General features: G+C 35.5%; 1 protein-coding gene and 1 pseudogene across 2 annotated transcripts; both read left to right on the top strand.

The window, feature by feature from the left end:
* Positions 1-34,412: 34,412 nt before the first annotated feature.
* On the top strand, positions 34,413-239,720 carry LOC149561970 (Vacuolar sorting protein 39). Of its 2 annotated transcripts, none has more exons than XM_089825494.1 (14): positions 34,413-35,902; positions 48,676-48,957; positions 76,369-76,574; positions 80,834-80,975; positions 81,227-81,499; positions 81,599-81,671; positions 94,520-94,568; positions 111,068-111,425; positions 123,506-123,561; positions 123,810-123,878; positions 123,972-124,083; positions 208,753-208,842; positions 239,050-239,220; positions 239,373-239,720. In XM_089825494.1, the coding sequence occupies exons 1-14, from the start codon at positions 34,796-34,798 to the stop codon at positions 239,469-239,471; spliced, it is 3,087 nt and encodes a 1,028-aa protein (XP_089681620.1). In that variant the 5' UTR covers positions 34,413-34,795; the 3' UTR covers positions 239,472-239,720. The 2 variants fall into 2 exon arrangements, 1 of the variants encoding a protein (XP_089681620.1); XR_016363881.1 differs by having other exon boundaries at positions 34,470-35,902; positions 123,992-124,083.
* A 5,941-nt stretch (positions 239,721-245,661) lies between these two features.
* Positions 245,662-433,925, top strand: LOC149561971 (signal peptide peptidase-like 1 pseudogene; annotated as a pseudogene).
* Positions 433,926-576,716: the final 142,791 nt, after the last annotated feature.

Here is a 576,716-nt window from a genome sequence, read left to right on the forward strand (position 1 = left end):
TGTTTTCCCAATTTCTTGTTTCCATTTTTTTTGGTTAAAAATCATATTTTTTTCCTAGTTGTGTTATCTATTTAACTAGATCAATTGCCAGTTTTGTCTTCCTATTTTATTAGTTCAAATGCACATTACATTCCTAGTTTTAGTGGTTCTTACGCCCAGTTTTAACCAATAATGGTTTCTCCTAAATCAAGTTTTATATCTGAATCAAGTAGTTTGCCTCTAAGTGTAAACAAAATATTCTATATAGTTATACTTATCTTAATGGTTGTAAATAATGCATTTTTGCACCCATTTTTAACCAATATGGTTGGTTGTAAATAAAGTTTTATTTACATTTTATGGTTTACTATTTAAAATAATGAATTTTCCCCTATTTTATTGCTTCAACTACTTTTTAAAAATGTGTTTGACCCTATTTATCAATGTTTTTTCCTCCTCAATCCGTCTATTTTGTTGCAAATAGGAAGTTTGTAACTATCTATTTGTTACTATTGATGCCATCGTTCTCCTAATATTTGTACAAGTAATTCGCTTTTGTTTTAATGTATTGTGTTTATAATCCCTATAAACTACTTAGGGTTTACTAAATTTCTAAGATTCTAATCTTAAGTATTAATGTTTTGTTATAGTTTACTACTTGTTGTCATGCTTATATCATGTTCTCAATGAATGCTCACCAATACCATCTTCATTTGTAACATGGTGTCAATGAATACATTACACATGTATCATACTTTTTTCCCTCACTCTCTTCCTATTATCATGTTCTCAATGAATATCCAACAATGCCCTATTCAATTGTACAATGTTGTCAATGAATACATTACACATCTACCATACTGATTTCCTCAATTGAATTTGTAATGTTGTGCACATATACATTACCAAACTAATTCAAACAACTACTATCATAGGTATCCAATGTATTCAATAAAATAGAATGGTGGATAAAGTTGCATAATGATCCAATTAGCAATTTCTTTTGTACCAATTAATGGTCATTTTATAACATGAACCCTCCCACTTGGTAAAAAAGATAGCCATGGGGTGATTTCAAATAAAATACATTGTCCCTAGGTGAAATCAAAACCTCGTGTTATTACACCCCATTATGATCATAACTTAACCATAACTAACCCTATTATCATGCATGGTGACACGTGCAACCATTCACTAAGGGCCACGTTACACCAATGTTAACCCATTTGCTAAGGGAAAATAACCTTGAACCAATTAATTTTCATCATCTAGAAGTCACTGATAGATATTTCGCCAATGCTTCCCCCTACTTTTGACTCTACCATTTTGCTCAACCTTCTTCTTCTTATGCATTTTAGTTGAAGACTCATGAAGAAACAATATCTCACTATTGTTTATCAATCACTTAGTGTTCCATGATTATCCTGCAATTTTTGTTGTGTCTTTGGGGTTTCACCATGACATGATTGCATGTATTGTGTAGGGGTAATTATTTGATAATATTATAAACATATAGTGTAGAATGTCAATAGAATCATATCTTTTTGGTTTGTTTATTGTGAATGATTAAAGTATTTGGCTTTTTCTACAAATGATTGCAATATGGGGTTTTTTATGTGTTTACTCTTGCTATTATTTATCAATCATATCTTTTTGGTTTGTTTATTGTGAATGATTAAAGTATTTGGCTTTTTCTACAAATGATTGCAATATGGGGTTTTTTGTGTGTTTACTCTTGCTCTTATATATCATTCTCTTAGTGTTACCATGATTATCTAACACTTTCCATTTTATGTCATTGGGGTTTTAGTTTTAAGTGATTGTATGTAATGTGAAAGGAAGTAGTAATTTATGAACATGGTAAAGAAACAATGTACAATATCTAGTAATAATTAGAAATATCTCGTAGGTTTTGGGTCAAATATGGAGTCTTGTATGTGTCTATAATGATTCAAGGGTTTCTAATGAAAAAAGGGTTTCAATTCATTGAGATAAGGGTTTATTTAGTGGTCATTATGATTATAGTACTTAAACTTTTCTATTTCACTTGTATCTACAACAACTAGACTTCAATTAATTGTTATGTATTAAAAACATGTACAGTTATGTAATGTTGCAGATTTATAATCCTTTATTCATGTTTTTGGAATGCCAATTTCTCAATGCATACAACCAATGCCAAATTTTTCACATATATAGTAAATTCAAACATCACAGGGGACATAATGAAAATGAATGTGTCCAAATGTATTTGTGTGGATGCATACTTACATATATGTATAAATTGATACATACATATATACATGTATACATGTTTATATATATCTATATATGCACATATATATGTATATGTACGTATATAGACATACATATATATGTGCATATATAGATATATATAAACATCTATACATGTATATGTGTGTGTGTGTGTGTGAGTATACATGTATACATGTACACACACACATCTATACATGTGTAATTGTACACACACACACACACACACACACACACACACACATATATATATATGTATGTATGTATGTATGTATATGTATGTGTGTGTATGTACATATATACATATATGTACATGTATATGTATACATATGTGTGTGTGTGTACATATATACATGTACATGTACATATATTTATACATGTATACATATATATGCATGTATATGTATACATGTGTGTGTGTGTATACACATATATAGTTATTTACATCTATGTATATACATCTATATACACACACACATACATTTATATATAGTGTTTTTTATTCACTGATTGGTTTAAGGGTTTTTAATAATTGATTTTCATTGTGTAATTTGTGCATTTTTTAAGGTTTGCAAGGCTTCTTCAAAGGGTTTACTAATATCATTGTTACCGTTGTTAGAATCTCAAGTTTTTGAAGGGTTTTCTTCCACCTTTAACAACAATGCAGGAAAACTTTAGAGGAAAAGGGGAATTATAGACAGGGGTTTCAAATGATTTCAAATTATATAGATGAAATGTAAAAGAGAATCTTTGAACTATGATGTGATTTTCGGTTTATGGTTTCTAATTATTTAGGGGTTTCAAATTATGTTATTGTACCTAAAGGGTTCATAGTCAAGAAATGACTAGTAAACAATGTCAAAAAAAAAAATTGCTTGTTTTTGTGTCCCTTTCAAATGTTTCAAATACATTGCAGGTTTCTGCAGAATATTAGGGTTTTCTCTAATTATCTAATACATATCAATATGTTTGCCAAATAAATTCTCTCATTGTTTTGAATAATTTTCAATGGTTTTCTAGAAGATAATAGTAGTGTACATTGTCAATTATATCATATTTGTTGTTGTATTATTTATGTATCTCAATAGTTGACTCTGTTTGTCATTGTCTTCCTTATACTGTCAGCTTTGTAAACTTTAGCACCAACTCATGCTTCCCAACACCCTCCTTAAGAATAATTATGTGTATTTGTTAGGTTGTCATCAATCTATGCATTGTATAGTTGATATTGACTATGTGCATTGTTAAGTTCACATTGACTATTTGATTTCCTAAGTTCATATTGACTATATGCCCTGTAAAGTTGATATGACTAGTATGATCTACGAAGTTCACATTGACTGTATGCATTCATTGAGGTGTCATCCCCATACGGGTGTGCATTTTCCAATGAACTCTATTGTTTACATATGTCTAAGGATTTATCTGTTCTTCAACTCACATGCATGTGTAGAAGACTATATACATTATTCAACTCACAAGAATTCTATGCATCACGTTGGTTTTCAATATGATACTTTCCAATGTTGAGCTAACAATCTTTCCTTATATTATTTCCATTATTGTGACATTCCACTAAATCTCTATACATTCTCAAGCATTGCTACCATCAAGATAGTGATAGTTATGACATGCAAAAATTAGGTGAATAAAAGTACATCAGGTGCCAATATTAGACCTCAATGATCTAGGATGTTTAGGGGATCTCATAGAACTATCAAAGTGTCTCCTAGTGTGAATTTGACAGACACAATACCGTTCAAGGTGCACAGAAGTATTGCCTAATGCTACCACATGACTTGTCAATAGAGTAGAAGTATTTCCTAATGTTGGCAATGGAGCAAAGGGTGATAGTTCTATAAATCAATTATTAATTGGAAATTTTCTTGTACATGCACCAAGAAAAGGTGGAATTTTTTTTTATTTTATTAGACTGCAAGAATCAGGTGCAGCACGGCCCCCCTATAAACTGCAGTGCGCCAGGTAAAATTTTTAACATGACCAGTAGTGCTAGCACGACACGCCCATTGGTACCATGGGGACCGGGGAGATTAGAACCCATGACCAAAAGAAAAGGTGGACTGAGGAGGACATGGAATTTTTTATTGCTAGCATTAAGCAAGGAAAGAGCTCAACTTGGGTTGTTGCAAAGAAGTGGGGAATCTTCCAATTTGAGGGCTTGGTTGTAAGGTGTAACTATAACAAAGTTGGGGGGTCCCAAAACAATGTTGACCAATGAAGAGGAATTGGATGTTGTTAACTAGTGTAAAAAAAAGTCTCAAGTGGGCATGGGTGTGCAAGTTCTTAACTTGCAGTGAATTATTTCCCAAATAGCATCAGGGAGGGTAAATCCTTTTACAAATAGAATGTCTGATAGATCATGGTGGCTTAGATTTAAATGTTGCCACAAGGACTTGACCATTAGAACAATAGAGCAAGTGGACATAAAAAAAATTATTATGATTTTTCCCAGCTATGGTAAAAGGATTCTATGAAAACATGGAAAAGGTTATACAACTAGTACAACTATGGATCTAGTTGAATTTGGAACTCTAATGAGAGGAGAATGCAAACTAGTTGTAACTATGGAATGAGAGTCATTGCAGAGTAAGGGGCCAAAAATGTCACACATATCATAGCAAAAAGCAAGGAATGGATCAATGTTTTGTCATGTTGTAATGCTACTAGTTAGTGTAATGTAAATTTTTATTTATCTAAGACCAAGATATACATTAAAAACTACATTATCAATTGTGAGCTTGGGGCCTGCATGATAGTGCAAGAACATGCATGTATGAAAAATGAATTATTCTTAAATTGGCTTGACCACTTTGCATGAATAATTCTTGGGGGTATCTCCCTCAAATAGGTATCTTCTTGTCTTTGATGGTCATGGCAGCCATATGGGATGACAAACTATTAATAAAGAAAGATAGTTAGGAATTGATTTTGTGACACTTGTAGCTCATACCAGCCACATGTCTCATTCATTGGATGTCAATATTTTTGCACCATTCAAATGTTACTTCAAACAATTTCAAAACATGTGGTTGGCTAGTAACCCTCAGATCAATATTGGTTGTGAGGAGTTGGCAATAGTATCTAGAAAGGCTGCCAAAATGCTATTTACACTAGGACTTTCAATAGGGATGCCATAGTGCATGATATGGGCCCAAGCCAATGCTTCATTATTGCTAAGGATGGTGAGGATGGATTAGGCATAGACCCCAAAAGTAGTGGATTAGATGCAACAATTGTTGCCGACGCAAATAATGCTAATGCCAATATTGTCAATGCAAATAATGTTGATGCTAATATTGATGTTTTTGAAGGCAAGGGTTGGGCGATAGGTGTTGAAGCATCCATGCAATTTAGTGGCTTCTCAAATGACTCAATCAACTCTTTGTTGAGGAATTATGCACATAATAGTGATGAGGAAGCCATTAATTCACCTCACACTAACCAACCAGCAAACCAAGAGCACCCAATAGACTATTATAGGCTAGCAAGCCTTGATGAGAAAAGAAACATTGAACTTGAATGAGTTTTCCAACGTAACCTCCTCAACCAAATTGGTCATAGGAGGCTACCACAAATATTGGGCCTCCAATCACTATTGTGGAGGAGGATATTTCCCTTTTAATGTCGTCCCCACCACATATTCCCCCTGAGAAGGTCATCCACTACTTTGTAGATGCTGGGAATTAAGATGAAATGGATAGCCAACAATTTTTTGAAACACAAGTTGAAAGCAACTATGATGGTGATGCAAAGTCTACGTGTTGCACACCACTAGATGACAAACAACACAATAGTTCAACCAATATATTCCTATAGCTACTGGTGCAAAGGATGCAAGCTTCTATAAGAGGTGTGCAAGCTGGGGCACTATGTCTAAGCATGGACCCTTAGATTCTTGCTTCTGATAAGTATGTTGCGTAAGTAAGGAAGCAAGATGAGACTATGAAGAAGTTGGAGGCCAATGCACTTTGTAGGAAGGAGAAGATCAAGTAGAGAAAACTAGAAAGAGATGCAAAAGTGACAATAGATGAGATATTAAGGGCTAAGAGATAGCCATAACAAATCTTAGATGTTGTCAAGAAGACAAAATGAGCTATAAAGAAGGTTACACTAAAGGAGTAGAAGAGGAAAGAAAGGGAGGAGAATCTAAAAGTTTGAAAGAGGAAAAGAACAAACATAAGATTCCCCCAAAAGAGAGAGAAAAGAGACCCCCCAAAGAAAAAGTTAGGACTTTGAGTCAGAGGAAGAGGCCCCCCCAAAAGATGAAGCATCTCGCACCCCCAGTAAAGCTCGCAAATGAAGGAACTTGCTATCAGTGAAGGGTTTGGTGAAGATATCAGCAACCTGCTCGAAAGTCGGACAATAGCGAAGGTCAATGACGTGACCATGGATGAGCTCCTAGATGTAGTGCATGTGGACCTTTATGTGTTTGGTCCGCTGACAATGAACTAGATTTTGTGAGATCTAAATGGCACTCTAGTTGTCACAAAATATGATTGATGGTCATCTAATCTGGATAACAAACTCAATGAGAAGATGTTGAAGCCAAATGGCCTCAATGGCGACATTTACAACCCCTCAATACTCAGCCTCAGTCGAAGATAGAGCAATAGCAAACTGATTTTTGCTCGACAAATAAACATGACCTGAACCAAGTGCGAAGTTGTACCCTAAAGTAGACTTGCGATCCTGATAATCACCTACCCAATCTGAATCTGTGTAGCCCACAAAAGTAAGCTCAATACCTGATGTGTAGTGAATCCCACAACTATGAGAACCCTGAATGTAGTGAAGGATCCGCTTGGCTGCTTTCCAGTGTAGCTCATGGGGCTCCTGCATAAATCAATAGACCATGCCTATAGCATATGAGATGTCAGGTCTCGTATGAGTTAGATAAATGAGACTCCCAACAAGTTGGCAGTACAAAGTGCCATCAACAAGTGGAGAAGAATATTGAGCCTCAAGTTTGACTCGAGAAAGGAAGGGAGTCAAAGCAGGCTTATAGTCAACCATATGAAACCTCGAGAGTAAATCTAGAGCATACTTGGACTATGTGATGGTGATCTTGGAAAGAGACCGAAAGATCTCAATCCCAAGAAAGTAATGCAACAAGCCCAAGTCAATCATCAAAAAACTATCCTGAAGGGCCACTTTGATAGCCTTAATAGTGGGTGAAGAACTTCATGTGATCAGCAAGTCATCAACATACAAAACCAAAAATAGAAGTGAATCACCCTGTTGCAAAATGTAGACATTAGGATCAGAATGCCACCGAGTGAACCCAACTGATAGAAGGAAGGAGTCCATCTTGGCATACCAGGCCTGAGGAGTCTGTTTGAGGCCATAGAGAGACTTTTGAAGACAACACACAAGTGAAGAATCATGAAGGAAGCCCTATGGCTACTCCATGTAGATCTCCTCATGAAGGTCACCATGAAGAAAAGCACTCTTCACATCCATTTGATGTATTTCTCAATGATTAGTTGCAACAATGGCAAGAATAAGTCAAATAGAACTCATTCAGGCAACTGACACAAAAGTGTCAGAGTAGTCAATCCCAAGAACTTGGGAGAATCCTTTAGCAACCAAGCGAGCCTTGTGTTTGTCAACTGACCCATCTGCTGCAAATTTTGTCCGATATATCCACTTATATCGAACAAGTTTCTTTCCTTTAGGAAGAGGGACAAGATCCCAAGTGTGGTTTCTCATCAAGGAACTATACTCTTCTTGCATAGTTGTATCCCACTCAAGAATACCATAAGCCTCATGAAAGGACTGTGGATTTGAGGCAGTAGTAATGAAGACATGTGGAGCATCTTGGAATTGTGAATGAGTCCACCTGGTGTCTGATGGATCCCCAACTCAATCACCTACGAACTATAAGGTCTGTCTAGCCCAAAGTGGACTGGAAGATGGAGAATTTGGAGGGGAATCATTAACCTCTAAATGATGACTAAGAGAGAAAAGAGGTGAGTTCTCTGAATCACTCTCTACATCGAAAGTGGAGGTAGAAGATTGTTCAAGTGAATCTAACTCATCAAAAGATCTGTCATGTATTCCAAGTGACTACAATGTCAAAGTAGAAGGAGTTGGAGAAGTGATAGAAAGTGAGCTTGAAGATCCCTCCTCAAATTGAATGCTCCTCTCAATGAATAACTCATGTGTAGTAGGGTGGACCAATCGATAACCCTTCACACCATCAGGATAACCTACAATGTGCAAGGTCTGCTTTGCAGATCCAAGGCCTTACATTTCTTTACAAGAATGTGGGCCCATGCAAGAGAGCTAAAAACTTGAAAGTGCTTAACTGATGGTTTTCAACCGCTCCAAGCTTCAAAAGGAGTAACTCCCTTCAAGGCTTAGTGAGGAATATGGTTCTAGATATACCAAGCACAGTTAATGGCCTCTACCCAATACTGTGGTGCAAGAGATCAAGAGTGAATCATACAGTTTGCCATTTCCTTCAAGGATCTATTCTTCCGTTCTACAACACTATTCTGCTAAGGATTGTATGGAATTGAATGCTATAAATCAATCCCCTCTGAAGTGCAAAATATTTCAAACCAATAGTTGACATACTCATCACCATTGTCTGTGCACAAAACTTTGATGGCTTTCCCAGATTGCTTTTCTAAAAAAAATTTGAAGTCCTAAAAATGATCAAATACCTCTAACTTCTATTTGAGAAAGTACACCCAAGTATATCAAGAAAGTTCATCAATGAATGTAAGGACACATGGGGCCCTGCTGAAAAAAGGATGTTGAAATGGACCAGCCAAATCACTGTGAACTAACTCTAGTATTTGTGAAGCTCTCCATGCCTTACTTTTGTCAAACTTTTCCTTAGGATGCTTACCAAGAATGCAACCTTGGCAAACACCTCTTGAGAACTGAATTGAAGGCAACCCTGTGACCATGCTCTGCTGGTTGAGCTGATGCAAATAGCAAAAGTTAAGATGGCGAAACCACTCATGCCATAATTTACTTACATCATTAGAGTGAGTGAGAAAAATAGATGAAGGGGGATTAGGAACAAAGTGAGAAAATAGATAGAGTTGTGACTAATGATCTACTCTCCCAACTACAACTATAGAATCACTGTGCAACTCACATATCTCCACTGAATCAGGAGTGAACTCAACCTGCTTGCCTGAACCTATGTGAGTGATCTAGTATACTGATAGGAGATTAGTTGATAATGAGGGTACACAAAGAACATCATGGAATGTGCCATCCCCCACATCAATAGACCCTCTCCCACACACCTCAACAGGAGTGTCTTCACCTATCAAAATAGAAGGCATAGTACATAGCTCCAAGGATGTAAGTTCTTCCTTAGATGAAGCCATGTGGTGCAAAGCACCTGAATCAAGAACCCAAGTGGATGGTGAGGAAGCAGCTGCAACAAGAGCCTTGCCCTTTCCTTTCCCCTTGCTATTTTCTTTTGCCTTGTTAGACCCTTCATTAGAACTTTGTTTGATAGACTCAAGAACACTAATATTATTCTTCTCAAGAATGTATGTCAAGCGATCAATTTGTTTCTTCAAACATTTATGTTCATCATGATCGGGTCTTTTACAATAGGCACATTTGACCTTTTCCTTCTTAGGCTTATTGCCCTTGGAAGATGGGGTATCAATAGTTGCTTTTGAAGCAACTAGTATTTGATCCTTCTTTTTCTCGCTATTATTTTTTTTCTCATCCTTACTATTGTTATTATTACTTTGTCCTTTTTGTTCTTTTGTGCCTTGGTTGGCAGCCAAGGCATGTGACTTAGAGGACTTAAGAGTGCCCATCTAGATTAGCTTTTCTTGTTCTCGAGTGAGATTGACAACAAAATCATCTAAAGATGGCATGGTGAATTGAGTACCAAGTGCACCCTTAGTAGCATAGAAGATAGAGACAAACACAAAATATTCTGAACTTAGCTTAGAGAGAGTACTAAGAATCAGTTGTTCATCTTTCTTTTCAATTCCACATTGTTTTAACTACAACCTTAGTGATTTCAATTTGGTGAAGAAATTTTGGATTGTGTTGAAATTGCTTGGACTTAAACTAATTAGTTCATTTTCCAACATATGACCCGTCATTGAATCTTGTGTGTCAAATAGTGTTTCTAGCTTTGTCCATATTTCATTTGGTGTATCCAAAGACTCAATGTGAAATAGCAAGTTAGGAGAAACAAACAAACACAATGTTCCATATGCCTCATCACATTTGTTAAACCACCTAGGCTTATCTTCATCTTTATCAGGTTCAGTATCAAGTCCCATAGTTATCCTATTTAATCTAGCTTTCCTTAAGTGAATTGTCATGCATGATTTCCACTCAAAGTAATTGTATGGAGTTAGGATGGGCATTTTTTTTGATCCATGATGAATAAATGCAGAGACAAAATGCTAAAAAGAAGAGAACCCAGCCATGACAATGCCCTCCCCCCCCCCCCCCCCCCCCCACTTTTACTCAATTAAAGAACCCCCCTCAAAGAAATATGATTTGGCACTTTATTTTAGTGCATTTACAACTACCACTAGCAAGAAATACTAAGTGATCTTGATTTCAATGCATTACAAAAACCCTCACGAAGAGCATATGCTGAAAGTAAAACTTGGGCACAATACTCAAGGAAAAAAATAGCACCACTGCAATCTACTCAAAAAATCATGCACTTTCAAAAAAAAGAATCACCTTGATACGAGGTTGTATGAGAAAGTTATGATCCTGTGAAGTTTCCAAAACAAGAGTTGTGCAAAGTCACCATTGAGAATCTGCAATTTTTGGAAAAATTATGCATGAAAATCAAAAAATGATTGCACTAGCGGATAGTGCACAAAAAAATGCCAAGATCATAACAAGAATCATTAAAATCAGAGTCCGTATGAGCAAGAATGAGGTATTTGAAAACTGCATTCAAAACTACGAATGCCAATGGAGAGGGGTATGGCTGTAGCTTTCTATGCTTGATTCTGAAAAATATATAGATTGCATGCAAAAACTAAAAGATACTTAGATGGTTTTTCAAGGCTATGAACTAAACCCAAAAAGCATTTTTCTTGCTAATGTACAGAAGATGTAGCTATAGTGTAAATCAAACACCTTTAACAACAAAAAATAGCCCCAACAACCAAAAGACATCATGAAAAGATTGAATCAGCTACCTAAGTCAATAAATGGCATGCTGGAACCTGCAATATTGATTGTAAACACCAAATATGCAAGTTGGTTGTCAGATTTGAGATTGAAACCCCAATTTTGCAACTTGTACGATGATCCCTGATCTCGGTGGAATGAAAGCCAAATTTGACTTTCTCAAGCTTGTTGGACGCATTAGAACAACTAGAAATGTTGTCAGTATAACTAGAAATGCTACAATCACTCAGAGATTAAAAATGTTTGTCAAACTTTTATGATTCTCAAGATCATCTGAAGATGTGAGAGAAGAGCATACTAGGTTTTTCAAAAACTTACAATAAGATTTATTAGGCCCCCCCTAAATCTCTCAAATAAGGAAACTAAAATCTACTCTTGCACCTCGAAAAGCTCTGATACCATGTTAGAATCTGAAAAGATTAATAACCCAAAAAATTAGTGCAAAGAATAAATATCTAAACTATGAATGCAAATGATACAAAATCAAAATAGCAACACAGAGTTAGTCTCCAAGAGAGTAATACAAATGCTAGAAGCAAAATAGCATTAAGAGGATGCAAAAACAAGAGATACAAATACAAGTCAGGTAGCATTCTTATATAGGCTAGGAAGAGGGAGGAGGTGGCAACACCGACCAATGAGGAGCAACCATCTATCAGACTAAAGATAGCAAAGTATCTTCCCAAGATAGCTTATGGTTGCTCACATGTAGGAAGGTGACACCTTGTAACCATTCACCTAATAAGACATGCTTTATTAACCTAAGTAAGATTATTGAAAGTGTAAGAAAAACTTAGCAATATAGGGAAAAATAAATGACCTACTAGGAAATTAAAAAACTACACTAACAAGATTGTGTCTGAGGAAGAGTCTAATCCGTTATACACCTCGCTTTGTGGGACCATTTGAGATTCTTGAGAGGATGGTTCTAGTTGCTTACATTCTTGCATTGCCGCCCAACCTAGCTCGTGTTCATGATGTTTTCCATGTTTCTATACTTAGACAGTATATTCCTAATGTGATACATGTTCTTGATTGGAATGTGTTACAAGTAGAGGACATCCAACTGGCTTTGGAGCTAGTTCACATTTTGTAGCAATGGGATTTGACCCTTAGGGGTTGAAACATAAAGTAGGTAAGGGTCCAATGAGACCCTACTGAGGAGTCATCAGCTATATGGGAGGATGCATTTGATTTACAGGATTTATACCCCTACTTGTTTATAGGCTTCCAGGAGTAAGCCTAAGTCTAGGGGGGTGGTCGTAGTGCCTACCCCTAGTTTACTTTTCAATTGTTATTGCCAAACTCTTATAGGCTAGCTTATGTTATGTTTGATGGTTAGTGGTGCATGATTTTTAGATTATTGGATATTGTTTCATACTCAGTTGACTATATGATGAGATTACTTTGGTACTAGTTATTTCATGTATGCATGATTATACTTTGACGATGATTGTTTATAGTGATTCTAGTTATTTAATGATGTTAGTTAGATGGATTATTTATATGTGTTTTCTATGAATACTTATCCCATACTAGCAGGTGTATGGTGTACATGTATGTTTTCTTTATGTTTGACGTTTCTAATATGGTTGAGGAAGGGAGTTGTAGTCAGGATCTACACGATGCACCAGTTCCTACCATTGCATGTTTAGTTTAGAATATAGGTGTTTGTACATGCATAGATTTTACGCAAATTGCAACTACTGGGTATCAACTTTCCTGAATTGCCAGGATGAGTGTACCCTATTGCAATATCTCAATGGTAAGAGAGGGGAGATAACTCTTGAGTCTGAATCCTATCCTTAAACCATTTGTCCTAAATAGTAGGTCAAGTATCTAAGATGTTACCCTTCTGATGATGTAAATTTGTGATTATAACCCTTGAGTTTGATCTTGTATGTTGTATTTTATGATGGGTTTTCATAGTTCGTAGTGTGGGTCTAAGGTGATTTTTGTGTTAATTAAATCAAATGAAAAGAATATTTAATGATTTAATTTAATGGAAACTTATTAAGATAATTTTAATATTTAATTATATTTAATTAATTTAAAAATTAATTAAATAAAAGTATTAAATTTAGAGATAAAATTATAGTTCTAATTTTAGAGCATAATAATATTAATTTAATTTAATAATAATATATTTAGGAGATCATTTTTAAATAAATGCTAAATATTATTATTACTTAAGTTAATAAATATTCTTATAAAAAATGATTCAAAAATTAATTAAAGAGAGAACGAGAAATTAATTTAATAAAGATATTTTAAATTGTTAAAAGTGTGCATGGATGTCATGTCCCCTTTTCAAATAATTAAAAAATAATAATCTTTGCTAAGGCAGGCAGGCCCAAGAAAGTGAAGTTTCGGAAAAAGGGGGTTAATCTTTGGAAACCGTTGGACTAATAAATGAAAATTATTATTAAAATATGTTTCATTAACCTCTCTTGGACATGAGTTACGGTTATGCCCTCTTTTAAGGGGTTTGGAGGCATTTTGGGCGGATTCGAGAACTTGATTTTTGCTCATTCTTTGTTATTCTTCAGAGGCTGCCAAACCTGTGGAGAAGGACACCCAAGAACGGGAGTTTACAGGTTTCCAAGGAGACCCAAGAATGGGAGTTTGCAGGTTTCCAACAAGGCTAAAGATGGGAGTTTGAAGCCATTCCATGTGCATGCTCATACAGAGTTTGCCTTTGTGCTGAACAGTGCAGATTTGTGGGTTTTTGAGTGTGTTTTTTGTATGAGTTTGGTGTTTACAGTTGAGTATTTCATATTAGTTTGGTTTGCTACTGTATTTCAGACTTTAAGGTGTTAAAATAGAACTAAATATATGTATTGGGACGTGATTAAACTTCTGAGATAGATTATTAGTGTTTTTGTGGTGTTTCCGGACATTTTTGTGTTAATTTCGGGAGCCCGATGAGCATAGTTTTTGTCCTACATTTGTGAACTGTTGTGTAAAGGCTATACGGATCTGGAAATGTCATTTTGTAGTCTGTTATACTACTGAAGTTTTTGTAAAAATGTCCATTTTCAGATTTATTAATAATTTGTGAAGTTGTGAAGCTTTTGGCACTATTTTCAGCATACTTGATTTGGGGTTTCTTGAGAAATTTGGTGGATCTTTGTGATATTAGTTGTTTGATCTTAAAGATCTGATTAGAGGTTGGAAATATCATATAAAATCAGAAAAAGGACATTTTAGTGGTATCAGATCCATGATCTTGCCAGCCTGAGGGTTTGTAGAAGTTTGCATGTCAGTTTTGACAACTACCCAGATCTTGCATGTCAGTTTTGACAACTACCCAGATCTTGCATGTCAATTTTGATAACTACCCAAATCTTGCATGTCATAATTTATGGTTGCATGTTGCTTCCAATCGGCTGGATGTCAAAATTTATGGTTGCATTCTACTTCTAATCATTTGCATGTTAGTTCGTGGTGAATTTGGTGGTTGCATGTTGCTCCTAATCAACTGCATGTCAAAATTTATGGTTGCATGCAACTAAGTGAAAGAGAAAAAGGATATTTGCAGTGAGAAAAGAATAAAGAAATTTTGATCAAACCTCCAGTTGAAAGTAAAAGTACAAAATCCAAGGAAGGGAAAAGTATGGCTGATCCAGATGAGATGGCAAAGAAATTCTTCCAAGACATCCAAAATACTCAGAAGCAAATAGTGGATAGTTTGGTAGAAACTAGAGAGGCTTTACGAATATTGACAGAAAAACTACAAGGAGTTGCATCTATTAATGAGAAAGGGAGCACTTCAGAGGAGCCAAGAAATCTGAAATTCACACCATCTAAATCAACCAAAACTATTTTCTTACCTGCAGATGAGCCATCAGTACCAAATCCAGCCATTAATCCTATGGAAGAGGTTACAGGTAACTTGATTACATTAAGAGCTACTTACAATGGCTTAGATGATGACTTTCGTAGTTCGGTTCCTTTTAGAGAATATGTGGATATGATGAACACTTTGATGCCCAAGAAAGAGTACAGAAGGGAGCATGACATAATTGGAAGAGAGCTCAAAAATAAAATAAGCAAGTTTATAGCACCTACTTTTGATGGAACAAATAAAATTTCAGCTAGAGCATGGCTACAAAAATTACAAACCTTCTTCACACTTAACCCCATGAAGGAGAGTGATGTTGTTCAAATTGCAAGTCTACACTTGGAAAATGCAGCCTATGATTGGTGGTATCATGGAATGACTACTCAAGGTCATGATCAGGTAACTACATTTGATGATTTTAGTCAAAGAGTGATAGATAGATTTGACCTCAAGGATGATGATTATGAGGATGTTGTTGTGCATGATGGTGAGATACTTGGTAGAGATGAGCAGACATTGAGCATTCATGACTTTTCTGAGAGAGAGTACCAGGCACAGTTAGATGTTTTGTCACACGAGGTTGAGGCTAGTAGTACTTCACATGATTTATCCCGCCAGCTGAAGGTGAGTGAAGACAGTATTGTGACTACATTATCTCATCATGACAGGTATGTGAAATTAGTTGGTATTGGTCATATTACTCAAGTGAAGATTTTTCTTGAGTTACCAGCTAATTATAGTTTACGGAGATGGACTCGAGATTGTTATATTGGCATTTGGGATTCAGTTGACTAGAAATATTTAACACTTTTTGGTAGTAGTGATTGTTTGGGTGCTATCATGGATTTGATTAGCAGATTGCACGGTGTTGTCTTTTCTTGTGCCAGGAGCTTATCCGATGTTGGTATTAGTTTTTATACACCGGTGTTGGGCTTTGTTCATATATCCAGTTGACCATACTTGCTGGAATGTGTTGATGATATTTGATATTTGGTAGTGTGTACAGATGAGTCCCAGGATCATATTGGCATTGATGACATCCAGGAGGATGCAATGGGCAGTTTTGAAGACTTAGTTTCCTTGGGTACAGAGGAGTTGGACAGCAGTGCTAATGTTTTTGATACTCCGTATGTTGATATGAGCTTTAGATTTGATTCACAGGATATGGATGGTAATACTCTAGAGACTAGTAACTTTGAGGATACTCCTTTAAACAGTGCATCAGAGGAGGTTTGTAGGAGACAGTCAAGCCAGTGCCATCATGTGTTTAATCAGTTGAGAGTTAGTGATCGAGACATTGCTGTCACTTGCCAACATTTTGATGCTGCTCGTCAGTTGTTAACAGTTTATGGATGGGGTTCTCCTACTAGTGATGAGCAGGAATGCAATTATCTTTCCTTGACAGAGATCCACTCTTTATGGGAGGCTATTCAGATTTTGAGATAGAATTATATGCAGTTGGTAGCTGACAGAGATTATCTTATGGAGTGGGGCAGTACATCATATGATGCATTTTTGGCCAAGGAAGATGAGGTGAGTGAGCTTACTGAGCAGCTTGAGGTGACTTCTGAGATTCTTGAGAGTACACTGTTGGATTTCAAGAAGTCACAGTTTCATTTGGCTAAGGTGACCATGGAGTTAGAGCGACTACAATCTTTACCTGATTCTATACAGTCACAAGCTGTGGTGTTTGGTGATCTGAGGATGTCCATGGCCGAGATTGTCAGAGACAATGGAGATAGGGATGCATCCATCCTTGATACTAACATTGGCATATTAGGTTCATTCCCACTAGAGTCAGGTTCAGTTGAGTTGGGTGTTGTAGCAGATTGTTGTATGCATGACATGGTGGTGGCCTCTAGTACTGATGGCACGGAGACTAGAGATGTATCAAAGATCATGTGTGATGTTGGTGAGTTGGCAGTTGGCATGGTTTCGGCTAGTAATACTACTCCCTTGGTGATATCTTCGAAGGTAGTAGTCAGTTCCAACATGGTTAATGATCAATTGCAGTTAGTTTCATCTAGATTACAGTTTGAGCCACTGATTGAGATTGGCAAATTCTATCGGCATTACACTATGAGGTACACTCATCAATTTACCTTTGATGACAATGTTGATGAGATGATGATACAGAGATGTACTTTGGTTCCTAGTTCTTATCATCAGTTATGGGACAATTTGATGCCTCAAGATGAGAGTTGTGATGGGCATGACATGGTGATAGGTTCTGCAGTTGACAGCTTGATAATATGTGACTTAGAGCAGGAGTTTGGGAGTGATGCTTCAGTGGGTGTTGTTATTGATTCTACTCCTTTGGCTATGACATCTCCTGACTTAGCTAGTGATCAATCACAGTGGGTTGTATCACTTGTTCATGTGCATGGAGTTATGGTTATGAGATAGTGGCCGGTGATTTGCAGAGTTGTGTTGACTGCAGGAGTTGTACAGTGTGTGGATTCTCCATACTTGGTACAGTTTCATTCGAGAGCATTCACCATTGTTGCAAAGTTAGATTGTACATTCTGTATAGGCCAGTGGGATGCGTTGATGGTATTTACCGTGTTGGTAGTTTTATTTGTCCACTTTACTTGGGTTCTGATGTTCTAAGAGTTTGTGTCTCATGGGTTTTTGACTGTGGTAGTGGTGATTTTGGAGTTTGGTTGAGCTATAATTGTCAATTTGATTATGGATTCCTCTTGGTCATATTGCAGAGGATATTGCAGGAGCCTGTGTTAATTGGTAGTAGTATAGTTCATGACTACATTTGGTATCCAGGTGGATTGATTGGTTTATTGTTCAGCCATTGCTTGAGGACAAGAAATTTTTGGGAGGGGAGGACTTGTCATGTCCCCTTTTCAAATAATTAAAAAATAATAATCTTTGCTAAGGCAGGCAGGCCCAAGAAAGTGAAGTTTCGAAAAAAGGGGGTTAATCTTTGGAAACCATTGGACTAATAAATGAAAATTATTATTAAAATATGTTTCATTAACCTCTCTTGGATGCGAGTTATGGTTATGCCCTCTTTTAAGGGGTTTGGAGGCATTTTGGGCAGATTCGAGAACTTGATTTTTGCTCATTCTTTGTTATTCTTCAGAGGCTGCCAAACCTGTGGAGAAGGAGACCCAAGAACAGGAGTTTGCAGGTTTCCAGGGAGACCCAAGAATGGGAGTTTGCAAGTTTCCAAGAAGGCTAAGGACGGGAGTTTGAAGCCATTCCATGTGCATGCTCATACAGAGTTTGCCTTTGTGCTGAACAGTGCAGATTTGTGGGTTTTCGAGTGTGTTTTTTATATGAGTTTGGTGTTTACAGTTGAGTATTTCATATCAGTTTGGGTTGCTACTGTATTTCATACTTTAAGGTGTTAAAATAGAGCTGAATATATGTATTGGGTCATGATTAAACTTCTGAGATAGATTATTAGTGTTTTTGTGGTGTTTCCGGGCATTTTTGTGTTAATTTCGAGAGCCTGATGAGCATAGTTTTTGTCCTACATTTGTGAACTGTTGTGTAAAGGCTATACGGATCTGGAAATGTCATTTTGTAGGCTGTTATGCTGCTGAAATTTCTGTAAAAATGTCCATTTTCAGATTTATTAATAATTTGTGAAGTTGTGAAGCTTTTGGCACTATTTTCAGCATACCCGATTTGGGGTTTCTTGAGAAATTTGGTGGATCTTTGTGATATTAGTTGTTTGATCTTAAAGATCTGATTAGAGGTTGGAAATATCATATAAAATCAGAAAAGGGACATTTCAATGGATATTTAAAAAAATAACAAAATATAAAAAAGAATTTGACCAACGAGTTCCCTAGCATGATTGCACAATCAGAGCCTCAAATTTAAGGGAGAACTTCTTATCAAAGATCTAGAGCTCATTTCGATGGGACTGAGATTTGAAGAAGGGATTCTTGGAAAGAAGGATTTTAGAAGAAAGAGGATTTCTTGTGTTCTTCATGTGGTTGCATATTAGCATAAGATTCAAGTAGAATCTTGTGGTTTATTTGCACAATGATTTATGTTCTTCGAATTTCCTATCTTCTTCATGTCTAATAAATCTGTTTGCCGAGTTTTATTTAAGATCAATCTTTCATGGTAAATTTTATTGTTATTCATATCAAATTTATTTATATTCGAGAGATGGAATTTTTAGAACCCTTATTCTGTGAATTTTAACAATTGAATATTTTAACCAGGAAAGGTTTTGAAAAGAAATTGAATTTTTAGAATGCAAAATCGAATGGTTTATTAGGTTTTCCCTATCAGAGTTTTATTCACAGTTTTCTTAAAATATATATATATATATATATATATATATATATATATATATATATATATATATATATATATATATATATATATATATTTGGGGGGGGGTGTGGGTGTTTTGTTTTATTAAACAAAAATTATTAAAAATATATATAATAAATTTAAAAAATTGATTGTGGGTGGGGCCACCAAACCCCCACCCGCACCACTACCCCGCCACGGTAGTGAGAGGGTTGTCAGTGGCTTTTAAAGGGCTACACATGACAGACCCTACTGCCGTGATAGTAGAGGTATTGTTGTAGGCAGTACCCTGCTATCATGGCAGCAGACCTGTCGTGGCAGTAGCCTAGCCTACAGGCTTTAAAAGAAATCGTAGGGTAAGTTCTTTAAAAAAAAAAAAAAAAAATTTAAAAATTAAATTAAATTAATAATATTTGTATATTAATTTTTAATAAATGTTAAATTATTAAATGTTAGTTTTAAATTTGATAAACATTATAAATATTAAATGTTATAGCATAACGCAATTATTAGTATTTTCTTTTAATAGTTATTATTTTATTATTGGATCAATGATTACTTTATTAATAATTTAATACATATACATATTATTTTATTAATAAATTAGTGATTATTATTATCTTTAATAATCTAATGATTATTGAATTAAATATTAATAATATTTAATTAAAATTGGAATTGATGGATTGTGATATTGTATGTGCAAAGTAGTATTGAAAATTTGTTAACTTTAGCAAACTAAAATCTGGCAATGAAATGGAAACTTAAACCATACTATAAATTCAGACTATGTGTTTTCAAAATCAAACAAAACTATGAAACTACACTATTAAATGTATGTTATCTTATGTTTTAGGTTTGGGGTTGACTTAGAGTGTTGACCAGTTCTAGGATGTTTACTAGAGGCTGGGAAGTATTGTTTTGGTGATTACATATGATGTTATGATTTGGTTTATGTGTACTTTCTTCGATCATTCCTATTAGGATGATCGTATTAGTGATGCTTGCATTTTAACCAAGTGATTTCAATAGTTGTCAGTTGCTTGTTTAAGAACTGGTGAATGGTATGTGGTCTTTTGAGATCCTTTTGCCTTACTAAGCTTAGGGTAGGTTATTTGTATGTAATGTTGGGAAGTGGCTTACAATGGAGGTCAGAGCCCGAAGAGGCTACCTAGGGAACCCATTGTAGGTTATTTTAACAAGTGAAAACACTACACTAAATGAGAGTAAAATGAACTAATAAGAGTCTTTGTCTTTCCTCGCCCATGCCTCGAGTGCTAGTACAAACTGGGATGAGAGTAGAGAGGACACTTGGTTGCGACCATGCATCATTAGTATCTCTTGTCAGTACGAAATGATACTAGTGTTGCATAGAGTCACTAGGGGGTCGAAGTCCAATTAGGTTGCCAGGGTAACCTTAGAGTTGACTCTTGCAATGACACTTTCTCGCTTGCATAGTAGATTCCCTACGTGTCTTTGTTTGCCTCTGGGTTTAGATGTTAATTGTGTCTTGGTACCTTGAGTTAGATTGCTTTCAGATTTTCCCTTAACCTAGATATTACTTTTGACTTTTGAGTTTGTTATCCTATTTTGGGCTTGAGACTATCTCCTCAAGCAATTCAAGTATTGAAGCAATGCAATGTGCAATGTAACTACTTATGTAATGACATCAGCAACGAAAGTAGTTATGCAATGTTACTACGAATGCAATTACACACACAATGCAATGTACTAATGTTGCTTTGAAATGAAGCAATACAAACCAACGAAAATCAAAATAGTTCAACAAATTCAATTGGTTTCCTAGCCTTATTAAAATCAAGAAGACTTTTAACTTTCTATTGCATGTGGAAGATAATGCAATGAAAATCAAAATAGTTGAGGACTTTCAATCAATTTCTAATTACTGCCATATTGTAGAAGGCTACCTGCCAATAATGCAATTGTTCAAACAACACATATTAGTTGTGAGTGACATTAAATTTAAAAAAAAAATTGCACAACAAATTAAATAGCAAAAATATGATTTCCCAAAAAAATAGAGTGTTGAAAAATACAGTTTAGTAATATTGAAATGACATTGTTGAGAAACACAATTACATGGACCTTTAACAATCAACAACCCATGATGAAGTCCTCTCTACCTCGCATACCTACAAATTGTTGCAATAATAGGAGGGAGTAATAATTTAACTGGAATATATCATTCAGTTAGTGCAAGCATGATAATCGTACATTTCCATTACTATGTACACATAAATAAAAACAAAACAAGTATAATAGATATATAAGCATGATAAGGCAATGTTCTAAGGCTCACCAATAAAATTATTTTTAACATGGTACATGTACGTAAATATGACATTGACATATGACTAAGTGAACTCAAGATTATGCATGCATGTGAACACATACATATATACATGCACATAAGAAACTACAAAATTTAATTGTAACCATATATGCATACATACATATACACACATCCATCCAGAACAAACACATATGTATGTACATATGTAGACATACTTACAAAACTAGAAAGTTCAGTTGCACACGTTTATACGTAGATACAAAAATATGGATTCACACATACACGTATATACAATATATACATAGAGACATACATACATGGTTTCAAAGTTTAATTGTATGCATATATACATACATATATACATAAATATGCATCTGCACAAACACATACAAATAATTCTATAGACATTCATTTTCAATATATCCATGTTGATGCTTGAATTCGTTGTATGCATAAAAAACTTGACATTGAATTTATGCACTGACACATTGCCATTTAGATATCTCGAGTACACCATTATAAATCAGCAACATTATGTAAATATGCATCCACACAAACACATACAAACACATGTGGACACATTCATTTCATTATATCCATTATGAAGCTTCAATTTACCGTATCCATGACAAAGTTGACATTGACAGTATCCATTGACAAATTGGCATTTAGAAAATATGAGTAAAGCATTATAAATCGACAACATTACATAATTATACAAGTTTCCAATTTGTAATAGTGAACTGAACAACAAAATGGTTTTATTCTTGGAAGGCAAATCCTGAATTCAATTATTTCAATTCATGAAAATATTCATTCTTTAGCACTATCCAATATCTAGGTTTTATTATGAAAGTGGATATTTCTAAAGCTTATGATAGAGTTGAATGGAGCTTTCTTCAAAAAGTCTTATGTTCTTTTGGCTTTAATAATTCTGTCATGAGGCTTATTTCTCAGCTAGTCTCCACCTCTTCTTTGGTTGTTTTAGTCAATGGGAGTTCTATTGTATTTTTTAATCCTTCCAGGGGTCTGGGGCAGGGTGATCCCATTTCTCCTATCCTCTTTACTATTATGGCTAATAGTTTGGGTATGTATATTGGGAAGATGGTTTTGAGAGGGAAAATTCAAGGTATTCAACCTACTTCTCATCCACTTATTTTCTTTCGTGAACAATTGGTGGATGATATTATTTTCTTAGGAAAAGCTAATGTCAAGGAAGCTAGGAGTCTTAAAAAAGCTCTGAATCATTATTCTTCAATCTCTGGGCAATTGATTAATTGGAATAAGAGTTCTCTCTTTTATGTTAATACTCCTAATCATAGATAAAGGAAAATAGCTGACATTCTTGGGTGATATATTGGTTCTTTTCCAAGTACATACTTAAGTCTTCCTCTGGGTCTTAGTCCCTTTGATACCTTTTGGGAGGATCTTGTTAAGAAATTCAATAAGAAATTAGTTGGATGGAAAGGAAACATGCCAAGCCAAGCAGGTAAACTTGTTTTTCTTAAAGCTGGTATTCAAAGCCTTCCAACTTATGCTCTGAGTCTCTTTAGGATTCCAGCTAAATTTGTGGATGTTATTGATAAAATTCAAAAGAATTTTTTGTGGTTTGGAATTGAAGATACAAAGAGAATGGCCTTGATAGCTTGGGATAAGTTTTATAATCCTAAAATGGAAGGAGGAAAATGAATTAGATCTACTAGAAGTATGAATAGAGATTTATTAGCTAAACAAGGATGGAGGGTGTATCATGATAATAAGAAATGGAATTCTATCTGGAAGAAAAAGTATCTTTATGATGCCCCATCTATTTTTGTTTTCTTGTCCTAGCATATTATCCAAAGTTCCTTTGCAATCTAGCCTAATCAGGAATACTTATCTATGTGTGGGATAGAACCTAGTGGTTGCTTCAAGGTCTTGTCAGTTTTTAAAATAGAGGATAAGGTTATCTCCCCTATATGGGTTAAAGCTTGGATCAAGGGCCTTATACCTAAAATTAATATTTTCTTTTGGACTCTACTTCAAAATAAAATTTTAACCTTGGATAATTTGCAAAAAAAGAGGTATCAATTTGGTCAATAGGTGTTGTCTTTGCAAGATGGATTTGGAGGAGAGGTATCACATTTTCTTGAACTGTAGATATAGTCAGAACGTTTGAGGATACCTCCTTCAATATTGGAATACTTGGTGGGTTTAGCTTGATAATATTGTTGATTGTTTTAAGAGTTGGATAAGTTCAATTAATGGTGTTGAAATTGGTTTTCTTTGGAAAATCTATCTTCCCCATCTTTTTTGGGTATCTGGAAAGAAAGGAACCATATAATATTCAAAAACAAAGAAACTCCATAGTGGGTTGTGGGTCAAAGTATCATCAAAGCCATTAAAAATAATTTTAAATCTCAGAATAAAAATATTGGTGAAGCCCAAATTAGTAACCCTATGAAGGGTATTGGTAATAAAACTAAAAAAGAAAATCAAAGACAATATGTGAAATGGAAATCTCCTCCTTTGGGCTGATTGAAAGCTAATTTTGATGGATCGGCTAAAGGGATCTTAGAAGAGTGGGATGTAGTGGAGTTTTAAGAGACCATTATAGTAGAGTGGTGGATGCTATTGCTATTCTTATTGGTAAAACTATAACTCATAAAGTTGAAGCTATTACGACTCTATATACTATTAGGTTGGTAGTGAATTCTGGTTATAGGAATATATGGTTGGAAGGGGTCTCTCTTAATCTTGTCAATATGTTGAATAATAAGAGTATGACCACATGGAATAATGATGGTAGTATTAAGGAAATCAAAGATCTAATTAATTTTTTTGACAAAGTTATCATTACTTATATCCTCCATGAAGGTAATAAAGTTGTTGATTGGATTACGAATAAAGCAGTCTATAGGGACGAAAAAATGACATGGCATGATTTCCTCAGTAAGGAGAGTGAGCTGGTAGTGACTATTAACAATGACATGATTAATGATACCGAAGGAAAGATTACAAAAGATTGAACAATTCATTATGATTATTGATGGCTTTACGGAGGATTGTGTGTGTATCTCAAGGAGGTACTATTGTGCCATCATTAATAGTACTTGGCACATTTTAAGGGAAAAGCATTCTCTTGATATTAATCATACCCTAGTCTCTATTGATACTACCGTTTGTCAAAAAAAATTACAGAGCTCATTATGTGATAGGTGGAGTATTGAGGAAACAAGAACTAACTACATGTAAGGAGTGGAAAATGAAATCTATGGTGTGGGGTATTCTTTCCAAGGGAAACGTTACATGGCTATAAGCCTCATATCACAGAGTACTTCTTTAAGAATTGGACAGAAGAAAGGGTTACAATGCATGGAGTGACAATGAATTTGACAGAGGAATTCATAGCAGAGATTACTCGTGTTCCACTGGGTGGCTTAAAATTTAGAAAGAAGACAAGTATTTCGAATACAACTTTCAAATTTTTTTTGAAAATTGATGATGAGGAGAAAAGGTTGGTGAAGAATGGGTATTCTTATGAGCTGGATCAACTTAAGGCTATATGGTAAGGTGTCTTGTCCTACATTCGTGAATGCTTCATTCTTGATGGAAGATTAAAAAGGGTACATAAATTTCATTTTGTTTTTTTAAAACCATTTTAGGTATAAAGATAGGATGCCTTTTCCATTTTATTTAAATTTTTCTCTGCTTCAGAGTCTTTAGGCCCATAGGAAGGAGTCTAGACTTATGCTCCATGAGGGGCTTATTCTTTTAATTGAACATTACTGTAAGAGTAATGTCGTGAAACCCTCTCCTTTAATGGAGAAGAAGTGTAAATTGCTTGGTAATGAGCCTCATCAAAAGGTGAGTGCTAAGAAAACCAAGGTTAAATTTGAGGAGGGTTTTAGTGATAACAAGAGTGATAAGAAGAAGATTAAGAGGGAGAAAAAGAATAAAATTAGTGAGGATAATACAGAGTCTAGGAAAAATAGTGAATAAGAGGACAATATGGAAACATTGGATTTGAGCTCGAATTTGGATGGTTATTCTGGTAGTAGAGGAATTTTTGAGGTTAAGTTTGAGGAAGAGAGTAGTAAAGATAAGAATATGGAGTCAAATTCTCTCACTGAAGCTTCATAATAGAATGAGGGTAATCAAAATGTTCATCATATTCCCACTAAAAAAGACCTTTCTGATGCTAAGAGTATGGAGGATATTGATATTGAGAAGAATAAGGATTTAAAAGACCTTGTTATAAAAAATCAAGCGCTAAATAAAGATAATTAGAAGAAGATTCTAGAACACAAGGGCACTACTTTTGAAAATCAAATATGTCTTAAGGAAAAGCAGGACATGACTACTAATTCTAGTAAAAAATATGGTGAAGAAATCACAGATGCAATTACTCTTTCCTTCCTTCATAAAGCTAAGATGAAAGCATACGCTACCCTCCAAGTGGATTCTTGGCTCTAATGAAATATCTATGCTTAAGAGGAGAATGTGTGATATGCAGAAAGATCTAGAAGAGGAAAGAACTAAAAGAACCCAACTGGAAAATCAAGTTGGGAATATTTCAAAGAAACTGAAAGAGTATGAAATGTAACTTTGACAATTGGTCAAAGATAGTGGGCAAAAAATGCAGATGGTTACCTCCAGCTTATACGCTGCGACTGATGAGACCAGAATATGGTCTATTTTATCATTTCATTTTTAGTTGAATTTGCAAACTTTCTAAAAACTTTACATGGTGTTTATGATAATTTTAGGCAAATGTGTGCACAATTACTTTCTAGGACTAAAATGAATATGCTATGAAATGATATGTCACTTGATTACAAAATAGTGAGAATGATGTTTTTCTTCCTTAGCTAAGTTGGGTAGTTCTCTTGCAGCAATGTGACATAGGGTAAACTAATTTAGATCACATATTTTGAATTAGTCTTGATATATGTTATTACTTTGGAGGCACTAATATTTTGCAAATTCAAAGGTAAAGTCAACTCAACTAAGACGAGTCAGCAACCCGAGTAAACGGTGGTAAATTTCATTGATGACCTTTCACATCACCAACCATTTCATCCATAATAGCCAGTACCCAATTTTACGAAAGTGGGAACCAAAGCAGGAAATCCAAGGGTCGTGAGCTCCTAAATTCATGTTCCATTTGGCGCCAAAGTTAATACATCTCTCGTAATATTCAATTCCGTCCATTGTTCTAGTAGTTGATGAAGTCTAAAATCTAGGAATTATGTTCCTAGTTTGTGCTTAAATAACTGGAAGTTTGTGTTCTAGAAAAAAAGAATTAATTAGTAGTTTTTAGTAGAAAGAAGAAGTTTTCTAAGTTTTGAGTACTGAATGTAATCTTGTTGTTTATTAGTATGTATGTTTACTGTTGTTATGAATAAAAAGATCATTTCAGGTTTCCATCTTTAAGTAGTTCTATTTTGCTTCTCTATGGGGCCCCACACAGGAAGTGAACTAATTAATTAACATAAGATTTACCTTCAGTTCATAGAACTAGAGTAGACTCTATTGTTCTTGCAGTCATTGATAGTAGAATTAGTGGATTGTTCCTGTAGCATAGGTAGTTGAAGTAGTTCTCAGCTGTATTGTCATGCTTTGTTAAAATAGATTTGATTCTCAACTTTAGCGTAGATTTCCTGTAGCATAATCATTTGAATTTCCATAGAATAATTCTTAAGTTGAGAGAAGTTTGAAGCATATACTTTGTAGACACCATTTCAAGTTTACATCCTTGGTTGACAAATTAAATGAGTCCAAATGAGTTGGGTTAGAAACACTCGGGATGTCCAAACCTAGATTAAGCACTCCATTGCTGTAGTATTTTGATCCCTTTCTTTGGCCAAGCAACGACTGCTAGTTTAGGGGAAAAGAGCAACGATGAGATCATGTCTCTTGAGGTTATGGTGGTAAAGATCCCTGGTGGGCCAAGTAAGAGAACTAGATAGAGTACCAAAAAGGCAACTGGAGAAGTTCTTAGTTCTATTGTGGAAGAAATCATTTAGTATACGATGGAGGTTGGAAAGGAATTAGCAAAGGTCATTAAAGAGCTTATCTAGTTGTTGGTTTGTTTTGTAGGTATTTGGCCTTTGGTTAGTGTGTTAGTTCTATTTTTTGTAGTTTTTGTCTTTTCTAGCTTTTTACAGTTTACTCTACGTTCCAGGTCCTTGTAAAACCTAGGTTTGAACTTTGATTATTTTTTAGTTTCAAGTCCCTATAAAACTTGGTTTTGTTTTGAACTTCAGATTTCAGGTCCTTGTAAAACCTGGTGATACTTCCCGTATATCTTATGTTTTTGTAAGGTGTTTCAGGTCCCCTCAAAACCTATTTTTTCCTTAATCTAAAACAATGAACTGAACTTTAGTTGTTGTATATACAAGTGAAATTGAAAATATTATGTGTGTGTGTGTGTGTGTGTGTGTGTGTGTGTGTGTGTATACATACACATACCTACATATTTGGACATATTCAATAGAATTATATCCCTTCTAAAGCTTGAATTTATTGTATCCATGACAAAGTTGACATTAACTATATGCATTGAGAAATTAGCATTCAGGGAAATGAGTAAATCATTATAAATTTACAACATTATGTAACTAGAAAAGTTTTCGTTACATAACAGTGAACCAAAGTTTAGTTTCTGTACAAACAATATAAATATGTTACATTAAGTAGTGCAAGGGTAAAGAGTAGTAATTGTTTGTAATAGGAGCAGAATAAAATTATACATATAGAAGATGTCAATTAGCACTATCACATCCCTCTTCCTTAACACTAGCCCCTTCCTCTTTCGTAATAGGTTGAGTAATCTTGTAAATATAACATTTGCAGGTTGTATGTGCAAGATTGTGCAATTGGGCATCAAACAAAAGATATTTAATTGAATCTGCAATGCTCAATAGACTTTTCTCAAATCAAAAAGCTATTCATGGTGACAAAATAAATGATAGATGTACATACACTCAATGTTATGTGCATGTTACCAATATAAAATTAATATTGGATACATTAAATTCAAGCTTGGCAAAGGAAAAAAGTAATAAAAAGACACTTATTTGCATCCATGAAAACACTAAGTGATTGATAAACAACATTGATATATTATTACTTCATGAGTTCTCAACTGAATGTAGAAGGAGAAAAAGGTTGTGCAAAATGGTAGAGACAAAAGTAGGGGGGGGGAAGCATTGGTGAGAGGTCTACAAGTGACTTCTAGGCAATGAAAATGAATTGGTTCAGGGTTATTTTGCCTTAGTAAATTGGTTAACCACTAGTGGTAATGCGACCCTTGTTGAACGGTTACGCATGTTACCGTGCATGGTAATAGGGTCATCTATAGTTAAGTTAGGGTCATGGTGGGGTGTAATGATGTGGGGTTTTGATTTATGCTAGGGACAATGATACACATGAATGTTCACATTATAAACAACGATAAACAATGATAGTTGTAAAACCTTTGAAGAAGCTTGTAAAATGCATAAATTACACCAAAAAAATCAATGATTGAAAACCCTCAAACTAATTAGTGAATAAAAACACTTAAATACTTAGAAACCCTTGAATCATTATAAACACATATAATAATCCAACTTTTAACCAAAACTTGCAAGAATCTTCTAATCATTACTGGACATTGTTGTTCATTTTTTTACCATTTTCTTAAATTACTACTTCCTTTCACATTACATGTAGTGTACTTGAAACATTCGAAAGGAACACAACAACAAGCAATGATTTTTTCTACATTGTATAGTAGTCATTTCCTGACTATAAACCCTTTAGTACAATAACATAATTTAAAACCCCTAAATAATTAGAAACCCTAAACTGAAAATCACATCATTGTTCGAAGATTCCCTTTTACGTTTCATCTATCTAATTTGAAACCATTTGAAACCCCTACCTATAGTTCCCATTTTCCTCTAAATTTTTTGTGCATTGACGTTAAAGGTGGAAGAAAACCCTTGAAAAATTTCATATTTTAACAATGATAAACAATGATAGTAGTAAACCCATCAAAGAATCCTTGAAAACCTTGAAAAATGACTAATTATACAACATAAATCATTGATAAAAACCCTCAAAGGAATGATTATAAATCAATCATTTTATGGTGAAACCCCAAATACAAGAAAAAAATAGCAAGATAATCATGGTAACCTTAAGTGAACGATAAATATGAGCAAGAGTAAACACATATAAAACCCCATATTGCAATCATTCACATAAAATACTAAATACTTTAATCATTTAGAATAAACAAACCAAAAAGATTTGATTCTATTGACATTCTACACTATATGTTTACAATATTCTCAAATAACTACCCTTACACAATACATGCATCATTTCACGGTGAAACCCCCATTCACATGCAATGAAAAAAATGCAGGATAATCATGGAAACACTAAGTGAATGATAAAAAAGAAGAAGATATTGTTACTTCGTGAGTCCTCACCTGAAATGCAGAAGAAGAATAAGGTTGAGAAAAATGATAGAGTTAGAAGCGTTGGTGGGAGCTTTGGGGAGACTTTTGGATGACAAAAATGAACATGTTTAGGGTTATTTTGCCTTAGTAAATGGGTTAACTGTGGGTGGTAAAGTGGCCTTACTTGAACAATTAAATGCATCGCTATGCACAATAATAATGCCACTTGTGGTTAAGTTATAGTCATGGTGGGGTGTAATAATGTGGGGTTTTGATTTTGACTAGGGACAATGTGTTTTAATTGAAATCACCCCACCACCACTTTTTCTACCAAGTGGGGAGGTTTATGTTATAAAGTGAACATTAATTGGTACAAAATAAATTGCTAATTGGATCATTATGTGACTTTTATTAGCCTAAAACATAGTAGTCAATGGGGTTTTGGTAGCTAGTTATGGGCTAACACTTTTTTTGGCCACTTTTAGACCACCTCACACTCTATGGGTTCTACAGAGTGTTCCATAAATGTGGGATAACTGAAAGGTTAGCTTTAAGCTCTTCACTCACCATCATAATTTCATCAAGAAAATCAATGAATTTCGATATACGGTTTAGGAACTGTGAAGAATTTGAGTAATACGTAATACAAATCCACAAAGCCCTTGAATACCTACATGTAAAAACTTGTCATAGAGAACAAAAAGACAAGAAGAAGCGAGGGTTTTCTCTGAAAATATGCAAATTGTATTCTCAAAAATGAAAAAGATACAAGATAATTACAAAAGATCAATTCTTATAGAAGGAGATCAAAACTTGAAAAGGGTAACCTAAAAGTACAAAGGGTAACCTAAAAGGTAAATGCTATTTAATAATTACTAATTAATTATTAAACAAGAATGCAAAAGGTGCATAAAGTGAATTCTTAAGAAGGGAGAAAATGTAATTTAATTAATGAAATGAAATTAACCTTTTTCTCTAACACCCCCCTTAAGATGAGCAACAATGCATCTACAAACAATGTAGAAAGAGCAAGGAAACTACAATGCAATGAGGAAAGAAAACTTGGGTCTTGACAACAAGGCCTGATGAGGTACCCAATCACAATCAAATTTCTAAGAAATAGAGAAATAGAGAAAACCCAGTGGGAAAAAATCTACTCCAAAAAGAGATAGAAAAGAATGCACAAATGAAACATCTTAAGAGAATCTCTCAAGATCATAAGTATAATGGAAGCCTCCATAATAGAAGCTTGAGACTCCATAGCCCCCTTGAGAGTGGCAGAGCTCTCGTGTCGATGAACATACCAATGTGGCTCCAATTTGAAGGAAACAAAGGCAGTGGACAAGGATGATAAAACCCACATATGTATGGTATAGCTGGAAGTCCTAGTTGATGTTCAACTGACTAGACTTCACCTCAATAGACTCTTGTGAAAAAAGAGAGCAAGTCTCTAATATTGGAGATGGTGGACCAAAATGTGAGAAGGAATATAGGCGGGATGCAAGATAATTACAAAAGATCAATTCTTATAGAAGGAGATCAAAACCCAAAAAAGGGTAATCTAAAAGGTACAAAGGGTAATCTAAAAGGTAAATGCTACTTAATAATTACTCATTAATTATTAAATAAGAATACACAAGGTGCATAAAGTAAAATCTTAAGAAGGGAGAAAAGGTAATTTAATTAATGAAATTAAATTTACCTTTTTTCTCTAACATTGTGGGTGCATGAAGTTAGCCTAAGCGACTACTAGATCGTTTCCCCTAGTACAAAAAATGTTGAACACAACTAACCAAAATAAACTTAGCCACCACATAAGAACCTACCCATACCAAAACCACCACTCGGGTAGCTGGGCAGGCAGTGCCTCAAAAAATATTAGAAAGAAAAAGAGGGTAGATTTTTTATTTATTAATTCACTAAACATATGAGCTTGACTATTTTATTTGGACGTTTTTACAAAATTTTATGATATTAATTCACAATTAACCCAAAAGTTAATTTGGTTAAATTTATTAGCACTTGCCGTAAGACAATACTATTGTATTGACGAGTAGTCAATTAATTAATGAATCTCTACCAATCAAAATAGTTCATTAAATAATTATTGTAATATAAATTACCTCTAGCAAAAGTTAATATTTATAACTTTATATTTTTATTTTAAAATTATGATTTATCTCTAATTTCATTGGTTGTAACAATTGACTGCTATTTAAAGAATAGAAAGTTTTGTCTTTTAATAGAAATTTCTATCATTTTAGTTTTCTAAAAAAGTTCCTTTACAATTTAGAGAAACTTCCTTCTAAAAATTTTAACTTTTTAATTTTGATTTTTTAGTTTGTTTTAATAAAAATTTCTAAATTTCTAGCTTTTATAATTGCTCCACTTTTATTGTTTCTGGAAATTGCTTGAAAATCATTAGGTAGAAGTCATATTTATCATTTAAATTAGTAAGATCAATTATTTCAAAGCTAGATCTTTGAGTTGCTTATACATGCACACTTAAGAAATTTTAATTATGTATACATTTTGAATTGAAGAAATATTAAAATTTTCAACTAATATATAAATATTTGTCTTGTTATTATCATTATTTTGTTATTTGATAGTAATTGTGCTATCTTCTAAAATCATTCAATTTTTCTATGTTATCTAGTTAATAATGACTTAGATAATATTATGCTATTTATATATTTCATTTAATTAATAACTAAATTAATTTTCATCTTAGTCTAATTGTGGATGACAATTATTTAATTTCACTTAGATAATATAACATTATTTTAGTATACCATTTAATTGTTTATATCTATTATTTAACTTTTCTTTTTTCTTTTTTCCGGAGATGTGCATTATTTCATTTCATTTTAAATAGTAATTGGTATTTACAATTGCACACTTACAAATTTTAGCATATCCATTATCAAAATTTTAAATTTGAGATTTCTAATGAATTTTTACAAAAAGAAATGCTTGAACAAAAATTGGTAAAATATGTAAGACACAATATATTTCTACTAAGATTTATAATTTGTTTCTTCTATATATAATCCTCTTATGAATAAAAATGTTAAAAACAAGAAACACAATGCGTCAAAATCCCTTCCAATAATTGGAAAAGAACGAAAATGGAGATTTATAGGTAGAAAGGAAGGATATAAATAGAGAGCTAAAAAAAGAATGATATGTTATTATATGGACAAATAAAGGTAGAATGATAGAGAGAGTTGAAGAGGATTTAAAAAATATTAATAATTATATTATTTTAAGAAATATATAAATAACAATAGAAATTATATTATATAAATGAATTAGTTTTTTCTTATAAGTTGAAATATTTGATTAAAAAAAAAAAATTGTTGATTACTGTTCAAACTTTCAAAATATTTAATTAGTTTGAGGGTAGTATCAGTTTTACAACTTGTAAAATGGTCTAAAAAATTTAGAGTAAGATTGTAAAATAATAACTAGTAAAATATAGTGTAAGCTTAAAGAAATAAAATTTTACAAATGACAAAAATAAACATCAATGTAAAACTAATCAATATATTTAAAATAAGAAATATAAAATATTTAACTCTATATTTAGAAAAATAGATAATGATAATTAATATTGCTTAGACATGGAAGATAAAAATGATTATTTTTTTGAAAATTTAATTTACTTGTCACAAATGTAGAAAAGGTAAAGTTCTAATTAATGCATAAATTAATGCATAATAGACTTGTTATAAAATATTTGTATTTTCCTACAAATGACAAAAATAAACATCAATGTAAAACTTGAAAAGTTAATTCACTTGTCAATAAAATAAAGTTGTAATTAAGCATGATAGACTTGTTAGAAAATATTTGTATTTTTGTTGGAGAAAATTGATTTTTCTCCGAAAAATGTGATTTAGAAAATAACAAAAAATTAAAAAAACATACAAATTTTTTTTAATCTTTAAATTCTATAAGTTGATTGATGAATTAATTGAAAAATTGAATTGAATGATTCCAATACTTTGGATCTAAAAATTGACACATTAATATTGCACTTCAACTCTTCATTTTCGTTCTTTAAAAAAAATAGATATAGGTGGAAAAGCTTTGAGTATCCGAGAGATAACAGAGAAAGCACACGTCAAATAGAGAGAAGTGACCATTCCAAAATTCCAATGAATACCTGACAAGAAAAACTTTGAATGGTTATAAGAAATGGTTGCAGGCTAAATAGTTCACAAAACATTGATTGAACAGTTGAAAAATTTATTCCTGTTTTACTACCTCCTGCTAAACGGTCCACAAAATATCGAGTGAAAACTTGAAAGATTTCTTCGCAATTTCAATAATTCAGGCTACATAGTCAGCAGAAAGCCAGCATAGGGAGGCCAGCAGATGAGGATTTCTGCGTTTCAAACCATTGGGACTGCGAATTACTCAAAGGATATGTGCTGACAGTTTGGATTCCAGTGGGAATAGCGAGGCTTGTGCCCATTGGATATGGGCAAAGATCGAAGTGTTTTGACGATTGGCACGGAAATAGACATCGCGACAATTCCAGGGGGCATCCCTGGTTGCCTAATTCGCTCAGCAGCATTGCGTAAATTATCGCACAATGAAATTCTTATCTACATTGGGACAGAAAATGGAAAAATCCTCCTCTTATCATGGGATCCTTCTTCATCTGACACTGTGCTATTAGCGTGCAGAGCCGTGGGACGCATTGCGGTGAAGGGCATTTATTCTCTCCAGAATTCGAATATATTGGCTTTGCTTGCGGGCGAATCCGTTTTCTTGATTGATGGCTACTTGCACGGCTCCCTTCGGCCCTTATCCTTTACAAAAGGAGCCTCGGCCATGACCACCCGAATGCTCAGCCCTGGGCAGAAAGGAGGAGAAGGAGACGAGGAAGAAGAAGATGTATCAAAGCAGACCCACGGCTTTCTGCACAAGATTGGAATGACAAACCGGAAAGTTTCTGCAAACAGATCAGGATTAGGGAGAAAATCACAAACTTCACAGATGGCTATTGCTGCAGGCAGAAGGCTATTTATATGCGAGGTCGATTCAGAGCAGAAGGGCGAGGGGGAGAGGGACATAGTTGTGAGCGAAATTGCGTGTCCGGAAGGTGTTGTGAGTATGGGATGGGTTGACAACTCCATAATTTTGGGGACACAGGACGGGTACGCACTAATTGTCCTTGGGGAGGAAGAGGAAGAGGGAGAGGGAAGGGGTATGGGCAAGGGCAAGGGCAAGGGCAAGGGCAGAGCCAATCTCAGTCCCATATTTGCCTTGCCAGATGCAGCCCCTCCTCCGCTGCTGAAATCCTTCCATGACGACAGAGAGCTACTTCTCATTGTGGACAATGTGGGAATTGTTGTCAATGTCTCGGGGCAGCCTACGGCTGGAAGCGTGGTGTTCAAAGTCAGTCCAGATTCTATTGGGCAAACTGGTTCTTATGTTGTGACAGCCAAAAATGGGCAGGTGGAGGTCTACCATAGGAAAACAGGCTTTCGAGTCCAGTCGCTTTCTCTAACAGCTTCAGGCCATTCAGTCATTGCGGATGATATTGACGGGAAATTCGTTGTTGTTGCTACGCAGTCAAAGGTACTTTTTTTTAACTGACATTCTGCAAATGATTTACAGGAACCTTCCACATAAACATCAAGCAAATTTAAAGCTTTTGATGGTTCAAAAATATCACTTTATGTTAAGTTCGGTAGTATTTACAAATGTTTCGACACATTTCGTAAAATTTCGAACTATTTAGACAAAATGGACGAATTTGCAAACAATTTTTTTTTTTACAGCGGATACAAATATCCTTACTAGAATTTTATCCAGGTCTCAAAATCCGCTGGGCTTCAAATTTGAGTGATGGCAAAAGAGGAACAAAAATTCTGCTCTTTAGTAATTCCCCTATCATCTTCTTTAAGATTTACAGTTTCAAGTGGCACTGCGAGAGCGTAAACGGAACATATATATTATTATTATATATTCTTTATAGCATGATTCCACATGCTTATAATGTGGAGATACAGATTACTTCTCAAGCGCTGTCTATAAAAGCACTCAACTCTGCTGCAATGGTAAGATTTGTGATTAATGAATGAATGAATGAATGAAGGTATTTTAATGATGTCCATTAGACCAGGCAGTCTATGGGACCCTTTTCACGTTCTTTTCAATGTCAGCCTCCCTGTTATAAATCTACTTTAAGAAGCTCGCTGTTTTATGTAGCCTTGTTTCCTCAAAAATCTGGTGTAATTGGCCCTCCTTTAAATCATCCTTGAACTGCTCCCAGATGTCTTGGTATGCTACACAGTCAAAGATGAAGTGCCATTCCATTTCAACACATCCTTTACTGCAGTAGATGCATTTTCTTTCTTCCCAATCCTCCTTGGGCACCGTCCACCTCCCTATCTCACACCGTAAATGATGGGATCCCGTTCGTAACTGCACCACCAACAGCCTATATTTACCTTTGAAATACTCAACATTTAATGAAGTTGGTCTATGAAATCCTCAAAAAAAAGTAGCATGAAAGTATAATTTTTTATGAATTATGGATAATTAAATGCCAGGTCAAATTAGAAACTAACATTGGAATAATAATAATAATAAAGCCCACCTTTAGATGGGCAAGGCCATTTCAATGTTTCTTGTCAGTGCAACAGTTTTTAATCAGTATATTTACCATAGATATTTCCCTTCCTAAAAGCTGTATATTTATGTCCCCTACAACACATATTATGAAGACATAATGAGAAAATTGTTGAAACTAGAGCCCATAAATCAATGAAGATAACTAGCAAAAAGAAAGAGATAAAACTGAAACAAAGACACAAGAAATATCCTGGGAAAACCCTTCTAGAATGAAGGGAAAAACCCAGCCACATAACAAAACTTATCATTTTATTGATAATAGAATTCAAGTGTACAATGCCTATCGCTTAATGCGATATAAATAACTTAAGGAGAGACTCTTCACATTCCAACCGAAGGTCTCTCCATATTCCCAAAAGAAGACTCTTTATTACAAATATAATAACAACTCTTTGAGTTTCCATGCCTCAATGCATGCGAATGATACATGTCATTACATTTAATGATAAATGTAAGTGTCCTTTTCAGCTGAATGTAACAATAACGGTAATTACGTTCATATTTCCAGAGATAAAGATCTTTATCGCAGCTACCATCTTCAACACTCCCTCTTAGCCAGAGAGAGATATTTAGTTGAACAATTACACAAGACTGCAATCAAAATGTTAATGATAAAATCTCATTCCATATATCCTATAAGGTTTATGAAAACTTGTAAGAATCGCTCACATTCATGGAATCACTCAACATGAAACTGTGCAACAATTACTCATATTCATGGAATCACTTGACATGGAAACCTGTAACAAATTACTCATTCATGGAATCACTCAACATAAAAACCTGTAACAATTAATCATGTTCATGGAATCACTCAACATGAAAAGATTTGCAGTACTCACAACTAAGCCTTTATTCATAGACTCTCTCAACATGAACTGTCATAGAATCTCTCAACATGACATCCAACTCTTATCATGAAATCTCTCAATGTGATGATATCATGGACTCTCTCAACATAATGTTCACTATCACATAGTGAAAGAATTATCATAGCTGATCTTACAATCTCATTTATTCACACAAGAATAGGAACAGGCATAATAAAAGCAAGACTTGGTTTTATTTAAGTCTCAAATTTTATAGATACCACAAGCATCACAATCATAAATGCGAATGAAGGGGATTTCTTAAGCACTCCATCTTAATTATGAAGCCTCCCTCTGAAGTTAAAATCTCCCTCTAAAACTCGACATCTCCCTCTAGAGCTATAATCCTTATCTTGTTGCATCTTGCTACCAAAAGAGATTATTAAAATCAACTATCAATGCTAAAAATAATCTCTTTCGAGCAATATAATCATAAATACTCATCTCTTTGTGGTCTAATTTCATACATACACAAAAAGATTCAGAATAATGCCCATAAATCTCATAGCATTATAAGAATACTTATCTCTTCAATTTCATGCAATACTTATCTTTCCAACCTCATGCAATTTTGTCATTCCACCATGGTAATGTTGTAGATGCTTTTCCTTTCCTTTACTGTTATGATAAGAAAACATATCCAGAATATACAGAGCAATATTGTTTATTCAACAGAACATAATGAATCTCATATAATATGACAGATTATACAAACCAAAATGTATTAATCCAAACACAAAAATAATATCTTACAACACAATAAACTAAGTGCTCTATAGTCCATAGAGGAATTCTGATGAACTAAACAAAGTGAAAGAGGGAATTAATCCTTTCATCTTCCAAAAGCACCAAATTACCTGCCTGTCAAAATAAAATAAATAAAACACAAAGGATTGACAAAGGTAAATACGTTGCCAGAATACCAATTGATGGCAGCAATGACCTCACGGGTTCCTATATAGCTAAAATACTCTTTGCCAATCTTTGCCATGCCTCCAGCAAGTTCGATGCCGATTCCACCTCGAACCTTTAAACTCTCAAGATCCTCTATCACGTGTCAATTTATCTTCTATATCGGAATTGAATAACTTAATTCTTTGAATAGACCAGATGGATAGAGAGGAAAGAATTCTAGGAAAATATATACAGTAATGCCCACTCTAAGTATTTTCAATATGCCTATCAGCCGGTAAATCTCGAGAGCAATAAATGAAAGACCATACACGCAATATACGATCAAAAGAAGAGCACGCCATATAATTTCTATTAGTATGACACCTTGGCTATATTCAGGTTCAGATGCTTGAAAAATTATGAAAGAACCAAAAGAAACTCTAAACTGAAGAGACACATGTGAGCATGCAAGAATATGATCCAATTTTCCTTCTGTGGAGACGTCATACAACTCCCAAACAAACATGGACATGAAATATTAGTATGAAGGTATATCAATTTGCAGGCATTAAACTCCCTAAAAATCAATAGATGGTGGAACGCCAAAATGATCAATTATTGATCACCTAAGGAAGAACGCATGACACCATAAAACAATTATATGAGAAGAATATCAAACAAAAGGTAACGTCCAAAAGACTCTTCTTAGCACACGAAATCGAAAAAAGAGACGGCATAAGAATTAGAGATAGAAATCAAAGAAAGCTTCCTAATTAATCAATATGAGCATCATTTAGATACATCCACCCATGAGAGATTAGATAGAAGCCACTGAACCACCTGTCGTGCACATCACCATAGGATCTGAGCAAAAGAAAAACATAATATGACTTTTTGGAAGTGACGGCGTAGAAAAAAATTCAAAAGATAATTTAATACAAACAATATTAAGGATCTGAAAACTCAACCACAGATATATAAGCTGAAGCATAATATTGAAATAAGAAAAAAAAACTTATAAGTTGTTATCTATCCTAGCTCTGATACCATGTTGAAACTAGAGCCCAAAAATCAATGAAGATAACCAGCAAAAAGAAAGAGATAAAACTGAAACAAAGACACCAGAAATATCCTGAGAAAACCCTTCTAGAATGAAGGGAAAAACCCAGCCACACAACAAAACTTATCATTTTATTGATAATAAAATTCAAGTGTACAATACCTATCGCTTAATGCGATATAAATAACTTAAGGAGAGACTCTTCACATTCCAACCAAAGGTCTCTCCATGTTCCCAAAACAAGACTCTTTATTGATAAGTAGGAGATGATTTCCACAGCTAGTCAAATTGTGATGTGAATATTAGGATTTAACTGTGTGATTTTGAGTCAAATTCGATGACCCATGTTTCATGAGTAGTGATTCAACATGAATCCATCTCTCATGAGAATAAATGGAACACTTAGCACTCATTGGATCTAGGTGATGCTCACAGGGGTGAAGCACCGGGACTTCCCGGGAGGTCACCCATCCCAGTACTACTCCAGCCTGAGCGTGCTTAACTACAGAGTTTCCTCCACAGTTAAACCCAAAGCTTGCAACCCCATTTGCAAAACCTTCACCAAGTGTTGTGCCTTATTTTACCATTCATTAGAAAGCCCCTTAAGCTCATCAATTGATAAGTAGGAGATGATTTCCACAGCTAGTCAAATTGTGATGTGAATATCAGGATTTAACTGTGTGATTTTGAGTCAAACTCGATGACCCATGTTTCATGAGTAGTGATTCAACATGAATCCATCTCTCATGAGAATAAATGGAATACTTAACACTCATTGGATCTAGGTGATGCTCACAGGGGTGAAGCACCGAGACTTCCCGGGAGGTCACCCATCCCAGTACTACTCCAGCTTGAGTGCGCTTAACTACAAAGTTTCCTCCACAGTTAAACCCAAAGCTTGCAAATGTGCTTTATGAACCATTCATTAAAGCCCCTTAAGCTCATCAATTGATAAGTAGGAGATGATTTCCACAGCTAGTCAAATTGTGATGTGAATATCAGGATTTAACTGTGTGATTTTGAGTCAAACTCGATGACCCATGTTTCATGAGTAGTGATTCAACATGAATCCATCTCTCATGAGAATAAATGGAACACTTAGCACTCATTGGATCTAGGTGATGCTCACAGGGGTGAAGCACCGGGACTTCCCAGGAGGTCACCCATCCCAGTACTACTCCAGCCTGAGCGCGCTTAACTACAGAGTTTCCTCCACAGTTAAATCCAAAGCTTGCAACCCCATTTGCAAAACCTTCACCAAGTGTTGTGCCTTATGAACCATTCATTAGAAAGCCCCTTAAGCTCATCAATTGATAAGTAGGAGATGATTTCCATAGCTAGTCAAATTGTGATGTGAATATCAGGATTTAACTGTGTGATTTTGAGTCAAACTTGATGACCTATATTTCATGAGTAGTGATTCAACATGAATCCATCTCTCATGAGAATAAATGGAACACTTAGCACTCATTGGATCTAGGTGATGCTCACAGGGGTGAAGCACCGGGACTTCCCGGGAGGTCACCCATCCCAGTATTACTCCAGCCTGAGCGCGCTTAACTACAGAGTTTCCTCTACAGTTAAGACTCTTTATTACAAATATAATAACAACTCTTTGAGTTTCCATGCCTCAATGTATGTCGAATGACACGTCATTACATTTAATATTACAATTTAAACATAGTGTCCTTTTTCAGCTGAATGTAACAATAACGGTAATAACATTCATATTTCCAGAGATAAAGATCTCTATCGCAGCTACCATCTTCAACAAAAAATACTATGGAAAGAGAGAGCCAATGAAAATTTTTATCGATTGGTGCTGCATCGAGACCACTGCCAAAATCCAATAGAAAGGGAATTAATGATATATCCAGAAAAGAATATGATTTAAACTAAGAGTTTGTGATAGTAATTAAAGAGAAAATGTGTATCATCATCATTTGTAGCAGTATTTGATTGTCATTTTGATCATCTTTGAATGCTTTAGAGATAAAGTAAAAGGTAAAAACAAATTGCACACCTCTTGATTCTTCCAAGCCCTTCTTCAAGCACTCCATACTTTTATTACTTGTGCATCTCCTCAAATCACTCTTCCTCTGCATGTTATTTTTCAAGATTGGCCTTGAACAGCAACAAAACAAGTGAAAAATTCCAGCTAATTAGAAGATGGCACTGTAAAGTACCAGAGGAGAAAACTAAGCTAGCATCTCCATCTGGCTGTTCTCCATTTTCTCATTAGTGCTTGGTCCAGCTTCTGTAAGAAAACAGTGTCATCCATTTGAGTTCCTTTTTCCTTTTAACAGCTCAACAGATCACAGTTTTTTAAAAATCTGTCTAGTACAAATGTATAAGCTTTTACCGAGGGTAGAGGTGTGTGATTTGTCATTCTCTATTGCAGTCTGAAAGCCACAAAATCCACCATATACTGTCTCTGTTATTTAGGTTGCTAATTCACAAAATGTCACTATATATGAACAAAGAAGTCAATAAATATATAATCATCACAATCAATAATCTGAAAAATCAGTAAAAGTGTTGTCATACTTTTTAATAATTTGAGGAGAAAATATGAGATGCTTTTTCTTAATGAAATCCCCTTCTATTAGTTTCATTTACTGAACATTATGCGATCTGTATCCCTGTAGAAGCAATCAAAGTTCATGGAGATATTTTAAGAACTCCATATCTTGAGAAAGTCTTTAATTTTACTTACACAGGAAGTTACCAAGAATCTGGCTATGCCCTAAAAAGACTTGGAGGATTTTTAGAAATGCCTGCATTTGTTGGCTTCATTACTATAGAGTTCCATATCCCATGTAAAAAATTATAATTTGATCCCCACTTTTGGGTTGAAACACTAGAAGATAACCAGTAAAAAATTGTTGCACATTTATCAAAAAAGAAGCATTCTTCAACTTTAGATGGCAATAAAGCTACATGATATTTTAAGAAACTTCTGGGAGTGAATAAGTTTGTATGATGTATTAGGTGGAAATTTAATTCATATTAATAGGATAGATCCAAATGGTGCAATTGTGTTAGGTTATTTTTAGTATCCTTGGTTTATGCTAAATTTAGCTCATTCCTCTAGAACCTTAGTCAATGGTCAAATAGGCTTTTTTCTAGTTTTCTTAATTTAGTCTATTTTTAGACCACAATATATTTAGCGTTTGTAAACTCTTTTTAAGAGTGCATTGCTAATTCAATTATTAATTCAATTTTTAATACCTTAATGGTATTAGAGTGGGAGTTGATCTAGGTATGACTTTCTTATGGGAGGGTTTTAATATTTTTTCCTCAAGGGATACCATAGCTACTCTCAGAGGGTGGAACAAGGGATTTCACCTCGAATTTCTTTTGCAGAGAATAACTCATTAACAAGGGATTGCACCTCGAACTTCTCTCCCATAGAAGAACTCATTAACAAGGGATTGCATCTCGAACTTCTCTCGCAAAGAATAACTCGTTAATATATGAAAGGAATCATTGAAGCTGAGCCTCTATCTTAGAAAGAGCATCATTCTCCATTATACCAAGCTTATCCCGGAAGTAACAAAACTTCACTCTTGGAAGTGGGTTGATGAGAATGTCTGCAGTCTGCTCCTCTGTAGAAATGTATTTGAGCTCAATTGCTTTGCGTTAAACTATGTCCCTCAAATAATGGTATTTAATTTTCAAATGTTTGGTTCTGTCATGAAAAACTGGATTAACTGAAAGCTTCTTACAACTCTGGTTATCATTTAACCACTGTAGGTTCCAAAGGCAATCCAAACAAAACCTACAAACAATTTACGAAGCCACACAGCTTCTCTTGCAGCCACACATACTGCAACATAGTCTTGCTTCAGCTGTACTCTGAGCAACACAAGATTGTTTCCTGCTGCATCGGGAAATCATAGTTGAACCTAGGGTGAAACAACATCTTGAAGTACTCTTCCTATCAGGAACACATCTTGCCCAATCTGAATCAAAGAACCCCTACAAGTTCAGCTCTACACATGAAGAATATTCCAAGCTATATCTCACTGTACCACGAACATATCTCAATGTGTTTGGCTGCCACAAGATGAATTTTCCTTGGCTCACACATAGACTGACTCAAAGTATTAACTGCATAACATATGTCAGGCCTTGTGTTCATCAAATATGTTAAAGAGCTGATTAATTGTCTATACATAGTAGGATCAATCAAATCTAAAGTGGCTGCATCGTCATGTAACTTTTTAAGTTTTGCTTCCATAAGAGTCACCATAGATTTACACTCTAACATGCCGGATCTTTTCAAAATATCAATTGCATATTTATCTTGACTTAATATAATTTCATTTGTTCTTTGCCATACCTCAAGCCCAAGGAAATAGTGTAGCAAGCTAAGATCTTTCATTTCAAATTCTAAAGCTCACTCCTTGCAGTTGACAATGAGACCATCATTATTAGTGGGAAACAAGTCATCAACATAGAACACATAAATCAACACTTTGTCATCATTTTACCTATAAGTATAAATTCAAATCCGCATCATTCTTATGAATACCCAAACTTAGAAGATAGTGATCAATTCTCTCATACCAAGCACAAGGAGTTTGATTAAGGCATATACTGCCTTTTTCAGCCTATTCAAATGAGACTCCCTAACATGAATAATAAAGCCCTCCGGCTGCTCAATGTATACTTCCTCTTCAATAACCCCATCTAAGAAAACTGTTTTCATATCCATTTGGTGAAGTTTGGCATCATGGGATGGTCACCTGCATCATAATCGGATTACATCATATTACAACAAGTTTGCTGACAGGCTGATAGTGCAATTTGATAAGAAGAATCCAAAATCCTATTTAGCGGGACCTTGCTCAGCTTAGAGAGGTGGGTAGTTTGGAGTCCTTCATTGATGAGTTTCTGTGACTCTTTGTCATGGTTCTTGATGTGTCAGAGAAATGTCTGGTCATGCTATTTACATAGGGACTAGAAGAGCCATTGAGAGGTTGGCTCAAGGCATTTGACTTGCCATTTTGCGTGTGGCCATCAAAGAGGCCAGGAGCAAGAAGCTCGTAGCTCCTAAGAGGCAAGCTTCGCATAAACCACCACCTTACATTCACCCACTAGTTGCTAATAAGATAAACAAATCACTTTCAAACATGATGAGGCAGCTCATGAGGATTTGAGGAGAGAACTTTTCTATTGGTGTAGAGAGCCTTATGGCAAAGATCGCTCTTTCCCTTTGAGGCCTAGGGTTAATGAAAATCGATCTATGTGGGTATATTATCATGATGATGAGGCTGAAACTTCACATTAGCTAGCTGATTTAAATGGTTATGAGGCTTTAAAAGTCACTTTGGAGTTTGGTCCAGAAGCCAAACTATCACCGATAGTATTATCCACCACAGTGCCACTAACATCCACTTTCAAGATCAAAGGGCTGTTGGATGGACAACATTGCATTCCCACATTCATGAGGGGTTTGTTAGCAAGTGTGGTCTTCAAGTAGAGGAATTTGCTGGTTTTTGAGTTAGGATACTAGATAGCTATACCCAGACCTGTACCAGACACATATGTCATCTCACTTTGTTTTGATGACTACAAGTTATAGTAAGATTGTTTATGTAATCAACTTGCGAGAGATGAACATTGTACTGGGTATGCTGCGGTTACAGGATATTGAGGAGTGTAATCTCAACCTGTGCTTGATGGAGATGAGGTTTGAGTACTAAGGCAGGAGATATGGGTTGATGGGAATCATAAAAGGGCTATGCTCCATAGAGTTTCTGGGATGGGGACATTCTATGGGATGGGGACGTGTTTTTGGTACGAGTATGTGTCGAAGCCAAAATTAAGGGGATGGGACCTCAGGGGACGGGATTAAAAACATAGGGGATTTTTTAATATATAAAGACAGAATTCAAATTTACATATTTTAACATTGATAAACCATTCACCATAAACATTTTAGAAGACCAATATATGGAATATTATCAAATGGAAAGTACTAAGTACTTCCATTATAACAATATCACATACATATATAGCAAAAATCAAAATGTCTAAAGGCTCCAAGTATCATGCTGAAATCGGAATGCAACAAAGAGAAGTCCAACTAAAATAGTTGGTAAATACTAAACGCAATCTTTCCTTACTAAACACAATCTTTCCTCACTGCTGCTACTGCTCTTATGTTTTAAAATTTTTTCTTCCTCTTAGCAATTATGTCAAATCAAAAAATGAGTAGAAGAGTTAGTGTTTTAATGGACCAAATATAGTTTGCATATTTTTATTATGTCTTTAAGACGACTAGGGACCCGCGCGGACAGCAAAATGTTTTAAAAAATTGATTTTTTGGGGGTGTTTTACCTTTACCAAATTGGCTGGAAAAAAGTGGATGGTCAGCAGTTTTAGGGACAGATAGGGGACAGAAAAATCATCCTCGGTACTGCTGGCCGTCCCCATGTTTCCTACCAAAAAAAATTTGGGTGTTTTGGGGGCGTTTTTGAATTTGCCAAAAAGGAGACGACTCAGGGGATGGCAAAAATTTGTCCCCATGTCTCCATTTCGTCCCCGATATGGTTACGAACCCAAAACCATGGGGGACGCATCCTCGTGGAACACTATTAAAAAGGGAGATTGTGCCCTATCTCTTTTTGTAGAGAGGAGAGTAGGGTTAAGCATAGACATGCTATGATATAGTAGGAGCAAGTCACACATGATATGATACATGATGAGTGAGTCACACATCATGTCTCTTGTTATTCAAAGATATATTGTTCTGATCAACATACTAGTGTTGTTCACTTGGTGAACAATCCCTTATTTGATATAGGTATTGCATTGTCTTATAACAATTTGCTATTTGGGTTTGATGTTGGACTCCCTCTTGTGATGAGTGATAACGATGCTTGGGATCCTATTAGTGCACTAGGATTCTAGATAGGCCTTGCAAAGGAATTTTTAGAGGTGAACATGTTGAGGAGTGTGTACAACTTTATATTTGATCCTCTTACATTCAATCCTCATGCACATATATCTTTTGGGTGCACAACTTGATAGCGCAAGAGCTTGAAGACTGGTATTATAGCCTATTTTGCACAGAGAAAGGGGGCAAATCTGGTCTATTTGTAGAGATGCTTCCATGTGATGTTCTTGCTTTAGCATTACCAATTGTGGCACTGAGTTCAGTTTGGCAGACTTTATTGATTATATGGATGATGTTATCATTGTAGGAGTTACTTGGGGATGTCTATTATATTATTTTTAGTATCTTTAGTTCTTTCTATACTTAAACCGTTCTTCTAGAACCTTAGTTGATGGTCATTTAGGCTTTCTTTTTATTTTTTCTCAGTTAAGTCTATTTTTAGACTATGGTATAATCAGCTTCCTTAAAATCCTGTACAAGAGTTCGTTGCTAATTCAATAATCATTCTGTTATCTCTGTTCATTCTGTCTTTAACAATTTCATGGTATCAGAGTGGGTTTGAGCTTTGACTCCCTTATTGGAGGGCTCAAATTCTTTGAAGCTTTTAGTTTTTGGAAAAAATTACAATTCTAAAAATTTCTTCAAGAATTTCTTTTCCAGAAGTTTCAAGGATTTTGAAAGCTTGAAGCTGTTCCTGTGCCTGCTGGTTAGGTTTTTTAGGCATTTTTGTTTTTTGTTTTTTTTATTTGTAGTTTGATTGGAAACCCAACAAGGTCTTTTTTGCAGGTCTTTAGTGCAATTATTGTCACAAGCTGGGTCACATGAAGAAAGATTACATGAAATGGTGGCAGCTACACAATTTTCACAGGATAGGTCTCAACACAAGGCCCCAACAACTCTGTATTCAAATGAGGAGGAGGTTGCCTCCTAAGCATTCTGATCAGCTCATACTATTTGGGGGGGGGCGTGGGGGGGGGCCTTTTATAAACTTTCCTCAAAAATTATCTGAGGGCTGCCTCCTATGCCTTTTGACCAGCTCATATTATTCTGATTAACAGTCATCACTGAACTCACTGAGGATTTTCCTTGCAAATAGAGATTAAACCCAAGAAAGTTAGGAAGCTATATATAAGGTAAGACAACTGATCTCAAAGTCAATATCTTGAAATCACTATGTTTTTGTGGAAATAGAGAAGTAGAAACTAGAAACTAATGGCAAAATCACTGGAAAGATTATAGCCAGCAAGTCCTCTATCATCGCATTCCTTAATCATGATTCAATTTTTTTTCACGAATTCCTTTGGGCAAGTAGGTGGTAGAAAATGCTTTCCTTATAGAAAGGAATGCTTTCTGTGTAGTTGGATGTCAACTCCAGTGAACCCTAGGGTAATACTAATAGTACGGATGCTGCCTTGTAGAAAATATATTTTCAGACTCATTCTCAAGAACTACTCTCCCAGAAACCAGAAGCAAAACAAGGTCAAAGACCAATCGATAACTGCTGTTCCCTTTGTGATTGACTCTATATGCATGATATTTAATTTTGACCTAAAACATTGCTAACAATAAGTACAATAATTAACCAAGAAAGTAAAAAGATTAACAGTCTTTAATCACTCCATTGATTGAAGTACATTTTATTTTGGTTTATGATGTGGTCAAATAGTACATACCAAGTGCACTTTATTGTTCTCAGCTGCATGTTATTTTACTGAATAAAAGTTTTTCATAGTTGCACCAAGATTTGTGTAGTATTTCTGTTGTGTTGCAATTACTCTTCTTTGTGGTAATTTTGCTTATATCATAGTTGGCAAGATTAAAGGCCTATCAATGCTTCAGTACATCAGTCCATTCAACAAATCAGCTTTTGTATCCTTGCTGTTATTACAAAGAGAAATGGCTCCAAAACACCAAATCATCCTTACTTTTGTATCCTTTAATCACAATTTTTTTTAAAAACCATTTGGAATGTTATATTTGGCAGGTGAGTTGTCTGCTCGAAGTACCTCTAGAGGAACAATTAAAGGAACTGTTGAGGAAGAAGGATTATGATGAGGCAGTCAGTCTTGCAGAGGAGTGCGTAAAAGAGGGGGCAGAGAGTGGTGCCAGAGAGACACTCTCTCTTGTTCATGCACAAGCAGGTTTTCAGTTGCTTTTTGATCTGCAGTTCAAGGAAGCAGTAGATCATTTCTTGCGATCGGAAGTAATGCAGCCATCAGAGATTTTCCCATTTATAATGCCCTATCCAAATCGCTGGTCATCCATGGTGTGCGTACTATCTCTGTTAACAGGTTTTATTCACTTCAATAATACAGAATTTTGTGGGGCTGGAATAGGTATCTACCATTTTTATTGACATTTAGAGGTCCTCTTGTAGTAGAAAAGCTCCATAATTTGTAGTTTATCATGGTCCTTTTCAATAGGGAAAGAAATGGGTAGGAATTTTTATAATTTTTTAGTCGTAGTTTTTGGCATGGGATCTTGCTGCCAATTTTCAACTTGTAGGTGGAGTAAAATTAATAAATCTAACACAATACAGCTTAGCTACTGAAAGGATTGAGGCAATGTTGGCATTATAAAGGTTATGGGAACCATATAGAAGCACTTAATGCATTAAGTCAGATTTCTGTGCAGGTGATTTCTGTAACAACAGCTATGGCTTCAGGATTATACAAGGATAGCGAACTGAATATCATTATATAATCTTTTCAACTTGCTAAATGGGCTGTGGTCCAAGGCTTCTAATATCCTTGCTAATTAAGATGCTCTTTGAACCATACTGTGAGTGTAATGTCCCCAGATTATGAGTACTCAAGTTTTTCCCTAGGTTACAATATTTATCAAAACAAGTTTAGAGACACCTTTGACTTTGGTTGAGATCCCGCAAGAGGGTAATCATTGATATGATATGATATAATAGATTTTAATGACGTCCACGAGGCTAAAATAGACTATGGGACCTACACGATCACCCCCCCAAGGCAGGAGCGAAACTAATCTAGCTGCAAAGTTTTGGTTAACTTGTTTCTCCTTCTTTGAAGTTTGATAATCAGAGCCGCTGTTCTCTTCACTTGATCTTCCTCGAATAAGTAGTTGAAGTCCTTGTTCTACAATATCTCTGCATAACCAGATCTGATGTCACTGTATGCCAGGCAATCCTTGACAAAGTGCTGCTCCATCACTACTGCTCCCATGTTACAGAATAAACATGTTCTGTCTGCCCACTCGTCCTTTGGAACTTGCCATCTACCAGTTTCACATCGCAGCCGGTGCGAATTAGTTCTAATTTGTGCCATCAACATTTTTGCTTTCCAATTAATAGGTGCTCTTATATAGGCCTTTTCATCATGACTAGAAGTGGGGTTAAATTTTTTAATGTAATAAGGTTTTTTCTGCCCTATATGCCTTATCCATAAAATATTGTGAAATTTTTCCATGACAACCGTCTTTATTTCGTTAATGTCATCCAGGCAAGTATGGATGTTGATATCCTATTTTTGCATCCATTTGTCATTTTGCTTTATCCATTTTCTTTTCCACCTGACAAGTTTTTCCTCTACGATTAGGTTGGGCCAGTGATGTGTTTCTAGACCTTGGGTTTTCTTTAAATAGCTTAGCATCCAGACCAATGCGACGGCTTCTAACGGAAAGGAACCCACCTCTGCCAATAAGATCTCATATGGCACTGTGGTCTTGACTTTAAGATTGCATGTGATGAGGTGTTTTTGAATTCTTTCTACCTGTTGCCATTTTTGTTCGGACATACTACCACCCTACACTTCACATTCATATAGAATAACCAGAGTGACCAGCAAACCAAAAAGAGTTTTCATTGTCGTCCAATCCCATAATTCTCCGTTCCTGCACCTGTTTTGTAAAGAATATAACACCTTCCAGCCCCCTTGGATTCTTTTTGATTTGCATGTATCCCAACTGAGTTTGTTATAAAAATCTATGCCCAAGTATTTGTACTCCACAATTGTACTCCACAATCTCAAGAGGGTTACCCTCAAACAAGAACTCGTCCTGTATACTCCTATTCTTTTTTAGCGAGAAGATCATAACTTTGGTTTTGCTAGCGTTCACTTGCATTTCCACTTGATGACAAAAACTTTCTAGTGCTTTCAAGTGTTCTTTCAAACCTTTAGCTGTTCTAGCAAGTATTATGAGACCATTTGCATATAAGAGCAATCTTATCACAAAGTGGGCCAGCTGTACCCCCTCACCATTGGTCTTGTTTATCCATTCCTCTAACTTGTCAATATAGAGCCCAAATAATGTTGGAGATAGCGGACACCCTTGCTTAACTCCGATGTTGCTTCCAAAATCCTCTAATAGCCCTTCCATCGTTCTGATTTTAGCTTTGACCCGTTCATACAATCTGTGAATAGTAGACCTAAGTTCTTTAGGAACTTCCAACTCCTCCATTCTGTCCCAAAGTTTGTTACGCGGCATTGTGCCAAATGCTTTTTTAAAGTCCACAAAACAATAGAAAGCCTCAGCTCCCCGAGTGTCCCAAACTTTCTCTATCAAATATCTGAGAGTGATGCCATGATCTATAGTAGAGTGTTTCGGTCTAAAGCCTGCTTGCCCTTTTGCTCTTTTGCCTTCTGTTTTAGACCATTTACTAATTTTTTGTTCTACCATGCTGCTAAATAATTTTTAGACCATTTAATAATTTTTTGTTCTTCTTCTTCTAGCCAAACTGGGTCTCTGCTTTCTTTGTAACTCTTCTTAAGATTAAGAGTTTGGTTGTTTGCTGTTCTAGCATTGAAATCACCTATTATCATTATTTCCCCTAGAGAGCTAAAGGCTGCTATGTCTTTTTTGAGTGTAGTGAACAGGTCTTCTCGATCCAATCTATGTTTTTTATACATTTTGAGCCTTTTTAGGGCGAAGTAGCAAACAACCACCATTGTAGAAATCTGATTCTCTGTTATTTTTATCCATATATACTGCTTGTTTACATCTTCTTTCTCCAAGTTTATAAATTTGCTCCAAGTTTCTTTAATTAGAATGGTGATGCCTCCATGCCCCTTACCATTTTCTATCTTCTCATTCCACAGTGATATCTTCTTATACCCCTCAAAATCTGGAACCCTACATCCATTATGTTCATGGGTCTCAGTAAGCATAATGATGTCATTATCTTTAGCTATCGGCCCTAACCCAGGTCCTCTTCTCCCAGGATAACCTCTACAGTTCCAGCTGACTATAGTTATATGTTCCTAGGTAGGCCCAAGTTCCTATTTATTGTGTGTGATTTTGTCGTTGATTTGGGCTCTGCCATTTTGTAGCCACGCCCATTTGCTGTTTTCTCTTGCTGTTTTCACTATTTCCCATTCCTTCTTTCTTCTTGCTGAGTTAAGGTGAGGTCATCATCAAGATATATGTGTGTGCCTCTGAGAAATTTCCTATTACTTAAGATGTTGTTTTTGCCCCCTGTATTCCTTATTGTCACTCTAACATGCTTGTTCTTGCCTCTTCTTATCCATTTTCCGATTCTTTGTGCTTGTATGGTTGTTCCATGCCAGTCTAATTGGTCTTTAAAGAAGTCTTTAACTAGATCTATTGTGTTTTCCTATTCTCCATAGTCTCCTAGCCCTTTGATGACGATATTTGCTACTTTCTCACTTCTTTCTTTTTCCTTTCTAATCTGCCTCTGAACTTGTTTTTCTATGCTATCAATAGAAGTGTTTTTTGGCCCCTTTACTATGTTAGCCCATGATCTAACTTTTTCGATTTTCTCTCTGAGTCGGCTCTCTTTTATTTCCATATTGGCCATGGCATCTTGTATATTTTTCATTTGCGGATTTTTGTCTCCTTCCTGAGCCCCTCGCGCGATACTGGCTGCTGTCCTCTTTTCCCCTGCTTTCCTTAACAATATTAATTCATACTCTCCTTTTTCCATATTAAATTTCAATTTTTGAATTTGTTCTCTAAGTGACTTGACCTCCATTGCTAGTTTCCAGTTATCTTTGGTGACTCTTTTCATTATGATACTTTCTATTTGGCTCCTCTCTTCAAGTGCCCACACCCTCTCCTTCATAGCTACCAGGTATTTCACAAAGACGTCCGGTACCACGTCATGGGTGTCCTCGTGGGGCTATAATAATTTGACAGCCTATCCTCCACTGTGTCCATTGCTTGAGAATTATCTGTCTTCCCTTTACCTTTGATATCATTAAATCGCTTAACTGTTTCAGAGATTTCAGTCGGCCTCAAACTCTGTTCCCCCGTCTTTGTACTGTTTGGGATGTGTGGTATCGGTTTCAGAAGTATAGTTGCGTGCTTCCCTCTTTTTGCATATTTAATCTTTCGTATCTTTCTTTGTATGATTATTCTTTTATACTGTTTGGCATTCACGTAACTGTAGTTTCCTCCTGTAGGTGGTTCACTGACTTGTGGAAAGCTCAAAATATTTGTGGGTAGATTTCCATTTGTTCCTCCAAGACTGAACAGACTCGTGTGTCCGATTGGGGGTCCTAGAAGAATGAGGAAGCTCCCTTGATTCCACTTGATGATGCTGTTTTGTATTAAACTATCCCCGTGTGTCAGAACTGTGCCTTTGTTACCAGAGATGTTGTGTTTAGCAACCTCCCCCAAACTGCTTGCTGTTTTGCTGTTACGGGTGCACTGACCATCTAATTCCCTGCCATACTGTTACTGTCAGATCCTATGTTGTGCCCTGTGATCCCATCTAGTTTTGACTGTGCCTTATCTTTGGTTGATCGATCGATGAGACTTGTGCAAGTATCTTCTCATCAGTCTGAAACCCTACAAGTGTTTCTGTGATTCCCCCATTTATTCCTTCCGTGAGAACTATGTCATTATCACTGGTGTCTTATTATAGATTCTTTATGGTTTTTGTGTTTTGTTTAGCTAGTTACACACATTTAGTGTACAAGTTTTGTGCATGCTCACGTATGTTATGGAATTGACAAAGCAATTTTGGGGAAAGCAATGTGTAAGAAAGTGATTGCTGAATGGGCCACTTGGACTTATTGGTTGATAGCTCGATGCCAATAAAATAATAGGGTTTTGTTACTCGTGATGCTCTGATGCTCTTGGTTGACTTGGTTTTTCCTGATGCACTGTTGTTGTCTGTGGGTCTGACCCGGTTTCTTGCTGCTTTTCGGCTTCCTGCTTTTCTTATTTTTGTTGGCTTCCTACGTTGCTTGGTTAGCTTGCTTCCTGCGTTGCTTCCTACGTTCTCATGACTGAAGGCATGGTGTTAGCAATGAATTTATAATCATAATTCATAATTAGATTTTTTAGGTTAGAAATAATTATATATTAGAATGTTAGATCAAATCACTATATTGCTTCAATCAATTCTAATACGGCTCAAACATAGAGGTGATAAGATAGGATGATTTGATAAGGCGCCCTAGAGACCTTCTGCCCTAGGCCCAAGAGCAGAAATGGCATCCATCTTGACCTCAAGTGGCTTGTAACATCCATATGAGGTGGAGTACTTAGGTGTCCTATCCATGTGAGGGATACTTAGAGACCTTCTACCCTAGGCCCAAGAGCAGATATACCATCCCTCTTGATCTCATCTGGCTTATGCCATCCATATGAGGTGGAGTACTTAGTTGTAATGTTCCCTTTTGGAACATTAGAAATATTGAAGTCTTATTTTATGCAATATTAAATAGACTCTGAGACATAGGCTCAAAATATTAAAAGGGTCAATTTAATGTTATTTAAAGGACAAAAGGGTCAAGGAGGAACAAGATGAAATACCTTAGGGAAGTTGAAGAGCCACAAGGGAATAAGATGAAAACCAAAGAGGAGCCGAAGAGTCTTGGTTTGTGTATTAAAAGGGGAGAGAGGCTCATTGTTGGATATGCTTGATATTATTATTCAGTTCAATATTCTCTCTTGTGAGAGTCTCGGAAAGCTCCATGCTTTCAGCTAGTTGGAGGACGTAGCCCCTTGTGCTAGCAGGCAGTGGACGCAAACCCATTGTCCTGGGAAATTTCTTTCAGGTTTTTCATCCGTGCTTACAGGTTCTTATCCGAGCTTTCCAATCTGACTGTTAAATTTGTATGTAAGATTGGATTATGATTTGCTGGTTATTGTATTTCTATTGTATAATGCAATAATGTGTTTTAGGAGTATTGAAGGATTGCTGGTTTTATCCTACTGATTTGTAATGCATATTCATATGCTTGAATCTTTAATATCATTCTGAGGTAGATGGATTTATTTTAGAAAGTACTGGTTTTCTATTGTTGTTTGTATTACATCTGCTTGTGCATGCATTTTGAATATTATATTCAAGAAAGAGTTGGTTGAATACCAATCTGGGTTATTGTTTTACATTACTAGTTATCTGCAAGGCAGTTTCGTATATTCATGATCACGAGGTCAATTTGAAGGAAAGATAAGGAAAAATCCGTTTTAGGATAGTACAGTGCTCGTTCGAGTTATTACAGTGCTGGTACGGGTCATTACGGTGGTATCAGAGCTTGTGTATCTTGCCAGCCTACAAGGTTTGCATTTGACCACGCATGAGAATCTGAATTTCAGTTCTGAGAGTATTGAAGTTTGATCGAATCTTGAGAATCAAAGACACTTTGAATGAATAATCTTGGAGAAAATTCTAGTATTGAATAAAGTTCTGAAACTGGATTAAAAGGCCAATTTTATTGATATCGTGGGCCATAAATATTTGAGTGGTCGTCATAATGTTTTTGGGAATAAATTTATATTTTGGAGCCTGCAGACATATATCTTATTGATGAGCCAAGTGCATACTTGAATTCTAAGCAGCATATTGTTGCAGCAAAGGTTATAAAGAGATTTATTCTTCATGCAAAGAAAACTGATTTTGTGTTGAGCATGATTTTATCAGGGACACATATTTGGCAGATACGGTTATAGTTTATGAGGATCAACCTTCGGTAGATTATACTGCAAATGCTCCATAGAGTTTGCAAACAAGAATGACTTGTTTTTATTGCAACTGGATATTACATTTAGACGAGATCCAACAAACTTCAGGCCTCGTATAAATAAATTGGATTCAAAAAGGACAGGGAACAGAAGAATGCAAGACCAACAGAGAGCTATGGACTAGAAGGTTGCTACAGGCTCATGGGCATAAGCCTGGTATGAATTTTTGGAGCCGTGGGTTATTTTAGGATTCACGAGGAATGCAAGTCATCAAAATGTTGACAAAAGACTTAGAAGATTAGATACCGCTAAGGTTGGACTGCACGTAGATGATCTTGAATAAGAATAGGAGACTGAAATCTACACAAAGTTCTTGCACGTATTGGACATTGTCTAGCAGTATTGAGTTTGTTTGGCAGGCAAGGTTGACAGACATTCATAGTTGAGAGATAAATACAACACTTTAATTCATTTACAGTGGCATTAATTAAAATCACAGACTGGGAGCAGCTTGGCAACAGATTGTCGAGTGTTAGGGAATATGCAGGTTGGAAGCAATAGGAGTTGGGCCTCATTCAATCAACATACTTATCGCCTGCAGCCAGATATCAGTATCACGCAGGAGTATAAGGGGCGGCTGGGTAGCGGATACTGAGGTGGTTACGACAGTTGTCTAACACGACTGGGTCACTGTCATTCCAGTCTTGCAATGGCTCCATTATGAGCATCACTTACAATCGGGTCCGATAGATAACCATACATGGGTGAAGCAGTAGTAACGCCATTCCTTTGCTGCAGATAACTCCCTCTCGGCACTCGCATACACCTCTGCAGGCTTGGATACTTGAGCAGAGTAATTACAGGTGCTTCGTTCTCTCCCTCGCATTGAATGTAATGTTAGCTGACAAACTTTCCATTCAGGTGACTGTAAGAAGGATACATGCACATTTATTTTAATATTGTTGTAATGAGAGTAGGTGGTTGAGGTAGAATATTAATCGGAAGAAAGCTAGCGGAAGGGGGACCATCTTTAGTGAACGGAAGTTTTAAAAAGAGAAATAAAATTATTGTTGATTTGGATAGGCGTTTCTCTATGATTCTTGGAATCATGAGTTACAAACTAACACATCATTGAATCATATTGCGGAAATTTACAAAATAACGGCTCTTGGAGTTATTAGTAATGCATATGAATAATTTTTTGGGTGGTTATTTTTTGGACTTCTAGAGCCCGATAGAGATCATCCTGCCATTATAAAAGACTAGACGATATGTTCAGAGGAGGGGACAAAATTGAACATCAACGACAACGAATATGATTAATTCCAAGCTGGACAAAATATTCTTGAAGGATAATGACGAATTTGAGGAACGTTGGGCAGTTGGAACTCGAGTAGGTGGCATTTCGAACAATGGTGGAGAGGAAATTGGTTAGAATCTGGTGTTAGCACTTTTAGACACCATGCAATAGGAAGCCAATCTAGGAAATAAACTCCTCAAGATGATTACGGGTGGAATTCTGTGCATCTCGAGCGTAGGCATTATCTACGGGTCTCTTTACTCCCTCGACTGTGTTTATTTAGATAAGCCACCATTTGTAAATTGTGTTGTCTGTTGGTGTGAAATCACGGGTTCAGGAAAACACCAAGTTGGACATCATTAAGGAACCAACGATTTTGGAGGGCCTGCGGAATAAGGGGTTACCAAATGGAGAAATTTCACAGTAACAAGGCAGGAAACAGATTATAAGTATCCCATTGCTTGGACGGTAATACATCCGTGGTCGGGTTCCTTCACGGAATTTAGACTACCATTCTTTTAGCCGACAATAGTTGAAGACGTTGGTGGTCGGGTTGCAAGGAATGAAGGTGATTCGACAGATTAATCACTCCTGAACTTGCAAGGTTGCTCACTATAATATGGGTCTGTGCCTAACCCTTCCCACGTTATTGAATATAAACTTTGTTGTATTATTATTATCGGGTGTACTCTGAGATAATATCTCCTTACAGTAATAGGCATTTTGCTTTGATTGCTGAGCTTAAACATTGACTGGCTATATTTGGTGGAAATCAAGAAGATCGAAGGCCCAAAAGAACAGGGGTAGTGAAAAGGTTCTTGATACACTAGAAGAACGCTAGCAAAACTCCAAGTTCAAGATTGTAAGAGGAAATTTGCAATAGCTTAAACTCTCAAATTCAGTCCTCTATTAAACCAAACCAAGTTGAGAGTTGTATTCTTCCATAATGCTGAGTATTGATTAAATGCATGTGGACTGTTAGACTTTATGGTGGAATATTGAATCCTTGTGAAGATCAACAAAAATTTGAAAATTGGGTGGAAGTATTGCAGTATTTTGTGATTTGAGTAGGGTTCATGCTCTCAGTGAGTTGAGGTTCACTTATGTAATCTAAGGGGCATGCCTTAAAAGTTTCAAGGAAGACGTAGAGTGTGTTTCTCGTGAAAGTCTTGATGAAGAATCTGATTTTGAAGAGTCATCGCTCATGAGAAAGTTGATTCAGATTGAAGAAGCAAAGAAAGTGGAAGAAGGAATTAGAAATCATCTTAAGCTTGAGATTTTACAAGAGCATTCTTTTTGACAATTTGGCAAATAAGGATTTTGGGGTAAAATCTTAAAAGATACCATGAAACTACAAGAACATTTTGCTCAGAGGTCTGAAGCTGACATAAGAGCAGAAATCCTTGACATTTATAGAGAGTATAAAAGGTTCCCTAACCGAATTCAGAATGATCTATCATTCAATGAGTATATGGATCTCTATCTTGAGCAGCAAAGTATGACTGATATGGCAAAAGGAAAGTATTTGGAGTTGGTCCAGGATCTCTTTGCAAACGAACAGTACACATGGGTGTACAAAGAAATTCCGATAGACCAGAATTATCATTTGGATGATCTTGAAATAGAAGAGCAGACAACTTCCAGAGATGGGTAGCCTTCTCGCGATCACATATAAGATGTTGCACGAGGTATAGGTTTCTTTGTTGGTGACTTGGAGGTGAGCTTTGTCAAGCTGAATAATGAAGTAAATTGCACACAAGGTAATAACAGTTTGGGACCTTGGCATCATAAACCATATATTCATAATACTCAGAATTTGAATTTAGAGGAACAATCTAGTATGACACTGCAAGGCAATGAACAGTTTCAGCAGGGAAATAATGAAACACATGCCTTATAGAATCAACTAAAGGGTAGTAAAGACATGGTCGTGACATTTTTGGTGCAGTATGACAGTACCCACGAGTTGGTTGAGGAGCTCTACAGGAAGATCCCAAGGGCAGGGGAAGGTGACTGGCATTTGGCTGATTTACAGAAGGTCAAAACAGCCCTCGAGTCTATAAAATTAGATTACTTATATCTGCTGTCCAACAGGGATTACATTCTAAAGGTTCCTGAGATTTATGCAGCACAGTCAAATAAGGAAATGGATGAGATTGAGGAACTTTATAGGACTCTTAAGTATGTTTGGGAGGCAGTGAGTGAAGCTCAATTTTCTCTACAGAAGGCAGAAAATCAAATCAAGTTCATGGAACACTCTTGGGAACATGAGAATAGATTGAGGCAGGAGTTCTTCCAGGAAGTCATTGACGAGTTTGAGAGCATTCAACAGATGTATGACTTGGATAACTATCCCAAACAGTTAAGTAGCAAAACTTCAGAACATTTTCAGTTTGTTGACAACCCTTTGTTTGAAGTTGTTGCTGATTGGATGTCCGATAATCCTCTTTTTGTGTTAAATGAGGGATCATCTCTTGTTTGCCATGAAGAGGACGAGTTTGATTTCACACTATGGGATCCTGACTCATATTCTAGCAATGAATCTAGTTCTTGGCATGGGAATGATGAATCAACTTGTGTTGTTTATCAATTGATCAGCCCCAACATATTTTCCGATTTCACCCCATTCCGGAGTTGGGTGAATTTTCTTCATCAGCCTTTGAACAGTTTTCGGTGGAGTATTTATGTAAGGTTCGTGGGTAGTTTCTCAGCATTCTTCATATTCATAGCTCTTATGCACTGGGGAATTCTCCAAGTTTATGTCGACAATATGAATTCTGATGTCCATGGGATGATGGTTTCATCTTTTGAGTAGTTCATCTCTTATACCATCCACTTAGGCCAGGTCTTCACATTCTTTTGGATTATACATGGACCCTGGGTATATTTCTATCTCATCATAGTAGAGAGGCAGCGTAATAGAGTTTGGGATCCAGGTGTTGACAGATTGTATCTTCGGTTGGATGAGGATTTTACTGTGGTCCTATTTGGTTTGAGGTTTAATATGGTGATGATCAGTATTGATTATTTTACAGGTGTTGAGTTTTTGCAAAGAATTATATGGGATCTAAGGATCCGATTGAGAGATAGATTGCAGAGAGTCTTCTAGCTTCGCAGTGTGGCCGGAATTGTTCTCAGTTTGGACTACAGGGCTGCCTGCAGACTCATATGGGATCTTGGTACTGATTGCTTGGGGACAAGCAATCTTAAGGAGGGGAGATTTGTAATGTTCCCTTTTGGAACATTAGAAATATTGAAGTCTTATTTTAGGCAATATTAAATAGACTCTGAGATAGAGGCTCAAAATATTAAAAGGGTCGATTTAATGTTATTTAAAGGACAAAAGGGTCAAGGAGGAACAAGACGAAATGCCTTAGGGAAGTTGAAGAGCCACAAGGGAATAAGATGAAAACCAGAGAGGAGCTGAAGAGTCTTGGTTTTAAAAGGGGAGAGAGGCTCATTGTTGGATATGCTTGATATTATTATTCAGTTCAGTATTCTCTCTTGTGAGAGTCTCAGAAAGCTTCATGCTTTCAGCTAATTGGAGGACGTAGCCCCTCGTGCTAGCAGGCAGTGGACACAAATCGATTGTCCCGGGAAACTTCTTTCAGGGGTTTCATCCACGCTTACAGGTTCTTATCCTAGCATTCCAATCTGACTGTTAAATCTGTATGTAAGATTGGATTATGATTTGTTGGTTATTGTATTGCTATTGTATAATGCAATAATGTGTTTTAGGAGTATTGAAGGATTGCTGGTTTTATCCTACTGATTTGTAATGCATATTCATATGCTTGAATCTTTAATATCATTCTGAGGTAGACGGATTTATTTTAGAAAGTATTGGTTTTCTATTGTTGTTTGTATTACATTTGCCGGTGCATGCATTCTGAATAGTATATTCAAGAAAGAGTTGGTTGAATACCAATCTAGGTTATTGTTTTACATTACTAGTTATATCTGCAAGGCAGTTTCGTATATTCATGATCCTAAGGTTAACTTGAAGGAAAGATAAGGAAAAATTCGTTTTAGGATAGTACAGTGCTCGTTCGAGTTATTACAGTTCTGGTACGGGTCATTACATTAGTGACTTATCATTGTTCTCCTCAATCTTACCAGTTGTATCTTGCTTCCAATGGTTGAACTAGAAATATCACTTGTATCTCAATAAGCACTAGTGTAGTATATTAAATATTGCACGATGGAAAAGCATGATAGGGCACCAAGAGACTATCCTCCTTAATCAAGCCCAAGAGCACTAAATGAGCCTCCAAATTATTCAGCCCCTTCACCCCAACTACTGGGCATACCCATCATGATGTTTGCATACTTGATGAGAAAACCAGTATTGCTGCCTCCCCTATCATATATTTCACATTGATTCCAAATATGATTGCTTGATGGGATCGGATAGATAATTACTAATCTTATAATTTTTGTTAGGATGCCTGGAGACTATCTTCCTCAACTAGACACAAGGGCATAGAATGAGACTTTGATTCCTTCAGCCCATTGGCCCACAAGCATGGCACAATTAGCTTGGGGCTGGCATACTTAATGAGGGAAGAATCGTACTAGAACATCTTCCTAACTGATTTATAAATAAATATTTAATTCAATAATATTGCATACCGATTCTTTAAAATTTTAGATAGTTGTTTTAAGTGATAAGTAGGAGATGATTTCCACAGCTAGTCAAATTGTGATGTGAATATCAGGATTTAACTGTGTGATATTGAGTCAAACTCGATGACCCATGTTTCATGAGTAGTGATTCAACATGAATCCATCTCTCATGAGAATAAATGGAACGGTGAAGCATCACCTAGATCCAATGAGTGCTAAGTGTTCCATTTATTCTCATGAGAGATGGATTCATGTTGAATCACTACTCATGAAACATGGGTCATCGAGTTTGACTCAAAATCACACAGTTAAATCCTGATATTCACATCACAAGTTGTTTTAAGTGTTAAAATTTAAGATTGTTTCTGCAAATGTAAAATTATGGCCATTGTTATTGATGATTTCCAAGTGCAGATTTGAGGACTCATAAATATGAGAGACATGTCTCAATAGTTAATCATCTTTAGTTAGTATATTAATAATATAAATTATCATATGTATAATATATATAATATAATATATATATAATATATATATATTATATGTATAATGATTTATCATCAATAATGAATCTCATGATCATATCAATTTGATCAAACTACAAACTTAACACTCCCTCTTAGTTAGGGAGGATTGATATAGAACACATTATGCTCGTGTATATGAAGAGATATCATCTCAGTATGATATTCTTAGAATGACATATTTAGGGTTATCAACATAAATCCATCAACACACATATATTACATATGAAATTTGCTTCGATTCATTTCCAGTGCTATTCACCGATTCTTCAGTGCCTCTAGTTTGACTTTGATTTGCTTCATCTCTGGAGTATCACTTGATGATCAACACAGTTCGAATACAACCATCCTCTGCATTCATAATGTGCTCATGGACATGATACAACATATTCTACTAATCTATATTTCATTATATATGCAGTTTGGCTCTAATACCATGTTAAAATTTTAGGATCGTTTCTGCAAATGTAGAATCATGGCCATTGTTATTGATGATTTCCAAGTGCAGATTTGAGGACTCATAAATATGAGGAGACGTGTCATGAAGAGACATGTCTCTATAGTTAATCATCATTAGTTAGTATATTAATAATATAAATAATCTTATATATATAATATAATATGTGTAGTATGTATATTATATATATAATGATTTATTATCAATAATGAATCTCATGATCATATCAATCTGATTGAACTACAAACTTAACACTTCTTCTTAATTAGGGGGGGTTGATGTAGAACACATTATGCTCTTGAGTATATGAAGAGATATCATCTTAGTATGATATTCCTAGAATGATATATTTAAGGATATCAACATAAATTGATGACACACATATATATTAACATATATTACATATGGAATTTGCTTCGATTCACAATGAGGCTAAATTTATCAACACTCCCTCTTTAGCAAGGAGGGAATTGAAGCACATATATTGCAAGATTAAATACCACCTTAAGTGTGGTCTATAATAGATTTATGTCATGGTGTCCAGCAAGATCTAGCCCGAAGAACCATAACAAATTGATTTTCATGGTGTCCAACAAAATCCGGCCTGAAGAACCATCATGAGTTGGTTATAAAGGTGTCCGGCAAAATCTGGCCCAAAGAACCATGACAACACTCGCTCCTAGACATCCAATACATTTTGGTGCTACAGTTTAATGTAGCATATCTAGGAGATAGGTCAAACTATTGATAAGATCGTCACCATACAATAGTTACCTTCTATATGAAATGTTCGTTATCATAACTTCCGACACTTCAGGACAACGACTTAATGTAGTCTGTTATGATACTAGGTCCGACTATTGATAAGATCTTCACTTTTCAATAGCTCCTCTCTAAATATATACATTAATGAAAGATTGCCACCTTTCATGACATAATCACAACAACACCATGTAGTAACTCACATGATATCAACCATGGACCAAGTTAGAGAGTGGACTCACCATAGCTGCTACTAGAGGGCGGAACAAGGGTTTTCACTTCAGACTTCTCTCATAGAAGAGAGTACATTACAAAGAATTTCACTTAGAAGTTCTCCTCATAGAGAAGATATCATCCACAAAAGATTGCATCTCAAAACTTCTCCCTCTGAACAATGATCTTGGGAAGTCAAGTCTCGTAGTCACTCCGTTTGAGACTCTCTTCACCCAAGGATGGCCTCAAACTATCTCTGATTGTGATATTAATCTTTCAACCTTTAGTGATAAGTCGTTATTTCCTCATGATTTTTAGATTCCCTCTGAATACTCATCATCTCAATCATCAAATATATTTGCTTCAAGAGCCTCACTTTATCTAGCCTGATCGTCAAATGACTAATGAATTCTAGATCACAGCTTCTTCTGAGGCTACTATCATAAGATTGAGTCTGCACAATATTTGGTTAAGCACCAACCTTCTTTTCCTACAAGAACAACCTCATAGACAAAGGAAAAGATCAAACGCAAATTTGGCTCTTTATAATATGTATAAAAATATAGTTAATAGAGAGAATACAATGAGTCGATAAATGTAATACCAAAAGATAAGATTACTTATTTACACATGATTGGAACATTTCCCTTCTAAAGATGGTTCAAGTGGGAATGGAACATTGTTTTTCATTTCTCCCCCACAATGTGAAGTTCCTACTTTTGTATCGTTGAACAATTTTGCATCATTTTCAAGTATGCTAAACTTATTTTTGTTCTTCTTTGCAAAAGTCATCTTTGGGGATCAAGGAGAGAACAAAAGCATAATAAAGAAAATAACTCTTATATTACATGCATGGATTTAGGAAATTTACTACGATATGCAAATAAAATTAGTGTTCAATACTTATCTCAAGATTTTCATTTATATCCTTGAGAGTGTCAGTTCTTAGCAACTCAAGCTCTTTGTCAAAGTGATCCAAGTACTCCTTGTTCAAAGTACCATTTGGTATTTCTACCCTTTGTTGAATGTGTCACCTTGCCTCAAAATCTTGAGATTAGATTTCACTGTTATAAGTTCCCTCTCATCATGAGCAAAGTCCATTTTAATGTCCAATTTTGAGTATTCTGTGAATTTAAACTTATCCTATGTATTTTTAGGATTTTGATTCTCATATTTCAATCACAAGAGACTTTTCTTTATGTTTGTAATCTCCACTCAAATCTTATGTTTGATGTGATTGTATATGATGAAGAAAATATTCTTTAGTCAATTGTGAGAATGATTTCTTGGAAATATGTAGAATTAGCTGACAACTGTAATTAAACTTATAATGTCTTTGTGTAAATGCAGGTTTATCCAATATAAGTCAATATTCAAAACTATTCCAAGCATCAATGTTGTTATGTACATGTTTACAGATCTGCATGATTCCTTCACACTTCTTCGAATGAAATTTTTATTTCTTTCTCTTCATATCTCTCCATGCAAGAATACTAATGTACAATTTGTTTATCTTATTCCATCTATATTTTCAAAAATATAATTCCTCCCTATATAATTTCGCAGGTAATCAAATATCTTATAATTTCCGTTGGATGTCGATGTAATTGGCCTTGTGCAACATAGAGAGATTAGTTATTTCTGTCCATGATTTGAGTATAGGCCAAGTTCATAGGTATTTATCAACAACCATCTGCAACCAGACTCTCAATGTGCAATAAAATAGTCTCAGTAATTCTGATATAATCATAGGCATTTCAAGGAGCATGTTCATTCTTAGATACTACCAATATTTAATCTACATTTGCCCTCAACAACATCAACCTGCCATCCTATATAGTGCTTCAAATTCAGTCCAAAGCACTCTAGATGATCCTTCCTTAGTTTAGTTGTGTGGGTCTGATGAATTTTTTAATACTCTCCATAGCCCTTTTGATGCATCAATATCCCACAGGTTATTGCCACATGGGCAGCTGTTGTTGGGCCTTTGTCCATTGCATTGGCATAATTTTAAAATAGTTTCTCCTTATTTATGCCATGTATATTGAATATGTTTTACTAAATAAAAATAGACATATCTATTTGGCATTTATCATGGGTCCATTCCAAATTTCATGTCTTGATTCTACGTTATATTCGGGAGTTAGAAATTATGGGATTTAGATCCCTCCAAACAACCTTCTTTAATCCCAGCCAATCAGATGCTTCTATTGGCTTGTACTTGATCTGTGGGTGCGAATAATAAAAACAAAACATAAAATAAGTCTTGCATGCAATCCCCTATTCAATATAGTACTCAACCCGCCTTTATTGGTAAGCAATGCTTGATTAGATTTCACTTGTCCACGGTGTTGGTTCCCAAAATCGTAGATTGGAAATTCAAGAGTGTGTCAATTCTCTGATAGGATTCCACAATCATTCTGGCCAATGAACGAGAATCACATTGATTCCCTTGCACTTCAGGCTTTGCTACACCTAGGCAGGTAGACCTTCTCCTCGAACTTGATCACTTGGTTTAGAGCTTTTCTAAAGCGAATTTAAGCTTTGGAGTTCTCTAGTTGGCAAGGTCCTTGAACTTGATTAAAATGAAATTGAATGTTGAGTGTTTGAATTGAATGTTTTATGTAATTTTGTCAATAATGGATTTGATGCTTGTAGGAAGGAAGATATAGATTTTCTGACTTAAATAATAAAAAGACCAGTGCCTCTGCTCATTCGGGCAATAAAGTCAACTTTAGTGAAGATCATCACGTACAACTTTATAATATTCTACGCACTTATACTAGCAATTAAATAATCAAGATGCGACCGATCAAATATATATGCAATCTTAAGTTAGTCTAGAATGTACTTTAACTCTTGAAGAGACAAACTAGACACAGATACGAAACCAATTTGATATTTCACAATATCTTTGATGATCCTATTCAAGATGCTAAATGACTGTGTCCACTTATCCGATATTTAAATTGTACACAAAATTTCCAAAAATAATTACAAAGGATGAATCATCTGTAGTTTAAATCTCCATGCCATTTAAAAAAAAACAAAGGACATTTTATAATATTATTAAAATAAAATAAATGAATCATATTACAAAGTCATATTGAGCTCCTTATATCTCCAGACAAATGATATAAAATACTTCTTGTAGAATATGAATGTTCGAATTTTACAATGTCGAATGTGTTTTTTTCTTGTAGAATATGAATGTTCGAATTTTACAATGTCGAATGTGTTTTCTTCAAAAATGAGTTCCACATTATATATCTCATGTACTTTGGAATGTGACTTTTCAAAATAAAAACTCATCTCTTTTAAAATAATTAATACCTTCTTCCTAATTATAATCACGTCTCTTCATTAAATCACTTTCCCATAGCAAACTCGCAACTTTTAAGAATTAATTGGTAATTATGGGCAAATAATGAATGCTTCCCTATAAATTGGACAAGTGTAGTGATTCCACTCCACAAAAGCGGAGACATAAACAACCCTTCTAATTACCGAACTATCATGATCTATCCACTCTTCGGAAAGTTATTTGGCAGCATGGTAGAACGGAAAATCAGTAAATAGGCTGAAACAAAAGAGAAAAGAGCAAAAGGGCAAGCAAGCTTTAGATCGAAACACTCTACTACAGATCATGACATCACTGTAAAAATTTGGTAGAGAAAATTTGGGACACTTAGCGGGCCAAAGCTTTCTGCTATTTCGTGGACTTTAAAAAAACATTTGACATAGTGCCACGTAACAAATTTTGGGACAAAATGGAAGGGTTAGAAGTTACTAAAGAACTTAGGTCTACTATTCATAGATTGTATGAGCAGGTCAAAGCTAAAATCAGAACGACAGAAGGGTTATCGGAAGATTTTGGCAGCAACATCGGGGTTAAGCAAGGGTGCCCGCTATCCCCAACCCTATTCGGGCTCTATATTGACAAGTTAGAAGAATGGATAAACAAGACTAATGGTGAGGGGGTACAACTGGCTCACTTTGTGATAAGATTGCTTTTATATGCAGACGATCTCATCATACTTGCTAGAACAGCTAAAGGTTTGAAAGAACACTTGAAAGCGCTAGAAAGTTTTTGTCATAAGGTGGGAATGTAAGTGAATACTAGCAAAACCAAAGTTATGATCTTCTCACCGAAAAAGAATAGGGGTATACAAGACGAGTTCTTGTTCGAGGGTAACCCTTTTGAGATTGTGGAGGAGTACAAATACTTGGGTATAGATTTTCATAACAAACTCAATTGGGATACATGCAGATCGAAAAGGATTCAAGGGGGCTGGAAGGCGTTATATTCTCTACAGAACAGGTGTAGGAATGCAAAACTATGGGATTGGACAACCATGAAAACTCTTTTTGGTTTGCTGGTCACTCCGGTTATTCTGTACGGATGTGAAGTTTGGGGCGGAAGTATGTCTGAATAGAAATGGCGATAAGTAGAAAGAATTCAAAAACACTTCATCATATGCAATCTTAAAGTCAAGATCACAGTGCCCTATGAGATCTTATTGGTTGAGGTGGGTTCCTTTCTGTTAGAAGCCGCTGCAATGGTCCAGATGCTAAGCTATTTAAGGAAAACCCAAGGTTTGGAAAACCATCGCTGGCCCAAGCTAGGTATAGATGAACAACTTGTCAGGTTAAAAAGCACATGGATGAAGCAAAATGACAAGTGGATGCGAAAATGGGATATCAACATCCATACTTGCCCAGATAGTATTAAAGAAATAAAGAAGTTTGTCATGGAAAAATTTCACAATATCTTATGGACGAGGCACATGGGGTGGAAAAAATCTTATTATATTAAAGAATTTAACCCCACTTCTGGTCATGATGAAAAGGCATATATAAGAGCACCTATTAATTGGAGAGCAAAAATGCTAATAGCACAACTCAGAACTAGTTCACACAGGCTACGATGTGAAACTGGTAGATGGCAAGTTCCAAAAGAAGAGTGGGCAGATAGTTAATGTAATTCTATAATACGGGAGCAGTAGAGATGGAGCAACACTTTGTCAAAGATTGCCTGGCATACAGTGACATCAAATCTGGTTATACAGAGATATTACAGAAGAGGGACTTGAACTACTTATTTGAGGAGGATCAAGTGAAGAGAACGACGGCTCTAATTATCAAACTAAAGCGACGGAGAGACAAGTTAACCAAAACTTTGCAGTTAGATTAGTTCCGCTCCTACCTTAGGGGAGTGATCGTGTGGGTCCCATAGGGCTACTTTAGCCTCATGGACGTCAGTAAAAGCTATCATATCATATCATATCATGAATTCTTAAACTTTGATGTTATTGAATCCCTTATTTTAAAATAAAATTGCTCCTCTCGAAATATGAAAGTATTGTTGCATTCATAGTTTTGTATATCAATCCAAAAGATATTATTATTGACTAACAAAACTGCATTGATTATTGTTTTCCATCCAACATAATATGCTCTCTACTATAGTCATTCCAAAATAATATCACAAGGGGCATTTGGGTATTTGAAGTCTGCGAAATGCATTACGCAATATGCTACATGGGCACAAATAAGCTTACACCAATTTCCTTAGAATCTCCTTAATGCTTGACGCACATATCTTTGTTTCCATCTCTAAGTGTATTTATTACCGTTTCAATAATATTTTGTTTTGATTGATTCTGTCTCCACTGTGGCTTTCATTCATAATCTTCTCAATGGGTTCTCTCTTTTATGAGTGCTCATTTGACGAAGTTATGAGTTAGCAGGCAGTCAGACATATTCAATGTTGTTACTGCAACTCCATTTCATTTAAATATATCGTATTTCCTTCTTTCTGTATGGGCATGGATCATAATCATTGTGTAGGTTCCTTTAACCTCCAAGTGCACATTGACAAAGTTTTTCCCTCTAATGTAGTGCACAATTCAGAGTTTGCACGAGTCACTTATCAAAGCCTTGGATGACATGGCAGATGGCTAAGGACACATATGGTTGCAAGCTCTCTCGTCCATTCTTTCTCTATTTGTTGCTGTCCGCACTTATGGCTACTTATGGATGATGATATGGGCGCTCGAATACTTCAATCAAACATGCTAGCACGAACTGTCTCCATGCTTGATGCAGTTTGTGTACTTGTAACGATATTATTATAGCCATCATAAAAACTTGGGAGTTCACAATAATATTCACATGATGATTTTGTTTGTTGACTACTGTTATTTTGTAGCTGATTCTTTCCTTTCAAAATCCTCTTCGTTGCTGTATATGTCACAACCATGGTGTTCTTCAATTTATCATTTATGACCGAGATATATGTCTGCAACTTCCTTTTGCGCTACATCAAACTTCCCGGTTTTGCATACTTGGAACAGTGACTGGACCATCCTTGAAACACTACTATCGTGTTGCTGGGATTTGTTAATGGAATCAGAAGATCACTCTGCCGTAAACTTCTGTCTCTGTATTTGCAAGCAGAATAGTCTTTGATGACTTCTTGCCTTCTTGACATCTTGAATCTATGCTTTCTAGATACTCCCTATTACTGATCCACAATAGCTCTTCTTTAACTTTTGTATTCAATCCCTATTTCCAATAGAATAAATGGTCCCTTTAGGGTCTCACAGATCATCTCCACAAGAGCCCCTCTGAATTGGCTTCTTTTTGTTCATCAAGTTCTTTAAGCCTCTCTTCAATATATTGAACAACTTCAATAATTTTCTTTTGTTTGAATACTCAATGCTTTCTATATTCTCTTCATTACAACTTTTAGTATATTGTTTGAATAGAAGTAGTGGGTAAGATCTGAAGATTCTTCCTTTGGTATGGTATTTGGGACCTTAAATGTTAAAATTTAGAGTTCCATCACACGGTAGGGCAGAGATTTTTGTCACCTATATTCTTTGTGCCACGTCTACTCCATTCGTTCCTCTTCTCCCAAGATGTTGATGTCGCCTGTTTATGTCACTTCCTTATTGCTGCTTCATGCCCGTTTATTGGAAATCATCCATGCTCTCTTAAGTGTTTATCTGCTATCATTTCTTGTCCTCTTTGATGCTCCCTGTTCTCCTCTATCACTCTGCTATCGAATCCTTCCAATCGTTTATAATAGGTGCTGAATAAGATAGATGTACAATTATGTTGCCTGAAACTATGTGTGGGCATCCATATTTATCTGCACCTGTGCTGTGGTAAATTGTGACGCTTTCCCATTAATATTTGTAATGCTGCCTCACATAGGCCACTTGGGCTTTTGCTAAAATGGGACCTGCTACATGCTTCCTTGCCTTCTTTCACTTTACATACTTACATTTACAGTTTGCATGCAGCATGTACATTCAGCAGTGTGCAGAAGAATCCCATCAATCTCATCAATAAACACAATCAACAGGCAGTGTAACCTAGCTGTTTCTATCACTGAATCAAATCCGTGACATAGCTTGAATAAAAACCAACAAGTCATATGTTTACTTTCCTCTTGTCTGCCAATAGTGTTGTCAAGGAACCAAAATCACTCTTAGAGACCTTAAAATAGTTGCATCCATCCATGCCATATTCAAAAGAGTTTTGTGGTGCATTCCAAGATTATGACAACCATCCATGCAAAGATATTCCAAAAACTTGTGCTTTGCAAAAATATTACAACCATCTATGAAAGGCATGTTGGCTGAATATTTACTCTGGATAGGCACAGACTGTATTCATGGGTGGGTGACTACCATGTCTCTCGCAGTCAAAGTATGGCCTTCATGCAGCCTGCCACATAGGCTTGCTAATTAATATGGGTAGAGTCAGTAGAAAGCCACTATTTTCTTTTTTTTAAAATATCTTTTCCCCATTCATTTCCAGTGCTATTCACTGATTCTTCAGTGCCTCTAGCCTGAGTCTGATTTGCTTCGTCTCTGGAGTATCACCCTATGATCAACACAATCGAATACAACCATCCTACATATTCTACTAATCAATATTTCATTACATATGCAGTTTGGCTCTGATACCATGTTAAAATTTTAGGATCGTTTCTGCAAATGTAGAATCACGGCCATTGTTATTGATGATTTCCAAGTGTAGACTTGAGGACTCATAAATATGAGAGGAGACTTGTCTCATGAAAAGATATGTCTCTATAGTTAATCATCATTAGTTAGTGTATTAATAATATAAATAATCCTATATATATATATATTTTATATATAAATAATCATATGTATAATACATATATTATTATATATATAATATAATATATGTAATATATATATTATATATAATGATTTATCATCAATAGTGAATCTCAATGATCATATCAATCTGACTAAACTATAAACTTCAACATTAACCTTTGTTCACTTATTAATGCCACCATCTTATCACCTCCAAAAGACTTGTTGATGGTTGGGCTTCTTGATAAGATTTTTCATAATTGTGCATCTTGGGATGCCCAATACAACTAATTCTAAATTAGTTAATCTAGACAATTAATCCTATCCATGGGGTTCCTCGGATGCATTTCATGCTTCCACAAACAAGATCAAATTCACACAAACACTTTAATTCATTAAATTCAACCACTTTTGCTCTCATTTATGTCTACAAATTATATCTCCTACCTAAAGCATCTGAAATCTTGTTTGATTTTCCACTCCTGTGCTTCAATAGAAAAGAATAATCTTGCAAGAACTCCAGCCATCTCACATGTCTCTGATTGACTTACCTTGATTGTTCACATATTGCAGTTCTTGATGATCAATATATATAGCACAAAGTCTTTAGGCAGCAAGTAATGTCTCAAATTCTTCAAAGCTTGGATGATGGCATAAAATTCCAAATCATAGAATGACTATTTCTTACTTGCATTATTCAACTTTTCACTTTAATAAGCTAACAATCTGCCTTGTTGACTCAACAATTCTCCTGTTGTGTTTTCACTTGCATTACAGTTTACCTGAAATACTTGGCTAAAATTCAATAGTACTAACAAGTTGTTTTGTTACCTTCTTCTATAGCAATCAATTTAAAATTCCTAATTGCCACAGATATCCATCTATATTAATTCTTGTTCCGTCTCAGTCTCAATTAATGGTACACAAATATGTCTAATATCTCCAATGAACTTCCTATGGAAACTTTCCAGTCCACGAAAGGTCCTACCTTTCAAACATTCAATAGTGTTAGAAACTTAACAATTGCTGTTTCCTTTCTAGATTCACCTTTAAATGTTCAGCTAAATTTACAAATGCCAAGTATCCTAATTCTTACTTCATGTATTTGCACTTCTTCACATTAATCAATAACTCTTCTTTTCTTGATCTTTGCAATACTATAATATGTTCTAGTTGTCTTTTCTTAGTTTTACAAAAAATCAAATATCATCCACAAAGAATAATCACAAGCCTACCCAAAACTTCTTTCATGAACCTTATAAATGTATTAGGTGTATTAGTCACACTAAACAAATAACCAAACCACTCGTACAATTCTTCATTTGTCTTAAATGAAGTCATCAATTCATCTCCTCTAATCCTAATCCAATGTTACTTGCTCTTCAAATCAATCTTGGTAAAATATTTTGCTCCTCTTATCATGCCATCCATCTTTGACAATGGGAATTTATACTTGATTGTGACCTGGTTGATTGTTTTACAGTCAATATATTATACATACTCCACTCACCATCCTTCTTGGGTGCTAGTAATGCACATGGTCTCAAACTTTCTGTAATCAAACCTTTCTCCAACAGTCTATTTGATTCTTCATTTTCTACTAGTGTCATTTTATATGCAGCCTTGTTTGCTAAATTAGCTCTTTGTATTAGATTCATGTAATGGCTGATACTCCTTACTGATGGTAATCCATTTAGCATGTTATCTAATATGACATCCTAATATTATATCGACAATTCTGCAACTTCTTTCTATTGTGCTTCCATCTTTAGATATATATATATTACATGTTAGACCCTCTAAGGTTCCTTATTATTGCTAGGATTCAGATATATCCTTATGTAAATCAGTATTAGCTCATTAATGTGTCACAACATATTTTTTGTCATACAATGCTGACCAGCATTGCAAATGATTTATTTATGTCCTTATCTCTTCCTTATGGAGAGTAACAAATATATTTATATTATGCTCTTGTTATGTTCCTTCTATATACGATGCTCAAATTAGAGCCCACATATATATTTATTTGTGTGCATATGTAAATCATTCGATTCTGTTCTTATTTTGCTTCTCTTCCTTCCAATAATTTGATACTATATATATATATATATATATATATATATATATATATATATATATATATATATATATATATATATATGGTCTTTGCCATCTCTAATTGTTCTGTCACTTCTCAATATAGTTTCCTATATTAAAACGACAAATAAAAGCTGACCAAACTCATTCCATGATACGCAAATAAAAGTTATGGGAATTCTTTGATTGGAACTTATGTTTGTGCTTAAGCACATTGGGGATTCATTTAATGTTAACCGAGGAGTATACACCCATTTTGATGGATCCATATATGTCTACATTCAATGGCCTCACCCAGTCCTATGGCTTTGTTTTAGCCAGTCCTTATTAGTACACTGTTTTGTGCTATGCCTTTCGGTCTAAAGTTATTACTTTTGATTTTCTCTCATGCGGTGTCAAGTTTGGCATGTATATCCTTGTGGCCCTACTGGATGTTGTGTTGCACCACATGTATCAATTGTCTATCTATTGTTATTACTACTTACCATCTTTGGGTATGGTTACATCACCATTGTCTTTATTTCTATATTTCTCTTCCTAGTATATATTCTTTCTTCAGTTCCTTCATTTCTAAGCCAAATTTATAGGTAGCTTTACTGCTGGATGCGATCTTCCTATTCTCATCCCATATTGCCAACGTTTCAATTCTAATTAACAAAGTCAATTATCATTTTCGATATAGCACCGGTAGCTTATTATTATTATTGACTTATTACAGTCGCCTAATTATTGGTAGTACTAGATTATTACTAGTATCATCAATGTAGTATCATTGACTATAAGTTGAATAAATATAGATTATATTGTTAATTACATAATTAATATTGTTAATATGAATAATACCATAGTTAAAATTTTTGAAGAAATATCGTTAATCTCGCGATATTTCATGGAGCACACACCTGGCCGAGTATATCATGCAATAAATCGGCAAAGAGATATGGAAAAAAATTGTGGTGGCTATTTTGGAATGCATCATGGTAAAAGTGGAAAATGGCAGGTAGATATCTTTGAAAAGCCATCGCGCGGGAAATCTTGGTTTAATATTATATTAAAAATATTCGCGACCTCGTCTCCCGACTCTTATTTGTCTGCTTCACAACCTAATCTCCTGACTCTCATTTGTCTACATTCGAAACTTACTCCCTACATTCGAGGTGGCTTCCAACGACAGGAAAGGGATCCTTTGAGTAGGCATTCGACAACACTAGCATCATAGAATAAATTTGTCTCCCTGACTTTGAGTTTTTTCCAATTTCCAACTATATTTGATAGTATTTTGTAATTTTTGTTTTAAAACTTCGATATATTTTCTTATCAATTTTTGTGTAAAACTTAATCTATTTTGTAATGGTAAAATCAAAATATATTTAGCTTTGGTAAATATTTAAAAATTAAAAATACATAGATAGACCGTATTTTATTTTTAAAAAATTTTCTGTAATACCATTTTATTATTTATATATATAATTTAACAAGTACTATACTGTATTGTAATTCAAATTTTTTGCATTTTAAATTTACTATAATACTAAATTACTAATAACTTTTATTAATATATGGTGGATAGTTCAAATCATTATATGTTCCACAAATTTTGGTGTGTATGTGTGCAATTTTAAGAATATTTAAAAAAATTATATATTTTCAAATGTTCGATAAAAGTGCCAATTTATTGCTGATTCTGAGACCTTCAAAATTTTTGGGCCAGCTGAGACACTGCCGAAACTGAACTTTTCAACTATGGATAATACCAAATAAATTAATAATATTAACTACATTGATTAGATATATTTATTGAATATTGTAGATCAATATTATTGTTTATTAATTAAGATTAGTATTATAGATTAATATTTTTAGTGATTGATATTGTCAATTACTATTATTGATTATAAAATTTCTTATTACAACCAGGGGATATTGCAAAGAACAATTTATTCATTTAAGTTAAAGAAATGGCCCAATATTAGAGTTTTAGGATGTGTTGATGGCAACAGAGTACATAAGACTAATGTCTCTCTCAAGGTCAATCTCAGGTTGTATTAAAAAAAACAAAATTGCATTAGAAATTTAGACAAATAGATGTATGATATAGCTTGAATACAAACAGTTAATGCAATCATTGAATGTGGTCTATTATTATAGTAGTTCTTGACAGAGTCCATAAAGTGAATCTCTGTTCTTAGATATTTATACAGTTGGATACATAATATAATCTGCCTACAACCAATTAATGAAATCAGAGTGTGGTCTACAATTAGAATCCCTGTTCCCCATGCTAATTCACTATTAGGATTTCTTCAAAGTGGATTAGGATTCCATAATTGATCTGTTTTATTTGGAGGAGAAAGAAACAAAATATCTAGCATTATTTTCTCCTCTATGGTTGTTGCTTTCCATGAGACCTTGTATGTAAAGTAGCCTTCGTATACGTAGGATGTGGCATGTGAATGCATGCATATGTACAAAGGTATAGAGGATGCAGATATGGTAGTAATTTAGTTTCAGTGGTAATATGTAATTTATTGTGCTTGGGAAATAGTACCATTTATTTCCCTCACTGAGTTCATATTGTATGGTTTTATGGCTTATTTTTCTGAATTTCTACCAAATGATTTATGCTATTCTAGTATGTTTTCTGTGCCAGATTCCTAGAAATCGTTATTGGGGTCTGCATCCACCTCCACAGCATATAGAGCAAGTCATTGAAAAAGGATTATCAAATATTCAAAGAGGTTCCTTACTGAAAAAAGCAGGCATGACTAGCGGAATATATTCAGTGGGTGAGACTATACCACCAAGTCCTTCCAGTCGCGGTGCTTTGCTGGAGTCGGCCACTCAAAATATCATCAGGTTTGTAGTTTTAGCTGCTCTTAAAAAAATATTATAATACTGTCTATAGTACTGTGTTGTAAAGGCTAGCGCAATATGAAATAGTTTTGTGACATGTACAGGCATTTAATGCCATAAAAAAGAGAGTTGCATGTGCCTATATGATTCAAAATTTATATGCCATGTCTCATGTGATAACCACCTTTATTATATTCAGGTGAATGCTTAAAGAACATTCTTCTTAAATAACATGTTAGTCGCAATGCTAGTACAATCTCCTACAAATTTCAAACGGTAATATCTAAAAGTATAAAATAATATTAAATACCTACATGGTGACTGAAATCTAAATGATTTAGGTCCTTGGGTTGTATCTGATTCTATGCAGAACAAGAAGCCGTTGTATATGAGGTATGAAGAGCCTGGATAATTCCAAACATGAACGTAATGAAAGCACAATCCCACTGCAAAGCTAACAGTCATCTTTAAGTTGCCCTATGTTCATCAGTCTATCGCATTAGAGTGCGTGGGAACTAGTTGCTACCATTGCCATGAAAACTAGAAGCAACACTGAATATTAGGCTCAGTTTCCATGATGTCACCAGCAACTACTGTTGATTTGTCTTGAATCTTGCATTCTTCACCTGTTTGTTGATAGTTCTTACATAAACTATCTTGTCATGTTGAGTTAGTTAAGCTCAGTATAATTAATTGAATGTAAATCTCAAGATGATTCAACAGTCCTGTGCCTAGAGTTTGTCAGGACATCTGGTTGCAACCTTAAAGTATTTTAGGACATTCCCTTACTAAATTTACATGCAACACATCAAAAGCATGGTCCAATGCCCACAGGTATTCTCTTACGATCACTCTATTGTATGGTACTACTTAACCCTGACTGTTCTACCATTCTTGTCTATAGCATTTTCTCTCCAAAAACATGCCAAGTGATGGAAATTCCAGCTCTAATCCATGACAGCAGAACTTTTTCTAGTACATTGTACTTTGTGTCCTGGTAAGGACATGCTTAGGTCTACATCCTTTATTGGACACTAGTAGTCTACCCTCATTCTTGACTCCTTTTATACATGATGCAATCAGTGTGTCGAGTAGACAATCAGATAATAGTTACTCAAAGTTACACAATGAAAGCACTAAATAAGGAAGAATGACAAATAACCTAAAGAACTCATTCTCTATGACATGTAGAAGTCTTGCATGCCTTAAGGGTCACAATAAAATTTATGGAACAGCACTACTCTATGCTGCACATCCAACAATATTTAGCCTACTTTCAAGGACTCTTTGCATTACAATCCATCCCCTTGTTATAAGCCCAGTAATGCTTATGATTAGAACATTTCAATACCAACTTCAGAAGCACTCTTCCATGACTTAAACAGTGTTTCCAACAACCTCAGCTTCATCATGGACTTCAACAACCTCTTACAGAAGGAATCTTTCCTTCGTTATGTTGGGATGGCTATGTTTGATATCCATAGACATTGGAACTAAAAGCTCCACCGTATGCCTCTTGTTTGTAATTTAAGCTCCAAGATCACATGATACTCCTATCTGTGTTGATTTTACATCTGTTTCTAGAATGCCTTTGACAATGTGCAAAGTCAAATACAGCCAACAAGAAGTTATTTTCTGTTAATCATCAAATGGCCTAGGAATGTATTGTTTGCACATGTGCATATTCACTCAAATGGATGTAATGGAGCCTACACGACTTCACTAAGCTTACATGGCAATATATGCCATATGGTGCCAACATCTCAACTACTAGTCGTTTCTCATTATAATAGATTCTTAGGTTCCCAGACACATGAAATGACAAGACAAAACACTTAATGTGCACTTTATAGTCAAACACAAAAAAGCAAATGCAAATGGATGGAGATAGAAGCCAGTTCGACAGAGAGCTTTTGGAAGCACAGTGCACCCGGATAAATGAAGGACGAGATGAATACAGGGGTTAGATGAGCATCCCACACCCGAAAGGTGCCTCGCATAGGTTTCCCCTAAAACCCTCCAGTTACTAAGGTCAACAATGTGGAGAAAGGGGCATTTCAATATTGTTAGATCCCTAGGATGCTCTTAAATCAATCACCCCAATTGCGCTTTTTGAGCTTGTTGCTAATATTGATTTGTAATAACCCCTGCTGTATTTGAGTTAAAAATATTGAACAAACACTGACAAGAATTTTGTCAAACAGTTGGACTATAACCAGCACTGGGAAATTATATATTACTGTTCAACCCCTTACTATTCATGAAGATTCATACCAAGAATATATCAAACAAGATGCCAATACATTCAATCTAAATGGACTTTGAAGCTGTACACAAGTTCATCACAACATTTTATTCATACCCATGAAAATCAATGGACTTAGGCTACAGTCGGAAACTGGAATTCAGTCATATATTATCATCAGAAAAAATGACATTACAGAGTGAGAATAAAGTGTACAGACCTGATTCTGATGAATACCACTAAAAGTCTTGGAAACCGCAGCAACCAATATCTCTGCCAAAGATGTCAGTTACACCACCCGATTGTCAACTGTAGCTGAGAACCTGTGTGTTTGAAGGAAATCCTACTTCCTACGGTGTGTGTGGATGATGCCATGACCCTGGAAGTACCCGTATTGTGTGAGTCGACCCGTGAGCTGGTATAGGGAATGTGGCTCAGATTGCAATCACTCCGTTAGTTCAGCAACCAATAGTTATTTCCCCATGGTGTGGAGTCTGCAACAACTATGCCACAAATGCCAAGCCCCTGCGATATCTTCTGCAACCTGCAATCTTCAGTGTACTACAGTGTCAACCACCTGAGATTTCTTTCCTTGACGTGTGAGTTGAGACGTCTGTTGATACTGAAAGGAGAGTTCCGTTTGAGTGAAGGTGGAGCAGATAAATGATGGCTCAGTCTGTGACCCAAATTGTGATGACTTACTCAACTTGTGGAGTGCCTTCCAAGCGATTGGGATGATTCACGTGAACTGTTCTTGCTGGTAATTTCTCAATCTGAACACTAATTTACTTAGCTGACAAAGTTTCTATTCAGATGCCTGGAATACAATTTAATGCATTTAATCCACATTCTGCTGCATAATCTGACTCTACTTACTTCAATTGTCGGAACTGGAATCACATTTTCTCTTGTCGATTTCTGCCTGGGTTGTGTATTAATTTCCAAAGAGGAATTGGGGTGACGTCCAACTTCCTCAAGCAACTCGAGGGATTTCGTCCTCAGAGTTTAGCAGTCACATTAAAGCAACCAGAACTTTCAATATAGTCATTTTATAAATTCTTGTGTTAAATCCCAAGACGGAGTCTCTTATTTATAACCTCAAAGTGAGGGAAAAGTGTTGGGATAAGAGATGTGGGATTAAACTCCAATTTCGTCCTGTAGTCACTTAAGTCACCTTATAAAGTAAATGACTTTTAAAACATAAAGTAACTTTATTAAAGCACTTTCAATACATTAAGTGATGACTTAAGATAAATCTCCCTTGTGACTGGTAGGCATCCTGACTGGTGATACCGTTAATCTATCCGGATGTGGAGATAGATTAACCCGGCACCATAGAACTAGTGCGGGAGAGGGGACATGACATGATTCAATGGAAGACTGATACAGCCACCCAAGTCTGTTTACTTCAGTTTTAGTGGTCCACAAATCATCTTTTGTCCCTTACTCTTCTAGTGAATAGATACTGCTTGGACTTGTTTAGTTGAATCTTCTTGCCATTTGCTCATCAAGAACTTGTGCTATTACATCATGTTGATTTTCTAGTACTTTCGTTTTCCAATAAATGCTGTCTTGCAACAACATTTCATCTCTTGTGGTATCTTTTTGCATAGATAAACAATAAATTTTAGATATTAAATGTCAGTGGCATCTGCAATCATTCAGATAATTTCATATGCATTTATAAAGAAAATATTGGTGCGATCTCCAATTGTCCAGACCACTCAATTTCAGACGTATTTATAGAAAACTGGCATAAAACTTTGCATGGGAAAATTGTTGTGGATTTTAGCTTCTTGTATGTTCCTTAGGGGATTCTCTCCTTGCTTAGTTGCACCATTATCAACTCTTCCTCGTGGTAAGTTTTCTTCTTTTTTGCAGATGTATGGAAGTTTTTTGTAATAGAATCTAATGAAATTATTTGATTCTTTTTGAAGGCAGGTTGTTTGAGGAACTTTGTTTCATATATAACGAACGTGTTAATTCAATTCTTTGGTTGTAATTGATTGCTAACCAGGTATCTCAAGGCTTCTCGAGACAAGAGTCTGGCCCCTGTGATGAAGGAAGGTGTTGATACCCTTCTGATGTACTTATACAGATACCTTGGACTTACAGAGGAAATGGAGCGGCTTGCATCTTCTGAAAACAGCTGTGTTGTGGTATGCCACTTTCTTTATTTGTTTGGTATGCTTTGGTGTGTGCTGTTTTATAGATTAGAATGCATTTTAATTCATCCTTCCAATGAAGGAAAATGCATAGTAGTTCCACAGCCCATATTAGTGACTATAGGCCTCTATATCATGTACATCATCTTTTAGATACCAGTGGAGAGAAGCTTGACTACTGCATGGAGTAAATATTGTTTGAGGTGTCTGTGAGGATGATCCTATGGCTTGTGTGGACAGTGCAGGAGGAATTAGAAGCTTCGCTAAAGGAATCTGGGCATCTACGAACTCTTGCATTCTTGTATTCAAGTAAAGGTTTACAACCACAAGCATTGGAAATATGGCAGATTTTAGCGCAAAACAATTTGACAATGCCTTTCAAAGGGTCTGCTGTTGCATTGAAAAAAAGAAATGAGTCTACTGGGTTGATATCTGATCAGCTAGCAGCTGCTGCAGAGGCAGCACACCTCCTTGAGGAGTCATCTGATCACAAGCTGGTCTTGAAACACTTGGATTGGGTCTGTTTCTTAATCTCAACCAGCTATTCTGCAATTTGAATTTCTGCTTCTTACATCATGAGGAACATGTTTTTAGTTATTTTGCATGTTTAAGTGCAGATCATACGGATGGACCAAGGTCTGGGGATTAAGGTTTTGACATCAGTAAAGAGATCCAGGCCACTTCCACCAGGTACCTTTTTTTGCTCTGGGCATGGAAATATTCATGCATGTGCTGTCAAACTCTCCTAGAACATGATTAATGAAAGTGGTCAGACATTTGTGAAAAAAAAATCCTACTCTTAGTAGTATTTTTATCAATCCTTTATACAGAAATGAGCTTGTTATATTATGAAGTTAATAAAGACTACCCATGCTAGGCTGCATTTGGTGAGAAGAAACTGGGAGGAATCCCTAGAAGAATTAGGTAAAAAATGTTGGATTAGCTCAAAAGAATTTACAAGCTATCTATTGAAGAAACCTCTTTGTAAATTTTAGATCTTGATTATGATTATAATAGTTGTTTTTGCCAATGTGTTTACACTGTATATATATGTGTGTGTATGTATGTATGTATATGTTTATATATATGTACATGCACACTTATTGTACACACACACACATAAAAGAAGAGAGTCCCACCTTCAATACACCCTCATTTGGAAAGTGTGAGGGAGATGAGTGGTTGTTGTCTTGGCAGGGAAACTATGTCTGATATATTTAGAGATTTTAGGATTTTAAAATTATTTAATTTTAATGTTTAAAGTTTAAACTTTTTTAAGAATGTGGCAGGCTTTAAGCTTGTAGGATCCTTTCAAGTTTTTTATTCTCTGTTTGAATTTGTGGAAAAATGTAGCAAAAAGCTTTCCATTAGTGGATACTTAAATTATATTTTATATGCAAGTTTTACTAACCTTAATAAATATGGCACTGGTAGAAACAGATGTGAGCCTCTTGTTGACTATATGTAAAAAGATTAATGAGTGTTGGACGTTTCTGATTAGAATATAAACAAAAGTCACAGGGTGTTATGTATCCAAGTCATAGGTCTCACCGAATTTCAGCCATGAGGTTCAAAATTAGGCAAACCTTAAAAATCTAAAAAGATGTTGCTCACCAATAAATTTATATAGAATAGACTTTATGTTTCAAAAGAATAGCCTATGTTGATAGCATTGGCCGATGTGTTTTTCACTGGAAATCAGGTCCGATTAGATGAGTTTGATTATCACTGCAGATTCAGATGTGATGCAGTTTGAGACATGATTCAGGCATACTTTTTAGACATTATTTCTGGCACAAGTCAAAATTCTGTATTGCCTAGTCACCCAGTTGTGCTTAATTTCCCTCACACGACTCCATTTTTTGAAACAAAACCATTCAGTCTCTTACGGAAAAATTCAGACTGCAGTTGTTGACATGTTTACATTTAGTTTCTCTTCAAAGTTTTTTGTTTTTAAAATCATATTAAATATCTTAGATTTTGGTTTTCAATGATTATTAAATTTTTTATTTATTTTCTATATATATCAAAATTTAATATTTAAAATATTTAATAAGATATAGTATAATGCATATTACGTTTGATGAATTTATTAATTGCATACTAATAAAATATTTACATTAAGAACCAAAAAGAAAAAATTATATTAAGATTTTAAACATATTTGAATTACAATTTTAAAAAATTTATTATAATGTATTTAAATATAATATAATATTGTTTTAGTTTTTGATTTATTATATATATCATTTTTAAAACTAAATTTATATAGGAGAATTTAATGACAATTTTTTGACCTGTTGAATTTGATCTGAATTATATTGTTGCCAAACACGAACTTGAACACAAACTCAAACCTTGTTACATAATGTATAAATATAACTTTCATCATTTGTATCCAATGAGAATAATGAAAACGATATAGTGGCAGGGTACTAATAAACAGAGGAGGGTACATTTCTTACTCTCAAATCAATGTCTGAACCTGACACAATCAAGTTTGCTACTATGCATTTAGATGGGCCAGCTTATGATTGATGGCATCATGGCTTAGTAACTCAAGATCTTAGCATGATTAATCTTATGAGGATTCAAGAACAAGCTGATAAGTAGATTTGATAGGAAGGATATATAAGTTTATTATAGGGAGTTAACTCAACTTAGGCATGGTGGTGCTTTGGACACCTATATTGATGAATTCCAATGGATAGGTATCATGGTCCTAGACATGACTGAAAACAGGAAAGTAATATTATTTGTGGAAGATTTGAGTGAGAGATTCAAGGGATTTGTCAATGTGCGAAACCAAGTACTCTACAAGCCGCAATGGAGATGGCACTTGATTTGGGTAGCTCACCTTCAACAATTTAGACTCCCAAAAATCCTTTTAAGGGACCTGAGACCAATTTGAAATCTTCAAATCAGAATAAGAGTAATACACCTAAGACTGATTTTGAGTCAATAAATGAGCTAAGGAGGAGGTATTTATGCTTCACTTGCATGGAACCTTTGTCACCAGATCATATAGATGCCTTAGGAAAGGCAAGGTATATTGAAGTAGTTTCAAATGATGAAAACGATGGCAACAAGTCTGATGACAGCAATGAGGATGGTCTTCATGAGCAGCCCCAATTAATGGAGGAGAAATAGGTTTCAGATCAGCCACCTACAGTTGCTACCTTCTCAAGAGTTCCTACAAGTAGTTTTATTCGACTTATGGGAGTAGTTAATGGGCCACAAATGGTTTGCTTAGTAGATACATGGGCAACACATAACTTAATTAGCACTATTATAACAGCAAAACGAAAGTTACAGGTGAATGCCATTATGTATTTTGTGTTAAGGTTGCTAGTGGAGATCTTTGTAATTGCTCAAGGATGGTTTCGCAACTTCAAGTTTAGGTAGGTAGTTACACTCGTGACAGATTTTTATGTTATTGAGTTAGGTGAGATGGATGCTATTTTGGGTTACAGGTGAATGCTATTCTGTATTTTGTGTTAAGGTTACTAGTGGAGATCTTTGTAGTTTCCTAGGGATGGTTTCACAACTTGAACTTTAGGTAGGTAGTTACACTCTCACAGCAGATTTTTATGTGATTGAGTTAGGTGAGATGGATGCTATTTTTGGGTCTGTAGCGGCTTCAAGCTCTTGGTAGATACACTATTGATCATGATCAAAAACAGATCGAGTTAATGAGAGGAGATTAACAGGTCATTCTTAGAGCTATGATTGATAGGGGTCCCATGATCGTTTCAACTCATAGGATGGTCTCCATCTTGAGACACGAGGATACAAAGTGGGCAACACATTTGTTTTATCTCCACTAAGTCTTTTTTGGATTTAGGACAACAACATCATATTGATGTTTAATCAATGTTAGACAAGCACAAAGGAGCCTTTGGTGATATCCCTTTTGGTATACCTCTTGACCATGGATTTGAGCATGTGATAGAGCTGGAAGAGGGTGCGAAGCTAGTTACTATGACACCATACCATCACCCTAGGCACTATGAGGAGATATAGAGGACCATTCGAGAGTTGCTTGACATGGGGCACATCAGATTGAGCCTAAGCCCATTTGCTTCATCCATGGTTTTGGTAAAGAAAAAGGATGGGACTCTATATATGTGCATAGATTACAGAGTGCTGAATATGAGGACATTTAAGAACAAGTATCCTATACTTGTGTAGTTGAGTTGTTGGATGAGTTACATGGGGTTGTCTACTTTTCAAAGATTGATCTTTTTTCTAGGTATCATCAGATTAAGGTTTGTGAGGAGGATGTACATAAGACAACATTTGGATGCCACTACTAACACCAAGAGTTTTTGATGATGCTTTTTGGACTCACCAATGCACCTGCTACATTCCAGTCATGCATTGACCATATATTTAATAAGTAGTTGTGTAAGTTTGTACTAGTGTTCTTTGATGAGATTTTGATTTCAACAAGACATGGGAGGAACATTTGCAACATCTGGATGAGATTCTAAGTATCATGGAGCGACACTCACTATTCGCTAAAGAATCCAAAAGTGAGTTTGGTTTGACAAAGATTTTGTACTTGGGGCATATGATTGGTGCTAATGGGGTTAAGGTTCATTAGGAAAAGATACAAGCTATACTAGACTGGCTGCCGCCAAAGAATGTTTTAGATTTGAGAGGATTCCTTGGATTGTGTTCCTATTATAGGAGGTTATTGAAGGGGCTCTCCTAGCTTGCGGCACCACTTACTGATCTTACAAAGGTGGGGGTCTCAGGTGGTCCATAGATATGGAGGTGATATTTGATAAGGTCAAGAGAGTGATGAGTATGTGCCTTGTACTAGCACTACTAGATTTCACTAGACCATTCATCTTGGAGTGTGATGCTTCAGGTGATGGGATTGGCACGATACTTATGCTGGATAAACATCCTACTGCATATGAGAGCAGGAAATTGAAAGATCATTGGAAGTTGTATTCCACATATGATAGGGAAATGCTAGCTATCATGCATGCTCTAGCTAAATTCAAGCAATATTTGCAGGGTAGACGTTTTCTAGTGAGGACTGATCATAACAGCTTGTGTTTTTTCTTGGCATAGAAGGAGCTGAATGAAAGACAACAAAAGTGGATCAACAACATCCAAGCTTACGAATTTGACATTGAGAACATCAAGGGAAAGAACAACGTAGTTGTAGATGCATTATTCGTAAGACCAGCTAGTGCCTCTCGTTGTGCTATGTCAGAGATTTTAGTTGATTGGAAGTCCCAATTGTTAGTCGAGTATTTCGAAAATATCTTCACTTGTGAGGTTATGGATGGGCGGTGTAGGGTAATAGATGATATCATTTACTGCAAGAACATAATTTACTTGGTCCTTGAATTCAAATTTAAGGAGCATATTATGCATGCTATTCATGATAGCCCCACAACAGGCCATTTTGGGTACTTTAAGACCTACAAGAAGATGTGAAAGAGATTCATTTGGAAGGGCCTTAAGAGTGACATCCTCCGTCATGTCAAGTAGTGCTTGTCCTGTCAGGAGAACAAGTCAGTGCACGTGCATCCCATTGGTTTATCATAGCCCCTACTGATTCGTAAACACAAGTGGGAAAGTATAGCCATGGATTTCATCACAGGGCTTTTGAAAGTATAGGGTAAAGACAATATTTTTGTGGTCGTAGACAGATTGACGAAGGATGCTCATTTTTTGCCATGGCAATTGATTAGAAAGCCTCACAGGTGGTAGCGTTATTCTTTAAGGAGGTTTTTAGATGACATGGTCTACTCGAGACCATTGTTAGTGAGAGGTACAATAAATTTCTCGGCATATTCTGGAAGGATTTATTCAGACTCGTGGGTACATAGTTAACCCCTAGCACTAGTTACCATCCTCAGATGGATGGACAGACAAAGATAGTGAATAAATGGGTAGAAGGGTACCTCCTCAATTATGTCTTTGGACAGCAGCGAGTGTGGCTCAGACGGCTTTTCTTGGGTGAGTACTGCTACAACTCTACCTATCATGTGTCTATAGGCATGTCTCCCTTTAAGTTGGTATATGGTCACAACCCATTATCCTATACAAATTTGGCCTTGGCAGATAGTAGGGTTCCTTTGGCAAAGGTTGGCTACAGGAACATCAAGATATCCTCAAAACTCTCAAAGAAAATTTATAGCGAGCTCAGAATCAGCAAAAAATTTATGTTGATTGACACTGGATGGAGAGGACTTTCAGGAGGGATATATGGTATTCTTACATCTTCAACCTTACAAGCAAATCTCATTGAAGAAGAGTGGGAAGGATAAGCTTAAGCCTAGATTATACTGATAATACTGGGTAACTAGAATGATTGGGGACATGGCCTATGAATTGGAATTACTAGAGGGCACTAGAATCCATAATGTTTTTCTCATCTCATGCCTCAAGAAGGCACTTGGACAACATATCACGAGCTCACCAGGTCTGCCTTCATTAAATGAAGAAGGGAACTTGGAGTTGATTCTTGCAGAAGTGATTAAGGAGTGAGAAAAACAATTAACGAACAAAACTATCAAAGAATTTTTATTGCGATGGGAGGGCCTATCCATTGAGGATGCATCCTGGGAAGGTGATCACATTTTGCAACACCGGACACTTCGATTGCTTGGGGGCAAGCAATCCCAGGAAGGGAGGACTATCATGTCCCTTAACCCAACCTGGCATATTTTGGCGACTCCTTGCCTATTAGATGTCCAGATAGACATCACATGAGCACGTTAAGGGATGACGTGGGAGCCTAGAAATACACTTGCTAGAGTTACTTATAGTGGGCTCCAGATGTTTGTGCCTTGCTGAGCTAGATTCACCATTGCTTGTTTGGCTATCGAGTTAACTTGTGGGGCGTGACAATATTCGGTTGCTCAAAATTTTGTAACTCCTTTCTGTCAGTATTTGCGTTGGCTTCCTACACGTTCATGCTCTTGTAACAGGTGCTGCTCTTACCATGAACACTGGTTTATGATGGGAAAAATGAAGGAAAGGGGGCATGAAACAATTAGCTGCAAACTCCGAACAAGGTAACATTCTGAAGGACAAAATCCCTTTTGCGTTTTGAGATAAGACGACACCCCTATCTTTTAAATCAATATTACAATAGTTTGTAAGGGTTGTGATATGATCTCATCGTGCTGGCCTGAGTATCATTATGGAAGGAGCATTGGCGGGAGAAGCAGTTGCCAACCAATCCCGACATCCAAACACAAGTCGACCCATTAAGAATGTGATGTTCATTACTAAAGTCACTCACAAGACTGTCCTATGCTTGAGCCTTTGTTATCTGCTATATGTATTGTTATTGGTGAAGGTCTGTTGCTAGAGTCGATCTTCACTTGGCATTGGCAAATGATCATTCCATATTGGGCTTTTGATCGGGTGTAAGTCAATTCATATTGATGTTCTTTGTTTAATTCAATATGATTTTTGTAGTCTGATACTCGCTCTTGCTAGCAAGACCATTGATGGTTGTCATCCAATATTGTCTGCAAATTAAACTAATTTAAATCCTAAAGGACATCTACAATTTTTTTGTATAGCAATCACAATATTCAGTCTATTGATTGCTGAGTGTGATAATTGAGGTTGTTATACTAGTTTTTCTTTATATAATGTTATTTGGCATTCGGGTTCTTGCAAACAATTTTTGGATGTGAATTCTTAGGTTAGCAGTTTGAATTGTGTTGATTAATCTTATTTTATTTACTCATAAAACTTTGACTGGTAAGCAATTTACATAGCCTTCAGATTTGATAGAAAATCCTGAGCAAGGTCATAGCATGCTCCCAAATTAGGTTTCTTAGGAATTGAAGCATAATAGAATTTCTTGCCTTCAACCAAACAAATTTTGATTGTAGTACAATTCTCACTCTTAGGACTCTCTATCAAAGTTAACAATAATTGTCTCATACCATCTGCTAATATAGTATGCCTATTCCTTCTTCCATCATGCAATTCTTTCCTATCATATTGCCATGGTCTACTAAACAAGATATGACACACATTCATCGACATAATATCACAAAGAACTTTAGGATGATAAGATCCAATTTTCAATTTCACAATACATTTTTCACTAACCCAAACCTTATGATAATCCTTAATTCATGCGATCTGAGAGGGTTTTAGATGCCTTAACCTTGGCAACTACAACTTGTTCACATATTCCTCTGTGGCTAGGTTATCTGAACTTCCACTATCAATGATTACTTTGCAACAATTTCTTCAACTTTGCATCTTTTCTTGAACAAACTCTTTCTCATCACTGGTTCCTAATCTACATCTTTATGACATAGGGCTCTTCTGAACATTAGGGCTTCTCCATCCTTCAGTTGGTTGATAGATTCAGTTGATTCCTCTTCCACATATGTATTTCTGTTGTTGCTTCCGAACTTCTTACTTGAACTTCCTTGGCTACTTTCCAAAGCTCGTTTACCTTCTTTTGCATGTTTGAAACAAGTTCCTTTTAACAACCTTTTGTCATTGCTTCTGTAACTACTTGATCGATTCCCTCTCGGGTAACTTCTTCCATTTCCTCTGTATGAACTTTCCTCCTTGTATTATGTTTTGTCGTTATTTGGATCAGATCTACCTCCTCTATAGTAAATGATCTACCTCTTTGAAATCTCTCACCTCTTCCTCTCTGTGCATGCTCTTGTCTTTTCTTCAACTTCTCTTCTGCCTTCAGGGAAAATTAGCAATCTTCCTTAATACTATGCATTTTTCCAAACTGATCTTATCTTGAATAGATGTCTACAAACCATTCACATACCTTGCAACCCCTTTGACATCATCATCAATATGCACATAATTGATGCCCAACTTGTAGAATTCCTTAGTATACTCTGTCACACTAGTCTCCTTTTGCTTCAAGCTGTGCATTTTCCTTAACAAATTTATGTGATAATCTTTTGGTAAGAATTTTCCTCTAACTTACTTACCATCCTATTTCACACTTGATTTTCTCCTTTCTTGTCCTTTTTCTATCCATCTGTAGATGTTCACACCATAAGGATGCATGTTTGTTCAACTTGGTACTGACATATTTCACCTTCTTGTCAACATTGGTACTTTCATACTCAAAGTACTTCTCCATCTTAGTGATCTAATCAATCAATTCATCTAAGTCTAACCTGCCATTGTAATCAGGTGGATTGAATTGAGATTTTGCATTCACTCTGGTTAGGGCTTTAAGAAATCTTCCATTTCCCTATTCAAGTATAGGTTCTTCTCCTTCAATAACGACTCACTCAGCTTCATCTTCACTTAGATCTTCATTATACCTCTTCTTTGGGTAGTCATCACAACTTTAAGTCTGGATACAATCTATCTCAATATGTCCATCATGGATGGGTCTACTTCTCTCCTTCCATGAACCATCCTTGTGCAAGTCCTCTGCAATTGCGGGTCATATCTCAACTCTATCACCCCACAACAAATCATCTAGAGCTTTGCAATTTCTGAAAATAACAATTCAACCTTCGCAATGAAGATAACTTTTAGTCTGATACCACTTGACGTAGTCACGGTCAGAGATACTTCAAAGAGATCTGTGCAGGCATGGAGCTAGAGTGACAAAACAAAAGTAACAAGGAAAGTGAGAGAAACCAAGCAAGAACAACCTTCAATTATCTAAGAGTCAATTACAATTGATCTACAACTTGTAGTTATACATGCCAGGCAAACAGGCTTGACTACATTAAGAAACCTTTAGTCAAAGACCTACTGCAAGCTTTACAACTTCTAACTACCTACAACTACCTAGGGAGATCCATTACAACGCCAAGTGTGGAGCTAGATTTTCACAACAAAAGTAATAAGAAAAATGAGAGAAACCAAGCAAGAACAACCTTTAATTATCTAAGAATCAATTACAATTGGTCTACTACTTGCAGTTATACATGCCAGGCAAACAGGCTTGATTACATTAAGAAACCTTCACTCAAAGACCTACTGCAAGCTTTACAACTTCTACCTACCTACAACTACCTAGGGAGATCCATTACAATGCCTTGTAAAGACTTCACGACTCGTAGGTCGGCTAAGAAAGGATATTATTCTCCAATAAAGGAAAGCGAATTACAAGTATAGGATAGGACCAAAATTACATAGAACTCTTTATATAAGCTGTGTTTTTGTGATCCAAGAAATAAGTCCTCACGCGATTGAAGAACATGGAGATACGTGCCAACTGGCATCACCAATCGGGAAATAGGATCACAAGATCGAGAATCACACAAGTTGAGAAACTGTCATGAACGATAACAACCTGATAAGAATCTAGCATAACTCTAGAAGATCTAAGGACTTAGTCTAGAACAAATCTGAGCCGCACAATCCAAAGCATGCAGATTTAAAGAATCTACCCGAGAATCACTAAACAGGAACAAACAAGAAACAAAAGAATGAACATGTTTTTGGTTGATGCAGATTGCCAAGAACCTAAGATGCTCCTACATCAAGGAATGATTTGAAATGAACTTAGAACTTTGATGCCTATTTATAAGTTTTTAGTGAGTGCTTGGTGTTGTTGGAGCCTATAGAACACTAGGATTATGGTTTGTGGCACATAAAACACTTTTTTGATTTTTTTTAAAATATTGACTTTTCCCTTTTCCTGCCATGGATGATTCCTAGATGTCGTGAGGATGGTTTGGAAATTCCTTGGAATCCCCTAGACCTCTAAGAGCCCCCAAGCCATCTTCAAACTAGGGGCTGTTTTGAATTTGCCCCCTTCTTGAGGGACACATCTTGGAAATGTTTAGCTTATCACCCTAAGAATCATTGGATGCCATTCGATATCTAGGTTTGACTTGAGATTCTTTATATTCATTGATGTCTCACACACTTGTCGAGCAATGTAAATAGCACCGTCTCAACACTTATTTTACTTAGAACGCTGGGAAGAGTTCCCCTACAAATTTTCTTGTCTTAAATTCTGCAACACTAGCTTAAAATGTTTTTCTGTTTATTCAAATATCTGGATCATACCCCTCTGCCATCCATAAATGCCTATACAAACTGATCCAATAGTTCCGAATCATACTATTCATAAGGCTTATGAAGGAAAAATGGAGCATTTGACAGCTCATAATAATGCAGCACTATGCTTTCATGTTGCCCTTCTAAAAATATTTTTGTGTGCACCATCTTCCTTAATTCTGAATTGATGATATGTAGATCTTAAATTAATCGTAGAAGTCAAGAACTCCTTACATTTGGTCAAAAGTGTCCTCACTATGGGACTGTTGTCTTTATTTAGAAATCTAAAATTAACAGACAATCTTAGTGGGCCAACGTTATTTAAAAAATGGGTCAGTGCTCCTGAAGGATGCACATTGGTTCTAATCAAGGAATTCTCTCACAATTCTTTAAGATGCATTTTTAGCTCTTGCAGAATGACTGCATTTATTCAATAGGGAGCTCTTGGTATAGGTGCTGATCTTGGCGCAATTTCACTAGTGGAATGAAATTCTGTTTTCGGGGGCACAACTGAACGTTCTTCAGGACATATGTCTTTCTACACCTGTAATAATGGGTTGTTTCTTATTTAGCAACATGTCCTCATTCAGGTGTTAAGATTGTATAAGGGATACCACTTTTTAACAACTTCAGTTTGCTGCAAATTATAAATATTTTTCATTTCCTCTTTATCTTTGGACACCTTGAAAAGGTAACTGTTATCCCATAGTCATCAAGACATTGTATCCTCTTGGCTGCATAGTCTTTTTGGGTTTTATGCTGCGGCTGTTGATCCATTCCAATCATAGCATCTTTGAATCCTAAAGGCTCCACCAACAATTTCATTCTAGTTGTGATTGTTTATGGGTCAGCCTATAGTTGTTCTACCCCTTGAGAGATTGCCTTCCTCCTGGGCTGAACTCCAACACTCCTTTTGTTTTGTTTTCTTGTATGGAATTCAATTTGCTTAACTTTTTTAGGTAATATAAAACAATGTTTTTGCCCCTGAATCAACTTAAATACCATGCCACACAGGGATGCATTTCCTGTCCCCAAGGGACAGGTTCCCATCCATGAAACATTTTGGGGATGTTGGGATGAAAAGGAAACATCCCCCACCCGTTCCCGATTTCAAAAAACTGCAAGAAACGATAGGAAGCATCTCCTAACATTTATCATTCCCGAAATGCCTAGGGGACACCCAATATGTCCCCTATCTGTCCCCAAAATGAAAAAAGTGTCCCCTATCCGTTCAGATGATTGTTGGCATAAAAAATAACACCTTTTTTAAAATTCTTTTTGCCAAAGCGGCAATGTGGGGCACACACAAGGTTTGAATTCGTATATGTGGATGATAAAATTCAAATGATGTTTGGCATGGGAAAAACATCGGCAATAAAATTCCTGATTAAATATGTTTAAAAATTTATTTTAAAAATTAATAAATAAAAAACATTTTAATATTTATATTTTAAATAATAAATATTAGAATATATTAAAATTATAAATCTAATATTTAATTTAAATTTTTTAATAGTCATCATAATAAATATATTAAGTTTTATGTAGTAAATAAAAATATGTTAAATTTTATGTTGTTATACTTCCTTTATATTTAGACTTGCTTAAGTCATTGTTTTCATTACTTTGTGCTCCACTGGTAATATGGTTCCAAGAATCAGTTACTTTCAATCTTAAATCACAGACCAGACTTTTTAGTTCAATTGCTTGACAAAATGTTCAGAGAAAGTTAATGGTAAACCTGAAAGCTATCTTCATGCTAAATGTTTGATCAAATGCCTAGATCATGAATTTGTGATTTGTGTTGGAACTTGGAAGTTTGCATCAAATCTTGTAAGGGATATTACAATCTTATAAAGGCATAACTCATCTTGAACAAGTTCACGAATGGGCATTTGGTGAGTTCCATTACGAGCATTGGGAGAATTCTAGATAGAGATTCAGCAGGATTTTAGACCAGGATTTCATATTTATTTTGTAATAGTCTTTGACAGACATACAAGAATCGGTGTCCTTAATGTTCGAATAAACTATAAGATGGATCTAATATGAGGGTTTTCAGAGACATCCAATTATTAATTGTGCCCTGTAAATATTATCACATCAATTTAGTATTAATTTCTGTGAGATTTCTATTGATATTTTTCCCTACATCATAGAGATTTAGTAAGATTTTGGAAACAAGCTTTCAAGTGTAATTGTGATTGATAGAGATAAGAAATAGCTCTCGTTGATGATCAAACAAAGTAACATAAATGTAATAGAATAAGTCCACTTTCACTGACATCTAATGAATTGATTCATACTTCACCATTTAGAATCTTAGCTATGAATTAATGTGGCAAGTTCTGACTTTGGAAAACATATGGATGCCAATAAACAAACTGGTAATAGAGCAGAAAGAACATGAAGGTTTAAGCTATATAATCATACTAGAAATACTTTTTGGATGGATGGAACCAAGTAGCTATTTTTTTCTAAATATATGCACATTTTTCTCTGTTTTCCAATACTAAACTACTACTCTTTTCTTACAGATGAGGTGTTTTCGGCGGTGGATGCAAATGCAGTTGATGTTCATCAAAGGTATTAATCTATTTGATTGTATTTTCTGTAAGGATTCTAGGAGAGATATGAGTTATTACATGTAAAGTTTGACAGTTGCCAAGCAATACTAAATCCTGTGTTTCCTGACATTTGAATCACTTTATCTGATCTTTAAGAATTTCAATTTTTTATTCCTGGTATTATTTTTGACATCTGTATTTTATGATACTTCACTTGGTGGCATCCCCAATTGTCACTCATACTGTTGCGAGTGGCAAATTGATTGCACGAGATAGCTCTGTTGTGGAAACACCTGTTCCACAAATGTATTTGTATCTTAATTTACAATAAAACTTAAAACCCCAACAGCTTATTTCTCTAGTTAGAAACCTATTTCTCTATGATTTCTTAACTAGTCATTCACAAATATCTTTCCTTAATGCATCCACTGATCTTAAAACCATGTTCTTAGATCTGCAATCCACAAATCGTCCCTTTGTTGAGGAGGCCACTGTCTTCTCATTTGCCTTCTCCATTCCAACTAGTCCAAATTTAAGATATATAATATTCAACTTGTCAATGACTTATAAATACAATGAAGTAAACAACATAACCATCAAGTTGGAAAATATCTACCTCAAATCGAAGTTTGCTACAGGCTCTGGTTTTAAATGAACTTTCGTAGTAGAAACACATTGAATTGGTTACCATTGTTCAAGATCATCTTTAAGTGGCACTAAATAAATTCATGGTTTGATATTCACATTCTAGTGACTTGTGTAACGCCCGCTAGGGAATCCAAAAGAAATTAAACTAAAGTTCGCTAAGTTTGCCAAACTTTTTTTTTTGAAAGATAAACAACAACAGATATAATATAGTGGAAGCAATAATAACAAGAGATAAAATAGCGGAAGCAATAACTCACATACATACAACCATCATAAACAGATTACATCTCTTAAGGGTCCCATGACGTTGAATCACATTTAAGTTTAATTAATAGTAAAACCAATATATAACACATCCACATTAAAGAATAACTACAAGTACTAATCCATTTAAATAATATACAATTATCTCGAATGCCACTTGGCAATAATCAGAATGCACAATTATCCATTGTACAGGATAGAGGGTATGCAAGGCTGAAAGAATATACATCATAAAATAGATTACATCATCTCTTAAGATCCATGAAATAAAATACAATACATTAGGTATAACCATCCATCATAGTACACAAGAACAAAATGAAAGGAAATACAGAATAGGGAACTCCAACCACGACATCGAACTATTGGATCTCAATGGTAAAAGTAAAAGCACTACCATCCAACCTCGTGGAACCTAAATGGTCCACTCCCACCGCGCTGAGGAGATAGTCTTGAGTCCCAAACAGGATAACAATCCCAAAAGTCAAAGTCAACATCTAGGTCAAGGAAAGCCTAAAAGCAATTTAACTCAAGGTACCATGACACAAATGATATCTAAACCCAAAGACAAACAAAGACACGTAGGAAATCTACTATGTAAGTGGGCAAGTGTCATTGCATGAGTCAACTCTAAGGTTACCTTGGCAGCCTCACTAGACTTCGGCCCCCTAGTGACTCTATGCGGCACTAGTATCCTTTCGTACTGACAAGGCATACTAACGAAGCAAGGTTGCAACCAAGCATCCTCTCTACTCCCATCCTAGCCTGTACTAGCACTCGAGGCATGGGCGAAGAAAAAAAAGGCCTCTTATTAATTCATTTTAATCTCATTTAATGAAATGTTATCACTTATTAACATAATCTACAATGGGTTACCCAGGCAGCCTCTTTAAGGCTCCGGTCTCCATTGCAAGCCACTTCCCAACATGACATACAAATAACCTACCCTAAGCTTAGTAAAAAGAAGAAGGTTTTATACGACCATAAATCACACATCAGTTCTTAAACAAGCAACTAGAAAACACTGAAATATCACCAATTGAAAATCACAGATTTCACCAATACAATCATCCTAACAGGACTGATCCAAAATCAAATACACATATACCAAACCATGACATATACGACATCACCAAAACAAATAACTCCCGGCCTCTGGTAGACATCTTGAAACTGGTCAACACTCTAAGTCAACTCCAAACCCAACACAAGAAAACATACAACTAACAGTGTAGTTTCATATTTTTGTTTGGTTTTGAAAACATATAGTTTTGGTTTAACAGTAAGATTCAAGTTTACATTTCGTTGTAAGTTTTCGACTTGATAAAGTTTTACAAATTTCCTGTATATACTGAACCCTTTTTAAAAAAAATTCAATCTACAATCACCACTAACTTCTCCAAATAATATTGCCTCCATTAAACATTATAAAATAATTTAAATAATAATAAGTAAATTATTATAATAATAATTATTGATTTATTATAAAATACTACAATTATTAATAACCATAATTATCAAATAATAATATAATAACAACTTAATGTAAACATTTTGATAACATTTAATATTAATTAAAATAATTAATAATGATAATCCTAAAACTAAATTAAATTAAATTAACAAAAACTATATTAATAACATTTATTAACATTTATTAAAAATTTAATAAAACTAAAAAAAACTTAATATCTAACAAAAACGTTTATCAAGGCCCGTCGGCTTGCATGTCTACGGACGCCGCGATTGTAACAGAGTAGATGTAGCAGTACCTGCTGCGTGCACAACAACTCTGTTGCCGGTTGCCATAGGTAAGGAAAAAGGTGAGTGGGTGGGTTGGTGGCCCCGCCCACCAAATTAATATTTAAATTTTTTTTTGTTTATAAAACCAAACCAACTCGCCCCCCTTCCCCCCCTTTCCCCCCTTCAGATTAATTTTTTATTTATTTATAAAAATTGTAAAATTAAAAGTGATAGGGAAGACCTGGATAAACCATCAAATTTTGCATTTTATAAATCGATTTCTTTCCCAAAACCCTACCTAATTAAAATACCATTCTATTAAATTAACAGAACAAGGGTTTCTAAATTCTTAGTTCTCATATACAGATAATCTTAGAATGAAAAACAATTAAAATTTATGCCAAGGGTTTCAATTTAATTAATTCGTTCACAGACATATTCAAGAGCAAAGAACAATAAATTTCAACACAAGGGTTTCAACCAAATTTAAAACTTTGAAAACAAATTTATCTAGACACGAAGAAGACAGGAATTCAAAGAACGAAAAACTACTATGCAAATAATCCACAAGATTCTACCTGAATCTGATGCTAATACAACAAATGCACGGAGCACGCAAGCAATCCCCTTTCTTCTGAAACCCTCCTCGAAAAATTGCTCTTCCAAAACCCGGTTATTGAGAAATGAACTCTAAATCTCTAATGAAGATTTTTTCCCCAATTTAGGGTTTCAATCGTGCAATCATGCAAAAACCCTTTATCTTTTATTATTTTATTATATTTTAATTCTCATGTGCAACTTTTTTGCAAATTAATTAAAATATTTTTATTAAATTAATTTCTTTCTTCTCTTTAATTCACTCTCGAGATGTTTTAATATAATATTTATTAATTTAACTAATAATTTTATTTAGAGTTTATTATTAAAATGAAACTCCTAAATAAATTATTATTAAATTAAATAAATATAAATTCGCCAAAATCATAACTTTAATAAAATCTTTTAAATTTAATTCATTTATTTAATTAATTTATCAATTAATTAAATATAATTAAATATTGAATTTTTTAAATAAAATTTTCATTATCTTTTGCTATGATTTAATTACAACTGAAAATCACACCAGACCCACAAAACTAAAAATGACAACTCAACTGAAGACAAATAACATAATCAAAGTCTAGGGTCAAAATCATGAATTCTCGTGACTTGACGAATTCAGAAGGGTAAACAACGTAGATGCTTGTCCTACTTTCTAGGACAATTGGCTTAAGGTTAGGATTCGGACTCAAGAATTATCTTCCCATTTATACCATTGAGATACTATGATAGGGTACGCTCATCCTGGCAATTCAGGGAAGTCGATACTCGATACCTGCAATCTGCATAAAATCCATGCATGTACATACTCATATATTCTAAACTAAATAGGCAATGGCGGGGAGTGGTGCATCGTGTAGATCCTGACTGGCAGGTGACTATGACTCCCTTCGTCAACCACATTAGGAACACCAATCATAAAGTAAAACATACACGTACACCATACACATGCAAGTATGGGGTAAGTATCCATAAAACTGCATATAAATCATTCATCTAATTAATATCATGGAATAACTGAAATCGATGTATGAACATACATATATCATCATAGAAATAATCCTGAACACATGAAATAACTTAGTAACTCATCACATATATAAACTGAGTATGAAATACATCTAATCAAACCTGGTAACCAAGTACCGCTAATCATAAAATATAATCATAAAGCAGGCCTAAAAGATTCCGACAATATGACAAGAAAAGTCAACTAGGGGTAGGCATTACAACTTGAGTACATTAGATTTGAAGTTCATATATATCTTGTGTAATTGCAGCAAAGGTTATTAGAACTGAACACCTTCATGATATCAAAGGTGCTTGTGTGCTGCAGTTTAGATTTAGTATGTCTATATTGCTTCATATTCTCAACTTTATTAACCTAATCAGTCATTGATGCAGTTTGCAATGCATTTACATCTTAAATCTTATTTTTATGTTTCCTGATGCAGGTTGAAAATGATATCCATTTAATTAAATTCCTATTTTTTAAACAACGTTTCCCGAATTGGCTTTTACATCAGTTTGATGTTTAACATTTGAGGCATTGCCACATTTAGATTATGCTATCCTAGTAGATGTGAACAATTTTAGTGGAGGTTTTGTTAGTTAACAAAATTTGATTCTTTTTACAGTCATCTTTCTATCATGTGACTTATAGCTTCTTTCAGAAGGGATTGTTTGCAATTTTGTATAGTTAAAGCATTACAATGTTGGATCTGATAAATATTACATTAAAGTATTGAACTTATTTTTCTTATTTTTAGAATTTTCTGCAAAACCTTGAAATTGTATGGAAACAAATAATGGTGATACCTTTTAGTCTTATGCAAGTTGCCCAAATTTCGGAATAGATTTATTCCCTTCCCAGTTAGAAACTATTAATCAATTGTCGAAAGAGTGAATCTAGGAGCAGGAATCTGTGGACCAAGTGTAATACATGGAGGAGAAATACTTTGAGTGACAGTTGGAAATTATGTAGTATCCTCAATAAATGGTTCCTTCCATGGGAGATATCATGTCATCGGATGCTCTCTATACGAGGTAGGGGTTTCTGTCAATTGGAGATATCATTCATTAAAGACTTAAGGGAAGAGGCATTCTATTTGGATCTCACCATTTTGTTATTTTAATTAAGCTTCTAATGACACAAATAATTAGATTTTGAAACGTGGAGATGTGGTATGGGCAGCCTGGCATTCGATTTCTTCTTACACTTTTATTGATAGTGGTGGGCAGTGTCATTGATAGTGGTGGGCAGTGTCATTGTAATGGTCTGCTGTTATGTGTCTGATATTACCCTTTCTTGAGTGTTTCAGCTTATGGGAGTTCTGTGTAAACAGTTTGCATATAACCTTCACACTGAGTTCTGACTTATTTTTTATGACTTAGCAACGACTTGATTAGAAATGAGAAAATAAGTTTAATCATGCAAAACACAATAAAATCTGAATACAACTTCCCAGGGTTCTGCAAACACATAAGATATTGCTTCAGAACTCATTAAAATCTAATATTTATTCTCAGAATTCATGTAACAGTAAATAAAATGACATTTGCAGACGTGGCATAAATAAGATCACCATATTTAGATTTTTCCAGGCTGCTAAATGGTTGCCAGCAGCTCTGGAAAAATAGTCCGAGCTTCACGTTTTTTGCCCAGCTAACCCCCTTTTTTAGGGCGTCTGGCTTTCCTATCCCAGCTCTTTTCTCTCTGACCGAAGAGCTCACCTTTTTTCTGAAATGAGGTGCAGTTCTGTGTGAGGTCCATGTTTGGCATCTACAGTTTACTAGCGTCTACCTGAAGCTTCCTTCTTGCAAGTCTACCCAACGTCATTCTGGGGAATAAATGGCTACTCATCAAAACAAGTTTGCAATACAGATCATGCTCTAGTATTGAGGGCTCGAACCAGCACCATAACCCATGATTGCAGCTTGAAGGAAAGTCCTATCTCATGAATATCATCAAACTTCTTTCCAATCTACCTGACTGTCTAACTCCAACAGCGAGGAAGATGTTGGCAATGAGGGGAAATGTTCTCCAGAACCCCTTGATTTTCATCTCTGATAATAACAACAGCCATTCAGGTCACATCAGCATGTAGAAAATGAACCTGTCCGCATAACTGGCATTGCACATAAAGGTAGGATCCTATCGCATGACAGTAGCCTTTTACTGTAGCGCCTCTGTAGCAACAAGAATAAGCATTTGATCTCCCAGGCCTGGTCTTTCATAGGTGTAAGAGATGTAACTAATGAGGGTTTCCGTCCTCAAAAGCCAGAAGATCTCCAGGATTACTCCAGAAAAACAAATCTCAAGAAACACCAAATTCCCAGATGGCCTTTCAGTGATGAAAGCTCTTATTTATAACTTCAATTAGCCACCCTTTCCAAGGCACCATCTGCATGGGGTGAAAGAAAGATATAATAAAAGTATTAATATCCCTTATGTCTCCTTTTTTGAAAGGGACTTTTTTTTTATTCATAATTTCCAACTAGTTCCAACATAAATCTAAATATTGAAATATAACTTGGGAACTTTTAACTTAATCACCCGATTAATTAAAGGCTTATTAAAATAGCATCCTAATGACGAATAATGATCTCCCAAATAGTGACATCATTAAATGCATCAAATATTTCCTCTCTATGAGCCAATATTGACTTACTAAAAATACTAAATATCTGGAAACCTTGTCAAAACGCCTCTGATTGGCCTGAAACTGGAATTAGCTAGGCCAGTTAACCTCAAGATCCCTTCTAAATCCTGGTTAGCCTTATTGACCAAGACAAAACAGGCTAACGTCACATCGTCTGATGTCAGGCTAAAAATGGGGACATTACAGTCATATTAATGCAGCTCAAATTTCTGTGTCCTACCAGACAGTGAGAAATTGCAGCTTTCCTGGTTGATCAGATACACAACAAAAATCTAGACACACAAATGACATTCACAACAAAATGTGGAATTACTGGTGCTAAAATCAGTTTGGGAATTGGTTCGAGTCAACCAAAACATACACTAACCAACTGGTTATTTTCACAAATTATTCCCTTGTATAACGACAAGCCAAAATTCCGGCTTTACACACTTCACGCTCCTATGCAGCTCACTTTGTTCCTTTACTCAATGCAAGTTCACCCCTTGTTCTTTCCTTCCAATCCTTGACCATTAGACAATGAATTCCCTTCTTGATTTGTGCCAGAGTCTTCCTTCCTCTGCTTGTTCTGAGCACTACTTTTCCAGCACTATGCTCTCCTTATTACTCACACAACCTCCTTCCCTTACTTACACAGCCCACTCTTTCCTTCTTCTTTCCTTTCTTTCTTGTGTACATTGATCCCTTGAAAACAGGAAAACCCTCTTCTTCCCCAGTTCTATTCAAAACTGCCTTCCCTCTTTCACTTATGCAGCCCTCCTTTTTTGGCAAAGCTGCTTTTCCCCCTTTTAGTAACCCAGATCTCTTTTGCAAAACCATCTATTCTCTCTTGTCTGCACAGCATCGGAACTCCAATGCCTGAGCTTCACGCTTGAGCCCATTTTGTCTTCTGGTGCCTTTTTCTTTTGTTCATTACTAACTTACATGGTTAAAAACGTTCTTTTTGGACTCATTATTGCTATGATGTCTTTGTTTAGAGCAGTTCTCCTCTCTTTAATTTTCAAACTGTCTGATTGTTATCCTCTTCGTGCAGATTCTTTAGTGGGTTGAGAGTTTACAAGAGTGAGGTAACGATGTTAAGTCTTCAATCAAATTGTGGAGGGTAATGTTACAACCAACCAGAGCAAAATTGAAAACACAAGCAACCCAAAATCTGTAATGCTCCACCAAGGCATTACTGAGAAGTTATTGGTAAATTATTTGATGTATTAACAAATGATTGAATAGATCATTATAAAGAATTTACAATAGCCAAAATTGAAAACACTAGCAACCCAAAATCTGTAATGCTCCACCAAGGCATTACTGAGAAGTTATTGGTAAATTATTTGACGTATTAACAAATGATTGAATAGATCATTATAAAGAATTTACAATAGGTACAAAATAGAATGTTTCTAATAAGAAACTAAAGAAGATCATAGAAATGATCTTATCTACCTAATAGACAAAAGATGACCATTAAAGTAATATATTAATATTCTAATACCCACCCTTAAAGGTCAATCTGTTCTACAACACTAAGCTGCACCCAGAATTTAGCAAACTTATTTGGACACGAGGTTCGGTGAGAATGTTTGTACTCTCATCCGCCCTTGGAACATACAGTAACTGAATTGTCTCGTCTTCAACCACTGCCGAGTGTAATAACAATGAATATCCACATGTTTGGTTCTTTCATGGAAGAATGGATTTTTGGCATGTTTGAGAACTTCCTGATTATTAGAGAGCAAGAGAGTCCGATCTACTTGAGCTAAGTGCATATCAGCAAGCATCTAATGAAGCCAAACTTCCTCACAAGATGCCTTAATAGCTCCTTGATACTCTACTTTTGTGGAGGAGAGTGAGACCGCATGCCGCGTTTTACTAGTCTAGAACATTGCACGAGATTCTAAACTAAACACATATCTTGAGGTTGATGTCTTACCATCTATTGAACTTGCCCAATTTGAATCTGTGAACCCACCAAGTTTGGAATCATGACTTCTAGTGTAAAGAAATCCATAATCAGAGGTGCCCTCTACATAACGCAACTCATGCTTTGTTGCTATCCAATGATCATCCTTGGGGGCTTTCATGAAGTGTGAAATGTAGCTCATTGCAAAATTGAGATTAGGTCTAATGGTAGTGAGATAGATGAGACTTCCACTAGTTGCTTGTAAGTGGTTTCATCAACAAGAGGAGAAATCATACTTGGCTGGCAACTTCAGTCTTTTCTCCATAGGCGTGGAAGCTAGTTTATAATTGTGCACTCAAAACCTGTCAAGCACGTTCTTGACATACTTAGACCAAGAAATAAAGATGCTTCCATTAGTCTTCCATACCTCAACACCTAAATGATAATGAAGAAGCGCCAAATCTATCATATCAAAATCCTTACACAGGTCTTGTTTGATTTCTCCTATCAAATGTGCTAAATTGCCAGTGATGATCAAGTCATCCATGTAGACAACAAGAAAGAGAAAATCATCACCAGAGCATTTGATATAAAGATTATTGTCAGAAGAATGACGTTGAAAACCATGAACAACCAAGTATTGATCAATCTTGATGTATCACATTCAAGGGACTTGTTTGAGTGCATTGAGTGCTTTTTGTCAGAAGGGCGACGTTGAAAACCATGAAAGACCATGCACTAATCAATCTTGATGTATGATAGTCAAGGGGCTTGTTTGAGTGCATAGAGTGTATTTTGAGGTCGATATACATGACAACCTTGAACTAGGAGGCTGCATCGTTTAGAATTCTTCTTGTAATGCACCTTGAGGATGGCACTTTTAGCATCCATATGATGAACTTTCCATCCAAACTGAGTTGTAATGGTAAGAAGAAGATGAATTGTATTCATCTTGGCAGTAGGGGCAAAAATCTCCTCATAGTCAGTGACCTCCTGTTGCATGAACCTTCAAAAACTAATCTGGCCTCGTATTTAGAGAAGCTATTATCTCCATAATACTTGACCTTATACACCCATTTGCAACTAATGGGCTTCTTTCCTAGAGGAAGATCAGAGAGAACCCATGTGTTGTTCTTCATAAGACATTGATATTTTGCATTCATAGCCTATTTCCACTTTGGAATCTCTTTTGCTTCTTTAAATGTATGAGGATCATAGATACTATGAAGGTTGGCCATGAGAGAAAAGTTAACTATATTTTGCTGTTTTGCCTTATTTCTAGAAGATATACCCTCAATGAGCTCATTGGGTCAAAGAGCACTGATGGTCTTAGCCCACCATTTACGTTGAGTAGATGCGCCAACATCATCAGATGGATGAGTAATAACCAGAGCTAGAGGAGGAAGAGGATTTGCGAGTGGAGGATTAACATCATTTAGAGGAAAGTTAGGTAGTATATCATGAAATATAAAATCTGCATCAACCCTTCAATTAGGTGAATTCAGTGGAAGATGAATACCCAAATGAGAAGCCTTCAAAGGCAGATCCTCAAAAGTCTTTTGAGACGAGGAAAACTGAAATGGTCCTCCTTCTTCATCAAAGACAACATCACGACTAGAGATAAGATGATCAGTGTCTACATCAATTAGTTAGTAATCCTTATGGTTGTCATTGTATCCTATAAACATGAGTTTCTAAGTCTTGGAATCCAACTTGGAGTCCTGAGCACCTAGAATCCCTACATATGCTAAAGAGCCAAAAAGTTGTAGGTGGATGATCCTAGGTTTCAACCTGTCTAGGCATCCTCAAGAGTCTTCCCCCTTAATTGCATGTGTGGGAGATTGATTAAGGAGATAGATTGCAGTAAACACTGCTTCTACCCAATATTTCTTTAGAACATTAATGTGTTCCATCATAGACTTGGCCATTTTTGTTGGGTGCGGTTGCGATGTTCTACAACATTGTTTTTTTGAGGGGCGAATGGTATGGTTAACTAACATCTTATGCCATGCGTATAATAAAAAGTGGAGAAACTAGTAGAACAAAACTCGCTCCCATTATGAGGCAAAAGAGATATAATAGAACAACCAAACTCTTTTTCTACTAAGACCTTAATTTTTTAAAATATAGTAAACAAATTTGATTTTTGTCTAAGAAAGTGAACCCACATTTTACATTTGAAATCATCAACAAAAGCAAGAAATACCTACACAGTAACATGAGTATTTATTGGACCACATACATCGGTGTGGACCGATTGTAGTACCTTAGACTCTCCATGAGTCACCATCCTTGAATGATGTCTTGGGTTGCTTTCTAGTTTGACAAGCTCCATAAATGTGCTGATTTTGAGTTTGAATTTCAGGTTGGCAAAATGCTAAATCATCTTGAACGAACTGAGTAAGATATTGAATGTCCAGGCGACCATATCGTTGATGTTAGAAACTGCTGATAGAAGATGATTTGGCTGCAAAGGCATCCTCAAGGGAACCACTTGTATCCACAAGTCTGTATAGAACACGATCCTCAATACCAACAACTACAGTAGTGCGTGTCGCATGATCAACAATCAAATACTTGTGGGTAGTGAATACCACATCAAGCTAAGGAGAATGTCGCATGACATTACTCATTGAGAGTAGGTTTTGTTCTGTGTCGGGAATGTAGCACACATTGAAGAAAATGTGGTATACTTTAATAGGCGAGTGAGCTTCTCCTAGTAACCATGTACTGTCAGATCTCCTTGCTTAAGATTCTGGAAGTCTAGCAACTTCTGATCATAGAAAGTTTGGGGTAGCCATCAATTTTTGAAAATAGAGACAAACCTATCCCAGGTGATTTCGGTAGTCTTAATATTTAATTCTATCTTGGTGTTTCCTCACAAAGTGTCTAATTCTTGTGAAAGATGATAAATTCCCTAGATGGCCTTGAATGTTTCAAAGAAACTCCTAATCTCAAAATACTGTTCCATTTCTATTAACTAGGCCTCAACAACTCACCAGACTTAGACACAAAAAGATTGCATTCAAACACCAACAACATTCAAATATCATTCAAGATGCTATTCGACCACCGACATTCAAACATCATTCCCCTTTGCTAGCGTTCAAATGCTAGTAAATTTAAGGTATTTTTGTTAGTTTATTAATAGTCATTAAGTTTTTTAAATGTATTTCTGTTAGCTTTTTAATTATTTTTCAATTTCTTATAATATTATCACATTTATTATTATATGAGATGCCAATATGAATACTACTATTAATATTTAATATTTCATAATCTAAACAAATACAAATGAAGCTTATATATTAAAGTTCAATATGTGATTGCGAATGCATTTTGATTTGCAATGTATGACTGAAAGTTGTTTGTTTTGCATTTTTACTAAATAAAATGATTTGTTTTGGTTTATTTTCTCAAATCTTTTCTCATTGTTGTAACTTGTTTTGTTTGTTTGTAGATTCTATCATGGCTGCAAGTGCTTCTGTTGCCAATAACCCCCACTTCAAATCGATAGATATTCCCCACTTTGGAAATATTTGTAAATGATTCAACCAATGCCAAGTGGAGGAAGTTATGTGTGGATTTGTAGCCACTGCAAAGAGGAATTTAGTAGCTCTTATAGTAGAATAAAAGCACATTTGTGCTTTATTCCTCTAAAAGCATCAAATTTTGTACTGGAAAGCCAAGAATAAACAAAGCACTACCTAAAACCTTCCTTCCAAATCACATCATAAACAAATACATTCAAGAACATGAGCAAGTAGAGGAAGCTGTTGGGAGGGCAAATTCATCACATCCGTCGGAAAGTTGTAGGCCTTCAAATAAAGGAAAAACATTATCTATTTCTTCAACTACCACTCCTAGCAAACCACCTTCAAAGGGCTGTCCATTCTTGCATCCTCCTCAACAACAAATTGTAAGTAAGAGAGCAGTGGGACCCTTGGAATCATCATTCCAAAATGAAGCTAGAGACATTGTTGATCAAGCCATTGTGAGATGTGTCTATGCAAATGGATTGCCATTTAATGTTGTTTGCTCACCGTATTGGCAATACATGGTGAGGGCAATTAGTGAGGCTCCAAATGGGTTCAAGGGCCCTGGTTATGAGAAGATACACACTACTTTATTAGATGGTGAAGTGGCCCGACTAGAGAATTCCGTGTTGCTCATCAAGGATCCATGGGTTGAAACATGTGTGACAATAGTATCAGATGGATGGAAAGATGCGAGGAACCAAACTTTGGTGAATGTTATTGAAGTGTCTACAAGAGGTGTAATGTTTCTGAAAGCTGTGTGTTGTGAAGTAGAGGTAAAGGGTGGTCCTTTCATTGCAAACATTCTCATCCAAGCTATCGAGCAAGTTGACCCTTAGAGTGTTGTTCAAGTAATAACCAAGAATGCGAAGAATTGTAGGGTTGCCGACTTATTGGTTGAGGAGCAGTTTGAACACATTTTTTGGACACCTTGTGCTGTGCACTTACTCAACCTTATGCTGCAAAAAATTGGCACTAAGGTTGAGTCGATAAAAAAACATGTATGAAGAGGCACAAGAGATCCAAATGTTTGTCACAAACCACCATATGACACAAGCCATATTCAGACAATTCTCGAAATTGGAGCTCTTGAAGGTAAGTTCGACTTGTTTAAAATTTAAATATGTTTTAGAAGTCTAGTCCCTTTAGTAAACTTTCTATGTTTTCAAATTTTTAATCTTTAATTGTTTTGATTTTAAAATAAGTTGTTGAGACCTGCTTTGGTTCCAACACAATTGTTTTGAGACGCCTTGTCAAGGTTAAAGATTCATTGTCTAGAATGGTAACTGGTGCTAATTGGAGCATATGGAGGCAATTTAATAGTGCCAAGGTAGCTTCCATAAGGGGATTGATACTAGATGAATCTTGGTGGGATTGTGTTGAGTACCTTCTGAAGATCACTTAGCCTATACTGAGCATGATTCGATACACTAACATGGATAGGCCTTGCTTGGGTGAGGTGTATGATGGCATTGAGTCCATGATTGAGTACATGACAAATATCATAAATGAGAAAGAACAAGATCTTGATGAAATGTTTTTCAAGGAGCTATAGGTAATCATGGTAGAGAGATGGAACAAAATGACTACCCCTTTGCATCTATTTGCCTTTGCATTGAGTCCTAGGTTCTATATCCAATTGGTCCTCAAGGGGAGTACCACTAGAGTTGACCCATACAGAGATCTTGAGGTTGCTCAAGGGTACAAGGCAGCCCTTCAAAGTCTTTTTCTTGAGCACATACAACTTGCATCGAAGTCTGAATTTATGGGTTTTGTGAGGACTGATGATTGTGATCTTGATGCTTTGTATGACAAGAAAAATGTTGATGCTCATAAATAGTGGTACTTCCATGGACAAAGATACCAACACTTGCAGCCCATTGCCATCAAAATGTTTTCACAGGTAAGTTCTTTAATTTTAAGATTCTAATTTCTAGTTTCTTATTGGTAAAATATTCAAAACTCTAATTTTTAGTTTCTTGTTGGTAAATTTGCAAATCTTGATAGGTTGCTAGTTCATCATCATCTGAGAGGAATCAGAGCACATACTCCTTCATCCACTCAATAAAATGCAACGGATTAAACTCCAAGAAGGTAGATAACTTGGTGTTTGTGCATTCAAACTTGAGGCTCACAACTCACAAAGAGAATACCTACAAAAAGGGGGAGGCAAAACAATAGGATGTCAAATCAGAGGTCACGGAGTTGGAAGTCCACTTTGATGCACTTGCGATTTTCTTTTGTTGATCTTGAGACTACAGCTGAGACTGCTGATGCTAGTGGCACTAATTGTGCTTCTAATCAGCAAGTGCCTACTAACAATGAATTCTTTGATGATTTTTGATGATACATTAATATTTGATCACATTTGAGTCTGACTGATTACTAATTATTGATTAGTAATGTTGACATTGATGTTTTATAGTTTTTGAACTGAAACATTCATATGGTGGTGTATTTTGACATTTTGTCATGCCATTCGAACAAAATCGTTAATATATGTGGTGGTGTATTTTGCTAAATTGCTTTATATTACCATAGCTGTGTATGAACTTATTTTCTGCAGCATATTTTAACATATATATAAAAAAATTTTAAAAGAAAAATTTCTTGTACGAATGAATCCAAAATGAACCGGAACCCAGCCCAAATTGTTTTTGAGTGAATTTTGAACCCAAATGTCCAACCCACATCTAAACTAGAATCTGAACTGGCACCTTAGCCGCACAATCCTAACATATCCTGCTAACCAAAAGCTCATAATATATATTATATACCACTAATGATAAATATAGAGCTGGCGAGGAGCAATAAATAATATCAGTAGTCTTATTGCACGAAGGGATTCATTTTAACCTCATTCATACACCTTAATATAGTACCTAATAATCATGTTCATATCAGCAAACGTATTCCAAAATACTACTTGAAACCTGTAAGCAAATATATCTGAGATTAAACAGTGTAATATGACTGCTTCGAACATAACCTACGTCAGCAAAGGAAGCCATAATATGACTAATCATGCCAAGATACAATAAAAGAGCCTCCTAAGATGAACCTGATCATAGGGGGAGGGCAATACAAGAGACGTTCACAAGAAAACCAAAAGAAAGAGTACAACTATATATATATATATATATAGAGAGAGAGAGAGAGAGAGAGAGAGAGAGAGAGAGAGAGAGAGAGAGAGAGAGAGATCAAAAAGAATAAAGGAGATAATAAAGGATCATAACCAAAAGGAAAGCATATAGATTGTTATAAGATCAAACACAAATAAATAGTATCATAGAAAACAATATGGGTTTTTACCATTTTTTCTGAAAAAACATTGATTTGTAATCTTGACTTTGAGGATGATTTCCTAATATGTTGTGACTTTTTGTAGTCTGTTTTGGGGCATTGTGCTCTTCAGCAAAAATTTGGAGGGTTTATCGATTTTTCCTCAAATTGGTGGCAGTTGTTCTCAGGTTGTCATTGGCATCAGGTTGGACATTTTGTGATGTTTTTGGTTAGAAGTTTTGTAGATTCTGGAAGGGATAGTGGAAGAATCATCTCAGTGGCAGAGTCAGTGGCAGGTTCTTGTCTCTTGTTGCAGAGCATTATGAAGAATAAGAGATAGTATTAGAATATTCTAATGTTTCTTTGATGGTCGTCTTATTTAGTCTTTGGTTTATTAGGTAGTTTCTATTTTCCTTTTTAGCTCACGATTGTCTCTTATAAACATCGTCATAACATAACACAGTTTATCCTTGAGAGATCTAGGCAAATTTTGAGCTACCTTTACATAGATCATCAAGGGATTCCTACTTTAATATTGCTTGCTTATAGAAATAGTCACTTTCCCCTTTACGTGGATTGGTATTGTGTTTATAAAATGTTTCTTTTCTGGTGAGAGCTAGTAACCTATGTGGTGTGGATGATTACCTAACAAAATGACACAGAGAGATTTGTTTTCATTTTTTCTGCACCAGTCATATTTATAATTTTAACCTTGGGAGTTAACCAGAATTTGGCATTTCACTAACATCTAGAGCAATGTACTATAGTATCAGAAAATTTTCTGTTTAAGCATTTTGGAAATTTCCTTGCTTATGCTCTTTAACCCATACCCAGAAATTTCTTCAATTTAGTATCCTTGGAAATATTTATTATTTTTGTATTTCAGATATTTGCAATGGCTGATAGAGGAGCAAGGATGTGAAGATAGTCGATTTCATACTTCATATGCTCTTTTGCTTGCAAAAGAAGCAATTGGTGCATCTAAAAGTGTCGCACAGAGTGCAACTTTACATTATGATGTTGCTCAGAGTATGACAGATTGCACATTGAATGAAGACAAAAGGGCTTTAAATAACAGCTTCCTTACAGCCAAAGAGGTGCAAGATTCAAATGAAGAATCTGATAAAAAATGTATTGGTTGGTCCACCAGAAATAGGCTGCAGTCATTTTTATTAGATTCAGAAAAATATGATGCTGAAGCAGTTCTTCATCTCATAGAGGGATCAGAACTTTGGTCAGAACAGGTTTGATTGATTTCCATAAACTTGAAAATGCATTCCTTTTATTATTTTCAAAATTGTCTCCAGTCCTCCTTTTTATGTTTGATTCACATGAATAGCTGCAAACCTCAGAATTGCTTCAGCATAATACATTGGAAATCAACATGGAGAAAAGTCTTACAGGTTACTTTTTTATATTTTTAATTTCTCAAAATACAATACCTTGGTATATGTGGTATTTTGCATACTGTCTAGGCTATGAATGTTGGCAGGATCCAGACATGCTCTGATACTATTGTAATGTCCCCATTGGGGATTCCTTATATATATTTATTTCAATTTGCCTTATTTCTTCTGATTCAAACTGCAGTAGCTCTGTACAGAGATTTAATATTTTGATGGATATGAATTTCTTGCTTTTACAATCCTGGGGTTTTAGAGAACTTTAATGTTCCAAGTGGAGATGTGGAAAAAGTAGCAATAACTTCCACGAATGACAATACCACTAATGCTTGTATCCCAGAAGTTGAGATTTTAACGATCAATTGTAACTATGAACTGTCAGCTTGAACACAACTTTAATGCCTTTGCAGTTATTAGTTTTAGAAAACAGGAAGATATGACAATGTATGGAATTATTTATACCTCTTCCGACAGCTGTTGAAAGATAATCTCAATGATAAGTCATTTTTATATTAACAGATATACCCTGTGATATTTGGTCTCAGTGTTGGTAATACTCTAATCGAAATATTTCCTCGCCCACAAATGTGACATCTAATGATTTCTGTCTTATTTGTTACCATTGGCAGCTTGGTTACCAATATTTGATGGAGACAAACCTCACCATATTTCATGCATTAGTCTTTTGAATAGTTACACCAGACTTGGATTTGTCGTAGGTAAATATTGTGTAGCCGATAGGATGTATGTCGTTGGTAGATATTGTGTAGCTGACAGGTCCCTTCAGGAAGGTTCTTTTTATGTAGCCGACGGGCCCTTCTGTAGTTGTCATGTAGCTGATAGACCCCTTTGGGAAGGTTCTTCAGAAAGTATATATTCACCCTTCGGATCATTGTAAATCATCATCAGAAGCATAATGTAATATCTTTGGCATATGCGAATAATAAAAGAAATTCTGCTGTTCTTGTTCATTGTCTGTGTGCATTAATTTCTTTACCCTAGTACGGTAAACATTTGGCCTCCGATGGACCTGGAACAAAGGCGGAGGAATGAAGACTAATGCCGAATCAGCTGAACAAGAATAAGAATAAGCTGAAGGATAAGGATGAAATATGCACAGCATAGGAAAATTTAATCTTAGCACAACAGGCCGAATGTAGACGAAGGTTTCAGCAAATTACCGATGGACACCGTAGCATTGAAGAATTATCGGAGGAGACTTGACAACGGCTGGATTTGGTGGAAGAAGTAAGAGAGGAGTTTCTGAACTTGCATACACCAAAGGAAGAGAATATAGACGGAAGGGGATTAATTTGCATGGCTCGGAGTGCTGAGGGAGCACGAGTGTGGAGTGAACTCTTCGTCCAAGATATACTTTCGGAACGGACAGCTTCAGTTGAGGAAAACCCTTCTTCACCAAATAGCACGACTGTCGGAAATAGCGCGGGTGTACAGAGCAACGTAGGTGTTCAGAACAACGTAGGTTTGCAGAACAACGCGAGTGTCTAGAACAGCGCAGGTTTGCAGAACAGTGCGGGTGTTCAGAATAGTGCGGGAGTACAGAACAACGCGGGAGTCCAAAACAGTGCAGGTACACAACAAACCCCTCATCCTCGAATAAAAATGGCAGGACCAAAGGAAAAATTGCCAAAATTTGATGGTGATGGAGCAGTCGATCTAATCTGACATTGTAAAACATGTGAAACAATTTGGAGGGCGAATGGCATAACAGATACAAACGAATGTGTTTGTCAATTTCCAACAACCCTAAGGGGTGTCGTAATTGATTGGTTTGCCAATACGGATCCACAAAAATTAACCAGTTGGGACGATGTTAAAAAGGAATTTACCACTGAATTTCAATTGCTACGTGATGACAATGAGATTGTAGATGAGATATACAACACAAAACAGGGGAAGAATGAGACAGTCCGAGTCTACGCTAGGAAATTAAAAGGCTTAATCAATAAAATGGAAAATAAGCCGGTTGATGGGCTGCAAAAAAGATGGTTCGTTGAAGGCTTATGTTCAAAATTGCGAAAGAAGATGAAGATTGTGCCGCCGTCATCATACACTGAAGCATACAATTGAGCAATGCACTTAGAAAGTGAGCAGAAGACAAAAAAGAAAAAGAAGATTAGTTCATCCGATTCAGATGATGACCCGTCCTCGGGAGAAGATAGTAGCAATGATGAAAACAACAACAAAAAGGTCCGAGCTCTCTAGAAGGACATGATTCGCATGATGAAGGAATTTAAGAACATGTAGAAAGAAACGAAGGGAAGTGAACTATGGTGCACGAAATGTAAGGCGGAAGGTCACACAAAGGGATCTTGTCCAAAGAACCAGTTCTGCGAGATCTGCCAGATCATGGGACATTCCATAAAAGAATGCCCCTTAAATATGAAAATCAGAGGACCTCAACAAGTGCTCGTGACACAGGCAGCTTCCACGTCAGGAGGGAACGAAAACACAAACATTGATGATGCCACTTCGAGTGGGTACAGAAATAATAACAGAGGGCAAAACAACAACAACAATGCAAACAATAATAATAACAATGGAAGCCAAAGTCGAACTCAATACGATGCAAACGACCGATCGATGGTTCAATGCTAAGCATGTAATTTGTGGGGCCACTTTGCTCAAGACTGTACAACGACAAGTAGACCAAAATTATTATGTAGATGGTGTGGACCCGACAATCACGAAGATGCCAAGTACCCAAAATCTAGAGTAAATTTGATCACCATTGGGACGGATGAAGAGGAGGTTCTGGTAATCACTCGGAAGCAAGCAAAACTGTACCCCGACCCGACGGAAGAAAAGAAGAGACTAGAGGAAGCACGGGCAGAAATCCACAAAGCAACAAAAGCGGAGAAAACACATCTGAAGGACACTATCGGTACCTCAGCAAGGAACTACGTAGAATAAAACATACGATAGATACTACAAATTGAAGTACCCGTCAAAGTAAGTGACCTGTTGCTCTCAATGCCTCAACTTCGATCGACACTCACAAACATCACTCCAACTGCTAAACTACCAGGAGAACATGGAAGGGAGTAGGAAAGTGGAGCAAGTACAGCGGCCAGAAGGGAGAAGGAAAGTGGTGCAAGTGGAGAGGATTCAATGCTGCTAGCCCTCACATCCGGATGGCATCCGACGGTTGTCGAGATGGGAATTCTGGGAACTGTTTTGCCAAACACGATTGTGGATGGAGGGTCTGGTGTGAATGTGTTACTAGAGGATACTTGGAAGAGGTTGGGATAGTTGATGTTGTGGCCACCTACGTTCCAATTATTAATGGCGGACCAGCACGGGATCAAACCGTTGGGAGTCTTGATGGCACAACCGGTGACTATTGGAACACAACCGTTCCTGCTCGACTTCGTCATCATCCTGTTGAAGAGGAGAGGATATGACGCCATTCTGGGCCGAGGATGACTCATACAAGCAAAAGTTAAGCATGAATGGAAGAAGATTACTCTATCAATGGAGTGTGGAGGGAAAAGATTCATAATTGACCTGTACACACAAATGGTAGGTGAGGAGGCAGCATCGTCAGACTCAGAAAGTGAAAGTGAGAATGATGATGAGAGGAAGAAGAGAATGGAACCTAATGAGGAGGGAGTATTGAGACTGGAAGGAGGGTCAGATGAGGACGACCTAGACTCGTTGAACGACCTTTTCCACTGGCAGATGGAGGATTACAAGCTCTTTTCGAGCTGTAATATGCTAAGGGTCGGGGAAGGTGAGAAAGAAGAGGGAAATGAAGGTCCAAAGGAATACAGAGAAGCGGAAGAAGGAAATGCGATTACGACAAAAATTGAAGGAAAGAACATACAGTACGAACCCAGAAAAGGGAAAGATTTCACCGTACGATCGTGCAAAATGGAATTGTTATGTCGAACCACGGATAGAGCAGAAAGGTGTTAGCAACAAGCAAGACACATCATACGGTTTGCACAGGAAACAAAGAGGAAGGGTTAAATAAAAACTTAAGCAACATGGAGTAAAGATTCTAAAATCAAGAATACAGTTATTGACGGCAAGGAGCGGCAACCGACGGAATTCATGGTACCGAGTTTCAAATTGAGCGATATGGAAAACCTGAGGGAGAGATCGGGTAACTTAAATAAACTTCGATGATTGCAGGCACAAAGGGACACAAAGGTGACATAGAACAATGCAAAGCATGGCATGATAAACACCTGAAACTGAACAAGTTCCAACCAGGACAACGGGTGTTGAAGTATGACGGACGGAACGAAATCAAACCAGGCAAGTTTAAAGCTATGTCACCCCAAGTTTTTGGGACAAGGGGATAGGGGGACGGGGAAACAGCTTTCTGGGACGGTTTTTTTTTTTGCAGGAATAGGGGACGGCTATATATGTATCTGAATTTTCAAAAATATTCATCAATTCTACATTCATCATAGCAACATAGTTAAAAATCATCAATTCCATTCATCAAATATTGATTCATCAATGATCATAGGGCATAGCAATCAGCATCTAATTGAGTCATCATAGAAAATCAAAATTCTAAATAGCATCATTTTCAATTATCTAAGAAAATTCAAATAATCACTTTCAATCATCATCTAAGTACTTACAATACTATTAGTAAGTCATGAAATGAATCAAATGAGACAATGAAAAACATCAACTTTCAACAAAATGAAAACATTGAAAAGTTAAGACTTAAACAATTAAACTTTTAAAGTATCAAGTTTATCAACCATGTCTATCAATGATCATATTGATGTATATTTGTTCCATCAATGTATCACTATCAACTATCAGTGATCATATAATGTCAAGAGAAAACACTTCAAGTCAAAAACATCAAAATCAAAATGAAAGAAAAGATACTATGACAGCTGCTCCTAATCATCCATATCAAAGTCACTATCACTATCATCTTGAGCCTCAAGGGATGCATCATCCAATGGACGCAAGGTTATGATTATATATAATAAAACATTAAGATAGGAAATGAAAACATTGAGTTATTATTATATTAACAAACCTAAGTCTATATAAAAAACATTAAAAGTTTTATTTTTTAATATATTTGAAGATGCGGGGTCCGCAGGTGGCTTATTTAATTTTTGTGGTAAAAATTGGAAACTTTTTAAAAAGTCCTGGAAACCGAGATAGTCAACAAGTTTTGGAAACTCGTTGACTGTTTCTTGTGTTTCGGGGACGTGTTTCCGATTTTCCTATCTAGGTGGGGACGGCTTGGAAACGTTTTCTGCCGTCCTCCCGTCCTCAAAACCGTCCCCGTTTCCGAAACTTGAGTGTTAGAGGTGGAAACGCGTTTCTGGGTAACATAGGTTTAAAGTCAGATGGGTCAGGCCATACCAGATCTGAGAGGTAGGTGACAATGGAGCAATAAAATTATGGACTTTGGACAGACAAGAAGTGCCTCAGGCAGTCAATGGGTCGAAGCTAAAGATGTACCATTCATAGAATGACGAAGTTCGAACAACTCCCTCATCGTCGTAGAATGGCGAAGTTTGGAGGGAAAATTGAGTTTGTTGTATTTTCAAAAAAAAAAAAAAAAAAGGTAAAAGAAAAGGAGAAAATTGAAAAAGTCACTGTACGACTTTTCAAACCTTATACACTGTACGGCTTTCAAAGCTTCATTCATCGTATGATGGATTTTAAAAACTTGCAAGCATCGTATGAAAATTTCAAGGAGGGATATAGCGTACGAATTTGAAAGTAAGCTTCCAGTTTCTATCGTATGAGTTTCTAACTTTCTGATTGCTACTGTATGAATTTCGGTGTACAGAGTTTGGAGGATATTGCTTGTTTCCACTGTATGGATTTTGAGATTAACCTTGCAGTTGACACCGTACGGATTTCCTTCTTAGTATGGCGTACGGATTTCCTTCCCAGTCTGGCATACGGATTCCTTCACAGTTTGTCGTACGGATTTCAACAATAGAAGTTGGTGTACAGATTTCAAGAATACAGTTTGGCGAATGTAGCTTGGCGTATGGAATTGGAAAATAATGTTTGGCATCTAGAATTGAATAATAAGCTGATATCCGTACAGGCCTTGTAGTCAAGAAACAACAAAGAAAATATACATCAGCACAGTATGACATCACAATTTATCTCCAAGGGCAGACATAGGAAGGAGGCAAGATAGAAAATCCATACGAAAATAGGAGCCATTTGCAAAGTATTCAGGGAGGGGCCATATGGCTTACCAGATGAAGTAGCTGAACAAAATTCAGAAGAAGGGTGATAGGAGGTTTTCTAAAAAAAACAAAAAAAAAACGATGAAAAATTGAAACAGTTCAGAATGAGTAACGCCTGATGCCAAAGGGAAGGGAAAGACAAAAACAAGTAGTAAAACATCGGCGGTTGCCAGAAAGAGTGGAATCAGAAAAAAATCACAAAAATAGTGTGTTTCATGCAATTTTGTGTGGGTTTCAGAGTGCTAATTTGGTCTTGGCGGCGGTGGCAGGACCTCGTTGGGACCCCCAGTTGTTGCGGTTATCAGTTGTGGGAGGTATGACCAGTTGATGAGACTTGGAGCTACTATAGGCATGGAATGCTTGTGTACCAGAGGCACTTGGAGTAGGTGTTGGGCGTGAGGCTGTCTTGGTGGATGCATAGAGAGCTTGGGAGGAGCTAATCATCTAGTTGGAGGTATTGCACTGACACTTGGCTAAGTTTACCCAGGAGTTGGAAGAGAAAGCAACACGGGTGGCTATTAAGGTTAGCTTGATTAAGGAGATAGTATTGTGTTAGCAGAGGCTACAGATGCAATGTGGTTTGGAGACCAGTTTGGTGCAGGCATAGGACAAATGTGAAAGTGGTGTGATAGAAACAGATCTATCTTGTTATAGTTAGTCAGTTAATGTATTTTGTTTTGTTAATTTGTTTTGGATATTTTGTAATTGTCGTCCAGAGATGACTTTTTCTTTTGGGGGGATGATGTCATAGGTAAATATTGTGTAGCCGACATGATGTATGTCGTTGGTAGATATTGTGTAGCCGACAGGTCCCTTCGGGAAGGTTTTTTTTATGTAGCCGATGGGTCCCTTTGGAAAGGTTCTTTTTATGTAGCCGATGGGCCCTTCGGTAGTTGTCATGTAGCCAACAGACCCCTTTGGGAAGGTTCTTCGGAAAGTATATATTCACCCTTCAGATCATTGTAAATCATCATCAGAAGCATAATGTATTATCTTTGGCATATGCGAATAATAAAAGAAGTTCCGCTGTTCTTGTTCATTGTCTGTGTGCATTAATTTCTTTACACCAGTACGGTAAACAGGATTAACAATAGATATCATGACATTATGATCCTCTCACCTTGTAATATGTCTTAATGTTGACTTAGCTCCAGGGATTGTACTTAACCAATGAGTCTCTGCTTATTATTCCCTTACATTATAAATAGAATGACACTATATATATATATATAGTCTCTGCTTATTATTCCCTTATATTATAAACATAACGGCACTATATATATATATATATATATATATATATATATATATATATATATGGCCAATTAACAGCTCCTTGCTGGAAGGAATTGTACTAGTTTATATTTGTGGCAAAACCATGCATAAGGAAATGGAGTATTATTGGAATATGCTTGTTTGATGATGTTTTCTTCCTAATGATCTTGTTTGCTATTACCCTACTTTCTCATTCCATGCCTCCCTTCTATTTGATTCCTCTTAAATACATCATTCACAAAAGAGGAGTAGATGTGTTTCCTATTTGTTCATGCTTGGCACCATTTCATAATTAATATTAATCTTTAATTGCTGACCACTTGCAATATTGTTGTCCATCCTCTATAATTATCAATTATTGTTATTATTTTATTGAAACAAGTTATATTTATATTTATTCATTCCAAAATTATTATTTATCTATTAATATATTTTAAATAATTAGATATCTTAAAATTATTATTTCTATTAAAAATTGTATTCTAACTAAATGATAATATTATTATCATTTGCATATTATAGTGCTATTATTTACATTTTAAAATAATAACAGTATAATTTATATTGTAATTATATTATTTATTATTGTTGAATCTTTCTTTTAGAAGGGGACGTCATAGTTGGGTTTTTAAACAGGGACATGACAATACTCTTGATCCAAATGGGCTCATTTACGACTAAAACAATGTTGTGATTTTCTTTTGTTGCTGAATAAGAACAATTTATTATTTTACCTACGCAAGCAATTGCACCATTTTTTAGGATACACCACATTGACTTCTTTTCATTTGTTAATGTTTCCAAAATATTAATCTTAGATGTATGTAACTAGGTGAAAATCATAAAATACTGTTTACCGTATGGATTAATTAAGCAACGCACACAGGAAATAGACATGAACACAGAACAGCAACCAACAGAACTCTTATTGTTATTCGCATATGCCCACAGTACATTATACTTCGATGGTATCATATGATATAATTACAATGCTTCTCGAAGGGGTTATAAATACTTTCTGACGAACCTTCCCGAAGGTATCCGTCGGCCAGATACATCATGTCCGCTACAAACTATTTACCGTCGGCTACATAACAAGAACTTTCCCGAAGGGACCCGTCGGTTGATACACAATTTCCTTCTTGAAGGGACCCGTCGGCTGATACACAATTTCCTTCCCGAAGGGACCCGTCGGCCGATACACAATTTCCTTCCCGAAGGGACCTGTCGGCTGATACACAATTTCCTTCCCGAAGGGACCCGTCGGCCGATACACAATTTCCACCGATGACATCATCCCCCCCAAAAAAGAAAAGTCGTCTCCTGACGACTACAGAACAAAACTCAAACAACTAATAAATACCAAACCAAATTTTAAGACCTGATGTTCTTTCCAATGATGAACATTCGGCTTAGAGGTGCTTGCTAGCACGTGTCAATAGAGGAAATAATTGGTACCACTCCTACCCTTCTCTGCACAGTTATGTGCTTAAGATGTTCAAGGATTTCTTGTTATGGCCCATGAGGATTGTATGGTTTTCTTGTTCTGTGCTTAAGATGTTCAAGGTTTTCTTCTTTTGGCCCAGAAAGGTTGTATGGTAAAACAACTTCCTCTTCAAGATTTCCATGCTCTTGGTTATGGTTTTGGTTCATAGATGAATTTCATGGACCTCAAGGTAGGCCCAAATATTCTCAAGCACTCCCAATACTACCTGGAGTACTTAGAGTTGCAGAGGGCCCAGAGGTTCATTTGGAGCAGACCCATGTCTGTCTCTTGCAGCTTGACCTCCTGCCCTTGTTCTCACCGTTGGGCAACATCCAGAGTCTGGATCTTACAAAACCTCTGATTAGTCCTTTACAACGACTTGTTACACTATGATTTGGTGATAATTAGGGAGTTCGACCACTTATTGGATGAGAACATGAGTAATAGTAATTTACTGGAGCAACTGGATTAATTTTGTGATAGATCTGGATGCTTATGCTCTTGTTTGGAGAGGAATGACTTTTATTGGTCCTTGTACATACTGGTCCTTTTGTACAAGAATTTGTTTGTGTAGTATATTGAGAGCTTATAAATTTGTAATACAATCCATGTGATGCAATGGAATGGAATTTTCAAGATTTATATATTAAGATTCCTTGCAAAATTTTGTTTATGGGTTATTGTTGTAAAACTTTTCAAGATTATTCTGTACTGAACTAGTGTTTTGTTGAAGTTTACAACTGGTTTTCAAGTGGAACAATGGAAGTGAGTGGGGATTTTGGTGTTATAGTGTCCAAGCATTATTAAATTATTGTTACAGTCAACCATTTTTTCAGATTTTATATGAATTATAAAATCATATTGAAAGAAAATAACTGCATCTCCAAGTACCCCCATCTTCTATTTTGAATTAATAACCATTCCAGTTTTGTATTAATCTCGAGAGTCTCCAAGTGACCCAGTCTTTATGTAACCTTGGCATTTAACCTTCCAGACTCTTCTTTTTACCTTTTATTTATTGTGCTTGGTTGGATCCTTTGCCTTCCTTAATGGAATGACTACCTATTGGGAATTTGAAATTGATTCAATCTCTTTCTTAGACATATTGTCTTCGTACATTATTTGATGATGGGTCTAGGAGTGAGATTCAAAACATCAGACAAGCAGGTTTTCTCAAAATGATCTCTTGCATTGATACATTGCAAACAATCTATTCTTGAAACAAAGATGGGATATTTGATAGGCTTGGCATGCCCTTGCCTTGTTGAAAATGTTCAACTTGTTCAAGTGCAAACCTTCATCCTCCCCATGTTAGTCACATTCAAGTCATGGGTTGAGTGTACATCACCTCAGATTGATTCTAATTTGTATGGATGTACTTCTGTGCAAATCGATTTTGAGACCTACCAGGGCCAAGCCACAAGCCGATGCTTGAACAATGGATGAATCTATGCCTATTGGTAGTTCAAAAAAATTGAGAAAACAAATTAATTTTTTCTGGGAACATTTTAGTTTCCTAGTTTCATATACTATACCTTGCAAACTAAGACATGTAACTTAAGGCTTGACCTATATGATGACTCCCTTTCTCTCCCATTTAAGCATATTTGAGAATCCAATATGGAGCCTACATGTGGGGTTGGATACAGCTTAGGTTGGATACATGATTAGGCTGGAGACCTGAGGGCTTAGATGGACTTCAATAAGTAATTTACCACTTTAAAGTCAATATGTTGTTTTGTTCGTCTGGCTGAAAGTGGGATCATCCATCTATCTATCTGTGTGTCTGTCTATATATTTATAAAACTGGGTGAAAAATAAAATTGGCGATCAACTGAAACCTGAGTTGGCATTGTAGCCATCATTATTTGTTCACGATTTGCTTAGCATCTAGTCATTCCTGAAGTCAATATTCCCAAAGTCAATATCCCAGATGATAATTCTAGAAATTCCTAAACTTCTTGTTTTTGCTGTTCCACGCATACCATTTTTGCCCTCAAGCAATTTGTTTTATAGTGGTCTGCTTCAATGTCTCTTTTATTTGTTTACCTGAACAATGTAACTTATTTTTTCTGATTCTGATACAGTCCCGAGTCTTGTTATTCTGTCAGATCTCTTCCCTCGTGTCTATTAATAGCTATCTTTTTGTCATGATAACTTCTTTTCACAGAAGTGTTTTAAATTGTGTGGCTTTTAATGTACTGGTCTGTCTAGGCCCTAGGGCTTATATGCGGGTTATCCCTTTTTAATTTTTTTTGCTTTCTAGACATAAAATCTAGTTTTAGCTTTATATATTACATATTTCATTGGTGGGGTCTTTTAAACACTGCAATTTTGCTATTTTAACTTGCTGTACTCAGTCCCATTGATCTGCTTTGATAAATGACAGAAATTGATTTTGTGTGGGTTGCACATCCTTCCTTTATGATGTGATGCCCACTCTTGTCCATCACCTAGAGGAAAGTATTAGCCGTAGGTTATTGGATTAGTTTAAGGTAATAATTTACTTATCCCCCAGAAGAAATTGTTAGCCGTTGGCTAATTGGATTTATTTAAGAGAATAATTTGATTATAACCTAGATGAAATTATTAGCCGTAGGCTAATTAGATTTATTTAAGAGAATAATTTAATTATAACCTAGAGGAAATTATTAGCTGCAGGCTACTTGGATTTATTTAAGGGAATAGTTGGCTAATAATTTCCTCTAGGTGATCGCTTGGACAAAATGGGACATTACAGATGAAGGCCACTATGTTACAAATATTCACAGCAGTTCTGATAATCATTATTGTATATTGTATTTTTTCTGAGTAAAATTATTACCCCTTTCCTTGAGCCTAATTTTTACCTTCATCATTTCACTCTTGTTGTTTGCGCTTCATGATAATTGTGTACATCTTTTGATTGATTGTTTAACATTTTTACTTTTTTGATCCAACAGGCAATATTGTACAGGAAACTGGGAGAAGAAACATCTGTGCTTCAAATTCTAGCTCTGTGAGTCAGAAAATTCATTATGCTATTAGGCTTAAAAGAGATTTGGACTGTAAATTTAGGCATACGATTAATGGATAAAGAGCTTGTCTTTACTTTTGATTGAAACTACAAATATTTTCCTAGGAAAAAATTAAATGTATGGCTATTTCAGTGTACTGTAGGAGCTTCTAAAAGTGCTTTGTTGAATTTTATCTCTTCTATTATTATCCTGTTCAAAATTTATATTATAAGTTGGTTTCTATCTTCAGAAAGTTGGAGGATAGTGATGCAGCAGAACAATATTGCGAAGAGCTGGGAAGACCTGAGGCTTATATGCAGTAAGTATTCTGTTTAAGGCATCACATGGTTCTTGGTGACATATTAATCTAGCATAGGCAAAATCTAATGACAATAAGAAAACTTTCTGACAGGTTGCTTGACATGTATCTAGAACCCGGAGAAGGAAAAGAACCAATGTACAAGGCTGCTGTACGCCTGCTACATTGTCATGGAGAATTATTGGATCCTCTGCAAGTTCTAGAGGTATCAGTGAATCTATCGTTTACATGTAATGGATCATAGCAGTTTACTAAATGGCTATCTTGATTCTCTGAGATTTTTAGTGTGAGAAAGGATGGTTTCTCTGATGGATTGGGTAATCTTCCATCTTCAATGTGGTATTTGAAGAGCAATCAGTATCTTGAACTTTTAAACACATGAAACCCCCTACACAAATGTCAAAAAAAATAGAATAGAGAGAGCAAACATCAACATTGAGAACACCAAATTTTATGCGGAAAACCCTTTCAAGTAAAATACCATGGCACGCCAATAGCTTTCATGGGCACCAACCCAGATTATGTAAGCACCAATTCATTGAGAGCTCCAACCCTCCTCGAAGCACTAACTCCGTTCAGCTGAAGCACCAACTCAATTGCAAAACTCAATAAAACTTCTTAGAGCACACACAACACTCAAAACATAATGCAAGAATTACAGAACAACCTTAATCTGAAATACACAGTAGCAACACATTATTCTTCAATAATGGAATGCATTCAATCTCAAAGTCAAGCTTCAGAAGCAATGTAAGTGATAACTCACGTGAAGCTTTGCAAGTATATAAAGTTAAACACCCATAAATAGAGTTCTGAAAATCCAGATGCAGCTCACTGCCAAAAAGCAGATTCACACCATATTATATGTTCTTTAGTATTGACACCAAATAACATAGCCTTCTTATCCTGCTAATTTGACTCCATAATACATCGACTTATAACACCTCAAAAAAGTAGGCTGAAGTATCTATATTAAACATTTTAAAATTCAGATGAGAAATGGCTCTTTAACACTAATGTTACATACTCCTGTCATCAGGAATATGCCCCCTACCTACAACCAACTGAAGAATCTGTAACTGCTAGGCACACAGATAGGATAGATACATGAAATGGGTTCTTAACAACTGGTATCTAAATCTGACTCTGTCAAAATGCCTGCAATTGCCAAGCAGAAAGAGGCATCGCCTCAAACGCCCTTCAAAACTTCTACTGTTGACCACTTCTGACATTGCAACAGTAATATTGGAATGCTAAATAGCTTTGACAGAAGTGAAAAAATATATAATAATCTCCCCTTTTTTCATTGTTGACAACTCTAGCTGAAACCAAAACTGCTCTAAAACAACATTGCTTCCTTGTATGTAGTACTCCCCTTTGACATCAATGACTGAAACCAACACGCATAACTGAAATGGGCCTGATAGAATATGACAATGAAAACTCCCCTTGAGTCAAGACAACAATTCAAGGATGAAATGAAATCACTTCCAACTTCCTATGCTATAGCCAACCTTAATCTACTGGACTCGATCAACAATTTTCACTTTTTATATCATCAAGAATGTATAGATTGTTAGTGGCCCTACTTGCATCAGCAATATGTTTACCATCTTTACTAATTTCACAACAATCTGAATTGAAGACTAACCTATGTCCTTGATCACACATTTAACTCACACTCAATATATTGTGTTTCAAACCTTTTACATATAATAATGTCACTCGACCATGCAAGGCAAGACTTACAATCAGTAAGCAATTAGTGGTTTGGTCTATGATTGAGCCAAGCAAGGATGCATTTACAATTACTCTTATCCCACAAGACTACTCAAAGCATATTCTAACTAAATATTTGATATCAAATCAGTTCTAAATGAGGAATGTAGGTCACAATGCAATACTCCAAAAAATGGTCACCATGCAATAATCCAAAAAATATCACAAGTATTCACCATGCACAAGACAACAATGAATATAGAGTGAATTTGGTAGTATATTTGCAATTGTTTTCCAAAAATCCGCTTTACAAATGAAAGGAGTGGGGGTTATATAGGAGCTTCGATTACAATTAATGAGCAAGCTTAAATTAGATTCAATGTCCTACATTTATTTAGAGAATGTTGGGTGGATATCTTACAACCGATAGTTTGTGCAAATTGTTGTCCTGCATTTTGTCACCACAAAATGTAGGTAACAGTACGAAACTTTTTCAACTTAGTTTCACATTTCTCTAAGATTAGTTCATTATTTGGTTGGCTAAAATTGATCAATCATTAGACTTCAATTCATATAATGAACTCTTTTACTGAAGGCATTTGTCAAGTCTTTTTCATTTTTCTTTTTCTTAAAACTATGTTAGAATTTTGAAACCTTCAAAATTCTTTTTTACGTTTTCAAGTTTGTGTTTTAATTCCTTTGGTCTTTTAGTTTTGTTCAAACCCTTGCTTTTGGTTTTCCCTTTGATTCGATATATCTTAGGGCTTAATTGAGCTTGACAGTCAAAATATATGCCAATTTTGGTGCTCAAAAATTGTTACCTCAAGATGTAATTGCATATTTTAAAATATCATGTTATATTTTAATGTTGACATTCATTTTTTGAAAAATATAATTTGACTTTATGTTATGTTTTTAAATTACTTTATCACTTAAGTCACTATAGAGGCTTTATGTTATATTTTCATGTTGAGTTGTTTTTTAATTTTTTCACTTAAGTGATTTTATTAACTATATAGTTTGATTAACTTGAGTTACCTTATGTTTTATTTAAAACATCTAAGTTAAATATTACTTTTTGAAATGATATTTGCACATAATATATTAATAATATAGTGTAAATGATATTTTTGATGCAATTAAGTGACATTTTCTCAAAAATCAATTAGACATGTGCTTAATTCTAAGTTGCTGGTTCGTGTTCGGTTCCAAGTTCGAAGTTCGAGAACTGGTTCGCAAGTTCTTCAAAATTTTGGAAAGAGGTTTGGGTTGAGATCACGTTTTTGGATATTTACATACAAAAACTTCTCATACAAAACCATCATTTGCAAGCATTGAAAAGGTCAAAGAGTTTGTTGGAAATTTGAAATTGGAGGAGAAACTTTCTTTCAAACCTATCAATCTTTCACATTTGGCTCTTTGGGCTCTAAGTAAGTTAAAGTTTTCAATCTTTGCTATTTCATTGCATATTTGCATTCATCCTTGTACGTTTGTCCAAAGATATGCCATATATTTTGCAAATTTTCTTTAAATCACATGAAAACTTCCATTTTTAAGTATTTGGAATTTCCCCAAATTCCAAATTCGAAATTGCATAGGAAAGCAACTTGGTATTTGTCAAGTTTGAGTCATAGCAAGGGGTATGTTTTTGTTTTTCTTGTTTTTATACTTTGGAAGAAAGTTGAAGAATTTATCCCAAGAATGCAAGTGCATATTGCATCCATTTCACTTTCCACCTTTCAATGCAAATGCATCACATCTTTCTGTATCCCACCAATTCAAGTTAAAGCATATGCATCCATTTCCTTCATATGCAATTACATGTAATCTCATTTTCCATCCTCAATTACATATAATTCCATCCTTAATATGCATTTACACATAAATTCATTTTCTAAATCCACTTACATGTAATCTCATCCTAAAATCACATGAGCAAGGTTTCCTTGAATGTCCTGAAGTGCTAGTGATTGATGAACCAACTAAGCAAGTTGTAGTTGGCAAAAAGAATCCAGGAATTGTTCGATCAAGGGGATGTCCAATACGACATCTTATTTGGTTGGAAGCCAACAAAAGGATGGACATTCCATGTGAACTTGAACATGAAAATGTAATTGAAGAAGTCAAAGAAGCATGTTCAGTTTTGGAGGAGCAGTTTCAATTCATGGACCTATCTTGGAGCAACAATAAATATGATTCATTTCAAAATGGTGAATTCTTCCATCTCTTTCAAGAGGTGTTACATCAGTCAGTGACATCATTGCTCTAGTTGTTCACGTTCCATAAATATGAAGGGGATGCCCATTCGACATCTTATTTGGTTGGAAGCCAACAGAAAGATGGACATTCCACGTGAACCTGAACATGAAAATGTAATTGAAGAAGTCAAAGAAACATGTTAAGGTTTGGAGGAGCAGTTTCAATTCATGGACCTATCTTGGAGCAGCAATAAATATGATTCATGTCAAAATGGTGAATTCTTCCATCTCTTCCAAGAGGTGTTACATTAGTCAGAGATATCATTTCTCTAGTTGTTCACGTTCAATCAATATGAAGTTGGCTATAAACATGCAACGTACCACAAGCTGCTGAAAAAAGGTAGCTATTTTGTTGAGCAGGTAAATGGTTTCATTTGAGAATCTGCATTATCAGCTAGTTTTAATTTGGTAGGTTTTTCTTTGTTTTTTTTAAGTGTACTTGCACATTTTTGTTTTAACTAGATTTGCTTTGCTTTGCTTTAATCGCGTTAGATTATTTTTGTTTTTGGTCTCCTGACTCTATAACCCAATGGAATGGATGAAAACACTTAGAGAACTGGATTCTATGTCACTCATTGTTTTCAGGATCAAATGAGTAACATTCCCTAGAGAGAGCCAGTTGTTCTGCATTTTGTCACCACAAAATGTAGCTAATTGTACGAAACGTTTTCAACTTAGTTTCACGTTTCTCTAAGATTAACTCATTATTTAATTGGCTAACATTGATCAATCAATCGACTCCAATTCATATAATGAATTCTTTTACTGAAGGCATTCATCAAGTCTTTTTCTTTTTTCTTTTTCTTAAGCCTATGCTTGATTTTTGAAGCCTTTAAAGTGCTTTTTCACATCTTCGAGTGTGTGTTTTAATGCTTTTGGTATTTAATTTTATTCAAACCTTGATTTCGATTTTCCCTTCAATCTGGTATATCTGAGAGCTTAATCGAGCTTGGCAGTCAAAAGATATGACAATTTAGGTGCCCAAAAAGTGTTACCTCTTGATGAAATTGCATATTTTAAAATATCATGTCATATTTTAATGTTGAAATTCACTTTTTGAAAATATAACATAAATTGACTTTATGTTATGTTTTTAAGTTACTTTATCACTTAAGTGACTATAGAGAACTTTATGTTATATTTTCATGTTGAGTTGCTTTTTAAATATTTCACTTAAGTGATTTTATAACTATATAGTTTGATTTATTTTGGAGTTACTTTATGTTTTATTTAAAATATCTTAGTTAAATATTACTTTTTGAAATGATATTTGCAAATAATATATTAATTATATTGTGTAAATGTTATTTTTGACGCAATTGAGTGACATTTCCTCAAAAATCAATTAGACATGTGATTAATTCTAAGTTGCCAGTTCGTGTTTGGTTCCAAGTTTGAAGTTCGAGAACCAGTTCGGAAGTTCGTCAAAATTTTGGAAAGAGTTTAGGGTTTATTAGTACAAAAACATATAAAAATTATTAAAAAAAAAAATACAATATATAAACATATTTATGAAGCATGAGTTAATATTAGAATGTGGCATAGTAGCCTAATAAAACAAAAACACCATAAACAGTTAAACTTGTAATCATATTGTTCAATCAACTTCAACATCAAATACTCAAAACATTATAAATATCAAGTTCAAGTATCATTGTTTCACATTCATTGTTCAACTAATGGATTGAAAATCAGAAAAACCATTAATATTCTAAGCGCTTCAATCTTCATCATCATCATCTTCTTCTTCTTCGGTATTACTTGAGCTAAGGCCAATGGGATCAGCAATAATGGTATTGACATCAAATTCATCATAATTATTCATTGTAAGTTGAGTAGTGGAAACATAAAATGACAATGAGAGGCCACCAAAAGCAATTCATAACAACTTTTAGGGTTGTGGATGCCAAAAAACATTTCATTTCTGCCCAAAAAAGCACTTTCCAGCCATTTGTAGTGCCCAATTCACTGTGAGTTCAAACTTTTTGGTCTTGGTTTGCTTGGTTCGAACTCGATCGTACCCAAAGGGCAAAAAATGTACCTAGCCTGAACCAAGTTCGTACTGTACCAGTACTGCAGACCAATTCAAACTTTTTTTAGATGGAGGGGAGGGGGGGTACCATGGTAACTTAGGCTTAATTGATCACTTAAGTTTTGCATATACATGTTTTTTCAACCCATTTACATGCAATGGACCTCCAAGAGTGCATTTTGCACTAGAAATGCATGTAATGGACTTGCATAAAAAACCTTCTTTACATGTAATCCACTCTACATGTAATTGCATCTAGAGTCCATGTTTTTGCCTTCCAAGGTCAAATTTGTAAAATACATGTTACATGTTGAATATTTTTAAAATATGTGATGAGGATTGGAGAGTGCATTTTGCATTGTTTGCCCATGTTGCAAGTTTTAAAATATGTAATGAGGCCTCGAGATTGCGTTTTGCTACTCAACCTCTAAAGGCATAATTCTAAAACCTGTAATGAATCCTATAGAGTGCGTTTTGCGTAGAGGAGCAGATAACTTGCATATTAAAACATGCAAAGCCTCTTATAGAGTGCATTCTTGCATTCCATTTCATGCATTTGTTCCTTGAGACCATGTTTTTGCTCCAATAACACAAAATTGCTCATGCTCATGCAAGGATAGGGCACGATTTTGAAGAAAAACATCCAGATTTCTCCATTTTAAGTTATGAAATCCATCACAAGGAGGGTGTTTTTGAGTTTTAAATGCATACACCTGCGTTTGGGCCCCATGATTTTGCATATCCAAGGCAAAACAACCCAGATTTTTGCTTGAAAAAGCCACGTTTTTGTCAAAAACGCCCATAAATCTGCATTTTTAATCCACATTTTGGTATTGGAGAGCCATGTTTTTACATTTGGATCAATGTTTTGGCATTTGGGGCTCATGTTTTTGCATTCATAAGTAAAAAAGACCAATATGTATGCAATTTGGAGCCACGTTTTTGCTGAAAACGCCCAGATTTTGGCATTTCTAGCTCACGTTTTTGGTCCAATAGGGGGCGTTTTGGAGTTTTCATGCATGTTTATGCATTTAGTGATCACGTTTTTATCATTCTTGGTCAAAAATATTTCATATTCATGAAAAACAAGGGCACGTTTTTACCCAAAAACGTCTCATATAAATGAATTTTCAAAAACAATTTTGCATATTGAGAGTTTGAGATCATGTTTTTGGGCATTTACATACAAAAACTTCTCACAGAAAATCGTCATTTGCAAGCATTGAAAAGGTCAAAGAGTTTGTTGGAAGTTCGAAATTGGAGAAACTCTTTTCCAAACCTATGAATCGTCCACATTTGGCTCTTTGGGCTCTAAGTTGAAGTTTTCAATCTTTGCTATTTCATTGCATATTGTGGTTCATCCTTGTACATTTGTCCAAAGATATGCCATGTATTTTGCAAATTTCTTTATATCACATGAAAACTTCTATTTTTAAGTAAATTCCAAATTCGAAATTTACCTAAATTCCAAATTCGAAATTGCATAGGAAAGCAACTTGGTATTTGTCAAGTTTGAGTCAAAGCAAGGGGTATGTTTTTGTTTTTCTTGTTTGTTTACTTTGGAAGAAAGTTGAATCATTTTTCCCAAGAATGCATGTGCATATTGCATCCATTTCGCTTTTCACCTTTCAATGCAAATGCATCACATGTTTCCGTATCCCACCAATTCATGTCAAAGACATCCATTTCCTTTATATGCAATTACATATTGAGAGCAATAACATGTAATCTCATTTTCCATCCTTAATTACATATAATTACATCCTTCATATGCATTTATATATAAATCCATTTTCTAAACTCACTTACATGTAATTTCATCCTTCAAACCTAATTACATGATTACATCAAGTCATGATTACATGAAAATCACTTTACATGTAATTACATCTAGAGAACCCGATTTTGGTAAAAGGTCACACTCTTTAAACACCAAATTCGCCATTTGCACACATCCATATGCATCCTAACCTGCATTCTTGGCCATACCCACAAAAGTCCATCTCTGCCCACATACAATCCATGTTGAGAGTCCAATTTTGACCTTTTTCACCCAAATACATTTTCTTTCTGGTTCATTTCTAGCCATCATATGTGTTTCATAAGTATCTAATCCATTTTTGGAACACTCATCCCTCATGGATTTGTCATTGTAACTCAAATCCCAAAAGTTTTATTTATTCAATCTCATTGGAAGATGTTTTCATCTTCATGTTGCAACGCACTATTCAAGATATGTCAGATCTTCTTCAAAGAATAGATACATCCCGTCAAGAAGATATGCTTTGATCCTCAAGAAGCAATAATTCATTTGGTCTCCATTTTCCTAATGGTTGTCCGTGAACTTGTGTTCATGTGGGAATGAGCCAAGCACTTTGCTTCAAAAAGAAAGAAAAAATTAAAGGTGCTAATGGAAAGTTATTCCGAGTTTACATTTGGACACCATCGAGAATGATTTCAAAGTGTTAGACTCCAGAATGTGCCAATCTACAAAGTATAATTCACAACAACTTGAACCAGAGAACGCTTGATCACATCAAGTTTTCAAATGACAACGGGCAATTCAAAAAAGAGAGTTAGAGGCTATCAAAAGACACAACGCCATGATGATTAAGGTGAATGCACTAGCACAAAATACAAGAACTTCTGATCTTGTGATCATCTGGGCTTGCAGCATCAAGGACAAGGCCTTTACCGATAATCTACAGGATTGATTCATTTAGAATCAACAACCTCAACATTTCTTCAAGTGTTTTTCATGTTTGTAGATTGGAGAGAATGTATCACATGAAATTGTGTAATTACATGTAATTCAATTTATATGTCCTTATGACTTGTAACCCCATAATTTCTCTCATTTAGTTAGAAAAGGTCAAAGTTGGTTGAGTTGCTCCCACTTTTTCCTCCTTTTTCTTGACTCCTTTGCCTATATAAAAGAGTGCCCCCTCATTGTAAAAATTATCTTTTGTTGTATGCAAGAAAGCTCTGTCAAACTTGTGTAAGCATAATTTTGATTGTGTAGTACAAATTTGGGAGAAAAGTGAATAAAAAGAAGCAATTGCATTCAAAGCTTTGACAAGAAGCAATTGTGATAGAGAAAATTAGAAGCTTTGGCTCTAGTTTGTGCCTATTGTTTTTCATTTATGTTATTATTGTGTGTTCAATAGTAGAGCATAGCGAGTTTAGAAGCAATCAAAGCTGAAGCTTTGACTAGGAGCGGTTGTGGTAATACATAGAGTAGGAGCTTTGACTGTAGTTTGTGTTACTATCTCAAATTCACGAAAAATAGTTAGAATTTCTCTACTTCTGGAAGTCTTTGCGCCCTAATGGTAGAGGTTTATATTATAGAATAGATTAAAAGTAAAAATAAGTTATAGAATAGAAAACATCTATTTTTAAAAGGCTTTGCTCCCCAATGGTAGTGATTTTTCTTATAAATTAGATAAATAGGTCTTAGAGCCAAACCGTTACTCTTTCAATCAGCCTTTGAGTTGGTGTTGGTTTATCAGTATCACTGTTTCCAGCTACTAGATAGAAGTATAGTTAGAGATTTCCTCTTGCCCATTACTGCTCTGTGGGTAAGTGAGTTCTTTCTTGAAAGTTAAGAGGAAAGAATATTGGTAACTCCCCTTAGGAATCTCTCAATTTCTTGCTTATCTTGAGTTGATCCAAGGAACGGTGAGAATGGGGAACTTTCCCTTTAAGGTAAGAGAGACTTTGTCTCATACGCTGTGGCTGGTCATTCTATTTTGCAACTGGATTTACACAAAACTGTCGATTGCAAAATATCCACCCAATACAAATTTAGTCGCAAAATAGATAGACCAACCACAATGTGTGAGATAGAGTCTCCTACTTTTAACAGAGTCTCTCCTACCTTTAAGGAAAGGCTCCACCTTCTCATCGTTCCTTGGATCAACTCAAGGTAAGCAAGAAGTTAAGAGATGCGTTATAGGGTGTGACTAATATTCTTTCCTCTTCACTTACTTGCGGAGCAGGCTATGGACAAGTTGGATCTCGTACATTACACTTCTATCTAAAAGCTAGAAACAATGATACTGATACCAAACACCAACTCAAAGGCTGATTGAGAGTGTATTGGCTTAGATCTATTAATAGTTTTATCTATTTTATAAGAAAAATTTCTACTATTATGGCACACAAACTTCCAAGAGTAGAGAATCTATAAATATTAGCTTCAATTTGAGACAGTAATATAGACTACAATCAAAGATTCTAGTTTATATATTACCACAATTGCTCCCAATCAAAGCTTCGGCTCCAATTGTTTCTTATGTTCACTGTGCTTTATTAAACATACAATAATAACTTGAAAGAAAGATAATAGAAACAAATCATAGTCACAGCTTCCAATTTGCTATATCACAATTGTTTCCAGTCAAAGTTTTGAATCCAACTGCTTCTTTCAATTCACTTTTCTTTGAAGTTTTAGTTCACAATCAAAGTTATGCTTGCACAAGTTTGGCAGAGCTCTCTTGCATATAAAAGATGATTTTTACAATGAGCCAGACACTTTTTATATAGAAAAAAGGAGTGAGAGAAAGGAGGAGAAAAAGGTGGGAGAGACTCAACCACCTTGACCCAATCAAACTAGGAAAGTAGATTTATTGGATTACATGAGTGAAGGTTCATGTAATTGGAGTACATGCAATTAGATTATATGCGATCTATCTTTTGCAACTACAAAGTTGAAAACGCTAAAAAACTAAAAGAAAAAGATGTAGAAAGTTGAATCAATCTCGAAGATTGTTAACAAAAGCTTTATATTTGACAATACAATCATGAAACATTTTGTTGGTGTAAATACGTATTTACTCTTTACACTTAAGTTTACTTAGGTTATTGCATTATTTTATTATTTATTTTGTGAGACACGTAGGAGTTTGCGTAATTTTATGAGTTGTCATGTTGACAACACAGAAGTATGCAACTCTAATTCAGCACATGGTGTCTACAACACTGGAGTTTGCATCATTCATTGAGTTGTCATGTAGACAACACAATTATTCACACTCCCTTTTTAGCACATGTTATCTACAACATAAATTTGTGTGTTACACCCTTGTAGGCTTATCCTCTCATCATTGCACTTACTTTCGTGCTTAATGGAGGATAACTCATATTTGGTAGACATGTGCTTGGTTGTATGACTTATCATGTAGCTGATTCCTAGGAATTTTAGATGCATCTCAGAGGCCTTTATATACAGGCACTCCTAGTGTACTTTCAGGCATATTGAATCGAATACATATCGATATTCTGATCATACTCTTTCTGGTCTACTGTTGTGCTTGTGTTTGAGTTCTTTGTTCTTGGGCGAATTTTGCCCTAAGGCAAATTCTTACATGGTGTTAGAGTTTGGAGAATCTTTCTTCACATAGCCGTTTGAGACCATTGTTGCTTCAGCACCTCGGCCCAAATTCAGAGTACAACAGAAATTGGGAGCATCTAGAGCCAGAATGAACCTTGCCATTGCGACTGGAATGTCGATTCAGTGCAAATCGGCTATAAATACGCCGACCCTAGGCCAAAGTCGATTGTGAGGCAAATTTTTTTGCAAATCGGCACCCAGAGGCCCCGATTTGCAAGTTTGGGTATGATGTTCAAATATGCAATTTAATTTAATTCAGATCTCAATTTTTTTATTTTCTTGTAGATTTTTGGAATTTTTTTCGTCAATTGCCCTTGCAGAGAAATTTTTTTTGGTATAGGTACCGGGTAGTTAGATCTCGACCCTGCACCCTGCACAGAGGATATTCTGCAGAGAACTAGGGAATATTCCTTGGCTTTAACGGCGGTCTCAACATCCATTATTTCGGTAGTTCAAAGTTCGGCTAAATCCACCTACATGACCACTGGCCGTGGCCCCAACAACCGGTTGGCTTCTTTATTTGAACTTTGTAGGCTCTGCTATTTAAACAAAGGATTGGTTCGTCCCACAATGCATGTGGGATAAATCCCTCGCCTGAATCATTTCAACGGCACCTGGCGGACCCTTTTACACCAGCGGTCACTGTTCATGGCTTGTTTTCCAATCGTGCTTGTTTGCCGGCCCCCACCAGAAATTCAATCTCCTGTTGGCATCAAAGGCTTCACCATCCCACTGGCAACGTCAAGGTTTCCAGGCGCCGAAGTCAATAACTCTGGCCCGACTCTGCTTTTCAGGCACTTGTGAATCTTGCGACACACGGCAGCTTCAGACGTTGCCCTGACTTGACACGTGGCATAACTGCAACAAGCCACATCTGCACCAAGTACAACGACAGCGCCACGTGGACGTCCAACACAACACCTGCCACGTAGACCCCAATACACGTTAGCAAGTACAGTTAGCAATCCGTACGACTGCCACGTCACCTTTTCCGTACTGCCATGTAGATCCGACTGGCACATCATCCCATCCGTATTGTACGGCTGTCACTCGGAGGGCTGTTATTCCACTGACATCAGCTGGACACGAGGTTAAATTTGACGGTCGTTTGACCGTCATTCTTAGGCCTTTTCTAACTGCTGCGATAGCCGTTTGACCGTCAAATTGAAACACGCAGTTTTCTTTCCAAACCCCTCTCCAGATTGCTTTTTGATTTGGCAACCCGACTTTGAGAGCCCATAACTTGGTCATCTAGACTCCAAATCAGGAGCAATTTTATTTGATTTTGGGTAGAATTTCCTGAACTTTTCAGTGGTGGTGTTCTTTTCTGGTTTTGGTGCAAGGATTTGTCAGAAATTGCATTTTTTGGTGACTGTACCTGTTCAATCTTGCATTTTGCAACTTTAGACGCTTCGTACGGGCTCATCTGGATATGAAAATAGGTTCTGTTTTTTTGAAAGTGCATTATTTTTTGTCTACTTTCCAGATTTGCAGTCATATTCTAGGGTTTGGACAAAAATCTCACTTTCAGAACTAGGGCTTTTTCTACATTATATTGCTTTGATTACTTTTCAGAACTGTTGTACATCTAAGCTACAGTACTTAGTTCCAGATCTAGGCCTCAAAAGGCAGTTGTAAAGCAAAATTAGAAGTCCACTTTGTACATTTTGACAAGTGGCCTATTGTACACACACTACATATAAAGTGCCAAAAGCATCTTTTTTGGTGGGGTCTTTTGATTGAGTGAAAAGGGGGGGGGGGGCGTGTATTGTGTATTGTGTCTCTCTTATGTGCTCTTTTCATTTTCTTCATCATGGGTTCACCTAAATGTCCTCTTCTAACTTCACGCAATTATTCTATATGGAAAGACATTGTATGGAGTAGATTAATGGTAAAAGGTCTAAATCTTTATGTTGATGGTACAATTACAAAACCCACCGATGTTAAAGAACTCATTGATTGGAAAATTATAGACAATTAGGCTATAGAAATTATCAGGAGTTGTGTACATAGAGATCTCTTCTTTCACATTGCCAGTTTTAAGGAAGCCAAACCTGCATGGGACAAACTTGAATCATTGTATGGTAAGGTGGATGAGGAAAAGGGATTCCAGATTGAGGACGATCTACTCTTGGATCCAAAGAACTTTGACACAATTCAAGATTACATCAACAAAGCCAATGAGTATAGGGCACTACTTAAAGATTGTGGAAATCCCATGAAGGATGACAAGTTGATTCATCACATCTTGAAGAGGCTACCTTTAGAGTATGCTTCATTTGTTTCGAGTTATAAAACTCATAGGTTGACCATGGGAAGTGCTTACCAAAAGCCTACATTTGCAGAAATGTTGATTATTGAACAATCTCACTTGATAGATTTGGGACTTCTCACGACGTCAAAGGCAAAAGCATTGGTCGCTAGTGATGAGAACCAATCAAGTCAAGGAGGAAGAAGTTCTAACAAGAAGAAGAAGAAGCAGTGGAAGCAGAAATCACAATCTGAGACACAACAATCCTCCTCACCGCAAGGCAATTCTTCTTCCAACAAGAAGGGAAGCAATGAAAAGAAGGACAAACTTTTTTGTGCATATTGCAAAAAGCCAAATCATGACGAGCATCATTGCAAGACTAAGAGAATCAATGAATTGGAAAACCTACTCAAGAAGAACAAAATTCAAGTGCCAGGTACTTCCAAGGATTCAACTCCAACCTCTTCAAAGAGAAAAGGGCAAGCACTTATGGCAAATACAAGTTCTTCTTCGGAATGGATTCTTGACTTAGGTGCCTCCTATCATATGGGCTCTTCAGAGGGAGACTTTTCTTCATTGAAGTAGTCACAGGTACCACACATCTTCATGGGAGACGATACTAAAATGGAAGTTGAAGGGAAAGGACATGTGGAAATGGAAAATGGGGAATTCAAAGATGTTCTGTACGTTCCAAACCTTAGCTCTAATCTCCTCGCAGTTTGCCAAATCACTCACCTTGGAGATGGTCACAAAGTTGAGTTCCTTCTAGATTCAGTGATGGTGTGAAGTCTAAAAGATGATTCATTGGTTGTAGTGGGGAAAGTCAATCATGACAAGAGGCTTTATTCCTTCTCTCACTTTGTGCCTAAGTCTCCTTCACAAGCCTTGATAACTCAATCTAATTCACACATCAACTTATGGCATGAACAGTTTGGTCATATTGCCTTCTGCCATCTTCAACAACTTTGCTCAAAACACATGGTCAAAGGTCTACCTAACATCAACTTTTCTAAGGGTGAGTATTCATCATGTTCAGTGGATATGAATCTCGAGGAGAAGTATGACAAAGGGAAGTCTTCAAGAGCACCAGTTGTTCTTCAGTTGGTTCACATGGTTTTAGCAGAACCTTTTGCAGTGACATCAGTTAGCCAAGGCTGCTACATCTTTACTTTTGTGGATGACTTTTCACGCTTCACATGGGTCTGCTTCCTTCATCATAAGAATGAAGTGGTTGATAAGCTTCAAGCCTTCAAGAGTCATGTTGAACACAAATCAAGGAAAGCCATCAAGGTTCTACGGATGGACAATGAAAGCAGATATGTGGACAGAAGACTTAAAGACTTTTGCAAACTTGAGGGAATTGATCTTCAGAATCCACCAACGTTTAGTCCACAAAAGATAGATGTTGCAGAACTAAGGATTAGAACTCTTAAGTCCATGGCAAGTTGCATGACTAAAGCCAAGTCTCTTGATCCAACACTTGAAGTTGAAGCCATTAGTAGTGCTACTCACATACTTAACATATCTCCTCATAATGCCCTAGATGGGAAGATTCCTTTTGAAGCATGGTGCGGCAGAAAACCAGTTGTGAGTCACTTCAAAGTCTTCGGTTGTCTAGCATGGGCAAACCTATCTTTTAGGGGATGCAAGGCACCAACACCTAAGCCTTGTACTTTCATTGGGTATGAAGACGGTGCTAAGGCATACAAACTTATGGATCCAAAGACTCATGAGATTTTTGTGGAGAAGGATGTTCACTTTGAGGAAAGTTCACCCAGCTTATCCTCTAATCCTCTCCGCACTTCATACACTGTGGAAATTGATAGTGATACCAACGATAGTGCTTCAACAAATTCAGACATGGGTTCTATCGACTGTTGTAGTGAGAGGTCACAACATCAGTATAGTCCACATGCATACATAGCCACAGTGATAGGTCCATCACAAAAAAGGTACATCTTGTCTTCTAGCTTCAGCAATAGGGGATGACTACATAGCAGACATTGCAGATTTGTTCATGGAGTCGCACACTGCAGATTTGGGAGACAGACTTGATGATTTACATCTTCCCTTTAATGAAGATGATCCTTCTACAGTTGTTGCGAGGGCTCATTCTGACTCTCATGTCCATTCTCTACATGATCGATCTTTACAGGTTGAGGTGATTCTGGATCCTTATGAACAACAGTTGTCAGAGGTCTCTTTATCAGTTGAGGAGATAGATGGCTCATTGTGACATGTTCTATAGACATCCTTGCCAGATCTACATTCGTTCTTTTCAACAGTGTTGGAAGGGGCGATCTTCAGCACAAGGACACTTGAGTAGGTTTCAGGGCTACCATGCATCTTCGGGATCGTACCTTTGCCTTTGTTTCTTCCAAAGGGGAGGAACATCATTCTGCAATCTTGGATCAGCTTCTTCCTTGGAGCAGCAATCACTGGTCGACATTCTTCATTGGAGGGGGGGGACTACCTTGTTTCTCTCCTCTTTTTTCTTATGGTGGGGATTTACTCTTATGAGCTCTTGTTCTTCTCATTCTTCACTATTGTATATACTGGATGTATGTCGTAATGGGGGGGTCTTGATTACTCCATCCATCTATGCATCTACTTTTTTCATCTCTCTTTTTGAAGGAGGGTTTTTCCCATGAGGTTTTCCCTCTTTCTCCGCTTTATGAGAGATTGTATTTCATTATGTACATGGGTACCTAACATGGCCTAGTAGCCAAGACCTATCATGCATTTCATCTTAGTTTTCGTAAGCTTAAGGGCATTCCCCTAAGTTGCACTTAAGGGGGGGTGTTGGTGTAAATACGTATTTACTCTTTATACTTAAGTTTACTTAGGTTAATGCATTATTTTATTATTTATTTTGTGAGACACTTAGGAGTTTGCGTAACTTTATGAGTTGTCATGTTGACAACACAGAAGTATGCAACTCTAATTCAGCACATGGTGTCTACAACACTGGAGTTTGCATCATTCATTGAGTTCTCATGTAGACAACATAGTTATTCGCACTCCCTTTTTAGCACATGTTGTCTACAACATAAATTTGCGTGTTACACCCTTGTAGACTTATCCTCTCATCATTGCACTTACTTCTATGCTTAATGGAGGGTAACCCATATCTGGTGGACATGTGCCTGGTTGTATGACTTATCATGTAGCTGATTCTTAGGCATTCTAGATGCATCTCAGAGGGCTTTATATACAGGCACTCCTAGTGTACTTTCAGGCATATTGAATCGAATACATATCGATATTCTGATCATACTCTTTCTGGTCTACTATTGTGCTTGTGTTTGAGTTCTTTGTTCTTGGGTGAATTTTGCCCTAAGGGAAATCCTTACACATTTGAAGATCTAGGATCTTTATCTTTTGTAAAACGACATCCACCTTGAGTGCATTGGTATGAGATGTTTTTACAACCCGATAGTTTTCTGCAATAGAATCCCACAGGTGTTTTGCTACAAATTTATATGTTGCGAACTTGTTCTTTGCATGTGCTTCAAAATCCTGTGAATCAAATTCAACTTTAACTCTATCAGTGAATTCTGAAGTCATGTCTTCTTTGTTGAACAAGTTGTCATCCTCTGTGAGCACCTTGCATTCCATGAGCCTTAGATCACCCACAATCTTCATTTCCACAACTCGATAGCTTTCAAGGGCTTCTTGTGTCTTAGTCTAAAGCTTTTCCATGCGCTTTGTGATCCATGAGTCCTTGATACTCATAGAAAATGCCACAGATGGATTAATGTTTAATGTGATTAAAAAATTCAAGTCAGCTTCTAACATTTGGTCCCACGTGCTCAGATCTTCTTTTAGGATGTTGGTCTCTTGATTGAAAGAGGCAATCATATCACGAAGCCTTTCTTCAACACCTCTAATATGGTCAAGGACGTTGAGCGCATCTTTTATTGATTGGACTCCCTCTGTGATGACTTCTGCAAACCAAGCTGTAGTCACTTCGGCCCTTCGATTTACCTGAGCTGTTTGTGATGTGATTACTACGGGCTGCGAAGATTGTTGGCGAATGATCTCGTGAAAGTGAGCATTTTCCAACTTCAGTTGAGTTTTCTTTTCCCAGAGTTTTTCATTCTACTTTGACAAGGTAGAGCCTGCACCTTGGGCATCTTGTTGATTCCCCTGTTCAATTTTGGTGAACTTGTAATTAGAGTGATTAAGCTCTTCGATTGGTTTATCCACCAAAGGTTCTGCAATCTCAACAAAATTAGTTTTCTCAGAATCAACTAGGATTCTAGAGACAACTTTAGCCCTTTGCATGGGAAGCTTAGAGTTATTCTTCTTTGTAGAAAGATTATTTAGGGGTAACTCAACCTTTCTCCTTTTCATGGTAATGTTTCCTAACCATGCGGCCAAGTTGAAACTTTCAGCAGCTGATACCAGTATGTTGGCTATGGAAGACATTGATCCTGATTGTATCTCTATCATTATAGTGTATATACGCTTATGTTTGTGGAAATGGAACCATGGGTGTTCTTTGGGATGATTCTGTCATGAACATCTTCAACCCTGCGACTGAGGTATCAAGTTGGGAAATTTGTACCTCTGTAATAGTTGGGAAATCATCAAACACATTTCCTAGGTTCTCACATTGCTCTGCTGTGAGAATAGGTGGAGGCACAAGAGTGATACACAATGCTGACGTATTCGCCTTAGAAATAGGAATGATAGGCGTGAATACAGTGGAAAAATGAGTCTACATCATTGTCTATCGCAGCCAAGAATGGTTCCTCGTGGACATACGACTCTTGGTTGCTCAGGGGCTGTGGAGGAGATATGGCCATTATTTCAGCCTCTTCTTCCTCTTCCTCTGATTCTTATGCTTGGAGAGGTGCTTGGGATGAATGTGAGGGTAGAATGACAACTTTTTCTCCTTTGAGCTTCAATTTGAAACTTTTACTTGGCTCTGAGGTGGATGATTCGTCTTTCTTTCTCACCTCTATTTGAGATTTCCTTCCAATTGGTCTGAAATGACTACAATCTATTCAGCCCTCAGATGGACTCCCTTTAGACTTTTTCTTTTTAGCCATGTGTTTGTATTCAACAAGATAGACTGGAATTTATCAAACATAGAATTTGCTTCTTTCTGTTGCCATTGGATGGGAATGGGAAAAAGCTTTTCCATTGGCTATTGTGCAATTCCGGTTGCATGATCATGTCATCATCCTCAATTCCTTCTGGAATATGGACCATGTTAGGTGCATTTGCTGCAAAGTAAGCCTGCAACAGTCCGTCGTCATGATGTCTACCTCACGGGGTAAATCAATCCATACATCCTCCATGCAATAAACATGTGTGAATGCCCTTTTTATCTTGGAATGCATACCTTTGTAATCAAGGTCAGATCTGGCCTTGAACTTCTTCAGTGTGATGAGTTGAAGTTTGGATTCCATGGTTTTTCCCTTATACACTGAGGTTTAGTAGTGGAAATACCGAATCTTGGCCTATGCTGGCTGGTTTGATATGACTTTACTTCCTTAATGCCATTTCCATGAGAATTATCCTACTAGTAAGATATTTTGAAAAAGTGTATGGTTCTTCAAAATAACCAACTCTCAGGTAGGTGAAAGTTGGAAATTGTAGAAAAATACACCTGTACTGATTTACGTTTTCCCATGTCTCATTTGATGCTCTTCTTGTTGCTAGCTCCTTGTTGAATAGGCCCTTGAAATGCCCTAAAAATGTATTCTGCAGCCTTTTATAGTGATGCTTGCTCTGTGCTAGAGTGAGCTGATTATAGTAGTTCCAAATGGGAACCAAAGGCCGATCTCCCCTGGTAGAGAGTTCTGAGAATGTCCCCATAGTTGCACCGATGTAGATCAAGTATGAATTCATGTGGAATGAGAATGACGTCTTCACATGTATCTATTGCTCACGTAAAGTTGTGCTTATGATTTCTCCCCAATTGATAGGCTATCTATGTTCGAGAATTTGAAGCATGAATTTATGCATCTTGCTTTCAAAGTGATTGGATTCTTTGAGAGTACAGATCCTCCTTAGAAGAGTAATCAAATTGTTGACTTCTTGGGAGAAGTCAAATTTGTGTATTGTGCTTGGCCATCTAGAGAAGTTTGATCTTTTATTGATCAACCATTTTTTCGTTAGCATGCCTCTAATAATCTGTCTTGTTTTGATTCCACAACTGCATAGATATTGTATTGGATATGTCCATTAATTTTGGAGTTGTAGGGACATTGAAGATTTTCTCAATCAGATCTGGATCCAAACTGAAAAGTACCTTCTCGTCTGCATCCTTAACTATTTTTGACTTGACTTCAAAGTGATTTGTGCATTCCCACACGAAGTCGGGTTCGGGGGCTACCATAGGAAAGGTGGATACCAAATGGATGTGACTTCTCTTGATGCATTGCTTATCCTGATTGGAAGATCTTTCAACCCTTTGCAAGAAACTAGCCATGTCAACATAACCAATTTCTGTATCTGAGATCTCATCAAAAGTAGATTAAACTTGTGATGGAGTTGCATGAGCTAGCTCCTTATTGTACTGATACTTCATTTTTCCCTTTGGCCTTTGGATGTGTGGACATATCTCATGCCGTAGCATGGAAATTCCAAAGGGTGAATACGTCTTCTGATGGGATTGGATTCATGAAGGCTTTGGATTTTGAGTTGCAATATCAGATCTATGAAGGATAGGTGTTCAAAGTATGGATTAGGTACTTACTAAACACATTTTGAAGGCTGGAAATGAACGGGACAGCTTGTATTTTGGGCAAAAATGACCAAGATGGGTTTAGAGTGATGGATTATATGTAGGTAAAATGAGACTTTGTTTTTGGATGGCCAAGAATGCAAGTTGGAAGCATATGGATGTGTGCAAAATGTGAGTTTTGGTATTTTAAAATGTGAACTTTCACCAAAATTGGGTTTATCAAATGCAATTATATATGTTTAAAATTCATCATTTTTAGTTGATGTAAATATGTAATTGGGTTTGTAGAATGTGATTGCATATGTAGGAATATGGAGTTTGGATGTATTTGGATAATGGATTGAAAATGAAAGATGAAAGGATGAAATGTACTTGCATTCTTGGGGGAAAAATCTCCAACTTTTCTCCAAAACAAACCAAAACAAGCAACAAAATGTATACAAAAACCTGAAAACAAGAGAAAACATACCTCTTGCTTTGACTCGAACTTTCACAAACTTGAAAATTTCTCTTTGCATGCAATTTTGTTTTCAAGATGGAAGAGCTTTTGCATTTGCAACAAAATGTAAGTTTTAAACTTATTTAATAACTTGATGCAAAAAACTAGGGCTGCATTTAAACAAATGGATAATAGAGACCCAAAGAATGCAACAAATTAGCAAATCAAGCAAGAAATGCAAGCAAAATTGAATCGTCACACTTAGTTGGAGAGCAATGAGCAAAATTCAGAAGAAGAAGTTAGGATGAACTTGTTCTCTCCAAAAACTAGGTTCTCCAGGTGTGTTTTCATGCAATGACCAAAGGCCTTCGAAAGATTCAAACCTTAGCTTCAAATTGGGTTTAGAAGATGCAAATGCATGTGCAAGATGTTGAAAATAATCTTGTAAATGTCTCCCTAAGTGCAGATCAAACTTCTTGGAATGATTTCAATGTTTGAAAATGTCTCCCTTTGGCAAATCATGGTCTCCAACTTGCATTACATTTAAATGTTTTTGATGCAAATGCTTCAAAAGTTCCTTTTCCTCCAACATTTTATGCGAAATTGGGTTTAGAATGCCCTATTACATGTATGTTTTTTCCTTTGAAATGGAAAATCGTGGTTTGGGAACCTCCTTGCATGAAATGCCTCTCCTTGAAGACTAAAATTGGGGTCTCTAGACGCAAACGCATGTATCCAGCATGTAAGGCAAATGCATATAACTCGTGTTGCAACCAAAATCGTGTTCTCTAAGAGTAAATACATGTGTTGTTTATAATGCAAATGCATTTCTCCAAGGTAAATTGGGTTTGTAGAATGGTTTTGCAAGCCATGTTTTAACCTCATAAGCCAAAAATGGGTTCATAATGTTGAATTGTATGTTTAAAATATGCATTGGCAATGCATGAAATCCAATGTTTTATGTCAAGGAGCAAAATCAAGGTCTCCAAGCCCTTTTACATGTCATGCACTTGTAGATAGAGCAAAATCAGGTTCTTCTAGCTCAAACGCCTGTATTAAATGGTCAAGGCAATGCATGCAGTTGACTTGGAAGCCAAAATCAGGCTCTCTACATACCCTTACATGTGACGTTCTTGAGTGCGAGAGCAAAATCGGGTTTAGAAGCCTCAAATGGAAGTTTTAAATGTGCAATGTAAAGACATGAAACTCATCTATAGACAAAAATCGGTTTTACAAGAGCCCATTGAATGGTGCATTTTCATGCCTTGCATTTGCATGTGTTTTGACCAAAAATCTACCTTTGGAAAATTAGGTTCTCTTGAGTGTTTGCATGTTTAAAATATGGAATGCATTTACAAGCATTTGGATGTGAAAGCCAAAATCAGGCTCCCTTGGATGTATTACATAAACATGTAATGGAGTTGCATCACTTAAGTTTTCTAATTAGCATGTCTATTTGAAAATATCACTTACAAGTGTCAAATACACATTTACACTATTTCATTTACATATTATGTGTAAATAAGTTCAAAAAGTAATACTTCACTTAAATGTTTTAAAATAAAACATTAAAGTAAATCTCAACATCAAATTATAACATGGAGTGCATAAAGTTACTTAAGTGATAAATTAAAAATCAACTCAACTTCAATTTGTAACATAAAGTGCACTATAATTACTTTAATCACTTAAGTGATAAATCTAAAGCAATAAAGTAACTAAAAAGCGTAACATAAAATCATTTGTAGTTATATTTTGCAAAAAGTGCAACTCAACACTAGAATATAAGGCCAATATTTTAAATAGACAATTGAACTTGGAGAATCCACTTCTTAGGCGCCTAATCCTTGATATCTTTTTCTTAATCCTTGATATCTTTGACTAACAGCTCTGATTAAGTCTCAAGATATCTCAAATTGAAGGGAAACCAGAAAGCAAGAGACTGAAGGAAAGAAAAAGACTAAAACAATCTAATCAAATACACAAAAAACACAATGAGACTTTGAAGGCCTCAGAAATCAAGTATCAGCTAACAAATTGAAAAAACCGAAAAGACTTGATAAGAGTCCTCAGTAAAAAGATTTATTATATGAAATTGGGAACGATTGTTTGATCAATCTTGACCAATCAAATAGTGAATTATCTCAGAGAAACACATAACTCAATTGTAAAAGTTTTGTGCTGTTACCTACATTTTGTGGCGACAAAATGTAGGACAACAAGGAAAACACTAATTAGGGTTGCTATAATTATTAAATACATGTCCAATGAGAATAAAGCATCTTAGAATGAGCCCAATGAGAAAATTTAAAGACATGAGGACCAATAGGAAAAAAGGAAGATGCCTAGTCATCCTACAACTCATCATGCAATACATGCAATCCTTTTTTTGTCCCCTTTAGCGAATTTGAGGAATTTAATCATAATTGCACCAAGTTCATACATGACAATACTTGATAGGCTTCTATGTTATAGTTCAATGACCTCTAACTTCTCCATGTAGGTATTAAGTATGCTGTCCCAATCTGAAGTATGCCTCTGCAGATCATTAATGAAAATCATAAGTGAGATGAAACCATCCAGCTAAACTCTCTTAATGGACTCTATATCCCTGAAGTAATCTGATTCCATCTCTTCTTTAAACTTTTTCAAATCCAACTCATTGGAAGCATCAATGTAAAGGCCAAGTTGTTCCTCAATTGCAACAGGACCTTTGAATGTATTTCCAAGAAATGACCCTCAATATCAAGAAAATCAGCCTGTACATACCCAAATGTGGACCACTTGGTGGACAAGGAACGGTACCAATGACCCAAAGTCATATGCACTTCCTCTCTTAATTACTCATTGAATCAAAACTGATACATGAACACTCTTTGATACCTTAAGACGAGGAATCATCTTGTCTCCAATTGGGTGAAATTCTGTAATGTCCCTTGTTCTTAAAGGGTTGAGGCTACAAAATAATTTCCCTACTTGAACTATTTCCTTTGAATAAGAGATCCAATAAAGCTGTTACACAAATCAAAGATCACTATCTCGGAAAGTTATGAGCAAGATAATTTTATCTATATATGTATACTTCACAAAGTATATTATCTCCTCTACACTTGATACAACTGATATCACTGATATCCTAATGTTCCATATGCCTTTGGCCTCCTCTCATTAGTTAGTGGTGGATATGCTATAATGTTCCTCTATACGTATAATGATGAATTGGTAATTATTTGAGAATGTGGAACGTATAGGATGGTTCCCAGTCTAATATTTCTTGCACAGTTGAAAACCCAGGTGGTCGCAGCTTCCTTTTATCTTTCCTAAATTTGCTTCACCCAATAAATTGGATTCACTTCCGATGGTGGTTTACTATTTGATCTCTTTGTTGGTCACTGATGAGTAGGCCACAATAATTCTCTTACTTGTTACTACCAGCAATGGACTTGTTTTCCCTCTGAGGCGCTGTTATGTTTTCAGATGACTTTCTTTGATTAGGTGGAGATCATTTCAGTAAGGGATGCCGTTGCTGTTGCTTGTTTGATGTCCATGCTAAATTGATTGTTCCATCATTTTGAATGTTCCCAACTATATATGTGTATATTATTTATCCTTGCTATAAGGTATGAAGCAATTAGAATTTATACGTTGGGTCCCTGTTCTGAGTTTATGTACTGGAGTGATGAGTCGGAAATAGTGAATATGCTGGGCTCGGACTTCATCTATCTTGGTCGGCCATGAAGTGGTTCTTATTTATCAACTTTGGGCCTGTGCGATGTTGGTGTTCACATTACAACTCGTGCATTGGGATGCCCACATTGGTGAGGTGTCTATTTGCTTTGCCCGTAATCCTTCTCTTGCTCGCTTCTATCTAGATGAGGTTCCTATCAGCGGCTAGGGAATTTGATAGCAGCTGACTCAGGTTTGGATGTGTTTCCATTATTGTTCAATACACATCGTTGTTTGTCTTTTATCCTCTGGTGCATACGTGGACTTGATTGACCTTGACTCCTTAAAAATCCCCTTCCTCATTGCCTTTTCATTCTCCTCTTCCCATTCATTTTCCTCCATTCTCCAGTGTTCGCTCATTCCATTTATATGTTTTATAAATATAGAAAGGGAGGTGACCTTTCAAAGAGCTCTCATTATCAACCCCGGGACTTAGTAATTGAAGTTATTAGTTTATTTATATAGTCTATTGAAACATTTTTAGTGTATGAGCATTATATACATTATTTGGTATGACTTCCCAACATTATCAATAGGAATAAGGCTTTTGGTGCTAAACTTGTTTGGCAAATGTATGAAAAACCTTTTGCCAAATGGTGTCGCCTTTTGCAAGAGAAATATTTAGATAACTTGGAACCTTCAGGAGTTCTTACTGTGCTAGAGTTGCCAAAGGGGTCTGTTATTTGGGATTTCATGATGGCTTCTCGAGAAGTGATTACTTCATTCATATCATGGCAAGTGAACAACGGGGATAGTGTCAATTTTTGGTTTGATTCATGGAATGGGTCCGCCCCCCCCCCCTTGCCACTATTGATTCTCTAAAGGATTTTTCAAACATAGTGATTCAAGCTTGGGGGGCATCCTTTTCTACTTATGTCTTAGCTATTCATAGGTTCACAGGGCTAGTCATTTGGCAAGACTCCTCATCTCTTCCTATATCTCACAATCAGGCTGCTTCTTTCAAACAAGTACTAGCTAAAAGGAATGTCTTTATGTCTAATCATCCAAATTGCCTCTTTTGGGTTCTAGCTAAAGATGGTAAATACTCTATTAAACTAGGATACTTGGCTCTCCAACACAACTAGCATAATCAGACCACTTATTGTGCTTTTGAATTCTGTTGGAATAGCTTAGTTCTGCCAAAAGCAAGATGCTTTGCATGGCTTGCACTAAAGAACCGAATCTTAACTAGTGATCGTCTTCATAGATTGAACATATTTGATCCCTTTAATTGTGTGCTCTATCTGCAAGCTATAGAAACAACAGACCACCTCCTCTTAAATTGCCCTTTTGCCCAAGATTGTTGGCATTTTGTGTTTGATAAGCTTAATTTCCATATGCCATTACCTAATTCTCTATGGGATTTATTCCAAGCATGGCCAATCTTATACTCTAAATCAATGTTTTCATGTCTTTGGGAGTGCATCACTGCATTTGTAGTATGGGCAACTTGGTGGGAAAGAAATAAGAGAATTTTTAGACAGACGTCATCTCCAATACCTCAATTTTTGGAAGGATTAGAGAGATCAATTGTTGAGCTTGTTAATGCTTTAGTAAGTAAATATAAGGGTAATAATGTTTTTTTTCTCCTTGGGATGGCTATATTATTCCGCAGTGGAAGGGTTTACTTTTCCCTCATCTTCCTGCTCCATTGTGTCCATCCAAGATTCCTCTTATCTGTGCTCAAACCAAGTGGGTTCTTCCAAGTGAGGGTTATTTCAAACTCAATTTTGATGGGGCTTCTAGAGGAAATCCAGGCAACTCTGGCTATGGCATAGTCATTAGAGATTTTAAAGGTCATGTGATTACAACAAAATCATCTTCTCTCCCTCAGTGTACTAATAACGAAGTTGAGGCCTTGGCCTTGCTTTTTGGTTTGAAACTTGCAAAATCACTTTCTATATCTAAGCTACACGTTGAAGGGGATTCATCAATTATTATTAATGCATGTATTAAATATCATGTATGTAATTGGTCCATACAGTGTATATTACATCAAGTATGGTCTCTTCTTGATTCAATCTCTGAATGTTACATCATGCATACTTATAGAGAAGGCAATCTTTTAGCTGATTCTCTGGCTAATTTAGGTACTGATGGGGTTTATATTAACTCTTTTCTTTCTCCACTTAACCTCCTTGATCTCCCCAACTTGGTTAATATTATGACAAAAGAATATGTTTAGAATAAGGCCAAGTCCTCCTCATTTTTTATTTGATAGTGAATCATGACTTCTCTATCATTTTGCATGTTTTTACTTTTATGGATCTCACTTGTTCTTTTGAGATATTATATGCAGGTCAAGGTCTTGGATTACACTTGCATCAGATGACTTTCTAATTTCATGGTCTTAATTGAAGTTTTCGATGTAGCTTAGGGATGGTAATCTTTGTGACATTTTTTGGTGGCCTCTAAGTCTCGTCTCTGGCACCAATCAATGAATTGTATTCATATGAGTTTTGGGCTCTTTGTAATTACTATATTCTTGATCTGAGAATCTCTAGGACAAGATTCATTAGTGTTGATAGATACTCTCTCTTGATGCAGTATTTCGTCTTCTGCATTCTTTTTTTGTATTAGGCAATGACCGGAGTTTTTCTTTTATGGTTCTTTTCTCCAGGAGCTCTCTTGAACCAGTTATTATTAATATAAATATAATGTTTCACCAAAAAATAAATAAATATTATTCATATTATGTGGGATAATATTCATTTACTTATTGTAATTATTCTAGCAAATGAATTTGGTAATATTAATCTTATTTATTTGAATTATTATCATATTACAATTATATTTATTTTGTACTTTCATTGCAAAGTATTATTTCATATTTTGTATTTCAAATTCAATTATAATATATAGAATTTAGTAAAGTATTATATTATATTATTATAATAATATGATAATATATTTATTATTATATATTCATATTTTTATAACTTATTATTTATTTACTATTAATTATTAAATCTTATTTGGGGGGGGACATTACAAATTCTTTCTATGTCTCCTCGAATTCTTGAACTTTATCCATCAAGAATGTAGTCCCCCTATATGCCTAGATCATCCTAGTGAGGAAATCCTTTGCCTGTTTCTTTGCCTGTTTCTTGATATCACTAACCCATTCCCTTACCTCCTTATAGTTTTTCCTCATTACACCATAAGTTTCATGTGACTTCTGAGAAGGGATGAATGAAACAACTGTAACATTCTCATGCCCTTTTAGATTCATGTGCTTGCTTATATATTCCTTCAACAACATATTCTTCAATTCTGGTGCTTTCTTTCTTCTTTTTTAACTTGTTCATCATTTTCCTTAATTGCATCCATAGTATCCCTCAACTCCTAGAACTCCTACCTTTTAGTGGATTGCCTACTATGAAATGATCTGATGTGATAATCACTTGGAGTGACCAAATCCTTTTCCTTATCACCAATTAGGACAACCATGTGTAAAGTGCAAGATCCTGAAGCATTTTTAGTGATACGACTAAATGTCTTTGCTTGCTTTGGTCCTTTTCATTATTAATCTTGTTTAGGAATGTGTCAATGTCATCCATCAGGATTACTGACTCTACTCTCCTCTTTTTCCTCAAGCTTCCCCTTAACCAATCAGGGACTGTGGAAAGTCCATGCCATCATCTAACTGCTCATCCTCATTAAGTCTCTTCAAAGATGAAATAATCTCATCATCAACCTCCTATGTCTTAAGACTAGGTTGTCTCATATCATTTCCCAAGTTAACTACCAACTGCACAGTGGGAGGTGCTGGTAATATCTCTGCCCCTTGTACTAACTGTGATGATGAAGCCACACCTTGATCCTCTCGAGGAAGAATATCTGTATCTCCACTCTGAACTCTGTTCCTTATCCTGCATCTCTACTTCCCTTATTGATGAAGAACTGGTAGTGGAAGTAGAAGTGGTTACTCTCAGATCCCTTATTGATATTCCTATCACTTGTTGCTTGTGATGTCTCAATCACATTTTCCCTTTTCCTTGAGGGTCGTCTTTCGTCATCATTGTTCAAACTAGAAGTGCTGTTCATCCTCTCCTCACCCTTTGAAAAGATTAATTCCTCATTCTTCATCCTACCATATGTGAAGGTAATACCTTCCTTATCTTGTTTATGTTCTTGGCTACTTATGCTCTTGATCTATCAACCACCTCCCTTGTAAAGATGCCCTTTTCTGTAAACTCATTGACCTGTGACCAATTAGGTGGCTGCGTTGACTTGCCCTTTTCATGCCCATAGTGGGGATGAATATAATCTCCATCATCCCTTACTTGATCAGGAATAGGGAGAATCTTATATTTTTGCATGAAATCCACTGACATTCTGGACCACATCTTCTCCTTATGGTATATTTTTCCACTATATATTCTCAATGGTCCTCAATGTCCATCTTATGTCTGTATCTCTTTCATTTATAAGTGTGGTTTTTTGGAAATGGGTCAAATTCTTTCCTCGCCTTATACCCTCCAAGCCGATAGAAGTGTAACTCCATATTAACCGTCTTTGCTGCCTGTGGTGGAGGAAATGTCTCAAGTATTTTCCCTAGCTTGATAGAGAAATTTATACCCTATCTATGTTTCTCTTATCACATATAATCAAACTCTAACAAATGCCTTACTACCTGCAGCATCATATTCATAAGATACTTTGAAAGTTTGTAAGATTCTGAAGTGAATCCTTAGATCCTTCAATAAGTGAACGTAGAGAACTCTATGTATCAATATCCGTACTCCTCAACCAATGTCATAGCCACCTTGGATAATCTACTATGCTATCCACCCTGCACTGATGCTCATGGAAAAAGTGTCATCAACTCTTCTATAACTTTCCCTTTCATGAAGCTGGAGATCAGTATAGTAATCATACACTTTAAATTGCCCTTTTTCATTCCCCACCATGCCCCTGCATATAAGACCTGTATGATGGTTCTTGCCAACATATAGATTACATATGAACTCATATAGAATGTTCTTGTTTTCTCCAAGTTCCTCAATTGGGTGTCTAAGTTATGACTGATCATCTTAGCCCAATTGATCATCACTAATCCTAGTGAAACTTCCTCTATGTAATAAAACATCCAACTCTCAAACATAGCTCCTTGGGGTGTGGCCATGATCCTATTTAACATTAAAATCATTTCATTGCACTCATCTTTGAATTCTACACTTACTTCTTGGGTAACTTAGAATGATGTCACCTTGGTTGGTTAACCCAACTTTTACTAATGATGTCCATGTAGGCTTCATGCTGCTTCTCACACAAGGACTGTGCCTCTTCCTTAGTCCTTGCTGCATATTTGGGTAATATGGATTTCTGAAGGTTTCCCTCACTACATCCTCTCCTGGTATTACAAACAATGCTCCTTTATCTCTCATTGTTTTTGCTTCTGAATCGTAATGCCTTGCACATTCCACTGAATGGCAGATGGGAATCCAACTGCATGGTAATGCCACTTCTCATTATGTTGACTGCCTTGTCTAGAGGTGTAGATGGGAATCCAACTGTATGGTAAATGCCACTTCTCATTATGTTGATTGCCATTTCTGAAGGTAAGTGGTCCTTTGTCCTGAACATCCTTCGCTTCATTCTTCTTGTGTCTAAGTGTTCCACGTTAGTGTCTGCAACCAATTTCACTTGGAAGATAGCAAGGACTCATGATAGAATTCCTTTGATAACTTCCTTTTAGAACCTTCGTCACTGTTATCCCTTTGCTTTCAATCATGTTCCTGTTCAAAGCTCGAAGTCAGTATAGCTTAAGGGATTAAATAAAGGGACTGATTTCAGACTTTTAAATTTAAACCTTTGCTTTTATCTTTAAATTCAATTCCAAGACTGAGAAAATCTACAATAATTGGCTGCAAAAAAAATGCGGAAACCAACAAAGTCTGAGGACAGTGCCATAATGAGCAAATCAATCCTTAAATGCCTCAAATTTACAAAGAAAATCAGAACTTTGAAGTCATGAAGGTTAAAAGGGTTTCTGAAGACAGTCTGAAAATCAAGTCCGAGGACTTAGTCTGCAACTAGTTATAATCAGACTTGAATAACATGAAAGCAATGCCTTAGATGTTTAAACTTTGGCTCTAAAATGCAAACATTAGTTTCTATCATTGAAACACTAATTCTGATTTTTTGAGGACTGCATTGTGACATGTTTGAAAACATCCTAAAATCACCCACATTCATGAAAATTGTACTCTAATCAATATCCGTAAGTTTTAATAAGAATATGAAGATATCTCATGAATTAGTTGTGGAAAACAAACTCTTTTTTCATGATATGAAATTTGGGTTGTAATGCCCCGCCCAAAGATCCTTGGAATTAGGATAAATAAAAGCGAAGATTTTTTTTTAAACAAGTATAAATGCACGCGACAATCAACATACAAGGATTTTAAAGATCGCAACGGAAGACTTAACCAACAAACCTGACTACCAACGAATCTCCAAACGCCACTACCAATTGACATGCTCAAATTGACAGATGAAAACCAAGGATGACAACAGAACATAAAATATCCGATTTGTTGAAGTTTGGAAATTCAAGCAATCCCAAAGGGTACTCGAAACATTGAATTGAGTTCTTCGAAAAACAACGGAGATGCCCCCTGTTTTTGTGCGAGAAAACACAACTCATAGTCTCGCGTGAGGAAGTGCACTAGGCCACGTGAAGAACTACCATTTCGTGCGAAGAAATGCTTGGCCCTGCCGCGAAAACCATTGGATTAATGCCGAGGCTTGCGCAAGGAAGTGCAAGCACCCACGCACGAAATGCAAGCCTCTATGTGAGACATCAAACTCTTGTGCGAGAGAGAACAATCTCGCGTGAGGAAACACAACAACAAACAAGGAAAACAAAAGATGAAAAGATAGGGAAAACAAATCCTCCAAACTGGGGAGTATTGGATCCACAAATCGAGGCTTGGACACTCGAACACCATAATAACAAGATGAAATAAGCAGTAAGATGGAACAAGCAACTAACCATCTATAACATAGCAACATAAGGAAATGTACTGAAAGCAACATTGCAATGTACAAAAACAACTACACTAGTGTGCGGTTCCTCCCAACCATAATAACATCATGACACCTCGAAGGTCCTAGCCATACCCCGTGCGTAACATCCCAAACTGCCAACTAGATAGTTAGAGCTGTCTTATGAGGGTGTCACTACTAAAACGTAATAACATCATAAGAACAAGGAAATCTAACATGCTAAACCAATAAGCAATAGATACTCCAACTAAGTAAAACACATCGTCTAATCATATGCTAAACATCATAATACAAGAATGTGTCAAATAAACTAACATCATCTAAACATGATATCCAAGCATTCCAATGAAAGCATAATCACAAGGAAGCATACTTTAGAATCCTGAATATACCAAGTGAAACATCAAGCACTGGTCTCACTGGAAAAAGACAGTCTCTGTACGCGAGTCCCCAACAGTGGTATAGGTAGCTACTCCTCCCAACCACGTGGAACCCATAGGTCCACTCTTGCCATGCTGACGGAGATAATGATCCAACCACAAACACACAAAGAAAACATCCATGGCTAACACTCATGCCAGACAATAAAGATGACTGAAACCAAGATCATGAGACAATGCAATTACAACAGGTCTTGGTCGAACACTCAATGGGTAACTATGTAGGGATTTTCTTGGAGGGAAAATAGCTTGGCATCGCATAGCCCAAGCTAGTAATATGTGGACTCTACTTCCCAATGGAAGGCTCATGTAGTGTGTCCTCGGACTAACATCGGGTGCTCACATATCATTTTATTATCTAAAATATATACCCAGTTAATTTATTTGGTTATCACTTAATTAGAACTTCTTCACGCCAACCCTCTGGGAAATAGTCACCAAGGATGTGAGATAGGAGCTCCCTCCATGCTACCCTACCCTACCCATGCTCATCCAACGATGAGTGCTCGAAGGCATGCATATTCCCAACCCAACCTCAATGAACATAACTCAACCGAAATATAAATGGGAGATCGGGCCTCGCAAGTCACCTGACAAATGCACACACATGTGCTCGTGTGTAGCGCACCACCATCACGAAGATCATAAAACAAGGGTTGGATGAGAACACAAGCAAAATCACACTCAACCGAACACAAGCTCGGGAGGACGAATGCAGCATGCATCCTAATGCAACAGAAAAGTGCAACAGTGGCCTGACTGAAATCCTACGAATAATCCAAGCCCAGGACCAACATCATGCCAAGAAAACCTGAGAAGATTGGGTGGCACACAAATCAAGGTAAAAAATAAAACTAAAAAAATTTGAAATTAAAACCCATTTGGTCTTTGGGCACGAAAGCCATAAAAATCCAATAAAATTCAAGATCAGACATTGTATGCAAAAACGACCAACATAATAGTGCGAAACCCCAAACCCTCGTCCTGAAAATTAGGAAAATGTTTATACCCGACCAACTGGGCAGAACTAGCAATCAGAAACGGAGGGGAACACTAGTTCTCAGCCTCCTAACATACTGCTACTAGAAACGGAAACAAAAACAGAGCTGAAACATAAAAACGGGAGAGCCCTACCTGACAGCCAAAAGGGCTAAAATGGGAACTAGCTAGATAGAATAAATATCTCGTGGATGCTGCCGAAAGTCGCGACAAAGCAAGGTCTCCCCGAGTTGGATCCAATGAGACTGATCTTGTGAAGAGCCCACACTTGTAGCTCTCACAATGAACATAAACGCAATCTTCTAGAAGAGGATGTTGGAAAAAGCTCTCAAATTTCTAATTTGCAAAAGTGAGAAATGAGGAATTAATTTCCTCTTTGGATTCTTATTTACTTTTCGAGTGAATAATCGATTGGGGTAAATAACGGGGTAACCTAGTTAAACCTCGAATCAACTCAAATGAAAATAGGTTATTCCAAGTAATTGGAATTCATCTATGGCAAAGCTGTCAGAAATTAAAATCAATAAAAATAAAGCTTGAAAGCCCAAAATCACAGAAATTCCCTAATAACTTTCGTGATGATGCGAACCTCTAAATGCATAGACACATTCATAGGTCTAATCACATAATGCAATTGAGTCCGAGTTTAATCAAATCACTAGAAGGTTTAATTTAACAATTAAGTAAGATACATTGACCATACAGGGGACGACATTGGTAAAATATGAATACCTGAATCACTAACTCCATGTGCCATTGCTAGGGATATAAATCTTGCACACTAAAACACTCGATTAAGTGCAATTGCATATAATAACATAGCCAAAGCAATAAATGCATTAAATACCCTAATTTAACCATTTATTTAATTATACTGAAATAATCCATTTACATCACTCACGTTCACATAAATCACAACAATGCAAGAATGAAGTAAATTACTATAGCATCAAATCCAACGTACAACATAATCAGAGATATGTCCAAATACCAGATAACCAGATATCATCATAAAACATATTGGCATCTCAAAATGGCATCATCATGCAAATATGATCAACCTATGATACTGAAATCAAAGTGTAACATCTGACCCTTAGGTCATCTCAAAATGAAAAGATAACATGAGTAACAATATCTCTCGGATCAAAATATAACAAGGTACAGATTGCAAACACAAGAGGCACTACAGGTTGTTTGAAGACAAGTATGAATCATACCCCCTTTGTGATGACTTTGCCCTTAAAACTTGATGATTTCATGCAAGGAAAACTCCCTAACCATCAGCAATGGTCCTTTATCCAATTGGAGGACTTGGGGATTTTTTTGGTGATGTTTTGGAGAAAATCTTCCTACCCAGGGAATTTTCAGACTTCAGTCGGAATACATCTGCATTCCCAGCTTGTATTTGGTGTTGCAGCTTGGATTTGATCCCTCTAAATGATCTACATTGAGTGCGAACAAGGATAGTGACTTAGGGATAATATATGATTTTCCAAAAAAATTGAACCTCTATGGGTTTTCAGACTTTTAAGTCTGTGGACATCACACTTACAGCCCTCTTGGTTGCCCTAGCTTGGTCTTGAAACTCAGATTTTTATCCTTGAAACAGCTTGCAACAAGTTTCCATGTGATTTGGTGACAAATAATTCTAAGGATTTTTATGAAAATTGGCCCTATAGGAAAAGTTTCAGATTTAGATAAGAAAACACTTATATATCCGATCAACTCATCATTTGGATGCTTACCATGGTCTGAAAAACAATCTGATTTTCTTTCTTCACAATTCTCTTGCAATATTTTCTCCTTCTTGTTCGAATTTTAGCTCTCCACCCCTTAGACGATTTTCTTATTAACTCCTTTGCTCTTGCTTTGAGCACACTTGACTTTTAAATTCAATCCTTTATCCATTTTGTGCTTCCTTATTACTGTTGGAGTTTCTTTTAAAGGAGTTTTTAGTTGAAATCTTATCCTCATAGGTAATGTGAGATTAAAAAAATACGACCTTGCAAGTTGTGTAAGGTAATTTAATTAAGTTCCCTTTTGTTTTATTGAATTTCATTTTATGTTTTCATGAAGGGAAAATCGAACTCCATGAGGACTTACCATACTTGCATTGTTCCCCTAATTTATTCTCAAAGGGGAAATTTGAAATTCATAGTGACTCCACTTTTTTTATTTACCTTGTTCTAAAGGGGAAAATCAATCTCCATGTGGACAAACATCATCCTCAACACTTAGCATTTTCATTGCCTTAAACGGAAAAATGAATTTTTCTGGTCTAGGGGAAATTTTATATGCATAAGGACAAATGGAGATTCTTCATCTATAAGGACTTTCTCGACTTACCAGCTCAAAAAAATTTCTATGTATAGGGCCCATTGGAAAAACCATCTTCATCGGGACAAAGGGAAAATCATTGTCCATAGGGACTTCACAATTTTCTCTAAATTCTCTAAGGATAGAGTCCATTGGAAAATCAATGTGCCTAGGGACTCACCTTTTCTCCTTGTTTCTAATATTCAGGAGGGAAAAACGACTTCCATAGGGACTAGTTGTCCCACCACTTAAGTTTTTTATTGCAAATCTCTCCTCATGAAAAGCAACCTCCATAGGGATTTTCATGATTTCTCAAGTGGAAATTCTATTTCCATTGGGATTTCAACCATTTTCGGGGTGGAAATTTTATTTCCTTCAGAACAAAGTGCAGTTAGAGTGAAAATTCTATTTCTATCATGACAAAGTGCATTTTTATAGGGAAAAAATGAATTTCATAAAGATTTTGCATATCTTATTTGATCGGTAATAATGTATTCTCTATTAATTAATATTACCGGGAGGAACTTGCCTCGAAGCAAGAGTGGAAACAAAGGTTCCACTATCCCAACAAACACCATAGTAACACAGAAAGGAACCAAACAACTGCCAAAAAACAATACCAATGAAGAACATAGAAGCTATCCCCCCCGTTTCTTGTGAGACCTGAGAACCATATCGAGTTTCCTTGGAAACTTAACCTTCTTTCTTTTAACCACCTGCCATCCCTCTTCAACTCTAGTGGCCCTATCTCAGCACCTCATTTTCACCAAGGCCATTCCCACATTCTTCCGCCCCTGACTCCACTTTGCCCACCAAATTTTTGTCCTGATCTACTCCATCCTGCTCCACCTAATCAAACAATCTAAATTCTCCCTTCCCGCTGGTGTATCCACCTCTATTTGAGTGCCTTGCCCCTTGTCTCTAGAAGAATCTCTTTTTCCTCTCGTCAGGGAGTTCTGCATGGGGGACTCCACCTGAAAACTAGCTTCTGCCACCATTTGAGAGAAACTGCGATGTTTCTCTAATTTCTTCTCCATTGTATAATGCTGATGAGACACATCTTTCCACCAAGTAGAGGCGTTTTTGCTTTCCCCTGTTCACAATCTGCTGCCACATGACCGGTTTGAAAACACCTTCTACATCTGAAGGGAACCCCTTCATAATCCACCAACTGAATCCAACAACCCTTTGCAGATTTAATGGATATTTCAGCTGGAAAACCTTAGCTAGATCCATTTCAACTAGGATATGTACGAAAGTGGAATGTAAAAGATTTGAAGAACCCTCATCCACCATCAAAAACCCCCCTAAAGAATTACCAATAGCCTCCAACATAGAGTCAAACCAAAGATGAAGTGGCAGATTCAGAATCCACACCCAAACTGGAACCTTGTCAAATTTGTCAGATGATGGACAAAAATCAGCATGTCATGGTTTCAACAGCAAAGAAAACTGATCTTCACAACACCAAAAGTGATCACACATAACCCTATTCTTCTATTCTTATCTTGAACAATTTCAAACACAACGATAAAAATCCCTATTGCAGCAGGATAAATCTGAACATCACCATCAAGGATGGGTTCCCAGTGCTTTGAGATCCAAGTATTCAACGCCTGCAAACTAGGCCAGAAGCCACGAAAATAACCAATAACATCCAGTTCAGACATAACAGAAATTATGGGCTATCTCCAGCTCGTCTTCCGCGAAAACATCCACTATCATCGTTTCAGTTGAAGGCCTTAAAGCAAACTTCTACCGCTCATTTGCTTGTTCACCCTTTTAGAATGGGCTGCATTATCCAAGCCCTCTATTGTTTGAACCATGCTCAGAACCTGCTTAGGTTGGGCCTTCTTTCAAAAGCTGCCCTTCTCACCCAAAGAGGGCCGCCATACTCCTTGCTACGGGCCATTGTCCCTTCGCCCCTTGTCACCACGTTGATGATCAGCAGACAGGCCCAAGCATTTACGATTTACTCCAGCGGCCCCATTGAAACCTCTGCCATCAGCCGCCACACCCAACTCCAAACTCTTCCCTCCACCAGCAGTCAGCTTTGATCCAGCAACCGAAGCTTCACCCTGTGAGAAATGGGAACTCGGTCTAGACATGCCTTGTTTAAGCGGTGTCCAATCTCCATCTTGGTTGGTGTAGCCTTCAAACTGTTCAGGCCAATCCACTGAAATCCTAACACCAAGAGGTTGCAAGCAGCTGCATAGCGCCATTTTTTGTTAGAGTGAAAATTCTATTTCCATCAACAAAGTGCATTTTATAAGAAAAAACTGACTTTCATAAGGATTTTGAATATTTAATGTATATAAAATCAATTTTTAGTGGGAATTTGAAACCCCCACGTATAAAAATGTCTTTATAATGTATTTTGGACTACTTGACTAGCCAAAATATTAATGCAATTAAGGAATTATATATCTAACCATTGCAATTTTTATCTTGACACTCCTATTTGTACTTGCAACTTGACAACTTGATCACTTAACCATTCATTAATTGAGCTCTAAATTGTCATCTCAACTGCCAAAGTTTGACAACTACGAGCAAAAAGAACAGGTTTTAACACTGTTTTTTTTGTTGCAAATCTCTCCTTATGTGTGGAAACCAACCTTTATAGGGATTTTCATAAATTTTCAAGTCGAAGTTCTATTTCAGTCAGGATTTTGACCATTTTTGGAGTGTATTTTTTTTCCCCATCGGGACAAAGTGCATTGTTAGAGTGAAAATTCTATATTCATTGTGACAAAGTGCATTTTTATAAAGAAAAAATGACTTTCATAAGGATTTTGTATATTTTATGTATGTAAACAATCTTTATGGGGAAGTTGAAAACCCTATGTATAAAATATTTATTTTGGACTACTTGACTAGGCAAAATATTGATGCACTTAGGAATTTTATATCCAACCATTGCAACTTTTATCTTGACACTACTATTTGCACTTGCAACTTGAGAACTTGATCATTTAGCCATTCCTTAATCCTTTTGAGGTTTGAATTGTCACCTCAACTGCCAAAATCTAACAACTACGAGCCAAAATAGGGGGTCCTCATTTGTAATGGGGTGATAGTGTGAAAACCTCGCAATTGCTCCATTAGTACTTTTGAGAGTGAGAAACTTGCTCTTGTCTCATTTCATATGCCTAGAACAATCACTGTCAATACACTATTTGTCTTTTTCATATTGTGCATGAAGGGCTGTTTGCAGAATCAAGAATTCTACTTCTTTCTCCTCCTTCCTCCAAACCTCCCTTTCTTTGTTGTCTTTTTCAAACTTAATGTTCTAGTTATAGATCTGCCATACCACTTCTACAAACTTTTGCAGTGCGACCAAATTTATTAGTTATTACATTTATAATATGAAACATTGTAATTCTTCGAAGGACAAAAAGAGTTCTTATTCATAAGTCTGAAATCATTTCTTGCAAATAGTCTACTGTTGATTGCCTTGTGTCCAAAATAATTGCAAGTGAAACAATAACCATGAAATAAATAATTATGAAACCTATTCATATGTGCTTGTCTTGAGAAAGGAGACCTTTTTAAAGCATAATTACTAATTTTTGATGGTGAATCCTTTGTGCTATCAATGTTGGTCTTCTGTTCTTCTTTTGTAGACTTAAAATTTTGACCTTCTTCAAGACCAACTCCATCTTTATCAGTAGATGATCGTTGTGAGCCAATGACCTTGTTTAAGGATATATTCTTTTGTTTATTTTATCACGACTGTACTTTGTCAGAGATTTATTTAACTTCCTAAGCGAAACAATTTCAGTTTTAAGTCTTTCACAGTTTTCTTCCTGGAGTATAAGCTGATTGCTAAGTACTTATGTTTTCTTTGCTTCCACAACCCAAACCTTTAAACCATCTATTAGTTTTTATACTTCTCCAAGAACTAGAGATGTCTTTGTATTCCTCATTTCATTCTTAGCAGCAACTTCAAGTTCTGATTTTTCTTTCTAAGACTCTTGATTTCATTTAGAGCACTTGATAGCTTATTTTTGAAATCTACTTCTTTTTCACCATCAATATGATCTTCATGAGAACTCATGTGTGCAATCAGGATCAACCTCCAAGCATTTAAGCTTTTTTAATGAAGGAACCTCTCTTTGATACCAATTGAAGAGGATACAAAAAATAGTGAGAAGGTGGGGTGGGGGGGGGGGGGGGGGGTTTGAATCAGTACTTTAAACTTTTCAAAACATGAAGCCACATAAACAAAGAGATAGGATAGAGAGAGCAAATATCAACATGGAGAACACACCAACTTTCATGTGAAAACCCTTTTGGGTAAAAAACAATAGTCAAAAATCTTCATTAATGAAATGGGCACTGTTGTGAGGTTTTTCACATCGTCACCCCAAAAAGTTTTGGGGACCCCTTTTTTCGGGCAAGCCTTGGCAATTTTCGCAGATTTTTGGAAATTTTCCAGTTGCTTTAGCAAGTTTTCGGAGTTGTCCAAAAGTTTTCGATTTGAAAATTTTACACCTCGGACACATTCGGGCCAGGAGGGATGTGGTTGGATTTATTTTTTCGCTTGGTGCGAAACTTGATTTCTTGGAACATGTAATTTTATCCTTAGGTCAAATAAATTTCAAAAACAACATTTTTTTTGATGGTTAGAAGTTAGAACAATATTCGGCAGGATAAATTTGCAAATTTTTGGACTTGGACGGATTTTGGAAATTTGATATAATTGTGTAGACTTGAACATTTCCAAAATGAATTTTTTAGATTTAATTGTTTTGGAAAACCTTGAATTTTTCGGTGAAAAAAGAAATTTTTGATAGTGAAATTAAAATTGGAAAATTGATTTTGGATGCTAGAAAAATGATTTATTTTGGTAAAAAAAAATTTAAATTGCGTTGCAAAATTGAAAGTGGATTAAATTGCAAATTTTCATTAAATTGGTTGAAATATTGCTTAGGAGATTTTTAAATGTTGAAAGAAGTTGGTAAATTGGAATTGAAAATCGATTTTAGCTTGCTAAATCCGATTTTAATGATATTTTAATTGCCAAATCATTGTTAAATGAAAATTTTGGCATCTCCTAGGCTTTCTTTGTTTTATTTTTGCAATTTTTGATCACAACCGGCAATTAAATGGGCTAATTTCACTTTGAGCTAAGTAATTCTAGCATAACATTTAAATCTAGGCCATTAATAAAGATGCTAATTTAATTTTATTCTCTTCTAGGGCAAGTCGGCCAGCTTGGAGAGATAGGAAAATTTGGTATAAGAGGGGCTCCCCCCTCTCTCATTCCCTCATTCTACCTTCCTCCTCCTCATGTGTTGGGCGATTTTTCTTGAAGAGGCAATGTCTAGTCTAGGCAATATTCTTCTTGAAGCAGATTTCTCCTCCTTGGTGGAATTTTCTCTTCGTCTATCATGGGGGAATTCCTGCCCTAGGCGATTTGGGAGCAAATCTGAAATTTTTCTCTTGCTTGGACAATTTTGTGGGGTCTGATTTTCTTCCAAAGGCTGCAAATTTCTGCCCTAGATTTCGACGATTCTATTTGGTAAAGGAAATACATGATCCAAGGTCTGATATTTTTGATAAATGTGGGCAATTTAAAGGAGGTCAAAGTTCTGATTTTTGCTAGGGCATCATTATTTGCAAAGAGGCTTGAAATTTTTGAGATCTGATCCGAATTCAAAGAGGGCCCGATTATTGGTAAAGACAAAATTAAGGTAAAATTCTATTCATTTTAGAGGTGAAGATTGGTTTAAAGGCGGATTCCATTCCTTGTTCTTGCTTGGTTCGTTTCTCTTATATTCTTTTTGCATTCATCATCCACTACTTTATCATTCCATTGATAGGTTGAAGTTTGGAGAGATAAGTGTAGATTCCATAATAGGACACTTGGCGCGGCAGAAATAAGCTAGACCACCCTAGGATTGAAGTTGGGAGATATAAGTGTAGTCCATCCTAAGGTAATGAAGAGGCAAAAATAAGTGGTAGTCCCACCCCTAGGTTGAAGTTTGGAGAGATAAGTGTAAATATAGAACTTGGAGAGGCAAAAATAATTTAGATTCCATCAATAGAAAGAAGGTTGGAGATTGATAAGTGTAGTCCATATCATTTAAAATGAAAGGGTCAAAAATAAGTGTTTAGGATGGCAGATGTTAGTGCAAGCAAGAACGCAAAGGGAATGAATACCAAGAAGGACATGGAAGACATGATGCCTAAGATTGCCTTCTTCTCGAAAGTGAGGTGAATAAGTGATACCAATATCAATACAGTAAACTGATATAGTTAAAAGAAAGAATGAAGGAAGGACAATTCCCCATGGCAAAGAAAATCTACAAAAGCTGTAATGACCCTCTCTATAAAGGCCACAGAAACCCTCAAACTGAACTTAGGAATTTTGTCAAACACTTGGCGTGTAACAGTAACAATATTCATAATATGGTAATTTCAGATTTGATACTTTCAGAATATAATCACAGAATTACAATATATATAAAGCCATTTGAACTATATTTCAATTACAATGCCATAAATTCTGAAATTATTTTATTACCAATTCTGGTCTGACTATTACAATGACTGTATGACAGCAAATTTACCCAAAAATTGACATATATTTCAGAATGCAAGAACCTGGTTTGAAGAACTTTGGATGAACACCACGTTTTGCTGCAGATCGTTGATGAAGACCTCCAACCGCACCCCCAAACTATCCTTAATTTGCTGCTGCTGCCCAAACTAGCAGGGCCGTACCAGGCCGTACTTGTACGGCTGCTGAAATAAAATAATATTAGGGTTTTGGGACCCCCAAATGCAAGGAAAATGGGCGCCTAGGGTTAGGTAGTAACCCTGTAAAACCATAAAAAATAACTCCAAGGGGTTGAGGAGATATGAGCAATTATGTGGTTCCGAACCCTGCTTTGCCAATTCTGAAAATGCACTTATTCTGTCTTCAAACTCTTGTCAAATGCTTCTCCAATGATAGGGCAAATCTGAAATCCTTATTCCAACCAAAAACAAACCCTAACAACGAATTCTCAATAAGCTCCAATGAGATGGCTGAATACCAACTCCAATTATGGAACAATTCAGGTGATATTTCACACCCTCAAAGTCGCCAATCCAAGGGAGTGATTCGTTCCCAAAGATCGAATAATTTGCAGATCCAAAGTCCACAAATGTCTTCACAATGAAGAAGTAGAAGAGTTCTCCAATCCAAGCATGTCCAAATGAGAGGCCCAGCCCTCTATTTATTCACTTTTCTAAGAAGTTGCTAGAACTTCTAGAAACATCCTTTATAATTTCTATAATGCACTTTTTATAATAAAGTAATTTTATAAAATAAAAAGTGCAACTCAAATTAAAATTATAACATGTGCGTCCCAATATCACATAATGATAAAATATAACCTCTTAACACTTCTTCAAGAGCAAGATATGACTATCTGATCCGCAGAATTGACTCTCTTTCCACACCATTTGCCTACGAGAGTCTGGAATAGGCAAATCCATGATCAATGCCATGTCGAACTAAAGAGGGGACATTACAGTCCGCCCCTCCTGAAATTGCTTGGCCTCAAGCAATCTCAACGCCGGATGCTGCAGAATAGCCTCCCCCTCCCAAGTAGCATCCTCAACAGGTAAATCTTTCCACTTAACCAAGTATTCTCTGATCACCCTTCTACGAAGCTGCTTTTCTCTGCTCTCCAGGATGGATTCTGGTACTAAAATCAATTTTCCCTCATCGTCTAAAGGAGGTAATACTGCAGAAGGCACCACATTCTGACCCAACGCCTTCTTGAGGCGTGACACATGAAACACATTGTGCACTCTGTTGTCTGTGGGAAGCTCCAACTCATAAGCCACTTCACCAACTCGCCTGATAATCCTGAATGGTCCATAATAGCGTGGCTTAAGTTTCTCTGCCCCACTCTTCTTAAGAGTAGATTGCCTGTATGGCTGCAACATGAGGTAAACCATATCATCTACCTCAAAACTACGCTCAGTTCTCTTCTGGTCTGCATACTGCTTCTGCTGGTTCTGAGCTCTTGCAATATTGTCTTTGAGGGTGGCAACTATATCCTTACTCTCCTGTAATAATTCACCTGCACTGGGTACCCGGCTGTCGCTCAACAACAAATCCAAGAAACTAGGTGCTTCATAACCGTAAAGTGCCATGAAGGGTGTCATCTGTATAGTCAGATGATATGTAGTATTGTAACAATACTCGCAGAGATATATCCATCTGACCCAAGCTCGCTGCTGAGCTGCCACATAATTCCTTAAATACCCTTCCACCCATTTGTTCACAATTTCTGTCTGACCATCGGTTTGTGGGTGATAGCTAATGCTGGGTGTAAGCTCCGTGCCACATAACCGGAATACCTCCTGCCAAAAGTGACTCATGAAACGGCTATCCCTATCACTCACAATGTTCTGAGGCAAGCCGTGCAATCTGAAAACCTCCCGAAAGAAAACCTCTGCCACCTGAGCTGCTGAATGTGTAGTGGTGATAGGAAAGAAATGAGCATATTTCGTTAATCTATCTACCACCACATAAATACAATCTCGTCCTTGTACCTTGGGCAAACCTGTGATAAAGTCCATGGAGATGCATTCCCACTTCCTGTCGGGAATCGGAAGTGGCTGTAGGAGCCTTGCCGGATAGCTGTGTTCTTGTTTGTTTTGTTGGCAAACATGACACTCTCGAACATACTGCAAAACATCAGCTTTCAACCCATTCCAAGTGAACCGCTCTCGAACCGACTTGTAAGTCTTGAAGTACCCGGGATGGCCTGCTGTCGATGAGTCGTGAAGTGCTCTCATAATCAGTTGCTTAACCTTCGATCCTGGGACTAGGTAAATCCTGTTCTTGTAAATGATCAAATCATCTACAAGTGTGTATCTGGTATCAATCACTGTTCCCTCTACTATATCGGAGGCCCATGTATCCCTGGCATACTCTGCTATAATCAAGTGTCGCCAATCCTCTGATATCTGAACCATAAGAGTGAGGTGTGGCCTTCGAGATAGAGCATCTGCAACAACATTCTGAGTTCCCTTGACATATGAGATGTCAAAATCATATGCCTGCAACTTACTTATCCACTTTTGTTGGCGATCATTCAGGTCCTGCTGTCCCAAGAAATGCCTCAGACTGTTATGATCAGTTTTAATACAAAACTTGCTACCCACAAGATATTGTCTGAATTTGGCCAAAGCATGCATGATGGCCAACATCTCCTTATCATATATACTGAATGAACGCTCAGGGCCTCTGAGCTTCCTGCTCTCATAAGCTATGGGGTGCTTATTCTGCATAAGTACAACACCTACTCCCTCTCCAGATGCATCACATTGAAGCTCAAATGGCTTCGTGAAATCAGGTAATGCTAGAACTGGGCATGTAGTCATTATCTCCTTAAATCTCATAAAACAGTCCTGTGCCTTCTGAGTCCACACAAATTCCCCTTTTTTCAGTAAATCTGTCATGGGAGCTGCATGTCGTGAGTAGCCACTGACAAACCTGCGATAAAAACCACATAAACCAAGGAACCCCCTCAACTGTGTAAGGTTCTCTGGTGGAGGCCAATCAACAATAGCGCGAATCTTTTCAGGATCCATCCGCACTCCCTCTGCACTAATGATGTGTCCTAAATATAACAACTCGGTCATCCCTAAGTCACATTTGGACTCCTTTGCATACAAGGACTCCTTCTGTAGAATGCTCAACACCGTCTCCAAATGCTCTAGATGCTCCTGCCATGATCGGCTATAGATCAAAATGTCATCAAAAAACACCAGCACGAATTTCCTCAACTGATGGTGGAAAACTCTGTTCATAGTGGACTGGAAAGTGGCAGGTGCATTGGTCAGGCCGAAAGGCATGACTACAAACTCAAAGTGCCCACAATGACATCTGAAAGCAGTTTTCTCAATATCCTGTTCACGGACTCTGATCTGATGATATCCTGATCTCAAATCAATTTTCGTGAAATAACAGGCCCCATGCAATTCGTCTATCAACTCATCAATGCGAGGAATAGGATACCTGTTCTTAATGGTTCTCTTATTTAATGCCCTGTAATCAATACACATCCGAAGCTTTCCATCCTTCTTTTTTACCAAAACAACAAAAGATGCAAAAGGTGACTTACTGGGTCGGATGTGCCCCATTGCTAGCAACTCCTCAATGGTCCTTTCGATCTCATCCTTGAGTCGCTTTGGATGTCGATATGGTGTGACCATGATAGGTTGAGCACCTTCCTCCAGCTCAATAATATGCTCAATGCCTCTGTCCGGTGGCCTGCCTGGTGGAATCTCACTGAATACCTTTTCGTACTTAATCCTCAACTTCTGAATATCAGGATGATATTCCGCCTTATGTTGCTCCTCCTGTGTAGGTATCAAAGTACAAACTGCTGCCCACTCTATATCATTATGCCTAGTTAATCTCTCTAGCCGCCTAAATGAGATAGTCTTGATGTCTCCATTACGGATAGCCTTTAGCACATGAGTCCTACCATTCATTTCGAATTGTATCTCCATATCCTCTAATCTTAGGGTAACCACCTTCAATGAATGTAGCCACTGCATTCCAAGTACTATGTCCATGTCACCCATGTTGACCACATGATAGTCCGCCTTAAACTCATAGTTGTTCAAGCGCAAAGGTAAGTCTCGTACCATCCTGTCACAACGCAGAGTGTATCCATCAGCTACCTTGACTCTTAGTCCCTCGAATTCCTCAGTAATGAGTCCACGCTTCTCTACGAATCGTGCATCAATGAAATTATGCGTGGCACCTGTGTCCAACAATGTAATAACCTTTTGCCCAGCCAAGACTCCCCGAAGTCTGAAAGATCCCTCTCTCTGGATACTAGACAGTCGTGCTTCCTGTAAATGTAGCTCTGTTTCCTGCCTTTGCCCTGCACTGTCTATCTCCTGTTCTCCCTCTGCTTCATCAGGATCCTCATCATGATGTTCTGAACCATCTGAATCTGAGTCTTCGTAATAAGCCCACATTGCCCGGTTGGCCTTCCCTTTTGGCCTCATAGGACAGTCATGGCCGTACTCATACGGGCCTTTGCAATAGAAGCATAGCTTCTTCCTACGCAAGTCATTAAGTGTCTCCTTGTCCAGCCTCTTACTTTCTTCCTTAGGTAGCTGTGCCTCTCTATGAAAGGGTTTCCTGTCCTTATCTTTTCCTGAAGGGAAACTCTTTGCCTGAAATTTGTTTTTTGAAGCTGAAGAGGAATCCATGTCACGAGCTTTCTTAATGGCTTCCTGCAAAGTGGGAGGGTTGAGAGCTTTAATCCACCCTCTCAACGGATCAACTAACCCATCCATAAATAAAACCAATAGCCTTCGTTCAGATACATCTGTTACTAACACTGCAAGTTTCTGAAACTCTGAAATGTATGTTTCCAATGATCCCCACTGTTTAAGCTGGGCTAATTCCTTGAAATGGAGTTCTGGATCTTTCTTATCAAAACGTTCAATCAGTCTCTCCGTAAACTCCACATATGAGGTAATGTGTGCATGACCCATAGTGATCATACCATGATGCCACCATTCGTGTGCTAACCCATCCAGGTGAATTGCTGCATACTTAATAGCTTCTTCCTCAGACATAGGGTTCAATTGAAAGTATGTGTCAAGCTTTTGAACCCAAGCTCTTGCTGTAGACTTCCCCGAGCCATCATAATATGGTAACTGTAGTTTGCCTACTTTCTTTCGTAGCTCATAGTTCTGAGTCCTGTCTTGTCCACGGGGCATATGCTTCATCCGCACATCCATATACTCTCTAAAGGTGATTGCAGCTGTAAAATCTGGACCTCCTGCTTCCCAATTTCTCCTTAGCTGATCCTGTATGTCAGTGATCTGGGGTTCTGGTACCGGCTGCTCTGGAGCTCTAGGAAGGAACGTAGGAATCATAGGCCTCGAACTTACTGTCCGAGCTTGCTGGGGGGCATGACCGAAATTGTTCCCAATTTGTTCGCCTCCATTATGTCTCTCATTCTGATTATTCCCATTCTGATTCCATAATAGGACACTTGGCGCGGCAGAAATAAGCTAGATCACCCTAGGATTGAAGTTGGGAGATATAAGTGTAGTCCATCCTAAGGTAATGAAGAGGCAAAAATAAGTGGTAGTCCCACCCCTAGGTTGAAGTTTGGAGAGATAAGTGTAAATATAGAACTTGGAGAGGCAAAAATAATTTAGATTCCATCAATAGAAAGAAGGTTGGAGATTGATAAGTGTAGTCCATATCATTTAAAATGAAAGGGTCAAAAATAAGTGTTTAGGATGGCAGATGTTAGTGCAAGCAAGAACGCAAAGGGAATGAATACCAAGAAGGACATGGAAGACATGATGCCTAAGATTGCCTTCTTCTCGAAAGTGAGGTGAATAAGTGATACCAATATCAATACAGTGAACTGATATAGTTAAAAGAAAGAATGAAGGAAGGACAATTCCCCATGGCAAAGAAAATCTACAAAAGCTGTAATGACCCTCTCTATAAAGGCCACAGAAACCCTCAAACTGAACTTAGGAATTTTGTCAAACACTTGGCGTGTAACAGTAACAATATTCAGAATATGGTAATTTCAGATTTGATACTTTCAGAATATAATCACAGAATTACAATATATATAAAGCCATTTGAACTATATTTCAATTACAATGCCATAAATTCTGAAATTATTTTATTACCAATTCTGGTCTGACTATTACAATGACTGTATGACAGCAAATTTACCCAAAAATTGACATATATTTCAGAATGCAAGAACCTGGTTTGAAGAACTATGGATGAACACCACGTTTTGCTGCAGATCGTTGATGAAGACCTCCAACCGCACCCCCAAACTATCCTTAATTTGCTGCTGCTGCCCAAACTAGCAGGGCCGTACCAGGCCGTACCTGTACGGCTGCTGAAATAAAATAATATTAGGGTTTTGGGACCCCCAAATGCAAGGAAAATGGGCGCCTAGGGTTAGGTAGTAACCCTGTAAAACCATAAAAAATAACTCCAAGGGGTTGAGGAGATATGAGCAATTATGTGGTTCCGAACCCTGCTTTGCCAATTCTGAAAATGCACTTATTCTGTCTTCAAACTCTTGTCAAATGCTTCTCCAATGATAGGGCAAATCTGAAATCCTTATTCCAACCAAAAACAAACCCTAACAACGAATTCTCAATAAGCTCCAATGAGATGGCTGAATACCAACTCCAATTATGCAACAATTCAGGTGATATTTCACACCCTCAAAGTCGCCAATCCAAGGGAGTGATTCGTTCCCAAAGATCGAATAATTTGCAGATCCAAAGTCCACAAATGTCTTCACAATGAAGAAGTAGAAGAGTTCTCCAATCCAAGCATGTCCAAATGAGAGGCCCAGCCCTCTATTTATTCACTTTTCTAAGAAGTTGCTAGAACTTCTAGAAACATCCTTTATAATTTCTATAATGCACTTTTTATAATAAAGTAATTTTATAAAATAAAAAGTGCAACTCAAATTAAAATTATAACATGTGCGTCCCAATATCACATAATGATAAAATATAACCTCTTAACACTTCTTCAAGAGCAAGATATGACTATCTGATCCGCAGAATTGACTCTCTTTCCACACCATTTGCCTACGAGAGTCTGGAATAGGCAAATCCATGATCAATGCCATGTCGAACTAAAGAGGGGACATTACAAAAGCGGAATTGTACACGCGGTGGCCTTCCTTCCTACCTTGCCTTGTCCATAATTGGTAATGGAGTGTGCATCTTAGTTTGATATTGTTATCGAGTCCATAATTTTTGATGAAGGGAAGAGAGTGTTAGCGAACATCGTCGGACAAGTAATCAAAGAAACATTTAATATCCCCCAGCACAAAGGCATGATAGTGGTAATGATGGATCAGACGGCCAAGTCATTTCAGGATAATTAGGAGGTTTTCTTTATTCACCTAAAGCAATATTGGTTACACGAAGGCAAGAAGGGAGTCAACAAGTCGTCAAAGCTCACTAAGTCAGATTTCAAATTAGAGTATGGCGATCTCATTGTGCTCCTCAACCGGATCATGGGCTTAGCTCAAGGTATGCAATTCGAGAACTGGATGTATTATTTTATTGATGAAATTGAAGATGAAAAAAGAAGATTTGATTGGGCTAGGATTATAATCGAAAATTTAGAGTTGCAACTTAGGACCGTACAAAATCAAAAGCAACTCTATATGGGGTCCTATCTTTTCTATCTGATTGTGAGATTGTATGAAAATACTGGACCTAAGGCGTTAGGAGTAATTGGAAATGGGCCAGGGCAATGTTTGGTGCATGAGTGCTATCCACAGCTTCATTTGCATAATGCCAAGGATTATAAGATGTTTTGTGATGCCTTTGCCATAAAAACGGTAAGGATATTGCAAGGGATACCTTCTAAGAGGCTCTCATCAGAAGCAGAAGCAAAAGTTAAGAAGTATGGAAGTTGGTTTATCCAATTTCTGCAATTCACATTAGAGTAGCAGGAAGGACAACATGTCCCAAGAGACTTCCAAGGTACCCACCCGACAAGGTAGTTTTGATGGAATGGGCTAGGCATTTAGAGCAAAATGACAAAATGATGAAACTTAAAGGTGAGACAGGGATTACCTTCTCATTTGGAATTGGCAATGATAGTTGCCCCAATCCTGTCGCCTTTGCAACTGTGAAGAAAGAATTAGAATGGTATCATCTAGGGTGGTATAGAGCAAGGCAAAGATTCGATCCTAGTGGTCTTATCAAGGCATCTCATGGAAATACATTCAAACATATTTCTACTATAGAAGATTTTTGGGCCAATGGCCAAGATGACTTTCATGTGAGAAAGCTAGCTTTCTCAAGATTGTTAGTGAGCTTGATGAGGGCAGTTAGATGGAGAGGCCTTGATATTCCCAATCAACTAGAAGATGATGAAAATGTGCTAAGAGAAGATTATGATACGGTGGATGGAACGGAGTTGAATCCAGTGGATTGGGATGATCATCAGGATCCTTCCTTGGAGGCAGTTACAAGGATAGTGGATCTGCACACCGAGTCGTGGTACAATGGGAAGTTGAGGAAATTACAAAGTCAAAGGGTAGGTCCAACAGAGTCAGTCGGACAGAAAGGCGAGGGCAGTAGCCAGCAACAAAGAACAATTAAGAATAGGAAGAGAAGTTTAGAGGTCGAGAAAAGTAAAGAACATCAGGAACCTCCAGCAAAGAGATAGAATGCAACGCCATTAAGAGAGAGCATAATTGGGGCTAGATGCCAATAATATAATGCGAGTGGATAAAGGGCCGTGGTAGAGGTGAGCTTTGATTCAGAATCAAGTGGTTTCAATGGCAACACCGAGTACTCTCCTCTGTCGAAGAACCAACATGGAGAGGATGTGACAGTCACTAGTGAAGAAGAGGATCGACCAATTGATATTGAGGAAATGAGCCAGGTGTCGGAGGCCGTTGGCGATGCTTTGTTAATTGAACCAAATCCAAATTTGGGGAGATGCATTGCACCACTATAGTTAAGGCAAATGCTTATGCCAAGAGGCGAGGAGTGACTGCCCAAACAGTTGAAGATATCCAAGGATTAATGGAAAAGGGTGATAGTGAGAACCAAAAACAAATTGCAAAAACAGTAGCAAAAGTAATCAGGAGTGACAGTGATGGTCATCGAAAAGTTCAGATTGCTATACCAACGGTTAGCAAGGCATTGGATGAGATTGTAGCTCAGGAATATGAGATAGTAGAGCATAACTTGGGAAGAATCACAGATGACATGGAATGTGAGGAGATCCAGGAAGGCATAGTTTCAATCAGAGAAAGGTTGAGGAAGGCAAATGAGAGGATTGTAAAGTTGGAGGCCGAGAATAAGTATTGGAGAGATTACCAGCCTATCCAACAGTTGCACCAGGTAGCCCTTCTACAAGGCAGCGGGAGCAACACAAAAGAGATATCTGCTTAGTTGCGTGAAGTCAAGGATTGGATCCATGATACAATCCAAGATGGGTGAAATTTCTTGCCTTCCTTTGTCTCGACATTCAAGTCATTAGTGGCTATTAGAGATAAATTCAGAATATTTGAAGGTGAATGGAAGGATTTCTTTCCAGTCAAGGACTTGGCCATTCCCAGGCTGTAGGCATTCATTGAGCTATCGGAGAAATATTTGGGAAGAGCCAAGTTGATAGATGAAGGAGGATTGAGTACGGTGGAGTCTTGGTTTGTTGCCTTGACTATCAGATTGAGAATATTTGAAGAGGTACAGAACGAGATTGCACAGCACAATCCAAGCATTGACACTTCCATTTCAACCATGATGAGTGATGTTGGGGCTGCGCTTGATTTTGAAGATATCAAAGAGGAAAACGTCAATGAGACAAAATCTGGATCGAGATTGGATGAGTTGGGGAAGGTTGCCATCAAGAAGAAATATTTGGGCACCTTTGCTTCCCTCAATGCCTTTATCGGATATGCGAAAGAATATGAGAAAGATCATAAGAAAACGTTGCAATTAGCGAGCAACATGATGAATTCAGTTGAGCTCAAGATGAAACATGCACTTTGCCCTCCCATGAAGGAAGTCAACGACAAGCTAGGCAAGTTCATTGCTTTGGCTAAAAAGATGAAAGAAAGGGGTAGAACTATATTAGACGATCATTTGATGTAAGCCCAAGTGACAAATTCTCCTCCTTCTTGGGTAGGATAGGTGTCTGATTCTGATTGGCTACCATTTTGGTGCCTTTTCAGTGGTTGCCACTTTTCCTTTTTTTCATTGGTCCATTGATGAGGTGGCATCTTCTCATTGGCCGATGGGGTGGCCACCCTAACTAGGGTTTCTAGGATCCAATCTGAATCTTTAGTTTTGCCTCTTAATCTCTACCTTTGGTTGTAATTTTGGCCTCTATATAAGGCCATTTGCTCTCATTTGTAGAGGGTCAGAGAAAATTGTTGCTAAGATAATACCAAAATTGCCTCTCTTTATCATTGTTGTGACTTGCATGGTGATTAAGAACATTTGGTGTTATTGCATAGTTTCTACTTCCAATAGTCAAAATTAGATTTCCTTTGAAGCTGTTAAAGTAGATTTCATTTCAAAAGTTGCTAAGTAAGAGTAAGAGTTGATGGATAGTTGCATGATGATAGTAGTGAATGTTTGATAGGGATCTATAAACTAGGCCACTAGCATCCTAGTGGCTTGTTTAGAAGCCTTGTGTGGTAGTCTAATCATTTTCCCTTGAATCATTGCATCTATGGAGGTAGAGCCGCTGGTTAGCTTATATCAGATTCGATCCTCGTCCATTTGCTAATCTTTCCATTCATAGGAGTAGGAGTAGAGCAGTGAGTAGTTTAGTATTTGGAGCTTCGAGGAAGGAGGTTAGGAGAAGCATCATTGGTAGACACACCCTCCACCATCACCACCATCAACGTTATCTGGCACTCATATATTTTACAAACCCATCATTGTCACCATCATCCAAAAACCCAAGTCATCCTTGAGTGAACAACGTAAGGCCACCTATGTGATTATCAGCAAATCACATCGATAATTGAGTTAGTATCCACAGGTGTAAGGAACATTGGAATTTTTCTTGTGTCTTCATGAGTATTAACTTTTCAAGAGAGGAATTGAGTATTTGATATCCCATATCAATTGTTCAATTGTTATATGTTATGTAGTGGTACAAAACTGACATCAACAGGCACCAACCCAGATTACATAGGTGAGCAACAACTCACTGAGAGCACCAACCCTCCTTGAATAACCAACTCCATTCAGCTGAAGCGCCATCTTCAGTTGGAGCACTAACTCAAACACAAAACTCAATAAAACTTCCCAAAACACACAATACTTCAAACAGAATGAAAGAATTATACTATACCTCTTAATCTGAAATACACGCAACACATTAGTCTTCAATAACAGAAGGAATTCAACCTCAAATACCAGCTTTAGCAGCAATGTAAGTGACAACCCACGTGAAGCTTTGCAGGTATCTAAATACCTGTGAATTGTGTTCTGAAAACCCAACACAGCTCACTGCCATAACACAGATTCACATCATTATATATTTTCATTTGCATTGGCTCCAAATAACATAGCCTCCTTATCATGCTTATTTGACTCCATAATATATTGACTCAACCTCTTATAAAAAAAGGCTTTATCTATATGTGCTGTTTTTCTTTCATGGAAAGTCATTCATATGACTGTTTTATTATGGTCGACCATTTCTCCTCCTACGACAGGTGCATCTCGTCTTTGACATTCTGAAGTTATGATAGTTTACCATGAGGATACTGTTTGACTTGTAACTGCCCCCTTCACATTTTTGTATGTGCTCATTGTTGAGACTATTGGCAGTATTCAAAGAGTGCAGCGTTTGAAGTTGAGAATTTTTTGTATCCAAAAACTAGATTACTCAGATCATTGTATTGTGTTCTAAGTTTTTTATGCATGTATACCAGTGTTACTTTTATGTATTTGTGTTTGGGATTTCTTAGTAGTGATACACTGCTATTTATTATTGTCTGTGATCAATTAATTATCACTGAGAATTGAAGACTTTAAAAGGGAGCTGAAGTTTGTAATAGTTTTGCAATTCCAATAAAAGATCTATTTTCAGTGGACTTGGTGAGGAGGGTTTCTCCTAGGATAATTACTTGTGCTTTCTGATCGCTTAATTCAATGCATTTCATTTTGTAGCTATATTTTATTTCTGGTTCAAATATTTAACATGGTATCAAAGCGGGCCTAAGGCAATGATCCAGAACCAGAAGTATCAAGTTGTACTATTTGTTCTACTTTCAGTTGTTTTCTTTTTCAGCTTGTGGCAATGGTGAACAGTCTGAAAGCTGAAGGCAGATTGGATGATTTTTCTAACTTCTCTTAATGAAAGTTTAGAATCTGATTGCTCTAGAAGAGAAAGCTCTTCTTGACTATATAAATTCTGATGTAGCAGAGCCTTCTAAACAAACTGAAAAAGCTCAATGGAAAAAAGAAGCAAGTTCATGGCAAAGAAGATCCTGATTTGATTCAGTTAGGGATCATCTAGTTCCTGTTATCTCTAAATTGAATTCAGCCAAAGGGATGTTACAGCCTCTGAAGGACCTCAATGTATTCAACAACACCAGCAAAGCTCTAGCCCTAAGATCTCAACTTCTGCATGTTAAAATGGCTAGAGGGGAATTGGTAGTTTCATACCATTAAGATTACTAACTTAAAAGATCAGCTCGGTGCAATTGGAGAAGCATTTGCAGATAAAAAATTGGTCATACTTGCCATGAATGGACTTCCCCATTCTTGGGAATTGTTCATTCAAGGTGTCTGTGAGAGAGATGATTTTTCAAAATTTGATAGTTTGAGAGCTGATTGCATTCAGGAAGAATGCAAACTTGAGCTAGAGGCAATGGACGTAAAATTCATCATGAAGATGATCACGTACTTGCAAGCCACACATCAAAAGGAAAAAAGGAAAGAAAGGTAATTTCAAAAGATTCATAGAGAAGAATTTTGAATCAACCTGTGATTGCAAGAAAAAAGACCTTTAAAAGATCCAGTGCTTCAAATGTGACAAATTTGGACTCGTTGCCAGAGATTGTACCTAAAGACCAAAGCCTCAATCAGCTGCTGCAAATGTTCAGAACTCTTCTCTTCAAAGAGAGTGAAGTGAAAATTCTGAAGGATTCATATTTATTTTAGCACTCTCTAGCAATGACCCTACCAACAAAGATACACCGTTGATTGAAAGTGGAGCATCAGCTATTATGACCGCCTCTTCAACTTGAAAGAAAATGATTCTCATCTTCAAGTTATTATTGGCAATGATGCACGTTATTCTGTTAAGGGTGCTGGAAATTGGATTCTAGATGTGACACGCTGATAAATAATTAATGAAAAACCACAGCTAGTTTATTTTGAAATGTTCAAATGTTGGTACAAGCTCAGAAATGAAAACTATTCCTTAAGACATAAATGTGCTTGCATCTTTTTTTTTTTTGAAAAGAAAAATGTAATAATCCTCAAAAAAATTTAAACTTGGGCCAGCGGAAATTTTGTCAAACAGTTGGCGTGGAATCCCTATATTAAACTATGATGCCACTGAAGTATTCTGACTCCAATAATACAGCAAATATGACTAAGGTAGATTTATTAATGTGGAGATCACTTACAACAATAAGTCTAAAAAAAACAATGATATCAGCTTAAACACCATGTACGGTTTATGTTCAGAAGCAAAGTAAGAGAATGGAACAATATCACATAGCATTATACATTATTCGAAGCACAAAGAAATAGTTTTTCAACCACAAACAATGAAATAGTGGAACCTGGAATAATGCGGATGCCTGTAGGTCAGTTCCACCACTGTGGAATTACATCCGGATGTATATCTTGGCACATATCAGTTCAGTCCCTACTGGAGTGCATAAATCTGGAAATTGTGATCTGTTCTTCCCACTGGGGTGACCCGATTGAGGATGACCTTGACTCTGCTCTGACTGTTGGCAGTAACTGGTGAAACTGTCTGCAGCTGCTATCACACCTACGGAATCCTGAGACAACCTGCAGCAGCTTCTACTTCACCCCCAACTGCTAGCCATGTTCTTCACTTTAACTTTTGGTCACTGCCCTCATGCCTGCACGTAGACTCCTTCCCATGGTGAAATCTTAGAGTGTCACCCAGCTGGTATCACAGAGACTCAGCCTCCATTGCTGCAGAGCTGCCGTCCCTTACTTCCACACTCATACCACGTGCTCTCTTAACTCATTTCAGTCGATTTCTATTTGGTGTCAGAGATTAATACAGCTGTTGTATGCCTGAATGTTGTTTGAACACTTGTGAGAGCTGCTGTGGCTACGTCCAGACTCTCAATGACTTAAGGGGTTTCGTCCTTAAGGCAGTCAGTCACATTAAAGCAACCGATTTTCAAATCAATATGTTAATATATTTTTTCCACGGTGACAATCCCAATGCAACTGCTTTCTTTTGTAACCTCAAAGTGAGGGGAGATGCGAACAACTTAACAATGTGGGATAAAAGCCTATTTTGTCTTTTAGTCACTTAAGTCATTTTGTTATAAAGTGACTTCAAATAATAAAGTACTTTATAAAATAACTTAATAAAACAATGTGACTTTAACCTTAGAATTTCCCACTTAAAATCTCCTCTACTGAAACCAAACTCCTGTGACTGGCTGATGTCCTAAAAACAAATGCGGTTAGCCTATCCGGATGGAGATATAGACCAACAAGGTGCCATTAGGTTTAATGCGGAGAAGGGTACATTACAAAATAGAACAAAATACCACGAATTACAAATCAAGATAATCCGTGCAAGAATTTAAATACTGAAAGTAACTTTATTTGCCTTTAAGATTTCCAACCACGTGAACATTAATTTAGATACAAAATGACAAAGGACATGTTTAGCAATAAGAAGCAAAGAGAAGAAGGTTTCCATGAGCCTCTTGCCTTTAGCCTGGATGGGGGAAAAGGTATTATTGGGGCATTTAACCACCCAACTATGGATCACTTCTGATCCTCCCTTGCGTACTTCCTTCTGAAGTGGGCTCGACCCTTTGCAAGGAATGAGATTATCCAGGTCAAGTTTTCCAGAAACTGGCATAAGTATTCCGACAGCTTGGTCATATTATCAACTTCTGCTGCTCTGGTATGACACCTGATTATAGGTGTATCTAGAATACTTAGGGCTGAATGGCACTGAAGTACTACACCTTGACCAAGGTTTTCATTTCTGCAAAGTCAGCAGATTTAGGAGTCATCAAGGTATGACCTCCTATGTCTTTGACATTCAAGGATATGTTCTATTTAGCGAGTCATCAGATCTAGACATTATCTTTGATTCTTTGAGTTGAAGATTAACTTCAACATGAGTGATGTCAAGCCTGTTATAATGACCAACATCAAATGTTGGATATTGAATAAGTAGGCTATTTTTGCATTCATGATTGCTATACTTGGGGCTGACCTGACCTCAAGGTTTATAGAATTGCGAGGCAAATTTGCAAATAATAGATCAATTTATACTTCTCATCTTCATGGATTAGGACCTTGTTTCTTCGGATTCACTAAGCTGGGAGAACATAGAAATCTGGTTGTCTAAAGCATAGTTAGAATGTTGAAGGTACAAAACAAGAAATCATGAAAATGAGAACCAAAATTCCTTAGTTGACTTTGAAAGGCATTGGAACAGACTTTACTATATCATCACACAAGGTATCCCAGTTTGCTTTCTTATCAATATTAATCTCAGTTTAGATAACCTTAGTGTCATTTGTTTCTGTGGTTGGAAAATGAGGCGTCTTATAGATAGAGAGCTGTTGAATTGGGTTCTTTACATCTAAATGACCAATAACACAAACAGAATTGAACAGCAATAATACAACTTACGTTCCCTGTCTCCATTATAGTAGTTTTGCAACAACACAGGGCAATATCTGGCCAATTTTGATAAATCTCATGGTTGTAGGATGGAGTACACATGGTGTTGGAATGTCTATTAACAGTTAGCTTCCAAACCATAATATGTTTAGTCCAAAGAAATGTTTGAAGGTAGACCATAGTTCTGAAAATCTCACAGGTGATTACATGCCAGATTATACCTTTCTCTTGTTGTGAGACAATAAAGTATCTCAGGAGAAATTATGTTTGAGAGGAAGGTGGGTTAGTGGACGCAATAAGCAAAGGTCCAGCATATTTTCAGCAGAAGAAAAGTTCAATACTAAGTTTTTTGAGTTACAAGAAGCGCTGTGGCTTTATTAGAAAAATGTAAACTGGTTGACTACCACCCAAATAAGTAACAAGGTGGGAAGTTTAACAGAGTCGTCCCATTAAACTAAACAATTCTATCCACTTACAACTTGAAAGTTTTAAAATAATTCCTTTATAACCGATACCACATTAAAGAATTGGAGATGACGCGACAACATTTGAGGAAGAAAGGTAGTTTAAATCTAAAGAAGTATAAGGCTAGGAAACATTTCACGTGCCTCGATAAGAATTGCTAAAATGCTGAGAAAAAAGCAACTGCAATAGAGTGACAAACTGGCTAGCCATTGAATGTGCTCCAGCTGCACAAAGGTCTTCATTGCATAATTATCATACCAAGGGAACAAACTAAGAGGATAGTTGTAGAGATAAGATTGATAGTTCTCAAGAGGACACTATGCAAAGCTTGACAGAAGTGATGTGTTTCTTCTGAGAAGTTCCATGCTTCTCTCTATACATTTTCAATAATCCTCTCTCACTCATAAAGAAGATTGAAAATTGTTTCATAGTCTTTTCCCCAATTCATGACGTCATCCTAACATGGTAGGATCCCTGTCGTTCAATTCAATGACAATGCACTTTAGATTTGCCACTCCTTATCATGTTTAATTGAGAGACTAGCCAACGTTGATCAATAAGGTGGTTGTGCAAACATTGGCAAATTAACACAATTTCTAAATTGGAAAAGATAAGGTGTTATCGACTTTGATATTCTTGACTAAAGAATTATAAAATAAACATTTAAATGCATCAAACCTTGGCGATTCTAAGGTGAAAGCGATGAAGAAAGGGAATTAATATTTACCAATGTGCATCAATAGAAATGATGGTGCAACATATAAGTACAAATTATTCGTCACTAAGATATGGTTTGGTGGAATTATGGATGAGTTCATATTATGGATGTGCATAGTTTTTTACTCATATTATTACTTACTAAGGTGCTAGTTTTACAGAAAACTAAGATTGAGATTAAACAAATAGGATATGCAATTTTAATGTCAATGATATGTGTCAAAAATGATTGATTCGAAATAGGATAGGGAGAAAATTAGATATCATTTCCTCAAGACGCCTAGCCAGCCCAGTGACACTAATTCATAAATAGTCTTCCTTACCGATATTGCAAAGACCTTGTTCTCATTGTCCATACCATAGTAATGAGACCCGCTGCAAGTCGGGTGAGTCGTTTGAGTCAGCGAGTCAAGTTACCTCAGCTGGGTCAAAATGACCCGTAACCCTAGCTCGGTGGGTCAACTCAGCTGACTTAGCTGACTCGCTTGACTCAGTTGACTTGGCTGACTCGCCTAGGTGACTTGGCTGACTTATCTGATTCGGCTGATTTTTAATTTGTTTGCCTTTGTAGTTACATAATCGATGTATGTTACGTATGTGATCAAATTACCTTCTATTTTATGATGTTATTGTGTCTTTAATCTTTATTCAAGAATGGGTGCATGAAATTAATTTAAATCCAAAAAAATCTCTAAATTTCAAGGGTTTTATCACTTTGCCGAGTCACTGCCGAGTCACATGCGAGTCTAAGCCGGGTCATGAGTCAAGTTACCCTTGTCGAGTCTGCGCCGGGTCCGAGTCTCGTTTCTTTGGTCCATACCTCATCTCTCTTTCCCAATGATTCTTTCCCCCTTGCCTTGGGAGCTTGTGTTGATCCTACAACCACTTGTCAAATGACAATAGTCAATCTATTATCATATCATGATAAATTAATAAACATGCATAAAGTAAAATAATAATTAAATTTACCCAACTTTATTATTGGTGATGACATCTAAAAATCAAATAAAGGTCATTATTAAATATTACTATGACTAATAATATTCCAAATTCAATAATTAAATCATGCTAGATCCATTTAGGGAAAAACTCATAAAACCATTGTTAACTTTTAATGAAACTAGATATTGCTTAGGGTACAACTTGCAAAACCACAATTTAGTCCAATTAAAACCATTTAGGGCACACTTGTAGAACCACTAATTAATATAGAGACAAAACCACTTAGGGCATAAAAATCATTTTTTAAGCAATATCAAACCACTTAGGGCACATTTGACACTGGAATTCCTCTACACTTGAGTAATGTTCTCTTTGTTCCTAGCATTAAGAGGAATCCGATTTCCATATCAGCATTATATAAGATATGATAAGTTTATTAATGTCCAACAAGAGACCACAAGGAGCATAAAAATACTTGGAGAATTTTAAAGAAAGCTGGTGTTGCAAAGTTTTTGGAGAAGTTCCATTGCCGGACAAGGAGATTACTCAGCAATTTGTGGAGATGTGGAAGAATGGTAAGGTATTTCTGCATAATCGTAGGGTTATTGTCAACATCGACCTGATTTCTAAAGTTAGTGGGTTGTCAAATTTTGGTAATTTTTTTAAAAGATATTAAGTATACGAAGGAAGCCCTTAATAAATTCCCAACTAAGAAAAAGGAAAAGAGTCTTCTGGTAAAGAAGCGTGCTAGTTTCTTTGAAATCCACCAGATTAAGAAGAAATGGTGTAATGTTTTAAGTGCGATTATGGAGTATATCACTCTTGATGGTAGGTTCACAAGAGTCCATAACTACCACTTTGTTTTTCTTAATCACTTTAGACATGAGGTTAAAGTTTCTTTTCCTATCTTTACAATTCTTTGATTAAGGGCTATGAAAAGCATTGCAAGAACCCATCTAATCCTGTTCTTTATGAGAGCTTAATGCGATTGATTGCTGAGTATTGTGAGAAGCACAAAGTTGGGGACTTGCTGGAGACTAAAAACCAGGAGAAGTCCAAAGAGGAGTCTTGTAGGAAAAGGAAGAGTGAGGTAAAACAGGACAAGAAAAGTAAGGGTTGTCATCTCGGACTTGTAGGACTCCTCTGATGGCTCTTTTGATTTGGATAAAGACCTTGAGAAGAAGAAAAAATTTAAGGTGTCCGAATCGGAAGGGACTGCTTTATCCACTTCTACTAATAGTTCAGAGGATAATTCTACCTCCTTGGAGGCTGCGGATTAGGATATTGAGAAAAATGGTAGTTCTCAAGGGGAGGAGGTTAGCGCTCCTAATGATGATGATCAGGCTGATTCTGAGGAAGAGGGAAAGATTAGCACGGAAGAAGAATGTGGGGAAGGTAATGAAGATCTCGCACCCCACAAGGATAATGTTGAAGTAAAGCTGGAAAAAAAGATGATAATAATGCAGAGTGTAATGATATTGACAGAGGGTATAGTGTGGAAGAAATGAGATTCTGGAGGATGATAATTATGCTAGTGATGAGATTAAGGAGGACCATACTGAGGAAGCTAATGGGTTGTTTCCTAGGTCTCAGGAGAACGAGAAATGTAGCCAGCACACTAATTTGGAAGCTATTGCAGTGAAAGCCCTAAATGACATTAGTGATAATAGGGTGGACTGTAATATTGATATTGAATAGGACATTGTTAAAGCCTAGGTTACTACACCGCTAGACCATTCCCAAACTAGAAATAAGGACAAGGAAATGGTTAACTTGAAGATTCTTGATATTGCTCAAGCTAGGTGTTTTAATTCCCTTCAGTTTGACAACTGGATTGTCAATGAAATTCAGTTCATTAAGATGGAAACGAAGGATGCTAGAAACGAAATTAGTGATGAGAAGAATATTGATTTGAGTAGTTTGTTAAGGAAATGGAGAACAATATTAAGAATTTGACTGAAAGGACAAAGAAGAATGAAGCTATGCTGGTTACCATTTTGCTCCATAATCACGAGCAACTAAAGGCGTCCAGGATGAACCATAAAAGCTTTACAAAATGCTGCAAGAACAAAAGGTCATAAATCTGGACAAGGATGAGGAAGACACTGATGAAATCATAGGTCCTAGCAAGAGAATGAGGGCCAATATGAGAAAGAAGACAAAGAACACCAAAGTGGAAGAGCCTAAAGAGGATTCCGTCCTTCAAACTTTGCAGAAGCTGGAAGATCTAGAAAATCCAACAAAGCGTCTTCTCTTGGACTTGGTCTAGTTTCTTGGTTTTTTCTGTTCTGGTCTTTTTTGATTATTGTGTCTTTGTGGGACTGTTCCACTCTTGTCGGTTTTGTTGGTGATACTGCGTAGTTTCTTGTTGTTAGTTGTCTTTTTTTTTTTGTTGGTAACTGCTTTATGACTGTCTTTCTCATGTGTATCTGCCTATAAGAGGCTTTTGTTGTAAAGGGTTTTGAGTCCCTTCAAAACTTGTTTTTGCCTTTAATCCAAAACAAGAGACCACAAGGGTTTAATAGACTGAAAACGTGCAACAATGCAATAGCTAGCAATGAGAGTACCAAATGGTGTTTGTTGAAAGAACAAGCATAAAAGAAAAGGGAAATAGGAAAGAGAAAGGCAAGTGACTAAATAATAGATTAAATACTCCTCATAGGGGAGAAGTAGGCCATGCCGAAGGATGTAGTCTGGGGAAAAGGCACGCCCTGAATTGCTTTAGTAAACTAAGGGGGTACAATGATGCTGACAATGGCGATGTTGCCAAGTAGGTCCTCTGCGAAGCTTCATAGACCTAGTGTGTACTCAGTGGAGGTTGAGTGATCGCTTTGTCCCCCTTACACGAGACATAAGAGTGAAGGAGGTGATGAGCTGGTCTAAAGTCTATTTCAGCGGGAACAAAAGCTACAAAGTGCAATCACAAAATTGCATGGCTTCCTAGAGATAAAGTGCAAGGCACCGCTAATCAGTGTACCTAAAAAATGATGAGATGGGCATGCACTCTTTGAACAAGCAGTGGAGCCTCCTCTTGATGTCATAGTAAGTGGGACAATAGAAAACAAAATGGGTCTCGGTTTTTGCTTTTCCAAGGTGACAAATTCCGTCCTCTTTGTCAATCTGGTGGTCACCTTGTATACTTAGTTGATGGGAACCCACTTTAAAAGATCCCAAAGTAATGTGGAGGGCATGAGTCTAGCGGCGTACGAGGTACCAAGGGCTCACAATAACCCCATCCTAGATATTTAGGTTGTGCTCAACATAGAACACCATCCTTGAGAGAAGCCCCCTCTGAGAGTTACTCCATATCGTGATAATATATTGTATGTAGATGTTGAGCCTAATGTGCTCATTCAACTCCTGCTAAGGGGGAAGGTAGTGAGCTAGGGCATCCAGAGTGTTAGGCAATCCACTGCAATCCCGATTGAATGATGAAGAGCAGAAGCCTAGGAGAACCAATAACGTGCTTTTCTAGTGGGATCAAACCTTTTTACCACCTTGGAAGAGCAATAGGCTAGGTAACAGTATTTGTGGCATGTCTTGGTAGAGTCCACGAACCGCTGAAGCTAGTGGAGGAACCAAACCAATTAAAGACAACCCCAAGTCTTAAAGGATGAGCCCCAAACTCCACCCAGATGATATTGTGGGGGGTGGACCGATTACATTTGATAATGCGCCTAAGGAGGTTTTGGACTCTTTCAATCGAAGCCTAGTCAGAATCTAGGAGAGAAAGTCCTAGTACAATCTAACCATAGAGGACAGTCGGTCTGACCATAGAGTCCAAGAGGAACATCTCGGTTGTGGTATCTTAGAAGTGATGTCTAAAGCACCATCTCTCAAGCATATAGCTGGGGAGCCGAGCCCCTTATTGACGTGGGGCTGCATGAGAAGTATCACATTGAAATGGGGTTGGGAGAACTTAACTCCTAGATAGGTGTAGGAGGATGTGATCTCAACCTCCATGCTTTGAAGGTGTAAATAAAGATGCGAGGTCTTTAGGAAGTTGAAGACCATCACTCGGGTCTTGCCCAGGTTCACAAATACATTTCGTGAGTCACAAAAGGGGGCCAACCCATCAAGAAGCTATTGGAGCCTCTCCTGGGACGAAGCCAGAAGAACCACATCACAGTAGAATGAAGATCAAAGCTTGGTGTAAATAGCAACCATCATCAGGGAGCGAGAAGTCACAAGGAAAGTCTGAAGCTCATTAATATAAATACCGAAAAGAGTATGTGAGAGAGGACATCCTTGCTTCACCCCAATGGTGCTCTGGATAGTGTCGACAAATCCCTGGAGAGTCCTAAATTTGCCCATCATGCTATCATATAACCTCATGATAGTCATCAAGAGTTTCTGAAATCCAGAATCCCAATGTCCCTAAGCCATTGGAAGAGAGTAGTTCAAGGGATAGGATCAAAGGCTTTGCGAAAGTTTACAAAGCAGCAGTAGACTTTTGCCGAGCGGTGTCAAGCCTCCTTAATGATAGTCCACAAAGTCAGAATGTGGTCTGTGGTTTGATAGTCTAACTGGAATTCAACCTGCCCCCTAACTCGATAGATTCGCCTATCAAGCTCCCTAGATAAGATAGTGTTCAACATAGTGGCATTAAGTTTGGCAAATGTATGCCCAACCATGATGGTCATGTAATTGCTGGGATCTGAGACTAATTTAGTCTTGTGTATTGTAAGGATAATATGTTGCAAGCAAGAGTTGGGAAATCAATGCAAACCACTTTGTGAAAGAGCGCTGTGAGATAGGATCCCAAAACAGTAATGCCAAACTTGAAGAGCTTTGCTTGGAGCCCTTCCTTGTCTAAAGTTGTGCTATTGTTCATGTATTTGATAGCCTCAGCGATGTTGGAGAACATGAAGAGGTGCCAATGAGGTAGGGGTGAGGTGAAGAGGAGGATGGGCGATGATATCATAGAGAGTGGAGGTGTGGGATACAAGTGAGTTGCGATCCCAGGTGGAGGGAGGGAAGGGGGGGGTTGGTGAGGGAACATGGTGCACAAGAAGAGCTTTAAAGACTACCCCAAAGAGGCACAACGGGAGCTACGTTGTGATAAGAAGAAATTCCACTTTTTGTGGCAGAGAAAGTGACGATAAGTGTTAATTGGATGAAGGGGGGTGGAGAAGGTCAAGCGAATCTAGTGGTGAAAGGACTTGCAATACTCATCAAATTGATGATTCATGGGGGATGTGGATCTGTGCTTGGTGCAGCGGGAAAGGGGAGAGGTGCAATGGGGAATAGGGAAGAGGGAAGACTCTCAAAACATGTTAAACATGGAGAGAATATCTCTAGAATCGGTGTAGGAATCTTGGGGGAGAAGTTGCCTAAGGTGGAGGAGAAAGAGGTCATGGTCACTATTAGTGAAGCAAAAGGACGTGTGGGTGTGGGTTGTCAAACCAAGAGAGGGAGAGGGGGCGGAGGAGTGGGGGGGATGGGAGACCTCGAGGATAAGGTCATGATCGGCTAAGAGAAGGCAAGAGATGGTGAAGCGGCTACTGAAGTGGGTGAGCGAAGCACCAGAGAGATCATAGTCGACAATGCTTACATTGCCACAATGGGGCCAATAGGCGAAAAGAGCAAAACTGGGAAAGCAAGAAAGCCCATTCAGGATCACAAAGTTTGAGGACTCACATAACTGTAGCAGATGGCAGCCATACCTAGTAAGGGGTCCCTAATTGTCATCAAAGAGACACTATAAGCCATGGGTGCTCGGAAATAACTCACTTGCACAAATCAGATCAAAACCATGGTCGTGGAGAGGGGTTAGAAGGTCTCTATTTCGCATAACAAAGTTCCCCATATGACAATGTCACATATGGACGAAAACCTAGTAATGTACTCATGTAGGTCCTCATAAGTTTCACTGTACTCTATTTTGTGGATTGCATAGTATGACAAAAGTGACAGAAAGTAGCATACCACAATGAAGATGCCCCTATAATGTGACGTTGTTCACCCAATGTAGACCCACATGAATCCAGCTGAACCATTAGAATGAACCACGAAAGACAAAGGTTATCATGTTGCCTTTGCTGATGGAAAAGATCTTGCATGGAAGAACTCCAACATTCAATCAGCTCATGAGATTGGAGTTCATCATGACAGACATTACAAGCTTACAACTTGTCCTATTCAAGCATTAGCTCATGATACTTCAAGATCAAGTGAACTTTGGCACAAAAGATTTGGACATTAAAATTCTAGAACTTTGTCTTCTATGGAGAAAGCTGAACAAAATCCATGGAGGAGTTTTCAAGGGATGCACTCTAGGTAAGAAAATTAGGACTACTTTTCATAAAAGTGAAAGAGCAAAAGAAATCCTAGAGTTAATTCATTTTGATTTATATGGTCCTATTTCAGTTTCTTTTCTTAGTGGTTTTTGGTATTATCAATTATGTTACCTTCATTGATGCTTTTCTTGTAAGTGTTGAATTTATTTTCTTAAGTTCAAAAAATCTGATGAAGTGCTATCCAGTTTCAAAGAATTCAAAACACTTGTTGAAATTTATCTTACAAGAAGACTAAGATTTTAAGGTCCGATAATGGAGGAGAATATGTTTCTAGTATTTTTTCATAACTTTTGTCTTGAAGCTAAGATTAAGAGGGAGTTATATGTCCCTTATAATCATCAACAAAATAGTGTAGTTGAGAAAAATAACACGACAATTGTTGAGGTAGCGAAGGCCATGATTCATGATCAAAGCCTTCAAATATTTTTATGGGCTAAGGCTTGTGGGACATCAGTTACTTTTAGAATCGTATTCGACATCAGATTGTAGACAACATTTCTCTAGAAGAAGCTTTTACAAGTATCAAACTAGGTATTTGTTATTTTAGAATCTTTGGATGCCTTGTTTATATTCATGTTCCAAAAGAGAAAAGAACAAAGTAAGAACCATCAGGGAAAAAATGCATCTTTGTTGGTTATAGTGAATCTTCAAAAGCATATAGAATCTACATTCCAGGTAAAAAGAAAATTGAAATGAGCTGGGACGTTTCTTTTGATGAAGATGTAGCTATTAAGAAATCAAAGAATCTAACATGGTAACACATCAAATCCCCTGTGTCTTACCAAACAGAGAGGATTTGCAACCAAAACCTAGAACAAGCTATTTCCTGCAAGATTCAGCTTTAAAAGGAAAGAGAAAGAGATGTTCTACACACACAGCCAATTGATGTTAGAGAATAACTTAAACTCAACAAGCACAGGGGGTTAACACGAAAACGAACTGCCACGCACACAAAATACGAGCATGAACATGAAAGCAAATTTCAGAATTCTTTTAAATTTCAAATCTTGTTTACATACATTCCTTGGAAGGAATTAAGGATACTTCCCTTAATACTGTCCTCTCTCTATACTTTGGCTCTTAAGCTTACACTCTTGGTACTCAACTTCCTCTGCGATGTGGAGTCACCAGTAGGCATTCCGTTTCTTCCTCTCTCTCCCAAAAACTAACTTACAAGATACACATTAGATAGTTTAAGTGGATCACCAATCTTGAGTGCCCAAACCAAATTGAAATTCAAATCTAGGCGTCTAAGTCTAGAAGCTTCAAAATTTCAAAATCTCGCATTAAATGCTTTAGCTACCACTAAGAGCTCTTATGTGCTCGGCTAACCCAATGTTTGAAAGACATACGATAGGGTTAACACGACATTTGCCGATGGGATCAAAATTACATCCTACTAATAACATGCTCATCTAGATGCTCTTGTATCACATGGTCTTTGATAGAGAAGATTTTGAGCATCCTCAATATGTAGATATGGCTAATCTGGATCCACCTTCAGAGATATAGAGGGAGAATATAGATTTAGAAGACCCTGCTGATCTAGTTGATCCAGTTCATTCTATAGACACTTAAGCAGATTTCAGTAATAGTTCAGCTAATAAGAAAAGACCTTTGTGGGCTAGGCACACTATGGAAGAGGCTGATACAGCGTGTCGTGGTACTTTTATGTAGCTTTAATGAGTCATATTATAGCTTCTGAGCCTTCTAATGTTAAAGAGGGTTCACATTAGTAAGTGTGGGAAGATGCCTTGAGGGAGGAGTATCATTCCATTATAAAAAGTGATGTATGAGACATTGTTCCAAGGCCTAAAAATAAATTTATTGTTTCTTCTAAGTGGCTGTTCAAAATCAAACATGGAGCTGATAGGAGTGGAAAAATACAAGGCAAATTTGTAGCTAGAGGGTTTTCACAAATGAAAGACATAGACTATGAAGAGACTTTTGCACATGTAGCACGATACACTTCCATTAGAACTATCATAGTTGTTGCAGTGGTTTAGGATTGGAAGCTTCATCAAATGGATGTGAAAACAACATTCTTAAATGGTAAAATTGAAGAGGAAGTATACATTGAACAGTCAAAGGGTTTTTTGTTATTTATGATAGAGACTAACATGTATGTAGGCTGAAAAATGCAGTGTATGTCCCTAAACAAGCCCATCATGCTTGGTATGAGAGAGTAGACCATATCTTTTGAGCTTGGGTTTCCTAAAGAATGACAGTGATCCAAATCTACACTTCAAGGTATGTGATGACAAAGTGCCGATTTTAGTGTTGTATGTTGAGTTATTTCTCATTAGTAATGATGATTTCATTGTCAAATGTAAGAAGTCAGCCTCTGAATATGAAATGGAAGATCTTGGTTTGTTGCATTATTTCCTATGACTTGAGGTATGGAAAAGACCAAATGAAATCATATTGAGTCAAAAAAAATATGCAATTGAGATTTTGATGAGATTTGGCATATTAGAATGTAAATCTATGGTGACTCGTGGAAGCAAATTTGAAAAAGTTACATGAGGATGCAACTTTTTCAGATTTAGTTGATCCTACAATGTACAGACCAAATAACCAAAATTCATAATCGGCAAGGCCAACTCGAACGCGAATCTGTTATGAATCAGCTATGAATTGACAAAGTGAAAAAACCCTTGAAATTTAGATATTTCAATAATTTAAAACTTACTTCATGCACCCTTTTATTGAATATAACTTAAAAACACTATAACATCATTAAAAGGAAGCTAACATACATAAACAAAGAACATAAATGATAAACCCATCACATACGTAAAATATCAATTGTAATTCATTATTGAAGTAAATAGAAAACATAGGATCATATGAAAGATAAAGATCCAAAAAACCAATGACATCAAATCATAAATGTATGTAAGATGAAGATCCTTGAAACGTATGTCTATTTGTAAACAAAATGAAAAAACAAGTCTATCAGCTCTAATTCTAGCTCAACTCTAGCTCAAGTCTATCTCTCACTTTTCCTCGCTTTTTATCATCCTCAACAAGTAGAAGGCCTTTTAGGGTTATAAGAAAGAGATGTTAAAAAAAATTCTTTAAAAAAAGGTAATTTTTTTAATGTTTTTAAGTTGCCTAATTGGGCTGCTTGATTTTCTCAAGCTGATTCATGGTGATTCATGAAGGTTCATGCGATTCATGGGCAAAAATCGGCGATCCGATTCACCAACTCAAGAAAATCGCCTAGGTTAAATTGAATCGCTGAATCACGTGAATCAGTGCGATTTTTGGTTCTTTGGTGTAGACAGGTAATTGGCCCTTAGTGTAATTCGTTAACACAACACCTGATATATGTTATGCAGTTAATACTTTGAGTCAGTTCACGTGTGAACGAAGACAAATTCACCTTGTGGCAGCCAAACAAATATTGAGATAGGTTCATCGTATAGTGAGATATGGCTCAAAATATTCTTCATTTGTAGAGCCGAACTTGTACAGGGTCTCTTATTAAGATTAGGCAGGTTGTGTGCCTAACATTTAGAGCACTTTAGGTTGTTTTAGCCTACATTTAGCAATGATATTCTGGTGCAACGGGAAATAATCTTGTGTTGCTCAGAGTATAATTGAAGCAAAATATATTGTAGCATGTGGCTTCAAAAAGTGCTCGAAGGTTTGTTTGGGCAGCCTTTGAAACCTACTATGATTCTTCGCAATAACCAATTTTGTGTGAAGCTTTGGTTAATCCAGGTTTTCATGAAAAAACCAAACATGTGGAAATTAAATACCATTATTTGAGGGATATGGTTCAAAGGAAAGCTATTGGGTTCAAGTACATTTCTACAAAGGAACAAACAACGAACATCCTCACCAAGCCACTCCTAAGGGTGAAATTTGGCTTCTTTCGAGATAAGCTTGGTATAGGGGAGAATGATCCCTTGCTGAGGGAGAATCTCATCTTCAGCGAGTCTTTGCACTAATTAATGAGTTCTTTGTGAGAGGAGTTCGAGGTTAAATCTTTTGTTAATGAGCTCTTCTCTACGAGAGAAGTTGATGGCGATCCTATGTTTATGAGTTTTTCTCTACGAGAATAGTTCGAGGTGAAATTCCTTGTTAATGAGATTTCTATGATAGAAGTTCAAGGTAAAATCTCTTGTCAATGAGTTCTTCTCTATGAGAGAAATTTGATGCAAAATTTCTCGTTCCACCCTTTGGGAGTAGTCACGATGGAAGTCGTGTGTTACTCCATGACTTAATTTTTTTATTTTCTAATTCACCCTCTAGGATTAGCTATGGTGTACATTGTTATGTTAAGGTCATAATTTTTTCAATTTTTTTTGTTGACATTTGTCTTGGTTGCAGCTCCTTCCACCTGTCATGAGATGACATATCGAAGACCTCCCTTGCTAAGAGGGAGTGTTGAATTTTTGGGTAGCTGCAAGACATATCCCTTTCCCTTGTTGGTCCTCTCTGTTCCTGAAGTCATCGTCTTTTGAAGAGCCTCTTCTATATATTGATTGTTTTTCATAGTCTGATTATTGATGGTTATATTGGCAACGTTCATCCTGTTTGAGTGGCTATGTGTTACTCATAGTAACACGGAGATGCGTCCCCTCCCCTTTTGCCCCATGCCCTGGAGACAAGGATGAACCTAGAACTTGGGGACTCCATTCCCCCATCTCCAGTGGTGCCATTAGATTCCACCACCTTCGCCGAGGATGGGGGACGTCTCGATGTTGACTATTTATGTTCAATGTTCGATGTTCCAATTCAATGCAATGTTCAAGTCTTTACTCTTTTACATCTTTATATCTTATATTGTAATACATCTTTTCATAACTAGCATTTTAAGTACCATATGTATAGTATATAAACCCCCTTGCCCCCTACCACTACCCCCCCTTTTGCCCCACGTCTCAGAGACGGGGATGCATCGAGAACTTGGGGACTCCATTTTCCCGTCTCAAGCGGTGCCATCAGATTCAACCACCACCGCTGAGGATGGGGGATGTCCTGATGTTGACTATTTATGTTGAATGTTCGATGTTTCAATTCAATGCAATGTTCAAGTCTTTACTCTTTTGCATCTTTATATCTTATATTGCAATGCATCTTTTCATAACTATTATTTTAAGTACCATATGTATAGTATATAACCCCCCCACCCCCCCTCGTCCCTCGCCACTATCCCCCCGTTCCACTATCCCCTAGTCCTCCAAGGCGGTGTAAGTATGGTGTTACTGCAATTTTTGGTCCTCTAAGTTTGCAAGTTAATTCTTAGTTGAATCTTTTTATATGGTCTCTATTATCATCATTAGGACAAAAGAGCATGGTTCTGAGATCGATGTGGCGTTGTCATTGCTTACTCAACATTATAAAATAGTCTTTGCTGGCACTTATCGTTTTTATATGTGCCATTTTTGTTTTATGGCAAGTCATTTAAATGACTTATTTATTATCATTGACTGTTTCTCTACCTACCACTTCGTCTTGTCTTTGACATTCTGAAGTTATGACGGTTCACTATGAGGCTACCGTTCGACTTGTAACTGCCCCCTTTGCATTTTGTATGTGTTTATTGTTGATTGTATTGTCAATATTCGAAGAGAGTATTACTTCAGTTGATATCGTGTGTATTTTGTGCAGTGTATGAAGTTGAGAATTTTGTGTATCCAAAAATCAGATTATTCAGATCATTGTATTGGGAGCATTTTTCTCTGCTCTGTGTATGAGTAGCTTTAATGTTTCTTCATGTTTTATATGCAAGTATATTAGTGTTACTTGTTGTCGGTAAAATGTATAGTGTAGTCGACGGGTAGAGTAGTATCCGAACGAGTGCGTGATGATTGAGTAACCCCTTCGGAAAGGTATATGTACACGTCCGAGATGGACTTTGGAATCATCGTGGTAATCATCATTGATCATTGTAGTCATTGTAATCAGATTGTAATCAGCAAGTGCATACATGAATAAAGTACCTATTCTGCATTGAGTCGTGTTATACATGTGTTAAACTTCTTACCCTATGCAGTAAACATTTGGCGCCATTGCCAGACGTACCTGAAACGAAGGAATGGGGATTAATGCTGAATTTGCCAAACAAGGATCGGAACAAGGTAAAAGATAAAAATGAACTAAGTACAACAAAAGAAATTTTAATTTTAACACAACAAGTAGAATGCAGACAGAGACTTTAGCAGATTGCCGAGGGGCACCGAAGGGGTGAAGAGGTATAGACGCAGGGAGTACACTCACCTAGTAGGCTAAGAAGTGCCGAGGAATTGCTGGAAGAAACCTGACAACACTTGAATTTGGTGGAGGAAACAAGGTAGGAGTTCCTTAACTTGTATACGCCGAGGGGAGAGTGTCCGAATGGAAGGGAAGCAACTCGCACGACTTAGAGTGCCGAGGGAGCACGAGCGTGGAGTAATCTCTTCGTTCCCAATACACCGGAGGAACGGATACAGGCAGAGAATAGAACATCACTTGAAGACTTTTCACCAGAAAACGCGGTCGTTGGAAACAAGACTGTTACACAGAATAGCGCGGGAGTCTAGAACAGCGTGGGAGCACAGAACAACGCGGGAGTCCAAAACAGCGCGGGTACACAAGTACCTCAGAATCAAAGGCAAGTAACGATGGTAGGCCCTAAAGAAAAGTTACCCAAGTTTCACGGTGATGGTTCAGCAGACCCTATCAAACATTGTAAAATGTGTGAAACTATATGGACGGCAAATGGTGTGACGGATGAGGATGATTGGGTAAGACAATTTCCAGCGACCCTGCGGGTTGTGGCGATAGATTGGTTTTCTGACACCAGTCCTCAGAAACTTAATACATGGGAGAATGTTAAAAAAGAATTTATAGCAAAATTTAGATTGCTCCGAGATGATAATGAAATAGTGGCAGAGATATACAGCACCAAACAAGGAAAGAATGAGACAGTCCGAACCTATGCCAGGCGACTGAAAGAATTGATCGGAAAGATGGAGAGTCAACCAGCCGATGGGTTGAAAAAATGGTGGTTAGTGGAGGGGCTACGGCGGGCTCTTAAAAAGAAAATGAAGATTGTACTACTGGCATCGTACATCGATGCGTATACTCGTGCCATGGATTTTGTCGTCAGTAGAAATTGTGTATTGGTCGACGGGTCCCTTCGGAAAGGAAATTGTGTATCAACCGACGGGTCCCTTCGGTAGAAATTGTGTATCAGCCGACGGGTCCCTTCGGAAAGGAAATTGTGTATCAGCCGACGGGTCCCTTCAGAAAGGAAATTGTGTATCAGCTGACGGGTCCCTTCGGAAAGGAAATTGTGTATCAACCGACGGATCCCTTCAGAAAGGTTTTGAGAAGCATTGTATTCATCTTATCATCAGATCTTATCATGAAAGCATAACGTAATGTTCTGGCATATGCGAATAATAATAAGAAGAGTTCTGCTGTTTGTGTTAGTGTTCATTATTTGTGTGCAATTCTTAATTAACCTATGTGGTAAACATTTGGCGTCGTTGCCCGATGGACCTGGTACGCAGGCAGGCGGATATGAATTAAATGCCGAATCAGTTGAACAAAGATAAGAGTAAGCTGAAGGAAAAAGATGACATATGCGTTGCGTAGGAAAATTTAATTTTGGCTCAGCAGATAGAGCATCTAAGGAGATTTCAGAAGATTCTCGACGGAAACAAGAGCGCGGAATGATTGTTGAAGGAGACTCGACAACGGCTTGATTTGGTGGAAGAAGCGAGGGAGGAGTTTCGGAACCTGCATACGCCACGGGAAGAGAATCCTGAGGAAGGAGATCGACTCGCATGGCTCGGAGTGCCGAAGGAGCACGAGCGTGGAATGACCTCTTCGTCTGAGATATACTTTCGGAACAAACAGCTTCGGTTGACGAACCCTCTTCACCAAACAGCGCGGGTGTTGAAAACAGCGTGGAAGTCGAAAACAACACGGGTGTTGAAAACAACGCGGAAGTTGAAAACAGCGCGGATGTAGAAAACAGCACGGGTGTGCGGAACAGCGTGGGTGTGCAGAACAACGCGGGAGCTCAGAACAGCGCGGGTGCTCAAAATAGTGCGGGAGTGCAAAACAACGCAGGTAGACAACAAAACCCTCAACATACAGTGATAATGGCAGGTCCGAAGGAAAAGTTGCCTAAATTTGATGGTGATGAAGCAGCTGATCCCATTCGACATTGTAAAACAATCTGGAGGGCAAATGGCATAACGGATGCAAACGAATGGATCCAACAATTTCCCGCTACCCTACGGGGTGTTGCGATTGATTGGTTTACTGATAGTGATCCACAAAAGTTAAACAGTTGGGATAACATTAAGAAGGAGTTCATTGCAGAATTTCAACTTCTACGCGACGATAATGAAATTGTAGCGGAGATATTCAATACCAAACAAAAGAAGAATGAAATAGTACGGGTCTTCGCCAGGAGGTTGAAGGACTTAATCAGTAAAATGGAGAATAAACCGGCAGATGGGCTCATGAGAAGATGGTTCATTTAAGGCCTTCACTCGAAGCTGCGGAAAAAGATGAAGATCGTGCCACCATCGACATATACTGAAGCATACAATCGGGCATTGAACCTCGAAAGTGAACAGAAGACAAAGAAGAAGAAGAAGACCAGCTCATCCGATTCAGATGACAACGAGCCTTCAGGAGAAGATAGCAGCGACGATGAAGGCAGCAGCAAGAAAGTTCGTGCTCTTCAGAAGGACATGCTTCGGATGATGAGGGAGTTCAAAAACATGAACAAAGAGACTAAGGGCAACGACCTATGGTGCACAGAGTGCAAGAAAGAAGGCCATACGAAGGGATCATGCTTGAAAGAGCAATTTTGTGAGATCTGCCAGATTATGGGACACTCGGTAAAGGAATGCCCTTTCAATCTGAAAACAAGAACACCGCAGCAAGTGTTCCTCACGCAGGAGGCATCTTCGTCAGGAGGGAATAGGAACACCAGTACGGAAGGTGCCACATCGGGCGGATATAGAAACAACCGGCACGGTCAAAACAACAACAATAGCAGCAACAACAATAATGGCGGAAGAAGTCGAATCCAGTATGATGTGAATGGCCGACCGATAGTTCAATGCCGTGCATGCAATCTGTGGGGTCACTTTGCCCGAGAGTGCACAACGGCGAACACACCGAAGTTGCTATGCTGATGGTGTGGACCTGGCGATCATGACGATGCTAAGTGCCCAAAGTTTGGAGTAAACTTGATTACTGTCGGGACAGGCGAGGAAGAAGTTCTGGCAATCACTCGGAAGCAGGCAAAGCTATACCCTAATCCGACGGAGGAAAAGAAGAGACTGGAGGAAGCACGGGCAGAGATCCAGAGAGCAACGTAGGCAGAAATGGCACACCTAAAGGACACGCCTGGTACCTCCGTACGGAACTACACAGAACAGAACATTGTAGGACAAATGTTGCAAGCCGAGATACCCATCAGGATAAATGATTTGTTGCTCACTATGCCTCAGCTCCGATCGGCACTCACAAACATTGTCCCCGCTGCTAAACTCCCAGGAGAACATGGAAGGGAGCAGGAAAGTAGAGCAAGTACAATGGACAAAAAGGAGAAGGAAAGTGGCGCAAGTGTAGAAGATCCGATGTTGTTAGCCCTCTCATCCGGATGCCATCCGGCAGTCGTCGAAATGGGAATTCTCAGGACTGTATTGACAGAAACGATTGTGGACGGAGGGTCCGGTGTCAATGTGTTGCCTGAAGACACCTGGAAAAAGTTGGGATAGCCAACATTGTGGCCACCTACCTTCCAGTTGTTAACAGCCGATCAACATGGAATCAAGCCATTGGGAATACTCACAGTGCAACCAGTGACAATTGGAACACAACCATTCCTGTTGGACTTCGTTGTGATTCCTCTCAGGCGGAAAGGGTACGATGCTATTTTGGGTCGGGGGTGGCTGATACAAGCGAAGGCGAAGCACGATTGGAAGAAAAATACTTTATCACTTGAAAGCAAAGGGTGGAGGTATGTCATCGATCTACACACTCAGACGGTTGGAGAAGAAGCTCTATCGTCAGATTCCGAAGAAGAGGATGAAAGGAGGCAGAATATGGAACCAGATTAGGAGGGAGTCCTACGATTGGAAGGAGATGACGATCTGGATTCAGTAAATGGTCTTTACCACTGGTAGATAGAGGATTACGAGCTCTTCCCAAGTTGTAATATGCTAAGGATCAACGAAGGTAAGAAAGAAGAAGGAAATGAATGTCTGAAGGAACACAGAGAAGCCGAAGGAGGAAATGAATGTTCGAAGGAACATAGAGAAGCCGATGGAGGAAATGAATGTCTGAAGGAACATGGAGAAGCCGAAGGAGGAAATGAATGTTCGAAGCAACACAGAGAAGCCGAAGAAGGAAACGCGGATATGACTGAAGCTGAAGGACAGAACATACAGTACGAACCCAAAAGAAGGAAAGATTCTACTTTATGACTGCGCAGGAAGAAGGTATTACGTCGAACCACAGATATAGCAGAAAGGTACCAACAGCAAGGAAGACACACGATACGGTCTGCATAAGCAACAAAGCGGAAGGGTTTAATAAAAGTTGCAGCAGTACAAAGTGAATGTGTTATTGACGGACAGAAAGGGCAACTGACAGAGTCCATGGTAGCGAACTTCGGGAACAAACTGGGCGATATGGAGATGACACAGAATAGGCGTAGCAGGTTTCAACTCGGACAGTGGAATGAGATCAAACCAGGCAAGTTCAAAGTTAAGTGGGTCGGGCCGTATAAGTGAAGTAGGGGACAATGGAGCAATAAAATTATGAACTTTGGATGCACAGGAAGTGCCTTAGGCAGTGAATGGCTCGAAGCTGAAGATATACCATGGCCGGAAGACTTTTGCATAACAAAATGGCCTTCGGGAGACCCCTTCGTCATTGCAGACCGACGGTGACGACGGTCGAAGGGTAAACTGACTTTGCTATTCTTTCTTTCGAAAAAAAAAAGAAAAAAAAAGGCACTATACGGTTTCATATCTGAAGGGAAAAGGAAGTACCGCACGGTTTTCCATGTCTGAAGGATGGTGTATGGTTTTAGTACGGTTTTTAAGACAATGTACGGGTTTCAAATTTGAAGTACGGTTTTGTAGACAATGTACGGTTTTCATAATTGAAGGGTTGGTGTACGGTTTTATTGTAGTACGGTTTTTTTTGCATTGTACGGTTTTTTAAGAGTTGCATATTGTAACACTGAGACCACCGTACGGATTTTCATAGCCTGAAAATGTACAGACTTTTTCACTGTGCGGATTTCACTACTTACCGTACAGATTCTTAACTGTTCACCGTACGATTTTGGAGGAAGTACGGCTTTTGCATATTATAAAGTATGAGAAGTACGGCTTTTTCTTGCAGTGTACGGTTTTCTTTTTGGTGTACGAGTTTCAATATTTGAAGAAAATAGTACCATACAGATTTCATAGTGAAGGGAAGAATACCGTACGGCTTCCATATGTACCGTACGATTTTTAGGGAAAAGTGGTACGGTTTCCATAATTGAAGATTGGTGCACTTTTTTTAGATGTACGATTTTTTAATGCAATGTGCGGTTTTTAAGTGTTGTACGGTTTTTAAAAGTAGTGTACAGTTTTTAAGAGCTGAGTATTGTAATTGGAACCACCGTACGGATTTCAATAGATTGAGAATGTATGGACTTTTTCACCATACGGATTTATCGAGTTTGCGAGCATACATTTTGTAAATTCCGAATTTGGCAATACTCCAGGTTAACGTATGGAATTTGGAGCCAAATTTTGTTATTTTCCATTGCGGTTTTGAAGACTTGGTGGGATATTGCAGTACGGCTTTCCCAGAAGATTGAAATAGTGAAGATGCCTTCAGAATTGTTTCATCAAAACCCGTGTGCGTGGCAGCTCCAGGAAGGAGGCATCCATATGCAATCAGCAGACAGTGTCAAGATTGAAGCCGTACGGATTTCATCACAGAAGGGTGACAAGAGGTTTTCTAAAAAAAAAGAAAAAAAAAAACGACGACAGAATCAAGTTGTTCAGAATGAGTGACAGATGATGCCAAAGGGAAGGGGACGCATCCGTGGTTGCCAGAAAGAGTGCAGAATCGGCAGATAATGACAGAAATGGTGTGTTCCGTGCATTTTTGTGTGGGTTGCGAAGTGCTAATTTGGTCTTGGCGGCGAGGGGCGCTGCCCCTCGACCCCCAATCGTTGCAGATATCAGTCGTGGGAGTCTGACCAATTGAGAAGACTTAGAGCTGCTGCAGGCATGGAGTGTTTGTGTACCAGAGGCACTGAGACTAGGTGTTGGCCGTGAGGCTGTCTTGGTGGATGCGTAGAGAGCTCGGGAGGAGCTAATCATCCAGTTGGAGGCAGTGCAACGACACTTGGTTCAGTGTACTCGGAATTGGAAGGCAGAAAGCGGCACAGGTGGCTATCAGGGTCAGATGTCAGATTGGCTAAGGTGACAGTGTTGAAGACCAGTTAGTCAATCAATGTATTTTGGTTGTTGATTTGTCTCAGAGATTTTGTAATAGTCGTCAGGAGACGACTTTTCTTTTTGGGGGGGATGATGTCGTCGGTAGAAATTGTGTATCGGTCGACGGGTCCCTTCGGAAAGGAAATTGTGTATCAGTCGACGGGTCCCTTCGGTAGAAATTGTGTATCAACCGACAGGTCCCTTCGGAAAGGAAATTGTTTATCAGCCGACGGGTATTCATCTTATCATCAGATCTTATAATGAAAGCATAATGTAATGTTCTGGCATATGCGAATAATAATAAGAGTTCTGCTGTTCGTGTTAGTGTTCATTATCCATGTGCAATTCTTAATTAACCTATGTGGTAAATAGATTTGGAAAACGAACAGAAGACAAGTAAGAAGAAGAAGCATAAATCCTCTGATTCGGACGATTCATCCTCGAAAAGTAGTAGTAGTGATGAGGAATCGAACAAGAAGGTGAAAGCACTACAGAAAGACATGCTTCGGATGATGAAAGAATTCAAAACTTTGAAAAAGAATCCGGATACAGTAAAAGAAGAACTGTGGTGCACAGATTGCAAGGAGGATGGCCATACGAAGGGTTCATGCCCGAAGAAACAGTTTTGTGACATCTGCCAGGTGGCGGGGCATTCCTTGAAAGAGTGCCCGTTCAACTTGAAAGCAAAGGGACATCAGCAGGTGTTACTAACGCAAGAAGCAACGAACAATAGCAATAACACGGGCAATGACGCAACTTTAGGTGGCTATCGAAATAATAATAGACGCGAAAGGGGTGGAAACAATAACAATAACAATGGAGGCCAGAGTAGAATACAATATGATGCAAATGGACGGCTGATGATATAGTGTCGGGCATGTAATCTTTGGGGTCACTTCGCGAGGGACTGTACTATGAAGGAGGCGCCGCAACTACTGTGCAGATGGTGTGGTCCAGGGGACCATGAAGATTCAAAATGTCCAAAGCAAAGCGTAAATTTATTATGTATTGAAACAAGTAATGAGAACATGTTGGCGATCATGCGGGAGTAGGCGAGGAAGGCAAAATATCCAAATGCGGAAGAAGAGAAGGAGAGGTTACAAAAAACTTGAACAGAGATAGAGAAGCAAATGAAAGTGAAGTCACAAGTAAAAGACACTGCTGAAACTCCGAAGAGAAACTTGGCGGAACAAAACATGGTGAAACAGATAATGCAAACGGAAGTGCCAATTAAATTAAATGATCTTCTCACCATGCCACGGTTGTGTACGGCTATTATAAATATGACACCGTCCCCGAGAGTGACGGAGGAAGCAAAGGATAGTAAGGAAACAACTACGGCAGCAGCAACAGACCCGATGTTACTAGCACTTACGACAGGTAGACACCCAGCAGTGGTGGAGATGGGCATTCTGGGTACGGTGCTAACGGATACAATAGTAGATGGAGGATCAGGAGTGAACGTGTTGCTGGAAGATATCTGGAAAAAATTGGACAACCAACACTATGGCCACCCACCTTTCAGTTACTTACAACAGATCAACATGGGATAAAACCCTTGGGCACTCTGATGGCACAACCAGTAACAATTGGGACACAACCATTTTTACGGGATTTCGTAGTCATTCTACTAAAGAGAAGAGGGTATGATGCCATCCTGGGACGGGGGTGGCTGGTGCAAGCTAAGGTAAAGCATGATTGGAAAAGGAACACTCTGTCCATGGAGAAAGGAGGTAGGAGATTTATAATTGATTTGCATATGCAGATGGTAGGAGAAGAAGCAGCATTGTCGAACTTAGAAGGCGAAGGTGAGAATGACGATGAAGGGAAAAAAAGGATGGAACTAGATGAAGAAGGGGTGTTGAGAGTAGAAAGAGGGTCAATTGATTAGAAGGAGGGTCAACTGATGATGACCTAGATTCCGTAAATGGACTACTACACTGGCAAATGGAAGATTATGAGGTTTTTCTAAGTTGCAACGTCTTGAGCATTGAGGAAGAAAAAGTAGGCAATGAGTTTAAGGAGTATAGTGAACTCAAGGAAGGAGAAGCGCAGGTGGATGAAACACCGGCCCAAACGTTTAGTAAAGATAAACCAATGAAGTATGAAGAGCCAACGGTGAAAACGATAAACTTGGATGATGAGGAAAATTCGAAGAACATTCTTGTAGGAGATGATTGGAACCTAGTATTGAAGGCGGTAGCTTGGACGTATAAGGGCTTAAAAGGAGTGCCACTAGAGCTATGTGTCCACCGGATACCATTAATCGAAGGTGCGGTACTCATACGGAAGCAGCCGTACCGAAGGAATAAGAACTATGCAGCATGAGTCGTGGAAGTTGCACAAAACAGGTGGAAAGTATGGCGTCAAAAGCGTTTAAAATTGAACAACTATCAACCCGGTCAATTGGTACTGAAGTATAATGGACGAAATGAAATAAGGCCTGGAAAATATAAAGTTAAATGGGTTGGACCATACAAGATACGAGAAGTTGGATATAACGAAGCAATTAAATTGTAGACACTAGATGGAAAAGAAATACCAGATGCCGTAAATGGATCAAAGTTGAAAATATATAGAGAAAGGAAGGATCCTCCGCGGGCAAATAAATGAACGAAGAAAAGATGTTTGTTAATAATGTAAATAATGTATATATGTATAATATTAAAATCGAATATAGTTTTAAATGTCAAAGATAAAATAAAGCATAAAGTAAATGTATTAAGAGGAATCAGGAGCAGAAGTCTATCGTACGGCCTTAGCAGAGACTATATAGAGGAGAAGCAAAATTAATAAAGTGAGTCATAAAATAGGGAAAAGTCTGGAGAAAAAGGCCGTACGGCCTTGAAAAGAAAAGTGGTTAGATGACCGTATGGCTCCCCTAGATAGCCATGTGGCCCCAAAAAGAACTTATGTTGAAATTAAATGAAAAAAAGCGGAGTAAAGTTTTACATAACCGTACAACCCCTAGATGACCGTACGGCCTCGAGGCTTTGGTGAGGTGAGCAAGACTGTACCGTACGACAAATAGAAGGAATAAGCAAGATCGTACGAAATAAGTAGATAGAAGGAATAAGCTGTATGGTCTCCGGTGGGAAAGAATAAAAAGGAGGACCGTACGGACCCAAGGAAGTTCGAAATACATGTGAATCATTGATGATGGTACGGCCTTTGGGCGTAATGAAAATAAAAAGAGCATATGTAAGGAATAACAAAGTAGAAACAAAAGAAGACCGTACGGCTTGTCTGTATGGGTTGGGCGACCTGAGGAAAGGGAAGAAGGTCGTACGATGTACGGCAAGGGAGAAGCTGGGACAGCCGTACGAAGGGTATCAGGGAAGGAAGAGGAATTGCTGTAGCCGATTCACAAAGAAGGTCTATAGGAAAGAGGAAGTGGAAGAGCAAAAAAAAAAAAAAAAAAAAAACGATGATAGATTGAAATAGTTCGGAATGAGTAATGCATAATGCCAAAGGGAAGGGTAGCCATAAGCAGTTGCCAGAAAGAGTGGAATTGGAAGAAAATGACAGAAATAGTTTGTTCCCCCCTAGACTCCTAGTCGTTGCGGATATCAGTCATGGGAAGTGTGACCAGTTGATGAGACCTGGAGCTATTGCTGTAGGCATGAGTGTCTGTGTGCCTGAGGTGGCACTCGGAGTAGGTGTTTGGGTGTGAGGCCGTCTTGGTGGATGCATAGAGAGCTCGGGAGGAGCTGATCATCGAGTTGAAGGCAGTAGGTGACACTTGGCTCAGTGTAACTAGGAGTTGGAAATAGAGAAAGCAGCACAGGTGGCTATCAAGGTCCGCTAAGGAGACAATATTGTGTTAGCAGAGGCTACAGATGCAACGTGGTTTGGAGACCAATTTGGTACAGGCACGAGATGAATGTGAAAGTGATGTGACAGAAACAGATCTATGTTGTTGTAGTTAGTCAATTAATGTATTTTGTTGTTAATTTGTCTCAGATATTTTGTAATTGTCGTCCGGAGACGATTTTTTTCTTTTAGGGGGGGGATGATGTTGTCGGTAAAATGTATAGTGTAGCCGACGGGTAGAGTAGTATCCAAACGGGTGCATGACGCTCGAGTCACCCCTTCGGAAAGATATATGTACACGTCCGAGATGGACTTTGGAATCATCGTGGTAATCATCATTGATCATTGTAGTCATTGTAATCAGATTGTAATCAGCAAGTGCATACATGAATAAAGTACCTGTTCTGCATTGAGTCGTGTTATACATGTGTTAAACTTCTTACGCTATGCAGTAAACATTACTTTTTATGTATTTGTGTATTGGGATTTCTTAGTGGTGACACTTTGCTATCTATCTCTAATCAATGAATGATCATTGAGAATTGAAGACTTTGAAAGGGAGCTGAAATTTTGTAATTAGTATTGCAATTTGAATAAAAGATCTATTTTCGGTGGGCTGGGTTGTTTCCCTTGGTGAGGAGGGTTTTCCCCAGGATAATTACTTTGTGTTTTGTGATTGCTTAATTCATTGTATTTCATTTTGTAGCTATATTTTATTTCTGGTTCGAATATTTAACAAATACAGTTGATATACTGTATTTGTTTACTGTATAACAACATTTACGTTGTATATCAGTTGAGACAGGGATAAAGTAAATTGTTTCAAATTTTGCAACAGCCTCGGTTGTTCTACTAAAAAGGATAAAGCTAGAAACACCAATCAACATCCTATTGGGAGTTAGTCTTTTTTTTTCCATTGGTATTTTTAACCTTTTAGGTGCATATATTGGAATTCATTTTTAATGCTTTGTTACTGTTACCTAGGTAGAGTGCAGTGGATCTTGCATATTTTGATGTAAGTCAATTTTATATAGACATGATCTTCTTTCTACTTCTATGAGATTTAAATAAAGGTCTTATTTTCATGATAATCTTCTCTTTTATGCTCCTTCGATTTTTGCTTTGTAGTACACTTATATCAGCACTGCTTGTGCTTCTTTTTCTACTCTGCCTCTATTCATTCGAATAGTTTTCCACCGTATATTCCTATAGCCTCATAACTTTGTGCAAATGGAATCTCTAGATGGGTTTCCTAAGGGTCTTGCAGACAGACCTAGATGGTGATTGACATCTGGGAATCATTTAATTATAGCTTCTATTTGACAGCCCCTAGTATTTGTTTATATTTGTTCCTCTTCTTTGTGTATTTCAATGTTTCCTCAAGCTGCCAAAATAGGTAGTATTTCAGGCAATAGTATACGAGATTGATTTTGTTTTAGGTATATAGTTTGTTTAATTTAGAATACTTGTCTAGTTTGGATTAACTGGTAAGATTTAAAATTGTTCAAGTCAGAGATGCATAGAAGTTATACCAAGTTGATGCAGCCTTGTCTATGAAAACTGATTTAAGATTATCATACTGTTGAATTGGATCTCTAGCATGTTTACACCCAATTAATCTGGTTTGATACTGAAGCCAATAAAAATCAATACTTAAATTGGATGACATGGATCTCTACCATCTTTACGCCAAATCATCAAGCTTTAAACCAAAGCCAATAGAAATCTATATGCTCAAATGAGAAGAAATAAAGTTACATTCCTCTTGTGTATTTCTTTTCTTTCTTAAAAATTCATGATATGAAATTGTCGCTGTTGCTTTCGAGATTGTGTATTGGTGCAAAAATTCTGTCATATGCCCTTTATATTGGAAGGGATAGCCATTGAATGCTAATTGGGTCGTGACTTGGTTTGCTAAATCTACATTCTAGCTCTCAAGGGAATCAATTGAGAAAGATTCTCGAAATAACTGTGGGGTAATTTTTGAAGCATTTTGGATCACAGTCTGGTCCATTATCAACTTCCTTGCGCCAGCTTCTCATTTAGGAAGTTAAATTTGCAATCCAACAGAATCCTTTCTTCATTGTGATGATGGATCACAAAGTGAGTTCCAAAAAGTTGATGCGATAACTGCTATGCAATTATTTCCAGAAGCTTTGCATTCTAACATCATAGTTTGTCATAGATTTGTGGGATCTGCTTTTATGTTAATCCAGCTCTAGTTTTATCAGGTAAAGATTTTAATTTTACTTTCTGCATTGTGAACAATGATAAACAGTAAGTTCATTTTTCTTTCCAAGTCAAATTGGCCTAGATATTCACAATTATGTTGACTGCTTTGTTGTACGGTGAATGTTTTTTGACATCTTTGCCCCAGTTTAATTTATTTTAAGGACGATAATTGTAAATCTTTCATGGAGATTTTGTCTTGCTTAGGCATTTCTTGACCTTCTAACTACCTGTTTGATTCCTCAGGCCTTATCACCAGACATGCCACTTCAACTTGCATCGGAAACACTTTCAAGGATGTTAAGGGCTCGAGTGCATCACCATCGTCAAGGACAGGTATGCTCCTTTTTTTTACTTTTGCAACACAGAGTAATGTTTATATAAGTTGATCTGATAGAGGCAGAAATTTATCTGAGCACATTCAATCATTGTTACCATCACCTGAGGAACTACAACTCTGCAAGCTTTGAGAACCATTGTCACAGTTAATTAACTCTTTTTGCACAAATTGTAATATTTTTTTGGCAACACAGATTTTAGCATGCATAGGTGTGGCACTGTGCAGCCTAAGCAAGCTCAGGGGAGACGAATCATAGGTTTCCTTGTGAATGATGGAAATTATTAAAATCCTCTGATGCTAAATTGTGAGAACATGTTACTTTAGTCCTTAAGATCAAATAATTAAAACAATCTATCGATATAATCGTTATGAAGTTGCATGCCCCACAGCACAGGAAGTGTTATTTGAGTACTTAGGAGTTTACTGAAATAGGGAAATTGCAACTGCAGGTGGGAAGTCAATTTCAGCATTGTCCACTAGCATTCTTTTAGGGAAGTTATTCACTTGTTAGAGTTTTAGGTTTTCCTTTGGGGATTTGGTTTGCAATTTGGTGAAAATAAGTGTTGGGGCTGGAGTTGGGGTTGGGTTTGGTCATACAAAATTTGGGGATGGGAGGGGGGTGGATTGGGGTGTGTGTGAGTTTTTGTAGTTGCAGGCAGACATTTTTCTCTTATCTGTGATGGCTTCTTCAACATCTACAGCCTGAATGTGTGCAATGCCTATTCTCAGCGATGCATTCTGAGACTGCATAAAGACATCTATAGTGATCAGTGTTTCCTTCTTAAAGTCATGATTCTTCAAGTTAGTGGAAGTCCTCAGCGCCAAATATGAAAAGTCGTGTGTGCAATGAAAAACAGAAGAGTCCTTCCCTTATGTGGTGTTTAATATGTGAATAATCATCACCATCATCAGCTGGAGAGTTACTTTAAGAAAGATGGATAGTTGTTTGCGGTTGAGAGAAGAAGAAATATCAATTCTTATAACGGTCTGTCCCTATTGTTCTTTGCTTTACTCTTTCACAACTTCCATCTGTATGCGTATCATGGCAGTCAAGCTTTTGTGTCTTACTTTCATCCTTATCAGCATTTAAGAGCATTATTATCGTGTGGTGTTTGGAATTCATTGGGCCTCTTGTTTCGTAAGTTCTGGTCATCATAGAGTTACCATTGTGGATCTGAAGAGTCATCGTGACTCTTGAGACCATTAGGACAATGTGTAGTCACCGCTTGTAACTGACGTGTCATCCGGTAGCGTCAAGCTTTTTAGCTTTCTGAGAAGCATGCATTCGTGCATCAAGTTCTTTTGAGTATTGGTAACTAGCATTTATGAGACAGCTGATATCATTTTGTTTTTTGTATACTATCTGCAGAGTGTGTCATTGTTCAATAGGCAATTTTGAGTGGAGTCTGTTGCTTAGTTTAATGCATATCAAACACAGATTGTTATTTGTGTAATTGATGTGAGTATTGTTTAGTGTATCACAAGTCTTGTATGAAGACATTTTATCAGTCTCTGAGAGAAGCATCCAGGTCTATATTATTGTAAAGAGAGCATAGTGTAATCTGCTTGTGCGTGAATGCTCAAAATTTGTGAGCTTTGCATTGAGACCTATTATTTTTAATAAGGGAGTACTGTTTGGTGTGGTTGGGTTTCCCTTGAGTGGGAGGGTTTTCTCAGGGTATCTTTGGTGTTATGGTGATTTTGTTTTATCTTTTATTTGTTGATGCTATTTTGGTGGAGGGGAGCGATGCTGCATACTACATATAGAACTTGAAATGCCAGTTATGAAATGATGTTTCAGTATAGCATACCAAATTGATTCTTGAAACACTTGAACATAACAAAATTGCAAGAAAAACTAGAACCATTGAAAATTCAACATAGTAACATAGCCAATACTAAAGTCACATGTAAAAATCAAAATTCAAATTATCAGAAAATAGGATGTTCAGTTGTATTACTTCTATCAAAGATTCAAATAGCATAGAAATGATTACAATGAGTAGCATGATATGAATCATGATCAATATCAAAATGAGTAGAAAATCATGTGAAGATGTAGTGAAGGGAGGCCTCTAATCATCCCCCAAGCCAAAGTCCTGATTACTAGAAGTATTGCACACCTCATGATCATGTTCTGCCAGAGGAACACCTACCAGCCCTACATCAGTTTTTACTTCGATCTCGTCCTTATCAATTTGAGATGGATCCTTTGGCTCTGCATCCCATCATGCTGCTGGGCTCTTTTTGTACACGTGTGTCTTCTGATCTACAATATGCGAGATACTGTATAACAACTAGCTTGCTTGCTCTCTTAGAGGAAAATCTGTTCCTCTTAGCAGAGTGGATCAATAGACTTGTTCTTCTCTGCAAGCAAGGAAGCATGAACCTAAGATAGCAAACAAATGGCTAGTGTGAGAAAATAAAAATTATTAAGTTCCCTTGGAAACTTAAATATGTTCTAAAGCTAGGACCTACAAACTTGAGCTAGCAATCAAACAACTAGTGTGGTAATCTTTGCCCTCCATGAATTGTGACATTCCACCACAAAATTGTATACTTCTGTACCATAGTTCTAATATTCATCTTTGTTGAATCTGAGTAACATGCCTTCTAATAAGTTATAATATGATGTCATAAACATACCCAATAGTAAAACTAAAGTTTCTAAACTCTAAATAGTAAGAAAAGAATACTGAATTACCATTTGCCTGTAAGATTGGCAAATTCCGTCCTCTTACAGAAAATGTCACTAGAAATATCGGCATCAAACATCTTATCTTGCACCTAATGAACCCTTCCTTCACCTCTTCATCTTGAAGTGGTGTAATTTTACCAGACCTAGGCATGTATCACTCAGGGTTCAATGCATAGGCTGCAATGCGCAAAAGAGTGTTTAACTTCAAACATTTGTGGTGAATGATAGGTTGAATTTGCTCATTATAGAATGCTAAAGTGGGGTCCCCTTCTCGCACTACAGCCTTCATTTGACCAAGCATAGAATTGATGAACTCATAAACCTCTCAAAGGGTAGGTGCATCCCCATCACCTTATCTAATCACCTAGAAAACTGGATTAATCATGGAGACTGTATTTTGCATCACTCCAAAACTGATTACTGTTTACTATGTCCTTTACCCTCTTCTCCTGCTCTGTCTTGGACTCAAGTCACCACTTTAGTCTTAATTAGTTTCAATAACTCCTTTGCGAAGCTATGGAAGAGTGCATGTGAAGTGTGGTTACTGCAGATAAACATCTGCACATCCCTCACATCACTGGGTGCTCCTTTAATCCAATTAATTCCCATGTCCTTGAGTGCATTGTTTATAGCATGCACACAACATGGAGTCCACCAAATATGTCTATAGGCTGCCTCAATAAGCTTCCCCGCAATGCTGCAAACATGTGTTGCATCCATCACTACTTGAGCCACATTTTGTGGCCCAACCTCCTCAACAGCCTCTCTAAGGACGTGAAATTGAAAATCAACATCATTGTGATTTCCTAAACAATCAGCTGCCCTTAATAAGTATGGGCCCCCAGTGCATGTGACCATGAGGTTAATGAGTGGAGGATGTCTAATGTTTGTCCACCCATCCATAATTATGCTGCCCTTTGCTGCTGAATTCTGAATGGATGAAGGTCCGGAAGCTGATTCTGACTTAGTTCCTACTCTTTGATATATGATATGAGTAGATGTATGTCGCTGCCCCTGTAACTGTTGAATTGCTTGAACTTGTTGCCGAGCAGCCAAAGACATAGGCAATGAAATTGCTCTATCATCAAGAATGCGCCAAAACTGGTTTATCTCAATTCTAGAGTCAACATTTTCTGCATCTAACAAAAATTTACATAAACTCACACCATATCCTGTCGAAAATGACATGTGTAATAACTCTAGTAATGCTCCCAAACCCTTGTGCACTACAAAAATTGCATTTCCACTTTCTCTTGCCACCACTTGTAGGCGTTGGGGCTAATACTCTTATTGCAAATTGTTTTAGATGAGATTTTTGATCATATGGGGACCTCTAGCAAATGGTGTCAAACAAAACTGGTTTATCTCAATTCTACACTCAACATTTTCTACATCTAACAAAAATTTACATAAACTCACACCATATCCTGTCGAAAATAACATGTGTAATAACTCTAGTAATGCTCCCAAACCCTTGTGTACTAAAAAAATTGCATATCCACTTTCTCTTGCCACCACTTGTAGGTGTTGGGGCTAATACTCTTATGGCAAATTGTTTTAGATGAGACTTTTGATCATATGGGGACCCCTAGCAAATGGTGTCAAAATATGAGGGGGGTAATCTATAGAAGCTGGTCTTGGTGCAACATAAGTAGAGTGGGCTTTTGGATCAGCCCCATGGTTTCTTTAGTCATGCTCAGGTTTATACTCTAAGAGATTTGTACCCTCATAATGCATTTCTATGCATTCTTCAGTATATTCTTGGCTATGAGATGCCATTTAGACACTACATTTCACAAAATGATAAAATTTCAGCTTAATTAGTAATTTAAAAAAAAATTTGTTACAAAATAAGTTTGAAGTTTCAACCTATTCTAGAAATTCAAAAAGTTAATAACAAAAACTAACAATGTTTTCAAACATTTAGATATTTAGAAACAACAATGCATTCAAAGTTCAAACAACAAAAATGAAAATACTTTCAACAAGAATTTGAAACAATGAAAAAGGATTTAGAAACAACAATCAACAATGCATTCAACATTTGGTTTAAGAAATAAAAATGAAAACCACAAATTAAAACACAAAAATCCTTGAACCCTAACTCATGCTTGATGAATCTACTTCCTCTTGATCTTTTTGTTCCTCTTGATCTTGCAATCACTCTTAAAAGTTGTTTTCACTTTTTTCTCTTGTCTGTAACAAAAATTTGAATGTCAAGTGTGAGATGCAATTGAAGTTTATGGGGCTTGTGAAGGCTTAAGGGCCCTTTATGAGTCCCACCATATATTATAATTCAAATTAGTGTAACACGAGGACTCACACTGCCTCCCAAACCTTGAAGTACTCATCCCTGAGACGTCCTCGCACCTAGTACTTGAGTGCCCCCACCTCTGCCATTTCGCAGTGAAGCTAGTGCTGGGATGGGTGCTTGAATTTCTATTTGAATTTTGAACTTTGAATGTTACTATTGGGTATGTAATATGTTACTATGTTGAATGTTCAATGGTTTTTAGTTCATGTTGCAGTTTTGCTATGTTCAAGTATTTTAATTTGGTATGTTCTACTGAAACATCATTTCAAAACTAGCATTTCATGTTCTATATGTATACTATACAACACCATTCCCTGCCCTATCCTTCCCTTACCATCATCCCGAAAATGTATCCCATTTTCCCCCCGTCCTGATGTACCCCTATATTAGTGATACACTAATTCAAATAGAACCTATTAGACAAAAAAATAAATTAAAAAAATTAGGCCTTACTACTGATAGGGGATGCCCAGACGTCCACGGGATAGTTGAGGGATTTTTGAGAGTCCCCCTGATGTACTGGGATGTTCGAGAGTTCCCAAGCACCAAAGAAGACGTTTAGTGGTCCCAAAGCACCAAAGCAGTGTAGTGGTAGGTGCGGCCGTCATGTGGCGATGCTTTGGCAGCCACAGAGGTGCTTGGGTAATCCAAGTTCTCGTCTTGGGGATATATCCTTGCACCAAGTGCTCTTGGGTTTCGGGGTGTGTACACATCCCTAGTCTCACTATACTATATCCTTATTTGCAGACTTAAATCAAAACAGTAGAGGCAATATTTAAAATGTACAAGAATATTTATATCTTCATGCATTATTAATAAAAGTTAATTATATTGGTATAGTAATAAGATAATATTTATAATTAATATTACTATTTAGAATAATAACATTTGTATCTGTGAATTGCATTTGGTTAAATTTTTCCAAGTCCTTTTGAACAAATTCCTTGTGTGCATATCTTGAAACCATGGAATAACTAGGCCTTGCTACCAATAGGGGATGCCTAGACGTCCACAGGACAGTTGAGGTACGCCCTGGAGTCCCCTTGATGTCCTAGGATGTTCGAGAGTTCCCAAGCACCAAAGTGGTGCCATTGTGGGTGTGGCCGTGGTGTGGTGATGAGTCCCCCTAACATCCTAGGATATTTAGCAGTCCTCAAGCACCAAAGCAGTGCAGCGGCAAGTGTGGCCATTGTGTGGCAACGCTGAGGCAGCCACAGGGGTGCTTAGGTAATCCAAGTTCATGTCCTAAGGATATCCTTGCACTGAGTATTGTAGAGTTTCGGGCCACGTACACATCCCGGATTTCACTGTACTATATCCTTAATTGCAGACTTAAATCAGAATAGTAGAGGCAATATTATAAATGTACAAGTATATTTATAAGCTTCATGCAATATTAATAAAAGTTAATTATATTGGTATAGTAATTAGATAATATTTATAATTATAACATTTGCATCTGTGTATTCTATTTGGTTAAATTTTGAACAAATTCCTTGTGTGCATATCTTGAAACCGTGGAATTCCAAGAGACCACATGTTATTGTTGAAAACTGTGTCAAACAATTCACATGCGTTATGTATGCTTGCGTGATATCTACTATATGCCATTGGGAATATTTAGTGCCTACTATAATTCTGCTACTAATTTTTCTTTGATTGATATCCATACCATAGTTCAGATATTAAGGCTTGACTTGAACTTGACAACTTAAAAAACTGTATAATTATGCAGAATACAACTATAAATTGTATCGAATGAGTGGTGAGAATTTGGCATTAGTGTCTTTTTAGCTATGTTCCCCCGAGGGGATGGTGGGGGATGGCGGGATGGGTTTCCCGGACGGCAACTTTTTTTGGTGTTTTTTTGGGGGGGGGGTGTGGATGGCAAACGAGAATGGCTATATATATAGGGAAATTTTAAAATGTACATTGAAATTTGCAAATATACATGTCATTCATATGAAACTAAGCACAAAGCATGCCATTTAAACATTATAGAACCATAACATACAACGTTTGAATGCCATCTAGGAAATAATATTCGAATTCAGTACTCAATTGTCAAAATGCATATCAATATCAGTGAACAATATCATAATGATAAACATGATAAATCTGAAAAATAAAATCTAAATATGCCCAAAGCTATACGCCCAAAGGCTAGAGGTCTGCCATAAAGTAATAAGTATCAATATATCATAATCATGTTCACGTTCAACATACAAAACAAAACATAGAAAAACGAAGCACATTGCTGCTCTTGTTCTGCCTCTACTGCATTTGGAGGGGTGGGGCCCACCTGGGTGACCTAATTAGGAGCCTTTAAACTATTTTTTAATGTTCACTTTTTAATTTTTTGCATTAAAAAAAAATTAAAAGAAATTGGGGACGGCTGACCGTACTCGATACAGACGGGGGACATCTAGGCGTCCCATTTCCATACCGGGGATGGCCAACTGCCCCCCTTTTTTCCTAGCCGTCATCGAGTTTCGGGGATGTTCCTTGGTAATTTGCATTTTTTGGGGACGGTTGGGGGACGTTCCCTACCCGTCCTGGCATCCTTGGGACGTCCCCGTCTTGGAAACAAGGGTACTTTTGCCAGGGACGTGCCCTTGAGGAACATAGCTTTTTACTGAAGTTAAGGCTTATTGCCCCACCACCAAAGCCCAAAGAAGGCTTGCAAATCCATAGGGCACGGTCAAGGGTTCGAACACCTGCCTCCAAGCTTAGATGAAGGCTTCCAAAACTACACAGTCATGGCACAAGCCATTTTGAGAAATTTCTCAATCCAAAAAGTGTTTTTAGTGTAAAATTTGCATTTTCTCCACATTTACTTCATTTCTTAAAAATTCTTGAATCTTCATGAAGGCATAAGCATACCATATTGTGTGTGTGTGTGCAGTCATTGTATTTGATGATATCACAAATTTTTGAGGCTTCTTGTCAAAGAGTTCATATTTCTTGTGTATGCTTTTAGTTTTTGCTTGCATATCTACCTGGGCATTTTCAAGTACAACATTTGATTAAAAAATCCTTTTCATTTATATTAGCTAGATGAAATACAACGATCCAAGGCTCTTATGTTAGTCAGCATAGGTTGGGGCATGCTGGCAAAAGTGAACTGACAGGTTTATATATCTGTTTGTTGCATTTGTTGAAACAGTGTCAATTATTGTAAGGAAACTAAGTTGCCGGTTCGTGGTTCGGTTCCGGGTTCGGGTTCGAGAACCGGTTCGCTGGTTCGACGAAATTTTGGAAAGGGGTTTGGGTTCGTTAGTACAAAAACATGTAAAAATTTAAAAAAAAAAAAAAAAATATATATATATATATATACATTTTTATGAAGCATGAGTTAAAATTAGAATGTAGCATAGTACCATAAACACATTTAAAACTTTAAAACAGCATAAACAATAACATATCAATGTATCATGGTGAGCATACCATCATATAGTAACATAATTCAATCAACTTCAACATCAAAGATGAAAGATTCAAAACATTTAAAATATCAAGTTCAAGTGTCATTGTTTCACGTTCAATGTTTAACAGTAACTAATAGAATGAAAATCTATTAAAATTCTGAATTTCTAGTTCTAAGTTCTTCATTCTTCATCTTCATCTTCTTCATATTCATATTCATCTTCTTCATCTTCTTCGCCTACGCTATTACTTGCACCAAGGCCAATGGGATCAGCAGCAGAATCAACAATGGTATTGGCATCAAAGTCATCAAAATCATCAATTGTAAGCGCAGCAGTGGAAGCATCCAAGTCCGCAATCTCTGCATCTACATCCCACTTCTTTGTCTCCCCTTCTTTGTATTCTTGACTCTTGTGTGAAAGAAGGTGCAAGTTGTTATGCACAAATACCAGGTTCTCGGCTTTTTTTGATTGCAACCTATTGCGCTTCACCGAGTGGATGAAAGAATAGGTGCTCCAATTTCTTTCTGATGCAGAAGAACTAGCAACCTATAAAGACAACATAGGGTAGGCAATTAAAAAGGAATTAATTCAATCTTATTAAAAAATTCTTTTGAAGATAAAGTGAGCTAATTTAAAAAAAAAAAAAACTTACTTGTGATATAACTTTGATTGCAAGGGGCTGCAATGTTCGGAATTTTTGGCCATGGAGGTACCACCAACCATGAGCATGCTTCTTGAACCGATGACGAAGAGCATCATTACTTAGACCTGTAGCATTGACAAATGCTATGAACTCATCCATGATTACATCTATTATATCATCATCAAGAAATATTCTTCTAAATGCTGCCTAGTACCCGTCAGACACTTCCATATCTCTGTATGGTGGCAACCTTTCTGGTAGATCACAATATTGTGAGCTATAGTATTTGGGGGTCAAGGCATAGGCAAGCAAATGTAATGGAGTGGTCATTTTGTTCCATCTTTCATCAATAATTTTTTGTACTTGTTTGAAAAAGGTCTCTTGCGGATCTTGCTCCTGCTCATTTAAAATTGCCTGATCTTCTCAATCATTGAGTCTATGCCATCATAGATCTCTCCAAGGCAAGGCCTATCCATGTCAGTGTACCTAAGCATGCTCATAATGGGCTCGGTGATCTTAAGGAGATATTCCACACGTTCCCACCATGAGTCAGCCAATAACCTATCCTTTATTTTGTTTGCCCTTTCAGTGTTCTTTTGCTTCCATACACCCCAATTGTTGCTGATTACCATACCTTGAAGTGCATCTTTCACTTGCACAAGTCGTCTTAAGACGATTATATGTGATGCAAAATGGGTCTCAGCAACCTGTGACATAAATTAGAGCAAAAAACAACTATTAGATACATATTTTAGAAAACTAAGAAAAGTATACACATTGGCAATTGCACAAGTAAAATATGAAAAATCAGAAATTGTCAAATATTAAAAATTAAATTACTAATTTGAGTTCAAGTTCATTTACCTTCAATAGCTCCAATTTTGAGTAGTTCCTGAAAAGAGATTGAGTCATGTGGTGGTTTGTGACAAACATTTGTATGTCCTCAGCCTCTTCATACACTGTTTTGATCCACTCAATTTGGTTCCCAATCTTTTGTAGCATAAGATTGAGTTTATAGACTACACAAGGTGTCCAAAGATATGTGGATATCGTGATTCAACCAACAAACCTGCTGCTCTACAATTCTTTGTGTTGTCCGTTATGACTTGGACAATGTTTCTTGCACCCACTTGTTCAATGGCCTCAATTAAGATATCAGCAATAAATGGCCCATCTTTTACTTTGCCCTCACAATCCACCGCTTTCAGAAACATTGCCCCTTTAGGGGACACCGCAAGGACATTGATCAAGGGACGGTTCCTAGAATCCTTCCAGCCATCTGAAACAATTGTCACCCCTGTCTCAACCCATGAGTCCCTTATGGGCTTCAATTGATTTTCAACCCGTTGGACCTCATCATCCAACAAGGTGGTGCGCACTTTCTCATAACCGGGGCCACAATACCCTTTTGGAGCTTCATTGGCACCCCTCAACATGTCCTTCCAAAACGGAGAGTGGACAACATTAAAAGACAACCCATTTGCATAGAGGCATCTTCCCACCTTAATGTCAGCAATATCCCGGGCCTTGTTTTGAAAAGAAGTTTCTATTGGCCCCTTTCTTTTGTGTACAATGGGGACAGATTCAGTGTCAGTGTCCATTGTAGTATTGAAGAAGGGGTGGTCTTGTACAATAACATCTGAGGGGGGCTGCATTCCCTTAGCTTTTTTACTTTTATTGCTACTACTACCGAGTTCTATTGCCCTGCGTCCTTCTCTCTCTTCTGCTGCCTCATGCTCTTCAATATATTTTAACACGGTGTGATTTGGTATAGGGACACCATTTTTGCCAGGGCATTTCTTGACTCCTCTTCCAGTATAACCACATAGATGGCCTACCACACGATAATAAGAACTATTTCTTTCTACATCACATCCTCGACATCTCCAACGGAATGCACCACCTCCTGGAATGGGTTTTATAATGTCTACATACTTCCATAAAGGAGAATCAGAGTTGGTTTCCATTCTTTGTTCGGTGTTGCCTATTGATGAAGAGGTAGATGACATTACTTTCGAACCTTTCCCTATGGCAATAAATTACTAATTAGATATATGTTCATAATCTATATGCAAGAAAATGACGAATTTTGAAATAATGGAAAAGATTCAAGAACTTAGAACATATGAAGATTGAAAGAGAAATGAAAAAAAATGGAAAAACTAGAACAAAACAATAGTAAATGGAATAAGATCTTACGTCTTGGTCCTTTTCCAGCCATTGCAAGTTTGCAAATGTGTATAAATGATGCACAAACACTTCAAGAACACCAACAAGTCAATCTTCAAACTCCTCCTTGCACAACCGGATGCTTGCTCAAAAACTTATGTGCTCTCCTTCAAGGCAAAACAACCTATTTAGAAACAACAAATGACTATGAGAGAGCAAAAAACCAATTCATAACACCTTTTTAGGGTACGTGGACCCCAAAAATTATTTAAAAATGCAAATAAATCACTTTATTTCCGCGTCCGTGGGCGGGTTCTTGGCTAGGTTCGAACCTGGTTCGATTTTCCCAGCCTGGTCCGCCCGGGTTCGAACCAAGATTCAAAAATCGAACCCTGGTCGAACCTTGGTCGAACCGGACCAGAATCTCGAACCGGTTCGAGGTCCGGAGGGGGGGGAGGGGTACCCATGTAACTTAGTAAGGAAACCTATGTTTTCTGTTGGCTGCAAATAAGAATCTCATGAGAAATCTCATTCTATTAGATGTAACCAAATCTAAAAACATTAAGGATGAATGAGAAATTGATTGCCAAAGTAGAAATACAAAATAAATTACAAAAGATGATAAGTTTGCCACAGTAGGAGCAGAAGATGATTAAATTCTGGACAGGTCCACCCTGGTTTGTCCCAGATAAACACAGAGACCTTTTGTGTAACCTTGTTCAGAACACTTTCCAAACTGAACTTGAATCCATATCTGGGCTCGATTGGACCTGACTTTGAAGATCTAGTTCGCTGAATGTGGGAATGACCTGGCAGTTAAGCTTTTCTTGTCAAAATGCAAGCTTTGGAGTATGGTATGGGTGACTATGGAGTTCCATAAAAAACAAGGGAAGATGATCTTGCTAGGGGTGGTCGAATCTCCTAAATGAAATTTGGTCAAAATGTGGAAGCCTAGAAGAGGCATACTCTTGAATCTAATCTTGTTAAAATGGAAGCTTTGCATTATGGTGCATGGGCTTCCTTAACAAGGGAAAATGGACCTTCTCGTGGGTGGTTGTTACGACTCCTTAAATGAAACTTGTATAAGATAGGAAACTGTGATGCCCCCTTTTTGTAAGAGAATTTGTTTTTTGGTTTTTGGCAAAAATGGCAAGCCACTAAAATATATCAATAATATAGTAACACTGGTTCAAGGTTCACGAGGGAAAGAACCAACAAGAAAACCCCAAATCCTTACCAAATACAACAAAAAATTATGGTGTGGGCTTCCACAACAAGGGAAAGTGGACCTTCTCATGGGTGGTTGTTATGACTCAAATGAAACTTGTATAAGATGGAAAACTGTGATGCCCCCTTTTGAAAGAGAATTTGTTTTTTGTTTTTGACAAAAGTGGCAAGCCACTAAAATATATTAATAATATAATAACACTGGTTCAAGGTTCACAAGGGAAAGAACCAACAAGAAAACCTCAAATCCTTACCAAATACAACCAAAAATTACATAGTTTGAAGGCCAATAAGATAACCCATAAAAATTGGTAGCAAATGTCAAGGGCCAAAACATAATGCTGCCAACAAAAAGAGAAAAGATTAAAGGCCCTTATAGTTTGGGCTACAAATATCTTTTGAGCAACAAAACCCAAGACACCAACTAAACTGTTTGAGATGCACAAAAGGATATTAACAATACAAACATCCCAATATATATAGCAAGATTTGAAAGCCAGAATATAGATAATGAATATATACATGGGAAAACTAGAACCGAGAGCATTGTGAATTCAGTCTATGTATCATTTGAAAGTTGAAACCCATCCAACCTTGACACGATCACACAAAAAGGTTCTTCATGGTGGCAAAACACTTGAGTCTAAGGATAAAGGCAAGCAACTTCATATACCACCTGAGAGAACCAGACTGAATCCCATTCCACAATATCCAAAGCCGCACACGGCACAGGGAGAAGCCACTGAGAGCACTGCTTGAAAACTAATCATAAAAACTTCGAAGCCTAAGAGCATTACGAACCTGTATTTCCAACTGAACCAAGTGAGCAATGAAATCTGGGACCACAAAAAGGTTTTGGGAACAATGTGAAGATAAGAAATGGAGACTGAAAATTTGACTTATTCCTCCATTGGCATGAAATTCTATGTAACCCCACGACATGAGGGCCCATGAGAGGCGGCTGATGAATCTTCTAGCAATAGGGAGCTGAAGAAATCTGCACAATTATCCACCGGGTCAGTATGAGACACTGTCAGAGACAAAGACACTGAAGTCGAAGAGGCACAAGCAACCATTTGAGGAGCTAGTTCCATAAAAAGGGGTTGAGGAGTCTGTAGATTCTCCTGAGACGACAACGACAAACAAGGCTCCAAGGTACCTAGAATATCTACGTGGTGCTGGTGACCCAAGATAGCAAGAATGGCATGCACTTTAGTGAATATCCTACTAATATAAAGGGATGGATATGGCCATGAACAACATGACGAACCCTATTTGCAGTAAAACAAAAGGGATGGATATGGCCATGACGGAGAGATGCCCTAATCCCGTCCATGAGGGCATGGAATTCATTGTTTTCCTGAATAAGCTCCTGCAGGATACACCCCCAACCAAACCCAGGCCATCCCAAAAATTGTATTTTTTCAGGGCAACCATGATGGGTTCATCCGACACAAAATCATCTTTAGTTATTAATAAATAAATAAACAAATAATAATAATATAAATTAAAACTACAAAACAAATAATATATTATAATTTTTATTTTGAGAAGTCTCTGAGAGGGACAAAAGTGCAATAATATTTATTATAAGCCATGCAAGTAAGTGAGCCATATATTTTAAATGCAAATCAACAAATACTAATAATCAAAGTAAGTCAACAAAATTATAGAGCACGATATTTCAGCAATGATATTAATGGACAGCAGCATGTCCATGTTGATGACATGGCAGCAAGTAATCATCTTACAATAAGCATAGATTACTCTTCATAAGGAACACCCAAGCTTACTTCGAAAATTTTATGATTAAAATAAAACAAAACTAAAGTTGCGATCTGTTTAAACATGCTGGCTGGTACAAAAAAGAGACAAATACTAAGTGGCAGTCAGTCAGTTGACAAATGATTTGGTCATTCGAAAGACAGTCAAGAAATGAGTGTCACATGACAATCAGAAGGGCTACAGATCTAATTAAACATGTGGCTGAAGATATATAAGTGATAATAGTTATCAGAAAACATAAGCAGAACGAATCACAAACAATAATTCAGTGCTCAAGAATAATACTAAGATTCATATTCTATTTGGCGATTAGTAAAGTTGCAAACAAAGCAATGTGATTAATAGTTAAGAAACTTAAGTCATAAGGTGCATGGTGTTAATTTCTATAATAAAAAATGAGACAAAGCAGAAATAACAGATACAACAATGGACACAATGAATTATTCTGGGAAAACCCTCCAACTTCAGGGAGAAAAACCCAGCCACAAATATATCACTGATATTTCATGAAAGAGTAGAAAATAGATTTACAGTTGGCTGTGCACTTACACCAAGCTGTAGCAATGATAATAGCACCTCTCTAGATGTGAATATACAAACAATAATAAATTCTCCTTAGTACCAAATCTATTGAAAGCAAAAGATATCAATCTCTATTATATATGCAAATTCCTCCTGGAAGAATATAAAATTGTCTTGCCCCTTCATTGTCTTGAAATTATAAAGTGAGGAGAGTATAGGAGGGAAATATTACTCCTACCGCTACAACATTAACATTCCCTCTTATAGCTAGGAGGTATCTTTCCAGATATCCATTTCATGGAGTCTCTCAACATAACACCCACAATTATATCCATTTGTGGAAAAGAGTTTATCATGGTATCTCTCAACATGATAAGTCATAAGTCATGGAATCACTCAACATGACGTTGTAATATCCCTTGCAATTCTGATTCTTTAATATTCTGATTTCTTAACCTGAGAATTTCATCAAACACTTTGCATATAAGGAGTATATCGCTGATTTAAATTATGTTTTTTTGTCTAAATGCCAAATTGAATTGATACGCTTGCAAAACTGCAAACAATCAACAATAAAGATGCAAGTTTTTTTTGTATTTTTTTGAAATATATAAGCATTGACTACAAATGAGAAAATATGATTCTACAACAATAAGGCATTAAGGCAATGCCTTATATAATGTTTAATGATATCCTAACCCCTTATAACAAATTTTGATGTAAAACTCTAATATAAATCAGATCACAATACCTAACAATTGATTTCTAACTTCTTATACATGCCCTAAGATATTCAAATCTATCCTCCATGCAATGCAAAATGAAATGGACAGGAACCTGGAAACCATTTAAGAAATCTGGATTTTACTGTAGCGGTTCATTGTAGCAGTGGTGACACTATAGCAATATCCGACTTATTCCTTCAATCGTACTCCACAATCTAGCCCTAGGCCACAAATTTGGCACAATGAAAAGACTGATTTATCTTCTCCAATAGCTGCAACCCTTCAAAGGATCTTTCACCAATATGCTCGAAAAGAACACCCGTATGATGTCCTCCCAATACCAAATTCATTGGGTATTTCACTAGCTCAAATGGAGGCACACAAAAGAACTTTGTTCTGCAGTGGCAAATGCTGAAACCCTTGCTCAAAGCTCAAAGAAATCAATAATTAAATAAGCAAATAATGGATGCCTAGCAATGAAGCTCTTGCCTCTATTTATTCTTTTCTTTCACCCTTCAAGAAGGAAATAAAATATTATTTAATTGCACTCTCTAAAAGCTTCCACCTTTCCAATACAATAATTAGTTGTGCTTCTAGAAAATGCAGTCTCTAGAAGCTTCCCCCTTTCCAATACAATAATTAGTTGTGCTTCTAGAAAATTAAATTAATTAAATATAAAGTCACATTTAGATTTATTTATTGACTTTAATTTAATTTATTTCTCCTTATTTCTCCAGTTAGCCTTCGAAGAATGAATGGCTAAGAACTCCACTAAGGGCCTAAAAGATGGGGGACATTACAGCCCACCCTCCCTGTAATTGCTTGTCCTTAAGCAACTTGAACTCTGGGTGCTACAAAATTTCCTCATTCTCCCATGTCGCATCCTCTTCTGGCAAGTCCTTCCATTTCACTAGATACTCCCTTATAGTATGTCGCCTCAAGTTCTTTTCCCTGGAATCAATGATAGCCTTTGGCACCAATACCAATTTTCCTTCATCATCCAATAGTGGAAGCGTTGTAGAAGGAACAATATGGTGTCCTAACGCTTTTTTGACACTTGATACATGAAAAACATTATGAACTTTTCTTTTTGCTAGCAAATCCAACTCATAAGCCACCTCTTCAACTCTCTTGATCACCTTGAAAGGCCCATAATAATGTGATTTAAGTTTCTTGGCACCATTCTTTTTGTGAGTGGACTAGCGGTAAGGTTGCAACATCAGATATGTCGTATCACTTACCTCAAAAGTTTGCTCAGTCCTCTTCTAAACAACATAATACTTCTGCTGATTCTATGCCTTAGTGATATTCTCCTTAAGAGCCTTTACAATGTTCTGGCTCTCCTATAATAAGTCTCCAGCACTAGGTACTCTACTATCTGATAGCAATAAATCCATGAAACTGGGTGCCTCACTATAATGCCATGAATGGTGACATCTATATAGACATGTGATAAGTGGAATTATAACAACACTCACATAGATATATCCACCTAACTCAAGCCTTCTATTGTCTTGCTATGTAATTCTTGAGATATCCCTCCACTCATTTGTTCACTATCTTTGACTGACCATCTGTTTGGGGGTGGTACCTAGAACTCAGAGTGAGCTCTGTTGTGCACAATCTGAACAACTCTTGTATGAAGTGACTCATAAACTTGTTGTCCTTGTCATTGACGATGCTCCGAGGTAAGCCATGTAACCTGAATACCTCTTTGAAGAAGAAATCTGCCACTTGTGTAGTAGTGTATGTAGTATTGATCGGGAAGAAGTGGGCAAACTTTGTAAGCCGATCAACAACATATATATAGTCTCTACCCTAGGCTCTCGGTAGTTCTGTGAAGTCCATGAACAAGCAGTCCCACTTCCTCTCGGGAATTGGAAGTGGCTGAAGTAAGCCAGTTGGGTAAGAGTGCTCCTGTTTATTCTGCTAGCAAGTATGACACTCTAACATACTACATACTACAACACCTTAACTTTGAGCCCTTTCCAAGAAACGCTCACAAATTTGCTGGTAGGTTTTGTAAAAACCTGGATGTCTTGCCATAGGTGAGTCATGATAAACTCTCAACACCATCCTCCTCACCTCCGACCTTGGCACCAAATAGATGTGCCCTCTGTAAATGATGAGCTCATTCACAAGGGTGAAATCACTATTCTGGACCGATCCATCTATGAATCCTGATGCCCATGTATCCTTTGCATACTCTGCAAGGATCATATGTCTCCAATCCTTTGATATATCTGTCATCAAGTTCAAGTGGGGTCTTCGTGATAAGACGTCTGCTACTACATCCCCTTGAAATAGGTAATATCGAAGTCATATGCTTGTAATTTACTTACCCATTTCTATTGCCTGTCATTAAGATCTCGCTGCCCTAGGAAATGTTTCAGGCTATTATGGTCAATTTTTATGTTGAATTTATTACACACTAAATATTGCCTAAATTTAGCCAAAGTATGCATTGTGGCCAACATTTCCTTATCATAAATGTTGAAGCTCCTCTCAGACCCCCTAAGCTTCCTACTCTCATATAAGCAATTGGGTGTTTCTCCTGCATAAGCACCGCTCCAACACCTTCACTAGATGCATTGCCGTGCAACTCAAAAGGTTTGCTAAAATCTGGTAATGCTAGCACTGGACAAGAAGTCACTAACTCCTTGAATTTATCAAAACACTCCTATGCCTTGAGAGTCCATAAGAAAGCTCCCTCTTTCATCGAGTCTGTCAAGGGTGCTGTATGCCTGGAATATCCACTAACAAACCTCCTGTAAAACCCACACAACCCCAAAAATCCACTCAATTGTATCAAGTTCACTGTAGTAGGCCACTCAATAATAGCACAAATCTTTTTCAGCATCTATGCATACTCCCTGAGCACAAATAATGTGACCCACATATTATAACTTTAATAATTCCAAATCACATTTGGACTCCTTTGCATATAAAGACTACCTGCTTAGAATGCTCAACACAGTGTCTAAGTGTTGCACATGCTCATCCCATTTCCTACTATACACCAGGATGTCATCAAAGAGGACACAAATTTCCACTATTGAGGTTGAAAGACCCTGTTCATGGTGGACTGAAAAGTAGTTGGAGCATTAGTTAGCCCAAATGACATAACTAAAAACTCAAAATGCCACAATGACACCTGGATGTCGTCTTCTCTATATCCTGCTCTTTGACTTGGATCTGATGATAGTGTGATCTCAAATCAATTTTGGAGAAGAAACATGCTCCATGAAGCTCATCTAATAACTCATCAATCCATGGGAGTGGGTACCTGTTGTTGATAGTCTTTTTATTCAGGAACCTGTAACCTATGTACATCCTAAGAGAACTGTGATTTGGAAAGGCAACATACTTCATAAAAGAATTCAGGGCTTACCTCCCGATGATGACCTCTCCCACGACAATTTTTTCTGACACGACTTCCTTCTCTCCGCACCTATTCATCACCTCTCACAGTCTTCCATGGCTTTCATGCACTGTGATTCGAGCGTCTGTGTCTGTGCGTTGGCTGTCATCGATCGTTTGTTCTCTTAGTTTCGGGTTTCCATCACCTTTGGCTATCATCGCCTTGTGGGTTGCATGTTGTGGCACCTTGTAGGTTATCATCTGTGCGTGTTTTTTGTTTTGTGTTCTACCTTACTTTTCCTCGTTCAAGATCCAAGGGTTTCCCACGACGGTTACTGCTGTGATTTTCACTGGTGTGGATTGCTCCTAGTCTTTATTATTGTGATTGCTATGGGGTGTGGGTTGGCTGTTGGTCATTGTCGTTACAGATGTGATTGCGATTATTGGTGGTTTCTTATTGTTACGGGGGCTCCTGCCATGATTGCTTCTTCATATGACAGTTTGGCTAAGGTTGTTACTGCTGTGTCTGTGATTGATCCTTCTTCCAACAATGCCTCTAGTGATTACTGGTGGTTACTATGTTCCTTGCTTGGATTGCTTCTTCATACTGTGATTGCTTCCTCATTCATTCTGCAGGGTGTTGACGGGTTTTTTTTGAGTATTTTCTTTGTTTCTTTGCATTTGGCATGTGAGCTCTAGCTGCTGCTTCTTGTTGTTCTTCGCTGGGTTTCAACTTTGTTTGATATAGGGGACTCTTGCTCATCACAAGGTCAACAAACTCTGACCTATCAGCGGCTTTATGATAGGATTTTCAAGCTGGAGATGGATAATCTGCAGTTAAAACAACAAATTATCTCGTTGACTGATACTAATTTAGAGTTCAAGAGTACCACAAGCTCCAACTCATTTCTGATACTTTCACCTCTGAGACTGCAAGTCTACAAACCAATATTCATTCCATTATTGCGCAACTTGAGGGGCTTGATACCATCAAAGAGGAACAATCATTATAGCAGCGAAGCACTCTTCTCTTATCTCTGAAACCGAATAGAAAGTTAAGTCATGGGCCTCCCTTTGCAATAACACAGATACTACACCTCTAGCTACTTTTGACAAGATGGTTCAAGGGAAGATTGAAGATGAGCGTGTGAGGCAGGTTTGTGAGCTCAATCTACGGGTTCGTGGACTTTCTCCTATAGCTGATCCTCGCTCTGCTCGACTCTCTTTCCTATGTGGTCCTAGCTTGGTCTCTCCGACATCACATTGGATAAGTGTTGGGTGGGTCATGGTGACGTCCTGTTTATCCCGTTTCTCACACTTGCAGGCAGACTGCATGCTCTTAGAGCTAAGAGGAAGTTGTTCTCTCTTCCTTCTAAGATCTTCCTAGATGAAGATCTCACGAAGGCTTAGGTTGTAGAGCTGAAATCGGATCGTGGTGCTATAGTAGAGGCTAGACTGGTAGGTAAATGGGCAGTTATTAGGAATCTCAAAGCAGTTATTCGGGATCCCCCTCCCCCGAGTGGATGGGAAGCGAGACAGGCCCCCAAGACCAAATGACGGTTCTGCCAGCAGTCAAACAAGAGGGAGACCCCCACTTGTTCCCTTCTTGTTCTTGTTAATTGTTGCAATAGGAATGGCTCTTTATGTTCATTACTCAGTCTTCTTTGTGATATTGTGGTGTCCGTGGATATACTTGTCATTATCGAGACTCACGAGTACTGTGTGTCCTCTTCCGGGGTTTATAGGTTATTAGTGGTTATCAGTTTGTAGAGAGGAGGTTCGTGCTTCTGGTGGGGGTTCGTGGATCTGGTGGCATGGCCTGCTTGGTTAGAGATGATATTTTTAGCCGTACTTCTATTGTCCACTTTGATGCATTTGCCAAATTTTTGTGGGCCCGCATTGATCGTAAGAGTCACCGTTAGAGAGATTTCTTTATTGCTGTTTGATATTTCCCACCAGCATCATCCCATTGTGCTATTCATGGTACTGAGGATGGTGACCCTTTTGTCGACCTTAGCGAGAGTGTCTCTTAATTTGCTGCTTTATGAGACATCATTATTCTCGGTGATTTCAATGCGAGGACTAGGCAACTCCAAAATCTGCTTTATGACCGTAGCTCTAATTCCATGCTCCACTGAGATTGATTCGACTACTTTGGGGCTTCAACATATTTTTGATGATACTCTTGGACCGATTTCTTGTTATGGTCGCCATCTTCTACAACTTTGTCAGTCCTCTGGACTTGTGATCTTAATTGGTCTTTCATGCTTTCTTGGATCTAAGCTCTTCACTTGTTGGCCTCATTGTGGTGGTGCTAGCGTTGTTGATTATGCCCTCACCTCTCCCTATATCCCCTTCATCCGTAGCTTCACCATCTTGCACCTTCCTCTTGTAGACCATGCTCTCCTTAGTATTCGTACTCGCATCTCTTCTCTTGCTTCGCCTCTCGTTCAGTCACCTCATCTCTCTCATGTCGTTGTTCATTCCCCCATTCGCTTCCGCTTCCTTGACAGAGATAATGAGCTTTTTTCCTCTCATCTTTCGAGACTCCTCAATCTTGCATGTTTTACTAACTCTTGTGAGGCCTCCTTCATGTTTGACTTGCTTACAACGACTATTTGGAAATCCGCTATCCTTTCCATACCTCACGACCAGCCACTTCCCCTCTGCAGTAAATGTCGTAATACATGCCCTATGAACCAATGGTTCGATGTAGACTGCGAAATTTTTCATCGCTCAGTGCATTTTTCTTTCAAGGCTCATTCCTCCCACTTTGTTCACCTTTGCTCATCTTATCTTCGTTTTCTTTGCTGCAAGAAATGATCCTTTACCACTTTCTAGTGCAAATCTCTTTGCCCCACGCTGATCCGCAACCCCTAGCTTTTTTGGCGCACCCTTTTTCCCCGCTGTTCCCCTCCGTCCTCCACCCTTGACTTTCGCTCCCTTACCTCTCACATTGTGACTCTTTATGATATCCCTAGGCAGTCTTCTATTCACCCCATTCCGTCTCCTTTCGGCCACTTGTTCACCCCTTCTTACATTTACGAGGCCATCAGATCCATGAGGTGTAGAAGAGCTAAAGATGAGGGGTTCCAGGCTGAACTCTTCAAGTTTGGTGCCTCGGTTCTGGGCCCCTATCTCTCTATACTTTTCAATAGAGTAATTTGTATTGGGTTCCTGACTTCTTGGTCCAGGCATCTAATTTACCCTATCCACAAGACCGGTCCTGTCTCTAATCCAAGCAACTACGAAACCATTATGATTGAGCACACATTTGCCAAACTATATGTGACAACTCTTAATGCTATTTTATCTAGTGAGCTTGACAGGAAAGGTTGTAGGGCTAGAAGGAAGGCTGGTTTCCGAGCCGACTATCAGACTATGGACCATATTTTCACTTTACGAGATATTATTGAAGAGGCTAGACATAGGTCGACGAAGGTTTACTGCTGCTTTGTGGTTTTTCACAAGGCTTTTGATTCTGATGCTAGGATGGCTCTTTTTTGAGAGGCTTTGAAAGATTGAGATTTCAGAGATGCCACTTATTGCTATTATGAGATTTTATGAGACTGTGGTGGGTAGATTTAGGACCCTTGAGGGTTTCTCAGATCCGATCCATAGCACTATCGGGGTCAAGTAGGGCTGTCCTCTCTCCCCTACTTTGTTCGGTTTATATATTGATAAGCTTGAGGACTTCCTTTCGAAGTCATTGCTCTCAGATGATGGTTATTACATACACCAAGTCTTAATCTCCATTATTCTTTTCGCGGATGATGTGGTTCTTGCTTCTTCTCTAGAGAGTTTATAGAGGCCGCTTGATGGTTTGACTTCCTTTTGTGATTAGCAACAGCTTGTGGTTAACTTGGGTAAGACTCGGATAATGATCTTTAATTGCTTAAAAAATTCTCATCTTCACTTCTTTTTTCAAGGTCAGGAGATTGAGATCACTTCCTCTTACATGTATTTGGGTGTTAAGTTTTTTGGACCTCGGTTCAGTATGAGATTGACGATTTAGTCCAGATTTAATAAGGGTATGGGTTCTCTTGCCATGCTTGAGAAACAGTGTTTTAGACACCACTTTCAGGATACCTCGTCCATGTTATCCCTCTTGGACTCCCTTGTTTGACCGACGGTTCTTTATGGCTCTGTGGTTTGGGGCTCGTCTCTCCTTGGTTCTGATTGGGCATCGATCGAAAGGGTTCAGATTTTTCTCTTACGATTTCATTAGATGTCACAAGTTCACTCATATTATCATTCTTGCTAAGTTTGGTGCTAATCCCTTCAGTCTTGCGACCATATTTAATCTGGTTTGGTTCCTTCATCATTTGCATGGTTTTGCAAATTCGGTTGGGGAATGTGATCGATATTCCTACTTGGCGTATTGCTCTTTTTTTGCTATTGCGAGCTTCGATACGTGTTCTCAAGCTCGTTGCTGATATGCACAGGCTTCTTCTCTGCTAAGATCGATTGGGATTGATATTGACTGCCTCCCAGCTTACCAGTTCTTGTTGAATGCCCCTAATTACCTTCTCCCCTCACGACAGGAGTTGAATGAGCATGTTAGATTAGATATTTATAGACAATATATCATCACTACCTGGACTAACCCGCCTAGTGGATTGCATCTGAGGATGACCTTCTATGCGGAGCACTTTTTGGAGATTTGTGATGGGATTATTGTTTATCCTAGTTACCTATCTCGGTTGCCCTATCTATTATGAGATTAGAGAGAGATTTTATTGCCTATTTCAGGATTGTTCTTCTCTTTCAGATTTCTTCAGTTACTGTGACGAATGATGTCTTGCAATCTATCTTCAAGAGGCCACCTTGCTTCATGATAGTACTTTACAGGCACTACTTCCTCACCGACATTCATCTACTCAGCTCATTATTTCTTTCTTCACACCCTTATCTCCTTTGCATGGTTTGAAAAGGTCGTCTAGCTCTACCAGTTCTTGTGGTCATTCCAGATCTGTCAGACCCTGGACCAACTTTTTGTACTAGAGACTTTTCCACGAGATCATAGAAACAAATTAGAGGTTCTATCCATCCACAGTTGTCTCCTTCTGTGACTGATTTCTTTTTGCCTAGAAAGGACTCCTGGTCCTTGCCTTCGCTTCTCTCTGTATCTTTTTTTCTTCTTGTTTTTATTTCTCGCTTTTTCTTGGACATCGTTTGGTGCTCCTGCTATTGTTAGCTCTCTTGTGTTAATCTTCTAGTCCCATAGATCTTTTGGTGGTCTTTTGTTGGATATTAATATTATCTTATCTTATCTTCACCAAAACCACAAAAGAAGGGAAATGAGGCTTACTTGGTCTAATGTGGCCAATAGCAAGTAGTTTGTTGATGGTTTTCTCAATCTCATCCTTCAATCTCTTTGGATGCCTATAGGGTGTGATCATGATGGGTTTAGCACCCTCCTCTAACTCAATAATATGCTCAATACCTCTATCGGGAGGTCTACCTGGTGGTATGTCACTGAAAACCTTGTAGTGCTTGATTCTGAGTTCCTGTATGTTTGGGTGATATTCCGATCTTTTTTACCCCTGTAATGGCATTAAGGTGCAACGAGCTGCCCACTCAACTTGGTCATGTCTCAACAAGCTCTCCATGCGTCTGCAAGACATCACCCTAAACTTACTGTGACAAATGGCCTTAAGTATATGGGTCTTCCCTTCTAACTAAAACTTTATCTCCATATCTCTCAAATTGAGAGTGAACTCTCCAATATCATGTAGCTAAGTCATGCCAAGAACTAAATCTGTATCACCCATGTCAACAATATAAAAATCTCCTTTGAAATCAAAGTTGTTGATCTTTAGGGAAAGACCTGTAATCTTCTTGTCACATTTGAGGATGTAGCCATCAGCTACCCTCACTCTCACACTCTCAAACTACTTTGTCTCTATCCTATGCCCCTTGATCAATCTAGAATCAATAAAATTGTGAGTAGCACCTGTATCAAGCAAAGTGATAACTCGTTGACCAGCCAATACCCTTCTCATCTTGAATGATCAAAGTTGCATGGATACGGATACAGATACAAATATAGATACGGTATTGGGTACGGATACGGCCTTTTTTAAAGACCCTCAATATGGAAACAATTGAAAACGACATTAATAAATAACACATATACATATATTTAACACAGTTTTCTAAGTTATTATAGGAGATTTTCATTACTTCAAAAGCAATATTGACACGTAAATGCTATATAAATATTTATTAGTTAATTTAACACTATACAATTTGTAAACATATTAGAGTTGCATTAGAAGATAACGTAAAAAATGGGTTGCTGAAATAGAAAAACATTTTATTTGTCTCTCTCATTTAGTGTAGGTCTTGTTTATTCTATTATTTTAAAAAAAATGCTTTAATAAATTTTTTCTTAAATTAAATGTCAGGAGATTTACGTCAAATCTTTAAAAGAATCAAATCCTATAGTATTTGGCATAGTGGAAATTCAAGTTTTTTTAGTCAGACAGTACAATATTTGACGTGTATCTGGGCAGTATCATATACATTTCCAAATTGGATACCAGGATACGCATGCCCAAAGAGGGACAGAAGAGTTTCCGACAACTCTATGAATGATCCCTCTTGTTGTACACTAGTGAGACGAGCCTCATTAAGTCTACCCTCAGTCTTCTCATCACTTGTAGCCATTTTGTTCAACTTTTCATCATCCGTGCCTTCCTTTTCTTCAATTGATTCCTCATTTTCAGATTGCTGGTTCGAATTCGCAGAATCAGAATGTTCATAATAAGCCCACATAACCCTTTTTGCTTTCCTCTTTGGCCTTAAAGGATAGTCATTGTTCATGTCATAGGGTCCTTTGCAATAAAAACAAAGTTTTTTCTTCCTTGAATTATTCAATGCCTCTATCCAAGGGAGCAAATGTTTTATCTTTATTTTCAGCCTTTGTTTCATTCCTCTCAGATTTCTTGAAGAATGGTTTGTTGTCTTTGCTAGATGATGCACCCGTGGACTGAAATTTTATTATTGGGGCTGATTGTTCGATATTTCTAGCCTTCTTAATCACTTCTTGCAAATTGAATGGATCAAAGGTTTTTACCCAACCCTTCAGTGGTTCAGATAATCTCCTAGTGAACAAAACAACCATTCTCCTATCTGAGATATTTGACACTATAATGGATAGCCTCTGAAAGTCACTAATGAAATACTCCAATCCACTTGTCTATCTCAACTGTGCCAACTCCTTGACGTAGACTTTTGGATGAACAAAACAACCATTCTCCTATCTGAGATATTTGACACTATAATGGATAGCCTCTGAAAGTCACTAATGAAATACTCCAATCCACTTGTCTATCTCAACTGTGCCAACTCCTTGACGTAGACTTTTGGATCAAACCTCTCTACCACCTGTCCACTAAGTCCTGATATGAAGTCACTTGGTTATGCTGAAGGGTAACCATCCTATGATATCACCAATCATGTGCAGCTATCTCTAAATGTAGTGGAATATTTAATTGCCTCCATTTCTATCATAGGTCTTAGTGCTAAGAAGGTATCAAGCTTGTGAATCCAAGCTTGTGCTGTCATTCTACTACTCTCATCAAATATAGTCAAAGAAAGCTTACTTGTAGCAGGCTTTAATTCATTATTCTCGTCACGAGGTCTCCTATACTATCTCGCTACCCTGTAATGCTCTCTCCTCTAGTTAACAAACCGCTCAAATGTCATCCTCCCTCGCACTTGTGGAGCTAATAAATCTCATTTGTCATTTGCAACCATGAGGATATCTGTAGATGCTATCTTAGGCTCATCTGTCATGAAGGTAGGATGAGCAGGTTTGTCTGCTGTCCTTGAGTGCGTCATATGAGCTCTAGGTGACCCACAACACTCCTGTTATCCCCTTGCTCTTGATTTTGTTTGTCCTATGAGTTCATGGGTTGAAGCATGGTGTCGAGTGCCTGCAAAACCTGAGTCATTTGCTCTTGTCCTTTAAACATTGCTCTGAAAAATTCCCTTGGTTCCTGATCCTCATTCCTATTGCCTCTGGGTGGGCTACCCTCTTGCCTATCATCCATGGTGCCCAATTGCTTATCAAATTCTTGCTCCCTATCAAAGCTCGCATGCGAGTGTAAAATCTGTGAGAGCCAACTTCAAGTGGCTGCATGCGATTGCTAAACCCTCAGGATGACATGATTTAGCTCTGATACCAATATAATATCCCTTGCAATTTCGATTTTTTAATTTAACTTGAGAATTTTGTCAAACACTTTGCACACAAGGAATATATCACTTATCTAAATTATGTTTTTTTGTCTAAATGCCAACTTGAATTGATACGCTTGCAAAACAACAAACAACCAACAATACTGATGCAAGTATTTTTTTCTATTTTCTTGAAATATATAAACATTGACTACAAATGAGAATATATGCATCTACAACAATAAGACATTAAGGGAACACCTTCTATGATGTTCAATGATATCCTAATCCCTTATAACAGATTTTGATGTAAAACTATGATATAAATCAGATTACAATACCTCAGAATTGATTTCTAAATTTTTACACATGCCCTTAGATATTCAACTCTATCCTCCATGCAATGCAAAATGAAATGGTTAGGAACTTGGAAACCATTGAAGAAATCTGGATTTTACCGTAGTGAGTCACTGTAGCAATATTTGATTTATTCCTTCAATCGTACTCCACAATCTAGCCCTAGGCCACAAATTTGGCGCAATGAAAAGACTGATTTGTCTTCTCCAATAGCTGCAACCCTTTGGAGAATCTTTCACCAATGTGCTCGAAACAAACACCTGTATAATGTCCTCCCAATACCAAATTCATTGGGTATTTCACCAGCTCCAATGGAGGCCACAAAAGAACTCCGTTCTCCAATGGAAAATGCTGAAACCCTTGCTCAGAGGTCAAAGAAATCAATAATCAAATAAGCAAATAATGGATGCCTAGCAATGAAGCTCTTGCCTCTATTTATTATTTTCCTTCACCCTTCTAGAAGGAAATAAAATATTATTTAATTGCACTCTCTAGAAGTGTCCCCATTTCCAATACAATATTTAGTTGTGCTTCTAGAAAATTAAATTAATTAAACATAAAATCACCTTTAGATTTATTTATTGACTTTAATTTAATTTATTTGTCCTTATTTCTCCACTTAGCCTTCGAAGAATGAAAGGCTAAGAACTCCATTGAGGCCCTAAAAGATGGGGGAGATTACAGACGTCCACCATGGCTACTCTCATGTGTGGAAAAAATTTTATCATGGAATTTCTCAATGTGATAATGTAGTCACCCAACATGATGTCCACCATGCCTGCTCCCATGTGTGGAGAGAAGCATGTGCACAAGTGCTCATCATGGAATCACCCAACATGATGCCATCATGGAGTCTGTCAACATGAAGTCCACCATGGCTGCTCTTGTGAGTCGGTAGAGCAACCTCTTAGAGGGCTTTCACCTCATTTCTCTGTCTCAGAGAGATATGCATTTTAGAAAGTAACAAGGATCACTACTGCTGAGACTCCCTCTCAGCAAGGGCATCAGACTTGAATGATAGATTAGACTCCCTCTCATTGGGAGATATGTCCATATCCCGAGGAGTCTTCTCTTCCTCACAGTCAGAGTAATTTCCTTTGAATCTTTTGAAGGCAACTTCCTTTTCTGACCTGGAATATAAGGCCTTTGAGGATTCTCTATGTTCTATGAATATACCTTTCTTTTGTTTTGTGCAGACCTGTAATTGTAGCATCACATGGAGTACATTTCCTTGGGACATTTTGTTGAATCAATTCATACACTGTCTCTGCAAACAATCTAACAGTACACTTCCAAATGTAATGTTTCGCAAAAAAATGCTTTTAAGCCTTTATGGCTCTCCATACATTGTTTTTTGCTCTAGTAGCGCACAAGTTAAGAGAAATGATGACAACAGCTGCTAGATCTGCAGTTAGAGCTGCATATTCCTTGGGCTTGGGGATTTTGAACCCTTCTCCAATCTTTCTGAGCATATCCTTTACAGCCTTGATGCCGTCCATATCTTGTGTCACAACTACCACCCTAGTACAGGCATGGTGTAGACGGTGTAGACAAACCTGACATATATTTAGCAGCTTTGGAAAATAGAAATATGGTTAGCGTGTTTGTCTTTTTGATTGATTGTACCTGCATTTTTTTCTGTTAATTTTGGGATTTTCCATTATCAGATATAGAAGGGCATGGTATCCATCGCAAATGTTCATTGACCATCAAAAATAATAAAATTTTAAGTAAGTTATCTCATAGAATTTATAGTTACAGATAGACAACAGGATTAACAGCTATTTTGGATTATTTAACAGACATCTTAAATTTCAGACTTGATAATTGATATGCATTTGTAATTCATTAGATAGATTTCTAGCAATTTATAAATACTGAAGGTCTTAACATTCTTGGTATTGTAACCATCAAACACACACATTATGCAAATATGTTGTTTTCTTTCTCAAAATTTCAAGTTTCAACAGTAATAAGTTAAAAGTTTGACATATGAGATCTAGCTTGATTTCAACAGACAAACTGATCTCCTTCACAACTCAACACAATCAGAATTAAATTCATTGTAGGGCTATTTTACCAGGCATCAAAAAAAACTCATTTCTCAATTTTTTTATACCTTACAGGCACAATCACGAGGATTTAGAAGCTTTTATTAGAATACTTATTGATTTTGAAATTATGCCCTTTTTAGGTAATTTCCCCTTTGGTATGAGATTATCAATAACATGATTGATTCCAAATAAATGAGTTTGATTTAGAAAACCACCTTCGAGTTTTATATCAATTCTCTCGTCAATGTGTTTGGAGAGAGATTGTGGCACCGACATTGCCTGTCTGGATGCCTGCATAAGGAAGTTCAGTACCTAACAATGCTGTCCTCATGTTTAAGGCACCTTGAGCATCTACAGGACTTTAAGGGTTCTGTGCTCTATGCTTATGCTTGGTTAGAGTTGTTTGTCTATTTGGCACAATGTTGGTTAGGACAATGAGGTAGCTACAAGTTGCCAATATGGTTTTAAGTAAGCCTTCACAAATTTCAGTAGTTTTTAGGTTTGGTAGATGCCTAAAAAATGTACTCATGCAGTGTTATTGACTAAAGACACAATTTTTTGAGGCGAAGGTTTGCAGTATTGAATTATTCTCAAAGTACACACTTTTGCTACCATACACTTTTCTTAGGACTTCAGTTGGGCATAGAATTTTTAAACTAGCATTCCACGTAATTGATAATTTTGCAAACATTTGTTCAACCAAATACTAACAGTGCAACTCTTATGCGTTGTAGATTGTACAAAGCCTTTCACGTGCTGTCAATTTGGATGCAAGACTGGCAAGGTTTGAGGAACGATCACGACATGTACAGATAAATGAGGAGAGCCTTTGTGATGCTTGTCATGCTCGTTTGGGAACTAAGTTATTTGCAATGTATCCCAATGATTTAGTGGTTTGCTATAAGGTAACACTGTTCAACATTGCTTGTAAATGAAAAAAATATTTTATCGTTGTATGGTGCAAATTAACAAAGCTGTACATGTTTGTAATTTTCTTGATGATCTTCCATTCAATTCATATATCTTTCATCTCAACTATATTTTTGTTTGATAACAGTGCTTTCGATGCTATGGGGAACACATCTGCCCTGTCTCACATCGTGATTTTCAGAAGGATGTCATGTTCAAGCCAAGTTGGCTTGTTAGAAATGGTTGAGAAATACTTTATGGATAACCTAATTCACATCGTATATGTTGTCATCAGTTATCTTTCTCCAATTTTGTTAGGCAACAACCATATAATTTTATGATGGCATATTCTTGCAGTGATTCTTGAGTTACAAATGCAAAATATATTGTTTTGCTAAACAAATTTTCTCAATTTTATCACATGTATTTAGAAACCCTGCAAATAAGGAAACCGCAGTCTACTTTTCAAGCAATATAAACTAGTAATCTTTAAATCTCTCATGACTCGTTGCATTCAATTCTATGCGCACATCTATCACTATTACGTGGACACGTTTGCATAAATGAAGATACATATTTGAATGTAATTTATTGAAATTATAGACATCCCTCAATAGTTATCTAACATTTTTTACCAAGAGGCAAATTTACCGTGACATGGTTGTGATTTGTGAATAATTGATTTGAGGACCCTACAAAATAAGTTGCAATTATATTCTCTTGATTATGGAATACTTTTTTATTTATTCCCTTCCATGTGAGTGCCATGCTTAGATTATCACCTGATTGTACTATTCCGATTTTGGGAATTTGTTTAAACATCATTATTATAATGTTTTGGGTATTTCTGTTGATCAATAGTGCAATGCCAGTCCAAAAGATGTCTCTCTTCTAATGTTAAAGCTTTTAATAATCAACGTCAAACGTGGTGTCAAAACACTGAAAGAAAACTATGTTTGCTAGAAAAGAGCAAATAAAGCGTACTAATAGTACAAGACATAGTTGGAAAAGAAATTACCCAAAAAAAAGTTGGGAAGAATAATTACAATCAAGAATCAACATAAATAGAATGTAGCATCTTGGAGGAGTTGAATTTTGTTTTCATCGATGTCTCAAATATTCCCTCGAGTTGTAGATTAGAATATGAGTTTGTTTGAAGCCTATTGAGCTTTGGAAAGAGCCAATGGACAATTATTGTCTGGCCTCAACACTCCATGCAATTGGTTGGATTGCACGATTTTGAATTATAGCATGTATCATCGATGTAGCTACCATGAATTTCACTTCACAAGCTCTTACTTGGAGTGATGCATTCGACCAATAGGAATTTATTCTTTGCAACTCGTCTAATCCCTATAAACATTTTGTGAGAGTATGTTTTATGGTTCAGTCAATGTCTTCTCGTGTGTCTTAATGGGACCTTTGATATCACGACACATGGTAAATGATACCAATACAAGAGTCCTCTTTTGTGAGACGTAGAATGGAGGCAGATAACATTGTTAAGATTGCTTTTGTCGATGCTTATGAATCATCTTGTGCTTATCATGTTTTTGGGTGAGGAGTATTTTTAAAAATCTCTATTAGGGGAAAGGGCCAATAGTGAATTGGGGTCTAATTATATGTTATAAATTAGTAGATGAAAATAAATAAGCGTATTTAAGACAGTGAAGGAAAGATAAAGAAAGATTAGACAAAACACATAACATGACAATTATAGTAGTTCGATAATTATCTACATCCACTTTCAATCATGGACTTCTTATTAGTGTTTTTATAATATATTGTCTTAATGGTTTGCACATATCTATTTGTACACATACATCGAAGCTATCATGTCACCGTTGGACTTCATTACCCAATGATCTCCCACTTGAAGTTATGTATTTTAATAGAAACATATGTGTTTTTCCACCTTTAATGTTATATTATAACAGGCCCTTGGAAGACTTTAAGTTTACCAAACTCTGCTCAAGGAAAATGTGAGTTAGAGGTTCTCCAAATTATGAATAGAGCATCTACAAACCCATGATCTCCCTCTTGAATTGTTACTTTTGTTGCATTGGTTAAGTCAATGGTCCATAGTTTTAACTCCATAGTGCCTACACTAATTTGTTCATGTTGATCCATGATTTGACAATCATTGATTTTGCAACGTTCTCCAATAAAAAAAACATGCTTAGCTTTGTCCACTGCCTCTTATTGATTTGGGATATAGAGCCCCAAAGACTTCTTGTCCACATCTAATTGCCAAACTAAAATTCCAATAGTTGATGGTGACTCATCCTCTGTTATAGTATACTTCTTATAGACAACTTTCACAACTTCTCTTGAAACACGCTTATAGGCAAGTGATTTCTTCATTAAAAACTTCCATGCTATTGTGACGTCCAAGGGCTTCCCTAATTCAACAATTGTAGTTCATTTTACTATAACAAGACTACTTGACATTGCAGCTAGTTTGATCTTCTTAGACAATGAAAAACATCAATGGCCTTCAAATTTCTCCCAGCAACAGTTTAACTCTCTATCAAATTCCAAAACACTAGCTTGCTAAAAATGGAGCCTGTCTTCCTCATCTCTAAATATTGTTTTGTAGCCTAGTCCATTACCTTGCCCTTTACAAAACTCTTAATGGTATTCATGTATATCAATAGGTCAACAACATAACTCTTCTCTAGCATCTCCTTGAAAAGACTAAGCACTTGTATTTCTCTATATTAAAATGTGGCCTTATACACCACTTAATACATTAAGTTTGCAATGTTGACACCATCTCTTTCCATTTCATCGATTTTAGTAGCAGAGTATTCAGTTGAATCTTCATCTATTTTCTTAGCCAAAGCTTTACATTTAATATAAGCATACATTTCTCCTTTTCATTTTTATATGTAAAATTACTACTTTGATATTTAAAATCATAATTTTTAACGTCCACCTCTCAATTTGTCACTGTAGTTTCAACTACTCCTTTTGAACATCTTGTAGATGTGGATGCCTAGGAAACTTGTGCCAACACTTTACACTACTATTGTGAATAATTCCCACTGTATAAAGAGTCTCTACTTGATATAGAGTACCTAATTTGCTTCCTCTTGCAATCACAAGAGACCCTTTTATCACCTTCCATTTATTAGATTCCAATATGACAATACATCCTTGAGAGAACAATTGCCCTACAAAAATAGAATTATTTTTGAGGTACATTCAGAACATCTCTTAGCAGCCAACTATTTCCATTCACTAATTTCAACATGACATTTCTTTTTCCAACAATATTAAGAAACTTATCACAAGCGAGAAAGAGCATACCAAAATTATCGATTTGAAATGTTCTAAACAACTCATTGTGCAAGGTAGTACGGAATGATGGTCTTGCATCGAGCACCAAATAATTTGTTGTAAATTTTGTTCTAGTCAAGATAAGAGCATTGTCATATTCCATATCCGCTCCTTGGTTTTAACCAAGCTTTGATACTAATTTAAAGTTCTAAACATGCAAATGAAAAGAGAAATATATTAAAGACAACAAAAGAAAGTATAGATAAAACACATAGCACAACAAATATGGTGGTTCAACAATTCCCTACATCCACTTTCAAGTAAGAAAATCTTATTAACATTTTTTTCTTATATATTACATTCATGGTTTGCACACATCTACTCATACACATACATATGCAACTGTCAAATGAAGGGTGAAAATGGGAAAGGTTATGTCACCATTGGACATAATATTCCAATAGTAACCATTCACTGTTTGCCATAGTGATCCTCAAAAATAAATAATTGTATATCTCAATAAACACAATCTAACAAAAAAATATTTATTTGACCCCAATACGTGTTCATTAACACGCAATCATAAGCAAAAAAATGAACCACTACTGGTCCTCATGTAATTGCATGAAATTATAGTTGGTGCAAATAAAGTTAATTAGTCATTTAAAAAAAAACTTATATGTACAAAAACACCCAAAATGCACCATGGCACAGGTACAAAACAAAAATGAAAGTGGTAAAACAAAAAAAATGTCGTGGGGTCTACAATCATGTGGCATTGTTTTAAAATATTTAATGGTACCATTTTTATTTTATCTTCTTATTTTCTACTAGTTTTGTGATATTTAATTATTTATGCATCATTTTTATTTTATCTTTTATGTTTACTATTATCTTATTTTATTTTTCAATACCTATGATATTTTTAAATATAAATATAATTTTATGTTCTTTTATCATTAATTATTTTAAAATATAAAATTTTCATATTTCTTTAACTTCATTAAAAAAAGAGAGAATAATAATATTAAATAATATATCAAAATTTAAAATTAAGTAATCTAATAAAAAATTAAAATATATTGATACTATGTCACCAAATTAATTTAATTTATTCAGAAATGATACATGACAATTTGACTTGAAGAAAATAAGATAAATTAAAATAATATTAATCAATAAATTTTTTTTCCTTCAAAAATAAATTATTCTTAAAATTATTATTTTTAGAAGTACTAAATCATTAAATCTATATATCTATAAAATTATTGACAACACTTCAAACATAATAAAATTTTTACGTTTTCCCAATATGAATTACATATTGATACATCATATTAATAAATTTAACTTTGTCGTAAAATTAGTGAGAATAGTTAATTTATCTTTAAAAACTTACCAAAAGTTAGCTAGTGAAATCACTTTTGTAATTTTTATTATCTATATAAAATATATTATAAATATTCTTTGTAATTCATGTTAAATATGTTCTTTTATTTTACTAATTTATAAAAAGACATTTTAAAAAAAATGTTAAATTTATAGTAAATTATTTAAACTTTAGTATACTGGAAAATATTGTTTTATACAATGTACAATTTTTCCTTTCATTTATTTTTTTAATCAATAAAATCTTCCTCTTTATCAAATGAAAGTAAATATTATTTTTGACTTTATGAATTTAAAAGTGACATTGCAAGCTCAATACTCACAATATCAAAAGAGTAATACCTTACTAGGACCTATAGACTGGAGAATACCAAACCAAAATATGTAGAGTACTAAACTAATTGTTTATTGTTGAATGTGATGCCAATAGCCTTGCCATTGGAGCAGTCCTTAGCCAAGAAGGTAAACTGGTTGCATTTCATAGTAAAAAGTTGAATGAAGCAAAAAGAAAGTATTATTCCAATGACCTTGAGATGTATGCCTTAGTCCAAGCCTTGAGAAAATGGAGGCACTACCTATTGCCTAAAGAATTTGTTTTTTATTCAGATAATCAGGCTTTAAGCTTTCTCAATTCCCAAGATAAACTATGTCACAAACATATGAAGTGATTGGAGTATATTCAGGCCTATACATTCACTATAAAGCATAAAAAAGGCATTGCAAACAAAGTTGCAGATGCACTTAGCCATAGGTTGCTAACTATTCAAGAAGTGTAGATTAGGAGTGTGGGGATTGAGAACTTCAAGGAGCTATACCTTGACGATCTAGACTTTGCCAAGCCTTATCAAGTTGCTATTGATTATACTAACTGTTTCCATCATGAGTATTCTGATTTTACCTTGCAGGAAGGCCTCTTGTTCAAAGGCAATCAACTATGTGTCCCAAGAGGATCCATTAGAGAAAATTTGATCCAAGAGAAGCAAAATGGTGCTTTAAGTGGTCATTTTGGAGTACATAAAATAGTGGAGTTCAAAGGTTTTACTATTGGCCTAATTTGAGTAGAGATGTGAAGAGGTATGTTGAATGTTGCATGGTTTGTCAAAAAGCCAAGGGAGTTGCCATCAATGTAGGACTATACCAACCATTACCTATTCCCCAAAGGCCTTGGGAATGTCAAAACATTGGACTTTGTGGTGGGGCTGCCTAAAACCAAGCCGAGATTTGATAGTGTTTATGTCATTGTTGACATGTTCAACAAAATGGCACACTTTGGGCCATGCAGAACCACTCATGATGCGTGTGCCATTGCAAATCTATTCTTTAGGGAGGTAATAAGGATACATGGACTTCTTCTCAACATTGTGTCTAATAGAGACATTAAGTTTATGAGTCACTTCTGGAAGACTTTGTGGCACAAGTTGGGTACAAACCTTTCATTTGGATCTGCCTACTATCCTCAAATGGATGGGCAAACATAAGTGGTTAAAAGGATCTTGGAAAACCTCTTGAGATGCTTGACTAAGGAGTATGGTCAAAGTTGGGATTCCATGATTTCTCGAGAAGAGTATGCCTACAATGATATTGTCAACAAGACTACTGGGAAAAGTCCTTTGGAAGTGGTTTATGGAGTGCATCCTAGAGGCATTCTTGAACTAAGGGACATGAAAGCAGGTGCAGAGGCTAGTGGAGTAGCTGGAGACTTTTCTCTTTCCATAAAAGAAGTTCATGACCTGGAAAAGCAAACCTTGGAGTAGAATATAGTAAAGATGAAGCAATGGGCAGATGCCAGGAAGAGAGATGTTCAATTTGCAGTTATGGACTATGTCATGGTTCACCTTAACAAGCAAATGTTGTCCAAAGGAGAGTCTCACAAGTTACAAATGAGGAAGGTGGGACCATGCAAGATTTTGGCCAAGTATGGAGCCAATGCATATCAAGTTGATCTACCAGTAGATATGGGCTTATCCACTACTTTTAATGTTGTAGATTTGGTAGCCTACAAGGGCCCTATTCCACTTTCCACTCCAACAGGAAATACAGACATTCAAGACATTGTATCTACCTTGCCAAAGCCATCTACAAGCCAGTCTAAAGCTGAGAAGATATTAAGCTCAAAGGTGGATAAGGTAACTAGGAACAAAACCTACATGAAACATCTGGTGAAATGGATGGGCAAGCCAAATAGTGAAGTGACTTGAGTTGCAGAAGGAGACTTCAAGAAGTAGGGGATTGATAGCTCTTTGATTCCCTCTTAAAGTCCTAGAAGGACTTTTAGCTCCTTGGGAGAGTATGGTGTAGGAGCACCTAGGATAGGTCATTAGGAAGGAATACGATTCTTGGAAATACTGAGTAATAAAGAGGTCCTTAGTTTAGGGATCCTTATGCATGTGAAGGAATAATGCAAAGCATTATAGGCACCTTGATGTAAAAATGTTGCACTCACAAAATGTTGTCAATTAGGTCCAAAGATGCAAAAAGTTGTCTTACAAGGCTAGTTAAGTGTAGAAGGGTAGTTAGTCATGGAAATGGCATAGACATGGTCTAAATAGCTTCCATGTATTATTTGAAGTCATGACGTGTAGTCTCAAAGTCTAAGATTTAAAAATGCAAAAACTGACAAATTTGCAAAAATTGTACATTGACAAATTTGCAAAAATTGCACATTGACAAATTTGCAAATTTGCAATTTTCTTGTCCAATCAGTTGCAAAAGTGGTTAGAAGACACAAGGAGGTTTCCAACAAGAAGGTGTTGGTTTAGTTAGTTGGATAATGAGTTTTTAAATCCCTCCAAGTCACCATTGTTTTGGTTGGAAGTTTTGGGGAGTACGTTTGCTAGCAATAGAATAAGGAATGCCCACAATTTTGAACAAAATAGAGTGGATTTGATGATAATGTGATTGATATGAAAGTTTGACATTTGATTTTAGTTTTTGTATATTTATTACCTTCTTTCTACTTTGGTTTGAAGTTCTTATCCATCTATTGGTGTATATAATAAATGTTTTTGTAAACTGCTTGTTTGTTGGCTAGTACTAGGGTAGACTTTACAAAATGGTGTCTACAAGCATTCCCCATGGTTGAAATTCTCTGAAACCTTGAGAAATTCTAGCAGACACATTGTACTTTGTATAGAAGGAAGGATGAGGTAGGAAGAACATGTCCAAGCCATTTCCTTGGAAGCCCTAAGTGAGATTGGGTTGATCTCAGCTAGAAATTGAAACAAAGAGGGAAAATTTCTTGCAAGGGTAAGTCTTTTTTAATGGAATGGGTGTCATGGATGGATAAAGGATAGTGTGAAGGCATTATGGGTGTAAGGATAAGTGTTGCAAGTTCCTAGTTGTTAGTTAACAATTTGTCACTCTTGCTACCTTGGGCTTTACTTTGACACTAGATGCCCAGAATGTGAGGAAACAAAAAGTTGTCACCAACAAATGGGTTAGTGTATGTGTTATATCATTTATCTTTGAATTATAAGGTATAGCTCCCTTATATGCAAGATTTCCAATGAATTATGTCTTTAATAGATCATTGGGATGGGTGTATGCTTTTAATGTGAGAGTAGAAGATGATAAACTAGATTGTTTGCAAACACAAACAACCTAGGCAGGATAAGATTTGGGTAATCTATGACAGCCAATGGAATAGCTACCACAAATCACCTTGAAGCTCTCTAACAACTACTCCTACTTCTAAATGCAAATTGGACATAATGAAATGCAATCTAGGGAAAGAGAAGAGATGCACATTAAAGATGAAATGGAATCCACCTTGATTGATAACCCTCCACTAAAATGGAATCTAGTAAGATATCACCAACTTCAAATACATTTGTCTTACAATCCCATAGAGACTACTTTTCTATGCATAGTTAGCTTAGCTGGAGGAGAGAATAAACATAACATTAGAAATGTTGATCTCAAATGGAATTAAGACCACACAAAACCTAGTTGTAGATATCAATCAAATCCTCCATTTCATACAACCTCTTGATTCTCACTCAGTATCTAGAAATACAAAGGGGGAAGTTGTATAGAATTTTTGATCCTTTAAATTAACAATAAAAATTATATATACAGGCCACAACCTTGGGTTCTTGGCCAATTACCAGCTTATCAGTTACACTATAGAGCACTCCAATTGCTCGAGAATTCAACAGCCATCGGTTACAATTCAATACTTTAGAGAAAGAAAGTATAAATGATTAGAAACCCTCAAAATGGTTCATATTCCGCTTTGATTTTGTAGAAAAACCCCTATGACACCAAAACTTGAATTTCATATCCTAATAGTCATAGTAAGTTTGAATCCCCGCCATCGATCTCCTATGAACAATCACAATTTAAACATAGCAACTCATCTATCTTTACCTTGTCACTTTTTCACAACTATCTTTCATACAATACTTTTAACTGGTATGATGATGCGATGACTATCTTGGGTTATTGTTAACTTTTTTTGTTTTGGCTGTTTATCGCCACTTTTACCTTTTGATCATATGTTGGCTATTATCTTTCTTCATGTAGCTTCATAAGCCTCTTTCTTCATCATAGCTTCGTAAGTCTCCTTATAAGCCTTTACGCTTATGTGATTTTGCATTCATCATAAGATCATAACCCTCCAAAACCTTTGCACTTTATATCTTACAATCTCTTTGCTCTCGTAGCTTTAGAAGCTCTCATGGTTTGACCTTAGGATCACATGATCATCTAACATTCGTATCTTTGGGAGATTTTATTGACATGTGCTTAATTTCTCTTACACTTATGAGCCTGGCACCACTTTGTAAAATCGTGACCCTTTACATCCTTAGTTTTTCATGTCTTAATCTTATGCTCACTCTATCTTTTTATGGTCAAAAGTCACCCTCTAAGTCTCTTACGATCTCACGATCATTAGTATTTCACGGCTATAGAAACCTTTAGTGTCTGATCCTACAATCTTACAATCTACTACTCTTTCGTAGCTTCAAAAGTCTCCCTAGGAACACTTATGCTTACATGATCTTCCCTTCATCGCAAGGTCACAACCCTTCATAACCTCAACATCTTATGTTCTTACGATCCCACGATCCGTCTATGTTCATATGGTGTCGAGTTCACCTTTTAGCCTTTAGGATTATATGCTCCTCATCTTGTTGTAACATTGTATCACTTTCCATTTACCATGAGAGACTTATGATGACATGATAATAGGATGATCATTAAATTGAAAACTTGAAAATAGACACTTGCGATGCTATGACTACATGGTATATCGTAAGATCGGGATACTCAACACTTGAATTATGATCTTTTGCAAGCCTTCACTTTTGACATGTTACAACATGTGGTATCTTTTTGGGAGATTTTTTGAAATGAGCTTGTACTTGCAGGAAAATTTCCCAAAATGAAAGAAGCGTCATTGATCTTGTGCTTGACAATGGCTAAGATTTATCTTTCACATCGATGCTTGTGGGTCCACCTTATGCTTTCTCAACACGTAGCATCCTTTTCGCACCCTTGTAACCTTCTTTGAGAGTTAACAATAACACCTTGCAACGTTGCGATGACTGCATGGAAAACTAATTCGCCACCTTAGACTGTCATTTTATGCCCTTTTCTCAATTGCAACATAAATTTGAAAGTCAACTTTAACATATGTGATGTTGCGATGACTATTTTGAGCTTAACTATTACCTCGTTTGCAAGTTCACAACTTAAAACTCTATTTCATCATTCCTTTGTAAACCTAACCTCCAACGACGATGCGATCTTCACCTTTCATTGCTTCCTTGCCTTAACTCATGGCTAACTTTAATTGCTTGTGATGACACAATGATAGATCCTCATTGCTTCGCTGCGTTAACTCAAGGTAGACATTAACTATTTTCGAAGATGTGATAGCCTTAATCTTAACTATCATGTGCTCTTCACAATTTTGCAACTCAAAATATTTGCTCATGGCTGAGCTGTATGACAGTGCAATCTGTTAATTTTTACTTTTTTGCCCCTTTATCATTGCTTCACAACTTGAAATGTCTTAACTATTTTTCCACCCGCAATGTTGTGATAACCATTTTGAGTATAATTGTCTCCTTGTGTGAAACTTCATAACTTAAGATTTTAACTCCTCTTTTAACTATGCGATGTTGCGATGATTGCATACTTAATTGCCTAGGTCACTTTTTGCAGCTTCACAAATTATCTTTCATCATATGGAATATAAGCCACAATGATGCAAAATAGGGATTATCAGTAGTTTGTAACATAAAATTGAGATTTTAGCGGGTTGCTTGTGATGGTGCAAAAACCTTTGATCTGATCCTCATCAGATGGCTAGGAATCCATCTCCAAGAGAAATTGACCTTTCAACCTGTGGTATGGAGATTATGATGCATTCTGTGTTGTTGATTTGATTTCCATCTTTGTTCTTGCCACCTTTGACTAGGTTTTTCACCATTGCTAGATATTTGATCTCTTCCTCTACATTGGATTTGAATGCTCTTCCTTTTAATCTGTTTCCATGATCTGCATCATATCGTTTGGCCTTGATCTTGATGTTCTCTACTCTCTTTCACTTTGAATATAAGTGTGATCTTCTTTTCGAATACATCATATCTTTACCATGAACACTTGACCAAAGCATTAGGGTTTTAGAAAGCCTTCCCTCTTATCTAGGAAATGTAGACTTACCCTCCCTTTCCTAATCACCTAATATGAAAAAATACATTAGATTGATTTTGAATGCCCACCTAGGTGCACACAAAGGGATAGATGAGAGGGTAAGTTATTTAAGGGCAATATAGACACATACATGACAACACATTGACTCAACCCTAATCCTAGAAGTTTGAGAAATATAGGGGAACTAAAATCATGGAAATAGGTGGTTCTATCCGTGGAACTAGGCATGTTAGTGCCTAGGTAGGAACCTAGTGATCGCTGGTTTCAAAAAGAGCTTGACAAAAAACACACAACAAAAGATTACCTACTTCTTTTATTATAGAAAAAACCAAATAGAAAAGATCAGTGTCTTAGTCCATTGGGTTACAAAGTCTAAAGTCACACAGGGAGATGCTATGCATTTGGGTGGTGGGGAAACAGGGCAGTCAAACACAAGGAAAAAAACACAAAGTAAGAAAGAATTAAACTAGGAAAGTAGGAAACAAATAGGCTAAACTAAAGCACACAACCTAACCTACCATATTAACAGAGGTGAGATTAATTTCACCTTATGAAACTAGTAATAAGAGTACTTACATGAATCCATTGACTGGTTGGGCAAAATGGGAGCCTTTCTTTGTAGCTAACATTGTCTTCTTAACATTTCTCCTATGAATAGCAGTAGCATGACTCCACAAAATTCCTTGACTGTATGTAAGAGCTAGATATATGTCGTTTCAAGTCCAAAAAATGATGCTTCATTATATACTTCAGTATCTTCATTTTCACCTTTCATGTTATTCTTTTGATGGTCTTCTATTGTGCCAAGGAGGAGGGGAAAGACATACACCTCTTTTAAGAAAGTGAGCTCATTTTTGTAGTGGTTTGTACTTTCCTCATGAGCCTGAGAGAAGGAAGATGTCACCTTCACTATAAGATCCACTAGTTGGTGGTTAGTCATCTCAATGCTTTGAAGAACAAATTCATCGTCACATGTCATATTAGTTTCATCCCTTCCATCTTTTAGTGTATCATTACTACTTTCACAATTTGGATGCACAAAAAGAGACTCACAAGACAATAACTTTTCTTCAAGTTTTAGTTCCATACCTTGGCCATCTTGAAAAGGATCATCCATTTGGAGGGGTGACAGGAAACCACAAATAATCTCCTCTTCCTCACTATAAGAAGAGGCTATGTCTATCAATGTAACTAATTCTTCTACAAACTAACAATCGATCTCAAGATTCTTTTCTTCAATCACATACTTATCAAGGATAAAATTCTTACAAATGGGTTCATGAAGTTCCTCCTCATGCTAATACAACCATTCTTCAGGCTGAACTTAAATGTTTCTTTCTTCAACTAGAGTCAGAGTTGTAGCTATTGGAAGATCACGAGTGGAATGCTTTAGTGTAGGTAGATGATCATCAAAAGATTCTTCTTTAGAGGGCACCAATGGAGTATGTCACCTTGATTTGTAACACTAGGAATAGCCTCTTGCTAACCAAATACTAAAAAAAATGAGAACTAGAATCAATTGACATTACCATGGGGGCTTCATGATCATGTATAGATGTTATCTTCAACTTTAGCTCCTTTCTCTTGTCCTTTTTTTGGTCCTTCAACTTGTGGAATCGGTTGCAGAGGTGGCCCCATATCTTCCTTGCTTTGGGGTCATCTCCTCTATTGAGGTTCTTTGCAAGATTCAAAAAGATCTTCTGAAAGACCTTGTCCTTAGTTGTAAGAAGCTTTTCAAAAGTACGCTCAAGCCTTAGCCTCTCCTTGGTGTTCACATCAGACATGGCCATTCTTCCACTTGTCTAAGAACAAGTCAAGGCTTCTCCTTCTAGGTGCATGCCAGAAAATTCATCATCTTCTTTACAAAGAGATATAGGCTCTCCTTCTATAGAAGCATAGGTACAAACAATTGGAGGTGCATTAGCTCTATCTGCCAATTCTTTCTTCATTTCTTCCATCTCCTACATCAATTCACGTATCTTGTATTCAGCCTAGTATTCTATCTCATGGTATCTTTCACAAACCTTGTGCCAAAGTCTCTAACTGTTAATGCACAAGGTGCACTTCTAATATTTTTTATAGAGTTGATGAAGCAAAGGGTCACTCCATCTATAGAGGTATTCAAGGGTAGGGTTAGGCCTAGACCTCACCATTTTCTTACCATTAGGCATGGTCATCATATAGAGTTACCAATCCTAAACATACAAGAAAATTTAAAATGAAAGGAAATATTGATCTTGAGATACTAGAGATCCTATTAGGATTTCTCATCAACAGAATCATTTGATAACTAGAGATTCATACAAATCCTCCCCAGTAGAGTTACCAAAAAACTATTGGTCAATAGTTTGTCCCTGTTGTGGTTTCACAATGCACACCCCATTTCTCCTTGAAATGGGGACCCCCTAGTATAATTTTTAGCTTTCCAAATCCCTAGTCTAGGGTCTGGGTCTTTAAAGGGTTCTACCTCGTATTTATGCCTAGTTTGGGTCTCTGCCAAAAAAACCCATTTTGCTAAGGAATTGGAGATTTTGAGGAGGAAAAATAAATTTTCATGCAGACGGGTGCACTAGCGCATCTAGTGCACCCTTCAAGGTGTGCTAGTGCGCTAAGTCTCCAAGTGCGAAGGACTTCCCTTTGGAAGTGCAAACATGCACATAGGGACAGGTTCACACCCCCAAAGGGTTTTCTTCATCCCGAGCCTACAAAAGCCTAGGATGCCCCCTCCTCTCCATTCACTTTCTTCTTCCATGTTCAACCTAGCACACCTCCAGACTTTGTGAGGTGCACTGATGTTCATTGAACTGGCACCTACACACACAAACATAAAGTGAGAAGGTGCACCTTTTCTTCAATAAAATAACTTAATAAAACAAAAACTAATCTAATTTCACTTAAGTGAAAGGTAAAGACAATATTCTCCTTCGTACATAGTAAATGATGCACACTTAGCACACCCCACAAGGTGCGCTATGTGTGCATCCTTTGTAACGTAGACCACCTTTGAACATACTTAAGGGTCCACACTTAGTGCACCTCGCAAGGTGCACTATGTGTGAATCCTCATTTTTGAAGGTTTTCTTGGGAGAAAGGTGCACCTAGCGCACCCTCAAGGTGTGCAAGGTACACCAAATTTGTTTGTTACAAGGTGTAAAATAGCTTTCTTTAGGTGTTTTGTGAACAATTTTTCAAGATTTAGGGTTTTTGGGTCATTTTTTAGTAATTAGGGTTCGTTTAACTTAATTTTTTCAACTTTCTAGACTAATGGATGTTAATTTTGGGTAGATAAAATGGCTTCCTCCTCATCCTCCCTTGCTGCAAAGATGGCTTCAAAATCAGTGGTCTTCAAATTTCAAGGTGTTTAATCGAAATCACACTTCCAAGATGTTCATTTAGAGATCTGAGACACTAAGCTAGGCCCTATTGAATGGAATGCATTTACAGTCCTATACAACAAACCAAATGAGAGGCCCCATATGGTGTCTGCACTTATAAGATCGGGGTTAGTAAACATAGCTTTACACCTAATTTTGGTACAATCTTCTGAACTGGTTATGGCATTAGCAAAGAATTATGTTTAAGAGGAAAGGGTGGTAAAAAATATAACTAGAGATATCATTCTAGATCTGAGGCCTAAGAATATAGAAAAAGTTTTCCATCTTCTAAGGGCAGATCAATACATTAGGTTGACATACCATCAGGCAGAAAGGTGGTATAGAGAGCATGAAGCAGAAGCCATAGAAATCATTCAATCCTTGTATCTCATTGATAGGACTCCTCTTGGGTGAAATGAAAGGAAAGTAGATATGAAAAGAGGTTATATGAAAGATGATATTGGACATTTCATAGTGCTCTTGAGCAAAATTATGGGATTTCCAGCAATGAGACACTTAAATATATGGATGGTACACTTCATTGAAACCATCAAAATGATGAAGATGCCAATTGATTGAGCCTCAATTCTTAGTGAGAGTCTAGATGAATAACTAGTGGTTGTAAAAAATGAGCTAAGGTTCTATATGACATCTTATTTAGTGTATCTGTTAGTAGCAAGAGCTACAGATTACCTAGAGTTGTTTAAATGGGGCAACTTGCAAGATGCTAATGTATGGCCTTATGTGGTATACCCCCAGTTGGTAAGGAAAAAACTTTTAGATCACAACAAGGAATACAAAATAGTGAATGATGCTTTCATTTTTGCAATCATTCGATTCATTGAGGAAGAATATGGAAAAAGGATGTCAGAAGAGGTAGAAATAATGATTATAGAGATAGACACCTATTACATCCAATTCAAGACATTCACCTATTTAAGGGTAGTAGGTATAACTATAAATCCGAAGAAGCTCCCAAGGTATCTGTGTGATAGACTTATTTTGCTGGAGAGTGCACAACAACTCTCATTTGTATATGAGAGAGTAAGGAAGCAACATAAGAAGATTAGGGTATGGCCCATCACTATAGGTCCATTTGATGTCAAACAGAAGAAGGATATCATGACTTTTGAGTCAAAATGGGATCAATATCCCTTGGAGGATTATAACTCTCCTCATCCATGTTTTGATAACATTGGAAAAGTTCAACACTTGGAAAGAAAATAGCTCAAACGTGAAGATGCCATAGAGAACCATTGGATGAATGTAGTAGATGATTACAAGATCTAAATAAGTGATTATTATAGGATGGATCTCTATTTGGCAGGCAGTGCCTTGAAAATGAAGGCCCCATTAAAGATTGTGCAACAAGATACTAAAGAGTTCTTAGATCCCTTGTATAACCAAGATAAGATATATGATCGAACTATCATGAATGCAAAGATTGATAGAGAAGAAAATGTAGATATCAATCATAGGGTGAGGCATATCATCCAATTAACCAAGGAATGGATTAAGACACTATTCAAGATAGATTTGATTTCACAAACAATAGTTTTCCAAGCTGCAGCTTGCCCAGTGAAAGGTAGAGGAGAGAAGTTGGCAATGCCAACATTCATAGCCTAGTCTCTAATAAGACCAAAAATAATGTATCAACTTGATAGAGAAATTGGATACTTCAGGGAACAAAAGAGAAAGAACAAAAGGAAAAGAGCTTCACCTCAGCAAGTTGGGCTTGAAGAAGTGACTCAAGCACCAGAGCACCAAGGGGGAAAAAATGTAGAAGTCATCTAGACTCAGGATGATTCACTAGTGCCACCACTAGAACAAGGAAAAGGAGCTAAAGAAAAAGTATAGGAAGTGTCTCTGCCCATACAAGAGGAAGAAACCTCTCTGTTGACTCCCAAGAAGAGAAAGATGAAAACTCTAGTTAAAAGGAGAAGGAGACAAAAGGTGATAAGAAAGGTTATTCCTTTTCCATTAGTCCCAAAAGTTATTCTAGAGAAAGAAGAGCAGGATGATGAAGACAAAGAGGATAACCTTCCCTTGAGTCAAATGACTCATCTTGCTAAGGCTATAGAAGTAGAATAGAGAAGGAGCTCCACTATAACACCACCATCTATTCCTACACAACCTATATAGGTTACAACTTTAGAGGATGAGTTACAACAATGGATTGATGAGCAAGAGGATCAAGAGGCTGATGTCTTTATGATGAAAAATTTTGATTTCATGCCTGTAGGCACTCAACTTGTAGGAAATCAGATAAGGGATACATTGACAAATCAACATCCACAAGAGGATTGGAGTCAATTTACACCTCAACCACAAGGACCTTTAATTGCTCCACCATCACCAAGTCAAGATTTATCTTTCTCTAATAAAGGTTTAGTTACTCCTCTCCCTCTAGTTAATGAAGTATAGGTACAAGCCGAATAGGTAGAAGAGCCAAAAAAAAGACCTGCTAATGAAGTATCAAAGGAGGGATAAATAGATGAGGAATCTCAACAAACTTCCCAAGATATAGAGGTAAGGATTGTGGACTCATCAGACACAAAGATGCTTGATATAGATCTCTCACAAAAGGAGAAGACTCTGGAGAGGAGTGATAAAGGAAAGGGCCTAATGGTATGATCTCCCTCTTCATCTAAGGATAAGTATCTGATGGAAGATACTCCAAGATGGTTGAGAAAAGAGGTGATGGTTAGACACAAAAGGCAGTTTTATTGTACTCAGGAAGAGGGAATGAGAGAATTAATTAAAGCTCTCAAGAAACTTGAGCCACTCGTGAGTGATGCACAAACATTGGCCTTTGTTACGAGTGATCAAAATTAGGACTTGTTTACCCATATTGCTATCCCTCCTCTACATGCACCTATTGAAGATTTGAACCCAACAGATTTTCAAATCAAGGAAGTCTTTCTTGGAAAACATACTGTGGATACTACCAAATTAATGGTTACTACAAGAATCAAAGAAGTCTTTAGGCACTTAGTACAGGATGAGTCTGAATTGTTAAACCTTTGAAAGTAGAATGAAAACTTAAGAGGTTATTTGCATGAAGTAGTTGGTCCATTAGATTTTGATAGTTTTGAGGATACTTTAGATGGACACTCGATAGAAGGGATAAGGAGAATGTACAATTAATCCATTTTTGAAGGTATGTCAACAATGGTGAGAAAGTTTTGAAGATAAAGGTGTGTAGATAATATAAGGAAATCTTAAGTTATTACACCACATGCAAGATAATGTAGACAAGCTAGCTAATATATTGAATCAAGATTTTGGGTTGATGTATGAGATACATACCTAGGGTAAGGACTTGCAAGCATTACAATCAATAAAGGGTCAGAGGTATCAGATGTTGATGGATGTAAATTTTGTGGATGAGTTAGATAAAATAGATGATTGGATTGAAAATATTGTGGATGGTAATAAAGTAATGGAAACATTACATGGGGATATTCATAAGCTCAAAGATCAAGCCCAAGAGTAGATTTTGGAAGTAGAAAGAAATTACAACATGCTTGCTTGGACATTTCTGAAGATGATTCAAGGGATAAACTCATGACTATGCAAGTAGTTGTGGAACAATTTCTAATTTTTTTTTGAGAGGCTTCCACTAATGAAAATATCAGACATGCATTTAAGATCAAAGAGTAATTTCTAGAATTGGATGTGAAATTGGGAGAATCGCATAGAGGTGGGTAACTATTGAAAAAAAGTAAAGGATAAATATGACGCTTTATATTTTTTGGATGCAACTCAAGTGATAAAGATTATAGAGAAATTCAAGAGCAAATACCCAGACATAGCTCTGGTATGAAGGGGAACAAAACCCAAAAGCTAGAATTTTAGTTTTGACACTTGGTAAAATTTTGCACTTTTTGGACCTGTCTTCCAAGGTGCACAAGGTGAGCTTCTCCCAAGGTGCACTTCTGCAAAGGTGCGCCGATTTTTTTTGAAGAATTTAGAAGTGCACGGACAGTTAATTTTTAGTTCCAAATTTAGAGTTTTCATGCATTAGAAATGCATTTTGACGATAGTTCAACTCCTACAACTATGCAAGGAAGGTTGAGCTTCTATTTTTGGCATCTCCAGGGACTCCTACATCATCTAATGGCTTTCTTCTTCTTATTTTCTCATGCTTTCTTTGTTTTAAGACATGTAAAGGCTCATGCACCCATTAAATGATATAAACATGGGTGAAGTCCTACTTAGTACTAGTTAGAGAGTCAGTTTGTATATATTTAGATTTGTTTGATTAGTTTTAGTCATATATTTGGATGAAGGAATCTCCCACTCTCAACACAAATTGAGGAGAAGATTTCCTATAAATTGAGGAATTAAACATGTATTCTAGGTCATTATTTTGATGCAATAATATATGGTATTGGTGCTCTCATTTAGAGTGTAGTTATTCTTTCCTGAGTGTGTTATATTTTATGAATGTATGTTCATAGAGTGTAATGGAGCCAATAGTTTTTTTGTGTTATTTTGATTGAGTAATTTTTTTAATTCTGGTGTTTGCCACATGTCAAAAAATTTGGCTGATGTACTTAATTGGAGAAGAGGTCACCCTATTTGTTCTTGTATACCTTTTTGTCTCGTATGAGCGCATTTTCCATGGCCTTACAATCTAATGAAAGGTGAAACATCTTATAGTTACTAAATTCCCATTGACAATTGCATCAATGGAATTAAGGAAGTGCTGCTCCTATTTTCATTGGTTATCTACCAATCTTTTCAAAGGCTTAACTCACTGACATGTTGTTTCCATGGCTTATGTTTCTTAGGGCTTTATTTTTCAAGTCATTTGCTTGAACATCTTGTTATCCTATCTTCATTATTTTCTTTTACAAACACTTGGTTAATTTAGGAATTCATGTAGTTGCATAGTTAAAATTGCATTCATTATAAAATATAAAAATAGAAAAATATATTTATTTTTGTGTGGTTATTCTTTTGAGATAGCAAGCACATTCAACATCTTATCCAAAATTTGTTAGAACTAACAAAGGCCTCCTCATGAACACTCACATTAATAATCTACTAAGTAGATTCCAATAGGTCATAAGATTGCCCAAAACCTTGGAGTTGATCCCAGAACATCTTCTCAAGAGAGGAGTTTGAAAGGATTCTTTTCATTAAGCATTGTGCAAAATGACAACTCAACAATCCCTCTTTCTAACTTGGCTTTACCTTGACTCTAGAGGCCCATAATGTGAGGAAACAAAAGGATGTCACAAAAAAATGGGTTAGTGTATGTGTTATGTCACCACCCTTTGAATTATAAGGTATAGCTACCTTAAATGAAAGATATGCAATGAATTATGTCTTTAACAAATCATTGGGATGGTTGTATTCTCTTAACTTGAGAGTAGAAGAGGATAAACTAGATTTTTTGCAAACAAAAAGAACCTAGGCAGGATAAGATTTTGGTAACCTATGAAAGCTAGTAGAATAGCTATCACCAATAACCTTGAAGTTATCTAACATCTACTCCTACTTCAAAATGCAAATCGGAACTAACGAAATGCAATCTAGGGAAAGAGCAGAGATGCACATTAAAGATGAAATGGAATCCACCTTAACTGATAACCCTCCACTAAAATGGAATCTAGTAAGATATCACCAAATTCAAATGCATTTGTCTTACAATCCCATAGAGACTACTTTACTATGCATCATTAGCTCAGCTGGAGGAGACAATAAACAAAACATTAGAAATGCTAATCTCAAATGGAATTAAGACCACACAAAACCTAGTTGCAGTTATCAATCAAATCCTCCATTTCATACAACCTCTCGATTCTCACTTAGTATTTGGAAATATAGAGGGAGAAGTTGTATAAAATTTTTGATCCCTTGCATTAATAGTAAAAATTATATATATAGGCCACACCCTTGGGTTCTTGGCTAGTTACCTATTTATGAGTTACACTATAGAGCATTCCAATCGCTTGGAAATCAAACAATCATCAATTACAATTCTATATATTAGAGAAAGAAAGAAGAAATGATTAGAAACCCTCAAAATGGTTCACATTCCTCTCCAATTTTGCAAAAAAACCCCTATGGCACCAAAACTTGTATTTCACATCATAATAGTCACAACAAGTTTGAATCCTCGCCGTCAATCTCCTATCAATGATCATGATTTAAACATAGAAACCCTTCTATCTTTGTCGATCCCCCTATATTTATAGATATCGAGTGAGAATCTAGAGGTTGTATGAAATGGAAGATTTGATTGATATCTACAACTAGGTTTTGTGTGGTCTTAATTCCATTTATGATCAACATTTCTAATATTCTGTTTATTGTCTCCTCTAGTTGAGCTAACTATGCATAGTAAAGTACTCTCTATGGGATTGTAGGATAGATGTATTTGAAGATGGTGATATCTTACTAGATTCTATTTTAGTGGAGGGTTATTAGTCAAGGTGGATTCTATTTCATCTTTAATGTGCATCTCTGCTCTTTCCCTAGATTGCATTTCATTAGGTCCAATTTGCATTTAGAAGTAGGAGTAGATGTTAGAGAACTTCAAGGTGATTTGTGATAGCTATTCTACTAGTTGTCATAGGTTGCCCAAATCTTATCTTGCCTAGGTTGTTTGTGTTTTCAAATGATCTAGTTTATCCTCTTATGCTCTCAGGTTAATATTATACACCCATCCCAATGATCTATTAAAGACATAATTTATTGCATATCTTGCATATAAGGGAGTTGTACCTTATAACACATATATTGACCCATTTTTTGGTGACATCCTTTTGTTTCCTCACATTCTAGGCATCTAGAGTCTAGGTAAAGACAAGTTAGCAAGAGGGACGTACTGTAACTAGAACTAGTAAAGGAGAAAGTGCATATTTTCTTATGACTAGTCTTGATTATTGTCAAACCCTAGAAAACCCTAAAAAATTGGGTTAGGGCATTTGGTATTACATTGGGAACCTAAGACCTCATGAATCTTGAAGGTGTTTGAAAAGGGTATCTTGAACTAGAGTTAGTTTGGGACCTTGTTAAGAGAATATTTGTAAAAATACAAGATTAGTCCATAATTAGGAGGGCTAGTTGGAGGCTAATAGATCTAAAAGGAATTTTCTCTTGCTTTGAAGGGATCATATAAAAAGATAATGAATGGAATGTGAAAGATGGATGGAAAGAAGTCCAATACACCTTAGGAAGAATCTTGAACCCTTGCAAGAGAAGATAAGCCATTAGGGAGGCCTAGAAAGGAGTTTCAACCTAGTATGCAAGCCCAAATGGATAAGCTAGTCTAAGGGAAAGTTGCCTCTTAGTGATTAGGATTAACCTTGTTTAAGTATAGCATCTCAAGGAGTGGACATCATCTCCCTATACTACCCTAGACAATTCCTATCAAATTTGTATCAGAGCATTTTATTTTGGGAGTTATAAGAGTATGCCTGACGATGAAGTAGAATCCTCCATAGGATCTACCATGGTAACCAATGCTTGAGGGAAAAATCTCAAGATTGAACTAGTGACTAGCCAAGTCACCCAATAAAAAGAGCATAGTATGAAGAAGCAATAGGTGTCTGATGAGGCATCCACATCTGATCATGTAAGAGGTGAAGAACCATTTCTTAGAGCATTTAAGGCACTAAATTAGAAGGCCTTTCAAGGTTTTCCACTTTTTAGTGGAAAGTTGGATATTGATCATGTCTGAGATTGGTTGGAAGGCATGGAAATTTACTTTGAGAGTGAAAATGTGACAAAAGCCTAGAAGGTGAAGGAAAAAAAAGAAAGAATGGGAGGAGCAGCTCTCACATGGTGGAAATTTATTCAAGATGAAAGAGCGAAAGAGGGAAAGAAACCCTATACAAATTGGAAGAGTATGGTGAGTCAATTTTAACAAACCTACCTACTTGAGGAATTCGAAGTGCAGTTGCATACCAAGAGGCAGAATCTCAAACAAAGAGATAATGATGTGGAAAGTTATACTAAGGAGTTTCAAAAACTTTGTCTAAGAGCCAAAGTACAAGAGGCTAAAAGCATTAAAATAGTAAGGTACATTAGTGGTTTGAGGTGAAATATCCAAGAGGAACTTTAGTTTTAGAGTCTTAATATAGTGTAGAAGTGTTATCAACTGGAACTTAAGGTAGAGGAAAAGTTGAAGAAGAAGCAAGACTTCAAAAATAGAAATAGAGGAAAAGGAAAGGAGCGGAGCAATCAAAGAGGCAATTTTAGCAATGGAAGACGCCAAGCAACTAGACCCCAAGGGGATAGTAAGGCAAGTGAAAAAGGTGGCTCAAGAAGTCCAAGAGGTGGATTTAATCAAAGAGGCAGAAGTAATGGTAGTTTTAATGGAAAAAATGGAAGTCAAGTCAAAGGTACCTCATACTTTTCCACAATGAAGTGTTACAATTGTCACCAACTAGGCCATACCTCATATAGATGTCCAAAGAAGGATTCTACTTTAGGAGAAAGAAAGGTAGCTTATGCTTAGGAAGACATTGGTAGTAAGAAGGTAGCTGATCTCCCATTTGATTCAAAAGAAGGTGAGAACTTAATGTTCAAAGGAACACTCATTAGCAAACCCATGAAGTGGGAGGAAATCCAAATAAGAGCCTTCTTTAGGGTCGAATGCAATATGCAAAATAAGGTATGTACAGTTATCATTGAATCTAGGTCTACTAATAACATAATTTTAGAAGAAGTAGTAGGAGAATTAAAGTTTAAAAGACTTCCTCATAAAAGTCTTTATAGAGTCACATGGCTAAATAAGGGTCAACATGTAGAGGTAAGGGAACAACCATGGGTTGACTTTACTATTGGTAGATATAAGGACATAGTTCTCTTTGATATACTGCCAATGGATGCATGCCATCTCCTTTTAGGAAGGCCATGGAAATATGATAGGGAAGCCCAATATGATGGCAGGTAGAATGTTTACAAATTTAAAAAAGGAGAGGAGTCTTATACCATTGAGTCCTTGATAGAGGAAGAAGGAACACAATTGTTGGGACCTAATGTCCTAATGGTAGGTGAGAAATAATTTCTAAACATTATGAAAGGAGAGGGAATAGGGTATGCCATCATTGTTGAGCCAAATAATGCACAAAACACAATTAGGTCTTAGTTTCTTGAGGAAGTACAAAATTTATTGGATCAGTTTGAAGACATTGTGAGTGATGGAAAGCCATCATTGCCACTTAAGAGGGCTATTAGCCATAAGATATATTTCATCAGTATAAAAACTTTGTGTAATGAGGAAACATATAAGATGACACCTAGTCAGCATGAGGAGATAACCAAGCAAGTACAAGAATTGCTAGATCATGGGTTTATAAGGAAGAGTGTGAGCCCATGTGCAGTTCCAACTGTCTTACTGCTAAAGAAGGGGGTACTTGGAGAATATGTATAGATTCAAGGGAAATAAATAAAATAATAATTAGGTACAAATTCCCAATCCTAATAATTGAAGATTTGCTTGATTGCTTGGGAAATGCAAAGTACTTCACTAAAATCGATTTAAAGAGTGGATATCATAAAATAAGAATTAATGATGGAGATGAATGGAAGACAAATTTTAAGACTATTGAAGGGTTATATGAGTGGATAGTGATTCCTTTTGGTTTTTCAAATGCCCCCTCCATATTCATGAGGCTCATGAATGAAGTTTTTGCTGATTACTTGGGTAAGTTTGTTGTCATTTATCTTGATGATATCTTGATTTTTAGTAGCACAAAAGAAGAACACTTAAGGCATTTGAGTCTTTCCTTGAAAAGGTTGTTTGATGCTAAGCTCACCACAAATTTGGAAAAGTGTGATTTATGAAGGAGGAATTGGTCTATTTAGGTTTTGGCATCTCATAGGGACAAGTCAAGATGGATCCTAGCAAGGTGGAGGCCATACCTAGTTGGCCAACACCCAAGAATGCCTTAAAGGTAAGGAGATTCCATGGTTTATCTCAAATTTACATAAAATTAATTAAGTAATTCAATCATATATGTGCACCCTTGTTGGAAACCATTAAAGGTGAGATTAGAACCAAGTTCAACTAGATTGAACAAGCCACAAGCCACTAGGAAATTGAATTGTTGAAACAACAGATTGCCACTCAACCTATCTTGGTCTTACCTAGCTTTGAGAATTTTTTTACTGTTGAATGTGACTGCAGTAACCTTGCTATTGGAGCAATCCTTAGCAAAGAATGTAAACTAGTTGCATTTCACAGTGAAAAGTTAAATGAAGAAAAAAGGAAGTATTCTTCCTATGGCCTTGAGATGTATGCCTTGGTTCAAGCCTTGAGAAAATGGAGGCACTACCTATTGCCTAAAGATTTTATTATTTATTCAGACAATTAGGCTTTAAGCTTTCTCAATTCCCAAGATAAACTACGTCACAAACATATGAAGTGGGTGGATTATATCTAGGCCTATACATTCACTATAAAGCATAAAAAAGTAATTACAAACAATGTTGCAGATGCACTTAGCTGTAGGTTGCTGACTATTCAAGAAGTGTAGATTAGGAGTGCGGGGATTAAGAACTTCAAGGAGCTATACCCTAATGATCCATATTTTTCTAAGCCCTATCAAGTTTGTACTTATTATACTAACCATTTCCATAATGTTTTTTCTAATTTTACCTTGTAGGAAGGCATCTTGTTCAAAGGAAATCAACTATGTGTCCCACGGGGATCCATTAGAGAAAATATAATCTAGGAGAAGCACAATGGTGCTTTAAGTGGTAATTTTGGAGTATATTAAATAGTGGGTTTAGTTCAAAGGTTTTGTTACTAGCCTACTTTGAGTAGAGATGTGAAGAGGTATGGTATCATCTTAAAATGTGAGCACTTCAATCTTGGTAGGTTTAGCACCCTCTTTTAGTACATTTATTATGATAGATTTTCATTTAGGATGCATTCTACACTTTATTCCTTCATTCTTGGTGAAATTAGGGTTATGATCTTGAAGATTCTCCTTAATATCCCTCCTCTATGGCTCTATTTTCTAGGTCGAACTTAGGCATGGGTCCTTCTAACCTTGATCATATTCATTATAGGATTTTGTGCCTATTCTTGGCATTTAGTCTTGTATTGATATTATTTCTAGGTTTCTAGGCATCCTCAAGATCTCCTATTTACCACTCTTGACACCTAGGTTGACCTTGACCTAGGGAAATGTTGACTATGTTGAACCAGACCTAGGTAAGGGTTGATTTCATCCCTAACGTTCTTCGAGATTTGATCCCCCTTTTAAATTTTGGTCTTGAAGGGCCCTGAAATCAATTTTGGGCTTTCGGATCCAAATGTAGAAGGCTTTTAATTTAAGATTCATTTATCTCTTTTCCTCCTTGGTGATCTTGATTGGATCATAATTTATGGTGAAATTTGAATTATGGGACCTCATTACTCTAGGAGCCCCACCTTGAAGTCTCCATATAAAGACTCACTTCCATTCCTTCACAACCAAACAAATAGAATCAAGAGATAACAAGAGAACAACATAATGCTGAAGATGCAAGATTGGATGAGAATGATATATGATGAAGAGTGCTCCCCTTCATACCACAAAACATTTAGAAACAAAGAAACAACAAATATGAGAACAAAATATGGATTTTTTATTATCATCGCAAATGTGGATTTATAGAATTCACAAGTACAATATGCTAATGCACATGGGTACCTTCATTCTAGTAATCTACAAGACAATGCTATGAACTATCACTGAGAGATGTCCTAGACAATGTTTGGGCGTTTCTTGAATAGGCAATTTTATGCTGCTCGTGAAGGTTCTAGACATTCAAACTTAATATCTAGGGCTGATAGACCCTAACAATACATAAAGAGTTGGCCAAATACATCTTTGACAATTATTTTAGAAATTTAAGGTAGCCCAACTTTGGAAGGCCATAACTCTCAAACCATTGCTCCGATTGGCTATTATAACCACTTTTAAAAAATGCCAGCTCATGATCTATAGATGTAAAACTTTGCAAGTGCCCTTGTATTGAGTTTTCAAATCTCATCCGGACCTCCAAGGCCTTCAAAATTGAATTCAAATATTTTTCTCCAAATTTTTCCACTAAAAATTTGCAATAAATTCTTTGATACTTAAGATGGAGCAATGATATTTTTATGGTAGGCTTATAATTCTAAAATGAATCTTCATGTAGAAAATGAGAATATTTTGAGCTTGTATGACAAACTTACTAAAAATAAAAAATTCCCAAAAATAGTAATCCCCTGTCTACTAGTCCTTATTAATATAGAAAAAGGAACAAAATGTTTTTGGGTGATGCAAGATTTCTCTTATACCCAGGATGCTCCTACACTAGACACTTGGGGTAATTAGAGAAGTGGCTCCGTCACATCTCAGGTGTTCAGAGGAAAACCAAGATGGCTAACCTCCTCCCTTGCTAGCTATGATGGATCCTCTACTAGCCTCCATTTCCATTTGACTTGGTATTACTCATAAGTTATGTTCCTTGTACTTTTTCCAACATGACTATCTAGTATCTCCTCAATCTCCTTTGTAGCCAAACTAGCTGTTGGAATACTCCAGTGCACTTCTACAACTTCATCTCCATCACTTCCTTCATAATACTCTGTCAAATCTAAAATATTAAATACTAGTGAAATATTCAATTCAATGGGCAATTCCAATTCATAAGAATTTCCATAATAATGCCTTTTCACTATCTTGCATGGTCCAAACTTTTTCATTTTCAGCTTATTATATGTACCCACTAGAAAATGCTCCTTTCTCAAATGAACCATGACTTCATCTCCAATGTGAAATTCCTTATACCTCCTTAATCTACCTTACCCTTGTACTGTATATTCATTTTTATGATGTGCTTCCTCACCTGCTGTTGTCACATAGGTTTGCACCCTTGTCCAAGGCCTATGCGCGAGGACAACCTAGTGAAACATGGAAACAACCTCCAAGCTGTGGGACTTGAACTATGAGGTTGAGTCTCCGGAGAAGGCCGGCTTCCTCTTACTGTCAGGGCACACCTATCTATTCTCAAAAGGGAAAGGGAGAAAGAGAGCGTCAAAGCAAATCTACCTAGTCTAATCTAAGGTGGTGATGCACCAAAACAGAGTGTTCAGACTCATTCCTACCCATATATATGCTACAAAACCAGAATAACATACAAAAGTCATACACATCCAGACTTATATCAATCAGTAATCACATACAGATCAGGAGAAACCAACCGAATGACACTAGGAAAAGGAGATTTCACTTATGTATTATTCGATAGGCCAAAGATAGATACAGTATGCAGATCGTTGATCTCAACAATACACCAATGGGAGGAAAAGTGATGCACATTCACACTGATGGCTGAAAGAGATGATACAGGCTATTACATGGCTCAGAGATAAAGGGGTTTTACACTACAAGTCTGCAAGCAGTAGCAGAGAAAATCAGGAAGAATCCCCTTAGAACAGATCATGAAACTGCCTTTATAGATCAGGCACAACTAATATTTCTGCGTTACATTCACTTCTTACCTACTGGCATTAACTTCCTGTCTTGAGAGTCCAATCGGGGATCTGGATTGAAATCCTGGCCTACATACCGAGAAATCTCATTTCTTCTGAGAAGAGCTTGGAGAAAATAAAAAATGGCGCCACAACATTCCCTGACATGGTAGATGGATCGACCAGATGGGTGGAGTGTCCTTATGTCCTGCATTCATTCCTGGTAGGTCAGAAATAGTCGCGAAGATCAGATCGCAAGATATGTCGATCGCCTCTGCATCTTGGTTCATGAATCATCCAAGCCTATCAGTCGACCCGATTCCTTATAAGCTGACTAGGCCACACGGGCCAATCGTAATCCTTTGTTTTGCTACCTGGAGAGTCCTTCCGCGGTTGATCGCCTTCATCAAACTAACTGTGCCACCTTATCACCTAACCGCTGGCCGTCAGCTAATTGCCACGTTGAAAACTGAAACGCGAGGACACGTGTCTTTCGAGCGCTAACTCGCTATTGTAAAATCCACGTAGTTCCTCCATGGCGAGATAGCACCGACCCTAGATTCCTACAGATCTGACGGTGGAGAATTCACCCCTTAATGCATTGATTGTATCAAGAAATTTGGCCCCTCAACATATCTGTGTTCTAACTCGGCACACGTGGTTGTTTCTGATTCGTCGTGGACTCTCTTTCCTGTGACTGGGCCCCATCCGAATCAGTGCCACCTCGATGGTGCATCCGGTGAGACCTGACCCCACCGACACGTGTCAGTCGGGCGTGATGTCGCCATGTAAAAAATCTCGCAGCTTCACTAAGGTGACATGGCGCCTACTGTTGATCTCTTTAAATCTAATGGTGGAGAACCTGACCTTCTATAACCCTTCGTTCCTATTGATTCGTCGGGCCTGCCAACACGTGGCGTCCCCCTATTGGTTCATTAGTCACCCTGCCCTATCTGCTCCTGACAGCATGAAACGCAGCCCCGCCAGGACACGTGGCGCACGGGCGCTATGTCGCTGATGCTAAAGTCCGGGTAGCTCCTGATGGCGAGATAGCACCAACCGTAGATCTTTGCAGATCTAACGATCAGAGTGACATCATACTTCACTCGCCGTCCCTCCTGAAACTACTGGGCCTGCTGGTTGCCGTGTCCTGACATATACACATGGCATCATCCGGTTGGTGAACTCGAGACTTGATCCGTAGGATGGCCATGTGGCGGATGGGCGCTATGTCGCCAAGATAATATCTGCGCATCTCTGCCATAGTGAGATGGCGCCATTCGTCGATGCAATCAAATTTGATGGTGTAGATCGCAAACCTTGACTGTGCCAACCGTACTGATAGAGACTCCAGCCTGGTTACACTCGGCGGTTCCTCACTGGCCCATCGGAACACCACTGGGCAATCTTGCGACTTGGCCTCACAGGGTGACCACGTGTCGACCAGGCGCCATGTTGCTATGGGAAAATCGAGGTTAAATTTCCATAGCGCCCAATTGATGACGTGTTCCTATCTGTGCATGGTTCCTTTTGATTTGCTGCCATGACACGGGCTCTGCCAATTGGGCAGATGAGGTACGTAATGGGGCCCCACATTTGTCTGAAGTTCTCACCGTTTATTTTCTCCGGCCTGCCAAACTTTACCCGATCGTCGCAACATTTTTTGGCAATCGTGACCCGCCGCCGACGTGAGCATCTCCGCCGGGCGCTATGTCGCCATGGAGATTTTTTGGTTGGCGTGTGATAGCGCCATAGCACCTGTGGCGCCAGAAAACTTTCCCGACCCGCCCTCTGTTGTGACCCACCCGTAGGGCCCACCAAACACGGGTCGTTTGGGCGCGATGTCGCCAATACTATCTCCCATGCGACTTTTGATGACGAGATCGCGCCGACCGTCGATCCATCTGAAATCTAACAGAGAGAAACCTTGGCGAGTCGGGGCATTAAAATAACAATTTTTTGGCTAACCATTGAACAAGCCATGGATTTGAATTTAAACCTTTTGGCGATAAAACTAGAGGTAACACCTCCTCATGTATGTTCTTCAAATGTTTAGCAAAATCTTTTGCTTCAACACTACTTATCTCTCATTTATCCAACTGCTATAATTTAGAAGCATTTTTGGGACTAATCGCATATACAATTTGGAATGGTGATTTACCAATAATACTTTTAACATAATTATCATATGAAAATTCTACCCATGGTAAAATTAGATCCCATCCTTTTGGTTTGTCTCTAATAAAACATCTTAGCAAATTTCCCAAACTACAATTCATAATTTCTGTCCATCCATTTGTGGATGATGTGATGAACTGAACTTCAATATAATCTTTATTTTGTTCCACAATGTATGCCAGAAATACCCAAAAAATTTGGTATCTCAATCTAAAACCATACTCTTTGGTAGACCATGTAGTCTCACCACTTCTCTAAAAAAATAACTCTGCCACATGAACAACATCACTAGTCTTTTTGCAAGGAATAAAATGTGCCATCTTTGAAAATCTGTCAACCACCACAAAATAAGAATCATGTCTTTGCTAAGTCCTAGGTAATTCAAGAAAAAAATCCATGCTGGCATCTTCCCATGACTTCTCTAGTATGGGCAATGGCTGATAGAACCCTATATTCAACTTCACTCCTTTGGCCATCTAACATACTTTTCAACTTTGTACAAACTTCTTCACATCATGTTGCAACTATGGCTAGTAATAATTTTCAGCAACCAAAGCCATGGTCTTATCTCTACCAAAGTGTCCAGCCAATCCTCCACTATGCTTCTCTTTAATGAGATTCTCTCTCATTGAACTTATGGAAATGCACAATTGGCTTCCTTTGAATAACATACTATCTTGGATCATGAAATCCAACCACTTTTTCCTATCATGTGTAATATGTTTTTTACAAGCCTTCCATGCTTCACCAAAATTAGGATCATCTAGATACAAAATACTGAGTTCCTTGAACCCAACCACCTCTATCTACAAATATTCAAATATTACAAAGTTTGATGATCAATATACAAAAAAAACTTCTTAGGAAGAAGATAATGTCTCCACTTCTTCAATGCTTGAACTAAAGCATATAATTCTTGATCATAAACAAAATATTTTCTCTTTGCATTATTCAACTTCTCACTAAAATAAGCAACATGTCTACCTTCTTGGTTCAAACCAGCTTCTATTGCAGTACCACAAGCATCAAAACCTTCTTGAAACACCTTGTTAAAATCTAGAAGTGGTAAAATAGGCTACTTAGTAACTTTTTATTTCAACAGCTTAAAACTCTTATCTGCTCCTACAGTCCACTTAAATTCTTTCCTATCCACTCTCATTGTTTTAGTCAAGGGTCCACAAACACTGCTAAAATCTCTTATGAACTTTCTATAAAAGCTAGCCGGTCAATCAAAAGATCTTACCTCTATTGCACTTCTTGGAGTAGGCCATTCAAAGATAGCCTTTACATTCTCTAGGTCCATTTTTAGACCTTCTACTGAGACTACAAATCCTAGGTATGACAAATCCTTCTTTACAAAATTGTACTTCTTCAGGTTTATTAGCAACTTATCTTCACTCAACTTATCAAGCACCTTTTGAATATGAATCAAATGATCCTCTAATGTCATACTAAAGATCAATATATTATCTAAGTAAACAATGATAAACTTACCAAGAAACCCCTTCAATACCTCATTCATGAGCCTCATGAAAGTTCTTGGGGCATTGGTTAGCCCAAAAGGCATGACTAACCACTCGTATAGTTCTTTTTTTGTCTTGAAAGGAGTCTTCCACTCATCAACTTCTTTGATACAAATATTATGGTACCCACTCTTCAGATCTATCTTTGTGAAATACTTAGCCCCACTAAAACAATCCATAAAATCATCTATCCTTGGCAATGAAAATCTATACTTGATTGTGATCTTGTTGATAGTGCAGGAACATTTGCACATCCTCCATTATCCATTATTCTTTGGTGCTAATATGACTGGTACAACACATGGACTCAGACTCTCTTGAATCAAACCCTTCTGCAACAACTCATGAACTTGTTTGTTCAACTCTTCACTTTTTTCTAGTGTCATTTTGTGCATTGCCTTGTTTGACAAACTGGCTCCTGGAACCAAATCCATCTAGAGACTCATCTTCCTCATTGGGGGCAATCTATTAGGTACATTATCTGATACAATATTAGAAAACTCTTCCAACATATTTGCAATTTCTACATGTACCTACTCTACTTCTTCTTTACTACCTTTTAGAGTCATAGAAAAACACATATGCTCACACTTTATACCTTTGAGAAATTCTTTTCAACCAACAAGACATGTTCTGACTACACTACATGCCTTTTCTTCTTTCTCCTTCAATGACTTCAACTTATGCTTCATGCCATTCTTGGTCAGAGTGAAGGCATATTCTCAGCCATCGTGTACAACATGTCTATCAAACTACCATGACCTACAAAACAACATATGAAAAATGTTGATAGGTATTACATCACATAGTACCTCATCCTCATAACTTCCAATCTTGAACTTTATTGAGCACTAATCATTGACCATGACCTTGTGGTGATCTTGCACCCAGGAAATATGGTATGAATGTAGGTGTTTCTATCTCTTCAACTTTAACTTGGTGACCATTATTTCTCACACTAGATTTTCAATACTTCTACCATCAATTATCACATCACAACACGTATCTTCACATCTACACCTTGTGTGAAGCAAACTCCTTCTTTGATTGGTTTCATTCTCACCAACCAACATGACTCTTTTGTTAACTAGGACTTCTCCTCTTTTAGCATCTCTAGAATGTGAGGATCTGACATCTTCACCAACATGTGAAACTATAGCCCAACCTTCTATTCTTTGATCTATCCTTCCTTGACATTGGGAACATTCAAATGCTCTATGCTCTTCTTCTCTGTAGTGAAAACATTTCCCATGGAAGCCTCCTCTTCCATATCCTTTTCCTCTATCTCTTTGTCTCTGATCTCTATTGTTCTAATAATGGAAATTATTGGAATCAATTCCCCTCTATTTTTGACTATTACTTCTAGCCTCATCCTTGTTCTTCTGATCATCATTACGACCACCATAAGATCATCCACTAGATCTTCCACCATGACCTCTTCCACTATTCTTGTTGTCAAACTTCTTGCTCAATTTCTTGTCAACTCTTAGGGAAAACTAGTATGCCTCCTCAATATTGTTCATTTGAACCAAACTCAACTCCTCCTAAATACTTGGCCTTAACCCATTAAGATAATGAGCCACTTTCTCCTTATCAAGTTCTACATGACCAATTCTAATGAGAACTTGGTGGAACTCTTTGGTATACTCTTGAATAGAGTTTTTCACTTGCTTCAACTCTTCCATTTTCTTCAATAGATCAAGCTCATAATCCATAGGAATGAATTTTCACTTCAATTTAGCTATCATCCGATCCCATCTGGTGATTTTTTCCTTTCCCTTTCTATTTTGCTCCAATTGAACCTCCTGCCATCAGATCTGTGCATGTCCCTTCAATTTCACCTTCACAAACTTGACCTTATTAGGACCCTCAATATCTTCATACTCAAAGTACTCCTCAAGTTCATTGATCCAATCAATTATCTCCTCTAGGTTAAGATTTATAAAAAATGTGGAAACCTCAAGCTTAGGTCTCTTTCAAATTTTGGAGATGACCTTAAAAAACCTCTCTTCCTCTGGGTTTAGAACTGCCGCTACTTCAACATTTTTTTCTACTTTATCCTCATCCTCACTTTCATCTCTTATGGAAATATTTATTGCTTTGTACATTTGTTCATCCAATGCTTGCATTTTCCTTTAGAGGGCTCTAAAACTCTCAGGGATAACACCTATAGCTTTTCCACCACACTCTCTTCATGGAGACATTTTTGTGCTTTCACTGAAACTCTAGTGCAAACTACCTCACAATCGATGATCTATCTACATGCTCAACCAAAAAAATGGTCCTGGTTTGAACTACCTAACAGTCAACAATCTATTGACACACTTAAGAACTTGGCTCTAATACCACTTGATGAAGGGTGCCCCCCTTAATACCATAGCACATACAGAGACAAAGAAATAACAAAATATGTGAGAACAAAATATGGACTTCTTATTATCACTGCAGATGCATAATTACATAATTCACAGCTACAATATGCTAACCCACATGGGTGCCTTCATTATAGTAATTTGCAAGATAATGCTATGAACTATTGCCCAAAGCTATCCTAGACAATGTTTGGGTCTTTGTTAAATAGGTAATTCTATGCCATCTAGGAACGTTCTAGACATTCAAACTTAATACCTAGGGCTGACAGACCCTAATAATACATATAGAGTTAGCCAAATACATCTTTGACAATTATTTTAAAAAATTTGGATAGCCCAACTTTGGAAGGCCATAACTCTTGAACTGTTTCTCTAATTGGCTGTTATAACCACTTTTTGAAAACCCCAGCTCATGATCTACAAGCTCAAGATTGTAGAATCACCCTTCAATCGAGTTTTTAGATCTCATCTGGGGCCTCTAAGGCCTTCAAAATTGAGTTCAAAGTTTTTTCTCTAAAAATTTCCACTGAAAATCCACAATAACTTGTCTGATACTTAAGCTGGAGCAATGAGATTTTTATGGTAGGCTTATAATTCTAAAATGAACCTTCATATAGAAAATGAGAACATTTTGAGCTTGTATGATAAACTTACTGAAATTAACAAGTTCCTAGAAATATTAACCCCCCTTTCTACTAGTCCTTATTAAAATAGAAAAGGCTGAAAACAAAAATAAAGCATTTTTGGATGATGTAAGATTTCTCTTACATAGAGAATGCTCTTGCATCAATACCAAAGATCAAGCTATTGTGGATATCAAACATTTTTGTGAAAACACCATTGTGAACATCTATTTGGAAGAAGAGAGATCCTATTTTCCTTGATCTTCCATTATTAATATTCAAGCATTCAAAGATACAATCATGGGGTAGTAATTACAAATTATGAGCTTGGTAGGAGTACTTTAGCCTTGGGGGCTTGGTATGCTTTCTTATTTTATTCAAGTCTATGCTTGCTTTCTCATACATATTCATGCTAGGGTTTTAATCTAGTGGATTATATTTTGGCATTACACATTCAATATACACACATTCTATTATATCTAGCTATTTGTGGAGGTGGAAATCACCAAAATAGGGTTTTGACAAAGGAAAAACCCTATATAGCCACAACAAAATGCTACTTTTAGATATATGCAGGTGTTGTTTTGGGAATTTGAGTATGAATTTGGATACCCTTTTTGGAAAACTTATAAGATCCACAAATGGAATTTTCATCGGAATACTGCTGATCAAGGTCAACATTTTGGGGCACAATTGTGCTCAAAGTAAGATTGTACTTGAATATTTGGGTTAAGATCAACATACCCTTAGAAAGATAAAAGTTTTGTAGGTTTTCTTTATCTCAATATTTCTAGTTTGGAATAAGTTGCAAAATTTCCAAAAACTGTGCACAAGTATCACAAAATAGGTATTTCCAGATTAGTTCTATTATGAGGTATGTATCTTATCTTGTCTAATTTCAAGCATTTTCATTACTTATTCCATATCAACTCTAAAATAAAATATGAATAGCATTGAATGTTAAGACATTGTTAAAGATCCATTTTTACCTTATTCATTTTGGTGAACTCGTTTATGACAACTCTTTCTTTTTGGTGTTAGTTTTAAATCTTGCATTATATTTCCTTTATTTATATGTTTCAAAAATAAAAAAAAGTTGCAAAATTTCTTTAAAATACAAAAACATTTACATTTTCATGCTTTTAGTATTTCAATATGTATGATTCTTGTTTGGAATACTTTGATGAGGCTTTTATTGCAAAAGAGGATAGATTCCCTAATGAAGTACATGGTAGTGAGGCTGAAAATGGTTTGGATAAGATCTCCATTGATCCTATTGCTATTTCACTCTCCTCCACAACCTCTCTAATTGACCATTACCATAGGGTGTGTGCATGGTTACCTTCATGTTTCACCATATGCAACATTGATAAACCTAAAATGATATATCCTAAGCCTTTGATGATAGTAAGAGGATGTCCTTGAATAACAATTAAGCATAAACCTAGAGATCGTTTAGATTTCTTTGATAACACTAATTCCATTTCACATGCTTATTACATATGGAATAACCCTCAATCTACTATTCTAGTTTCTTTACCACCTTCTCAACCTATTCTTCCTTAAGCTCCTAAGTTTTCATCTACTTTTAAGGAGTATAACTTAGTTGATCAATTACATTCTACTCTTGTTAAGATATCTTTATGGGAGTTACTTTAAACTTCTCTAACATATGATGACAAATTGCAAAAATCTTTATCTACTTTTCCTGCTTTACCTCCTAATCAAGAGATCATTCATTCTATTTTAGATTGCATGCATGCTATGCCTTCTGTACCTCCTATTTTTTTTTTCTAATAATGATTTATCCTCTATTGAGGTGTAGAATCAATATGATGCTCTTATGATTGTTGTTTCTATTAATTAGAGTATTATTTAAAGAACATTAATTAATACTGGATCTGGGCTTAATGTTTGTAGCATGGAGATGCTTAAAGCAACTAAGGCCAATCTTACCACTATTCAACCTAATAACATTCCTATATGTGGATTTGATAATATTTTGAAGAGAACATTGGGCATGATTACCTTACTTGTTAAATTTGGTCTAGTTATTTTAACTATACATATTCATGTTATGCCTAGACCTCTCAATTATAACCTTCTTTTAGGAAGACCTTGGTTACATAATATGCATGTGATTCCTTCTACTCTTCATCGCAAGGTTTAGTTCATTTATAACAACCTAATGTATATATTAAATGAAGATGATGCACCAAATCCTTTCTTAAATGTAGAATATGTTAAAATCTCTAAGCCTCTTCAACCAAATAAAGAGATTGAAAAACAACCTGAGACACAACAACCCGAGATTCAACAATTAGATGCTCAATCTTCTTCTTTGACTGAGGATGATTGTGGGATGTTGGATTTTAATCCTACTTTCATTAGAGAATATAAGATCTTTGATTTGGAATTCATGAAGTAAAAAAGTGAATTTAAGAAACAAGTTTTTGTTCCTTCTCTACTTTTTGAGGAACTAAAAAGTAATTTTGGTGCTGCTTTGATTAATGGAATGATTGAAATGATAAAACCTGGTTATTCTGACATTGTGACATATGCCACTTCTTGGACTCCATCTAAAATGGCTGACTGGTATGGTTCTAGTTATCATTTACTTAAGAAATAAGGATCTAATGGGAAAGGATGTGGTAAATATGAGCAAGGTATACAAGTACATATGAATAATGAAATTTATGATCATACGTATGGATTAGGATTTAATCCATATAAAAAACCATTGAATGTTCCCCTCAATTTTAATCATATATGTGGTGGATAGTTGAAATTGGTTAATCCACTTCTCATTGACATGAATCAAGCACCTACTTTGGATATTTTTTGTGAAGATGAAACTTTAATGGAATTTTTAGGGGTTATGAAATTTCACCTAAGTTCCATCACAAACAAAGGAAGCTTTATTGTTTAAATACAAATGATTATTTTGGACAACATGATAATCAAGATATTCTTCCTTTAATGATTGATCCTCTAATAAGAAGTGATTTGTTAATAACTAAGATTATTGATATTCAAATGGATGAGAATAATCCTAAAAAGATAACAAAGACTGGGAAATATAAGAATTAGGATGAACATGATCAATTGGGTTCCCTTCTACTTGAATTCAAGGACATTTTTGCTTGGACATATTTAGATATGTTAGGTATAGTTCTAAGATTGTTACTCATAATATTGTTTTAAAACCAAATATGAAACCTATGAAGCAGAAAACTTGAAAGTTGAATCCACGGATTGATTTATTAGTCAAAAGTGAAATTGAAAAATTATTGGATTATGGATTTATTCATTCTATTGATTATTTAGATTGGATTTCAAACATTGTGCTTATTTCAAAAGGAGAGAATAAGATAAGAATGTGTACTAATTTTTGTGATTTAAATTAATCATCCTTTAAGGATGATTTCTCGTCACCCAATATTTATATGATTGTGGATTCAACAATGGATCATGCTTTGTTATCTTTTAATGGATGGTTTTTTTGGATATAATCAAATCTTTATTCATCCTGAAGAGCAATTTAAAATTACATTTATAACACCCTATGGAACATTTTATTGGATCATGATGCCTTTTGCATTAAAAAATGTAGGATCAACTTATCAACGAGCTATGATTTTGATTTTTCATGATTACATCCCTAAAATTCTTGAAGATTATGTGGATGATATCTTAGCTAAGTGTATACAAAGAGAATATCATGTTACTATCTTACAACAAATATTTGAAAGGATTAGAAGTTAGAGCATGAGAGTGATTCCTAAGAAAAGTGTTTTTATGAGTAGATTCTGGTAAATTATTAGGATTTATAATCTCTAAGAGAAGCATAGATGTTGATACTGAAAAGATTGATGCTATTATTAATATGCCTTCTCCTAAGAATATTTCTCAGCTACAAGTTTACAAGGAAAAACAAAAGCTATTCATCACTTTGTTTCTAATTTAGCTGACTGAACAATTCCTTTTACTTCCTTTCTTAGAAAGGATACCACTTTCTCTTGGAATGATGAATGTAAACAAACTTTTGAGAAATTTAAGTAGTGTCTTACAAATCCTCCTATCTTGTAGCCAACTAAATTTGATAAGCCATTTCATTTTTATACTTCACCAACTCCAAAGGCTGTGAGTGCCTTGTTAGTTCAAAATGATGATATTGGTAAGGAAAGACCTATGTATTACATTAGTCAAACTTTAGTTGATTATGAAATAAGATGCATAGATTTGGAAAGACAATGTATAGCTATAGTTTATGCATGTCTGAAACTCAAGCATTATCTTATAAATAATGAAGTCAATGTGATTGTCAAGTTTGATCCTTTGAAACATCTTTTCTCACAAACTAATCTTTCTAGCCATTTGGAAAAGTGGGTGATGTTACTTACAGAATTTGAGCTTAATTTCATTTAATGGAAATCTATTAAAGGACAAGTTTTAAAAGATTATTTAGCTGAAGCTCCTTGCCCTCACTCAGATACATGTTCCACTTCTATGAAATTTCTTGATGATAATATTCTAGCTATTCAACAAAATGATATTTGGGAATTGTATTTTGATAGATCTAAATGTATGACAGGTTTTGGCGTTGGTAGTATCTTAATTCCTCATACAAAAAAGAAAATTCCTTTACAATACAAATGAACTTTTCTTTGTAATAATAACATTGCAAAGTATGAAGCTCTTATAATTGGTTTGTGAGAAACTTAATCCCTTAACATAAAATATGTGGAGATTTGTAATTGATTATTAAACAAATTAAAGGAGGTTATCAAAATAAGAATGATAAAATGACACAATATAGCGATTTATCTCTTGATGTGCTTTCACAATTCTCTTCTTTTATGATTCAAATATTACCTAGAAAAGATAATCGACATGAGAACACCATGGAAAGAACATCTTCTTTGGTGTGTCTTGAAAATAATGCTGAAAATTTTTAGTTTATTATACAAACTCTTAAAAATCCTACAATTTCTAAAAATATTACCTCTGATTATTTCAATTTGCATTTGGATGAATGGTATTCCCACATTTTTCATTTTCTGAAAGATGGTACTTTTCTTGAATCAACAACAAGAAACACACATAATCATATTAGGAAGCTTGCAGTGCATTAAATTATTTTAGGAGATACACTTTACAAACACTCTTACAAAGGATTGTTATTAAGATGTCTCAATAGAACCAAAATTTATGTAGCTTTTGTAGAAGCTCATTCTAGTTCTTGTAGAGGGAATTTTGGTGGAAAATCTCTGTTTAAAATATTACTTAGAATGGGATATTACTGGCAAACAATGGAGTGAGATTCTTTTATTTTTGTTAGGAAATGTCCTCAATGTCAACAACATAGTAATTTCATTCATGCTCTTGCTCGTGAGCTTCATAATCAAGTTTCTCCATGGCCTTTTAGTATTTGGGGTTTTGACCTTATTGGAAAATGTCACCAACTTCTTCTCAAGGACATACTTACATTATAACTACTAAGATTATTTCATGAAGTGGGTTGAAGCTATCCCTCTTTGTTTAACAATTGTGGATGTTATTTATGATTTCATCCTTAATAATATCATAACACAATTTAGTATATCTCCAGCGATAGTTTCCAACAACGGTACCTCTTTTAAAAAAAAATAAGTTGCAAAATTCTTGGAGAAATATAAAATTCAACATAAATTTTCAGCTCCTTATTATCCTCAATCTAATGGTCAAGCTGAAGTATCAAATAAAATTATTGAGAAAATTCTGAGAAACATAGTTAACAAGCATGTGAAAGATTGGCATACTCAATTGACATATACTTTATGGGCTTATAGGATGAGTGTTCATACCACCATGGGTACTTCTCCTTACAATCTCATTTATGGTATTGATGCTCTAATGCCTTTGGAATTAGAAATACCTTCTTTGTGTGTTTTATTTTATGGGATAATTGACAAAGATACTTTTTGGGAACAATGCTTACAAGAGCTAGAAATGTTGGATGAACAAAAAATACTAGTAGTCGATAGGATATGCATGTATCCTTTAGAATCTTAGATACAAAGCTCCTCCACTCTGCTACACTATTTGTAGAACAAAAATTATATTTATCAATTTCATACTTCTTCAAATCAAATTACATATTTAATCATATCTCATATTTCATACCTAGGTCTCCCTCCTGGATATCACTAAAAGGTCTAGATATGGAGGGGGCATGGAGTGACTACTCTCCCCATGCTCGTTGTGTCTAGGCCTTGCCGGTGATATCTCTATGTGGGTGCATGGTGGCCTTCTAGATCTCAGTGGTGATATGTGATAAATATGTACATCTACACCAGTATCACCAGCTGGGGACATCTCCTCTTCTCTCTCCTCATCTCTCTCTTCCTCCATTGGATCTCCCTTAGATGTTTTCTCCTCCTCATCTCTGATATCCTCATCATCCTCTGCTATACCATCATCCTAGCATGTCCTCTCTGAAAGACCTAGATCACTTGTAGGATAATCCTCAAGGAAGATGGGGTAGGACCCCTACAGACTCCAATACCTAATGTAATCTTGGCTCATGCTTGAATAGGTCACATCTAATGGTACCTCTATATCCTTTATATCATTGGCATCACTGGCCTCAATGTTTATTGTCGATGATTAGTGTATTATCTCGGGTCTCAAATAGTACCTCGTCATATGTACATGTTGAGCTATTATTCTAGGGACTCCTTGTACCAGGACAAATTGTCTCATCACCTAATCATAATAATATGGCATTACTATATGATTCTTATAACCCTCAAAAAACTTTTGCCACATTGAGTATCTCATCTAGAATCATGTATCAGGCCACTCTGTCATCCGGTAGTAGGGTCTCTATATCACATCTACACTTAGAATGCAATCTAGAGATACTCTCCAATAGAGGATATCTCCAAACTTCCAAGCATTATTATGAGGATAAGAAAAGAATCTTAGTTTGCTTGCATCTACCATCATTGGGATACCCTATGGATGTGTACATGTAAAGTGCTCAAACAACCAAATCTGTAAGATTGTGCATATCGACAGACTCTCTCTTTGATATCTCACCAGCTAACATAACTCATGGTATAGTTGGGATAACATGCTATGACCCCATGAGAATGAAGTCCTCTTGCTCTTTATCCTTTGTATAAGATGGGTAAGAGTTGTAGAAACTAGGGTACCCTTTGAGTTGGGTAATACAACCAAGGATACTATATCAAGCATCACTCTCCATCCCAAAGGTGTAGGGACTGATAGTATGGATGATAGAAGGACATGATCTAATTGAGTCAGCATCTATGGAACCTATCCTAAGAAATACTCTTTGTCTAAAAAGATCTCCTCACAGACCCACTATGCTCTAGGTCTGATAGTCTCATCTTGGATTGGAAGCCACAAAATCATGTAGACATCCTCTAATGTCACCGTAATCTCTCCTAAGAGAAGATGAAAGAAGCATGTATCCTCATCCCACCTCTCTATTATAACTGATAACATGGCCTAGTGTAGCCTAATCTATGGTAGGATTTCTACCCAATATAGTCCCATGTCTCTCAATAGTTGTACCTCCTCCTCATTTAGCTCAGACAATCTCTCTCTGTTGATAACAAGAAACTCTCCAAAGGGATGCTTTCAGAGACAAACCATGTCTTATAAGCATAAAAAAAAATCATATCAATATTCTATATCATCAAATTTGAAAATTAAACTTGACTAGGTCAAGGTCAACCTTGCTTAGGTTAGGGTCGACCTTCCTAGATCAAGGTTGACCTTTCTAAGTTAGGGTTGACCTTCTTGGGTCAAGGGAAACCTCATCCCAGAATGAGTGGAAACCTACCAGTCTATGATGACTTTCTTGGGTCAAGGTGGACATTACTGGGTCAAGGTTGACCTTTAAGGGTCAAGGTTTCCCTTTCCTAGATAAATCATTTTTTTGGAAAGTACAAGAACAAACAAAAACAAACTCACCTTGAGAAGTGATTGTCCAATAGTTAAGCACTATCTTAGAAGCTCCATGCATGTCGCTTGGAGTTCTTCTATCCTCAACATCTTGATTCCTTTGTTAAAATCTACAAAAGGTAAGAATGAATAAGTATGACTTCCTTTTCATTATTTATAGGTAAAATTTAGGATTTCTTTTAGGGTTTACTCATGGTAAACTTGGATTCCCCTTTTCTTATGCATTTAGATAGACATTCACTGTTTTCATCATAACTTGAGTTCAGTAACTCCATTTTTAGTATCGTCAGTGGTGTTGGAATCAAGATTTAAATACCTAATTCCATGAATAAATTTAGTGGGTAGGAATCCTTCTAATTGGTTTAGGAAAGATCTTTTCAACAAACTATATATCTAGTGTCTACAATTATCCTTATCACCCTATTTCACCCTTCAAAAATAGAAAGCCAAAATAAGGGAGCATAAGGGGATTTATACACTTCTCAAGTGTCATTTAGTAAGATTTATGTTATTTATGGATTTTTCATTAACCTTGTGTGTTGCAAGTTATAACATTTTTTTGCATGATCTTTACATCGAGGAATTGGCTATATCCTTTTTATTTACTATGATGTTTTCTTACTTTAGCTTGCATATTCACATAGTGTCATATCTAAGCTAAAGTGTGGGCTAAATGTATTATCCTAAAATGGAAGAACTTCCATCTTGGTAGGTTTATCACCCTCTTTTAGTACATTTATCATGATAGATTTGCATTTAGGAAACATTCTACACTTTATTCGTTTATTCTAGGTGAAATTAGAGTTAGGATCTTGAAGATTCTCCTTAATCTCCTTCCTCTATGGCTCTATTTTCTAGGTAGGACTTAGGCATAGGTCCTCCTAGCCTTAATCATATTCATTATAGGATTTTGTGCCTATTCCTAGCATTCAGTCCTATTCTGATATCATTTCTAGCTTTTTGGGAATCCACGGGAACTCCTGTTTTCTACTTTGGACCCCTAGGTTGACCTTGACCGAGGGAAGGGTCAAGGTCATCCTTGATATAGGTCAAGCTCAAATTCATCCTTAAACTTCTTCAAAATTTATCCCCCTTTTTAAATTTTGGTCCCGAAGGGCCCTGACATCAATGTCGAGCTTTCAGATTTGAATGTAGAAGGGTTTTAATTTAAGATTCATTCATTTATTTTCCTTCTTAGTTGGTGATTGTGATTGGACCATGATTCAAGGTGAAATTTGAATTATGGGTCCTCACATTACTCTAGGAGCCTCAACTTGAAGCCTCTATATAACGACTCTCACTTGCATTCATTCACAACTAGACAACTAGAATCAAGAGATAACAAGAGAAAAAAAAGGCACTATGAAGATGCAAGATTGTAAGAGAATTCTATAGGCACTTCTTTCTCATTACAAATTCAATACACAAACATATTCTATTATATTTGGCTATTCATAGAGGTGGAAATCACAAAAATAAGGGTTTGACTAAGGAAATACCCTATATAGCCACCCAAAAACCCTACTTTCAAATATATGCAAGTGTTGTTTCAAGAATCAAAGTAAAAATTTGGATGCCCTTTTTGGCAAACTTTTGAGATCTGTGAACAAAATTTCCCTCAGAGTAGTGCAGGTCAAGGTCAACATTTTGGGGCACAATTGTACATTGAAGTAAGATTGTGCCTTGCTATCTGGGTCAAGGTCAACCTACCCTCAAAAAGATTAAAATTTTCTAGGTTTTCTCTGCCTCGACATTTCCAATCTAGAATAGGTTGCAGAATTTCTAGAAACTATGCATAGGTATCAAAAAATAGGTATTTTCAAATTAGTTCTATTATGAGGTATACATCTTATCTTGTCTAATTTCAAGCATTTTCATTACTTATTCCATATCAATTCTAAAATAATATATGAATAGTGGTGAATGTTAGAGGCATTGTTAAAGATCCATTTTTACCCTATTCAAGTATGTTGAATGTTGCATGGTTTGTCAGAAAGCCAAGGGAGTTTCCACCAATGCAAGACTATACCAACCATTACCTATTGTAGCATGAATGCTGATGATACTACTTTGGGGAGTATCCTAATCATTGGAGAATATTGAGATGTTGTATTCATGACTGTGTTTTTCATTGATGTCAACATAGTATGCTTTCTGTAAAGACTGGATGAGTAACAAACATAGATCTTATTGATATGGACAATGGTTTGATTATCTAGTAATGCACTATTATGGACATGTTTAGTATGATGTCATGATGATGTCTTTAAGTGTGCGAAGTCTAAGTTGAAGATGCATGAAAGTTGTACCTAATTTTCAGAGAGCAGTATAGAAACATAGCATTGAAGAACAAATTTCCAATGCTTGATTGCTATCTTACATCTAAGATGTAGTGAAGAGTTGTGTAGTCAACCAATGAAAGAGTATTGTCAGGTGGTAACATTAGCGAATGCATAAGACCTAAAATCACATGTCTAATTTTTTTAAGACTATTAGCCAACAATGCTATTGCAATTGTAATTAATTAATTATCTTATTATAATCAATTGGGAAAGCCTCAAGGCTGACTCAAGGAATTATCATGAGGATATGGTATAAAGGAAATATGTTTTCCTTGGTTTTTAAGGTATCAAGTGTGAATCCATTATATTGTATTTGTGAATTGTGAGAAGGAGAAGAGTGTTGGGTAAATGTGTGTAAGTGATCTAAGGGATTATTGGATGCAAGTTTGGTGATTTGGTTACAAGATTAGGAGTAGAAGTATAGTTGACAGGACAGGGATAGAGGAAGGAAGTAATTTTCACATATATTATTTTGCAGGAAATAATATAGAGATCACATAGACAACGAGTTCATTGGTCTTGCATTGAAGCTATTTGGATAGTGGGTCTATCTATCTTCCACAACTCCTAGCAGGGTTGGCACAACTCCTAACAGGGTTGGAATCTCTTAAGAGAGATTCAAAGTCTCATAACAAGGACTCATATGTACTAAATGTATTCATAGAATCTTAATAGGGTCCATCCTTTAACAAGGAACATTTATACATCATCTTGTGGGTACCTTCCCCACTAAGGTTTTCCCTCTAATCAAGGGTTTCCCTAGTTGACATATATGGTGTTAATTGTGCATGAGTTTACTGCTATGGTTTATGTTAATGTTATTCACATGGTTAAGGATTACTAAGGTTGATAATTGTAATAATAGTTGGATAAATGATTCACCCCCAGTTATATTAGTGGACTATACATTCTAACAATTGGTATCAGATATTTAAGTCCTTGAAGAGAAAGCTTAACAAATTTGGGAGATCGATGACAAATCTTTTCAGAAAAGATAATCCTAAGTCAGTTTGTGAAATTTTTGACACCCAAGAGGATGGAGATTCTTGGTGAGTTATTAGATTTGTATAGAACATCAATTTTCCAGATATAAAACCCTTTTGTTTCATACAAAAGTATAGAGGAACAAGTAAAGATAGATCTAGTTTTAAAGAAGACATGCAGATCAAAAAGGTATTGATGTGCTTATGAAAAGAGAGCTAGAAGGTATGGAAATTTTTTCTTGTTGGACATGTAAAGAGTATGGTTATTTTTCATCTAAATTCTCTAAGAAAGTAAGAAAATCTAATAAGAGTTCACTTTCTAATGAAGATGAAGAATTTAGAGCAAGTATGGAATGATTCTTGAATGACTATGATGATAAAGATAATGAGCCTGAATTGGTTAAGAAAGAGGAAGTAGCAGAAGAGATAGCTTTGGTAACTATTTTTGATCCAAAGGCTAACCATGAAAATGTGGAATTTTTCTTTGGGACTAATAATGATTTGCATAATGATGTACTATTTGTTGACCATAGAGGAGAGCTAAAATCTAAACCTAGAAAAGAGATAAGGGTTGAGATGTCAACTCCTAACTCTAACAAGAATTTGACAAAAAATCACCCTCTTGAGAAGATAATTAGAAGTAAATACAAAGGTGTGATAAAAAAAAACAAAGTAATTGCGGAGATATGTTTGATATCTAAAGTTGAACCTAAGAGCATAGATGAAGCATGTACAGATGATCACTAGATTCAAGCAATGAAAGAAGAATTGGATCATATTGTGAAGAATGATACATGGGAGTTAGTTTCTAGAACTAAAGACAAGAATATGATATGAACCAAATGGGTATTTAGGAAAAAAAAGAATAAACAAGGAGAAGTTGTGAGAAATAAGGCTACACTTATTTGCAAAGGGTATTCATACCAAGAAGGAATAGTCTATGAAGAGACATATGCACCTATTGCAAGAATGGAGATAATGAGAATGTTCTTGGCATATGTAGCAAATAATAAGTTCAAAGTATATCAGACGGATGTTAAATCAACCTTCCTAAATGAAGAACTAGAAGAAGTATATATTGAGAAAATTGAAGGATTTCTTTTGATAAAAGAAAATGATATGGTATGTAGATTGAAGAAAGCTCTACATGGTCTAAAGAAAGCACCTAAAACCTAGTATGTGAGGTTATACAAGCATTTGGAAAAGCTTGGATTTTCTAAAGGTACGATAGATAATAATTTATATTTGAAAGAAGTAGAGAATGATCTACTAATAATAGTAATATTTGTTGATGACATCATATTTGAAGGTAATGATGAAGAAAGTGACAAGTTTGCTGATGAGATGAAGAGCGAGTTTGAAATGAGCATGATAGGAGAAATGAATTTTTTCCTAGAATTGAAGATTGTGCTAAATAGTGATGGTATTTTCATTTCACAAACTAAGTATCTAAAAGATTTGTTGAAAATTCTTGGATTAGAAAGTTATAAACCTGTTGGTACACCTATGATAACTGGTCATAAGTTATCTAACAAAGATGAGACACCTACAGTTGAGTAGAAGAAGTATAGATCCATGATTGGAGGATCACAATATTTGACCCACATCAAACTAGACATAGAAAATGTAGTTGGGATTGTAGCTAGATTTCAAGATGATCCTAAGGAATAGAACTATGTAGAAGTTAAGAGGATAATCAAATATTTGAAAGGAAAATCTGATTATGGAATTTAGTATGAAAAATCAAGTGATTTCTTTCTATGTGCATATATTGATGTGGATTGGGAAGGTAATTTGGATGATAGAAAGAGAAACACTGGTGGAGCATTATTTATTGGAGGAAGATTGGTTTCTTGTCTAAGAAATAAATGAGATTGCATTTCTTAGAGTACAACTAAGGAAGAGAATATTATAGTAGCAAATAACTATAATCAAGTTATGTAGATGAAGTAACTATTGAAAGATATCAGAATTGAGTTTGTAGAACTTGTTATCATTTACTGTGATAAAAAAAGTACAATTAGTATGTCTAAGAATCTTGTATTACATTCTAAGACTAAGCATATATCTATTAAGTATCATGTTTTGAGAGAAAAGGCAGTAGAGAAGGAAATCAGATTAGAGTATGTGAGTACTAAAGATTAAATTGCAAATATCTTTATGAAGCCTTTTTCTAAAAATAAATTTGAGTACCTAAGGGGTATGCTAGGGGTTATGCCCCTACCTACTTCAGAGTAGATGATGTAGAGAGTGCATCAATCCAGTGGTAAACAACACTATTGTTAGATTGGACTGAATACAGATGCTTCCTATATGGGGGGGTATCTATGATTTTCTAAGTCATTGATGACTCTTGGTATTTGGTATTTGGTATTGAATAGTATCTCTGGACACTTGAGCTGATTAAAGATTTGGAACAAGTATAGTAACAATTGGTATTTAACAATTGTTATGTAATACTGAGACCTTTGACATTGATGTCAATGGGAGAGAATATGTAAATGAAAAACACATATTGAGATGTCAATGGGGAAAAGATATTTTTTAGATTTAGAAAGATTCATGTGTGAAAAAGGAGGAATATCTCTATGGGAGAGCTATGCAGCTAGAAGGTATTGTGAGTCATTTACTATGAAAAACTATTGTCCATCCTAAAGAAGATGATGATCACCAACAACATCAAAATATAGTTTGGTATTCTTGGAACTTAGATGTTTTTCATCTATGTTGTCATCAATGCCAAAGGGGGAGATTGTTAGCATGAATGTTGATGATACTACTTTGGGGGAGTATGCTATGCATTGGAGCCTATTGAAATGTTGCATTCATGAATATGTCTGTCATTGATGTCAACATAATATGGTTCCTGTAAAGACTGGCTGAGTAATAGACATATATCTTATTAGTATAGACAATGGTTTGATTTTCTAGTAATGCATAATTATGGACATATTTAGTATGATGTCCTAATAACATGGTTAAGTGCATAGAGTCTAAGTTGAAGATGCATGACAATTGTTCCTGATTTGCAAAGATCAGTATAGAAATAGAGTATTGAAGAATAAGGTTCTAATGTTTGATTGCTATCTTACATTTGAGATGCAATGAAGAGTTGTGTAGTCAACCAGTGATAGAGGACTATTAGGTGGTGAAATCAGCAAGTGTGCAAGCCCTAAAGTTACACATGTGAAGTTCTACATTAGACCGTTAGTCGATAGTGCCATTACAATTGTAATTAATTAATTATCTTATTATAATTAATTCGAAAAGACTCAACGTCAATTCAAGGAATTATTATGAAAATATGGTATAAAGGAAAGATGTTTTCCTTGATTGTAAGGGTATCAAGCGTGCATCCATTGTATTGTATTTGCATAGTGTGAGAAGGAGAAGAGTGCTTGGTAAATGTGTATAATTGATCCAAGGGATTATTGGATGTGAGATTGGTAATCTGGTTACAAGATTAAGAGTAGGAGTTTGGTTGATAGGAAATAGACAGAGGAAGGAAGTACTTTTCAAATCTATTATTCTACAAGGAATAATGTAGAGATCATTTGGACAGTGGGTTCATTCATCTTTCCTTGAAGCTATTTTGGTAGTGGGTCCATCTATCTTCCACAACTCCTAACAGGGTTGGAATCTCCTAGTAGGGATTTAAAGTCTCCTAACTGGGACTCATATGTATTGAATGTATTCATAGACTCCTAATAGGGTCCATCCTCTAACAAGGAATATATATACTACCATCCCCACTTGGGTTTTCCCTTTGATTAAGGGCTTCCCTAGTAAACATATCTAGTGTTAATTGTACATGAATTTACTATTATGGTTTTTTTTTATGTTATTCACATGGTTAACAATTATTGAGGTTGATAATTGTGATAATAGTTGGATAACTGATCCACGCCCCCCCCCCCCCCCCCCCCCCTCTTAGTTATATCAGTGGACTATATATTCTAACAACCTATTCCCCAAAGGACTTGATAATATCTAAGCATGCACTTTGTGGTGGGGCTTCCTAAAACCAAGTAGAGATTTGATAGTGTTTATGCCATTTTTGAAAAGTTCAACAAAATGGCTCACTTTTTTCCATGCAAAACCACTCATGATGTGTGTGCTATTTCAAATTTTTTCTTTAGGTAGGTAGTAAGGATACATGGACTTCCTTTTAGCATTGTGTTTGATAGAGATACTAAGTTTATGGGTCACTTATAGAAGACTCTGTGGAACAAGTTGGGTACAAAAATTTCATTTAGATATGCCTACTATCCTCAAATAGATGGGTAGAAAAAATTGGTTAACAAGAGCTTGGGAAACCTCTTGAGATGCTTGGCCAAGGAGTACGGTCAAAGTTGGGATCAAATGATTTCTCAAGAAGAGTATGTCTACAATGATACTATCAACAAAACTACTGGGAAAAGTCCTTTTGAAGTGGTCTATGGAGTGCATCCTAGAGGAATTATTGAACTAAGGGACATGAAAGCATGTGCAGAGGTCAGTAGAGTAGTTGAAGACTTTTCTCTTTCCATGAAAGAAGTTCATGAACTGGTAAAGAAAACCTTGGAGCAAAATATAGTAAAGATGATGCAATGGGAAGATGCCAAGAAGAGAGATGTTCAATTTATAGTTGGAGACTATGTCATGGTTTGCCTTAACAAACATAGGTTTTCCAAAGGAGAATCTCAAAAGTTATAGACGAGGAAGCTGGGACCATGTAAGATTCTAGCCAAGTATGGAGCCAATGCATATCAAGTTAATCTACCAAAAGATATGGATTTGTCCACTTATTTTAATGTTGTAGATTTGGTAGCCTACAAGGGCCCTATTCCACATTCCATTCTAGTAGGAGATATATAATTTCAAGACATTGTAGCTACCTTGCCAAAGCCATCTACAAGAAAGTCTAAAGCTGAGAAGATTGAACTCAAAGGTGGATAAGGTAACTAAGAAAAAAACATACATGAAACATCTAGTGAAATGGATGGGCAAGAAAAATAGTGAAGCCACTTTGGTTGCAGAAGGAGACTTCAAGAAGCAAGGAATTGACCCCTCTCTAATTCCCTCTTAAAGTCCTAGAAGAACTTTCAGCTCCTTGGGGGAGTATAGTGCGGGACCACATAGGATATGTAATTAGAAAGAAATGAGAGTCTTGGAAAGGCTTAGGAGTAATAAATAGGTCCTTAGTTTAGGTTTCCTTATTCATGTGAAGGAGTAATTCAATTAATTATAGGCACATTGATGTAAAAATGTTGCATTGGCAAAATGTTGTCAATTAGGTCCAAAAATGCAAAAAGTTGTCTTAGAGGGATAGTTAAGTGTAGAAGGGTTGTTAGGAATTTAAATAGCCTAAAAATTGTATAAATAAATTCCATGGATGAATTGGAGTCATGATGTGTAGTATCATAAAGTCTAAAATGTAAAAATGCGAAAATTGCACATTGACAATTTTGCAAATTTGTAATTTTCTTGCCCAAAAAGTTGCGAAAGTGGTTAGAAGACACAAGGAGGTTGCAAATGAGAAGGAGTTGTTTTTATTATTTTGAGAATGATTTTTTAAAGACCTCCAAGTCACCATTGTTTTGGTTGGAAGTTTTGGGGAGTGCGAATGCTAAACACAAAATAAGTAATGTTGATTGTTTTGAACAAAATAGAGTGGACTTGATGATAATGTTTTTGATTTGATATTTTGGAATTTGATTTTAGTTTTTGAATATTTATTAATTCATTTCTAATTTTTTTTGAAGTTCTTATCAAGCTATTGGTGTCTACAATAAATGTTTTTGCAAATTGTCTGCTTGTTGGCCAGTACTGGGGCAAACTTTATAAAATGGTGTCTATCAAAATTAACCATGGATGAAATTATCTAAAAACTTGATAAATTATAATAGACACACTATAATTTTTATAGTGGAAAGGATGGGGTAAGAAGCATAAGGCCAAGACTTTTCCTTGGAAGACCTAGGTGAGACTAGGCCAATCTTGGCAAGAAATTGAAATAAGGAGGGCATTATTCTTACAAAGGTAAGCCTTTTTGAATGAAATGGGTGTCATGGATGGATAAGAATAGAGTGAAGAAATTATGGGTGTAAGGAAAAGTGTTGAAAGTTCCTAGTAAATGAGAAAGAATAATTTTTCTTCTAATTGGTCTATATTGTTGTCAAACTTTGACAAACCTCCAAAAATTGGGTTAAGGCATTAGGTGTACATTGGGAACCTAAGACCTCTTTAATCTTGGAGGTATTTTAAACGAGTATGCTGAACTGGAGTTATTTTTGGACCTTGTTAAGAGAATAATTGAAAAAATCCAAGATTAGTCCATTAGGAGGGTTAATTGGGGGCTAATAGACCCAAAAGGAATTTCCCCTTTTTTTGAAGGGATCACATAGAAAGCTAATGAATGGAATGTGAAAGATGGATGGAAAGAAGTCAAAGACACCCTAGGAAGAGCTTCCAACCTTTGAAAGAGAAGATAATCAATTAGGGAGGCCTAGAAGGGAGTTTTAAACTAGTATGCAAGCCTAAATGGGTAGGTTGGTCTAAGGGAAAGTTTTCTCTAAGTCATTATGGTTAACCTTGTGTAAGTAGAGCATCTCAAGGAGTGGGCATCATCTACCTACACTACCATAGATAATTCTTATCATTCACATTGATGTTACAATTGGTAGAGAGAGAGATCCTCTCTATGGTATTTTCTTGACCAAGCCATACCTTTTTCCATCTCATCTTTACATATGTCATCCATTAGATGCATAGAACCCTTTACTTTCATATGCTTTTTTCCACCTTTAATGTTATATTGTAACTAGGATCTTGGATGAATTTAACTTTTCCAGACTCTTCTCAAGGAAAATGCAAGTTAATCATTTCCAAATTCTATGAAATTGAATACAATCTAACACCTTAACATATTTTACAACCTTTATAGGTGCAAACTCACCCAAAGATTCACAATCAAGAATATGACCATAAATATGTTTTTAAATTCAAAAGAGTTTTAGAATACATACACAAATTGGTGACTCAAACCTATTCTCCCCTTCTTTGCAATTTTGAATAGAGCATCTACAAACCAATGACCTTCTTCTTGAATTTTTACTTTTATTGCATTTGTTATATCACAAGTCCATAGTTTAAACTCCATAGTGCATACACTAATTTGTTCCTATTGATACATGATTTGACAATTATTTCTTTTGTAATGTTCTTGAATACAAATATATGCTTAATTTTTCCCAATGCTTATTATTGATGTAGGATATAGAGCCCCAAAGAGTTATTGTCCCACATCTAATTTACAAACTAGTTGTTGGTGACTCATCCCCTATTATAGTATTAACTAACATAACAATATGACTTCTTATAGACAACTTTCAAAAAAACTTCTCTTGAAACACACTTATAGGCAAGTGATTTTCTTCACAAAAACTTCCATACTATTGTGACATCCATGGGCTTCCCTAATTCAAAAGTTGTAGTTTTTATTATAACAAGAGTAATTGATAGTGCATCTAGTTTGATCTTAGAAATAATTAAAAACATCAATGGCTTTCAAAGTTCTCCCAACAACAATATAACTCTTTGTCAAATTCCAAAATACCAACTTTCTAAAAATGAAGACTATCTTCATCATTTCTATATATTGCTTTGTAGCCTAGTCCTTCACCTTGCCCTTTACAAAACTCTTTTAGGTATTTGGGTATGTCATCAGGTCAACACCACAACTCTTCTCTAATATCTCCTTGAAAAGACTAATCACTTCCTTGTATTTCTCCATCCAAAACATGGCTTTATACACAACTTTATACATAAAGTTTACATCATTGACACCATCTCTTTCCATTACATCAATTTTAGTAGAAGATTATTCCGTTGAATCTTTATCTATTTTCTTAGCCAAAGCTTTACATTCAATATAAGCATATATTACTCCTTTTCATATTTTATATGTAGAATTACTACTTTGATCTTTAAAATCATAGTTTTTACTATCTACTTCTCAATTTATCATTGTATGTTTCAACTACTCCTTTTGAGCACCTTGTAAATGTGGATGCCTAAGAAATTTATCCCAATACTTTACACTATTATTGTGCATAGCTCCCACTTTATAAAGAGTCTATGCTAGATATAAAGTAACTAATTTTCTTCCTCTTGCAATCACAAGAGACCCTTTTGTCACCTTCCAATATAACATTACATCCTAGAGTGAACAATTTCCCTACAAAAATATAATTTTTTTTTAAGTTTAGGGAAATTCTTCACATCTCTTAGCAGCCCACTATTTCCATTCACTAATTTCAACATGAGATCTCCTTTTCCAACAATATTAAGAAACTTTTCATAATAGAGAAAGAGCCTACCGAAATTGTTGATTTGAAATGTTTTAAAAAAATCCTTGTGCAAGGTAATATGGAATGATGATCATGTATTAAGAATCTAATATTTTTTTGTAGTCAAAATGAGAGCATCATCATATTCCATATCCGTTCCTTCCTTTAACCAAGTTTTGATACTAATTGTAAGTTATAAACAAGCAGATGAAAGCAAACAAACAAATTTAAGATAGTGAAAGAAAGTTTATAAAAACACATAGCACAAAAAATTCTTGATATCCACTTTCAAGTATGAAATTTTTATTAACATTTTTGCTAATATATTACATTCATGGTCTACATGCATCCACTCATACACACGCATATGCATCTCTCAAATGAATGGCAAAAATTGGGAAAGGTTATGTCACCATTGGGCTTCATATTTCAACAATAACCATTTAATGTTTTCCATAGTGATCCTCAAAAATAAATAATTGAATATTTCAATGGAAATAGTTAATCTACCCAAAACAATATTTATTTGATCCCAAAACATGTTCATTAACATGCAATCATTGACAAAAAAGTGAACCATTATTGCCACCCCCCCCCCCCCCCCCCCCCCCCCCCCCCCCATGTACTTAACATGCAATTATAGTTGACACAAATAAAGTTAATTAATCATTTAAAAAAACTTACATATCTATAAAAACACCATGGCACATGTAGAAAATTAAAAATTAAAGTGGTAAAACATAAAAATGTCCTAGGGTCTAGACTGATTTGGCATAGTTTTAAAATATTTAATGTTTGTATTTTTTTCTTCTTCTTATTTTCTATTAGTTTTGTGATTTTTTATTATATATGCATCATTTTTATTTTATCTTTTATGTTTACTATTATTTTATTTTATATTTAAATCTTTGTGATTTTTTAAAATATAAATATATTTTTATGCTCTTTCATAATTAATTATTTTAAATTTTAAATTTTAAATTTATTTAACTTCATTTAAAAAAAGATAATAATAATATTAACTAATATATCAAAATTTAAAGTTAACTAATCTAATAAAAAGTAAAAAAAGTATATATTTTTTGATCGGTAAACAATCAAAGCCTTGTATTATATTCGAATAATAAATGAAAAATTATAGAGTTTTTTATTTAAATGGGCACTGGTAGGAAAGAATGGAGTAAGAAAACCTCTAGCCTTACCCAGGACCTAGGTCCTATATTATACAAATGTAAAAGGGGAAAACCCTAGTATAGGTGTTTTTGAAAACATTTTCTTCCATATTTATACATTAATTGTTGAAATAATTACTACACTAAATCTTATACTTGGATTTTTATGAATTGAATTCTCAAGGAGAATCTTAGGTTCCAAGCTCCTTGCATTGTATGTCCTTCCTCAGGATAGTGTTCTAACTAATCATCTGCATAATAAAATACAACTAGCTTCCATTTGGGTGTAAGTAGTCAATGCCAAAGTATATGAATAATTAATATAAAGATAAGACATAACCAATGGACACAACAGATAAACATAGCCTTTACTAACACTATAAGAGTAAGTAGAAAAACATATCGATGAGAAGAAAGTAGGGAATCCGATCACCATAGCCTTGTTAACAGTGGTAGGGAAACAATGAAACTACCATAAATTAATACTGAAACAAGGCTATGAAACTAACATAATGAATACGGAAAAAATGAAGGAGAAATCAATCAAAATAAAAGACTAGTCTCGATGAATAAAGACACTAGCATGAGTATAAAGATTAATTACTGCCTCTGCACTATAATTAGTAGATTTAATATTATTCCAACCATCCTAAGATTGACCTTTCTAATTAAATAGTTTCATGAAATGAAAACATAACTAGTGGAGTAAATATAATGCCAAACATCCTATAATAAACCATGGATACAATGAACTAAACAAAAGTTAGTTGAAAATCATAAATAGGAAGAGCATCTAAGAGCCCAACTAGTATTAAGAGATCTGTTAATATGCTTCATAATATATACATTAAAATTTTTTGGCTCAACCTCGAATAGGTGCCATATAGTTTAACCAGAAGAAAACTATAAAGAAGGGTAAGGATAAAACAACACCCACCTAACAAAACATGGTAGATGCTAAGTAACTAACATCACATCAAAATATAAAAATAGGAAAAGAAACTAAAGCCTTTTGTAGTGCCTCTCATGTTTGCAGTCTACACCTTGTTATATTTTGATCCAATAGATACTTGTTACTCTTATTGTTTGTACTTTGAGATGACTTGAGGGTCAGATGTTATACTTTGATTTCAATACCATAGATACTATACTATTATGTTGTTTAGTTTATCATATTTGCAAATTGATGCTATTTTGAAATGACAACAGGTCTATGATGATATCTAATTATTTGGTGTTTGGACATATCTTAGATTCTGTTATGTGATGGATTTTATGCTATGGTTATTTACTTTATTCTTATATCTTTACACTTTATGTAAACATGAGTGATGTAAATGGATTATTTAGGTATAATTGAATAAATGGTTAAATTAGTTATTTAATGCATTTATTGCTTTGACTATGATATTATATGAAATTGCACTTGATCATGTGTTTTAGTGTGCAAGATTTATATCCTTGGTAGTGGCATATGGATTTAGTGATTCAACTATTTATATTTTACCATTTTCATCCCTATCTAGTCGACATATCTTTACTTAGTTGTTTAATTAAACATTTTCATGATTATTAAATATGAACTCATTTGCATTATGTGATTAGGCAAGTAAGCATGTTTGTGCATTTAGAGGTTCGCATTGTTGTGAAAGTTGTTAAGGAATTTTCTATGATTTTAGGTTTTCAGGCTTTTAATTTTATTGAATTTAATTTTTGGTAGCTTTTCCATACATGAATTCCTATTTCTAGGAATAGCCTATTTTTCTTTTGGGTAGATTCAAAGTTTAACTAGTTTAACTAGCTATTTTCCCTAATCGATTATTTACTTGAAAAGTGAATAAGTGTGGAAAGAGGAATGTAATTCCTCATTTTTCAATTTTGCAATTTAGAAATTAGAGAGCCTTTTCTAAAATCATTTTTTGAAGGATTGGTCTTCTATTCGTTGAGAGAGCTATGGGCATATGATCTTCAACAGGATGGACTCATTAGATCCAGCTCAGGGAGACCTTGATTTACTATTATTTTTAGTAGTATCTATGGGTTATCTATTTTACCTATCTATTTTCCATTTTAGACCTTTTGGCTGTCAGGTAAGGCTTTCCTATTTTCTTGTTTCTACTTCATTTCAACTTATGTTTCTAGTAGTAGTTTGTCTTAAGGCTGAGAGCTAGTGTTCCCTTCTATTTTTGTTTGTTGGTTTTGTATGGTTGGTTAGGTATGAACAATTTCCCTTTTTTTGGGATGGGGATTTGGGGTTTCACACTGTTATGCTAGCCATTTTTGCATATGGTGTTTGAACCCAAATTTTATTGGATTTTTGAGGCCTTTGTGCCCTAAGACCAAAAGGTCTTTAATTTCAAAGTTTTCCAATTTTGGGGGTTTTTACCTCATTTTGCATGCTAGTCTATTTTCTTAAGTTTTCTTGGCATAATGTTGGTCATAGACATGGATTATCCATTTGAATGTGAGTTAGACCATTGTTGAACTTTTATGTTACATTGGGATGCATGTCACATCTTTCCTCTCGAGTCTATTTTTGGTTGACTGTATTTTTGTATTGTGTTCTCATCTAGTCCTTGTGTTATGATCTTTATGATGGTGGTGCACCACACACAAGTATGTACACATACCCTATGAGGTGGCTTGCGAGTTCTAATATTTTGTGGTACTTCTCAAAGTTATGATCATTTGGGGTTGGTTTGGGAGTATGGATGCATATGGGAACTCATTGTTGGATAAGCATGGGTAGGGTAATGTAGCATATGGAGGGGGCTTCTATCTTACAACCTAGTGACTGTTACCTAGATGGTTGGAAAATAAAGTTTTAATCAAGTGTTAATTGAAGAAAATACTAGGTTTTAATTAAAATTAAGATAATAAAATGTATGTGTGGGGCCCTCCATTGAGGAGTTGAAATACACGATCTGAGCTTAGCCTTGTCAATGCCAAGTGAATCTCCATGATGTCAGCCCCTACATAGTAGCCCATTGAGTGTCTAACTAGGACCTATAGTTTATGCATTATCTTTGATCTTGGTTTTAGTCATCATACTTTCTGGTGTGAGTGTTAGCCACAAATGTTTTCTTTGTGTGTTTTTGGTTCAATCATTATCTCCATCAACACGAAGGGAGTGGACCTACAGGTTCCACGTGGTTGGGAGACATAGCCACCTTTACCACTACTAGAGACTAGTGTGTAGAGATGGTTCTTTATTCCAGTATGACCATTGTTGGATTTCTACACTTGGTACTTTGAGTTCTAAGGTATGCTTCCTTGTGATTTATGCTTTCATTGGAATACTTGTATATCATGTTAGTTTTATTGACACATTCCTATTTTATGATATTTAGCATATGTTAGATGATGAGTTTGATTTGTAGGATTATCTTATGCTTTACTTCTAGCATGTTAGATTTCCTTATTCATATTTTGTAACATGTTTTAGTAGTGATGTCCTCATAAGATAGCTTTGACGATCTAGTCAATAGTTTGAGATGTTACATGTGGGGGATGGTTAGAACTGTTGAGGTCTTATGATGCTATTACAGTTGGGAGGAACCACATGCTTAGTTTGGTTGTTCAATTATTGTGATTTTGTTTTAGTATATTATGATGTTGCTTTTATTTCTTTCCCTTCACTACTATGATAGATGGTTAGATGTAGTTCTCATCTTGTATCTATTGTTTCGAGTGCCTTTTCCTTGACTGTGGATATAGTACTCCCTAATGTGGAGGTTTTATTTCTTTTCTTAGCTCTTATTTTGGTCCTTAGAGTAATTCTTTCTTTCTTTGGGTGACCATGCATCAACATTGGGTGATACATTAAAGTATCTCACACTCAATATTGGAAAGTATTGCACACCCATGTAAACTCTATCATGCAACACTCTATTGTATTGCATGCCTCTTGGAGAAATGTCATACGATACTTATGAAGTATCACATGCCTTCATGAGAAGTGTCACCCAAACCCTGATTGTATTTCATGCCTCCATTAGAAAGGTTGTACAATATTGGAAAGTATTGTTCCGTGCTGATTTAAAGTATTGCCTAGGTTTTGGAAGAAACCTATCCAGGTAGATAGCGAGCACTTCTTAGTTTGATTGAAAGTTTTTTAGAGGTGGTTTGGATACTCTTTATGGAGTTCTCAATACCTTGGAATTACATTTTGAATTTGGCATGTTTTCAGATTTGGAATCATTTGCATCCTTTCGAGGTTAGTCAATTTGGTCAGTAGTGGTGTTTGTACACCAAAAAGAGTGCACTTTTCTAAGCCCTTCTATCCAAGGTTTTCCATGGGTTTGAAATCTTGAATGCTAGTTTAGAGCTCCCTAATCATGGAGTGCAAAAGCATACCATAAGCACAAAATGGCTCTTAGATGAGCCTTAGAGATTTAGCCCTTGCTAGTAAACCATGAAAGGGGAGATTCTTTGAGCAAGAGCAAGAATTCAAATTTCAAAGAACCATTGATGCATGCAATGCAAAATGTAACTATCCTAAAATGGAATGCACAATGTAACTAAGCTACACAAATAAAAGTGTTATAGCCATCCTAGTTAAACTATGTGTTCTAATTTATTTGCAAAAAAGGAACTACACTATGTGCAAGCTAAACTAAGATGCAATGCAACAAAATGCCATGAATGCAAAGGATGAAGGAAAGAAGATAGTTTTCTCCACAAGAAGCTCTCAAGCACTACAATGGAATTCTTGCAGCATAACAATACTCAGGAGTGTGGATCCTTTGAGGGGAGAAGCTCTCTTGATTTTAAAGCCATATAGATGGTAGAGATCAAGATTGAAAGAGTGGATGATCAATGGTTGAGTTCAAAAATGGGAGGGATTTGTGTGCACACACAAGTCAGCCAATAGAAAATGAGTTGACTTGTCATATAAGACAAAAGACTAATAAGCTTTTCTTTTAATTTCAAAAATAGAAAAGGGCTTTATGTGTGCACTTTAAGTGGGTTAGGAGAATGAGGTCTTTTATTTAATTAAAAGGGGACATGTTCTCTTAATCAAATAATGAACTTAGGATAGCATAGTCAAACTATTGGTCATAATCAAATTAATTGATTATTAGCAATTTGGTCTAGGTAAATAATTAATTAAATCAACCAAAATGCTAAGAAGGGGGCTAATAGTCTAGATGACCATTTTAGGGTGATTACATTTTCCCTCTTTGATTAATGTGTGATCGATTTGAGAACACATTATGTCAAAGAAAACAAAAGCCAAGTAGGCATCTCAATAGACATAGGTATTTGGTTCTAAAGAATAAAATGCAGGAAGAGATAGCAAATCCTAAATGTACAGCCTAATAGTGATAGTACAGAAGAATACTAACACCTACGAAAGTAGATAGATCAGAAGAAAGCAAAAAGATCAATCACATGCTTCTAAGAAATAGACAGTTGTAGCAAGCGATAATAGAGTATTTCTACCCTCTCAAGATCAAAATAGAAATGAGGTAAGGGGAACATAGAAGTGAGCTAAATATGATTAAATCAAGATATAATGATGTCCAAGATGATAGAAGAATGATTAGACCCAAAGAGTGACTATTAAGAAGTGAGAGAGTGCCCCAGTTTGACTAGAGTTGACCATGAAAGATAAAGCATAAAAATTAGGTCAAATCGAGTAAAAAGTGATTTTAGATATGAAAAGGTGAATAGAAGGAGATATTAAGTGTAGAAATGGTGAAAACATGAAGAAATGAAGATGCCCCAATGATGATTCAGAGATTAGATCTCAAAAGGTTAGCTACCTGCTTAGAAGAAGGTAGAATTTTAAAATTCAATTTTGACCATCAAGATGAACTCAAATTTTAATTTCAATCCCAAAAATGGATCCAAGATGTCAAAATTAGCCAGGGGTGTAGTTTTCACACAATTCTGAGAGGTTTAAAAATTAGGTCAAAATAGGGTTGGAAGCTATAAAAGGGGCCCAAGTGTCATTTTCAAATTCATTTTGTATTTTGTGATTTGGTGAGAGCTTTTGAATGGTCTAGAGAGAATCATGACATTGGTGAACATTCCTCTTCATCGACACCATTTTGAGTGCAGCTGATTGCACAACCGTCCAGAGAAGTATGGGGCACCAGTAAGTAACCTCTTTTTGTCATGTTTTCAAGATTTTTATGTACTTTTTTTGCATGTATGAAGGGTTTTGTACAAAATATCACACGATACTTAAAAATTATCACATAGCTACTTTGATAAATTTTATGTGATTGAATTTTTTTGAAATAGTATTGCACTTCTGTTATATAAACTATCGTTTGGGACATACCCATATGTTGCTTGAGCCGGTGCGAAATGCCACATGAAAAAGTTGTGTCGCACACTTTTAGAAAAAGTGTAGTGCGATAAACTTCCAGTAAATTTTATCACCTACAGTGTAAAAAAGTGTTGCATAGCTATGTTTTGACATGTTTTTGTATTTTTTTTGCATTATGATCATGTTTTCGATATGTTGCTGACATTTGCACATTTTGTGTTGATAGGAGTTATTTCTGGCTTTACATATTAGAGCCCCCAAAGTGGTGGGGCTGCATGTTGTAGATTATTTGAGAGATGATGAGCAAGCTACCATATCTATGATGGGTTTGTGATGGGTCATACAGATGCCCCATTTACGGGCAAACCATGGATTGCTAACTACGCTGGCTGAGTAGTGGCATATCAAGCATAACACTTTTCATTTACTGACTGGAGAGGCCTCAATTACATTAGAGGGTGTGTATCACATTCTTTGAGTGCCATGCCATGGTGAGCTAGTAAGTTGTTTATTTAATAGTTCTTGGTCATGTGTTAGCAATTTTGGTTGTTGATGTCAAGTATACTAATGCCAAGCTTTGGTGATGCCATAGGTGTATTATGATCAGACCTCGACAGAAGGGAGAGCACGAATGCAACAATTGTTTTGTGATGTGGCCATCCTAGATTATCATTGGGCTAGGAGAGATTGATTACTGAGTATGGAGATGATTTCCCTTTGCCGAGCTTGTTATGGTCATTGATAGCCTAGGCCTTGGTGACAGATCGAGGCCAGAAGGGCTTCTGACTAGGATGGTTTCAATTAGTGTTTGATTTGGTGTCATGGCCATGTAGGATGGCATGGGGGCCAACTATACTAGCGGAAATGTATCACAAGCTTCATGAGATAGTGTACCATATAGGTGGCTCATGGGAATGTGGCACCATTTTGGTGTAGATCTGGGCTTGGGAGCACATTGCTATGATCTGACCACAGGTGCAGCCATGAGAGTAGAGCTAGCCTTACATTTTTGGGTATAGAGGTTTTATCCCACAGAGAGATAGTGGGGATGTGACCTACTATCAACATGTTTTTGATGAGCTGATGATGTTCACATGGTGGCCGTACCAAGAGTGCCATAGATGGCCAGATTCCTGGTACCTAGTATGAGATATAGTAGTAGGCCATTGGTGGGTCAGAGCTTAGATATCGTAGAGTGGTTCATGATCAGCCAAGTATGGTTGCAGTTTGTAGAGTGATAAGGGATATTAGTGGAGACTACCACTAATTCTTAGATGTGTTCAGATGAGGCATTAGGGTGGTTACCTATGTTGGACTATCAAACAACAGTACGAGATAAATTGGCTCTAGTAGTGACTCCTTGGGATTATTGTCCAAATATAGATGATGCAAGGGAAGATCCTGTATATATATGAGATGCAGAGACACCCATTCTCATGGTTTACTAATCCTGATGTGCTACCCATGGGAGGGGAACATGGAGGTAGCTGTATACTCGAAAAGGTGCACTTCTCTAAATCATTCTATCTGAGGTTCTCCATAGATTGGAAAGCTCGAATGCTGACTTAGAGCTCCCTAGTCATGGAGTGCAAGGGGCATACAAATGAGCACATAAGAGCTCTCAGCTGAGCTTTAGAAATGTAGCCCTTGCTAGTAAACTACAAAATGGGAGATTCTTTAGACAAGAGCAAGAGTGCTAGTGTCATAGAACTCTTGGATCATGCAATGAAAAAATGAAACTATATTAGGATGAGATGCACAATGCAAGCTATACTAAAATGAGATGAGAATGTTACAAATCCAACTATTAAGCTATGTGATCTAATTCTTTGCAAAGAAAAAATTACACTAATATGCAATATGATCTTAAGACTAATATGATAGAATGAGAGAATGAGACAAGAAATGAGAAGTTCTCCAAAAAGCTCCAAAGAAACCTGTTAGAAAACCTACAACATGACAATATTAAAAAATGAGAATTGAGGGGGAAAGCTCTCTCCCTTTTAAAGATGTATGGATGGTAGAGATCAAGATGAAGATGGTGGATGATCAACGATGGAATTCAAAAAGAGGAGTGATCCATGTGCACACACAAGTCAACCAATAGAATATAAGTTGACTTGTCATATAAGACAAAAGTCACAAAGCCTTTTCTTTTAATTGCAAAATAGAAAAAGGACTTTATGTGTGCACTTTAAGTGGGTTAGAAGAATGGGGTCTTTTATTTAATTAAAAGGGGACATTTTCTTTTAATCAAATAATGAACTTAGGATAGCATAGTCAAACTATAGGTTATAATCAAATAAATTGATTATTAGCAATTTGGCTTAGGTAAGTGATTAAATTAATTTAGCAAAAATGTTGAAAAGGGAGCTAATAGTCTAGATGACCATTTTTAGGTGATTAAATTTTCCCCTCTTTGACTAATGCGTGATCGATCTGGGAACACATTATGTCAAAGAAAATCGAAGCCAAGTAGGCAGTGGTAGATATAGATGTCTGATTTCGAAGAGTGAAATGTAGAAATAGATAGAAAGTCCTGAATGTATAGCCTAATAGTGGTAGTACTGAACACTAGGAAAAGATGATGTCAAAATTCAAGAAGAATGCTAACACTTAGAAAAGCGGATAGAGTGAGAGCAAGTGAGAAGATCAAACAAATGCTCCTAAGCAGTGATAGAGTATTTTTGCCCCCTCGGGATCGAAATTGAAATGAGGTAAGAGGATGCAAAAATTGGCTAGAAATGAGAAAATTAGAATATAGTAATGTCCAAGATGACAGATAGATGATTAGAACCCAAGAATGACTATATAAAAAAATTGATAAAATGCCCCAGTTTGACTAGAGTTGACCTTGAAGGATATAGCATAAAAATAAGGTCGAAATGAGTAGAAAGGTGATTTTAGAAATGAAATAGTGAATTTAAGTAGATATGAAGTATGGAAATGATGAAGACATGAAGAAATGAAGATGCCCCAGTGATGATTCAGAGATTAGACCTCAAAAGGTTAGCTAACTGCTCAGAAGAAAGTAGAATTTTAAAAGACAATTTTGACCATCAAGATGAACTCGAATTTGGATTTTGATCTTGAAAATGAATCTAGGACGTCAAAATTATTTAAGAGGTAAAAAATTTATATAATGTGATGACAAGATAGAAAAGAAATGAAGTGAAAGATTAAGAAGGTGAAAAGACATGAACAAGAAGAAAGTAAAGAAATATATGAAAGGAGTTAGCTGATATGTCCACAAAAAGATGAAGAGAGAGCTCTCCCCATATGAAAGAATGCAAGACTAAGCTAGAAAATGAACCTAAAATGCAAGCTAATATGTAAAGTGGTTTACCAACAAGAAGTGCATAACATTTAGACTCTTAATTTTATCATTGAGCATTTATTAGAGACATCATGAGATCATACAACCATCACTAGTATAACTATGAGGATATGAATATGATTGATATTAGATAGGTATGTGGAAATCCAATCTAAGCATCAAAGAAATGTAAGTAAAGATAACTACATGATTAGATTCCCTAAGTTTAATTTAGCAAGATTACACCTATATCAAGGCATAAGCACAGGATAAACCCTGAGTGCGGTCTTGCAAAATAGTCAACGATGATACATTTGTAAGTCAACGTGTTGAATAGGACCAGCATAAATTCTTAAAACACTATAGAAAAACAAAAGTATACCCACAAGCAGAAATCAAGAAAATATGTCCCATGCCCCCAGTCTTCTAGTTAATTACATCCTTGAAAGACTATTAGGGAGGGAACACATGGCAAAGAAATCATCATAGACAGCACGCAAAGTAGATAAAGATCAGCATAGCTTAGTCATTTAAGTGTTAAAGTGCATGTGTGTAAGCCACTTGGCCATTTCTTCAAGACTTGATTCTGATAGTGAGAAATATCGTGACATCGGAGACTGTAGGTAAACTATCTAAAAAGTGTTGAGAAACACTTGATGTCAAAGTGGGTGGGGGTAGTGTTGAGAAACACTATTTTGTGAGTTGTCAAAGAAACCCAAATGCACAATAATACCTCAAAAAGGCTAAGTATTTATGCCCCCGAGATGAGGACAAGAAACAATTCCAAGCTAGGAAATGTGTAGCGAAGTGGATGATTGAGACAGATAGACATAGGTGCAAGGATTTCAAGTAGTGCCTGTTTCCAGGTTTTCACCACTTGACAGATTTTTTCAGGACTTTTTTCAAATTTTTTTTTTTTGTATTTTTAAATTTTTTAAATTTTTTTGGTGATACATCAAAGCACCTATTGCTAGGTTTTCACTAAGATGATCATTTTTTCAGGACATTTTCTGATTTTTAAGATTTTTTCAGCATCATATATGATTTTTTAGATTTTTTAGAATAATTTAGAGATCACTAGTTCTTAAGCAAGATCACATCATTTTCTCCCAATGTTTAGCAAGGTATAGGATACGATGGAGAAACAAGCCGATAGATAAGCAAAGATGCATAAGAAAGGAATGTGAAGGAAGTGAAATTGATCCTCAAGGACTGACTCCTCAAGAGTACCCAAGCTAGGGAAAGAGGTGAAATAGTCATATGAAGCATGTTTTGGATAAGCAATGGAAGGAATGAGCAAGATAGCATGTAGGATAAGCAGTGAAGCCAACAAGTGAGATATCATGAAGCATGTAGTCCAAAAGAGTAGACATGTCAAGAGACCTATGAGAACAATGTTTCATTTATTATGATCAAGATTAAGGGGTCAACTAGATAGTATAGAAATGGGATAGAGCAATAAGAATAAAGCTCAAGATAGAGGCTATGAGTGAATGGGAGAGCACAATAGAAAATCTGGTGGATAAGATAGCCAATATGCAAAGATAGCTCAACATTGTCAAGATCAAAGAGAGAAGAGGGGATAGATGGATGATGGAAGAATTACGCATGATGCCTGTTTGCCAGGTTCTCATCATGGTACTTATCTAAGGTGCCACAAGAAGTAGTTTTTACCATAGGATGGATTTATTTCTCTTTACTTTTGCTACCAAGGTGCCACAAGAAGTGGTTTTCACCAAGGCGCATTTTCATTTTTTTCATTTTTGCTATTTTTTCTTCTTCTTTTTTTCTTTTTTTGAATTTTTAGAAAGAGCTCAAGCTTTTTGAATGTAGATAGTGCTCTTATAGAAAAGATAAGTCATGATAAGCCAAGACCATAGAAAGGTATGCTCAAAGATGTTGATAGAGTGATGAAAGAGAAATGGTAGTAGGAAGAGTATATGGAGGATAATAGTTCATGTATAGAAAGTAAGTGTAAGCTTTAAAGGATTTCATGAGGGTAGTTGAGATATTGGACAAGATCAACGTTGACACACACCTTGAAGGGTATTGGAACAATGGAGGAATCATGGATGAAATAGCTTGAGATTTAGATGTATGAGGTGGTAGAAGAGATTTGGAAAAAAGTGGAGTGGAAGGCTTTGGAATAATTTTAGGAAGATTTTTGGAAGAAGATGGAATGGAAGCCTTTGGAAGCTCGAATGTCAACTTTGAAGTATTTTCAATATTCAAGTCTTCTAAAAGAGACTTGGGAATCCATATAGCTTTAGATTTTCCTTTGGATACTTCAAAACACATTTCTTCAATAATGGGTTTAGGAACCCATATTTTCTTTGATTTAGCTTTTTTAATAGTGGACCTTTCGAGTCTCTTGAACTTTTGTCCTTCCTTAGCTTTCACATGTTTATTAGATGGAACATAGTGATCTTCATTTTTCAATGGATTCTTATGTTTATTTTCACTTCCAAAGGACTTGGGATTTGTGGATAAATAAGGATGATATGACTGGTTTAGATGGATAGATGGGTGAAAAGTTATCAAGGATGAGTGTCTTTGTTGATCTTGAGGTATGAAGGGAGATCTAGGGAATGAGCTAGGAGTGAATGTAGGATATGGAGGAACATAAGGCCCCAATATGGATGGAAGGTTTGAATGCTTTAGCTTAGATGGATATGGACCAAGGATAGATTTAGAAGATGCAAAGGGATAGTGGGAAGGGATATCAACATCTTTAGAATGAGCAACATGGTCAAAGCCATCAATAGAATTATGAGTACCTTTGATAGGAACAACATTTTTTATAGAAGCACTTGAAGCTTGAGCAAAATTTTGAAGTGGATGTGGAGAAGTAGAACATGAGGGGATGCTTTGATCTTGACAAGTAGCTTTGGATAGCATATGAAGAGAACTTTTCTCATAATTTTCAGTAAGCTCAAGGGAGATAATGGAAGTGGTAGCTTCATCAAACTTAGGAGGTCGACAAGATATAGGATATGGAGGGGAAAAATCTTGAAAGAGATAAAATGGTGCTTGATCTTGATCTTTCTTGACATTTATAGCTTTTTCTTTTTGAGAGTCCTCTTCACATGGAGCCACTTCTGAGGACAAGGGAGAATGAAGAGTGAATGGAGTAGTGCTTGGATTAGAAATATTAGTGCATGAAGGTTGAGGATGTTTAGGATTAGTAGCATGGAAAAGGTTTGCATCCAAGTGAAGGTTAGCTTGAGTTTCTTTTAGAGGTAGCCCTTGAGGATACACGTAGTCAATGTGGAAAGCATTAGGTTCTTTATTTGATGGAGGCATGTTGGAAAGCTTTGAAGTGTTGGGAGATGCATGAGTGTTGGAAGAAGTGGAGGTATCAAGGAAACCATCACTAGAAATAGGTTCATTAATATGATCTTTCTCAAGAAAAGTATCCTCATCGCATGAATCATTAGAGGTATCAAGATCAACAATCTCATCATCAAGGAGATCTTGGATTTTATGTTTCAGCTCAATACAATCTGAAGTACTATGCTCATTATGTTGATGATAAGCACAATAGATATCTAAGAATGGGTTTCCATATGAGCTAGACTTAGGTAACATGATGATCTTATTGCTAAGAAGTTTTTGCAAAGTGTCATCATAAGAATCTTCCAAGGGAGAAAAAGTTCTATTAGAAGTATGTCTAGAGTCCTTTTGTTGTTTCTCAAGTGAATGGTATACATCCATGTCTTTTTAATTAGCTTGGTCAAAGATAGGTCCATCATGAAATTTTAGCATAGGCTCAAAGGAGGTATCACTTGCTTGTTCTCTAAAGAGGTCTTTAGATCTAGAAGATGAAGACATTTGATGTCTTTGAGTAGAGCATGTAGACCTAGAAGAAGAGGATGACCTCAAAGAAGGTGACTCACATGCATTTGAAGACCTTAAGGAAGATTCATGTAATGATACAATCTTCTCCTCTAACCTTTTCTCAAGTTTAGACTTCATTTCTATCATGCGCTTAGAGAGATGAAGGTAAGAAAGATCATTTGTCTCTTCTAGTTCTTTGTATTGCACATATAGATCTTGAAACTCTTTAGTGACATGGAGGATATAATGATCATCTAGATTCGATTGAAGTTTGGTAGCACAAGGTTTAGATCCCATAGTTTTAGATGCAAAGCCAAGCATAAAAGATCCTAGAAGATAACTTGATGTTGAAACTATAGGAGGTAGAGTGTTCACTTGCGAAGATAGTAGAGAGAGATTAAAGTGACTTGTCAAACAATATGTCCAAAAAACTTACAACATGAATGACTCAAGTCAATAGCTAGGCAAGATGCCCAAATAGCCAAATAGATAGAGCAAGTAGGGTGACAAGTGAACAACTCTCCAACCCAAGAGTGTAGTCAAGAAATCAAGGTAACCATTTTAGCAAAAGGATAACTAGCAAGCATGCATAGACCATGAAGACAAAAAGACCTAGAGCACTAAGACCAAAGAACCACTTTAAGCATGTTTAAGCACTAGAGACATAACAAATCATAGCCAAATGATGAAACACCCCTTAGTAAGTAACACAAGAAAATGTTTGCACTTGACATTTTGACTTGGTTGACAAAGTTTGACAATAGTTGATAGCATAGCAAGTTTGATGTTCAAAAGAAATTTATTTCCAAGCAAGATAGTGACACATGGAGTAGTCTTCAAACAATCAAGCAAGGGAAAAAGAAACCTTGCATGATACAAGCATATGTGAGGTCTTAAAAGAAAGCCATATAACTATCATTATGTGTATGTTCCAAAGATTTCCACAGGTCTAGCACATTCGAGAACACATCAAGCAATATCTACCTAGAAGTCATGGTTCATTACTCAACAACTTGGCCCACACTTGATGCTCCTTTGCCTCAGACCAAGTGGTTTCCCACAAGAGATATTGGCTTTGTCATGGAAGTGCCATAAGCACAACCAAAGGAACACATATGGTGAGTGTAAAATCTTGGGGTGATTCGGGTAGTCCACTAGGATCGATCCTTGCACCAAGAAGTTGAGCGGCTAAAAAAGGGTAGTTACTAACTTAGGGTGTTTAGATAGGGCTTCTATTCATAGTGTTCCTCTTGCTCCCAATTATGGGACACCTCACCTTGTGATGAGCAACCGATCTCGCGATCACAAGAGTACCTTAAGCATTCTTGCCTAGTGATCTTCCTATGGTCGAAATCCCATAAACGATCACACTAGGAAAAGATAAACACTACGTCTACCAAGGTTTTTTGTCCTTGATAACCTTGAGTTTATAGTGGGTTCGAAAAGCCGGGTAATTTGCTTGTCCCCACTTGGGTCGTTCCTCTCAGGTTGTCCGAGAGCAGGCCCTCTAAAGGATTCTAAACTACACAAAGAGTGGATCAACTTTTGGAAGTCAAGATTTCTGATTCACCATAAGAGTGAAGAGCATACTCTTCTATTCCAATTGTTTTTTCCAAAATATGCCAAGAAGATTTAGTTGCCTCTTACTCTTGAAACCAAATGGTAAGTCAAGATTTTTGATTCACCACAAGGGTGAAGAGCATACTCTCCTATCGCCAAAAGATCCCAATTGTAAGTTTTAATGTGCCTAAAAATAAATAACTAGTATGTGTCGCACATGTAAAAGTAAAGAACAAGAAAAATTGAGTTTTTATGCATTGGGAAGCCCTGCAAACAATCGTTAGTAGCCCTTGTGCATTTGAAGCTTTGACATGCGTTCTTTTTATGCAATGTTTTAATTTTTTTCATAAGGATGGCAGCCTGTAATCACAACTTGTTAGCACCACAAGTTAGTGTGAAATAACATAAAAATATGCAATAAAAAGTGGTGATTTTTCTCAAAAATCCAATTTATCTTCCAACCAAGTGCATGCAAAGAAAGTGCAAGTTAATCACAAATGCTCTCATTTTTACTCTTTGATTTTAACCTAGTCAACAAGATTAGACTTGTTTGCTATGATTTTTTATCCCCCTATTAAAAATCAAAGGGATTTCCAAAAATGCAAGAAATTCAAAAAAATCTCTTGATTTTCTCCCTAGAGATCGATTTTGTCAAAATAGGCCAAATTTATCAAATTGAATTTTTGATCCTTAATATGACCTCAAAATTCAAAACACAAAGAAAGAACCCATATTATAATTCAAATTTTTTTTTTGAAAATATAAGTTTTTCCAAAAAATGTGCTGATTTGCGATCAGAAACAACTTTTTATGAAAAATAAAGAAAAAATCATAACGCCTACAACTCATGTCAAAATTCTCTGAAAATCGGCCTGAGACATTTTGAACACATACTTAACTAGTAAAAAATATTTTAGAACCAAACTCCAAGTGGTTTAAAAGATATGATCAAATATTTAAACCAACTAGATTTTTGGCCTTCAAACCAATCTACTTATGGGTTGGCCTTAAAATCTAAGTGATAATTCTACAAAAGCACTTGATTAGATCCAATATGCTGCTGTAAAAAATTAAATATGAAATATAAAAGAAAATGGAGCAAATCCACGGTGGGCGCCAAAAATGTACACTCGAAAAGGTGCACTTCTCTAAATCATTCTATCCGAGGTTCTCCATAGATTGGAAAGCTCGAATGCCGACTTAGAGCTCCCTAGTCATGGAGTGCAAGGGGCATACAAATGAGCACATAAGAGCTCTCAGCTAAGCTTTAGAAATGCAACCCTTGCTAGTAAACCACAAAATGGGAGATTCTTTAGACAAGAGCAAGAGTGCTAGTGTCAAAGAACTCTTGGATCATGCAATGCAAAAATGAAACTATATTAGGATGAGATGCACAATGCAAGCTATACTAAAATGAGATGAGAATGTTACAAATACAACTATTAAGCTATGTGATCTAATTATTTGAAAAGAAAAAACTACACTAACATGCAATATGATCTTAATACTAATATGATGGAATGAGAGAATGAGACAAGAAATGAGAAGTTCTCCACAAAGCTCCAAAGAAACCTGTTAGAAAACCTGCAGCATGACAATATTCAAAAATGAGGATTGAGGGGGAAGGCTCTCTCCCTTTTAAAGATGTATGGATGGTAGAGATGAAGATGAAGATGGTGGATGATCAATGGTGGAATTCAAAAAGAGGAGTGATCCATGTGCACACACAAGTCAACCAATAGAATATAAGTTGACTTGTCATATAAGACAAAAGTCACAAAGCCTTTTCTTTTAATTGCAAAATAGAAAAAGGACTTTATGTGTGCACTTTAAGTGGGTTAGAAGAATGGGGTCTTTTATTTAATTAAAAGGGGACATGTTCTTTTAATCAAATAATGAACTTAGGAAAACATAGTCAAACTATAGGTTATAATCAAATAAATTGATTATTAGCAATTTGGCTTAGGTAAGTGATTAAATTAATTTAGCAAAAATGTTGAAAAGGGAGCTAATAGTCTAGATGACCATTTTTGGGTGATTATAGTAGTATGGGTGAAGGAAAAGGTTGGGGTGTGAGATAGATGGAGGTTGGAGAGGGATCCTGATTAGGGAGGAGGAGGACGCGAGCTTAGGTGATGAGGGAGATGGAGGAGGAGGAGGAGGAGGAGGTTCCATTGAGGTGGTGATAGGCTAGGAGAGTAGAGGCAGAGCCAGAGTAGCTGGTGAGGGGGGGTTATGACAAGCGAGATGCTAGGATTCATGCATTAGAAGTAGAGTTACAAGTGGTTTGGGTTACTATTGTAGTGCATGATTAGTAGCTCATGGATGAGTGAGCACAAGGAGATGAACTCTGTTGGGAGAGTGATGCTACACAACATGAGGTGACTCATCATGGTGCCCATGCTATGTACTATTATGCTATGTATAGAGGGGTGGTACCACTAGGGTAGGGGTTACCTAATTACTTAGAGTAGGTGGGGAGATCAAAGGGTGTAGTACAACCACCAGATAGAATATATGCTCCATCACCAGGGCCACCACCTCCACCTACTATAGAGGGTGGGAGTCAGTCATAGGCTGATATCTTGGAAATTTTGATTGTACATCATGTATTTTTGAGACTGATATCCAAATTTTGGATCTCATTCTTTTGTATATGTACTATGACATATTGAGAGATATATATATATATGAGATACTAGATTTGATTGGCAATCTTGTGTACTTATCTCAAATGGATGTTTTAGCATTTTAGTTTCCATGTGATGTTTCTATTTCTTGCTCATGTATGTGTCTGGTTGGATACTTATGCTCATGTATCTCTCTTATGTATGACATTGTTAGCTCTCATGTGTATGATATAGAATTTATGTTTCTAAAAATATGTGACACTTGGATAGACTAAATGTGATGTTGGATTAACTACTTGTGATGACAAGACAATGAGATAGATATGAAATGAAAGATCAAGAAGTTGAAAGACATGATAAAGAAAGAAAAGAAGAACACGAAAGTAGTTAGTTGATAGGTCTGCAAAAAAAGGATAAAGAGAGATTCCTCCCCATATTTAGAAATGCAAGACTAGACTAGAAAAATGAACCTAAAATGAAAGCTAATATGCAAAGTGGTTTATTGGTGAGGGACACAACATTTAGACTCTTATTTCATCATTGAGCATTTATTAGGGACATCATGAGATCATATATATCCATAACTAGTATAACTATGAGGATATGAATATGATAGATATCAAATAGATATGTGGGAATCTAATCTAAGCATCAAAGACATAGAAGTCAAGATTACTATATGATCAAATTCCCTAAGTTTGATATAGCAAGATTACACCTGTATCAAGGCATAAATGCTAGGATAACCCTCGAGTGTGATCTTGCAAAAAATAGTCAAGGATGATACTTTTATAAGTCCAAGTGTCAAATAAGATCAGCATGAAATGCTTGAAAACACTATAGACAAATAAAGTATGCACACAAGTAGAAATCAAGAAAACATGCCCCGTGCCCCTAGTCTATTAGTCAATGAAATCCTTGAGAGACTATTAGGGAGGGAATACATAGTAAAGAAATCATCATAGACAACACACAAACTAAATAAAGATTAGCATAGCTCAATCATTTAAGTGTTTAAGTGCATGTGTGTAAAGTCACTTGGCTATTTTTTCAAAGCTTGATCTTGGTAGTGAGAAATATCATGACATCAGAGACTGTAGGTAGGCTATCTAAAAAGTGTTGAGAAACACTTGATGTCAAGTTGGGCGGGTAGTGTTGAGAAACAATATTTTGTGAGTTGTCAAAGAAGCTCTAGTGCACAAGGAAACCTCAAGTAGGCTAAGTAGTTGTGCCCCCAAGACGAGGAAAGGAAACGACTCCAAGATAGGAACTAGGTAAGAGAAGTGAATGAGATTGATAGACATAGGTGCAAGGGTCTTAAGTAGCACTTGTTTCTAGGTTTTCACCACTTAACATATATTTTTTTTTCCAGGACTTTTATAGTTTTTTTGTATTTTTTTAAGGATCATAAATATGTACAAGATAGTTGAGCAGTAACCCCTTTTTAGGCATAGAACTTCTTTAATTGTAGGATGTTGATAGGCTCTACAAGCTCTTCCCCTTATGGAGTAGATAATTGATAATTACCAAACCCAAATGCTGCTGTGATAATGTATGGGCCTAACCAATTAGGTTCAAACTTTCCCTTCTACTCTCTATGCTATTGATTCTTTGGATTTTCTCTAAGCACAAGGTCACCAAATTGAAACTCACGTAGATGAACCTTTTTGTTATACTGAGTAGACATGCACTTTTGATAAACTCTCATGTGATCAAAAGCTACTTTATGACACTTATCAAGGTTTTCTAATTCATGTATTTGCATAGCTCTATGATCTTCATCAGTTATCAACCCATGCAAAGAGACTCGCAAGGAAGGGATCTCTACTTCCAATCAGAGGATAGCCTTGGAACCATAGACTAAAGAAAAGGTGTGGCCCCTATAGGAGTATGAATAGTAGTTCTATAGGCCCAAAGTGCTGGATTTATCTATAGGTGCCAATCTCTCCTAGACTTATGAACTGTCTAATGTAGGATTTTTAGAAATGTTTTATTGGAAGCCTCTGCTTGACCATTCCCTTAAGGGTAATAAATAGAGGACCAAGGTTATTTGATCCTAAACTTCTTACATAACTATCTTAGGTCCTTATTTTTGAACTATCCTCCATTATCAATGACAATAGAAGAAGGGATACCATATTGACAAATGATGTGATTTAGTATGAATAGGGAAACATGTTTTCTTGTAGCAGCAGATAATGGCACAAATTCAACCCATTTAGTGAAATAGTCAATTGTAGTAGTAATGAACTTGTGGCCACTAGAGGAACTTGGGTGAATTTTACCCACCAAGTCAAAGGCCCATTGTTGAAATGGCAAATATGTCACATAAGGGATCAACTCATGTCCAAGAGCATGAATTAAGTTACCATGGGGTTGACATTTTTGACAACACTTGGCATAACGAATAGCATCAGCTTGCATAGTTGGCTAGTAATAACCTGCTCTAAGCAGCTTCTGAGCAAGTGCAAGGCCATTAGAATGTGCCCCACAAATGCTGTCATGGACTTTGGCAAGCACCTTTTCAAACTCTTCTATTTCTAAACACCTAAGCAAAGTTCCATCTAGACCCCTTCTATACAAGTCACTAGAGACCAAAATGTAAAGTGAGGTGTTGCAAAGGAATTGACATTTCTGGTTGTGCATGAGGTTCTTAGGAATGATTTGATCATGCAAGTAAGAGAAGATGTCAGCATAGTGAGAAGAATCATGACCTACAATAGTGTAGATCACTTGATTATTGGGGGAATCATAGGTAGGATGATGTAGTTCTTCCACCAGGAACTCAAATTGAGATTCATGTTCTTGTAGTTGGAGAATAGATGCTAGAGTAGCCATAGCATCAGCCACTTTGTTTTCTACCCTAGGAATTTTTTGAAATGTCACAAAAGTGAAGTAGTTCCTTAGAGCATCTATCAACCTTTTATAAGGTATCAACTTATCATCCTTTGTTTGATAATCATTATTCACCTGATTAATAACAAGTTTAGAATCCTTGTAGATATGCAATTTAGTTATTCTCCATTCAAGACCCATTTTGATCCCATTTGTTAAAGCCTCATATTTAGCCATGTTGTTTGTACAAGGGAACACAAGTTTGTAAGATTTGGGAATCATATATCCATGATGAGAAACAAACAATATACTAGCTCCAACTCCATTTTGTGTGTGAGAACCATTAAAAAACATTTTACAAGGTCTTTTAGTAGTGTACATTATTGAGGCATATGGAAATTCAGCTTGTATGGGTGTTGTGTCCTCTAAAGGAAAATTAGCTAGTTGATCAACTATAGCTTGTCCTTTGATGGCTTTATGTTCAACATATTGAATGTCAAATTCTAAAAGAATTATCATCCATTTAGCTAGATGACTGGTAAGCACAACTTTGCTCAATAGATATTTCAAGGGATCAATTTTGGCAACTAGGTGGACTGTATGTGCCAACATATAATGTCAAAGCTTTTGAGAAGCAAAGACCACCACAAGACAAGCTTTCTCAATGTTGGTATAATTCATCTCATAGGAAACCAAAGTTTGACTAATATAATATATGGCATATTCTTTACTAGTCACATCACTTTGGGCTAATAGCACTCCTAAAGAAGACGTTGTAGCTAAGATGTACAAAATCAAAGGTTTTCCTGGAATAGGTGGCATCAAGACTAGAGTTTTTTCCAAGTACCCTTTGATTTGATCTAGACTTTGTTGACATTCATCATTCTAGATTTGAGTAGACCCTTTGTGCAAATTCTTGTTGAAGGGTTGAGATTTATCAACCAATTGAGAAATAAATCTTCTTATGGATTGTAGATGTCCTTGTAGACTTCTAAGTTGACTAATATTCTTTGGAGGAGGCATATTTATGATAGCTTAGACTTTTTCAGGATCAACCTCAATGCCTTTTGTTGAGATAATGTAACCTAGCAACTTTCTTGAAGTGACACCAAAGGCACACTTTTTTGGATTTAAACTAAGTTGAAATTGTTCCATATGGTCCAATATCAAACTAAGGTCTTGAAGGTGTGTGTCTCTTGTTCTAGATTTTTCCAATGTGTCATCAACATAGTCTTCCATATTTTTATGCATCATGTCATGGAAGATGGTGGTCATTTCTCTTTAGTAGGTAGCACCGACATTCTTAAGACCAAAAGGCATGACATTCCAATAGAAAGTACCCCATGCACATGTGAATGCTATATTTTCTTGATCAACTGGAGCTATCTTAATTTGGTTATACTTAGAAAACCCATCCATAAGGGAGTACATTCCATATCCTATAGTCATGTCTATGATCATATCAATATTTGGTAGAGGAAAATCATCCTTGGGGCATGCCTTGTTAAGATCTCTGAAGTTAGTACAAACTCAGATGGTTTTGTCATGCTTGGATATATGTACAATGTTGGAAATCCATTCCACATAGACAATTGCTCTAATAAAGTTTGCACTCAAAAGTTTCTCCAACTCTACTTTTACCAAAAAAGCTACACAGGGATGCATTTTCCTCTTTTTTTGTTTAATGGGCCTGATATTAGGAGAAATAGATAAATGATGCATGATGAGATCTAAGTCAAGTCTAGGGATGTTTGAGTATGTCCATGCAAAATTGGGTAAACTGCTCCTTTTCTTCAACTAACAATAATTGAGCTACATGAATAATTTTAGGATATTCCTCCATGCCCAAGTTGATTGGTTGCGTAGGCTCAATAAGAACTAATGATCTATCTTGAAAATAGCTCAAAAGACTACCAAGTACCTCATCTATGGGTTCCTCAAAGAGGTTTTCACTGTTAGATACATCTTTATTTTTACTTTTCTTAGGTTCAAATATCGCCACAATGTGGTTTTTTCCATCTAACCATTTATTTTTTCTTTTAATTTTATGACTAAGGTACTTGATATCTGATTCTATCATGTGAATCATGGGTTCACTAGTGGAAGAAGTGATAGGTTCAATGACATTTAGGTAACAAGAAATCTCATAGTCATTGCGAAAAGACAATATTTTTGGTGCTTGATATTGAATGGACCAATCTATTAGATCAAGATGGATTAATGATAGTGAGGGAGAAGCTTCAAGGTGATTGATACAAAAAGAGTCATCTCTGGTGACATGCATAGGTGAGCCTATATTGAACATTGCAAAGGTATCCAAATCAAGAATAGCCCTAGAGGAACTAGCATGATCCATTAAAGCATATTGTGGGCCAAACTCATCTAACCACACTAGACTCATCAACTACATTTGGTTGAGTTACATAGGCATGAATAACATCCACCCCTAGTTCACAAGAAGCATCAGATAAAATTTTCCATTCATATTCTTCAAAGTTTGTACTCTAATTCCTAGCAATTAGATGAGCAATATTTTGTTGAATCTAGCCTCTATTCATGTCCTCATGATCATATTCATCTTGTTCTAGTTGTTGAGAGGTGGAGGCTTCATCATAATTAGTTGTATTTGGAGTGTCTTCTCCCCAAAGAAGAGAAATTGTAGGCACAAAGTCTTCATCTTGTAAAGTAGTAGCAACAAAGGGAGGATTATTGTCTTCTGATTCATTAGATATGGGTACATTTTGGGTAGACATTGGCATATCATCATCTAGCCCAAATCCTAAGCTAGCAGTGTCTTGAGCATCATGACCTTGGGTATGACTTAAAGGTTCAGCTAGAGCATTTTTGTTACTAGTTAGAGACCCATGACCTTGATAGCCCATATTTGCGAGCATCTTATACCCTTTTCCATATCATGTGGGAGAAATGGGAGTCATAAATGTAACATCCTCTTCATCATCCTTTCCCCTATATATCTAGTCTTTAATAGCTTGTTATTCTTTTTCCACTTCCAATGGAATTGATCACTAGATAAAGGTGCCAAAAAGTTTCATGACATATGCAAAAGATTTCTTTTTGGTGGATAGTTTCCCATAAGATCGAGGGGAAAGTAGTAAAGCAAAAAAAGAGTCTAAAGTGTATTCTCCCATACCAAGACTCATCATTTTCATTTTCCATTCAAATTCTTCAAGAGATGTTGTTGACTCATGAGAAGAGTGATTATTGGGAACTAGTGTTTCAGTAGTAGATAATGCATTGATGGACATTGAGTTATCACCAGGGACAACTACTCTAGTTCCATTGAAAGGGAAATTAATGCATTGATGATATGTAGAAGGCACTGCTTGCATATCATGAATTCAAGGTCGTCCCAACAAAAAATTATATGCAAGTGGTATATCTAGAACTTGAAAAACAACATTCCTTTCCACACCCTTGGAAGGTCTTTCAACTTCATTGTAAGTTTTTATGGAGATCTTGTGCCTAGGATCAATAGAAAATTCTAACATGCCCAACTATTGAATGACATTAAAGGAGATAATGTTTAACCCTGCACCATTGTCTATCAAGACTTGATGAATGCGGGTACATAAGATTTGGACTTTGATATGGAGAGAAAGGTTATCGGATGACTAGGAGCTTGGTCATCTTCTTCACAAAAGGTGAGGTGATAAGGTGAGCAGATATAATTCACCATAGCTTGGAATCATTCTGCATCAATATCTATGGGAACATTGGCAGAGTGTAAAGCTTTCTCAAGGATATTCTTGTGTAAGGGGGATAACTCTAACAACTCAAAAATAGAAATTTGAGCCTAAGTACACTATAAATGACTAACAAGGTCATAGTTCAAGATCTTGGAAGTGGCTAGTTTCTTAGAAGATGAGGCATTCTTGGAGTCTTGGGAAACTTTTAGGACAACCTGAGATTTCTCCCTAGTGATAGCATTAAGTGGTTCACTTTGTGATGAAAAATAATCAGGCACCTAGAGCACCACCTTAAATCAAGAGTCATTATGGTTTTGAGGAACATTACACATTCTTAATACAACTCTAGGTCATTCTTTTTCATATCAACTATTATCATTAGAATTTTCCATGCATAAATGCTCAACTGGCTCAAGCATATTTACAATATTGTCTACATCAGCATAAGCATAGCTGATCTTAGCATTATGATTCTTCTTAGTAGCTTTAGAGGTTTCACCCTTCTCATATTCTGGTAAGGGTTGTTTAAAAGCTTTGTGATCAACATTTTTAGTGAGACCTTCTGTGACAACTTTTCCTTCCTCAATAAGATCTTGAATCACATCTATACATGGCAACAAGAGGATGAAAACTTCCCCAAGATTTTGATGTAGAACACATCATTCCAAAATGAGAACCCACTGAAGCTGAGATATTAAGGGAAGAAATACAAGAGCTAAGGAAAAAATTTACACAACTAAAAACTTCAAAAGAACCACCTAAAACTTCATTTTTTGACACAATATGTGACCTTCCATTTGATAGGAGTCTTTACAAGCTACCATTTCCTAAGGATATAGATGTTCCTAAGTATGACAAATACAATGGAAATGGTGATCCTCATAGTCATGTGAGACATTTTTATATTCTTAGCATGGACTTTATGCATGACAACACCTTTCTTATAAGATTATTTCCTAGGAGTCTAAGAGGGAAAGCTATGGAATGGTTCACCTGTCATGTCCCCTATTCAAATAATTTTAAAAAAAAAAACTTTGTTAAGGCAGGCAGGCTCCAAAAAGGTGAAATTTCAAAAAAAGGGGTTAATATTTGGAAACCAATGGACTAATAAATAAAAATTATTATTAAATTATATTTTATTAACCCCTCTTGGACGTGAGTTAGGGTTATGCCCTCTTTAAAAGGGGTTTGGAGGCATTTTGGGCTCATTCTACATCTTGATTCTTGCTAATTTTCTTGTTGTTCTTCAGAGGCTGCCAAACCTGTGGAGAAGGAGACCCAAGAATGAGAGTTTGTAGGTTTCCAGGAAGGCTAAGGATGGGAGTTTGAAGCCATTCCATGTGCATGCTCATACAGAGTTTGCCTTTGTGTTGAATAGTGCCGATTTGGGTATTTTCAGGGTTTTTTTTTGGTTTGAGTTTGGGTTTTCAGTTGAGTATTTCATATCAGTTTGTTTTGCTACTGTATTTCAGAATTTATGATGTTAAAATAGAGCTGAATATATGTATTGGGTCGTGATTAAACTTCTGAGATAGTTTATGAGTGTTTTGTGGTGTTTCCGGGCATTTTTGTGTTAATTTCGGGAGCCCGATTGAGCATAGTTTTGCCCTACATTTGTGAGCTGTTGTGTAAAGGCTATACAAATTTGGAAATGTCATTTTGTAGGCTTTTATGCTGCTGAAATTTCTATAAAAATTTCCATTTTCAGATTTATTAATAATTTGTGAAGTTGTGAAGTTTTTGGCACTAATTTGGACATACCCGATTTGGGTTTTATTGGAAAATTGGCAGATCTTTGTAATATTGGTTGTTTGATTTTAAAGTTCTAATTTGAGGCTGGAAACATCAATAAAAATCATTAAAGGGACATTTCAATGGTATCAGAGCCGTGATCTTGCCAGCCTGAGGGTTTGTAGAAGTTGCATGTCAGTTTTAACAACTACCCAGATCTTGCATGTCAAGTTTTGATAACTACCCAGATCTTGCATGTCATATTTTATGATTGCATGCAACTAAGTGAAAGAGAAAAAAGATATTTGCAGCGAGAAAAGAATAAAGAAATTTTGATCAAACCCCCAGTTGAAAGCAAATGTACAAAATCCAAGGAAGAAAAAAGTATGGCTGATCCAGATGAGATGGCAAAGAAATTCTTCCAAGACATCCAAAATACTTAGAAGCAAACAGTGGATGGTTTGGCGGAAACTAGAGAGGCTTTGCGAATATTGAGAGAAAAATTACAAGGAATTGCATCTATTAATGAGAAAGGGAGCACTTCAGAGGAGCCGAGAAATGGGAGATCCACACCATCTAAATCAACCAAATCTATTTTCTTGCCTGCAGATGAGCCACTAGTACCAAATCCAGCCATTAATCTAGTGGAAGAGGTTACAGGTAATTTAATTACATTAAGAGCTACTTACAATGGCTTAGATGATGACTTTCGTAGTTCAGTTCCTTTTAGAGAATATGTGGATATGATGAACGCTTTGATGCCCAAGAAAGAGAACAGGAGGGAGCATGACACAAGTGGAAGAGAGCTCAAAAATAAAATAAGCAAGTTTACAACACCTACTTTTGATGGAACAAATAAAATTTCAGCTAGAGCATGGCTACAAAAATTACAAACTTTCTTCACACTTAACCCCATGAAAGAGAGTGATGCTATTCAATTTGCAAGTCTACACTTGAAAGATGCAGCCTATGATTGGTGGTATCATGGAATGACTACTCAAGGTCACGATTAGGTAACTACATTCGAAGATTTCAGTCAAAGGGTGATAGATAGATTTGACCTCAAGGATGATGAAGAGTACTTTAAAAAATTTTCAAAGTTGAAGCAAACCAAATCAGTTAATGAGTATATAGAAGAATTTCAAAAAGTGGCTGTTATGGTACCTGATATGAGTGAAAAGAGGATCATTTATCTTTTTCTTGATGGTTTAGAAGATTCTATTAAGGGTTTGGTTAAGGATTTCTCACCCTCAACCTTACAGGAAGCTATCAAAAGAAGCTTGCAACTTGAAACTTGCGTGCCTATGAAATCAATCACTAATCAAAAACCCCCAAATCTTTGGCAACATAAGGGAAATTTTCAGAAAAAGACTTTCCCAACACTACCACCAAAAGATGTGACAAATGTGGCAAAAAAGAAGGTAGATGAAGAGACTAGGAGTGAATTACGAAGGAAAAAGCTTTGTTTTACTTGTAGAGAACCATGGGTTCCAGGACACAGATGTTTGGGGAAAGGTCAAGTGCACTATATTGAAGTTGCTTTAGAATCTGATTCAGATGAGCATGAGGAATTTCATGATACTAAGGAGGAGGTAGAAGAAGAGAAAGTAAAAGAAATCAGCAAGGATGGCACTTTAGTAGCATTATCAGGAGTCCCAAGATACCATCCCTTCCGAATTCGAGGGGTACTAGCAGGGAAAAGGTTGACTGTTCTTCTTGATAGTGGGGCAACTCACAATTTTATTGATGAGGGATTTTTCATGAAAAGAGGGCTTAAAGCAGAAGATTTTGAGGGATTCAATGTTACTGTAGCTGATGGATTCACTATGCCTTGAACACGGGTGGTGAAACAACTCAAGATGACCTTAGGAGATTATGAGTTATGTGATGACTTCTATATGGTTGGTCTTGGGGAGACAGATCTTGTATTGGGTGTTCAATGGTTGCACTCTATCGGAGGCTATTACATGAACCATCAAACTATGGAGTTTAAATTTCATTCCAATGGGAAAGAGGTCATATTGAGAGGGTTATCGAATGGAGCACCTAAGGCGGTCTCTGCAAAGAGGATGGAGAGGACTTTTCAAAGAGGACAAGTAACATGGGCAGTAGGAGTCATAATCCAACCAACAAGCTCTCCAAAGAATCAAGGTAATTTCCATTTTGAAATTCAAAATATTCTTGATAAGCATAGTATAGTTTTCAATGATTTGCCTCCAGGATTACCACCAGATAGAGGTTTTGAGCATGTTATAGAGTTAGAACAGGGTGCCGAACCAGTTATAACAACCCCATACCACCATCCAAGAGGTTATAAGGAAGAAATTGAAAAAACTATTAAAGAACTCCTGGACATGGGATTCATAAGGCCTAGCTCTAGTCCATTTGCATCATCTGTGGTACTTGTCAAGAAAAAGGATGGTACAATGAGAATGTGTATAGACTACAGGGCTCTAAACAAGAAGACCATAAAAAATAGGTATCCCATACCACGCATAGATGAACTCATTGATGAGTTACATGGTGCTATATACTTCTCAAAAATTGACTTAAGATCAAGCTACCATCAAATTCGAATGAGGAGTGAAGATGTGGAAAAGACTGCTTTCAGATGTCACTATGGGCACTTTGAATTTCTTGTTATGCCATTTGGACTCACTAATGCACCTACAACATTCCAATCTTGTATGAATAAGGTATTCAGTCAGCATCTTAAAAAATTTGTTTTGGTATTTTTTGATGATATCTTGATATACAGTAAAACATGGGAAGAACATCTAAAGCACATAGACACTGTTTTGGGAATCTTGGAGCAGCAATCCTTCTATGCTAAGCTATCTAAATGTGAGTTTGGTTTGACAGAGATCCTATATTTGGGACATATTATAAGCTCTAAAGGAGTACAGGTTGATCAACAAAAAATCTAGGCAATTTTGGATTGGCCTCCGCCCACCAATCTTACACAGTTGAGAGGTTTCTTCGGGTTGTGTAGCTACTATAGGAGATTTGCCAAGGGATTTTCTTAGCTTGCTGCCCCCTTGACTGATTTGACAAAGAAAGGAGCTTTTGTTTGGACAGAAGAGGCACAAAAAACATTTGATAAGCTTAAGGAGGTAATGAGTTCATGCCCTGTGCTTGCAATTCCAGATTTCTCTTTACCTTTTGTTGTTGAATGTGATGCTTCGGGAGAAGGTATAGGGGCTATCCTAACTCAAAGGGGACATCCAATAGCATTTGAGAGTCAAAAATTAAATCAATCAGAGAAAGGGTACTCCATCTATGATAAGGAAATGTTGGCAATCATGCATGCACTTCATAAGTTTAGACAATATTTGGTATGTGGGAGATTCATTGTAAAGATAGACCATAATAGCCTCAGGTTCTTCTTGAACCAAAGGGATTTGAATGATCATCAACAAAAATGGGTAAGCAAATTGCAAGCTTATGATTTTGATATTGAATACATGAAAGGAAAGAATAATGTGGTTGCTGATGCTCTCTCAAGAAAGCCCACTTTGTGTTCCTTATCATCTATCTTTGCTGATTGGAAAGTCTCCATAATTTTAGAGTATGCTAAAGATTCATTTTCCACCAAGATTTTGGATAATGCTTGGGTGAAATGGTTACACCTAGGGGAGTATTGTTACAATACATCTCATCACATGTCTATTGGTATGCCTCCTTTTCATGCTCTTTATGGTTATGATGCCCTTTCCTTTGTTGATCTAATACTTTCCAATAGCAGAGTACCCATAGCAAATGATTTCATCAAGCAAAGCCAAGACATAATAAAGTCCCTCAAGGATAATCTACAACATGCACAAAACCAACAAAAGATATATGCTAACAGGAAAAGGATTGAAAGATCTTTTGAGGTGGGAGATTTGGTATTTGTTAGGTTGCAGCCATATAAGCAAAGCACCTTGAAGAGAAGTGGGGCAGAGAAACTCAAGCCAAGGTTCTATGGGCCTTATAAAATCATCAAGAAGGTAGGAGAGGTAGCTTATGAATTGGAGCTCCCACCAAATAGCAAAATACATAATATTTTTCATGTATCTTGCTTAAAGAAGGTTCTAGGACAGCAAACCATAGTATCTACAGAATTACCACCTCTTGATGATGAAGGGAAATTAGTTTTGATACCAGAAGAGATTTTGGATACAAGAGAGAAAAGGTTGAGAAATAGGAGCATCATAGAGCATTTGGTCAAATGGAAAGGATTACCACTAGAGGATGCAACTTGGGAAGGAGAACATATTCTTGAGAATTCCAACCTTCATTTCTTGAGGACAAGCAATGTTTGGGAAGGGAGGACTTGTCATGTCCCCTATTCAAATAATTAAAAAAAAAAAACTTTGTTAAGGCAGGCAGGCTCCAAAAAGGTGAAATTTTTGAAAAAGGGGTTAATCTTTGGAAACCAATGGACTAATAAATAAAAATTATTATTAAATTATATTTTATTAACCCCTCTTGGACGTGAGTTAGGGTTATGCCCTCTTTAAAAGGGGTTTGGAGGCATTTTGGGCTCATTCTACATCTTGATTCTTGCTAATTTTCTTGTTGTTCTTCAGAGGCTGCCAAACCTGTGGAGAAGGAGACCCAAGAATGGGAGTTTGCAGGTTTCCAAGAAGGCTAATTATGGGAGTTTGAAGCCATTCCATGTGCATGCTCATACAGAGTTTGCCTTTGTGCTGAATAGTGCCGATTTGGGTGTTTTCGGGGTTGTTTTTTTGGTTTGAGTTTGGGTTTTCAGTTGAGTGTTTCATATCAGTTTGGTTTGCTACTGTATTTCAGACTTTATGATGTTAAAATAGAGCTGAATATATGTATTGGGTCATGATTAAACTTCTGAGATAGTTTATGAGTGTTTTGTGGTGTTTCCGGGCATTTTTGTGTTAATTTCGGGAGCCCGATTGAGCATAGTTTTGCCCTACATTTGTGAGCTGTTGTGTAAAGGCTATACAAATCTGGAAATGTCATTTTGTAGGCTGTTATGCTGCTAAAATTTCTGTAAAAATGTCCATTTTCAAATTTATTAATAATTTGTGAAGTTGTGAAGTTTTTGGCACTAATTTGGACATACCCGATTTGGGTTTTATTGAGAAATTGGCAGATCTTTGTACTATTGGTTGTTTGATTTTAAAGTTCTGATTTGAGGCTGGAAATATCAATAAAAATCAGTAAAGGGACATTTCATCACCAAATCGAGTCCTCCCATTAAGACATTTGATGATCTTGCACAACATTTTAACCAGCAATACTCCTACAATATTCAACATCTTGTAACAGTGTTGGATTTATGCAACATCAAACAAAAATTGGGAGAGCCTTTTGCAATATATCTTCAATAATGTAGGGCATTATACTCACAATATCCCTGGCAAGTTCCTGAGGCTGAAAAAATTGATATCTTTGTCAATACTCTTGTACCAGAATTATACTTTCATCTAATGAAACAATTGTTCACATCTTTTAATGCCATGGTTGAGAGTGTGTATTGTATTGAAGATGCTGCTATCAAAAAGGGTGATATTATCATCAAGAAAGATAAGAATAAAAATGGAAATGGTAAAGAAAAAGGTAAAACTTTGAATAAAAACAAGTATGTTGTCAATGATGGAATGATGGATACTCCTAAGACCAAGGAAACTGCATTTAATCTTTCCACTACCATCTATGCTACAAAGCAACAAGAAAATGTGAGACCACACACATCTAAAAAAAGCTCTAAGTTTTCCAAGAAACAATGTGTTTACACACCCATGGTTGAGTCTTATGAAATGGTCTTGAAAACTTTAATTGCCAACAACCTGATTACTTTGCCAGATAATTCTTGACCCTATGATCCACCCGTCAAACCCTTGTGGTGGAGGGAAGATCATGTTTGCAGTTATCATAGAAGCAATGGTCACAATACTAAAAACTATTTCAAGCTCATGATGGGTGAGCCCACAATAGTGGGTTACACTTTTTTGCCTAAACTGACACTAAACTCTGAATTTTCAAGAAAACTTTCACTTTCAAATGCAAATTCCTGTTTAGCGGTTAGGAATTTGAAGATGAAGTAAACTAGAGTCTTTTAGGATTTTGTGTCTAGATTCTAAATATATTTGTTTAAATTTTTTTAAATTTGAATTTATTGAATTATTTTTTCTCCTACAAAAATTGGTATGATATCAAAAACCTGATTTTTAAAGAGTGACACTATTTTTGACACAACTTTTTTTCTACAATAGATATCAATGTGATTCTTTTGAATTTAGTTTGTTAACATTCATACCTAAACTGTAGAGTTGGTCTTATATCTTTATCATTAGTATTTCATATTTTTTTGTAGTTTAAATTTTGCATAACACTAATTTAGACATACGTGGCTTTTGACACATGTAACTTATTATATATTTACCCAATTTCAAAAAAAAAAAAAAAATTGATTGAAAGGTCACTCAAATATGGAGACCATACTTTTTTTTCAAAATTTTTATTTTTTTATTTACTATTTTTCAATGAGCGCTGAATATCTTAGTTTATTTTTTATAATAAACCTATGTTCAATTCACGTTAAAAAATATATACCTAAAAAATTTGAAAAGCACCAAATTCATAGTCATTAGAAAGCTAGTTTAGAGTACTTTAGTCATGCAAAATTTTAGGTCTTCAGTGCTCCATTTGAACCTACTAATTCAGCCCTGAAGAAAGGAAATCACTAAAAAAACTCCAAACTATTCATATAACCTTCTATCTAGCTAGTTTTGATAGAAACTTAGTTTCTATAAAAAAAATTTTACGTACATTTGATAGAAACTAAATTACTTAGTTTCTATCAAAAATATGGGCAGTTTAACCATGTGGTCAATAAAAATTATTTATTTTTGATTGGATTGAAACTAACATGTTAGTTTCAATCGGTATCAACAATATTGATCTCTATTTTCCTCTAAAGCTCTAAGCATCAATTTTTGAGCAAAACTGTCTTGTTGGAACTTTATGACATCTTCACTAGTTACTTCATCACTGTCATGATGAGAAGGGCATGCAACCATGGTCACTCTAGGATTTTTTGGAGGAGTGTTGTTACCATCATTGCCATCAAAAGGATTTCGAGAGTATGTCCCTTTGTTCCCTTCATGGTGAGTATATTTATTGGTTTCAACTTGTTGACGTTCTTTCTCACTAGCATACATGGCTTCAAAAATCCTTTGGTTTTCACGTGCTTGTTCCTCTTGATGACATTGGACTTCATTAGGGTGCACCATGGTGACAAAACCATTCTCACCCTTAGGTTTCTCACAAGGTGTGCCAAATGGGTTTTAAAAACTATAAAGTGGATTATGCCTAATGTTAGCTGTTTGTGTTTCAATTGGCTCAGGGTCTTCCACACAAGGCTGTTTGCTAGGATGTCTAGGTGGGGTTTCTAATTGCTTGAAAACAAAAGTGGTATGGTTCCCACTCCCAACTTGAAATCTAGTTGTAACAGGCATGTAAAAAGTTGTCTTTTTTTAATGGGACAAGAAGAGTAAGTCAGATTTGAAGCTTTTACAATCAAGATTAGTCACTTCTCAAAGTATGAGAGATGGCTTGTCAAGTAATGCTCAAGAATTTATAGCACTAGTGACTCGAGCCAAGAAAGTGAGCAAGAAGCTCAATAGTAAGTAGCTGAAAGGGATGGTAATCAAATTTTGACAAGTGATTTATCAGTGACATCTCAAGACTTACATCTGATGAACTAGACCCATCTTTTCAACCTTGGACAGTTTCCTAACATATAGATATGTAACCAAAATTTAGGGAACAATAATGACACACTCTAAACCAAAAAGACTAGAATGCAGATGCTATTTTGGAAAGAAATAACCCCAAGTGATACTTTATCAATTATCAGACAATAGTGAAACAAAATAAAATGTCATACTACACTTTTCACAAGAAGAGGGTGATACTTTTTTGGCAAGTGACAGTTCACACAAAGAGATGTGATAGACCTTAGGACCAAGGGTGATATAACTCAAACAAGAAGGAGATAAAATTTTGGAAAAATTCTATTGGATGATATTTATTCAAAGACCAGGTGATAAAGTGCCAGTTTGTGTAGAACAAACTAGTTTTGACTCAAAATTTTGCATTTCAGTTTCAACAATCAGATGATTTTTTTGAATAAGACAATATAGGTTTCTAGTTCATGTCAATTATCAGCAAGGTTTTCAAATAGTAAGGGTTTTAACATTTCTTCAAATAGTTGAACAAGGGTAAAAAAACCTTGCCAACACACACTTGTGATATGATAACAACCTTCATACTAATATTACCATGATTGTTTGATGTGTAAGAATGTTAACACTAGTCAATACATTCAAAAATAGTAGCCAAGAAATCTATCTTAAGGTCATGGCTCATTACTCAACAACTTGGCTTATGCTTGATGCTCCTTCACCTCACACCAAGTGGTTACCCACAAGAGATATTGGCTTTGTCATAGAAGTGCCATAAGAACAACTAAGGGAACACATATGGTGAGTGTAAATCTTGGGGTGACCTAGGTAGTCCACTAGGATTGATCCTTGCATCAAGAAGTTAAGTGGAAAAATATGGTGGATACTAACCTAGGGTTTCTAGATAGGGCTTTTGTTCATAGTGTTCCTCTTGCTCCTAATTATAGGACACCCCACCTTGCAGTGGGTAACAAGCCTCACAACCACAAGAGCACCTTAAGAATTCTTGCCTAGTGATCTCCCTATGGTCAAAATCCCATAAACGATCACACTAAGCGAAGACAAACACTACATCTACCAAGGTTTTGTGTCCTTGATAGCCTTAATTTTATAGTGAGTTGGAAGATCTAGATAATCTGCTTGTCCCCACTTGGGTTGTTCCTCTCAGGTTGTTCAAGAGTGGGCCCACTAAAGGATCCTAACTAAACATTGAGCAGATCAACTCTTGGAGGTCAAGATTTTTGATTCACCTCAAGGGTGAAGAGAATACTCTCCTATTCCAATCATGTCACCCAAACACACCAAGAAGAGTAAATTACCCACTTGCTTTTGAAATCCAAAGGTGGGTCAAGATTTCTGATTCACCTCAAGGGTGAAGAGCATACTCTCCTATCGCCAAGGGACCCCAATTACAAGTTTTACTATGCCTAAAAAAATAAACTAGTATATGCCACACATGAAATAAAAAGAACAAGCAAGTTTTGGTTTTTATGCATTAGGTAACCCTGAAAACAATTGTTAGTAGCCCTTTTGCATTTGGAGCTTTAACATGCGTTCTTTTTAGGAAATGTTTCAAAATTTTAAATATGGCAACCTACAATCACAACCGTTAGTGCCAAGGGTTAGCTTCCAAAAAAAAAAAAAAATCTACAAATGGACTTCTACAAAATTGTTTAGAGACTTGTAAAAACTAGCAACCGATAAACAACAGTCAAAACTGACCAAGACACCTCAAGCAACAACAAAATCTCTATCAGGTGATAGTTTTTGCTAGAAGTCTTTCGTACAATACTTCACAGTATACTCGTGTGATAGAACTTCTTTGTGCGATATTTTTCCTTAAGCCAGGTGGCATAACTTTGCATACAGAGGCAATATAGTTTAGTATAACTGGGCAACACTTTTTCCAAAAAAATGTATCACACAATAGTACTGTGAACTATCATATTAAACTGGAGAAATATTGCCCAGAACTATGACTGTAAAAAAAAGAAAGTGCAGAATAGAAGGTAAAAATGGTGACACAAATAGAAAAACTAAGGAAAAAACCACTATTCTGCCCAAAAATGTACACCAAAAAAGAGTGCACTTCTATGAACCCTTCTATCCAAGGTTTTCCATGGGTTGGAAAGCTTGAATGCTAGTTTAGAGCTCCCTAATCATGGAGTGCAAAAGCATACCATAAGCACAAAATGGCTCTCAATTGAGCCTTAGAGATGCAACCCTTGCTAGTAAACCATGAAACAAGAGATTCTTTGAGCAAGAGCAAGAATGAAAATTTCAAAGAACTATTGATGCATGCAATAAAAAATGCAACTATGGTAAAATGGAATGCACAATGTAACTAAGCTACACAAATGAAAGTATTACAACCATCCTAGTTAAACTATGTGTTCTAAGCTATTTGCAAAAAAGGAACTACACTATGTGCAAGCTAAATTAAGATGCAATGCAACAAAATGCCATGAATGCAAAGGATAAAGGCAAGAAGATGGCATTATCCACAAGAAGATCTCAAGCACTGCAATGGAATTCCTACAACATAACAATACTCAAGAGTGTGGATCCGTTGAGGGGAGAAGCTCTCTTGCTTTTAAAGTTGTACGAATGGTAGAGATCAAGATTGAAAGTTTGGATGATCAACAATTGAGTTCAAAAATAGGAGGGATCCGTGTGCACACACAAGTCAACCAATAGAAAATGAGTTGACTTGTCATATAAGAAAAAATACTCATAAGCTTTTCTTTTAATTTCAAAAATAGAAAAGGGCTTTATGTGTGCACTTTAAGTGGGTTAGGAGAATGGGGTCTTTTATTTAATCAAAAGGGGACATGTTCTTTTAATCAAATAATGAACTTAGGATAGCATAGTCAAACTATAGCTCATAATCAAATTTATTTATTTTTAGCAATTTGGTCTAGGTAAATAATTAATTAAATTAGCCAAAATTCTTAGAAGGAGGCTAATAGTTTAGATGACCCTTTTTGGGCGAGAAGGGGGCTAATAGTCTAGATGACCATTTTTGGGTGATTATAGTGTTTGGAGGTCTATTGGAGTTTGGATGTTTGTTTAGTGTTTTTTTGCAATCTTTATGATCCTCGTATGTTGTATGTCATGTACATCCATACCTTTTTAAATTTAAATTTTTTTTTAATTGTATCTAGGCTTATATTTATCCTTGTTTCCAAGGATCTCCAGGCAAGACATTACAACTGGTATTAGATCCTATTATGCAACATTTGGATCTATGTGTTATCCTTCCACTATGTTTGTATTTTATATTGTGTATTGCTATGGTATGTTTGATATTGTGATATCTTGTTGGTTCATGTTTGCATCTCTTATGCTTGTGATAGATGTTTCTGAGTTTATCTTGTTGCTTCCATAGTGACACCTCTTGCACATAGACTTGGTAGTTAGGGTGGTATCAAATGAGTTGTGCAAAAAGAATATCAGGAAGAGGAAATTTTGGATGGGAGGGAGAATAGGGTAATAATAACTAGAATGGAATTGGGGCATTGATGCCAGTGCTTTAGAATATTCTTTCTTGGTTGGGACCTCATGTAGAGGAGAGCCAATAGGATCATAATTAGGAAGAGGGATCTCATCATGGAGATTCCCATTAGTTAGAGCATAGAGAGGAGGAGCATGAATAGGAATGTTCTCATACACCACCGATGGAAGAAGGCACTGATCAAGGGGCCATGGTCAAGATGATGATGATTTCACTCAGGTTGAAATGATGTGGGAACTTTAGAGGTCCAAACTAGTTTTGTTTGATGGCCAAGGGACAAGACTCAAGGTTGAGACCTGGTTGCTAGATATGGGGTATTGTTTCTCCTTACTACCTTATGAGAGTAACATAAAGCCCATTATGCTATCACATAGCTAAGATAACATGGTTATATTTGGTGGCATTTAGAGAGCGATAGGTTTCATATTGATGTTGTAAATCTCACTTGGGAGATCTTTGAGGAGAGGTTCAGGGAGAAATTACTATCACCATAGTACCGTGCCACTCGCATTGATAAATTCCATGAACTTAAACATGGATTTATGATAGTAGATTAATATGAGAAGAAGTTCCTATGGTTGAGATAGTACTCAAGCTATAGGCATGATGAGGCACTCACCACTTAGCATTTTTTCAGGGGCCTTAGGGACTATATCATTGGGGATGTTTGTGCTCATTAATGGAGAACACTTGCACTTACTGTTGCGAAGGAAATGATCATAGATAGCAATGTGACCAAGGGGTTCAATAGTAAATCTAGTTGTCAGAACCAAAGTGCATGACATTTGGGAAAAAATGCACAATATTCTCCACCCTGAAGAAAGGGTCAAACCCAATCAACCCCCTCTTAGGGTGGTTCTTGTCATAATCAATAGAAGGGGTATTGGAAAAAGGGTGGAAAATCTTCTGGTACCTTAGGGAAGAAGGAAGAGGGCCAAAACCGTGGCTAGAAATCTTAGTAGGATCATCCTCCTCAAAGTGTTCAACAAAACTCTAGCAGGGATAGTGCACCTTATCTTAGTGCTACCTAAGGTGGTCATGGAACATGTTCCAACTTTAGGGGAAAATATTATTCTTGTGGCTAGATTGGCCATAAATCTTTTCAGTGTTATATAAAACCATCTACAAGATTTGGTAAGAGTGCAGCTAGATCAAAGCCTACAATGGGAGATGTTGAAAGGAATCACCAAGTCTTTCTGGTGGTTGGCAACCATCAAGCTGAGCATCAAGGTACAATAGTTGAGGCTAGAGGTACATTGTATGGTATTTTAGCTTTAATTTTGTTTGACTTTGGTGCTTTAGATTCTTTCATTTCACCATGTCATGTTAAACAATGTGGGGTAGTGGCAGTGCATCAAGTTGATAGGTGGTAGGTTGAGTTAGCTATAGGTTCCAAAGTGGTTGTAGACTCATTGGTCAGAGGTTGTATTTTGAATTTGGGAATCTTCACCACTATAGTGGATCTTCATATCCTACCTATAGGATCATATGACATTGTGTTGGGCATGGATTGGTTAGCCACCCATTAGGTGAATATTGATTGCTGTCATAAGATGGTATAAAGTGTTGATGACATAGGTGGGCAAGTGGAACTTTTGGGAGTCCCGAGACTAGTCTCACTTTGGATGAACTTAGCTAATCAACTAAAGCAGAGTGTGTGGAAGGGTTGTTAGTTGTTTCTTATTGCCGTCAGTGATCTTGAAGAATTTGAGAGCCATATGGTGTCACTTGATGATTACCCACTCCTTTTTGAGTATGTAGATGCATTTCCTAATGAGATACTTGGTATGCCACTGTAGTGTGACATCAATTTTCAGATTGATCTTGCACCAAGAGAAGAGCCAATTTCTTGAGCTCCTTACCACATGGCTACTTAAGAGTTGAGTGAACTCAGATTGTAGGTGGAGGAATTGTTGGCCAAGGGCCATATTTTTCCTAGTGTATCGCAATAGGGTGCACCAATCATCTTTGTAAAGAAGAAGGATGGATGATTATGTTTGTGCATTGATTATTGGTAGTTGAATAAGGTGATGGTAAGGAATCAATATCCTTTTTCTGAGAATAGATGACTTATTCGATCAAATGAAGGGAGCATGAGTGCTCTCAAAGATTGATTTGAAGTTGGGATACCATCAACTTTGTATCCAGGAGGCTGACATTTATCGAATAACTTTTTATACATGTTATGGGCATTATGAGTTCATAGTTGTACCCTTTAGGTTGACTAACATGCCATTAGTATTTATGAGTTTGATGAATGGAGTATTTTTCACTTACCTCGATCAATGTGTCATTATTTTCTTAGATGACAAATTGATCTATTTGAAGACTATGGAGGAGCATGAAGTCCATTTATGCCAGGTGTTGTAGTCCTTGAGAGACCATCAATTGTATGGCAACTTGAGTAAGTGTGGATTCTTCTAGTTGAGGGTGAAGTATTTGGGTCATATCATCACTGGTGATGGAATTGTAGTAGATTTAGAGAAAATTTGTGCTATCATGGATTTGCCAGTACTCACTAATATTTATGAAGTTAATAGTTTTATGGGCTTGGAAGGTTACTACCATCACTTCATGAAGGATTTATCATGAGTAAAGCATCCCATCACTTATTTTTAGTGGAAAGGAAGTATTTATGTTTGGTCATATTAGTGTGAGGCAATGTTTGATGCTCTTAAAGAGTGTTTGACCAGTGCACCAGAACTTGCAATGCCTAATCCTATAGGTGATTCCATAGTTTACATAGAAGCTTAATTGGAAGGTGTGGGTGTGGTGTTGATGCAAGATGGTTGAGTGATTTATTATGACTCTAGAAAAATCAAGGACCATGAACTTAACTACCCCACTCATGATTTGGAACTCATAGCTCTGATGCATGCCCTTTTCTGTTAGAGGCATTTTCTTTTGGGACATAGGTTTGAGTTTCATAGCAATCATAGGAGCTTGTAGTATATCTTTATTCAGTCAAACCTAAATGCACAACAACATCACTAGATGGAGTTCCTGTGTGAGTATGACTTTGACATTCATTACATTAAAGGGAAGGAGAATGTCATCATGGATGCCTTGAGTAGGAGGTGACATGAGGTATTAGTGATGTCATTGGGAGTGGATTTGTGAGGTTGTATCTTGGAGGATTTTCCTAGTGACACTTGGTATTAGGAGGTGAGGGTGGAGATCAAGTTTGGACATACCCTTGAGGGGATATTTTTAGGTTATATGCTTGAGTCTGATGGACTATTGTGACACTTGGAGTGTATCTATGTACTTGTGTCAGGTGATCTTCTTGCCTTTGTTTTGTTGGAAGTGTATCATGCACCATATTCCATACATCTTAGTGTCAAGAAGATGCATGATGATCTTAAACAACTATACTTTTGGGTAGGGATAAGATGGGATGTTATTGATTTTCTAGCTAGATGTCTTGAGTGCCAGAGAGTGAAGGTAGAGCATCAACATTCAATGGGTCTTTTACAGTACAACCACATACCATTCCAAAGTGGAAATGGGATATGATATCCATTGATTTTATCACATGGTTGCCTATATCATCATGGCAAGATGATTGTATTATAGTGATAGTGGACAAGTTATCCAAGGTAGCACATTTTTCACCCATGAGAGCATCCTACAAAGCTTCTTCTATAGTGCATGTTTTCTTGGAGAATATTATTCATTTGCATGGGATCCCTCATCGCATTATTTTAGATAGAAATCTAGTGTTTACTTCTACACTGTGGACATCTCTTCAGTATTCTTTAGGCACACATCTCAATTTTAGTTTGGCTTATTACCTAGAGACTGATGGTTAGACTAAGAGAGTGAATTAGGTTCTGGAGGATATGCTTTACATGTATATGATAGACAAGTAGGTGAAATTGGAGGATTATTTATACCTTGTTGAGTTTGCATACAACAACAGGTATCATATTTCTTTTGGCATGTCACCTTTTCAGGCCTTGTATGATAGATCATGTCATACCCCTTTGATTTGGGATCATTTAGAGGATTTAGTTCTTTGGGGTCTAGAAATGCTTCAGGATATGGAGAAATATGTTTTTCATATTAGGGAGCATTTGGTGATAGGGTGGTTTTGAGAGTGCATTTGAAGAAGAGCCCCATCCATTATAGGAAAGACTCTAAGTTGGTGCCATGTTTTGTTGGACCATTTGAGATCCTTGAGAGGATTGGTCCTATTGCTTTTTGAATAGCATTGCCACCTAGCCTATTGTGCATCCATGATGTCTTTCATGTTTTCTTTTGAGGTAGTATATTTTTGATGTGACCCATGTTCTTGATTGGGATGCTTTGTAGGTAGCATACAAGAAGCCTACTTTGAAGTCCATTCATATCCTACAATAGCAAAGGCTAACATTTTGAGGTTGGAACATTGAGGAGGTAGGGTCCAATTTGGACCCAAACAATGAGACTTTTGTAACTTGGGAAGATGCTACACGTTTGAGAGGATTGTACCCCTATCTTTTTGCTGACTTCTAGGAGTAAGCCTATGCTAGTGGGGGAGGATGTAGTGCCTCTTGTGTTTGTAGTCTATACCTTGTTATATTTTGATTTGAGAGATATTTTTTACTCTTATTATTTGTACTTTGAGATGACCTAAGGGTCAGATGTTATACTGTAATTTTAGTACCATATATGCTATACTAGTATGTTGTATAGTTTATCCTATTTATATTTTGATGCCATTTTGAGATGACAACAGGTCTATGATGATATTTGATTATCTATTATTTGGACATATGTTTGATTCTATTATGTGATGGATTTTATGCTATGGTTATTTACTTCATTCTTATCTCTTTATGCTTTATGTGAACATGAGTGATGTAAATGGATTATTTAAGTATAATTAATTAAATGGTTAAATTAGTTATTTAATGCATTTATTGTTTCAGCTATGATATTATATGTAATTTTACTTGATCATGTGTTTTAGTGTGCAGGATTTATATCCTTGGCAGTGGCACATGGAGTTAGAAATTCAGCTATTCATATTTTACCAATGTCGTCCATGTATGGTCAGCGTATTCTTATTTAATTATTTAATTAAACCTTTTAGTGATTATTAAATCTGAACTCATTTGTATTATGTGATTAGACTAGTGAGCATGTTTGTGCATTTAGAGGTTCACATTGTCATGAAAGTTGTTAAGGAAACTTTTGTGATTTTGGGATTTTGGGCTTTTAATTTTAATAAGTTTAATTTTTGGTAGCTTTTCCATAGATGAGTTCCTATTTCTAGGAATAACCTTTTTTTATTTGGGTGGATTCAAAGTTTAGCTATTTTTAATTGGCTATTTGACCTAATTTACTATTCATTCAAAAAGGTGAATCCATATGGAAAGAGGAATTTAATTCCTCACTTTTCAATTTTGCAATTTAGAAATTGGAGAGCCTTTTCTGAAATCCTTTTCTAAAGGATTTGTCTTCTATTCATTGTGAGAGCTATAGGCATGCGATCTTCACAAGGATGAACTCATTGGATCTAGCTTAGGGAGACCTTGCTTTTCCATCATTTTTGGCAATATTTGTGGGTTATTTATTTTACCTTGCTATTTTCCATTTTAGCCCTTTTGGGTATCAGGTAGGGCTTTTCGGTTTTCTTGTTTCTACTTTTTTTCATCTTTTTTTTTGGTATTTGTTTGTCTGGAGGTTGAGAACTAGTGTTCCCCTCCATTTCTATTTGTGAGTTCTACTTAGTTGGTCAAGTATGAATATTTTCCCTATTTTTGCTATGGGGGTTTTAGGTTTTGCATGGCTATGATGGTCATTTTTCATACAATGTCTGAACCCAAATTTTATTAAATTTTTGAGGCTTTTGTTCCCTAAGACCAAATGGGTTTTAATTTTGGAGGTTTTTACATCATTTTGCATGCCACCCTATTTTCTTGAGTCATGGACCTAGATCATCTATTTGGATGTTAGTCTGACCATTGTTGCACTTTTATGTTGCATGGGGATGCCTGCCACATCTTTCCTCTTAAGTTTGTTTTCGATCGAGTGTATTTCTATATTGTGTTCTCATCTAGTCCTTGTGTTATGATCTTTTTAATGGTGGTGCACCACACATGAGTACATACACATACCCTGTTATGTGGCTTGTGAGTCCTAGTCTTCCATGGTACTTCCAAAAGTTATGATAGTTTGGGGTTGGGTTAGGAGTACACATGCCTAAAGGAACTCGTCATTGGATGAGCATGGGTAGGGTAGGGTAGCATATGGAGGGGGCTTCTATCTTACAACTTGGTCACCATTTCCCAGAGGGTTGGTAGAGGAAGTTTTAATCAAGAGATAACTAAAGAAAATACTAGGTGCTAATAAAACATAAGATAATAAAATTCATTGAGGAGTTTAAATGCATGATCTGAGCTTGGGCTTGTCGATGCTAAGTGACTCTCCATGATGCTAGCCCCTACATAGTAGCCTATTGAGTGTTTGACCAAGTGTTGTAGTTTATGCATTGTCTTTGATCTTGGTTTCAGTCATCATACTATTTGGCATGAGTGTTAGCCATGGAAATTTTCTTTATGTGTGTTTGTGGTTGGATCATTATCTCCATTAGCATGACAGGAGTGGACCTATAAGTTCCACATGGTTGGAAGGCATAGGTACCTTCACCACTGTTGGGGACCAGTGTAAAAAGATGATTCTTTATTCCAATATAGCCATTGCTGGATGTTTTCACTTGGTACTTTAGGTTCTAGAGTATACTTCCTTGTGATTTATGCTTTCATTGGAATGCTTGTGTATCATGTTAGATGATGTTAGTTTTATTGACACATTGCTATTTTATGATATTTAGCATATGTTAGATAATGAGTTTGGTTTATAGGATTATCTTATGCTTTACTTCTCTCATGTTAGATTTCCTTATTTTTATGTTGTAACACATTTTAGTAGTGATATCCTCATAAGATATCTCTGACAATCTAGTCAATATTTTGGGATGTTACATGGAAGGGATGGCTAGGACTGTCGAGGTTTTATGATGCTATTATGGTTGGGAGGAACCATATAGTTAGTTTGGTTGTTCAAGTATTGCAATGTTGTTTTAGTACATTGTGATGTTGCTTTCAGTTCTTTTCCTTCACTACTATGATAGATGGTTAGATACAATTCACATCTTGTACTTATTATTTCAAGTGTCTCTACCTCAATTGTAGATCTATCACTCCCCAATGTGGAGGTTTGATTTCTTTTTTTAGCCCTTGTTTTGGTCCTTAGAGTAATTATTTCTTTCTTTGGGTGACTATGCATCAACATTGGGTGATACATTAAAGTATCACACACTCAAAGGAGAAGAATCGTGCGATACTGGAAAGTATTGCACACACATGTAAATTCTATCATATGAAACTCTATTTTATCACATGTCTCTTGTGTTGGAAATGATTGAAAAAGATCACGAGGGAGATTTTTGGAAATAACTGAAGAGATCATACATAAAAAGTAATGGAACTGATAAAGAATGTTCTCAATCATTGTTTTGTAATTGATGTCAAACTTGCTACTTGCAGGAGTGACAATTGCTTTAGTGATTCAAATACTATTAATTGGTTGATTGACAAGGAGGAGGCAATCAATAAGATGTAACTAGAGTACCTAGAGAAAGGTTGAAGTTATGATGTTGTAATGAAATACAAGGATCAGCTAAGCCATTGATGAAAAAGTGTATTGATGACATACTCTAAGACACAGAGAATGGGCACACTAAAACATATCAAAGATGTAAGGTTTTAGCTAACTCATTTGTAAAGTCTAACTAAGTTCATTAGAGAGAGTGTGCCGAGTAAATATCAAGTGCCAAACAGAAAACAAGTGTCGAGTAAATATCAAGTGCCGAACAGAAAATAGGTGACGAATAAAGATATAGATGCCGAGCAAAAAACAAGTGTTGAGTAAACATCAAGTGCCGAGCATGAAACAGGTGCCGAGTAAAGATATAGATGTCGAGTAGAAAATAAGTGCCGAGTAAACATCAAGTGTCAAGCATGAAATAGGTGCCGAGTAAAGATATAGATGTCGAGCAGGATACAAGTGCTGAGTAACATAGAACAAATCGAGTATCAGTAAACCAATAATGCCGAGTTGCTGCATTATTTTGAAATTGAAGATTCGCTAGATCTGAGCCAACAAGGTTGTTACCTAGAAGTTTGTAAACTAGATAGAAGATAAGAGTGATGAGTTGGTGGCACAGAACACCATGTAAAAAGGTTTTTAGCGAATACAACTGGATGCTAGACAAATTTTTTAGATGAAGAAGAAATATGGGGTAGATACATTGTATCCCACCTAATCCATTGAAACCCTAAAATTGAAGAGGGAGAATTGAGTGGGAAAGATATTTTAGATTTCTATTTAGAAGTCATAAGGTCACGAAGTAGTAGTGTGGTGGTGAGAAAGCATGAAATCATGAGCTGCAGAAAAGTGCTAAGGAGTAAGAGAACAAAGAATACTCTATTTCGCTGGATGACCATAGATATGATTGCATTGGTATGATGAGTAAAGAAGACTCAAGGAAACAAAGCTTGAGAGGAAGACAAGCTAATAGAACTGAAGTGATTAAAAGCCAAGCAAAGGATTGAACTGAAGTGTGATCTGTGATCTGCAAGATATGTTGTAAAGCTAAATTAGATCAAAGCCATTATTGTTACTTTCTAGCAATTGTAATAGTTAAGATAAAACCTATGGAATTAGGTTGGTTTAATAGCCATGTTGTAAATCCTTTAATAGGGTGACATTCCAAGTGAATGTTCCAAAGTCCTTTAACCAGACCCATTCCTAACAGTTTGGTGAAATCCTCTAACAAGGTCACATTTAACAACGTGTTGTAGCCTTTAACAGGGCAGGCTTCTCACTGGGCAGACCATCAGAAGTGGTTAAAATCAATTGCACAGTTATTTTGTGGGTATCATCCCCACCCTAGTTTTACCTTCTTATTCTTGGAGGGTTTCTGGGTTATCAATTCTTAATTTTATGGTGTGATGCATGTTTACTTTTCTTAGTTGTTTCAATATTTAAATTGCATGCATGATAAGTTCAGTTATGCACCATTAAGGATTTGTAGAGAAAATAGAAAAAGTTTTATTATGGCATTTAGACCTTGAATAACTAATTCAACACCCCCCTGCTCTTAGTTATTCTAAATAATTATAAAAATTGGTATGAGAGCTTTAGCTGTTGATTTAGTTTAAAAGATGATAAGCAGAAAAGATCAAAATGCCTAAGAGAGAAGCTCCCAAGCTCAACAAAGACAACTTTTTTGCTTGGCAAAGCTTGATGAAGCTACATCTTGGATCCATAGGAGATTATGCTTGAAACTTAATTGATATTGAACATGTTGATCCAGTTGGTGCTCCTACAACAGAAGAATTAAAAAATAAACAAGAACACAACCAAACAATGCTGGAAATTGCTTCTACACTAAACTATGCTGAATTTGATGATATCAAAGGATGCAACACTACATTCAAAATGTGGAAAGCCCTATTTGACATTTATGGAGGAGATAAAAATGTCCAAAGAGAAAAAAGAGAAAGTCTCAGAGGAAAGTTTGATGATATGAAAATGGAAGAAGGTGAGAATGCTGTTCAGTATGCCGCTAGAATAAAGGAAGTGGTAAGTGCAATAAGATGCTTGAATGGTCAATTAGATGATGATACTATTAATAGTAAGTTTTTAAGACCCTTGCTCCCTATCTATGCTATTAGAGTATCAACTATACAAGAGCTAAGATGTGTGCCAGGAAATAATCCAAGTTTTGAAGGCATAGTAGGTAGACTCACTACATTTGAGTTATCTAACTTTGACAAATATAGACCTGAGAATGTTGAATTTTCTTTCAAAGCCAAGCTATCATTAAAAGATGCTGATCAGGTGAAATCAAAGAAAGAAAGAAGAAAGATGAAATATGTATCTAGTGACAATAGAACTGATGAGGAAGATGTGGAACAATTGGAAGCACTACTAGCTAGAAGATTTCACAAAGGCAAAGGAAGATTCAAAGGTAAGATGCCTATCATTTTTTTTAATTGCAATGAAGTAGGACATATTGCTGCAAGGTGCACATAGAAAAAGGAATACAAGAAAGGCAACAAGTACAAAAATAGAAGAGAAGATGATAAGAGAGAATACAAAGACAAAGGCAAGAAGTGCTATATTGCTGAAGAGGATTCTAATGATAATGATGATGAAGTTGTTTATGTGGTCATGAAGGACCAATTTGATGAAGAAGAGCCAATAGCACTGGTAACATGCATGAACAATAATGATAAACAGATCATAGACAATGGATGCTCACATCACATGTCATGAGACAAAAGTAAGTTTGTTAACTTTACTCAGTATGATGAAAATTGTATTAGATTTGGTAATGATGCTCCATGTCAAGTGAAAGGAAAAGGTACCATTAAGCTTACAAAAAAATTTCATGTGATAATGCATACTATGTTGAAGGACTAAACTACAATTTGCTAAGTGTCTCACAGTTAGGCAATGTAGGTTACAAAGAAGAATTTGGAAATAAAATTGCAAAAATCTATGATACTGATGATAGACTGATAGGAAAAGGAGATCAAACAAGAAGTAATCTGTTTTATCTTGATCTAGAAAATACCTCTTGTCTCATTGCAAAATTTGATGATGTGTGGTTATGGCATAGAAGGCTATGTCATGTCAACTTTGATAATCTGGTCAATATCAGTAAAATGAAGAAAGTCAGAGGTTTACCTAAACTAAAAAAACTTGACAATATCATTTGCAAACAATGTCAGCTAGAAAAGACGACCAAGTCAAGTTTTAAAAGTAAAAACTATACATCTAAAGAAGTACTTGAGTTAGTCCATACTAACTTATGTGGTCCAATGGAAGTAGAAAGCTACAAAGGAGAAAAATATATAATGTTGTTTGTTGATGATTATTCTAGGATGATGACTATTATGTTTTTAAAGCAAAAATTTGATGCTTTTCAAATGTTTAAGTGGTATGTGGCTAGAGTTGAAAAGGAAACAAGAAAAAGTTTGAAATTCCTAAGATCACACAGAGGTGGTGAATTTACATGAAATGAATTCAAGATATTCTGTAATGACAAAGGAATCAAGAGACAAACATTAGTCCCAAGAACTCCACCACAAAATGGAATTTCTGAAAGAAGAAATAGATCTATGATTGACTGTGCCAGAACATTAATGATGGTAAAGACTGTTGCTCTAAAATATTGGAGAGAAGTTGTAAGTGTGGTTGTTCATATACTAAACTGAGTACAAGTCAAGAAAGGTACAAATGCAACACCTTTTGAATTATGGTATGGTCACTCACCCAATGTAAAGCATTTCAAAGTATTTGGCTGCAAATGTTTTATCCTTAAAGATGCTAGAAATGAAAAATTTGATGCAAAAAGTGATGAAGGCATATTCCTTGGTTACTCCACTAGAAGTAAAGCATACAAGTGTTTAAATACTAACATTGACAAAATTGTAGAAATTGCAAATGTAAACTTTGATGAGCATGTAGATGTCCAAGTTGAAAAACCAAAGAAAATGGATGACTACAAAACCTTTGTGTATTCTTATGAAGGAATGCCCATTGATAAAGATACCATCAATGAAATTGGGATTCAACAACAAGTTTCAGTTTTAGCCAACTCACAACTAGTGAATGCCAAGTTGCATTCAGAAACTGAGTTGTAGAATGAAGAAAATGCTCATTCTGACTCTGAAGTCAGTACACATGACAGAGATGTAGAGCTACTTGACAATGAAGTGCATAGTGATCCTGAATCTGAAAGATCAAATATGGAAACAAGGATAGAACCAAGATTGTCCAAATATGTGAATAGACATCACCTTGCTGAATAGATAACTGGTGACAAAGATGCAAGACCAATGATAAGGAATAGACTAAGAAATGAATCATGTCTACAAAGAAAAATTAAACCTAAGATAGTGTATGATGCATTACAAGATGGTGACTAGTATAAAGCTATGGAAGAAGAAATTGATCAAATTAAGAAGAACAAAAATTGGAATTTAGTTCCCAAATTAGTTGAAAAAAATGTGATTGGTACCAAATGGGTATTCAAAAACAAGCTAGATGAGAATGGAGAAATTACCAGAAAAAAAGCTAGACTAGTATGTAAAGGTTATGCTCAAGAAGAAGGATTAGAGAGAGTGTGCCGAGTAAATATCAAGTGCCGAGTAAATATCAAGTGCCAAACAGAAAACTAAGTTCATTAGAGAGAGTGTGCCGAGTAAATATCAAGTGCCAAACAGAAAACAAGTGTCGAGTAAATATCAAGTGCCGAACAGAAAATAGGTGACGAATAAAGATATAGATGCCGAGCAAAAAACAAGTGTTGAGTAAACATCAAGTGCCGAGCATGAAACAGGTGCCGAGTAAAGATATAGATGTCGAGTAGAAAATAAGTGCCGAGTAAACATCAAGTGTCAAGCATGAAATAGGTGCCGAGTAAAGATATAGATGTCGAGCAGGATACAAGTGCTGAGTAACATAGAACAAATCGAGTATCAGTAAACCAATAATGCCGAGTTGCTGCATTATTTTGAAATTGAAGATTCGCTAGATCTGAGCCAACAAGGTTGTTACCTAGAAGTTTGTAAACTAGATAGAAGATAAGAGTGATGAGTTGGTGGCACAGAACACCATGTAAAAAGGTTTTTAGCGAATACAACTGGATGCTAGACAAATTTTTTAGATGAAGAAGAAATATGGGGTAGATACATTGTATCCCACCTAATCCATTGAAACCCTAAAATTGAAGAGGGAGAATTGAGTGGGAAAGATATTTTAGATTTCTATTTAGAAGTCATAAGGTCACGAAGTAGTAGTGTGGTGGTGAGAAAGCATGAAATCATGAGCTGCAGAAAAGTGCTAAGGAGTAAGAGAACAAAGAATACTCTATTTCGCTGGATGACCATAGATATGATTGCATTGGTATGATGAGTAAAGAAGACTCAAGGAAACAAAGCTTGAGAGGAAGACAAGCTAATAGAACTGAAGTGATTAAAAGCCAAGCAAAGGATTGAACTGAAGTGTGATCTGTGATCTGCAAGATATGTTGTAAAGCTAAATTAGATCAAAGCCATTATTGTTACTTTCTAGCAATTGTAATAGTTAAGATAAAACCTATGGAATTAGGTTGGTTTAATAGCCATGTTGTAAATCCTTTAATAGGGTGACATTCCAAGTGAATGTTCCAAAGTCCTTTAACCAGACCCATTCCTAACAGTTTGGTGAAATCCTCTAACAAGGTCACATTTAACAACGTGTTGTAGCCTTTAACAGGGCAGGCTTCTCACTGGGCAGACCATCAGAAGTGGTTAAAATCAATTGCACAGTTATTTTGTGGGTATCATCCCCACCCTAGTTTTACCTTCTTATTCTTGGAGGGTTTCTGGGTTATCAATTCTTAATTTTATGGTGTGATGCATGTTTACTTTTCTTAGTTGTTTCAATATTTAAATTGCATGCATGATAAGTTCAGTTATGCACCATTAAGGATTTGTAGAGAAAATAGAAAAAGTTTTATTATGGCATTTAGACCTTGAATAACTAATTCAACACCCCCCTGCTCTTAGTTATTCTAAATAATTATAAAAATTGGTATGAGAGCTTTAGCTGTTGATTTAGTTTAAAAGATGATAAGCAGAAAAGATCAAAATGCCTAAGAGAGAAGCTCCCAAGCTCAACAAAGACAACTTTTTTGCTTGGCAAAGCTTGATGAAGCTACATCTTGGATCCATAGGAGATTATGCTTGAAACTTAATTGATATTGAACATGTTGATCCAGTTGGTGCTCCTACAACAGAAGAATTAAAAAATAAACAAGAACACAACCAAACAATGCTGGAAATTGCTTCTACACTAAACTATGCTGAATTTGATGATATCAAAGGATGCAACACTACATTCAAAATGTGGAAAGCCCTATTTGACATTTATGGAGGAGATAAAAATGTCCAAAGAGAAAAAAGAGAAAGTCTCAGAGGAAAGTTTGATGATATGAAAATGGAAGAAGGTGAGAATGCTGTTCAGTATGCCGCTAGAATAAAGGAAGTGGTAAGTGCAATAAGATGCTTGAATGGTCAATTAGATGATGATACTATTAATAGTAAGTTTTTAAGACCCTTGCTCCCTATCTATGCTATTAGAGTATCAACTATACAAGAGCTAAGATGTGTGCCAGGAAATAATCCAAGTTTTGAAGGCATAGTAGGTAGACTCACTACATTTGAGTTATCTAACTTTGACAAATATAGACCTGAGAATGTTGAATTTTCTTTCAAAGCCAAGCTATCATTAAAAGATGCTGATCAGGTGAAATCAAAGAAAGAAAGAAGAAAGATGAAATATGTATCTAGTGACAATAGAACTGATGAGGAAGATGTGGAACAATTGGAAGCACTACTAGCTAGAAGATTTCACAAAGGCAAAGGAAGATTCAAAGGTAAGATGCCTATCATTTTTTTTAATTGCAATGAAGTAGGACATATTGCTGCAAGGTGCACATAGAAAAAGGAATACAAGAAAGGCAACAAGTACAAAAATAGAAGAGAAGATGATAAGAGAGAATACAAAGACAAAGGCAAGAAGTGCTATATTGCTGAAGAGGATTCTAATGATAATGATGATGAAGTTGTTTATGTGGTCATGAAGGACCAATTTGATGAAGAAGAGCCAATAGAACTGGTAACATGCATGAACAATAATGATAAATAGATCATAGACAATGGATGCTCACATCACATGTCATGAGACAAAAGTAAGTTTGTTAACTTTACTCAGTATGATGAAAATTGTATTAGATTTGGTAATGATGCTCCATGTCAAGTGAAAGGAAAAGGTACCATTAAGCTTACAAAAAAATTTCATGTGATAATGCATACTATGTTGAAGGACTAAACTACAATTTGCTAAGTGTCTCACAGTTAGGCAATGTAGGTTACAAAGAAGAATTTGGAAATAAAATTGCAAAAATCTATGATACTGATGATAGACTGATAGGAAAAGGAGATCAAACAAGAAGTAATCTGTTTTATCTTGATCTAGAAAATACCTCTTGTCTCATTGCAAAATTTGATGATGTGTGGTTATGGCATAGAAGGCTATGTCATGTCAACTTTGATAATCTGGTCAATATCAGTAAAATGAAGAAAGTCAGAGGTTTACCTAAACTAAAAAAACTTGACAATATCATTTGCAAACAATGTCAGCTAGAAAAGACGACCAAGTCAAGTTTTAAAAGTAAAAACTATACATCTAAAGAAGTACTTGAGTTAGTCCATACTAACTTATGTGGTCCAATGGAAGTAGAAAGCTACAAAGGAGAAAAATATATAATGTTGTTTGTTGATGATTATTCTAGGATGATGACTATTATGTTTTTAAAGCAAAAATTTGATGCTTTTCAAATGTTTAAGTGGTATGTGGCTAGAGTTGAAAAGGAAACAAGAAAAAGTTTGAAATGCCTAAGATCACACAGAGGTGGTGAATTTACATGAAATGAATTCAAGATATTCTGTAATGACAAAGGAATCAAGAGACAAACATTAGTCCCAAGAACTCCACCACAAAATGGAATTTCTGAAAGAAGAAATAGATCTATGATTGACTGTGCCAGAACATTAATGATGGTAAAGACTGTTGCTCTAAAATATTGGAGAGAAGTTGTAAGTGTGGTTGTTCATATACTAAACTGAGTACAAGTCAAGAAAGGTACAAATGCAACACCTTTTGAATTATGGTATGGTCACTCACCCAATGTAAAGCATTTCAAAGTATTTGGCTGCAAATGTTTTATCCTTAAAGATGCTAGAAATGAAAAATTTGATGCAAAAAGTGATGAAGGCATATTCCTTGGTTACTCCACTAGAAGTAAAGCATACAAGTGTTTAAATACTAACATTGACAAAATTGTAGAAATTGCAAATGTAAACTTTGATGAGCATGTAGATGTCCAAGTTGAAAAACCAAAGAAAATGGATGACTACAAAACCTTTGTGTATTCTTATGAAGGAATGCCCATTGATAAAGATACCATCAATGAAATTGGGATTCAACAACAAGTTTCAGTTTTAGCCAACTCACAACTAGTGAATGCCAAGTTGCATTCAGAAACTGAGTTGTAGAATGAAGAAAATGCTCATTCTGACTCTGAAGTCAGTACACATGACAGAGATGTAGAGCTACTTGACAATGAAGTGCATAGTGATCCTGAATCTGAAAGATCAAATATGGAAACAAGGATAGAACCAAGATTGTCCAAATATGTGAATAGACATCACCTTGCTGAATAGATAACTGGTGACAAAGATGCAAGACCAATGATAAGGAATAGACTAAGAAATGAATCATGTCTACAAAGAAAAATTAAACCTAAGATAGTGTATGATGCATTACAAGATGGTGACTAGTATAAAGCTATGGAAGAAGAAATTGATCAAATTAAGAAGAACAAAAATTGGAATTTAGTTCCCAAATTAGTTGAAAAAAATGTGATTGGTACCAAATGGGTATTCAAAAACAAGCTAGATGAGAATGGAGAAATTACCAGAAAAAAAGCTAGACTAGTATGTAAAGGTTATGCTCAAGAAGAAGGATTAGACTATGGGGAAACATTTTCCCCTGTTGCAAGAATGGAAGGAGTATGAACTTTACTTGCGTATGCTGCATATAAAGGTTTTAAAGTCTATCAGATGGATGCAAAGTCTGCTTTTCTGAATGGTATATTGGAAGAGGAAGTCTACATTGAAAAACTAGATGGTTTTGTTGATGAAGACAACAAAGATATGGTTTGTAAACTACATAAAGCACTCTATGGTCTAAAACAAGCACCTAGAGCATGGTATGAGAGACTTTACAAGTATCTAGTGCAAATTGAATTTGAAAGAACTGATGACAACAACAACATGTATATCAAATTAGAAGAAGGTAAGGACATTATTGTATCTAAAATCTTTGTAGATGACATAGTGTTTGGAGGAAAGGAAGTGCTTTGCAAAAGTTTTTCTGACAAAATGAAACATGAATTTGAAATGTCTATGTTTGGAGAAATCAAATTCTTTGTTGGATTGCAAGTACATCAACTAAAACATGGTATAATTATGACACAATCAAAGTACATCACAGAGATACTTAAAACATTTGGATTAAAAGATTCCAAACCTGTCAGCACACCAATGGCAATAGGAAATAAACTATCCAAAAATGATGTATCAGCTGAAGTTAATCAAAAAATGTACAGATCCATGATTAGAAAACTACAATATGTTGTATATAGCAGACCATACATAGCATTAGCAGTTGGAATAGTGGCTAGATTCTCTGCTAATCCAAAAAAAAATCATCTCATAGCAGTAAACAGAATAATGAGGTATCTCAAAGGAACTGACAACTTTTGTCTATATTATAAAAAGAATGAAAAGTTTGAGCTCAATGCATACATAGATGCAGATTGGGAGGTAACATTGATGATAAAAAAAGCACAAGTGTAGGAGCACTATTTTTAGGAAAAAGATTAGTTACTTGGACCAACAAGAAGAAAACATGCACGTCTCAGTCCACTGCAGAATCAGAATACGTGGCAGTAGGTAGTCAATTGCACAAACATTGTGTGGCTCACACATTTATTGAAAGGAATGAAAGAAGAGGTAACCAAACTTGTGATATTGTATTGTGATAACACAAGTGCTATAAACATATCCAAGAATCTAGTAATGCATGCAAAAACCAAGCATATTGAAATCAAGTAGTCAGAGAATTAGTAGAAGACAAACAAGTGAAGATGGAGTATAGTCACACAAAGGAACAAACTGCAGATATCTTCACCAAACCATTGCCCAAGAATGCCTATGAATATCTTAGAGGCAAGTTAAGGGTAGTACCCCTAACTCAAGCAGTATAAAAATAACAAGAAAGCTTCCCTGGATCAACATGATTAAATCATTAAAATATCAGAAGAATGATGCAGAGGATGACAACAATCACAAAAACTCCAAATCAATCACAAGCATGGTGACAGAGGGAGAAAATATGAGATGCAAAGCCTATATTTCACATGTTAAAGATGCTACATCTTTGGCATTTATGTCAAAGAGGGAGATATGAAGAAACTGATCAAAATAAATAAAATAAGAGAAAGATACTCATGAGGGAGATATATATGAAAGAGGGAGACTTATGAGAAACTAAAAAGTAAAGATATATGATCAGTAGTAAAACTACAACAAAAGAGGGAGAAACAGAAAGTGGCAAAAAAATGTATGTAACTAAATTGATCAAATGATCAGTTTGGTTTGCCATCAATGCCAAAGAGGGAGATTGTTGGAAATGATTGAAAAAGATCATGAGGGAGATTGTTGGAATTAACTGAAGAGATTATACATAAAAAGTAATGGAACTGATAAAGAATGTTCTCAATCATTGTTTTGTCATTGATGTGAAACTTGCTACTTGCAGGAATGACAATTGCTTTAGTGATCCAAATACTATTAGTTGGTTGATTGACAAGGAGGAGACAATCAATAAGATGTAACTAGAGTACCCAGAGAAAGGTTGAAGTTATGATGTTGTAATGAAATACAAGGATCAGCTAAGCCATTGATGAAAAAGTGTATTGATGACATACTCTAAGACACAGAGAATGGGCACACTAAAATATATCAAAGATGTAAGGTTTTAGCTAAGTCATTTGTAAAGTCTAACTAAGTTCATTAGAGAGAGTGTGCCAAGTAAATATCAAGTACCGAACATAAAACAAGTGCTGAGCAAATATCAAGTGCTGAATAGAAAATAGGTACTGAATAAAGATATAGATGCCGAGCAAAAAAAAAGTGCCGAGTAAACATCAAGTGCCGAGCATGAAATAGGTGTCGAGTAAAGATATAGATGCCGAGCAGAAAATAAGTGCCGAGTAAACATCAAGTGCCAAGCATGAAACAGGTGCCAAGTAAAGATATAGATGTTGAGCAGAATACAAGTTTTGAGTAACACAAAACAAGCTGAGTATCAGTAAACCAATAATGTTGAGTTGCTACATTATTTTAAAATCAAAGATTCACTAGATCTGAGCCAACAAGGTTGTTACATAGAAGTTTGTAAACTAGATAGAAGATAAGAGTGATGAGCTGGTGGCACAGAACACCATGTAAAAAGGTTATTAGCAAATACAACTGGATGCTAGACAAGGTTTCTAGATGAAGAAGAAATATGGGGTAGATACATTGTATCCTACCTAATCCATTGAAACTCTAAAATTGAAGAGGGAGAATTGAGTGGGAAAGATATTTCAAATTTTTATTTAAGAAGTCATAAGGTCACGAAGCAGTAGTGTGGTGATGAGAAAGCATGAAATCATGAGCTACTGAAGAAAAGTGCTAAGGAGTAAGAGAACAAAGAATACTCTATTTTGCTGGATGATCACAGATATGATTGCATTGGTATGATGAGTAAAAAAGACTCAAGGAAACAAAGCTTGAGAGGAAGATAAGCTAAAAAAAATGAAGTGATTAAAAGCCAAGCAAAGGACTGAACTGAAGTGTGATCTGTAATCTGCAAGATATGTTGTAAGTTAAATTAGATCAAAGCCATTGTTGTTACTTTCTAGCAATTGTAATAGTTAAGATAAAACCTATGGACTTAGGTTGGTTTAATAGCCATGTTGTAAATCCTTTAACAGGGTGACATTCCAAGTGAATGTTCCAAAGTCCTTTAACCAGACCCATTCCTAACAGTTTGGTGAAATCCTCTAACAAGGTCACATTTAACAATGTGTTGTAGCCTTTAATAGGGCATGCTTCTTACAGGGCAGACCATCATAAGTGGTTAAAATCAATTGCACAGTTATTTTATGGTTATCATCCCCACCCCAGTTTTACCTTCTTATTACTTGAGGGTTTTTGGGTTATCAATTCTTAGTGTTATGGTGTGATGCATGTTTACTTTTCTTAGTTGTTTCAATATTTAAATTTCATGCATGATAAGTTTAGTTATGCACCATTAAGGATTTGTAGAGAAAATAGAAAATGTTTTATTATGGCATTTGGACCTTGAATAACTGATTCACCCACCCCCCCCCCACTCTCAATTATTCTAAAGAATTATAACATCTTGGAGAATATTCATATAATATTTGTGAAGTATTATACACCTTCACAATAAGTGTCACCCAAAATTTGATTGTATTGCATGCCTTCATTAGAAAGGTCATACTATACTGGAAAATATCATACCATGTTGATTTAAAGTATTGCATGGGTTTTGGAAATAGCTATATGAGCATAAAGTAGGCATGTTTTTGTTTGAGTGGAAGTTTTTTGGAGGTTTTTTGAATACCCTTTATGGTGTTCTCGAATACCTTGGAATTGCATTTTGAATTTGGTATGTTTTTGGATTTAGAATTATTTGTGTCCTTCCATAGTTAGTCATTTTGGTTAGTAGGAGTGTTTGGAGTTCCGTTGGAGTTTGGATGTTTTTTTAGTATACCAATGCAATCTTTATGATCCTCGTATGTTGTGTGTCATGTACATCCATACTTGTTTAATTTTATTTTATATCTAGGCTTATATTTATCCTTGTTTCCAAGGATATCTAGGTGGGGCATTACACCTATATCAACAGAGCACCATACTTAGATAACCCTTTCATCTTCCAATACACTTAGATATACATGTTTTGAATAACCTAGAAAACCAAAAAAAGGCACTAAACCTAAGATCACCAAAATAAATTTAAGGTTGAGCTTCCTCTGCTTTCCTCCAGCATACCATAATTATATCTATCACTTTGTCCAAATAATTTACCTTTGAACCAAGAGGGAAAACATAAACTAGTTGCTCTTTTCTAGATTTTAGCATATTGGGCAATATGAATTCTAGCCTATCAAGATCATCAAAAGATACTCCTAGTTCAATGTAAGCTTCAAATATTTGGGGAAAAAATACTAGCCACTCCTTTTCCTAGTCCTCTCTGATTCCTCTTCAACAAAATAGGAAATTTATGCTTGCTTCCTTTTTTGGCCAAGTGGAAAAGAATTGGATGTTGTCCCTAATGTAAAGAGATGACCTTCTAGCCACAATGACAAGCCTAAGACTACCCAACAGGTGTGCCATATATACTTCAAGAAGTGGGATTCTCACCTTTAGGTCTATGGTAAGCACTACATTTTCTAGCCCATCTAACCAAGTTAGGTGAAAGACATTAGAACAGAGCCAAATGATCTCTTCGCTGTCTATGTTTTCCCTAGCATGACATCCTATAAAGGAGCCAATTATAGAACTATTGGTACTCCAAGTAAAGTTGTAGTGGAATAACTTTTCACCAATTTCCTATGAAAATCACAAACCTAGATAAATCATCAACATAATTGAGGATTGTGTTTCATCTTTCAGGTTTGACAGACCCTCTAAAAGTCATTGTCCTAACTTCTAGTGAGTGAAAAAAAGAAATGGCAAACTCCATCTAGGCTCAAACAAAACTAAGGAGAAGACAAGAAAACCACCACTATAGAACCAAAGAGGTCTAAATAAGGATGCTATAGAAAAGAGGAAGGCTCTCAAATCAAATTATGGGGGAGGGCTAAACATGCCACCCAATAAATTGGGAGCACCTAAAAATAATATTTTCTTAAAGTAAGAAATATGATAGTACAAATGCCGATCTATAGAGGAAATACTAACAAAGACTTAGTATATCTAATTAAAATCTAGGATTTTATGATGTTGATTGAAGAATAAAGTCTTCTCCTTTGACTCCTTTATTTACTAACTTATTTGCCTCTATATTACCTTCATGATAAAATTTTGAAATCTAGTATTTTCAAATCAATCAATTAAACTTGGGACACTTTTCAATTTAGAATTCATCACCCAGTTTAGTGTTTGGAATTTGCTAATAGCATTTATAATAATTTGAGAATATCCTTCCATAATTAATCTAGTTATCTTGTTTTTTCAACTTAATTATAGTCCTTCTCGAAGGGCTTCTAATTTTTTTTTTTTTTTTTTAAAGCAATACCCAAGGGTTTGGTTCTTTTGATGATCCATTCTCTAGTCTTTGACCTAATTATACATCCTATTCTTGCTTCTCCTGGGTTACCTCTTGATACTCCATCAAATTTAATTTTATCCAACCTTTTGGTGGAGCTTCTCATTTCCATTCTTTCCTAGCTTTAAGGTCCTTTCTCTTGTATAATAGTGGGGGGTTGATTAGGTGTATCAAAATTTCTTTTTCATACTCCAGTCCCATTTAGAAAATGTCCCTTCAACTTTTATAGCTTTTCTTAGGTGGCCATTCATAACTTCCATTATACCATCTTCAACCTTATTTAGAAGAGAGTTCAAGATTAGTTATATGTTATTGAAGATATGTCTGTTTCTCTCTTTACAAATTTCCCACATTAGGATGGCTGGAGCGATGTTCCAAAGTTTAGCATATATACCATTCATATTCTTGGAAGGCCATCAAATTAGGTGATTAGATAAATCCATATGAAGGGGAGAGGTCCAATTGAGTTTGTTTCTAAGCTAGTTCCAACATTATTGATCGAATGAATAGTTATAGAGGATGTGATTGGAGGTCTCATAATTTTCTTTACAAAGGCAACATCTTGAAAGGCCTTCAAAACCCATTTTTTTGAATCCATCCACTGTTAGAATATGATTTTGAATCACTTCTCATATGAAGATGCTTGCCTTCAGTAGGTATGCTACATTCTAGCATAATTCCAAGGGAAGGTTAAGGTTTTCCTATCTTTATGAATTGATAATAAGATTGTATCCTACCTTGACTTTTTGATGAAGGGTTATTCCCTTAATACCATAAACCCATAATAGCAACAAAGAAACAACAAAAAAATGTGAGAAAAAAAATGGATTTCTTATTATCACTGCAGATGCAAAATTATAGAATTCACATGTACAATATGCTAACCCACATGGGTGCCTTCATTATAGTAATCTGCAAGACTAAGCTACAAACTACCACCCAAAGATATAATGTTTGGGCCTTTCTAAAATAGGCAATTTTATGCCACTTAGGAAGGTTCTAGATGCTTAAACTTAATACCTAGGGCTGACAGACCCTACCAATACATATAGAGTAAGCTAATACATCTTTCACTAATTATTTTAGAATTTTTGGTAGCCCAACTTTAGAAGGCCATAACTCTTGAGCCATTGCTCTGATTGGCTATAATAACCACTTTCAAAAATGCTAGCTCTTGATCTACAAGCTTAGAACTATGCAAGTGCCCTTCTGTCAAGTTTTCAAACCTCATTCGGGAATTCTAAGGCCTCCAACATTGAGCCTGAAGATTTTTCTCTTAAATTTTCTACTAGAAGTCTACAATAACTTCTCTAATACTTAAGCTAGAGAAATGAGATTTTAATGGTAGGCTTATAATTCTAAAATGAACTTTCATGTAGAAAATTAGAACATTTTGAGCTCGTATGAAAAACTTACTAAAAATAGCAAGTTCCCAAAAATAACAACCCCCTATCTACTAGTCCTTATTAAAATAGAAAAGAATGAAAATAAAATATTTTTTGGGTGATGCAAGATTTCTCTTACACCCAAGATTCTCTTGCATTAGACACTCAAGGTAACTTGAGAAGTGACCCCATCATGTCTCAAGTGTTCAGAGGAAAACCAAGATGGTAAACCTCCTCCTTTAGTAGCCATGATGAATCCTCTATTAGCCCCCTTTTATATTTGACCAGGTATTCCTCATAAGTTATGTTCCTTGTTCTTTTACCAAAACGGTTGTCTAATATCTCCTCAATCTCCTTTATAGCTGAATTAGTTGTTGGAATACTCCACTACACTTCTGCAACTTCATCTCCATCACCTGCTTCATAATACTCTATCAAATCTAAAATATTAAATACTAGTGAAATATTCAATTCAACATGAAACTTCACTTCATAAGAATTTCTAAAATCATGTCTTTTCACTATCTTGCACAATCCAAACTTCTTTATCTTTAGCTTATTATATGTACCAACTAGAAAACACTCCTTTCTCAAATGAACCATGACTTCGTCTCTAATATAAAATTTCTTATACCTCCTTTTCACATATGCCTTATATTTATAATGTTTATTCATCTTTATAAGGTGCTTCCTCACCTCCTCATAGATATTCTTCAAATGTTCAGCAAATTCTTCTACTTTAGCACTACTTATCTCTTCTTTATCCAATTGCCTCAATTCAAAAACATTTTTGGGACTACTCCCATATACAATCTAGAATGGTGATTTAATAGTACTCCCATTGAAAAAATTATTATATGAAAATTCTCCCTATGGTAAAATTATATCCCATCCTTTTGGTTTGTCTCCAACCAAACATCTCAGCAAGTTTCCCAAACTGTGATTCACAACTTTTGTCTGTCCATCGGTTTGTGGATGATGTAATAAAATAAAATTCAAATCTATCATCAACTTCTTCTATAATGTACACCAAAAATACCCAACATATTTGGTATCTCGATCTATAACTATACTCTTTGGCAGACCATATAGTCTCACCACTTCTCTAAAAAACAACTCTGCCACATGAACACCATCACTAGTCTTCTTGCAAGGAATAAAATGTTCCATCTTTGAAAACCTATCAACCACCACAAAAATAGAATCATGCTCACACTGAGTCCTTGGTAATCCAAGAAAAAAATCTATGATGGCATCCTCCCATGATTTATTTGTTATAGGTAATGGCTAATAAAACCATGTATTTTGCTTTACTCCTTTCGCCATCTAACATACTCTATAACTCTGTAAGAACTTCTTCATATCTTGTTGAAACTCTAAATAGTAATAATTCTTAGAAACCAAAGCTATGGATTTATCTCTACCAAAATGTCCAACCAATCCTTCATTATGCTTCTCCTTGATGAGATTCTCTCTCATTAAACCTATTGGAATGCACAAATGGCTTCCTTTGAATAGCATACTATCTTTGATCATGAAATCCAACCACCTTGTCCTATCAAGTGTAACATGTTTTGTAAAATCCTTCCATGCTTCACCAAAATTATGATCATATGGATACAAAGTACTGAGTTCCTTAAACCCAACCACCTCTATTTGCATTTCTGTCAACAAAGTTATCTTCTACTAAGAGCATCTACAAATTCATTAGAATTCGCACTCATGTGTTTCAAAAAAAATGTATAACTCTACAAAAACTCAACCCACTTCTAATTCCTTTGGTTTAATTCTTCTTGACTATTCAAATATTACAAAGCTTGATTATCAGTTTACAAAACAAACATTATCAGTATACAAAAAAAACTCCTTAGGAAGAAGATAGTGTCTCCAGTTCTTCAATGCTTGAACTATAACATAATTTTTTTGATCATAAAAAAAATATTTCCTTTTTGCATCATTCAACTTCTCACCAAAATAAGCACCAGGTCGACCTTCTTGGCTCAAAATAGCTCCTATTGGAGTACCACTAGCATCACAGTCTACATGAAACACCTTGATAAAATCATGAAGTGCTAAAACATCCTACTCAGTAACCTTATGTTTCAAGTGATTAAAACTCTTATTTTCTCCTACAGTCCACTTAAATTATTTCCTATACTCTCTCATTGTTTTAGTCAAGGGTCCACAAATACTGCTAAAACCTCCTATGAACTTTCTATAAAAACTAGCTAGTCTATGAAAATATCTTACCTCTATTGCACTTCTTGGAGTAGGCCATTCAAGGATAGGCTTCAATTTCTCTGGGTCCATTTTTAGACCTTCTACTAATATTACAAGTCCTAGGTACACCAACTCCTTTAAAAAATTGCACTTCTTGTTTATCAATAAATTTTCTTCCCTTAACTTATCAAACACCTTGTGAATATGGATCAAATGCTCCTCCAATGTCTTACTAAAGATCAAAATATCATCCAAGTAAAAAATAAAAAACTTACCTAGAAACTCCTTCAATACCTCACTCATGAGTTGCATGAAAATCCTTAGTGCATTGGTTAGCCCAAAAGACATGACTAACCACTCATACAATCCTTCTTTTATCTTGATAGAAGTCTTCCACTCATCACCTTCTTTTATACAAATTTTATGGTACCCACTCTTCAGATCTATCTTTGTGAAATACTCAGCCCACTCAAACAGTCCATAATATTATCCATCCTTGGTAATGGAAATCTATACTTGAATGCGATCTTATTGATAGCACAAGAATCTATGCACATCCTTCATTCTCCATTCTTCTTTGGTGCTAATATGGATGGTACAACACATGGACTCAGACTCTCTCAAATTAACCCATTTTGCAACAACTCATGAACTTGTCTGTTTAACTCTTCACTTTCTACTTGTGTCATTTTGTGCACTACCTTGTTTGGAAAACAAGCTCCTGGAATCAAATCCATCTAGTGATTGATCTTCCTCATTGGGGGTAATCCATCAGGTACATTATTTGATACAATATCAAAAAATTCTTCTGACATATTTGTAACTTCTATAGGTACCTCCTCTACTTCTTCTTTATTATTTTTTTGAATTATAGAAAAAAACATATGCTCACACTTCATACCTTTGAGAAACTCTTTTTCATCAACAAAACATATTATGGCAGCCCTACATACCTTTTCTTCTTTCTCCTTCAATGACTTCAACTTATGCTTCATTCCATCCTTGGTCAGAGTGTAGGTATTTGCTCTCCCATCATGTACAACATGCTTTTCAAACTTCCATGGCCTACCTAACAACATATGACATATGTCCATAGGTATGATATCACAAAGTACATCATCCTATTAGCTTCGAATCTTGAAATTTACTAAACACCGCTCATTGACCATGACCTTGTGCTCATGTTGTACCCAGACAATATGGTATGGTTGCAAGTGTTTCTATCTCTTCAGCTTCAAAATTGTTACCATCATTTTTGACACTAGATTGTCACTACTTCCACCATCAATGATCACATCACAACACTTATTTTCACATTTACACCTTGTGCAAAACAATCTCCTTTGATTAGGTTCATTCTCACCACTCAATAGGACTCTTCTATTAACTAGAACTTCTCCTATTTTAGCATCTTCAGAATGTGAAGATCTGGCATCTTCATCTACATGTACAACTCTATCTTGGCTTTTTATTCTTTGATCTATCCTTCCTTGGCTCTTGAAACATTCAAATTCTCTATGCCCTTCTTCTTCGTAGTGAAAACATTTCCCATGGAAGCCTCCTTTTCCATATCCTCTCCCTTTGCCTCTTCCTCTCTAATCTCTATTATTCTAATCATGGAAATGATTGGAATTGTTTACATTCTAGTTTTGACTACTACTTCTAGCCTCATCCTTATTCTTCTAATCATCATTACAGCCTCCATAACTAGATCATCCACTAGATCTTCCACCGTAACCTCTTCCACTATTCTTGTTGTCAAACTTCTTGCTCAATTTCTCCTCAACTTTTAGGGAAAACTAATATGCCTCCTTGATATTGTTCAATCAATCTAGACTCATCTTTTCCTAAATACTTGGCCTTAACCCATTAAGATAATGTGCCACTTTCTCCTTATCAACTTCTACATGGCCAATTCTAATGAGAACTTGTTACAACTCTTTAATATATTCTTGAACAAATTTTCCTAATTTCTTCAACCTTTGCATTTTCTTCAACAAATCAAGCTCATAATCCATAGGAATGAATTGTCACTTTAGTTTAGCTATCATTTGATTCCATGTGATGATTTATTCCTTTCCCTATATCACTCCAACTAAACTTCTTTCCATCAGATCTTTGCATGTCCCTTTAGTTTTACCTTTGCAAAATTGACCTATCAGGATCCTCAATATTTTCATACTCAAAGTACTCATCCAATTCATCGATCTAATTGATCAACTCCTCTAGGTTAAGATTTTCCAAAAATGTGAAAACTTCAAACTTAGTCTTTTTCCAATCTTAGAGATGGCCTTAAAAAGCCTCTCTTCCTTTGAGTTTAGAACTGCCTCTACTTTGGCATTTTCTTCTACTTCTTTCTCATCCTTGCTTTCATCTCTTAGATTAAGAGTTATTCCTCTATGCATTTTTTCTTCCAATGCTTGCATTTGTGTTTGGAGGGCTCTAAAACCCTCAGGTGTAAGATCTACAACTCATCCATCACACTCTCTTCATGGAGACATATTTTGCACTTTTGCTAGAACCCTAGTGCAAACTACCTCACAATCAGCAATTTGTCTAAATGCTCATCTCAAACTATGATCCTAGTGTGAATTTTCTCATAATCAGTTATCTGTCCACACACTTAAGAATTCTAGCTCTTATTCCACTTGATGAAAGGTGCTCCCTTTAATACCATAAACCCATAACAGAAATAAAGAAACAACATCAAATGTGAGTACAAAATATGGACTTCTTATTATCACCACAAATGCCAAATTACATAATTCACAAGTACAATATGATAACCCACATGGGTTCCTTCATTACAGTAATTTGAAAGACTAAGTTGTGACCTACCACTTAGAGTTGTCCTAGAAAATGTTCATGCCTTTTTTAAATAGGCAATTTGGTGCCACCTAGGAAGGTTCTAGGTGCTCAAACTTATTACCCAGGGCTAATAGACCCTAACAAAACATATAGAGTTGGCTAAATACATCTTTGCTAAATTATTTTAGAAATTTTGGTAGCCCAACTTTGGAAGGCCATAACTCTCGAACCATTGCTTTGATTGTCTATTATAACCACTTTTTAGAAATATTGGTTTTTGATCAACAGGCTTAGAATGGTGCAAGTGCCCTTTTTTCAAGTTTTCAGAGCACATCTAGGAACTCTAAGGCCTCCAACAGTGAGCCTAAAGACTTTTCTCCCACATTTTTTTACCAAAAATCCACAATAATTTCTTTGATACTTAAGTTGGAGCAATGAGATTTTTGTGGTAGGTTTATAATTCTTAAATGAACCTTCATGTAGAAAATGAGAATATTACAAGCTCCCATGAAAAACTTACTGAAAATAGCAAGCTCCCATAAATAGAAACCCCCTATCTTCTAGTCCTTATTAAAATAGAAAAGACTAAAATAAAAATATTTTTTGGGTGATGCAAGATTGGTCTTACACCTAAGATGCTCCTGCATCACTTTAGATAATCCATCTTTGGATGCTCCTCATATAAGTTTATCTTCCCTATTTTTATGAGTCAGTTGTCATTCTTTGAGAATTTTTTAAATGTTGATTTTTTCTATAGGAGATATATTTACATTCTCCAATGATTTCCATATCCATATATCTTCCTCATCAATCTTTTTAATGGTTTTATAGTTTGAAACCTTCGAACCCCATAAATTGATAATCTCATTTTGGACACTTCTAGGGATGTTTGAATTGATGAGTGGAGGATGTCCATCCTAGGAGTCTTCCCAAAAGAAAGCCTCATCTCCTCTACCCAGATCTTAGGTTATATACATGCTGATCATTTATTGACATATTAACATGAAATTCCATGTCTCTGAACTTGTTGGGGGATTCCTAATTCTAAATAAAGGTGTTGGATCATTCAGATTTAAATATTTATCATACATAATTTTTACCAATTTTTCCCCCCCTTTCTTGATACATTCTCCATACTAGTTTTTCCCACAACACCTCATTTTGCCAACTAAAATTCTCAATGCCTAATCCCCCTTGATTTTTTAGATGATAAATATTTTCCCACTTGATTAATGCTTGTTTCTTTTTTTTTCTTTTGTTCCACTCCAAAAGAACTTTCTAAGTTTTCCTTCCAATGCTTTATTCATTTTCTTGGGTAAAGAAAGACAAGAAAGTTGATAAATGGGGATAGCTAAGAAAATAGATTTAGTTTTAGCTGCTCTGCCTACTTCTATTAACCATTTCCCTTTCCATGTCTCTATTAGTTTTTCAATTCTATTTAAGATGTTGTCCCATCCTTTATTCTTCCTTACGCCTTTTTCTAAATAAATCCTAAAGTATTTACAAGGGAATGTACCTTTATTATATCTCATCTGATTACATATATATTCTCCCATATCTCTTGTTGTATTCAAAAAAAAAAATTGCAACTTCTCTCTGTTCCCTTTCTGACTAGATGTTGTAGTATAATCTAGAATGGTTTGTTTGAAGGGTTGATTTTCTTCCCTAGTGCTAACACAAGGAAGAATAGTATCATCAGAAAATTGTTGATGTGTAATGTTGGAAATGTTATCTTCCACTCTGATTCCTCTAATTTTACCTTCTTCTTGAGCCTTTTTTATAGATCTCCCAAAGGCTTCAACCATGATGATAAATAGGAAAGGTGAGATGGGGTCACCTTTCCAGATACCCCTTTAGATGTTAAAGTATCCTTATGGGGTACCATTGACAACAAGAAATATTTTAGGTTTTGATATGAAATTGAAAATTATATTAATCCATTGGTGAGAGAAATTGAAAGCTTCTAGACATTTACATAAAAATACCTAGTCCACTACATCATATTCTTTTTGAATATCCAATTTCATAATCATGCACGCTTCCTTATTTTTGATTGCTAAATGGATAGTTTCCTAAATTATAGATATCCCATCCATAATAGATCTACTTGGCAAAAATCCATTTTTTACTTCAGAAATTATTCTTGAGAGAACAGGTTTAGTTCTTTCTTCTAATGCTTTGGAATAGATTTTATAGATGGTGTTGCATTGCGCAATGGGTCAAAAATACAAAGGTGAGTCTTCTACTAATTTTTTTAGGAATTATGGCTAGAAATGTATGATTTATTTTAGTAAGAATTGATCCTCCATTTCTAGTAGCCTCAATTTCTTTTCATAGTTCATCTCCTAAGATGTTCCAACATTTTTGAAAGAAAAATGCCTGGAATCCATCCAGCCTCAAAGATTTTTTTGGGCTAAGATTAAAAAGGGCTAGTTTAATTTCTTCTTTAGTAAAAGGTTTATTAAGTGCTGCATTACTAGATTCTATTACTACTTTTAGTAGAACCCTTAACACTTTTTCCTATATGGTTTGATTAGAGAAATCATAATTGTTAAGTAACTTTTCATAATATACAACAATAGCTTTAGCTATATTTGATGGATTGTCTACCAAATTTCCATCTCTCTCTTTGATTTGAGTTATTGTATTGATAGTTCTATTATGGATAGTGCTATTATGAAAAAAATTAGTATTTCTATCTCCTTATGCAAGCCATTTTTCCCTTGATTTTTGCCCCAAACAAATCTATTCTTTTGCTAAAATTTCTTCATGCTTAGCTAACGATTCTTTTTCTTTATTGAATTTCTCATTATCCATGCCATTTTTAATAATGTATTAATTTAAATTTTTGAATTCTTCTTTAGTACCCAATTTTTCTTTGAAAATATTGTTAAAGAATGTTTTATTCCATTGTAGTATTTTCTTCTTTGATCATTTTTAATTTTGATACAAAACAATACATCTTTCCTTCTACCACTATTTGATGTTTTCTATAAAGTTTTTATCTAAGAACCACATTTTTTTGTACTTAAAAGGATTCTTATTAGGGTTTTTAGGTTCTATGAATTCAATTTTAACCAAAAAGTGATCTAAACCTACTATTGGTTGAATAGTAGCTATGACTATTAAATCCAATTTTGTTAATTCTCCTTTAAAGAAAAATATGTCCAGTTTCTCTTCTATGTAATTGGAGTCTTTCCTTATATTATTCCAAGTAAAAATTCCATTTTTGGTTGGGATTTCTAATAGCTTATTGTCCTTGACTAAGTCCCCAAAGTCTATAGTTGCCTTGGTAGTCATTTGGGTTCCTCCAAATTTCTCATTGAGATCTAGAATAGCATTGAAATCTCCACCAATTACCATAATTTCATTAGGGTTTAATCTCATAAATGTACTAATTTCATCTCATAATTTTTTCTTATATGTTGTTTGTATAGGTCCATATACATCAATAACTATTAAGTGGAGGTTATGTTTGTAACTAACTACTTTTCTCCCCATCCAATTGTTATTGGATTCTATAATTTTGATGTCTATTGGCCACATGTTCCATATGAAGCCCATCCTCCTGAAGCCCCATTTGATTCTTTCATTTATATTTTCCATTTGCCTAGTCTTTTTCCTTTTTTTAATCCCTCTTCTTTGTTTAACTTAATTTATTGTATCAATATTATATATGATTCAAATAAGTTTAGGTTGCATTTTAGCAACCATTGCTTACTAGGGGTGTTTAGACCCCTAACATTCCATTTTGTAATCCTCATTATTCACCGGGAAGGCTCTTCCCCTTCCCTATCTTGAGAACTTCAAATATCTTTTTGTTCTCCTTAGCTTGTCCATCTACTTCTCTTATTTCTTTTAGTGATTTCCTTCCTCTCATCATTTTTTGTTTGCCATGTGTACTGAAGCCTTCCTAGTTTAAAGAAATTCCCAAGTTATCTATTAAGTTCTGATTGTTATTTAGATTTATATCTTCCTCCTTGTCTTCATCCTCATTTATTAATTCTTTAATTATCTATTCAACTACTTCATTATCCTCTCCATTATTCTTTTGTTCTTTTTCTTTTATGGAGTTCTCTCTTACTTGTAGATTAAGTGTATCATTTAATATCCTAAATTCTTCCCAATTCTAGCTAATACCAATGTGCTATATTTATGTGTTTTCCTCTACATGTATCAGTTTGTTCTCCTATTTTTGATCTTCTATAAAAGATGCTACTTCTAAGGGAATAAAATATCCCTCTTATCCAATCAGGTCTTTATTTATTTCTTCTCCAAAGATGTCTCTCCCATCTTCTGGTGTCTACTAGAATTTATAGCACTTTTTCTTTTCTTTCTTTCAAAATTTTTTATTGCTCCAATGATCTGAGTTAGCTGATGGGATTGAGCTAACACCTTCTTGATGTTCTCTTTTCTCATCTATTCACCTACAATATTGGCTTCTAGGTTCTAATATTGTATTTTGATCAATAGTCTAACCCAGTTTGATTCCTAGTCTAAATATTATTCCTATTTCTTCACTTAGGTTCTCTTTATTAATTACTTCATAATTATGAATTTCTTTGATTTTGATTTCCTCTAGTACATCTCCTTTGGTCTTATCTCTTAAGTTCTTACCCGTTAGTTCTGATTCAATTAGATCTTTCTCTTTGCTTTCTTTCTCATCATGTTGTGCTTTGTACTGATGATCAGAGTGGTGTTCTTCACCTACCATAATTTTTTCTTCAATGTCATTTTGTAGTAATATGATATCATGATTTATTCTATTTAATTCTTGAATACTCATCTTTTTGTCCTTAGGGCCTCTATTCTTCCTTTGACATACCTTAAATTCCTTTAGAGTGGTAAGTTTGATATGAGTCTTTTGAAGATCTTGTGTTCTATTTTTTGATTCCCCATTACTTCTCATATCTTTTTGTCCTATACTTTTCTCTTCTATTACTCTCTCTATTGATTGAATATTCTTACCAATATATTCCTTTTCTATTATATATCCTTCCTGCTTACTTTTACTATCCCCTTCTTTCTTTTCCTTCTAAGCTATTGATTCCTTTTTTCTTTCCTCCTTATTCATTATTATGTTACTGAGTGCTTCTTTTATGTTAGATGTATTGTAATCTATATTTTGATTAGGTTTAATGATTACTATGATTTCTCCCTCATACTTGTAAAGTCTAGCTTCTAGATAGATCTGTTTGTTATTAACTTTTTAGACTTTGATTCTTCCTAACCATACATTGTTTATATTAAAATTTTGATATTACTAGATTTATTATATCTAGATTTGATAGATAATAAGTTGCCTAGGGATTTACCAATTTTCATAAGGATTTGGAAATTTTTAATTTTAGGTGGTAAATTTTTACATTCTAACTAGGTAGGTACTTGTTTTACCATTTCATCATTCTAGTTTAGTTCCTAAGCTAGAAATTTAACTAAGAATCCTTTATAAAAGAAATTTAAAATTGAAATCAATATATTCTTAATTTCCTTATTTTTATAGTGAATATATAGTGAATATTTTGAAAAAGAGCTTATACTTACCTACTAGTTGCAAATATTTTATAGTCTTTTTAACAGATTTGATAGATACTTGGACTGCTCCTGTATGCATATATGCCTAGCTCTGAGCATTCCATCATTTTGTCTTCTACATAACTATCAATTATGATTAGTATTTCAGAAAAATATTTGTGATTAGATAATTTATCCATAGGAGAAGTGATGCCCTTCTTTCCATCTATTCTTTTATTTAGAGTGTATACTTTAAGGCTTTGAGACTTGATTATGGAAAACCTAATGTCAGCTCTGGGTATAGGTTGCTCTTGAGTTTTACCTAATGGGATAAGATTTACTTCTCACATTTTGAAAGGATTTGGTATCTTTAGATTGATATCTTCATCAAGTTTTACTATGGCTAGGATCCGTTCATTGGCCCTAGCTTTTTTATTAGCATATCACATTTTTCTGAAAAAATGCTCTTTCCTTCTGGTGAATTCCTCTACCTCTAGGTTTTTGGTGCCAATTATGATTGATTTTTTATGTGTATTTCTTCTCCTAACCCTCCTAGTTTTTTCTTGTTGCCAGCCCTCTTCCTCGATGAATCTCTTTGTGCCTAGCTTCATGCAATTTGACTATGGTGTTGAAAGCATCTCCTTTTTTGAGTATAATCTTCCTTCTTTTCATTTGATGATACATAAAATTTGTTCCTAATACATAGATGAAGGCATAGTTGAAGATCATTTCAATTTCTGACTAAAAGAAATGGAGGTTTCTAAGTAATTGTTTTTTCCCTGCTAGGGCAAATTTTTTTTCCTAACTTGTGTTTATTGGGTTTAGTTGTCATGTTTGTAAATGTTACTTTTTTGCATAGTCTACTTTTTTTGCATGGTCTACTTTTGTAACCAATTTTTTTACTAGTAAAAGTATTGTTACTTTTAAAAAAATTAAAATATATCAATAATATGTTACCAAATTAATTTAATTAATTTAAAAATAATACATAATAATTTAAATTGAAGAAAATAAAATAAATTAAAATTATATATATATTGATCAATAATATTTTATTTTTTCTTCAAAAATAAATTATTGTTAAACTTATTTTTTTAGAAGTAATAAATTATTAAATCTATCTATCTATAAAATTATTGACAAATCTTCAAACATAATAAATTTTTGCCCTTTCCCAATATGAATTACATATTGATACATCTATCATATTAATAAATTTAACTTTGTTGTAAAATTAGTGAGAAAAGTTAAATTATCTGTAAAGACTTATGGAAAGTTATCTAGTGAAATCTCATTTTAATCTTTCTTATCTATATAAAAGATATTACATATATTCTTTTTAGTTAGTGTTAAATATGTTCTTTATTTTACTAATTTATCAAAAGACCTTTTACAAAAGTTAATGCTGAATTTATAGTGTATTACATAAACATTAGTGTGCTTGAAAATATTGTTTTATACAATGTACATTTTTTCTTCTCATTTCTTGTTATAATCAATAAAATCTCTGATTTTATCAAATGAAATGAAATATTATTTTTAGGTTTATGAATTTGAAAGTGACATTGCAAGCCCAATACTCACAATATCAAAAGAGTAATGCCTTACTAGGGCATATAGAATGGAGAATACCAAACCAAAATATTTAGAGTAATAAACAAAAAACCTAGGCTAATATAATAAAATGCCTCACACAAAAATTTACATAATATTCACAATGATGTTACAATTAGTATATATCAACACTGCATTTGGGCCCGAATTGCGATGCCAGACCATCACAATTGTGACACCTAACTATTTCCCAAGTGACAGTACCACAAATTGGCTCTTATTGGATGGGTGTCAAACTTCTTTTGTCACAAATTGTGATGACAAGGGCATCCATCGCAATTGTAATGCATAAAACTATCGTAATCTGTAATAATGCAGTGATGAGATTTCATCTTCATTTTGTCACAAGTGTGACCATTGTCCACCACAATTGTGACAACTTAAGCTTTCAATGTGTCATTGTAGTTGAGACAGATGTGTTGTTTTGTTGATGACTATCTCTCTGATATGTCCATGGCAAGTGTGATTATTTTTTGATAGCAAAGATGTGACTGTGATGACTATCCGTTAGAGCATGCTATCGTAATTGTGACAACAAACTAAATTATTAAAAAAAAAATGGTGACAAACATTTTGCAGGATTTCCAAGCTCAATTGAATGCCTCAAGAATTTGCAAAATATTGTAATAAATGATGATATTTATACTGGTTGTGATGAATTGAGGGACACTTGGAGTTGAGATACTACCAAAATTTATCATCGTTGCCTAGTAATTTTGGCAAGTTGATGAAATTCATGACACCTAAATTCAAGAATTTGTACTAGGTTGGATGAATTGCCATATTCTTTTAAGAAGTAATATGTGGTGTTCTAAACATGGTTATAGGTTTTGCATCGATATTGTAGATGCTCAAAAATGGTTCGCATCTATGGTTTCATTACTTCTTCATACTAATTCATCCCATTTTCTCATTCCAATACCTTTGATCTTTTGGCCATCTTGATCATATCTCAATAGTGTTTATCATCATTCATATCCTCTTTTACATCTATTTCATGTCATTTTGAAACCATTTCAAATCAACTCAAAACCATTTCAAATCAACTCAGAATCATCTCAAATCTACTCAAAATCACCCAAAATCAGTCCTAATTAACCTATAATGTGTTAAACATCCCAAATCTATCATCATTCATCTAATACTAGGAATTGTTATGGCTTTCAATGCCTTAGAAACCTATCAATCTATCAAATCTTATCAATATGACCTTAGTACTATCATGGTTCTCAATGCTAGGTCAAATTATCATTCACATCATTTGATATTTGACATTGTCAAGTCTCTCAATATTGGGTCATAGCATTATCAACCATTTAATAACATTGACAGTGTTCATCAATGTTATTATGATCAACCTTATCAATCGATCTTGGTCCTATAACATTTACAATGTCAGTTAAATGTTACATATCTTTAGTTCATGTCATGTGTCCTTGGAATGTTTTTGATTAGATAAATAGGTTTTACAGGGAACTTGAAACCCAAAAGTTAGTACATAAGAAGGTTAATAATAAGCGCAACAACCTAGCCAAAGGAAAAAGTTCTGACAAAAGACTAGGAAAAAGAAACGGACAAAGCCATGGCCAAAAGCCAGTACAAAAAGCCAAAATACATTGAAAAAAAAAGGAATAGGCAAGAGTTATTCCTCATTCTTTCGTTCTAGATCCTGCATCACCTGAGCAGCCTCAAATGCATGTTGATTCTCCTCCATTTCCATCTGTTGCCCTCTTTGATTCCCCTAGTCCTGTGCAGGAGTGGATTTGTCCTTTGCAGGTTCGTCCTCCATTCTGGCCTCGTCTCTTTCATTTCCATCCTCATCCTCATGCATTTCTCTATCTTTGATCCAACCCATGAGAGAGATGATGTTGTTGTTGATGGAGCTTAATAAGGAAAACATCTAGTTGGCAAGGTTATGATTGTAGTTTTCCAAATTGTGTATCCTCTATTTTGTTAGAGTGAGCCTATCGGCCGAGTCTATCCTCCTATTGGCATCCTTTCCTCCTTTCCTTCTCTTGTTGCCTCAATGTGTTTCACCTGGTCTTTAACCTCCTCGAGCTCATGGAAGAGCCATTTGATTGATATGAAATTATCAATCATGCTGTTGCAAGCATTATTTAAGAGATTCATCCCTTTATCCCTAGCTCTGTCTGAAATAGCCACAATCACCAGATCAATTAATTCTTCCAGCCACTGCTCTTCTTGATTATCTACTAGGATTTGGGGATTCATGGCCTCCCTAAAGATTCCCATTTTGGTGGTCTTGACATTGAAATTAATGCACACTTTCCTCCTATCATTGGTTTGCACTTCCCATTTTGCATACCCAACTTTCTCCTCTTTCTAATCCTTAGGGTGGAGATGGACAAGAGAAAGGGGCAGTGTAGACATCTCCTCATAATGAGAGCATACATCCTCTAGGCTCTCCCTCTTGTGCTTCTTCCTTCCACTATTGACCTTTATTTCCTCCTGCATCTCCTTCACCACCTCCTCAGACTCTGGATCCTCCTCATCATCATTGCTACCCTCCTCAGCCTTCTCAGCTTGCTTTTGCCCAAGATCCCTAGGGCTTTTTCTACTTGGGGTTATGGGGAGGGGCATTTTTTAACAGTCACAACTTTCCTTGAGGAGGAGACTCCACCTTTCTTAGAACTGAGGCTTTGAATGTCATCTAAGTTTGAGGAGTAACTAGAACTTCCAAACTCCACAGTCTTAGTCTAAGGGGGGGGCATTACCGATGATTTGGGCTTTGAAGTGCTCATGGATAAGAAGTAGCAGCCCTTCATGTAGAGCCAGGTTTGTAATGGGCTTCTTTTTGAAGCTGCCCATCACCTTACTCATAGAGGTTAATAGATAAAAAGGAAAAGAAATTTTGGCTTTCTTCAAAAAATGATTTAAAATAACAAAGTGGTGGGTGCAGGCTCTATCAAATCTTGGGTCCAAAGTACTATATTCAATGATAATTTTCAGCACATACCTCCACCATTTCTTCATGGAGTTGGGGACATAGTAGGTGTCAAGCTTTTTTAATGCCTTCAATTCCTTCTCACTCTCCACAAAATCCCTTACCACATTGGCTGAGAGCTTCTTGTCCCTGTAGAATTTGAAACCCTCGATTGGGATCTCTGTGATAGCCGCGGTAACCTCCTCCATTATTTGGAAGTTGATGCCATTCACCTTAACCTTGCCTTCTTTCTATGACCCCACCATACTATTAGTCACCTCTTGATCATAATCGTGTAGCTTCATGAGATACTTGGTTACCCCACCCTCTTCTAGCTTTTCTCAAAATTTCGGCTTGCTTCTCCACTTCTCAAAGTCCCTTGCCGACTCCTTTCTACATCTCTCACCCACCATCTCCTCACTCTGCGCACCTGTTTTACTCATAAGCTCTTCATTGTGAGACTGGAAAGGATCACCAAGATTAAGCAAAGGGGAAAGAAAAATAACTCTATTGTTGCCCCTAAAATGAATGCAATGAAGAACCCACAAAGCATGGCAATTAATCATAGTAGGATATCTACATTTACGAATACCCATTTTTCTATAATGAAAAGTACCCATATATCTTAACCCTTTCATATTCATAATTACATCTTGATATCCTCTATACTTCCTTGGATTTTCTCCAAGTCAATTAGACACTTGACATTCATCGGCAAAGAAGTTTTGGGAAGCCATGTCATTTTTTGGTCTGTGCCGACCCCTATATTTGCCAACCTCTCGGCAACCGTGTTTGCTTCCTAGAAAGTATGGGTGACATGGAATTTTTTGAATTTGGCAAGTGTCTCTCTCATCTCATTGATAAGATTTGAAATCATCCAAGAAGGATACAAATTTCCATTAATGCACTTAATAATGTTACTCAAGTCCCCCTCCAACCATAAATTGGTGGACCCAATTTCAAAAGCCAACTTAACTGCATTGCACATGGCATTGGCTTCCACAAAATGATTTATTTGGAAACCAAACGAAAGAGCGAAAGCTACAATACTGTCACCATTTTCATTTCTAACCACACCTCCACTACCCGAGGATCCAGGGTTGCCCTTGGAGGCTCCATCGAAGTTGGCTTTGTGCCAGCCTTTAGGGGGGAGGTGCCATTTGGCTTCCTATCTTTTTCTCATTTTGTCTTCTACCTTCTCCTTCTTCCTGCCTCCTATTTTAAAAGCTCCCCCCTTTCTCACAAAAATATTTTCCTTTATGTTACGAAAGATCTTCTTTCCAACAACCAAAGCTAGCTCCTCCCTGTCTCTAAAAATTTGGTTGTTTCTCTCCTTCCATATGCTCCAATAAAAATGGGGCAGGAGCCAGGAGCTGATTTCCTTAGAGGCAGTCCCATTGAACATTCCTTGCCATTGGTAGAAGAAGTACAAGAGGTTGGAAGGAATGCACCAGCTATGGTCAAGGTCTTGGGTGAGGAAGTCCCAAAATGTTCTCGAATAAGAGCAATGAATGAACAAATGATTGCCTATCTCTGACTCATCTTTTCATAAAACACATTTGTTGGCCATGATATGACCTCTTTTAATGAGATTTTCCTGGGTGAGATTTTTGTCTTAAAGAGCCAACCAAAAAAACATGTTGACTTTTGGCGTTAGGCCTGGGAGCCAGGCCCTCGACCAAGGCGGGGATGCATTTGTACTCCATAAAGAAGAGTACCCAGAGAAAACTGAATAGATGCCATTGGCATTATCCCTCCAAACTAGTTCATCCTTGTTGGTGCTAAGGGATAAAGAGTTAAGCATGATCATAATTGGTTTGAGTTCCTCTAAGATGATAGAAAGGTCCTTCCATCCCTAATCAGTCCTATAGTTACTAACTTTGTTCCCAAAAAGGTTGATTTAATTATTAGCCCAAACACCATAGGTGGGGTTATTAATGAGTGAGCCTTGAGAAAGCCAGTTGTCTTACCAAAAAAGAATGTTCTCCCCATTTCCTAGCTTCTAGGAGACCTTAGAGTTAGCCAAATCCTTGGCCTTTAAGAAGCCATTCCAAACAACTGAGCCTCTAGGTAAATCCTCATTGAAAAGAGTGAATTGAAAAGAGGGCCTTTTTATATACTTTTTCACCACAGTGTCTCTCCATTCCCCTGTGCTACTAAAGATGCACCAGATTTGCTTTGCCAAGAGGGCCTTGTTGATATGAGTGATCTTCCTGATCCCCAGAGCCTTGTTCTTTTTAGGGAGACAAACTTTGTCGCAAGCAACAAGGGGGTACCTTCTATTCCTATCAATACCCATCCATAAAAAATCCCTTTGGATTTTTTCCATTCTCTTGATGTATTTACCAGGTATGGTGAAAAGGCTCAAGGCATATATAGGCAGGTTTTGAAGGATGGATTTAACCATTTGACATTTTCTAGCTTGGATGAGAGAGGATCCTTTCTAGCCAGCTAGCTTCTTACTAAACCTATCCAAGATGTCATTCCAAAAGGAATTAGAAGGGGTTGTGCCCAAGGGGAGACCAAGGTAGGAAGAAGGAAGCTTCCCCACCTGACAACCCAAGATTCTAGAGATTCTTTGTTGTCTTCCCTCCGGACTGTTGATAAAGAAAATAGAGCTTTTGTCCCAATTTATAAGGTGCCCTGACCCTCTGGAATAGGTGTCCAAAGTGTCTTTCAAAGCCTTGGCTTCCCTGACTGAAGCCTCTCCTCCCATAATGGTGTCATTAACAAATTGCTGATGTGTGAAGGGAGTGCATTTGGAAGAAGGTTTAAAGCATTTGATCCTTCCATATTTCTTTTTCTTCTCCATAAGTCTGCCAATACATTCTGCCAGGATGATGAAGAGAATTGGTGATAGAGGATCTCCCTGACAAAGGCCTCTAGTGGGTTTGAAGAAATCAAAGGTGGATCCATTCACTAAAATAGCTAGCAAGGGGGTGGTGACCAGCTGGGAAATTAGCTTGCAAGATTTGGAATCTAAGCCAAAAGCCTTCAACACTAACTCCAAAAAGGACCAATCCAGCTAGTCATAAGCTTTAGACATGTCAAGTTTGAGTAACATCCCTTCTCTCTTACTAGCTTTCATTGAGTGAATCACTTCATGCACCATGATAATCAAGTCTAAAATCTGTCTGCCTGGGACAAAACCAAATTTTTGTTGAGAGATGATCAGGGGGAGGAGCTTAAGTAGCCTCAAAGTGAGCACCTTCGAGATGATCTTATAAAATGAGTTGCATAAGCTGATGGGTCTGAACTTAAACAGAGTGTTAGCCCCTGGCACTTTGGGAATAAGAACTAAGAAAGTGGAGTTGATTTCCTTCAGGATGATTTTGGCTCCAAAGAACTCCTAAACTGCCTTAACAACATCCTTCATAATGATAGGCTAGTGCATTTGGAAAAAGAAGGTAGGAAAACCATCAGGTCCAGGTGACTTGTCCGCCAGAAGAGAAAAAAGAGCTTCTCTCACTTCAGAATCAGAAGGAATGGCCCAAATCATATTATTATGGTGCGGTTGGAGGATTTGAGGAATGCAAGAGACAATATCATCCTAATCCACCTTATAGAGAGAAGGATCCCAAGAAAAAAGGGAGGAGAAGAAAGAAACAACTTCTAGTGAAATATCATCTTCCTTAGTCAACACACCCTGGTCTTTTTTCAAGCCAAAAATCCTATTGTTAGCTCTGTGTTTAAGTGTGGATACATGGAAGAACTTTGTGTTCTTGTCTCCTTCCTTGAGCTAGTTGATTCTAGATCTCTTCCTCTAGAACTTTTTCTCTTTACTAATGATGTCATGTAAATTAGACAGGATGGACAACTCTTCATCTCTACTCGAGGCATCATATCCATTTTCCTGAATGGAGGCTTGGATGGAAGAGAGATTAGAAGAAAGATCCTCTTTCATAGAGAATAGATGACCAAAATTTGACTTATTCCATGCTTTTAACATCCTTTTAACATTACTGAGTTCCCTTGCTACCCTAAACATAGCAGTGCCTTCCACATCTATGCTCCATCAGCCCTTTTAATCTCTCTAGGAGGTCAGGGTGGGAGGTCCACATTTTCTCAAAATGGAAAGGAGGAGGTCTGCAAGGGTCAAAAGGGACAATCGAGAGGGAAATGGGGGAGTGGTCGGATCTAATTCTAGGCAAAAGAGCTGATTTGCAAGAAGAGGACTGCAACCAATCAGGAGAAATGAGGGCTCTATCTAGTCTAACCTAAATACACTCCTTACCTAAGCGTTTATTGGACCAAGTGAAGTTACCACCCATGAGGTCCATATCCAAAAAGGCCAAATCATTGATGAAGTTTGAAAGATCATGCTTGCTATCCCAGTCCTGAGGTAGGCCACCCTTCTTTTCCTTATCCAGAAGAGGGGTATTGAAGTCTCCCATAATGATGCCTTTTTTCAAGTTGCTATTCTAAACCATCCCTACTACTTTGGACAAATAGGAATTTCTTTCTCTCTTGTTGTTAGGGGCATAAATGTTGAGCAAGAACCAAAATTCATTGGAATGAATATTGTACACTTTACAAAACAAAATGTTACCAGCATTGGAAACTGATTCCACCTTGAAAAGATTAGACTTGTATAAAGTTAGCAGGCCCCTAGAGGCTCCATCTAAGTCCGCAGCCTCTCCGCTCATCATGTTACTAAACTCTATGTTTCTCAAAGAATCCCTTTTCATTTTTGTTTCTTGGATCATCAAAATATCTGCCCTTTGGTCTCTGATCAAATTCCTAATGATTTCTTGTTTGTGGGCACCATTTAGGCCCTTGATATTCCATGAGATGATCTTCACTTTTTACTCTTGGAGAAGTCCTTCAGGGTGCTTTGGCACCCATTTGCCAAACATCTTCTAGTCTCTTCTTCTCTGGACTCCCTTTCTAATTTCCTTCTTGTTTTGGTTGTAGAGCCCACATCTAGTTTGCAACTACTCCTAGTCACTGTCAAAGAAGCCTTAGATGGATCTCTAATTTGATTCTTCCTTAGTATCTCTTCCTTCTTTGTGAACTTCAGGGATCTAGAAGCCTTATTAGCATTCCTTGGGGTACTGTGAAGATCAACTCTTTATTTCTGATCTATCTCCTTATCCTCCTTATTTCTTGTTTGGATTGGTGCATCAATGGTGGAGACCAAGTTTTCCTCTGGATCCTGGAAGACGATAATTTCCCTATTATCTTTTTCCTTGATCTCCTCCATGGAGCCCAAAATTGGCTTCTCCTCTCTAGGGGGAAGGTCCAAACCATCCTCTTGAAGATCATTTTGCAAGACACCCTTAATTTCCTCTTCTCTAGGCTTGAGGGTCCTTTCCTTGACCTAATCATCCACTAATGGTTGGGGTTTGGTTAAAGGTAGAGAGGAATTGGGAAACTCTCCTTCCTCACTAGTCTTTCCCTTAGGTGCTTGGTCTGACCTCTTTGGGGCTTCTGCTACAACTTGGGTCCCCAAAGATAGGTCCTTCTGGCCTTCAGCCATGGTCTTTTTTTTTCCAAACTTTCTTCAACCTCTATTGAGAAGAAGAAGGGGGATTCTGCTTACTAGTCATCTTAGCTTTCGAGCATTGAAAAGCCTTATGACCAATTTTTAGGCAGTGAAAACACCCAAAAGGAACACTTTCAAAGTCTAGTTGCTGGATATGGGTACCAATTTTGGACTAAAAAAAAACACTTCGAGCATATACTCCCCTTCCCTTACTCCAATGAAAATCTTTGAATAAGTCAGCCTACTCTTCAAAGCAGTGATTGGGTCGATGGAGAGAAGCTCTCTGAAAGAGTTGGCCACTCCCTTGAAGACATCCTCATTCCAGAACTCCAAAGGTAGCTCTTGGAGTCTGACCCGTACTAGAGCTTGTTGGAGGAAAGATTCATTTAAGTCTAATTGGGACAACCATCTCTGAAGCATGAGGGTGGCCCTTCTAAAGCTCTAGGGACTATCACACAAAATCTCAGCCATATCCTCATGATAGGAGAACTCAAAAGAAAGGAAAGCCTTAGCCATTGTAGTGATAGAGACCTGACCTTTCAAGCTTCATTTTTTTAGAGTATAGGTCCGTACCACATAAATATTTGGTCTAGGGCCAATAAACTTTTCAATGAGTGTTGAGGCCATAGAGGCAATGCTGCGATCAACAATATTGTCTAGAATAGTGATCATGCAATATCCCTTTTCCAGACCTCACACAACCTTAACCAGAGGGAAAGAGGATTTACCTGATGGCTTGACTCCAAAGAGTGAGGCCTAGCACTTTGGGAGGATCCTTGGAATGTCCTCACGTGGGTCCCCATTGCCTGACTCCTCCCCGATGCCTACTTGGATCCCCTTCTGCGTGCCTGGTGATCGAGGTCCACATCCCTGTGAATTCTTGCCTATCTCCAGATGTGTCCTTGGAATGTTATCATTTTAATCAATAAATCAATTTGACCATCGCTTTGGTCTATCCATCATCATCCTAGTCAATCTCCATTGTCATCACATTTCATCAAAAGATATTGTCACACTTATTTAATCAAATTGGTCAATCACCTACTAATTTCCTCTATGGGATTAAACAAACCATAATTTAATCCTATGTCATTTCACTAATTATTCTTCTAAACTAACCCCCTTGATTAATTGATATTTTATTTATTAAGGATTCATCATTCATGAACCATGGAAATTCTCAATTTCCTAACTCATATTTTTCACCATTAATTCCATTTTCATTGATTTCTATTTGTATGAAATAATAAATTTTTAATTCAAATATTCCACAAAATATTGATGTCACCATAAAACATGGGTGTGACACCTCATGGATTCTCCATTGAAACTTGTCTAATATATTTCATACTCCATATATTCATATTCCCTTATGCACATCCATGTTTGGCTTCCATTGTCATAGATTCTTGGCTTTAAGTGGGTTTGAGGTGTCATATGACACGTTATAGATTCTATTCCATCTTTAGCCAAGTTTGACTTCCAAGCATCATAAAATCCTACACTTGGCATCTTGTGTCCTATGTGTCATGGATTCTCAAAGGATTCTCTTGCCAAGTTGCATATCCAAGGTGACAATTCCAATGCTCTCATCTTTCGTGTTGATTATAAAATGAGCATTCTTTCTCTCATTTTTGATCGCTGGTTTCTTAGATTTTCACTCTTGCTCTCACACTAAAATAAAATCTTCTAGTATTCTCATAGCATCATCATTACCATAGGCTTTTTCTTCCTAATTGTGTGCATTATAGGAAATTTAGAGCTACATCATATTGAGAAGAAAGAAGGATATGGGAGCTACAAATGAAAGAGGGGGTTTATACTTTTGTGTTGCTTCCTTTTTGTTTATTTGGATTTCATGGTAGACTAGAGGGTGTCAATGTATGTTTAGTGAGTTTGTGATTTTCTCATAGTATGTTAGACATTATCTAGTTTTCTGGTCCTACATTTGGTCAACCCAACATGAACATGCTTAACTAACTTGGGTTTCTTGTGTTTGTGCTTATAGGTGCAAGGAAGGAGCTCACTTGGAGGGGTATAAGGCTTATTCTCTCTCATTTATCACACCTAGTGTAAATAGGGGGCCCAATAATATTTTTGTATACTCTTTTTTCATGCATACTAATAGCTTGATGTTCTAGGGTGCACTCTACTCTATTAGGGCACACTTGGGACCCCTAAGAAGTAGTTTTAGGAGTCTAGCAGCCACCATAACCCCTGTCTACTATTCCTAGCTTACCAAATGTGCTTAGAAATGACCAATTGCACCCTTTTTGACCAAAACTACACCATAGGCATAGTCTACATTATATGAGTTCACTTGAGAGGGTAGAGTTCAAAAATCTAGTTTCTGGGTATTACTTAGGGTTCAATTTGCAACAGTTTGCACCTAGTCTCCCAACTGCACCCAAAAACTACCAAATATACCCTTCTAGGCCTCAAGTGCACCATGGGCATATTTAGCACTATCTAAGTGCACTTGAAGGTATTTTGTGTCATTCTAACCTTTTGGGACATAGTCTACCTTGTCAGAGTGCACTTGGTTCACAAAAAGCACACACATAACTTAGAATCTACATCTAGGGCTTCCATTTGTTTTCTAAGGTGTAGATTAGATTTTTTTGTGTTACTAATGGTCTATTTTTAGCATGTGGCAATCATTGGATAAGACATAATCCTTAAAAACTACTAATGCTTGTTTGCAGGATGTTGTCGAAGACCCTATGTGTTTGTCAAAACCATGTGTATGGATTTCCTAGATTAGATAACACTTCATTTGGTACATAAAATGAAAATTTTATTTCTGCTTGGCATGTATACAATGTTTAAAACCCTAGGGGTTACATTTATGTATCCTCACCCCTCACTATTCATGGATCTTGGGTGTGAGAGAAATCCATGTGACTTCAATAGGAAGCCTACCTTGGACCAAGATACCTAATATTGGGTATGCCAGGGGATAAATTCAGAGTGTTAATGGGCCAAAATCCATGTCAGCTATTTAGCTACTATATAAAACTTTATTATGGTGAAATCCATGTCGGTGGTATTGCTGCATGATAGCTCTCCTCTAGTACCCTTGTGGTGCATCAAACCCTAGTTCTCAAGGCTGAGAGACCTTCTGAGGAATTTTATCATTCGCTTGCCAAATGGAATGCCCTTACTAAAAATCATGTTTTAGTGGCCACAATCCTTTTTATCCACTAGCTCAAGGGGTTACCCATGCCTATGAAGACATCCTACATTCTCACTGTCCTTAGTAGAGAAAATAGTCCCTTGGGTAGTCATGCCCCTTTGGAAGTGGATCTTGGTAGCTCCGAGAAGTGAGTGCACTATAAGGGGAGCCTATGGTCCCAAGATCCTAAGTTTTCTACTTTGGATAGGCACAAATGAACTTTAGTTCAAGTAGGAATTTAGTGGATATAGTCCTAAAGCTTAGGTTCTTGTGTGACTATTCACTTTTAACAACAACTATTCTTGTCTTAATGTGTCTTGTGTGTGTGTGTGTAAAATGTTAATCAAGATAAAAGAAAATTTGAAAATTTACAACTTGGAAACTATTAAAACCTTTTCAAAACATTAAACGCTATCAAAACATTACAACCTTCGTCAAATTTTTTGCAAAATTTGGTCTAATACATTCAAAACTTATAAACTATGGTAATTTGTGATCCTAAATGTGCTTGGCATAACATAGACTTCATACTTGCATAGAACCCACTTGCATTCACCCTATTTGAGCTTCATACCTACATTACATAGACTTAATCTTGCATCTTTTAGTCCTCACTTAGTATCCCTCATCTCTCATATTTCATTCATTAGGATTTAGTGTGCATCCCTTATTTTTTGAATTTCAACCTCAAAATCTCCACTTTGCATTTTCCATCTTGCATCTTTGCATAACCAACCTTCATCTTGCACATTTTAACCATCATTATGGGTGTCTTAACCTTCATTCTAGTCTTAGCATTGTCCTCTACATTTTAGCTCACTGTGACATCCATCTAGAGACCCTAACACTTAAAATTGCCTTAGTTTTAGCCTAGCTTCCCAACTATGCTCTGAAACTACCAACTGTGCCCAAACTAGCCCCAACTACACCATAGGCATAGTTGGTACTTTCTAAGTGTACTTGGTAGTCTTAGAACCCAGTTTGGGTTTCCAAACAACATTTTGAGGCTTCAGAGTTGTGCATAAGTACCTAGATAGGTTCCCCTATAGTAGCATGCCTTGATCTGCATTCTGCACCTCCTAACCTTCATTGTATTCACTTAGGACATCATTCCTTAGGTAGTAACCTTCATTCTAAATCTCTTATCACATCATAACATCATCCCTAACTCCTAACTCTCTGGCATAGCAACTTGGCATTCACCCAACTTAGTATCAACAACTATTTGACTGAGTCTCCCAACTATACCATGAAACTATCAATTGTGCCCAAACTAGCCCCAAATCACCATAGGTTTAGTTGGTACTATTGGAGTGCACTTGGTGCTATTAGAGTGTACTTGGGCACTTGCATCACCATTTTGGGCCTCCAAACTACATTTTGGGACCCTAAAACTGCATTTAGAAACCTGTGTAGGTCCTCATCCTACATCTGACCCAAAATGGCATCCTGCACCCAAAATGTCATTTTTCATCTTAGGAAATTTCTGTATTGCATATGCAACAAGCATAACTAGCATTTTGAGCCCCCTAAATGTCATTTTGAACCCCAAAGCCTTTGAACTTAATAACAAATCTGAAAAAAGTATGGGTCCTAGAGTATCTCCTAATGTCGATGGATGATGGATCTTGACTAGTCCTTTGTCTTTTTTATCATTTTATTTGGTCAAACTCTATTTGTGTCTTTATATATTTGACCTTGTCATCTTTATCAACCTGATCTTTTTGTCTTTTATCACTTTTTTGGTCAAGATCCAAAGTCCATCCTCACAAGGTTAAACTCTTAGACAAAATACTTTCCAAAGATTTCACCTAAGTTCAAAACCTTGCATATACCCTTATCATTAGAATTTTCACATTCCTAGTGTCCCTAAACATCATCTTGACTTACCCTAGTGGTATATCCCCTTGACCTCACATTTTTCCAAAATCCTAGCATCATTTCCACTACCAAACTCTATCAACTCACATATCAATCAAGTTGTCTCCTTGGTCACTTATGCTCATTTTACATAGCCCAAATGTCATTATCAACCTTATCAAATCATCCCTTGCTTAGTCCCCCTTGCATACATCAACCTCTAGCATCATTACCAAGTCCAAAATCCAACCCTAACTTTCATTTTGCATACCCTAATCTTCATTTTGCATACCCTTTAGTCAAAATCTCAAAATGTCATTCACATTTTCATTTTCATAGTTTCCATAAGACATTTTTATCTTTGAATATCAAAAGCCTAGTTCATTTGGCACGTTCCTAGGTTGCATAGCATCCCCAAACACCTAAAGATCTAAAAAACACCCATATCTTTCATACCCACATCCTAATTATCAAGTTTTGACCTGTTTCACCAACTGCATCTCTATTTTACCAATTGCACACTTTAGGTGTGCACTTGGTAGTTTTAGTGCATAGTTGGTTGTTTTAGAGTGCACTTGGTAAGTAGGTATTTCATATTAGGTTCTAGAACCATAATTTGCACTTCTAGAGCCTTCATTGCATCCAAAAACCCTAGAAAACACTCAAAATCACTCAAATCATTCATATTTTGCATTTTAGTCACCCTCGCACTTCTGTTTACCAACTGCATACCTTCTACTTACCAAATGCATACCTTTAGGGCCCCAAGTGCACAAAGAGAACACTTGGTACTGTTTGAGCGTAGTTGGTAGTTTAGGTGCACACTTAGGAGGCAAGGAGTCCATTTAGGTTTTCCTCCACTGCATCTACATCCTTAGGTATCATGCTAGCACTCACTAGGAGACAATTAGCTCAGAGACTGAAGAACTTTACCAACCTTGTTTTTTGAGGTGTCAACACAACCAAAACCTTGTCAAAGGCAAAGGAAGAGAAAGAAAACCCAACAAACTTTTGACAAAGACCAAATTGAGGCATCATAACCGTTACTCATAGACCCTAAGTAATGCACCTATTATGAGGTTTCCTCCAAAAACTTCCCCTACACATGGGATGGTTCAATGGAGTCCTAACTTTGAACCTATATTTGTGCTGATACCACTCAAAGGTGGAAGTGTACCAACCACACCTGAGGATGAACAAACACATTCCTTTAAATTTAGAAAACCCAACACAAGTACCTTCAACTCTAGTACATAAAAGAAAAAAAAAGTATTGGACACCTAAGTGATGACTCTAACCCTAATTATGAAAGCACTGACAAAGAAATGACTAGGGCATGTCAAGAATTTTTTTTTTGCAAGAACTTCAAACTTTTGGCAGGCCAAGAAATTGTCAAGTTTAATCCACACTTGGAGGAATCTATGTCCAAACATCAAACCAACACACCAATTGAAAACATACAACCCATGATAAATTTGGATTTAGACAAGGGAAAACAAACTTTGGAGTTTTCAAACACAATAATGGAACCTATAAGGTCCCATCAAGAATCAACCATCAAAATCCTCCAAATTACATTTGAACACATCAACGTTAATCCCTTGTTCGATGAACAACAACCAATAAAGGGAAACAAGACTCTTCCTAAGTATCCCAAAAGGATGTTAAGACTTGATCTCAATCACTTGATACAATAAAAATATGTGCCTAAAGGGACTAGTACTCTATGGATGCCAAACATACCTCTTTTGGAGGAAAATCAACAAAGTGCATCTTTTCTCCTAACTTTACCAAGTGTAATGACATCAAATGTTATGGAGCTTCCCACAAGTACACCATGTGAGACATTGATTGCAACAATCCCTATTGATGTAGAAAGAAAAAGTCATATTGACATTATACCTATTCCCAAAAGAAATATGTCTCATTGTCAAATCAATATGATGTCCCAAGGAGAAACCTCTAACACACAAAGGTACCAAAACAACAATACCAACATGGTGATCAATTCTCAAGGACATAATCAACTACCCTGACAACATCAACATGCAATAGTCCAAGGACTTAACATTTCCAACACACATTTGACATATCAATAGCAACATCAACAACAACAACAACAACCTCAAGTGGTGCAAGCATCTAATGTACCTAACATACAATCCAATGTAAACTCACTTGACTTACATGCAATACACCAACAAAAATTCCAACAACAACAAGCCATGTTTTCCAAACAACAAGAGCAACTCAAACAAAAGTTGGAATACCAAAGACACCTTGAGCAACAAATTGCATATCAAGAACATTTTTATAACAACAGCATGTGCCACAACAATCTCAATAGATACCTCTACAATAAAAATCACATACATGGTCTCACATGCAACCAACAGAGGTATCCAAACAATAATTGCAAAAAATGGCACAACAACAACACATGGTACATTAATCACATTCGATACTACAACAAGTGCCACAATAAATACCACAACAAGTACCTCAACATTTATAAAAATAAGGACCCTTTTGTCTTCAAGGAACTAACATACCTCCACCACATAGTGACACATCAATAGACTCATTAGACACATAAATGTCAGAACCTACTAGACATAGTTCTCACCATAGCAAACAATCTACTCATAGACACAAAAGACTTGAAGGGAAGGCTATCATGCAAAACCCCAATGAAGAGCTATTACAATAATTCAAAAAATTTTCCAAACAATTTGAGGCATTGGGAGTCTAAAAGAAATAGGCTCTATATACAAAAAGGGACCTACATTCTAATCCATTTGATAAAATTTTGTATATGCCTCCATTCCCAAAACACTTTGAGGCTACAAGGTTCAAAAAATATTGAGGAAAAGGCAACCCTTTTGATCACATTAGGAAATCCTATTCTTCTTGTACTGAACTTAGTGACAAGCCCACCTACCTCATGAGATTGTTCCCTTGTTCTTTAGGTGGACCTACACTTGAATGGTACTCCAAACTTCCTAGTACTATCAAATCTTGGTTAGAGCTGGTAGACAAATTCATCTCCCTCTTTTCCTTCAACATTACAAAGGAGGTAACACTCAGGGATTACTTTAACGATGAATCTTCTCCTTTTGGTGATCCTGTCTAATGGGTCAATTGTCATTTTGTGAATATTTATCATATTTGGGTCCAACGCCTGAGGTGGTCACCCATTAGTTATCACATGATTGGTCAAAATATCGGTGCAATTGCCAATGTAATATATAGTTTGGATACATTTATTTTAAACAATTTTCCAGCCTTTGCATGTTGTTTCTTATTGGCTGACGTTATTTTACCATTACTACAACCATATTAATTTTTCCTTGGGTTGGGTGTCGCCAACCATTTTACCAACGTGTGTTAATCACCCGCCCCATTTAGCCAACTGTTTCCTACTATAGGCTTGCATCGAAAGGTGCATTTTGCCTGCATTTGACATTCCCACTTGTTAATCTTTCCTAATTCGCCAACCTACATTGGAGTATAAGAAATTATTATTCTACACAATTCGCTATTTTTTGGTCTGGAGACTGGCATTTCTTATTGTTGCCAAACTTTTAGAGTGCTCAATGCATTGGCCATTGACTCGTGGACCTAGTTTTTGTAAAAGGCAAGTGATTTTTAAATTATTTTGTAAGTGGTACTAGTTATTTTTTTAGTTTCACTATCCAGTGTCTGCTAGTGACTGGACATCTCACATGCTAAGATAGCCTATAGGTATTAGGTTTGCCAATTATATTGGGTAGTACCATAGACTACTGTAGTAGTAGTAGTACCCTCTTTTTGAGAATGAATCATATTATTTTTATTATATTTAGTCTAAGTAGTTAAGTCTTTTGTTCAACAACTAAGTTGATATTCTTTTGTAGCTTTTGTCGGTTTTCCATGTCAAATAAGAGGGGTTTGATCCCTGAAATCCAAGAGAGGCCACCATTACCAAAATGCAGAACCATAGTGACATATTTTGGTGGTGGAAATGTTGGCAACCTACAAGATTCACAAGTTAGATCTCCAGTGGTTACTGAAAAAGGAGATTCATCACAAGTTGGACCCTTAGACAATATTGAAGTTCAAGTTGGTGAACCTGATATCTCAGTCAAGGATGAACTTGAACAAGATCTAGAGGAACTTCCCCTGAGTAGGGAGTCATAAACTAATATTATAGAGTTGGAGTCAGTCCCAAACTAGTTAGTTGAGAAAACCAAAAATGATTCCATAAATCATTTCATGCACAAAAGGGGAAAAAAAGAAAACTGGAATCGAAGAAAGATCGATGTTGCTGGGATCTGTCCAAAAGGAATTTTTAGTTAGAATGGGTGGAAAAGTATTGGTTCATTGAAATAGTGCCCAATCTAGATGATGATGAGCCTCCTATAGAATGCAGATGTAAGATTTGCACAGAGATAACAAAGAAGGAGAAGAGGCTGTAGCTTAAAATTGATACCATAGAAAAGCATGTTGGTAAAGTTTAGAAGAAGGAAATTATAGATGGAGTCAAAAAATTTGTGCTAACTTGGAAAACAAAGGAGAACTGTCTACATATTAGGAATGCTGAAATATATGAGTTACACTGGCAAATGCAGGAGAAGCGTTCTGCAGTAAAAGGTTCCATTGAAGATTTCATTAGGAAAGCAACGAAAGTGCAAAATATGGGAAAAGTAGTTCAATTAGGTGTGGTCTTTTATATATTGAGTAGAGGATGCCCTATAATAGACTACCCTACAATGACTGCATTATTGCATCTTTTGAAAACTCGAAACTATCCTAACAGTCACTGGTCAGTAAACAATGGGTGGGAATGGGCTAAATGTCTTGCACAGGTTGAAATAGAAGATATGAAGGAATCTATAAAAAACTCAAATTTCATTGCATTGTCTCTAGATGAAGTTACAGCAATTGATAATACTTCCTAGGTCTGCATGCATGTTTATACTGTAAACAATCTTTGTCATCAACCATTTCTACTATCTGTTGCTAAATTGAATTGTAGTGCAATAGCTGAAAACTTATATGAATTATTAAAGACTACTGTAATTGAATCTAGAGGTTTTTTAGACACTCAAAAATGGTTCACATCTACGGTTTCATCACTTCTTCATACTAATTTGTCCCATTTTCTTATTTTACTAACTCTGATCTTTTGGCCAGATTGACCATATTTCGTCATTTGTATCCCCTTTCACATCAATTTCATGTCAACTCGAAATCATATCAAATCAACTCAAAACCATTTCATATCAACTCAAAATCACCCCAAATCAACTTAGAATCACTTGAAATTAGTCCTAATCAACCTCAAACATATCAAACACCTCAAATCAATCATCATTTATTAGAGTCCTAGGTATTGTTGTGGCTTTCAGTGCCTTGGAGACCTATCAACCTATCAATCTTATCAATCTGACCTTAGTACTATCGTTGCTCTTAGTGCTAGATCAAACTATCATTCATGTCATCCAATCTTTGACATTGTTGAGGCTTTCAATGTCAAATCACGACATCATCAACCATTTTAATAAAATTGACAATGTTCGTCGATGTTATTATGATCAAACCTTATCAATCAATTTCAATCTTGTAGCATTTACAATGTTAGTTAAATGTTACATATCAACCAATTCATGTCATGTGTCCTTGGCATGTTATCAACTTCAATCAATCAATCTGATCATGGCTTTGATCTACTGGTCATCATCTTATTCCATATCCATCATCATTACATTTTCATCAAAGGATACTGTTGCATTCATTTAATCAATTTGGCCAATCATTTACTAATTCTCTCTATAGGATTAAATAACCCATAATTTAATTCTATTATTCTTCCTAATTATCATCCTCAATTAATTAATTTTATTAATTAATTGATTCATTATCTAAAAACCATGGAAATTTACAATTTCCTAAGTTCCATTTTCCATCATTAATTCCATTTTCTATTAATTCTTATTTTATGGAATAAGAGGATTTTTAATTCGAATGTTCCATAAAATATTGCATCATCATGACACTTGGATATGACACCTTGTGGATTCTCCTTTGACACTTGGCTAAGACTTTTCATAATGAAATATTCTTATTCTCTTACGCATGTCTCTATTTGGCTTCTTTGTCATAGATTCTTGGCTTTAAGTGGGTTGAGGTGTCTTATGATGCATCATAGATTCTCTTCCACATTTAGCCATGTTTGACTTTCACGTGTCATAGAATCTTACAATTGGCATATTTTGTCATATGTGACATGGATTCTCAAAGGAATCTCTTTCCACATTGCATATCTATGGGTGACAAATCCAATTCCCTCACTTTAAGTGTTGATTATAAAATGGACACTCTTTCTCTCATTTCGGGCCTTCTTGAAGTCTTGGAAGCCTTTAGGTCCTAATTTATTTTAGATTTCTCACTCCATCTCTCACATTAAAATCACAACTTCAAGTATTCTCATGGCATTATCCACATCATAGACTTTTGCTTCAATTTTGTGTGCACTATAGGCAACTTTGGAGCTACAATCATTTGGAGAAGAAAGAAGGACATGGGAGCTACAAACAAAAAAGGGGGTTTCTATTGCATTCTTTATTAGTTTGGCTTTCATGGTAGACTAGTGGGTGCTAACGTATGTTGATTGAGTTTTGTGAGTTGCTCATAGTATGTTATGCATTTAACCTATTTTTTGGTCCTACAGGTTTAAATAGCATGGAGATTGCCAAAAAGTTGGTGTGTGTTGGAGCGAATGGTGCTTCAGTTATGCAAGGTCATAAAGGTGATCTTTGCAAAAAGATCAAGAATGATTTGGCACCCTATGCTATTCCCATTCATTGCATGGCCCATCGAATGAATCTAGCTTTTGGAATTGTTAGCAATTTTGGTTGTGTAAGTAAAGTGGAATCTCTGATCAAAGAGATTTACCAATACTTTTGTCGAAGTCCAAAATGAGTCTGAGAATTTCAACACTTTGCTGCAGGACTTACTAATGGGAGGAAGCTTCTTAAAGAAAATGATACTAGATGGATCTCTTTGGATGGACCAGTGCATCAAGTAATGTTTGAATACCCGTCATTGCTTGGACTAATCCACTCTGTGCGAGATAGATTCCCTCAGCTATATTCAAGCCTAACTAATGTTAAGGTACTCTTAACTTTAGCAGCTATTCTCCCCATGCTACAGGACATGAGAAATATTATAAAAATGGTTCAACAAAGAGCTATGTACATTGTAGAATATAATAAGCTACATAAAATGACATGTAGTAGCTTGGATACTCTATACTGATTATTACCATTAGATGAAACAAAGTTTGCAAAGTGGTTAGAAATCTGAGATTTGAACAATCCTGGGAACTTTTTACATGTTGGTGGCAATAATGAGGTATATGCCAGGGTATGTGGAGTTGATATACTAATGCAGTACTATGCCCATGTCAACCCTAATGAAGCAGGAAGCAAAGTTGAATCAGAACTAGAGAAGGTACTTTCACATGTTACAAGTGAAGCCTTCAAGAAGATCAAAGACTTTGTGCTTGACTCTGTCAAGTGAGTTTGCTACAATCTGTCATCAGAAATCAGATTCAAATTCCCTCCAGAGGAACTGCTAGAAGCAATGTCAATTGTTTTTCCACAATATTGGTCTCTAAATAGTCCAAGTGATTTTTGAAGAAGGATGAAGACTCTGATTCAGCATTTTTGCACACCTAAAGTAATCAATGGAGTCAACATAAATGAAATTTTAGATGAAACTCGACTGAGAGATCAATCATACTCTTTTGCAAACATAATGAGGGAACAATATGCTATTATGGAGAACCCAAATGAAGAGGGAGTGGTAACAAAGCTTTGGAAAAACCTTGGTGAGAGCAATCAGTTGAGAGAGGCAATACTAGAATATTTCAAGCTTACCAATTTATGTTTGAAAATGATATTGGGTTCAGTGGAGGATGAGAGAGTTTTCAGTACTTTAGGCTTCCTTAAGTCAAAGGTTAGAAACAAATTAGACAAAAATTTGGATAATTGTCTAAGGCTCTATAATTCTAGGTATGAGGTAGAAAGTTTCCCTCATGACAGGGTTGGCAGCATTTGGAGAAATTGATGTTAAAGAAGAGGGATTGCCAACATTTCAAACACAAGTGGCAGTGATATTGAAAGTCAAAGCAATGAAGATGATGTTGAATTTGGCATGAATAGTGAGTCAAATGCTGACAGTGAATATGAAGAAAACACAACAAACAATGAAATGTTATATGCAATAAATGAGGAGGATTCTGATGATAGTAATGTTGAGCCGGTCCAGGCAGAATGGCAACTATAGCAGCTTCTCAACCTTTTGCGTGAGTCAAGTAGTGGGCTAGTAGCTCTGATGTAAGACTCTACCTACTAATTAATTATGTAACATGTTTGTAGAAGTTAATTTATAGCCTTCATTCATTGTCCCTTTATAGATGCGTAATTTTATTTTGTTTATTTTTGAACATGTTGATGTTACAAACTTAGTACTTACATGTAGAGATTTTCATTGATTGCATTTTTTTAAAATATTGAGATTTTCATTGATTCTAGTTTTTTCTTTAAGAAATTATAACATAATGCATTTAACAGAATAAGCTCCATTAAATTTTTTTTTTATTATAGTTTATAATTACAAATCAGCCTGTAACATAATACATTTAATGATTGTCAATTACAAACAATTACAATCCTTTGCAAATGACTCAATGTCAAATTGCAATGACTGTGAATTCCCTTTTGTAGATACAAGGGAGAAACAATAGCTATAGGTTAGTTTTTAATTGTATATACGATCAGATATGCTGGCTCTTGATTCTTGATATGCCATACTATGCTACTATACTAGTGCCTAGCTGCCCAACTATCTTAATATGCTGGCTCTTGATTCCTGTAACAATTAACATTAAAAAAAGTTGAAATTAAATCCAAAATTTGAAATTAAAGATCAAAAAGTAACAAAATGATTATATTTCTATCACTTACTAAGTTGTTATAGTGTTACTACTTAGTGCTATCAGCTATGACTGCCACTGATAGCAACAATAACAGTTTGAGAAGATGACCCAACTTCACTAAATTTCTTTAGGGCGCTCCATTCTACATCATTTGGAAGCCCCTTTTTTTTGAGGTTGTAGCTAATTATTTGTAGTCTTGTCAACAAAAAATACTTCTGAGAGATAGAATCATATGATAGGAGGAATCTATCTATAGCATCACTCATTGTTGACAGTGGTTTGATGCAACTTGCAATTACCTCCAGAGTGAATTCCTTAGGCAATTCCCCTAAATGAGAATTCATCCTGCCCTGCAAATTTTTCATTTAGTTTTCATTTCCAATGAATGTGTTTTCTCAGTTAGCAGGATTTGGTAATCCAACATTCAGCAAGTTCACAATGGTGTTATTCATATTTATCAACTCTTTGGAAGCAGAATTGAGCGATTCACCAATTCGCATTACTTCTTCACAATGTTGAGAGACATTAATGGCCATTACAAAGGCATCCAAGGGGTTGTTTATTCCATGGTTTTCCAAATCCCTATCACTAGATCTCTTTAGTTTATTAAGAACTTGGTCAGAAAGATCTTTTAAGGAACTAGTGAAGATTTGTCTTTTACCCTGAAAATCAATTTTTGCATTTTCAAAGACAACTTTGAGATTGCTATTTAAATCAAGCCATTCAACCAAACCATCATTGATTGTCATTATTTTGTCCCAAATTTCTTATTTCATAAGCTTAACTGTGTTTATTATAGTATCCTTCACATGATGGTCTTCGGGGGAGGTCGTTCTATTTTCTACCATTACATTCTCCACCTTTTTCTTCATTTTAGACATCTCTTTTTCACTCTTTTTCTGCATTTCCTCTAGTTTCCTTTGCCAATTAGTTCCTCTCTTCCTCTTATCCTCCAATTTCTTCTTCAAATCTTGGATTTTATTTGCAGTAGTTACCTCTTTTTTCTTGTTTTCCTTGAGTTCCCTTTTCAAATCATGGATTGTCTTTGAAGTGGACTCCTCCTTTTTCTTTGCACTATCTAATTCCTTCTTCAAATCATGGAAACTTTGAGTAGACTCCTCTTTCTTCATGTTCTCCAATTCCTTTCTCAAATTGAGGTTTTGCTTTGTAGCTGACTCCTCTTTTTTCTTTGCATTCTCCAATTCCCTCCTCAATTTGTGGATTGTGTTTGTGCTTGCAGTAACACTAGACTCCATTTTCTTTGCATTCTCCAATTCCTCCTTCAAATCACTGATAATTTTTGCAGTTGACAACTCTTTTTGTTTCATATTCTCCAATTGGTTATTCAAATTGTGGATTGTTTTTGTAGTAGACTCCTCTTTTTTCTTCTCATTCCCCAATTCCTTTTGCAAATTAAAAATCATACTTGCCCTAGACTCCATTTTTTTCTTTTCCTTCTCCCATTCATCCTTCAAAATTTTATTTTCCTTGGTAGCAAATTCCAGCTTAGTTTTCAATTAATTCATGACCTGTGCACTACTCTCTATAGACTTGAACAACTATGCAGTAGACACTTGTTCATTCTTAAGTCTTTTTTGACACTCATCCAATTCTTTAGTCAAATGTTGCACTTGTTCATTCATCTTTTCTTGCTGAAAAATTGCCTCTGTAGGAGAAGATTTCTTTATCCTATTTTGCAATTCTTTGAACCTATTGTCTGCTACTTTCTCCTTCGCCTTCACATTATCAAGGTCTACCTGTAACTTTTCTATTTGCTTTGTAAGATTTTTGTTTTCCCTCTCTTCTTTTAGAAGTGTAGAGTAGACCATTTTTTTGCTCTCTTTTGATATATTGATTTTGTCAATATTTTTCACTTTTGACAAATCAATTTGAAGACTAGTAACTTGTATATCGTTACGATTTATTACATTTTGTGGTGGATTATTATCTCTACCTAGGCGCATAACAGCCATGAAGTTCATCATTTCATTGTTTGGATCATATGTTGGAAATATTCTGTTAGTAGATCCCTGACATTCGACAACTGCATCACTTTTCAAAGTCTTCATAATTTGCCTATTTCTTTTGCTTGTCTGTTCAAACTTTGATGCAAACTCATTTAAACTAAAATCTAGGTTTTCTGACACAATTGAGTGTTTGAAAGGTGAATTATCAACTGTATCATTGAATGCTAATGCTCCTCCATCTCTAGCTAAACTTACTCCACCTACAACTGTATTTTGAGGATTTCCAACATATTGAAGATGACCCATTCCAAATCTTGGTGTTTTAGGACTATTTTTAGGGTTCTGTACAGAAGCCACTAGTGCATACATTGCTGAAGTAACCGCTGACATTTCTTGCAGTGTAATTGTCATAAGTTTTTACTTTTTTGCACAAGGTTCATCCATGCTAGTGATAGTGTCAGTGCCAGTGCTAGTGGGATCAACTACAATTGGATTTGAAGATTTAACAAATAATGTTTTCGGATGACCTTCAGAAGCAAAAGTATAATGTTTTTTTCCCTTTTTAGATGAATCATCTTCAATCTCAGAGCTTCCAATGATTTGTTTACTTCCTCTTTTGGGTGGGTCTGGTACTGGAACTGGATTCCAAATCCCATCACCACTTGCACCAATGGGCCCTATACCTACATAACCCATTTTTTGTATCATAGTTGCTCCTTTACCATACGTTTGTTTAGTAGAATCACTCATTTGAAGTTTAATAATATCTCTACCCCTAGTTGACCTAGAATTCTCAATACCTTGAATGTCAGCATCAAAATGGAGGTCCTCCTATCTTGAATATCACTATCACTACAACTCTCAAGTTGATATAGTACAGTTGGATGCTCTTTATCCCAATAAGTGCTGAAAAGGTCATCCTCATCAATTTCCTCAAAATTTGCTGATGTCTTTGGTTCACCCAAATTTTGCCTCATTTTCCAAAACTCGGTTATCTTGGTTTGGCACCACATTTTAGATATGCATGCCTCTTTAATTTCTTTCAACATAAACTTCTTAGAAGGTTCAGGTGCTTTCTCATAGAAATTTAAGTATGTCAGAGGCCCTAATTTGTGTGACTCTGATATGTGCAATGTCATAATTTGGGATGACAGTTGTTGCATTGAAATATTATTCTCTGTTGCATGTTTCTCCATCTCTTTCTTAACCTCATCCCACGAATCCTTTTTTTTTAACTTTTCTATCAATGGCATCTCCTGGTGTTGATATTTGCTTGTAGAGTTCCCATTGGAAATAAGTCTTGTTTTTATTATGTTTAGTGGATCATAATTCCAGTGACTAAAAAAATGAAATCCAAAAAAAGTTAACAATTCATTTGCCACTTTGAAAGCCTTTCTCTCAAATGTGAGGCCTCCAATTGCAGAAGGAAAGGAAGGAAATATCATTTTCTTTTGTTGTCCACTGAAAATTTCATCTGTGCTCTCCATCTACCTTACATATTCTAGTGCAAAAACCCTTTCTATAACATGCATTGGAAGTTTGTAGGGTTCAACCACTGAACCATAAAACCTTAAGATAGTGTACTCTTTCATGAAGAATTAGTTAGCCAATTGAATCTGACTTTCCAATTGAATGCAATCTTTACAAGACACAAGAAATCTAGGCATTGTAGTGCCTATAATTTTTTGGTAAATAGGTGCCAAAAAGAAGTCTACAAAATGGTTCTAATTTTTATTGTTAGCAGTCATCCTCATCTTATGTGTCGACTCATATACTAGACTTGGTGTCTGTGATTTCTTCTAGGTTTTCTCATCAAACTTATAGACCTCAATATCAAGCTTGTTGTTCTCTATCTCAAATATTGGGCAATGCTTTGCTAAAAGAAGGTAGCAGAAGTAACTTGTGAACCTAAATGTCTTTGTCTTGCCTGTAGTTGTACTTTGTTTAATCATTACTAATTGTTGTTGCATAGATTCAACAATGTACCAAACAAAATCATATCTTACTACTACATTGTCAACTGAATGACCTCGACAATGGATATTATAAATCATTTCAAGAACACTAGCCCCCACTTCCTTGTTACTATCCAATCCCAGGAAAAATGATAACAAAGAAATAGTATTCTGAACCCATGGCACAAAAATATCATACTGATAAGGAGGCTTATGGTCTTTGTCCAGTGTAACAGTAACATTACTAGTGGACGCTGAGGGTATTAAACTCTTAATATATGAATCTTGAAAACTTCTTTCTAGCTTGTCATAAGCTTGAGCTAGTTTATCCAAGTCAATGTGCTCATTAGAGCTTTCTGTTCTAAACCCTAACCCTAGGTCTAACAGAGTGAAAAATTCACTCTCTGTTATTGATAAAATTTCCTCTTGAGTGTTTTGGTTTACAATTGCCTTTCTATTTTCATCATAATTCTGAGCACATAGCATTACAATTTCAGGGCAAGGGAATACTTCAGGTATAGCGAGGTTTGCTAATCTAGTAACCAGAGCAGCTAGTTTATTTGTATATGCACCAATACTGTTGTTATATTTGTAATAAATTCTCCCCTTCTAGGGATCTTTCCACTTACTAAACAATGAATGTCTAATTGCAATGATTCCAGAATCTCCATGGATAATAGGATAAAAAATATCATGACATTTATCAGTGAAACTTGGGGTTTGTAGCACTTATCTGAGTTCTATAATGGTGTTCTTTTCCTTTATGGGTGCACTCATTTGGGAGGTTTTTGACTTTTTTTTCCCCATTCCTGGCTGCTACTGGTTATTAGACTTTAGACACTATTCAAAATAATTGTAAAGTGTAAACCTAAGACAATTAAAATCAAGATTTCTATTGCTGCAAATCGCAATGGAATTTTTTTGAAAAAAATTAAATACCTAGAATTGAGATTGGATAATTGGTGTTGTCGTCTGATACCCAAGTTTCACACTTTCAGTCTTCAAAAACCAAAACACAACTACCAGTCTTTGAAAATTTAAAATTTGAAAACCCTATGGCTATTCTATCGATAATCAGACTCTCGTCTTACATTCCTCAACTTCATACTTTAAAAAGGTAATACTTGAAGTTTATTAGTTAAAATGAAAGTAATAAGAAATTAATGGTTTTAACTTTTATGTACAATATACATCTAACCATAATAAATTGTCAAGACTCAAAATCAGTATTAAATAATGTACTGATGTACATAAGTTACACATGTCACGATTCTGGATGCATTTTGGCAGATGGGAAAGCATTCCCCAAATCGGCCTGAAATTCATCTCGAGCCGTCGATCTATAGACTATCAAATGGTTATTAAATTTTTTAATTTATTATCGTTATTATATTATATTATTTAATATAATATTATATATAATATTACTTATTAAATACCATATAATATTTATATAATATAATATAATAATAATATTATTATTATAATGACTCGAGTCATCGATGGCTCGGGAGGAATTTTGAGCCGATTTGGGAAATCTTTTCCCATCTGCCTAGATTCATCCAGAATTGTGACACGTGTCATGATTTTGGATGAATATGGGCAGATGGGAAAAGATTCCCCAAATCAGCTCGAAATTCCTCCCAGGCCGTCGATGACTCGATGGTTCTTCTTATTATTATTATTAATATTTATATAATATAATAAAATAATAATATTTATATAATAATAATAATAATATTATACCATATAATATTTATATAATGTAATAATAATAATAATGACTCGAGTCATCGACAAAATTATTATTATTATTACATTATATAAATATTAATAATAATATTATTATATTATATAAATAATAATAATAATAATAATAATAATAATAATTTCGTCGATGGCTCGAGTCATTATTATTATTATTATTACATTATATAAATATTATATGGTATAATATTATTATTATTATAATATAAATATTATTATTATTATATTATATAAATAATAATAATAATAATAAGAATCATCGAGTCATCAACAGCCCAGGAGGAATTTCAGGCCGATTTGGGGAATCTTTTCCCATCTGTCCAGATTCATCCAGAATCATGACACATGTCACGATTCCGGATGAATTTGGGCAGATGGGAAAAGATTTTCCAAATTGGCCCGAAATTCCTCCCGGGCCGTCGATGACTCGAGTCATTATTATTATTATTATATTATATAAATATTATATGTTATAGTTATTTATTATATAATAGAACATATACTATAATTATTTATACTATAATATAAAATAATATAATTATAGCCATATGATATAATCTTAACCATATAATAAAATATAAATATAACCATGTAATATAATATAATAATATAATATAATATAATAATAATAATAAATTTAATAAAATATATAATGACCATCTCAAACAGTAGACTCAATCTAATAGATTGACGACCCAGGATGACTTTCGGGCTGATTTGGGGAATCTTTTCCCATCTGCCCAGATTCATCTGGAATCGTGACACGTGTTGCAGAATCCAGGATTATCTGAGATGTTCATACTCATTGTTATTATTATTATATTATATAAATATTATATGGTTATAAATTATAATTATATTATATTATATTATAGTATAGTATAATTAATTATATTATATGTATATGATATGGTTATAATTACAATTTAAAAATATAATTGAAAATGCTCTATTTTTATTCATATTTATTATTTAGTTTCAAAATTAAAATATGATATAGTTATAATATTTATAAATTATTAAAATTTAACATATATTGAAAATTTTGATAATTGTTTATAAACTATTCTTCATCATTTAAAAGATTTCATAATGAAAAAAAAGTTAGGAATAGGTGACAAGATAGCTATGAAATAAAAATTTGACACATAAATCTAAAACAAACTTACAAAGTCGTAGACTAAGAAGAACAATGATTTGAGAAGCCAAAAACTATTGTTTTCATTGATAATATTTTAGACTGTACAATGTACATAATACTGATTCATGGCTTACATATTCAAAATAGCTAATTAAATCACTAATCAGCCTAGTTTTACTATTTCGTAATTTACAAAAAAGGGCAGGGCCCAATCCAAAGCAAAATACAGATATCTTGAAATCATTTTTTTGGCACACTTTTGCCCTAATCAAAACATTTTTTTGCCCTAAAGGGCCAAGGGAAGAGGGAACACTGAATAGGGAACCAGGGAATCAAGGAGGCTGGAAGCATGAGCGAGCTGAGGGGTCGAGGGATTGAAGCCTTTAATCAGAAAGGTCTTTAATTCTGTCTGCGAGGAATCTATTGGAGAAGATGATGTCACTAAACTCATCCAGCCATGTGAAGTTTGCCTTGCTGATGTCATCATCCAACAACAACCATTTCCGTAGAAAATCCCTTCCGAGCCGCGCCCACTTTCGATGGCGAGTTAGTTGTCGTTCGTTCATGCTGAGCAAGAAAGGATGCTTATTTATAATGCACCCTATGCCTTCCTCCCAACACTTGTCTACTACATCTACAAAAGGGATGCCAATACTTGGCCCCGGTACCTACTCGGTCAATACAATAATTTTGACATCATCTTCTAAAAATGTTTCCTTAAAAATGTTATGCAGAAGCATCAACATGTCTATTTGCTTACCTCCAAGGTTGAGAAGAGATGTGAGGAAGCGGGAGGTAATATCCGTGGACACACAGTACCTTTTATCATTTCTCAAGAATTCATGGCCGAGTACCATGCATATAGCATGGCGGATAAAAGGACTTCAACCATCTACCTTGCAAACCATGGCAAGAACATCATCAGGAATTTTGCCTAGAAAGGGCTTTTGCAGAGCCATATTAGTGCATTTTAGGCAAATTGGCGTATCCATGACTACGATTCAAGAAACTGAAAACTCTACAAAGTGCAACTACAAACCAAATTTAGGCTGAAGAAATTAGAATATGAGAAATGATATTGAAAGAGGAATTGAAGAGCCTATTTAACGGTAGACTATAGTTGCATCTAATTCTTTGGCCTTCGCAATCTTCCATATCTTATCTTTTCGTATTCCTATTAATTTCAAGTGTGTGAAACTCTGAAATGTGCTAACATTACTGTCGGACAGTTTATAGTGCTTGACATGATTAATGATTTCCATGTAAACTTTTCCATGTGTCTCCATTCTGGAAAATTACGTGCGACTCCAAGTCTTTTCAAGTGAGTGGCCCTAAGATGCATCTACTATTTTTGATCTCTAACTAATCAATGGTCAATAAAATTTTTGTATTTACTATTAATGTAACAAAAGTGACGATAGTCAACTTGGTAATTGTGACACTGACGTAATGATGTTACGACATTATTAATAATGCACCTAACATAGTACACAAGTTGAAACTTGAAAGTGACTACTCAACAGTCAGTACAATCACTAACCAATACATGTGCAAATTTCGCTTTCAGATTAAACAATTTTTTAGTTTACTACTGAAGATTAGCCAAGACCATTATTATTCATTTTCCTACAAAACAAGTAATTTGCCTCTGACATTATTAATTTATTTTCAGAAAGGAAAAAAATAGCCATCATTTATATATCCATTAGTGAAAAAAAATATTAATTCACCACATTTAAAATGACTTTTTCTAGGGCAAGAAACAAATCGCCAACATATAATATTTTATTTCTCTATATGGAACCAAAAAATCACCCTCGATATTAAAATTTTCCTACCCCCAAGATGTTGGATTCACCAGCATTTTAGGCTTTTTTTTTGGGAGGGGTTTCTTAAAGTTATCCCTAGTAACACTCTCTAATTTGTGCTCAACTAAACAAAAGATAGGAGAAACATTTATCACATTCTTACTATGTTGGAGAATTTTAGTCAGTTAATGCTCACTAGACATTCCTGAAGAAAAACAAGTTAACCTATGCATTGAAACTTAGTCCCCAACTTAATGTATAAACTTAAGATCAAAAGTCCAAGGACCATTTCTAAATTGATGAGAAAAGGGGCTAGTACTGAAGATGCTCTTATTCGTAAGGGAATCCTTAAGATGAACAATGAAACCACAAACAACAACTTGTCTAAGGACAAGGAAAAATTATTCTCCAAAAATAAGAATGTGACCAATGATCACATTGTAGATGCATGAACAATTAACACATCACAACCTCAACTAACCATGAAAGGTGAAAACCCTACAAATTCACAAACTCCCAATCAAACATCACCTCCACAACAAAAAATTTAGACTTCCATGCAGGATGGACCTCAAAGACATCCTAGAACAAAAGACAAAAAATTCACACCATTGGGGATACCTCTTGAAACTACACTTCAATAATTACTTAGTAATAACTTCCTGTAGTTAATCCCAATCAAAGATGAGCCATTGACTAAAGCTTCTTGGTGGAATGACAAAATATTCTGTGATTACCATCACACTAAAGGACATAAAACCTCATCATGTTTCCAACTAAAGCATGCAATAGAAGACCTTATTGATGATGATGTAATCACAATCAATCCATCAGTGCTAGCATCCAACTTGGATCACACTTTCTTCAAAGATCCTTTGGGTAATCATGATAAAGAGAAACCCTCTAGTTCAAACTCAAACTCACAAGGTAATGTAAATTAAACATGTATTTGATATGACTATACCATCAACTATTTCAATGAGTTAACTCCCACATGTCCACATTCACCTTAAAGGTTGAAGACCCTCATTGCATAGTCACTACACATCATGCCAAGATCACCCTACTTGGAGCTCCATCTTCGCCTACTACCTCTACTAGACTTGCAACCCCTAGTAGACTTGCTACTCCTACTTCATCTGATTATAGCCTTGTTGAGAAGCTCGGCAAGACCCCTATGCAAATATCCATCTTGGACCTACTATTTGCATCTCCCCAAGATCAGAAGATCTTGGATCAAGCCCTTAAAGAGTTAGTAGTCTTAGATAACATTGATACTGCCTAGTTCCAAGCCATGGTGGGGAACCTATTTGCATCACAACATATCACCTTTTCCCCTTGGGATATTCCTAAAGATAGACCCAACCACAATGATCCTCTTTACCTTGAAGTCTTTGTCCACAATGTTAAGGTTAGACATGTCTTGATAGATGGAGGAGTAGGGATAAATATCTATAAAAGCCTATGATGATTGTGAACACTTCTCTATGGGGGTCATCATCTTACCTATTAGAGTTGGTCTAACTATTAAGAACACTTTATTCCAGGTCATATATATAGAAATGAACTACAACATGATACTAGGCCACCCATGGATCTATGCTATGAAAGCAGTGCCCTCTACATATCACTAGTGCTTAAATTTTTCCCATAACAATGTAGAGGTCACCATCCTAAGTGATCTAGATCCATTCCAATTCTATACCAATCTTAGAGGAACTACTGTGTACCAGGTCCCAACAAACCATACAACAAATCCACTTGAGTCCTCCAAGTATGTTGATCCATCCACACTCACACCCACATTCAAAGTAAAGCTCAAAATCGAAGACCAAGGTTGTGGTGAGTATTCCATGTCCCATGCCTTTCACATTGGGAAAATTCCTTTATCTCCCAATTCATATGGTAAACCTCATCTTATATAGAACAAGCCTAAGTTCACATTTCAAAAGAAACCTTCTATGGCTTTCACTAGTGGTGGTGGGCTACATGAAGAAAATGTCTATGAAAACACTTCTACATGGATTGAAAAGGCTAAAGCTCCTATATACCTTGAAAAATATGGACCTAGATTCACCATCATGTAGAAAAAGGCATACGATGGATTTAGTGGCCTGGGAAATCAAAAGCAAGGCATTGTTTAGCCCATCACTACAACAAGATGACCTCATAGCTTAGGACTTGGATTCAAAACATTTGTTCTAGGTCTTCCTAATACCAAGTCATCCTCGTCTAGGAATGTGAATGCTTCAAATGATAACAAGGCATTTGAGAACACCCAACCCAAACACACCAAATCTGTATCCAACATTGATGATCATGATACCTCCCTTGGTCTTGATCATATTTTTGTTGACCCTAATAGCCTACCAGTGGAAGATAAACATGTAACTCCACTTATCACTCAAACCAATTCTTCACCTTGGATCAAAACATTCTAGGATCCAAGCCTTCCTACTTTTGAAAATGATCTCGATGATACCATTGAATCTAATATCCACATATATACCTTTGACCAAAGCTTATTCAATATTGATGATGGCATTTGCCTAGTTTTCCTTGAACTTATTGATTGGGACCAACAAGGACCACCAACATTTGACCAGTTTGAAAATGATGACACCATCACATTATTCTTTTAGCTCCATGAAGATTTACCACAAGGTGATCACAAGCCTAGATTCTCCATTGATCAAAACTTCATGGCATATTTTGGGGAGTCAACTCCATCTTCCAGTCACAAAATTGAGAAAATACCAAAAAAAGACAAAAGTAGGTCTCTTGGTGAAAACTAAAAGACACCTTTAGATCATGAAAAAGTAAACATAAAGGATGTATTCAAGGGTGAAAATCTCTTTGAGGCACCCAAGGATGGAAGATTGGACACACCCACATTGAAGGAAAGATCAACATTACTTGTTGAAATGATAGAAGAGATAAATCTAGGAACCCCTAACAACCAAAATGTCATACATTTTGCAGCCTCATTATCACTAGAGGAAAAAGATGAATTTGTCAGATTCTTTCTAGAGAGGCAGATCAACTTTGCCTAGTCTAATGTGGACATGCCTGGATTAGATCCAAAACTAGTCCTTCATCACTTACCACTAAAACTAGAGTGAAAACAGTAAAGAAAAAGTTAAGAAAAATGTATCCTCAAGTTGCCCTCCTTCTCAAAGCTGAATTGAAGAAATTATTAGATGTTATCTTCATAAGACCCATTGATTATGCAGAGTGGATATCTAATCTAGTAATAGTAAGCAAAGACTTTGGGGGTATCCAGATATGCATTGACTTTTGTGCTCTTAAAAAGGGATGTCCCAAGGATGATTTCCATTTACCAAATATAGATATCATTGTAGACATGATAGATGATATGAGATGTTATCACTAATGGATGACTTTTCTAGCTATAATCAGATAAGAATAGCCCCTAAAGATCAACACAAAACAACTTTTACATGCCCTTGGGGAACATGCTACTGGAATGTTATGCTATTTGGTCTTAAAAATGCTAGGGAAACATATCAAAGAGAAATTATTACCATCTTCCATGATTTAATGCAGATCCTAATGGAAGACTACGTCGATGACTTTGAAAATCCTAAAAAAGAAAAGATCATTTGGGCACCCTAGATAAGATAATTAATAGAATGGAAAGCTATATGCTCCATCTAAATCCAAAAAAGTGTGTATTTGAGGTTATTTCTAGAAAGCTCCTAGGGTACAATGTTTCTCAACAAGGCATTGAAGTGGATCATGAGAAAGTAAAAGCAATACTTGACATGCCTCCTCTAAAAAATCTAAAAAAATTAAGAGGACTACAAGGAAGATTATAGTCTATCCACAAATTCATTGCCCAACTAGCATATAAGTGTCACTCCTTTCAACACCTATTATGTAAGGGAGCATCCTTTTAATGGAACAATTATTGTCAAGAATCCTTCCAATAGCTCAAAGATTATTTTATACATCCACCAGTTTTAATGGTTCCTATTCTAGGAAAACCATTCATTCTATACATATCTGCTATAGATACAACATTATAAGCTCTCTTAGCACAAAATGATGAACAAGGAAGAGAGTGATCCATATACTACATTAGTAGGACACTTGTGGGCTATGAACTAAATTATTCACTCATTGAATGAGCTTGTCTTGTTGTTGTCTTTGTAGCTCAAAAGCTGAGACATCACATGCTCCATCAAAAAATAATGCTCATCTCTAAGATTGACCCACTAAAGTATCTCCTAAGTAGGGCCACTTTCATAGTATGCTTAGGAAAATGGGTCATGATCCTTAGTTAATTTTATCTTAGAATATGTAGACAAAAAGGAATTCAAAGGGCAAGTGATAGCATATGAGTTAGCAGAAGCACCTAGGACAGATGATCATCCCATGTTGATAGACTTTCCAGATAAAGGCATATTTAACATGGATATAGGAAATGAATGGAAGCTTTACTTTGATGGATCACATACAAGAAATGGTTTAGGAGCTAGCATTATGTTTATCACTCCCCAAGGAGACATAATCCCCAAGTCATATAGGATAGCATTCCATTATAAAAATAACATAGCAGAATATGAGGCAATGATCACTGGACTCAAGATAGCTATCTAATGGAACATTCAAAATCTACAAGTTTTTGGTGATTCTCAGTTGGTCACCCACCAAGTTAATGATGACTATAAAATCAAAGATGATAATTTAGTGCCTTACAAGTAGATGGCAGACTTCCTTAAATCTAAATTTGTCACTATCTCTTTTCATTAGCTACCAAGAATACACAAAAAATAAGATGATGTTATGGATACCATCACTTCTATGATTGATCTACCTCAAAATGTGGAATATTGTGAATTCCTTGTTGAGCAACTTTTTGTTAGAAATCTGATTGAAAAAGAGTACTATAAAAAAGGGAGATTGTTGCAAAGAAGGAAGATTGTTGATGAAGAACATTTTCAATCATTGTTTTGTCACTGATGTCAAACTTTCTATTTGTTGGAATGACAATTTCTTATAAGATCCAAGTACTATCACTTAGTTGATTGATGAAGGGGATTTAATCAACAAGATGTAACAAAAGCACCAAAAGGGAAGGTTGAGTTATGGTTTTATAATGAAGTACAAGGATCGGTTAAGAGAATGCTAAAATGATGTATTGATAGTAGACTTGAAGATACAAATGTTGGACACACTTAGAAACATTGGAAGAATAAGTTGTAAGAAGGCTATTTGCAAAGCTTAACTAAGTTCATTAGTGAGTGTCGAGCAAGCTAGTTCATGCCGAGAAGATTTTTAGTTAGAGCCAAGAAGATGCAAAATCTAGTGTGTGCCAAGTGATACAAAAGGAGCCAAGCATGTTCAGGTGTTGAGAAAACTTTAGGTGCCGAGCATCAAAAAAACTTACTGGATGCCAAGTGAATCCACAGTAGGTGTCAAGCATTAGTAAATGTAGTTGGTTCCAAGTAACATAGTATGTGTTGAACATCAGAATTTCAATAGTGTTGAGCTACTGCATTATTTGAAAAGTCAAAGATTCTCTAAATCTGAGCTTACAAGGTTGTTACCTTGAATTTTGTGAACCAGATGGAGGATAAGGATGATGAGTTGGAGGCACAAAATTTTAGATAAACCATTTTGGGCAAATTCTGGAGGATTCTTCATGATGTTTCTAGAAGGAACAACATATGGGATAGATTCAATGAATCCTACCTAATCCATTCAAACTAAAATTAAAAGAAGGAAAAATTGAGTAGGAAAAGCAATCCTAGACTTTTATTTAAGGATTCGCAAACCAAGAAGTTATAGTTGCTAGTGTGCCAAATTGTGAAGTGGTTGAAAGGTGTCAAGGAGAAGGCATTAAGGAGGAGAAGGAAGAAAAGAGAATATAGACTCTGGTTTGATAGGTGGTCATATAGGAGATTGCACTGGTACATTGAGCATGGAGACCCAAGGAGGCAAAGCATGAAAGGAGGATAGACTGTCAGAGATGTAGAGACTGAAAGGTAGGAAAATTGTGAAGAACTGAAAAGTGATCTAAAATTTGCAAGTTAAGTTGTGAGTTCTATTAGGTCAAAAGCCCTTGTTGTTACTCTCTAAAAATTATATCAATTAGGGAAAAATCCTATGGAGTTAGGTTGGTTTAACATCCATTTGTAAATCCTTTAACATGGTGGCATTCCAAGTGAATGTTCTAAAGTCTTTTGACCAGGCCCACTTCTAATAGGGTGGTTAAATCCTTTAACCGGGTCACATTTAATAGTGGGTTGTAGCCTTTAATAGGATAGGCCTTTCATAGGGCATCACTTTAGAAGAGTGAGAATTGAGTAGCATGTTACTTGTGGTTTTTCCCAAATTGGGTTTCCACATAAATAACTATTATGTGTTGATTCTTCATGTGTTATTCTTGCATGTTGATTTTTAGTAACTTGCTAAGTAGGAAAGTTTAAGCTTGGATGAATGAATAGTTTAATGGGCTTACTTTACTTGATAAATTTTTTTTATTAGGACATTTAGACTTTGAATAAATAATTCACCCCCCCTCTTAGTTATTCTAAAGCATTTCTAACACTTTTGATTCTAGCATTTGAGTTCCCTCAATTTTAGTTTGTGTACAAACTTGTTGGTCTCAATTCTCCCTAGTATTAAGACATTTATGATTACCTACATGCCAAAATCCTACCACCCAACTTATCCAAAAATAAATGCTGAGCATTTATCTATCAAGCTGCTAGATACATCATCATCAGTGACACCCTTTATAAGAGATCCTTTGACCAAACCCTTCTTAGATGCCTTGACTCACAAGAAGTTGAAACTGCCTTACACAAGGTTCACGAAGGTATATGTGGAGGTCATTTCAATGGTTTGAGTCTAGCCAAGAAACTTAACAGAGGTAGATATTATTGGCCAACCATGGAATAAGATGCTCATGATTTTTCCAAAGCATGCCATAAGTGCTAGATACATAGCAATCTGATCCACGCACCAACACAAGAATTACAACTAATCATATCTCTATGGCCCTTTTCATAATGATCATTTGATCTTATTAGAGCTATTTCTCCTTTGTCCTCTGATGGTCATAAGTTCATTGTCATAGCAACAAAATATTTTACCAAGTGGGTTGAAACTGTTCCTCTGACCTTCACCACTAGAAAGAAGATCTCAAGGTTTATTCTAAACTACATCATATGTTGGTATGGAGTACCCTTGACTATTATTACTAACAATGACAATTCATTTCAAAATAAAGATGTGGACAAGCTCTGTGAGAAGTACAACATCTACCATGGCTATTCTAAGATTTACCACCCACAAGGCAATGGCCAAGAAGAAGCATCTAATAAGACATTATTAAGATTCTCGAAAAGACTATCAATAATTCTGGTCAAGATTGGCACCTACAACTAAATCTAGCTCTTTGGGCCTACCAAATAAGTGTGCATGCTCCCACTAGTGCACCACCATACTCTCTTGTCTATGGCATTGAGGCCATACTTACCATTGAAGTCAAAATTCCATCATTGAGAGTGTCTCTACAAGATGTTGTTGATGATGAAAACTACCGCATATCTAGATTCCATGTATTGGAAATGCTTGATGAACGAAGATGAGTTTCCTTGACACATCTAAAAGCTTACCAAAATTGATTCAAATGAAGCTATAATAAGAAAGTATGATGTCATCATTTTGAGATTGGTGATCTAGTCTTAAAGATGAACTACAAAACTTAGCAGCATAGAGGAAAATGAGGCAAATTTGAGCCAAATTGGGAAGGACCTTATGTAGTTACTGCATCATTTGGATTCAAAGTATATCAACTTACAAATCTAGAGGGTGAACCACTACCCATGTCCATCAACAACATGCATATTTGCAAGTACTACAATTGAATCTATCTAAAAGTCCTAAAAAAATATCAAAAAAATAGAAAAAAATCATGAAAAGAAAAGAAAAGAAAAAAGTGAAAAAAGTCATGAAAAATAGATGCCTTGATGAAAACCTAGCAAACAAGCATCTTGGCTCAAAAATTTGAGTCAAGAGAAATTTTTTGTTCAAATGTGAAAACCTGGCAAATAGGCACTTTGGGTAAGTACCATGGTGAAAACCTAGCAAACAAGCACCATATGTAATTGCTTGTTGCTCCTCCATCTATCAGGATTCCATATGATTTTTCCCCTTTTGTCATTCCTTGATCATATCCTTCATATTGCAAGACATCCCTAGTCCTTGATCATGAACCACAAATTGGTTAATATCCATTGTTATCTTACCTAAAGCATCACCGATCTATACATACTCTATCTTTGGCCTTTGTACATAGTTTGCATCTTGCCTAGGGGCATATTACCTAAATGGTGCATGATTTTGAACTTGAACTGGGGACATATCCCTAAGCATTTTTTATCCATTGGACTTACCACATAATGGATTGGAGCTAACACTTGTATATTCTTTTATGATCTTGAAACAATCCCAAAAATTCAAATATGATCCTAAAAAAATTCAAAAAACCATAAAATGTCCTAAACAAATTCACTACAAATCATAAAATGTCCTGAAAAAGGCACTAAAAATCTCAAAATATCTTATAAAAATCTATAAAAATCATAAAATTTCCTACAAAAATTGCTAAAAATCATAAAATGTTCTGAACAAATCACTATAAATTATAAAATATCCTGAAGAAAATAGTCACACAAAAACATTAAATATCCCCAAAAACCCTAAAAATCACAAAACCAACTAAAAATGTGTAATAAAACTCTTAAATAGTCACAGTGGATTATCACGCCTTTTCCATGAACACTTGCACTTTGTAGACTAAAACTTAAAGCACTGCACTTCAACAACAATCACACTATTTGAGCAATGTGACCTGATAATCAATCCAACATGTCACTATGAACTTATCAATTGAATCAACAATCAGACCTATCACATGATCAACCTATCAAACACTATCTAAAGACTTTAAAAACTAAAAAGTAAGTAATAATGGAAAAGTATAACTATTGGCTCATGCTATTTAGTGAGTGATTTATTTTTGCTTAATTTTTTTCATTGATTATGTTCCTATGCTACTCGATGATATAAACTAATCTATGAGAGTAGCCAAGATGGTTCATGGTCATTTTTTTATTGTCCATCTATTAAAATGTACCTTTGAGAGTCTGGGGCATGTACATATGCCTTAGGAAGGACAAGGTCATTTTCTGTCTACATCATGCTTGTTTATACAAAAGGTTTGCATTTTGCACTCTGGCCCTTTATGCCATGATGTGTTGCATTCCATTTTCCATATCAAAATAAAGCTCCATTTGACAAATATTGCACACTTAAAAAAAGAAAAGTCTTCCCATCACACTAACAAGTCCTCATCTTGTCTCCTCCATCTTCTATGTCTTCTTCATCCACCACCTTGGTCTCGTACTTTGATACATCAAAAGAATTGTTGTTCTGCATTCCTACATATGCCAATAGTCCAAAATGATCCAAAGAAATACATCTTTGCATAAACATGGCATTTATATTATTTTCATAGTTCATTTGCATTCATTCCATATCATTTCACACTTTATTTTCATTCATTTTACATTTCATTTGCATTCATTTCATATCATTTACATTTCATTAGGCATTTATTCATGAGAAAAACATGTGGCAAACATAAAGATATCATTTTCTAAGCATAACAAGTAATAAACCAACATATGATGTCATCATATAAAAGCCCACTTAAAAAAAAAAATGCATCCATATAAGACATATAAAACATATGCATAAACCATCTCATATAGTCATCATAACATAGTTGCATCACATAAATGTCTCAAAAAGTATCAGAGTATGTGATCATGGTTTACATCAATACTAATTTCCTATAGGCGTGAACTATGAAAGAGCATAATAGAAAAGAAAAAAGAAAAATAGAGAAGTCCCTCTATAAATAAGCATGTCAGTGTCACCCTGTTCTGTCCCTAGCCTTGTGGCCTTTGTTTGGCCTTGAGGATGATCCCTCTACTATTTGTGGTGGCCTCATTGGACCCATCACCCCTACACTTCTTTGTGTCATTTGTGCTCGATGTGAGTGAGATCTCAATGCACAAAAGCTCTCTACTCTCTACCCTGGTGGCACTACCCTCTCATACTAATCCCTCTAGTACTGTGTCTCCATATGGGCCTTGGTCATCATCATAGCCATCTCTTGGAAGTTTTCATCTCTAATGTTGCTAATGAACTCCTAGGACTCCTACACTACCCTCTCTACCCTGTGCACTACAACATCCCTCTCTTCCATAGCCTAATCTCTCTCTATTGTCACTGCATCAACCTAGTCTAACTAACTTCGAAGACCTCTGATCACCTCCATCAGCTCTTACTAGCTAGGCTCTACCTATACTGGTACTAATGTCCTCCCTTTGATTCCCCTCCACATCCATTGTAATTGTATCTACACCTATGTCATCCTCATCCCCTCCCTCACCACCATCATCACCAACCTCCCAATAGTCATCCCTATCCTCTCCCCCATCACCACCTCCAACACCATCCCCACCCCCACTATCTCCACCCTCCTCATCATCATCTCCCTCATCCACTCCCTTAGCATCCTCATCATCATCTCCCTCATCCTCTCCCTCAACATCCTCATCATCATCCCCTGCATTGTCCTCAGCATCCTCTCCATCCTCATCTATCTCCTCCCCATCATCATCCTCATCTCTGCCCTCTTCATTCTACTCTATCTAAGACCTTTCTTGTGGTACCGGTACTGTTGGATCTATCAAGGGCCTTGGATGATGTTGTGCAAACCATCTATCATATGTTGCTATCATGCCTACATCCACTACATCTACTGCTACTCCCCATATTCTTGTCTATAACTCCTCTAGCTATGCATAAGTAACTTAGGTCCTAATAGGTGCTCCCCACTCCTAGAATTCTACTCTGGACTAAGCAAATAATGCTAGACTGATTGGTACATCCTATATCTCACCAAATTGTCTATGTACCTGCTTTGGTAGGTATATCTCTATCACAAAGTGCCTAATCACTATGTACCCTATGAGATAGCACTCTTGTCTACAGTATGATAGGTGAATATCATCATCATCCCATTAGGGGAAATCCCTATAAGGTCTCTAGATGAACTATGCTCTAGTGTCTAGCTGATGTCATAATTTCCTCATATATCCTAGTCATCCCCGTGCTAGAATGCCTATATAACTATATGCATATGGCGGGTCCTCTACTAACTCCCTCTCAACTAGTGGTTGAAATACTACAATGTGCATGTAAGCCCATATTTGTAACAATGTACCCCCAATACTAAATGTTAGCCCACCTCTGTATACCACCTAATCTAGATAGTAATACAACATCCCTAATATGCATGGCCCCCAGTAAAACATAGTCCCCTCCATAACCATCCACTCTAACACCTAGCCCCATTTGATAGGAAATCCATGTCCCCACCTATCTAGTATGAATAGCTCACTGATCACCCAATAGATCACTACTATCAACCACTCATGGTGTGCCACTAATAGGTCCCATCAATTCTCATAATCGTGGATGCCTAGCTCTACATCTCCACATCCAAACAATAGGTGTAATGTTTCTCATCTAGTTGTTGGGTCATAGACTACTAACTCCCCATGAATCAATATCCTTAGGATGCACCATACATCCTTTAGGGTCACTATATCCTCTCCTATCGATAAAAGGAACAAAATCATCTTTGAGTGCCATCTCTCAGTCAATATTGTCAATAGGGCTTTGTTGCCCCTCACCTCTAGCATAAATGTAATATGATATAAACCAAGACTAGCCAAGATCCCTCGCTCACTAGCTATCATCTGGTGACATAAAATAAGACTCTGTGGCGTATGTCCCCTCATCCATAATAGGGGTAGCTCCTCCTACATAACCATATAGCCTATGTCAACCTTCTATGGTTTTGGATTTAGTTTACCCTACTTTTGACCCAAGTTTAACCTAGTTTGACTTTGGTTTGACTAATTTTGACTTTTTATAAACATGTTTGACTAAGTTGACTTAATTTTTTGAACTCTTTCTAGGGTTTTGAACATGTGAACCAAGTTTTGGGCCATTTTGAGCTCATTTGCATCATTTTGACCCTATCCCTATTCATCCATCAACTTTTTTCCTCCATCAGAGCTAAGTTTGATTAGGTTTGACTTTTTTCTAACCATCCTAGCCTTAGTTAACATATGTTTTCAACCATTCCTATGGTTTTGAACATGTGGTCTAAGTTTTAGGTCATTTCAAGTCTGTTTGCACCTTTCAGGCCCTTTGCATTATCTTCTGTCAGCATTTACCTAAGTTTGACCAAATTTGACCACTTTTTCCTCCTTTGACTTCATCTTAACACTTTTTTGACATCCCCTAGGGCTATTCTAGTCCACCCCAAGTTTCAAGTTGATCCAGGCGCATCTAGACCTCATTCAGACCCCTAAAGCATCCTAGGGTGCAGTTGGGGCCCCCAACTATGTCCATGGCTCACTTGGTCATACCAAGTGTGCTTAGTGTGAACTTGGGCATGCCAAGTGTGTCCATTATGCAGTTGGCTAAGTTTTGGGTGCAGTTGGGATGTTTGGATGCCCTAACCTGGCCCTAGGACCCCCGTTTGACTTCAACTAACCCCCAAGTGCCTAGAAAAGCATAAAAAAGCATGGAAAAGCATAGTAAAGTATACAAAAGAACAAAAAGCACAAAGACAACCTCGATGTACTCACTAGAGGTCCTATGTCTACCCACCATTAGAATGTACACACTTTTTTTCCATGATGTTGCTCTCTGGGTAGCCGGTCCATTTCCTTGCTCTAGAGCTCTTTTCTCCCACAAGTGAAAGTGAAAATGACTTTCAAAACCATCTCCAATCCCTTTTATAGTTTTTTTCTACCTAGATGGATGTGCAAGAGGTGTTTTGTGTTTTGGTCATGATGCCCTTTTGCACTCTGGAGCCCATAACTTTCACATTTTAGCTCTAATTTTTGATCTATCAATTGCTATGGTTTTATTTTCTCGTTATCAATGAAATCGACCTATCGTATGCCTATGTTGGTCAATTTCTTGAGGGGGCATAAATATATACCACCATTACTAGGGTATACTTTTATGACTTTTTTGTCAACATTCTTTAACACAATGCTCTAAATCACATTGTATCAAAGAGGGGCAAAATGTAGATGCTCAAACATGATTCACATCTATGGTTTCATCACTTCATCATACTAATTCATCCCATTTTCTCATTCCACTAGCTTTGATCTTTTGGCCAACTTGATCATATCTTTACAATTTCTATCATCATTCATATCCTCTTTTACATCAATTTCATGTCATTTTGAAACCATTTCAAATCAACTCAGAATCACCCCAAATCTACCCAGAATCACCCAAAATTAGTCCTAATTAACCCAAAATGTGTCAAACATCCCAAATTTATCATCATTAGTCTAATCCTAAGTATTATTGTGGCTTTTAGTGCCTTGGAAATCTATCAATCTGACCTTAGTACTATCATGGCTCCTAGTGCTAGGTCAAACTATCATTCACATCATTTTATCTTTGACATTTTCAAGTCTCTCAATGTCAGGTCATAGCATTATCAATCATTTAATAATATTGTCAATGTTATTATGATCAACCTTATCAATTAATCTTGATCCTATAGCATTTACAATGTTAGTTAAATGTTACCTATCTTTAGTTCATGTCATGTGTCCTTGGCATATTATCATTTTAATCAATCAATCAATTTGACCATGGTTTTGGTCTATTTGTCATCATCCTAGTCAATCTCCATTATCATCGCATTTCATCAAAGGATACTATCACACTTATTTAATCAAATTAGCCAATCACCTACTAATTTCCTATATGGGATTAAACAACCCATAATTTAATCCTATGTCATTTCACTAATTATTCTTCTAAACTAACCCCCTCAATTAATTGATATTTTATTTATTAATTAATTCATCATTCATGAACTAGGTAAATTTTCAATTTCCTATGTCATATTTTCCACCATTAATTCCATTTTCACTGATTTCTATTTGTGTGGAATAATGGATTTTTAATTCAAATATTCCACAAAATATTGACATCATTGTGACACATGGGTGTGACACCTTGTGGATTCTCCATTGACACTTGGCTAAGATACATCATACTCCATATATTCTTATTCCCTTATGCACATCCATATTTGGCTTCCATTGTCATAGATTCTTGGCTTTAAGTGGGTTTGAGGTGTCATATGACACATCATAGATTCTCTTCCATCTTTAGCCAAGTTTGACTTCCAAGCTTCATAAAATCCTACACTTGGCATCTTGTGTCATATGTGTCATTTATTCTCAAAGGAATCTCTTGCCAAGTCACATATCCAAGGTGAGAAATTCAATGCTCTCATCTTCCATGTTGATTATAAAATGAGCATTCTTTCTCTCATTTCTAGTCCCTAGTTTCTTAGATTTTCACTCTTGCTCTCACACTAAAATCACATCTTCTAGTATTCTCATAGCATCATCATTACCATAGGATTTTGTTTCCTAATTATGTGCATTATAGGCAATTTGGAGCTACATCATATGGAGAAGAAAGAAGGACGTGGGAGCTACAAATGAAAGAGGGGGTTTCTAACTTTGTGTTGCTTCTTTTTTGTTTATTTGGCTTTCATGGTAGACTAGAGGGTGTCAATGTATGTTTAGTGAGTTTGTGATTTTTTCATAGTATGTTAGACATTAGCCCATTTTCTTGTCCTATAGATATGAAACAAAGATTTCTATTAACTTATCATGTTTTAGTTATGTTCTTACAAATATGATTATCTTAATAATGAATCACTGAATGTAATCATTGATGTAAAATGAAATCTTGGAAAATTGAATTAAAAAATGATATGCAATAATTTAAACAATAGTTATGAATTTTACCTCTACATAATTCTAATATATTAGGTAGTCATTAATTTATTATTTGTACTTATCATGTTCAACATAGATACCAAAAAAATCTTATACAATTGAATCTAAAAGCTATATCCATAATTTAAGGATTATAGATTCCCCATTGACATGAATCTAAGATGATATTAAGCCAATATTTTCATGAGGTTTTTCTTATGATGAATGGGCATCAATGGGCATCAAAGTGTAAAGTGTTTTCACAATTGTCCTTGGGCCATATTGGTAATCTTAGGCCACCTCATCTGACAAGGAAGCATACTAGCTAAGCAAAGTAGTACTCATGTCTGGATGGGTTGCCAGACATATCCAACCAGGATGGAAATCTCTTCATGTCAATCTGTGTTTCACATTCCATCAACACTAAACATGCTAATATTATTGTCACCCTTGCTTGTACATGATATTACTCAAAATAAGCCATTTTTACAGAATCTATAGCTATGGAAGGCCTTTTTGAATAGTGATTTTTAGTTGGAATATAGTAATTTGGTAAAAAATGAGATTAAGCAGAGTCAAGGGACATTAAAAATTGACCAAACTATAAAATAAAGATATATAAGGAAAAAGGAATCAATGAAAGTTGGCATGGCATGACCATGGAATATTGTGTAGCCAAAAAAGAGTATCACAAGAAGACTAGAGATCTTGTTGTAGCTTATTAGCTATTCAAGAGGAAACATATTTTAAAATATATATCTGCATTTTGTGATTTTGATACAAGCACATATAAATATACACAGCATTATCTTCTAGATTGATATTATCAAGTATATACTTTCAATATTGTGGATGTTTATATAAAGTATAACATTCATAGATTAGCATATTCTTAGAATTAAATCAATATCTTTACATTAGATAAATTGTTAAATCATTATAAATTAATAGGCCAAAAATATGATACAGGGAATAGATAAATTAAAACTTAAATGCATATATATCTATTGTAGTAAACCATGGTATAGGAATGTGTTGGTTGCTAGAAGGAAAATGATGATGAGGTCTATCTTCTAAGCATGCCACCTCATGCTAGAATAATGGGTCCCATGGGGCCGAATGGGGACAAGGGGACTACCTTTGGGATTAGAAGGATGGACTTTCGAGGCACCCAACATCATATTTCTTATATCCTTTACCATGGTAAACTAGTGCCTTGGAATGTTGAATCATTTGAAACAAGGTAGAAGTGACAAAAGTGATGAGTTGAGGTGATCTTGGTAGGCTTCATGGTGCTTCTATAAAATGGAATTCAACCATTTTGGGATCTCTCCAAAGTTCTTGGAGAGGCATGGTATTTTTTTTACTTTTTATGATGGAAAGTTGTTTCAATTCAACATCCTACATCTTCTAATTTAGGCATGCTTCTAATCAATAATTTACGGTGAGTTCTCAAAGTGTTTAGTTTTGATTTGCTAGTTTTAAACATACAATAAGCTTGAATACCATCAATCAATGGTATGTCTTTCTTGGGTTCTTGAAAATTAAATTTATCAATATTAATTTGTTTAATATGGGTTGTTGCAATAGTCAAGTTTTGTGATCAACCATTATTTGAACATAAATAAAAAATCTTATATTCTCTACTATCTTGTAAGGCATCTCATATTATCTTGCAACACCTTGGATGGTAACACTACTTGTGGCTTTGTCCTGCACTTTGTGATGTACACTTTCTTAAGTAGAATTAGGTAAGCTCCATACATAACACAATACACACTTTAATGAATTTGCACAACCCATTGAACAAGTGGAAGTAGCTAAGCATGTGTAATTGCACTCAAAGCTCTAGGTGGTGTGATTGGTAGTTGGGGCCCAATGCTTTGTTTTCTCTCTTTCAAAGTTGGTTTTAACATAACACTTGGAAGTTGGGTTTTTTTAAGATAGTTGTTAGTTTTACGTCTTTCTTACCTTTTGGTGGTTATTTTCAACCCTTGTCTGTACTTTTATTAGTGAGGACCCTTATATGTTCCACTTTTGTTTGTCAAAAAAAGACCTTAAAAAGTTATAGGAAGTAGTAATGACTAAGGCAGAGTAACAAAATATTTAACATTGATAGATTAACCAAAATCTGTAGATCTACATTGAATCATCCATTTAACTCTACATTTTACATGTCTTTTATGTGAGAATATCTATTCTACAAGAGGGACTTATGTCTCATTATTAAGGTTAACTGGTTTTGGGGAAATTTGTGCCCTTCAATAATCTAAGAATATATGAAATAAAGGACCAACAAAGATATCTTGGCAAAGATCAAACCATATGCAATTGGTCAACATCAAATCTTTAAGATTCTCAAAAAGAAAATTAGATAATCAACACCTAAGTAATGAGATAAAAAAAATTAAAACAAATGTGACCCAAAAAATTTAGTGTGGTTGGTTCCATTAACTTTAGAAGCTCAAATATGAAAGGCATTTCCTCAATTCAAGTTAACAAAGGTCAAACAAATGAACATAGTTGCAGATAGGTATAATTCTCAAATAAGAACTCCTGTTGATGTATCTCAAAAATCTAGACTTCAGAGAAATGTCCATGTATGTTATTATGTATGGCATGTGGGCTATCTAATTGTGTAGTCTTAAAAAGTATTACCATATGGACTATCAAACTTCTACAGGCTTAAAAGAAGAAATGTACTTACCAACATGCAATGTAATAATGTGATGGAAACTCCATTCACACAAGATTATTATAAGGTAGAGAGATAGACTAGTTTACATTCACATTTGATAGTTGATAGTTCATAGGCTTGAGAGAAAAAATTATCAGTATGATCTCATATGGCCACTCCACCATTATTTCTAGTTGGGACACATAAAAAAATTTGTATCTAGTGAAGGATGATTGTGCAATTTTAGAAGATGAATGAAGAAGAAAGTCAAAATGAGGAGCTAATATAAAGAAAAAATATGCAAATTTTGGAAGAAGATCTAGGAAGTACAAACTATAACTTGTTTAATAGGCTAGAGAATTGAAAGGGGGGATACTATCCCAAGATAATTTTTTGAAAACTTAAGGAATCTAGTGCAAATTTGAACCATTCAATTAATTAAAATAGCTAAGAGCATTAAAGAATCTAAAAAATAAATATTATAATACCATGATACTTGGTATTTTTCCAAGGTGGGTCAAAATATAAACAATCATGAATGACTAGGTCATTGAATAGTGTAGTTCTATGTATAGTCAGCTTAGAGAAAACTTAGAGATTGTGGTCATTGGATATTGTAGCAAATGACATATCTATTGTGGAGCCATTTGTTAGTAACATACAGGTATTTCAAAATAGTTGAATTATAATTGTTTATATTTTTATATTCTCACGAATCATTTTAACTTAAAATACCCAATTAAAGACCTCTAACAAAAATGCAAACCTATTGGGTTTTTTTAGCTCCTTCTAATGTCGTATGCATATGAATTGAGATTTCATATTGAACTATGACATCCTTCTACATTGCCTAAAACCAAGAGATTCATACAATTAGTTGTCATGCAATCATAGGTTAATGTTGAGCTTCAATTGGTTTTGAGAATAGTTTAATATTCTCTACTAATCAGGGCCAACCACATGAAGATCGAAGCTCATTTGGCCCACACTACCCCCCCCCAATGCTTAAATTCCCTGTTAACATCTAAAATTCATTTATTCTATTAATAAAATGTTACATTAAAGAATTATTACATGATAACATTAATTAACACATAATTTTCATTAGAGCATTCATATTAACATTAGAACATAAGATTCATTAGAACATTCACCTGAACATTCATTAGAACATAAATAAAATATTTATACATAAACATTAGTCATTATCAAATAAGTTACATAAGTTCACATGGATCATTTATTTTATTCTTCTTTTGTCCTTCCCTATATTGTTGTAGAGGCATATCCATGTCATCATTGATATTTCTTCTCACTTGTGGATGTGCACTTGTTGTCCTTTACAAAGGTGGGTCCTCTACAATCACAAATAAAAGGCTTAAATTAAAAAATTTCAAGACTATAAATATTTTAGAGAACATTGCAGCACTCTTTACCTTATCCAACCACATAATCTTGCCCACTGACTTGGACCTCAACACGCTCATCAAAAATAACCTTTGCATCTGCTCTAGCTACAATTCATGATGTTTTCTTAATCCCAACACATATTATAGTTAAATTTTTATTACTACACCAAATTCAATTTAAAATTTTTACTTGTATTAATAATTCAGAAATAAAAAATCAAATAGAAACTATATGCCTTGAGTACTACGATCCATATTCGAATGGATGCCTCCATAGTGCTCGACTAATGTATTAGGTTTGACAGGCTACAACCCAATGTAAATAATTAGTGCATTTATCAATAATATATACATATTAGTACAAGTCAAATACTAATAAATGTCAATCACTCATTTTAATACATATAAATATGTTCTCTTTAAAGTTTTAAACAAATATATAATCATTGTTTCCTTAGATAAAATAAATATAATGACTTATATTTTTGGAACATAATATCAAATACATATAACTTCTAAAGTATTCAATTTAAAATAAAAATCAATTGACTTATTTACCTCATTGATAGATCTAACAAAAGAATTTTGAGCACTTATTGCTCAGAGTCATTCAACCATGACTATATAGCTACTACTATAGGCTAATTTCTTGTCCTCTTCAAAAGTTTTTTTAAAAAACTCCATGGCTTACATTTTTTCTTGGTATCATGAATTTTTTTTGTAATCAATTCCATCAAGAAAAATTTTATTTGATTATGTAAAAATAGGTTTTAAAGGACCCAAAACCTTGTACAAAGTATCATAGAAACAAGAGTAGAGAAGCTCAGACAACAAAAGGCCTCATAGCCAAAAAGTAACAAATAAGACACACCAAAAAAGAGAGGCTAGAATAAAACTATGCATGAAAAGAAAACAAAAGGAAAGAAAAAATATAGCCCCAAGAGAGCTATAGAGTCTTTAGAAGATTTGTTGCTTGGTTTGCTAGGATGTTCATATTTTATGTAGATACTTTCATTTTCTTTTGCACCCTCATTCTTATTGGAATTAGCCCTTGTGTTCTTGCTCAGGCCCTAGTCCTCTTTCATAGCATTAGAGTCTTGGCCTTTACCCTATTCAAGCTTGTTTAGTAGGGTGTTAAAATTGTCAACCACAGTCTTCAAGATAGTGCAATTCAGATTGTCCAATTTCTTAACCATTTTCTCTAAGTTACCCACTCTTGTATCCAGATCATCGATTCTTTTTTGAAGATATTTTTCAAAATGATATAAATTTATTTTCTTGGCTTCAAGTGGTGGCACACATTTCATCAAATTCTTAACCTCTTCAATGTTCCCTATAACCTTAGAAAGTCTATCAATGTACTAACCCAATGTTCTCTCCCTGAGTCATCTTGTTGAGTTGATCAAAATCCATTGAGATGTCTTGCATTTTCTGCTTTAGAGTGCCAATATCCTTCATCATTTTCCTTGGGTCACCAAAGATTCCCTTCAGAAAACCCTAGTCTTCCTCATCCCTATTATGCTTAAATTAGTCCTCATGCCCCCTTGATTGTTCCTATCCAACTCCATCTGCTTAAGTTCTTTCTCAATATCCACATCCTGAGCAAGCATTTTTTTCCTTTTTCTTTTCACCCTCTTAGTTAAGAATTCATTATCAAAGGGGAAAAAATCCCTTTAAATATTCTTCCCCTTGATTCCTAAAAGCTTACTTGATGTTCCCTCCTTCTCAATACCCTCTTTCTACTCCTCTTTAGAATCACTATCTTGTTCCAAATCAATCTCCTTTTTCTTCCTTTTCTTCTTGGACAAGCTCCCTAGATCACATTTCTTCCTCTTCTTCATTTCAACCTCAGCAATTTATTCCTTTGTATCCTCATCAAATTCATTCTCCAATTCACTTCTCTCTGTCTCACAATCTAAAGATTTCTTGCTCTATTGGGGCCTATCCACTTTTTTGGATTTTAGAAGGTTCATTACTAAAACCATTAACCCCTCATGACAAGAACAATCACCCTCAAGATCATTTTGAATGACTAAAATAGTATTACCCAAAGATTGTCTAAGGTAGAAGGGTAAATTTAGCCTAACCCTATGCCTAAAATGGTTAACCAACATGAAATGGTGACCATATATCTTAGTAAAACGACCATCTAAAGTAAGATACTCTATCACCACAAACATAACAAATATCCAAGAGTGAGAAATGGAGCTAGGGCTAAAGCATGAATTACCAATTTTCATCATCCTGTTGCATTCCTTATCCATTGCTACAAACTCTTCAACCACTCAATTTGAAAGCTTCCTATCCTAATAGAAGTTAATACAGTCTATGTCAAGTTCCATTGCTTTGGTAGTAATATCTTCAACAACCTCCATCCTTTGAATACACACCAATATACTCCCATCTTTCCATGTTTTTACAAATTGTTAGGTAATGATAGGGTTATTGCCTTTCAATTTCTCCATATATCCTATAAAATTCACTTGCTCTAGAATGTCCCAAATATTACTCTTCTTCTTCCATTCTTTGTAGCTTGCCAGTTCAATTCTCTTTCTCCTTCCTCCCATATTCTTCACCTTAAAAGAATGGCTCTCACTTCTCAAAAACACCCACTGTAATAAAAGACTAGAGTCAAAATTGCAACCAATGATTTTAGTGGGAAAAAAGACCCACAATCTATTTGGTAATGAATGACAATACACCATCCTTCTCATAATAACCCGCTACTTCTCAATCCCACCCATATCATTATTAATCCATGATGGCATATTCATCATTAATAAAAAAAATTTGTTTACTTCTAGCTTTGTCATGCTCAATCAATAAAAGCCCCTCAATAGGAATAATATCACTTTGATTCCAAATTAGCTTTTCATTACTCTTACATGCCACATTAGCCACCCAATAAACAAATTTATTAGTTTCTCTATAGTTGTAAGTGACAACACAATTTTCAAAGGAATTGATAAGATCAATGGCCTTGCCTATAATATTATTAATAGTCCACAAAGGATTAGTAACTTTATAAAGACAATTTATTATATTAGGGGAGTCCCCCTCAAATAGATCTTATTCAAATTCAAACTTTTAGCATGGTTAAGACCATAGAGGGATGCACTTGCTTCTACCACATGGTTAGTTTGAAATCCAATAGGAATGGCCATTCCACCCAATCTATCCCCATTCATATTCATAATGATGGCACCATAGCCCACTATTCCTAGGTTGCCCTTCGAAGCCCCATCAAAGTTAATCTTATACCAATCCTTTGAAGGATAATCCCATCTTTTCAAATCCTTGAGGTTAGGACCAATTTGCACGAGACTAAGACCATCCAAATTCCAATTTTGAAACACTGATTCTTCCCAAGAATTTTGAGGTTGGTGCCATTTTCCACAAGATTTGATATTCTCAAATACCATATTCTTAATCTTACAAAACAACTGACTTGAATTAGTTTCCTTACACCTAAATACCCTAACATTTCATTCCTTCCAAATGCCCTAGAAAAGGAACAAGAGAATGAAATCCCAAAACCTCATAACCAAAGTATTAGTAGAGGGAGACTTCCAACCATTGACAAAATTTTGAATAGTAAGGGGGAAACCCAGTTAATATTCAACAAGCCACAAAGCTTTTCCCATAATCTTCTAGTATAATAACAATGAATAGTCATATGGTCAACTAATTCATCAGCTTCCTTATAGAGATAACATCTATTGACAATGTTAAACCCCATCTTCAAAAAATTGTTTGTTGTTAGAATTTTATCCTACAAATGAATCTAAAAAAATATGTTAAATTTGGGATTCATACCTTTAAACCAAGATTTTTCCCAACAAGGCTCTTGATACTCTTCAAAAGCATTAGCATACACCAAAGACATAAAAATCAAGACCAAATTGTTTACAATGTATAAGTATTGGCATATAATTTTTCATTTACTTACAATTTGCACAACAAGTTTTGAATACTATGTGTGCTTCTGCGTGCGATTATGTGTTATTTTAACAAAATCAATGTCACCCAAGCCGAGCTTGTGCTACCCATGCTTCTGTTTTCTTGCTTCATCCACCTTTGATGCAATTTTAGGCAACCTATGTAAAATTTGAAATATGTTAGATCGCATAAGTATTAAGATTATTTATTACATGATTTCAATCTTAATATTATGACATACCGTCTTTCCTCGGGTGGTACCATTTCTCCATCATCTCTTATGATGAAGGGTGCCCCCCTTAATACCATAAACCATAACATAAATAAAAAAACAAGAAATGTGAGAAAAAAATATGGAATTCTTATTTATGCCACAAATGTAGAATTATAGAATTAACAAGTACAATATGCTAACCTACATGGGTGCCTTTATTATAGTAATGTGCAAGACTAAGTTGTGAACTACCACCCAGAGTTGTTCTAGACAATATTTGAGCCTTTCTTAAATAGGCAATTTTAAGCCACCAAAAGAAAGTTCTAGACATTAAAACTTAATACCTAGGGCCAATAGACCCTAACAATACATATAGAGCCAACCACATACATCTTTGACAATTATTTTAGAAATTTTGCATAGCCCAACTTTGGAAAGCCATAACTCTCAAACCATTTCTCTAATTGACTGTTATAACCACTTTTTAGAAATGCCAGCTAGTGGTCTATAGGCTCAAAATTGTAGCAAAATCGTTTCAAGGAGTTTTTGGACCTCATCTGAGCACTCTAAGGCCTCTAATAGTGAGCTAGAATATTTTTTTGCAATTTTATCCACCAAAAATCTGCAATAACTTCTCTGATACTTAAGCTGGAGCAATGAAATTTTTATGCTAGGCTTATAACTCTAAAATGAATGTTCAAGTAGAAACTGAGAACATTCTAAGCTTGTATGAAAAACTCACTAAAAATAGCAAGTTCTCAAAAATAGTAACCACCCTATCTAATAGTCCTTATTAAAATAGAAAAGATTGAAAATAAAACATTTTTGGGTGATGCAAGATTGTCCTCACATCTAGGATGCTCCTACATCAGACACCTAGGGTAATTTTAGAAGTGACTTCACCACATCTCAAGTGTTTAGAGGAAAACCCAGACAGTTAACCTCCTCCCTTGCTAGCCACGATGAATCCTCTATCAACCTCCCTTTCCATTTGACTAGGTATTCCTCATAAGTTCTATTCCTTGTACTTTTTCAAATACAATTGTCTAGTATATCCTTAATCTTCTATGTAGCCAAACTAGTTACTGGATTACTCCACTGTGCTTCTACAACCTCATCCCCATCACCTCATTCATAATACCATATCAAATTTGAAATGTTAAATACTAGTAAAATATTCAATTAAGTAGGAAACACTACTTCATAGGCATTTCTAGAATCATACATTTTCACTATCTTGCATAGTCCAAACTTCTTCATCTTCAACTTATTATATACAGCCTCTACAAATGCCCCTGAGCCATGACTTCATCTCCAATATGAAATTCCTCATATTTCCTTTTCAAATCTTCCTTAGCCTTGTACTGTGTATTCATCTTTATAATGTGCTTCCCCACCTCCTCATGGATGTTCTTCAAATGTTCAGTAAATTCTTTTGATTTAGCACTACTTATCACTCCTTTATCCAACTATTGCAATTCAAAAGAATTTTTGGGACTACTCCCATATACAATTTGGAATGGTGATTTACCAGTACTCCTATTCATAGAAATATTATATGCAAATTCTAGCTGCGGTAAAATCAGATTCCAACACTTTGGTTTATCTCCAACCCAACATCTCAACAAGTTTCCTAAACTATGATTCATAGCTTGTCTATCCATTAGTTTGTGGATGATGTGATAAATTGAACTTCAAATCTATCTTTAGCTTCTTCCATGTACACTAGAAATACCCAACAATTTTGGTATCTCAATTTGAAACTATATTCTTTGGCAAACCATGTAGTCTCACCACTTCTCTAAAAAACAACTTTGCCACATGAACAACATCACTAGTCATCTTGCAAGGAATAAAATCTATCATATTTGAAAACTTTTCAACCACCACAAAAATAGAATCATACCCATGTTGCATCCTTAGTAATCCAAGAACAAAATCCATGCTCACATCCTCTCACAACTTCTTTGGTATAGGTAATGGCTGACACAATCTTGTAATCTACTCGACTCCTTTCGCCATTTGACATACTTTTGCAACTTTTTACAAACTTCTTCACATCTTGCTGCAACTGTGAGTAGTAATAATTCTCAGCAACCAAAGCTATGGTTTTATCTCTTCCAAAATGTCCAGCCAATCCTCCATTATACTTCTTCTTGATGATATTCTCTCTCATTAAACTTTTGGGAATGCACAAATCGCTTCCTTTAAACAACATACTATCCTAGATCATGAAATCTAACCATTTTGTCCTATCAAGTGTAATAGGCTCTATACACGCCTTCCATACTTCACCAAAATCAAGATCATTTAGAGACAAAGTATTAAGTACCTTGAATCCAACCACCTCTATCTGCACTTCTATTAGAAAAATTTGTCATCTACTAAGAACATCTACAGCTCTGTTAGACTACCCACTCCTATGTTTCAAAACAAATGTATAACTCTACAAAAGCTCAACCCACTTTAAATGCCTTTAGTTTAATTTTACTTGACTATTCAAATATTGCAAAGCTTGATGATTAGTATACAAAACAAACTCATTAGGAAGAAGATAGTGTCTATAGCATAAAACTCTTGATCATAAAACATAATATTTTCTTTTTGCATCATTTAACTTCTCACTAAAATAAGAAATAGGTCTACCTTCACAGCTCAAAAAAAATCCTATTGTAGTACCACTAGCATCACAGTCTACTTTCTTCAACTTCTTCAATGTACACCAGAAATACCCAACAAATTTGGTATCTTGATCTAAAACTATACTCTTTGGCAGACCATGTAGTCTCACCACTTCTCTGAAAAACAACTCTGCCACATGAATGCCATCACTACTCATCTTGCAAGGAATAAAATCTGTCATCTTTGAAAACTTGTCAACCACCAAAAAAATAGAATCATACCCACATTGCATCCTCGGTAATCTAAGAACAAAATCCATGCTCACATCCTCCTCCAACTTCTTTGGTATAGGTAATGGCTAATACAATCCTATAATCTACTTTCCTCCTTTGGCCATTTGACATACTCTGCAACTCTGTACAAACTTCTTCACATCTTGTTACAACTGTGGCCAATAATAATTCTTAGCAACCAAAGCTATGATTTTATCTCTTCCAAAATGTCTAGCCAATCCTCCACTATGATTCTTCTTGATGAGATTCTCTCTCATTGAACTTCTAGGAATGCACAACTGGATTCCTTTGAACAACATACTATCCTGGATCATGAAATCTAACCATTTTGTCCTATCAAGTGTAACAAGTTCTATACAAGCCTTCCATGCTTCACCAAAATCAAGATCATTTGGACACAAAGTACTAAGTACCTTGAATCCAACCACCTCTATCTACATTTCTATTAGAAAAAGTTGTCATCTACTAAGAACATCTACAACTCTATTAGACTACCCACTTCTGTGTTTTAAAACAAATGTATAACTCTACAAAAGATCAATCCACTTTAAATGCCTTTAGTTTAATTTTCATTGACTATTCAAATATAGCAAAGCTTGATGATCAGTATACAAAACAAACTCATTAGGAAGAAGATAGTGTCTATAGCATTAAACTCTTGATCATAAAACATAATATTTTCTTTTTGCATCATTTAACTTCTCACTAAAATAAGAAACAAGTCTACCTTCTCGGCTCAAAATACCTCCTATTGTAGGACCACTAGCATCACAGTCTACTTGAAACACCTTGGTAAAATTAAGAAGTGCTAAAATAGGCTACTCAGTAAATTTCCATTTCAACAAATTAAAACTCTTATCTACTCCTACAGTCCACTTAAACATTTTCTATCCCCTCTTATTGTTTCATTCAAGGGTCCACAAATACAGCTAAAACCTCTCATGAAATTTCTATAAAAACTAGCTAGTCTATGAAAAGATCTTACCTTTGTCACACTTCTTAGAGTAGGTCATTCAAGGATAGCCTTCACTTTCTCTAGGTCCATTTTCAGACCTTCTATTAAGACTACAAATCCCAAGTACACCAAATTATTCTTTACAAAACTGCACCTTTTAGGTTTATCAACAACTTTTTTCCCTTAACTTATCAAAGACCTTGCAAATATGGATCAAATGCTCCTCCAATGTCTTACTCAAGATCAAAATATCATCTAGGTAAACAATGAAAAACTTACCCAGAAACTCCTTTAGTACCTCATTCATGAGCTGCATGAAAGTGCTTGGTGCATTGGTTAGCCCAAAAGGCATGACTAACAACTCATACAGTCCTTCTTTTTGTCTTGAAAGTAGTCTTCCACTCATCAACTTCTCTAATACAAATTTGATAGTACCCACTCTTCATATCTATCTTTGTGAAATATTCAGCCCCACTCAAATAATCCATAATATCATCCATCCTTGGCAATGAAGATCTATACTTGATTGTGATCTCATTGATAACATGAGAATCTATGCACATCCTCCATTCTCCATTCTTCTTTGGTGCTAATACAACTAGTACAAGATACCAACTTAGACTCTTTCGAATCAACCCTTTTTGCAATAACTCATGAACTTGTCTATTCAACTCTTCACCTTTTTCTAGTGTCATTCTGTGCATTTCCTTTTTTGGAAAATTGGCTCCTAGAACCAAATCCATCTAGTGACTAATCCTCCTCATTAGGGCCAATCCATCAGGCACATTATATAATACAATATAAAAAAACTCTCAACATATTTGCAACTTCTATAGGTACATCCACTACTTCTTTACTATCTTTTGGAATTACAAAAAACCACATATACTCATGCTTCAGACCTTTGAGAAACTCTTTTCCATCTACAAAACATATTTTGGCAGCACTATATACCTTTTCTTCTTTCTCCTTCAATGACTTCAACTTATGTTTCACTCCATTCTTGGTCAGAGTGTAGGATTTTTCTTGTCCATCATGTATAACCTACCCAACAACATATGACATATGTCCATAGGCATGATATCACATAGTACCTCATCTTGGTAGCTTCTAATCTTGAACTTCATAGAGTAGTGCTCATTGACCATGACCTTGTGGTCATTTTGCACCCAAGAAATATGGTATGAGCATAGGTGTTTTTGTCTCTCCAGCTTAAAATTTGTGACCATAATTTCTAGCACTATATTTTTAGTACTTACACCATCAATTATGACATCACAACTCTTATCTTTACATCTGCACCTTGTGCAAAAGAAGATCCTTCTTTGATTAGGTTCATTCTCACCACTCAGTAGGACTCTTTTGTTAACTAGGACTTCTCCTCTTTCAACATCTTTAGAATGTGATGATCTGGCATTTTCATAAACATGTATAACTCTATCCTAACCTTCTATTCTTTTTTTTGTCCTCCCTTGGCATGGGGAACATTCAAATGCTCTATGCACTTGTTCTCCATAGTGAAAACATTTCCCATGGAAGCCTCCTCTTCAAGATCCTTGTCCTCTACCTCTTCCTCTCTAATCTCTATTGTTTTGATTATGAAAACAATTAGAATTGTTTCCCCTATGGTTTTGACTACTACTTCCAACCTCATCCTTTCTCTTCTAATCATCATTATGACCACCATAAGATTGTCTGCTAGATTTCCACCATGACCTCTTCCACTATTCTTATTGTTAAACTTCTTGTTTAGTTTCTCCTCAATGCTTAGGGAAAATTGGTAATTTGGTATGCCTCCTCAATACTATTCATTTGAAGTAGACTCAGTTTCTCCTAAATACTTGGCCTTAACCCATTAAAATAGCAATCCACTTTCTCCTTATCAGCTTCTACATGGCCAGTTCTAATAAGAACTTAGTAGAACTCTTCGGTATACTCTTGAATAGATTTTTCCACTTGCTTCAACCCTTGAATTTTCTTCAAAATATCAAGCTCATAATCCACAAGAATGAATTTTCACTTCAATTTAGCTATCATTTGATCCCATCTAGTGATTTTATCCTTTCCCTTTCTATTTAGCTCCAATTGAACCTCTAGCCACTAGATCTTTGCATGTCCCTTTAGTTTTGCCTTTGCAAACTTTACCCTATCAGGATCCTCAATATCTTCATACTCAAAGTACTCCTCTAATTTATTGATCCAATTGATTAGCTCCTCTAGGTTAATATTTCCTCAAAATGTGGGAACTTTAAACTTAGGTCATTTTCTAATCTTGGAGATGGCCTTAAAATGACTCTCTTCCTCTGGGTTCAGAATTGCCTCTGCTTTGGCATTTTCTTCTTCATTGTCCTCATCCTCCCTTTCATCTCTTATGAAAAGATTTATTCCTCTACACATTTATTCTTCCAATGCTTACATTTATCTTTGGAGGGCTCTAAAATCCTTAGGTATAACACCTATAGCTCTTCTACCATGCTCTCTTCACGGAGGAATTTTTTGCACTTTTTTTGAAACCCTAGTGCAAAATGCCTCACAATTGGTGATTTTTCTACATACTTAGCCCAAACCATAGTCCTAGTGTGAACTGCCTCATGGTGATCTATTAACACACTCAAGAACCTAGCTTTGATACCACTTGATGAAGGGTGCTCCCATTAAAATCATAAACCATAATAGAAACAAAGAAATAACAAAAAATGTGACAACAAAATATGAACTTCATATTTGCACCATGTAAGGATTAAACCATGAACAGAAATAACAATTACATGCAAATATAAACAATAAAAGAAAATAATAGATCACGTAGAAAAGAACACAAGGAACCAAGATTTAATGTGGTTCACCCAATCCTTGGGCTATGCCCACCAAATAGAAAGTCTGATATTATTACGATCCAGTGATTATAACTTGATTATAATCCATAATCCCTTATAACTCAATACCACCACAAGAACCAATTTTGCATCACAACTTGACAAAAATACCTAACCCTAAGCTCTTTTATACAAGTAATTTTATGCCACATTAGGGTTACAACATGTTGGCCATATGTTGGCCATAGCCCAAAACCCCAAAGAATTTATGAAGTATGTACAATACTTTCCTAATCAGTCACCACAAACTAATAATCCCCCGCTTGGGGACTGATCAGACTCCACACTAGACAACACACCACAAATACAAAATTACAAATTTCACAAGTACAATATGCTAACCCACATGGGCACCTTCATTATAGTAATCTATAGGACTAAGTTGTGAACTACCACCCAATGTTGTTCTAGACAATGTTCAGGCATTTCTTAAATAGGCAATTATATGCCACTTAAGAAGGTTCTAGACATTGAATCTTAATATCTAGGGCCAATAGATCCTAATAATATATATAGACTCGACCAAATACATCTTTGACAATTATTTTAGATATTTTGGGTAGCCCAACTTCGAAAGGCTATAACACTCAAACCATTGCTCGAATTGGGTATTATAACCAATTTTTGAAAACATTATCTCCTGATCTATAGGCTCTAAACTATGCAAGTGCCTTGTATCAAGTTTTTAGACATCATCTAGGCACTCTAAGACCTCCAATGGTGAGCCATCAAATTTTTTTGCAATTTTTTCCACTAAAAATCTTTAATAACTTCTCTAATACTTAAGCTAGAGCAATGCAATTTTTATGGTAGGCTTATAATTCTAAAATAAACCTTTATCTATAAAATGAGAACATTCCAAGCTCATATGAAAAACTTACTAAAAATAGGAAGTTCCTAGAAATAGTAACCACCATGTCTACTAGTCCTTATTAAAATAGAAAATACTAAAAAGAAAATATTTTTGGGTGTTGCAAGATTGCCCTCACACCTAGGATGATATTTTTGGGTGTTGCAAGATTGCCCTCACACCCAAGATGCTCTTGCATTATCTTGATTTTTTCTTAGTGACATCCTTTTTTAGATTCTCCCACTCAATAATAGGAATATGGGGGGCCTCTCACAACAAACATTATTTTTCATTTGGGTCCTGTAGTTTTACCTAATATACTTTTAAGCTTGGCCCACTTTCTTACGGAGCTTAAGTATTTGAGAGACATTGGGTCCAAAAAGTATTATCATGGCATCAATGAGTTTATCCTTTAACTCTTTAGTTTGCAATTTTCACCTTTTAAGAAAATAAATTTTTTTTAAAGATTCGTAAATGAATTGAAGCTACCTTTTCATTTATTTGAAGAAATTGATCAAAGGAAACATGATTGCTCAATGAAATCAAAATATGATACCCTGTGTGTATGGTCGGCCCAAACATATGCAAACATTCATCATTGAGTTTTCATAAAATAGATTATTCCTTGTAAAATAATAATGGGATTCATAGTTATTGTAAGGGACTGCACATGAGGTTAGTGTGTTTGATTATGAGTATAAGATTGTATAGTAAAAGAAAGGATCAATCTTTAAAGTACCTAGAAGTTGGGATACTCTTACCTAGGGAAAAACATCTTCATTGCTAATGAGAAATTGATCATAATTCTTTATTGTTCTTGTACATCTAGCACGGGTACACCTAGGAACATCCTCATTTCCTCTTGAATAAAATGAATCCAATATTACAAAATACCCCCTAAGAAACAATAGTTCAAGTGAAATAAGCACATGAAAAATGAGAGAGAAAAAGAGGAATCTACTTACCAATAGGCTCTGCCACCACATCTTTTTCCATTTCCATGCTATCACTACTACATTTAGGCAAATATGTAGCTATGTGGCTAAAATTTTTAGTCTCCTCACTAAAACTTCTAGTCATGTGACTAAAAATGATCACATTCCACTTTTTATTTGTAATTTGTAACTATAAGTGACCAAATAAGTGAGTGATTTGGTCACTAGGTAAAATCACAAGATCAACCAAATAGAAATGACTAAATAAACTAGAAAATAAATGACCAAATAAGTGATTGGATAATTAGTCAATAAAAATTAGTCACCTAAACACAAACAACTAAATAAACTATCAAAATAATGATTAAATAAGTGGCTGGATAATTAGTCACTAATAATTAGTCATTTGTACTTCCTTTCTCCACTTTCTCTATGATTTATTTATCAATGAATTAGGTTAATTTAGTTTTTATAACTCATTGATGACCCTTGCACCTTCTCTTTCTCATATTAATCATGGTTTCATTTTTCATCTTCCAAGATACAAGATTATTTGTTAAATGACTTGGATTATTTTATTCATTATTTTGGGATCTTTAATCAAAATTACAAAGTGATTTAGTTTTCCTCTAAGAGGTACATGAATAAATGGGTGGATTATTATTATTTGCTTAATTTAGTTATCTTTTATTTATGTTACTCATTTGAATTCTCAATTATTTATTATAATATTCATGATAAAAAGATTTAATATTTTATAACTAATAGTTATACTTGTTTATGTCACCTCCTTTATCTCTCATTTTGGCCCCATCCATCTTTATTTTTCCACCTCTCTCCCACATTATCTCATCATCTTTATGCTATTTTCTCTATCAAATGAAACTCTCATTCAATTCAATCATAACCTCAAATGTTTTGAAATGAGATACAAAATAGTATTAAAGAAAAATATATTATGTAATTTAAAATAGAACTACCACATCAGTTAGCTTAAAAAAACTAACAATTACATTATGCTTCAAAAAAATTCTATTAAATTCAATGAATTTTAATGCAATTATTCATTAGTAACAATAAAGAAAAACTCACTAATTTAGTTAAGAAAAAAAAAAAAATTGTTTCAAATATTTAATTTTTATTTTATTATATTAAATTAAAAAAAACTATTTTAATTATCTTACTTGAAATATTAAGACAATAATTTAAACCACATACATTCTCAATAAATGCCAAAACAAAAGCACACACATTTTTAACAAACCACCAAATCAAGGAATGACTTGAAATGAATAAGTGCCAAAAAAAAAAAAGTACACAAATTTTCAATAAACCACCAAATCAAGGAATGATTGGAAATGCATTTTATAAATGATCTTGTTAATTATCAGCAAGAAGTATAGGTTAGACCAAAAACCTGAGGCAAGGAATTTTTCCCCTCAAAGGTATGCTTTTCACATAAATATGTATAGGCAATAGAAAGATAACACAATTTAGTTTGAATTTATGAAGTCCCATCATGTGCCTTTCTCAAAAAAATAGGACTTTTGACAATCTAGGGTTTGAAACAAGAACTTTAAAAATTAGAAAGAATTTTGAGTCAGAAAATAGGATAGCTAGATATAGTTTTTTTTTGGTCGTGATTGCATTAATTTGCAATTGCTTGAAGGAAAAAAATAAATCTATAATGAGGGACATGTAAATTAGAGAAAGGGGTTTTCAAAAAGTTGGGTTTCTTACACTTGAAAATGATTTAATGGGAGATAAATTGAGGTAAGGTCATGTGTCATCTCTTTTTGTACCTCCATTGAAAACCCTTGAAAGGAAAATTCTCAATTTTGCATTTTTAAGAGAAATTTAGATATTTTTCAATATAATTTTATTTATGGGAGTTGGGATATACAGGCCAAATATGGTGTCCTATGTTGGGGGAAATTGTAGTTGTTTTTGTTGTGGGTTGGGGATCAACTACTAGCTTTTGCTTCCTCCGATGCTTGCCTTCAAAGTTAAGTTGATAAAAGAAGTGGAATAGCTTAGATTTTTTATTTTGGTGTTTTTAGTAGCCACCAAGATCCCTGAGCATAATTTGGTTACTTCCTAGGAAATTTATATACAAGTTATATGAAGTTGGAATAGTATAGAATTATTTGTCTTAGTGCTTTCATTCTTGTGCTTAGGGTTATCAAATTACAATTTGGCTAGTTCTTTATGAACATGATGGTTGATTAATTGGAAAAATTGAACTGTGGGAGAGAATTTTGAGTAAGTTTGGACTTAAAATTTTAGTTCCAAAGTTGTTATCTTGCCTATAAAAAATATTTATTTATTGGTGAGTTCTCATTGAAAAGAAGAGATCATTTACTTTCTTTCTTTTTTTCTATTTACAAATGGCATTTGTTCTATTCTTCTCAAATAGGGATTGTCAAAAATAAGCTGGCATATCTTTGGGTGTGTAATTGTTGCTCCAAATTTGTCAGCTCAATTACAAAGTGTTTTTAACCATTCAACCACTATGGAAGCTTTCTTATTTAATTGAAACTGCATCACTTTCTCTCATTTTTTATTGTAGTTCTTTCTCTCTTTGCAACATGCTAAAGAGCTCTCAATTATGAGAAGGAAATTGAATGGAATTGTGAATTTTCAAAATCTTCCATTACACTTGATAGTTCTCAAGCTCTTATGATTCATGTTACAAGTTTGTGTAAACTTCTATTGATGTTTTATTTATTTGCATCAATGTCACATCTTATCATGGCCTTTACTATAATGGATTCAACATCCTCCCTTAGATTTTGTCTCTCTCCATATGCTCTTTATATAAATTCTCATCTTGAGCTAGTGGATCCTATTATCCCATGTTTTTGTTGAACAATCACAAGGATGTAGTTAATTTTAGCACTGATCAACACATCTCTAGTGATCTTTTGGCTTGTATCTAGACACTTGATATTAAATCACCTTTTGGGCATTTCCATTTGCATTTCTTATGTTATTCATGTTATATTTGGTAATATAAAAATCTACTCCTTGCCTACTTATTTGTATGACATTTTTGGGTGTTCTTATTAGAGTATTTTTTGGAGTTAATGTTATGGTTTTAGTTGCCATAAAATAGGCTTCAAATCCAATTCAAATAGCTGTGAAGTCTCTTAATCTTCCAAAGTTATAGCTAGTAATAATGAATTTGGAGCTTTCAATTAAAGTTTTTTTCCCATGAAGTTTTCTTGGTGGAATAGCGCCTTGAAATACTACAGTGGAATTTATGATGCTCGAACTTGGAGAAATGAAAATTCCAAGAATGCTCCTCGCTTTGGTGCTCTTTTTTGATCATTGTACAAATCCAAAAATGTTATGGAAGTCTCATTGATGAAGGGTCATAAATAGTAGTTGGATATGCAATTGGCCTTATTGTTGCACTTGCAGTAGGAGTATTGACTCATTCTCTATAGCATGCTCTTTTATATATGTTAGAATTTCTTTAGAATAATTGAGGGGGGGGGTGAATTAGTTATTCAAGGTCCAGATGTCCTATTCAAAATTTTTACTAAGTATAGTCAGCCCATTCAACCATTCATTCATCTAAGCTCTAACTTTTCTAATTCACAAGTTACTATAAATCAACATGCAATCATAACACATAAGAAATCAACACATGACATAATGATTTATATGGAAACCAGTAACATGCTACTCAATTCTCACTCTTTTGAAGTGATGCCCTATGAAAGGCCTACCCTATTAAAGGCTGACAACACACTATTGAATGTGACCTTGTTAGAGGATTAAACCACCCTATTAGAAGTGGGCTTGGTTAGAGGACTTTAGATCATTCACTTGGAATGTCACCTTGTTAAAGGATTTACAAATGACTATTAAACCAACCTAAGTCCATATGATTTCCATATCTAATACAATTGCTAGAGAGTATTAGAAAATATTCACCTGACTACAACATACAACTTATGTTGTAGATTTCAGATCACTTCTCAGCTCATACCCTTGCCTGGCCTTCAATCTTTGTAACATAGGATTTTGTGCCACCAACTCATCATCCTTATCTTCCAACTCATTCACAAAATTCAATGTAACCACTATGTCAACTCAGATTTGGAAAATCTTCATAATTTGAAATAATGCAATAGCTCGACACTATTGAAATACTAGTGCTTGGCACATACTGTGTTACTCGACACTCACTGTATTTTTCTTGATGCTTGGCACCTAAAGATCACTCGACACCAACTAAGAATTTATTGATGCTCAGGACCTAATCTTCACTCAAAACCTAAAGATCACTCGACACACACTAGAATTTCCTATTACTCAGCTCCTACTAAGAATTTTCTTGGCTTCAACTAACTTGCTCGACACCCACTAAAATATCTTAGTTTAAGCTTTGCATACCACCTTGCTACAACTTCTTCCTCCAATGTTTCTAAGTGTGACCAACCTTTGTATCCTTGAGTATGTTATCAATACATCATTTAACCATTGTCTTAATTGATCCTTGCACTTCATTACAACATCATAACTCCTCCTTTCCCTTAGGTGCTCTTGTTACATCTTATTAATCAAATCATCATCATAAATCAACTAAGTGATAGTACTTGGATCTTATAAAAAAATTTCATCCCTACAAATAGCAGGTTTGACATCAATGGAAAAATAATGATTGAAAACATTCTTTTACAACAATCTTTCTTCTTTGCAACAATCTCCCTCTTTGATCTTCAACAATAAGCTTTTCAATGAAATTTCTAACAATCTCCCTCTTTGGCATTGATGGCAAACCAAACTGATCAACCATCAAACTAAACTATTCAACCATGAGCTTACTAAGTTAGAACAGTAAGTCAAATGCCAAAAAGTAAATTGTAACTTCACATTTCCTTCTACTATTCTGATTGCTTCATTTAAACTTCTCCCTCTTTGCTATTGCATCCTTGTTCTTTGTCTTTCTCCCTCTATATTTCTCATCTTCTGCTATTCTAATCAACATCTCACAACTTCTCCTTGTTGATGAATTTTCTACTATTTTCCCCTCTTGATCCTTCTCCTATTGATCAGTTTCAAACATCTTCTCCCTCTTTGACAACAATGCCAAAGACATATTAGCATCTTAATATACAAGTGTAACTTTTACAGGTTCATCCAGTTTCTCCCTTTGTCACCTTGCTTGTGACTAATTTAGAATTTCAACACTTCTACTACTTCAGGCATGAATCCTAAAGTAAACATCCTCTACATCAATGTGTAAAATCTTCAACATTCTACTCATTTGATTTAGGGCATACTTTCTTGTACTTCAAGTAGCCTTGGCTAGGGATATCACCGCTAACTTACCTCTAAGATACTCAAAAGCATCTTTAGGTAGTGCTTTTGTGAAGATATCAGCAATTTGTTCCTTTGAGCTAACATAATCCATCTTCACTTGTTTGTCTTCCACCAACTCTCTTACATAGTGATACTTGATTGCAATATGCTTGTTTTTAGCATGCATTACTGGATTCTTTGATATATTGATAGCACTTATATTATCACAATAAAGTATCATAGGCTCAGTTAGCTCTTCCTTCATACCTTCCAACAGATGTTTGATCCATACAATATTGGTGCAGTTTATAGTAGCTACCACATATTCAGCTTCAACAATGGATTGTGAGGTGCAACTTTGCTTTTTGCTAATCCATGTAATCAACCTTTTTCCCAAGAAAAATGCTCCTCCACTGGTGCTTTTTCTTTCATCAATGTTACCTCCGCAATCTCCATCAGTGTAGAATTTTAGTTCAAACTTCTCATTCCTCTTTTAGTATATACCAAAATCATCAGTTCCTTTTAGGTATCTTAGTATTCTCTTCATTGCCATTAAGTGATTTTCTCTTGGATTTGCAAAAAATCTTGCTACTATTCCAATAGCTAATGCAATGTTTGGTCTACTATGTACAACATATTGTAGCTTGCCAATCATTGACATATACAATGTCTGATTTACTTCAGTAGATTCATTATTCTTAGATAGCTTATGGCTTGTTGCCATTGGTATGCTAACTAGTTTTTAGTCTTCTAACCCAAATGTTTTGAGTACCTCCTTGATGTATTTAGATTGGATCACAAATATTTTACATCTCAAATTCATGCTTCATTTGATCAGCAAAATCTTTGCAGAGAACATATTTTTCTTCAAATATTATATCATCAACAAAGATTTATGATATCAAAATGTCTTTACCTTCTTCAGCTTTGATGTACAAGTTGTTGTTGTCATCTATTTTCTCAAATCCTATCTTCACAAGATATTTGTGTAATCTCTCGTACCATGCTCTAGGTGCTTGCTTTAATCCATAAAATGCTTTGTGCAGTTTGTAGACCATGTCCTTGTTTTTCTCATCTACAAATCCCTCTAGTTGTTCTATGTAGACTTCCTCTTCTAGTATACTATATAGAAAAGAAAAATTTACATCCATTTAGTACACTTTGAAACCTTTGTATGTAGCATATGTGAGTAATGTTCTCACTGCTTCCATTCTCGCAACAGGGGAAAATGATTCCCCATAATCTGGTCCTTCTTTTGTGCATAGCCTTTACAAACTAGTCTAACTTTGTTTCTTGTTATCTCACCTTTCTCATCAATTTTGTTTCTAAACACCCATTTGGTACCAATCACATTCTTATCAATTGGTCTAGGAACTAAAGACCATGTTTTGTTCTTCTCAATCTGATCTATTTCCTCTTCCATGGCTTTAAACTAGTCATCATCTTGTAGTGCATCTTTCATTGTTCTAGGTTCAACCTTGCTTAAAAAACATGATTCATTCCTAATTCTATTCCTTGTCATTGGTCTGGCATCCTTGTCACTAATGATTTGATCTATAGGGTGATGTCTTCTCACATACTTGGCTAATATTGCTTTTGTCCTTCTTTCCATGTTTGGTCCTTCAGCTTTATGGTCATTTTGCTCTTCTTCATCTGGAACTTCAGCATTCCTCTCATGTATACTATTTTTAGAGTCATAGTGTGCATTCTCTACATTCTACATCTTGACTTCTGAATGTAGCTTGGCATTCATAGGCTAAGACTCAGCAGATACTAAAATTTGTTGTTGATTCCCGACTTGATTTGCAACATTGTCTTCAATAGTCATTCCTTCATCAAAGTATACAAAGGATCTATAATCCTTTGATTGCTTGGACTCATTAGCCTAAACTTCTGCATGCTCATCAAAATTTACATTTGCACTCTCCAAAATCTTGTTAGTGTTAGTGTTAAAATACTTATATGCTTTACTTCTAGTGGAGTATCCAAGGAATATGCCTTCATCACTCTTTGCATCAAACTTTCCATTTCTAGTATCTTAAAGAATATAGCATTTACAACCAAACACTTTGAAATGTTTAACATTGGGTGAGTGACCATACCACAATTCAAAAGGTGTTGCATTTGTACCATTCTTGACTTGAACTCTATTTAGTGTGTAGACTGTAATGCTTACAACTTCTCTCAAGTACTTTAGTGCAACATTTTTCTCTATCATCAAGGTTCTAGCATAGTCAATTATTGACCTATTCCTCCTTTCAGCAATACCATTATGTGGTGGAGTTCTTGGTGTTGATGTTTGTCTTTTGATGCCTTTGTCATTAAAAAATATTTCAAATTCTTTTGATGTGAACTCACCTTCTCTATTGAACCTTAGGCATTTTAGGTTCTTTCTTGTTTCCTTCTCAACTCTAGACAAATGCCACTTGAACATTTGAAATACATGAGATTTTTTCTTCAAGAACATAGCAGTCATCATTCTAGAATAGTCATCTACAAATAGCATTATGTATCTGTCTCCTAAGTAGCTTTGCACTTCTATTGGACCACATAAGTTTGTATGGACTAACTCTAGTACTTCATTGAAAGTATATGTTTTTCTTTTGAAACTAGACTTAGTCATCTTTCCTAGTTGACATTGTTTGCACATTATGTTTTTAGGTTTTTTCAACTTGGGCAACCCCTGACCTTCTTCTTCTTACTGATGCTAATCGGATTATCAAAGTTAACATGACACAACCCTTTATGCAACAACCACACATCATCAAGTCTAACAACAAGACATGTTGTATCTTCCATATCTAGGTAAAATAGATTACTCCTAGTTTGTTCACCTTTTCCTATCAGGTTTCCATCATCGTCATAGATCTTGGTAGTTTTGTTTCCAAATTCAACTTTGTAACCTACATTTCCTAACTCTGATACACTCAAAAAGTTGTAGTTCAATCCTTAAACAAAGAATGCATTGTCACATGAAATTTTCTCTATAAATTTAATAGAGCCTTTTCCTTTGATTTGACATGGTGCATCATTACCAAATCTAACAATGTTTCCATCATATTGAGTAAAGGTAATGAACTTACTTTTATCTCTTTTCATGTGATGTGAGCATCCACTGTCTATGATCCACTTGTCATTCTTGTTCACAAAGGTAACCAATGTTATTACTCCATCTTATTCTTTGTCTGATTCATCCTTCATGGCTACATAGACTACTTCATCATCATTCTCATCAGAATCTTCTTCAACAATGTAGCATCTCTTGCCTTTCTACTTTTAATCTTTGTTGTCATCTTCTCTTTTGTTCCTGTACTTGTTTCCTTCTTTGTAGTTCATCTTCTATGGACATCTTGCAGCTATATGACCTAATTCATTGCAATTGAAACATATGATAGGGAGTTAACCTTTGAATTTTCCTTTGCCTCTATGGAATCTCCTAGCCAATAGTGCTTCTAACTATTCCACATCTTCTTCATCTATGCTGCTATCACTAGATGCAGGTTTTTCTTTTCTTCTCTTTTTTCTTGATTTTTCCTCCTTAGTGTCTTCAATTGTCATCTTGGCCTTGAAAGAAGATTCGAGGTTTTGAAGCTTGTAGTTGTCAAAATTGGATAGCTCAAATGCAGTAAGTCTTCCCACTATTCCTTCAAAGGTTAGTGTGTTCTATTGTACACACCTTAGCTCTTGAATGGCTAAAAATCTAATAACATAGATAGGGAGCAGAGTTCTCAAGTATTTTCTAATGGCTATTTCTTCTTCCAATTGTCAACCTAGACTTCTTATTGCACTTATCACTTCTTTCATTCTTGTAGCATATTGGGTAGCATTTTCACCTTCCTCCATTTTCATGTCATCAAACTTTCCCCTTAGGCTTTCTCTCTTTGCTCTCTAGACATTCTAATCTCCTTCATAGATTTCTAATAAGGTTTTCCACATTTTGAATGTAGTTTCATAGTCTTTGATGTCATCATATTCTACATAGTTAAGTGCAGAGGCAATCTCCAACATTGCTTGATTATGCTCCTTTTTATTCAAATCATCTATAGTAAGAGGTCCTTTTGGATTTACATGTTCTGTTCCACTTCAAGTTTGTGCATAGTCACCTATTGATCCAAGGTGTAATTTCATTAGACTCTGCCATGCAACAAAGTTGTCTTCATTGTGCTTGGGAACTTCTCTCTTGGACATCTTGATCTTTCCTGCTACTAGTACCTTAAAACTAAATTAGCGGATGGCTTTGATACTAATTGTTAGAATTGCTTTAGAAAAATTGAGGGGGGGGGGGGGGGGGGGAGTGAATCAGTTATTCAAGGTTCAGATGTCCTATTCAAATTTTCACTAAGTATAGTGAGCCCATTCAACTATTCATTCATCCAAGCTTTAACTTTTCTAATTAGCAAGTTACTGCAAATCAACATGCAAGCATAACACATAAGAAATCAACACATGACATAATGATTTATGTGGAAACCTAATTTGGGAAAAACCACTAGTAACATGCTACTCGATTCTCACTCTTTTGAAGTGATGCCCTATGAAAGTCTTGCCCTATTAAACGCTTACAACACACTATTAAATGTGACCTTGTTAGAGGATTTAACCACCCTATTAGAAGTGGGCCTAGTTAGAGGACTTTAGATCATTCACTTGGAATGTCACCCTGTTAAAAAATTTACAAATAGCTATTAAACCAACCTAAGTCCATAGGATTTCCATATCTAATATAATTGCTAGAGAGTATTAGAAAATCTTGACTTGACAACAACATACAACTTATCTTATAGATTTTAGATCACTTCTCAGCTCATACCCTTGCCTGGCCTTCAATCTTTGCAACTCTGATAGCTTGCCCTCCTTTGAATCTTTTTCCCCTTGAGTCTCCATACTCAATGTACTAGTGTAGTCATCTCTTCATGACCACTTATAGAAGTATAGCCCTCTATTCTCTTCCTTCTCCTAGATGTCTCCTCCTTGACACCCTTCTAACCACTATGCAGATTTGGCTCTTTAGTAGCAATGGTATTAGCAGCTCTCTACTTCTTGGTCTATGATTCCTTAAATAGAAGTCTTGGAGTTTCTTTTCCCACTCGATTCTTCCATTCTTTAATTTCAATTCACATGGATTAGGTAGGATTCATTGCATCTAACCCATATTCTATTTCCTCTAGAAACTTCTTGAATAATTCTTTAGAATTTGCCCAAAAATGGTTTACATAGGATTCTATGCCACCAACTCATCATCCTTATCTTCCAACTTGTTCACAAAATTCAATGTAACTACTATGTTGGCTTAGATTTGGAAAATCTTAATAATTTGAAATAATGCAACAACTCGACACTATTGAAATGCTGGTGCTCGACACATATCGTGTTACTTGACATCCATTGTGTTTTTCCTAATGCTTAGCACCTAAAGATCACTCAACACCAACTATGAATTTTCTGATGCTCAGGACCTAATCTTCACTCGGCACCTAAAGATCACTTGGCACATACTAGAATTTCCTATTACTCAGCTCCTACTGAGAATTTTCTTGGCTTCAACTAACTTGCTCAGCACCCACTAAAAGATCTTAGTTTAACTTTTGCATACCACTTTGTTACAACTTCTTCCTCTAGTGTTTCTAAGTGTGACCAACCTTTGTATCCTTGAGTATGTTATCAATACATCATTTAACCATTGTCTTACTAATCTTTTCACTTCATTATAACATTATAACTCAACCTTTCCCTTAGGTGCTCTTGTTACATCTTGTTGATAAAATCCTCTTCATCAATCAATTAAGTGATAGTACTTAGATCTTATAAGAAAATATCATCCCTACAAATAGCAAGTTTGACATCAATGGAAAAATAATGATTTAAAACATTCTTTTACAACAATCTTTCTTCTTTGCAACAATCTCCCTCTTTGATCTTCAACAATGAGTTTTTCAATCAGATTTCCAACAATATCTTCTTTCATAAACTCTTTGGCCTATTATTTGTTGGGTCATAAGTGAATTGAATGGATTATCAAATATAAATTTTCCTACTATAAGAAATTTACAAATGGGAAACTCATCCCATATCCATATATAATTTTCATGTCTTAAGAAAACATTTCTAGACAATTGTCAAAGATCCAAATTACATTTTTAATAACAAAGATTTAATTATTCTCAAGAAAGTCGCCATAAGCATGAAAAGCAACCATTGGGGTTGTGTCAGGGTGTTTTTGAGAGCATTTGATTGTATAGCTATCAGGGTTGCTATATAATCCTAGATGGTCATGTAGTTGAGTGATGAATGTGATGGATTGAGAAATTAATTCCTTGAGGCTTGAATGTTTTCACTTTTTTTCTATTCAACATTCTACACATGGTATTTTTGTGTGTATGTCTTGTCCAATTGCTGGTCATCCTTATATTCCTCCTATGAAAAATGTCAATTGTTTTCTAGATGGCGATGTGACATAAATTCTCTGCTTTGCTCTTTCATTCCATGACAATACTTCTTCTATTTATATTCTATACAATCCTCTTCCTATCTTCTTAGTCAGCAATGAATAATATTATTTTCCTTGTTATAATTTATCTCTTCCTAATTTTACTGACCAAATAGGTCAAATACTAAATGAAGATCCTTTTTTCCCCCTTGTTTTATATCATATATATATATATATATATATATATATATATATATATATATATATATATATATATATATGTTTGTTTAATGAGAAATTCTCACATCATTCCATAGTGATCTTTCATAGCTAAAAACCAAGTTTAATCATTTATTATTTAATCTATATTTATTTCATTTAAAATTATATTATTATTGATATAAATTATTATATCTTTTATTAAACCAACATAAATTGTGAATGAGATAGAACACTATGTTCAAACTTCTTAGATTTTCTTGCATCACTAGAGTTAGTAGCACAATATATGGTGTAGCATGGGGTAGATCTTGGCTTGTTAGAAAATTTCTCTTTGTTGTACCATGAATCATAGGAGGTTATTTAGCCCTAGCTTGTTATAGACTGTAGAAGATATGTAGGCCTTACTACAATCCTTGATATTGGGCTTGAAGGTAAACTGGTGATAGAATTCAAATTAGCTTGCTCTAATAATGTAACTTGACTTAATTTACAATTTTCTTGTTTAGCTACAATATATGAATAATTTCTCCACACTCATTATATTTTGTTGAAACTTGAAATAACTCAAAGCTTAGATGTTATTTTTATGACCTTGCCATTTTTGGAGATTTTTGGAATAATGTTTGTAGTTTTTTTAATCACAAATAGCTATTCTAGGAAACTCATAAAACTACATTATTTTCTAAATCTTGTTGAGGATTTGAATATGACCCACACCCATACTATATGTATACTATGAAAACTTACAATTTGACATATGGGGCTAGCACTCTGGCTGTCACCTTGGAATCTATGTGTATTCATGATAACAATTTTCTTCACTTGAAGAGATGTTGCTGCACTCTTAAACTTCCATAGGAATAGTGATTCATCTGCTATAGGGTTGTCACTTCACTTTTGGGATGCCACTTTCTTACAAATTGGTGCTAAGATCTCACTTATGGGGCTTCAACATGGGTCTGCATCTTGAGAACCCCATGATCTTTCCATTTCACCACAATCCCCTCCAAACATAATTGAATCATTATTCAACCATTGTTGGTGATATATTTGAAGATAAAATATCCATTGCTAGAAATGAATGTATATGTTTTTTTACCATTACCAAAATATTGGAAAGGACTACCCCTATACAATGAAGTGTAGGGGCAATAATAATTTTAGACATTTTGAGGTATATAATATGTGACACTATGGAATAGAGATATTTCCCCAGTTACCTGATGGATACTAATAGTTTCTATTTTAATCTTCTATTAGATATTCTAAACAAACATTTTCTTTAACTTTTTAACATTTCCCCAACCTTTCATATAGTGTATTTTAATGGCAATGTGTTATACATGTATGTTTAAATATTTACATTATTAACATACTTGGATATTTGATTTTCAATTCATAAATATTAGCATATTTTTATTTCTTTGATTCAAATAATTTTCTTATAACTTTTAATTTTTTCCTGTATTCCTATATTTTGATGTTTTTCAAAGCCACTCTATCATAGATTTTGAAAGAATTTCATGTCTCTTTCTATTTACATTTCCTAGCAACTATAAGCCCTACCTTTTTTATGATAAGTAAATAATATATCATAATTATTGAGAGATGTGAATATATACATTGGGATAAAACAACACAACATTGCTAAAACTATAGATATTTGGCATGCTTAGATATAGTTTGAAAAAGAACAAGTATTTCCCAACTGACAATACAAGAAAAATAAATGACACTATATTAGGATGAATATGTATCATTTTTATAATAGAATTATAGATCCAATCTCATTCATTGTAATGGACAACAAAAGGAAAATTAAAAATTGAGAGGTCTTCCTATCCTTATTATAACTATTTCTTCAAGCTTTGTCTCATCAAGCTAGAGTTCAAGATACAACCAACCCAAATTCGAAGCAAAAAAAGTTCTTCCTGTATTTTCTTACTAAAGAATTAACATTAGTCCCTTCCCTTCTAAGCACTCTTGGAATAATTGAAATGGTTTTCTTCTATTGAGATTTCAATAGTACATTATGCTTGGATATAAGATTTGAGCTTTTCATGCAATCTATTGACTGGGGATGGTCTAATTATTCCAAGTAGTAACATTTAAATGGATGTTATAGGATGACTCATTAGGGATAAAGTAATAAAAGAACATATGAAACTCTCCAATGGCCATTACATGGGTTAGGAGGCTCTATTATAATTTTTTGTAGCTAATTGTGTGAACAACTATTTATGAACTTAAATAATGCCTTTACTATTAACATCAATGTATCTAACATGTGATGATAACAAGTCAAAACATAGCTATCCTTTTCTTATTACTAGAATTGGTTGATGTCATGACGTCTAAAATGAATTTTAATTAATTTATTGCAAGTGTCTGCCATTTGGTCAAAACATGCTCTTGTTTTTATCTAATATATTTTTCCCTATAGAGTATTAAGTACATTACTACAAAGATTCCATAATTATTCAAACCATTTTCCTTAAGAAAACAATATTAGGTTCCTAAAAATATAAACCGATTACAAAGCCATAATTGTGTTGATATTGTATAATCCATCACAAGAAATAAATTATAATAGAATACAAGGATCAAGTATCCACAAAGAAAAATTACTAACCTTGCTATTACTTCAATACACTCCTCACATGTAGCATTAGGATGTACATTACTTATAGAAAAATTCATAATTACTCCATGATTTCTAGATGCTAGTTTGAAAGGATGGGAGAACTTCTATTCCATAATATTTAGCTAGAAAGACATTTTTTAATCCTCCTAGATTCATGCCAATATATGAGTTACAACATTACAATAATATTCTTGGGAAACTTGTAGTCACTTCATTATCAAATTGCATGTACAAGCTACATAGGCCACATGATAAATACATTACATGTGAATAGAAAAACATAATATGACTCCAAGTCATGCTTCCAACCTATACTTGAGTAGAACCAATTTAATATGCACAATCCATATAATTTATTAAACTATTCATTAAGAAAATAGAATTCAAGGGAATGATAGACAATGCTCTTAAAATCATCCCATGTATGCTCTTAAGTAAACCTATTTAGAAATAATAGTAGAATTATGGAATAGTGTACATGGATAACCTTTCATATGTTCAATGAATATTGACATTACTAAGAATCTTTTCTATTTTTAGGATTTTCCTATCAAAATTTTCAGCCCTATCTAGTGCAAAGGACGTTAGAATTTTAAGGAGAAAAATAAAAGATCTAATGTTTGAAAATCCAATTTTAGTTGTAGTAGAATACAGAGATGAGAAGATATGAGAAGCTCTCTCATTTTTTATTCTTGACATGTATAGAGAATGATGGAATAATACAACAATATTTCCATATTTTAGTTTTGAAATATGTTGCATACAATTAATTTCTAGAAATAATTACTGGTTTAAAATGGTCCTTTAGTCAAAAATCTGATTTTGATATGGACGGTATTGGTTTTGAAATTAAGATCTCTTTTTTGAATATCATTTAGAAATCTGATTTGAACCATTGCAATCAAAGTTGATTTGTGGGAATCAATCTTAAGGTTCAAATGTTTTGGAGTATGAAAAAATAATAATTTATTTTTGAATTTATTTGTGAAAGTCCCTTGGTATCAGAATATTCTTACCATTAAAAGTCTGATTTTGTTTATGTTTAGTGTTGCACATATCAGACTAAATATTTTTCATAAATTTTTTTTGGACATTTTGGTCAAACAAAATCATTGGTTAGAGTGTAAAAATATCTTTTGAACAAATATCTTTTTACTCCAAATTTTAATTTTGATAAGGATTCATAGCAACATAAAATTGAGTTGCATGTTGATGATTTGGTTTGGGTGTTTACTATACTTCCAAGCTTTTTTTTATTCTAGAAATGTGGGTTTAATAAATCTGAAAATGCTCCATGGTAATGGGATGTATCACTAATTCCCTCTTTCTTCTAAAGAGGGATTTTTACTCAATATGATGGTGTGTTGACTTGAATCACTAAAACTGATTCATAATCAATGGTTTCAACTTCTTATTATGTATTGGTTTGCATGAGAAAATCAAAGCATATTTAGAGAAGCAAGTTCTAAAATTAATAAATGTTTCACTGCCAAATTCTAATAGTAATGGGAACATGTGTAATTTAGGAATTCAAGTCAAATACAAAAGGAAACTCTATTTTAAAGGGCATCTAATATGATTTATAGTTGGTTTGAGAAATGCATGGATTTGATTTACATGATCAGTTTTAATTTTTTTAATGAAGGGTATTATTGGTTGTTTGGGTGCACACTTTCTAATTCATTTCCTTTGGGAAAAGTTTGATGATGGTTTTAGTATGCAAGTTGAGAAAGGAACCCAATGATGGTCATGAAAATGTTTGAAAAAATGTAGATTCAAGAAGAAATGTAAAGATGAAAAAAATGGAATGGGTTGGTTGAAGAGATAGGGGAGTTTGACAAGGTGATTAATTAAATCTACATTTTAAAATTGCAGAATTTATGCTAGAAGGATCTATTTCATATAGTTAATTATCTATAGTAGAAAAACTTATGTCAAAGTTTGGTTTTTGTAGAACATAATTACCTTTATCTTGTCCCTCGTGGATATATGGAGAAGATGGTTGTTGCACAATATAATCCATTCCATCATGAAGAATTGCATAGCCTTGTTGTTGTTTAGAATAATGGTAGAACTTTCTTTTATGATTCCAACAAAGGAGGCATTGGTTAAGATATCACAAACTAAAAGAGAAAACATAGCATCCCAATGGCTTCTTGTATAGATCCAAGGAACAAAGATTATAGTATCCCACTATCAAATCTATTATAGAACCAAGGGGAAAGTGAATAAATCTCTATTATCATATTTATGATAGATAATAAAGAGATCAATAGACTACTATTGTATTTGTTCTAGCAGAAATCCATTTCCCATTGGCAAATTTATAGTTGATCCAAGGTTTTAAAAATCACACTTTTAATGGAAAAGAAATATATGGACGAGAAAAAATAGCTATTGAGTTTCTGACCTCAACTATTGTGTTGGATATAGAAATTAATTTCCCCATTGGAAAATTTATAGTTGATCCAAGGTTTAAAAATCATACTTTTAATGGAAAAAAATAATTTTGATGAGAAAAAAAATAATTTAGTGTGGCAAAATTATTGAACTCGAGGAGAATGGAATAAATAGAGATCTAGAGATGAGAATAACACTCCATTGAAATATTTACTGCATACATGATCATGTATCATTGATAGGTCTACGATAGAAATCGAGGCATGTTCTGTTGGCAGATTTATAAGAAACTTGGGGAGGAGATTTGTCTAATAGAAATAGTTATGGCAATAAGATACTTAATATACATTGAGTTTCCCTTTCTTTATTTGAAAGAAGTGTAATTTTATGATTAGTACCTAAATTCACATTATTATAGTCCAAATAAGCAGTAAATTGTTTGTTGTGGTCAACTTATTTTTCTCCAAGTTGTATTTTGATGTGAATATTTCATTCAATAAATTGTTTCTAATTCTTGATTCTTTACTTACACTAAGAAACCTTCACAATTTTATTCTCTCGATGAAGAAATATGATGGTTATATGTGAGGATCTATAGTTGATTTGTTTCTAGTGAATATGTGTGTCAAATACTAAAGTTTACAATATAATTATTTGATTTTGATTTGTTGACATATTTTCTTCCAAATGTATTCATCTTCTTTTGGATGTGATTTCAAATTTTAGAAATAAATGATAAATGAGATTATGTTGAGTTTATAATGTACAACTTACAAGATTTCATTGGTATTGTCCCATATGATATGGTGGTCTCCTTTTACCCACAACTTGTCTTTGCCACGTAGAGGGTAGACGAGTTGAGAGTCAGTTCCAATATGAATTTTGGAAACTTCTATCAATGTACAAGTATTGAAATTCCTCTAAACATATAGAGGCATTTTAATACGTGTTTAATGCTATCATATCAAGAGTATTGATGAGTTGCCTATCAATTTTTTAGATTTATTTCTATTTCTTTGCATAAATTCATGAGGCAGTTGCCTTGAATAATCTCTTCCAACCTTTTGATTTGATCAAGAAAATATATAATTTTGTTGAAGTTTACAAAATAAGCATATGTTTTCATGTTATTCATTGCTAGTCTGTGCAGAATGATTTTTTCATCATGTCTTCGCTCTCTAATCAAACTAGCAAGTGTTGTCAATGCCACAACCTATATATTGGATATATTGTTATGGTGATTACTCTTCTACCACATTTAAATTTGTTGAGTGAGTTGTATTATGTTTAGTAGATGTATTCCCATTTGAAGCTATAGACAATGAATAAGAAAAGATGCAAGTATTATGTTAGTGCTTAACATTTTAGTTAACTGTCCTTGTGGCTCTATTAATTTTTTACAAATGTAAATTTGTCATGTTTAGTTGTTGGTTCCCATCTCTTTTTCCTTTCATATCTATTAATATTCATACTAGTTTGTGGCTTACTCTTATTGGGTTAAGCCTTATTTTTATTTATTTGTTTCACTTGCTTTTCTCAATTTGTTATAATTTACTTTGAGTTTGGGAAAAGTTTTCCTAGTTCTTTTCTATTATATTTGATGTACATTCAAAATCATTGACTGATTCTTGATCATTCATGGTTTAAAATATATTTTCTCTTTTTCTATTTCTTTGCATTATAATGCGGGTCACTACAAAAGAAAAGTCAGGTTGTGATCCATTGGAAGTGTATGGTCCACTTTACAATGGAAGAGTTGCAAGCTAGTCATAATGATACACTAGAATATTTATATTGATTTATAGATTTACTCATGTTTTTTTTCACTAGTAGGAGTAAAATATAATATTTATACCAATTAGTAAATTCATATTAACTTTAATTAGTCCATTTGGTAGTTTGACCATAGCTTTTGGCATAATTACTAGAATATTTATCATTTTGGAGCTAGTACTTGTAGATCTAGATTATCCATATTATGAGAAATGTCATTAGTGATGACAAGAATATTAATGTAATAGAAGAACATTTATTTGATCAATATTTTTATATAGGGTAGATATCTATCTTTTAAGGTTGGAGTTACCCTATACAAGATTGAGGTGAATATGCAAATTACAAACTACTTGAGATGTCTTCTTGAGAAGGCTAGAGAATACTCTTATTTCATCCATAAGTATTCAAATCACCACATTGTTGTAGAGCTTGTACAAACCAACCCACAAGAAATTGATATAAGAAAACTATGAGAAAGAAGCTATGAAAAATATGGACACACAAAAACATAAAGATTAGATTATAAATCTTGAAGAATGTTCCACAATGTGTGATCCCTCTACATAAATATGCAACCAAATGTTAGAGAAGCAAGTAATATTTAATCCAAATTGTAATCTTTGATAGCTTAATAATAGTTATCGACCTTTATTCTTGATTGTCAAATATAAATCAAGTAATTTATTTGTCAGATAGATAGCTTACATAACAAATCACAAAGAAAATCTCTAAGAGCCCAAAAGATATTATCTTAAAGGCTTCTTAAAAATAATTTATAACTATGTTTCTTGTGTATAGAAGTATAATTTTATTTCATTTTCTTTAATTTAGATCATATGAGTTGTTTGTACTATGTTTTTTTAGCAACATATCAGTGGCTAGACATTTTTCTACATAAAGAGAGGTATTTAATATATTATGTCTTATCATAAGTTCTATTTTGATAAGTTTTTTGGTAGAAATTAATTCACAATCTAGATTAGGATCTTTAATATGCCATTAAAGTGGAGGGGAAGATGGATTTGGATTTTGTCATCAATTATGATGATGTTAAAAATGATATAATGCAACAAGTATGTTATCTCAAGGTTATTATTTACTATTGATATTTATTTAAATCCAACATTCTCCCAAGCCAAAGAATCATTTCATGCAATGCTAATAAATTCACTTGTGGTAAGAAATCGAAGAAGGGGAAAACCAAAAAATTGTCAAGCTATTCTAGGGCACATGAACTATAAGATTAGAATTTCAACTTGCAACATAAGAGAATGATTAAATCAAAATTAATGGGGATATTTTATGCTAAATAATGAATGATTTTAAGTATTATCATTAAGATAAAAGGACACTACCCAATTTCCTTTTAGCTTTTATAGAATGTGTAAGTGTTACATTATTTTGATGTTGTTATTCCACCATTTGCTACTACTATTGTAATGACATCTAAATTGTAGTAACTAGACAAAGTTAGTTTACATATATCATTTTAATAGCTTCAAGCCTCATGGAATGTATTTCAACTACATGTTTGAGCCTCCTTAATGCCTTCTTTTCTCTTATTTATTTGGTTGTTAAATGTTACCATCTATTGTCCAAGTATTTATTCTTGATCTATTTGTCAATAAAGTTTCTCCATACTTAAAATTTTCTATTGTTTGTTGCTATGCCCTCTACAAACTATCATGAATATAAAAGATAACCATCTACAACTTTTCAAATAACAACTTTATCATCCATACACTATTATAGGACCTAGAAAATGGGCTAATGTCTAACATACTATGATAAAATCACAAACTCAATAATCATATGCTAACACCCTATAGTCTACCATGAAAGCCAAACTAATAAAGAAAGCAATAAAAGGTTAGAAACTCCCTCTTTCATCTGTACCTCCCATGTCCTTCTTTCTTCTCTAAATGATGTAGCTTCAAAATTTCCTATAGTGCATACAAAGTTGAAGCAAAGTCTATGATAATGGTGATTCTATGAGAATACTTGAAGTTGTGATTTGAATGTGAGAGAAATAGTGCAAAAGATGAGAAAATTAGGGACCCAAGAACTCAAGAATTAAGACTGGAAATGAGAGAAATAATGCTCATTTTATAATTGGCATGGAGGATGAGAGCATTGGATTTGTCACCCTTAGATACACAATGTGGCAAGAGATTCCTTTGAGAATCCATGATGCATATGACACAAGATTCCAAGTATAAGATTCTATGATGCATGGAAGTCAAACTTGGCTAAATGTGGGAGAGAATCTATGACGTGCCATAGGACACCTCAACCCACTTAAAGCCAAGAATCTATGACAAATAAATCCAAATATGGATATGCATAAGGGAATAAGAATATATGGAATATGACATATCTTAGCCATGTGTCAATGGAGAATCCACGAGATGTCATACCCAAGTGTCATGATGATGTCAATGTTTTATGGAATATTTGAATTAAAAATCCTTTATTCCACAAAATATAAATTAATAAAATGGAATTAATGGTGGAAAATGTGACTTAGGAAATTGTAAATTTCCATGGTTTGTGAATGATGAACCAATTAATTAATAAAATTAATTAATTGAGGAGGTTAGTTAAGAACAATAATTAGTGAAATGACATAGGATGAAATTATGGGTTATTTAATCCTATAGAGAAAATTAGTAGATAATTGGCCAACTTGATTAAATAAGTGCGATAGTATCCTTTGATGAAGATGTGATAATGATATGAATTGAATAGGATGATGATAAGTAGACCAAAGCCATTGTCAAATTTATTGATTGATCAAAATTGATAACATGCCAAGGACACATGACATGAATTAGAGATATCTAACATCTAATTGATATCGTAAATACTATAGGATCGAGATTGATTGATAAGGTTGATCATAATAATATTGATGAACACTGTCAATATTATTAAAATTGGTTGCTAATGCCATGATCTAACATTGAGAGCCTTGACAATGTCAAAGATTGGATGACATGAATGATAGTTTGACCTAGCATTGAGAGCCATGATAGTACTAAGGCTAGATTGATAGGATTTGATAGATTGATAGGTTTCCAAGGCATTGAAAGCCACAAAAATACCTAGGAATGGACAAATGATGATAGATTTGGGATGTTTGATACATTTCATGATTATTAGGACTAATTTTGGGTCATTCTAAGTTGATTTGGGGTGATTTTGAGTTGATATGAAATGGTTCTAAGTTGGTTTGATATGATTTCAAAATGACATGAAATTGATGTGAAAAAGGACACAAATGATAAAGTATGATCAATTTTACCAAAATATTGGAGTTAGTAAAATAAGAAAATGGGAAAAATTAGTATGAAGAAGTGATGAAACCATAGATGTGAACCATTTTTGAGTGTCTACATTTTGTCCCTCTTTGATACAATGTGATTGAGAGTGTTGTGTCAAAGAATGCTAACAAAAAAAGCTTTAAAAGCATGCCTTAGAAATGTGGTATATATTTATGCCCCCTTGAAAAATTTAACAACATAGCCATATGATAGTTTTATTTCATTGAAAATGAGAAAAAAAAAAAACCATAGCAAGTGATGGATCAAAAATCAGAGTTAAAACATGAAATTTATGGGCTCTAGAGTGAAAAAGGGCATCCTGACCAACATAGAAAGGACTTCATGCACATCCATCTAGGTATTAGAAATTTATAAAAGGAATTTGAGAGGGTTTTGAAGGTCATTTTCACTCTCTTTTTTGGAAGAAAAGAGCTTTGGAGCAAGGAGAATGGATCGACTACCCAGGGAGCAACATTGTGGTGAACGAGTGCGGACCTTCCAATAGCGAGCAGACGTTGGACCTCCAGTGAGTACATCAAGGCCATATTTGTAATTTTTATGCTTTTTCATGCTTTTTACTGCTTTTCCATGATTTTTCCAACTTTTTAGGCACCTAGGAGTCTATCAGGGTCAAACAGGATCAAATGAGGCCAAACGGGGGTCCCGAGGCTAGGATAGGGCATCCAAATGCCCCAACTGCACTCAAAACGCATCCAAGTGTGTCATGGGAACAATTGGAATGCCATAGTACATCCTAGGTGCACTTGATATGACCAAGTGTGCCATGGGTGCAGTTGGGAGCCCCAACTACGCCCTAGGATGCTCTAGGAGTTCGAACAGGGTCCAAATGGTCCCGGATCGACCTAAAACTTTGGATGGACTATCATAACCCTAGGGGAATGTTAGAAACATGTTAAAAATGCAGTGAAAGGTGGTCTAAGTGGTCAAAATTTGGTCAAAATTATGGTATATGTAGGTCAAACTTGGGTAAATATTGACAAAGAGTCGTGCAAAGGGCCCGAAAGGCTACAAACGAACTTAAAATGACTCAAAACTTGGAAGACATGTTCAAAAATCTAGGAAGAGTTGAAAAAATAGTTTAACTAAGGTTAGAATTATTAAAAAAAAGTAAAATATATTCAAACCTAGCTCAGATGGAGAAAAAAGGCTGACAAATGGATATGGGTAGGGTCAAAATGATGCAAATGACATCAAAATGACCCAAAACTTGGAAAACATGTTCAAAACCCTTGAAAGAGTTAAAAAATAAGTAAAAATAGTAAAAAATGTTTAGGAAAAGTCAAAATTAGTGAAACTTGAGTCAAACTAAGTCAAACTTGGGTCAAAACTAGGGTAAACTAGATGTAAAACCATGGAAGTTGACATAGGTTATATGATTATGCAGGAAGAGCTGCCCCTATTATAGATAAGGGGACATAGGCCATAGAGCCTTGCATTATGGCATCAAATGATAGCCTGTGAGTAGGGGATTTTGGCTGGGTTGGGATTATATCATGTTACATTCATGCCAGAGGTGAGGGGGAATAGGGTGCTACTGATAGCTTTGATGGAGAGGTGGCACTCAAAGACTAGTTCACTCCACCTACTGACAGGGGAGGTGACTATGACTCTAGAGGATGTATGGTGCATCCTTAGGATCCCTATTCATGGAGAGTTGGTGGAGTATGACTCAGCTAGAGGATGAGAAATGCTACATCACTTATTTGGATGCAGAGATGCAAAGCTAGAGATCCGAGATTATGAGATTGGGTGGGACCTATTAGTGTCATTCCATGAGTGGCTGACAACTATGATTTGCTAGGTGATTGGTAGATTTCTAATACCAAATATGTGGGGACATGGATTCCCAATTGGATGGAGCTAAGTACTAGAGTAGATGATCATGGAGGGCACTATGTTTGCTTGGGGCCCATGCATGTTGATGATGTTATATTATTATCTGCATCAGGTAGCAAATAGAGGTGGACTATCATTTAGCACTGGTGGCACATTATTATAGATCTAGGCCTATGAGCATATTACAGTATTTAGGCCTCTTATAGAGTGAGAGTTGGTGGATGATATGCCATATGCCTATAGCTATAGAGGTGTACGATCCTGAGGACCATTAGGATATGTGAGGTACTTCCAACATCAGATAGACACTATGGCATAGTTTATCTGGAGACCTTACAGAGATTACCCCAAATGGGATGATGATGACACTCACCTACCATACTATAGATAGGAGTGCTATCTCATAGGGCACATAGTAATTAGGCATGTGGTCATAGAGATGTACCTACCAGAGTGGGTATGGAGATAGTTTGGGGAGACACAAGATGTACCAATAGGGCTAGCATTGTTTGCCTGATCTACATAAGAGGTTCAAGAGTGGGGACCACCCATTAGGACATAGGTAGCATAAGTAGAGCTAGCAAAGTTACAGTCAAGGCTATGGGGGGTTGCAACAGATATAGTGGATGCAAGCATGAAAATAACATATGATAGATGGTTTGCACAACATTGTCCTAGGCCTTTGACAGATCTAGTAGTAACAGTACCATGAGGGAGGCCACAAGTAGAGTAGGATGATGAGGAGGAGGGAGGAGATGAGGGAAATGGGGGAGAGGATGATGTTAAGGAGGAGGATGAGGAGGGAGGAGAGGAGGAGGAGGAGGAGGGAGATGAGGATGCTAAGGGTGATGCAAGGGGTGATGATGAGGATGGTGAGGGTGATGTAGGGGGTGATGATGAGGATGTTGAGGAGGAGGATAAGGGAGATGATGAGGAGGATGTTGAGGGAGAGGATGAGGGTGATGATGAGGAGGATGTTGAGGGAGAGGATGAGAGAGATGATGAGGAGGGTGGAGGTGGTGGGGGTGGTGATAGTGTTGGAGGTGGGGATGAGGAAGATGATGAGGATGACTACTAGGAGGCTAGGGATGATGCAAGTATTATGTATGTGGAGAGAAATTTCATGGACTATGTTGACAGGGCACTAGTACTAGTACAAGTAGGACTTAGTTATTTAGATATGATGGAGGTGATTAGAGGTATACAAAATCAGCTGGATTAGGCTATGGTAGAGAGGGATGCCATGACATGAGAGAGAGAGAGATGTAGTTACATCCAAGAGAGATCGGGCTATGGAAGAGAGAGATGTGGTAGTGCATCGGGTAGATATGTCAGTATAGGAGTCTCAGGAGTTCATCAATAGTATTATAGATGCAAAATTTTGGGAGATGGTGAAAATGATGAGTAGGGTGCACATGGAAGCACAATATTGGAGAGATTAGTATGAGAGAGTGGTGCCACTAGGGCACAAAGTAGAGAGTTTTTGTGCATCAAGATCTCACTCCCATAGGACATAGAGGACATAGAGTAGCACAGGGGTGATAGGGCCTATGAGGCCATTGTAGAGAGAAAAGGGATCATCCTCAAGGCTAGATAGAGGCCACGAGGCTAGGGATAGATCGGGATGACATTGATAGGCTCATGTACAGAGGGGCCTCTCTATTTTACTTTTTGGTTTCTATTATTCTCTTTCATGGTTCATGCCTACGGGCAGTTAGCATTGATGAAAACCATGATCACATAATCTGATAGTTTTGTGAGACATTTATGAGATGTACTTATGTTATGATGACTATATGAGATGGATTATGCATATGTTTTATATGTTGTATATGGATGCATTTATGCTTTTGTTATGTGGGCTTTTATATTATGACACCGTGCATTGATTTATCACATGTTATGTGTAGGAAATGCCATCTTTTATTTTTGCCACATGTTGTTCTCATGAATGAATTCCTAATGCAATGTAAAGGATATGGAATGAATGAAATGTAAAATGATATGGAATGAATACTAATGAAATGTAAAATGATATGCAAATGAAATGCAAAATGACATGTAAAAGGAAATGCAAATGAAATGTGAAGATGATATAAATGCCATGTTTATGCAAAGATGTATTTCTTTGGATCATTTTGGATTTTTGACATATTCAAGGACGAAGGACCACAAAAATTTTGGTGTAACAGAGTACGAGACCAAGGTAGTAGAAGAAGGAGATGCAGAAGAAAGACAAGATGAGATGAGGAGTAGTTAGTATGATGGGAAGAATTTTGCTTTTGTAAAGTGCACTATATGTCAAATGGATCTTTATTTTGATATGGAAAATGGAATGCAATGCATCATGGCATAAAGGACCAGAGTGCAAATGCAAGCCTTTTGTGTAAACAAGCATGATGAAGATAGAAAATGACCTTGTCCTTCCCAAGGCATATGTACATGCCCCAGATTCTTAAAGGTACCTATTAATAGATAGATATAGAAAAAGATGACCATGAACCATCCTGGCCACTCTCATAGATCAGTCTATATCATCGAGTGGCATAGGAACATGATAGAAGAAAAACAAAGAAAAAATAAATCACTCACTAAACAGTGTGAGCCAACAACTATTCTTGTCCATTATTACTTGATTTTTAGTGTTTTAGGTCATCAGATAGCATTTGATAGGTTGACTATGTGATAGTTCTAGTTGTGGATTCAGTTGATAGGTTCATAGTAACATGTTGGATTGATTGTTGGTTCACATTGCTCAAATAGGTGTGATTATCATCGAAGTGTTGTGCTTTGAGTTTCAGTTTGCAAAGTGTAAGTGTGTACACAAAAGGGATGGTTATGCATAGTGAATATTTACAAGGTTTATTGCAAATTTTTGATGGATTTTGTGACTTTTAGGGTTTTTTGGGATATTTGATGTTTTTGTGTGACTGGTTTTTTTGGATATTTTACAATTTTTAGGGTTTATTTTAGGAAATTTTCTGATTTTTAGTGATTTTTTCATGACATTTTATGATTTTTAGTGCTTTTTTCAGGACATTTTATGATTTTTAGTGCCTTTTTCAAGACATTATATGATTTTTACGAATTTTTTCAAGATCATTTTATGATTTTAATGTGATTTTTTTAGGACATTTTATGATTTTTATGAATTTTTTTAGGATCATATTTGAATTTTTAGGATTTCTTCAAGATCGTATTTGAATTTTTAGGATTTTTTCAGGATCGTAAAAACATATACAAGTGTTAGCTCCAATTTGTGATGCGATAGGTCCAATGGATAAATAGTTCTTCGGGATATGCCTCCAGTTCAAATTCAAACTCATTCACTATGCAGATAATATGCCCCCAGACAAGATGTGAAGTATGTACAAAGGCCAATGACAGAGTATGTACAGATTGGTGATGCATTAGGTAGGATAACAATGGATGTTAACCAGTTTGTGAGTCATGGTAAGGGACTAGGAATGTCTTGCAATATGAAGGATATGATTAGGGAATGACAAAAGGGGAAAGAACCAGATGGAATCCCAATAGATGGAGGAGTAATAATTGATTACACATTGCTCCTGTTTGCTAGGTTTTTACCATGGTACTTGCCCAAAGCACCTGTTTGCCAAGTTTTCACTTTTGGACAAATTTTTTCTCTTGACTCAAATTTTCATGCCAAGATGCCTGTTTGCTAGGTTTTCATCAAGGCATCCATATTTTCATGATTTTTAAAATTTTTTAAAGGACTTTTTGCTATTTTTAAAAATATTTTTTAAAGGACTTTTTGCCATTTTTTTGATTTTTTTTAGGACTTTTAGATGAAATCAAGAATGTTACTGCCAAATTTTGAGAAGATATCTTTTGTTGGTGCTGCTAACTGATAATCTTTGGACCCACAACTAACCATAACTATGCAAGAGTTGTTCCAAGTTTGTAGCTAAGATCAAACCATTAGAAAGACCTCAAGATATACCATTGTGTACTATATGTAAGACAATGTCTGCCTCTTTCGAATCAAGGCATCTAAGGATAAATGGGGTCAAAAAATTCTTTGTATGGGATGTCATTGATGATGACATATGCAAAGGTTTTTTGGATAAAGATTTGATCTTGGGTGTTGGGAAAATTAGGTAGTTGGAATTGGGGATAAACAAATGAATATAAGGGAGGATTGGGAGGATTGAGATCAATGACTTCCCATATGAAGGTTGATCGATAGCACTCAAAAAGGCTTCATGGCATATTGAACACTAGAACATTGATATTCATGGCATCCTTATGTTTATCTTGTATCCTTGGGAGCTGCTTAGCTTTTGATTTTTCATGGTCTAAGGGTGCCTTTTAGTTTTCACCAAAAGACCTACTTTTGTCATTCTTTTCTCTTTTTTCTTTGCAACTAGAAAGTAGAGTTGGCTCCCCAAAATATGTCAATGTTTTCTCTTTAGGAGAAATTTCTTCTTTATGATTGTAAATCATAATGCCTTCGTAAATTTCAAAGTCTATTGTGAGAGCATCATCATTGTTGAATCAGTCAAAAATTGGTGGTCCATGTTGATCCCAATCCAATAGTTTAGGATAACTTGAGGGGATGTCATCATCAGTACTAAATGAGCTTTGGTTGAAGGTATAGAAATGGGCATTAGATTCAATTGTATCATTGGGGTTATTCTTAGAAGCTAGAGGATTGTTGGTTTTAGCTAGGATATCCTCAAATGCCTTTTCATCATTCAAAACATCCATAGTCTTACACATAGGTACCATAGTACTAGGAGGACCTATTCGTAATGGTTTAAATCCAAGCCCTATACTAGGAGGTTGTCCTTTTGTAGTGATAGGTTCAATTATTCCTTGGTTTTGATATCCAAGACCACTATAGCCATCATAGCCTTGTTTTTGCATGATAGTAAACCCAAGTCCATACTTGCTAGGAGATATCAAAGTGGGTTCTTGTTCTACTTTTTCTTATTCAATGCATACAAAAGTATCCTCATCAATAGAAGTGGTACTTTGTGTACTGATCTTAGATTGTAGATCTTGTAATAGTTGTGATTTACCATAAGATTGGGGACAAATTGGTGACTCCCTAATGTGGGATACTTGAGACATAAAGTACTCTCCACACCCATTGTCTTAAATCTTCATCTTTTCCTTGGCCTTACTGAGGAGTATATTTGCATCCACATATTTAGAGGAATCTATGAGTTATGCTTCATTATTTTTTGGGACTTTGTATGTAGTAGCATCTCTTAGATTAGCACAAAATTGGAAAGGATGTAGATCACCAGGGATGGAAACCTCCACATTGTTATAGGAAAATTTTAAATAGTGATGATATGTAGAGGGTATTGCTTTCATAGCATGAAGCTAGGGGCATCCTAGTATCATGTTGCAATTCATTTCTATATCTAGGACATGGAATAGTGTGTCTTTAGTAGCCAGGCCAACTCTAATGAGCAATATGATGATGCCCCTAGAGAAGAGTTCACCATCATCATAACCTTTGATTGTTTTCCTTTGAGAGGGATCCACATCAATTTTAGAATAACTCAAACCTTTAATTACTTTAAGTGTATAGATATTCAACCTTGCTCCTCCATCTATTAAGACATGTCTAACTTTGGCATTATGGATGAAGAATTTGAGATGAAGAGGATCATTTTGGTTAGGTTTTTCTTTAGGAAGATCTTGAGTGGAAAAAGTGATATGTTGTGAGGAGGATAGGTTCCCCACCATGGCTTGGAATTGGGCAACATCGATGTTTTCTTGGACTATGGACTCTTTAAGGGCTTGATCCAAGATATTCTAATGTTGGGGAGATGCACGTAGGAGGTCCAACATGGATATTTGCATAAGGGTCTTTCCAAGCTATTCAACAAGGCTATAATCAGATGAAGTAGGAGCAATAGGTCTACTAGGGGGTGCAGGTCTAGTAGAAGTAGTAGGTCTAGATGGGGCTCTAGGTAGGGTCATCTTGGTATAGCATGTAGTGATAGCACAACAAGGGTCTTCATCCTTTAATGTGAATGTGGATATGTAGGAATTAGACTCATTAAAGTAATTGATGGTGTAGTCATATCTAGTGCATGTGTAATTCACATTACCCTATGAGTTTGAGTTTGAACTTGAGGGTTTCTCTTTGTCATGATTACCCAAAGGATCTTTGAATATAGTGTGGTCAAAGTTGGATGCTAGTAGTGATGGATCAACTATGATTATACCATCATCAATAAGGTCTTGTATTGTATGTTTTAATTGGAAGTAGGATGAAGTCTTATGTCCTTTGGTGCAATGGCAATCACAGTAATTTTTTTCATCCCACCAATTGGCTTTAGTCAATGGTTCATCTTTGATTAGGGGTAACTTTAGGAAGTTATTACTCAGTAACTATTATAGTGTAGTCTCAAGAGGTATCCCTAATGGTGTGAATTTCCTATCCTTGGTTCTAGGATGTCTTTGAGGTTTGTCTTGTGTGGAAGTCTCAATTTTCTATTATTGAGGTGTTGTTTGATTGGAAGTTTCTAAATTTGTAGGGTTTGCACCTTTCAAAGTTAGTTGAGGTTGTGTTGTGCTAATCATACAAGCATCCACAATGCCATCATTGGTCACATTCTTGCTTTTGGAGAAAATTTTTGCCTTGTCATTAGACAAATTGGTGTTTGTGTTTTCCTTGTTTATCTTGAGAATTCCCTTATGGATAAGAGCATCTTCAATACTAGCCCCTTTTTTCATCAATTTAGAAATGCTGGTCAGACTTTTGATTTTGAGTTCATATATCAAGTTTGGGACTAAGTTTTCAATGCACAATTTTACTTATTGTTCTTTAGGAATGTCTAGTGAGCATTAATTGACTAAGCTTCTCCAGAAAAGTAAGAATGTGATAAATGGTTCTCCCATCTTCTGTTTAGTTGAGCACAAATTAGAGAGTGTCACCTTATTTTTAATGTTGAAGGAAAAGTGGGAGATGAAATTTTCTACTAGCTTTGACCAAGATTTGATAGTACCAGGAAGTTTGGAGTACCATTCAAGTGCGAGCCCACCTAGAGAACGAGGGAGAAATCTCATGAGGTAAGTGGGCTCATCACTAAGTTCAGTACAAGAGGTAAAAAATTCTTGGATGTGGTCAATAGGGTTGCCTTTTCCTTGGTATTTTTCAAACCTTGGAGCCTCAAAGTGTTTTGGGAATGTAGGCATATAAAAACTTTTGTCAAATGGATTAGGATGTAGGCCCCTTTCTATATATAGAGCCTATTTATTTTGGACTCCCAGTGCCTCAACTTGTTTGGAAAGTTATTTGAGTTGTTGCAATAGCTCTTCATTAGGGTTTTGCATGATAGTTTTCCTTCAAGTCCTTTATGTCTATGAGTAGATTGTTTGCTATGGCAAGAGCTATGTCTACTCAATTCTAAAATTTCTATGTCAGATGAGTCTAGTGATGTGTCACTGGGTGGTGGAGGTATGTTAGTACCTCAAAGAGAGAAAGGTCCCTATTGTGACATATTTTGGGGTACTTGTTGTGGTATTTGATGTGGTACTCGTTGTGATATCGACTTCAATTGATGTACCATGTGTTGTTGTTGTGCTATTTGTTGTGGTTGTTGTTGGGATACCTCTGTTGGTTGTATGTGAGACCATATATGTGATTGTTGTTGTAGAGTTATCTGTTGGGGTTGTTGTGGCACATGTTGTTGTTGTAACAAATGTTATTGGTATGCAATTTTTTCCTCAAGGCACCTTTGATATTCTAGTTGTTGCATAAGTTTCTCTTGTTGTTTAGAAAATATGGCTTGTTGTTGTTAGATTTGTTGTTGATACACTACATGTAAGTCAAGTTGGTTTATGTTGGAGTGCACATTAGGGACATTGTATGGTTGCACCACTTTAGGTTGTTGTTTTTGTGGTTGATATTGTTGTTGATATGTCACATGTGTGTTAATTGGATTTTTACTTGGTTGAGCATTAGAAACATTAATTCCTTGTACCATAGTAGGTTGACATTGTTGTGGGAGTTGATTATGTCCTTGAGAACTAATCACCATGTTGGTATTGTTGCTTTGGCACCTTTGTGTGTTAGAGGTTTCTCCTTGGAACATCATATTGACTTGAAAATGAGGTATATTCCTTTTGGGGATAGGTGTAATATCAATAAGACTGTTCCTTTGTGCATCAATAGGGATTGTTGTAGTTGATGTTTCACATGATGTACTTATGGGAGGCTCCATAACATTTACCATCATGACACTTGGTAGAGTTAGGAGCAAGGGTGCACTTTGTTGATTTGTCTCCAAAGGAGGTATGTCTAGCATCCCTAGAGCACAAGTCCCTTTAGGTGCATCTTGTTGTTGCATCATGTGAATAAAATCAAGTCTTAATGTCCTCTTGGGATATTTAGGGAGATTCTAGTTTCCCTTCATTGGTTGTGGTTCATCAAACAACAGATTAATGTTGATGTGTTCAAATGTACTTTGGAGGATTTTGATTGTTGGTTCCTGATGGGACCTTATAGGTGCCATTATTGTGTTTGAAAAATCCAAAGGTTTTTTTCCCTTATCTATGTCCAAATTGATCATGGGTTGTATGTTTTGAATGGTTGTGTTGGTTTGATGTTGGACTTAGGTCCCTCCACATTTCGGTTGAACTTGACATTTTCTTGGGATACCAAATGTTTGAAGTTCTTGCAATTTTTTTTGTCTTGACACACCCTATCCATCTCTTTATTAGATATGCCATAATTAGTGTCATAGTAATAATTGAGGTGGATAGTACCTTATTGTATGTTTGATGTGTTAGGGTTGAAGGTACTTGCATTAGGTTGGCTAAATTTGAAGGAGTATGATTGTTCATCTTTAGGTGTAGTTGGCACACTTCCTCCTCCAGGTGGTATTGAGATGAATATAGGTTCAAAGTAAGGAATCCATTGAACCATGCCATGTGTAGGGGAAGTTTTTGAAGGAAACTACATAGTAGGTGCATTGTTTAAGGTTTGTTGTGTCATAGCTTGATTATGGTGATCTTGTGGATACATGTTTAAGGGGGCTACAAGTAAAGGTTGTGATGCCTCAATTTTTTCTTCATCAAAATTTTGTTGAGTTTTATTTCTCTTCTTCTATCTTGGAAAAGCTTTTGGTTGTGTTGGTGCCTTAGAAAACAAGGGTTGATAGAGTTCTTTAGTTCTTTGAGCTGATTGTGTCCTAGTAAGTGTTGGCATGATACCTAAGGATGCATATTGAATGGCAGAAAACCTAAATGGATTTTTTGCCTCCCAAGTGTGCACCTACACTACCAATTGTGCCTAGAAAATACCAAGTGTGCACTTGGTGCACTTGGGGGCTTGAAGGTAAGTAATTGGTAAGAAAGAGGTATGCAATGGGTAAACAGAGGTGCTAGGGTGCCTAAAATGAAAGATATGAATGTCGGGTTCACCAAAAAATAGGACCTAGAAAATGGGCTAATGTATAACATACTATGAGAAAATCACAAACTCAATAATCACATGCTAACACCCTCTAGTCTACCATGAAAGCCAAACTAATAAAGAAAGAAACACAAGCTTAGAAACCCCCTCTTTCATTTGTAGCTCCCATGTCCTTATTTATTCTCTAAATGATGTAGCTCCAAAATTGCCTATAGTGCATACAAAGTTGAAGCAAAGTCTATGATAATGGTGATGCTATGAGAATACTTGAAGTTATGATTTGAAAGTGAGAGAAAGAGTACAAAAGATGAGAAAACTAGGGACCTAAGAACTCAAGAATTAGGACCAGAAATGAGAGAAATAATGCTCATTTTACAATTGGGATGGAGGATGAGAGCATTGGATTTTTCACCCTTAGATACACAATGTGGCAAGAGATTCCTTTGAGAATCCATGATATATATGACACAAGATGCCAAGTATAAGATTCTATGATGCATGGAAATCAAACTTGGCTAAATGTGGGAGGGAATCTATGACACATCATAGGACACCTCAATCCACTTAAAGCAAAATATGGATATGCATAAGGGAATAAGAATATATGGAATATGACATATCTTGGCCATGTGTCAATAGAGAATCCATGAGATGTCACACCCAAGTGTCATGATGATGTCAATATTTTATGGAATATTTGAATTAAAAATCCTTTATTCCACAAAATATAAATGAGTAAAATGGAATTAATGGTGTAAAATGTGACTTAGGAAATTGTGAATTTCCATGGTTTGTGAATGATGAACCAATTAATCAATAAAATTAATTAATTGAGGAGGTTAGTTAAGAATAATAATTAGTGAAATGACATAGGATGAAATTATGGGTTATTTAATCCTATAGAGAAAATTAGTAGATGATTGGCCAACTTGATTAAATAAGTGTGACAATATCCTTTGATGAAGATGTGATAATGATACAAATTAAATAGGATGATGATAGGTAGACCAAAGTAATGGTAAAAAATTGATTGATTTATTGAAATTGATAACATGCTAAGGACACATGACATGAATTAGAGATACGTAACATTTAACTGATATTGTAAATGCTATAGGATTGAGATTGATTGATAAGGTTGATCATAATAATATCGATGGACACTATAAATATTATTAAAATTGGTTGATAATGCTATGATCTAACATTGAGAGCCTCAAAAATGTCAAATATCTAATGACATGAATGATAGTTTGACCTAGCACTAAGAGCCATGATAGTACTAAGGCCAGATTGATAGGATGTGATAGATTGGTAGGTTTCCAAGGCACTAAAGGCCACAACAATACCTAGGAATGGATAGATCATGATAGATTTGGCATGTTTGATACATTTAATGATGATTAAGACTGATTTTAGGTGATTCCAAGTTGATTTGGGGTGATTTTGAGTTGATATGAAATGGTTCTGAGTTGGTTTGATATGACTTTGAAATGACATGAAATTGATGTGAAAGAGGATACAAATGATAAAGTATGATTAATTTAGCCAAAATATTGGAGTTAGTAGAATTATAAAATGGCATGAATTAGTATGAAGAAGTGATGAAACTATAGATTTGAACACTTTTTGAGCATCTACAACTATCTCCTCAAATTAAATCTTAAATCCATATGAGCTACCACTGGAGTGATTGGTGTTGCACCTAGACCATTAGATCTATATTAGAATGAATGGAAGGTGTTTGATGTTGAAAAAGGGTCACTCCTTTTGAACTTATGATCAAATAATTTGTTAGTTAGTGACTAGATACTTAATCAATTGGATAAAATTCTACTAGAGATCACATATAGAAATAAGTTGCCACCGAGATTTATAGAGTCTATAGAGCTTCACATATGGATAGTAGTGTAAGCTAAGCTTCATAGAGTCTACCAAGCTCATTAGTGTAAACCATGTAGGAAGTAGTTTCAACCAAGATCTATAGTGTTAACCAAGCTATCAATGTCTACCAAGTGTAGATGCTCAAAAATGGTTTGCATCTATGATTTCATCAAAACAAAGCTCCATTTGACATATAGCACACTTTTTGAAAGTAAAAGTCTTCTCTTCATTCTAACTGGTCCTCATCTCATCTCTTTGGTCTTATTTCATTCATTTCTTCATTCATCACCATTATCATGTCTTTCAATATACTAAATCATCTTCATCTTGCATTCTGACATTTTGGCATCAGCCTACACTATCTGTCAACCTTTTAGGGCTTTTCACCTAGTCCAAACTTGGTCTAACCTTTGTTTGAAATTTTTTGAACAAATGTGACCATTTTTAACTAATTTCACTCATTTTTTTACCTTTTTCCACCATTTTGGACACTTTCACAAAGTTTTAGGTCATTCTAAGTCCAATCAGGCTATTTTTGGCCCTCAGAGCCTTCTAGGGTGCAGTCTGCACTTTCAAAGCACATTTGGGCTTCCCAAGTGCACCATGGGTGCACTTAGTACTATCATAGCACACATGGGCTTACCAAGTTTGCAATAGGCACACTTGGGTGCATTTTGGGTGCACTTGGGGTAGTAGGATGCCTAGAACTACTCCTAGAGCCCCAATGTTGCACTCTAGAGGCCATAACTTTTGTGTTTCAACACTGATTTTAAAACCATCAATTGCATTAGATTCATATCTTTGATGTGAACAAACTGAGCTATCATTTTAGTTATTTGGTTACTATCTTGAGTGGTAACACTTAAAAATACTCTCAGGCTCTTGAATCAACATCACTTCTTCATACTAATTCATCCCATTTTGTTATTCCACTAACTCTAATCTTTTGGCCAATTATATCTCAACAGTGTCTAGCATCATTCATATCCTCTCTCACATCAATTTCACATCATTTTGGAACCATTTCAAATCAACTCAAAATCACCCAAAATCAACCATAATCATCATGAAACATATCAAACCTCAAAAATCAATCATCATCTATCCAATCCTAGGAATTGTTGTGGCTTTTAGTACCTTGGAAACCTAGCAATCTATCAAATCTTATTAATCTGACCTTAGTACTATTATGGCTCTCAATGCTAGGTAAAACTATCATTCATATCATTTGATCTTTGATATCACTGATTCTTTCAATATTAGATCATGGCATCATCAACCATTTTAATAATATTGATAGTGTCTATCAATATTATTATGATCAACCATATCAATCAATCTTGATCTTGTAGCATTTACGATATCGGTCAAGTGTTACATGTCTTTAATTCATGTCATGTGTCCTTGGCATGTTATCAATTTAAATCAACTGATCAATTTGACCATGGCTTTGGTCTATTCATCATAATCCCATTCAATCTCCATTATCATCACACTTCATCAAAGGATACTATCGTACTTATTTAATCAATTTGGCTAGGAATTTACTAATTTTTCCTATAGGATTAAGTAACCCATAATTTAATCCTATGTCATTTCACTAATTATTCTTCTTAACTAAAATTATCAATTAATTGATATTTTATTGATTAATTGGTTCATCATCCACAAACCATGAAAATTCTTAATTTCCTTTGTCATATTTTCCACCATTAATTCCATTTTCACTAATTTCTATTTTGTGGAATAAAGGATTTTTAATTCAAATATTCCACAAAATATTGACATCATCATGACACATGGGTGTGACACATCATGGATTCTCCTTTAACACTTGGCTAAGATATGTCATAATCAAATATTCTTGTTCTCTTATTCACATCCATATTTGGCTTCCTTTGTCATATATTCTTTGCTTTAAGTGGGCTCGAGATGTCATATGATGCATCATAGGTTCTCTTCCACATTTAGCCATGTTTGACTTCCAAGTGTCATAGAATCCTACACTTGGCATCTTGTGTCATATGTGTCATGCATTCTCCAAGGAATCTCTTGACATGTCGCATATCCAAGGTGACAATTCCAATGCTCTCATCCTTCATGCTGATTATAAAATGAGCATTCTTCCTCTCATTTCTGGTCCCTAATTCTTAATTCTTTTTAATTCCTTGTATCTTTAGTATTTTAATTCCATCTCTCACATTAAAATCACAAATTCAAGTATTCTCATAGCATTATCATCACTACAGGCTTTTGCTTCATAATTGTGTGCATTGTAGGCAATTTGGAGCTACATCACATTGAGAAGAAAGAATGACATGGGAGCTACAAGTGAAAGAGGGAGTTTTAAATTTTTTTTTTCTTTTTTATTCATTTTTCTTTCATGGTAGACTAGAGGTTGTTAACATATAGTTATTGAGTTTGTGATTTGCTCATAGCATGTTAAACATTAGCCAATTTTTTGGTCCTACATTTTGTGAACCTGATGTTCATTCATGTCTTCATTCATAAAACCATTTTCTTCTTTCATTCATGTCTTCATTCATCACCATTATCATGTGTTCCAATATACCAAATCATCTTCATCTTGCATTTTGACATTCCAGCATCAGCCTACACTATTTGTCAACCTTTTAGGGCTTTCTACCTAGTCCAACCTTGGTCTAACCTTTGTTTGACAAAGTTTGAACAAATTTAACCATTTTTGACTGAGTTCAATCATGTTTTGACCTTTTTCCACCATTTTGGACACTCACACAAATTTTTAGGCCATTCTAAGTCCAATCAGGCTATTTTTGGCCCCTGGAGCCTTCTAAGTCATAGTCTACACTTTTAGAGCACACTCAAGCTTCCCAAGTGCACCATGGTCACACTTGGTACTATCATAGCACACTTGGGCTTACCAAGTGCACACTAGGAACACTTGGGTGCATTTTGGGTGCACTTGGGGTAGTAGGATGCCAAGAACTACTCCTAAAACCCCTATGTTGCACACCAAAGGTTATAACTTTTATGTTTCAACTCTGATTTTTGAACCATCGATTGCATTGGATTTGTATCTTCATTGTAAAAAAATTGAGCTATCATTTTAGTTATTTTTTCACTATCTTTAGTGGTAACACTTTAAAATACTCTCGGGCCATTGAATTGACATCACTTCTTCATACTAATTCATCCAATTTTCTCATTCCACTAACTCTGATCTTTTGGCCACCTAATTGTATCTAAATAGTGTTTATCATCATTTGTATCCTCTCTCACATCAATTTCACATCATTTTGGAACCATTTCAAATCAACTCAAAATCATTTCATATCAACTCAAAACCATTTCAAATCAACTTAGAATCACCCAAAATCAACCATAATCATCATGAAATATATCAAACCTCCAAAATCAATCATCATCTACACAATCCTAGGCATTGTTGTGGCTTTTAGTGCCTTGGAAACCTATTGATCTATCAAATCTTATCAATTTGACCTTAGTACTATCATTCATGTCATCCAATCTTTGATATTGTTGAGTCTTTCAATGTAAGATCATGGCATCATCAACCATTTTAATAATATTGATAGTGTCCATCAATATTATTATGATTAACATATCAATCAATCTCGATCCTATAGCATTTACAATATCCGTCAAGTGTTACATGTCTTTAATTCATGTCATGTGTCCTTGGCATGTTATCAATTTCAATCAATTAATCAATTTGACCATGGCTTTGGTCTATCCATCATCATCCTATTCAATCTCCATTATCATCATAGTTCATCAAAGGATATTGTCTCACTTATTTAATCAAATTGGCCAATCACCTACTAATTTTCTCTATAGGATTAAATAACCCATAATTTAATCCTATGTCATTACTAATTCTTCTTCTTTAATAACCTTCTAAATTAATTGATATTTTATTAATTAATTGATTCATCATCTACAAACCATGGAAATTCCCAATTTCCTAAGTCATATTTCTACCATTAATTCCATTTCCACTAATTTCTATTTTTGTGGAATAAAGGATTTTAAATTCATATATTCCACATAATATTGACATCATCATGACACATAAGTGTGACACCTCGCGGATTCTCCTTTGACACTTGGCTAAGATATGTCATAATCCAATATTCTTATTCTCTTACGCACATCCATATTGGGCTTCCTTTGTCATAGATTGTTGGCTTTAACTAGGCTTGAGATGTCATATGATGCATTGTAGATTCTCTTACACATTTAGCCATGTTTGACTTCCAAGCGTCATAGAATCCTAAACTTAGCATCTTGTGTCATATGTGTCATGGATTCTCCAAGGAATCTATTGCCATGTTGCATATCCAAGGTGACAATTCCAATGCTCTCATCCTCCATGCTGATTATAAAATGAGCATTCTTCCTCTCATTTCTAGTCCCTAATTCTTAAGTCTTTTTAAGTCCTTGGCTCTTTAGTATTTTCACTCCATCTCTCACATTAAAATCACAACTTCAAGTATTCTCATAGCATTATCATCACTATAGGCTTTTGCTTCATAGTTGTGTGCATTATAGGTAATTTGGAGCTACATCACATGGAGAAGAAAGAAGGAAATGGGAAATACAAGTGAAAAAGGGATTTTTGAATTTTTTTTCTTCTTTTTGATTCATTTGGCTTTCATGGTAGACTAGAGGGTGTTAACATATAATTATTGAGTTTGTTATTTACTCATAGTATGTTAGACATTAGCCTATTTTTCATGATTGTTTTCTGATATGAGGCCTAAACTAGGGTGAATGCAAGTGGATCCTATTTAAATATGAAACCTAAGTTATGCCAAGCACTTCTAGGGATGTAATATTCCATGTTTCCAAAGTTTTGAATATATTGGACCAAATTTTGAAAAGTTTTGACAAAGGTTGTAATGTTTTGACAATGTCTAATGTTTTGACAAGGTTCAAGGTGTAAATTTGAGAGTTGGATTTTATCTTGATTAATGTTTTAAACACACACAAGACACATTAAGATAAGAATAGCTATTGTTAAAAGTGAACAAGCACACCACAACCTAGGCTTTAGGACTATAACCACTGAATTCCTACTTGAACCAAAGTTCAACTATGCTTATCGAGAGTGGAAAAACTAGGATCTTGGCACCATAGGCTCCCCCTTACAATGCACTCACTTCTTGGGGCTACCAAGATTTACTTCCCAAGGGGCATGACTTCTCAAGGGATTGTTGTCTCTACTAAGGACTACAAGAATGTAGGATGTCTTCATAGGCATGGTTACCCCTTGAGCCAGTGGATAGAAAGGATTTTGACCACTAAAACATGGTTTTTAGTAAGGGCATTTCATTCAACAAGTAAATGATAAACTTCTGCAGAAGGTCTCCTAGCCCTGAGAACTGGAGTTTGATGCACCACAAAGGTACTGGAGGAGAGCTATCACATAGCAATACCACTGACATGGCTTTCACCATAATCAAATTTTATATAGTAGTTGGAATGTTGACCTAGCTTTGGCCTATTACTACTATGAAGTCATCCCCTAGCATACCTAATATCAAGTATCTTGGTCCAAAGTAGGCTTCCTATAGAAGTTACATGGATTTCTCTTACACCCAAGATCCATGAATGGCAAGGGGAGAGGATATGTCCATGTAACCCCTAGGGTTTTAAACACTATAGACATGCCAAGAAGAAAATAAAAATTTCATTTTAAGCACCAAATGAAGTTTTATTTAACCAAATAAATCCACACACATGGTTTTGACAAAAACATAATGTCTTCAACAACGTCCTACAAAGCAAGCATTAGTAGTTTTTCATGATCATGTCTTCATTCAATAATGGTCACATGCTGCAAATAGACCATCAGAAACAAAAATTCATCTAACCTATGTCCTAGAAGAAAATAAAAACCTTAGATGCAGATTTTGATTGAAATAGGTGCTTTTTGTGAATGAAGTGTGCTCTGACAGAGCATACTATGCCCCAGAAGGCCAGAATGACCTAGAATGCCCCCAAGTGAACTTAGATATTGCTAACTATGCCCATGGTGCACTTGGGGCTCAAAAGGGTGTAGTTGGTAGTTTTTGGGAATAGTTAGGAGGTCAACAGAAAGTTGTGGGGAAATAGTGCGTAATTAAGACCCAAAAACTAAAAATTTTGACACCTATACTACCAATTGTACCTAGATAGTGTAGACTGTGCACATGGTGCACTTGGGACTCAAAAGGGTGTAGTTGGTAGTTTCTAGGTGTAGTTGGTCAGTTAGGAACAAAAAATAGAGGTTATGGTGTCTCTTAGGCCCCTAAAACCACTCTTAGGGGTCCCAAGTGCACCCTGACAGAGCAATGTGCACCTTAGGCCAACAAGCTAACAAAATGCATAAAATGAAAGGATATAACCATATTAATAGACCCCCTAATTAATATAGGTGTGATAAGGAAATGTAGATAGTCATTATACCATTCCAAGTGAGCTCCCTCCTTACACCTACAAGCACAAAACAAGAAAACCCAAGTTCGATAAGCATGTTCATGTCAAGTTCACCAAATGTAGGACCAAAAAATGGGTTAATGTCTAACATACTATGAGAAAATAACAAACTCAATAATTATATGTTAACACCATCTAGTCTACCATGAAAGCCAAATGAATCAAAAAGAAGAAAACAAATTTAAAATTCCCTCTTTCACTTGTAGCTCCCATGTCCTTCTTTCTTCTCCATGTGATGTAGCTCAAAATTGCCTAAAATGCACACAATTATGAAGCAAAAGCCTATAGTGATGATAATATAATGAGAGTACTTGAAGTTTTGATTTTAATGTGAGAGATGGAGTAAAAATACTAAAAAGCCAAGGACTTCAAAAGACTTAAGAATTAGGGACCAAAAATGAGAGGAAGAATGTTCATTTTATAATCAGCATGGAGGAAGAGAGCATTGGAATTGTCACCTTGGATATGTGACATGGTGAGAGATTCCTTGGAGAATCCGTGACACATATGAATTAAGATGCCAACTATAGGATTCTATGATGCTTGGAAGTCAAACATGGCTAAATGTGGAAGAGAATCAATGACATGTCATATGACATCTCAAGCCCACTTAAAGCCAAGAATCTATGACAAAGGAAGCCAAATATGGATGTGTGTAAGAGAACAAGAATATTGGATTATGACATATCTTAGCCAAGTGTCAAAGGAGAGTTTGTGATGTGTCACACCCATGTGTCATGATGATGCCAATATTTTGTGCAATATTTAAATTAAAAATCCTTTATTCCACAAAATAAAAATTAGTGAAAATGGAATTAATGGAGGAAAAAATGACTTGAGAAATTAAGAATTTCCATGCTTTGCGGATGATGAACCAATTAATAAATAAAATATCAATTAATTGAGAATGTTAGTTAAGAATAATAATTAGTGAAATGACATAGGATTAAATAATGGGTTACATAATCCTATAGGGAAAATTAGTAAATGACTGGCCAAATTGATTAAATAAGTGTGACAATATCTTTTGATGAAGTGTGATGATAATGGAGATTGAATATGATGATGATAGGTAGACAAAAGCCATGGTAAAATTGATTGATTGATTGAAATTGATAACATGCCAAGGACACATGACATGAATTAAAGATATGTAACATTTAACTGACATTGTAAATGCTATAGGATCCAGATTGATTGATAAGGTTGATCATAATAACATCAATGAACATTGTCAATGTTATTAAAATGGTTGATAATGGCATGATCTAACATTGAAAGACTCAACAATGTCAAAGATTGGATGACACGAATGATAGTTTGGCCTAGCACTAAGATCCATGACAATTATAAGGTCATATTGATAAGATTTGATAGATTGATAGGTTTCCAAGGTGTTGAAAGCCACAAAAATGCCTAGGATTGGATAGATGATAATTTATTTTGAATTTTTGATATGTTTTGTGATGATTATGGTTGATTTTGGGTGATTTTGAGTTGATTTGAAATGGTTTTGAGTTGATATGAAATGATTTTGGGTTGATTTGAAATGGTTCAAAAATGATGTGAAATTGATGTGAGAGAGGATATAAATGATGATAGACACTGTTCAGATACAATCAAGTTGGCCAAAAGATCAAAGTTAGTGGAATGAGAAAATGGGATGAATTAGTATGAAGAAGTGATGTCAATTCAAGGGTCCTAGAGTATTTTCAAGTGTTACCACTCAAGACTATGAACAAATAACTAAAATGATAGCTCAATTTTTTCACAATGAAGATACTAATCCAACACAATTGATAGTTCAAAAATTGGAGTTGAAATGCAAAAGTTATGGCCTCTAGAGTGCAACATAGGGGCTCCAGGAGCAGTTCTAGGCATCCTACTACCCCAAGTGCACCCAAAATGCACCCAAGTGCACCCAGTGTGCACTTGGTAAGCTCAAGCGCACTATGATAGTACCAAGTGTGCCCATGGTGAACTTGGAAAGCCTAAGTGTGCTCTGAAAGTGTAGACTGCACCCTAGAAGGCTCTGGGGGCCAAAATAGCCCGATTGGACTTGGAATGACCAAAAAATTTGTGTGAGTGTCCAAAATGGTGGAAAAAGGTTAGAACATGAATGAAATTAGTCAAAACATGGCCACATTTAGTCAAAATTTGTCAAAAAAAGGTCAGGCTAAGGTTGGACTAGGTGGAAAGCCTTAAAAGGTTGATAGATAGTGTAAGATGATGCTAGAATGTTGGAATACAAGATGAAGATGATTTGGTATATCAGAACACATGATAATTGTGATGAATGAAGACATGAATGAAAGAATACCGAAGAGATGAGACAAGGGCCAATTAGAATGAAGAGAAGACTTTTACTTTCAAAAGCTATGCTATATGTCAAATGGAGCTTCATTTTGATGAAATCATAGATGCGAACCATTTTTTAGCATCTACATTTTGCCCCTCTTTGATGGGTTTTGTGATTTTTAGGGTTTTTGAGGATATTTGGTGTGATTGGTTTCTTCAGGACATTTTATGATTTTTAGGGTTTATTTCAAGAGTTTTTTTGAATTTTAGTGATTTTTTAAAGACATTTTATGATTTTTTAGTGCTTTTTTCAAGACATTTTATGGTTTTTAGTGATTTTTTTAGGATGATATTTGAATATTTAGGATTTTTTTCAAGATTGTATTAAAAGTTTTTAGGGTTTTTTCAAGATTGTAAAAGCATATACAAGTGTTAGCTCCAATCTGTTACATGATAAGTCCAATGGATAGAAAGTGCTTAGTCATAGATGCCAACCATTTTTGAACATCTAAAAAAAAATCAAAAAAAGCAAAAAGTCATGAAAAAAGAAAAGAAAAAAGTGAAAAAAAGTCATGAAAAAATGGATGCCTTGATGAAAACCTAGAAACCAAGCATCTTGGCATGAAAATTTGAGTCAAGAGAAAAATTCCATCCAAAAGTGAAAACCTAGCAAATAGGCACTTTGGGCAAGTATCATGCTAAAAACCTGGCAAATAGGCACCATGTGTGATCAGTTGTTGCTCCTACATCTATTAGGATTCCATCTAGGTTTTTCCCCCATTGTCATTCCCTAATCATATCCTTCATATTTCAAGACATCCCTAGTCCCTTATCATGGCTCACAAACTAGTTAATTTCCATTGTCATCTTGCTTCAACATCACCAATCTGTACATACTATGTCATTGGCCTTTACACATAGTCTGTGTCTTGTCTAGGGGCACATCACCTACATAGTGCATGAGTTTGAACTTGAACTGGAGGCATATCCCTAAGAACTTTTTATCCATTAGACTTATCATGTAATGGATTGGAGCTAACACTTGTATATGCTTTTATGATCCTGAAAAAACCCTAAAAATTTTAAATAAGATCTTGAAAAAGATCCTAAAAATTCAAATATGATCCTAAAAAAAGCACTAAAAACCATAAAATGTCTTGAAAAAAGCACTAACAAATCATAAAATGTCTTTAAAAAATCACTAAAAATTAGAAAACGTCTTGAAATAAACCCTAAAAATCATAAAATGTCCTGAAGAAACCAGTCACACCAAAAACATCAAATATCCTTAAAAACCCTAAAAATCACAAAACTCATCAAAAATTTGTAATAACCTTGTCAATAGTCATTATGGATAATCAACCCTTCTATGTGAACACTTGCACTTTGCAAACTAAAACTCGAAGCACCACACTTCCATGAAAATCACACCTATCTGAGCAATGTGAACCAACAATCAATCCAACTTGTCACTATGAACCTATCAACTGAATCGACAACCACAACCAACACATGATCACCCTATCAAACACTATCTAAAGACCTCAAACACTAGAAAGAAAGTAATAATGGACAAAAATAGCTATTGGCTCATGCTATTTAGTGAGTGATTTATTCTTTGCTTTGTTTTTCTTTAATCATGTTACTATGCCACTTGATGATATAAACTGATCTGTGAGGTTGGTCAAGATGGTTCATGGTTTTCTTTTATTTTCTATCTATTACAATGTACCTTTGAGAATATAGAGCATGTATAAATTCCTCAAGAAGGACAAGGTCATTTTCTATTTACATCATGCTTGTTTATGCAAAAGGTTTTCATTTTGCACTCTAGCCCTTTATTCCATGATGCATTGCATTCTATTTGCCATATTAAAATAAAGCTCCATTTGACATATAATGCACTTTACAAAAGCAAAAGCCTTCCCATCATACTAACAGTTCCTCATCTCATCTCCTCATCTTTTGTTTCTTCTTCATCTACTACCTTGCATCTCATTATCGACAAATTGACCTACCATATGCATATCTCAATCAATTTCTCGAGGGGGCACCCATATGTATCATTCCTACTAGGGCATGTTGTTATGGCCTTCTAATTAGTGTTATTTGACACAACACTCTAAATCACATTGTATCAAAGAGGGAAAAAATTTAGGACTAGAAAGTGGGCTAATGTCTAACATACTATCAGCAAATCACAAACTCAATAATTATATGTTAACGCCCTCTAGTCTACCATGAAAGCCAAATGAATCAAAAAGAAGAAAACAAATTTAAAACTCCCTCTTTCACTTGTAGCTCCTATGTCCTTCTTTGTTCTCCATGTGATGTAGCTCTAAATTACCAATAATGCACGCAATTATAAAGCAAAAGCCTATAGTGATGATAATGCTATGAGAATACTTGAAGTTATGATTTTAATGTGAGAGATGGAGTGAAAATAATAAAGAGCCAAGGACTTCAAAAGACTTAAGAATTAGAGACCAACAAGTTTGTAGAAAAACTCAAATTGAGGGAGCTTGAATGCTGGAACCAAAGGTTGCTCAACAAGGAATTCACAATGTTCTACATTATGAAGCATATCAATCATAGAAGCAATGTTAGCCATAGCATCAACTTGCTTATTGTGTATTCTTGGTAGCTGAAAAAAAGAGATAGTAAGAAATTTAGACTTAAGGAAGTCTTCCATCTACTTGTAAGGCATTAACTTATCATCTTTGGTTTCATAGTCATCATTGACTTGGTGGATGACCAATTGGGAATCACCAAAGACTTGTAAATGTTGAATGTTCTATTGGATAACTATCTCGAGTCATGTGATTAGTGCTTCATATTCTACTATGTCGTTTGTACACTAGAATGCTATCCTATATGACTTGGGCATTATGTCTCCTTGGGGAGTGATAAACATAATGCCAGCTCCTGAACCATTCTGTGTATGTGATCCATCAAAATAGAGCTTCCATTCATTAGCTATATCCATTGTAAATATGGCTTCATTTGGAAATTCTATCAACATGCGATGATCATCTAACATAGGTGCTTTTACTAACTAATCTGCTATCACTTGCCCTTTGATTGCCTTTCTATCTACATATTTGATGACAAATTTACTAAGAATCATGACCCATTTGGCTAAGGATCCTATGAGAGCATCCCTACTTAAGAGATACTTTAGTGAGTCAATCTTGGAGATGAGCATTATTTTTTAATGGAGCATGTAATATCTTAGCTTTTGGGATGCAGAGACAATAGAAAGGCAAGCGCGTTCATGAGTGAATATTTTAGCTCATAGCCCACAAGTGTCTACTGATGTAATATATGGCTTGCTCTCATCCTTGTTCATCATTTGTGCTAAGAGAGCTCCTAATGTTGTATCTATAGAAAATATGTATAGAATGAATGGTTTGCCTAGAATAGGAGCCACTAAAACTAGTGGATGTAGAAGATAATACTTGAGCTATTGGAAAGATTCTTGGCACTACTTGTTCCATTGAAAGGATACTCCTTTATGTAAAAGGTGTTGAAAGGAGTGACACTTATCTACCAGTTGTGCAATGAATCTACAGATAGATTGTAATCTTCCTTGTAGTCCTCTTAATGTTTTTAGATTTTTTGGAGGAGGCATGTCAAGTTTTGCTTTTACTTTCTCAGGATCCACTTCAATGCTTTGTTGAGAAATAACATATCCTAGGAGCTTTCCAGAAACAATGCTGAATACACAATTTTTTGGATTTAAGTGGAGCCAATAGTTTTACATTCTAGTAAATATCTAATCCAGGATGCCCAAATGATCTTTTCACTTATAGGATTTGCAAAGTAAGTCATCAACATGGTCTTCCATTAGGATGTGCATTAAATCATGGAAGATGGTAGTCATTGCTCTTTGATATGTTGCCTTGGCATTTTTAAGACCAAATGGTATAACATTCTAGTAGTATGTTCCCCAAGGGCATGTAAAAGCTATTTTGTGTTGATATTTAGGGGCTATTCTTATTTGATTGTAGCCAGAAAATCCATCTATCATTGATAACATCTCATACCTAGCTATCATGTCTACAATGATATCTATATTGGTAAAGGAAAATCATCCTTGGGACATGCCTTGTTAGGATCATGGAAGTCAGTGCATATCTCGATGCCCCCAAACTATTTTCTTACTAGTACTAGATTGGATATCTACTCTACATAATCAATGGGTCTTATGAAGTTGACATCCAATAATTTCTTCAATTCAGCTTTGACAAGGAAGGCAACTTGAGGATGCATTTTTCTTAACTTTTTCTTTACTAGTTTCATTCCTAGTTTGACTAGTAAGTGATGAAGGACTAGCTCAGGATCTAATCTAGGAATGTTTGCATAAGACTACACAAAGTTGATCTATCTTTATAGAAAGAATATGAAAAATTCATCCTTTTCCTCTGGTGATAATGAGGCTGCAAAATGTATGACCTTTGAGTTGTTAGGAGTTCCTAGATTAATCTCTTATATCATTTCCACAAGTAATGTTGATCTTTCCTTTAATGGGGTGTGTCCAATCTTCCATCCTCAGGCATCTCAGAGAGGTTTTCACCCTCAAATAAATCCTTTATTTTTACTTTTTCATGGTCTAATGATGCCTTTTAGTTTTCACCAAGAGACCTACTTGTGTCTTTTTTTGTTATTTTCTCAATTTTGTGATTGGAAGATGGAATTGACTCCCCAAAGTTTGCCATGTGTTTGATCAATGGAAAATCTAGACTTGTGATCACCTTATGGTAAATCTTCATAGAGCTTAAAGAATTCTATGATGGCATCATCATTTTCAAATTGGTCAAACATTGGTGGTCCTTGTTGGTCCCAATCAATAAGTTTAGGTAAAACTAGGGAAATGCCATCATGGGTGTTGAATAAGCTTTGGTCAAAGGCATATATATGGATATCCACTTTAGTGATATCATCAAGATCATGTTTAGAAGTAGGAGGGCTTGGATCCTAGAATGTTTTGATATAAGGTGAAGAATTTATTTGAGGGATAGGTAGACTGACATGTTTATCTTCCATAGTTAGGCTATTCGGGTCAACAAACATATGGTCAAGATTGAGGGAGGTATCAGGATCATCAATGTTGCATGTAGATTGGGTGGGTTCAAGTTTGATGTTCTTAGATGTCTTGTTATAATTTAAAACATTCACATCCTTAGATGAGGATGACTTAGTATTAGGAAGGCCCAAAAAAAATGGTTTGAATCCAAGTCCCAATCTTAGAGGTCATCTTGGTGCAATGAAGGGTTAAACAATGCCTTTCTTTTGAGGTCCTAGGCCACTACATCAATCATAGCCTTGTTTCTACATGATAGTAAACCCAAGTCCATACTTGTTAGGAGATATCAAAGTGGGTTTTTGTTCTTCTTGTGATTTCTCAATACAAACAAAAGTATTCTCATTGGTAGAAGTGGTATTTTGTGCACTTATCTCAGAATGTTGTGCTTGCAATAGTTGTGATTTACCATAATATTGGGGAGAAAGTGGTGACTCCCTAATGTGGGATACTTGAGACATAAAGTACTCTCCACACCCATTATCTTCAATCTTCATCTTTTCCTTGGCCTTACTAAGGAGTATATCTGCATCCATATATTTAGAGGAATCTAAGGGTTGTGCTTCATTATTTGTTGGGACTTGATATGCAATAGCATCTCTTAGATTAGCACAAAACTAGAAAGGGTCTGGATCACCAAGGATGGTAACCTCCACATTTTTATAGGAAAATTTTTAACATTGATGATATGTAGAGGGCATTGCTTTCATTACATGAAGCCATGGGCAACCTAGTATCATGTTGCAGTTCATTTCTATATCTAGGACCTAGAATAAAGTGTTCTTAGTAGCTAGACCAAATCTGATAGGTAAGATGATGACCCCCATAGGGAAGTGTTCACCATCATCATAGGCTTTGATTGTGATCCTTCAAGAGGGATCCACATCTTCCTCAAAATAACCCAAACCTTTGACAACCTTAAGAGTACAAATGTTTAGTCCTGCTCCTCCATCTATTAAGACATGTCTGACTTTGGCATTATGGATGACGACTTCAAGATGAAGGGATAATTATGGTTGGGTCTATCCTTTGGAATATTCTGAGGGGAAAAGGTGATATACTGTGAGGTAGATAGGTTCCCCACTATGGCTTAGAACTAGGCAACATCAATATTATCTGGGACTACTAGCTATTTAAGGGGTTGATCCAAGATCTTTTGATGTTGGGGAGATGCATGTAGTAGGTGTACACTCGAAAGTGTCCCACTCTAAACCCTTCTATCTAAACGATTCCATGATTTTGGAATGCTTGGATGTTGGCTTAGAGCTCCCTATCCATGGAGTGCAAGAGAGTGTATTTAAAGTTCATGGGCTCTCAGCTGAGCCTTAGGAATACTCTTCTTGCTAGTAAACCATGCAATGGGAGATTTCAAAGACAAGATGCAAGAATGAAAATGTCTTAAGGAGTTCCTCAAGAATGCAATGCAAGTATGGAAACTAAGCTAAGATGAGAATGCAAAATGCAGCTATGCTAAAACATGTATGAGAGTGTTACAATCCAAATATTAAGCTATGTGAGATAGATTATTGCAATATAGAAGCTAAACTACCATGCAACATGAATCTAAGCTAAAATGTTATGGTATGAGAGACCGTAGAAAAGAAATAGAAGTTCTCCACAAAGCTCCAAAAAAACCTATGAGAAAACCTACAACATAACAATACTCAAAAGATGGATGGATCCTTTGAGGGGGAAAGCTCTCTCCCTTTTAAAGTCATACAGATGGTAGAGATCAAGATGAAGATGGTGGATGATCAATGGTGGAATTCAAAAATAGGTGTGATCCATGTGCACACACAAGTCAACCAATAGAATATAAGTTGATTTGTCATATAAGACAAAAGTCTCACAAGCCTTTTCTTTTAATTATAAAATAGAAAAAAGACTTTATGTGTGTACTTTAAGTGGGTTAGAAGAATGGGGTGTTTTATTTAATTAAAAGGGGACATGTTCTTTTAATCAAATAATGAACTTAGGATAGCATAGTCAAACTATAGGTTATAATCAAATAAATTGATTATTAGCAATTTGGTCTAGATAAATGATTAAATTAATTTAGCCATAATGCTGAGAAGGGGGCTAATAGTCTAGATGACTATTTTTAGGTGATTACATTTTCCCCTCTTTGACTAATGTGTGATTGATCTGGGAACACATTATGTCAAAGAAAATTGAAGCCAAGTAAGCAGTGGTAGATATAGATGTTTGATTCCGAAGAGTGAAATGCAAAAATAGATAGCAAGTCCTGAATGCATAGCTTGATAGTGGTAGTATTGAACACTAGGAAGATGATGTTAGGATTCGAAAAGAATTCTAACACCTAGCAAAGTGAATAGATCGAGAGAAAGTGATAAGGTCAAACAAATGCTCCTAAGAAATAGATAGCTATAACAATCAGCAATAGAGTATTTCTGCCCCCTCGGGATCGAAATTGAAATGAGGTAAGGGATGCAAAAATTGGCTAGACATGAGTAAATTAGAATATAGCAATGTCCAAGATGACAGATAGATGATTAGAACCCAAGAATGACTATAAAAAATTGATAAAATGCCTCAGTTTGACTAGAGTTGACCTTGAAGGATATAGCATAAAAATTAGTTCAAAATGAGTAGAAAGGTGATTTCAGACATGAAACAGTAAATTGAAGTAGATATGAAGTATGGAAATGATGAAGACATGAAGAAATGAAGATTCCTCGATGATGATTCAGAGATTAGACCTCAAAAGGTCAGCTAACTACTCAAAAGAATGTAGAATTTTAAAAGACAATTTTGACTATCAAGATGAACTCGAATTTGGATTTCGATCCTAAAAATGAATCTAGGATGTTGAAATTATTTAAGAGGTCAAAAATTTATATAATGTGATGATAAGATAGAAAAGAGATGAAGTGAAAGATTAAGAAGGTGAAAAGACATGAACAAGAAGAAAGTAAAGAAATATATGAAAGGAGTTAGCTGATATGTCCACAAAAAGATGAAGAGAGAGATCTTCCCATATGCAAGAATATAGGATTAAGCTAGAAAATGAAAGTAAAATGCAAGCTAATATGCAAAGTGGTTTACCAGCGAGAAGAGCATAACATTTAGACTCTTAATTTCATCATTGAGCATTTATTAGGGACATCATGAGATCATACAACCATCACTAGTATAACTATGAGGATATGAATATGATCGATATCATATAGGTATGTGGAAATCCAATATAAGCATCAGAGACATGTAAGTCAAGATAGCTACATGATTAGATTCCCTAAGTTTAATCTAGCAAGATTACACCTGTATCAAGGTATAAGTGCCAGGATAAACCCTGAGTGCGGTCTTGCGAAATAGTCAAGGATGATACATTTGTAAATCAAAATGTTGAATAGGTCAAGCATAAATGCTTACAACACTATAGACAAACAAAGTATACCCACAAGAAAAAATCAAGAAAACATGCCCTATGCCCCCAGTCTTCTAGTCAATGACATCCTTGAAAGACTATTAGGGATGGAACATATAGTAAAGAAATCATCATAGACATCACACAAAGTAGATAAAGATTAGCATAGCTTAGTTGTTTAAGTGTTAAAGTGTGTGTGTGTGTGAGTCACTTGGCCATTTCTTCAAGACTTGATTCTAATAGTGAGAAACATCACGACATCAAAAACCATAGGTAAACTATTTGAAAAGTGTTGAAAAACACTTGATGTCAAGGTGGGGGAAGTGTTGAGAAACACTATTTTGTGAGTTGTCAAAGAAACCCTAATGCACAAGAATACCTCAATAGACTAAGCAGTTGTGCCCCCAAGATGAGGACAAGAAACAATTCCAAGCTAGAAAATGTGTAGCGAAGTAGGCGATTGAGACTGATAGACATAGCTGCAAGGGTTTCAAGTAGTGCCTGTTTCCAATTTTTCACCACTTGACAGATTTTGTTTAGGACTTTTTTCAATTTTTTTGGTTATACATCAAAGAACCTATTGGTAGGTTTTCACTAAGATGGTCATTTTTTCAAGACATTTTCTGATTTTTTAGGATTTTTTTTTAGCATCATATATGATTTTTTTTTTGGAATTTTTAGAATAATTTAGAGATTACTAGTTCTCAAGCAAGATCACATCATTTTCTCCTAATGTCTAGCAAAGATGGATGAAAAAGGAGTAAGAAGCAAGTGAAAGTGATCCTCAAGGATTGACTCCTCAAGAGTACCCAAGCTAGGGAAAGAGGTGAAATAGTCATATGAAGCATGTTTTGGATAAGCAATAGAAGTAATGAGAAAGATAGCATGTAGGATAAGTGGTGAAGCCAACAAGTGCAATAGCATACAAGATAAGTGATGGAAGCCAATGAGTAAGATAGCATGAAAGTGTGTAGTCAAAAAGAGTAGCCATGTCAAGAGACCTATGAGAACCATGTTTCATTTATTATGATCAAGACCAAGGGGTCAACTAGATAGGATAGGAATGGGATAGAGAAATAAAAATAAAGCTCAAGATGGAGGCTATGAGGGAATGAGAAAGCACAAATAGAGAATCTCATGGATAAGATAGCCAATATGCAAAGATAGCTTAACATTGTGAAGATCAAAGAGAGAAGAGGGGATAGATGGATGGTGGAAGAATTACGCATGACACTTGTTTGCTAGGTTTTCATCATGGTACTTATACAAGGTGTCACAAGAAGTATTTTTCACCATAGGATGGATTTATTTCTCTTTACTTTTGCTACCAAGGTGCCACAAGAAGTGGTTTTCACCAAGGCATTTTTTCTTTTTTTAATTTTTTAAAATTTTTTAGAAAGAGCTCAAGCTGTTTAAATGTAGATACTGCTCCTATAGAAAAGATAAGTCATGATAAGCCAAGACCATAGAAAGTTATGCTCAAAGATGTTGATAGGGTGATGAAAGAGAAATGGTAGTAGGAAGAATATATTGAGGATAAGAGTTCATGTATAGAAAGTAAGTGTAAGCTTTAGAGGATTTCATCAGGGTAGCTGAAATATTGGACAAGATCAACATTGACACACACCTTGAAGGGTATTGGAATGATGGAGGAATCATGGATGAAATAGCTTGAGATTTAAATGTATGAGCTGGTAGAAGAGATTTGGAAAAAAGTGGAGTGGAAGGCTTTGGAATATTTTTAGGAAGATTTTTGGAAGAAGATGGAATGGAAGCCTTTGGAAGCTTGAATGTCAACTTTGAAGTATTTTCAATAGTCAAGTCTTCTAAAAGAGACTTGGGAATCCATATAGCTTTAGATTTTCCTTTGGATACTTCAAAACACATTCTTCAATAATGGGTTTAGGAACCCATATTTTCTTTGATTTGGCTTTTTTATAGTGGACCTTTGTAGTCTCTTTTGTGCATTCTCCTTCTTAGAATTCAAATGTCGATTAGATGGAACATAGTGATCTTTCTTTTTCAATGGATTCTTATGTTTATTCTCACTTCCAAAGGACTTGGGATTTGTAGATGAATAAGGATGATATGACTAGTTTAGATGTATAGATGGGTGAAAAGTCATCAAGGATGAGTGTCTTATTTGATCTTGAGGCATTATAGGAGAGCTAGGGAATGAGCTAGGAATGAATGTAGGAGATGGACGAACATAAGGCTCCAATATGGATGGAAGGTTTGAATGCTTTAGCTTAAATGGATAAGGACCAAGGATAGATTTAGAAGATGCAAAGGGATAGTGGGAAGGGATATCAACATCTTTAGAGTGAGCAACATGGTCAAAGCCATCAATAGACTCATTAGTACCTTTGATAGGAACAACATTTTTAATATAAGAACTTGAAGCTTGAGCACAATTTTGAAGTGGATGTGGAGAAGTAGAACATGAGGGGATGCTTTGATCTTGATAAGTAGCTTTGGATAGCATATGAAGAGAACTTTTCTCATAATTTTTAGTATGCTCAAGGGAGATAATGGAAGTGGTATCTTCATCATGCTTGGAGGGTGGACAAGATATAGGATATGGAGGGGAAAAATCTTGAAAGAGATGAAAGGGTACTTGATCTTGATCTTTCTTGATGTTTATAGCTTTTTCTTTTTGAGAGTCCTCTTGATAGGGAGCCACTTCTAAGGACAAGGGAGAATGAATAGGGAGTGGAGTAGTTCTTAGATTAGGCATAGTAGTGCATGAAGGTTGAGGATGTTTAGGATTAGTAGCATGGAAAAGGTTTGCAGCCAAGTTAAGGTTAGCTTGAGATTCTTTTAGAGGTAGCCCTTGAGGATACACATAGTCAATGTGGAAAGCATTAGATTCTTTATTTGATGGAGACATGTTGGAGAGCTTTGAAGTGTTGGGAGATGCATGAGGAGTGGAAGAAGTGGAGGCATCAAGGAAACCATCACTAGACATAGGTTCACTAATATGATCTTTCTCAAGAAAAGTATCCTCATCACATGAATCACTAGAGGTATCAATAATTCCATTATCAATATGATCTTTGATTTTATGTTTTAGCTCAATGCAATCTGAAGTACTATGCTCATTATGTTGATGATAAGCACAATATATATCCAAGAATGGGTTTCCATATGAGCTAGACTTAGGTAACATGATGATCTTATTGCCAAGAAGTTTTTGCAAAATGTCATCATAAGGATCTTCCAAGGGAGAAAAAGTTCTATTAGAAGTATGTCTAGAGTCCTTTTGTTATTTCTCAAGTGAATGGTATGCATCCATTTCTTCATCATTATCTTGGTCAAAGATAGGTCCATCATGAAATTTTAGCATAGGCTCAAAGGAGGTATCACTTGCTTGTCCTCTAAAGAGGTCTTTAGATCTAGAAGATGAAGACATTTGATGTCTTGAAGTAGAGCATGTAGACCTAGAAGAAGAGGATGACCTCAAAGAAGGTGACTCACATGTATGTAAAGACCTTAAGGAAGATTCATGTAGTGATGTAATCTTCTCCTCAAACCTTTTCTCAAGTTTAAACTTCATTTTTGTCATGCGCTTAGAGAGATGAAGGTAAGAAAGATCATTTGTCTCTTCTAGTTCTTTGTATTGCACATATAGATCTTGAAACTCTTTAGTGACACAGAGGATATCATGATCATCTATATTTAGTTGAAGTTTGGTAGCACAAGGTTTAGATCCCATAGTTTTAGATGCAAAGCCAAGCATAAAAGAGCCTAGAAGATAACTTGATGTTGAAACTATAGGAGGTAGAGTGTTCACTTGCCAAGATAGTAGAGAGAGATTAAAGTGACTTGTCAAACAATATGTTCAAGAAACTTACAACATGAATGACTCAAGTCAATAGATAGGTAAGATGACCAAATAGCCAAATAGATAGAGCAAGTAGGGTGACAAGTGAACAACTTTCCCAACCCAAGAGTGTTGTCAAGAAATCAAGGTAACCATTTCAGCAAAAAGATAACTAGCAAGCAAACATAGAACGTGAAAATAGGAAGACCATGAGCACTAAGACCAAAGAGTCACTTTAAGCATGTTCAAGCACTAGAGACATATAAAATAAAAGTCAAATGACGAGTCTCCTCTTAGCAAGCAACACAAGAAAATATTTGCACTTGATGTTTTGACTTAGTTGACAAATGTTGACAATAATTGATAGCATAGCAAGTTTGATGTTCAAAAGCAATTTCTTTCCAAGCAAGATAGTGACACATGGAGTAGTCTTCAAAAAATCAAGCAAGGGACAAAGAAACCTTGCATGATACAAGCATATGTGAGGTCTCCAAAGAAATCCCTAGAATTATCATCATATGTATGTTCAAAAGATTCTCACAGCTATACCACATTCAAGAACACATCAAGCAATATCTACCTAGAAGTCATGGTTCATTACTCAAAAACTTGGTCCATGCTTGATGCTCCTTCACCTCACACAAAGTGGTTGCCCACAAGAGATATTGGCTTTGTCATGGAAGTGCCATAAGCACAACCAAGGGAACACATATAGTGAGTGTAAAATCTTGAGGTGATCCAGGTAGTCCACTAGAATCGATCCTTGCACCAAGAAGTTGAGCGACTAAAAAAGGTAGTTACTAACTTAGGGTGTTTATATAGGACTTTCATTCATAGTGTTCCTCTTGTTCCCAATTACGAGACACCTCACCTTGCAATGAGTAACCGGTCTCGCGACAACAAGAGTACCTTAAGCATTCTTGCCTAGTGATCTCCCTATGGTTGAAATCCCATAAGCAATCACACTAGGTGAAGACAAACAATATGTATATCAAGGTTTTGTGTCCTTGATAGCCTTGAGTTTATAGTGGGTTGGAAGAGTCAGGTAATCGACTTGTCCCCACTTGGGTCATTCCTCTTAGGTTGTCCAAGAGTAGGCCCTCTAAAGGATTCTAAACTACACAAAGAGTGGATCAACTTTTTGAAGTCAAGATTTTTTATTCACCACAAGGGTGAAGAGAATAGTCTCCTATTCCAATAATTTTCTCCCAAACATGCCAAGAAGATTCAGTTGCCTCTTACTCTTGAAACCAAATAGAAAGTCAAGATTTTTGATTCACCACAAAGGTAAAGAGCATCTCTCTTATCACCAAAAGATTCCAATCGTAAGTTTTAATATGCCTAAAAAAAAAAACTAGTATATGACACACATGTAAAAAGTAAAGAACAAGAAAAATTGGGTTTTTATGTGTTGGGCAGCCCTGCAAACAATCGTTAATAGCCCTTGTGCATTTGAAGCTTTGACATGCATTCTTTTTATGCAATGTTTCAATTTTTTCACAAGGATGGCAACTTGCAATCACAACTTGTTAGCACCATAAGTTAGTCTAAAATAACATTAAAAAAATGCAATAAAAAGTGGTTATTTTTCTCAAAGATCCAAGTTATCTTCCAATCAAGTGCATGCAAAGAAAATGCAAATTAATCACAAATGCTCTCATTTTTACTCTTTTCTTTTGACCTAGTCAACAAGATTAAACTTTTTTGCTATGATTTTGGATCCAAAAATAGAAATGAAAAGAAGAGACCCATAATAAAAATTAGAGAGATTTCTAAAAATGCCAAAAATTCAAAAAAATCTCTTCATTTGTGCCTTAGGAACCCATTTTGTCAAAATAGGCTAGATTTATCAAATTGAGTTTTGATTCCTAATATGACCTCAAAAGTCAGAACACAAAGAAAGTACCCCTCTTATAATTCAATTTTTTTTTTGAAAATGTAATTTTTTCCAAAAAAATGCTAATTTGCAATAAAAAATTAATTTTTATGAAAAATAAATAAAAAATCATAACTCTCACAAATCAGGTCAAAATTCTTTAAAAATCAGATTGAGATATGTTGGACACATATCCAACTTGCAAAAAAAAAATTAGAATCAAAATCCAAGTGGTTTAAAAGATATGATCAAATCTTTAAACCAACTAGATTTTTGGCCTTCAAACCAATCTACTTATGGGTTGGCCTTAAAACCAAAGTGATAATTCTAAAAAAGCACTTGATTAGATCCAATATGCTACTGTAAAAAACTAGAGATAAAAAATAAAAGAAAATGGAGCTAGAAACTTGATTCAAGCCCCACGGTGGGCGCCAAAAATGTACACTCAAAAGTGTCTCACTCTAAACCCTTCTATCCAAATGATTCCATGAGTTTGGAATGCTTGGATGCCAGCTTAGAGCTCCCTATCCATGGAGTGCAAGAGAGTGTATTTCAAGTTCAAAGGCTCTCAAATGAGCCTTAGGAATACCCTTCTTGCTAGTAAACCATGCAATGGGAGGTTTCAAAGACAAGATTCAAGAATGCAAATGGCTCAAGGAGTTCTTCAAGAATGCAATGCAAGTATGGAAACTAAGCTAAGATGAGAATGCAAAATGTAGCTATGCTAAAACATGTATGAGAGTGTTACAATCCAAATATTAATCTATGTGAGATAGATTATTGCAATATAGAAGCTAAACTACCATGCAACATGAATCTAAGCTAAAATGTTATGGTATGAGAGAATGTAGACAAGAAATAGAAGTTCTCCACAAAGCTCCAAAAAAACCTATGAGAAAACCTGCAACATAACAATACTCAAAAGATGGATGGATCCTTTGAGGGGGAAAGATCTCTCCTTTTTAAATTCATACGGATGGTAGAGATCAAGATGAAGATGGTGGATGATCAATGGTGGAATTCAAAAATAGGTGTGATCCATGTGCACACACAAGTCAACCAATAGAATATAAGTTGACTTGTCATATAAGACAAAAGTCTCACAAGCCTTTTCTTTTAATTGTAAAATAGAAAAAGGACTTTATGTGTGCACTTTAAGTGGGTTAGAAGAATGGGGTGTTTTATTTAATTAAAAGGGGACATATTCTACTAATCAAATAATGAACTTAGGATAGCATAGTCAAACTATAGGTTATAATCAAATAAATTGATTATTAGCAATTTGGTCTAGATAAATGATTAAATTAATTTAGCCAAAATGCTGAGAAGGGGACTAATAGTCTAGGTGACTATTTTTAGGTGATTATAGTAGGTCTACGATGGATATTTGCGTAAGGGTCTTGTCGATCTATTCAACAAGGCTACAATCAGATGAAGTAGTAGTAGCAGATCTACTAGGGGTTGTTGGGCATTCATTTTGCATGAGGTCAATGGCAGGAATCCATAGTGTAATTCTTCTCTTGAAAAGAAAATCTTTTTAAGGATCCACTCCAAGGTTTAGTATTTGTCTTGTGACGTACCAAAATCCGCTTAGTAAAAGATAAATGTGAATGTTCACAAGGAGGCCTTTGCTAGTTCTAAAACCATTTTATCTTGAAATTGAAGTAAAATCCATTTGCTATCTCAAAATATCACACCAAAAGAACAATATTTTTGTATTTTCTATTTTTCAATGAATGCAAATCTAATAATGCAGCTACTATGAGGTCCTACTCTAACAGGGGGTTAGCAAAGCAAATAGCGAAACTAAAAGAAAATAACATGTAATAAAAAAAATTGAAATTGAAATTCCAAAATGGACATAAGCTACAGAACACAACATGCTGTGAGTTAAACCTTTGAAGAAATCGATAGGAAACCAATAAAAATAGGAGCAGTGCTTCCTTGAATCCACTGATGCAATCGTTGGTAAGAATCTTTAACAAATCGAATGATGTGTCACTCTTCATCATATTGTAAGGCCACAAAAGTGTGCTCATGCAAGACAAAAAGCTATGTAGACACAATCAGGTGATCTCTTCTCAAGTTCATTACATCAACAGAATTCATATATCCGTAGCAAACACTAGAACTAAAAGATCGCACAGCCAGAAATAATGCAATAAACCTTTGGCTCAATCACAATCTCATGAATAAAATCCACAAAACAATGACACATCTAGGCAAGAATAACTACACTCCAAATGCTAGCACAAAAAGCATAATTTTATTGCATAATAATGGCAGCCCTTCTTACATTTTACAATGGGGTATTTATAAGAAATTGTCTCCTCAATTTGTGTTGAGAGTGAGAGATATCTTGACGCAATAAAATGCTTTTAAAATATTTAAACAAAATAAATATATATACAAATTGATAATCTAACTGGTGCTTAGAGGGACTCCATCCATATTTTATTCATTAATTGGATGCATGAGCCCTTTATATGTCAAAAACAATGAAAGCATGAGAGAGAAAGTAGAAGGAAGACATCAGTCGAAGTAGAAGTGCATGGAGAGACCAAAAATAGAAGTTGACCCTTCACTTGATGTGTGTTGGAGTTAACTTACCATCAAAATGCACTCCCAATGCATGGAAAGTGCTATTTTTGGAACTGGCAGTCAACTATTAGTGCACCTCTGAATTGCGAACCTACATGAAAATGTGAAGCTGCGGACCTGTGGAGCTGCATACCTATGGACCTATGGACCTGCAAAGCTCAATTCGCCAAAACATCAAAGTTCTCAATTTTGAAAATGATTTCTAGGTTTTTCTCAAATGAAGTTTTAGATCACTTTTTGTATACACTCCATGCCCCTTTTTGATGATTTATACCCTCTTTATAGCCAATTACATTCATAAATTTGCACTCCCTCTGCTTCTTCAATAAAAAATATCAAGGCACCTGCATTGAATCTTGTCCCCAATAGCTGCATAAGATGAGGAACCTAATTTTCTCTATGTGTCCAACCTCTATATCTTTGACCTTTGTCTTCTTTCCACCTATCCAATCCTTCTTAGTGAGAAACCAAGTGATTCAGATTATCCAAGATGATCAAATGTTTGCAACTTTTTCATATTTTTTCAAAAAAATTCTAAGCATTTTTAAATGACCTTTTTGGAGGTCTTTTTCTCAAAATTTCAAGTTAGAACCTTTATCAATCCCTAAAACTAGATAGCCAAAGGTTCACTATTTTAGGGACTAAAATTAGATCTTCAGTTCTTCTTTCCAACAGTGTAAGCGGTTCTGAATTTTTAGGCCCGAGTCAAAAGTTATGACCTCGACAAGTTAAGAAGAAAATATTAGTCCGTAGAGTTAACAATGCATAGTAAAGACACACTAGCTATTCAAAAAAATTGGAGGTGAATTCTAAAATCTAGCTAAGTCTGAAATCTTGAAGCCCTGAAATTTCTTAGAATCTTTACCTTATCTCGAGGAGGTCTGAAACCTATCTCAAAAGATTCATCACATATATTAAAATATATCTTAAGTATAAAGAATTAAATATACATCAGCTTTTACTTAAACAATATATTTTAAACCCCTCTTATGGCTACTCAGACAAAACTAGAGGTGAAATGGTGGCTTGACAAACACACATGGTGCCTACGGAGCATGAAGGCATGAATGTGCATGAGCCTTTGGTGGTGCACACACGCTTTCAGCACGTAGCCTTTGGTAGTGTGCATGACCCTTTGTGGTAGTGCTCCTTTGGGGGTGCATGCGCTCCCCTTGATAGAGCATGTGCATGCTTGGGGTGCACGACCCTTTGTGGTAGCAAGGGCAGCGTGCGTGCGCTGCCCTTGGTGGTGCGTGCATGTGGCCTTTGGGGGCACGCGCGCTGCCCTTGGCGACGTGCATGCACAACCTTTGGGGGCGCACACAATCCCCTTAGCGGCATGTGCACACACTTGGGGCACATGGTTATTTGTGGCACATGTTTCATCTAACTTTTTTTTTTAAAAAAAAAATTCAATATTAAAAAAAAAAAAAATTTAAAAAGTTTTTCAAATTTTTTTATTTCTTGTGTTTTCCAATTTTTTTTTTTTTTTTGTTATTTTTTTCAATTTTTGATATTTTTTTTTTTTGTGATTTTTGGACTCAACTTGTAAACAAAAATTCTTCTCTTGACTCTCGAATTGTGAATCTAGGAGTCAAAAAAAGTAGGGGGTCCCCATTCCTAGTGAGGAATGAGGCATGTGTTTTGGATCCCACAATAGGGGTGTAGGTCTAGTAGACATAATAGGTCTAGAGGGGGCTCTAGGTAGAGTGATATTGGTATGATGTGTAGAGATAGTGCAATGAGGGTCTTAAGCCTTTAAGGTGAATGTGGATATGCAAGAATCTGACTCATTGAAACAATTGATAGTGTAGTCATATCCAGTGCACATGTAATTCACATTACATTGTGAGTTTGAGTTTGAACTAGAGTGTTTCTCTTTGTCATTATTTCCTAAAGGATCTTTGAAGATAGTGTGATCAGAGTTGGATTCTAGTAGTGATGGATCAACTTGATTACACCATCATCAATGAGGTCTTGTATTGCATGCTACATTAGTTGGAAAGATGATGAGGTCTTATGTCCTTTGGTCTGGTGGTAATCACAAATTTTTTTGTCATCCCACCAATCTGCTTTAGTTAATGGTTTGTCCTTGATTGGGGGTAACTATAGGAAGTTATTACTATGTAACTATTGTAGTACAGTCTCAAGAGGTATCCCCAATGGTGTGAATTTGTTGTCCTTGGTTCTAGGATGTCTTCAAGGTTTGTCCAGCATGGAAGTCTCTCTCTTCTATTGTGGAGGTGGTGTTTGGTTAGGAGTTTATGAATTTGTAGGGTTTTCACCTTTCAAAGTTAGTTGAGGTTGTGCTATGCTAATCGTACATGCATCCATAATGCCATCATTGGTCACATTCTTGTTCTTAGAGAAAAATTTTTCCTTATCATTAGATGAGTTGGTGTTTGTGTTTTCCTTGTTAGTCTTGAGGATTCCCTTATGGATAAGAGCATCTTCAATACTAGCCCCTTTTTTCATCAATTTAGAAATGGTTCTTAGACTTTTGATTTTGAGTTCATACATTAATTCGAGAACTAGGTTTTCAATGCACAAGTTGACTTGTTGTTCTTCAAGAATGTCCAGTAAGCATTGACTGACTAGGCTTCTCCAATACAGTAAGAATGTGATGAATGGTTCTCCCATCTTTTGTTTAGTTGAGCACAAATCAGAGAATGTCATCTCATTTTTAATGTTGAAGGAAAAGTGGGAGATGAACTTGTCTGTGAGTTTCGACCAAGATTTGATAGTACCAAGAAGTTTGGAGTACCATTCAAGTGTAGGCCCACCTAGAGAACAAGGGAACAATCTCATGAGATAAGTTGGCTCATCACTAAGTTTGGTACAAGAGGCACATAATTTTCAGATGTGATCAATGGGGTTTCCTTTTCCTTAGTATTTTTCAAACCATAGAGCCTCAAAGTGTTTTGGGAATGGAGGAATATATAGAATTTTGTCAAATGGATTAGGATGTAGGTCCCTTTCTGTATATAGAGCCTATTTCTTTTGGACTCCTAATCCATCGACTTGTTTGGAAAGTTGTTTGAATTGTTGCAATAGCTCCTCATTTGGGTTTTGCATGATAGCTTTCCCTTCAAGTCTTTTGTGCCTATGAGTAAACCATTTACTATAGCAGGAGCTATGTCTACTCGATTCTGACATTTCTATGTCTGATGAGTTTGATGATGTGTCACTAGGTGGTGGAGGTATGTTATTACCTCAAAGACAAAAGGGTCCCTATTGTGACACATGTTGGGGTACTTGTGGTATTTGACGTGGAACTTGTTGTGGTATTGACTGTGATTGATGTACCATGTGTTGTTGTTGTGCCATATGTTGTGGTTGTTGTTGGGATACCTCTATTGGATGTATGTTAGACCATGTATGTGATTGTCATTGTAGAGGTATCTGTTGAGGTTGTTTTGGCACATGCTATTGTTGTAATAAATGTTGTTGGTATGTAATTTGTTGCTCAAAGTGTTTTTGGTATTCCAAATATTTTTTGAGTTTCTCTTGTTGCTTAGAAAACATGGCTTGTTTTTGTTGGAATTATTATTGATACATTGCATGGAAGTCAAGTGCATTTACATTGGAGTGTGTGTTAGGGACGTTGGGTGCTTGCACCACTTGAGGTTGTTGCTGTTGTTGTGGTTGATTTTTTTTTTGATATGTGGAATGTGTGTTAAGTGGATGTAGACTTGGTTGTGGGTTGGAAATGTTAAGTCCTTGTACCACTATAAGTTGATGTTGTTGTGGGAGTTGACTAAGTACTTGAGAATTGAACATCCTATTTGGATTGTTGTTTTGGTACATTTCTATGTTAGATGTTCCTCCTTGGGACATCATATTGACTTGACCATGAGATGCATTCCTTCTGGGAATAGGTGTAATTTCAATAAGACTTTTCATTTGTGCATCAATAGGGATCATTGAAGTTGATGTTTTACATAGTGTACTCATGGGAGGCTCCATAGCATTTGATGTCATAACACTTGGTATGGTTAGGAGAAAAGGTCTACTTTGTTGATTTGTCTCCAAAGGAGGTATGTATGGCATCCCTAGAGCACATCTTGTTTTTGGAACATGTGATTGAGATCAAGTCCTAGCATCCTTTTGGGATACTAAGGGAGAGTCTTGTTTAGGCACATCTTGTTTTTGGAACATGTGATTGAGATCAAGTCCTAGCATCCTTTTGGGATACTAAGGGAGAGTCTTGTTTCACTTCATTGGTTGTGGTTCATCAAACAAGGGATAAATGTTGATGTGTTCAAATGTACTTTGGAGTATTTTTATGGTTGATTCTTGATGGGACCTTATAGGTGCCATTATCATGTTTGAAAACTCCAAAGGTTGTTTTCCCTTATCTAAGTCCAAATTGATCGTGGGTTGTATGTTTTCAATTTTTGTGTTGGTTTGATGTTTGGAGTTAGGTCCCTCCAAGTTTGGGTTGAATTTGACAATTTCTTGGGCTGCCAAAAGTTTGAAGTTCTTGCCAAAAATTTTGTCTTGACATGCCCTAGCCATTTCTTCATCACTGATGCCATAGTCAGTGTCAAAGTCATCACTTAGGTGTACAATGCCTTGTTATGTATTTGATGCATTATTGTTGAAGGTACTTGTATTGGGTTTTCTAAATTCAAAGGAGTGTGTTTGTTCATCCTTGGGTGTGGTTGGTACACTTCCACCTCTAGGTGGTATCAACACGAATATGTGTTCAAAGTTAGGAATCCATTAAACCATCCCATGTGTAGGGGAAGTGTTTGAAGGAAACCTCATGGTAGGTGTGTTAGATCATCTCTTGATTTTGGTGATCTTGTGGATACATTTTTAAGGGGTCTACAAGTAATGGTTGGGATGCCTTGATTTGGTCTTCATAAAAGGTTTTTTTAGGCTTTCTTGCTCTTCTCTTGTCTTGGATAAGGTTTTGGTTGTGTTGGTGCCTCAGAAAATAGAGGTTGATAAAGTTCTTCAAGTCTCTTAGCTAATTGTGTCCTAGTGAGTGTTGGCATGATACCTAAGGATGCATATGCAATAGAGGAAAACCTAAATGGACTTTATACCTCCCAAGTGCACACCTAAACTGCCAACTATGCTTAAATAGTACAAAGTGCACCCTTGGTTTAGTTAGGGCCCTGAAGGTAAGAAGTTGGTAAGTAGGAGGTATGCAATGGGTAAACAAAGGTGTTAGGGTGCCTAAAATGCAAAATGTGAATGATTTGAGAATTTAAGTGTTTTTCAAGGTTTAGGAATGCAATGAAAAATATGGAAGTGAAAATTAGGGTTCTAGAACCTAGAATGAAACCCCTAGTTACCAAGTGTGCTATGAAACTACCAACTATGCACCTGAAGAATGTAGTTGGTAAAATAGGGGTGCAGTTGGTAAAATGAGTCAAAACTTGATAATTAAGATGCAGAAATGTAAGATATGAGTGTTTTTTGGATTTTTAGGTGTTTAAGGATGTTATGCAACCTAGGAAAATGCAAAATGAGATAGGATTTTGATATGCAAGGTGCAAATGTCCTAGGGAAACTATGCAAATGCAAATGCAAACTGACGTTTTGGAGGTTGACTAAAGGAGATGAAAATGACCCTACAGTATGGAAAATGAAGGTTAAGATTGGATTTTGGACTTGTTAGTGATGCTAGGGGTTGATTCATGCAAGGTGGACTATGAAAGAGATGGTTTTCTAGGGTTGATAATGATGTTTGGGATATGCAAAATGAGGACAAGTGATCAAGAAGAAAATTTGGTTCATAAACAAGTTGATATGTTTTAATAGTGGAAATGATGCTAAGGTTTTGAAAAATGCAAGATGAGGGGGATATACCACTAGGGTAAGTAAAAATGACATTTAGGGACACTAGGAATATGATTATGCTAATGATAAAGGTATATGCAAGGTTTTGAACTTAGGTGAAATCTTTTGAAAGTATTTTTTCTAGGAGTTTAACCTTGTGATAATGGACTTTGGATCTTGACCAAAAAGTGATAAAAGACAAAAAGATCAAAATGATAAAGATGAAAAGGTCAAATCTATTAAGACATAGATAGAGTTTGACCAAAAAAAATGATAAGAAAAAATAAAAAGACTAGTCAAAATCCATCATCCATCAACACTAGGAGATACTCTAGGACTCATACTTTGTTCAGATTTTTGACCAAGTTCAAAGGTTTTGGGGTTCAAAATGACATTTAGGGGGCTCAAAATGGTGGTTATCTAGACATGTCCTGAGATGCAAAATGAGGTTTTGGGTGCAAGATTTATTTTTGGGTGAGATGCAGATTGAGGACCTATAGGAGCTCCTAAATGCAGTTTTGGGGTCCTAAAATGCAATTTCAAGGCCTAAAATGGTCATACAAGTGCCCAACTACTCTTTGACAGCACCAAGTGAACTCCAATAGTACCAAATATGGCTATGGTGTAGTTGGGGCTAGTTTGGGTGCAGTTGGTAGTTTCATGGTGTAGTTGGGGAGCTAGGTTGAATGTTTGCTAAATCTAAGTGAGGTCATTACCAAATTGATATGCTAGAAAGCTAGGATAATGGGGTTGATGTTATGATGGGTTAGAGGATGTAGAATGAAGGTTACACTATAGGAAATGGTGTCCTAAGTGATGGAAATGATGGCTATAAAATGAAAAATGCCAATCAGGTCATGCTAAGATAGTGGGGCCTATCCAGGTACCTAAGGACACTATTGAAGCCTCAAAATGCTGTTTGGAAGCCCAAACTAGGTTCTCAGGCTACCAAGTGCACCCAAATAGTACCAACTCACCTATGGTGTAGTTGGGGCTAGTTTGAGTGTAGTTGGTAGTTTCAGAGTGCATTTGGGAAGCTAATGTCTAACATACTATGAGAAAATGTAGGACCAAAAAAATGGGCTAATGTCTAACATACTATGAGAAAATCACAAACTCAATAATTATATGTTAACACCCTCTAGTCTACCATGAAAGCCAAATGAATTAAAAAGAAGAAAACAAATTTAAAACTCCCTCTTTCACTTGTAGCTCACATGTCCTTCTTTCTTCTCCATGTGATGTAGCTCCAAATTTCCTATAATGCACACAATTATGAAGCAAAAGCCTAGAGTGATGATAATGCTATAAGAATACTTGAAGTTTTGAAATTAATGTGAGAGATGGAGTAAAAATACTAAAGATACAAGGACTTCAAAAGACTTAAGAATTAGGGATAAAAAATAAGTGGAAGAATGCTCATTTTATAATCAACATGGAGGATGAGAGCATTGAAATGGTCACCTTGGATATGTGACATGGCAAGAGATTCCTTGGAGAATCCATGACACATATGACACAAGATTCCAAGTGTAGGATTCTATGATTCTTGGAAGTCCAACATGGCTAAATGTGGAAGAGAATCTATGATGGGTCATATGACATCTCAAGCCCACTTAAAGTCAAGAATCTATGACAAAGGAAGCCAAATATGGATGTGCGTAAGAGAATAAGAATATTGGATTATGACATATCTTAGCCAAGTTTTAAAGGAGAATCCATGATGTGTCACACCCATGTGTCATGATGATGTCAATATTATGTGGAATATATGAATTAAAAATCCTTTATTGCACAAAAAATAGAAATTAGTGAAAATGGAATTAATGGTGGAAATATGACTTAGGAAATTGAGAATTTCCATGGTTTGCAGATGATGAACCAATTAATTAATAAAATATCAATTACTTGAGAAGGTTAGTTAAGAAGAATAATTAGTAATTACATAGGATTAAATTATGGGTTATTTAATCCTATAGAGAAAATTAGTAGGTGACTAGCCAATTTGATTAAATAAGTGCAATAGTATCCATTGATGAAATGTGATGATAATGGAGATTGAATAGGATGATGATGGATAGACCAAAGCCATGGTCAAATTAACCAGTTGATTGAAATTGATAACATGCCAAGGACACATGACATGAATTAAAGACATGTAACACTTGACTGATATCGTAAATGCTACAGGATCAAGATTGATTGATATGGTTGATCATAATAATATTAACAAACACTATCAATATTATTAAAATGGTTGATGATGCCATGATATAACATTGAAAGATTCAACAATTTCAAACATTGAATGACATGAATGATAGTTTGACCTAGCATTGAGAGCCATAACAATACTAAGGTTAGATTGATAAGATTTGATAGATTGATAGGTTTCCAAGGTGTTGAAAGCCACAACAATTCCTATGATTGGATAGATGATGATTGATTTTGGAGTTTGATATGTTTCATGATGATTTAGACTGATTTTGGTTGATAGTTGATTTGAAATGGTTTTGAGTTGATATGAAATGATTTTGAAATGATATGAAATTTATGCAAAAGAGTATATGAATGATGATAGACACTGTTGAGATATGATCAAGTTGGCCATAAGATCAAAATTAGTGGATTGAGAAAATGGGATGAATTAATATGAATAAATGATGAAACTTTCATAGATTCTCTTCCACATTTAGCCATGTTTGACTTCCAAGCATCATAGAATCCTACACTTGGAATCTTGTGTCATATGTGTCATGGATTCACCAAGGAATCTCTTGCCATGTCACATATCCAAGGTGACGATTCCAATGCTCTCATCCTCCATGCTAATTATAAAATGAGAATTCTTCCTCTCATTTCTAGTCACTAATTCTTAAGTCTTTTGAAGTCCTTGGATCTTTAGTATTTTCATTCCATCTCTCACATTTGGTGAACCTGATGTGAACATGCTTATCTAACTTGAGTATTCTAGTTTTGTGCTTGTAGGTGCAAGGAGGGAGCTCACTTGGATTGGTATAATGCCTATTTTAACTTCCTTATCACACCTAGATTAATTGGGTGGTCCAATAATATGGTTATATCCTTTCATTCTATGCATTTTGTTAGCTTGCTTCCCTAAGGTGCACTTTCCTTTGTCAGGGTGCACTTGGGACCCCTAGGAGTGGTTTTAGGGGCCTAGGAGACATTGTAATCCCTGATTTCTCTTCCTAACTAACCAAATACACCCAAAAACTACCAACTACACCCTTCTAAGCCCCAAGTGCACCATGGGCATAGTCTGCACTGTCTAGGAACACTTGGTAGTATAGATGTCAAAATTTTCAGTTTCTAGGTCTTGATTAGGCACCATTTCCCCACAACTTGCCATTGACTTTCTAACTACATGGAGAAACTACCAACTACACCCTTCTAAGCCCCAAGTGTACCATGGGAATATTTAGTACTATCTAAGCACACTTAGGGGAATTTTGGGTCATTCTGGCCTTCTAGGGTGCAATCTGTTATGTCAAAGTGCACTTATTTCACAGAAAGCACCTATTTCAATTAGAATATACATCTAAGGTTTTCATTTGCTTCTAGGAAATAAGTTAGATGATTTTTTGTTACTAATGGCCATTTTTTATCATGTGGCAATCATTGGATGAAGACATGATCATGAAAAACTACTAATGCTTTCCTTGTAAGACATTGTCAAAAACATTGTGTGTTTGTCAAAACCATGTGTGTGGATTTAATAGGTTAAATAACACTTTTTTTGGTGCTTAAAATGAACTTTTTCTTTTCTACTTGGAATGTCTACAAAATTTAAAACCCTAAGAGTTACATGGATGTATCCTCTCCCCTTGCCATTCATGGATCTTGGGTGTAAGAGAAATCTATGTAACTTCTATAGGAAGCCTACCTTGGACCAAGATACTCAATATTGGGTATGCCAGGGGATGAAATTAGAGTGATAATGGGCCAAAGGTAGGTCAATTTTTCAGCCACTATATAAAATTTAATTATGGTGAAAGTTTTTTCGATGGTATTGCTACATGGTAGCTCTCCTCTAGTACCCTTGTGGTGTGTCAAACCCTAGTTCTTAGGGCTAGGAGACCTTCTGTGGAAGTTTATCATTCACTTTTTGAATGGAATTCCCTTACTAAAAACCATGTTTTAGTGGCCAAAATCCTTTCTATCTACTATCTCAAGGGGTCACCCATGCTCGTGAAGACATCCTACATTCTTGTGGTCCTTAGTAGAGACAATAATCCCTTGGGAAGTCATGCCCCTTATGAAGTGGATCTTGGTAGCCCTAAGAAGTGAGTGCACTATAAGGGGGAGCCTATGGTGCCAAGATCCTAGATTTTCTACTCTAGATAAGTGTGGTTAAACTTTGGTTTAGGTATGAATTCAGTGGATACAATCCTAAAGCCTAGGTTGTGGTGTGCTTGTTCACTTTTAACAACAACTATTCTTGTCATAATGTGTCTTGTATGTGTGTAAAACATTAATCAAGATAAAAACCAACTCTCAAATTTACACCTTAAACCTTGTCAAAACATTACACATTGTCAAAAAATTACAACCTTTGTCAAAACTTTGCAAACTATGGTCCAATACATTCAAAACTTGAGAAACATGGAATACTACATCCTTAGAAGTGCTTGGCATACCTTAGGTTTCATATTTGCATAGGATCCACTTGCATTCACCCTAGTTTAGGCCTCATATTTTCATCCTATATGTTTCATCTTGCATCCCTCATCCTTGACATTGCATTCATTAGGGTTTAGTTTGCATGCTTTAGTCTTTGCATTTCAACCCCAAAACTTGCACTTTGCATCTCCCATCTTGCATCTTTGCATACCCTACCTTCATCTTGAACTCTTTAGTCATCATTTCAAGTGTCATACACTTCATTTTGAACCTTTATTCTAGTCTTAGAATTGTCCTCTACAATCTAGCTCACTGTGACATCAATCTGGATGTTCTAGCACTCAAAATTGCCTTAGTTTTAGCCTAGCTTGATGTAGGAGCATCCTGGATTGCCTTGTTATCCTGCTCTTTTTTTTTTGTTCATTCTATAATTTCTTCAAGTTCCTATTAGTTCCTTCATGTACCTAGTAATCCTTCATGTTCCTAGCAGTTCCTTCATGTGCCTAGTAGTCCTTCATGTGCCTAATAGTCCTTCATGTGCCTAGCAGTTCCTTCATGTGCCTAGTAGTCCTTCATGTGCCTAGCAGTTCCTTCATGTGCCTAGTAGTCCTTCATGTGCCTAGTAGTGGTAATGCTTATGAAGTTGAGTTACCTAATGACATGGATATATCTCCTATATTCAATATTTCTAATTTGTATAAGTATCATGAGTCAGAGGATGAAGTTATTGTGTTGGATGATTATCCTAAGAAACATATTGAGGAAGTTGAACAGATATTGGATTGGAGAGTTGGCAAGAGTACAAGAGGAAAAGATTACTATGAATATTTGGTGAAGTAGAAGAATAGACCTATTGAAGATGCTTCATGGATTTCTCAATTTGAGTTGGATTCAACTCAAGTTGGGACATCTCAATGATTTAGGAGAACCATTTCTTTCAAATCCAGTTGTCTGATGTAGGAGCATCTTGGGTTGCCTTGTTATCGTACTCATTTTTTTATTCATCCTGCAATTCCTTTAGGTGGCTAGTAGTTCCTTCATGTGCCTAGTAATCCTTCATGTTCCTAGTAGTGCCTTCATGTGCCTAGTAGTGCCTTCATGTGCCTACCAATTCCTTCAGGTGCCTAGTAGTCCTTCATGTGCCTAGCAGTCCCTTCATGTGCCTAGCATTCCTTCATGTGCCTATTAGTTCCTTCATGTGCCTAGTAGTGCAGTTTCTTTCATGTGCCTAGTAGTTCCTTCATGTGCCTAGTAGTGCAGTTTCTTTCATGTGCCTAGCAATGCAATTTCCTTCATGTCCCTAGCAGTGCAATTTTCTTCATGTGCCAAGTTACTATAGAAATTCCTTCATCTATTGAGTTACTATAGCAATTCCTTCATGTGCCAAGTTACCTAGTGTATGCTAATGACTCTTCATGTGTCAAGTTACCTAGTGTATGCTGACTATTTTTTCATGTGTTGAGCTACCTAGTGTATGCCAAGTGTCAGTATTTGGATGTGATTTTTGCAAGTTGACTTGCAGGATTTATTTCATTTGCAACATTTATGTTAAGATATTTACTTGGGATGAAGCCAAACTATTATTGGTTTGGCCTTTCTCTTATGTAATGTTCTAGAATAATCTATAAGCCATTTTGGCAAGTATATATAGAGTGTTTAGGCTTAGAGTTATGCAAGGTTAAGGGAAGAAGATTTTAGAGTAGAACTAAAAGTGCAAATTTACAGTTGGATCTTTGAATGTAAATGTATTTGTAATTGGTTGTAACCTAGATGGCCTTACAACTGGGCATGTATGTTGAATATTTGAAGAATCAATAAAGGTATTTCATTCTTCTTTCTCCTTTGGTTGTTGTTCCTCATATTTTCTTCCATTGTGTTAAATCTTGCTGGGTGGTTTGGATAGCTGGGTGAGCCTTTGGCCCTAGTTATTTATCCTATTGCCTATGTCAGTTGGTATCAGAGCCTAAGGTTCATCATTGTGGAGACTAGATTGTGTAGAACCCTAATTCATATTTGGTTGTAGGGTGGTAGATCTATGAATTTGACCTATAAATTGTAGAGGGTTATGATCTTGCACGAACTTGATTTGTAAAGATGGTTCATGGTAGAGGAAATAATGTTGATAATTCTATATTGGATCAGTTGAGAAAAAATGTACCCAGATTAGATGTTGTGTAGATAGCCCAAAGGAGAGGAACACATCTTGATGATGTAAGTGATGATGAAGCAGTAGCACCAAAGCATAATCCAAAACTTGAAGAAGATCAAGATGAGAAAAGATTGTTGCAAGTGTTGTCTAGGGAAAATTCAAAGCTTGCTATAGAAGTTGTTCCTTATGATGGAAAATTGGACACCAATGTTTTGTTGGATTGGATCTCTAATATGGAGAAGTTCTTTAAGTATGAAAAAACTCCTGATAATAGAAAGGTGAAGATTGCTATCACTAGGCTACAAGGTCATGCATCACTATGGTGGGAGCACTTGCAAATTGATAGACAAAGGAGAGGAAAGGAGAAGATTAGAACTTGGCCAAAGATGGTGAACAAGGTAAAGAAAAAATTCTTTCCTACTAATTACCAAGTTAGCTTGTTGAGAAAGATGCAAAATTTGAAGCAAAAAAGACATGACTGTGAAAGAGTATATTGAGGAATTCTATAGATTGGACATCAAATTTGGACATGTGGATGATGATGTTGAAAAAATTGCAAGGTACATATATGGATTGAGATCTGGAATACAAGATGAAATAAGTTTTGTGAAGTTGGAGAGTGTGGAAGAAGCATACCAATATGACTTGAAGGCTAAGGAGATCTTGACCAAGAAGCATGAACAAAAACAAAGAGGTAGAGGTGGCAGATTCTAGAGAGGCAGTGGTAGATCTTATAGTGAAGGTAGAAAATCTAAAAGTTTTATGCAGGATAAAAGAAAATCTAAATGGAAGAATGATGAAAAAGGAAAGATCAAATGGAAAATTGGTAATTCTTATTGAGGAAGCACTAATTCTTACCAAGGAAGAGGTAATTCTTACTTTAGAGGTGGATTTCGTGGTAATTGTTTTAGATGTGGCAATTAAGGGCATAGATATTTTGAATGTAGATCCTTTGAAAGTGGATAGAATAATAAAAATGCTATGATTCAAGAAGACATTAAGAGCTCACCAAGTGGACCTGAGGTTGGAGAAAATTTGATGGTGAGAAGAACCTTATGTAATAAAGGAAGTGATGAGGAACCTATTTTAAGGAGAAGTCTTTTCAAGACAATATGTAAGATGGTTGGAAAATGCTACAAAGTGATCATTGATAGTGGAAGTTCTAAAAATTTAGCATCAGAGGAGCTAATTACAAAGTTGCAATTGCAGAGGCTAAAACATCTGAAACCCTATCATGTTTCATGGATCAAAGATGAGCATAAGATATTGGTAAGTGAGCAATGCCTTGTGAAGTTCAAAATTGGACATTACTTTGATGAAGTTTTGTATGATATTATGATAAATGGATTGTTGTCATATTTTGTTGGGTAGACCTTGCCAATATGATAGATATGTTGTACATGATGGAAGATTGAATCAATATACTTTTTGGGTAAATGGGAAGAAACAAACATTGTTGCCTTTGATTGAAAGTCCAGATGAGGTTAATTGTACTGCTATAAAAATTTGCATGGTTAATGGGAAACAATTTGAAAAGGAAATGAAAAAGAATCAAGTCTATTTTTCCATAGTTTCTAGAGGACCGAGTGTTGGTAGTAATGGCTGAGTAGCAGAAGCTAGTAATGACTGAGAGATAGTAGATAGTGATAGCTGAGTACCAGTAGAAATTGCAGAGTTGTTGAATGCGTATAAAGACATTATTTCTAATGATATCCTTGATGGTTTACCTCCTATAAGAAGTATAAGTCATTGTATGGATCTGATTCCTGGAGCTAGTTTTCCAAACAAAGCACCATATAGATTGACACTTGTTGAGAATAAAGAACTTAATAGAAAAGTGCATGAGTTTTTGTGGAAAGGTTTGATCAGAGAAAGATTGAGTCCATGTGTTGTACCTACTATATTAGCACCCAAAAAGAATGGAGAATGGAGAATGTGTATTGATTCCAAAGCCATTAACAATATAACAGTGAAATATAGGTTTCCTATGCCAAGGATGGATGACATAATGGATTGGTTGAGTGGAGCAAAGTATTTTACCAAGATTGATTTGAAGAGTGGCTATCATCAAATCAAAATTAGAGAAGGTGATGAATGGAAGACTACTTTCAAGACAAAAGATGGTTTGTATGAATGGTTGGTTATGCCTTTTGGTTTGACTAATGTACCTAGTACTTTCATGAGGTTAGTGAATGAAGTTTTGAAAAGATTCTTGAGTAAGTTTGTGATTGTTTATTTGGATGATATTTTGATATTCAATAAAACTAAGGAAGAACACCTTGAGCATATTAAACAAGTATTACAGAGGTTGAAAGAGGAAAATTGTTGATTAATTTGAAAAAGTGTTCTTTTATGCAAGAGGAGATTGTTTATCTAGGATTTGTGATTTTAGCTGATGGTTTGAAGATGGATCCTGAGAAGGTTAAAGCAATTTTGGAATGGCCTACACCTAAGAATGTGAGTGAGGTAAGATCATTTTATGGTTTGGCTAGTTTTTACAGAAAGTTTATAAAGAATTTCAATGTTGTTTGTAATTCAAGTGGACACATGGAGCTGATAAGAGTTTTGAGACTTTGAAACAAAAGGTTGTTGAATTACTTGTATTAGCTTTGCTTGATTTCAACAAGGTATTGCAAGTTGAATGTGATGCAAGTGGTAATGCAATAGGAGCTATATTAAGTCAAGAAGGTAAGCCTGTTGCTTTCTTTAGTGAATAGTTGAATGATGCTAAAAGGAAATATTCTGTATATGGTCAAGAGTTTTATGCTATTATTCAAGCATTGAAGAAGTGGAGACATTATTTTATTCCTAAGGAGTTTGTACTATATACTAATCATAAAGCTATACAATACTTGGGAAGTCAACATAAATTGAATTAGAGATGTATGAAGTGGGTTGAGTACTTGTAAAGTTTTACATTTGTGATCAAGCATAAGAGTGGAGCTACTAACAGAGTTGCTGATGCATTGAGTAGAAGACATTCTTTGTTGACTGAAATGAAGGTTGAAGTTCTTAGTTTTGATGAGATGAAAGAGTTATATGATGTTGATCCTAATTTTTTTGAGGTGTGGAGAGAGTGCATAGCACCAAATGTGTCAGATCACATAAGTAAGTATGATGACTATTTCATTCAAGAAGGTATGTAGTTCAAAGGTATTTAGTTGTGTATTCCTAGAAGTCTAATGAGGTTGAATCTAATTAAGGAAAATCATAGTGATGGATTAGCTAGACATTTTGAAATTGATAAGACATTGAGTTTGCTGAAAGAGAAGTATTATTGGCCACAAATGTATAAGGATGTTTAGAAATTTGTAAAGAGTTGTGGAGTAACTTGCAAAAAGGGTGAGTCAAAATACTAGTTTTTATAGACCTATTACTATTCTTGAGAAACTTTGGACTAACATTAGTATGGATTTTGTTCTTGGAATGCCTAAGGTAGTGAAAGGGTATGATTCCATATTTTTTGTAGTGGACAGATTTTTTAAGATGGCTCATTTCATACCATGTAAGAAGACATCAGATGGTGAGCATGTTGCTGAAATTTTCTTTAAAGAGATTGTGAGATTGCATGGATTACCAAGAAGTATTATTTCTAATAGAGACAGTAAGTTTGTTGGTTACTTTTGGAAGAATTTGTGGAAGAAGATGGGTACTAAATTGAAGTTTAGTTCTACATTCCATCCATAAATAGATGGATAGACAGAGGTGCTAAATAGAAGTTTAGGAAATTTGCTCAGAGCTTTGGTTGTGAATAAGTTGAGTTATTCGGAGATGGTATTGGCACAAGCTAAATTTTCATATAATAATTTTATGAATAGGAGTATAGGGATGAAACCTTTTGAGATTGTTACTAGAATGCATGCTAGAGGTATATCAAAGTTGAGAGATGTTGCTAGTGAAGAAAAAAGAAGCACTACAAGAGAAGAATTTGTCTATTTTATAGAGTCTTTGCATAAGGAAGTGAAGTTGAGATTGGAACAAAGTAATCAAAAGTATAAGAAGAATGCTAATCAGTCTAGAAGACACCATGATTTTCAAGTTGGTGATGAGGTGATGGTTCATTTGAAGAGAATAATATTTCCAATTGGAACACACAATAAGCTAAAGATGAAGAAATTTGAACCTTGTAAGATCTTGAAGAAGTTTGATAGTGGTAATGCTTATGAAGTTGAGTTACCTGATGACATGGATATATCTCCTATATTCAATATTGCTAATTTGTATAAGCATCATGAGTTAGAGGATGAAGTTGTTGTGTCAGATGATTATCCTAAGAAGCAGATTGAGGAAGTTGAATAGATATTGGATTAGAGAGTTGGCAAGAGTACAAGAGGAAAAGATTACTATGAATATTTGGTGAAGTGGAAGAACAAACCTATTGAAGATGCTTCATGGATTTCTCAATTTGAGTTGGATTCAACTCATGTTGGGACATCTCAATGATTTAAGAGAATCATTTCTTTCAAATTCAGTTGTCTGATGTAGGAGAATCCTAGGTTGCCTTGTTATCCTACTCATTTTTTTATTCATTCTACAATTCCTTCAAGTGCCTAGCAGTTCCTTCATTTGCCTAGTAATCCTTCATGTGCTTAGCAGTTCCTTCATGTGCCTAGTAGTCCTTCATGTGCCTAGTAGTTCCTTCATGTGCCTAGCAGTCCTTCATGTGCCTAGCAATCCCTTCATGTTCCTAGCAGTCCTTCATGTGCCTAGGAGTTCCTTCATGTGCCTTGCAGTTCCTTCATGTGCCTAGTAGTGTAGTGTCCTTCATGTGCCTAGTAGTGCAGTTTTCTTCATGTGCCGAGTTACTATAGAAATTCCTTCATGTGTTGAGTTAGTATAGCAATTCCTTCATGTGGAAAGTTACTATAGTAATTCCTTCATGTGTCAATTTACCTAGCGTATGTAGACTGACTCTTCATGTGTTGAGTTACCTAGTGTATGCCAAGTGTTTCTTCATGTGTTGAGTTACCCAGTGTATGCCAAGTGTTAGTATTTAGATGTGATTTCTATGAGCTGACTTGTGAGATTTATTTCATTCATGACATTTATGTTAAGATCTTTCTTGGGATGAGTCCAGACTATTGTTGGGTCGACCTTCCTCTTATGTAATGTTCTAGAATAATCTATAAGCCATTTTGCCAAGTATATATAGAGTGTTTAGGCTTAGAGTTATGTAAGGTTAAGGGAAGAAGATTTTAGAGTAGAACTAAAAGTGCAAATTTCTAGTTGGATCTTTGAATGTAAATGTATTTGTAATTAGCCATAACCCAGAAGGCCTTACAGTTGGGAATGTATATTGAATATTTGAAGAATAAATAAAGATATTTCATTCTTCTTTCTCCTATGGTTTCTATTGCTCATGTTTTTTTCCATTATGTTAACTCTTGCAAGGTGCTTTGGATAGCTGGGTGAGCCTTTGGCCCTAGTTATTCATCCTGTTGCTTATGTCACAGCTTCCCAACTGCACTTTGAAACTACTAACTACAGTCAAACTAACCCCTATTGCACCATAGGCATAGTTGGTATTGTTTGGGCACACTTGGTAGTTTGAGAACCCAGTTTGGGCTTCCAAACAACATTTTGAGACTTCAACAATGTCCTTAGGTACCTGGATAGGCCCCTCTATCTTAGCATGCCCTTATTTGCATTCTGCATCTTCTAACCTTCATTGTCTTAACTTAGGACACCATTCTCTATAGTTTAACCTTCATTCTACATCTCCTAACCCATCATAACATCAACCTTAGCATTCTAGCTTCCTGGCATATCAACTTGACAACCACCCGCCTCAAAATTAGCAACCCTTCAATCCAACCTCCCAACTGCACCATGAAACAACCAACTATGCCCAAACTAGCCCCAACTACACCATAGGCATAGTTCGTACTATTGGAGTGCACTTGGTGCTATAAAAGTTTAGTTGGGCACCTGTATGACCATTTTAGGCCTTCAAACTGCATTTTAGGACCCCAAAACTACATTTAGGAGCCCCTGTAGGTCCTCAGTCTACATCTCACCCAAAGAAACATCTTGCACCCAAAACCTCATTTTGCATCTTAAGACATGTCCATATTGCATATCTAATCAGAATAGCCACCATTTTGAGCCCCCCAAAAGTTATTTTGAACCCCAAAACCTTTGAGCATAGTCAAAAATTTGAACAAAGTATGAGTCCTAGAATAACTCCTAGTGTTGATGGATGATGGATCTTGACTAGTCTTTTTATCTTTTCTTATCATTTTATTTGGCCAAACTCTATCTATGTATTGAAATATTTGACCTCATCATCTTTATCAATTTAATATTTTTTGTCTTTTATCACACTTTGGTCAAGATCCAAAGTCTGTTATCACAAGGTTAAACTCCTAGACAAAATACTTTCTAAAGATTTCACCTAAGTTCAAAACCTTGCATATGCCTTTGTCATTAGTATAATCATATTTCTAGTGTCCCTAAACATCATTTTGACTTACCCTAGTGGTATATCCCCCTCATATTATATTGTTCAAAACCTTAGCATCATTTCCACTATCAAACCATATCAACTTTTCCATCAACCAAATTGTCTTCTTGATCACTTATCCTCATTTTGCATATCCCAAATTTTTTCATCAACCCTAGAAAACCATCTCTTGCATAGTTTACCTTACATGCATCAATGCCTAGCATCACTACCAAGGCCAAATCCAACCCTAACCTTAATTTTCCATAATATAGGGTCATTTTCTTCTCCTTTAGTCAATCTCCAAAGTGTCACTTTGCATTTGCATTTGCATAGATTCCCTAGGACATTTTCACCTTTCATATCAAAACCCTACTTCATTTGGCATTTTCCTAGGTTGCATAACATCCTTAAACACCTAAAAATCCAAAAATCACTCATATCTTACATACCCACATCCTAATTATCAAGTTTTGACCTGTTTAGCAAATTGCACCCATATTTTACCAACTGCACACTTTAGGTGTGCAGTTAGTAGTTTCAAAGTCCACTTGGTAGTTTAAGAGTGCACTTGGTAAGTAGGTACTTCATTCTAGGTTCTAGAACCCTAATTTTCACTTCCACACCTTGCATTGCATCCCTAAACTTTGCAAAACACTCTAAAACACTTGAATTATTCACATTTTTCATTTTAGGCACCCTAACACCTTTGTTTACCCATTGCATACCTCCTACTTACCAACTACTTATCTTTAGGGCCCTAAGTGCACCAAGGGTGCACTTGGTACTCTCTAAGTGCAGTTGGTAGCTTAGGTGCACACTTGGGAGGAAGAAAGTTCATTTAGGTTTTCCTCCATTGCATCTGTATCCTTAGGTATCATGCCAGTACTCACTAGGACACAATTAGCTTAAAGACCTGAAGAACTTTATCAATGTCTATTTCTTGAGGCACTAGCACAACCAACACCTCATTCAAGACAAAATAAGAGCAAGAAATCCCAACAAACCTTTTATGAAGACCAAATTGAGGCATCACAACCATTACTTGTGGACCCCTTAAACATGTATCCACAAGATCACCAAAATCAAGAGGTGATCAAACAAACCCTAAACAATACACCTGCCATGAGGTTTCCTTCAAACACTTCCCCTACACATGGGATGGTTCAATAGAGTCCTAACTTTGAACTTATATTTGTGTTGATACCACCCAGAGGTGGAAGTGTACCAACCACACCCGAGGATGAACAAACACACTCCTTTGAATTCAGCAAACCCAATACAAGTACCTTCAACAATAATGCATAAAAAAAACAACAAGTTATTGTAGACCTAAGTGATGGCTCTGATACTAACTATGGAATCATTGATGAAGAAATGGCTAGGGCATGTCAAGACAATTTTTTTTTGCAAGAACTTCAAACTTTTGGCAACCCAAGAAATTGTCAATTCAACCCAAACTTGCAAGGACCTAAGTCCCAATATCAAACCAACACAACAATTGAAAACATACAACCCATGATCAATTTGGACTTAGATAAGGGAAAATAACCTTTGGAGTTTTCAAACACAATAATGGCACTATAAGGTCCCATCAAGAATCAACCATCAAAATCCTCCAAAGTACATTTGAACACATCAACATTAATCCCTTGTTTGATGAACCACAACCAATGAAGGGAAACAAGACTCTCCCTAAGTATCCCAAAAGGATGCTTAGACTTGATCTCAATTAGATGGTCCAACAACAAGATGTGCCTAAAGGGACTTGTGCTCTAGGGATGAAAAACACACCTCCTTTGGAGACAAATCAACAAACTGCACCTTTGCTTCTAACTCTACCAAGTGTTATGACATCAAATGTTATGGAGCCTCCCACGAGTACACTATGTAAAACACCAACTTCAGCGATTCCTATTGATGCACAAAGGAAAATCCTTATTAAAATTATGCATATTCCTAGAAGGAATGCATCTCATGGTCAAGTAAATATGATGTTCTAAGGAGGAACATCTAACACACAAAGGTACCAAAACAACAATCCAAACATGATGTTCAATTCTCAAGGACTTAGTCAACTCCCATGACAACATCAACCTATAGTTGTATAAGGACTTAACAATTCCAACCCACAACTAAGTCTACATTCACTTAACATGCATTCCACATATCAACAACAAAATCAACCACAACAACAAGAACCTCAAGTGTTGAAAGCACCAAACATCCCTAACACACACTCCAATGTAAACCCACTTGACTTCCATGCAATGTATCAACAACAATTCCAACAACAACAAGCCATGTTTGCTAAGCAACAAGAAAAACTCAAACAATTTGGAATACCAAAGATTCCTTGAGCAAAAAATTGCATACTAGCAACATTTTTTACAAAAACAACATGTGCCACAACAACCTCAACAAATACCTCTACAAAAAAAATCACATACATGGTCTCACATACAACCAACAGAGGTATCCCAACAATAACCAAAACAAATGACACAACAATACATGGTACATTAATCACAGTCAATACTTTGGAAAGTACCACATCAAATACCATAATAAGTACCCCAAGATGTGTCACAACAGGGACCCTTTTGTCTTTGAGGTACTAACATACCTCCACCACCTAGTGACACATCATCAAACTCATTAGACACAAAAATGTCAGAATTGAGTAGACATAGCTCCCACCATAGAAAATGGTCTACTCATAGGCACAAAAGACTTTGTGGGAAAGATATTGTGCAAAACTCTAATGAGGAGCTATTGCAACAATTCAAACAACTTTCCAAACAAGTCAAGGCATTGGGAGTCCAAAAGAAACATGCTTTATATACAAAAAGGGACATACATCCTAATCCATTTGAAAAAAGTCTATATATGCCTGCATTCCCAAAACATTTTGAGGCTCCAAGGTTTGAAAAATACTAAGGAAGAGGCAACCCTATTGATCAAATCCAATAATTCTATGCCTCTTTTACTAAACTTAGTGATGAGCCCACTTACCTCATGAGATTGTTCCCCTATTCTCTAGGTGGGCTAGCACTTTAATGGTACTCCAAACTTCTTGGTACTATCAAATCTTGGTTGGAACTCATAGACAAGTTCATCTCCCACTTTGCCTTCAAAATTACAAATGAGTTGACACTCTCTAATTTGTGCTCAACTAAACAGAAGATGGGATAACCATTCATCACATTATTACTGTGTTGGAGAAGCTTAATCAATCAATGCTCACTGGACATTCTTGAAGAACAAGTCAACTTATTCATTGAAAACCTAGTCCCTGAATTAATGTATGAATTCAAAATCAAAATTCTAGGCACTATTTCTAAATTGATGAAAAAAGGGGCTAGTATTTAAGATGCTCTTATCCATAAAGGAATCCTCAAGACTAAAAAGGAAAACACAAACACCAACTCATCTATTGACAAGGTGAAATTTTTCTCCAAGAATAAGAATGTGACCTTTGATGGCATTGTGGATGCATGTAGGATTAGCACAACACAACCTCAACTGACTTTGAAAGGTGCAAACCCTTCAAATTCACAAAATCCTAACCAAACACCACCTCCATAATAGAATACTGAGACTTCCATGTAGGATAAACCCCAAAGACATCCTAGAACCAAGGACAGGAAATTCACACCATTGGGGATACCTCTTGAGACTGCACTATAATAGTTACTCAGTAATAACTTCCTATAGTTACCCCTGATCAAGAACAAATCATTAACTAAATCAGATTCATGGGATGACAAAAAAATTTGTGATTACCACCGAACCAAAGGACATAAGACCTCATCATGTTTCCAACTAAAGCATGCAATACAAGACCTGATTGATGATGGTGTAATCACAGTTTATCCATCACTGCTAGCATCCAACTCTGATCACACTATCTTCAAAGATCCTTTGGGAAATCATGACAAAGAGAAACCCTCTAGTTCAAACTCAAAATCACAAGGTAATATGAATTACACATGCATTGGATATGACTACACTATCAACTTTTTCAATGAGTTAGATTCTCACATATCCAAATTCACCTTAAAGGTTGAAGACCCTCATTGCACTATCACTACTCTGCCTGGAGCATCCTCTAGATTTACTATGTCTACTAGACCTACACCCCCTAGTAAACCTACTACTCCTACTTCATTTGATCATAGCCTTGTTGAATAGCTCAACAAGACCCCTATGCAAATATCCATCTTAGACCTACTATGCGCATCTCCCCAATATCAAAAGATCTTAAGCTTTTAAAGAGTTAGTAGTCCCAAATAACATTGATGTTGCCCAATTCCAAGCCATGCTGGGGAACCTATTCACCTCATAGCATATCACCTTTTCCCCTCAGGATACTCTGAAGGATAGACCCAACCACAATGATCCCCTTCATCTCAAATTCTTCATCCATAATGCCAAAGTCAAACATGTTTTAATAGATGAAGGAGTAGGACTGAACATTTGTACTCTTAAGATTTTCAAAGATTTGGGTTATTCTGAGGAAAATGTGGATCCCTCTCAAAGGATCAAAATAAAAGCCTATAATGATGGTGAATGCTTCTCTACGGGGTCATCATCTTACCTATCAGAGCTGGTCTAGCTACTAAGAAAAAAGTATTCTAGGTCCTAGATATAGAAATTAACTGCAACGTGATACTAGGCCAACTATGGCTTCATGCTATGAAAGTGGTGCCCTCTACATATTACCAATGTTTAAAATTTTCCTATAACAATGTGGAGGTTAGGTACCATCCCTTGTTATCTAGACCCTTTCTAGTTTTGTGCTAATCTAATAAATGCTACTGCATACCAAGTCCCAAAAAATAATGAAGCACAACCCATAGATTCCTCTAAATATGTGGATGCAGATATACTTCTCAATAAGGCCAAGGAAAAGATGAAGATTGAAGAGAATGGGTGTGGAGAGTAATTTATATCTCAAGTATCCCACATTAGGGAGTCACCACTTTCTCCCCAATATTATGGTAAATCACAACTATTGCAAGCACAACATTCTGAGATTAGTACATAAAATCCCACTTCTACCAATGAGAATGCTTCTATTTGTATTGAGAAAGCACAAGCAAAATGAAAACACACTTTGATATCTCCTAGCAAGTATGGACTTGGGTTTACTATCATGCAAAAATAAGGCTATGATGGATGTAGTGGTCTTGGATCTCAAAAAAAAGGTATAATTAAACCTATCACTACAAAAGGATGACCTCCTAGTATGGGGCTTGGATTTAAACCATTACGAAAAGATCCTCCTAGTACTATGGTACCTACATGTAAGACTATGGATGTTTTGAATGATGAAAAGGCATCTAAGGACATCCCACCTAAAACCAACAATCCTCTAGCTTCTAATCATAACCCCAATGATACAACAAAATATAATGCCCATAATATACCTTCAACCAAAGCCTATTCACCATTGATGATGACATCCCCTCAAGTTATCTTGAATTGTTGGATTGGGACCAATGTGGACCACTGATCTTTGATTGATTTGACAATGATGATGCTCTTGCAATAGAATTTGAAATCTATGAAGGCATTACAATTGGTCATCATAAAGAAGCAATTTCTCCCAAAGAGAATAGATTGGCATATTTTGCAGAGTCAATTCCATCTTCTAGATGCAAAGTTGAAAACAAAGAAAGAAATGACAAAAGTAGGTCTCTTGGTGAAAACCAAAAAGTGCCATTAGACCATGAAAAATCAAAAGCTAAGAAACTCCCAAGGATACAAGATAAACAAGAGGATGCCATGAATATGAGTGTTCTAGTGTTCAACATGATACAAAGTCTTTTTGAGTACTCTCAATCAGCCTTCATGTGGGATGATGTTGGTCTCAATCCTCCCAATCCTTCCTTATATCTAGTTGTTTATCCCCAAATCACGCTACCTAATTTCCCCAACACCCAAAATACAACCTCTATCTAGAAAGCCTTTGAGCATGCCATCATTAGTGATATCCCACACAACATATCCATTGATCCATTTATCCTCAGATGCCTTGATTCATAAGAGGTAGACACTATCTTACATATGGTACACAATGGTATATCTTGAGGTCTTTCTAGTGTTTGATCTTAGCTATAGACTCAGAACAAATCCTACATAGATATGGTCAGTTATGGGTCTAGAGATTATCAACTAGAAGCATCAATGATAGATTTTTTCTCAGTAGTCATCAACAACATTTGTGATTCCATCTAAAAGTCCTAAAAAAATATCAAAAAAGGAAAAAAGTCCTATAAAAAATATCAAAAAAATAGCAAAAAGTCATGAAAAAAGAAAAGAAAAAAAGAAAAGTCATGAAAAAATGGATACCTTGATGAAAACTTGGTAAATAGGCATCTTTGCACAAAAATTTGAGTCGAGAAAAATTATGTCCAAAAGTGAAAACTTGGAAAACTAGTACTTTGGGCAAGTACCATGGTGAAAACCTAGCAAACAAGCACCATGTATAATCAATTATTGCTCCTCTATCTATCAGGATTCCATTTGGTTTCTATCCCCCTCCTTTTTTCATTCCCTAATCATATCCATCATATTGCAAGACATCCTTGGCTCCTTGACCATGGCTCATGAACTAGTTAATATCCATTGTTATCTTACCTAACGCATCACTAGTCTGTACATACTCTATCATTAGCCTTTGTACATAGTTTGTGTATTGTCTAGGGGCATATTACCTACATAGTGCATGATTTTGAACTTGAACTGGGGGCATATCCCCAAGCACTTTTTATCCATTGGACTTATCAAGTAATGGATTGGAGCTAACACTTGTATATGCTTTTATGATCCTGAAAAAACTCTAAAAAATTTAAATACAGGAAAAAATCCTAAAAATTCAAATATGATCCTGAAAAAATCACTAAAAACCATAAAATGTCCTAAAAAAGCACTAAAAAATCATAAAATATCCTTAAAAAATAACTAAAAATAAAAAAATGTCCTATAATAAACCCTAAAAATTGTAAAATTCCCTAAAGAAACTAGTCACACCAAAAGCATCAAATATCCTTAAAACCCCTAAAAATCAGAAAACCCATCAAAAATTTGTAATAAACCCTATCAATAGTCACTATGGATAATCACCCCTTTTGTGTGAACACTTGCACTTTGCAAATTGAAACTCAAAGCACTACACTTCCATGACAATCACACCTATTTCAGTAATTGGAACCAACAATCAATCCAACTTGTCACTATGAACCTATCAACTAAATCAACAACCACAACCATCACATGATCACACTATCAAACACTATCTAAAGACCTCAAACACTAAAAAGAAAGTAATAATAGACAAGAATAGCTATTAGCTCACACTGTTTAGTGAGTGATTTATTCTTTGTTTTGTTTTTCTTCAATCATGTTCCTATGCCACTTGATGATATAAATTGATCCATGAGGGTGGCCAAGATGGTTCATGGTCATCTTTTATTTTCTTTCTATTACAATGTATCTTTAAGATTTTGGGGCATGTATATATGCCTTAAGAAGGACAAGGTCATTTTTTGTCTGCATCGTGCTTGTTTATGCAAAAGGTTTGCATTTTACGCTTTGGCCCTTTATACCATGATGCATTGCATTCCATTTTCTATATCAAAATAAAGCTCCATTTGACCTATAATGCACTTTACAAAAGAAAAAGCCTTCCCATCATACTAAAAATTCCTCATCTCATCTCCTGCAACTTCTTTGTCTTCTTCATCTGCTACCTTGCATCTCATTATTGAAAAATTAACCTACCATATGCATATCTCAATCAATTTCTCAAGGGGGCACCCATATGTATCATTCCTACAGGGGCATGTTCTTATGGCCTTCTCATCAGTGTTCTTTGACACAATGCTCTAAATCACATTGTATCAAAGAGGGGCAAAATGTAGATGCTAAAAAATGGTTTGCATCTATGATTTCATCAAAACAAAGCTCCATTTGACATATAGCACACTTTAAAAAAATAAAAAAGTCTTCTCTTCATTCTAAATGGTCCTCATCTCATCTCTTTGGTCTTCTTTCATTCATGTCTTCATTCATCACCATTATCATGTGTTCCGATATACCAAAAAATCTTCATCTTGCATTCTGATATTTTGGCATCATCCTACACTGTCTATTAACCTTTTTGGGCTTTCCACCTAGTCCAACCTCGATCTAACCTTTTTTAGACAAAGTTTGACCAAATGTAACCATTTTTTACTTATTTCACTCATGTTTTGACCTTTTCCCACCATTTTGAACACTTGCACAAAGTTTTAGGTCATTCCAAGTCTAATTAGGCTCTTTTTTTGCCCACAGAGCCTTCTAGGGCATAGTCTGCACTTAGAGCACACTTGGGCTTCTGAAGTGCACCATGGGTGCAATTGGTACTATCATAGTGTACTTGGGCTTACCAAGTGCACACTAGGTGCACTTGGGGTAGTAGGATGCCCATAACTACTCCTAGAGCCCCTATGTTGCACTCCAGAGGCCATAACTTGTGCGTTTGAAGTCCAATTTTTGAACCATTAGTTGCATTAGATTTGTATCTTCATTATGAAAAAATTGAGCTATCATTTTAGTTATTTGGTCACTATATTGAGTGGTAACACTTGAAAATACTCTTGGGCCCCTGAATCAACATCACTTGATACTAATTCATCCCATTTTCTCATTCCACTAACTCTAATCTTTTGGCCAACCTAATTGTATCTCAATAGTGTTTATCATCATTTGTATCCTCTCTCACATCAATTTCACATCATTTTGGAACCATTTCAAATCAACTCAAAATCATTTCATATCAACTCAAAACCATTTCAAATCAACTCAGAATCACCCAAAATTAACCATAATCATCATGAAACATATCAAACCTCCAAAATTAGTCATCATCTATAAAATCTTAGGCATTTTTGTGGCTTTGAGCACCTTTAAAACCTATCAATCTATCAAATCTTATCAATCTAACCTTAGTACTGTCATGGCTCTTAGTGCTAGGTCAAACTATCATTCATGTCATCCAATATTTGACATCGTTGAGTCTTTCAATGTTAGATCATAGCATCATCAACCATTTTAATAATTTAGATAGTGTCCATCAATATTATTATGATCAACCATATCAATCAATCTTGATTTTGTAGCATTTATGATATTGGTCAAGTGCTACATGTCTTTAATTCATGTCATCTGTCCTTGTCATGTTATCAATTTTAATCAACTAATCAATTTGACCATGGATTTGGTCTATCCGTCATCATCGTATTCAATCTCCATTATCATCACACTTCATCAAAGGATACTATTGCACTTATTTAATCAAATTGGCTAGTCACCTACTAATTTTCTCTATAGGATTAAATAACCCATAATTTAATCCTATGTCATTAATAATTATTCTTCTTAACTAACCTTCTCAATTAATTGATATTTTATTAATTAATTGGTTCATCATCCACAAACCATGGAAATTCTCAATTTCCTAAGTCATATTTCCACCTTTAATTCCATTTTCGCTAATTTTTGTTTTTGTGGAATAAATGATTTTTAATTCATATATTTCACATAATATTGACATCATCATGATACATGAGTGTGACACCTTGTGGATTCTCCTTTGAAACTTGGCTAAGATATGTAATAATCCAATATTCTTATTCTCTTACACACATCCATATTTGTCTTCCTTTTTCATAGATTCTCGGCTTTAAGTGGGCTTGAGATGTCATATGACGTGTCATAGATTCTCTTCCATATTTAACCATGTTTGACTTCCAAGTTTCATAGAATCCTACACTTGGCATCTTGTGTCATATGTGTCATGAATTCTCCAAGGAATCTCTTGCCATGTCACATATCCAAGGTGACAATTCCAATGCTCTCATCCTCCATGCTAATTATAAAATGAGCATCCTTCCTCTCATTTCTAGTCCCTAATTCTTAAGTCTTTTGAAGTCCTTGGGTCTTTAGTATTTTCACTCCATCTCTCACATTAAAACCACAAATTCAAGTATTCTAATAGCATTATAATCTCTATATGATTTTTCTTCATAATTGTGTGCATTATAAGAAATTTGGAGCTACATCACATGGACAAGAAAGAAGGACATGGGAGCTACAAGTGAAAGAGGGAGTTTTAAATTTGTTTTCTTCTTTTTGATTCATTCAACTTTCATGGTAGACTAGAGGGTGTTAACATATAATTATTGAGTTTGTGATTTTCTCATATTATGTTAGACATTAGCCCATTTTCTGGTCCTACACCAAGATAGCCATGTTAACCAAGCAAAATGAAGTTAGTGTTGACCGAGTTGTAGTGTCAACTAAATCCTTTAGTATCTACTGAGTTCTCTAGTGTTTTTTGAATCATCAATGCTAACCAAATTCATGATTTCTCTTGAGTGATCAATGTGAACCATGCGCCAATATCAACTGAGTGGTAAAGCTTTCTAAGTTGACTATGTTTCCAAGTGTTGGGATATCACCCGAGTGGTCTTTTGGACCTAAGTTTTAGTAGTGAACCGACTTGGTGAAGTATGCTGAATTTGGTATTGTAGACAACTCTAGAAGGTAATAATTTGGATTGGTATATATGTAATACATCTTGTCATATCTAAAAAAGTAAGTATTTTTGGTGTTTTAAAACATCAAGTTTCAAAAACCCCAATGAGAACATAATACATCTACGGGCAGCTAGTTCCCATCTACAACATACCCTTTCAAATAGTGGGGCCAACTATAAGGCTAGACCCTTCTTCTACTTTAGGCTCTACAAAACCTAGGAAAGTGTACCTCAAATTCATTTATATGGTACTAGCATTAAAGTATACACTTGGATCTAACAAATAAGATAAGACCCTTAATATTCTAACACTTATGTAGACAACATAGATATGAAATAGCTAGAATCATGACATATGAACTAAACAAGCTAAGTGAGAGTAATACTTTTCATCTCTTCAACAATAAGAGAAAAGGATTTTGATTATAAAATTGATTTCAACAAAACCATGATATGAATAACATAATATTTTGATCCTATAGCTGATTAGTGCCTTATCTATTGGGAGATCCCACAAATCATTGATAGATATCCTTGAAAGTCATTGAGACATCTCATGTATTATCACTTCCTAATATATCCATTCACATTTTGAATTAGACACCTACATATTTTTGAATCTCATACTCAACCTATCCCTTCATGAAATTTGAAACCCTATTATGGTAAATCAAGCATTTGCATGACTCCTTGAATCATAAGAAAAATAGACCACAACATACAACCTAACATAGGATGCAACTTATATTTATGCTCTTTGTTCAAAAAGCCCAAAAGATCACAAAAAATATGAACAAGAAACAAGAAATAAGAATGAAGATTAAACTTTCTACTACACTTTTATTCATCTCCTTGAAACAAATACATAAAGGATGCATGAAAACAATTTTTGAAACTACAGAATAAACTAGAACTATTTGTATTCATTATTGTTTTTCATTACATTAGATAAATGTTGGGCATGAATGGAGGGATCACAACTAGAGCTCTACTCTATAGTCTGGAAACAACCAACCATCAAAAACCCTAGCGAAAGAGAAGAGAAGAGATTAAGAAGACATGAAAATTTTCCTAGATTAGATTAGATGCTACCATTTGTCCACTCAAAAAACCTCTATTTGTTAATGAAGAACATCTCTCTCTACCTTCTTTCTATAACTAAAAATTAGATCCTTTTCCTCTCTATTGAAGAGCTGAAAAATGTTACCCTCACTTAGCTTATCTAGTTCATATGTCATGATTCTAGCTATTTCATGTCTATTTTGTCTACATAGGTATTAGAAGATTAAGGGTATTATCTACTTTGTTAGATTCAAGTGTATTCTTTAATACAGGTACCATATAAATGAATCTAAGGTACAGTTGTCTAGGTTTTGCAAAGTCTAAAGTAGAAGAAGGGTCTAGCCTTATAGTTGGCCTTGGTGTCTGAAAGGGTATGTTGTATATGGGAAGATCTACCCCTAGATGCATTTTGTTCTCATTGCGGATTTTGAAACTTGACATTTTAAAACACCAACAAAATGGTGACTCTACTAGGGAGTATTGAAGATGAAAGATGATTCAATATGATTAGAAGAATCACATGTGTAAAGTTTATTATCAGCAGCAAGGTCATGCTAAAGATTCATGCCTCCTAGTAATGTTTTATCCATTTGCATCAGTAGCTTTAAAGGTTGAGTATAAATTGTGTTGTTACTAAGAAAGTCATCTTCAATCAATTCAGCCAGATATTATTTTCAAAGTGCTATTGGAAAATTAGAGTCAGAATTGATCAAATTTTTTTTCTCTTTTCTAAGTGTTTGGTAATTTGCAAATTTTACAAGTTGGAAGTTCAGTATAGATTTTCCAAGTGATAAATCATGTTTTAATTCTTTCTCATAATTCTAAGTGATGATTCTCTAAAGATCTATGTACTAGTGCAAATTGATTCTATATAAATGTTTTTCAAGGGTTTTCAACTTAGTTGTATAGATCTGCAAGTTTTATAATAAGATCTTGGCAAGAAAAGAGAAGTATCAATTCTTGATCTAAGTTTTAGTGTTGTATGCAATCTACTGTTACAATAAGTTTAAAGGTTAAAAGGTGGATCACTCAACTCTCTAACTTACCTCTATTCCCTCTATTCCCTACCACTCAACTCTCTAAAAATTATTAGAATTTCCTTTGTCATAAGTGACCAAACATCAGTCATCTCTAAAGATTTCACATCAAATAACTTGTAAGTGCCACCATATATCTCCTTGCTTATTGGATTTTGATAGAAATCATCTATTTTGTAACAAATTCAAGAACAAAAACTCAAATATGATCCAAATGTTGGGTGCCCCTTCTTGAATGAGTTAGCATGATTCTTAGACTAGGTGCCTTAAGGAGAGAAACCCTGATAGATGTAGTATCCCCATGATTAGGTTGGATAACCATGAGCATCATCTTGAAGAAAAACCTAGTTTATGTTGTCTCCATGAATGATTGGATCATTGTTTACAATCATCAATATCCAATCAACCATTTTCCAAACTAGTTCTAGCTTATTGATGAGCTACTAAAAAATAAACTAACAAATGTTTAACTTCCAAATCTATAGGTGTTTTAAACTCCCAATCAGATATTGATGGGGCTTTTATGCATGCAAATTATTTTATGAAAAACCTACATAAATAAAATGTGGCCAAGAAATAATGTGCCTCATGCTGACAAAGTGGAAACACTAAGACAAAAGATTTTGTCGAGTGTCATTATGAGTTGATTGTGCCAACTTAAACATGTTGGTGGAATTATGTAATAGCTTCTCTAAAAGTATTATCTAAAGTTATTGTAACTACAAGTGTAGTGAGGAGTTTTTTAGTGCTTCCATAATCATCTAGAAAGATCATTTCACTTCCATGACTTGTCTACTCTTAACACAAAATCTTCTCACCCATGTTTGTTCTATAGTTTCCAATTATGCAAGATTTTTTTCCTAAATCACAATGAAAATATTTAGGATAATTTAATTTCAAGGGCCTTCCATGGTCTAGCTATGGCCAAGAGATGATATTATCATGGGATTACATATGGCTATAGTTGCTCACTTTGTTTTGGTATCTTGTGAATTGACCAAGGCCTTAGAGTTCATTAAAGCCAAGAGGGAAAAAATTAAAATAGGCATAGTAATTAGTTAAAAATTAGAAATATAAATAAAAAATATATATAGAAGGATCTTTGATAAGCCTAAAGGAAATCAACCTCACGAAGGTGCACATGCCACAATAGAAGATGCAAACAAAAACTCATTATAGTTAGCTACTATTAATCATTACTGAAATGAGAAGAGCATGACATATGCTAATTAATAATATACTAGTATTCTATATCTTGTGAATGTAGTATTGTGTGCATGATTGTCAAATATTTTTTAGTTTTAAGTCTCTAGTATTAAAAAAAATTATTTCCCATTGGAGCAATCAATTGCAAGTAAATGGATATTGATTCTATTATATTTGTTATTTTTACTTGATGTTGGACCTCATGTCTTATATATAATTATGATTTTAAGGATACTATGAGACCTCATATTTTGATTTTTAGGTGTGCATTTTATAGATATTACTGCACATATAATAGAAGTAAAGGAGATCAACATGTTTGTAAAAGTGAAGGCCTGGGTTTCTTAAGTGAAGGGTATTACATTGGAAAATATTTAGAAGGTAAGCCTACTTGATCAAATGTAATATGGTATAAATATGATTTTAAAGTCTATTTCTTAATATGTTAGGAAATTATTGTTAGCATGAGTTATGATTATGTCATCTATAGTTTTTTTTAATTTTAAATATTGATGCAATGTTTTCAAAGCACAGAAACTATGTTCTAGGAGCACAAATATTATAGAAGAATCATATTCAAAATAATGTCATGGAAGTCACCAATTAAAAAATAGAATTGAATTACCAATCTAGGCATGGGAATTTGAATATGGCTATAGGGTAATTATTTTTTTGGTTTGGGCACATCTGGATACCAAACTTGTGATATATATATATATATATATAGTCTTGTTATTGATTTTTTTCATTCTCCTCATGGTATCATTTTAACATAGCATAATGTAGGAGAATCCCCAAAGGATATGTCCTAGCCCCCAACAATATAACCACATAGCAAAAACACAATAGCAAGAAGCAAAAATGCAAGATTTGATACTAAATTATAATAATTTATTCATAAAATATAACTGATTACATATAATATGCTCAGCTATAAGGCCTTTTAGGTTAGGGCCAAATACAAATAGCAATTACAAAATCAATTCTACAAGATCCCTCAAGATCCAAGTTACAAAACCAATCCCAACTAGCCCAAATCTATACATAATAGCAATTTGGAAGAAACCACCGAGGTAATCTAAACTTGTGCTTGCAAGCTCACCAAGAAATCTCCTTGTTTTCCAAGCCATGGCTACTAGCCCTTCTTGAAATTTATCCTAGATTCAAGTGTAAACTACCTCCCATTTGGCACTCTATCCACACACACAACTTCATCACAATCCTACTGTAAATTGCCTCACATTTGGTGCTCTATCCATAGACTTAGGAAAACTCACCCTTTAGCTACTCCCACACTCACTCCTCCTCCTTTGAATGAATTACTCCATCATGAATGAATAAAAGACTTCACTAAAACCCTTGCTTATACCAATATAAGCCAAAAATTTTCCTAAAATGCCAATAACTAATATTAAATACTTGAAGAGCCACAAGTCAGCCTGCAATAGCAATTAAATTTCTAGAGATCAATGTTTGAGAAAAATCATGATATCTCCTAGATCTGATTGATTTAGAACTTGTGCTTCAAAATTTGGGTATTAATTTAGGTCCTATACAACCCCTTAAGTTCACAAAGGCTGATTCACTAAGGATAAGTGCACATCCATCTTGAAAGTCAAGCACAAAAAATTGTTGCACAAAACTACTAGAAATTGATACTCTAGGAGAATTGCCATATCTCCCAACTTATAAAGAATTAGAAATTTTTACTTTAACCAAAGATATTAATATATGCCCTCTTCAACCCCTAAAAATTTAATCCTCTCATTCATTACAAAAATTAGTTATATGCCCTGTAATATGCACCCAAAAACCAAAAAACATAGTTCCAGTAGCAAGGTACAAACAACTCAAACTTCAACTCAATCCATCCAATCTCTATGCAATCATGAGGAAAGGTTACCTAATGTGTCTCCAACACATCCATAATGATTAAAGTCATAAAACCATAAAAATAAAATCTCAATGCTCCTACATCACTTTTATCCTAATGATGGATCACAGAGTGTTATTTGAAATGTTGATGCAAAAAAATTCACAAAATGGCATCCTGAAACAATAGCTAGTTATTTCATGGATTGTGGAGACTCTTTAGCATTAAGAGAATATAAATCTGAATAAATATTTGAGATATGTATAATATAAATAAATTTAGTTTCCATAAAAATATATCCCATATATAATACAACATCTTCAATCTTCAACAAGGGGCTAAGGACAACCTCTACGTGCAAAATTTTATATACATTTAAGTTTAATGATTAAGAGCTATAGTTTTGACAAGGTCCATTTAGGAAGAAATTTTCAAAAGACCCAAAAAGTAGTTAATGTAATTATACAAGTGTTTGAGGACATAGTGTAAGATAGCTAGGAGATTATGTAAGATGAAGAAATGTGATGTGATGTGTATGGGAAAGTTCTTGTATTGTACCATTTGAATATTTTCATCTATAGTATGTGACTACAAATATTCAAAGTTATTAGAGAATGGGGTTTTTGAATAAGAAAAAGGTTAATGAGTTTGTGTTAAAGGATATGAAAGTTTAAACAAAAGATGGGGTCATCATTGGTAGGTCTAGCCAGGTCTAAAGATTGAACCTTAGAGAAAAATGAATAGTGTTATAATCATGTGTTGATTAAGACTAAGTATAAGTCATGATTAGATGTTTAAACATTTTTTTACAATGGTGATGTGTAATTAATATGCTAATTGATATTTCTAAGTGTATAATATAGAACTTAAGGAAAAATATGCATCATGTAGATAAAGGAATTTAGCTATTTCTAAATACAATAATCAATTTTTCTTCCATCTAAGAAAAAAATAAGATAAAAGTACACTAATTATATATAGAAACTAAGTATAAATCACTAAAGGAATGATTGATAAGAACTAAGACAATGTAGAAAGTTACACATTGTATGATCATTCTTTAAAGGGTGCTAGCTCAATGGAAGAACACTTTCTTTACAAGTAGATGGATGGCGGTTTGATTCCATCATGCCCTATTATGATCAAATATACTATTAAGTATACTATTAAATATTTGATCAAATATACTACTATATATGCAACTAAATATAACACTAAGCATGTGATTAAATATACCAAATATGTGACCAAATATATGATTAAATATGCTACTAAACATGTGACTAAATCAACTATAAAATATACAACTAAATAGGTGATTAAATATACTACTAAATATGTGACTCTAAACATGATTAAATATACTACTAACTCAATTACTAAATATACTACTAAATATACCGCTAAATCAATGATCAAAATTAGTAATCAAATAAATGACTAAATTTGCTTAGTAGTAAATTTAATATTGTTATAAATGACTAGATATTAACTACTATTAGTCACGTGATTTAGTCACATACATACAAATTTTACTGGTTTTTTATTCATATATTGTTGTTTTTGTCCTAATGTACACATTGAGGAATATGATAGGATCAATGGTAGGAGCTGAAAAATGAGATTGTTAGAGCACAATAAAACAAGATTGTTGAAGTTATTAAAAATATATATTGTTCAAGAAAAACACAAGTTTAGGATAGAACATGAGATGTACTTGAACCACCTAAAGTATCATTCTCTACGGTGTCACCCTTGTACATCCTCAACATCCTTTGTAAAAATAACACATGGAGTTTTTTAATGACATAAATAAAAGAGTATACTATAAAAACTGTTATTGAACTTTTGTTATAATAAAAAACTACATTAATATTTACTGTATATGTATGAACTAGGTGCATCAAATTATCCTCTATTTGTCGTATTTTAGGAGTCTGAGGTTGAGTCAATGCTAATTGAATTAACCTTCTTACTATAGCATGAAGAACCTTTTCCACTATAACCACAAGATCAATGGTTGACACAAAATCAATAATGAATTCATCTTGCTCATCATATGACTCCTCGTCCTTCTGGACTACTTTTTCCTTTTCCTTTACCTAAACAACACTCATTTGTGAGAGTAATATTTTTAGCTCTATATTTAAAATCAATCCAAAATAGTAGTGGAGAATAAAACATAATAAAAAATATGCATTAACATATTTATTATATCTAATTTGTACAATAATAATGAGTTTTACCTATTAGAAAGAAGAAGTCCCATGAGAACCATCACTGCCATGTGTATCCTATGGTTGTTGATCCATACTATAGCTCTATATTTCAAAAAAAAATCATTGAGACATGTTAGAACAAATCTTATTATTCTAAGTTAGCAAAAAAATATAAATATTTAATGGTGTGTTGGATTTATTGATTTAGTTTATTTTAAATGATCATAGTATGTACCACCTCGCCCATGATAGTGGCTTTGTTTGTATCTATGAAATTCAAATTGTAATCAATAAGAATGTCTTCACTTCCATGTATTTATTTTATCGCACATACAAATACACAATTTCCCTTGCACCTCAAATATGCAATTGGGTCTCTTCTTAGTTGACACAGGTCGTGTATTATTTATAAAATCTGCAATATTCTCTGATGCTTTTGGCCTTCTATCAATGTATATAGAGATTGTTTTACTTTTTTCACTAACTTTTTGTTGTATATAATTTTCCATGAGTGCATACCTACATATACTTTTTTATATATCTAATAACATGCATCCAACTATTGTAATCATAGCAAGGTCTGACATAATCAATCAATTCAATAACCTTTTTTTAAGAGACCTTTATGCCATCCATGGAAAAGAGGCCTCAACCATGTAATAAGTATGGTGCTATGTGATGTATCCTCTCTCCAACACGAAAATTGGTGTTTATTAGAGGAAGTTCATTGGGGACCCATTATTTGTGTAGATGTTTGTACCTAAAGGGCACATTAGAGTCACCTTCACTCACATCATCATAAGAACATGACCCCCTTGGGAAAGGAAAACTTTCATGTGCTTATTGAACTTCTCTATGATATTTTGACCTCAATTCGATCTCCTTGATGCCTCACTTTATTCTTCCATTCCTAAATTTTTCTCAATCGAGGAAGACAAATATAAAAAATACCTATTTGCTAGTACCTACACTCCATGAAATAAGAGAGATAGGTTGGAAATGAGAGAGATAATTTAAACATGGTAAAATACATTAATCTCTATTGGGAGTACTAACTTATACCTAATGATTCATGAGACTATGTGGGATACTCATGAAAGGGCTTTAGGTTTCTTCTATAGTAAATCAATTGTCTTATGTTAGCTAAAAAATTCATGATACATATACTCAAAATTACATCAAATAATACCATTAGATATGAATTATAAATAGTAAAAGGTACATGACAAGTTAATCAAATTAATTATTGATCTATCAAGAAGTAAATATTGAATAACATAGGCATTTATCACATAATTGTACATTTCATTCTTCTCACTAATAATCAAACCTAGGCTATCATTAATATCATTTTGTATCCATCTCATCATTAGGATCATTGTCATCATTGACATCATCACCACCACTATCATGGTGGTCATTGTCATCATCAACATCATCATCATTAGTAGAAGCACCATCATCATGATCAATAGAAATGTCATTTGCATAAGGAGCATCATCAACTAACTCTTGATCATGATCCACTTATTCCTCTTCCTTGATATCTTCTTCCATCACATTATATTTTATAAGCCTTCCTCTTAGATCATGTCTAAGAAAAAATTACCAATGTGGCTTATGTGGAAAATCTGCGTAAAATGGTTGCACATATTGGCTTAGAGTAACATAGGGCTCATCCCCAACTAGCTCAAACAACCTTGTATTAATCACTAGAAATTTATTCTCATGCTCAATAATAGTTCTATTAGGATCAATTTGATTTATTTTTAGTCTATACCATTTGATGACATCAACCAGAATGCCATAGTATCAATTTTGAGATTCTAAATGATGTAAGTCATTTCTACATGAAATGCCTAGAAGACTGCACTTATCCTAGAATCACAAGTTCCCTTTGTGCCATCAAAATCTCTAATGTAAAACTTATAACCATTGCATAACATAGACTTGTGGTGTCTCACCTACAATAATGTCAAACATGTATAAATTATTGCATCATGAGTTAAAAATCATACAGTTGATTAACAAACTTATAAGTACTTGTAGATCTCTTAAATTGTATGCCAAATCTATTTCCTTTTTTGTAACATTTGGATCTCCATTTTAATGATCTTGTTTAACCAATGAAGACACAGATTCCCATTTTAATCTATGATGAAAATGTTGACTTTTTTCAATCCATACCATCATCCGATCTTGATTGTTTGCAATAAACAAAAGTATTGCATCCCACTCTTTAGCAGTTGTATAAAAGTAAATTTATGACTTACAAAAAATCTATTTTAAATATTAAGAATTAATTAACTACAATAAAATCTCATAATTTATTACCTTTCACTTCCCTCAATTTATCGTTCCCCACTAGGTACTCACCTTCAAAACCCTTGGGATGAGCTCTTTGTTGAACCAAACACTTCAAAAATTTCAAGTTTCTCTCAACCATCCACATTAACCTAGGTTTTACAGGTACACCTATTTTAATCTCCTCAACTTTTTCTATGAGGTAGTATTCTTGTGCATTTGTAAAATTTGAAGATAAACACTTTTCCATTTCACACATTAGTAGACAAATTCTTTTCTTCCAATATTTTATATCTTCTTTATGGATTTCTTTAGATGACAACCACCTACAAGGAATTCAGGACACAAAAACATATAAATACCAGACTTTACAATATATTCCTTGTTTGATATATTGAAAAAATATCACTTCTTACCTCATGTATTTTCCAAGATCATATACCACTTATTTGTTATTATAGTCAAAAAACTTTGGGAGCGATAGGGGTAGCACATATTGCAAAAATTATCAACTGGCCATTTCATTCTTTTCTAATGTAATACAATGAAAATTGAATGTAGTTTCACAAATATATTGTAAATAAACAAGTCCATGACATAATTTGATGAAGGTATGACAATCATTCATTTTTATCCCTAGTCCAAATTTATTTTTATTTGATATGATATTTTCTTATATTTGCAGTGAATTTTGTAGGAAATCAAATTTTTTGTATGACTTCTTTTATGGCATTACTTTTATCCTTTGTTAATAACCAAGGAGGAGCACTTGCATTAATATAGTCTTCATTGCTATTTGATTCAATGATAATTATCATTGCATGATTGGAATCATGAATGTCACTACAAATTTTGGAAATTTTTTCTTTGTCACGCCTCCTACCCAATATTTTCCATAGTGTCTTGATTATATTCTTTCCAATATGCATAGTATCAAACAAATGCAAAATTTGTAGCTGATCATAGTAGGGCAGCCTACTAAATTCTCTAAGATAAAATTTTAGTCCCTTTGGAAGGTGGTTAATGATGCCTTGATGACCTCAAATTTTATTATATTCCAACTACCATAGGTGAGGCATCATTATTTATGGCTTTGATTTAGTCTCTTCTTTTCAATTGTAGTCTCTTCTTTCCTATTGAAAAGATGTTTTTTTGGCACTTTGATACTTATGATTGTTGTCAAGTAAGTTCCTATTCTCATCAAACACCTACTTTCTTAAACTTTTAGAATGACAAGATTTCATCTTTGGACCAAACACTAGACATGCAAATTTTCCCTTTGTTTGAAGACCTACAAGATAATGATACAATTGGATTAAATATGTTCATTTTTGGAATTAGTATTATCGTGTACAACTAAATTTCAACATAACATACCATAGAAATGTGTGAACCCTAGGGCATCATGATTTTTCCTGATTAGTCTAAAGATATCATACCAATGAAACCATTCTATAACTCCAAAAACTTGTCAATAAGATGTGCAATATATACATTCATATATTTCACTCAGTATTTGTCTAGTTGAATGAATAACATTAGATAATTATTGTGGTCATTTCACTCCAAGAATTATATAAATTACATGTAGATAAAAATAAAAGAATAAAATACTTGAACCAATCATTTCCAACATAATGTTCTCACTCTTTATTGACATTCATGGAGGAAGGTTATTATTGATAACAAAAACAAACCACAACAAGTAAACAAATCTTATCTCTCCAAATAGATTGTGGTGTAGGAACACCTAATCCTAGAGCTCACTATGAGATATATAAGATTTTTGAGTCATTTAAATTCAATTATATAATTTATTGATTCATTTTGAATCCATTTGTGAAGGTGTTGACAAGAAATGTAAGCATGCACAAAATATTGGTCAAGTTGTCAAATAGGTCATGTTTAGGTTTACCTAGTCAAATTTGTGTAAAAGACCCATGGAAGGGTAAAAGAATTATAAAAGGTCTTAAATATTCCATTTGGATATGTATAGAGAGATTTGAAAAATTTTTGAAGTCATTTTGTCAAAAATGTAAAAGTTGCATAATAAGTTGTAAAATGCAACATTGAGAAAGTTGCTAACATTACAAAAATGATGTAAAAAAGTAGATGGTTGGTCTTGGGGTAGTTAGAAAGGTTTATAACTGTCAAATGGATATAAATACTATTTTATTTCTAAACCAAATCAGATTTGAGAAGAGGAAATATTTTGATACATTTTTGGTGCATTCTAATTGTTGTTGTTTTGATTTTGATTTTTTTTTGTTTTATAGTTTTTTCTATGCCTTTTACAATCCTATACAACATGAAAACCATGTAAAATAGTAATGGATAGATAGAATGATGAATTATCCTTCTCATACTTTTGGTTTGGTTCAATTTTATAAAGAAATGAATAAGTTTTGAGCATTTTGGTGAAAGTAGGTATTTGGAGATTTGAGATTCCTTGAATATAGTCATGTTGGAGCACTTGGTACTAACTTATATGAAAGAGTTACAAACTATAAATAGATTAATTGAAAAGATGGTGGAATTATTTTAGAATAACTAAGAGGGGGGAAGGGTGAATTAGTTATTCAAGGTCCAGATGTACAAATAAAACTTTTCACAATTTAGTGAACCCATAAAACATTCATACCCATGCATGTATTCATTGTGTATCAACTAAAACTTGTATGTTACTATTCAAATCAACTTGTAGAAATGTAAAACATGAAACACAATACGTCCATCAACACATTTGACACAATGATTTAACATGGAAATCCAATTTGAGAAAAACCACCAGTAACATGCTACTCCTTTTTCACTCTTCTAAAGTGATGCTCTGTTAAAGGCCAACCCTATTAAAGGTTACAATACACACTGTTAAATGTGACTTGGTTAAGGGATTTAAGTCACCCTATTAAAAGTGAGCCTTGTTAGAGGAATTTAGGCCATTCACTTGGAATACCACCTTGTTAAAAGATTTTCCAATGACTGCTAAGTCAACCTTACTCCAAATAATTTACCCTAGATTGATACAATTGTTAGAAAGTAATAGTAGAGCTTTGATATGATACAAATTACAACCTCACTTGTAGATCAAAAATATCGATTCGATCCTCAACTCTGCTTGCCTTCCATTCTTTGTAGCTCTGATAGCTTGTTCACCCTTTAAGCATTTATCCTCTTAAGCCTTCTTGCTCAGTACGCCATTATAAACTCTTCTCTTGGGTCACTTGATGAAGAAAAACCCCTTTCTCCTTCTCCTTATCAGGTTTTCACACCAAACTATCTTACTCTTTTGCTTCATGACCAAAAATTCCTATATACAAGAAATTAGAACATTTTTCCACTCATTATCCATCATTAAGTTAGGGTTTTTGGATGGATTAGGTAGGATACAATGTATCTACCCCATATCCTATCTTTTCTAGAAACTTCTCTTAAATCCATTTGAATCCACTTCCAAAATGGTTTACATAATATTTTTTGCCACCAACTCATCAATTTTATCTTTCTCTTGATTCACAAGTTCCAAGAAAAAAAACTTGTCAATTTTTATTTGGCAAATCTTTGATCTTTGTCATAATGAAATAGCTCGACACTATCAATCTTCTAATGCTTGGCACATACTGTGTCACTTGGCATCAAATAGAATTTACTATTGCTTGACATCAACTAAAAATTACTTGGCATCTATTGTCTTCCTCAACATCCACTAGAATTTGTTTTCACTCAGCTCCAACTAACTTTTTCTCATCTTGAACTAACTTTGCTCGACACCTACTATCCACTTGGTAAAGCTTGGTGAATGAATTTTGTTTAACTTATTCATCTAAACTTTCTAAGTGTAGCTAGCCATTTTGTAACCTCAAGTAGATCATTAATCCATTATGTTACCACTGTCTTAACTAATCCTTATACTTCATTACATAATCATAACTTAACCTTTCCTCTAGGTACTTTTGTTACATCTTGTTGGTCAAATCCTCCTCATCAGCCAAGTGATAGTAATTGAAACATATAAGCAATTGTCTTACCAACAAATGGCAAGTTTGACATTAGTGACAAAACACTGATCGAAACACATAGTCTTCTTCAACAATCTTTCTAATAAATGATGTTTTCAATTAGATATCAGCAATCTCCCTCTTTGGCATTGATGACAAACCAAACTGATCAACCAAGTCAAACAAATGATGAACATCTTGTTCAATCAAACTAACCTAGTTAAAATAGTAAGATAATACCAAAATATCAACTACTTTCATCTTCTGATTAGGTTACAAAATATAACTCCCTCTTACTTCCTTTTTAATTCTCTCTTTCATATTGAATTGATCAGTAGAATATTTCCCTCTTTTTTGAAATCCTTTCTTTGCTTACTTTCTCCCTCTTTCTTTCTTGATCTTCTGATGATGTCTCCCTCTTTGTTCTGATCTTTTCTCAAATAGATTTCTCCCTCTTTCTTTCTTGAATTACTTTCTCTATTGTTCCTCTTGCACTTGATCAGTTTAATGTACTTTCTCCATTTTTTCTCTTGCACTTGATCAGTTTAATGTACTTTCTCCCTCTTTGACAATAATTCCAAAGACATATACTCAACACTTGGCATCTTTAATATATGCAGATATAGGTTTTTGCAGGTTTTTCAATTTCTCCCTCTATCACCTTGCTTGTGACTATTTTGTAGTTCCAATTCTATGATTACTTTAGGTATTTCCTAAAGAAAGATCCACTGCATCAATTTGTATTAAATGAATGGCATCTTGTTTGATGCAGGGCATTTTGGAAAATAGATGGAGTAACTGGGGGGGGGGGGGGGCGGCAGGAGGGGGGGGTGAATCAGTTACCACAAAAATATTTCCTTAGATCCCTTAGATATCAACAAAACTACTTACTATTGTCACTTGGTAAAGATACTAAAAATGTTGTAGCTCAGTAAATGCAGAGTGTATTTAACTTTAGCAGATCTAACATCAATAGTAATAATTTGTAAACATGATAGAGAAGAAATGACCACAAGAGACACTAGATTTAATGTGGAAACCCAATATGGGAAAAATGACCAATGTAACTAGTTACTAATTTTCACTCTTCTAAAGTGAGCCCTATTATGAGTCAACCTGGTTAAAGGTTACAAAACACACTATTAGGTGTGACCTTGTTAGAGAATTTAATCACCCTATTAGGAGTGGCCTTGCAAGAGGTCTTAAAATAATTCAATGGAACTATCACCTTGTTAGAGGATTTACAACTAGCTATTAAACCAACTTTGTTAAGAGATTTTGGATCACTACTACAATGGTAAGAAAGTAACAATGAAATAGCTTATTTGAGATGCAATTGAATTGCTAAATCTAGATCTTTGTTTTGTTCACAAAAGCTTGATCCTTCCTAATCAAATATTACTTTTTTGCTCCACAAGGATATCTAACCATCCTTCAAATTTTCTCACACACTTTCCTTTTCAATCAATATACTTGCATACTCATGCAAACTTTAGAATCTCCTCTTGACCTTTCATATATACCATCCAGATTATCAAGTCAGCTTAATTTAAAATTACAATACCATAGTTAGCTAGAAATAATACTTGAAATAATTAAAATTCATATCCCAAATCAATAAAATCCTTTGATAGCTAACCTAGCTTAATAAACATTGATCCTAAAATGATTTCCTATGTTGATCAACAAATGCTTGGTTAACACTATGAACTTGCAAAATCCTTTGGCAACTGAGTGAACTTGGTGAATATTGACTCTGACCAACTTTGTATCATTAACCATGAGAACTTGGTTAATACTACTTCCTACTATAATTTCCTTTGATGCTTGAGTGAGCTTAGTAGACACGATCTTCACAGAGTAATCTTCAGGAATGCTCGGTAGACAAGAGAAACTATCTTGCTAACCAAGTGATCTTGGTAAGCATAGATTGACAACTGATATGACATTTGTGTAATATCAAAGACAATACACAATTAGACAATTATATCCAATAATCTCCCTCTTTGGCATTGATGGAAACGTATGTCATAGCACAATGAAATTTGAAAACAAGATTTTCTTTGATAAAAAGTTTCTCCCTCTAAGATTTTATACCACAAGCTTCTCTTTTATGCAATAATCTCCCTCTATGAAGGAATTACATAGCTTCTTCTCAAATTTTTTTTTAGAAAGATATGACAATAAACTCTCCCTCTTTGAAAACACATGCCAAAGACAACAGATACCAAATGAGCATCAATGTACCTTGAGTACTGGTTCATATGCAATGTTCTCTTGATTATGCAACATCAACTGATTGATCTTCAACTTAGTTCCTATTGATGCATCACTAAAGCTTTACTTAGTGAGCTTTAGATAGGGGAATGACCCCTAACTTACCTCTTAGATATAAGAATGCATCCTTAGGTAATGACTTGGTAAATATGTCTGCAATTTGTTCTTTTGTATGGAGATATTGCAATCTAATTTCTTTTTTCTACACCAATTCTTTGACAAAATGATATTTTATAGAAATATGCTTGGTTTTGGAATACATCACTAGATTCTTAGATATGTTAATTGCACTAGTATTATCACAAAACATGACAACTGGTTCTTTGATCTCAACCTTCATGCCTTCCAACAACTATTTAAACCAAACAATATTAGAACAATTCATTGTTGTTGCAACATATTCTTCTTCTATAATGGATTGGGATGTGAAATTTTTCTTTTTGCTTGTCCAAGATACCAATCTTTTACCAAGAAAGAATGTTCCACCACTTGTACTCTTTCTATCATCTAGATTTCTAGCCCATTAGCATCAGTAAACACTTTTAGGTCTAGATTTCCTCCAAGTTTATACCATAGAGCATAGTCTTCAATACCTTTCAAATATCTCAAGATTCTTCTGATTGCCATCATATGATTTTCTTTGGGTTTAGTTGAGAATCTAGCTACTATACAAACTGCAAGAGCAATGTCAAGTCTTGTATGAACTACATACTATAATTTTTCAATAATTGATCTATACAATGTCTGATCTACCTCTTTTGAATCATCATCTTTAGAAAGCTTTAGTCTAGTACACATGGGGGTTCCAACTAGTTTAGAATCTTCCATACCAAACTTCTTGAGTATCTCCTTGATATACTTAGACTGAGTGATGTAGATACCATTTTTGCTCTATTGAATCTATAATCCAATAAAGAACTTAATCTCACCAAACATAGACATTTCAAACACTTTGTTCATTTTCTTTGAAAATTCTTTTCATAGATCATCATTCCTTGTAAATAAAGTATCATCCACAAATATTTTTGCCAATACAATCTTGTTATCTTGTTGTTTCTTGGTGTACAAATTGTTGTTATCATTAGTTCTCTAGAAACTAATTTGTATAAGGTAGTTGTGCAACCTCTCATACCATGCTCTAGGAGATTATTTTAGACCATACAATGCTTTGTGTAACTTTCAAACCACATCCCTTCTGTCAGGATCAACAAAACCTTCTGGTTGTTCACTGTAGACTTCTTCATCAAGAATACCATTGAGAAATGTAGATTTAATATCCATCTAATATACCTTAAATCCTTTATGTGCTGCATGTTCAAGTAAGGTCCCAACACCTTCCAATCTTTCAAAAAGAGAAAAAATCTCACCATATAGCCTTTACCTACCAATCTAGCTTTGTTTCTTGATACCTTACCATCTTCATTCAACTTATTCCTAAATATCCATTTTGTTCCAACCAAATTTTTATCTTTAGGCCTAGGTACAGGAGTCCAAGTTTTTTTCTTCTCTATTTGCTCTATTTTTTCATTCATAGCCTCAATCCAAATTTCATTTTCCAATGCATCTTTTACATTTCTAGCTTCAAAATCAGCAAGTAAACATGTACCTTTTAGCTTACTTCTTGTCATAGTACTTTCTAATTTATTTCTAATAATTTGGTCTAGTGCATGATGCCTCCTGACATACTTGGCTAATACAGGTTCTTTTCCTTTTGAATGAATTCTATTGTCTTCATTTTGAATTTCAAATTCTGGCTCTAATTGTTCTTTCTATGGCTCAAGTCCTTTAGACTCGGTAGGTGTTGGCTTGATAGCTTTAGATTGTGACTCAAGTCCTTGTGACTTAGTTTGAGCTTCTTCCAACTCAGTGATTGAGGAAGACATAGGAGTAGAAGTGTCCTTATTGATAGATGTGTCTAGTAGCATATTAGGTTCAATGTAAACAAATCTCTTATAGTCTTCTGGTTCCTTTTTTCTTCCTTCTGTAGTCCTTTATGCAAACTCATCAATTCTTACACGTGCACTTTCTATGATTTTATGAGTGGAAAAATTCAAACATCTATATACCTTACTTCTGTAAGAATATCCTAAGACTATACCTTCATCATCTTTCACATCAAATTTTCCATTTCTAGATTCTTTCAAGATATAACATTTACTTCCAAATACTTTTAGGTAACTTACATTAGGTTTATAGCCACACCATAACTCATAGGAAGTTTTATATGAGTCTTTTTTCAACTTTACTCTATTTAAGGTATGAACTGTAGTGCTAATAGCTTCCTTCCAGTATTTGATAGAAATGTTCTTTTCAATTATCAAAGTTCTTGCACAATCCATTATGGATCAATGTAAAAAAATCTCCTATAGTCTTCTAGTTCCTTTTTTCTTTCTTCTTCAGTCCTTTCTACAAACTCATCAATTCTTACATGTGCACTTTCTATGATTTTATGAGTCGACAAATTCAAACATCTATATACCTTACTTCTATAAGAATATCCTAAGAATATACTTTCATCACCTTTCACATCAAATTTTACTTCCAAATACTTTTAGGTAGCTTACATTAGGTTTATAGCCATACCATAACTCATAGGAAGTTTTATATGAGTCTTTTTTCAACTTTACTCGGTTTAAGGTATGAACTATAGTGCTAATAGCTTCCTTCCAATATTTGATAGGAATGTTCTTTTCAATCATCAAATTTCTTGCACAATCCATTATGGATCTATTTCTTCTTTTAGCTATTCCATTTTTCTTGGGAGTTCCAGGAGCTGATACCTATCTTTTAATTCCTCTTTCAATGTAAAAGTTATTGAATTCATTGGAGATGAATTCACCACCTCTTTCTGATCTTAAGAATTTTAGTCTTTTTCCTATTTATTTCTCTACTCTTTCCAAATACCATTTGAATTTCTCAAATGCCTCTAACTTTTCTCTAAGATACATAACAGTCATCATTCTTGAATAGTCATCAACAGAAAGTATAAAGAATTTTTCTTCACTATAGCTTTCTATTCCAATAGGTCCACATAAATCAAAATGCACAATTTCCAAGATATCTTCAAACTGAGAGTTTTTACTTTTAAAACTAGTCTTTCCCATTTTTCCAATCTGACAATTCTTACATAAACCAATATTTGATTTCTTTAAACTAGGAATGCCTCTTACTTTCCTGAATTTTCTTATTTTCACCATGTTATCAAAATTTACATGACATAACCTTATGTAACATAACCAACTTTCTTCAACTTGAGTAATAAAACATGAGCAATCACCAAGATCAAGATGAAATAGGTTACCTTTTGTTTGTTTTCTTGATCCAATCAATTTTTCTTTTTCATCCATTAGTCTTTCCTTGCAATGCATGAATTTCACCTTGAATCCAATGTTAATTAGCTATGCCACACTCAGTAGATTATGTTTTAGTCCTTCAACCCAATAGGCATTGTCACATACAAGTTCTTTGGTTAAAGAGATTTATGATGTGAACATCCACTATTTAAAGGTTTAAAATGTTCAAAGGTTCAAACTTTGTTTTATCTCTAGTCATATGATGTGAACATCCGCTATCTATGATCCATTTATCATTTTTTCTCACATGAGAGATACATGCCATCTTATCTTCTTCATCATTAGATTCATCGTTCACAACAATGTAAACTATTTTATCTTCACTATTATTAGAATCCTTAGCCATAAAACAAGTTTTCTTACCTTTGTCCTTGAATGACTTGTGACCTTTGAAATCCTTCTTGCCATTGTACTAGTGACTCTTCTTTTCATCCTTATCTTTTTTTAGACACCTGGTAGCAATATGAACAACCTCTTTACATGAAAATAGATTAATGGAACTTTACCTTTGTATTTTCCTCTGCCTCTAGAATATTTCCTTGCAAGTAGAGCTTTAACAACTTCAAGGTCACTATCAAAACTTTCCTTTGATTATTCTTCACTTTTTTATTGAATGTCCTTTATTTTCTTGCCTTTTTCCTTAAGTGAAATCTTGGTTTCAAATGAAAATTCAATATTCTTGGAAGTTGGAACATAATTGTCATAGTTGTCTAACTCAAAAGCTATCAATCTTCTTACTAAGGTATCCAAAGTTATCTTATGATTTGTCTCACTTCTACTTTCTTGAATAGTAGATACTCTAATTACATAGATAGGGAGAAATGTTCTAAGAAGTTTACTTATAACAGTTTCTTCCTTGATTTCTCCTCTAGAAGCTTTGATTGCACTAACACTAGCTTTGATTTTTTGCACATATTTGACAACATATTCATCTTCTCTCATTCTCATCTAATCAAACTATCCTCTAAGAATTTCAACTTTGGCTCTCCTCACATTGTCATCACCACCATAGATGTCCTTTAGCTTATTCCACATTTCAAAAGTGGTTTTGTAGTCCTTGATATCATCAAATTCCTCATAGCTAAGAGCAGATGCAATATCTATCATCATGGTGTTATGGTTCTTTTTCTCAACAATATTTCTAATAGATAATGTACCAGTAGGAGTTGTGTATTCTTCATCAAGATATTTGCATCTTGAATTACCAATGGAAGCCAGATGAAGTCTCATAAGTCCCTACCATGCTGAAAATTTTTCTCTATTAAGCTTTGAAATTTCTCTTTTGTAAGACATCCTAATCTTTAGCTTAGGTCCTTGAAACCTTTCCTGTAAACACCAAAAGCTCTGATACCAATTGTTGGAAAATAGATGGAGTAACTGAGGGGGGGGGGGGGGGGGGGTGTGAATTAGTTACCACAAAAATATATCGTTAGATCCATTAGATGTCAACAAAACTACTTACTGCTATCACTCAATAAACATACTAAAAATGTTGTAACTTGGTAAATGTAGAGTATATTTAACTTTAGCAGATCTAACATCAATAGTAATAATTTGAAAACATGAGAGAGAAGAAATAAACACAAGAGACACTAGATTTAATGTGGAAACTCAATATGAAAAAAACCACCAATGTAACTAGTTACTGATTTTCACTCTTCTAAAGTAAACCCTGTTAGGAGCCAACCTGGTTAAAGGTTACAAAACACAATATTAGGTGTGACCTTGTTAGAGGATTTAATCACCCTGTTAGGAGTGGCCATGGAAGAGGTCTTAAAATAATTCAATAGAACTATCACCTTGTTAGAGGGTTTACAACTAGTTGTTAAGCCAACTCTATTAAGAGATTTTGGATCACTGCTACAATGGTAAGAAAGTAACAATGAAATGACCTATTTGAGATGCAACTGAATTGTTGAATCCTAATCTCTATTCTATTCAAAAGAGCTTGATCCTTCCTAATTGAATATTACTTTGCTACTTTACAAGGATATCTAACCATCCTTCAAATTTTCTCACACACTTTCCTTTTCAATCAATATACTCACATACTCATGGACACTTTAGAATCTCCTCTTGACCTTTCATATATACCATCCAGATTATCAAGTCAACTTAGTTACAAATTAAAATGGCCAATAATCATTACCACATCTACCTAGAAACAATACTTGAAATTATTAAACTTCATATCCCAAATCAACAAAATCCTTCGATAACTAACCCAACTCAGTAAACACTGATCCTGAAATGATTTCTTGTGTTGACCAATAAATGCTTGGTTAACACTGTGAACTTGCAAAATCTTTTAACAACTAAGTGAACTTGGTGAACACTGACTCTTACCAACTTTCCTTTGTTAACCATGAGAACTGGATTAATACTACTTCCTGCTATAATTTCTTTTGATGCCCAAACAAGCTAGGTAGACACAATCTTCACAGAGTAATCTCCAAGAATGCTCATTAGACAAGAGAAATTGTCTTGCTAACTAGGTGAGCTCAGTAAGCACAGATTAACAACTAATATGATATATTTGTAACATCAAAGACAACACACAATTAGACAATTGTATCCAATAGGGCACTCCTTTTGTCTTTTACATAGCCTTTGATAGGGGATATCACCCCTAGTTTACCTCTTAGATACTCATAAGAATTCTTAAGTAATGCTTTTGTGGAGATATCAATAATTTCTCCTTTGTGTTAATATATTTCATCTTCACCTCTTTATCTTGAACCAATTCCCTTACGTAATGATACTTGATTGTAATGTGCTTTGTCTTTGTATGCATCATATGATTCTTTGATATATTGATAGCACTTATATTGTCACAATAAAGTGTCACTAATTTTGTGATTTCTTCCTTCATTCCCTTAAGTAGTTGTTTGATCCATACAATGTTTGTGTAGTTAATAACAACAACAACATACTTTGCTTTAGTAGTAGATTGGGAAGTACAACTTTACTACTTGATAGTCCATGTAACTAATCTTTTACCTAAGAAGAATGCTCCTCCACTGGTGTTTTTTCTGTCATCACTATTTCTAGCCCAATCAACATCAGTATAGGTTCTCAATTCAAACTTTTCATTCTTCTTATAGTATAAACCAAACTCTTCTATTCCTTTCAAGTATCTCATTATCCTTTTCATAGCCATCAAGTGATTCTCTCTAGGATTAGTAGAGAATCTTGAAACTATCCATATAGCTAATGCAATATTAGGTCTGTAGTGTACTACATATTACAATTTTCCAATCATCGATCTATATATTGTTTGATTTACCTTAGATAAATCATCACTCTTTGATAGCTTGAGTTTTGTCACCATAAGTGTACTTACTAGCTTGGAATCCTCTAGTCCAAATGTCTTCAATATCTCTTTGACATGTTTTGACTAAGTGATATATATACCATATTTCATCTAATATAATTTTAGTCCCACAAAGAATTTGATCTCACCAAACAATTACATTTCAAATTTTTGCTTCATCTAATTTGCAAATTCCTTACACAAAGTATCTTTTCCTCCAAAGATGATATGATCAATAAATATTTTACATAATAGTATACCTTTGTCCTTATCTGTCTTCATGTACAAATTATTGTTATCATAAGTCCTTTCAAATCCAATCTTCACAAGATAAGTATGAAGTCTCTCATACTATGCTCTTGGTGCTTGTTTCAATCCATATAAGGCTTTGTGTAGTCTACATATCAAGTTATTATTTTTATCAAAAAAACCTTTTGAATATTCTATGTAGACCACTTCTTCTAGCATGCCATTCATAAATGTAGATTTGACATCCATCTGATAAACATTGAAACCTTTGTATGTAGCATAAGAAAGTAAAATTCTCACTCCCTCCATTCTTGCAACAGGGGAAAATGTCTCACCATAGTCAATTCCTTCTTCTTATGCATATCCTTTGCAAACTAGTCTTGCTTTGTTCCTTGTCACTTCACCATTCTCATTTAGCTTATTTCTGAATAACTATTTGGTGCCAATCACATTCTTGTCTTCTAGTCTAGGAACTAGACTCCATATCTTGTTCTTCTCTATTTTCTAAATTTCTTCTTCCATAGCCTTGCACCAATCATCATCTTCCAATGCATTTTTCATTGTCTTAGGTTCCTTCATGCTTAACAGACATGATTCACTTCTCAATCTATTTCTTGTCATTGGCCTTGCATCTTTGTCTCCAATGATTTGATTTGTAGGATGATGTATTTTGACATATTTTGACAATCTTGGCTTAGTTATTGTTACTACATTTTGTCTTTCAGCTTCAATGTCACTATGTACATCTTTGTCAAGTGTTTCAGCATCTCTTTCACATATACTAATCTCAGAATCAGAACATGCATTTTCTTCATTCTGCAACTTGGCATCTGAATATAGCTTGGTTCTTGAATGTAGCTTGGCATTCATAGGTTGTGACTCGACAATTATTGAGACTTATTGTTGGTTTGCAACTTGATTTGTAGCATCTTCTTTAGTAGGCATTCCTTCAGTAGGCATTCCTTCATAGAAGTATCCAAATGATTGATATTCTTCTGGTTCCTTTGTAGGTTCAACCTTATTTACTTCTATAAACTCATCAAAATTTACATTTGCACTTTCCACAATTTTGTTAATGTTAACATTTAAACATTTGTAAGCTTTACTTCTTGTAGAGTAACCAAGGAATATATCTTCTTCATTTTTTTCATCAAACTTTCCACTCCTAATGTCTTTAAGAATATAACATTTTCTTCCAAATACCTAAAAGTATTTCACATTAGGTGGATATCTATACCATAGTTCAAAAGGTATTGAATAAGTACCTTTCTTGACTTGCACATAGTTCAATGTAGATACAATAGTACTTACAACTTCTCTCCAGTATTTTAGAGAAATATTCTTCTCCATCATGAGTGTTTTGGCATAGTCCATTATAGACATGTTTCTTCCTTCATAAATTCCATTTTGTGGAGGGGTCCTAGGTGCAAATGTTGGTCTTTTGATTCCTTTGTCATTACAAAACATCTCAAACTCATTTGAAGTGAATTCTCCTCCTTTGTCTGATCTAAAACATTTCATAATTTTACCAATTTCATTTTCAACTCTTGCCAGGTACCACTTAAACATTTGAAAAGCATTAATTTTTGTTTTAGAAACATGACTCTCATCATCCTAGAGTAATCATCAATAAATAGCATTATGTACTTATCTCCTTTATAGCTTTGCACTTCTTTAGGTCAACACAAGTCAGTGTGAACAATTTCTAGTATTTCTTTAGAGGTATAAGCTTTACTTTTAAAGCTTGACTTTGTCATCTTTCCTAGCTGACATTATTTGCATATTATATTATCAAGTTTCTTCAACTTATGCAAACCTCTAACTCTTTTCATATTATTGATACTAATCAGATTATCAAAGTTAACATGACATAATCTCTTGTGCCAAAGCCATACATCATAAATTTTGCAATAAGACAAGTAGCATCTTCTATATCTAGATACAAGAAATTACTTCTAGTTTGATCACCTTTTCCAATCAAGTTTCCATTTGTGTTATATATCTTGGCAATTTTATTTTCAAACTCAACTTTGCATCCCAAATTATTTAATTGTGACACACTTAACAATTTATAATTCAATCCTTCAACATAGTAAGCATTGTCACATGAAATCTTATCTATGAGTTTGATAGACCCTTTTCCTTTTATCAAACATGGTGCATTATTACCAAATCTTACACTATTTCTATCATAACAAGTTAAAGTAACAAACTTACTTTTGTCTCTAGTCATGTGATGTGAGCATCCATTGTCAATAATCAATTTATCATTTTTGTTTACACAAGTCACAAGTGCAGTTGCCTCATCCTTAATAGATTCATTCTTCATTGCAATATATACCACTTCATCATCATGTTCATTAGAGTTATGTTCATCAGCAATGTAGTGTGACTTTTTGCCTTTGTCTTTGTAATCTCTACCATCATCTTCTCTTCTATTTTTGTGCTTTTTTCCTTCTCTATAATTCTTCTTCTATGTGCATCTTGCAGCAATATGACCAACTTCATTATAATTGAAACAAATGATGGGTAACTGGCCTTTGAACTTTCCTTTTCCTCTATAAAATCTTCTTGCCAACAATGCTTCCAATTGTTCAATGTCTTCCTCATCTATGTTGCTATCATTGGATGCAAATTTTAGCTTTCTTTTCTTCTTCTTCTACTTTGCCTCCTTAGAATCCTTCAATAATATTTTTTTTTTGAAAGTAGATTCAATACTCTCTCATTTGTAGTTGTCAAAATTAGATAGCTCAAAAGTAGTGAGTCTACCTACCAGACCTTCAAGGGTTAGATCATTTCCTAGTATACATCTTAACTCTTGGATTGTAGATACTCTAATGGCATAAACATCCAATAATGTCCTCAAGACTTTACTTAGCATAGTATCATCATCTATTTTACTAGTAGCACCTTTTATTGCACTAACAACTTCTTTTATCCTAGCAACATATTGAGCAATATTCTCACCTTCTTCCATTCTCATGTCATCAAACTTACCTCTAGGACTCTCTAACTTGGCTCTTTGAAAATTTTTGTCTCCTCCTTAGATGGTGGCTAGGGCATCCCACATCTTCTTTGCACTATCAAGACCTTTGATATCATCAAATTTGACATAGATTAGGGTAGAGGCAATCTCCACATTTCCTGATTATGTCCTTTATTTTTCTTCATATCTTTAGTAGTTAGGGCTCCTGCTAGATCAACATGTTCCATTGAAATGCAAGATTGTGCATGATCTCCAAGTCCTCCAAGGTGTAGCTTCATCAAACTTTTCCATGCAAGAAAGTTATCTTTTTTGAGCTTGGGTACTTCTCTTTTTGACATCTTGATCTTTGTGCTTCTAGTACCTTAAAACTATTCCTCTTAAGTAGATGGCTCTAATACCAATTGTTGAAATTCTTTTAGAATAATTGAGAGGTTTGGGGGGGGGGGGGAATTAGTTATTCAAGGTCCAAATGTACAAATAATTTTTTTCATAATTCAGTGAACCCATAAAACATTCATACCCATGCATGCATTCATTGTGTATCAACTAAAACTTGTATGTTACTGTTCAAATCAACTTAGAGAAATATAAAACATTAAAGAAAAAACACAACACATCTATCAACACATTGATATAATTATTTAATATGGAAACCCTATTTGAGAAAAACCACCAGTAACATGCTACTCCTTTTTCACTCTGCTGAAGTGATGCCCTATTAAAGGCCAACTTTGTTAAAGATTACAATATACACTGTTAAATGTGACCTAGTTCAGGAATTTTAGTCACCTTGTTAAAAGTGAGCCTTGTTATAGGACTTTAGGCCATTCACTTGAAATGCCACCATGTTAAAGGATTTTTCCAATGACTGTTAAGTCAACCTTACTCTAAAGGATATACCCTAGACTGATACAATTGTTAGAAATTAACAATAGAGCTTTGATCTGATATAACTTACAACCTCACTTGTAGATTATAGATCTCTATTTAATCTTCAACTCTACTTGGCTTCCATTCTTTGTAGCTTTAATAGCTTGTTCACCCTTCAAGCATTTATACTCTTAAGCCTTCTTTCTCAGTATGCCATTGTAGACTCTTCTCTTGGGTCACTTGATGGAGAAAAACCCCTTTTTCCTTCTCCTTATAAGGTTTTCACACCAAAATCTCTTACTCTTTTGCTTCATGACCAGAAATTCCTATATACAATAAATTAGAACATTTTCTCACTCATTATCCTTCATCTAAATTAGGGTTTTTGGATGGATTACATAGAATACAATGTATCTAGTCCATATCGTGTCTTCTCTAAAAACTTATTTTAAAATCCATTTGAATTCACCTCCAAAATAGTCTACATAAGATTCTGTGCCACCATCTCATCAATCTTATCTTCCTCCTAATTCACAAGTTCCAAGAAAACAAACTTGTCATCTTTTATTTGCTAAATCTTTGATCTTTTGTCACAATGCAATAGCTCAACATTATCAATCTTCTAATGCTTGACACATACTGCATCACTCAACATCAACTGTAAAATCATTTGACATCAACTAGATTTTATTAGTGCTTGACATTAACTGAAAATTACTTAGCATCTATTGTCTTGCTCAGCATCCACTAGAATTTCACTTTGTTACAATTGACTTTTTTCTTGGCTTGAACTAACTTTGGTCAACACCTACTATCCACTTAATAAAGCTTGGAAAATGAATTTTGTTTAACTTATTCTTTTGAACTTTTTAAGTGTAGCCAACCATTTTGTAACCTCAAGTAGATCATCAATACAATATGTTATCACTGTCTTAACTAATCCTTATACGTCATTACATAATCATAGCTCAACCTTTCCTCTAGGTACTTTTGTTACATCTTTTTGATCAAATCCTCCTCATCAATAAGCTAAGTGATAGTACTTGAAACATATAAGAAATTATCTTACTAGCAAATAGTAAGTTTGACATCAGTGACACAATAATGATTGAAACACACAGTCTTCTTCAAAAATCTAATCAATAATCTTTTCAATCAAATATCAACAAAAGATATGTGAATCTAGTTTTATTTCCTTTTTATTTGAGTCATTTTCATTGAGATTAGTGGAAGTTATACATTTCTTAGTGAAAAATGGTTCTTTAAAATCTTCAATGGAATTGCAGGCATAGATTTGCATGTATATAATGATTTATGCATTGGAAGACTCAATGGCTTACATTTTTGGAAACTAGATTTAGTAATCCTTATTATGAAATTGGTTTGGGATCAATTTATTTTTCATTATGAGAGATATGGGATGCCCTAGGTAGGGTTACAATTTTTGTTACTGATTTATGATAGTAAAAATGGGTCTCGGTATAGAGATCATAACTTGTAATTTTTTTATTGGATTGGTCTTAGAGGTTTATATGTTTTAGAAGGGCTAATTTGGAAAAACTCATTAAAATTATTTTTCAAGAAACATTTAAAAGAAAAAGTTATGAGTAATATATTCTTGAATAGAAATTAGACAATGTAAATGGTGAAGTATTGGTAAACTTTTATTGGAAAGTGTTGTGTTTTGCCTCATGGGATTTCTAAGCATAGAATTTATTTCAATGGATTTTGATGGGATTATAATGTATCCCATTCATTGATTTCTTTTTAGGACCTCTACATTAGATTTACACCATCAGTTGCTAGAGAAAGCTTGAGATTTTGAGGTTCTTCTTTAAAGTGTGGCTACTTTTCCTCTGTGTCCATAAATGCTAAACCATCCATAGACATTTGAATAATTTCATCTTGACTTCTATTATGTGCATGATAATCCATAAACTATGCCAAGCTACTACACCTAAATTATTGTTCGAGATGTGGAATAATGAGAATGTAATGAACAACCTTGTGAGACACCTTTCTTCTCACTTGTTCATCTCAATATCTGATCGTATGGTATTTGACACATTTTGGTGTATTTTTTTTGTTATTTATGATAAATTACATGGTCTTTAGGACAAGCATTTATTTCTTGATACTCTATTCCAATAGGTTTCATAGTGGCACATAATTCTTGGTACGAGCGAGGGAGAACATTTGATGATGATAAAAAATAGTCATCTATCAATCTACAACAAAAAATATAAGTTGTTAGGATAAATAATATTAATGGTACACAATTCACCTTTTATAGACTATAATGATGTATATCACAAACCTTAGCATCCGTGACATTGTTAAGTTGGATAAACCATTCATAACCTTCAAATTCACCAACAAAAATATAATAGAGAGAAGAGTTGATTGGGGTCCTTTGTAAAGGGTTGTGTTTTCCTTCTCAATTAGAGGTATATCATGGATGACCTTAATGTCATCCTCATCATAATCATCATCATCATTAGTAGCATAAACAACACTAGTACCAAATGTGTCATGGATCAATGCATTCATACCATCATCTTCAAATGTGTTTTCTAGTGCATGATTGTCATCTTCCATGGGATCATGATCTTCTTCTTCAATACTCACACCTCCATGTTCTTCCATATTCACACCTCCATGTTCCTTCTAGATATGGTGGTCCATATCATGTACTAGCTAGGGGAGATTGACCTATATAAAAATGATGATAATCAAATTCCCATTCCATGGTTCATATATATATAAATTGTGAAAACAATATAACAAACAACTTACCAATGGATGATAATCAAACCTCCTTTACTATAACCATTCTCCCTACAATGTCTCTTATCTATTTGATTTTGATTCTTCTCATCTTTAAGCCATTACAACTATTGCAAGGACAATAACATTTTTCATCACCTTCTCTTTGAAAGCTAGAGAACAATCTAGCCATTGTCTCCCTATTTTGATCAGATTTCCTTGTATTATTTGACATGATCCTTCTTCATGGGAATAACATATTCTTGTACCCTTATTGAGTTGGTTGAACTTAATGTTTATATCTACACATATGGTTTTGAAAGAATTTTTTTGTTTAATTAATGTGTATATCTGCAAAGATATTAGACATGCTATACTTAATGTTTATATATGCACATATGGTTTTGAAAGAAGAATTTGGTGTAATTAATGTGTATATTTGTAAAAATATTGGACATGTTTTACTTAATTTTTATATCTGCACATATGGTTTTTAAAGAAAAATTCAGTGTAACTAATGTGTACATCTGCAAAAATATTGGACATGTTGTACTTCATGTTTATATCTACACATACGGTTTTGAAACAAAAATTTCGTGTAATTAATGTGTATATCTACAAAAGAATTGGACATTTTTTACTTAATGTTTATATCTACACATATTATTTTGAAAGAAAAATTTGGTGTAATTAATCTGTATCTCTACAAAAAAAATGGACATGTTGTACTTAATGTTTATATTTGCACATATGGTTTTGAAAGAAAAAATTGGTCACCTTGCTCAATTTCACCATTATTCCTTTTCAACATCCACCTTTTCATTTCATCCCTATTCATCACATTTCTCACCCAATGATCAACCCATATCACCCCTATAAATATGCTCCATATATATCTCCATCTACCACATCAACACAACTCTCATTTCATATTGATTACTTATTTGGACTATCTTTCTCCCATTGATAAGTTTTGATAGTGGTAGAGAACTAATTACAAAAAAAATCATGATCCACAAAATGATTCACAAAATTACTATAATTTCTATCTTTCTTCTTGGTGAGAAAACCTTCAAGTAAATGGTAATAATCCAAATAATCGAAGTGGATATTGTCAATCCATAAAGATCAGTATGACCATAACTCAAGTTGAAATACAATTTATTTTCTAGAAAAATGATTTCCAAGATGACCAATTAAAATAACTTGAATTATTGGGTTCTTTAAAACAATTTGATCAAAACATCACATCTTTCAATACTATCATCTATCACACCTAAAAGACCCTCAAAATCAATGTGACAAACAATATAATGATTCCCCAGTGGTGCTAGTATACACAAGATATTCAAATAGTTTAGTTTATTGTGAACATCTAAAGATTAATATAGGAAATACAAGAGGGACATGTTCATTCATAGAATTTAACTCGAGAACCAAAATGTCAACATTCTTCTTAGGCAACCTTGTTTGCTAATTTTGAGAGCATTTACTATATCCCTCACAAAGAGGAAAAATTAGTGGCCATATCCCTTGTTGTGTTTCTACTTCATTTCCAAGATGAAGGTGACTCGGTCATACCCATCACATTGCTAGTATCATGTATGGAGTCAACAATACTTTAGATATAGATAATTAATAGCACAATAAGACATAGATGCATAGTCTATGGTGAATAGAAAGGATCTTTGAGTGCCCATGCTCCTACCCCATTTAACTTCTCACCTTGGTAATGTGTTACTATAGAATTGTATTTTGCATCCCATCACAATCAGTTTTATGGATTTATTCCTCATATATAAAAGTTGATTTTAATATATAAATTTTCATGAGGCATGCTATCAAGAAACTAATTCCAAAGGATAGAGGCCTAGTGAACATGCAAATTTTGAAAAGAGATAAATAATATTTAATGTTTCAAAATTTCTCTATTGTAGATAAATTAGTATTGCAAGTCTAAAATGTGATTTGACTAGGGATATTTGGGAGATCTAAAAAAGTATAAGATACTAGAATCTAGAACTATATTACATCTAAGAGTCTCTGTCTGAATATATGTTAGCAATCAATCACACACTATTCAAAAATAGTGGAAGAAGATAAGAGAACTTTTGGTATTGTGAAGCCTACTACCAATCTATGGATTATTACAAGAGAAATGCAAATGGGACAATAATAACACAAGATTTTCTAGTTGCTTAAGCTAGACACAAGTGAATATACATCATCATTTTTCAATTTAAGTGATTCCAAATATTGTGTGTCCTATAGAAAGTGGTATCTAAATTTTATTTTTAGATTATAGTAGGAAATGAAGCTATTCCATTGGTTGATGGAGAGACTTACCATGTTAATGAAATGGTGATTTTAAAATCATATGGAATAGTGTTGTAGACTTAACTTTTAAGCATGTTTAATATATTCCTAACATGAAAAAAAAGCTCTTGTCTATTTAGAAGTAACAAAAATAAATCACACCTTTTTTTTCATACTTACTAGTATATCATTCAAGAGGATGTGTTTAATGGAGTTAAAGAATTCTTTGGTTCTAGAAAACTTCTGAAGGAGCTAAATTGTGCCTTTTTGGTTTCACACCCAAAACCTGGGGGCTGATAGCATGGACCAATTTTGACATATTAGTCTCTATAATTCATTTTATAAGATCATCTCTAAGGTTTTGACTCTCAAGATTATGACATTTTTGCCTAATCTAATTTTGAGACAATAGAATGGGTTTTTTTCTAGTAGGTAGATTTTGGATTCTATTATTTTGGTATATGAAAATATTCACTCTCTAAAAAAATCCAAGAAAGAATAGTTCTTATTAAAGTTGGATTTATTCAAGGCTTATGATAGAATGGACTAGGATTTTTTAAAGTGTGGCTTGGAAGATTTTGGGTTCAATAATTAATTTTTGGAGTTAGTGCATATGTTTTAGATTACGGTAAAACAAGTTTTGAAGGGACCCTAAAACCCTTTCACATCCTCAAAAAGGAAAAAGCAACACAACCATCAAGAAAAGAGTCCTAAAACCTACTAGAAGCAGCACCAAAATCAGGTTTTACAAGGACCTAAAACCACATACATAGTCCAAATAAAGTACCTAGGTTTTACAAGGACCTAGAACCTCCAATACAGTTTAAAACTAAAAACTAGAAAATAGGACCAAACATAGGAACTAGATGTAACAACTAGCAAAAAGGACCTGAATAGGAACCCAACCAGAAAAGAAGACCCAAAGAAACTATTACAGTTCTGTGATCATCTTAACTACCTCCTTACCAATCTTAGTTGTATCCTGGATGGAGTTAGTAGCCAAAGAAGTAGCAACAATCAAGGCTTTCTTCCTGAAACTCTATCTTGTCCTCTTGCTAGGGCCCTCCAAAGATATGGTTCCTTCATTTTCTCTTTTGCCCAGGTTCACTGCCACAACACAGATGCTTGAAGTTACCTGCTCCATTTTTGTTCCACTTTCCTTCATAAGAATTCTAAGATTCTGCTCATAATCCTTAAGTATTTTTGGGATGTCTCCCATTTGATCCTCCAAGTGTTTGATACTAGCCCGATCAACCTCTTGGTTATGTTGTAAGGTTTCCACTTTCTTCTTTAAACCCATTATTTCATTATAAATCCAAGAATCGACTTGGAGGAAAGAATCAACTTTAAGTTTGGCAGAATGTAGGAAGGAGAGTTTGGTTTCCTTCTCTGAGGAGTCACCTGCGTCTTTAGCAGTGGTATGTGGTGGGGACCCAACTTTATCAATTTGTTCCTCCCCATCCAATGGCTCCTCCTCTCCAATCTCCATAGGGTCATGTTGACTATGGACCTCCTTATCTTGTCCCTTAGTCTCCTTTGTAGAAGTGGAAGCCTTCCCCATGTTTTCCTCCTCACACATAATGGCAGGACCATTAATTAAATTTTCTTTATCTTTATAACCTCCCCTAGACACAATCCAAGTACCCTCATTATCAGACTTTCTCTATTCTGAGTTATCCTCAGTTGTTTCTTCCTCTCTCCCTTTCTCATTTTTTCCTTTCATTTCCAAATAGCCTTCTAGGTTAGAGCTAAACTCCCCAACATCTATCCCTTCCTCTTCCTCTAGGACTTCTTTATATGAGCCTTCAATACTCTCCACCTCAATATCCTCTTCAACAATTTTTCTTCGAGAGCTAGAGGGTTTTAGTTTTTCCTTATCTTTCCCTTTAACATTCTCATCAATTTTACATTTTATGGACTGAGAATCCTTATGTTTGCTAGTGAAGGGAGATGAAGCAATGGATTTATTTTTACAAAAACCTCTATGAGCAATATGTTTGTTTCCTCTACCACCTTTTTTGATCTTGTTAATGACTCCCTAACTCCTTTCTTTCATCCTTCTTGTTGAATTAGACAAGGGGATTTGTTATTGCAAATTCTTTCCATCCTCATGGCTGAGTGTTTAGGTAGATTTATGGAAAATATGGTCCAAAAGGGGAATTTTGTGGGTTTAAGACCTTATAAGAATTTGACTTGCTCCCATCAAAAATTTGTGGATGATTCCATTGTGATGGGAGAAGCCTCTGTCAAAAATGTGACAAATATCAAAAAGGTTCTTGAGGATTATGTGTGGGCTAAAAGACAGATTATTAATTGGACCAAAATCTTGATCTATTTCATTAATGTAAATGAGAATAGACTAAACCAAATTAAAAACATTATGGGATGTGATATTGGCAACCATCTGGGGTCTTATCTTGGGTTACCTCTTTGTGTGGACTTGCATAATTCCTTCTAGGACTCCCTGATTGAAAAATTCCACTTAAAGTTACCTAGCTGGCAAGGATCTCTCCTTAGCCAAGCTAGTAAGGTCATGGTACTAAAGTCCACTTTACAAAACATGCCTTTATATTCTTTAAGTATCTTTAAGATTCCTAGGAAGTATGCTCTAGCCATTGAAAAAATTTAGAAAAATTTCTTATGGACTGGTATGGAAAAGAAGAAAAGATTAGCTTTGATAGCTTGGGATAAGGTTTGTATGCCCATCCAAAAAGGAGGGTTGGGTCTTAGAAATATTATTAGCAATGAAGATGGAGAATGGAAAGATATATGAAATGATAAATATACTAGGCAAAATCATGGCTTTAATATTTCCCTGGATAATGAGGATACTCAAGGGGGCTCTGTGGCTTGGAAGCATGCTCAGAAAAACAAGAAGATTATTAATAAAGGGGTAATATGGAAGGTTGGAAATGGTAGGACTATTCATTTTTGGGAAGATATATGGATTATTGATCATGCTTTGTGTTCTGACTAGAAATAGAATGGGTATATGGAACAATTCAAGACTATGTTTGGGACTTTTGTAGCTATAAATGGGTGAACCTATCTAGAGTGAATGAGTCTCTTAATGACCTTAACAACAATGTTGAACAATATCTTTTTAGTCCATGAGGAGGATTATTTAATTTGGATAATAAAACCCAAATGGAAAGTTTTCTGTTTCTTATCTATATGGTAATTCTTTTGAAGATTATCATGCAGCTTGTTGAGCTAAAGCTTGGTTCAAAGGCTTGACACCCAAAGTTAACATATTTTTTTGGATTTTACTACTAGAATAAAATTCTTACAACTAATAAATTAATGAAGAAAGGTATGTGTCTTATTAGTAAGTGTTATCTTTGTAAGGAAGATGAAAAGTCGATTAACCATTTGACCATTCATTTCTCTTATACAAGAAGGTTATGTGAAAGGATTTGTAGACTTCTGGATGTGGATTGTGTCTTTCCCCTTAGTATCAAAGAATTATTCTTGGCTTGGAAGTATCCTTCCTATAGTTATTTGATTACTAATAAATGGGACTTCATCCTTCTATATGTTTGTTGGGGTGTATGGAAGGAAAGAAATGATAAGGTTCTTAGGGGCAAGGAGACTTCTTCCAATCAGTTATTTCATAAGATTAAACATTTGGTGATTTAGAATATTAGGATAATAGTGAAATTTCAAGAGCCTCAATATAAATAGGAAGATAAAGTGATTTAGAATTAGAATTTGGAAGGGATAATACTCTCTCAACAAGATAGTAACCTTAGAAATTTGGCTAGGTGGGATTGTCCACCTCAAGGATGGTACAAGATTAAATTTGATGGGGCCTTGAAGGGAAACTTGGGGTTGGTTGGATATGGTATTATTATTAGAAATGAAAAAGGGGCTAGTATAGGGGTTATGGCTATTCCTATTGGGGATAAAACCAATCATGTTGTGAAAGCTAGTACAACTCTCTATGGTCACTTATTTGAAAAGAGTATGAAGTTGGAAAAAAATGGTTAGAAGGAGATTTCCTTAATATTATTAATTGTCTTAATAATATTAATAACCCTTCTTGGACCATCCATAATATTATTTGCAAAGCTAGAAAGTTGATTAATTCCTTTATGAATTGTGTCATCATGCATAACTATAGAGAAACCAATGTTGTGGCTGTCTGGGCTGCAAATGTGGCATGCAATAGTCATACTAAGATGATATGAAATTATATTGACAACATCCCTACTAATGGGCTATCATTGATAGAGTATGAAAAAATTAGAAGTTTGTAAAAGAGTTTTAACAATGATGAAAATGATACTAAGAAATAATTATGAGTTGTGTAGGAATGAGGAGTTGTGGTTAATTATTATACTTGATGAGACAACTTATTCATTACCACATAGATTTTGGGTATTTTGGCATAAGAGCTTCCTCTTTAGGGTTTTTAAAATATATTTTTCCATTTCATCTAAGAGTACTAAGATTGTGAGGATTTTTTGAAGGTTGAAAATGGGTGGCAAGAGAAAGAGGGTTGAGCCCACAAGCTACAAGGAATGAAAGAAGAAGTCTAACATTTGGGATATCCTTGAATAATGGAATTTTATAGGCTTCATGGATAAGTTAAAGGGAAGTAACCCCACTATTACCCATTAGTTTATCAAGACTTGGAAGGATGGTAGTATCTTAGTGGGAAACCAAAGAATGGAAGTCATAGAGGAAATTATAGCTGAAGCCACTATTCTTGAGCTGGATGGGATCAATTTCTACAAGGATAGGAAGCTTTTTGATTGAGTCATCAATGAGTTTATGAAGACAACAAAAGAGAGAAATGGGTTGGTGAAAATTAATAATTTCTATTTTAATCCACACTCTATGTCCAGACCTTGGTAGTTTGTGATGTTTGTTGTGATTGAACTCCTACCCTTGATGGTCATTTCACCAAGATTTTTGGGCACCATTTTATTCTGGTAAATCATTTCAAGCATAGGGCTAGAATTAGTTTCCCCTTCTAACTAAGGCAATTTTTGGATAACACCATTTTGTCTATTTAGAATGACCCTTATGGGGATCATTCTTTTCATGAGGGTTTGATGGTGCTACTCATGAGTCTCCTTAAAGCCAAAAAAGTGGATAGGCCCTATTTTAAAAAAAAACTTGGAGTGTGATACTAAGGGGAGTGATCTAGATGAGGCTTATGAAGATAAAATAAAGGATGGTGAGGAGATTATCAACAAGAAAAGGAAAAACCTCTCACCTAGGCACTCATTGACCAAGAAAAGTAAGGGGAAGGATATGGATTATGAGAAGGAGATAGATTTTGAGGAGGACATTAAGGAGATTATAGGGAAGGATTTAAAAGGAAAAATTGGTATTATTACCAAAACCAAGGGGAAGAAGAATGAAAAAGCCATGAATATTCCCTCTAATGATGAGCCTCTTATTCAAAGGATTTAGAGGGGTAAGAAAGTGAAATCTCAAGGGAAGCCTAATGATATTGGCATCAAGGAAGTAGATATTGAGAGAAATATTATGGATATGGATGAGGATTTCCTTAATCAAAGTAAGAAATATGAGGAACAAGGGTATAGGAAGGGGACCTTGGGTAATCTAAGGGTGATGGAAAAGGATATTTCTACCATGAAGAAATAGATGTAGGATATCAAGAGGGGTTTTTAGTAGCTTAGCAAGACTACTAGAGGGGAGAGGACTCTTGTGTTGAAAATAGATTGATACAAGTATGAGAATGTGTTTCAATCATTATTTTTTCACTAATGTCAAACTTGCTACTTATTGGTAAGAAAATTGCCTAGATGATTTGATTACTATCATTTGTTTGATTGATGAAGAGGATTTGATCAAAGAGGGTAACAATAACACCTAGAGGAAAGGTTGAGTTATGATATAAAAAAGGAGTACATAGATCAATTAAGATAGTAATATTATAGTGAATTGATAATATACTTAAGGTTGCAAAGGATGGATATAGTTATTAAGTTTAAAAGAACAAGCAAAACAAATTGTGTCTACCAAGCTTAATAATCTGCACAGTAGGTGCCAAGTAATGTTAGTGTAAGCCAAGCATAAAATCAGTTGGAGCTGAGTAAAGTCAAATTTTAATTTATGTTGAGTGATTTAGTGTAAGATGAGTAAAGTTTAGTGTTGATCTCAAACTAGTTTTCACAATTGAGTGTCAACAAACTTAAGAAATTTTCTAAGTTGATGCCAAGTATAGTATAGATGCTAGATCACAATATGTACCGAGATAGAAATTCATCAAGTGTCGAGTCATTCAGATGTCGAGTGTCTAATAGATGCCAAGCCAGTATATGTGTTGAGTAAACTATAGGTGTCAAGAAAGACAAAACTTTTGTAGATGTTAAGCAAGAAATAATTGCTATAGATGTTGAGCAAGTCAGAATTTTTATATATGTCGAGCATTAGTAATTAGTAAGTGTCAAGTAACATAGAATTAGCATAAGATTTTGTGCCCTCCCAAAATAATATGTAAACTATTTTTGAGTTGACATATGATAAATCTCAAAAGATTAAAAGATAAGATCTAATCTACTTCATTCCCTATGCAAACAACATGCAACCAATTAGAAAAATGGAAAGATTTGAGTGGAGAAAATGGCTGAATCTCAATTGTAGATTCATACCTAATCCTAATTAATGAAACCTTTTTAAGGATGTCAAAGCTCCATAATTTAGAAGTGTATAAGAGAGTATGCAAGAAGAGAAGATTGAAGAGAGGAATGATAGAGTGAAAGAGAGCAAAGACTAGATGGGTGAAGAGTATACACAAGGTGACTTAGAAAAGAAGAGGAATTGTCAGATCTATTAACATTAGAAAAAAGCATCAAAACTTCATATAGAGTCATATTAGGTCAAAGAGGATTAGATCAAAATGGACTGAACATTGATCTGAAATCAACAATTGAAGATTGTAAGTGATCAGGTCAACACATTCTACTATACTTTCTAGCCATTGTATTAGGAGAATTGAAAATACTATAAAGATAGGTTGGTTTAATAGCCATTTTTTAAATCCTTTAATAGGGTGACATTCCAAGTGAATTTTTTGTAAATCCTTTAGATAGGTACACCATTAATAGGGTGTTGGAACCTTTAATAGGGCAGGCCTCTCACAGGGTAGACCATTGTTAATGGTCAAACTTTGTAACCTTAACAAGTTACATATTGGTACAGTGATAAGTTGTGGGTGTCATCCCCACCCTAGTTTTACCTTCTCATTTTGGAGGGTTTCTGGGTGATCGAGTATTGTGTTTATTTTTATGCATGTCTTTACTTTCATGTTAAATAGAAATGTTACATGCATATATTAATTTTAGTTAAAAGTTTTATAGCTTAAAGAGTGGTACTTTTGATTCACCCCACTCTTAGAAGTATTCTTCCCACTTGTGAATTTCAACATTTAGTTGATGTCAAGCACTAATAAAATTTAGTTCACATCAAATGATTTGATAGTGGATGTCAAGAAATGCCGAGTGTCAACATAATGTGAAATAATCTAAATTTGATGAATCTGAGACAACAAGTTTGATTTCTTGGATTGTATGAACCATGTGGAAGATAAGCTTGATGAGTTGTGTTGGCATTAAGTTAGTATTCCCATTAGTAACAACACTTATCCATATCAATATAGCTACCAAGCTTAGCACTTGATTTTCTACACTCACGAAGCATTCCAGTGTTAACCAAGCTTTGAAGAGTTTAGTAGTTTACACTGAGTAGACAGTGAGTACTGAGAAAATATAGGCAATGTGAAGACTAGCAGTATCTACCGAGCTTCATGGTGTCTACCGAGTAGTAAGTTTGTGTCATGAAGATTCAGTGTAAACCAAGCATTGAAAGTAGTGTTTACCGAGTGAAGCAAGGTAAACTCAGTGTGTAGTATCTACCGAGTGACACTACATCTACCGAGTCACTAGTGGTCACCAAGTTCAAAACTACATTGATTGATTAGTATGGACTAAGCCTTCACTTCTACTGAGTGCATGATGATGCTGAGTAATGTAGTGGATGTCGTGTATTAGAAGGTCACTGGGCCAGTTCAGTGACCTCGAGTTATTTACTATTGGGCTGACTTTTTAATGTGTTGTTCACTTGTATTTTGGCTAGCCTTGTATATTTTGTAAATTTGAAAGGTATATATGTAAGGTGTATTGTAAGATATCATAAGCATGAAGAAATAGCAAAGTAATGTGAAGTAATTTTGAGAAGTGCCTACAAAGGATTATCAACAATAGTTCAAGAATTATAGTAAGGTCAATACAGAGGTAGAAAATTTATATCCATCACATAAGGTGATTAGTGTATAAAGGATCTTATCAGAAATTAGTTGTAAGTAGATCCACTGCTTCATCATAACAAGTGAATTAGTTTCTAAATCCTTTAACAAGGTAGACTTAACAGTCTTTGTACAAATCTCTTAACCGAGTGCATACTTCATTGTATGTTTGTAAATCTTCTAACAAGGTGGACCTAGCATTCCTTTGTGCTCCTAATAGGGAAAATCACCAAAAGTGATCAATGTAAGCCTTAACAGGCCAACTTTATGATGTAGTATTGAAATTTTGTGGGTATCATCCCCACCCCAATTTTACTTTCTATTTGGAAGGTTTTTGGGTCACCAAAATATTGTGTTCTTTTTTGTGATGAATTTTTTATCTTTCAGTATTAATGCATGTAGTAGCATAGATTGATTTGTGGTAAAAGAAAGAATTTTAAAGTTACTGATTCACCCCTCCCCTCTCAGTAACTTGTCATATCTTAAATATTTCCAACAATTAGTATTAGAGATTTTTGGTTCTTAGGATAAAAGTTTGACAGCTTGAGCAAAGATCTAAGGACAAATGGAGATATTCAGACTTGACAAGGAAATTGAAAATGAAAAGCTAGATCTGAAGATGACCATAACTCAACTCAAAGAAGCAAAGGAGCATCTTTTCCAATCCTTGAAAAGAAGGAAGGAACTTGCAAGACAAATGGATGACCATCAGTATGTTGAAGACTTTTTCCCATCAAGCAGCTCAGATGAAGCTAATGAGACAATCAAGGAACTCCTAGCAAAGAATGGCTCTCTACAAGAAGAAGTAAGGAAACTCAAAAGAGAACAAGAAATTCAATCAATTAGGCTATGTGAATTTTTGAAACAAAGGAATAAGGCAAATGAAGACTTGGAGGCAAGAAACAATGAAGAATAGTATCAATCCAATCAGCATGAAGACCTCATTAACCAAATCACTGGAGCAAATGAAGATATCAGGATTCTCAAAGCACAAAATAAAAGAATAAGAAGTCATCTAAATTATGAAAGGGAAATCAATGAAAGAATAATGAGAGTACTAAGATGTGAAAAGAAAATCATTGAAAAACTGAAGAATGACCTAAATACTAAAAAAAGAATCAATGAGAGAATGTTGAAATCACAAGAAGACATGAATCGATTGAATCAACAAAATGAGTAGAATCTTCATAGGCAAAAAGTTAAAGCAGGACTTGGATACAATGAAGAATAAGGTGAATCTTCCAAGCAAGGTGCAAAAATGAATAAAAAACCCTCATGTAATCATTGTGGGAAAATTGGTCATACATCAAAAAAATGCTGGAGCAATGGAAAAGCAAAATTCAATGGAAAGTGCTATAACTACAATCATCATGGTCACAAAGCCAATGAATGCAAGGAGAAACCAAAATTTGAAGGTAAATGTCACAAATGCAAAAATCATGGTCACAAGGCATCTCAATGTAGATTCAAATCATTCAATCTAGCCGAACAATTTGTAAAGGAAATATTTGGATGGGACTACAATACTTGGTGTAGATGTCATTATTGTGGAGAATATGTACACATTGGCATAAACTATGCAAGACATCACCTAAGAAAGAAAGATACTACTATAAGGTGTTTCACATGAACTGAACTCAGTCATATAGCTAAAAACTACATGAATATAGGAAAAGTTGAAGATAAAAAGAAAGCAAGGGCTAACAATAGAAGGAAATGAATGAGGCAACAATAGATTCCTATATCTATTAAGGATACAAGCTCAAATCATGGAAGTGAAGTCACTCAAGAAGTGGCTGACTCCATCCCCACAAACTAAATTCCTAAGAATGTATTGGAGTTGTACTCGACAAGAAGACCATAAGCAATTCCAAGAAGTATGAGATTTGTAAATGATCCAATTAGTATTCCAGATACACTAGGATCATAGAGAGGTTATCTTTCATCAAGCTCCATCAGACTCTACCAAGGAAAGTTGGTTGAAGACCCTATCGAACGAGGTCAGGAGTAAAGAAAACTTGGTTTATTTTCTGAGTTGATACTCTTTCCAAGTTAGGTTAGTGGATTACAATCTATCATGCACTATGTCATAATGGTGCCAAGAATTTATGAAATTTTCTCAACAAAAAGGGGTAATTTTGATTTTATTCTTCATTGCATTCTCAACATTCAAAGAGTAGAGCGATTTGAAAGAGCATTGTAGTGTTTTCAAGAGATTTAGTAGCAAGATCTTCATGAATTTCATCATCTACCAAGAAGCAATGACATCTACCAATGGAAGTAGCACTAAACCAAATAAGGGTTATGAAATGTTGGTTAAGGGTGTCGAATGGAAAACACCAAACTTCAAAATCATTTCAGCTATTGCTAAATCACTTGATCCTTACGGTGCTTAGTCACAAATCTCACCAAAGGTACTCCTAATTAACGACATGCGAACTCATTTTAAATATTTTGTTCAAGAATTAGGGACATTGGAAATGGATAATTTCCTAGCAAAAATGTCTATTGACGAAGTTTTGAAACCTAAGCATAAACATTTGGAAGCTAAAAGATTAACTCATATCCCTCACATGCCTCAAAATTTCCAAGTAAAATGGATAAGATATATATTGAGCTAGTTCCACAATGGTCAATTATGGTTGGAACAACCCATTCTAATTACAAAGAAGATGATACACAAGGTTATGAGTCTGCCTATACTAAGCAAAGCTAAGTCAACCAAAACCCTAGGTCAGGAGGAACTACAGAAGAAAGCCCTAGCCGAGTGGGATGGTAGAGGTTTGAAATTAAACAATGTCACTGGCATAGAGCTTAGGTTTGGCATTCATATCATTGCACATAAGATCTATAGCTCGAGTCGGTCAAACAATGTTCCCTGTGAGGCAGTTGACCTAGCATACAAGGTTATAAAGAAGAACCTTGAATTTGATTTGTCAAATGTATTACTAAAGCAATTAAACAAAAATATTGAAAGTGTGAAGACTTCCAAGAACAATTCCTTCAAGTTCAATTCATTGCTTACCTGTTTATTTTTGTATGTTCAAAAATTCTTTCCATCTAAGGGAATAGTCGTATGGAGGAAAGACACCCTTTTTCTTTATTAGATAAATGAATTTATTGAAGAAATGGGTGATAATTTTGAAAGGGTGTTAGATAATTATTTTGAGTTATTCAAGGAGAAAATGATTCTAAAGCTTAACTCATGTTTTATATTAATGAAAAACATAGAATCAGTGGTTAAGCATGCCTTAGACATCTAGAGAGATGTATATCATCTCAACAAGCTATTAGATGAAACTATTATAATTAAAGATGATGATAGTGATGATGATGATGATGATGATGAAAAAACTCCTTCCATCTCAGTTACCATAGAAGAGTTTTATGCTCTAATGAAGGAAAAGGAAGAAGAAGAGGAGGAAGTAGAAGAAATGGATGAAGAGGGAAAGGAGGAAGAAGTAGAAGAGGAAGAAAAGATGAAGATGATCTGGTCAAAATTGCAATAGAAGAAATTGCATCTCTTCCTTACACTCCACCACATACTGTCACATCTATGGACATAGCTTCTACTAGTGAGATTGTGAGCACAATAGCAATATCAATTGCTCAATCTTCACTAGCCACCTCCCAGCTCCAAGTATCTACAATGTAAGTGTCAAGTACTTTATCTATTGAGCTAATTGTTACTTCTTCAACTATTGAGTTAGCTCCCTCTACTTCTAAATCTTTAGTTAGTGCATTAGTAAGTTCTACAATTTTGTCTTCATCAATTATAGTAAGCTCTACAATTTTTTTTTCATCAGCACTGTTTGCATCTACTTCGATTCTAGTTAGTTCAGACACTTCTATGGGTATTCTACTAAGTGTGGCACCATTTTTGGGAAGTGTTTTAGTTTTTGATCTAGTTAGTACTCCCATTAGAATTCAATCCTTAAGCTCTATTCCATTTTTCACTGCTAGCCCTTCTATCTCTACTATTGTGTCTGTTCCAAAGGTCAAACTAGTAATCACTGAAGTAAAAAAAAGGCAACCATTAAAACTTCTTATCACTGGAAAATAAATTGAAGAAGACATTGACTTAGACACAGAGATAATAATACCTAAGATTGACTATGAGACTACTACTATTGAAGAAATGAAGTTTTCTAGTCAACTCATAGAGAAGAAAGCTACGCAAAAGTAGTTAAGGTCTAAAAGGGATAAGGAGTACAAAATAATTGAAAATGCCAAGAATATAATCACAAAAGCTTTAGGAGTTGAAGTGGATTCCACTCAACATATTTTGATTCAGTTAGAAGAAGCTGTACAAAAATATAATGAGGACTCCTCTAGACTAGAGAAGCTAATTGATAAGGTTGAAAGGAAGTTTGATAACAAGGTGCTAGAGCATATTACTTAGCAGATAGCAATCAAACAAGTTGAATTGTCCACATTTTTGGGTAATTTTGAAAATTCTTTTAATAATACAACATCACTTTTTGCCAAACTTTGTGATATGTCCAATTTTACCAATGAAATAAAGGAGGTGCTAAATAAGATTAATGCTGACATGAAATCTAGTGCATCAAAGTTACAGGCTGACTCCTCTTCCAACTCCTCTCATCACACCAAGGTGAAATATCTGGCAGAAGAGTAGGCAAAAATTCTAAGGGAAGAAGCAAGAATAAGAGCAACCTTGATTGATATTCAAAACATGATCTTGCTAATAATGGATACAATGCAGAAACATATTGCTCATTATAAATCATTGGTCCAGGATCAGAACTTCTCAGTGGTTGATCACATGATCAAATTATCAGTAGAAGTTTAGAATGCTCTCTCCACCTACCAAATTTTGCAAGAGAATTGGGATAACTCACTCACCCTCATTCTCAAGGTTCATCAAGAATTTCTCTCTCATTTTGGTGTAACTATATAGATAGTATATGTAGCCCTTTGGCATTATTGTAAAAAAGGGGGAGTGATATGTAATATCAATATAATAAAAAGGGGAAATTCTATATATAAAGAGAGATATCATTATAAGTGAAAGGGGGAGATAGCACTCAATAGAGTCAGAATGTATATGTGTATAGTTATGTACATAAGTATCTTTGTATATACATTATGTGTCATCAAGGAGATATATGTAGAAATGTATATGCAACAGCTTTACAAAGATCAATTTTGAAAAACCAAAATTCAGTGGGTCAGTTTATGTACATATGTTTTGGCTTATAAGTGTTTTGTCACTAATTCCAAAGGGGGAGATTGTTGGAATTAAGTTAATATTTCCATTAGTGACAACACTTATCCATATCAGTATAGCTACCGAGCTCAACACTTAATTTTCTACACTCACTGAGCATTCCAGTGTTAACCAATATTCAAAGAGTTCAGCAGTTTACACCTAGTAGATAGTGGCTACAAAGTGTATACAAGAAATGTGAAGACCAATAGTGTTTACCAAGCTTCACAGTGTCTACCAAGTAGTAATTTTGTGTCATGAAGATTCAGTGTAAACCGAGCGTTGGAAGAAGTAGTGTTTATCGAGTGAAGCAAGGTAAACTCAGTGTGTAGTATCTACCAAGTGACACTACATCTACTTAGTTCAAGACTACATTGAGTTATTAGTATGGATTGAGCCTTCACTTCTATCGAGTGCATAATGATGCCAAGTAATATAGTGGATGTTGTGTATTAGAAGGTCGCCGAGCTAGTTTAGTGAACCTAAGTTATTTACTATTGGGTTGACTTTATAATGTGTTGTTCACTTGTATTTTGGCCAACCTTGTATATTTTGTAAATTTGAAAGGTATATATGTAAGTTTTATTGTAAGATATCATAAGCATGAAGCAATAGCAAAGTAATGTGAAGTAATTTTGAGAAGTGCCTGTGAAGGATTATCAGCAATAGTTCAAGAAATATAGCAAGGTCAATACAGAGGCAAAAAAGTTATATCCATCACATAAGGTGATCAATGCATAAAGGATCTTATAAGCAATTAGTTGTATGAAGATCCATTACTTCATCTTAATAGGTGAATTAGTTTCTAAATCCTCTAACAATGTCGACTTAACAGTCTTTGTATAAATCTCTTAATCGAGTGCATACTTCATTGTATGTTTGTAAATCCTCTAACAAGGTGGACCTAATAGTCCTTTGTGCTCCTAACAAGGTAGATCACTAGAACTGATCAATGTAAGCTTTAACAAGCCAACTTTATGCTATAGTATTAAAGTTTTGTGGGTATCATCCCCACCCCAATTTTGCTTTCTATTTGGAAGGTTTATGGGTCACCAAAATATTGTGTTCTTTTGTGTGATGAATGTTTTATATTTTAGTATTAATGCATGCAGTAGAATAGATTGATTTGTGATAAAAGGAAGAATTTTAAAGTTATTGATTCACCCCACCCCTCTTAGTAACTTGTCATATCTTAAATATTTCCAACAGAGTTGGTGGGATAGAATTCAAGATGAACTATTTTGAGACAAATTCAAAGAGAATTGAAGAAGAAGTTGTTGGCATTAAGTTAATATTTCCATTAGTGACAACACTTATCTATATCAATATAGCTACCAAGCTCATCACTTAGTCTAGAATATATACCGAGCATTTAGTGGTTACCTTGTACATTCATCACTTAAGTAGTTTACACTAAGCATTCAAGTGTTAACCGAGTTGACTATTACTTCTTCAACTACCAAGCCAATCTCATCAGCTCCTTCATCAACAATAAGTGTACTAGTAAGTTCCATAATTTTTTTTTCATTAGTTCCAACAAGTTCTATAGTTTTGTTAGCATTCTTTGCATCTAATTTAAATCCAATTAGTTCAAATACTACTATACCAAGTGTATCATCATTTTTTAGAAGTATTCCAATTTTTGATTTGGTTAATACTTCTATTGGCATTCAATCCTCAAGTCCTATCCTAGTTCTTATTGCTAGCCCTTACATCTCCATTATTGTGTCTATTCCTAAGGTCAAACTAGTCATCACAGAAGTCAAACAAAAGCATCCATTAAGACTTCTGATCACTGGAAATGAAATTGCAAAAGATATTGACTTAGACATAGAGATAGTAATTCCAAAGATTGACTATGAAAATGTTACCATTGAAGAGATGAGGTTAGCTAGTCAACTAATAGAGATGAAAGCTATGCAGAAATAGTTAAGCTCTAAAAGGGATAAGGAATACGGAATAATTGACAATGCCAAGAATATAATTATAGATGCTATAGGTTTTGATTTAGATTCTACTCAACACATTTTGATCCAATTAGAATAGGTTGTATAGAAATTCAATGAGAATTCTTCTAGAAAAGAAAAACTTATTGAGAAAGCTGAAAAGAAATTTGATAATAAGGTGCTAAAGAATATTGTTCAAAAGATAGCAATAAAGCAAGTTGAATTGTCAACATTTTTGGAAAATTTTGAAAATTCTTTTAATAATGCAACATCACTTTTTGAAAAACTTTGTGATGTTTTTGGTTTTACCAAAGAACTAAAGGATAAGTTAAATAAGATTGACATTGATATGCAATCAAGTGCCTCCAAGATAAAGGTGGACTCCTCCTCCATAACCTCCCATCACACCAAGATTAGATATTTGGAAGATTTTTAGGCAGAATTATTGAGAGAGGAAGCTAGGATTTGGTCACAACTCATAGACATCCAGAACATGATCCTTCCTATCATGGACACAATGCAAAAACATATTGTACATTGCAAAACATTGGTCCAAGATCAAAACTTCTCAGTGGCTAATCACTTGATCCAATTATCAGCATAAGTTCAAATTACCCTCTCCACCTATCAAATTTTGTAGTAGACATGGGATAGTACTTTTGCAACCATTCTGAAGGTACATCAAGAATTTCTATCTCACTTTGGTGTAGCCATATAAATTGTATATATGCAGTCCTTTGGTATTACTATCAAAAAGGGGGAGAGATTCAGAGGAGATTCATCACTATAAGTGATAGGGGGAGTTAGAACTCAATAAAGTTTTCATGTGTACATAAGTATATTTGTATATGTAGCAGTTCTACAAAGATCAGCTTTGAAAAACCAAAATTTAGTAAAGTCAGGTTGTGTACATATGTTTTGACTTATAAGTGCTTTTGTCACTAATGCCAAAGGGGGAGGTTGTTGGCATTAAGTTATTATTTCCATTAGTGACAAAACTTATCTATATTAGTATAGCTACTGAGCTCATCACTCAGTCTACAATGTGTACCGAGCATTCAGTGGTTACCTTGTACATTCATCACTTAAGTAGTTTACACCGAGCCTCATAGTTTACATAGAGCATTTAAGTGTTAACCGAGCTGAGTATAGCTATTGAGTGAATCTGCAATCTAGCAGTACCTACTGAGTGATGGAAGCACAATGCCTACTGAGTGATGGAAGCACAATGCCTATTGAGTGATGGAAGCACAGTGCCTATCGAGTGATGCAAGCACAGTGTTTATCGAGTAATGAAAGTATAATGTTTACTAAGTGAAAGCAAGGTAAATGAAGGATTCAATTTTTATAGAGTAATACTATATCCACCAAGTCTCCAATGGTTACCGAGTTCAAAACTATGTCAAGTGATTAGTAGGGACCTAGCCTTCAATTCTATTGAGTGCATGACGCTGTCGAGTAATGCAATGGATGTTGAGTATCAAAAGGTCACTAAGTTAGTTCAGTGAACCCGAGTTATTTACTATTTGGTTGACTCAGTAATATTTTATTCACTTGTGTTTTAGCTAACCTTGCAATTGTAATTATTGGAATGGTATATATGTAATATATTATATCATTTGCAAGAAGTATGATATATGATGAGATATGAATGGATGTATCAAAAAGGGACATGTAATATTTGAGAAGTGTAAATGTGAATCAGCAGTAGAGTAGAGTATTCAGCAAGGTCTACAAGGAGCGGTAAAAATTCATCAGTCACAAGAAGGTGATCTATATTGCAAGGATCTAATCAAAAAATCAAGTTTTTAAGTAGATCCACTATTTCATCCTAACAGGTGAATTAGTTTTGTAAATCATTTAACAGGGTAGAATTAATAGTCTTTATATAAATCTCCTAATAGAGTCCATACTTTAGTGTATGTTTGTAAATCCTCTAACAAGGTGGACCTAGCAGTCCTTTGTGCTCCTAATAGGGAAGATCACTAGAAGTGGTCAATGTAAGCCTTAATAGGCCAACTTAATACTGTAGTAAAGAAGTTTTGTGGGTATCATCTCTACCCCAATTTTACTTTCTATTTGGAAGGTTTTTGGGTCATCAAATCACTGTGTACTTGTGTTATGGATGTTTGATTTTTCATATATGCAATAGATTAGATGAATGAATGGTGAATATTTAAAGTGCTAAATTGTTTAAAGTTTTGAAGTTACTAATTCACCCCTCCCCTCTCAGTAACCTATCATATCTTGAATATTTCCAACAATCTTCCTGCAGGGAACCATTCTTTGCTAGGAGTTCCTTGATAGCCTCATTAGCTTCATTTGAACTACTTGATGGTAAAAGGTCTTCAATATTTTTTTCAACATACTGGTGATCATTCATTTGTCTTACAAGTTCCTTCCTTCCAATTGTTTAAGCCTTTCCTCGAATGTGGGTGGAGGCCTGACCAGTATATTTCCATTAGTGACAACACTTAGCTATATTAGTATAGCTACCAAGCTCATCACTCAATCTACAATGTATACCAAGCATTCAGTGGTTACCTTGTACATTCATCACTTAAGTAGTTTACACTAAGCCTTGCAGTTTACACTGAGCATTCAAGTGTTAACTGAGCTAAGTATAGCTACCCAGTGAATGTGTAATCTAGCAGTGCCTACCGAGTGATGGAAGCACAGTGCCTACCAAGTGATGGAAGCATAGTGCCTACCGAGTGATGGAAGCATAGTGTCTATCGAGTGATGGAAGCATAGTGTCTATCAAGTGATGGAAGCATAGTGCCTATTGAGTGATGGAAGAAAAATGCCTATCGAGTGATGAAATCACAATGTTTATCAAGTAACGGAAGTATAATGTTTATCGAGTGAAAGCAAGGTAAATGAAGGATTCAATTTTTACCAAGTAATACTATATCCACTGAGTCTCCAATGGTTACCGAGTTTAGAACTATGTCAAGTGATTAGTATGGCTTGAGCCTTCACTTCTACCGAGTGCATGATGATGCCGAGTAATGCAGTGGATGTCGAGTATCAGAAGGTCACTGAGTCAGTTCAGTGAACCTGAGTTATTTACTATTTGGCTGAATCAGTAATATTTTGTTCACTTGTGTTTTAGCCAACCTTGCAATTGTAATTATTGGAATGGTATATATGTAATATATTATAGTATTTTCAAGAAGTATGATATATGATGAGATATGAATGGATGTATCAAAAAGGGACATGTAATGTTTGAGAAGTGTAAATGCGAATCAGCAGTAGAGTAGAGTATTCAGCAAGGTTTACAAGGAGCAGTAAAGATTCACCAGTCACAAGAAGGTGATCTATATTTCAAGGATCTAATCAGCAAATCAAGTTTGTATGTAGATCCATTGTTTCATCCTAACAGGTGAATGAGTTTTGTAAATCCTTGAAAAGATGGGTAGATTCATTGAATCCTACCTAATCCAACCTAACCCTAAAATGGATGATGGAGGATGAACAAAAAAAATCTTAATTTTCTATTTATAGAGATGGTTGGTCAGAAGCAAAGGTTGTCATGTGTGAGAACCTAAGGCAAGGAGTCTAGGGCATTACTTCATTCAGTTACCAAGAAAAGAGACTAATATTGGAAAGCAAAGTAGGACGGCTTAAGGGTATGGATTCTTGAAGGGTGAACAAGATACCAGAGCTGAAGTATGTGAAAGCCAAGAAAAATGGATGACTAAAAACAAAAATCTATAATAGGAAAGTTTGTTGTAAGTTGTTATTAGATCAAGCCTTACTAGTACTTTCTAATCATTGTACCAATCTAGGTTAAATCCTTTCGATTAATGTTGACCTAAAAATCAATTGTAAATCCTTTAACTGTGTGACATTCCAAGTGAATGATCTAAAGTCCTCTAACAAGGCTCATTCCTAAGAGGGTGATTGAAATCCTCTAAGTAGGTCACATTTAATCGTGTGCATTGTAACCCTTTAGTAAGGTTGACCTTTCATAGGGCATAACTTCAGAAGAGTGAGAATGAGTAGTATGTTACTGGTGGTTTTTTAGAAATTGGGTTTCCACATTAAATCACTGTGTCAAATGTGTTATTGAATTTTTTATGTTCCATGCTTACATTTCTACAAAGTTGATTTGATAGTAACCTACAAGTTTAAGTGATTGTATGATCTAATGGATGCATGCATGATGAATATGTTTTATGGATATGGGTTCACTAAGTAATGAAAATTTTTATTTGTACATCTAGACCTTGGATAACTAGTTCATCCCCCTCTCAGTTATTCTAAAGAATTCCAACATCTTGGTTAGCATCTAGACAGACTCTTTGAGGTCATTGGTAATGCAAAAGAAGTTAAAAATTTAATGAAAAAACTTCCACCACTAGAAGTAAAGAACAAAGATAATGAACAAATGATTAAGGATATGTGGAAAAAGATGGATGTAATGGGAAATAGAGTTGACAATATGGAAAAGGCTATTAAAAAACTAGCTGACCAAAATTGTTGCATAGTGAAGACTATTGTAGACAACATTAATACTATGCTTGACAAACTAGATCAAGAGAGTATTCATGGTTCTAGGGATAGGACTAAGGATCAGAGCTCTATTGAATGCACCAAAGCTAATTCTAAGAAGAAAAAGGTGGCGAAAGACAAAGAAATCAAAGATCTAAAGGCCTCTATAGTAAACATGAATATCCTTGCTATTCAAATCGTTGATATTCTAAAGACCATATAGTTGTCTAGGTGTTGTCTTTTTGTTGGCTTTTTGTTGTTTTTTCATGTTTATTGTTTTAAAGGCTTCTATCTTAATTTGTTTTGTAGTTTTGGTGTTGATGCATAGTTCCTTGTGAGATTTCTTAGTTGTTTCTATCTAATACTTTGTATAAGGTTTCAGCTACTTTAAAACCTATTTTTACCTAATCAAAAAAAAAAAAAAAAATCATCATGCTTTAGGAAAATTTTGCAAAAACCAACATTTGATCATAAATATTTATTGTAAAAATATGATTGTACTTGTTCGAGAGAAGAATTATACAAAATTGCTAATCCAAATTAGGCAACCACATGCACTAGTAGAGGATTGATGTTAAATAGAAAAAAAGGATAGAAAACATTTTAAACTAAAAAAAGATGGTGTGCCAATGAAGTCTTTACATGTGGATTCATTTGTTGTGTTTCTTATATTAATGTTCTTAGTTTTGAGAAAACTAAAGTATGGATTGGTGCTTTGGATAATATAGCCATTAAAATATCTATAAAGAAACTATCCAAGTTAGATTCAAATTACATTAATATCAATATCCTATAAAAAAAAAATTTAAATTCTAATTGATCTTTTTTTATCAAACATAAGTAAATCATGGAAGAGAAAGGATTATAAGTTATAATGTCATTCAAACAATATAACCTAAGGATAGCAATAGAACACACTAGTTATAGTCCATGCAAATCATAAGAGAACAACACACACTGGGAACTATATGGAAGGTTTCATTGGGAAATTTCTTATTAGAAAATTTCAATAGAGTAGTCAATGTACAATGATGCGTTTGATTGAATGTTCAATTTGGTGACAATATTATTTTCTTGAGCCTGAAAGAAGGCAAAAATTATTTGATAGAATTCCCAAAACAAAGCTTGAAGTTTTGAATTGATAGACATGCATATGGAGAAAGCCTAGACACAAACACATGAACCTTTCAATAGAGTTCCTTAATTCACCTCACTAAATGCCAAAATATACAGATGTGTGCGCTCTCCAAAGGTGTAATTAGGTATGATAAAAAAAAAAGTGTAATGAAAAGTGAGAATATAGACAAGGCAATAATTGTTTGATGAAATTTTTTAAGAAATTTACTTGATAATGGATCATCCCTACATTGTTATTGTGTTTTCTAGCACTCAAATGTGATTTTAGACAAATGTGCATGTGTAGAAACATTCGCAAGATTTGTGATTTATTTGAAAGAATGTGTAGTCTAGGAGAGTGCTTGATACCATGCTTTAGAGGGTCCAACACCAACGTAACATTTTAGTTTGAGATCCTTCATGCATCATTCTTAGAACAATGGATGAAAAATGAGTTTTTGTGCATCTAGTTGGATGAGGAATTGCTCCCACAAGTATAAAAGATATATGAATCACCTTATCTCGAAGGAATTTTGGTGTTTGAGGAGCACATACATAATGAAATACCTCATTTAATTAAGTCTTATGAGACTTACTCAAATCATGTTCTTCATTAGATGTTGCTAATATAAATTTGTTGCCAGAACACTCCATTATTAAGCCTTCATAATGAGAAATGAAAAACCATTGAATGATATTTGAACACTCCATTAGTAAGTAATAACCTAAAATCTGCATAGTAAGAAAACTAATAACACTAGTATAGTTCTAATGTCTAGTCTTACACTTGGTCAACCCTCAAAGAGTTCACTTTCACACATTTAAACATAAAGATCCCAAAAAAAATCCCTAGTTTTTCTTGGTAGGATGTCTCAAACAAATTTTAGCTAACGAATCAAAGATTGTAAGATGTCCATAAATGGAACTTGTTAAGTATTCTTTAAAAACTTTCAAGAATCATACTTACTAGTAATCTTTTGTGATATAGGGAGAATGAAGAGAAAAAAGTGTTGGGTTTGATTATTGTACATTTTTGGGTATCAACCTAATTTAACATGATGTTTTGACTCAATAATTCATCACATTTCTCTAGTTTAACATGACATGTTGGGTTGATTAAATGGTACTACACCTTGATTGGAAAGGAAGTGAACCTTCTTCGAGATTCAACCTCACATATGGAAGATCTCAAACTTGGAGGTTGTTTCTATATTTCACAAGGTTTCTTGGGGGTCATACCTTAAGAAAGGTTGAAAAAAACCTTAAACATAGACAAATTGTTGAACATTCTATGATAATTGAGATGGGGGTGAATTAGTTATCTCTAAATATTTTAAAAATCAAATTGTACTAGTAGCTATAATAAATCAAACTAATAATTAAAAGATTAGTTCTCATGAAAACATGAAAAAATGACCATGCACAATTAGTTTATTATCCAAGTTTTTTTTTGGTTTAGGTCACATAGGTACGTGTACCAAAAAAATTATATTATTCATGTGTTTTTTTGTTGGATTGTTACATATATATAGGGTACAACAAGGAAAATAAAATCAAGAATAAGAAAATAAACATAAAATTAAAAACAAAAAGAAAAAATTAAAGAAAAATAGCATGAATAACTATCTATGAGATATACCAAAGTGTTATAAGCCTACCAAAAAGCCATGTTACATTCAATATACATGAAAAAGAGGCCTTAAAAATACATAATTATTAATTTAAATAACCCCAAACATACAAAATTGAGTTGGGAAGAACCATCATCTATTAAAACCTTATATTACTAGGTCTATACAACTTGTATTGATATCATTTTTTCTAGTATTAGGTAAAATTTATATAGAATATACACATGATAGGATATAAAATACAATATATTTTATTATACCATGTGATATGGACTTAAAAATCTTTTTTTCTTTCAATTATAAGATATAAAACATACTGTGTTTTGTGTACCATATAAATTGGCTCTTAAAAATACAATAATATTTGGTACCATATTGTGGATACATAATACCAACCCATTATATCATACTACTATACTATTTCTTCTATTATATACTACTAGCACTTTTTACCACCATTAGTCCATAAAAGATAACCACTATGAGACACCTTCATTTGAGATGTTTGTCATTCTAAAGGTTTTTTGCTAACACATTCAATCCAAAGTCAAAGGTGTTGCAAAATCATGAATGTCAACAATTGAGGTGCACACTAGTAAAAAGAGTCAATTTTTCAAATGCCTTATATTGTTTGTTAAACTATCCATGTTGAATATGTGGCTCAAATATATTACACTATCAATGTGCCTAACCAATACTATAAGAGACATTAGAGACCTAGATGAGGAAAGATATGGGTGATATATAAATATAAAATTGGGAGAAATGAGGATATACATAAACACATGTGTGCATAGAGGGAGAGAGGGGGGAGAAAGCAAGGGAGAGATAGTGAGGGGGAAATAAATAAGGGGAAGGGATAGAGGAAATAGAGAGGGAGGCATGAGAGTGGGAGGGAGATATGAGAGAGATTAGAGATAAATAGACAAGGAAAGAGATTGGTAGGAAGATGGAGGAGATAAATAGAAATGGAAAGGTCCTTTCTCTTTCCTCTTCCACACATCTCTTTATCTCTCTCTCTCTCTCAACCCAAAAGTCTAAAGGAATAAGGAAATAGGGAGAGAGGGTGAAATAATTTAGGTTTTAGGACTTATAAGACTTATATTTTAGGGTATAGGGTTATATACTTAAGGTTTATGGTTTTTGAGAAGATAGAGAGTGGGTGGGGGAGAGAGATGATGAGAGAGAGAAAGATAGGGAGGGAGATAAATCAGGGGTGATGTGTGTGTGTGTGTGTGAGAGAGAGAGAGAGAGTGAGTGAGAGAGAGAGAGAGAGAAATGAATTCATAGATTTACTGATTGATTTTATAAGATAAAAACAACTAACAT

The sequence above is a fragment of the Cupressus sempervirens genome, chromosome 4, assembly GCF_028749045.1.
Source record: "Cupressus sempervirens isolate cs-2001-9-10 chromosome 4, ASM2874904v1, whole genome shotgun sequence".
Lineage (NCBI taxonomy): Eukaryota > Viridiplantae > Streptophyta > Pinopsida > Cupressales > Cupressaceae > Cupressus > Cupressus sempervirens.

Excerpts from the sequence above, each read along its gene's own strand:
- LOC149561970 (XM_089825494.1), top strand. The coding sequence starts at position 34,796 with ATGGGCAAAGATCGAAGTGTTTTGACGATTGGCACGGAAATAGACATC. Across the intron at positions 208,843-239,049 it reads ATCACCATCGTCAAGGACAG|ATTGTACAAAGCCTTTCACG; the intron begins GTATGCTCCTTT and ends TATGCGTTGTAG. Across the intron at positions 239,221-239,372 it reads ATTTAGTGGTTTGCTATAAG|TGCTTTCGATGCTATGGGGA; the intron begins GTAACACTGTTC and ends GTTTGATAACAG.